Source organism: Mesocricetus auratus, unplaced genomic scaffold (genome assembly GCF_017639785.1).
Source record: "Mesocricetus auratus isolate SY011 unplaced genomic scaffold, BCM_Maur_2.0 Super-Scaffold_100003, whole genome shotgun sequence".
Classification (NCBI taxonomy): domain Eukaryota; kingdom Metazoa; phylum Chordata; class Mammalia; order Rodentia; family Cricetidae; genus Mesocricetus; species Mesocricetus auratus.
Genome location: NW_024429188.1, coordinates 18,599,190 through 19,164,018, shown reverse-complemented (window position 1 = coordinate 19,164,018; position 564,829 = coordinate 18,599,190). Strand labels below are relative to the sequence as shown.

The 564,829-nt window shown below is 40.6% G+C and overlaps 3 protein-coding genes across 14 annotated transcripts in view; 1 reads left to right on the top strand and 2 right to left on the bottom strand.

The window, feature by feature from the left end:
* Positions 1-21,350, top strand: part of Rai2 (retinoic acid induced 2) — a 69,965-nt gene extending 48,615 nt beyond the window's left edge. For 3 of the 7 annotated variants that reach the window (XM_005074225.4, XM_005074224.4, XM_040744103.1), the window contains one exon: positions 19,378-21,350. In XM_005074225.4, the coding sequence (XP_005074282.1) occupies positions 19,402-21,000 (1,599 nt within the window). In that variant the 5' untranslated portion in view covers positions 19,378-19,401 and the 3' untranslated portion in view covers positions 21,001-21,350. Of the gene's footprint in view, positions 1-13,034; positions 13,057-16,280; positions 16,344-19,377 lie in introns of those variants that run through there. The other 4 variants (XM_040744102.1, XM_040744106.1, XM_040744104.1 and 1 more) reach the window with 4 other exon arrangements.
* A 58,348-nt stretch (positions 21,351-79,698) lies between these two features.
* Scml1 (Scm polycomb group protein like 1) lies at positions 79,699-89,573 on the bottom strand. Its single transcript, XM_040744101.1, has 6 exons — positions 88,840-89,573; positions 86,941-87,015; positions 84,061-84,165; positions 82,901-83,537; positions 81,496-81,635; positions 79,699-81,149 (listed from the first exon to the last, which is right to left on the bottom strand). Exons 1-6 carry the CDS (start codon positions 88,867-88,869, stop codon positions 81,015-81,017), a joined length of 1,122 nt encoding a protein of 373 aa, XP_040600035.1. The 5' UTR covers positions 88,870-89,573; the 3' UTR covers positions 79,699-81,014.
* Positions 89,574-94,606: 5,033 nt separating this feature from the next.
* Positions 94,607-422,873, bottom strand: Nhs (NHS actin remodeling regulator). 6 transcript variants are annotated; one of them, XM_040744099.1, is made up of 9 exons: positions 421,933-422,873; positions 144,836-144,988; positions 140,816-140,949; positions 116,013-116,075; positions 113,703-113,895; positions 110,897-111,028; positions 106,966-109,941; positions 106,560-106,686; positions 94,607-98,747 (listed from the first exon to the last, which is right to left on the bottom strand). In XM_040744099.1, the coding sequence occupies exons 1-9, from the start codon at positions 422,483-422,485 to the stop codon at positions 98,141-98,143; spliced, it is 4,938 nt and encodes a 1,645-aa protein (XP_040600033.1). In that variant the 5' UTR covers positions 422,486-422,873; the 3' UTR covers positions 94,607-98,140. The 6 variants fall into 6 exon arrangements, with proteins under 6 accessions (XP_040600033.1, XP_040600034.1, XP_021085243.1 ...); XM_040744100.1 differs by lacking the exon at positions 116,013-116,075; XM_021229584.2 differs by lacking the exons at positions 144,836-144,988; positions 421,933-422,873 and adding an exon at positions 141,143-141,648.
* Between the last annotated feature and the right edge of the window lie 141,956 nt (positions 422,874-564,829).

Below are 564,829 nucleotides of genomic sequence, written 5' to 3'. Positions count from 1 at the left end.
ACGACGCAGAACACTGATCCTTCTGCAGTAAAGCTTTAATGCATCTTGAGAGATAGATGATCAGCTTCTTAGAGGGAGACCCCAAGCTAAGAAACCCAGCCCCTTATATAAGCCTAGGAGCTCCGAGTGAGACGTGTAGAGCCGGGATTGGTGGTTTGCACATCACCCCAGATGACGCCACGGGAGAGGCACAGCTTAAACGGTTAACTCCAACTGACAGCAGATGTCAGCGCCATCTTCTAACGGCAATAGCGATAGCGAGGGCGGCTCCTCACATCTCCCCCTATTCATTTATTTTTGAAGCAATAGGACACCCACAACTTTGGAGTGGAGATAGAGGTCAAATCCCCATGTGCAAATTCGGAACATGTACAAAGCTCCTCTCCAGGGTCTTATCCCCAGAGAGAGCCCTGACCAGTCCGATGTCGTTTTTCTGGGGGAAGGAGATCATGACATAGAACCTTCATGCAAGATGACTTATCTCCCAGGAGAAAGTCGTTATACCGCAGACCTCTCCTGTGCAGTGCTTAGCCTTGCAACTCCTTGGGCTGCTGAAGCCTACCCACTCTATCCCGTGCAATGAGACTAGCCTCGTGGGGTGCAAGAGCTGGGAGGCCAGCGACCTATTGCTTTAACATGGTTAACCAAATGTCAGGGGATGCTCCGTGTTCTAAGGCAGCAAGTGCTTGTGCCACCACCACTTTGTCTCTTTTGTTTGGGCTCTGAGCGTACACACCATCCAAAGCATCAACACTATTCCACAGCAGAGAACTAGGCTAAATGATCCTACCCCCACCCATTCCTTAAAATAAGAAAATGCAGATGAAATCCAGGAGGAGAGGTCTTCCATCAGAGAAAGATCCAGATGCGTCGAATTCACTTGCAGGATCGCCATTCTCAACTCACGGAGTGTCTGCTCAAACTCAAAAGTCCAATTCTGTAATAAATGTTGAGACAGAGCTTTTGACAGGTTAGCTGCTCTTGTAAAATTCTCATATTGTACTGAAGTGACACAAAGGCCAGGCAACTTTGTTCACATCCCAATTTGGCCATCTGCCACAATATATCCAATTGTTCCTGAACCAAATTAATCTGTTGGTTTACCAACATCAGGCCTCCTTGTATCTGAGAATTGGCAGTGGCCTGTTTATCTAGGACCATGGTCACAGTGGCCTATAGTTCATTAATGGTTTGAGTTGTCTGCACAGTGGCAGAAAGTGCAAGGGCCGAGGCGGTAACCGAAGCAGTAACCGCGGCGGTGGCTATCAGGCCCACAATAATAGCAGAGATCCCAAAAATCTCGCTTTTCCCTAAACAAACTCAAATTACTTGGCGCCTCAACAGGAGCTGGAATAAATCGAGGCATGCGCATTACCAAAGCAAAAGGGTGCTTAATAGCATCCCAGCATAATGCATAAAAACAATTCTAAGCAGAACAATTTATTTCTTTCTGATTCTTACCTAAGGTATCATTACTCACAACCCAAATAAAGGGCAGCTGAATAATTAGTTCTCTTAAAAGGGGTATACTTAACATTGGAGGAGGACCAATCAGATGATCCAGAGCTCTGTCCCTCACTCAGACTGTTGCCTAATGCCCCTTTCCAATCAAAAGTAATCTGTCCCTTCTCACTATCATAGGAGAAAGATCAGTACAGCTTCCATTAATTCAAAAGGATTAGCATTAGATCTTTCTGGATCCATATGAATAAAATTATCCTTTAATGAAGAAATCACAGTAAAGCACAAGCTTCCTACTAATGACAAGGTTCTCTCATCCTGAAAACTCTGTATCTGAGGATCTAAAGGCAAAAAGGCAAGCCCCAACTCTCTATTATTTGTGAAAAATCTAGGGAACACCTGGGCATTCTGCATCACTGGCATCGGTAGGGGAAGGTAGACATGATGGCCCACCGTAACTCTCCCATCATACTAGGAACCATCATCCCGAGTAGGAGAGTCTTCATCACCCACTTGGCCTCCATCCTTCTTATTCTGGAGTTGTGAAGGAGCTCTTCGAGTGAGTCTTTCAGGGATCCACAGGGGGTTTTCTTCCTCCTGTGGAAAAACACACACAGCTCCCCTGGATCTTATAAGAATAGGATCCGGGCCTTTCCAGAGATCAGTCAAGACATCTTTCCATTTTACCATTTCTTTTGGCCTATCAGGCTCTAAACTGTGGCGATCAGCCGCAGTGTGGCCTTGGGCATCACAGTTCAAGAAATTAAGGGTAAAAAGTGCCATGGATACAGCAACTCTTGGTACCGAGGGTAGAACATCCTCAATACTCCCCTTTTGTTTAATCAGATATGATTTGAGTGTACGATGGGCACGTTCCACAATGCCCTGTCCTTGAGGGTTATAAGGTAGGCCAGTTAGATGGGTAACATCCATTTGCCGACAAAACTGTCGGAATTTTTGAGAGGTATATGCTGGTCCATTGTCTGTTTTTAAAATTCTGGGTTTTCCCTAAGCACTCCAGGCCTCAAGGCAATGTTGAATCACATATGAGGCCTTTTCCCCTGTTAGGGGTGTGGCAAACATTACGCCAGAACAGGTGTCAACAGAAACATGAACATATTGAAGCCTTCCAAAAGAGGGAATATGAGTAACATCCATCTGCCACATCTGCAATGGTCTAATGCCACGTGGGTTTATTCCCATGTGGGGAGTAGGTAAGAATTCGCAGCAATTCTGGCATTGAGTAACAATTTCCCTAGCCTCTTTCCTGGATAGAGCAAAACGACGGCGCAAGGTCTCAGCCGTCACATGAAAGCGCTTATGGAATTCTTTTGCTGCTTGTGCATGGGTAGACAAGGCAGCGGCCACCAGCTTTGTAGCCTTGTCCGCTAAGTCATTCCCTAAGGACATGGGACCTGGGAGTCCAGAATGTGCTCGGACATGGGTAATGAAAACAGGAAATCTCCTATTTAACAAGGCAGCTTGTATCTTCTGAAAGATGTTAGCAACTCTGCTGGAGGATCTTATTATTCCAGCTATCTCAAGGAGATTAACTGCATTAACCACATAAGAGGAATCTGATACAATATTGAGGGGTCCTGGAAAAGCCTCAAGAACCTCCAGTACTATCAGACATTCTACAACTTGAGGTGAAGTTTCATTATATTGTTTAGATATAACCCTATCCTTGACCACATAAGCTCCCATACCAGTTTTTGATCCATCAGTGTACACCACAGTCCCATCTGGGAGTGGGTCTTTAGCTGTCACTTGTGGAAACACTATAGCCTGGTTTAGGGCAAACTGTAAAATTGGATGCTTTGGAAAATGATTATCAATTTGTCCTGAAAAGGAAGTAACTAAAACTGCCCAATCACTAGATGTGGCTGCCAAGGTCTGAACTTGTGCAGCAGTATAAGGCACAATCAAGGAATCAGGATCCCTGCCAAAATGTGTAACAGCTGCTTTTATTCCGCGAAGCGAGCTGTGCAACAGCATCAGGGTACCAGTCAATAATCTTAGCAGGGGAAGCATTTGGATGAATCCAAAGTAATGGTCCATGTTGCCACAGGACTGCAGTTGGCAATTGAGCTGTCTTAAAAACACACAGATTAAAAGGTAGTGACTCCTCAATTCGTTGTAATTGTGCTTCCTGTAAGGCCTCTTCCACCATCTGTAAGGCTCGGTGGGCGGCAGGGGTAAATTTTCTGGGTGAGGAGATATGAGGCTCACCCTCCAGGAGATCGAAGAGGGGTTTTAGATCAGCAGATGGAATTTTTAAAAAGGGCCTCAACCAATTTATATCTCCCAGAAGTTTCTGAAAATCATTTAATGTTTGTAAGTGGTCTTTGCGAATTTCTATTTTCTGAGGAACTATATTTTTGGGAGTAATCTTTGAGCCCAAAAAGAGGCCTGTATCTGCAATTTGAACCTTTTCTGAGGCAATCTCTAATCCCCACTGTTTTAATTCAGCCACCAGCATGGGAAAAGCCTTTTGTAAAACATCTAACTCTTTGTGACAAATAAGAATATCGTCCATATAATGGATAACGATTAAAGATGTAAATTGCTTCCTAATTGGCTCCAAAGCCTCCTGCACATATAGCTGACATATTGTTGGGCTATTGGCCATGCCTTGCGGCAGTACCTTCCACTGAAATCTCTTGTCTGGTTCCATATGATTAAGAGAAGGGATAGTGAAGGCAAACCTTGGTCTATCCCGTGGGTAAAGTGGAATAGAGAAGAAACAATCCTTAATATCTATAATAATAAGCTTCCAATCTTGAGGAAGTGCAGAAAGCAAAGGAAGGCCTCTTTGAACAGGGCCAAAAAGATGCATCTGATTGTTAATGGCCCGCAGGTCGTGGAGTAATCTCCACTTCCCAGATTTCTTCTTAATAACAAAAATTGGTGTATTCCATGGGGAGGTAGAAGGCTCTAGATGCCCCAGCCGTTCCTGTTCTTGCACTAATCTTGTGACAGCCTCTAATTTTTCAGAGGATAGAGGCCATTGAGAGACCCATAACGGCTCCTCTGTTTTCCATGGTATGGGTCGTGAAGCCTCAACGGCCCCTAAATAAAACCCAGTCCTTTTCTACCCCGATTTCCGTGTTGTGTAATGGGTTTTATTCTGCCTTGTTCTTGCCTACCCAAGCCTCTACCATTTGTATACCCCATCTTTGCCATAATGGCTGATGCCTGGGGGAGTATTCATTAGTTAGGGTCATGCCCATGGCTTGTAACACATCTCGTCCCCATAAATTTACAGGGAGTGGCAACACATAGGGGGTAAAACATCCCTGTTTGCCTTCAGCATCCCGCCAGGTTAAGGCTGAGGCACTGATGGCAGGAGAGGACTGGTATCCAAGACCTTGTAGAGAATGAGATGAAACAACAGTGGGCCAAGACTTCGGCCACCAATGGAGTGAAATAATGCTTTTGTCTGCTCCCGAATCCATTATCCCTTCAAATTCTTTTCCATTAATTAACAATTTTATTGTAGGTCTCTCATTTAGGGGTATAGCCAGATAGGCTGAATCACTTCCAGAAGATCCCATAGCCCTTTTTTGTAAAGTGTAGGTTTCTCCATCCCCGAGGGAGGGCAGCAACACCAGTTGTGCAATTCTATCTCCCTGCTTTATAGAAAATACACCCCGAGGGCTAGAACAGAGAACTTGAATCTCCTCTTTATGATATGGGTCAACAATCCCAGGATATATAATGAGTCCCTGTAAAGTTAAGGAGCCACGGCCCAGAATAAGCCCAATGGTGGCAGGGGGCAAAGGTCCAGGGGAATGGACTGGGACCGGTTGAACATTCATTTGGGGCATGAGTAAGAAGTCGGAGGCGGCACGCAAGTCCATTCCGGAGGTTCCTCGAAACCTCTACTTCCTCTTGATTGCTTTTCTGAAATTGGTTCCCATATTTCTGAGGGCCCTGGGACCATGGGCCCCGTGACCCGTTTTTTGATTGGGGTACCTTGGATTCTTCAATAGGGGGCAGAAGCCTCCCTTTTACATCCCGGACTGACCTGCATTCGCTAGCCCTATGATAACCTTTACCACAACGATGGCAAAGCTTCGATTCTCTTGTTCTTTCAGGGGCTTGACAATCTTTCTTAAGGTGCCCCATTCTCCCACAATTAAAACAAGCTTTTCGATTAGATAAATCTCTATACCTGTGCGTTTGTAAAATGGCGGCAGCTAGTCCTGCATTGGTTAGGGGTCCCCCAGCTCCCTGCACACTCTGAGCCAATCTTGTAAACCTTTGCTTTTGCGAGGGGCGATAGCCGCTCGACATTCCTGGGTTGCTTGTTCATAGACAAGTTGCTCAATCAGGGGCATAGCTTGTTCTGAATCACCAAAGATGCGACTGGCGGCCTCTGTCATTCTGGCCACAAAGTCTGAAAATGGCTCTTGGGGTCCTTGGACAATCTTTGTAAGGTGTCCACTGGACTCTCCCCTTTTGTGAGGGCCTTCCATGCTTTAATAGCGGCGGCCGACACCTGACCATAGACGCCCCAGATGTAGTTGGTTTGATTAAGGGCATGTTGACCCTGACCTGTCAGCATTTCAAATGTCCACTGCCTCTGATTCTCATCTTCAGCCGTGGCATTAACTCTAGCTTGTGCCTGGGCTGCATCATACCAGAGAGCCTTCCATTCCATGTATTGTCCCATGTTGGGAAGCACTGCTTTCACTGTCGTTTGCCAGTCAGTGGGAGTCATGGCAAATTAGCAAGCCTTTCCACCTGTGGTAATGTGGTAAAGTTAGCATTGACCCCACACTACTAACGCATTCGCCAATTCTTTGATTTGATTGTAATCTACAGGGGTATGTACTCTCCGCTTCCGCATTCTCGAATACTCACTGTTACTTGTATTTTTCTCTCCGCTCCTTAAAGGTAAAAAGGAGTCAGTACCAGTATTCAGCCGTTTCCGGCATGGCGGAGGGGCGCCGAGGTGAGCCCGCTGGACGAGTAGGGCAGTGTATTCACATTCATTTTTTTGTTTTCAGTGGCCGGGTACTATCAGGTGATATCTTTTCCTCATACCGTGCCACTCCTCTCAGACCACCTTCTTCGCTGAATCCAGAGTGTTTGAATCAGAATTATCTAGCTCGCGCTTCTAGCTCTACTGCAGGGTATAGACTAGACCTGGCTTTTTTCTTTTTCTTAGATTTGTTAAGGGTGGAATGATAACTCCCTCTCTTTCTCCTTTCTTAACTTCCTGGGAGGTCTTTTCAGACATGTCTTTTCTTTTGCGAGCTCCCATTTTCCTTCACCCGTTCAGTTTCTGACATGCTATCCTGAACTTCCTCTAAGGTTCCCTGACTTTCTATTATAGCAGGGTGACAGGCCTCATCCTCCAAGCAAGCCTTTAACCAGCTTCCAAATGGCTTAAAATTTCCAAGTGAGATCTCCTTTCTTGCATGCTTCCTTGTCTAGTTTCCTACTCTAGCTATTCCATGAGGCCACAGTGAGGGACCCTGGAACAGCATACCATGTAGCAATTTCATCTACCTCCTTTCCAAAATTTTGAAGTGTTCGTGGTGGCAATTTGCTGATCTCTTTGTTTTAGCACAGTTCAGGGCAGTAACCACTGACTGTGGACAACCCGCATCGCGCGCATGTTATCTAAAATGCTTCGAACTCCGTTACCAGACTGACAGCACTGCCCAGACTGCCAGCACCAGACTGACAGCGCCAGATGGACAGCGCCAGATGGACAGCGCCAGACGGACAGCGCCAGACGGACAGCGCCAGACGGACAGCGCCGTTCTGTCAGCACCACCAGCCACGATGAAGGAGAAGGACAAACAGGACTAGCACCAAAGCCTCCACTGACCCGTCTCACGGTGATGACAAACTAAGTGGCCAAAGTCGAGAAAAGGGTTGTTCAGATAAAGATACCTCTGAACCTACGTCCCTGCAGTTTGAATCCGCCTCCCTTGCCCGAGGGGTCCTCGCGTGCCGCGGCGATGTTGAAGAGTTCTGGAGCTCGCACCTGATGTCCCAAGGCCACTGTCTCGCCAGCAAGAACGACGCAGAACACTGGATCCTTCTGCAGTAAAGCTTTAATGCATCTTGAGAGATAGATGATCAGCTTCTTAGAGGGAGACCCTGCAAACCCAGCCTCTTTGGCATAAGCCTAGAGCCTCCCGAGTGAGACATGTAGAGCCGGGATTGGTGGTTTGCACATCACCCCAGATGACGCCACGGGAGAGGCACAGCTTAAACGGTTAACTCCAACTGACAGCGACAGTTAACTCCAACTGACAGTGGATGTCAGCGCCATCTTCTAACGGCAATAGCGATAGCGAGGGCGGCTCCTCACAAGAACCCAAGATAACTGGCCAGCTGGACTCTCTCAAAACCAACAGCCCCTCCCCCAACCTTCCTCACCATGCTCATTGCCACTGGACCATTGAGTTTCCTTTGTGGCTGTAGCCTTATATGTTGTATGTGAGATTCAGTCCTGTACTTCTTGCATGGTAAGGCAGAAACAAGAGGCAATCAGTCCAGTGACCCAGTCCCATGAAGAATAGCTAGTTTGCCACAATATCCATACTGGAAAACACAAAATTAGCAATTTCTTTGTAAAGCGATGAATAACTGACTCACCTTCATATCTTTTCTTAAGTGTGGAGTGCCTAAAGGTGGGGGCCATGTTGCACTCAGGCAAGTTTGAATACCTCTAGCTAACTTGGTCATTGGTTGTAAGGTCTTGCCTATGGAAAAATGTCAAATGGACAGAAGGTTCTTCCTGATGATTAGTTTCTTGAAGTTATCAATTAGAATCCCATTTCTTTTTGCATGACTTTATCATTTCTGGATTACATTTATTATATCAGTAAGGGAAACATAATATTTGAGCTTTATCAGTCATATACCTAACCAAGACAGTCAAATACTGTGTTGAGGATTAGTTCATCAGCTTCTTTCTAGAAAGTCAAATTTTGATGGGAGAAACACAATTCTGACTGCCCCAGGTAGAGCAGGAGTATGGATAAATGCAAATAAAGATCAGACACATTAAGAAGGCACACAGGGTAGTTTTTTTCTAGGACTGAGAGCACAGCAAGTCTGAAGTGAGTGTGTTTGGTCATTTTAAAAGCAGTGAGAAGTTCTGCCAAAATGAGGACCACCTTCCTTATGCTCCTGTGAAATATATCCCCAAACTCTGGTCTTTGTTATGTCTCCTCCCCGCAGCTAAGTTGCAGCAGCCTTTGCACCCTAACATCGCCCCCTTGTGACCCACTGAAAAATGATCATTCCATGGGGTTTTCGGGGGGGGGGGGGGTGGGTTCTCACAGCTCCCCTTGGTGTTCTAACACTTCCTGCCCAGGAAGCTCTTTCTCACTTAGGCCTGCATACTTTGAAATGTTCTTCCCTTTTACTTTGGCCTAGTTAGCAAAGAGTCTCTTTTTGCTTCTTGTTTCCCTCTTCTTTCCTTTATCTGTTGTCCAGGAATCCTTTGTTTTTGTGAGCAAGAAGATGACCCCATTACCACTGGTAAGTGGGGAGAGAAAGCTACTTAGGTTCTTGAAGGAAACCTGAGTGAAATGATGCATAGCTAAGTTCTCCTAAGTCCACACATGCAAGATCCATGACGTTCTGCTCTTATTCTTTCTCCTCTAGTCTTCCTGCCAAATGAGAAATCATTTTTTATATTTATAACATCTTTTCCTACCATCTTTGGTTTCTAATATTGTGATACCACTGTATTCTCTTTTCACTGGGAATGTTTGATAGTCTAGTGAAGTTGGAGTTGAGTGAGCAAGGGGGTTTGCCTGAAAACTTCACTGTCAGGTGTAAGGCTCATTTTATGATCTGTACCTTCCCAGTTTCTGGCAGCTGATTTTCAAGTGAACCTTTGACCAAACAGGGTTACAAATGAGCAAGCCTGTTCAGCCATAAAGCTTTGACAACGCTACTCCAGACACTTGGAGAAAATGTAGACAGTGGGTCCAGTAAGGAAAAAATACAATGCTGCCATAACAATGTGGCAACAAAGATGATGGCAATAGCAATGAGAATGACAACTAAGAAAACTGTGGCAACTGCAGCGATGACTGTGGTAAAGATGAGGATGATGATGATAACAAGTGATGATGGAGCCAAAGAGGACAATGCTGATGGTCTTGTTTGAGCCTTCCATGTGACAAGCACTGTAGCAAGTTCTTTACTTAAATGAGCTCCCTTCGTCACAACTATCCCACATGAGAGGACTTAATTTTCAGTCATCATCTTACAGAGAGGGAAACTGAGGCTTGGAACTAACTTTTCCAAGATCACACAACCAGCAGTTAGTAACAGTTGAAGTTTGAACCTGGACCTCATTTCAAAGCTCAGGAGGGCACAGTGCCCAGAATAGACTGGCACTATCTCTACACCAGTGGTTGATGAGGGGCTCACAGGCCTTAGGAAAATGGAAAACACTGAACCCAAGCCCTTTGTACCCTAGAATTCTACAATCCCTTTCTTCAAGTGACCCCTCAGAGGGTCTATTTCTGGCATAGTGGTTTCTGAAAAATGTCCTTCTACTCACATAGGATTATAAACAATTTTTCCCAGAACAAAAATTTAACCTTTGTATCTCAATCTAATTAGAAGTATTTTCTCTTTCAGAAGGCAGGTTTTTGTCCCTCTTCATTCCAAATATAAGAAGTTTCTTTGTTGCCAGAAAAATTTCCTCAGACAATAGCTCTTCAAGATGATACCTGGCCTGAGACCTTAGATGTGCCTTGTGCTTCTGTGAAAACTGCCCTTCCAGCTCAGGCACCTGCAGATTTTTGGAGGCTGGGTGTCTGATACGAGTTGTAGGGACTCAGCTGAATGTAAGAATCAGCAGTTGATAATTCACAAAGTTCACTGTCCACTTAAGCATGACCCGTCACTCTGACAGTCCCCGCTGATTGTCTCCTGTGATGCTGAGGCATTCTTCTTGCCATCTATAGAAACTCATCAGAATGTGAAGAACATGTCTTTCCTCCTAATGTAGAAAATAAATGCTTTTCTCTACCTTAAACAGATTCTTCTTACATCACACCCCCCCATAGCTGTCTAGGGACAGGCATTCGTCTCTTGGACGAATTCCTTTACCTCCATAAGAAATACGGGCCTTGAAAGAACCCTGAAGAAAGAAGACAACCTTGGGGAAAGGTGGATTTGGTTCCTGTCTTGAGAACTAATCCAGTAAAGAAGGTGATGTCTCTTTAGAGAACATAGAATAGGAAATGCAGGCCTATCATACAGTAGGCCCCCAGATCATTTTTGAAAGAATGGATAAATGAATGAACATAAATCTGGTTTCCTCCTCCTGCCTTATGCTAAGATCTACAAGGTCCAAAGGGCCATCATTGATCCTTAGGAGGCAGGCTAAAGGCTGTTGGGACAGTAAATAAGAAAATAAATGGAGACGCTTATGGCATTATTTACCAGAAAGAGAAAGGGGTAGAATGACCATCCCAAGCGAGTTTCCCAGATTCTTTTCTAGAATCTAACAAAGATTTGGAATATCAGGCCTGAGAACTTGGGGCTCCCTTTCTTCAATCTTGCTTGGCCCACATGTTCATCAGTGTTCTTAGCATTTGAAACAAAAGCAATGGGTCAGATGGTGTGCTTTGGTGGAGAGCCAATGTACACTGTACTGTGTGAACTTGAACCAGTCACTTGACCTCTGAGTGTCAGTGTCCTCCTCTGTAAAACAGGAAGGATGGATTGGGCTAGTGACCAGCCTAAACTTACTTAGACAGAAGAGCCCTAGAAATCTAACTGGGCTCTCCCTGAGAGAGTCATCTCTCTCTTACTGAGTGTCAGCATTTCATTCTTATGCTCCTATGAGGGAAAACTGAACACACCCACCCACATACACATAAACATCATGTGTGTGTATTTCTATGTTTCTGTATTACCATGAACTACAGAAATAAGAAAGTGAGAATGCAAACATGAGATGCTAAACTGAACATATATAACTTTTGTAGCACCCTGGGGCATACATTTCTCTCCTGCCTTCAGGATGATCTTCAAATTGTTGATGTCAATGACAATTAATGGCACTGGATCTGTCCTCTCCGTGATTTTTAACCAGTTAAGGAACAGGTCTAATAATTTTACTCCATTTCTGACAGGATTCCACAGACAATGCCCATCTTCACCAAGGTTGATTTCAGTTGAAATCTGTATGACCACCACAGCCTTGGGAACTTAAGTAGTAGGCTGAGTAACTCATTTCCAAAGTTAATTTGAGTTATCACATTCATTTTGGAGGACTGTATAAGTCTCTGCATGTAAAATATAACTAAATGTAAGGCATGTGACTACTTTGTGTTATTTTTCATATTGTAACCAATTTGGTAATACATTCAAGTAGTAATTATGTTCACAGGTTTGTTAAAATAAGAGGGCCTTGTGCTGATGTTTAAAGCTCAGAAAATTCAATTGCTGGGGCAAGTAATTGACAATTACTACACCCTGTGGGTACAGAAAACCCATTTTTGAGCCCAGTTGGAGTTGCTTCTTAGATGGTGCACCCTGGGTCCTGAATGGTGAAAGCATATGTATATACAGTATTAAGGAACAAAATATGCTGGCTCATAGTTAATGGCTAGTGATTTTTATACAGAATTGGGTCATTTATTGAGGGAGTTGTGTAAGCCCTAGTCAAAAGTGGAAAATAGACTAAGAATAAGGAGTGAGTGGAAAGGAGCAGATTTTTATCAGCTTTAGCAAACCAGCCTTGCAAAAGGGAGAAACTGCCCACCTCTTTAAGAGACTGGGGTACATAGAGAGACAATGTGAGGGCCAGAGGGAGGTTGAGAGGATTTGGGGTGATAACAGTTTCTGTGTTTTCTGTGACCCAAGAAGGAAGGCCAGCCACTGTGAAAGCCAGATTGCTCACTGTCCTGTGTTCTAACTGTAGGTTGAATTCCAAACCTGATTGCATATTAGAATCACCTGGTGAACTTTATGTTCTGCAGGGCTCAAACTGCAATCAGTCTTGGGTGTGGGATCCAGGCATCGTTTTAATAGATACCAGGCGATTCCAGTGCACAGCTCAGTTTGAGAACCAGTAATAAGCCAGTGCTTTTCAAACATTAATATGCATATTCATAACCCAAGGATCTTCTTGACATGCAGATACTGACTCAATGGGTCCGGGTTGTGGCTTAAGATTCTGCATCTCAAACAAGCTTGTGAGTGATGCTGTTGTAGCTGCTCTAAGGACTTCAATTTCAACAAGGATGTAGACAGTCCTGCAGACCAGACATAACTGATAAATGATATTTGTTCCATATAAACTAAGTCTATTGATATTTTACCACTGGAAATAATGTCTCTTGGCTGTAACCATGTGCCATGTCACAATACTTTGATCAAGGATGGACTGCAGTACAATGGTTATTCCACAAGATTGTATCACCAAATAATATCATAATCACATACTTTGGGGAAGTCCTGTGCCAATAAAGCACTGCTGGCCAATAGGAATCTAGATAGGTGGGACTAGGATTCCAGGAGGACTCTGGGAAGGAGAAACACAGAGAGTCAAGATGTAACGCCATGGGGTAGGAAGCCCGGAACTATTCTCAGGTAAGAGACATACTTAGATTAACAATTATGGAGTAATTACTTAAGTCAGAGCTAGCCAGTAAGAAACAAGCAAGGCCAACAGCTTCATAATTAATATAGCCTCCTGTGTGTTTATTTGGGACTGATGCGGCTCTAGAACCAGGCTGGCAGGGAGGTTTCTCTCAAGGAAAAGGTTTCCCTTTACAATATACTAATGTACAAACAAACTGTTGAGTTTTTAAGTGACATACTTGACCAAAACTATGAATCTCATAAGTCACACATGGTAATCATTTAAAGAATGATTGCTTTAAGGGAGAAATTTGTCTTGATTAGAAAAAACATCTAATGAGATTTATTTTGGTGGAACAGAATGAATCACATTTGCAGCCTGTTTGTGATAAGGAGCATCACCCAGAGCAGGAGTAGGCTTTGGTTCCTCTATAATGTCTCAACAGGGATAGAGGCCCAGAGACAGGACTTTTAAAACTTTGCTAGAGACTCTTAGCTCAGAATATGCCCAAACTAGCCCAGATCATTAACGTTGTTTCCCCCGAAGCTAAGTGTACTTTCTGAGTGACCTCAATGGAGTAATTTCAAGGGTTTTAAGGTGCCTTCAAGCAACAACTGATCTTGGCTCAAGCTGCTATGAAATAAATCCCTCCCCACTTGTCCTCCACACTGGAGTAGCCACTCCTAAAGTCTTTGCTTATAGGTGCTTGATTTCTCACAGCAGGCACCCTGTGCAACCTTTTGGCTAGCATCTGTGGTGAAGATGGTTTCTATCCATAAAATATAGCCAAATCTTTATCTAGAAAGTAATCTGGGCCTCTTAAAGTGCTCCTAGTATACCCTGTAAATTCTTGGCTCAGAAATCAGACTTGCACAGAGTCAGGGACTTTGTCCCTGGAATTCATAGCACCTGATGAGACAATTCCTTTAGTTTGAATTGGCACAGAGTCTTTAGGGGTGCTTTCAGTGGTATGAGTTAGGATGTGGCTGAGGGCATTAGGGGTGAAGATAGTGGGATATTTGCAAACTGCTGTGTTCTCTCTCTCTCTTCTCTCTCTCTCTCTCTCTCTCTCTCTCTCTCTCTCTCTCTCTCTCTCTCTCCCCCTCTCTCTCTGTGACACTTAGTATTAAATATCCACAATAAGGAGACAGATGAATTTTAGCATCTGGAGAATGTCTAAATTGTCTGAGTGGTGATAATCAAGTAGTTTGCTTTTTAAATGAAGCTGCCTTATAATAAAAGGATCGTTTATATGAAAGTATGTCAGCTTAAAGTAGATTCCTGTGCAAAGTTATGGAAGAGATAGCCACAGACGCGGATAGCCTGTTTGAATGGCTACCCAATAGGGTGCAGGTGTGGTTCGGATCACTGACTAACCACCTGGGAGATGTACCTGAGATCACCTTCATAATATATGTAGTTTCTTATAAAGAAAATAGACAAACACAAGATTGCACCACATCCTTAGTCCACAAAATACTTTCACATATATACTGTCTCATGGGAGTCCCTCACAGTGGAGCCAGTGGCCACTATTATGTCATCCTACAACACCAAGGAACCCACACTGTATTCTTCCCCAAAGTTTATATACCTCTGCAGTAACTGGTCTTGGTGAACACTGGCCACTCTAGGTCCCAGTATCCTCACCTATCAGAAGTGTCTGGAATTGGTTAGAGGGGTGGGTGTAAGGTTTAATGCCCCCTGAGTCTTCAAATAGCAGGCCTGTGGCCAGAAGACAAGGATGACAATACCAGGCCCACAATATTTGAATATTCTTTCATGTACCAATTAATCTAGAAAGCATTTCCTAAGTGCCTACTATTCACTAGACTCAGTGCCCGCTCCAAGGAGTAAGACAGTATGCTGCTCCTGGAGAAACAAGGAACTAGACAAGCTCAGTATGAGGGCAGAGTCAGGACTAGACAAAGTTACGTCGGAGTCCTGTGGGTTCTCAGTGAGAATGGAGGAAGTGACTTCCAAGCTGAGGCCCCAACATCTAACCCATAAGCAAAGTCAGCTTGGTGAAGACAAAGGCCAGAGCGGTTCCAGGCTGAGAGGGCAAGAACCTCTCTCTGACATCATTTGATGTTTATAACATAACAATTATATGACTTTACAAGCATCTAGGCTCAGCTTTGATCTCAGACTTTCCTTTCCCACCGCCCCACATTGCCATTTCTTCCAAAGTCTACATTTCAGGAACATATAGGCTTCATGGGTGAGGCCCTGAAGCTGGCTGAGGACAGAGAAAGAAGGTAGGTCCAGATTGTGCATGGTCTTCTAGGTCACACAGCCATCATTTACTAGATCTCTCTCTCTCTCTCTCTCTCTCTCTCTCTCTCTCTCTCTCTCTCTCTCGTGTGTGTGTGTGTGTGTGTGTGTGTGTGTGTGTGTGTGTGTGTCTTTATTCATCTCCCTCCACCATTCCCCAATACATCATGATAGTAGACAGAGGCAAAATGGTTATTGACCTCTTTAAACCTATTTGAAAATGAAGTTTTACAAGACCCAAACACAAGGAAACATTCCCTGCCCCCTCTGCTTGAGCTTAAGTTAGTGGCTGCTGTGATGCTCTTTGATTTGAAAACTCCAATCCCACCCTCTGCCCGCACTAATCAGCAGCTTGTCAGAGTGGGGAGGATGAGGTTCTGCCTTCTTTGAAGTCATTAACTACCTTCTGGGTTCATCCTCAGGGACATATGCTTGCCCTTTGAACCCTCAATTCATGAGCTGCTATTTTTATTCTCGGTACATACATAGCCAGGGCTTCTAATACCTGCTCCTGCAGCAACAATGCCCAAGGCATCATGCTATATCACTAACACCTTGTCCACATCTGACCAAGAGCTGTAGGAGGGTATTGGTTGGTAGGTTGAACAAAGAGAGGAGGGAGGTGTAAGTTCCAGAGAAGAAGAGCCTTTCTGGGATGTGGAAAGGTGGATAATAGAAGCTGTTTGTATTTTCTTAACCTGGATATCCCTGAGAACAGTGTTATGCCAGGTAGAGAGTAGCAGAAACAGCCTGTCTTAGCAGGCCAGTGGCCCTCCAAAGAAACAGATGGAGTTATTCCCAGGCAATCTTTGGCTGAGAACTCTGATGGTAAGGAAGGTGGAAGTGAGCCTTTATCCACTGACTTTCTTTTTCACTCCAGAAATACTTCAGATTTATTTCCTCCACCTACACTCTGGCCTGGCCTCCATGCCATTTAGTTTGTCATATCTGTTTCCAGAAACAAGGAGGCTCCAGAAAAGGACCTGAATGTTTCCCTGTCGCTTCTGTGTCCCGAGGACAGGTGGGTACTGCATAGTTGGCTGGGAGACGCCTTGCCATCAGCCCTCTAGTGCATCACCATAGCCACTTCAGGCTGCTCTCCCCAAGAACAGAAACTCCAGCGAGGACGAGCTACACTAGAGCCCCTGTGGAGAATCTAGACTGATGACAGATTCATGAATTGGCTGGAAAACACCTGGCCTCTACTTTGAGTAGGTCTTATTCTGAAGTAGTCTTTGCTGCTGCAGTCCTCTGCAGGTACACCACGTAGTCCATGTTGAAGTGGAGGCTATGTGGATTCTTCTTGCCAGAAATCAAAACACAGAGAGGAAGCCTGGGACTGGCCTGGAATTCTAATTCCAGTCTCAGGGTATACTTAAGCTGGTTATTTGACTTCACTGTGGAATTAATTTCCCTGTTGACAAAATGGGCATGCTTCTAGTCCTCTGAAAAGGACATCTCAAGGACTGAGTCATGCAATGGAAGTTCTTGGGAGATGGTGAAACAAAGAAAATATGCAACTGCTCCATATCTTGCTGTCTGTGGGAGGCACCCAACCTTGGATAGGTCCCCTCTTCATGGCCTGATCAGGAACATGCTGTAGAAGATAGCAGGCCTGTTGGGGTAGAGGCCTCTGGGAATTACCCTCCCCTAGCAAGGTCCCCTCCTCTTACCCTGATCAGGATAATTCTGCAAGAGGTAGCAGGCCTAGATCAGAGCCAGCTAGGGGGAACAAGGTAAGGTTCCAAGAAACTGTGAGGGTTAGTACTTGAGCTGAAAGTATGTGCAAGTGACAGGTGGAGGGCCATCCAGAAAGTTGTCTTCTTTCCTTTTGAAATGGGTGAAGGGAAGCTGAAAGAAGGAAGGAAACAGGAGGGAGACTACCACTTCTGGAAGTGTAAGTAAACACAGTCATCATGAGGAAGTACAGAAAACTCAAAGGTGCCACAGAAGAGGTCTTGATTTCTGCTAAGTTACCTCTTAGTCATCAGACTTGGATGGGTGGTCATAGGCACCCATGACAGTTGCTGCCCTTATCCTTACCATTCGCAACTAAACTTCTCTTCATCTTTTCCTCATCCTTTCACCGGCGTTCCAGCCACTGTGAGGGACCTTTGTGGAGGAAATCTTAGACTCAAAGAGCCTCCACAGGACTGTGTGCCTGTACCACAAATGTTTATCCTGCTATTGCTACTGCCTCTTCTGATGTGTTGTTTACCTCTGTTCATGCTACAAATCTTGTCTGGTGGAAGATGTACAACTTCACTAGCCTATAATCTCCATGTAAATAGGAGCTTCATCTCTCACTCATAGCTTAAACTCTAGTCCTCAGAACACAGTAAACATATACAAAATAAATTGGTTATATGAGTGAATGAATGCATGCCTGTGAGAATGACTGACATTTTGAAAGTATTTTGTTTTCTGGGCTGAATTAAGGAGCAGTCTTCTCAAGAAGAACAAAGCCCTTTGGCTAGGGTAAGTGTGCTTAGCCTTTCTAGAAACAGGTTACCTCCCAACTGTTCCAAGGAAATTTCTTGCTAATGCACTGGGTCAACTTGTAGTTTCCAGAGGGCATATTGCCCACAGGGACACAGGCTCTAGAGTCCTCCCTTAGAATTACTTCATGTGTCTTGCCAAAAGCATGACACACGAGTTATACTCCACAGCATCCTTCATTTTGCCCACCCCCTTCCTTCCTCAAAGCAACTCCTTATTCTGTGCATTTGACATGTTTTGATGACTTGAAAATGGCATGGAATTGTTCATTTGTTAAAGCTGCATTCCTGTAGTAAGACTGTATTTCTAACACCATGATGTGCTGGGTTACCTCTCTCTCTTGTTTGAGAGGTTGTGATGACAGTTTAGGGTGAGAAGGTAAGGACACGATAACCGCAGGACTAAAGTCTACATAGGTAGGACAGGTGAGGTCAAGAATCTGGTTTGCCTCAGGCTTTCCCAGTGAAATTAAGGATTATTGAATTATAATTAAGCCTAATCACACTCCAGGGCTGCACAGATCTCTGAGTTAGACATGGTGCCTGCCTTCTCCATGGTAACAAGGCTAAATATGGACACGTTTCCACGGAGAGCCATACTGCAGCTGCAGTCCTGCTTCCTCCAGGAAGCATCCTCTCTGGGCTTCTTTGCCCCCCTAGAAAGTGGCTGTCAGTGTTGAGGACGTATCTAATACATAAAGGCCATGTCTTTTACTTTTGAGAATTTTTGTTTCCAACAGATATTTCATTTCTCAGCACTCCTTTCTCTTGGTAATTACATGCTGGAAGAGGCCAAAGGTCAGAAAGCTGGACATGTGAACCTGATAGGCTTGATGACCATTCATAAAAGCCATTCCATCTTCTTTTTCTTCTGAGGAGTGGGGTTTTCTGTTATTAGAGCAAAGGGAATGTGATTGGCTAGTGGGAGACAGGGAGACAACTATAATGAGCCTTGGGTAAATATACTGCTCTTTCAAACTCCAAACCTATTGGAACAATTATTGCTATAGAGTTTTTGAAATGTTTTCTGAAATTTTCCATAATTTTAAAAATAATCTCATAATTACATCTACAAAGAATGTTTTAATGTGCCATTCTATAGTCATAGAATATTCAAAAGTGACAAGGTTTTATTTTTGCTTAAGGGAAAGTAAGTATACTGCCTTTTCAACTTTGAACTAGTTCACATCTCTGCATTTCTTAGCTGTCTGACAGAGCAATGTGGAATGAAACTCTGTTTTTGTTGAAAGATCAAAATATAAGCTGAGTATTAGGCTTAAAAATACCCTGTTTAATATCACTTGGCTATTTAGAGATTACATCATGTGTGTTTATAACTTAATTGCCTGTAAAATGGGTCTTTATAAGCACAGCTGATCATATGAGTGTGTTCGTGTATATTAGGAAGTATCTATAATGGGTATGTATACATAGGGAGCTGGGTTGTGCTGCCTAGTTAACTAAGCTATGGAAACTATTTTGAGACTGGAGATATCTTGTAAGGCAGTTATAAATAGCCTCTTAAGAAAAATTCTTATCGTGTGCTCTGTGTTACAGGCCACGTGGCACCAGAGCCAAGTGATGGATGACCTGCAGTCACAGAACCTCGCCATGGACATGACTGACTCCCCTCCCACTTTGGCCAGTAACAGATTGGAGAATGGTATGGCCCAGCTCATAACTACCGAGGCCTGGAACATCAACTCCACTGATCTGGTAAAGAAGGCCCTGGTGACCGTGCCGGCCCCATCCATTCTGAATCCCCCAGCTGAGTCTCAGAGTGGCATGGCTCTGAAGGTGGCAGCCACCGTGCTGCAGCCTCTGTGCCTTGGGGAAAGCCCAGTGGTGATGCCCATTCATATGCAGGTGGAGGGAAGCTCTGCACCAGAGCTCAACCCCAACGGCAACGCCACCTACGTTATGACAACACAAGGTCCTGTGCAGCTGCCAGTGGTGTTGGAGCAGCATGTTTTCCAGCACCTCAACTCCCCTCTGGTCCTGCCACAGGAGGCCCCATGCTCCTCAAATGCTATCCACAACAACCTCTTCCAGGGGGCTGAGGACTCCGAGGCCCAGCCTCAGCTCCTGGACCTGAGGATCCCAAGTCAGCCGCAGGAGCCCACATTGCCATTTGAAGCTGTGCTCCAGAATTTATTCCCCACCCAAGGCTCTCTGGGCCCTCCACCTTGCCAGCCTCCTCCTGGCTATGCTCCAGTGCCTCCCCAGCCCTTTAACTCTCCCTTGTCCCCCCTAGTCCCACCAGCTACCCTCTTGGTGCCCTACCCTGTGATTGTCCCCTTGCCAGTGCCAGTGCCCATCCCCATTCCTGTCCCAGTGCCTCAGAGTTCTGAATCCAAGTTAAGCCCCAGTTTCCCCAAGCAACCATCTTCCTTCAGCCTGCACTCCTTTAAAGGCACCCAGACCACCCTGGAAAAAGATGAACTGAAATCCTTAGACATCCTCCAGCCGAAGGAGTATTTCCAGTTCAGCCGCCACACAGTCATCAAGATGGGGAGTGAGAATGAGGCTCTGGATCTCTCCATGAAGTCAGTGCCCTGGATCAAGGCTGGCGAAGCTAGCTCCCCAATCTTCCAAGAGGATGCAGCCCTTGACCTATCTCTGGCAGCCCACCGGAAGGCTGAGGCTCCCCCAGAGACACCATATGACAGCAGCGGGTCAGCAGACAGCCAGGGTCACAATGTGCTGGAGAAACTTCCCAGTGCTATGGAAATGCCCTTTGCCCCTGCCAAGTCTCGTGAGGCCTCAGCCATGATGGATAGCCATATCAGCGGCAACAATGGCACTGAAATGGTCAGCCAGCCCAATCAGCCCAGCCACCCGGGCAGTGAGGTGAAGGCTGAAAATAACATTGAGATTGTAAGTGAATCCCAGGCAGCCAAGGTCATTGTCTCAGTTGAAGATGCTGTGCCTGCCATCTTCTGTGGCAAGATTAAAGGCCTCTCAGGGGTATCCACCAAAAACTTCTCCTTCAAAAGAGAAGACTCTGTGCTTCAGGGTTATGACATCAACAGCCAAGGAGAAGAATCCCTGGGAAATGCTGAGCCCCTTAGGAAACCCATCAAAAACCGGAGCATAAAGTTAAAGAAAGTGAACTCCCAGGAAATACACATGCTCCCAATTAAAAAACAACGGCTGGCCACCTTTTTCCCAAGAAAGTAAATAAAGGCTTTTAAAACATTTTTATGATTATGACATGGGGAAAGGTGCATTGGTTTTTTAAAAAGTCATCTAAAACAAATTATCTTTGTTAATTATTTTGGGGCATAGGTGGGAGGCAGAAAGGCAAATTAGCTAGAATCATTTTCTTTTTTAATTTTTGACTTTTCACAAATGAGTAAATGAGAGCAACCTATTTTTCAAGCAGATTGCACATTTTTTTGCAGCTTTAATGGAATATTGGGTGAATCAGAGGGGTAAAAACTATTTTCATTGCCACAAAGTGCTTTGATGATGTAATACCTAATAAAGGGTAGGATGAATATTTCACAATAAATGTTTGTTTGCACTAATTGGTTGCAGTATTTTGTCATTTGTAAAATTTACATTTCTCAACTGGCATGGCTGGCCTAAACTCTTGCTTGTAAAGAGCTCTAATTTATTACTGTTTAGAGACCTAAGCTCTTCAGGCATGTTGGGAAATATTGCCTTGTGCCCCAGAGAAGTGGGATTCAGAGCGCATATGGCCTCTAGTGAGTCACCTTTTCCTCTGGGCCTTTTTTGTGGCAAAGGAGTCAGGAGGAAGCAGAGGTGAGTTTCAAGTACTCAGGCCTCTTTCAGTTCACTTAGTTTTTGCATTTTCTTCTAGGACTTCCAACATGCTAAAAACAAATGGCTGTAAAACAAAAACAAAAGGTGCCTTTGCTTGGCATAGTGGCTGGTCCATGCCTGTAGTCATACCACTCTGGAGGCTGAGGCTAGAAGGTTGTAAGCTAAAAGCCATCCTGGTCTTCATAGCAGAAACCTGCTCCACCCCTACCCCCAATTAAAAAAAAAAAGTACCCTGCTTCTCTCCCAGGACCTCAGAGTTTAACTGGAAATGACTACCCTTTGGCAAGGCAATAAGAGCATTGTTCTTAATGATTTGAAAATCTTGTGAGTCAAGTGTTGCAGGACACTCAGAATCAGGAAAGTCAACTTCATATGAATTTAGACCACAAGAAAGAGAAAGTCAGTCTTTGTTGGATTAGCTCAGTCATTCTCAAATGAGGGTGACTGTGTACCTCCCCCCAGATGACCACTTCCACCAGGGGATGTCTAGCAATGTCTGGCAATGCTTAAGGATGGTTTTGGCTGTTACAACTGGGGGAAGGGCTTCCTACGATCATCTGGGAGGTAGACCAGGGACACTGCTACTGCCGAACATCTTGTGATGCACAAGATAGCCCCCACCCCCAACAAAGAATGACCTGAGCCACAATGACAGCCATGCTGAGGCTGCGAAACCCTGGCTAAGCCACTTCTTGATGGATGGAAGCAATGCACTTGGAAGGAGAGAACAGTGTGTTGCTCTTCTGTGACAACATAAAGCCACGCACACAAATGAGGAACTGTGAGCAAGTGTCTAAAATAGACCTGCTAGGTGGCAGATCGCACTTGTGTCTGAAACTGTGCTGGCGAGAGACTGATCAGAGCATGCCTGCTTTAAAACTTAAAGCACTCTCTTTCATTTTTTGCAATTAGTATGTATCCAGCTGTTACTGTGAACGTGAACAGGAGGAAAAGCAGTTGTAAGACTGTTCTTTTATTACCGGTCCCACTGTGAATAGGGTTACAGTTTTAGCTGGTCCTGTATCATACAACCTGAGTGGATTTTTCTCTTTCCTGCACTTTTGCTGTGCTCTAAGCATTTCTTTTTGCAAAGTGTGACCAAATAATTGGTCAACTGACTGGCCAGTCTCATTCTACATCAGCTAGATACCACCTCTTCAGGCTCTACATGGTATAGTCTTTTCCCGTTTTTTTTTCTTCCAGTGAGAATTTCTGGCCATGTTTCCTAAGCACAGAATGCATTATAGCTTCAAATCAAATAGACATGTGCCTAGAGAATAGTGCTTCCCATTTGCTTGCTATTGTTTCTCCCTAGGCTTTGGGTAGTTTCTGTTGCCATGTAGCATGGCATAGACTTTCTCTTCTAACTATGAGAGCCCATATATTCACAATGGATTTAGACTGGTTATCTAGATTTGGGGAACAAAGCTTACAATTTGCTGTTAGAAGCAAGTCCTCAAAGCACAAGTGGTAAAGAAGGCATTTGTAGACTGCAATTACCTTAAGAACCTCAAACCACAAATTTCTCTTGGTTGTAAGGGGATTCCTTCTGTCTTCAGATGAAAAGCTCTGCTTTGGTGAGGAAGAGCAAATCCACCTTTAGGTTTTGAGACAATGGGAGGCCTGGTTCTATTCCTCATACCTGGCATGTGATCCTTGCTATTCATTTCTAGAGGGAGGTGGGGGAAGTGTGTATTGTTGTGGGTGCTTGTGGTAGCACTGGAAGACTTGACCATTGAGATCCATATTCAGAGTATTTATTGTGCTGTGCTACTGAGGCAGAAACATTCACTGTCTGCTTTTCTTCCTAGCCTTTGATGAAATCTATTTTGTTACCTGCTGGCCAGGGAATCAGGAAAAAGGACAGGGCCCATGTTTGCGGCCAGACTAAGCCCAATAGAGTTAATTCAGAATCCCTTCCCAAGTCAGAAGTTAGCAAATTTTCGCATCAACCTTCAGGGCCTTGAACTCTGGGTCCTTGTTTGAGGAATCTGATCCCCACAGGGCTCACCAAGTGGGGCACCAACAAAGGCTCCAGCCACATTTTTCTGCTCAATTCAGTCCTATATCCAGTCTTGTGTGTGCCCATCACTACTGTAGTCAGGTAACCTGCTTTCAGGTTTCAGTCAGGGAAGATTTCCATCAGCTTTCCCTACTGACTTCATTTTCCATCTCTTCTCACAAATATTTTGGGCCAACTAGCAGAAAGATCAGCATTTTAATTTGTAAAAAAGATCATTATTAGTCCTTGGGAATGTTGATATTTGCTAATACTTGTCAAGGTGGCTTCAGCTGGCTTCAGTTCAGAAATGATTTTTAAAAAGGAAGATCACAAAGGTCATATTTGGGGCCAGAAATCCCCCTGTAGGGCAAAACATAATTGATCCAAAGGAAAAGAAGGATTAAATTTTGAAGAGGTTATACTTACTGTCTCACCAAAGGAAGGCCTTGCCAATAAACAGAAAATTCTAAAATGTCATCAAAAAGTTTTGTTAAGACTTAAAGGCAAAACTATCACAATTTAAGCATGAAAATAAGTCTTCAGTGCTGAAACTCCAAACCAAAAAGAGGAAAGAGACAGAAAGGAAAGTAGGAGCAAAGGAGGGAAGGAGCTAAGAAGATGAAAGGGGAAGAGAGACTGTTGCTGAGAGAATATGTCAATATCCTCATTCTCTTCATAAACAGCATAATTAATAAAACAGCAGTAAATTATTTAGATTCCATTTTACAAGGGAGGAAATAGAGGCTGAGTCGAGTTTTCTGCTTTCAGTTTTGAAGCATCAACAACTCAAAAATATGTACTTTGGGGTTATTCTTAAATATTGGGTCTTAAACCCAATGAACCCACAGGAATTTGGACTCTTTGGAGACAGAACCCAGTATGAATTAGTGATGATTCTGAATTACAGATTCTTTTTCAATCATTCTAGAGACTATTCCAGCAAACTGGAATGCTTGGAGCACTTGGCACAATAGCTAAGGGGAGACTCCAAGCTGAAGGGTGGAGATGCCAAGCCTCTAAAAGCCACACTTAAAAGTTGCTAAACTGAAAACTTTAACAGCAGGAAAAAAGTGTTAGAAGTCATTCTGGCAGACTTTACTCCTCATTAAATGGAAAAGGCAGTTTTCCACAATGCTCACTTCCACCAGGTCAAATAACTGACCTCCCACATCAGTGAGACAAAGCAGGGCATATTGGAAGCCCTTAGGGTACAATCCCAATAAATCCATCATTTATTTAATTAACATATTGGTGGATTTGATACTGGGTAGAGCATGTGAATGCTTGAAAGTCTTAAACATTGCAAATAATCCACCTGCCATTGTTATAGACCCAGAGATTTCTAAGCTCAGTGAGATATTAGTTCCGTGCTGCTAGGATTATGAGTGATTGCAAGTTAAAGATGAACTACTGAGGATTACCATGCTAATTTAACATGTAGGCTATTTCTCACTCAGTTCTATCCTATATGATATGTACATGCAGACAAAACTAGGCTCCCTCTACTGACAAAGATAGTGAATGTCACTTGGAAAACAGTCCCTTCTCTGCTGAATACTTTTCAAAGCTGAGATTTACTAGGCCAATCAATTAATAAGAAAGTGACATATCCTTAGCACCTTAATAACATATGGGGTTTTCTTTATGGTCACTTTGAATAAAACCTTTGACTTTTCTCTCGGACACATTTCAAGGAATATGAAAAGGTACCACAGTGGGCAGACTGAAGGACTGATGTCCTAGTGAGCAGGAACTGAGGCTTATTTCAAGGTTCTGTTGTTGAAGAGGCAGAAGTGTTTCAGTAGTGTTTTTACCTCATCCCACAAGATGACAAAAAGCTCTCTAGATGTTGCCAAGTCACCCCCAATCTAGAACCTCTGCTTTTTTCTAGAGACTGACATCTGAGCCATAGTGAAAAGCTCAAAACACCCTTACTGAATGAGTGTACTCAACCAATCAGGAAGATGGATATGGAGCTGTGTTCTCTGATGTACCACTCTTATTTTCTGGTTTCCCACCATAAGGCTCATCTAAACAGGAAAAGATTCCATGGTACAACTGTTTCCCTACCCAAAGTGGTGTCACTCACCCACCATACTATAAATGAAGCTTCTCCCCAGCAAAGAAACCTCGACAGGGATACTCCACTTGACAGGAAGAGCAGACTCGGGCAATCCTCATGGGAAGCCTTACTATTTTACTCACCCCTTGAGCCACCCATTTTTCAAAACTCACCCTGTGTTTTCATCAGTCTTATTCCCAATGACACTGTGACCCCGGAACTCACAAATATTGCTGGGAAGTGTTTTGTTTGTTTTAATTTCCCTGTCTTTTACCTAAGTCCTTTTTGCTGCAATCGAACCCAGTGGTTTGTCTTTAGTGGAAACAAATGCCAACCACTCCCTTTTTGTAGATTTTTAAGCACCAGATAGTTTTGTAGACTCTTTCTCTTAGATATAAGAATCCCATGCCCTCTCCTTCCCTTAGAGTTCCAAACTCATAATATAATCGAGATTGGCATTACCCAATTCCTCTAACTAACTTTGTAGTCAAGAACTCCAGGTAGGTGATGAAATGTTCTGAAGTCGATTGTGGTGATGGTTGTACAACTATGTGAAAATACTTTAAAAATCTTTGAATTGTATACTTTTAAATGGGTAAAATGTATGGTATATGAATTATATCTCAATAAAATTATCATTTAAAATCAATAAAAGAACACCAGACAGAAATCTGAAACTGCTTATGGATTTCAGCAAAGCCTCCAGGAAATGCATGGCTACTCTCAGACTTTGGTCAGATACAAACAGGTTAGTATATCCTCATTTTCCCACAATCTTTAATTAGCTATTTTCCCATTTCTCTTCAGGGTCCACACATATGAACTTTGCTTTGCACACCTTCCCCCATACCTCACTTCTTGGAATCTGGAATCATCTTGCCCAGGTGGTTTGCCATAAACAGACCTTCAGATATCAGCTTGGGCCCTATTATGTGTCTATAATACACAGATTTCCTGATGGAAACAAAACATCATGATGAAGAACACTGTATTAAACAATAGAGAAGCAGCAACCAGTCTGCCCTAGAGGCTTTACCTGTTGCTGCTTGTCTTGTAAGGACTGCACATATGGTTGGGCAAAGTTACCTCACTGTGGTGGCATTATTCTTGCCCTGATACTGAAGTTTTATGCCACCTTCTCAGCAATGTCTCCATCAGGGCTCATGGACATAACTTTTAGTTGTTTGTCTCATCTTTTACACAGTGATAAAAGAACCATTTTTTGTAACATGAGTTTTAATAGGTCTTAATAATAAAAGCCCAGAGTCAGATATAGGGGGAAATGCTGAGAGATCAGAGAGACAAAGGAACAAAACTACAGCTGCCTTACCTACTCAAATTCCCAGCTGAAAAAAGGCTGAGCTCCTGTCTCCTCCCTTCTTATCACTTCCTCTCTCTGCCCAGCCATATCACTTCCTGTCTGTCTGTATAGACCTCTAGTCCTCGATGGTTAACTAGGGGCTAGATCCACCTTCTGATCTGTAGGCAAGGTTTATTTGTACAAACAAGATATCATCACATTTCTCCTTTTTTGTCTAAAAATACATCAACAAATTTAGAGAAAATACTCCATATCTATCCTATCTTGGTGAGTCCAAAAGGTTGTACCTAATTTACTTTCTTTTCTAACTTGGATTACCAAAACTATGTTTTTATGTATCTTAACCTTATTCACTTTATATTTCCTTAGTGAATTTCTTTTCTGAATCTGGTAACAAGAAAAACTATAAGAAAAACTATAGCTATATTTATAAAGCCTTCAACTCCATCAGAGACCAGAAAAGGAAATAATATTACCTGACTAATCAGAAAGTGCAAGCAAGTGACTTCCAAAAAATATGAGAAATGGTAGAAACATCTAGTTGCCTGGACTGTCACCCAAGGTTACTCTGCAAAGTTGGGGCATCCATCTTTGGCCAATAGGCTATCATATCTAACAGACTTTGCTGTGAAGCAAGATATTCTGAAGGACTGTCTTACCTTGTCTCGGCAAAGTTTAGCAGTCCTATCTTTTGTGTCCTGCTTATCCAATTTGGACAGCATACTGTCAGCAGTCAAGGCCAGTGGCTTTCCAAGTGCCTAAGCTTTTCCACAAAGAAAGTAAACTCCATGTGGAGTTTATTCGATGACCCTCATCTTCTCTGAAGTAGATTGGTGCTACCAGGAATAGACATGTTTCATTATCATAAAAAAGTAAAGAACCTATGGTATTAAAACACCTTAAATGCCCTATTCTGTAGATTTCTGAAGTGTTTGAAGAGGACAGGCCTATCTAAAATATATCTCTGGTTGACAAGTTTGATTGTAATAGGTGACTAACTACTAACTTGCATTTCTTTTTATCCTAAATAGTTGGTAATAATAACTTTCAAGGACCAAAAATTTTCATTACATTATTAAATGAGTTGAATAAGTAAAATACCTTGAATAAGATTTAAAATGTATGTTAAGTATGTTCTAACAAAAATAACCTCAAATTTGTATCAATATACAAAAAATATAAGCCTTTATAAAATATTTAAAACTAACAGTTGCTCTTTTGATTTAAAAGTAGATTCAATAATCTACCTTTTTATTCTATTTCTATACCCCCCTTTTTTCTTTTCAGAGTAGATTCAATAATCTATTCTTATATCCTTCATATCTATAGCTCTCCTTTTTTTCAAAACAACTCTGAATCTAATCTCCTTTGTTCAACTTTTTCCTGAACATTACCAATAACAACCTGTAACCAACCCCCCTAAACAATGACAAATATCCATAACACACTGAAAGACCAAAAACCACCCATCTCTTGAGAATGTGGACATCTTATTCTTGAATACACTTCCTACTGTCTGGAGGTGATGGCATCTTTAAGGGATCCTGAAAAGAATTTTTTTGTTAATTGTCAAGTTCTGGGAGAGATGGCTGTATCATTTATTGTTCTGCATAATGGGAAAGTGCAGGGCTTGTCTCAAATCCTGGCTAGAGTAGTCTGTGAAGCTGGATCATCTCAGCTAGCCACCTCAAAATTGTTCTGAGCAGCTTGTGGTCCGAAGCTGATCTTTAGACTGTGTTTTTCAGCTTTGTAGTGTTATGATAGTCCTGATGAAATTGTTGTGGTGGACTCCATCATCCTTTTGGAGACTTCATAGGTCGTTGTTAGGCATGGTCATGGTTATTTTAGAAAACTTGAACATTTTAAATGTCATATGCATCAGATCTCAAAGAGGTTAAAGGATCAATATTTCTTATGTACATCCAGATTACAAAAATTTAATTGCTAGTTACCTGATAGAGATTCAAACCTGAAATCATGTATAGGAATCTAGATGAAGTCTTTTTCTAGAATTAATTGGTACTCTATATGACAATTAATTTCATGACAAAAGTTAAATAAATATATATAAATCTTATCAATTTGAAATAATATTTATGAGATTAGTGGCAATAAAGTAGTACCTTATTTTTTGTTTCTTCTGTCCCATATCAGGTGGTTTTCTGACATGAGACAGAGATTATGGATTTTACTTTAACAAGCATGTTTGGATTTAGAGAAGGAGAGAGCCACACTCCAACTCCAAAGTCAGCTTTAATCTTTAATTGTACTGGGACTACAAAAAGACCATTTGAATTATATGTCTGTAGAGAAAAGCAGAAACAAACATTTGGGACGATTTATGAAATTGTATCCTGTTGGAGATTTGATATACTAATAAGCCAAAATATGTTTTTTCTTGGGATATTTTTTCTGGATGATTTGTCCTTTTTCTTCAGATGTCTCATTTGCCCAGCAGTCTTCATATTCCTTAGCTGGATGCTTCATTCTTCTGAAAAGAAAAAACCAAAAATCTTCCCCACCGTAATTTTGGGGAGGTTCCCTTATGGCAAGTTAGATCTTATCAAATGAAAGGTATTTGTTTGTTTTAAGGTTAGTTTAGATTGAACAGTCACACTGTTTTATTACTGTATTATTAACCATCACCTCTTCTAATCAAGGGTTTTCTCTTGTTCAAATCTAATCTTTATCAATTTTGGTGATATCCATGGTTTTTCTTTTTTGTGGAAGCAAAAGCAGAACCCCTTCCCCAGTGTAACACATAACCTGGTTTCCTTTCTGAGGTCAGCATATTTTTAAGGATACAGGCTGATTTAATTCCATGGTTTTTTTTCTATTATCCAATGTCTCTCTGCAGCTATTTTTCCTTTCTCACTCACATTAAGAAAATTCAAACTTAAAGCATTATGCAATCTATTTCTGGGTCTTTATCATCACTTGCTGTTTATTTAGCATCCATAAAAGTATAATTTGATCTTTCTGTAACTGCTTGTCCTATAGGATTGTGTGGTATACCTGTAATATGCTTTATATTGTAATAAGCAATATACTTCATTACAATTTCATTTTACTAGAGACATATGCTGGAGCATTGCTATTCTTAATTTGCCCAGGTATTCCCATGATGGCCATAACTTCTAACAAATTTGTGATTACAGAATCAACCTTTTCAGAACTCAACACAATTGCCCATAGAATCCCTGAATAGGTGTCAATGGTGTGGTATACATATTTCAAGTTTCCAAATTCTACAAAATGGAACACATCCATCTGCCATATTTCATTCATTTGAGTACCCTTTGGGTTACTTCCTGCTGATAGTAGAATTTGGTTGTATAAAGGACAAGTAGGACATTTCCCTGGCTTATTGCCAAGTGATGGAAAAATCTTTTTCTAAACTTTTTCTATTGACATGATGTTTTTTTATGAAATTCTGAGGACTCCAACACATTTCCTATCAATAGTTGATCAATTTCATCATTACCTTGTGCTAGATGGCCTGGCAGACCAATATGGGATCTGAAGTGTGTTTTATATATATAGGATGATCCATATTCCTGGTTATGTCTTGTAACTGAATAAATAATAAAATCAATTTTGTGTAATCTGGTATAAATTCTATCATTTCAATATGCAAAACAGCTCATTCTGCATATTGCTAATTAGTATTTATGTTGAGAGGCACCGCAAAATTCATTAGTACCATGAGAATAGCATGTATTTCTGACTTTTGGACAGAATCATAAGGGCTTTAAGCAACATTATTTAAATTGTATGATTTGTGGAGCCAGGCAGTGGTGGCACATACCTTTAACCCCAGCGCTCGGGAGGCAGAGGCAGGCGGATCTCTGTGAGTTCGAGGCTAGGCTGGAACGACAGCCTCCAAGACAATACAGAGAAACCCTGTCTCGTAAAAACCAAAAAAAAATAATAAATAAATAAATTTTATGATTTGTAACCTGCCTTTCCTGATTTATTTGTATCAGTATAGAATGTAGGGGCTCCAGATATTGGAATTTCCCATACAATGTGAGGAAGGATCTAGTTAGTTCTCTTTATAAATTGAATTTTCTTTTGGGGGTATATTTATTGTTAATATCTCCCAAAAGATTACTGAAAGGTCTTTGCCCAAGTTCACTTTCTGCTATAATTTGTCAATTTCTTCATTAGTGAAAGGCATTAGAATTTGTACGAAGTCTATCCCTGCTAATTGGTGAAGTCTGTTTTCCTTTTAGAATCAATTCAGAGATCTTATCCACATAAGTTTTCAATTTTTACTCTGTTTATGTTGTAAAATGATCCCATTCTAAGATACTATCTTGCCTCTGCATTAATATTCCTTTAGGAGAATGTTTGGAGGGTAAAATAACCAAAATTCAATCAAGCTTTGGATCCAAACGATACACATGTTCATCCTGTAATTTCTTTTCCACCAAAGTCAATTCTCTCTAAGCTTCAAATAATAATTCTCTTGAACTATTTAAGTACTTGTCACCGTCTGAGGTTTTCAATAAATTACTCGGTTCATTTTTTTTCTATTCCAATAGTGGGCCTTAGATAGAAGCAATTGATCTCTCCAGTTACCTTTTGGGGTCTAATTTTCTGTAGATCTATTTTATATCCTAAATAATTAATAGAATCTACTCTTTATAGTTTTCAGAAGTAATTTGTAATTCCTAAAGAGGCAAAATGTTCTTTATTTCTTTAAACAGTCTTTCTAAAGTGTTTGTATTTGTATCAGCTAGTAAAATACCAACCATATAATGATAAACTATAGATTGAGGAAATTACATTATTTCCCATGACTGACTTACAAAAAACTGGAATAGGGTGAGGATATTTAAATTCCCTGTGTGAGAACCTTTCATTGATATCTCTTAACAGGCTGAGAATAATTATAAGTAGGCATTGTGAAAGTAAATTTTTCTCTGTTTTTTCCTTGTAAAAGTATAGTGAAAAAACAATCTCTTAAATCAATAACTATAAGAAGCTATCCTTTAGGTAATAGAGAAGGAAAATGAAGTCTAGACTGTAGAGAGCCCATTGGCTGAATCACTTTATTAGCAGCTCTTAGATCTATTACCATTCTTCATTTTCCAGATTTCTTTTTTCTTTTTAATAGCAAATACATGAGAATTCCAAGAGCTTGTTGATTCTGCAATATGCTCCAGTACCAGCTGTTCTAAAGCTTGCAGTTTCTCTCTTGATATAGATCATTGCTTAACCCATATAGGTAGTCTGTCAACCATTTTAAAGGTAGCACTGTTGGTTCCTTTGAAAGATCAGCAGCTGTTGTGCCCTGTTCATGTACCTGAATGTTCAGTGACTATTCTTTATAATACATTCTAATATTTCCCCAGAAATATATGTTAATTTATAGTTTTGTTCTGATAGTAGAGGAATGTTAATCGAAGTACTCCATTGCTTTAACAAATCACGTCCCATAAGTTCATTGCTATGTTAGCCACATATGGATTTAATTTTCCACTCTGTCCTTCTGGACCTGTACATTCAACCCATCTTGCACTCTGTTTTAGCTGAGATAACGTTTCAGTCCATAAAAGCTGAACATTTACCTCCTGAAGAGGCCAATTTGGTTGCCAGGATGCTGGTGTAATTATTGTGACAATTGCACATATGTCTACAAGGCCTTCAATGACAATGTCATTTATTCATATTTTTCATTCTGGTCTTTGTTCATTTATAAAAGTTTGCCAAAATATTTGCTTTATGGTTTCTCCTGAAATTTTGTTCTCTCTTCTATAGCTTTTCAATTATCCATAGCAGTGTGGTTTCTTATAATAAGCACTAGGTTCTTTAATTGCCCTGGGAAGGAGTTTCCTCTATGATTACAGGAAATGTCCAAAGCAATTTTGGCATGGAGGCCTGCAAGAGGTCCCTCAAAGTGTTTCCTATTGCAAAGTGTTACCTTGATTGCCTCTTGTTGACCCATATTCGTTTTTTCAATGCCTGCTCTTTCCACACCTTCTGCATAATACAAAAGGGAGGGTTATTCTGTTTTAATTACAGTTAGAAAAAAACATTGTTTTTAAGAATTCCCTGCCTACAATCCCTTTTGAAGTGACCTTATTTGCCACAATTGAAACACTTGACATTTCAATTTTTCTTCAAACTTCTGGAAATCACCTTTCCTATCCATCCATCATCGTGGTGATGACAGTTAATATTGATTGCATTTCAGATCCATATTTTCAAGGGTGCTGATCTAGCCTTTAACAGCCTAGTTACCCCTTTGCATTGTGCATTAGCATTTTCAAAAGCCAGAGATTCAATTATTATTTCTGTAGCTTCTGAATCTTGTATCATTCTATTTACTGTTGAAGTCAGTCTTATTAAGAAATCCATGAAGGCTTCCTTTGGGCCCTGTATATCTTTAGTAAATGACTCAATTTTCTTCCCTACTTCTCCAATTCTATCCCAAGAATTCAAAGCTGCTAAATCCAGAATGTGGTCATCATATAGAGATTGCCTTTGTACACAGAATAATCTCCCTTTCCAATATTATAGCTCTAGTCCTACTTCATTGATCAATGGTCTTAGCCACATCTTTCCACCAGGTCTTCCATTGTAATTGAGGATCAGGTTCCAAGAGTGCTTTAACTAAATCTCTCCAGTCTCTAAGGATAATTCTATTACAAGAGTTGACCACAAATTTAACATCTGCTTCACAAAAGGTGAATGCATGTCCTATGAGACTATTACTTCCTTGAATTTCCTTAAATCTAACATTTCCACAGGAGTTTATTTAACTCTTGACAGTTCCTATAAGGTGACTAGATAAATTAAAGTTGTTTGTTATAAAACCTTAGATTGTTCCTCTCCAACCTCATAATGTAATGCTGAAGTGGGTTCTCCATTAAATTGTTCTGTCTGGGTGTAAATATATCTATGATCTGTTTTATTAAGTTTTTCTGAAACTTGTATCTTAGCCCTCATATTAAACTACACTTTAGTGATCAAACAAGTTATAAAACTGATAATGTTTATAATTAATATTACCTAAGTCCCATCTACATTATCCTCTCATTTAATTGTTCCATTTCCAAACTATCTAGCCCATTATCATACAGAGACCTAAATCCCTTCATTGCAACAGTTTTTCCTATTTTCTAATGTGGGGAAAAAACTCTTTATCTCTTTTTTAACTAAGTCCCTCTTTTAAGAATTCCTAATTGTCTCACCAAATCTGCCAAAGAAGATGGAGGAGCTTAAAGTCTGGTTGAAGAATACAGGTACAATGTACAACCTGGCTGAGGACAGGTTCAGCTGCTGTAGTGTGGCCATGAGCTGAGAGTAGCAGCTCAAGAAGAGGGGGTCTAATGGAAAGCTTGCAGCCTGTTGCATGGAAGGTGGGCTGTCTGAAAAACACACATGAGTTTGTGTGGGAGTCGCCTGAAGGCAGAGCCAGCCCTTCTTGGGCATGTAAGTCATGTGTTGTTTGGAGCCTAGGTGCTTCTGGAGTTTGTGATCTGTGGAGTTTGTTACAGAGAGGCTGCAATATCAACAATAAAATATCCTAAACTTGCTTAAAGACTTCTGGGGGGTGGGGAAGAGAGAGGAACCTAGCCAGCTGTGTGGTGACTCAGGTGGGAGTCCTTCATGCAGCTCTGGCCTGTGCCAGTGGCTTGGAAGCCACAGGCAAGTGGCTTTTTGTGAATCTGTGCCCCCCTTTGGGCACTAATATTTGGGCACTAATATCTAATGGGTCTTAATAATAAAAACCCAGAGTCAGACATAGGAGGAAATACTGAGAGATCAGAGAGATGAAGGAGCAAAACCACAGCCACCTTACCTATTCAACTTCCCAACTGAAAAGAGACTGAACTCCTGTGTCCTCCTGCCTTATCACTTCCTCTCTCTGCCCAGCCATATCACTTCCTGTTTGTCTGCACTTCTGTGGCTAACTAGGGGCTAGATCTACCCTCTGATCTTCAGGCAAGCTTTATTTGTACAACCAAGATATCACCACAATTTTTGGCATGTGAGCCCTATCAACTTATAGGATCAGAATTAGGAAAAACAGATTCCTGATCATTATTTCCTGCCCTGAATGTAGTACTCTGGGGCTCAGAATAAAAATCAGAGGTCAAGTATTATCCCCATAAAACAAGAACTCTTCAGCCAATTATGAGGCTATGAGACTTTGGCAGCTATCAGTTTAGTAGGTAGTCACAATAGCAATACAGGACACTGAAATGACTTAAATGTGTTCAGGAATTCAGTGCTTGGTTTTCCAGGGCCAGCATACAATGTAACAATTCCTTGTTAGTAAGTGATGTTTTTTAACACATCTTTATAATTTCAGGTACTGATGGAAACCAGCTAACAAGATCTTGCCTTGCAGAATTCCTTAGGGAGAATTGTATTAGCACAGAGATAACATTATTTAGAAAGCGGGTATCAACTATTCTTGAATGAATGGGTACTCCTGAGGTACTTGACAGTGGGTGAGAACAGTCTATTTTCTTTGTGTGGCTGGGAAATGCTACTTGCTAAGCAGTGGGAGAGCTAGACAATAGAGAGCTAATTCTTTAAACTCTAAATCCTTTTATTGCAACTGTTTTCAATGGGAATCTTTTCAAAAATGCATTAACTGTCTTGGCATAGGGAACCTTTGTTTGACTCAGTCATTGTTATGGACATTGGAGACTGGGCCTGGGCTGAGAGGATATGATGCCCTCCAGGCTGCACAGAGAAGTGGGGGTTGTTGTCTCCAGGTGGTACTGGCTTTCTGACCCCAGTACCCAGTCCCCACTAGTGCTTCTGTTCTCTAATTTCTTTCCATTTGTGTGTGTGGGGGTGTTCTTTTTAAACTGTCTTTGCATTTGCCCCTTCTCAGCTTCCATGACAGCCATCACTAACCTACTGGCTCTTATCTAGAAACTGACTCACAGCATGAAATGGTCTTTGTTCCCTTGTGAGTACCACCTCTTTAGGACCTTTTCCCCTGGGCTTCTCTGAAGTGAGCATCTCCCATTTAACTGAACCACTGTCTGTCCTTTAGGTAGTAACCTTCCTAACAGTAGGGCCACACAGTAAGACTGAACTCTGTCTCCTCAACTTTTGGTACACAGCACACAGTAGCTGGTTAAGTCCTAAGAATTGCTGATCACAGTCCCTTCTCTGCTTTCAAAGGTGTCACTTAGCTGTATTGGCCCTGCCCCAGGCTCTGTGTGCCCTTTCTAATTTGAGCTTGTTCTGAATCCAGGTGAAAGGTATCTGTACAAGCACCAGCTTGAGGGAAGGCTGTCCTTTACACATTTCACTCATAGCCCATCCGTTCTATTTCCTTGTTGAGAACATGAAAGTTAAAAGTCAATCAAACAAATTCCTAAGTATTGATGTTCCAATGAGTGGTTCACTAAATAAAGTCTCTCTCCCTCTCTCTCCTCTCTTGTCTTACCTCTCCTTTCCTCTCCACTTCCCTCTTTCATCTTCCCTCTCTTTTCTTCTCATAATTCCCCTATTCATTTTTAGCATGTCACCCCCCCAAACATTGCTTCCGCTTAATTTTGAAAATGACAATAATTACCTAGAGATCCATGATTGTGTCTTGTATCTCATCCCTTTGCCTTCTTCAAATGTGATGCCATTGTAGCTCTCCATCCATTTTCTTTTTCTCTTTCCATTGTAAACTCTGTCCTAGACCCGTAGTCAATCTCGTACCACCCTTTGGGTGACCTCACACAGTCACATAGCTACCTTCAATGTCTTTACTGCATTTGCTCACTTCTAGCTTCTCTCCCAACTCACCTTCCGACACTACCTCTCCACAGGGTAGGTAGGACTTCCTATTCTTCCTACCTAAAGCTAAGCCCAGTAGAGGCTTCTTCCCTTCTCTTCCCAAATCCACAACTTGCATACTGGTTTTCTTCTAACACCTTCTTCCTGGTTGACCAAGAGGAAACATGGATCTGTTTGCCTTGGTTTCTCTTTCATCTGTCCTACTCAGGCCCCTGTTTTCCTTACTCAGACTCAATTTTTCTCAAATATATAATTTCTTCCTTCCATACTGTTCTTCAACCAGCCCATACCATCCCTTGCCAAGACTGCTAAATTGACCTCAGAGCTGAATGAGGACAATGCCTTGACTCTTCCTGTTTCTTTCCTCTATACTGGCACCAGAGTCATTATGGTAATTGGAAAATTCTTACCATGTGGTTGTGGTTGACTCTACCCATATTCTGTGGTTTCACGTGTGAGCAGGCATTCTGAGGTCAGGCCCCAACCCAGTTTTGTGTTCACAACTCTCTGCTTCCCTCATGTGTAGACTTCAGGAATACAAAAGAGTTAGGTGCTTCCAGCATGTGTCTCATACTCATGAGCACCCTCTTCCCAACACCCCTTCCCACCCCCTTAATGTGACCACTCCCTCAGGGTGTAGTCCAAAATAATTCCTCCTTTAGAAAATTTCCATGAGTGTTCCAGCAGTGTAAACTAAGAGTCCCCTCCCACATTGTAATGTGAACAATGATATCACCTTTCCCAAATCATTCAATTGAAAGCATGGCACTCTCTAGGGCAAAAGTCACAATTTGATTGTATCTCACATGTCTAGTAGAGTGTTGAGATTTATTGGGCCCTTGTTAAATGTATATGTGCTGAACTGGACCCATGAAGAAAGTAAAAATGTGCTCCTCATATCCAAACAATACAGCACATAGAAATCTATCCATACAAAAGAAATACATCACAGTGATTTCTAAATAAAAGACATTCTTCAGAAAGGGTTCCTGCATCTTTACTGACTCCTTGGGACTCTTGCAGTCCAGGAAGACCTTGAGCACACTGTTGTAGCCATGGAAAACTCCTTAAACTCTTGATCCTGCTACAACCATTTCTCATGTGCTGGGATTCCAGTGTGTACCTCAACATCCAGACTATATCTGCATTCTTAAACAGGAATACACATAGAAAATAAACAAAGCAAGAGTGAAATCTCATCACTGAAATACAAGAAAATGTTTGAATATTTGCCTTCCCAGAGTTTGTGGATTCTTAAAATAAATTACATGCATGGACTCCTGAGCAAATATGTACATTATAAAATATGTGCAAAAATCAAAATTTTGAAGGTACAAACCAAGTATAAATAGGTTCAATATTTTCTTTCTGTACTTCAGTTCATCATCTTATGCATCCCATGAGGCAATAGCGAAATGGGAATATTCTAAATCATTCAGTCAGCTGAATGAAATTTTAAGTCCTCATATTAGAGGTGGCATTCTTTTGTCCTGAAATATGGACAGTACTGAAGCACAAGATGTTTCTGAGTCAGAAGTCATTTTTCCCATTACACCTGACAAAGAGGTGGCTAACAGACCCTGAGTGGGAATTCCTAGCGTTACAGCCATGGAATGTGGATTTCATTATCACCTTTGCTCCTTTCTAGTTGGGTGACTTTGTGTCAGTCATTTAATGTCTCTACCTCCATTTCCTCATGTATACAACAGAAACGATAAAGTGACATTAGGACTGTAGGCTAATTTATCTGTAATCCAGAAACAGAGGACTGAGAATATAAGTACATGATGTATGTTCAGAAAATTTTCTCATACTATATTATACTTTGTTTATAGATAGTAATAATGGACATGGCCAAGAAAGGCCAGTCAAATCTATGATTTTCAAAAGGATTTCATTCCAGCTAGTAGATTCCTTTTGGCTCCACAGAGGTGACTTTCTAGCCTGCCCCTTTCAAGCCCACCTTCAGATTACTGACTAACAGTTAATCCTATGTAAATGTAATTTTATTGTCTTTCCTGTTGGCCTTAGGGAGTAGTTTTTCACTTGGCCATCAGAGAAAATTGGCTAATTGAAAAAAAGGGGGAAAGAAACATTTTCTGGAAGAAAGAAGCTCAGAGCTAATATTGGTCATGCAGGGCATCAAAGTGGCACGTGTTCTGAAACCTCGCTGTAACTGGTGAGATAACTGTGTGGCCCAGGACTATAAGGAGGAAGTGTGTCCAGCCACAGCCCTTTGATTGCAGTGGGTAGGCCCCAATCAAGGATGGTGGTACTTTCTGGTCTTCAAAGACAGGGACAGGACCTTATTCACAGGCTGCTGACTACCTCAGAGCTCCTTTCAGTGTTCCTCCATCCCTAAGGACAGCACTCTAGAGACCTTGGGATGTTCCACACTCTCAGAACCCTGCAGTCTAGTAAGTAAAAGCCCTGGAGTTACCTTAAAAACAGATTACACAGAGCTCATTTTCATCAAACTGCTCTTGGAAGAATTTGGTACATTCTTCCATTACAAAGATATTTGGACTAAATTTGATTTACGGGCCAGAGAGGTTCTCTCCATCCCTCCCTCCCTCCTCTCTCTCTCTCTTTCTCTCTGAGGGAGCTTACTCAAATGAAGACTTAGCACAACTCTAACCTGGGAACACATGTTCTCCGTAAGTGGTGTGTGTGACTGTATTTGCAATAACTACACAAAGGTTTGTGTGGTGAGTCTTGATCATGTTGTTTAAGAGCTGCCAACCTCTTCACCACAGAAACAGGATCTTTCTTTGCATCAAAGGAATTCCCCCAAAGTCACAATAGCTCCTCCTCTGCCCACTAGCCGGGAAGAAACCTTTCTCTGTCAGTTTCATCTGTGCTGCCAGGCAGTGCCACATGCTGGTAGAACTCAGCAACAGCCATGGGAAACTTTTCAGTTTAGTTATCCTGACACAGAGTATCTGGCCAGTGACTTTGATCCCCTGAAGGAAGTTTATCTGTGTTTTAGGACAACCCATCCAGACAGAAACTTCCAGCGTTCAACAAGAAAATCCTTCATTCACTACTAAAATAAAGCCAGGCCAACTACTCCTTGGAGGCAGTCTTTCTGGCTTGTGACTGCAACATCCTCTCCCCCCAGCTTGAAATAAAAGCCTGGGACACCTCAGCAATGCAAACAGGGCCTCCAGATGTCTGGGGCCTAAGAACCAGGGCTGGGAAAGGGCGTGGGCACTTTGGAATCTGTGAATGAATGTAGGGGCAGAAGAGCCTTGGAGCAGCTGGAGGAGCAAAGGTAGCCCTTGAGAGCACCAATCCAAACTGGTATTATTGCCCTTATGGGAAGGTAGGGTAGGGGCGGGCGCCTCACATCACAATTGGTAGCAGTTATGGTCTGGTGGCTGTTATTGCACACTTGGCAGCACCGGGGTAACTGGAACAGCTGTGAAAAGCTGCTAAGTCAGACTTGGGCCATAGGACTCCTGCGGCCCTGGGCGGAGCAGTCAGGCACCAGTGTTGTAAATCTCCAGGGACAGTCCCAGACAGCCAGGCCAAGAGCTGTCTGTCTGTTGCTCAACTGCAAGCATCACATGCGCATTAAAGCGCTCTGTGGCCACAGCAGCCAGGCAAGCCCCAATCAACCCGATTCCCTACTGCTGAGACGAACAAGCCGAGGTTTGCACGGGCCAGAAAAGGATGTGATGATTTTGAAATGGGCCAGCAGCCTCCCTGACCATAGTTTGTACCAGGGCTGCGGGTCCACAGAGCCCTGCTGCTGTCAACCATAGGAGCAGGGCTCCACAGGAGCAGGGCTGCCAGGGCTTCTGTTCCTACCACAAAAATATCACAGCAGACCCGAGCATCATGGCAACACACTTTTTATCCCAGTTCTTAAGGCAAAGGGGATCTTGAGAAGTTTGGGGTCAATGTGAACTACATAGAGAGACCCTGGCACAAAACCAGCAATAACCCAGAGGTCCATTGCGCTAGGCACTAAGAATCACCACTTGCAATGCAGCCTTTGTCCTGACCCTGTGAAGTCTATAGCTCAATTAACAGCTCCATGCACATGCCCAAACCCAACTCAACATCATTGTTGTTAAAATGTTTAGGTTTATCCAGTAACGAGATACAAACCGTGACTCAAAGATCCCACGTGGGGTTTATTGGTAGACAGGGAGGGAAAGGGGGTGAGAGGTAACCGACCTGTGCAGAGCAGAGAGAGAGATAAGATATGAGAGAGAAAGAGACAGAGAGAGATGAGAGTAAGAGAATAAGAGAGCAAGAGAGCATAAGCAGGCAGGGGTCAGTCCTTTAAAGGGGTCTGTGTTTCTGACTCACTCCAGAGTGCTTTCTGTTTGAGGAGTTTAGGATTTGGATTTTACACCAAATAACCCAATTAAAAATTGGGGTACAGAACTAAATAGAGACTCTATAGATGAGTCTAAAATGGCTAAAAACACATGAAAAAGTGCTCAAACATCCTTAGCTATCAGGGAAATGCAAATCAAAACAACTCTGAGATACCATCTCACTCCTGTCAGAATTTCTAAAATCAAAAACACCAATGACAGCTTATGTTGGAGAGGATGTGGAGAAAGGGGAACACTCTTCCACTGCTGGTGGGTGTGCAAACTCATACAGCCACTTTGGAAATCAGAATGGCGTTTCCTCAGGGAAATGGGAATCAGTCTACCACAAGATCCAGCAGTTATACTCTTAGGCATATACCCAAAAGATGCACATTCTTAAAACAAGGACAACTGTTCAACCATGTTCATAGCATCATTATTTGTAAAATCCAGAATCTGAAAGCAGCCTAGATGCCCCTCAACTGAAGAACAGATGGAGAAAATGTGGTACATTTACACAACGGAGTGATACTCTGCAGAAAAAAAACAATGGAACCTTGAAATTTGCAGGCAAATGGATGGAAATAGAAGAAATCATCCTGACTGAGGTAACCCAGTCACAAAAAGACAAATATGGTATGTACTCACTCATGTAGCTCCAAATGACACTGTAACGATAAGGGACACACACTTACTGAAAGTAAAACTAAGTATTTATTGTAGAAATTACTCACAAGATACCAAACAAGTAACCCAGATGAGCCAAGTAGTTTTCCGGTGCCTAACCGGAAGCCGAACTCCGGGAAAAGAGACCGAGACTTCCTGTGTGCTGTCTTTTATGCCTTCCCCCGTAACACCCCCTAGCCATGCCCAAAAGTAGTTCACCGCCTATGTACGTATACGTCTTTACGTCCAGCCGTATACGTCTTTAGTCCTGCCTAAAGTGGGTGTGGTTAGCGGTGTGGTAAACCGCCCTTTTATTACCTCATCTGTATGCACCTCTAGTAAGTCACATGTTTAATGGCGGCATACAGACTTCTTCCTACAATTCCCCTTTTAGTCTAAAAAAGACAACTAACTTGTGTCCATGAACAAAATGTATCAAACATCTATTCTATCTAAACCTAAACTTATCTGAAAGAAACACCCAAATATGAACACCTCCTTCCAATCCCAACTCTAAAATAATTGAAAACTAACACTAACAGGTATAAACTATCTTATAATATCAATAGTAGGGAGAGGGGGCGTGGAATTCTCAAAACTACTTCCTGCTGAGATGGGACGATGATAATCTCATGGGGACCTGTGAGAAGAAAAATGTTAGTATAACAAAATCTCAGTAGATCAGACAGTCTCTGTATGGCAGGAGATGCTTGATTGAAGTTCCTGACTGGGGTTCTAGTGTTGATTGAAGCTCTCATCTGAAGCTCTGGCCAGATTGTAGAAGATGTGCTGTTTCAGTTTCTTGGTCTGGAGTTGTATAGAGTGATGTAGTTTCAAGCCAATTTCAGGACAGTGCTTGTCAGGTGGAGTCAATGATGTGGGGCAGTTCAGATGCCTCCAGTCGAATCAGGTGAAGTCAAGGAAGTGGATCCTCATTCTCTTTCTGAAGCAGTTGAAGATTGCTGTCAGTAAATCCCTTTTTCTCCGGAAAACTCAAACATTAATGTTAACAAAGAAACATTTTAACTTTTATATGTATGCATCCTGGAAGAGGTGACAATAGAGAAGATGATAAACCTGAAGGAAATTAGACTTTACAGAAAAAGAAATCCACAGATAACAGTCCCTAATTTTATTTTCTTCTGTCTTATATCAATGGCTCTTTGTTATAATACAGAAATTCTGAATTGTATTTAAATAATATGCTTGAGTTTAGAGTAGGAGAGCCAATCCAACTCCAAAGCCAGCTTCAGTTAAATGAATGGGGACTGAGGTATGTGAAGAAATAAAGATAAAAGGGTACTATGAAAAAACAATATAGAGAGATTTAGACTTTGATACCACACAGTGAGTTACTGTTTGTTTGATGGTCCTCAGGGTAGCTATTCATTTTTCTTCAAGAATCCATATGTCCAGTATTCTTTGCTGAGTTTACCTGTGAAGACAAAAAACAAAACACTTCTCTTTCCTTTTAGGAGGTCACTTTACCCATGGTGGAATATGAATTTGTAGATGGGCTGTTATCTTCCTCCTCCTGAGATGTTTTCTGTTCTGATCGAATTTTAATTAATTTTGATGGAACCCAAACCTTTTCTTCTCCTGTGGAAACAAAAGCATAACCCCTTGCCCAACGTAACACATATCCTGGTTTCCAGACTGAGGTCATAACATCCTTAAAATACACCGGTTGGTTCAGTTCAGAAGTCTTCTCTGTAGTCCAGTGTCTTTCTGCTGCAGTTTGTCCTTTTTCATCAGCATTAAGAAAATTCAACGTTAGTAAAGCATTATGTAATCTATGTTTAGGTGTCTTTGTTTTCCCTGGCTGTTTATGAAGCATCTCTTTTAAGGTTCGGTTAGATCGTTCAATTACTGCTTGTCCTGTGGGATTGTAAGGTATACCAGTTACATGTTTTATATTATAATATTTGAAGAATTGTTCCAATTTACTGGAGACATATGCTGGAGCATTGTCAGTTTTTATTGTTTTAGGTATACCCATAACAGCCATCACTTCTAAGAGATGTGTAATAACAGAATCAGCTTTTTCAGAGCTGAGGGCAGTAGCCCATTGGAAGCCTGAGAACGTGTCTATGGTATGGTGTACATATTTCAAACTGCCAAATTCTGGGAAGTGAAATATATCCATTTGCAAAAGTTCATTTCTGTGAACACCTTTAGGATTACAACCTGCTGGTAATGGAGTTTGATTGTAGAATGAGCAACTGGGACAATTTCTTACTATTTCTTTGGCTTGTTGCCAGGTGATAGAAAAATCCTTCTTTAAACCTTTGCTGTTAACATGGTGTTTCTTATGAAATTCTGAAGCTTCCAACACATTACCTACTAATAAACGATCAATTTCATCATTGCCTTGTGCCAGAGGACCTGGCAGACCTGTATGGGATCTGATGTGTGTTATATATATAGGATGAGTCCTCTTTCTGATGATTTCCTGCAATTGTAAAAACAATGAGTTTAATTCTGTATTATCAGGAACAAATTCTGCAGTCTCAATGTGCAAGACAACTCTTTCTGCATACTGAGAATCCGTGACTATATTGAGAGGCTCTGTAAAGTCTTTAAGTACCATGAGAATGGCATATAACTTTGCCTTTTGTACAGAGTTGTAAGGGCTTTGAACTACTTTACTTATATTTCCTGATTTATACCCTGCCTTACCTGATTTGTTTGCATCTGTGTAGAAGGTAAGAACTCCAGAAATAGGTGTTTGTCTTACGATACGTGGAAGAATCCAAATTGTTTTCTTTATGAATTTGATTCTCTCTGTTTTGGGATAGTTATTAATAATACTTCCCAAAAAGTCACTGCAAGCTATTTGCCAATACTCATTATTCTTCCATAAGGAGGAAATTTCCTCATTCATTAAAGGTACAATAATTACAGCTGGGTCTTTCCCAGTCAGTTGACGAAGCCTTAACTTACCTTTTAATATCAAATCAGAGATCTTTTCTATATATGTTTTCAATTTTTTATTCTGTTTATGTGGCAGAAATACCCATTCTAGAATGATGTCTTCCCTTTGCATTAATATTCCTGAGGGATATTCTCTAGATGGTAAAATAACCAGAATACAGTCCAGATTTGGATCTACACGGTCCACATGTGCTTCTAATATTCTCTTTTCTACCCATTCGAATTCTTTTTCAGCCTCAGCTGATAGTACTCGTGGGCTGTTTAGGTCTTTATCTCCTTTTAAAGCCATTTTCAGGTGTTTTAAATCATGCCCTTCTACACCAATAATTGTCTGTAATTGAGAGATTTCTCCTAATACTTTTTGAAGATCATTAAGAGTCCGGTAACGATCTCTTCTGATCTGTACTTTCTGTGGTCTAATTTTCTGAGCATCTATTTTATAACCTAAATAGTTAATAGAATCTCCTCTTTGTATTTTTTCTGGGGCAATTTGTAATCCCCAGAGAGGCAAAATTTCCTTTACTGCTTCAAACATCTTTTCCAAAGTATCCTTATTTGAATCAGACAATAAAATGTCATCCATATAATGATATATTAACTAATGTGGAAAATTTTTTATGAATTATTTCTAGAGGTTTATTCACAAAATATTGACACAAAGTTGGACTGTTTAACATACATTGAGGTAGTACCTTCCACTGGAATCTCTGTACCGGACGGGAATTATTATAGGTACGTACCATGAAGGCGAACTTTTCTCTGTCGTTTTCTTGTAACAGTATGGTGAAGAAACAATCTTTTAAGTCTATAACTATAATTGGCCAATCCTTAGGAATTAGAGAAGGTAACAGCATCCCAGGTTGTAGAGTCCCCATAGGCTGAATTACCTCGTTGATGGCTCTAAGATCAGTAACCATTCTCCACTTACCAGACTTCTTCTTGACAACAAAAACAGGTGAATTCCATGCACTAGTTGATTCCTCAATATGTCCAGCATCTAGCTGTTCCTGAACTAACTTCTCCAAAGCCTCTAACTTCTCAGATGTCATAGGCCATTGACCCACCCAGACAGGTTCATCTGTCAGCCATTTTAAGGGTGGAGCTTTTGGTTGCTCTGTGGGTTTGGCACTAGCACTTGCTTCTGTACAGCCTGTAGATTGGGCATCTGTTTTCTGTACTGCCTTACTATATTCTTTCTACCACTAAGAGCTTGTCTATAATTCCTAGCTGATACAGGAGGAATGTTAATCTGTGTATTCCATTGCTGGAGTAGATCACGACCCCAGAGATTTATAGCAATATCTGCAACATATGGCTTTAACCTTCCTCTCTGTCCTTCTGGCCCAATAAAGTCAATCCATCTGACACTCTGTTTAACTTCAGATAGGGTTCCAATCCCTAAGAATTGAACATTAACCTCATTTAAAGCCCAGTTGGGGGGCCAGGACTGCTGATTAATGATAGTGACGTCACTTCTTGTGTCCAATAAGCCATTAATCACCCTATTATTTACCTTAATTGGTAGCTTGGGTCTATGATATTTTATAGAAGTTTGCCAAAATATATGTTTTGTATCTCCTCCTGATGTAATTGATTCATCCTCTGGAGCTAATGTATTATCCAGTGCCGTATTATTTACAATGGGCAGTGGATCTTCTAATTGTCCTGGGAGAGGCGGTCCTCCACTGTCACTGGGAATGACCGGATAATCTTTATTTTTGGGGCTCGATTGAGCCCCAGATCCCCGTTTCCAGGCTTTAAAGATCTACCTTGTCTATCTATTCTGGACCAGCATTCATCAGTCCAATGGCGCCCCTTCCCACACCTCCTGCATAGACCAGGAGGCTTAGGCCTTCTGTTTGATGCATTCCTGGTAAAAGCATTATTTCTAGGAATGCGTTGTCTAAAGTTCCTACTAAGATGTCCTATTCTACCACAGTTAAAGCATGTTGCATCTTTATGTCTTTTTAAATTCTTGGAGATTGCATTTCCTACCCAGGCCTCTATATCATCACAGGTAGGGTATTTGGCATCCTGGTGCCTCCTCAAGCATGTAGAAATAGCTTCACCTACCCAAGCTCCTGTATCCTGACTTTTACATTCCAGGTTTGCTGTATGTAGGACCCATTCCTCCTATGGCGCTGAACTTATTTTTAATGGCCAAATTACCTGCCTGCATTGAGGATTCGCGTTCTCATACGCCAAAGATTCTATAAGGAGACACCTGGATTCTGGATTCGCTACCTGTACTTCTATTGCTCTGGATAATCTCTCTAAAAATTCAGTGAACCTTTCCCTTGGGCCCTGTAATACCTTGGTATAGGGTTGCATTATCTCTCCTGTTTCACAAACCTTATCCAAGGCATTTAAAGCAGCTGTACGGCACAAAGACAACATGTGCTCGTCATATGCAGATTGAACCTGCGTGTCAGCGTAAGGACCCTCCCCAAAAATCTTGTCTTGGGGTACGTCATGACCGTTCTTTAATTCCTGAATCTCTATCGCTTTTGCTTCTTGCCTCCATAAAGCTCTCCATTGAATTTGACAAGAATTTTTGAGCACTGCGGTGGCTAATTGAGCCCAGTCTTTTGGGGTTACTTTATTTACAGTAGCCCATGAGGTTAGGAGCTCTCTGACAAAGGGAGAATGAAGACCATACAAAACAATGGTCTCCTTAATATTCTTTAGATCCTTCATCTGTATAGGTTCCCAGTGATAAGCAATGGGACCATTTGATTGTTTTTTCGTTGCTGGTTTTTCTGTTACAGATACTGGAAAAACCATAGGTGAATGCATAGCAACCTTAGGGAGATCTTTCCGGCGTTTGAGAGGTGTTGGGAAACTCCTGTCCTGACCTGTTGCCTGTATTTCTGATTCTGAAGTATCAGATTGAACGTCTTCTAAATCCTGCAGTCTATTCATCATTGTTTCTCTGAGCTCTTGAAGTTCTTGGCACAAATAATTTTCTAAGGACATCATGGAATCTTTCATTTTTTTACATTCATCATTTACACGTGATTCCAAATTTTTAATATTCTCATCCTTAGAAAGTACCTCAATAGCATGTAAACTGCGTTCCACAAATGATATTCTATCAGTTAGTTTATCATTGCTCTCAGACATGGAACAATTCTTTTCTGTTAGCATTTCAATTTTATGTTCCAGTCTTTGTAATTTGCTAGTGAAATCATCAAACATGGAACAGTGTTTTTTGTTAAATATTTCAACATTATGTTCCAATTTTTCAATTCTACCTGTGGAACACATTTTTCCTGAAAGTAATTCAATTTTGTGTTCCGTCTCTTTAAACCTGTTCGTCAGACCTACATTATCATTTTTAATATCCTGAATATTTTCTACCAACCCTTTCTTACTCTCACGCAAGGAATTTTGCATTTCCTGAATTCCTTGTATTAAGATTTCAAAACTATCCTGCAATGACTATATGACCTGTATAAGTTTAGTCCTATTTTTAAGCCATTTCATTAGCAAAATTATATTGATTACGAAACTAATAATCACCATCGTGGGTAGGAAGTACCTTTCAGGTAGGTCCTCAACCCTTTCTAAAATCCCATCCATACAAAAAACAAGAAAATTCTTAACATCCTGCATCATAATGTTAGCTGCTGACATTGTGTAAAGCAGTTACGTTTGTTACCAGTGGAGTAATTCAGGCCGAAATCAACAGGCTGCCAGCGAAAGAGCACGTGGCCGAAGTCAGCAGGCCACCAGTAAAACAGCACGAGGCCAAGAGAGAAATCTTGGAATACCGCCTAACCTTACTGGCAGGTAGAAGGTGCTGGTTACTGGCAGCAGGAATCGTGCCTTGCCGAGCGAAGTGGTGAGGAACTTAGCGAAAGAAGAGTCCATGTGTGCCTGGTCGGGCCGAGAGAAGCCGTTTTTCTGGGCGCCTGGATCCAGATTCCAATCCCGCTTCCGACACCAAATATAGCTCCAAATGACACTGTAACGATAAGCGACACACACTTACTGAAAGTAAAACTAAGTATTTATTGTAGACATTACTCACAAGATACCAAACAAGTAACCCAAATGAGCCAAGTAGTTTTCCGCTGCCGAACCGGAAGCCAAACTCCGGGAAAAGAGACCGAGACTTCCTGTGTGCTGTCTTTTATGCCTTCCCCCGTAACGCCCTCTAACCATGCCCAAAAGTGGGCCTGGCTAGTGACGTAGTTCCACCTACGTACGTATACGTCTTTACGTCCAGCCATATACGTCTTTAGCCATGCCTAAAGTGGGTGTGGTTAGCGGTGTGGTAAACCGCCCTTTTATTACCTCATCTGTATGGGCTTCTAGTAAGTCACATGTTTAATGGCGGCATACAGACTTCTTCCTACAATTCCCCTTTTAGTCTAAAAAAGACAACTAACTTGTGTCCATGAACAAAATGTATCAAACATCTATTCTATCTAAACCTAAACTTATCTGAAAGAAACACCCAAATATGAACACCTCCCCATGGTATGAACAGCACCCCCTTCCAGCACGAAGCAGTTTGGAATGAGCGACGTCCCAATTCCCATCTTGTTTATACACCTTTGTTTTCATTTAAATGGGATTGTTTATAATTGGTTAATGATCACAATCAATCTCTTTTTAATGATAAAAAGGGGAATTATGGTATGGGTATTGTTTTTCATTTATTGATACAAATTCAAGGTCAATTTTGTGATGTGTATATTTCTCCTCTTGATTAAGTATTGTGCTTATACTGATCTTTTACAACGTAATGCATAATTGAATACAGATTATAGATAGTTACTTATAATAGTTAGAATTTATAGTTAGGTAAGTTAGGTTTTCTAGATATACAGAAATATATTTGAGATAAATAAACAGTCTTCAAACCTTTCAAAGACCTTCAGAAAATGGCATTTAAAATGGTTTAGTGTTTTTCTTGACAATGAGAAATGTCTGCTCTTGGCAGCACCAATTATGTCTGAGAGGAAAATGGGCATCGAAGAAACTTGTTATGGAGTTTGCTTTCAACATGGCAAGATTAGCCATTTGGGCAAGAAACTGCTTTTGCCTAGACTGCTTGACTGTTGCTGTATAAACTGGACATGCAGGACCCACAGGAAAGTGACTGCTGAACTCAGTCTTACAGGGTTCCTGCTTCATGAAAGAGTCTAAGAGACTTTCTACAGGACAAAGAAAAATGACTGACAAACTGCCAGCGCAGATGGACAGTTTGAAATTTCCTGCTTTGCTGAGAAGTGTTCCAGACACATTGTGGCCTATGGGCTGAAGATGGATGCCCCAACGTTACAGAGGAACTTCGGGTCACTGTCCAGGCAGTAAGATACCTCTGTCAATCCTAGTGTTTATATATTATCCTTCTGTGGTCTTTGATGGAGTTGAAGACAGATAGTTATAATTATAGTTTTCCTTAGTTATGATAAAAGATAAGCTACATATAGGACTTTGGACTCACAAGGATGGGATGGATGATATTTTCTTTAGATCTTGCTAAATGTTAATAGACAACATGTTGTAACTGTGTTCTTACTTGATAACTGTTCTGTCATATACAATTTTACTATGTTAAAGTTAAGACCTTTCTTTTTGTTTAAACAGAAAAGAGGAGATGTTGGGGAAGTCCTGTGTATATGTCAATAAATTACTGCTGGCCAATAGGAATCTAGATAGGTGGGGCTAGGAGGATTCTGGGAAGGAGAAACACAGGAGAGTTCGACATGGATTTTAGACCTAGAGCAAAGAGTAGCAGCCTACGATCCACACTGCCAGAGCAGCTAGGAAATAAGGAGGACCCTAAAATAGACATACATGGTCCTCTGGAGAAGGGGAAAGGGACAAGATCTCCTGAGCCAATTTTGGAGTATGGGGGGAGGGGAGAGGGAAATAGAAGAATGAGAAGGAGAGAAGAAGAGGGGACAGGAGGACAGGAGAGAGCAGGAAGATTGAGTCAGGGGAAGAATAGAGAGCAAGAAAAGAGATACCATAATAGAGGAAGTCATTATAGGTTTAAAGAGAAATCTGGTGCTAGGAAAACATCCAGAGATCTACAAGGAAGACCCCAACTAACAATTTAAGCAATAGTAGAGAGACTGCTTTAAATGTCCTTCCCTGATAATGAGATTGATGCCTACCTTATATGCCATCCTAGAGTCTTCATCCAGTAGCTGATAGAAGCAGAAGCAGACACCCACAGCTAAACACTGAACTGAACTCCTGGAAACCAGTTGCAGAGAGGGAGGAGTGATGAGCTTGGTCAGGACCAAGCTGGAGAATTTCACAGAAACAGCTTACCTGAACAAGGGGTTGCCCATGGACCCCACATTGATAGCTGGAAAACCAGCATAAGACTGTTCCAGTCCTCCTGAATGAGGATGTTAGTTTGGAGGTCTGGTTAATCTATGGGGCCTCTGGTAGTGGATCAATATTTACCCCTAGTACATGAATGGACTTTGGGAGCCCAATCCACTTAGAGGAATACTCTCTCGTGTAGGAGGAAGTCTGTATGCCGCCATTAAACATGTGACTTACTAGAGGCCCATACAGATGAAGTAATAAAAGGGCGGTTTACCACACCGCTAACCACACCCACTTTAGGCATGACTAAAGACGTATACGGCTGGACGTATAGACATATACGTACGTAGGCGGTGAACTACGTCACTAGCCAGGCCCACTTTTGGGCATGGCTAGGGGGCGTTACGGGGGAAGGCATAAAAGACAGCACACAGGAAGTCTCGGTCTCTTTTCCCCGAGTTCGGCTTCCGGTTCGGCAGCGGTAAACTACTTGGCTCATCTGGGTTACTTGTTTGGTATCTTGTGAGTAATTTCTACAATAAATACTTAGTTTTACTTTCAGTAAGTGTGTGTCGCTTATTGTTACAGCGTCATTTGGAGCTACACTCTCGGCCTAGACACATGGAGGAGGTCCTAGGCCCTGCCCCAAATGATATGGCAGACTTTGAAGATCCCCCACAGAAGGCCTCACCCTCCCTGGGGAGCAGAAAGGGGATGGGATAGGGAGTCGGTGGAGCAGGGGAGGAGGGGAGGGAAAGGGAACTGGGATTGAAATGTAAAAGAAGCTTATTTCGAATTTAAATAAAAAAGGATTTGGGGTTTTAGCTTTGTCTTTGAGATTTTTTTTTACTTTGTTTTAGGTTTTATGTTATTTTGTTGGTGGTATTTTGAGTGTTTTTTTCCTTTGGTTTTGTGGGTGTCATGGGTCTTAAGGCCTGTAAAAAACTTTAAGTGAGATAGAGAGGGATAGGAGACAGTGTAACTACAGGGAACAACTTGGAAAAGCTCACATTTTCTTTGTCAAAACAGGGAAAGGCCTAGAAGAGGCCAAAGTACACTATGAAGCTGTGTCCTAGAGTATTTGAATCACATTGCTTTACCAGCCTGAGGTGTAGGAGTGTGGGAGTCTGGGTGGACTGTAGGAGCAACAGGGGTTGTGATGAATCTAGGCTCACACCTACCTATTTTTTGTTTTACCTGTAAACAGATGATCTCTGGTGGAGGACAACTTGCATATAAAGTTGCAATTTATCCCAGGTAAATCTAGTACTGACAACCCTATATAGAGAGGGCCACATGTGAACTCAGAAGGCAGGATCAGAAACGATCTGAGGTTCTACTCTTCCCAGTTATCAGATAGCATTGATGGCTCCAAGGTACACATCTTATCTGTTTTGTTTCTGGAGGGGGAAGCATATTCCATGTGGCTTCAGGAGCCTGGGAAGGGGGAGCAGTATTCACCATCCCCAATCTTTCTAAAACCCAAGATTGTAAGCTTTACAACACTCTCAGGCCCAAAATATTCTGATCCCTAACCAGGGATTCTGTACCCCCAATCCAGACAGCAAGCATTACAGGATTTTGGTGCCTTTGTGGATCCTTAACCTAAATATTTCCATCCTGAGAAATGAGATGCAAACAAGAAAGGCAGTCATTAAAAAACTCTGCCCAAAGTCTACAGGAAGGCCACTGCAAAAAGTTAAGCACATCAGAACTCAGACAATCTTTAATTTATTCTCTCATGGTAAAGAGGAGGTAGCTGGGTTTCCTTGTTTGCTTATTGGAATCAATGCCACAGTCTGTACTGACCTCAGAGGACAACCCATAACCCCCTCAAAGAAAAGAAAAATGAAACAGGGTGAAACCTCTGGAGGTGATGGCAAGGAAAGAGTGAGCATCTCAGGTACTGTACCACATGACTGATCAGCTCCTGTTTCCTGAGAGCTTCCAGCCTGCCTCAGTAACTATTTTATTGCTGTAAAGAGACACCATGACCAAGGCAATGGTTATACAAGAAAGCATTCAACTGGAGGCTTGCTTACAGTTTTAGAGGGTTAGTTATTTGTCATTATGGCAGGAAGCACACAGACATGCTGCGGGAGCAGTAGCTGAGAGCTGTACATCCTGTTCCACAGACAGAAAATAGGGAGAGAGACAGAGACAGAGACAGAGACAGAGAGACAGAGACAGAGAGACTGGACCCTGTATGGGCTTTTGAAACCTCAAAGTCCACTCCCAGTGACACACCTCTTCAACAAGGCCACATCTCCCAACCCTTTACAAACAGTTCATCCGTAGGCTTATAACCGTATCATATTCAAAAATCATTTAGTCCCACTTGAAAAGTCCCCATAATCTTACACAGTCTCTATGATATTTAAAATCTAAAATCCAAAGTCTCTTCTGAGACTCGAGGCAGTCTCTTAACTGTAGTCCCTTATAAAATAAAAAGCAGAAAGCAAATCACTTACTTCCAACACACAATGGCACATAATATACACTCCCTTTACAAAAACGAGGAAAAGGAGCATAGTGAGGAAATACTGTGAGACCAAGACCCAGCAAGGCAGTTTTCAAATTATGTACCAACATGTCTGTGGTCAAAGTGCTCTCCAGATCTCTAACTTCTTTCAGCTTTGTTGACAGCAACATTTCTCTCTTGGGTTGGTTCTACAACCTGCTAGGGGCTTTCCTGGCACTGTATCCCACAACTGTTATCTCTGACATCTTGGGATCTCCAACACAATCAAGACTTCACCTTCACATAATGGCTTTGTTGTGCCTCCATGCATGTATCAACTATCCTTCTAAATACCTTGTTTCAGTGGCTTTCCTTAGCTGTGGAGGAAGATTTCACAACCCCTTTCCTATATCCTTCTTTACTCTAAATTCAGAAACATCTGACCCAAGCTACTAAGTTCTTGCACTTTCTGGAGCTGGAGTCTGGGCCTCTCCTTGACTTGCTGTACTAGTTTAATAGCTGTATACCACGGACCATACACCACATCTGCCACAGCAGCTGCAGTCAGAGTGACTACTTAATTAAGTTTTCAATAGTCAACTGTCATTCTCCACAATCCATCTGTCTTCTGTACTGGCCAGATGGGAGAGTTAAAGGAAGATGTTGTGGGAATCACCAGTACTGCATCTTTTAAATCCTTGATGTCATCACTAATTTCTATAGTTCCCGCCAGGATGTGATACTGTTTTTGATTCACAATTTTCTCTGGCTGAGTCAACTCTGAAGGCATTCATTTAGCCTTTCTAACCATAATAGTCCTCATTCCACAGGTCAGAATGTGAGCATTCTGCCAACTCCTATCTATACTGATTATACATTCTGGGACTGGAGAAAGTTTCAGAGGGGAAGAATATTAGTAAGTGGCCTAGAGACCATGCTTGTGATATTTTGGCAAGAATGTCCCTGCCTTTTACCCTTGTACTGAAAAAAAACTGCTGGATATTTTGAAGAGTTTTTTGGATTGATGGTGTCAGCAGAGATTTCAAGAAAGCCTGGTATTGACTGTGTCACATGGTTATCAGAAATCACTCTTATGAAGATCTATAATGAAAAAGAGCACCTAGGGGTGGTTGGGTGTGGTGTGTGTGTGTGTGTTTAAAAGGATTTATTAAAATGACATATAGACGCCGGGTGGTGGTGGCACACGCCTTTAATCCCAGCACTCTGTGAGTTCGAGGCCAGGCTGGACCGACAGCCTCGAAAACAATACAGAGAAACCCTGTCTGGAAAAAACAAAAAAAATGACATATAGACTGTTGTCTAGTCTAACAATGGCTGTCTCCCAACAGAAAGCCCACGAATCTAGTAGTAGTTCAGTCCATGAAGGTGGGTGTCTCAGGTGGACTTTAATATATGTGAGAACCCAAAGTAGGTTCTAGTATCAGGGATGTGAGGGTGAGAGTAAGCAGGAAAAGAGCAAAGGCTTTCTTTTTGTCCATTGTATCGGTTGCCAAGAGGTGTGGCTCAGATTAAAGGCGGATCTTCTGAGCTCAAATGATAATGGATTTAAGGTGGCTCTCCCTACCTCAAATGATTCAGTTAACAAAAAATCCCTCATAGGTATGCCTGGAAGCTTAGGTTTTTAATTAGTTCCAGATGTCATGAAGTTGACAACTAAGAATAGCCATCACACAGAACACATGCCAACCATTACCAGAATGGTAATAGGCAGCTCTTACAATTCTTTAGCTGCTTCCCATGGTGGTTGCAGCCCCATTCAAAAGTAACTGGAGATACTTCCTGGACTAGGCCTTGCCAACCTCTCTAACTTCACATTAATCTCCAGTACCCTGTGTTTCAATTACTCTCAACACTTTGTAGTCTCCCAAATTCTTCCAGATTTCACAGCTTGACAATGATCTGGAATACAGGCAATCTGTGTTGAATTTTATGTTTTGCCCTAATGTACTTGAAACTGAACCAAGGAGAACTGAGGGACTCTTAGGAAGATGTGAGATTCTGCTGAGAAATTTTGTGTTTCTTCTATCTCAAGGATAAAGGGCCATTCAAGACCTCAAGGTTTTAGGCTACAATGTTCATATATGTGGCATACAGGGTAAATTAATCTTACAAGAATATTTTGTTTGGCCTGTACTTTCATGTGTTTAAGATACATATATTTTAATTGAGTTTGATATTTAAATGTACAGTGTGCTTTCTTTGAAAAAACTTGGAAGATCTGTAACATAAGCCAAAAAATCTTGCATGGCAAAATTTGAAGAATTATTATCCTCCTTAGGCACAAAACATGAGCTCCATCTAGACACAACCCCCTCTAGCCACCTGTGCACACCTGTGTACTACATCTATCTATCCTCAGGTCACCAATCTGGCACAGCTCAAAAGGCTGTCTTCCAGGCTTGGGGTGATGGCTGGTAGAACACATGCTTAGCAAGTACAGAGATCTGGATTCAATACATAGCACCAAAAAAAAAAAAAAAACAAGCCCAAACCAGAAACAAAAGCGAAAGTAAACGAAGAAAATACTATGTCTGCAATCACTTTAAACTGAAATAAGGTGACATGTCTTTTAGCAGAAATCTAATATGTACATCACCAGATTATTCAATTCCTTTCTTCTCCTTTTGGCAGCGAGTCTTCCTAACACTTGATCTAAGTACGTAACCACTTCTACAAAGGGCTCAGAACTGATGCAACAAAAAGTCTCTGACCTACCTTCCAACTTCTCACTTCCCTTGATGTGTTGATATTGGGAGCCACAGAAATTCTGGGGCACAACAAAGAGGTAGTAGGTAGAAAACAGATTTTGTGTGGGAGAATATGCAAAGCCATGGAGAGTTCAGGGTTTGTTACCACAGCATGGCATAGGTTACCCTAACTATTATTACTGTATTGGCCAATAGCTCATCTTAGTCAAAATTTTAACTTACTATTACATAATATTAAAACTTAATGTCTTTTGCACTATCAATATGAGTTCCAATCATGTAATTAATTACATAGGAATATATAAACTTAACAGATAATACAAATATTTGGCAATATCTGGGAGTGGGACACTCTACCTCAAACTGTGCCTCTTAATGGTGTCCCAGTGGAAGGATACTAATATATCTGTAACTCCCTCCAAGATCTCAGAAAAATCTTATACCAGGGCATGCTTTTCTGATTATAGTAATTTCTTCTGTATTTGCACTTTTTCCAAAAGAATCATTGCTGTTCTTTTCACAAACGTGTATGCTAACTTCTGAAATGTATTGATACATCAGTTCATAAAGTTAGGGATAACATTAGTAACCAGGAATTCTCACTTGATGAATAAATCTAATACTTCATTCATATACAGATTATAAACTATGTCTATTATTTCCATGCAGAAATTATCAATTTCATTTCATTAATGAGTAGAAAAAGGGTACAGTAAGAATAAAGAGGAGAAAACTCATGTACATGTAACTACCCCTAATTCTAATCTTCCTTGGAATTGACCTCATTCAGTCCTAAGCAAACTTTGAAAGACAGATAAAAACACAGCAGAGGCATTCCCTAGGAGAGGGAATTGAAAAGTAACTGTCAGAACATGTTATACATATCTAACTTTTCAGGAAACAAAAAGAAAATTTCTATCATTTTCTTTTCAAGAAAGTACATTCACAATTTCCAAATCACACTGAAATTTTAGGTATAAATGTCCAAAGTTTGATTTGGGATATCAAAACTTTAAGCATAAACTAGTTGTTAAGAATTTCTCTTCTCTCATAAGCAACATATAGCTGCCCACCAGATTTTGTGGTTATTATCAGTGAGAGAAGTAATCAGGTAAAATGATTTGGCAGTAATGTTTAGAGAAAAGAAAGCAGTTGTAAAATAATTTTGCCTTTAAAAACAAGGGAGAAAAAAATCAAAAGTCCATTTTAGTTATATATTCCTATGTAGCAATAAACATTTAAATACAAGGAGTCTAACTCCAACTCAGCCAGATGATTCTAGCTCAGGGACTCTCACAATTCTGCAGTGGATTATAGAATAAGAATCCACTTGCAAGTATAATCAAGGTATGGAAGACTGATCAACAACCTCACATGTGGCCTTTCAAGGACTGTGTGGTGACATGGCAGCTGGCTTCTCCAAGAGAAAGTAATTTGAAAGACTGTTCAAGACAGATTTAAAGTTTCTGAAGTCTAATGCTAGAATTTCCATCTCATCACTTTGGCCCTTAAAGGGAGTCAATGCGTTCAGCTCACACTCAATGAAGGGAATTAGGCAAGAGGGTGATACCAGGGAGGAAAGATCATTGCAAATATCTTTAAAATGGGAGAGACATTTTATGGTATATTTAAGTGAGAGGAAGAGGTGAGTATAGAAAGTGTGAATATCTCTTGTCATCTGTTGGCTGGCATCGACTACATGGGCTGTCATATAGCAGGAAATGGAGAACCAGAGAAGAGTCACCTTGGAGTACCAAGTGCCATGATTAAGATTATGTATTCAGATGACATAAAATAGTTTTAGGTTTATAATGTTAATACCTTGGAGTAGACTATAAGACAATGAAGACAAATGGCTGCTTCCTAGAGAATGAAGCATCAGAACCTGATAACTGAAAGTGTTCACAAGGAAGGCCTTGGCATTTCTGATGATTTCCTGGCTGCAAGATCCAGTGAGAACCAACCAGAGGAGATGGAAGCGAGGAGGAATCCACAATAGCTGGGATGCCTTTGCCCTGGTAACCTCAGTACTGCAGAGTAGCAGCTGGGGGGGACTAGTACTATGAGTGGTTGAGGGTGCTGTTAATTAATAGAACAGGAATTGGCAAGAGGATGGGTTGGTAAAGTGAAGACAGGAAAGAACTGAATGTTGATATCTAAGAGATGCCTGAAGACATGGCTTGGATATAGAATTCAATGGGTAAACAAGTCTAACACATTTCAGAAAGAAGTCTGAAGCTAGGAAGGTGTGGTGTTGTCAATTTGTTGTTGCATCTCAGATGAGTCTCATTAACTTCTAACTGTTATCTTAGACTGTAGCCTATATTAACTCTGTTCTGTGATCCAGAATGATTTTTTTTAAAAAAAGAACTCTCAACTTTCAATTTTGTGGAAGTTTAATGGATTCATAGAAAAGAGCCCTTTTCTTTTATTAAGTCATGGTCTCATCTTGTAGTCTACACAGGCTCAGAACTAGTGATATCCAGCCACTGTTTCAGCCTAGTAGAGGGTGTTCCTTTTTTGACTCTTCAGCCTATTAATAATTCCTTTTCACTTATATCAGTATCTACTATTTAATTTTGCTTCCATCAGATGCTGAAAGATAAAAATCCTCTATGCACTCTTGTATTTCTATTAAATTCTCCATATGGTCTCCTTGATTTTGCTTTGTACTTTCTGATTCTATGTGTTCCCTTATGCACAACTTCATGATCTGTACTTGGACCTTTTACCATGTAATCAGTTCTGATGTACTGAGTGCTTTTTGTTTGCCTGCTGATCGATCAACTTTTTGTGGAATTCTTTTATGTTTAAGACAAATGACAAAATATATAAAAATGATTGTTTTTAAAAAATCAACCTTGAAATTGCTTTTATGTTGAGTATATATAATATATGTAGCCATTAGTCTGTTTAATGCTGTATTGTTTTCCTTATGTTTTTGTGCTTTCTGTTGCCTGCTGATTCATCATGTTTTACAGCCTTATATCTTCCACTGTGATTTGGACTGGATGTGGCTGTGCTCTTCCACCTAAACCGTTATTATAAAAGGCCATATGTTGCTGAGAAAGCAGAAATTACAGATAAGCAAAGCCAGGATTCCACTCAACCCAGGTACCTATAATAAACAGGTTTATATGTATCTTTCAGAACATCTTCAAGAAATGTAGATGTATCTGTACATAAACACACAGCAGAACTCTTTGTAGAGTGAGGTTACAAAACCCCATCTGTGACCTGCTTGCATCTGCATATCATCTATCTCCCATGTAAATATTTTCTCTATAAAGTTTTTTTACTAAATGTAATATTTTCTCTATTGTGAACACCCTACGAATTCTTTGTTATTATAAATATTACTATGATAAATAGGTCGTGTTTGAGCAGATGGGTATTTCCTTGGGATAAAATTGAAATAGTGAAATTAGTAAGTCATGTGATTATTATATGTAATACCAAACTGCCTTCTGAATGTGTTACACTAAATTTATGTCACATTATGAGGAATATTTATTATTGTTTTTGATCTTCATGAAATGTATAGATGGTATATACATTTTGTTTTACTTTTACTTTCTTTGTGTGTGTGTGTGTGTGAGAGAGAGAGAGAGAGAGAGAGAGCATGTGCACATTTCTGTATATGCAAGGCATGCACATGTATATGGAGGTCAGAGGACAACATATGGAGGTCAGAGGACAACATTCAATGTCATTTCTCATGTTCCACTGACCTTCTCTTGAAACAAGGTGTCTCGTTGTCTTGGAATACACCACGTAGGCCAGGCTTGCATTCTGACGAGTCACAGCAATCTGCCTATCTCTTTCCCAGAGCTGGCACCATAGGTGTTTACCACCACAGTCAGCTTATTACACACACATACTCTTGGGGATCTGGAGACTGAACTCAAGTCCTTGTGTTTACAAAGCAAGCACCTTATACACTGAGCTATTTCACCAGGTTTACTTTGGATTTCTTTATTTACTAGCTAAGTTTATCATTTTTTAAATTTCATTTCATTTTTTTGCGTGAATGTTGTGATGGTTGTGCACACCACAGTTTGCCTAGGGATGTCAGAGGACAGCAGTAGTCAGTTATCTCCTTCTACAATGTGAGTCCTGAGGACTGAACTCAGGTCTTGAGGTTCATCAGCAAGTACCTTTACTTGCTGATTTTTCTCACCAGCCCAAGATTAATATTTGTTGTCTGTGACATCAGCTACAAAGCTGACTCCTAATGGCTCCTGCCTCCTGGTAGTCACACCCTCTGTAATTTTCTCACAGAGTATATCAGGACTGATCTATATGATCAAAAGAATATGCAGATGTAATCATCTATTTTTAAGATACTAGGCTACATTTAACAATTTCAGTTTGCATACATTGCATGTTCTTTATAATTGGATATACACTCAATATGATGAAAAATCCATGACCATTCTGGTCCTCTTTGGGGTTACTTCTGACTCCTTTCTGCCTCCATTGTGGAGGGAATTAGCTTACATCCTATGAGCTGCTCTATGAGAAGAATGGAGACCTTCAGCCAATAGGGAAAGAAATGCTGAGATTTCCACTAGCTTGCATGTTTGTGTGTAGGAAGCAGTGACAGCGCCTGCCGGAGTCCATGGTGGCATGAGTGTGGAATGACTAACTATGGCTACTCTATTGTAAGCGGGGCTATTGGAAAGTAGAGAGGACAACAGGTGTATCAAGGATGTAGCTTTTGACCCCAATGGTGAAAGAGCCACTGGAGTTGTTAAGCAAACACACAAACTTAAATAGGATACGGCATCTGGGAGATACTGGCATTTTCTATCATCCTTATAAAATCCCTTCTATTGTTAGGAATAGACATTATAAGCACAAATAAGGCTCACTGATTTATTCTCTTTTTATTGTGAGCCTCTTGGCGACCGACAGAAAATGAGCAGTATACTACAGCATTAGAGGGGCAACAGACTATTTATTACCTTTGCTTCAAGGCATCTATCTACCAACAGAATCAAGACATACTTTAAAACTGAACTAGTTGTACATACATATCACATTTTCCATATTCGTTTGTTGATGGCTGTCTGGACTGGTTCCATATCGTAGTTGTTGTGAACAGTGCAACATTAAATATGAATATGCAAATACCTCTGTGGTAAGACTTAGAGTTCATTACTGTATATCCAGGTGTGGTACATCTGGGGGGCATAAAGTAATTCTATCAAGTATTCTTAGAAAACTCCAAACCAATTTCAGTAGAGACTACAATGATTTACAAACCCAACAGTAGATAAGTTTCCTATTTCAACACTTCCTCAACAGCATTTTTTGTCACTTGATTTCTTTTTATTTTAGTAATTCTGACTGGGATGAGGTGGAATCTCTAAACAATTTTAATTTGAACTTCCCTGAAAACTAAATATGCTGGAGACTTGTCCAAGTATTTATTAGACATTAGTGTGTAGTGATATTTTGTTTGTGATCTAACAAATAAAGATTGCCTGAAAATCAGAGTGCAGAACTAAGCCATAGAGGCCTACCACCACCTTTAATCCCAGCACTCAGAGATAGATGCAGACAGATCTCTGTTCAAGACCACCCTGGACTACAAGAGATTGAATCAGTCTAAAAGAGAAACAGAGCGAAGCGGTGGTGGTTCACACCTTTAATCCCAGCACTAGGGAGGTGGAGAGGAGAAGTGATATGGCTGGATGAAGAGAGTCTTGAATTTGGCTTTCAGCAAGGTAAATAAATGAGTGAATAGATATAAAAGGCATAAAACCTACTGGAGTGGCTCTTTTCTAACTTTAGCAGTGATTTGATATAGTGAAAACAAGTTGAATCAAATATGAGGACACATTACTCCATTCTCTGGGGCTTCTGCCAATCCTAGATGTAGACCTAGCTTTCCTCCTCCCTGTGGATACTCTTAGTCCTCCTTTCTAGCCAGTTCTCTTTCCATAGTGTCAGGCACAGATACCTAGACACACTTTCTACCTGCGATCTCCAGTGACCACACGAGGCTGGGACTCAAGTGGCGATTTTCTATCTCCTTGTTTCCTCCATTACAATCTCTCCAGTTTCACCTGAGTCCTATAGCAGACTGCTTGCAGGTGCCATTCCTCCCACCTTAACTCTATTCACCAAGAGTCAAACTCTGGGTAGAGACCCTTTTATCAAAGACTCTCCAGAATATTCTTTGTCTTACTACAAACTGCTTGCAGTAACCATTCTTCCCTTGGACCACAGTCTTCCCTGGTGGATAAAATTTCCGCAACTGTTTGCCAAAGTCTCTCTGCTTTTTCTCCTAGCCTTTCTTTTTTAATTTAACTTCTTTATTAATTATTTGGGTGCTTCACATCATGCATCCCAATTCTGCTCACCTCCCGGTTCCCCCATATCCTCTCCTCACCCCATAGCACCCTCCTACAAAAGAAAATAAAACAAAGTAAACAAGAAAAGAAACAAAAGCAAGAGCAAAACAAACAAACAAAACAACAACAAAAAAACAACCAAAAACCTCTTTGTGTCTCCTGTCCTGCCTTTCCAACACTTGTTCATTTGTCTTGATGGCATTGGGGACCTTGGTGTGTCATATAGTATACACCCTTGTCGTGTTAGCTTTATTGGCAAATGTTCATTGCAGTGAGTCACTGGTCTGGTTCAAGACCTCTGGTTTCTGGTACACCATCCTCATTGGATCATCACCTGAACTCCTCTGGGATATTCTGTGGCTGCCCCAAGCCATGGAGATCCTGCAGGTATTGTTCCACAGGACCAGTAACTTCATCAGCTCCAGCAGGTCCTGTGTGGAGTAGATGCTAGGGTGGGCCAACCCAAGGCCTGACTATGTGAATGGTAGCTGAGCTAGCTGGTCAGTCCACCATCACCTGTGGTGAGATATGGGGCCATCTCTCTGGAGTGCAGGGGCCAGCTCTACTGTGAGGGTCAGGTCCAGCTCACTTGCTGGAGTGTCTAGCAAGAAGCAAGGCTAGCTTTCCCAGAGCCAGCAAAGGGTGGGGTCAGTTGAGCATGGCCCTCTGATTTCATCTCTCACATGGTTCCTAAGACCCCCTGATGTGACATGGGTCACAAACATCAACACAGACCTCAGCTACAGCTGGATCATGGACCTAGACATGGCCCACAGTAGAATCATGGGCTTTGAGGATGTCCTGGCTCTGGGTGTGGAAGAACTGCTCACTCAGGTCAGTATGGCACTGGTGGCCACCAAGGCCTCAGGTCATGGCCCCGACCCTGGGTTTCTATGCAACCTTTAGTGGCAATATGGGACTCAGAATTCAGCACAGACCCCAGTCATGGTAGGGCCATGAACCCAGATATGGTCCTTGGAAGCAGCTGGGTCTGGATGTCACCATTGCTCCAGGTGGCAGGGCAGGCCATTTAGATCCAGCACAGGCCCCAGAGGCAGTAATGGCCCTCAGACACCAACAAAGCCCCGTATCTCGGGAGTCAGCATGGCTTTTGATGGTATCAGGAGCCCTGAATAACAGCAAAGACCCTGGCTGCAGTAGGGCCACAGACCCAGATATGGTCCTCAGCTGCAGCTCTGTCCTGGATGTCACTATGACATTAAGTACCAGTGTAGGACATTCAGATATGGATGCATCCTGACCTTCAAACACAAACCTGAACTCAGGTGGCTTGTCTGACTCTGGGCATCCTTATGACCCTTCGTGACAAGCGGAGCAGAGCCACATATGTCAATCCAAGCCCCAGCTACTACAGGTCCACAGACACCGACATGGCCCTTAACAGTAGTTCGTGTCTAGATTACACCATAGCCCCCCACAAGTCACTCATATCTGTATGGCTCCTGCTGTGGCATGGCCCCCAGACTCCAACCAGGTTGTAGGCGCCAGCCCAGATCCCAAGACTCTGTGTAGGCCATAGTAACAACCTGTGCCACAGATTTCAACACAGACCCAAGCTGTAGTTGGGCCATGGACCCAGACATCCCCAGACAGTATTTGAACCTTGACATCCTAGCTCCAGTTGGTATTTCCAGCCACTCGTATCAGGATGGCTCTAGCAGCAGCATGGCTCCTGGAGACCAAGAAGGTCACAGGTTGCAGCCATGACCCCAGTCTTCAAGTAGCCTTTGGTGGCAACATGGGATATGGGCATCAACATAGACCTCTTGGTTGCTGTAGGACCATGGACCCAGACATGGTCCTTGGCAACAGTCTGGATCTGGCTGTCACCATGGCAGCAAGTAGCAGTGAAGGCCACTGTTGATATCCCGATTTCTCCTTCTACCCAGGTCCTGTGCAATCTGCCCTGTTTCTGCTCCAGACTCTTTTCCTTCTCCTGCCCCAGTGGTTTCTACTCAGCGCCCACCTGTCACTTCGTGCCAACCCTCTCCTGAGCCTGTGCCTTCTCCTTAGGGAACCTTTCTTGGTTGAAGGGCCTCTCTAATCCTCAGGCTCCCTCCCTTCCCTGTGATCACTCTTCTCCGGGCTACCTTCCCTCACCCTGGGATCCATCTTTGATAGGTGATCACTCCTCACTGACTGCTGTCCAAATGTTGCATGGCTGCATACAGAAACCAGCATGGCTGTGTCGTGCATGTGTTAGGTGACTGCATAAGGACTGCATGCAGAAACCATGTGGAACTGGGACCTTGTGGAGCTAGGCTATCAACAGCTCCAAGATTCCAGTTTCGATGGCCCCAACTGCTGAGCCTCATTCTAAACTGCTCCTGTTCCCTACATAAGCAAATGCCTCCTGCCTGTTCTCTCTCTTTTTCCATCGTTTAATACCTACCCCCTGTTTGCTCCCTTTCCCAATAAACGGGTTTGTTGAGATTGGTTCATCTCCTGAAGCTGCAGCAAAGAACAACAGCCACCCAGATCCGCATGGCCCCAGTAGCAGCCTGGCCCCTAGACCCAAACACAGCCATAGGAGATGGCCCAGATCACTGGAACCAGTGTGGCCCTCCATAGCAAGAGGAGCCATGGACATCAACACAGACCTTGGCTACTATAGGGCCAGGGATGCAGACATGGCCCTTGGTAGCAGCCTGGCCTTGGTATCACCATGGCCCCAGGGGGCAAGCAGACCTCCCCCATCAGTCTACTCCTCACCCTCTTCACCATGGCCCCAGGTAGCAAGTAGGTCTCAAACATAAGTCCACACCTCACTCTCTTCATTTCTTCCTTTCTGCTTTTTCCACAGCACATAAGCCATTCTGCTTCTCTTTCTTTCCCATCTCTTCACCACTTATGTGTTTATCATAATGAGACCCACCTACCCAGCTCTGCAAGGCACTGGGCAGGCCCATGGATGTCTTCTGGCTAGCTAGGGCCTTGAGGACCCCAGCTGTCCTAGCCTTTCTTTATTCCACATATCCATTCACCAGCCTGCAGAAGCATTCTCTACCAGGCCATCCACAGGGACCACACTTCCATAAGATCTACAAAGGGCGAAAGAAACCAAGGAATGGAACACTCACACAACAAAACAAGACCAGATATCAACACCTATAATCACCTCAATCATCCAAGCTCCAGGTGCCTAGACACAAGCACAAAAACACAAATATTAGCAGGTGAGGCAATATGTCTCCACCAGAATCTAGTAACAGCTAAAATAGACCCTGAGAAACTTGATATAACTAAGGCACAAGACAAAAACTTCAAAGTCGCATTTATGATTATTCAAAGACCCTGAAAGGGATTTGAATAAATCCTTCAATGAAATCTGTGAAAACACAGCAATACAGTGGGAGGAAACAAACAATAGAAATGTTTCATGAAATTAGAAATAGAACCATTAAAGAACACCCAAACTGTGGTAAGACTGGAAATGAAAAATTTACAAATTCAAATAAAAACCATAGAGGTAGGCCTTACCAACAGAATACAAGACATGGAAGCGATAATCACAGGCATTGAAAATAAGGTAGAAAAACTTCAGTCAAAGAAAATGTTAAATATAAAAATAATCGAGGCCCAAAACATCCAGGAAACCTGGGACACTATGAAATGTTACATGAATTAATAAAAGACCCATGACCCTGAAATTAAGAGTCTCATGCTCTCGGTCACAGTCTGAGGCTTGCTGAGAGCTTGTGGAGACAGGATCAGCCCGTTCAACCTAAGGTAGAGGTAAGAAGATAGTGGCTGGTGGCTTTGCTTCCCTGATCTTCATCTTGAATTTTAAACCCCAATATCAATCTCTGGGAGTTTTATTTAAGCAAATCTCCACAGATACAAAAAAAATTGGAATAGCCCCCTGTATCCTCTCAGACCACCATGCATTAAAATTAGAATTCAACAATAACACAATTCGCAGAAACCCCACAAACTCATGGAAATTGGACAATGCTCAATTGCACCATCCCTGGGTACAGGAAGAAATAAAAAAAGAAATTAAAGACATCCTGGAATTCAATGAGAATGAAGACACAACATACCCAAACCTATGGGACACTTTGAAAGCAGTGCTAAGAGGAAAGTTCATAGCACTAAGTGCCCACATGAAGAAACTGGAGAACAGCCATACTAGACAATTAATAGCACAGCTGAACGTTCTAGAACAAAAAGAAGTAAACTTACCCAGGAGGAGCAGACGCCAGGAAATAATCAAATTGAGGGCTGAAATTAATCAAGTAGAAACCAGGAGAACATTGAGAAGAATCAATGAAACAAAGAGTTGGTTCTTTGAGAAAATCAACAAAATAGACAAACCTCTGTCCAAACTAACCAAAAGACAGAGAGAGAGCATGCTAGTTAACAAAATCAGAAATGAAAAAGGGGATATAACAACGGACTCTGAGGAAATCCAGAGAATCATCAGGGCATACTTTGAACATCTGTACTCCACAAAATTTGAAAATTTAAAGGAAACGGACAATTTCCTGGATATATATCACTTGCCAAAACTAAATCAAGAGCAGATAAACAATCTAAACAGACCTATAACCCTTAATGAAATAGAAGCAGTCATCAAAAGTCTCCCAAACAAAAAAAGCCCAGGCCCAGATGGCTTAAGTGAAGAATTCTACCAGAAATTCAAAGAAGCGTTAACTCCAATATTCCTCAAAGTATTCCACACAATATAAGCAGGAGGCTCACTGCCAACCTCTTTTTAAGAGGCTACAATTACCTTGATACCCAAGCCACACAAAGACACAACAAAGAAAGAACACTATAGACCAATTTCCCTCATGAAATACTCAATAAAATACTAGCAAACCGGATTCAAGAATACATCAGAAAAATCATCCACCATGATCAAGTAGGCTTCATCCCAGGAATGCAGGGATGGTTCAACATTAGAAAATCTATCAATGTAATCCACCATATAAACAAACTGCGAAAGAAAAACCACATGATCATCTCACTAGATGCTGAAAAAGCCTTTGACAAAATCCAGCACCCCTTCACGATAAAGGTCCTAGAGAGATCAGGTATAACAGGAACATACCTGAATATAATAAAAGCAATATACAGTAAACCAACAGCTAACATCAAACTAAATGGAGAGAAACTCAAAGCAATTCCTCTAAAATCAGGAACAAGACAAGGCTGTCCACTCTCTCCATATCTCTTCAATATTGTACTTGAAGTCCTAGCCACAGCAATAAGACAACAAACAAAAGGAGATAAAGGGGATACAAATAGGAAAAGAAGAAGTCAAGCGTTCACTATTTGCAGATGATATGATAGTTTACATAAGTGACCCGAAAAACTCTGCAAGGGAATTCCTAGAGCTGATAAACACCTTCACCAAAGTGGCAGGATACAAGGTAAACTCAAAAAAATCAGTGGCCCTATTATATACAGACGATGAAGTGACTGAGAAAGAAATCAGAGAAACCTCACCCTTTACAATAGCCATAAACAGCATCAAGTATCTGGGGATAATGTTAACCAAGGAAGTGAAAGACCTGTATATCAAGAACTTTGAGTCTTTAAAGAAAGAAATCATAGGTTAGAAGACAGATCAGGCACCATTGTGACCTCTAGTGATCTAAACCGATTACACCAATTGGCAAGCTAAGCAGTGTAGAGTAAAGTAGTGTAGAGACCACCTCGAATGCCTATTCCTGATAGTGAACTTGATGTCTATAACCATCCTGGAGCTTTCATCCAGTGACTGATGGAAGCAGAGGCAAACACCCACAGTTAAATACTGAACAGAACCCAAGGAACCCAGCGACAGAGAGAGAGGAGCAAAGAGCAAATTGGCAAATGGGCAAAACCAGCAGAGACAGCTGATCCGAACAGGGGAGAGATCTTGGACCCCAGACCGACAGCTGGGAGGCCAGCATGGGACCGATCCAGACCCCCTGAATGTGAGAGTCAATGAGGAGGCCTGGGCTACCTATGGGGTCCTGAGCAGTGGATCAGTGTTTATCCCTCGAATACCAACAGACATCGTGTGTCCATAACACAAAGAGGGTTGCTCTCTCTGCCTGGACTCTTAGGGAAGTGCCTGGACCCTACCCTGAATGAAATGATAGACTCTAGATATCCCCTATGCAGAAGGAATTGTCAATAGGGTGGGAGGATGGGGGAATGGTGGGGGGGGTGCGGGAGAAGTGGAGGGACATATTGGTACCCAATTTGAGACTCTTAATCTCAGGGTCATGGGTTCGAGCCCCATGATGAAAAGACAAAATATACAAATAATAGGTTAGAGGAAGGAGAATAAACCCATTTAAGCATTACATCTCAGGTGGAAATGTATCCTGGAAGTTGGGAGCCAAGGAATACCATCAAGTCACAGCATACAACAAATCTCACACAAGAGATTTTTGGGGAGAAAAAAAAAAACAGGATCGTGGCTGTGGCTACCTCTGCTCAGGTGAGAAACAGCAGAGAGTTGAGCAGAAGACAGTGTTTAATATAGCTTTTCTTGGGGGTATAGTGGAGCAGAACTTTCCAGGGTGGGGACTGGTGGGATTTCAAGCCTAGAGATTGGGCTTTTTAACTCTGTAGGGTGCAGACAGGGTCCAGTCATTAGGGCAGTTAAAGTGTTATGTGAGTGAAACCTAGCAGTTGGAGGTCCTTGCGGGAGGGGTTTAGCTACTCGTGTGCTTCAAGTGGTTTATAACCCAGGTCAGAGGCACAGAAAATATTTTCAACGAAGTCAACGAAGAAAATATCTAAAACCTAAATTAGATGCTTATCAAGGTAGAAAAAACATACCAAATAGATAGGACCAGAAAATAAATTTCCCATGAAACATAGTAATCAAACAGTAAATGTATAGAACTAAGAAAGAATATTAAAGGCTATCAGTGAAAAAGACCAAGTAACATATGAAGACAGACCCATTTAGAACAGCACCTGACTCTCAATGGAGAATCTAAAAGCCAGAAGAGCTAGGACGGATGTTCTACAATCTCTGAGAGACCAAAGAGGCCAGCCCAAACTACTATACTTTAGCAAAACTTTACTCACAATAGACAGAAAGAAAAACATTCCACAATAAACAGAAATTTAATCAGTATCAATCTACAAATCCACATTTGCAGAAGATGCTAGAAGAAAAAATTTCAATCAGAAGAGGTCAACCACATCCAAGAAAACACAAGAAATAAATAATTCTAGATCAGTAAACAAAAGGGCGGGAAATCCACACTATAACAACAAAATACATTGGCCTACTCTTAGTATGGCCATTATTGAAGGACTCTCTTGCTTGGCTTAATTAGCAAGGCTGTAGGTAATATCTTGAGTAGATCATTTCATTTGGAGGGCCTCAGCAAGCTTCTTCCATACCTCATGGGACTCAATCTCGTTCTGGGCCATCCTGGGCCTCACTCCTCTCACTGAGTCTGGAGAGGCCCAGACTGACTGCCATGTTCCTGGGCTCCTAAGCGGTAAGTTTGTATACTCAATTCAGTTCTGGTTGAGGATGACAAGCCCCATAAGGAACCTTCTAACTAAGAAGAGTAGGCCCTTTCTGGAGAGCCTTCTTCAGTATAAGAGGGGTAAAAATTTTGGGTGGAGCCCTCTTCTAAATGGAGGATTTTTCTACTGAGGAGCTTTCCCCAATCTTCTCATGCTAAGGTGGGACTCCAACAGCAGAGGATCCAGTTTTCTGGTTCTGCCTCTCATGAGATATCCGGTTTCAGTTTTGTTTAAAAGAATGTTCAGCCAATTGTGTGAGTGACTGGATGCATATGAGTGACTGAATGAATATGGGGCAAGTCTGGCCCAAGGGTTTATGTAAATAATTTATTGATTTTGCTGTAGGTGTTGATTGTGGTTTGAATGTAACTGGCCCCCATAATCTCACAGTAAATGGCACTATTAGGATGCATGGCCTTGTGGGAGTAACTATGGCCTTGTCGGAGGAAGTGTGTCTCAGTACACTTCCTGTCAGATCCAAGATGTAGAACTCTCAGCATCTTTTCTAGCACCATGTCTTCCTGCATGCCACCATGATAATGGACTAAACCTCTGAAACTGTAATCCCAGGGGGAAGATAAGACTTCTTCACATATGCCAGGGGACATCAGGCCGTCTACAGCTAGACAGGATCTGCCAGGGACTCTCAGAAGGGCCATGGCTCCATATTGGCCTTAAGATCCATCCCCTCTCGCCAGAAACCACAGACAGTAACTGACTGAGTCCTGTGTGCCTCTCCCCTTTACCCCTCCTCCAGCCACAGGGCATGGCCCGGCCCTTTTGCTGTTATCTTCTCTCAGGCCAGGGTCTACAATCCCTGGGCAGTGCACAGGGGTGCCAGGGATCTAGGCAGCAACCTATGGCCATGTGGGAGTCCAAGAGCTGTGCCACTGCCAGGATCATGCTGATTCGAGTGGACTACACTGTTATCCAGGGCCATGGTGTCCCCTGGGCGAGGGCTGCTGCTAAGGGCCATGTCTGGGTGTGTGGCCCTACAGCAGCCAAGGTCTGGGTTGATGTCTGTGGATCCTGTTACCAGTGAGGGTTGATCGGATGCCCTGAGGGTCTGGTCAGTTACCTGAGACCACATTGGTGTCCAAGAGCCATGCCACTACAGAGGTCATACTGATCTGTGGACCTGTGCTGCACCGGATGGTGTGTGGGGTGTTGTCTGTGGTTCCTGTTACCACTGAGGGCTCTGTAGATGCTCAGGATCTGGTCAACCACCTTGGACCATGTTGGTGTCCAAGGGCCATGCTACTGACAGTGGCTTACTGATCTAGATAGCCTGTGCTACCACCAGGGTCAGGTCACAGTTATATTCACCTGAGCTGCTGCAGAGGGCCCTGTCTAGTTCAGTGATCCTGCTGCTGCTGGGGTCTGTGTTGATGTTCATGGTTCCTGTTATCATGGGGAACATGGGAACCATGCGTGTTGAAATCTGAGGTCTCACATCCCTCATTGGCCTTGGGATAGCTGGCCCTTCCCCGACAGCCTTCTAAAGCTGCCCTGATGGATACTGCCAAAGGAGAGCTGATTTATTGCACTCTGTAAGATGGGCCCACCCCTCACCATGGGGTGTGCACCTCACCTGGTCAGCACACTAGAGCTGACCCTATGGTCAGGGATGCAGGGGAGTTGGCCTTGAAGTCCTGAGAGCAGCAGAGATGTCCCTGCCCACCCTGTCTGCCATGTAGTGGCATGGACAAGAAAGATACCCTCTTCTGCTCCTTGCTACCGGAGATGGGCAAGAGAGCTGACCCCAGGGTCACAAGACTGGGAGAACTAGCCCTGTTCTTCACTGGCCAAATCCGACCAGGGCAGCATACTAGAGTTAAGCCTGTTGTCAGGGCCACAGGTGAGGCAGCTTGAACACATGAGAGTGGGCCCATCCCCTGTATGTCTCCTACAGCAATCAAGAGAAAGGGCCCTTTACCCTTCCTGGGCAAGACAGTAGAGCTGGCCCTTGTGGTGTGAGTTTGAGTGAGCCAGACCTGGGGGCCTGAGAGCAGGAAAACTTGTGCTGCTCCTCGATGCAGGTTGCGATGGATGGGCTAACTGAGGCAGTGGTGGAGAACTTACCTGGGTGGTGAACATGGGGGAAGGCTGGCAGGTTGACCCAGTTAATACCCAGGCCCAGAACCAGAGCTATGAGTTGACCCACCCCAACATCCACCTCATCTCTGAGCTATGGGAGCATGAGAAGGGGACTAACCTACAGATCAAAAACAGCAGGATCTCCATGACACAGGACAACAACAGGATATTCAAGAGGAGCTCCAGTGAGAAACCTTTAATCAGTGTTGTAGCAGAAACAGAGACCTTGAACCAGACCAATGACTCATAGCAATTAACTGGCAAGTGAAGATGAAAAGACTAACGGGTGAGCTATGTGACTCACCATGCCACACTACAGCTTTTAAAACCAGATTCTAGAGTCTTCTCCTTGTTTGTTTTCTTTTGGGTTTTTTGTGTGTGCTTTGCTTTGCTTGTTAGTTTTCTTTGGCTTTTGGTTTTTTCTTTAAAAGCTTGTTTTGTTTTGGGGGGAGGTTACAGGGGTGGAAGGCAGGTGCTGTGGGTGGGGACTGGGATGGGTGGGATTGGGATGCATGATGTGAAATCCATTTTAAAAATAAACAAAAGTTAAATTTATAAAAATTATCCTCCCCTCCTTCCCCAGGGGCTACCAGACATTGCACATCTACACAGTGGGTTCTAGGAGCTCATCCAACTAACCACGGCCCTTATAGAAGCCTGCCATCCATCCAAGAGGCTCTGTCCGAGGAACCATGTACACCAGAGGCTATAGGTGCTTTTATGTGGGAGCAGGATCCCCTTGGGGGGGAGCAAATGCCCTCAAAAGGACATGATACCTTCCACATCTGCCAAACGGATTCCTGGGTCCTGCATATATACACAGTCAGCACCAGGTCCTGACAAATTGGTCCAAGGGCCCCTGGATGCTACCACATTTATCCCAAGTGCTGGTGCCCTTTCCTCATCTGTACCAGGATCCTAGGAACCTTTACAGTTCCTGCAAGGGCCTCTGACACTGTCCATACCAACATACTGATCATTCACACCAATGCCCTCTTATGCAGGTGAACTTACACTGTCACCTTCTAGCCAAAGTTGGCCCATATGTTTCTTCTCTACAAAAAGCAGCTGAAACAGGTGTCCTCAGCACAAGGGGATTCGGTACATCACCTTCAGATCACCATGACTTAGGCCAGCAAATCCCTTACCCATAGGGCCCCAGCCCTGCCTTGATAGCCAAAGGAGGCCTTGTACCTAACACATCTGACCAATGTAACCTTGATCATACTCTATCTCCCTTCAGGTCTCTAGAATGTTCCTCATCTTCATAAAAGGCTCAGGGAACTTCCAGATTCCAGAGATGCCCTGGAATCATGCACACATGAGGGAGAGGCTCTGAGCAATACCACATCTACATGGGAAGGTGGGGGCTGTGGACCCTTCTTCCTGTGGGGGCTGTGCACCCTTCCTCCTCTACACCCCTGTCTCTCTGGTCTTTGCAATTCCTGCAAGGGTTTCTGACTCTGCCCATATCTGCAGATTAGATGGTCACACCTATATTCTCCCAGGCAGGCAAGCTCACACCATCTCCTCCTAGCAAAGGGAGCCCCATACATTCCTCCTCTATGAAAAGCAGATTGAAACAGGCTGGCAGGACTGTCCCAGCGGCCCTTGAAAGTTTCTCCAGATTCTGATACTTGGTAGCACCCTTTGTATGCTGTTGTTTGATTTGCCTTTTTTGGCTGCAAACTCCCCAATTGTTTCCTTTCCCCTTCCTTTCCTAAACTGTTCCTGGAGTTGCCCCTAGCCACATAAATTCTCTTTTAACATGGGAACCACAAAATCCAAACTCTCACCCCTCTATGTATAGTAAAGAATTGCTCCCAAAGATTTGGGGAATATTATGAGGGTTCAGTCTCAGAGGAAAAACTGCTCACTTTTTGTGAGATTGAAGTGGTCCTCTGAAGTGGACCACCTATTGGTCTGTAGAATCAGCTTGGAGTCTGGCTCAAAGCACAGGTTCCCCAGGGCATCCTGATCTATATTGGTTACTGGTTGTTATTTGTTCAAAATCCACCCATTTGTCTTAAGGTTTGTACTTTAGGGATCATACTATTGTTTTGGTTTCTAGTAAGTTTCTTGTCACCTCCATCCTGCTACCATCCTGGGACCCTCTGTTGGTTTTTCTCCCCTTCCCTACAATCCATGTCCATCTCTCTTGTCCTTATCTTGCCCATCCCCTCCAGATTTATTCCTTTGCCCAATCTCAAGCTCCTATTCTGTCCCACACTGCTTTATCTATCTCTACCCTCTACCCATTTCTACTTCCCCTCTTCCCCATCTGGATCTATAACTCATGCCCCCTTTCCCTCTGTAACCATCACAATGCCTCCTGATGCAGACATCCAGTTACCGCCCCCATCCTTACACTTTCTTAGCCATTCTGGCACCCTGCTTGAGGGCCTGCCACGCTCCAGATTTGAGTCAGATCCTCCTAGCCTTTTTCTTTCTCTTGCTAGAGGCCCACTCCCTCCTAGAGGTGGGGGCAGAAACTTAGGGAAAAGGTACCACCCTTTCTTAGTCTCTGTCCCTTTCTTTACTTCAGATTTGTACAGCTGGAAAACCCAACCCTTCCCTTTTCTGGCAAGCCCAAAGCCTTAACTCCTGAAACCTGTCCTCAACAGCCATTGTCCACCCTGGGATGAATGCCAGCAACTCTTTCTGATTGTGTTTACTTCAGAGGAAAGGGGGCATATTGAAGAAGAGGCAAAGAAGGCATTTTTTATCTCAGCCACCGGTACAGATATTGACGTAGCTTTCCCATGTAAATGCCCTGATTGGAATTCCCAGGCCCTGGAAACATTACCAGCACTTTATGAATTTTGGGCCTAGCTCAAAAATCCACTAATTTTTCTAAGACTACTGAGGTTCTCTAGGGCCCAGAGTAGTCCCAACGTATTTCTTGAGTGATTACAATATAGACAGCTTTCTAAAAATCCATTTTATGCTAGGCATCCATCCTGGTAGCCCTTTGTCTCTGAAATAAGACCCTGGAAGATAAATTCCAGGAACCTCGACACAGTGACTCCTTTCCCACCTAAAAATGTGCAGCTGTGACTATCTACATGCTGTTATGACTAACTGCTTTTTGGCTTCTGTAACCTGCTTATGCAGACATTCAAGGACTATTTTGAGGTCACCTTGACGACCAGATCTTGGCAGAGCAGACAGCTGGTGAAGATACTCAAGGCCTTCTTGTGCTTTCATGCTTTAAAATCTCCCCCTCACTCCCTTTCTCATAACAGTCTCAAATTTGGCTCAGAGATTACTGTCCTGCTAACAGTTGTAATAAATCTAACTAACTATAATCTGGATTGAGTCTATGGTCCTTTCCTAGGGGTCACAAAACTCCTCCGCAACACAAAAAGCTTTCTGCATTTACTTTGCACCCTTTGACTCATTAGCTCTGAAAACCACTAGGGCACTAAATTCTTCTTTTGTCATTCAATAAGCCCCAGATATTCACAAAAAAAATCTTCAAAAGCTAGAGGCTTTGGCTGGAATGACTACCCCTCTGCTCATTGGAATGGTTCAAAAAGTTTTCAGTAACTGACCTACTGAAAAACAGAGACACCACCTGACTGCCACCTGAGCTGCTTTCCAGTCAACTAACCCCAAGCTCCCTACTGCTTGTCCTGAGACTAGATCTCCCAAAACAAAAATGAGGAGGGTGGAGAAGTCCCCACTGAAAATGGATCAATGTGCTTATTTTAAGGAAAGGGGACACTGAAAGAATAATGCCTGAGTCATCCAAAGCCCAGGAAAGCAATCACCTTCCTGACCACAAGGGAGGTGGATAGTGAACCAGAATGAAGGACCTGAGGCTCTACTTTCTTAGGTTCCAAGATTCCTTGATTACTGTGTCAATGGGAGATCATCAAATTAATATTTTATTAGATATTGGGGTTTCTGTTTTTAAAGCTCTAATGGGGCTGGTTACAAATAAAAAGAACAGTAGAGGAAGTACAGTATAGGAAGGCAGGCCGGGCGTTGGTGGCGCATGCCTTTAATCCCAGCACTTGGGAGGCAGAGGCAGGTGGATCTCTGTGAGTTCGAGGACAGCCTGGTCTACAAAGTGAGTTCCAGGACAGCCTCCAAAGCCACAGAGAAACCCTGTCTCGAAAAAACAAAACAAAACAAAACAAAACAAAACAAAAAAAAAACAAAAGGAATCCAGTACAGGAAGATACAGGCATGACTAAGTACTATCACCTCACATCTGAAAGAACACCTGGGCCACAGATGACTCACTCCCTCATGGTAGTTCCAGATTGCCCTTTCCTCCCTTCTAAGCAGAGATCCTCTTTGAAAACAGTATACCACCATGACCTTTACTCCTCAAAACCTAAACTTTCCTTACAGCTTCCTACCAGCTTACCTCAATTGCCCCTCTACCTGAAGAATGTCTTCTAGCTCTTCCAGATTCTACCAAGGAAGCAAATCCAGAACCAGGGATCCTGCCCCAGGAGTTGCATTGACTGTTTCCTAAGGTATGGGCAGAAGCAAATCCTCAGTTTTTGTAGCACACTGGTGACCCACCAACCATGGTGAGTCTCTTGGCTGCAGTTACAAACATAAGGGTCTAGCAATATCCCATGAACCAAAAGACTAGATTGGGAATTGCTCTCATATTAAGAAGCTATAGGAAGCTAGCATCTCTGTTCCTTGCTGGTTGGCTTGGAATATGTCTTTCTTGCCTGTCTTCAAACCAAAGACCCCAGGTTACTGGCAAGTCCCTGATCTTTGGGAGATAAATAAGCAGATTGAAATCATTCACTCAACTGTTCCAAATTCATAAATTCACTCTACCCAGTCTCCTTCCTGCTGGAGTACCAGCCTATATGGTCCTGGACACTAAAGATGCTTTCTTTTTCATTCCTTTGGCACCAGTGAGACAGCCCATTTCTGTCTTTGAATGGACTGATCCATTGGCCAATGAGACTAGTCAGCTACTCTGGACATAAGTACCCCAAGGGTTCAAAAATCTCACTGCCCTTTAGAGAAGCATACAAATACTGAACAGGACTAGGTGCCACACCTTGATTCCACTAAGTTCCAGTATGTAGATGGTCCTTTACTGGCCACACTCGAAGTAGACATTGGGATATTGTATCTTCACAAAAAAAGGCTTAGCCCTGCCAGACAGAGGTCTTCTCTGGGATAAAAGCTCTGTCAAGGTAGGAGAACTCTCAGTGTTGTCCAGAAGGAAGCTTTCTTCTGGATCCCAGCCCACAAACCAAGAAACAGCTATGTGAATTCTTGTAGGTGATGGGATATTGCAGGCTCTGGCTTGCTGGGTTTGCTAAAATAGCCCAGCCACTTTATTCTCTCAGTGTGGAAGATAGCCTTTGAATTGGACTGAAACAGAAGAACAAACTTTCCAAGAACTAAAGCAGGCTTCTAACTAGAGCCCCGGCTTTGACTCTACCAGATGTTACTAAACTGTTCCATGTTTTCATCCTTGAAATTTGGGGCACTGCAAAGAGAATTTTAACTCAGACCCTAGAATCTTGGCAGTGATATAACATATATGTCCAAGGATGCCTCCCATTGGTCATCCTGTTTGTTTACCAGAGCCACAACCACTGTACTAGTAAGGGAAGCTGACAAGCTCATGCTGAGGCAGGATCTGACTCTAATGGTTCCCATGCTCTGGAAACCCTTTTATGAGGGTCAAATGACCAGTGAATGACAAATGCCCTTGTCACTCAATATCAAGTCTGTTACTTACCAGTCCTGTCTCACTTTCATTTCGGTACAGTTTCAGTCCTGTTCTCTGATGCCTAAGGTGCCTCCCCATGACTGTGAAGACTTGTTGGACATTTTTCAGGCCAGTAACCCAGAATTTCTCGACACTCTCCTGCCTGAGGCAGAGGGTGATCTACTTACCTATGGATGTAGACTGGCCATCAACTGAGTCAGGAGAGGTGGGGCAGCAATAAGTACCCAGTGGATCATCATATGGACACAAGCCTTGGCACAGGGTACATCAACCCCAAAACAGAGTTGATTGCTGTTGCTCAAGTTCTATTCTGGGGAAAGGACAAATGAATAAATATGTATAGAGAAGGCAAGTATGCCTTTGCTACTGTTCATGTCCATGCCATTATTTATAAGGAAAAAGACCTAGTAATTGCTGAAGGAAAAACTGTTAAAGAGGAAATTCTCTCCTTGAAGTGGCTTGGCTCCCCAAGGATGTAGCTGTTATCCATCAAGGAACACCAAGCAGCCAACACACCTGAAGCTAAAGGAAATTGGAGGGGAGATCAGGTGGCCTGACAAACAGTAGCGATGCCTGAGGAACCCCTTTCTGTCTCGCTCATTGCCTTTCCAGATGCACAACTCCAAGGAACAAGGGAGTAAGGCCCATTCTTGGAATTTGAAACAAGATCCAACCGGATGGTGTAACTTGCCAGACTCAAGAAATTATCCTCCCTTGCAGTCCTCAGTTTTTGGTACATCAATTACACCAGACCACCCATCTGGGCATCACTAGATTGAGTTATTGTCTTCCAGGTACAAGATTCTGAATCTTTGCGAGGTGGACATCCAGGATGCCTCTCAATGTCTCCCATGCACACAACTAAGACTAGGAGGGCCAAGGAGAACATCAAATACAATTGCTCTACTAAAGGATCAAAGCAATAAAATGATTCCTAATGAGTGTTCTATGGCCATAGTTCAGTGTCTCATTCAGCCATCCTCAGAGATGCTTCCTCTTGAAGTAGATGGGAACTAATACAGAGACCCATAACTGGAAAATGTGCATAATGAGACTTGGGAACACTCCATACTAAGTGGGATGTCTTCAACAAAGCCTTCTCTCTAGAGAGCTATGTGAAAGAGGAAGCAGAAAGATTGTAAGAGCCATAGGAAATGTATTACACCAAGAAAACACTGTCTTCCAGATACAACAGAACTGACACACACACAAACCCACAAAACACTATGGCAGCATGCACAAGACCTGAATAGGTTCATCCCAGATGGGGTCCCAGTGCCAAGAAGGGGGAATCTTCCACCCCTAACCAAAAAAGAGATCTCCCAATTGACAAATGCTTGCAAAGGAAAATCAGGTTACTTCAAAGGAGTCTCACTGGCTTTTATAAACCACACATAAAGGAAGGTCCCATGATCAGCAGTAGATGGTCAACACAAAACAAACATAATAATCTTTTTGTAGATTTTCCCCCTAATATTGCTTTGCTTGGTCATTTTTATCTTACTGGTATTTTGCTTGTATAGTGTAGTTCTCAATTTTGTGTTTTTATGGGGTGTGTGTGTGTGTATGTATGTGTGTGTATGTATGTGTGTGTATGTATGTGTGTGTGTGTATGTGTGTGTGTGTTGTCCTTTTTTGCTGTTGTTTTTGATCCTGGTTTCTTGGTTGTTTTCTAAAGAGAAAGAAGATATGGATTTGGAGGGGTGGGTAAGTGGGGACTGGGAAGGATCTAGAAGGAGATGAAGGGTTGATCAGAATATATTGCAAGAATTTTCAATTTTAAAAAGTCTGAGACATTTCCATTAATTTTTATAGTTATTTGGCTTTATTATATTTTGAAATCTGAAAAATATACAACACAGTGTTTTTCAAGCATCTGAAGATGTTCAAATGTGCATAATATCTTTATACAATTTGTAATGCATGAAGTTAGAATGTCTTTACACATAAGCAGGAATATAAATGAAGCAATCCTTTAAACCACCTGTGTTCAGTAACTAGTACCCATTGTTTTCTAAAGAAATAATGCAAATTCTTGCCCCTGGTTAATACATCATTACCATTTTCAACAAGTAGCCAAAGTTATTAGTATCAATTCTCAATTTATCTTATTTCAAAAGTTATACAATATGACAAGCAATAACAAAAGATTCATGTTTCTATTGAAAGTTTTAAATTATAAAATAAACTTCCAAACATGTCAGACTAGTGTATTTTTCAATAGGGAACAAATATGGCACAAGACATATGTGGAAACTAGCATTGGCACAGTTTCTGACTAACTGAAGGCTAAACTGAGAAGGAATAGTAGAGACAAGTGGCACATACACAGTTTACAGAATAAGCACAGAAAATACAAATACATATCTTCAAAATTTTTTGAGTATGAGTATTGTCATATAGACATTTGAACAATGAATTCTTAGATAAGTGCCCAAATTTGATTTTAAAAACATGGAGGCTTTAATTTAGTAAGTATGCATGTTAAAACTATAGTTAACCTTATTCCAAACTACTGTTGACTTACAATTATAAGGTAAAACAAACATTCTGTACCTCTAAAATTTATCTAAAGTCTTGTTCAAATATTTAGTTGTCTGGAGCTCATTAGACACTTCATAAACTTCATTTTATCCTTCTGAATCTGAATAATCATAACAGAGATGTAGTAGTAGAGGGGAATAAATTATATAGCTATTCTTTTTTTCTAAAAACTGGTAGAACATAAGAAGTATACTACAGTATTGTACAGATAAAATATTCAAGAAGGGTAACTTCATATTCTTTAATTTCTCTTCTATGAAAAAATTTCATCACTTTAATTATATGTTGTTAGTTCCTTATATTTCATCTTTAGTTGCTTTAAAGATATGTATAAAGTTAAACCCAAATCAAAGGTAGCTTTTTGTTTCTTGGATCAAGCCTATTTTTAACTATAAAATGAAAACTCTACAGAAGTCACATATGTATGTTAATACTAGTACGTTAAATGTACCTCAAAGCAGACTTTAACTATAATGTATTTTTTTCAATTCTAGTTATATTTTAGGAGAACCTTCTCCAAAACAAAAACTAATGAGCATAGGGAGTCAACTGTGCATTAATAAGGGATTTATGAGAACATTTCAAGTTCTACAAACATTTTTACTGGCCACAATTCACTCCATCTTTAAGCTTTTGAATGTAGCTCCCAAACTTCATGGCTACTCCCACCTTCACCTTCATATATTTTATCATTACATCAGTACTGAGCAGCATCAGGGCTTTCCCATCGATATCCTATAGAGAGAAAATTTTAAAATGATTAACAACACTGTTACATTTGATAAGCAGTTGTTTCTTTGTATATAAGAACATATAAAACTAAAGCTTCTCATTATAAAGTCTCTGAATATGTATCTCCTGTATAAAAACTATTAAAAATATCATTGTGCATCATTTTGAAACATATATTCATACCAATTTTAAGATTAGCCTACCATTAAACATAGAAGGATGGGCAAGACAATATTTTCAAAAAAATTAAATCAGATGATAGGGTGTCCCTCAGTATCCAACTGAAAGAGCACAGAGGTCATTCAATGGCATTAAGGTAGCAGGAAAACTGGACTTAAAAATACATTACATGTTTTCTGATGGTTGTGTAGAGTTGGTCTGCCAACGGAGGGTCTAGACGGTTCAGAAATGTTATCACATCATTCACAGACCAGTTTAAAGGGTTTCCAAGGTGTCTCACAACAGCATCATTGCACTGGGATGATGAACCTGCAGTTAAAAATGAGTGGGGAAAATTCTTTAAATCTGATCAGCATGTTGAAAAGAAGAGACGTTAGGTAGAAAGCAATGGTCTCACTCTTGGAACCTTCTCTTAATTACCTAAACAAGGACTCAAGATTCCAACTGTAAAATCTCGTGAGAGGCTGAATGAAGATCTGAGGAGTGCTGCATAAGAATGTGTCAATGGGCCTCCCCCAAAGAGCAGGACAGCTTTACTTTAGATGGCATTGAAAAGCTTCAATGTTCATGAAACATATGTGGCAATCCAAGGCTTAGGTCACAAACAAGTTCAGGAAAGGGTGCTACTTAGATTAAATTGGGATAATCAGAGCTGTACTGAGTTCAGTACATTCTCACTTTCAGAGTTTCAGCGAACTTCTTGAAAACCTCTCTTAAACATTTTTCTTTAAATTAGGTTTATTGTATTAAATGCAGTGGAAATCCCCCAAGCTTACACTTTATAATTGCTTAGTTTTTAGTTCTATGAACTAATTTCAATAACCACAATTATCTTAGGTAACAAGATAAGTTCTCTGAAGCAAATCTCTCCCTTATGTTCAATATGGCATTTTTAGATTGACCTTTACTCTAAATTCACATCTATTGTGGTTTAAATGTTAAAATGAATTAATAAAATATTTTCTGATGAGTCTAATCAATAGTGGTTTGGACATTTTATGCAATTATTCTTTCATGTTCAATTGAATAGCAATAAATGTGTTGGTTGAATATGTTTTATTAAAAATGACTCATGAAACAATGTAAATTCTCACATCTCAGCAGGTTTTAGCTGTGCAGTTCACTAAGTTATATGGAAACTTCTTTGTGTTCAAATATTACCTTAAGCGGAATGTTTGACACTCTACAGTTAATGTGTGGTGACAAATGAAGGGGATTTGGTAATTTGTTGGGTGGGTCTTTTTTCCTAACCAAAGAGAATCAATATAAATCTCATTTTTTCTGTTTGTGAATTATCCAAAAGGACATCTTTTCTTACCACCTTATGCTCATTTTGAGTATTTACTATGGGGAAAGATAAAGAAAGTAGATTTCAATAGCATAAGGGTGTCATTATGAAGATCACCAGAGACAATTCATATTAGTTTATTAGCACACTGCCTTACTCATAATACCTACTCAATAAACAGCTGCCATTGTACATATAACTACAAATCAACCATCAAAATAGGAAACAAGAAACTTCTCCTAGTTTACTTTGAGGATGTTAATCATTGGTGCCATTCCAAACTCACCAAAAGTGTTAGGATCAATCACAGGTACACGCTGAGCTTCCAGTAAGGCCAATCGCCTCATTTCAGGATTCTGGATGGGGATGAGCTCCCCTGGAGGGAGGGGACTTGCTTCCTTCACTGTTGAACCTGCAGAAGTGATGGTGTCTGAGTTGGTATTTTCAAAGTTGCTGTAGTATGTCATTGTAGAAGACCCAGGAATGTCTTTAAATTTGTAATATTGTTGGTAGGTTTGGGCAGTATATGTAGGACTAGATGGAGTTTCTTGATAGGCCCTCTCTGGTGAAGACATAGTAAATACTACTTCCTGGGAAACAGTATTGTTCTCAGTGTTCTGGGTACTCTCGCTGTTGTCAATAGAATCAGAGTACTGGAAAGCCTGGGTGTTGTCAATAACATCAGCATACTGGAAAGTTTGGGTGTTGTCAAAAGCATCTGCATACTGGAAAGTCTGAGTGTAATCTGTAGTCTGGCTGTTCCACATAGCCTGGCTATCGCCATCCCTTGTGCGGACTGGTGAAGTTGAACTGTAACTTTGAGGATAGGAGATAGAATTATCATGAATGAATCGTCTCAGTCTCTGTATTTTACGTCTCTTAGGTGTCAGGTAATTGTATCTTCTGGTTGCTGATCTATGAGGCTTCATAACAAAAAGAGAAAAAGAGTAGTCAGGACATTAAGGCTTCCATGCAACTCATTTTACATGTTCTCTTTTGATCATATGATTTTTCTTCCTCTTCTGATCTACATTTTTTTTTTGGTTTTTGAGTCAGGGTTTCTCTGTGGCTTTGGAGGCTGTCCTGGAACTAGCTCTTGTAGACCAGGCTGGTCTCGAACCCACAGAGATCCACCTGCCTCTGCCTCCTGAGTGCTGGGATTAAAGGCGTGTGCTGCCACCACCCGGCTCTGACCTACATTTAATTTGATATATATTTTATAGATACATCCTAATTATATATTTTAAAATACTTATTGTTCTGCATTCATTAATCATGAACTTGATTATTCTTTCAAAAAGAGTTGTAGTCCCCATCTGCCCCTCCAGGAAGTACAGGTAAGCCTCGGTAATCCCATATTTACTAGATCTCTATCACTTTGAAGTGACTGACATTATTAGACAAAATATATTTATCAAAGTTGTGATAATGTTTCTTTACACTTACAGGGTAATGCCAGAAAGATCTGGCACGAGATTGATAAATTTTTGTTACTTTTTCATTCATGTCATCAAACTTCTTTTCCAGGTTTTGAACAGTTTTGTATACCACCTGTCATAAAAAGAAAGGTATTAGTAGTTGCTGTTTCAAAAGAAAAGTAGCACATGTGAAAATGCACAAAGCCAAGAGTTAACTGTCAGGCACAATGGAAGTTCTCCAGTGGTCAGAAACATCACATTTTCTATTAGAGGGAGGCCTGCTTCTAAGGGACTCAGGACACTGACTGAGATGCTGAGTCTCCGCCTGTCACTGCAGTAGCTGATTCATGTGCCTGTGGAAGCATCTTCAGTGCCACAATATGAGTGCATCACAGCTCCTCACAACCTCCTAACCGTGTGTGCTGCAGTCACTTTCCATAGAAGAGGGTGCTAAATCCGGAGGCAAGCATTCAAATCTGCTAACAATAAGAGTCAGCTTCCACACCACAGCTTGTGAACCAATAGTGAGTGTTCCACTGAGAAGAATATAGAGTCAAATAAAACAGATGTGTTTTAATTTATGGCTCCGAACTACTCTAAAAGTTACGCATCCAGTGATAGTCTCACAATGTCATTGAGTACATCTTACATGCCATACCAATGAGGAACATCACTGATAACATACTGAAGGATTTTCTTGAAATGCTCAGGTATTTCAGAGAACATATTTATAAAATGCCATAAACATTTCTTCATTCAAGGATGAATGCCTTCCTCCTGTCTGAACTGCTTTTGTTAGGTGTTGGGCCATGAACTTTAAAAAACCATGAAAAGCAAACAAACAATAAAACCAACAAAAGGAAACCCATGTCCTGGAGAAATGCTCATCTTATCTTGACAGTGCTGCAAGCAAAGTGACCATTTCAGCAGAGCAAGTGATAAGCGGCCTGGGACAGCAGTTCTCAAAATGTGCTCTTGGTATCCCAGTCCCAATGAATACATCTATAGAACAACTCCTACACTTAAGGTTCAGGGAACATTGGGGAAAACGAGGCAGGAAGATTGTAATAGCATGGGATCAGGAGTTTGCTGTGATACTGTGGCTCCTAGTAATACCAGAAACAACAACCCTAAAGTCTCACCAACATGATTATCTAAACATTAGCTGAACAAGAAGGATATCAATAAACATGCCAAAGTGGATGAGGGAATGCCCACAAGGGCTGTGAATGTGGGTGCCAGCTAGGAGGCCTGGGCAGTCTATGGGACCTCTCTAACAGTGGAGCAAATGGACTTTAAGAGCCCACTCCCTATGGATAGATACTATTGCAGCCCAGATACACGAAAGAGGGCCTAGGCCCTCTCCTAAATGATGTGACAGACTTTGATGATCCCCCGTGGAAGGCCTCACTATTTTGGGGGAGTGGATGGGGGCGGGTTGCAGGGGTCAGTGGGGGGCATGGGAGGATGGAAGGGCAAGGGAATGGGGAGACTGATATATAAAATAAGATTTTTCCTAAAATTAAAAATTAAAGCAAGAACTATAGGCAACTAAGAAATACTGAGAGTGACAGCAATAGTCTTCCCCAAGGAAGAACAAATTAATAAATAGGCTGTTCAGTGCCAAATTGTCAGCACTGAAAACATGTACACAGTAACACTATACAGGCTGAACATAGGTGTTTAGGAATGTGTGTATGTATGTATGTATGTATGTATGTATGTATGTATGAATGAATGAATGCAATAGCAATTGATGAAAAAGGTTATGAATTTCAAAGAGAGCAAGAAGAGGTATATGGGAAGGTTTGGAGGGAGGAAAGGGAAGGTGGAAATGATCTAATTATATTGTAATCGTAAAAAAGAGGGTGAAAATTTACATTTTCATCAAATAGTTAGAGACTCCTTTGTTTCTGTGTTTTTATTTTTGGCACAGGGTCTCATTATGTAGCCCTGGATGACCTTAAACTAACTATATAGATTGGGCTGATCTTGAACTTGAGGCAATCCTGCATCTGCCTTCAAGTCCTGAGAGTATATATTGCTACTATTATCTGTTACACAGATAAGGAGAGTGAAGTGGCAGGATCCTCAAGGGCCGCTTAGGGGCACAGCTTGGGAACCCAAGAATTGTTCATCCACACTGTCCTATCCCATGCAACCTGTATAATTACTGGTCCTCCGGCTGAACACAACACCCTCAGGGTTATCAAGATTTGGGCACTGCAGGTCGGGTGGCCTTGTCCAGCCTCTGCTACTCCTGTACAATCTTAACACCAAGACCTGCCATCATGGCTTCTGTGCTCACTAGTGTCAGTCTAAAAGATAACACACAAACTTTTACTTTTCAAACTATGTTAGTTCAGTGTATTCTACAAACCTCATGGGATAAGAACCATTTATCTGAACTGCCATTGCCTCTGAGGTATACAGCTCACAAAATCCACAATAATTAGATACTTCTACCAGTCTCTAACACCAAAGCTATTTTGTATGACTTCCCTCAAAATTATATAAGATAAATACTTTGTAAAACACGAGTAGGCTGCCCTTTCATTTCTGTTGTGATATTTGTGATATCTTAATATGTAATTAATTAGGTATATATTAAAGTGCAACCAAATCTTCCTTTAAAAATTTTATAGTGGAAAGTAATATTGGGCAACATAGATGGAAAAGTCACAACTAAACTTGATAATGTTTTTAATGTTCTAAAATACACATAATGATATTTCAAATTTTAACCTGAAATATTATTCTAAGTCAAAATAATCATAATGGGGTGAATAATCACAAGAAATTTGATATGACAAAATTTCAGTTAATTATATACATCCCCCCTCATATAAGGTAAGATGCTCACAATTTAACATTCTAGAAAAACACACTGAAAAGAGAAGTATCATACCTGACAATAGTTCAAGATATCAGAAATAGCTTTTGGTTCTTCAGTTTCACGAATTTCAGATGAGTGAGGTTCTCTCTAGAATAATTTTTACACCACAAGTAAATACTTTATTTCAGTAAGAGTTACATCAAATAGTGATTATACCTTACTTATACTTATCTATTAAGTTTTTTCAATTTTCACCAATATTTCAAGAGTCTTGATTAAAGCAGAGATGAAACAAAAATTCACATTACAAGGAATGGAAATAACTGCCAGTCAAGCAAAAGGATAAAGGAAAGAAGACTTTAGCAGAAGAGTCTAGATTTAGAATTCCAGTAAAAAGTTTTTCAGAATGTCCTAATACATAAGAAAAAGGAATATATAAAATGGCTAAGATTTCACTGTCTAAAGAGATTAAGGATAGAGCATGTCCTTGAGTGTCAGTTTAGAGGAACTCCATAATGTGGTTGGAATTTAAGCGTTTCTCATTAAAATAGTAAACACCAATATACGGGACAACTAGTTGCTTGGTATTACTTACATAACTGAAATGTGCAATGTTTGGTACATACTCATAGAGCATATAATCATTCTAGGGAGATATTCATAGTTGTACAGAAGAAAGATTTCTTAGCAAATTAAAAGGAAATATAAAATAACAAAAAGAAAAGCTGAGAACTTTAATTTCACTTCTTAGAAGTTTTGAAAATTTGTTGTATTATTAAAGGATCTTTGCCAATTTTAAATACCATGTCTGTGTAGAAAGGTATATGTGAGCCAGGGAAGGTAACACATGCCTGAAATACCAAAACTCAGGAAGCTAAGGCAGGTGGATGGTGAGTTCAAGGGCAGCCTGGGTATGTCAAGCACTGTCTTTCAGGAAACAAGAGAAAAAGTATAATTGGAGAACTATGTTCTCATTTACACCAGAGCCCCCTGTTCCATGGAGTTTAACACCTCCTGTCCTTAATGGCAGAGACATTAGACTTCCGTGTTGAAACTGCTTTCAAAGCCAAAAAAGAAAGAAAGAAAGAAAAAAAACAGAAAAGAAAAGAAAGCCCCCAAACAAAAACCCTAACAAAACTGTGATGGGAGCATTGCATCAGTTTTGATTCCTAAGCAAACACTGCCACCATGTGGACCAGGTAAGAAACACAAGCACGTCATACACTTAATAAATTAATAAATAAGACAGGGTATAAAGAAGAAAAGCCACCACAAATAACTGCTATATATCTGCAAAATAATTATTCTAAGAAATGAGGCAAGGAGATTTTAAAGTAAACAGACTTGATAGCTCTGTATGTGATTACCTTCCACCGATTAGGTTACTAAAGTAACACACAACTGGGTTACATAATGATCCTTACAAAAATACAGTAGTTTACCTTCACACGGTAGCTTGTGTTTTCAAGTAAATATTCCCCAAAATGGCTCTAAATAATTGACAGTGAGCATTGACTCCAATGATGAAAAACATAGCAGTTGATAGAAGCTGAAAGTTACGTAGATTAGTTCAATGGTATTAATACACATGTTCTTATGTGACTAAATAAACGTGTTCACTGCTTTGCAAAATTAAATATACTTTAATAATTTACATTTGTGTTCAACTTCAAAGATTAAGAAATTCAACAGAATACAACAGAAATTTTTAAAAGACAAACCAATTTGAAAAGCTGTTTGTCAGATTCTCATAAAGTTGAGGTCTATATTAACTCTATTTGTTTGCAATCCGATTTCAGAGTACCAAAGAATGTTAAGTGTATGTTCTTAAATTTATACATAAATGCTCACTGAAATTTTACAGAGCATTGTCAAAACTGCACTTATTATCTATTCATTTCATTTTAACTCGGTTTAGCAAAAACCAAAGCGCAAGGAAAAGAACAGAGATGATCAATTTAAAATACAAACCCGATCCATTTCTCTGGAGGCAGACATCATTGCTGTGCAACAGGAGAAAATCCACTTCCTCTGATTCGAGCCTATTACTGTTAGACTTGCAGGGAGGTTTACTTGTGAAACTGCTTAGTCATCTAAGAGGCGAACGTACTCCTGAAAAGAAATGCATAATATGTTATTTCATGTACCTAATATCTAAATCAACTTAACATGAGTGACTTTATGGGGCTGAGGGTGGAACCTAGGAGCTTATCCATGCTAGGCAAGTGCCTTATCACTAGGCTACCATTCCCAGCACTAGAATAAATCTTTATGTATAGAAGAGCTATACTATCCATGACTGGGAGTTCACAATGAGGTTAAAAGCAAGTGCAATCTGTGAACAGTCGCTTCACAACGTAATGTCTACAAAGAGAGCACTAAAACCACCAAACAAGAGAATATACTGCTAACACTTTTGTAAAGGAGCTCAAAGGGACCTTTTGCTTAAGGAGGCAGAATGCTAACAAACTGTCTCAAGACTCGGTTTTGATCTAAAGGCTTTCAGCTTCCACTGTCACCCTTGACACCAATGCTACTGCCACTACTGCCTGGGCCACTACTGTCTCTGCAGCTGCCTCTGATACCACTGCTGTTGCTGCTGCCTCTGAAACCACTGCTGCTACTGCTGTCACTGTCACTTCCAGGCTCCACCTCTGATGTCTCTATTACTGCTGCTGTTGTGCTGCTGCTGTTGCTGCTGCTGGCCGTGATGGTGATGCTGCTGGGCTGTTGTGATGCTGGACTCTTGCTGGTGGTGATGCTGCTGCAATGTGGGCTGAGCACCTAGAGACCCCGCCTCCTCACCTGCCCTGTAAACCCTTCTGAGACTCTTATCTCCAGGGTCCAAAGCAGCTCTAAAATCATGATTGCTTAGTGAGTTAGACTTTAACATTAAACCTAAATGAATGCACATGAAATATAAACAGAAAACTCTGGAATTCTCATGGCTGGATTATAGCTCTGAGTCATTCATTGTGGAACTAGAACCATGCATGTCTGCAATGATATGATCCTCTAGCTTGTATCAGAGGTCTGACTTGAATTCCTACCACATATTTACTGGAGCGACACCCCAGTGCAACAGTTTATTTTATTCATCCTGAGTAAGAGTGGCAGGCAGAGACACAAGAAAGAGATCAGGGTTTCATATCTTTCCCATTCTCCTCTAATCTGCTGTGGGAAGACTAGTGACCAGAGTCCTTAAGGACAAGATTGAAAGGGAGACTAAGAAGATGGAAGAGTTAACTCCCACGTTAGACAAATGCAGATCAATACTGCATAGTTTTCAAATTGTAATACACCTCAATTTGGCCTATAATTTCCACCACATTTTATTTTCAACTGTTTAGGAATTCCTGACTATAAGATTAACCTGTAGCTGTATCCATACAAGGAGATATACACACTGAAAATAAACTACTTACTGCTGTTGCCAACAAGAAGAAACCTCATAACTGCAACCTTGAGTACAAGAAGCCGAACATGAAAGATAACACAGTATATGAATCAACCCAAAAAACTCAAAATCGGCCAAAAGTAGCCTATTAGGTAGGAGAGATCTTTCCAAGATTACATCATGGTTATTTTAACATCTTAAAATTGTGAAAAAAATGAAATTACTTTTAACGTTTTACTCTTACAGTGAACGTTGTAGAACAGTCTTGCATTGGTACAAGTACTTCTAGAATAAAAGTTCCTATAAGAAGAAATAGTGGGTAAAAAGTTAGAAAACAGGATTTACAGATCGGAAAATACTTCACTACTTTCTAAATAGCCCTCTTTAGAGAGCTGCTGAAGTCAGCCGGTTGTTTGACAACATAATACAATGTTTTCCTACTTATCTCTAATCAGAACAAAACAAGTATCAGAAGGTACTAAATAACTTTGATTCTAAGACTTCTTAAAAACACACAAGGCAAATCAAAGCATCAGGAAAACTCCAAGTTATAAACCTCAAAACAATCCAAATTAGGAGAGTCACCTGCCAACAACATAAGGCATAACTCACAATGACTAACAAACATGGCTCAAAAAATCTTTTACATTAACAAATTATAGAGACACAAAAGCCAAATCACAGCAGGCAGGAATTTCTAAGATATGAAACTACAAATGAGGCCAAATTTGAAGAATAATCTGCATGAACATATTTCGTTAAATGTAGTTGACAATGATTAGGATGGCCTAAAGCCTAGCTTTTACCCAAGACTTCTTAAAGACACAGACAGCAAATTACAACAGCAAGATGAGAAATACTTGGGAAGGATTGTGAACATGATCAAAATTCATTGTATGAAACTCTAAAAGAATGTAATAAAAATGAGAAAAATAAAACCACCCTTTTGCTAAACCTCAAAAAAAAAAAAAACCAAAACAGCCAAAATCCACACTATCGCCTTCCATCAACTTATCCCATAAGGCAGTGCTCACAGTGAACAGGATGCCAAAAAATACTTTTTACCATAAAACTTAAGAATCTACAAGGCAAATCACAAAAGGCAGGTAGGTAAATTTCAAGTTACAAAAGCTCCAATTAGACCAAAATGGGAGAGGGGTGTCAAAGACCTCCAGTTGATCCCGTAAGACATAGATCACAGTGGGCAGGATGGCTTAAAACTGTTCTATTCAGTGACTTCTTAGAAGTACATAAAGCAAACCAAGACAGATATCTCCAGGTTATAAAAGACCCAAACAGAATAAACTGGGAGAGTCACCTGCTAACCACTTATCCCACAAGGCATAGCTTACAGTGACCAGGATGATAAAAACTAATTTTTACACTAAAAAAGGTATTAAAATCACAAAATATAAGTCAAAACACCTACATTTTTCTATATTAAAAAATCTTAAATCATGCCAGGAGATGGTAGAACATGCCTTTATTCTCAGTACTTGGGGTGCAGAGGCATGTGGATCTCTGTGAGTTCGAGGCCAGTCTGTTCTACAAAGTGAGTTCCAGGACAGGCTCCAAAGCTACACAGAGAAACCCTGTCTCCAAAAAAAAAAAAAAGAAAAAATAAACTAAAAAGAAAAAGAAAATCTCAAAGCAGGCCAAATTCCCACAAACCAAACTAGGTGAGTCACCTGCAACCAACTTATCCCATAAGGCATAGCTGAAAGGGACCAGGATAGCTGAAAACTACCTTTATGCTAAAACTTCTTAAAAACATAAAATGTAAGTCACAACAGCTTTATCTTTCTATGTTAAAAAAAACCTCAAAGTAGACCAAATCAAGTGTCACCTACAAGAACATATCCCATAAAGGATAGCTTTAGGATGACTGAAATTTATGTTTGACCCTATGATTTCATAAAGAAACACAAGGTAAAACACAGTAACCAGATTGATACACTTCAGGCAAAAAAACAACTTATGTTCTATCCATTTATCCCATAAGGCATAACTAACATTTATTAGGATGACTAAAAAGCATATTTTTCCTAATAATTCTTTAAAATACAAAAAGGCAAATCAAGGCAGAGAGATATAATTTATAAACTCACACACAACCAAATTAAGGAGTCACTTACCATCAACCTATGACATCACAATGACTAGGAAAATTGAAAACAAACTTTTATTCTAAGACTTCTTAAAAACACAAAATGTAATTTATAGCATCTAGGCCTTTCAATGTTATAAAACCCCAAATCAGCCCAAATCTGGAAAAGTACATTGCATCCGCTTATCCCATTGACTGAATGGGCTGAAATCAACATTCTACTCTTCCTTAACAACATACATGGCATCTTACAACGGTAGACGGGAGGAATTCAGAGAGAATCTGGACAGGAGGGAGCCAAATGATTCCTAACAGATTAGAGCCCCTGCCCACATTTTTTTTTAATCCAAGGAGCACACAGCACTCAGCCAGTCCCAGAAGCATATCTTGAAACTACTGGGTCTTACAGGGATCCAGACATCTTAACATCTTTCCGGGATGACACATCTACCCACTGGAAAGCAAACAATAAGCACAATACTCCGGAAGGCCTCCTGGATACCTCTCTCCATCTTTTTCTTTCTTCCCCACTAACAATCAAACGAGAAGGTTTTACTGTCTTCAACCAAAAAGCAGTTATCGAGGCTACTAATAGATGACAAGCGCTGGTGGTCTGGAGAGCTAAATTTTATAAAAAGTATTGGAATCACCCAACTACAGAGCTTATGATATCTGAGGTAATAAAGTACAGATTTGCCATTCCCAACAAACAAATCTCCTCAGCCCGGAGGGCCTCAGACACTTCAGAAGACAGTTTTCCATATTAATACACTCTCACATATCTATCCATGACAAAAAATAGTTTAAAAGGGTCTAAGATACTCAAAACTTACGTATTTTGATGAAGAAACGGCCACATCGGCTTGCAGAAGCTTCAGAAATCCACCAACAGGCCGCTAGGCGTCCACCTAGACGTCTGGCAGCCAACAGCGAACTTTGAGATCTGTTGACACCTTTTAACTTCCCACGTGCAGGAAACCAGGTGTGCCTGACACACTGCGTGTTGTAAAGCTCAGGAGAGCAAAGTGCCTGGCCGTAAAACAATGTGTGTTTACGGCTTTTGTGTCTAATCAGGTGACTGCGCTAACCAATCCGTAGCTACTCCTAAATATTATGAATATTATGTGACTACTAGCGAGGAAATCCCGTGGATGACCAAAAGGCTATTTAGAATGGGAGATTTTTCACACTTCAGATGGAAATAGGGTGGAGAAAGGGAAAGTTTCCAGCAGAGAGGGCCTTTCTGCCTACTGAGAGGCAAGTCCTCTCTGGCTTCGAAGGTGTGAAGTTGGGCCTTGGATCCTTGACTTACTTTAGCTGAAACGATTGGGAGGACAGGAAGCTTCTAGGGTTCTTTTGCAAGAGTCTCTCAAGCAGAATTTTTGTGGAGACACTGAAGTCTGGTCCAACTAGTAAAACTTCTTGCCCCAAAAGTAATTCAAGGGGCAAATTTCCTAAGTGTGACAGTCACTTGCATTTGGCTATTTAAAGCATGCTACTATTAACATACAACCACATACCCCTTTCCTCCTTCTGTAATCCACTAGAGATGTCAATGATGACTGGGTTCCAGGAGTACACTTCAGTGCTAAAACTTGAATGGGGAGGGGCTGGCGTCTTAGAAACAGATCTTTTCTTGGTAGCCGAAGAGCACTAATGAAGTTATTTCCAGTCTTCAATAAGCACATACTGGAGTACAAAGCTAAAATCTTCCAGTGTCGTAGTTGCTGGATTTAAACATCATGACCAACACTTATTTATTCTAAAGCGATGTGCAAGCTAAATTATAATCATGTTGTTTTCTCCAGTATAAAATGGGCATATCTTGTGGCCATATCTTGGCAAGAATATACATTAGTGTATGCAAAGCACTTAGTGCTCGAGACAGTAGTTTTGTTATATAATAAAGCTGATGTGTCATCAACTAGTGGCAATTCATCTTACATATATCAATCCTTTTTGATGTACAAGTATAATAAACTCTGAAACAAAGCAGTCAAGTGTTTCAAAATAAAGTCACAAATCTTAACCTGTTGTAGAAAGGAACCACAAGGAAGCTTGGGCATTAAAATGTATAATTCCCTATTAAAAATGAAACTAGAGTAGTTTCTATTATAGATACCATGCTTTCCTGCTAATAAACCCCTCCTGTATATCTGGTTGCCTGTGAAACACTTCATGCTTGTGAAACCTCCAAACTATAGTTATATAACAATAAAGAGAAAACCCAGTTCTTTAATTGCAGTCACGTTTATTTGCAGTCTCTATACACACTTTCTAGGTAATCAAACTGTTCTGATACATTTTTTTGAGAGGGGTTCACAATGAAACTGTCACCGTTTTTACTAAAAATAAATACAAGACTTAAAGTGTTGCACAACTCTAAAATATACAAAGGCTTGGATTGAATGTAAACGTTGAAAACATCTTACAAAAGAAACCATCTTTGCAACAATTTAAAAAGTTCCTATTTACAAATGTTACAAAAATACAAAACGGATGCAAGTCCAAAAACCATTGTCTTTTCCGCCAGCATGAACTGGTTCTAGTACCAAAATAGTTACACCATAACCTTCAGAGTTCAAGCTTTGTTACCATCCAATCTATCCTCTAGGCAATTTCCACTATAGAGATTGTACTCACTGGTAAGAGCAAACAGTATGTTTTGTTTGCTACAACTAGTCCATGTCCTCTACTTAGCCAACAGCAAAACAAGAAAAATCAAACTAGAATCACCAAAAAAGCATGAAAGTGAAACAGAACTCCCCCACAGAACACAAACATGTTGGATAAACACAGAAGAAAAATTAGCATCAGTGCAAACAACAGAGGAAAGTTTCAATTGGTTTTGATTTTTGTTTTTGTTTTTTTTAAACACTACCTAATGTGTGTAACCTGCTTCAAGCTGACAGTGATGTTAAAGACAGCCCTATATCTTTGTCTTGTTTAGTATATTACAAAGCCGTGTCGACTATTCCAGATTATTAAGGATTTTCTTGCTTTTAAAACTTTCTTATTCAATATTCTTATCCACAGTGAATCTAAAATCCATCTTTATTTGGGATTTCTTTAAATCTATGAAATACAAAATAGAGAAACTCTGCTATAGATTTCTAGAGTAAACAAAATAAGTAAAACTATATTATAAGGGTTGGTTCTGTGATCATCATATTGACGGTACCTTATTGCCTCACAATTCAAGTCAAACATGCATCTTAAAAATATATGGCATGATTACTTAAATTAATGTCAATAAAAGGTGACATCTTTATTAAAGCCAATTTATGAGTTTTTCTGTTCAAGATTTAGAATCACTTTTAAAGCCCACATACCTTTCTTCACACTAAAAACCCCCTAGCTACACAAAAGCCATACTGCAAACGAACTGCTTTTATGAAACTTACGAATGATCACCTATTGTGACTGGAAATGATGGTTCCTTATCACATTTGTCTAAAAGTTTTTATTTTAAATTTTGTGGAGTGTACTTTTCCCAAATCATGAGACAGATTTGTTTATGATCCCACATGATGTCACACCATGCTGGTTGTGTGTGTGTGTGTGTGTGTGTTTTGTGTTGTGTTGTGTTGTTTTTGTTTTGTTTTGTTTTTTAATGAGTTACATGTTCCAGTGATAAATGATGGTCAACTTTTGTCAATCCCCAACATTTTTCTTTTAATAAAATGATAACACTTTGTATATGTTCAAACCCTTTACCAGGTAGTTTATCTATCCCCAGTACACACTTACGCTCACTCTCTCACTCTCTCTCATTCTCTCTCCCAGTTCTCAATCTCTTCCTCTATCCCTCCACCCCTAACACCCATTTTACATACAAGAATGACATACAAGAAATTAACTAATACAATTTGGTAGTAAAAACAAATAACAGAAGAAGCCAGACTTTTTCCCCCCAAACAAAACACCAACAACAGATTCTTTAATTCTTAATCTGTAAATATTATAATGAATTTCTATTGAAAGACAGTGTCTTCTTAGACCAGACTTTCTCCTTCATTTATCATAAGTAAATCCTTTCATACATCTTACTTTCTCAAATATCACTTGCATAGGCATAAAGCCGGTTGCTTATCAATTTCTTGGTAACCCTGGTGTGTTCTGTCATTGTCATCACGTTCTAGTCTTTCACAGATCATACCCCTTCTCAGTTCTAATTTCTACTGCTCCCATTCATAATGTATTCTAAGTATATAGGTGTTTGTATTTCTGACATATGATTTCAATCATTAGTATCAGTTCATGTTAAAATCAGAGGTGTGAGAACCACTTGCAGATTTCAACTTGTTACTATACTTCTTTTTTTTCAGTTTTAAGACAAGAAAATTCAAGTAATTTCAAGTAATTCAGCTTGTTTCCCTGCCTTCATTTTATCAGGGCACTTGCCCTGACATTTCCTTTCCCACCCACCACCCTCCCCTTTTTGCCATCAAGCAGATCTAGTAAAAACCAGACAAAAATTCATTGTATGTAGCATTGTGAACCAGAGCTGCTCCCCATGCCCAGTTGAAGAATGAATATAAATAATGCATATACACATACCTATTTCCCAACTACATTGTTCACAGTGTCATTTCTGTTATGTTTTAGGTAGCATGAATCTCATCAGCACAGAGAGAAAGCTTCGCTGATAACTCATGGCAGGTACTTACTGAGAATTCAATAGCTCTGTGGCATGCTTAGGTTTTATTTCTGTTAGTTTGAGAACCTGGAGCTAATTAAGAAGCTTAAAGAGTATAATCATTAGAGTATGACTGTCCCCAGTAGCTTTATATAAAACATGACCTAAAATTAACTACTGGTTTCTCTACTCATTCTCCTTAAAGCAATTCATTGAAAAAATTAGATCCTAAAGGACACTGTTTAATGCTATTGGGGGGGGGGTCTTTGCATTGAGAATGGTGATTTCTCTTGTTGATAAAAAAAATCAAACGCATGCTTTCATTCTCTTCAAATTGCCACATGGCAAATCACAGCCACAAACTGAGATTAGCTTGTTTCTGCTACAATTTGTCACAACAATGATTAGGTCTGAATTCATTATTTTAAATAAATCACATTTCAGTACATGACCTCAATATTTCCATTATTTCACCAGTTTGAAATTCATATTTGAGGTTTATCACTCACAAGTCATGTTGGTGGACATTTAAACATGGTATCTGATATGAAAATGGTATTCACAGAATACAGTTACTATACTTTGTGTGTTTCCTATAAACAGTTGCGGTGTGGTAGATAATTGGCCACTTGTCCACTCATCATTGATAAATCTATTTACACCTTTTTATCAAAAATATGGTATTTACATATGTGTAGTTTTTCTTCTAAATTTTGCTTTAGTTCATTTTAATGTAAAAAAATACCAAACCTCCAGAGTAATTTCATCTTCTTAAAGTATGACAGTGAGGGCTTTATTTTCGGAATAGGCAGCTCTGGGAAAACCTTGTCTAGGTTTCAAGAAAGTTAGATATTTTTGTATCCTCTATTATCACAAGGAATGAGTTTGAGTAAATCAAACTACGCTGAAGAAAACCACGACAGACAGAACTGCTACTTAAAACATGAAAACTAATATAAATGACTTACCCACTTTCTGTTTCTCCAGCACATATTTAAAAGCTCATTGCCAAGCAACGATGCGACACCCCCCCCACCCTGTTGCCACTTCTCCCAGTTCCTCTATGGTGTCACAAAATCCTTTCATTAGTAAGAGGTTGGACATCTGAGGTCAGTTTGGCTCAGGCAAACTATGTGGAGCTCTGAGAGGATCGGTCGTCATGTGGGCTCCCATCAGAGTTTTCAGTCTCTCCCTCGGAGATGGCCTGCATCGGTGTATTGTACAGCCGGCACCGGACACTGTAGCGGCTGCTGCTGGCCACAGGTGGGACCCTGGAACGTCCAACGCGTGCTGATGCTGAGGTGGCAAAGTTTTTCGAGGAAAACCCTTCCGCATTGACTCGTGGAGAGCACGGTGACAGAGGGGACAGTGCTTCAGCCCCAGGTGCGCCCTGGTGGTTATCATCAGGGCTTTGTGGGGACTCTGAACTGAACTCTCCAGGAGGCTTGGGCAGGATGGGGCTCTTCAGGATTTCGGTGGCAGACATGCGATAACTAGAATCAGAGCGACTGCCTTTCTTGAGAAGCAGCAGCTTAAACTCTTCGTTGGATGTGTTGGACTTTTTGGCATTTCGGTAGATGAGACCAGGAGACCTCTGGCTAGTCCCAGCTGCCACATTGCTGCTGGGTGAAGGGACAGAACTGGCACTGCTGCTACTACTGCCAAGGGGAACTCTGGATTTGCTTCTAATAGACATGTCCCCAGAATCTTTTCTTCCAAGTACTTTCCTCTTGGATCTTTTAAAGAAAAGAGAAAATGGGGTGGATATCTGAGTTACAAACAATTTTAGGAATCAAGAAGAGTTCCATCTGATCCCTGAATCTACTATATTTGAAGAGCATCCTATGGGGTAGAACACTAAGCATTAGCTCCACACTGAGGAAGGTTAAGCTTCATTACTCACCCTCCTCAAGTTTAAGGGAGCAAAACACCTGCTGACCTCTGTTTACAATGTGGGGAAAGATTGTTGCTTTTTCTCATTAAATCTGTCTGGACAACACAGAGGAATATTTTCACATCAATGAACAGCTTCCAAATAATACTAAGTGCAGCAAGTGTAGAATGGCATTGCTGGGACATGACTGGCCTTAGTTTGGTACCTGGTGATGAACAATGGAGATTTGCGCTGCACACTACCCTATATTTTACAAGTTAAATCTACATTTTAATATATTGCACATGGAAAGTTAGTTAAGTGTCCTTTAAAATAAATCAGTCTTTTTTAAAAAATACAAATATGGCAACCCTTAGCCACTCAGGGACATCAACAGCTTATCAAACAGTAAGTCAACTCTTTGTGAGGAATTGAAAACTCAAACCATTTCTGGAACTCTTAAAATATTATAAAATCTAAACTCTCAAGGGAGCAAATTAACTCTTGTCACTGGGGTGAAACCAAACAGGCAAATCCTACACAAATACAAATCTAAGATTACCAAACTCCTTAAATCTACCTAACCTCTGTTTCCATCATGAAATTATTGATCTTATTTTGGAAAGTAAGTGGACATAAACTCAATGAGTCTTCAGTATAACCCAGTCATTCCTGACTCTGGTGGCATGCTCTCTCACTAACTTAAAACCTTGTGTGGTAAAGAAGTGTCTGCTTTGCCATGCCAGATTCCAGGGGAGCATGCTTTTGCTCAGAGAAATCTCTGTGGTTGATATCTTTACATATCTGTTCTTGGTACCTTCAGATGACAGAGTTTTCATATAGCATGTGTTCTTAGCATCTATAGTATTCTAGACATTTTTTACCAACAGAATCATCTGGGAGGTTAAGTTTAGAGACTAAACTTATTCAAGACAGCATAGAAAACAGCATTGTCAGGATTCCAATCCAATATCTTTCTGATTCTACAACGTGTATCCTACCACTATTCCAGACACATCAGATGGTTCTTTGAGAGTTTATTAACTTGCACAGCAAATTAAAAAATTGTACTGAGATTGGAAATGAAGCGTGAGGGTTAGAGGAATACCATTGGGGTTTTGACAGCAGCTGTGGTGAAGAACATAAACTGGTAAGTCTTACCCAGTTTGTGAGGAAGCATGCCTGCTAAGGTACACACAGAGTGTGCTGCTAATGGAACCCATGGGAAAGTGATGTTGCTAAAGACCAGTGCTCCTTCTTTAAGAAAAACAAAAGAAAACAGCACCAACAGAAAATAGAAACCTTTAAAAAAATCGAAGTCCAAGGGATAGGAGGAGAGATTAAGTCTGTGAAAAAGGAAAGGTAATCCCCAGGTTCTGTCCTTTGGGAATTTTAAAGTTCAGTGGCTATGAGTTTGATTCCAAGGATGAGTTCTGGCTCTGCTTTTTCTGGTCAGCAGCTGTAATGGATTGTTGCAAGTATGGGTCATTGGTAGGAGGTTATAAACGTACAGAAGAGAAGGCATGTATGGGCAGCAAAGGCACAACCGTGCTCTAGGTAAGCAACCTAGAGAGCATCCCCTATTCACTGGATACAGCCTTTCATTTTAGAGGTAAAAGTCAGTGTCATAAAAGAAATGTAATTTTTAAAAAGAGAACAAAAGAAGCAATTTTCAGTTGTTCCAAGCAGAGATGGGCTCAGATTGTTATAACAAATCAACATAGTTTTGTATCAGCTAGTGTGAGGTTATAGCTTTGAACATATTTTGTAGAGTCAAGGGATTAGTTAAAATCCAGGGGTTAAAGGTATAACTCGGTGACAAAGGGCGTCCCTAGCATGTGTGGGATCCTGGATTTTATCTCTAGCACTGCAAAGATAAACACAAAATACAATATACACAACAGAGGTTACCCTGGAGTTTGGGCTTTCACTCCAAGTCATTTAACTATAAGTTGTTTTCACATGTAAATTTGTTCCAGAATGTCTTTCCTCAGGAAATCATCCAGTATCTTCCCTTCGGTGATTCTTACTGAACTCTCTTAATTGAACTCTATATGTGTGTCTGTCTGTCTGTCTGTCTGTGTGACTATAGCTGTCTATCTAGACTCATATTTTGAAACATGCATACAAGTCTATGAATTTGACTTAGAAAGATAATCCTTCCTCTCTTGCTCTTGTTTTGGTTGTATGTATTAGAGATACAAAATGCTTCCCTGAAAAAGCAAACCAAAAAAATGCAAGACATGGAAGAAAGAACAAACCAAAAAATTCATAAAAGGCAACAAATGGAAGAAAAGATAAACCGAAAATTGCAAGAAACAATGCAAACAGTGCAAGGGTTGAAAACTGAAATAGAGACAATAAAAAAAACACAATCTGAAGAAAGGCTGGAAATAGAAAAGCTGGGCAAATGGTCAGGTACTACCGATACAAGCATTACCAACAGAATACAAGAGATGGAAGAGAGAATCTCAGGTGTTGAAGATTCACTAGGAGAAATGGATTCATCTACCAAAGAAAATCTTAAGTCCAACAAATCCTTAATACAAAACATCCAGGAAATATGGGACACCATGAAAAGACCAAACCTAAGAATAAGAGGTATAGAAGAAGGAGAAGAAAACCACCTCAAAGGGGCAGAAAACATATTCAACAAAATCATAGAAGAAAACTTTCCCAACCTTAAGAAAGATATGCCAATGAAGGTACAAGAAGCTTACAGAACACCAAATAGAGTGGATCACAAAAAAAAAGTCCCCTCGCCACATAATAATCAAGACCCCAAATATACAGAATAAAGAAAGAATATTAAGAGCAGCTAAGGAAAAAGGCCAAGTAACATACAAAGGCAGACCTATCAGAATTACACCTGACTTCTCCATGGAAACTCTGAAAGCCAGAAGGTCCAGAATAGATATTCTACCAACACTAAGAGACCATGGATGCCAGCCCAGACTACTATACCCGGCAAAGCTCTTAATCACTATAGATGAAGAAAACAAGATATTCCATGACAAAACTAGATTCAAGCAATATGTATCCACTAACCCAGCCCTTCAGAAAGTTTTGGAAGGAAAACTCCAACACAAGGAAGTTAAGTACAACCAGAAAAACATAGGCATTAGAGAATCCCTTTCTACCAACAGCTAAAAGAACAAAGGGGTGAAATTCCACACATAATTCCACCACCAACAACCATTCCAAATCAAAGAAGAATGAGCAATCAATGGGCATTAATATCCCTCAACATTAATGGTCTTAACTCACCCATAAAAAGACACAGGAAAGCAAAGACAGAATCCATCCTTCTGCTGCATACAAGAAACACACCTCACCCTCAAAGAGAGCCATTACCTGAGAGTTAAAGGTTGGGAAAAAATTTTTCCAATCAAATGAACCCAAGAAACAAGCAGGGGTACAATCCTAATATCTAACAAATTAGACTTTAAAATAAAATCAAAAGAGATGAAGGAGGTCATTACATACTCATCACAGGCGAAATCCACCAAGATTAAGTGTCTATCCTGAACATCTATGCCCCAAATACAAAGGCATCCACATTCGTAAAAGAAACATTACTAAAACTTAAATCACATATAAAGCCCCACACACTTATAGTGGCAGATTTCAACGTACCACTCTCACCACTAGACAGGAATAACAGACAGAAACTCAACAAAGAAGCAAAGGGACTAATAGAAGTAATGACACAACTGGGATTAACAGACATCTATAGAACATTTCATCCACATGAAAAAGAATATACCTTCTTCTCACCACCACATGGAACCTTCTCAAAAATCAACCACATACTTGGCACCATATCCAGCCTCAGCAGCTTCAAAAAAATTGGAATAACTCCACGCATCTTATCAGACCACCATGCTTTAAAATTAGAATTCAACAACAACACAAATTGCAGAAAACCTACAAACTCATGGAAATTGAATAGTGCACAACTGCACCATTCCTGGGTCAAAGAAGAAATAAAAAAAGAAATTAAAGACTTCCTAGAATTCAATGAGAAAGAAAACACAACATACCCAAAACTATGGGAGACACTTTGAAAGCAGTGCTACAGGGGAGGTTCATAGCACTAAGTGCCCACATGAAGAAACTGGAGAAGAGTTATACTGGAGAATTAACAGCACAGCTGAAAGCTCTAGAAAACAAAGAAGCAAACTCCCCCAGGAGGAGTAGACGCCAGGAAATAATCAAATTAAGGGCTGTAATCAGTAAAGTAGAAACTAGGAAAACAATATAAAGAATCAATGCAACGAAGGGGTGGTTCTTTGATAAAATCAACAAGATAGACAAACCTTTGTCCAAACTTACCAAACAGCAGAGAGTGAACGTGGAAATTAACAAAATCAGAAATGAAAAGGGGAACCTAACAATGGACTCTGAGGAAATTCAGAGAGTCATCAGGTCATACTTTGAAAATCTGTACTCCACAAAATTCGAAAATTTAAAGGAAATGGACGACTTCCTGGATAGCTATCACTTGCCAAAATAAAATCAAGAACAGATAAGCAATCTAAATAGACCTATAGCCCTATGGAAATAGAAGCAGTCATCAATAGTCTCCCAACCAAAAAATGCCCAGGTCTAGATGGCCTCAGTGCAGAATTCTACCAGAAATTCAAAGAACAGCTTATACCAGTTCTTCTCAAAGTATTCCACACAATAGAAGCAGAAGGTACTTTGCCAAACTCTATCTATGAGGATTCAATAACCTTGATCCCCAAGCCACACAAAGACACAACTAAGAAAGAGAACTTCAGACCAATATCCCTCATGAACATTGATGCAAAAATACTCAATAAAATACTGGCAAATCAGATCCAAGAACATATCAAAACAATCATTCACCACGATCAAGTAGGTTTCATCCCAGGGATGCAGGGATGGTTCAACATATGAAAATCCATCAACGTAATCCACCATATAAACAAGCTGAAAAACAAAAATCACATGATCATCTTACTAGATGCTGAAAAAGCCTTTGACAAAATCCAACACCCCTTCATGATAAAGGTCTTAGAGAGATCTGGGATAACAGGGACATACTTAAACATAATAAAAGCTATATACAGTAAACCAACAGCCAACATCAAACTAAATGGACAGAAACTCAATGCAATTCCTCTAAAATCAGGAACAATACAAGGCTGTCCACTCTCTCCATACCTTTTCAACATTGTAATTGAAGTTCTAGCCATTGCCATATGACAAAAAAAGGGGATCAAGAGGATACAAATTGGGAAGGAAGAGGTCAAACTTTCCCTGATTAACACCTTCAGCAAAGTGGCAGTCTACAAGATCAACTCAAGAAAATCAGTAGCCCTACTATATACAGATGATAAAAGGGCTGAGAAAGAAATCAGAGAAACATCACCCTTTATAATTGCCACAAACAACATAAAATACCTTGGGGTAACGCTAACCAAACAAGTGAAAGACCTGTATCACAAGAACTTTGAATCTTTAAAGAAAGAAATTAAAGAAGCCCTCAGAAAATGGAAAGATCTCCCATGCTCTTGGATAGGTAGGATCAATGTAGTAAAAATGGCAATCCTGCCAAAAGCAATCTACAGATTCAATGTAATCCTCACTAAAATCCCAACACAATACTTCACAGACCTTGAAAGAACAATAATTAACTTTGTATGGAAAAACAAAAGACCCAGGATAGCCAAAAAAAAAAAACCCTGTTCAACAAGGCAAAGTCCGGAGGCATCACCATCCCTGACTTCAAGCTCTATTATAGAGTTATAGTCCTGAAAACAGCTTGGTATTGGCACATAAATAGACAGGTAGATCAATGGAATCGAATTGAAAACCCGGATATTAACCCACACACGTATGAACATCTGATCTTTGATAAAGAAGCTAAAAATATACAATGGAATACAGAAAGCATCTTCAACAAATGGTGCTAGCATAACTGGAGGCTGGAATGTAGAAGCATGCAGATCTATCCATGTTTATCGCCATGCACAAAACTTAAGTCCAAATGGATCAAAGACCTCAACATAAATCCAGCCACACTGAACCTCTTAGAAGAGAAAGTGGGTGGTACCCTTGAACGAATTGGTACAGGAGACAGCTTCCTGAATATAACACCAGTAGCACAGACAGTGAGATCAACAATTAATAAATGGGACCTCCTGAAACTGAGAAACTTCTCTAAGGCAAAGGACACAGTGAGTAAGACAAAAAGGCAGCCCACAGAATGGGAAAAAATATTCACTAACCCCACATCTGACAGAGGGTTGATCTCCAAAATTTACAAAGAACTCAAGAAGCAAGTCTCCAAAACACCAAAGGATCCAATTAAAAAGTGGGCTGCAGAACTAAATAGAGAATTTTCAATAGAGGAGTCTAAAATGGCTGAGAGGCACTTGAGAAAGTGCTCAACATCCTTAGCCATCTGGGAAATGCTAATCAAAACAACTCTGAGATACCATCTCACTCCTGTCAGAATGGCTAAAATCAAAAACACCAATGGCAATTTATGCTGGAGAGAATGTGGTGAAAGGGGGACACTCCTCCATTGCTGGTGGGAGTGCCAACTGGTTCAGCCACTTTTGAAATCAGTATGGAGATTCCTCAGAAAAATGGGAATAAATCTACCACAAGACCCAGCAACTCCACTCTTAGGCATATATCCAAAAGCTGCCCATTCATACAACAAGGATGTCTGTTCCACTATGTTCATAGCAGCATTATTTGTAATAGCCAGAATTTGGAAGCAACCCAGATGCCCCTGAACCAAAGAGTGGATAGAGAAAATGTGATATATTTACACAATGGAGTACTATTCCGCAGGAAAAAAAACAATGGAATCCTGAGATTTGCAGGCAAATGGATGACACTAGAAGAAACCATCCTGAGTGAGGTAACACAGTCACAAAAAGAGAAACATGGCATATACTCTCTCATATATGGATTTTAGACATAGTTGTGGGGAGTGCCACCCTACAATCCCATGGCCAGAGAGTCTGGGAAACAGAAACTTCAATCAATGGCTGATGGAAGAAGAGGCAGACTCCCACGGCTAAGCACTGAGCTGAACTCAAGAAAGCCAGTAACAGAGAGGGAGGACTGATGACCAAAGGGATTAAGACTGGGCTGGTTTAACCCCAGAAACAGCTGACCTGACAAGGGTTAACTCTTTAATCCCAGGCTGACACCTGGGAATCCAGCATGGGACTGATCAAGAACCCCTGAATGTGGGTATCAGTGATGAGGCCTAGGTAATCTATTGAGCCTTGGGCAGTAGATCAGTATTCATCCTGAGTATACAAATGGACTTTGGACTCCCATCCAACAATGTGAGATGCACTCTCACCCTGAACTCTTGGGGGAGGGTCTAGGCCCTGCCCTGGATGAAATGACAGACTATGGACACCCCCATGGAGGGCCTCACCCTCCCTGGGGAAATGAGGGGATAATGGGGGGGTTGGTGGGAGGGCACGGGAGGAGAGGAGGGAAAGGGAGAGGGACCTGGAACTGACTTGTGAAGAAGCCTTGTTTTTAATCTAAATTTAAACTTAAAAAAAAAACAAAAAAAACAAAATGCTTCCCCATGTTTACTTTGATGAGAGGCACTTCAGGAAGCAAATCCATTTCTGTGCCTTTTGTTTCTGGGAAGCTGGCCGCATGCTCTCACCTGTGAATAACAGCAAATAGATCCTCAGTTGTTCGAGGTTTGTTTGGAGACACAAACACACCCTCAGCTTCAGCTTGGGAGTCTTCACTGAGTGGGGAAGTGATGGAGTCATCACTTGGTGATGATTCTTAAAACAATAACAGAAACATCTTTAAGAGGCAGCTACACCTGTTTCCTTGATTCCAGCATCAAACAAACAGAAGATACCTTACCACGATTTTTGAAATGAGAGAGGTATCTGTCAGATATTAGTTTCTAAAGAACAATAGCTTTCTTCTCAATTGTTTTAATAAATGCAAAATAAATGGTACAGAGAAACCAACACCTAGGGCTATACAGAACTATAGGGAATGTGGCAAACATCATAGGACACATTTCCACCCTAACAAACTTATCATTAACTGACCTTTCAATGAAGTCTCATCCATACTTCCTTGGGTCTCCTCTGCTCTGCTGTTATCAGAGGCACTTTTGGGTGAGGTACCTGAAGCAATATTTTCCTGCTCAGAACATTTTTCAGGGAATGAATTTAGAGTTGACATCTCTGACTCATGGCGGTTAGTCACAGGCACTTTGTCATGGTGGCGGCTCACAACACGTTGATGCTTATGCTGACTGCTTATATCTGTTACTCTAGTTGGTGAGTTGGCTTGAAGTGTGATTCCATCCACAGATTCCGGTTTCACGCCTTCTTCCCCAACTCCAAAGAGTGCCTTCTGCCCTTGTTGTGGGGCTCCATCTGGACTAGCTCCGTACTGCATTATTTTACTTCCCAAATCACTGGGGCGGGCAGCAGACACCCTCTGAAATCCTGTTGCAAATCCACAGTTCTTACTTGCTATGTTCTCTGGAATAAGCTCACTTTCCATCTGTATTTGGTCTTTCATCACATTTGAATCTGGAAGATTGCTGCTAGCTGAGGTTACAGTTTCTGAATTGCAGTGACTCTTCACATCAAAAGTAGGGTTCTTTCCTAAATGTTTCTCTGGCCCTATTTCAGCTGCAGAGGAATCTAAAATGGACAGGAGGGTGTCTTCAGCAGAGTACTGGCGTGATATTGATTTCTTTGCTGTGTGTGGTCTTGTTTTACCTGGAGATAATGAAGCCACAGAAGCCACTGTGACAGTACTCTCTTCTAAGGAAGGGAGATCTGTATTATCACCCTCCTTCTGCTTAACTTCTTCAGACTTAGTGATGGACCTAAGGTTTACAGATTTCAGGACTGTTGGTGTAATTGCAAGAGATGGTGGAGGATTTGACCTCAGCATATCTCCTACTGGGTTTTGCTTATGAGTAAAAACATGCAATGGGTGGCGGTGGTGGAATGGTTTATTCAAAACATGAAGAGCACTTAGGTCAAGATGAGTAGGAGGTATAATTGGAAGTTCCAAATCTTTACTCAATGATAGGGCTCCATCTTTTAAAGATGGTTGCTGTAGTGAGGATTTCCTTTCTGGGACTTTAGGTTTTCTTTTGCTACCTCCAGGAGACAATGGACCTGAAAAGAAAGCTGTAGGGAAAGAGGAGGTTGGCGTTTCTGACTGGCTTGAGTAGCCACTTGATGGAGACGCTAAGCCAGCCAGCTTTTCTGGTGACGCCAGTTTAAATTCATTGTCGACAGAAGGAAGAGAGGGGGTGGTTGCCCTTGATTCTGACTGGGATGTTTGGGATTCAGAACTCTCTGGAGATTTGATGCATTCAATAACTGTGGTACCCGTAGCAGTGCTTGAATTAGATAAGGATCTGTAAGGATCATTTGTTTTCAAGTCATTTAGAAGCCAGAGGTCTGCATAGTGAGTTGATTCAGCACCTTCATCTTTGAATGGTGAAATGTCAGTAGCATCCAACTGAGGTTCCTTAATAGCATGCTCACTCTGGTTTATCCAAGAGTCCTGCTTTGCAGGCAGATTGGCATTTTCCACTCGAGAAGGCGTGTTGGAGAAATCAAGAGGCAGCTTCATTTCCCTGGAACTGTGAGGCAGATGCTGACCACTGCTTATCTTTGGTTCTTTCTTCTCAGAAATCTCTGCGTTTTCATCGGACTTTCTCAATGATGAGCTACGTTTAGGTGGAGTTGGCTTTGCCTTTGGTTTCCTAAAAGAGATACTTGGTCTTTCCTGCCTCCTGTGGTCTAAGTAGTCTTGCCAGGTGCAGTCTGGAAGACCAGGAGGAACTCCTACACCCTGACCATTCTCTGGCCCTAGGCCTGCATAGTGACAGGCATAGCTCTTATTACTTTTGAGACCACAGTCAAAGTGCATCGAGGTATAGTATCCTTCTGTGTCCACTGAGAAATGAGAGCTAGTATCTGCTTTGTCTGAAGGAGACTTCTCCAGAAAGCTGTCATAGGTGCCCATGCTTGTGAAGCTTGGGCAGCCCAGGCTATCTGCTTTTGGACGCTCAGGACTGAAATCTTGGCGGCAGGATGCGTCATGATGGTGGTGGAGATAATTCCACTCACTGTCACTTGTATTGCTGTTGTTGGGGTCATCCAGCAAATCTGTAACAGTGGAGGTGAAGGAGTTTGTTCGGTGGCCTCTTACTTTATCCATGTGGTCATTGTACTGCTCTGTCACAAAGACACTGGTGTCTTCATTTGCATTAGGAGCAGTGTTCAGTGACAATTCGGAGTCACAGTGTGAAGAGCCAGTGAGGGGAGGAGACGCTGCAGGAGGGATTGTCTCTGAGGTCTGTGAGGGGCATGTGGAGCTGCTCCCACTCCAATTACCACTGGACGACTGGTGGTCATCTTTCTGGTCCATGTGGCTGCTAAGAAGGACACTAGCTGTGGAAATGCAATGGATGGGACTTCCAAACGTGTCTGAGTTGGAGGAGATGTCACAGCTTCCAGAGTCAGCCACCATTCGGGACAGACGTGACCTCCCTCTCTCGCTTAGCTTGTGCTGGGGGCTGTGCAGATGTTGAGAACAGGCCAGGCTCAAAGCAGGCTGGTGTTCCTGTGCACTTGGGCTGCTTGGAACTTCACTACAATCTTTAGGGGTTCTTTCATGATCACCCACAAAAGGCTCTCCTTCTTCATATGCTGAGGATTTAGCACCAACTTTGGAGTCAGCTTCTCCACCTCTATTTCCCTCCCGTGGAAGGCTCCGAGATCTTGTGCGGCTGCTCACTACAGGAGTAAACATGGTATCACCTTTGTCTGCCAGTGCAGAGATGTTGCCAGCAGAATGAGAAAGGGAAGCTGCAATGCTTTGACCCCTTTGAGCTCTGATTCTCCTTCTGGATGGGGCAGCAATCAGAATATCCTCAGTTTGGCATTCAGAATCCCTGGTTCCGGACCTCCTATTGACAGTGTTGGAGGGGTCTGGATTTGTGTGCACAATCACATTCCTTTCCCTGGCCACTGGTGATTCATCAGAATCTAGGGCATAGGGAAAACAGCAGAAAATATTACATATTGGCAGACTAGCAGGCATTTTGAAGGGTTTTTATAAATCTGTGTGCTACCATATTAGAACCTTCTACTACATGAACAAATAGTATCTAAAATTAGGAGACAGTTCAAATGCTTTCTGTCAGTGATTTTTCTCTATTTCTATCTAATTGCATATTTGTATATGCTTATATACATGTGCATTATGCATATAAAGATATGCTTTTTGTTTTTAATTAATGAGCAAATAAATGCAAAGAGCATGCGCTTTGCATTAATTTGCTCCAACAAGTGACTGTTTTCATAAAAGAAAACTGATAAAAAAAATCAAAAACCAACTGACTGAAGTACAAAATCTACAGTCCTTGCCGCTACTTTTCATTTGTGTTTTGAAATACAAGCATAATGGAATACAATTCATAGATGTCATTAAAAAATTAAAGTCTTATTTACATGGAGCTGCTACCATAAAATTTTTAAATTGGTAGAACTATTATAAACACACTGAACAGAAAGTTTTAAATGTCCCCAAAGATACTATATTTTTAAGATTCTATATTTGAAAATGCTTAAAATTTACATGGAAAATAATAACATAAAAGTACATTTCTCTTCAAATGATGTTACAGTTTTTAAAAAGTATCATTGAATCTTTATTCATATTTCTGTCTTAATGAAACATTTGAATTGGCTAGATATTGTATTTCACCAGAAATGGTTGCATCTATAAGGCCAAGCCTTTATGTTCAAGAACAGAGTTTAAAAAATAATGCCAAATGGTTTTCTGAAAGCAAATAAATATACTGTAGTTTAAAACAACGGCAAATTAAAACATTCAATATTTATAAGGAATGTTATAGTTGAAGGCTGTTGAAAGTAGGCACCTATTTCCTCTCCTTATCATCTTCACTAGACAGAAACTATAAACATTTTTATGCCATACCTATTTCTTGTTGAACTCTTCTGGGAATCCCCGAGATGGTTTTCCTTCGCCTCAATTTTCGTCTCCTCTGTAGTACCGATTGTGAGTGAACAAGAGAACAGCGTATACTAGCGTCTCTGTCAAAACCAACTCCTGCAACCCACAAATAGGTCTCATTAGCCTTAAAAACAGCAGATAAATCTCCATTTGCTTGTAAAATAGCAATATTTATTGACTGGAAGTCAGGGAAGACTCTGGATTAAGCCTGTGAACAAATAAATATAAGGGAGCCTTTCTTCATCCCCTATTTAAATGATGCTGCAGTACACTAAGCTTTACTTCTAAATGCAGCCATAAGCAACAAGCAAAAGAGGAAAGTGAAAAGAAATAGAAAGGTACACCAGCAAAGCCTTCTCACACTGAACTGATTATGACCTTTAGTCACTATTATTTACTGGTCTATTTCTGGACCCTCTGAAACTGATATCTTTGCATAGTAGATCAGTATCCAAGATGTGAACCTAATGTATCCTGACCCATTTCTTCATTAAAAGCGCCTTTGTAAGTTTTTCTCCCTCCACCTCCTATGCCCAATCTCCAAGCAGTTACACATACATACACACACACACACACACATACACACACACACACACACACACACACACACACCTGTGAGGAAACACAACAACACAACAGATTAGGGCTTTCTTCTTTTCAATAGTCTTCTAACTCTACTTTCTTTGTGACTAAATTGAATGTCTTTTTGTTGGAAATAAACATACAGAGGCGTTCCCAGTCGTGCACTCAAAATGGATTTACCTTCTGTACCAATCAGCTATAAGATAGACTCCCCAGTCTTTAAAGCACTATTTGTTACTATGCATGTAGGGACCAACCATGGTGCTTATTAGTTCTTCTCTGTAATCACATTAGTAGCACTATATATGGTTCTATTAAATTAGAACAAGGAGAAGGAAGGTAAGGAATTCAAACTCTGTCTGGCACAAGCATGCACTGTAGATTTTCCAGTGCAAGCTGTGGCTAAGAAATCTAGGAATGGTGTGCTTTGCAATTTGATTACCTCATCATTTTCCTAACTGTTAATCCTTGGGTCATCTGTATAGCATCACAGTGCCAACAGTTTCTAGGCTCACTTTGAAATATCTGTGTCACATGAGATGAATGATGATAATGTTATCAGAGAACTCATATGAATGATACTTTCTTGGTTTCGATCAAAAACTAAGATCCTTTATTTGAATCTTGATGATGATTGAATGCACGATCTACAAACGCTGTGTATTATATGGACATCATTAACATTGCTCTCATTGGAGCTCTTGAAATCAACATCTAATCTGGGGCCTTCATTTTGAGAGTTCCTGAAATAAAACTGAAAGAAAAATCTTCTCTTTTTCCTAATCACAAGATGATGGCCCATAATCATAGGACTACATTTGAAAACAAGATTTTACTTACAGCACCAGAAAGGAAGCAGAGGCTGCTAATAGTCAGATGTTCCCAGACAGAAAATTTGTTTAAAGGGGTGCCAGAATGATCCACTTTGGCAGACAAACTCCTCTAACATATCTCATTTAGATCACAAAGGTCAGACAAGTGCACATCTTTAGAATAATCTATCCCATAAGTTGGATAGGTCAGCAGGAAAATGAAGTTTTAGCGCACAACACAACTGGTCAATGCATTAGAGTACCCCTCATTCAGAAAGGAAAATAATATCTGTCCCAAATACCTGGTCCATTTGTTCCCAACTCTAGGTCAGAGAAATCTCAGTGGAATTAATAATAGCAATGAGCAAAATGCTTCTCAGGGGGCATGCAATCTTTAGTTATGGGGATAATGATGAAAGCCAGCCATAGTGTGGCTGTTTTTGATGTTTTCATTACATAAATAAGGTAAAAGGAAACTAGAAGAGGTGTTTTAAAAATACCAATGGGGAGATCACTTAATTTGGGGGAGAATGATTGAGAGCAAACTAAATCTCTGTGTCTCTGTCTCTCTGTCTCACTCGTCTCTCACAACCACACACACACACACACACACACACACACACACACACACACACACTCATACATACACAAATACATAATTAAACCTATGTAGATTCCTTTAAAAATAAAACCTCATCTGATTTACAACTAAAATTTCCAGCTCCAGCCCCAGCTCCAGAATTCACTACCTCTGCTAATAGAAATAGAAGGATAATCCAGCTAGATTTCTATCCTACCTAAACTAATATGCAAACTTTGAATACATACAATAGCAGAAAGTGAAAGGAAGTCAGGCTTGCTGGTTTTGAAACACAATTCACCCCTCTTCTCTGTATTTATGTATTTTTCAGGTCAAACATCCCTAAAATCAATACAGAAGTTCAAATGGTCTCTTAGAAAAAAGCCTACCTTCATCCAGGGAAGCATGAAAACCAGATTTTCTAGTTGGTCGACAGGACCTTACTTGCAGTTTTAGAAACCTGGGTTTTGCTGTTTTCTTTCTTGCAGTTCCACACATCATTATCATGTGATTAATCACTGCCAAAGAGCTATTTGGTGATTTTTTTCAAAAAGAAACTGTCCATCATTTACATAACAAGCAGTCCAGCAGAATATATGCAAATTGGTGTTCAAAACCTGACAAAAGAATACTGAATATCTCCTGACTTGTATGTTGACAAAAGATTTCTTGCTCACAACAAAAGTATATGTTTAGCTGATAGGGATGCTAACAGCACAGGTTTTTTTTTTTTAACATATTAATACATGGAATGCTCAGACCCCACTGCCCCTAAAGGAAAACAAGAAAACGATACCAGTGACATTGATGGGAATAATGCAAGAAGAAATCACTTGGGCATCCTGTTTCATCTTCTCCTCGGGAGTCGGGAGAGGTAGCGCTTTGCTCCAGTTGGTCTGCTTGTCCAGTGTGGAGGGGACATTGTGTATTGGGTTTTTCGGCCTCTGCCCTAACATGACATCTGTGTCTTCATCCTCTGGAGAGTGAGACTGCAAACAAAATACATTCAGATTCACTTCCCATAGCTTACATGTTTAAGGAATTTCATAGTTCAGCCTTTTGAAAATAAGGCTAGAAATAAACATGTAGGACAAAGGAAACAGTTCTAGAGAATAGTAAGCACAACTAATTAGAAGTTTTGTTTCAACAGTGAAGAGATACAGAAGGAAAAAAATGGGCCCACAAAACATGCTTTTCAGGTGAACTGGAATTAAAAGACCGATTAGTTAGAAATCCTATACCTTCAAACTGAAGAAGGCTGACTGTCTCTAATCCAGAAAAAGGTAGATCTGTTTTCTGTATCTTTATGTCACTATGAATTCCTGCCAAAAATCTTGAGAGCTCTAGACCATGATGATCAAAGAAGGCAGATGGGCTAAATGCCTATAAAATACTCATGACTATGAAGAAAACCTAGAGATATGAGGTAGTCTGGAACACAGCACCTGGAGGATAAACTGCCAATCTAATCCAGGAGGCCATCAAAGCTCTAGGAGTTAATGGCACTGCAGGAAAACAGCATTGGTGAATGACATTTTAAAAAGTCAGTTTAACTGACATTAGGTGGCTGTAGAAAAGCCAAAGAAAAGATGTGCCCCAGTATCCGACTGCAGTGGAATATACAAATTCTGTTTCTGGAGAGAAAGACTGAAGACAGCTTCTCTTTCAAATTTGGACGGCTAGTTTATTTTCTTTCAGTTTTCTGGTGTAAAACTTTCCTTACAGCTGTGTAAGTTACAGGCTTTGATTTCTATATGACATTTGAAAATTGTCTACCCAAGCCTTTGATAAATATTAATGCTGTCTAACTTCTATTTCAAGTGTGGGCTCCAGGCCCAGGCTATTCAAAAGGTCCCTTCTCACTTTTGGTTTCCGGGTTGGCTTTCTAAACCAGAGTAGTAAAAGACCCAACTTCCACCATTGAATCTAGTTTTCTTTCTTTATACGGTTCAGAGGAAGATGGGTAACTGTATAAAATAAGTATTTCATTTTCTCTCATTTCAGTAAGGTTTTAATAATACTCTGTCCTAAAATCAGGATTCACAAAAAAAAGCCCTCTCTAGTCTTCATATTGAAAACTATACTCCTCCTGGCTCAGGGTCGTATGTATTGTCAAATGAACTGTCCTCAAGTCTCCTTAAAGAATATGCTCCAGAGCCCCATGTTTAAAGGAAACCCTAGAATTTACTTACCTTATCAGAGGTTTCCGTAAAGCCCCCCAACACACCCAAAGGCATATGATTTCCCCCCATGGGGAAAATTGTGCTCACTATGAACGGTTTAGTAAAATATTGTAACCTTCTTTTCTCTCTTCAGCTTTTGTGCAACTTCCCAGCAAAGCGAATAGCCCAAATAAAGTTGGAACACAAAAGACTTTGTTTCCTAGGTAACTTTCAAAAAGAAAAAAAGTTTGGTGCATGCAAAGAGGTAGGGGACAGAGAGAGAGAGAGAGAGAGAGAGAGAGAGAGAGAGAGAGAGAGAGAGAGAGAGAGAGAGAGAGAGAGAGAGAGAGAGAGAGAGAGAGAGAGCGAGCACAGGAAAGCTGAGCACCAGAGCCCAGCAGGAAAGAAAACTCCCACCACCAGAGTCCTCATTGTGCTGGCGATTCCTTCCTTGAATAACAATGAACTTGAAAGGATAGTGACCTGAATCCAGGTTCTGACCAGCAGCCAAAAGTACTTTTTTATTTAATGGTGACAGGGACAATTGGCTGCCACAGGATCCTCTTGTCTTGTTCTCCTGGTTTTTTTGTTTGTTTGTTTTTGTTTTTGTTTTTGTTTGAGAAGCTGAACCTTTACAGGTCTGAAAAATACAGGGAAAACTGTCATTTCTTTTTCCAAAACTACAAAATCCAGGAGCAGTGACAGAGGATCTCTATGCTTAATAGAGCTGCTAATTGCAACTCCAAGAGGGACATTAATGAGGAACAAAGCCAATGACAGGGCTGTCTTTAATTCAAGTTAGGAAAATACCATCCTTTAGGTTGACTTAAGAGAAAAACTGTTAGTTGAAAATGGGCTTGCAATAAAGTTAAAAAAGAGAAGAAAGGGAGAGTGTCTGAAAAAAGCAGGATAAGGCTGCAAAGCAATGTTCTCAGAACCAATACCTTTCTACTCCATGGGGCCATGTGGCAACATTCAGTGGGGGAGGGCGAGCGCGTGCTGTTAAACTATGAAAATGAAATGCAAAAGAAAAAAATTAAAATGTAAACAAAATAATGCCCTAATTAGGCCAAATCTATGATCCTAACAAATAACATTCTGGGAGAACTTCTCTTCTAAATGATTCTGTTCTGGCTAAAAGGACAGATTCTGGACCTAGAATTCTTAAATTCCAATCCTGGCTACCTGGATTTCCCCCTACATGGTCAGGTATAATTCTTTAACGTCTATAGTAAGATAGATGAATAATAGCATCCACCATCCAGGGCTAATCTGAGGATTAAATTAGTAAATACATGTAGAATTTTGGCACTTAGCATGCTTTATATGTTACTTTTACAACTATGGTTATTTTTATATTTACCCTGTAACTGTGAAAATGTCTTTGAAAACGATAATTCCCCCATCTTTTATGTGTATACATATGCATGTATATATGTATGTTTGAATGTGTGCAGATATGTGTATATGTGTTGATATGCATGCATAAAAGTATGTACATGTGCACATTGAGGCAGAGGCTAACCTCAGGTATCATCGTTTCTCATGAATTATTCCTTTTGTGATTTTATGTTTGGTTGGTTGGTTTTTGGCTTTGGCTTTTTGTTTGTTTGAGGGTCTTTAACTGGCCTGGAGCTTGCCAAATAGGCTAGGATGCTGGCCAGTGAGTCTCAGGGATCTGCTTGTTTCTGCTGCCTCAGTCCTGGGATTATTAGCTTGGACTACCACACCCTGCTTTAAAATTTAGATCCAAATGTTTGCCAGGCAAGCATTTTACCTACTGAGCCATCTCTACAGATCTGTAACTTCCCCATCTTTTTAATCTAAGTCTTGCTAAATTAGGAAAGACTAAATTATTTTCTTTCCTTAGAATGATTTTATTTCCCCATGAATTGTTTGGGAGAAAATGTCCTTTATGTGTCACTTCATTTACACTGCTGCAATTTGCTTCTCTCTCATCAAGCATATTTAAAGACCACTTGTTTCAAGAGCGTTTCTGCTACATACCCACACATGGTTTAATGCTGGGCTGCCAACACCTCACAATACTTAAATTGAGAAGAAAGCCTGTATTTTGTTTTGTATTGAATGAAACAAATCATATTGCCAATCTTGCTTGGAAAATAATTTGGCAATCAGTATTTTCTCTTCAGGATCTACTTGTTTGTTTGCTTGTTGGTTTTGAGAGAGAGAGGACTCACTATCCTGTCCATGTTGATCTCTAACCCACAGTCATCTTGCCTAAGCCTTCCACATTCTGCAATTACAGAAATGCCCTACCATGCCTGGCTGAAACTCTTAAACTTCGACCAGGTGAGAAAACCCATGGGCTGCATATGGGCAAGGATAGCTATGGATGGAGCCCAATACAAAATTTTAAACTTACTAAAAACATTGTGTTTTTTTTACTATTAGTTTTTAGTAACTTGACTTGCATATCCATGTAATGGCTTTGTTTATAGCAATGCCATGTTTCAATGCCAAAGGCTAGACATGCCTATGAGTTTAATCTATACTAGCTTTAGATTCAATTATGCACATATTATATATAGTACTTACCTTACAGCAGGGCTTTATTATAATACAAATTATCATTGAACACATACATGCACATATTGTATTCATCTAGTAAATTGTGAATTCCTGTATTGAACATTCTCTCTCAGTCTTTCATGATACTAGTTGTACTCCCCCTCATAAGAACTCACCAAAATTTTTGCTCACTCAAATGATACCAGATATCTGTGTGTTTTAGCAGTTATGTGAATTCCAACGGAAATTAGAGGCATGACCAAGATCTCAGAAGGGAACAGATACCATGGAAATCTGTCTTACTAGAGTAAAATATAAAACCAGACAGGAAACCACCAGAAACTTCTGGTTCCCTAAGTGAATTGGCATGGGTAGATACTGAATCTAGTTATTCTCAATTCTATGGCAGGCATGAATTGTGAGAAGCATTCAAGATCTAATTCTAATTTACTCTTCTAAGTTTTAACGGGTAGGGTTGTTCATTAATTTTTATATAGAGCAAATGCCATTTCTTCATGCCCAGTTTGTTTTGACTAGATCTTAAGCCTGATGGGTTGAAAGAATCTAAGACTTTTCTGCTGAACATAAGCATTTTGAGAGATGTATTATATAACACCTGAGATCAGACTTGACTCTGGTTCTATCCTGAGAATCAGTCATAGACAATGTGTAAGTCTCATGTAAGAGACTGAAATATGTAAAATAGAGGAACAATTCATAGAATCAGGTGAAAGGGGGCCTCAAATGATGTTGATATGGGAAAGGAAGTTGCTTCAAAGAAAATCAAGGCTTTGGTAGCTCATGAAGAAATTTTCCAAAGGGGAAAAAACATAATAAGAAACTGAAGTTCAGAAAACATTAAAAAATAATATTGACAAATGAATTTGGTAGTTCATCATAAATCCCTCAAGTTGGCTCTCCTGCTGGGTATTTTTTTCCCTCAGGAATGAGAGATGAGGAGTATATTTTACTTTTTATCTGTTTGCAGAAAAGCCATCTACATATTAAACAAGTATGATATAAAATCTGGCAGTGACCAAGGGTGGCCTTGGTTGAATCCAGACAGTGCAGACTGGTGTGAACTATTATAATCAAACCAAGGTCTCCTTGTATTATATTCTCCAGCAGATTCAGCCTCAGGTAATCATCTTGCTATCATTTTGGTAGCAGCCCTAACCTATGGCACACAAATGCTGATACTGGGTAGCCTTGAGCTTTGGAATAGAGAGGTGGTGCTCTTTGGTTCCTCAACCTAAACCTAATTAGGCTGCCTGTAGATTTATAGGATCTGTGCATTAGTATTAAGTGGGCTATGGTTTTATATCTGCCATGAATTACAAACTGTCTGAGTCTTGTATTTGAAACTGTCCTATCTCTGGATGTTGGTCAGTAGAAGCAAAATGATTCTGATTGTTTTGAATTATATTTTTATATAATGAATGGTAGCAGAATAATTTTTCTCTAATTTATCTAAGAAATCAGATTCAAAGCCAGTTCTACCTCCAGGCATCTCTACTTGACCAGAATGCCACTCCTCAATAGGTACTAATGGAAAAGTTGCAGAAAAGCTAGGCATTGATCAAATTTGTATAAACTAAATTATTCTTTAATGGCTTTATGTAAATGTGCCTCATTGCTCATTCAGAGAAATGCTATCCATTATTTATTCATAACTGTATTACCACTGACTCCATAATATTCTATAAATATTTGTTGTGTTGCTAGCACCTTAGTGTTCCCGACATTAAGAAACAAACATTTCCTCCTAAAGAAATAAAATTCCTCTTAAAATGACATCAAATTATTTCCACCTACACATAATTTTTCAGTACAAAGTTAAAAAGATACAGCATCGGGGAAAATAAGACAGCACCAGTAAGATGCATGCAAAACAACAGGTAATAGAAGGATAACCAATGGATACCTGCTTTTGGAAGTATCACTTAGTGCAGAAGTGGCAGTGAACAACACTTGGTTCTTTAGAATAACTGTGGGAAGACTGTTAGGAGACCAGCATTTTATCCACTTATGAGTATTTCTTAGATGAAGGTGGAAATCAGTTCCAATGTAAACAAACTGTCAGACTCAAAATAAAAATAGTTTATCTCTTGTGTACAGTGTGCTCACTGTATAATTCTTGTAACTTGTCTATACTATCGATATTTTCATAAAACATGCTGGAGAAAAATGAAAAATCTATTTCCTGCTCCTTTCCTAGGCTTTCATTTTGACCCCCTACCATTGATTTTGAGAAGTCCCAGACTAAATTACTACATTGTCGAATAAGCCAGGACCAATCATGTCTATCTTGTTCCTAACAATGGATTCTTCTTTGATACCTCACCTCCATTTTGGTCTCTGTGGGCCCCATTGTATTTCAAGTCATTTCCCCTAGCTTTTCATAAGATTGCCTCAACCAAACCCAGAGTTATATTTATGATCAGTGCTCAGAACAAGAAATAACAAATATTATACTCAAAAGTAGCCAAGGAAATTTCTCTAGTGGCCATTGAAAAAATATTTTCAAAACCCAATCTTTTGTGGTATATATGAGAGAGAAAAGTTCATGCCTTGACTTTTGTGGCTGTGAGCAAACATTTCTCCAAAGAGTTCGAGATTTCCCCAAATCTCTTGTAGTGGCAGAAGAAAATCCTTCTACTCCACATTTTACTTTCTGTTGGGTTTTATTTCATATGCTGATAGGGGATTATTTTGCTTTAAAACTTGCCAAAAGACATCTGTTAAAATGTTGTGGGTATTCCAGCAGGAAATGTTTTGAAAAATTGGCTTTGGTTTGTGATCTAACTGATACCACATGGCATTTATAGCTGTCGAATTTCAGAGCTGATTTACAACTATCATGCTATCTTAAACCTGAGAAGTATTTACTGGAGATGAGGTATTATCATATATTTGAATACAGGAGTAAAAACCTTAGAGTGATGATATCATTTACAGCTCATACCAGACTTCTAGTGAGGTGACATGGACGTTCAATATCACTCTACCACAGAGTTTGTTTGTCCTCAGACTAATCTCTGCATTAACGTATGTACTATGGCCCATCTGTGAGATGGAGAAGCCCCATCTGCCACAGATTCTTCTGTGCAGGAGTCTGTGTGAATGTATTGTACATAAATATGAACCACTTTGATCTTTCTCTGAGGTTTAAAAAGTTTGGCAATGCTTTCTTCACATGTCACTCTCTTCCTGCTGCCATGACAGGGCACAGTCTGTCCCTTGAGACTATCTCATAGTCTCCCACTGGTGGCAACGTTTAATAACATCATTTTTTAATTCATCCTGTGCTTCTTTCTCCCCATGTCTTCAACTCCTGCACTCACAAAGCTGAATAAGCAATGGCAAGGAAAATAATGGATGAGGAAGAGGCTTAGGGGACATCTTCTACTTTTGCAGGGCTGAGCCCCACTCCCAACCTTCAATTTCTTCAAAAGGCACCACCTTCACCTAACATGTCACCCCAAACTCCAAATGTTCAAACCCATCACTCCATACTCCTAGCCAGATTTGAGATAAAGAAAACCAAACCAGCAAATACACACTTATCAAGGTGTAAGAACTCACTGTGAAAAATCCAAGGGAATGTTACTAAAGCAGAATTTGGTACACAATGGTTGTAGGCTAGGAAGGGAGATGTTTGGGGAAAGATCCTTACCAAGTTCTTCTATAGCTACTTTATGCACTCATATCTATTTAAAGTGCTAAGAAGTACGATTATTCAAACTTGGGGAACATTCTCTTGTCACTGATAAATCTCCTCTTACAAATCATACCTTTACTATATTCCCCTGATGAACATAGTCATTACCACCTCCTCAATGCTCCTGAAGAATGTTTAGCAACAGAAAGCAAAAAAAAAGATGAACAAGTGCTTACAAATGTGCTCAATATCCACATTCACTGGGCAATTTGAATATAAACCACAAGTCACTATGATACAGGGAATGAAATGAAAAAGAGTAGTAACATCTAGTGTTGGCAAAGATGTGGCACAACTGGAATGCTTCTAAATTGTTGAGAATAGTTTAAAATGGTACAATCACTTCAGAGTCTAATAGAATTAATAAAATTAAACATATGTCTATTTTTAATCCCCTGCTAGGTCTATGGAAGAAAGAAATATTATTATAGCCACAAGAAGCCTTGCATAAAAATATTTAGAGTAGTTATATTTGTAAAAGCAAAAAAAGAAAAACAAATAAGCCCTACACTTAGAAACAACTAACTCAAATACCTGCCAACAGCAGAATGATAAACAGATTGTGCAGTACTGTGTTCATAAACTGTAATACAACACAGCAATCTAAAAAGTACATGTGGGCTGAAGAGATGGCTCAGCGGGTTAAGGCACCTGCTTCAAACCCCGATGCACTCAGTTCAGTACCCAGTACTCATGTGATAGAAGGAAAGAAAAGACTTGTGCTGGTTTTCCTCTAACCTCCACATACATGTTGTGGCATGTGTGCCTGTACACATGCATGCACAAAATGAATAATTCACACTACTATTAATTCAACATTGATTTTAGAGAGTGTGTGAAACAAGCTAGGGCCGTATCATTGACTTGTGTTCCATATGCACAATACTCTGGATTTAACCCTCAAAAAGTAAAATAAGAAAAAACTAAGGACATGGAGCCAATGAAACCACACACACACACACACACACACACACACACACACACACACACACACACACACACACTTAGTTTTTAATCACATTCTGTTGGTAGACATTTGGAGTGTGAAATCTACCCACAGTGAGAAAAGTTTGAATGACAAGGGCAATGGTGCAGTTTTTACCCAAAGGATGGTTCTCTGAAAGCAACTGTCCAACCATAAAACATTTTGCCTTGGCTGAAATGAACAAAAATATCTGGGGTAACAGAATATTAAAATATTTTAACGTTCAAGAACACTTTGTTTAATCATGCGCTATTAATGAAGTATTTTAAACACACGGAGATTAACAAAATCATACTGGAAGTATTTGTGGAAAGTAGTCCCTACATGAATGGAAAAGAGGTCTACAGGGAGCCTGGGTGGAGAGCACTTTGTACCTACTGCTCAGCTAAGTCGTTTACTCACAGGAATTGCTCTGAACTGTCAAGAATAGAAAACACGGCTCACTGACCATGATGACTGAGAGATCGGTTCCAGTAAGTATCTCATTCATTCTCTGTGGCCAGTTATGCCAGTGAGGAGAGCCCCTGCCAAGGGTCACCCAGCTCCATCAATCCTCAAAGGTTGCTAAGAGTGAATAAAAGATACAAGTGAGGAAAAGGCAGGCCCTGCTTTGAAGCACTAGGAATAAAGAGTCTTTGAAGTGCTACAAACACCACAACCCCTTTCACTGAATCAGAGGGAGCAGCAAAGGGAGTCAGCAGAAGAAGCCAGAAGTGGAGAGATGTTGCCCCTTTTGGGTACCATTCCCACTGAAGCTTTGCCCAGGGAATTCAGGGCAGTTATGACAGAAGCTCAGCAAGGTCATCCTTGGCCTCACCACAGCCAACTTATTTTTAAAGAGTGTAAGAGTGTGACCTTCTCTCTCAAGCCATGAACCTTCTGCCTGTGCTCTTTCTACTCCTCTGTGGAGATTATCAATGTGTATATACTCATGGAGCCACTTCCATGATCAGTGCACAGGTCTGTTCTATGAATTTCAAAAACTCCCCTGTGCTGCCACTTTATAGTCACAATGTCCCCCAAAACTGACCCCTAGCAGTCTGCCATGATCAGAGCACAGATCTGTTCTATGACCTTCACAAACTCTCTTGTGCTGTCACTTTATAGTCACAATGTCCCCCAATACTAACCTCTAACAGTCACTAATCTGTTCTCCATTGCTATGGTTTTGTCATTTTGAAAATGTTATATGAATGAAATCGTAGAGTATGTAACCTTTGGAGACTAGGCTTTTTACGCAGAATAATGCTTTTGAGATACTTCGAAGTTACTGTGTATATAAATAATTCAATTTTTATTGTGAAGACTACTCCATTATCTGCCTATATTTTGAATAGCGGAAAAGTCTCAGGAATGCAAGATAATTCAACCCAAGAATATTCTGTAAAATGATGTATACAGACAAGAAATTTTATTGACAGCTCCACAGGTAGGCTAATATAATATTTTTTAAAAGAATTCCAAAACTAAATTCTGCAATAAGGCATTTTCTTTCTTTTCCACAATACTTAATGTTAACCAGACTCACTGGTTAAAGCTTTCTTTCATCAGCTATTGTGCTGCTGAACAAGTGATTGTCTGTTTACTACAAATCTATTCTCCTGTATTCTGCTCTGTGATGCTGGATTCTGCGAATGTTTCTGTCTTGTTAGCTGCTTCCCACTGGGTTCCACCAATAGGCTACTAGAAGGAGACCGATAGGCCAGAAGAGGGAGAAAGGACTTCCTACTCCCTCATACACACTGCTCTTATAACATCATCCTGGCAATGGTCCCTCACCCTAGGCTAGCAGTTGGTTTCAGCTATTATCTGTGGATGTATCTATGCTAGACACTATGCTGATCTCCTTCAACACAAACACTACGTAAGAATAGCAAGTACAATAACAGTCACCAGCAATTTACATTAAGTATGCAAGATCTACATAATTTTTGAGAAGGCCAAACAGGTGAGTTAGATGGAAGGGGTAATAGGTCCTGCAATGTTATATTAAGACTAATATCAAGCTCTTCTCTTCCTGTGCAGTAGCCTTTTGTTACTGTGACAAAATTAACTGAGCAAAATAATGTAAGGGAAGAAAGATTTTTTAAAATCTGGCTCATAGTTTCATCCCTGGTGGGGTCGGCATGGCAGATCAGAGTAGACTGACTGTTCAGCTTACATCCTGGCAGGCAAGAAGGAGAGATGGGGTGAATATGCATATTAATGTGCCTACCATAGAGAACATTCTCCAGCCCCCACATTTATTTCATCTTAGCTTGGCTGATGATGGAGTACCAAAGCTCAGAAATTCTAAGTGAATCTGGAACCAGTAATTCTGAGTAGTGGGTGCTGCCTTAAAGGTACTAATGTATGGGGAGCTCTAAAGGACCAAAAAGAGCTGGTGGACCTCTGAGAGAGTGCCACTAAGGTGACTGGACTTGACTGTTATCTCCAAGGAGGTGTGGGGAGATTAGCTGTGGGAAGTACAGAAACAGATGACACATGAAACAAACTGCCAGACTGGGATGAGGGGCCATGGCAGGGAAGGCATAACAATAGGCTCATGTTTTTGAATACTTGGTCCCGAGTTGGTTGTACTGTTTGCAGAGGTGGAGCTTTGCTGGAGGAAGCACATCTTTGGGGGTGGCCTTATTGAGTATGTAGACTCAGCTCACTTCCTGTTCTCTCTTTGCTTCCTCTGTGTGTATGAAAATGTTATCAGTTTCCTGCTCCTGCCATCATGCTTTATTTGATTGTTGCTACGTCTTCCCTGCCATTATGGATTCCATCTCTCTGGAACCAGAAGCCAAAACAGACCCTGTCTTTAAGTTGCTTTTAGTGATGGTATTTTATCACACTAGCGAAAACAGTGACTAATAAAATAATTATTGTGTTCTTCATAATCCTGAACCATCTGGCTTGATAGAGCTGTAGAACAGCCATTGAAAGATACAGTTATAAACTGGGTGGTGGTGGTACACACCTTTAATCCCAACATTTGTGAGGCAGAGACAGGTGGATCTCTGAGTTTGAGGCTAGCCTGGTCTACAGAGCAAGTTCCAGGACAGGTAGGGGGCTGTTACACAGAGAAACCCTGTCTTAAAAAAACAAAGATACAGTTACAGTGCCAACTAGGCAGTAGTAGCCTGAATGGCTGGGCCAAGATTCTACAGAAGGTTGTATACACATTAAATCAGTATCTAATGTATGATACAGTCTCTCCCATAGCCACAATTCATGGGTCTAGGAATCAAAGGGTGGAAATGGGAATGGCTTCGTTCCTATCACTCCTAGTCACCCACTAGGAACATTTTGCTTCCTATTCCTGGGACCTTAAGTTATACTGTAGTCAAAGTTTCAGTTCCAGAAAGGAGAGTGATTCTGCAAGGAGACACAATAAAAACTCCCTCCACTGAACTGGAGACTAATACTTCACCCTGGCTACTTTGCACTTCTAATGTCCTTAAGTCAACAAGCTAAGAAAGAAATAACAATGTTAGGAGGAGGGGTGATTGATTCATATTTCCAGGTGGAAATTTGATTGCTTCTCCACAGTGGAGGTAGAGAAGGGGTTCACGAGATCCTTGGGGTGTCTCTTGGTGTTTAACAAGTCAGTGGGAAAGGACAATCTAATCCAGGCAGAGTGAGAAATGGCTCAGACCCTTCAGAGATGATGGTGTGTATCACTTCTCCAGAGAAAGAACCAAGACCTGCTGAGGTGATTTGCTTAAGGTAGAGGAAATATAGAATGGGTAGTAGAGGTAGATAGTTATAAGCACCAGGTAAGGCCACGTGACCAGTTGCAGAAACAAGGATTTTAATTGGCATGAGTATTTCTACCCTCTTTTGTTAAGTACATGTTTGTGAATATAGATGCATATATTAATAAGATAGTTATGTTATACGTTGAAGCTCCAGGAATATTATGCTGCTTCAGTTGTACAGGGATGTTTTGGCGACAGAGCAGGTCATAACTTAGTGTTGCTCTATTCAGCAGCAAATAGCCTAGAATATAAATATGCCCTGACCCTTTTGGGTTTCCACTATAATAAATCACTTATGACATACATTTCTGGTCCATTGTATAATATAAGCAAGTGTAGTAGACAGTAAAAGCCGGAGGACATCCCTTCAAGGCAAAGATACAGAACAAACTAGCTCTAAAATGAGGCTGGTGACAAAGAGACCTAAACTAAAAACATGACATTGGAGCCAAGATGGTCTCTCTTACAATGTTCTGCTTCAATTAAAGAATGAAAAATCAATCTACCTTAACTAAATCGACAAAGATTCCATTTCAATGGGGTATGGCAAAAAGGTAGATAAATATGTGATTATATATTAATATACTCATGTATGTATGCTTCCCTGATAAAATCATAAAAATTAAATATTAAAAATGGGGTTGGGTAGTTATTTGTTTTCTTTCCTCTATTTTGTTGGCATATAATGTAACATCAGCTGAGATAATATCAGTGGTTAAGTGTTGTAAATCTCTATTATCATGTTAAATTATGAGACACTAAAAGATAAAGCATTCATCAAGGGATTTGGCTATGTATTCTAAAATGAATATGTAATGCATTAGTGGTTATATGCAGAATAATTATATCATGTTAGACAGGATTATGTCTTTGTTATTGCTTTCATTTGGAAATTAACCATGGTGTAAAGAGACATGACTGAGTGTCAACTTGATGAGGGGTGGACTTATGATTGCTGATAATGGTTGTCATTTTGATGGTACCTCAAATCAATTAAAACATAAGCCGTTGGTCATTCTTGGAAAGGATTTTCCTGATCAGATTGTTTGATATATCAATATATCCTACCAGGAGGTCATATAAAGGTGTGCCCTATTACTGGCTACCTTAACTTTCACCACTTGGTTAAGCATGCATTTATCAGGTTTCTGAGTTTAAGTTACTGTTTCTTTATAATAAAAATATATTGTGGTTGATAAATTTGCCACTACACAATTATCCTGTTTTTCACCCAACTCACTTTATTCCATTTTTGACTATTGCCTGAAAAATTTGTCACAGTATTTGACTAGTGGTGAGCGTTTTTTTTCAGCATTACCTCTACATTCATTAATTAATTAGAATTCTTTTCTAGGAAAGTGTGCCTATCTTCCATATGTCAACATATTTATATGTTTAATTCACTTATAAGGCTTAGTGACAAATTTGCCTACTATGCAAATATGAGGAACTGAGTTTGGATCCCCAGAACTCACATCAAAAAGCCTCATTCTGGTATTTGCCTGTTACCCCAGTGTCAGAGTGAAAAAAGACCTAGGGGAACTCACTAGCCAATCAGTTTAGCTAAAATGGTGAGTTTCACATGCAATGAGAGACTTTATCTCAAAAACTAAGTTGGAGAAGCAATTTCTGAATATGTCCCAGTATCAGTCTCTGGCTTCTGAACATACTTGTATAGGCAAACATACACATGTATACATGCACACATATGTGCACGCACACAAGACTCATATCCTTTATCTTATGTTATAAATCATTGCTATCATTGTTTATTTTACCACTCAAAGTGTACCAGATTTAGCCAATGACTCTCCTTCAGGTTGTCTGCTATGATTTTTTACATGCTTCTTTACTATTTTTTGAGCACTCTCATACTTTTTGATACTACAAGATAATCTAGGCTTATCTTATATTTTACTAACCCAGTCTCAGATAAGCCTTTTCTACAAGGAGTACTTTTATTAGTTATTGGTATCTGGAGACAAGATATAGTCACTAAATATGCTCAGTGTTACCAGAGTTCTATTAATCCTTAAGGCTTCTGAGATAAGCTAGGGAATACATGCCTACATATTCATGTATGCATGCATACATTTACTTTCTGTGTACATATATGCATCTGTGCATGAATATAAGTACATATTTATACTGACACTTCAGATTTCAATCCTACACCTCAGCATTCATTCTAGACTTCCCACTTAGTTTATTTGTACCTCTTTTGTTCAACAGTAACATACCTGGATGTCTATCTACGATATATTTTTTGATTTACTCAATCTTGGTATATAGATAAAATAGTTTCAGAATTGCCAAGTTATTCTCATGAAAAATAAACCTCCTACTTAGAGTAGTGCTGGATTTTTAAAACCAGCTTGATCCTTTTGTTGCTGACAGGGATGCTCTTGGAAACACTCTTGGGGTGGGGTGGAGTTCCAGGCCTCCATGCTACTATTGAATGAAACACTTGTGGGAATCAAGAAAGACATTTGCAGACACACTGTCTGCCTCTACAGTTTTGTCATCACCAGCCTGAAGAGAGAGGAACTAGGACTCTTAACTGAGAAGATGTTCTGCAAATTCCAGAAACTGACCTTGTCCCACTGATCAGAGTCTTCTTTCCAGATGTAGAACACTGGGTAAACTTCTTTGGATTCATTAGAATTTTGACTGATTTATGAACCATTAATGATAGTACAAAGATATGAATTGGTCAGAACCATGGCACAGGATGATCAACAATCTCCACTTGTAACTATATGATCTAGATAGAGATGCCATGATATCCCACTGTGAGCTATTTCAGGGGTTATACATGCTGTGCTGTAGAACGTTATTTTAAGATGTGTTACATATTTAATGCTGTGGAACATTTGTTTAATGATGTAAAGATGTGTTGCATTTCTTTATGTTGCATTTGTTTAACTCTGTGAAGCTGGGTTACTTTGCCTGCCTACAACACCTTATTGGTCTAATAAAGAGCTGAATGTCCAGCAGCTACACAGAAGAAAGGATAGGTGAGATTGGCAGACAGAGAGAATAAATAGGAGGAGAAATCTTGGAGGAGAAGATCGGGGAGTGAAAGGAGAAGGAGAGGAAAACTCCAGGGACCAGCCACCCAGCTGCACAGCAAGCCATGAAGTAAGAAATAAAGAAAGGTACGTAGAAAGGTAAAAGCTTAGAGGCAAAAGATAGATGGGGTAATTTAAGCTAGAAAAGCTGGCTATGCATGGTACCTACCTAGGCCCTCTGCATGAGTATGTCATTTGTGTAGCTTGATCTGTTAGTGGGGTTCCTGGGAGTGGGGCCAGAATCTGTCCCTGGTACATGAGCTGGGTTTTTGGAGCCTATTCCCTATGGTGGGATGCAATGCTCAGCCTTGATGCAGGGGGAAGGGGCTTGGTCCTGCCTCAACTTGATATGATAGACTTTGTTAATACCCCATGGGAGGACTTACCCTTTCTGAGGAGTGGATTGGGGAGAGATGGAGGAGTGGGAGGAGGAGAGAAAGGGGGAACTGTGGTTGGTATGTAAAATGAATAAAAAATATAAAATAAAAAGAATGAGAAGCTGGCTAGAAACAAGCCAAGCTAAGGCTGAGCATTTATAAGTAATAATAAAACTTCATGTATTTATTTGGGAGCTGGGTAGCAGGCCCACAAAGACGTAAGAGTAAAAGGAGTTTAAAGAAAAACAATGACATTATGTTGAGATGAGCAATTGAGCATCACTGCAAACTGGACCATTCAGAAGGCTGATCGGAAAGACAGTGCCATAACCACAGAATTTGTTAGGGTTTTGGAAAAGGTGGATCTAGAGTAGAATATAGACATTTAGTTTATTTTGTTAATATTTTATTTTTATTTTAAATTATATGTTTATATGTGTATGAATTTGTGCCTGTGAGTGAGGCCAGAGAGGGTGCAGAAGCCCCTGGATCTGGTCTTAAAAGTGGATGTGGACACTGAATGTGCTGTGTGCTAAGAAACGAACTTGAGTCTCCCAGAAGAATAGCAAACACTCTTGACTGCTGATTCCATCTCTCTAGGCCCTGAATATTTAATTTCTCAGCCAGAGGATTGAAATCAAATTGTTTTTTGGGGGCAGTATTTAAGAAACAGAACATGAGAGTTGTGCTTTCCAATCTCTCTTCCCTTCTCTTCATACTATTGCTGTTGCATGTTAGCTCCAGATTTGTTCTGTGAACACAAAGCCACTTTTAGTGTAAATAAGGCACAAAAGAATGATGCTCCTAGTCTTTTTTTCTTCAGTATCCGTTTACTGGCTCTTTGTTTACAAATGTTAGCTTACCTGTTCTGCTGATGAATGTCCTATATCTATGTGACCAGAGAAAATGAGAGAGGGGATCCTGCCAGGACCCATTCAGCTGGGGTCCTTCACTAGATACATGTTATAATCATGCTGCCTTCCCTGTAGTGATCAGCACCTCCTTCAGCTTTTGCCATACATCTTTTGCTTCCTGTTTCTCTGCCATCTCTACCCCTCACCTTGGTCATTTAGTCTCCTAGATTCTCAATAACCCTTTAAAAATTCCCTCTGTTCTATATGGCACCCCAGAGTATATCTGCTTAATATAATTATAACTTGGCAAAATTCTTCTGTAGTTTAGAAGTTTTTATTTACCTTTGTTCATGAACAGTTGTCTGTGATATTGACTCTCCTAATGCTTTTCAGAAACCGTCACTTCTGTGGCAAGAATGTGACTGTGGTTTGGTTTTCTTCCCTCTCTCTGTCATAAAAGGACTGATTTTTTGGAGATGCTATGCTTGGCAAGAGAGAAGTATAAAGCCAAATGCTCAGGTGATTTGTCCAGGTTCCTCTATCTCAGGCCTCTGAGTCTCAATGCATACCTCTGTAGGGCATGCCTTAGTATTTATTGCACTGCTGATTTATCAGAAAGCACCCATGTGCCTGAAGGCTTGCTTAGCTTGGCAGCACCATAATCACCAGAGTGGTTGTTCTGACAATTTGCTTGGAGACTTTCAAAACCTCCTAAGTTCATCCCTCTGTTGTATCATTTATGCCTCAGTGTTACATTCATTACAATGTTTTTCCCTTCACATTTCTAAATAAAAAGATTGCTGCTTAGCAGGTGCTTAATTTCTCCTGCTTAGGATTTAAAGATGGTTTTCAGGGTCTTTAATTTTTTATACTTGGCAAATGCCTATGCTTCCTGTGGTTAGCTCCTAACAGAAGTCCAAAGCATCGAATGCATTGGAATATTAGTTACCTAGTTACACTGGTTTTCTTGTTCCTCATGTACACCACTGCTAATCCCTTGGAAACATGGAGTCTGGCACTGATGGCACAACCAGAGTTGGAATGATAGGCCTTTGAGCAAACCAAAGCAGCTTCTTTGCTATAGTCAGTTAAAGGTAAACCTCACTAGATAAGGCTACTGACATCCAAAAATCTATCTGTATTGTCTCCTCATTCATATATCTGCCTTTAGCTGTCATTCTCTGACTCATTGTTTACTTATTTCCTTGCTTATGAATGCCACTGCAAAAGGATGGGGAATGGATAGCAAATGGGGAGCAGGCAGGGTGACACAAGCATAAATGCATGAGGAATTCGCTTTGAAGTATCATTCAGATTTTATGAACAGGTGAGGCGATCAGAAACTGTAGGAAATACAGGGATTGTCTAATAGTCATGTGGTAGTCAACCGAGGCTTATTAATATGCATATTGCTTTCCCACTTTTAACTGTATAGTAATACATTTTAATTCCTGGCTGTGCTTGATTGTTCCATTTAAAATTATAGCTATAGCTCTATAAATTAGTTTGATTGCAATGAAATGAAGTCAAAGCCAAATAATATTTTCCAAAGCTATCAATGTTAGGTATTTTCTTTCCCTTCCTCTAGGGTGGGTTTATCACTTATTTGTGACACACTTGAGTCTATTTGTTACTGTTTGCTTCCCACTTGGGGTTCTCCTCACATCCTAATTGATGTCATTTACTTATGGGTAGAGGATTCATGAAATATTGCCTGGGTTCTATAACTACAGGGTATAAAAAACAAAAACAAAACAACAACAACAAAAACATATGCTCAAGGAAATGTCATTCCTCTTCAGCCCCACTGCCTCCTTTCTATTCCTTCATTCTTATCTTCACCCATCCCCTGGAGTTAAACCAACCTCATTTGTTCTGATTTATCTTCCCTCTACAGCCAGTTCTGCTGTGCTCATTTTGAAAACTTGCATTAGTTCCAAAGCAATTGGTATCTTAGGAGCGTGATTTGAACATAATGTAAATGTTGTATTTGCTTATGCATGATTTCATACATGAAAAACTCTAAGTAAATGCAAGGATTGCACCTAGCTGAACTGAGCTGTTGAAGAATGCAAAACACATTTCAGACATCCACCAGCTACCATGTTCACCTTGTGGATTGGGAGCCTATTCACACGTAGTGTTACAGCCTTCCCTCTAATTTCTTTTCAGCCTCATTCTCTTTCCTCAGTAATTCAAAAAATGCAAACCTGATGCTCCTTTCCTTTTCACAAGAAGACTTTGAGGCTTTTGTTTTTCTAGATGGAGTATCAGTTTATTGGCGTGTTTATGTATTTCACAATCACTTAATATGGTTCCTGGACAGGCTTGTGGGGTAGGTCTCAACAAGGGATGATTCTGTCACCACAGTGAAAATTTATAATGTCTTAAGTCATGGATGGAGTGCTATTATTGGCACCTAGTGGGTAGGCACCAGGGATGCTGCAACACATTGCACAACACACAGCAAGACCCACACAGGAAAGGATTATCAGGTCCAAAACGTCAATAGTGCAGAGCTTGATAAAATGGTCAGATCATTTTTAATTTGCCAAATGGCTAGTCAATTTTTCTGACATCAATAACTCAATCTTTCACCTCAGTGATTTGTGGTTCTGTCACTTTTATTGTATGTCATCATGTTATACCACTCCATTTCTTCATTTTTTATTCTCTCATACTGGTATATTTGCCTAATACCACACTGCTGAATTATAGAAATTTTAAATATATTTTTTTTGTCTTGTAGCACTAGTCACATCTTGTATAGTTCCTTTCCCAGCATTTGCTTGGTTAGTCAGATGCATTTGATTTTCCATATGAACTTAATACTATGTGTCTGACTCCACAGAACAAAGTTTATTGGAACTGGGTTAAATTACAAATTAGGTGACATAACTAATTTGTTTACAATGTTGAATCACTCTAAGCTAAGTACAGGGGGTATATTTTCATTTCACAAATGTCTTATATTGCATTTTTATTAAGTTGTTTGATATTTTTCTCACACAGATTTTATATATTAATGGGAAATTAGTTCCTAGGTATTTAATCATCCTTATTATTGCTTCAAATGATACTCTGGCACTAGCTCTTCTAATTGGCTATCATTTGTGACCTTTGAGTGCTGGCATCCTGCTTCCTTCCTGAATGATTTTATTGTTGGAATCCTTTGTCCCCTTTAGTTATTGAGAATTTTTCTGCTATGCTATCTCATCCTCTTCAGTTAGACACAGGTTTACTTCTTTTTGAATTCTTGCATATTTATTTTGTCTATCTTACTAAATTTCAATTATTAATATATCTAATCCAGTATTAAGCAGTAAGTTGGTAGTGAGCTTTTGTGCCCTCTTCCTGACTTTCATGGAAATGCCTCTCAGTGTTTACGATTAAGTAAGGTGCTGGCTTTTAAGCTAAAGTATATGTATATTTTCTTGAGTTTTAAAAAGTGAAAATAGATTGTAAAGATTTTCAAGTATTTTCCATGGACATAGTCATATTGTATTTTCCCTGTTAGATCTATCAATATGGCATATGATGCTAATAAGCATCCTAATATTGAGTCAGCCTTCCATTCTTGAAGTAAATCTCATTCAGTCACTAACTTCTTAGTTTGGCACATATTAAGTTTGCAAATGTTTAATGTTCTTACAAAATCAATATATTTGAGTGATTTATTGTAAAATTTATTTTATGGACTTTCCTTATGAGGTATGTATATTATTATACTTGCTTCATAGAAGAAATAGTGAAATTTATTTCATTTCCAATGTTCTGAGGCAAGTTACAGCACATTGGGAATATACAATTCTTATGGGAAGTCATCTGGGCCCGAGGGCCAGGTTCTTAAGAGTGACTGTTTCTTTTAAGGAAATTAGTCTATTTAATCTTACTAAATCTAAAGGGGATAATTTTGGCAATATTTATTCTTCTAAGAAACTGTTCGTGTTTTAAGATTTCAACTTTATCTGCATGATGTCTATAAAACAATCTCTTAAAATTGTTCAATAATTTTCCGTTTTGGTGTTTATATCCTCTGACATGATTTGTCTATTTATACTTTTCTATCTTTTCCTTGTTCATTTATTCTTTTCTCCCCCCCCACCTCAGTCATTTCTTTCAAACAACCAGGGATTTATTTATTAATTAAGACTGCTATTTTTCTATTCTCTGCTTTATTAATTTATACTTTCATATTATTTGCTTATTTATATTTCTTTTTGCTTCATTTTTGTTTTGGGGGGTGTTAGAATTTACTCTTCTTTAACCATATGGTACTATGTATTTTTCTTGATCATTATTTCATTTTATTTTACAGATTCTGTTGTGTAATATCTTCATTAACATTCTTAAAGAAATTATATAGTAAAACTTCATATTCTTTCTTTTGCTAATAGTTTCACAGGAAGTTCAAAATATCCAGGTGGAAAGGATTTCCTGGTGCTTTACCTCTGTTAGTAATCTGGAGCTTTGCTGCACTGTGATCAGCAAGTTTTGTTTAGAATAGTCTTACTTAGGAACACTGACATTTTGAATCAAAGTCATAATCAATTTTCATAATTCATAGATACATTTGATAATATTGCATATTATCATGACTTGAAGTCTACTGACAATGTGTTATAGGTTCTCTGTCTCCTATCTATTTTTTTGTGTGCTTGTTCTGTTTTGTACTGAAAATGATGCACTAAAGTCACCTAATAGTACCATGTTTCTATCTGTATCTATATTCCCTACAGTTTTTGCTTCATAAATGTTGCTGTGTTGTTTGTCACATTAATATTCATGAGTATTATATTTTAAGCCACTACTGATTTCTTATTTTATTTACTTGTTATATCTTTGTTCCATCCTCTATAGAATCTGCTTGATCATTTTATTTTAGGTGTGTCTCGTGTATACAGAGTGTAGTTTGGTATTGCTTGATTAAGACAAATTGAAAGGGCTTCCTTTAATGTGCAAATTAAGCTCACATTAATTGATGTGACAATTCTGACATATTTTGTAACTGTGTGTATTTTGTTATATTTGTTCATTGCTTTCTCTTTTAAGAAATGTGCCTCTGCTCTTCAGCTTTATCAAACTGTTTTTGCAATGTTTGTCCTTTTTCTATCATTTGAACTTTTACTACTAGTATTTTTGGTTGTTGTTGGAATTGTTTAAGGCCTACTCATTGTCAAGACAAAAACCAATGAGGCAATTTTATTTTCTTAGTCACTCCTCTATTTTCTCATGTTTAGGTTGCATCATTTCTGTTGTCACACTTAACCTTTGTACATTAGTCACCATCCTCATCCTCCCCACACTTGTAGTTCTAGATCTACATTTACATGTGTTAAGATAAACAATAACCATCCTTTTGTTGACCTTTTCTTGGCTTTTCCCTAGTTGGATGGAGCTTGCTCATTGGTAGATTTCTCACAAAGAAGAATCTTTGTCTCATGATATTCCCCATGGGTACAATATTCTTTAAGCTCCTCTATGTTGAAAACTACTGTTTTTTAGTCTCAGTAGTTGAAGAAGATGTTAGTTGGATATAAAACACAGACCTCCTGCATTATTTCACTAATATTTTTAATGACTTATATAGTTTTGCTAATCTACTTTATTCATTTATGTGACGTTATAGTGTGTCTTCCAAGATCCCTGCTTTAATGACAACATCGTTGTTCAGTGTACTGGTTTCTGCTTTTAGCAGGGCAGCAGTTACATGTCCTTCTAATCTGGGGTTTGATTTTAGTTTCTTCACCTCTAGCTGCTAAAGGGTTCATATGCCTTTCTTTCTGCCCTTTTCTCATCTCAAACCTCTATATATGGATGGATGCCTGTTCCTAGATGGTACACAGTTTTTAAACCCCATGTCCTGTAGATTTTTGTATCTGAACACTTTTTAAAGTATTTTCAGGTATGGGATAGATTCAACTGTTGTGGAGGTAGATTTCAACCTCCAGATGTACTCTACTACCCTACTTCCATGCAGTTTTTGATTTGTAAAATTTGCCCTCCGTGCCTCTGTGACAAGAGGAAGACTTGGTACTTATTTTATCTTTTTACTTCACATTAATTTGGTGTTTGGGGCACCTCAAATAATTTTGATGGTGTGTTTTTAGTGGCTTACTTTCATTTTTCAACCTTGCTGTTCTGTATCAATTTTGAAGGAAATACTGGGGATTTAATATATCACCACTCTCTTCTGCTGCATGGAAGGCTTAGTGTGCATTTTGATACACACACTGACACACAGATACACAAACATCAAGGCACACACACTATTCAACTCCATCAAACAAGAAGTTTTCCAATCAACATCACTTGAGCACTTAAAAATACAGTTTCTTACCAAAAACTTCTGCAAGGGATATCTTGAATTTATTTCCCTGGAATGGCCTTGACCAAAATTTCTAACACATGTTTGCATTTGCAGAAAAGAGGTTACCTGTTGCAGCTCTGACAAATGTCCCATAGTCTGATTGCCTAATTTGACTAAAACCTAGGCAAGGGGAAAATTCCCCAAGAATTCTACCTGAAGACAAGTGAGTTTCAGTAAGTTTTTGTTCAGTACACAAGCACACACCTTGGTGCTACCCTTCTTTCCTTGTCTCTCCTGTCTACAATAAACAGTCAGTATCCTACCATTAACAAATGCATTTAAAGACAAAAGTCCACTGGTGTGGATAAAGAATTGATTTTAGGCTATTTCTCTTTCTAAGGGCTCTTGGAAATACTTTTTGCCATAAACTTCATACATTTGGCCTCCACATAGGTCCAAACAGGTCCTTGGGTCCTTGACTAGTCAAAAGTTTTATTTTCCATAGTGAATTAATCAGAATATTGAGATGTCACGTGAGGATATGGATTTGGAGAGGGTTGCTTTGGTTCTCTTCCCGAAGCTCAAATTGCAAAGAGATGTTCTAAAATTCATTTTCTAGAGTCTGCTTTCTTATCATATCACATATTTATTAAAATTGATATCCTAAAGTTGAACTCATGGGCAAAGTTGATGTCTCTTATAATAAGAAAGAAATACACAGTTGCTAATGATAGACTTTCAGAATTCAAGAGCACATTGGAAAAGATAAATCCTGTTAGCTAATCTTTCTCTGAAATCACCTCCTTTGTCACCCTAATGACAGAGGGACTGTTATTTAGGGACACTCCTTAAATTCCCACTTAATAATACTGGGCTTTAAGTTAAATTTAACCAGTTTGTTTTTCTGTGAATTCCTCTTGCAGAACCTTTTAGGTAAATTAATTGATAAGAAACTAAGTATCCCTTCTTACTCATGGGATTTGTGGAGTTACTTTTGAGTCACTGCCAGATGTCACTGGAGTGAAGATACTGTGTCCCTTAAAAATGTTTTAGTATCTCATTGCCTCTGCATAAGTTCATGGCACTGCCATAGGGCATCTTACTTCACAGTTGGGGAACCACAGACATATAGCTTTTCAGCCATTTATCTACAGATAGCCGCTCCTGGACATGCTTTGAGATGATACTCTATAAAATCTTATGGGCTGTTTAAAACTCCTCAGTGATGAAATACACATTTACATTTTTTCATGTCATTAAATATTCTTATATAATACTATGGTATTATATTCTCTCCTATAGGATAGAATATTATGTATATCAAAATTTATTAAAATAAGATCCTTTTAGGACACTTGGGATATATATATATGACTATATTTTTCTATTAAAAATATGATTTGATGAACATATTAATGAATAAATCTTCACATAGACTGATCTATTACCTTTGAGTTAATTCCCAGATGTGGAATTGCTGGATGAAATTGCATGAATATTTAGAATTTTCTTTCTCCCCTGGAAAAGGTATACTGATTATACTTTCTCTAATTTTATGAGGTTATATATATTACAGGCCTTTCTATAGATGATAAGAGCTTTATTACAGTTGACTATGAATATAGGTTCAGATACTCAAATATTTTAGGCACTGTGCTAGGAACTTGAAAAAACATAATTTAATATTATTTATATGGTATCACATGAAATATACTTAATGATCTTGTAAAATTGAAATGATTACCCCTATCTTACAAAAAAGAAACTGAAATCCAATTATTTAAAAAAAACAGAAAGAAACCAGGATTCAGAAAGATACAATGTCTTCCAAATCATCCAACCAGAAAAAAAATAGGAATCTGGGGTTTAAACCTACAATCTTGCCATTATGTGACAGACAAATCAAGGACATGAATGACAAACTATCATCATCATTGTTGTCATCAGGTCTAATATTTATGGTGTGATTACCATGCATTAAGCACCATTCACAAACACATTCAACCTTTAGAGCCAAACCTATGGATACTATATATTCTTATGACTAAAACAATGACTAAAAGGATGTACTGGTCTAGAATTGCAGTTTATATGGTAGAAATAGCATTCAAGTTTAGGAAGTCTGGATTTACAGACCATGCCAGTGTTGACCAGAACATATTATATTGTTCCACAGAGTAGTGGAAACCTATACCAGAGATTTTTTAAAATGAAGAAAATAGCTTAAGTAAATGTTATAGATTTAAAAATGAAAGTTTCTCTCTAATAAAATATAGATCCAATAGTTCTCTAAAAATGTGTATCTAGGGTTTTGTCTACAATGTTCCTATCCTTATTCTTGTAACCTTTACTCTTTAAGCAACATGTGGTCTTTTGAGCTGAATACATAGAGCTGTTATTCTAGCCAAGCGTGTGAGGTATAACTTGAATGAAAAATGTTCTAATGAAGTTGGTGGCCCAAAACAAATTTGCTCCCATGTAACTTGGAAATGTCGAGATTTGAGAAATTCAAGATAGGGAGACTTTCAGATGTTTACCGAAGTATAATCTAGGACCCTCTTCTTGCTATCTATTGAGTTAATGAAACACAGTTATTGCTAGTCACTACTTTAAGTCTTTTCCTGTATCTTATTTAGGTATGTAGATGTCATTTAAAATTATGCAAATTATGAAAAGGATTATATTTTCTTGTCACCTCTGTAAGCACTCAAAATTTTTGTCTCACCTCCTCCCCAAGAAAACCAATTTAATGAGCCACAAAACATATTATAATGAATGGGAAGATATTTTAGCATTTTATGCAGAAAATACCTCATTAGAAGCAAACTCTTTGGTAAGCAGATTTAAGTTTAATAAGAACTTGTATTGAGTAGGGATGTTTATGACAAATCACTAGCATGTGTAAGCACTCTGTCTGATGAATCAGAGAATCATAAACCTTCCCTTCCTATTCTTGGGCTGCATCACAGCAATATGGTAAGTAAAATATGGTACCTCATATGTACTCAACTGAAGGGCACAGTGCCTTCTAGCTGGCTGCAAACAAGAAAAATACATGTAGATCATGTAGTCTCACTCAAGGTGTTATCTGGATGTGTTATAACATGAAAGTTCATTTAGAAAAAGTGTGTTTCCATCTAAATGTTTGACATCATGGAACCTGGACACTTTGCATATTACACAGTCCATATTGGTGCAGGGTTTAGAGTCATGCATTTAATTTCAAACAAAATCTTCAATTCATACACATAGCACTGTAACTTTAGACTTTGGGTCTTAAACCCGAGTAAGAGAGTAGGGGTGCTGGCAAGATTGAAGACAATCTGGACTGGTTTGGTCATGAAACCATAGTTCCTTACTTCAATAACACAAGTACACAGAAGCAAATGTTTACTTATCCCACCGAGGCCCCAGAAGTCACATGTGGGATGAAGTGGTTGCAGCCGCTGCCGATTGAGTTTTCAGGTGTTTCCACTCAGGTCCAGCTTCATCATCTGTGGTCTACACTTGAGAGCTTGGCCTGAGTTACAGCCACATCCACCCAAAGTAGGCTGAAACCACCCATAGTGAGATAATAGGTTACCCTAGGGAAGTAGTCTTTTATATTGAATGGGAAAGCATGAACTTATGATTGATTTTAGTGGTAAATTTTCACATCACATAAGTTCTTTGTCCAGCTTCTCCCATGGAGTCAGACTAGTAATAATGGTAGTAGCAGTGGTGGTTAACATTTATAGATGTAAAGATGTCTTAGTCTGTGTCAGTCAGTCTCTTGTGAAGCTCTGTACATCTTCAAGCCCTATTAAGCTAAATAAATAATATCCCCTATTACAAAGGCAGGAACTGAGAGAAAAGAAAATAACTCAATCCTAAACTCTAACATATATAAGCAGAGCTGGAATTAGAATTAAAATTGCCTTCTGATTTCAGAGTCCTTAAATATTACTGGTTTACTGTGTGTGTGTGTGTGTGTGTGTGTGTGTGTGTGTGTGTGTGTGTGTGTGTGTGTGCACGCTCTAAAAATAAGTGAAAGGAGTTCCTATATGCCTATGGCCTGTCCCCTCAGCCATCCCAGCTTCCCTCACTAAGCAGAGAGGAACCCAATGCTCAAGAAGGGCAAATGCAGACCAGCCAGCAACCACCATGCTTACCGTTAGGAAGTGGCGGTCCTTGGCCTCACGCCTCCTCTGGCTGTGAGCTGGAGGGTAAGCTGGCAGTGGAGGGGCAGCTATGGAGAGGGGAGCAGCAGCTCTTTGCTCTCGCCGATCACTTCGGCTCCGGTGTTCTGAGGGTGCAGAATAGACAAACATAATGAAACACATGGTATTTTCAATTGTTCTTCCCCTCTTGAGAGTGTTAGCAAAGAGCTGCAAAAAAAAAAAAAAGGTGAGCTTTCATGAGTCTAGTTAGTCTATTTGCCATATCAGATTTTATATCACAGAAATTAACAAACATTATGCACTGGGTATTTTATTTACCTTTTATGCGCTGAAACTAGGAATTGCGCTCTCTCGAGCTCTCTGATTTCCACGAGTAAGCAAATTGCCTTTGGTCCTCACTACCTAAGCTCATTCTTAGAGCCACGGGCTTAGAATATAGGTTGGGAAAACATGGCAGCATTCCTCACCTTCCTTTGTTTGAGATTCTTCAAAAAAAATATTGGTTTCTATTCACAACCAGACAAAGGTCCTCCAAAAAACCCCAGCATATGGGTGGTCTCTGCTACGCTACTACAAAGTCAACGTTTATCAAGAAGAAATTTTGAGATAAATGCCTCTCTTGGTAAAGTTCCCACCTCTAGTGTCATCATTGCTATTCTCTGCAAGTGAACAGTGGGTTTTTCTAACAGCGCAGGGAAACCTTTTCCATTCTTGAATTCACTAGGCAGAGCTGACAAGTGTTACTGGTTAGGAAGTACAGAAGGGGGGCAGAGTGAGAAGGGAGGTAGCAGCTTAAGTTTCCTTTCAACCACGTCTCTCCCATGCTGTCTTAAATATATCTCCTCTTCTACTCAGGCCAAGAGTAGGCAGCTGAAATTAATGGCTCACTAATGATACTTCTCACCGCTGGTGAGGTAGAGCCAATCTCAATTCACCAGGGCCTGCAACTGCAGTCAAATTTTCATCCTTACTCCTTTAGATCAATGAAACTTAGATAGCAGCCAGAACTTGAAAGGAAAGGAAGTATAAAATATAATTATCTCTTTATAGCCATGTATTAGTCTCTCTGTGTGTTTTATGAACAGAAAAGATGGCATAACTTAAAGTTATTACTGGCACTGAGCATTAAAGAATTGCTAAGAAAAAGGGAAAGCAATAATTGCATTCTAAACAACTTGAAATCCATTTAGATGCCACTTCCCTGAGGCTCCAAAGCATGATAGGTACGTTTATGCTCCGTCCCCATAGCACTGGATTGAACTTAACTGCTAGCTTCTCCATCCTCCTCACTACACCAGGAATTCTTTGAAGGCAGAGACCACACTTGACTGCTCTTTCAATCCTATGATCCAGCATAATACCTGGCCTTCAGTACAGTTTGTTCAGGGTAGGGGGATGATGATAAGGAATCCAATTTAAAGTTTACTCTCAGTTCCCAAACGACCACAAATCTGCAGTCAGCCAGTCTTTCTTGTGCACACTTCATCATCCTCTCTCTCCCAATGAAAACAAGGTCATTCCAGCTGTCCAAATAGAGACGCCCCACAGGGAAGCTTACTGCCACATTTAGGAGCCGAGGCCTTATCTGCAAGATTGGTATTGATACCCACCACCAGATGGCAGAAGTGGATTATTCTGATGGATACATAGCTCCATTGCTGTTTCTCAGACAAGGTTTTTATTTATTTTTTTAAGTCGCTTTCTAATTTTAATTCTACACCACTGCATGTTTTTAATTCTATGATGCCTATAATTCCTGTTTATGGCTCTCTGCAGTGCTATTAAAACTACTACACCAAGATTTGCTATTGAGCCAACCACAAAACAAGCCAGTCTAAACAGGGCAAAATGGACTCCATAGTCTTCCCTCTAAACCCCAGAAGGCCTTATATTCATCTCTCATCCCCCAGGAGGAACTGCAGAGAAAATTGATATTGGTACTTGCTGTTCTTTGAGTTCTGCCATTAAGTCCAAACCTGATGAAGCAGTGAAATATGACAGCTTATGAGCAGCAAAATGTTATTGGGTTATATCTGCAAAAATCTAATCAGGGAGGACTGACTAATAATAATAACATGATAAAAAAGAATGATGTCTACAGGGCTAATGTTACTCAAGCTCTCTAATGATGGGATCTGAAAAAGCATTTAGTGAGAAAGCTAAAATTCCTAAGTCGTCATCCTGTGCTTTCAATGCTCAATCAGCTTTTGCAGAATTTCATTCCCTTCCACACACATCCATTGAGGACCTACCATATGCTGGGTTTGTGCTACGTGCCTTGAATGGAATAAATTAATAAGACACATCCTTACCCTTGAGTTGCCCATGAATTAATGGTAGAAGGCAGCAGGACCACAGTGGTCAGTTATGACAGATGGTAACATGTACATGTTGGGAAGATGCATAGGTTATTATGGGAAAGATGCCTAGGAATAGCATAGTAGAGAGGATGATTTCCTGTAGGAAGCTTGCACTAAAATTTTATAGAAGGATTTCTTTTACCCAACCGTAAAGCTGAAATGAGTAGTAAGCATTCTTTCTCTATTATTATTTCTCTAATTACTTGAAAAAACTTTTAAACAACTATTTTGGGACAATTGTAGGTCAGTTGGTTCATTAAGAAGAGAAAAGGGAGTCAGGTGGTGGTGGCGCAAACCTTTAATCCCTGCACTCGAGAGGCAGAGGCAGGCAGATCTCTGTGAGTTTGAGGCCAGGCTGGACCGACAGCCTCCAAAAAAATACAGAGAAACCCTGTCTCGTAAAACCAAAAAAAAGAGAGAGAGAAAAGGCAGAAGTCATAGAGATATTGCTGAAAACAATGCTTATTCGGATTATCTGTGTCCTGAAAATAGTTTTCAAGTATTTTATTTGCATTGTAATGTTTTTGTAAACTACCAATCCTTAAGTAAGTGTACAAATAGTGAAACAAATACATTGAATATGTTGACAGCATCTGTCTCCATAACAAAAACCTAAGGCCAGAAAATGTGGTATTCCATCTTTGGATATCCATATTGGAGGACTTTTAAAGGTTAAAGCATTTTGAGTCCCCATATCCTCACAGGTTTTAAAGCAATGGGAAGTAAGGAAAGTTTCATTTTCACCTAGGCTGTTCTATGCCTATCTTTGGTGCTCTTGATGCTGTGACAGAAAAGCAAATAGGAATATTTGTTTTCATGAGACACAGTACATGGCAAGGAGGAAAGAGCTCTGGCTGGGGGAATCAGAGGATCAAGGCCAGGTACTTTCTCTAGCCTGTATGACTCTGAACAAGTATCCACATATTTCAAGCCTGCATACACCTTCCTGTACAATGCGGGCATTGGATCATCTCAGAGATTCCCAACAGAAACAGAAGAGCATTTGAGAGCCTTACTATGATGGTTAGAATTATTGGGCAGGAACCAAGCATAACAGCCATCCTGTAATGCACTGAATGGTCAATGGAAAGGTTCCATAGCCCACACATCATTTAAATGCATTACCCAAATCTCCTATAGAAAGAAGCCAGGAATGTATTTGAGTCAAACCTAATTCTTTTTTCATTATAAGCCAAAGTCTTACTTTGCCCATATTCAATAGGTGCTGAATATACCAATTTTCATGGCTCTTCCCCTGCCTCTGCCTCCAGGGCTTCTTCACTTCTCCACATTTTTTGTTTGGAATGACTTCTGTCTTTATTAAATTCAAATGTATTATTAAGAGGTACAAACATCTAACTACTTTCATTATGTCATCTAATACAATAGTGAACTGGCACTTGAAATAGTGTTATTAATGCTTTTCCTTTTTGAATTCTCTTTGTGATCATAGTTAGGCCATAATGATAATTTTAATACATACACACATGTAGCTGATATTATGTATGCATCTCATGCCGGGTAGATATACGAACATTTCAAAGTGCTTGCTTTAACTAAGTTGGTGACAGGACTGATGGGACAGAAAAACCCTAGATGACACAGCCTTCTGGTAGTGTCCCAGAAATCCCCCCAGCCTGGGATCAGTTACCTCTGCGCAGGGCTTGCAGACTCTGTCTGGCATGGCGGTGCAGTTCCTCCACACAGGGTGGTCTGGTAGCTGGGAGGAAGATGTTTCGCTGTTGGTGCCATGGTGCACGGTAGTATACACTCAACTTACTCTCGATGTCCAAGTTGGAGACGGCTGCAAGACAAAAACAAACAGGATATTATGCATCAGGAGCTCTAATTGTTCATTTAGTGGACTCTGGGGTGTGTGTGGGGCGGTTGACAAGGAGATGGGAAGGCATGTAGAGAGGAAGTCCAGATTAACTGATCCCACCAAAAACCTAACTCAAAGATAGAGAAACTTTGAAGTTGATAATACATACGGAGACAACTATGCCCTAGGGTCAAGAGATGGGAAACCACAGGATACTTCTGTATATTGTTCTTGCTGTCTACCTGAACCTGCTTTCACCAAAGTTTAGCACAAGCATTAAAGGAACCATGACAGGTGTAATAGTGGGTATGGGTGGAATCTGTAGATAACATGGTTCTTACAACTCATCTGGGAAATCAAGGAAGACATTCTTTCCCCTAAACTCAGCATTTAATTCACCATTGTCTCCTTCATTACAGCCCAGGACAAAATGAACTTCTATGAGTAGAGGATGTACACTTACAGAAAAACCTTCTGGGAACTAGGGGGCTATGATTGAGAAATGGCCACCCAGAGACACTCATGAGCACTTGCAAAGACTGCTGAGATCAGGTACAGTTGGTTTCATCCTTCAGACCCATGATCCAGAGCCAGACTCCTGGCCCAGGAGCAAACTCCTCCTCCCCGTCTCAGCATTCTTCCCGCTTTGTTTCATTTCCCCAGTGCATGGTTTGGAGACACTCTGCTTCCCTGTTTATCCCTAGGCCCCACATTGGATTTTTGTTCTATTCTGAGCCTTTTCTTCTAGAAAACTGACCTACCACTCCACTTTGAGAACTCTAACCTGGAACAAGATAATCTATAAAAAATGCAGACAGGAAAGTGAATACTTTGTGGAAAGGGAATAGAAGAATGAGAACTGGGGAAATATATATATAGCCTTTTGATGATTAAATTTCCCCTCTCTCACCATGAACTGCAGTTATTTTTGTTTTTTCTAATATATCGTGTTTCAAAATTATCTAATAAAAATGTTCCATTATGAGAAAATTCTCTATAGCAGCACTATACAATATAGTATCCCCTTTGCCCTTGGACCAGGAGATGGGAGACCACAGAGGCTATTGAGCACTTCAAAAGGGATTAGCTAATGAGTGAGGAACTAAAACTCTAACTTTTATTATTAATTAAAATAGCTATATGTGATTAACATATTTAACACTGTTGTTCTAAGGGGAACATAAGTAGTCTATCCTATTGTCTCACCTTTTAGCCACAGAGATTACTCTCTTCTGTCTCTTTGCTTTTCCTAGATGCTTAATCTTTAAGAATGTGAATCAAAAGACTTTCCCTGGGTAGAGGCAGCACTCTTTTGGAGGAAGGAGGAGGGCCAATGGAACCATGAATGAAAGGAAGCAATTTTTCTTTCTCAAGCTATTCTCTGGCCTCAACTGTCTCCTTAGGAAATGTGAGTGCCTGATGAACCAGTCAGGGGTCACTGAAGCCTGTAGGCAAGAACAGGAGGACTCACAAAGGGACAAGCTGATCCTTTCAGGCCTGAGAGAATGTGTGGGAGGCCTTGGTATAGAAGGGGAGGGCAGGTCTAGATCAGTGTGCTCCTCTCCAGTGGACAGTGGGCGGAGCTCTAGAGACAGAGATCTCATTCAGTTACCCTCAGAGGAACACTCTAGTGCAGTGATGGGATTGGCTGGAATATCAGCCTGTTTCTAGACACAGAGGTCAACTCCTGCTCAGCAGGCTGAGGTCATTGGTAAGCTCAACAAAAATTCATGTGCTGGTAACAGCTGGAAGAAGGAAAAGAGCAGAAAGTCTGATTGTGGAATAAAAAAGGAAAAAGAAACTCAATGGGTAATTCCAGAAGTGTGTGTGCACCTGTGTGGGTACCCCTACCATCAAATGTGTCTCTTCAGGGAGGTTATGGCCCAGGTGAGTGTAGGTATGTCAGAAGACTTAATGGCCCTCATACCATCTGTGCTGTTGACTAGACCTTGGCACCTCTTCACAATAAAAGAGCAAGTGCCCATGGCTTTTCAGTCTTTGGTACCACTATTCACCTTAGTGTTGGCTTGAGGAAAAGACTCATCAGGTGTGCTTGAAAAAATGCCTGAAGATCACTGAGCCCTTGAACCAGGTTTCCATGGTTCAACACTGGCATCAACATTGTGTTGATAGCCTGTACATACTAAGAGTGTTCCAAAGTTGTTATTCTTACCATCAGAAAAGCTTGGTAAATGCAAAAGGTTTTCTGATGATGCCTTGGGATCTCAGAGGAGTGAAGGGACTGGGTGAATAGAGGAGAATGCTGATAATAGAAATACCTATCCACCCATGAACATTATACAACAGCTATTAGTGTCAGGCACAATGCTAGACAGAGCATCACACACAGAATCCCTATCATCTTGAGGCATATGGTTTGTGGTTTTGTATGAAAATATTGACGTGATTCTTCCTGAAAGCAACAGATTAAGAAAAATGATGTCTGGCGCATATTTCCTGCTGCACTATGATACAATCTCTTAGGAATGACCTAAAACCATCAGATTTGAGAGGCCCTATATGCCTCTGAAAGTACTGCTCCTACCTTTCTGTAGTAGGTAACAATAATTTCAGAAAACATCACATAACATAAACAAAAAAGAAATTCATCCATTTTCATTACTAAATATAAATTCCACATTATTTGAAAGGAAGTGTTATTATTTTTAATTACCCTCTTTGCTGGTGCCCTAAACTCATTCCTACCATGGTCAATGGACAAGCCAGTCTTGAGGTTTTTGAATGCTAAACTGCTTGATACTAAGAACAGATTCCAGATGCAAAGATTAATTTCTGAATTCAAGTGTGAGTATTCTCATCCCGGTTCCTCAAAGGAATCAACCCTCATGCACAATGGCTGCTTTTACAGCCAAGGATTCACACTTCCCCCACCACTTATCTTCTGAGAAGCTAAAGTGGGTTAAATCCATGCATTCTCAGGAGATATTTTCACTCACTTGTTGCCACAGTGATGTCTATCACTGCTCAACTACATCCTTTAGTCACAGTATTAAGTATATGCTGCATCTACTGGGGGCAAGAAAAGGCACAACGGAATACTCAATGAAGCCATCCCATTTTCCTAATAAAAAAGTCATTTCTGGGCTTGAAGAAGATGGCTCCATTGGTAAAGCAAGAAGGAGAATCTGAGTTGAGATTCCCAGCATCCGTGAAATAAGCCTGCACAACAATACATGCCTATAGTTCCAGCAGCGAGGGAAACAATGGGATGCCCAGACATCACTGGACAGCCTATGTAACCTAATAACTGAGCTCCAGATTCAGTGAGAAACTGTTCCCCAAAATAAGTTGGAAAATGATAGAAGTTGACACCTGACATTGACCTCACAAATACACATACATGTATATGTATACCATGTACACATAAACATATGAACATGTATACACATATACAAAGTAATTTCTTTTGCTAAGGAATGGTTAAACTAAAGTTGAATTAATTTGTTCATAATGTTGCTATACCACTACCATTGAAAAGCTTCCCCACCTCCAGATTCACCCTTCCCTATTTTCTTCCATTTTTAGCATTTTTATCATGACTGCATCATGAATGATGTTTAGTTACCTCTGCAATATATATTCTCATAGCAATAAAAAAGAGAAGCAAGATAGGTTTACTATTTAATTTGACTACAAATTGGGGCCCCTCTGTCAATTAGAGTCTCAGGATGGTTCCCAAGATTCCTGTACTCTCAATACATAACCCATGTAATCCTCTCAAGTGTGGGAAGAACCTGTGCAAGGCTGAGGCAGATGATGGCAAGCATTAAACTTGGAGGTAGGATTAAATTCTTCATTTCTATCCTTTACAACAACAACAAAAGGCTATTTGTGTGCCTTGCCTTAAGGCAGGTACATTCTCTTCATAATACCATCGGCCCTTCGCTCAACCCACAGAGGAAGCACTGGCTCATTTTATAGATGAGCTCAGAAAAAGGACATTTACAGTTAGATACCTTAGGAGTAGAATATCTGGTGTCACAGGCCATCTCTGGATACACAGCTGCTTCTTTTTCTCAAACCAATACAGAAATAAACTAGCTAAAGTGATTCTGGTAGGGAGAGGGAGTTATCTGCCATATTAAAAGTATCTAGCAAAGTATCTAATTCTGTTTTCTAAAGAATTAGATGTACCCAAGAACTGACAGAATGTTCTAGATAGTGATTAGAAGAGTTTGGGAGAGTTTTACTACATTCCAGAAAGACAACTCGAAGTACAAACAGACACCACAAAACTGAACTGCTAAAAGAAAAGACCATTGTGTCTGTAGGGCAGTGGAGTCTTTAGCGATTCCTCTGAGCTCATTCCCCTCCCACACCTCAGAGACAATGAGATTGTCTAGATCTTGATTCACAGCATGGGTATTGTTATTCACTTGGGTTCTCAGTAATGACCTGACATATACATGAAGGCTGAAGCAGAAAGATTTCTGTGAGATTGAGATTAGTCTGGAGTTTTTAATCACATAATTACCTCTAGACTATAATTTGAGACCCTTTCTCAAATACCAGAAGAGGTGAGAAGTGGGGAGGGCTTTTGCCTAGGAGGCTTGCTTTTAGGAGCTATTGGGAAAGAGTGAAGAGTGGAGACACACATAACCTTGCCCAAGATCTGTGCAGCCCCAATTTATCCCCCTGCCCTTCTAGGATTGGTACTTATTTGATTGCAGCTCTCCTGGCTAGCCTTATGAACTTCTTGCTACCTTAAAGTATAATCTACAAACAGAGAATAAAATGCTTATTCTTGGGACTGGAGAGATGGCTCAGCAGTTAGGAGCACTGACTGCTCTTCCAGAGGATCAGGGTCTGATTCCCAACACTCCCAATCATAAGGGCTTAAAGTTCATGCTTTAACCTCCTGTCCTAGAAAGACATTGTACCCTACCATGGGCTAATCCTAGCATCACTCTCTTCCTTCTCCCATGATCTTCAAAATTGAAGAGAGGGGAAGGGAGCAGATAGCTGAAATTAAAGTATGAATTCTGTGTGTGATAAAAAAAATCATCAAAATATGCCAAGTTACTCAGAAACGGAGAGAGAAGGAAAATTTAAAAACATATTCTTAGAGTGTCTACAAGAAACATTTACCTACAAATATCTTAGTTAACCTTCCTTCCTGCCTTTATGGTGATCATCCCTATCCCCAAGGCATAATAACTTCACAGCCAGAAACCCATGGCCACACAGACCAACCATTCTGACAGCCTGTTATAGAAAGCAGTGAGGAGCATCACACATTTGTCCATTAGAAAGCTTCTGAAATAGTTGGTGTTGCAGATACACAGCCGGATTGGTCCCACTTTCCTGCTATGCTCAAGCCATTTCCACCGCAGTTTGGTGAGCAAAATGGAAATGTAATCAGTCTGGAGTTGCTGCCTCCAGAGTCCTCCGAGCTGCTGGGAAGACAGGGAGGGGAGTTCACCAAGGGATGCCGGTCATTCCCACCTGTTCTTCTTTCTTTGGCAACCAGCCCTTTGCCCATTCTGCTTGGCAACTTGGAGGAGAGAGGAGGGCAGCACACAGGAACAGCATGAACTACAAAATGCCTGCCAAGCAGCCAAAATCCACAGTCAGGTTTCTTGAAACTGTCCTATGGGCTTTTTTCTGCAGATCCATAGTAATTCAGACCTGCTCCCAACTCTGGACGGATTATCAAATGTAGGCTTCTCAGCATCAGGAAGATGGGTGAAGGTTTCCTAACAAGTTCCAGCTCTTTAAAATATTCCAGAACAGAACACCAAAAGAATGAACAATTTTTCTCAACTTCTATACCATGAAGCTTTACAACAGGCTGCTTTGTGTGTGTGTGTGTGTGTGTGTGTGTGTGTGTGTGTGTGTGAGAGAGAGAGAGAGAGAGAGAGAGAGAGAGAGAGAGAGAGAGATACCAGGGCTCTATGTTGTGTTGTAGCTCTGCAGCCACATGAACATCCCAGATCCCTATCTTTACATATGAATGACTGGGAAGTGTCCATCTCTGGGTTCAGTCGTGCTCTGTCTGATACCTTTGATTTCTACCAGCCACCAAAACTTACCTTGAAAGATTCTATATTAAAGCGATGACAGCATGGGCTGGTGGGGAGAATCTGGGCTCTCAGTGATGAAAAGACAGGGCTTAACTGCCAGAGCAAGAGCCAGAGAAAATCATGGAACTATTTGATTTTGGTAACATGCTCCAGAAAAATGGGATCACGGAGCACTCATAGTGTGGTTCTGAGGCTCCAATGAAATAATGCTGCATTGACCTATCACTGATTAATCAAAAATTACTTTCCTACAATAGGAAAAACTAAGAAAAAGAGTCTAAGGTCTAAGCTTAAAAGAAGAAAGTGTAGAGATGTCTAAGCTTCTTGAGATGTCTCATGTGTAAAATCACTTCCATGTGAGTGTAAGAACCTGAGTTCAAATCCACAGAGGCCATGTAAAGTTGATAGCATAGATCTGTAACCCCAGTGTTCTTTTAAGACTGACATACACAATAGAGAACACCAAAGAGACCTTATCTCAAAATAGTTGAAAGTTAAACACCTTAAGTTATTCTCTGATCTCCAAATGAACAACATGGCATAAAAGTGCCCACACTCACACACAGGATGTGTGTACACACACACTTACACATCATACATACACACAAATACACAAACAAAATAAAAGAAGCCCAATTTCTGTATTCTTATTAGATGAAATATAAATGAAGATGATGCCAATACAGGTTATACTTTGAGGGTCTAACACGCTAGAAACAGAAGTATGCCCATAACCAAGGAGCTTGTGACCTCAACAGTAGATCTGACATCCCAATCTCTGATGGCTGTTGACTAGAGCAATAGTAGGTGTGATAACTTGAAGATCCTCTCAAGAGTCATTCTCAGAGGTACAGTACAATCCATGCCCCTTAGGAGTGGTTCAAAATGACTTGTTCATGTTCAGGTCACTTGCCTGCCTTATTCTACTCTATACACTTCCTCCACAATGTAAGCACATTGTTATCTATCACAGACCAGTTATTGTTTTCAGAAACTTCTGGTAAGCATGGAACAGAATCATTGTATTCTACTTCTAGAAGGGACCTCGGAAATTACAGTGTTCTATATTTTTCTTTTCAAATTGCAGGGCATGACCCATTAGTAGATAGCAAAACCCATTCAGCAGGTCAAGACTAGCATTTTTGAAAACAATGAAATAGAATAGGGTAGAATAGAATATGCTCAAGTGCACTGTATTGTTCTGTGGAGCTATTGTTTGTTGTTTCTGCTAGGCATGCATGCACGAATTTGCTTGGTTGTGATATAAAAACACATCTTACTCTGAGCAGCAGTCAACACACTATAAAAACTATGATTTAGGTCATGTCTCTCGAATATTGATAAGGAAACCTAAGGCCAAAGATATGACCCAAACTCACAGACCTGAGTTTTGACAGAGGCAATGATAATGATGATGATAGTAGTGGTAGTGGTGGTGGTGGTGGTGGTGGTGGTGGTGGTGGTGGTGGTGGTGATGATGATGATGATGATGATGATGATGATAGAGTGTAAGCATCCTGATCCTGGGTTCATGGACTTCCTGGCTGGCTCCTGTGTCCACCACTTTGGTCATTATTTGCTACCTCTTACTTTTACCTATTTGTCCCTCAGATAAAATGCTCTACTGCTCTGATTTTCTATGCAATCAGCTCTTTTTATTTTAGGATTCCAGAAGCATTCAACCTAGGGTGAAAACCTTGTGATGATCAGTCACAGAAACCAAACTTGTACCCTGTTGCCTTACAGATCCTAGGTGCACTCAAGAGTACCTTTGTCAGGAGCTCTCTGAGAATATCATGGCTAGAAGAGATAGCCCTGTGCACTTACCAGAAACATGAGCTATGCTGAAGCTTAGAGTATACATGCCAAACATAGAGTTGATACATTACTGAAGAACATTGGAACAGCAACAAAAATTTACAAACTCCTCTTGAGGACATATACCTGGGTTACATGTGGGTGCATAGGGTGTGAACTATCTGAACACTTCTCATGTCTTGTATTCTGCCCTTTCTGCATCCTGTTTTCATATCAAACAACCAAGAATAGGATTGGCCAGGGTAGCAGACAGACTTAGTTTTGTTACCTTGATTTGTTTCTGGATGTAGAATGCTTATATCACTTGCTCTCTACCAATCCCGTAAGGCTCATCTCCAAAAATATCCCTCCCACCCCAAGTGTCACTCTGCTCCCTAGCCATTCACTATTGTCTCTTTACTTTCATACTCCTCACAGACTTCCTTAGCTACTGAGCCATATTCATGTACCTTAGCTCTGGAACCACACCTCTCCACATCCCTGGCAATGGCACACACCGTCCCAAGTAAATGTTTAGTGGAAATGTGTGTGACTGCTTAGTTGCTGCTTGTTAATGACTCCCAGTGGAGTTTGGTAATGAAATAGACACAAATAGCTCAAATGAGGTTTTACACCAACTACAAGTTTTATTTATCTACAAAATCACAGTGGGTGAAATACAGATATATAAAAAAGAAGGATTCACAACCATGGGAATCAAGAGAAGGGACGAACTACATTACAATAAGAAGTTAGGGGAAACTGGTAGAGAGGGGAGTTTCCCAGAAGAGAAAAGAGAAAAAAATGAGGAGGTGGGTAAATTGGGCAGAGCATGTGACTGATCTTGCCAACCAAGTTCACATTCTAAGGCCTAAAGATGTTTTAGACTCTCAAAAGGTAGCACTGCTTAGATGCAGAGCTAACTTGGATTCCAAAGAGGAAAAACTGACATGTCTAGTAACCTGAGGGTTCTAGACATTCACTCATATCCTCCCACTTATATTCATCAACTACTTTGCAAAGCCTCTGGCCAAGAACCAGGAAACGGGAACACAGAGGCTGTGTTTTAGTTACTGTTGTGCCCCTGTGCCCAAAATACCTGACAACGGTGATTTAAGGGAGGAAAAGTTTCTTCTTGCTCACAGTTCCAGAGAAATTCAAGTCCAGCATAACAGGGAAGGCACAGCAGCAGGAGTGTGACAAAACTCCTCACATCATCATAGACTAGGAAGCAGAGCAGTGTTAGAACTAGGGACCGAATTATAGCCTTAAAAAACTTGCCCCTAATGTCCTACTTCCTCGAGTCAGACCCCATCTCCCAAAGTTCTCACAGTCTTCAAAAATCTACTAAGGAGCAAGTATTCAAAACAGAAGCCTGTGGGGGACATTTCATATCCCAGTCATAACAGATGTCTACCATAGGGTCCTTGTCAGCAGATTATTTGTGGTCACATATTCATTCTGTCATCCATCTTCCCTTTTGTCTCAAGGATTTATTATTTAGCTATTATAAAGTAAGGAAACAGCTAAAGTTATACAATTCTCTCTCTTACAAAATCACTCAATAAAATGTAAATTTAAAAATACCCTCCTCCAGTAAACCTAATATAGCCCATGGTGGTTTGGATGAGAATGGCACCCATAGATTCACAGATTTGAATGCTTAGTCATCAGGGAGTGTCACTATTTGAAAGTATTAGAAAGATTAGGATGTATGGTCCTGTTAGGTGCTTCCTTGTTGAAGGAAGTGTATCATTGTAGGTAGGCTTTGAGGTTTCAAATCCCCATGCTACGTGTACTTTTAATAATTGAAAAATAACATACATGCTTCCTCCTCCAATACTTCTTTTAATAAATTTCCTTTGTGATATTGAGGTCTTCACACACACACACACACACACACTCTCTCTCTCTCTCTCTCTCTCTCTCTCTCTCTCTCTCTCTCTCTCTCTCTTTCTCTCTCTCTCATTCATTCAGAAACAATATTTGTTAACAGTCACATAATGGTCTGTCACACGAACATGCCATAGTTTATTTGTGCTCTTAGCACTGGACATGAGATTAGTTTCAATATATAAAGCACTTTGCAATGAACATCTTTTAAAAAAAACCTTCATCTAGGTCCCATTCTTCATTGACTGTGAATGTGCCTTGCACTAGACCAGAAATTTCATTCTCTATAGCATGAATAATGTTCTGCTTTAGCCACACAGTTTGCAACAGAGGCTGTCAAAGCAGTGTTTAAGGTTCAACTCCCTAATCACGGGGTAGAGAGCAGACAGGAATCTAGAAGTACATAGTAGATAGATAAACAGTAGATAGATAGATAGATGTACATACATACATGAATAAATGCATATATACACATACATATATACATAGTTAATATATAAATGCATGAGTACATAGATATATATATATAAGTATATATATATGTGTGTGTGTCTGTGTGTGTGTGTAAGTAGACACAGAGATAATGGATAAATGCTTAGTTGAATAGTTAGATAGATAAACATACAGATAGATAGAATGAAATTATATCCTTTTTAAAATATCAGAAACAGAAACCATACAGTTTGAGCTATCATACCCACAGACAATATACAACATGTAAGGATTCTTATTTGTTCTTTTCCACATGTACCATTTCAGTACTAGTGGAATATAATACTAGTGGAAATAATTTGTTTTTTACAAGGAACCATCATTGTAAGAGAGGCCATTTAGATGTAAACTATACCTTTAAGGACCTAAAACTGTCAGTATAATGGAATGGGATAGGCTGGAATGGAATAGTGCTGAAATAGGGCAAAATGTGTGAAAATCATCTTCCTATTTAGGAAGCACTTACACAAGAAAAAATGGTGCTGTTTTCCAATATGGTACATAGAACCTCTTTGGTCCTCTTGGACAGATGCCCTCTTGGACAGTTTAGTTAAGATTGTGAAGCAGTAAAGTAATTAGGACATGATTGATTCTCATTTATATATGCTAATATATCTCTTCTACTACATAGAGGTTAGTTTCTTAGAATTTAAAGATCATCATTGATGGTAGAAATTTTAAATATATATCACCTTCATTACACTCAATTAGAATTATTACTTGTTGATTTGTATCTTTATAGGTGGAAGAGAATTGATATTTTTGTTGGGGCAACAACAACAAAACTATGACTACATGACCATCCAAGTCAAGTGGTAGTCTTTTTAAAGGAGCTCTCTACCCTAGAAACTTAGTTATTTGTAATAACTCATGTCCTGATGAGTCGGGAACACTGAACCCATCTATGTTCAACCCAGTGTCAGAGAAGATGGGTTCTTTTGTGACTCAGTTAGTCTGTCTCTTGCTAAGTCTGTAGAGATATATTTGTTGCCTCAGCCTGAAATTAGTCCTGGCTCTTCTGAAATGGAACAGCCTTTTGTATACCACAGGTATTCTCTAGTACAGTATTGTCACCAATTCTAGGCTTCTTCAGTAAGCAGAATTGGAAAACACACTTGTTCCAGAAGGTGAAAGTCAGTGCAATTTTAAACTGCCACTTCCAATTGAAATGTAAGATTGTGGCTTTTAGTTTAACTTCCTTCATTTTATACTTGATCTCTTTTTCTCTTATGCTGAAAAATCTAGATTCCTAATGACAATGCCATAATTACTTACTTCAAAAGCTGCAAAATGACTGACTGCAGTAAGAGAACTGAACTCAATTTTAGATCTCCCTTTGTCTTTGGGGTATTTCCTACTAGTGTTATAAAATAAAAGATACTCTGCTTAAAAGTCACACAAAATGACTGACGGTATTATATATAATAATGTTAGGGTCTTGTGTATTTTGGGGGGGAGGTACATGAAAGGGAACACTTTGAGAAACTCTCAGCTACCCATCCAGTTGTATCTGGTTCATAAATAACCAAAAATCCATCGAAAGTTGCTGAATTTTAATTCATAATTCCCTTGAAGAAAAACCTACCAGCCTTTTGCCCTTCATACTCATCTCCTCTACTTGCTGGCTATTTAGGAAACCAAGAGCTTCTGCACTTCCTTTCTCATCTGCAGTGACGTCTGCATACTGACCCTCAAAGGAGCTGAACAGGCTTTGTTGAGAAACAGTAGAGAAGCCTCTGTGGTGGTGAGGAGAGCTTTTGATCTCCAGACATTTGAAAACTCAAGCCTGGAGGTCTTGGCATTTATCCCAGAGATCAAACACATATGTTGGCACCTGTAGGGAAAGAGGAAATGAACCAACCTTTTTTGAATCCAGAGCTTCTAATGAAAACTCCACAAACTATTGCAGATTCTACCTAAGGCCACAGCCTCATCAGAAGCTACAATGAGCCTCTGTGAGAACAGCACTACTATGGACTCAATGAGTGCATCACACATGGGGATCAGACAACTTCAGCCATGAGTAACTGCATGAGCCAAAATATTAAAAGTCTTGTTTGAATGATATGAAACTGAGATTTCTGTAGGTTAAAAAATAGATGGATATGGCAAATTCACATGCTTCAACTTTATAGCTCTCGAATAAGCAAATGAAGACCTCAAACCTCAGCAATCTTTCAAAATAAATGTGATACCCTATATCTCCTTCTCAGGTTCAAGCTATTTCTATTATGTTTCTCTTCTCGGGTTGATTTGCTACAGAGATAGGTCAAGATGAAGGGAGGAGAGAAATAAATTCTAGCAGAAAAGTGACTCTACTATCCACCACACTCAGAGCTAGGAACGAAACCATTTTACCTAGTAAAACGTTCAAAGACTACAGAAGTATTTTGAGAAGAAAAGGACACCAGCAGTGCTCTCAAGGAGTTCATAGCCTAGTAGTCAGATTAGGCAAATTAGATGATTATCCAAGGTGGGATCAAGTGTTCACATTGAAGAGATACTGAGTTCCACACTGGTTCAAGGTAAATGCTTTCTGATTCCAGGAGCAGTACAGGGATGAAGGACCATTGTAATGTGGGGAGAGGACTGGTGGATAGATAGGATTAGCAGTCAGGAGCACAGATGCTAGCAGAGATCATCATATGCTAATGCATTAGGTTGAACTACGTGAAATTTCTAATATTCAGATAACAAAAACATACTTGAATACAGATATTCCTTGACCTGACTTAATATGGAATTTAAGAAGAAACTGTTAGTAAGAGTCCTTGAGACATTTCACTGTGGACAGACCAGGAGTCATGAAGCAAAGAGGGGGCAATTACAATTCTGCTTAGGAGGAAGATAAATACTACGTGGTAAATACACAAATGAACTACACATTGATTTTGGCTTTCACTAAAGTCATCCTTCTACCAATAGACCTTTATAAATGATAAACAAATTCAGCAAAGTAACAAAATATATAAGAAACATGCAAAAACCCATTTTCATATTTCAATAATGAACCCACTAAAAATCAGGAAATATTCCCACTCACAATAGTCTCGAAATAGTCAAACAACTGTATCTCTATAACAAAGGCTACGAAGCATTAAAGAAAGAAACTGAAGATGAGATGACTTTCCATTTTCATGAATCACAAAATCAATATTGTTAAACTGACAATACTACAAAAACAAATGACAGACTCAGCACAGTCTCCATCAAAATGGCATCTTTCATAGAACTAGAAAAGAATTTTAAAATTCACATGAAATCACAGAAAACCCCAAATAACCATAGAAATCCTGAGCAAAAAGAACAAAAGCTAGATGGATTAAAATCCTAATTTCAAACTACACTACAGTTTCAGAGTAACACAGCAGTGACATATTGGCAAAAAATAGAAACATATTCCAGTAGAATAGAATACATGACTGAGAAATAAACTCATGTACCTATAACCATCTGACTCTTGTCAAAGGTGTCAAAAGCATCCAGCTGAGAGAAATCAATCTTCTTAACAAGTGGTGCTGGGAAAACTGGATCTCAACATATAGAAGACTGAAACTAGATCCTCATCTCTCACCCTGTACAAACTCAACATGAAATGTGCAAGAAACATTAACGTAATATCTCAAGTTTGGAAATTACCAAGGGAAGACATTTTCAACATATCAATGTAAGCAATGCTTTTCTGAACATGGCTTTTAGAAGTTGAGAAGTCAAGCATGGATTGATAAACATAGCTTAGTTGGTAGATTGCTGTCTTCAATCCCCAGTATGGCATAAATCAGAACATGTGAAGTTGAGGCTGGAAGGTTAGAAGTTCAAGGTCATCCTCAGCCATATAACAAGTTCAAAGCCATTCTGGGATACATAAAACCTTGTCTCAAAACATACATAAATAAACAAACAAATGAGATCGCATTTATGTTTGACTTACTCACTGTGATGAATACTTGAAAACAAAACAACTTAGAAGAAGTATTTATTTTGGCTCATGATTTCAGACCATAGTGAACTACCTTAGTTATTTCTCAGTATGATTATTCAGAATATCATAATAGTAGACAATGTGGTAGAAGAATTTCTCAACACATGGCAGCTAGAAATCAGAGAAGAGATAGACAAGGATGAGAACACAATCTGTCCTCCATTAATATGCTCTCAGTTCCTAAATATGAGGCCCACTTCCTTCAGCTAGGCTTCATCTCCTAAAGTTTCCACTACCTCCCCAAATAGTGCCATCAGCTTGAGACAAAGCTTTCAAACACATGAGTCTATAGAGGGCATTTCATGTTCAAATCATAACAATATCAAATTGACAAGTTTCTATGTGACAAAGAAAACAACTAGTAGAGTTAGCTTACAGAATGGAAGAAAGTCATTGCCTGCCCTTCATCTGAGAGAGGATTAATATCTAGAGTATATGAAGAACTCAAAATATTAGAAAATAAAAGAGATACTTTTCAGGTAAAGATATACAAATGGTCAATAAGTACATGAAAAACTGTTCAACCTGTTTAACCATCAGGGAAATGCAAATCAAAACTAAACTTCGATCCCATTCCACCCTAGTTCAAATAGCTGTTGTGAATAAAACAAAGTGTTAATAAGGATGCAAGGAGAAAAGGATCCTTTGTACACTGGCAGTAGCAGATTAGACCAGCCATTGTAGTTTATCAACTTGGTTTCTGCCTTGTAGCTGCTGCTCTGCTAAGTACTGACTTTCGCTTTCCAAACTCCCCCTCCATATTGTCTCCAGGAGTCTGGAGGCAGAACTTTTTGTTAGAACACATGATTTCCAAGTCAGCTTCTTGGACTACCAAATGAAAGCTGTAAGCACCCAGGGGCCAATGCATAGGCCTGGAAGTTCTGACGAGGATGTACATGGGAACATGGGAGTGTCTGTGGCCCATGTTGAACTGCTTTCCCAGAATCCTCAGAGCTAGTTGCCCATGACACATCCACTTATGCCTTCACAATACCCTCTAGCTCTGGATATTGACTTTCTCTGGAGAGCTTTTCTGGCTCAAAGACATCAAATCCAGACCAATGTGGGCAAATACTGGAATTGGAAAAGGAATGGATTACAATTATCCTTGAAGAGGAAAAGATTACTTTGGTGGGGGGTGGGATTTGTTTGGTAGGCTTGGGTCCATGTAGCAATAGGAATAAAGTTTAAAAATAAAGGTATAAAATAAAATAAAGGCAACATGACTCAGCAAGCAAAGATGCTTAACACCAAGATAGATGACCATGAGTTCAAGCCTCAGGACTCACATGAAGGAAGGAAGGAACTGATTACCAGAAGTTGCCCTATAACTTCCACTTGCATGTAGTGGCATGGGTGTCCACATATTAAATAAATAGATGGACAAATATATAAATGTAAATTTAAAAAATTTTAAATATGGACGCCAACCTGCAAACCAAATCAAAAGAGTCAATAATAACAAACCAGAGAATAGTTTTGAGGACATACAACGGTCCAGGATACCTCTAGGGTCATGTTGCTTGTTCTAATAACATATCAACCTAAACAATAAGAATTTTTGATAGAATTTCAAATCTTTTGTATGGCAAAATCAGCTAGCTAATGTGGTCATCCCAGTAAGAAATGAGAACCATTATTTCAACATTCACACACACTATAAACTATCACTCTAACTGGCTGTTTCTCAATGGTACCAGTAAATTGAATTTAAAATGTCAATTTTATCTGTACAGAGATTGGCAGATCCACTTAAATGGGCTGTTAGTAGATAGTCTCTCCTACCAGTTTTTTTTGGGAATTAAATAGCAGGGCAAGGATGTTTACATGAAGAGGTAAGGATACTGGCAAGAAGGCATCTGGTATGTAATATAAATAGGAAATTTCATTTAAGAATGAATTTTGATCATTTTTCTGGTTTTTAAAAACTTTCTTTTGAAGGTTTTTAAGCCAGTAGATTTGGTGAGTAGAACATTTACTTACCTTTTGTCCATCCTGAGAAAGGTCTGTTCTTTTCAGCACAAGTCACCCACAACAAGTGACACACAGGTATGTCCAGTTTCCCCCAAACCCTCACTGTAGTGTCACCTCACCAATGTAGCTTCCCAAGTATTTATACACAGTAGCTACAGGCTGAAGTCCAATTAGAAATGCCAGTGTCCTTTGGGGTGGGATTTTCTGAAAGGGGTAGAAACTAGGAGCCGCTAAGGCAGTCTAAAGAATCTGCCTGTTCAGGGACTTCGGAAACTTCAGAACTTCCTTCCTCTTGGGGTAAACCCAAACCAGCAGCCTGAAGCACATAGCTCAGGGCCTGAATCAACAGGGCCTTGGGACTTACAAGTACTGCTTTGCGTCAGATGCATCTACTTAAGCCCCCAAATGCATATCTCAGAAATTGACACTTCATATGAATATTCAATTCTTAGAATTTGTGAGGCCTTCCCATGGCTTTCTGATTCCTAGAACTGCACTTTACTCATCATTGTCTTTCTCTCCTTCCTTTCTCAGTCCTTTTCACATTTCTTGCCTTACACTCTTTGGTTTTGATATATATCACATTTCCCAATCTGTGAAGACACTCCCGCTGTGTTGTTGCTGTTTCCATTTGGTATATGGAGCAAAAGTAATAGCTATTATATCCGCAGCAAAAATGAAATCCCTGAGTCCCCAGAAAAATTAGACCAAGAAACTGCAATGACCTGTTATTCTCTTTATCTACTCATGTTCAAGCACCAGCCATGCCCTCTCATTTTGCCACACTTATCTTTGTCCCTGAAACTTATTTGTGCCTTATCCGCCTACTGTTACACATGCTCAGGATAAAAGTGATGCCAACAAATGCCCATGTTTCTCTGAAGTTCACTCGTTTATGTAATCATTAGTGAACATTCACTAACCTGTCCAAGGCACTGTAGGATGTATGAGGTCTCTCTCCCTGGAGCTTTCTGTATAGCAGAAGAGACAGATGGTAATAAACATACATATGTTATGTCAAGTAGCAGAAGTTGTGTGAAGGAGCAGAGAGTGGGCTGAAAGGATCAAGGGTGTTAGGCCTTCTGTTTTGGAGAGGGCGGTGTGGCAGATGCTCAGCATCTTGCTGACATCCCCTCAGTATTCACTTCAACACTCCAAAGGCTTCTCCTGTGATTTTCTGAAATGTTCTACCTAAAATTGATCTCCCTATCCCGTGGCAATGGGAGAATGTTTGGCCTATCAGCTGGGCAAACTAGATGTGTTAGTTATCTCCAGCCCCTGGAAGAACTCCTTGAGATGTCAATGTCCTCATTAGTTAGGTTAACTCTTAAACACATGCTACCTGGTCCCCTGAGATCTTTAGTAGGCCTGAGTGCCAGCTGCCCACTTGGTGACTGCTGGATAGCTTGCCCCCATCAGATATCCCTTTTCCTTCTGCCTTACTTGCCTTGGCCCTTACTTGCCTTTCCTAGGTTTATCTCTCAAGGAAACTACTAGAATTTGAATAATAATTGTCTTTAGGTCTACTTCTGAGTCCTATGGTAAGGTGACATTTGAGCATGTGTCTAACCTAGTGAAGGGGTGAGCTGGGTGAAAACGAGGAGTAAGAGAATTCTAAACTAAGAGAGCCAACAGGCCAGAGCCTCTAAGTAGAATCAAGCTTGGGTATTTGAAGAGCAGCAAAACTATACTTCAGGAACAGGGTTAGGAGAGGCATTAGAAAACCTATTCCTCCATCACTTCATAGTGCTAACATCGCCCTTAATTTTTCTTCTCACTGCTTCCTTTAGCTTGTCCACTTCTCCCCCTGTGGCAAATGTTTTGGAAACATTTTACTTAGATTCTTGATTTCACTCTATCTGACTGTAGACTTTAGGATGATATGATTTTTTGTTTGTTTCTTTCTTTGGGGGAAGGAAGGGTTGGTAAATAGTCTTATTAAGCTTCCCATGCCAGCCTTGAACTTGTGTAGTTTGGGAGAACACTAAACTCCATCCTCCTGCCTTAAGTCTCACAAGTGGTGGGGTTGCAGGTGTGTGCTATCGCACCTGGCTTTAATTGTACTTTTAAAACTAAAAGGCAAGAAATCCCCAACCTAATCACTGATAGATGCTAAGGAGCTAGGAGACTAGCCAAGGCCCTGGTTGAGGAGGTATCCTTCAGGGGGAAAAACAGTCGGCTGCCTGTATCTCTTCCTAAACTTAAAAATGATGTGAGGTACCACTTTTTCTAGTTCCATGGCATCACCCCACTGATAGCTCTGAGAACTCACTGTTTCCAGCTTCATTCCATGAGCTTGGCCTTTTTAATCCTTACCCTGTTCTGAAACCTAGAATGTACCTATAGCTTGGCTGTTTTGCTTATTTTGACACCCTGGGCTACACATGAGATGGCCAGAAGCATTTTCCGAGGCCACTGAGCCCTCACTGTGCAGCTGTGGGCCCTGCAGAGGCAGCTACTTTGATCCTGAACAGGAGACTCTAGATCACAGGGACTGTGGAGCTGTCTTTCAGCAGCTGCCATGAGCTTAGTGCAGATGGCTCCCAGAGCAGGGCTGCTTTGCTGACTCCTGGGAGGTTCATCATCAAAACTCCCTGCCCTGACCCACATTGTGCCTCTCTTCATTTGTGCTTCTGGATGGAGCTAGCAGGGAACTGCTGGCAGAGTCTATTAGTACTCTGTTCTGCTCTCAGTTTCTTCTGGAGAAGATGGTTTCTAAAAGTTCATTAGCAAAAATTGAGCCTGGTGAGGGGCATGGGGGTGGATAAATAGCAAGGCCTGAAAGGCAGACCAGAGAGATCAAGCTCCAGTGGCAAAGAGGTCAGTAATGGGTGTGGAAGAAGGGGCACTGTCCTAAGCAAGACCACTAATGTCTTCAAGGCTGAGGTTTCTCCCAGAATGAGCAGTATCCATTTGGGGGACTCTGTTTACCCCTTTGTAATTGTCATTAGCCCTTACTAAATGTTCATGGGTTGGTTTGTTGTGTGGCATCATCTGGGGCCAGAACTGTGTGCTGGATAATAGCTTTGAACAACAGAGATGTACACCACTTCTGAGTTTGACCATTCGAAAACTCCTAGGAGCCTTGGTCCTCTATTTCCCACTAGGCTTAGGGGCTGAGTGTTCCAGGCTTACACTAAGTTTTTAATGAGGAAGAAACAGAATTTTATTGTATTAAAATGCACTTATTTTGTTTTGTTTTTGTTTTTGTTTTGGAGACAGGGTTTCTCTGTGTAGCCCTGGCTGTCCTGGAACTCCTCATCATTTTATCTGTTTTATATCTATCCTCTGACCTAGATGACCCCAACATTTATTTATACTGAAGTTCAGTATAATCCCACCACTGTCCAACTAAAACATTCTTATTTGTATATTTTTATCTACTCTAGTGCTGCCTAGCTAAACCCATACAATATCTCATTCTGCTTGCTCATTCATTCATTCGTGTATTTGTTTACTCAACTTTTCAGCTGTCATTCACTCATGCACTATTAACTGTCTTAGAGCACTGAATTTCAGTATAAATAAATGTTGGGGTCATCTAGGTCAGAGGATGGATATAAAACAGATAAAATGATATCAAGATATTAGAAGTACATGCTAGAAGTACATACAGAAGTACATAAGACCATGTGTCTACAGAGAAATAAATACTCAAAACTTGACGTTCTATTCTTTCTTAGTGCCATTCTTTCTCAGAGTTCTTTCAGGCAGTGTTTGCCAGTACATACTACATATGTATTTGTTTTACTCTTATCTTTCAATCAGCCAATCACCCTAAATCATTTCCATAGGAAAAAGTTGTGCAGGGAAACAACTTATAAGGCTTTTCTCACTCTATTCTTTCTCTCAGGACTCCCTTCCTTATTTATCCAAGTCTCTTCTTAGCATTGCTCCACGTCAAGTGATATCATGGTTATGTTTATACACTGGTCTGTAGCATTAATGCATTCAACAACTTCCATGAAGTATACTGTAAGAACTTAGCAGGGGACACAGGAGAAATAGAAAATATCAATAGTCCTATATTTTCAAAAGAAAATGAATTATTGATCAAAATTCTTTCCATAAAGAAAATTTTAGGTTCAGATGGTTTCACCACTAGGAAACGGTAACCAAATATTTAAGGAAGCAAAAATGTCCACTACTACTAATTCTTTTAGTGACTAGAGGAAGAAAAAATGTTTCCCAACAAAATATACAAAACCTCAATAACTAATATCAAAACCCAATGAATGTCATCTCCAAAAAGACTACAGCTAATATCATATCATACTTGATGATAAAACGCTGAATACTTTTTCCTAACCTGGAAAAGAATTGAAAACATCTACTCTCACCAGTGTAAGAAGACATGAAGCTAGGATAGAAAAAGAGGTCATAGACTATAAGTAGGTAAAAATCCCTACATAATCTACAAAACACTGCTACAATTAAGCAGTGAATTCAGAAAAGTATGGGATATAAGATATAAGATCAATACATAAAAATCCAATAGCTGGGTGGAGTGGTGATGTATACCTATAATCTCAGCTCTGGGAAAGTAAAGTCAGGGGAATCACTACAAATTAAAGACCAACATGTTCTACATAATAAGTTCTAGACATGGTCTCCCCCAACCCCACAAAAGGATATATATGTGAGTGTGCACGTGTGTGTGTGTGTGTGTGTGCGCGCGCGCTCGCACGTGCACGTGTATGCACATGTATAATTACAAAATGGAGAATGAAATAAATACATTTTATAATACAATTTATAATAACATCAAAATAATCAAGTACATAGAGATAAATCTTAGAAAAGGTGTATAAGTTTTCTAAACTAAAAACTACCATCAATGATAAATAAAAGGCCTATATGATGAAGAACATACCATATTCAGGGACTGAAAGGATAACATGTTCATTTACCCAAAATTCAATGGATATGAGTGACTCAGAAAAACGCTAGTCAAAAATCCCACATTCACTCCACATATAAGAATTTGAGGACAATATGCCTAATTTCTAATAAAAGTTAGAATAATAAAATTTCTAGAAGAAAATGCCTGTGAAAATCTTTGTGAACTTAAAGGAAGCAGATTTTGCTATAGGATCTAGCAATAAAATAAAATACTGGCAAACTAGATTTTGTCAGATTAAATTTTTCTTCTCATTAAGAAATTATCAAGGTTCAGGATATCGTACAGTAGTAGAACATTTGCTCATCATGCCTTTAAAAAAACCTTACAGGTAATTTGCTTCCAGTTTTGTGCTTTTGTGGTTTTTCTTTATGTGTGTGCCAATATGTGTGTGTGTGAGTCTACAGGTGTTCCTTGCTTTTTCCCCCTTTAGGCTCATGTTCTCTGCTCTTTTGTTTTGTCCTATTCTGGTTTGCTTGTTTACTTTATATATTATTTTATTATTTTTAGATGTCTTTATTCTACTGAGGGGGAGAGTGTGGATTTGGGTGGGTGGGGAAGTAGGCAAGATCTGGGAGGAGCTGTAAGAGAAAAGCCATAATCAGAATATATTGTATGAAAAAAACTACTTTCAATAAAAAAGTTTGGTCTTAATCCCCAGCATGTGGAGTAGGGAGATTGGCACCATTAAAAATTTAAGTATGGCACAAAACACTAGGAACGCTTGTAGTTCATAATATTATCATAGAAATTTTATTATTTAACATATGCAAAGAACTACTGCAATTTTGTAACATCAATAAAAGAGAAAAAACAATGGAGGATGAGAAAAAGAAGTAACTATACACCTCACAAAACAAGATGTATGACTGTCTAGTAAGCACACAGCACATGAAAAGATGTTCAATGCTATTTGTCTTTAAAGAAATATAAATTAAAAGCACAATGAAATTACATATGTACTAGAATGCATCCTAACACATGCAATGTAGATGACACTGCAGAACAATTAGAATGCTGACACTTTGCTGTGCCAGTATAAAATGGTACAGTATTCTTTAAGGATTCTTACTTCCACCCATGCCTTATAAATCTAAACTTACACTTGCTCTACAGCTAAGCGATATTACTCCTATGTATAGACACAAGAAAAAACTAGAAATCAATAAAAAATATTTATACAAGAACATTCTTATCGATTTTATTAATAGCCTCAGACTTAAAACACTACAACTTAAAGGGACAAATAAACTGTGATATTTGTATATATTTGGTGGGGTGAGTGTAATGGGGGAGACAATGAAACAAAATTTTACATGTTGCCTAGGCTGACCTGGAACTTTCTACACAGTCAAGGTTGGCCTCAAACTCTTTACCATTTTTGCTTCAGCTTCTCTGGTCCTGGGATTGTTCCACCACACCTGGCAGAACTGTGGTATATTCTTACAGTGGATTATTGTTTTGCAACTAAAAACCAAATTACTGTGAGTTAATTCCAAAAACACCATCCTGAATCAAAGATGCCAGATCTTTTTAAAAAATCATTCTAGTGATTCAACTTAGGAAACTTTGAATAGGAAAAATCTAACCCATGTGACAAAAGTCTCAATAATGGGTTGGCAAAGGCAGTGAGAGACCGACTTGAAAGGAGTTTTGAGACTCAGAATCATAAAAAAGTACTATACCTTGTCTGGGAAGGGTGAAGATGTGTATATCAAATATCATTCAGCATAAAACTTGTGCATGACTCAAATTACATTATCCTCTTCTCCCTTAATAATGTTACGCTGAGAAATACAATTCTGCATTATCATTTATTATTTTCACACATTGTCATCCATTTTAGACTTTCTTGGGTCCCTCGGGTAGAACTTGAGGAGTCTATTATTTGTTGATTGATTATCGGACAGATTACTTGTTGGATAATAATCAGACAATATAACGGAAAAGAAAATATTATGTAACACCGGAAAATGCCCACTGTTTATAGTCTTCTGGCAGTCAACCCCATTGCAAACATGGGTTCCTATTCTCAATGAAAATCAAAAACCCAAAGTCATCTATGTTTTATTTACAATAAATGAAGAGGCAGGAAAATAAGGGTAAGCTTTTGTCTCCTAGATTTTTGAGGTAATGCCATATAATTATTACTGTATTTCTTAACTTCAGTGAGGCAGACCAAGAGATGTCTGATGAATTACCTTTTCATTCATAAACCCCTGCTCATATCTTTCATCACTTTTATACTTCTAGAATAATAGCAGAGAAATAGTACTTGATGGGCCTGCATTATCAGATGCTATTGGAAAGGTCTAGATAAGAGTGCTGAACCACCTATTAGTATTCTGCATGCAAACCCTTCTCTATAACCCAGAGTCATCTGTATCCTGGCAACCCTCAAAATTTCATTCTCATTGAATTGGTAGATCTTTATCAAAATATAATTATAGCCTTAATTTGAAAGATAAATTTTGATTGCCAGTGCCATACCCAAAGGAAGAAATAATCAGGTGGAAGAGTGCTTAGGCACAATTGTTAACCATATAATCAATGTCATGAATCCTCCATTCCTGAAGAGCATACATACACACACACACACACACACACACACACACACACACACACACACACACCTACCACCACCACCACCAACACAACTTTGAGGAAAGTTGTGTGTTACAGAGTAATCAGGAGGAAAATACTTATGGTATCAGACTTAACCTTTGCTCATCTTCTTATGACATCACCCATGTGCCAGGCATCTGTAAGCATGGAGGCATTTCGTGAAGGGCTAGCCCATATGCTTTGCTTTTTATACATTCCCATAGTAGTCCAACTTACAAACTCTTAGGAGTCAAGTTCCCTGGAAATAGACTTTTATATGGACATTAGTGTGGAGGAATATTGTTAGGAAATGCTCTCTGGGTTAACATCTGTAAAGAAACTGAATGAAATGGGTCTGGACACAAAAAGAAGTCATAAAAAATCTTGAACTAGTGTTCCAGGAAGTATTGAAGTGTTTGGAAGTGAGATGGCTCTGTAGAGTTGTCCTAAACTGAGATAAAGTGTCCCAGTTTTTACAAAAGACTTGTACTGACCAGCTAACATCTGGGAAAGGGCATGATCTTGGGTGAGGCGACTTTCTTCAGTGGAGGAAAGTCTTAGAGAAGGACTCAGCTGTGACCCATCAGTTACCTGCATTCATATCTGGTGAATGAGTGACTGGGGTGTAGGTACTTGAATCTTATTGAAGAGAGGGAAATTGAATAGTGTGTCAAAGTAGCCCTTGTACGTCCTTTGACTATAGTGACTCTGGGGTCTGGGGAAAATAATCTGGGTTGAACTACACATGAATTGAACAATGAAAGCACTCTATCCCCTGAGGCAGCAAGGGCTTCCAATGTTCATGCTAAGTTCCCTCACAATGTGTGATTTTTTTCTGGGGGATCAGAAATAGTCTTCCTACCTTCTCATTCAATTGATACAGTCCCAACTTTCTAAAACAAAATAACTGGAGAGCTGGTACTGTTATCTCTTCTACTGCTAAAGTGGCCCAAAACCTGAGACTAGCTAGATCACGGGAAAAGCCTACTAACACTATTCTGCTAAAGCAACGTAGCAATAAAATGAGTCCTAATGCCATGTGGCTATCCTCAGCCTTCACCAGAGAAGCTTCTTCTTGTCATACACAGGAATTAACAGGGAGACCTGCAACTGGACAATGTACAGAGTGAGCAACTTTGGAGTACTCATCTTTAAGTGGGATGTCTTCTTCAAACCCCTCCTGCCAAGGCTCAGGAATATACATAGAAGAGGAGGTAGAAAACTCTGAAAGCCAACAGTAATGGACTACTCCAAGGACATAGTGTCTTCCAGACACAATATGGCTGATACACATATGAACTCAAAACCTGCACAAATTCAAACCAGACAAAAGTATCCCAGCATAGAGAAGGTAAAGTGTACAGAAAACCCCCACCCCTAACCAAGAAATTATTTGCAATCAATATCTTCCAGGAAAAGGAAAATCAGTTTTCTTCAATGGTGGGTCACTGCATATATCAACAACACTCCAGGGCTAGGACCATCCCCAAGAGTAGTTGCCCAACACAAAACAGACTCCATGATTTTTTGTATTTTTTCTTTGTACTTATTGGGGTTTGTGTTGAATTTCATTTCTGATTTATTGTTTTTTTAGAGAGAGTAAAAGAACATGAAGTTGGGTGAGTAAGGAGGCTGGGAGGATCTGGGAAGAGTTGGGGAGGGAAAATAATATTATCAAAATACACTATGAAAAATTTTGAATAATAAAAATTACATATTTCATGCATATATATGTGTGTGCCTGAGTGTATACATGTGCACTCTATATGTGTAGGTACCTGCGAAGCCAGGAGAATGCATTGGATCACCTGGAACTGGAGTTACAATAAATGATGAATCTTTTTATCCATATGGGTGCTAGCAACTGAACCCAAGTCCTCTACAAGAGCAGCAAGTGCTCTTAACCTGAAAACCTTCTCTCTAGGCCCCTGCTGTGTCTTTTATGGTGGATACCTTTGAGACATTACATGAGAGAAGGCAAGAGAGTAGAAGTCACACACTTCAGTTCTTTTCTTCAGGCTTCTCTGCTCTTTTAGGGTATACATGGTTCATTAGTTTGGGGATGGAGAAAGAACCAAGCATGTATAATAGTCTTGCTTCACTGAGTAGAATGAATGGATTTTATTTTACATATTTTGCAATATACAGTAAACTCTTCCTGAGACCTTTGAGAAACCTTCAGTTTGTAAACACAGAGGTTTCACCTGTGTGCCAATCTGTTTCCATGCCCCTGGTATTTATGCCCTTGATTAATTCCTCCTCCTGGACCTGGGACTTGCTTCTTTCCATTAGCAAAACTAGCCATGAGCTCAATCAGAAGGCCTAGCAGCTTCTGCCTCTGTGTTCTTGGGGAGCATGAGCTGTCAGGTAAGCCATCCAGCTACTCAGCAGGAGAATCAGGTGGGGAGGGAGTAGAATGAATGGATTTTATTTTATATATTTTGCAATATACAGTAAACTCTTCCTGAGACCTTTGGGAAAACTTCAATTTGTAAACCCAGAGATTTCACCTCTGTGGCAATCTGAAACTGCATAGAAAAAGGGACAGAAGCACAGTCAGCTAGATATGTCATGGGAATTGGGCCCTCAGGTGACATGCCACCTGACCTGCCACCTGAAAGCCTAGCCAGAATGGCTAGCTAAGTTCATCCCAGACTGCAAAATTCAACACCAACAGATAAGCAGCTATTGCTCAAGCCAATCAGGCTTGGAGGTGATTTCTCAAGCAACAGTCAAAAGAATAGTAGCAAATAGTAGCAATCTCAAGGTCAAGTATCCGCCTCACCATGTCTACTCACTACCCTTCAACATCACAAAGGTCTGTTCTCATTCAAAGGCCACTTCTCACAAATAAACACACTTTGGGTTCTCTCACAATAGATACTACATACACAATGATGACTACATCAAAACTGTTGAAAGAAAAGAAAGGGAAGGAAGGAGGGAGGGAGGGAGGGAGGGGGGAGGAAAGAAAGCCTCACTAGGTTGCTAGTGCTGGAGGTTGGGTGCTGGGCATCTTCAGTAACTATACAGTTCAATACTGTTTGTTAATTGCATAAGCATGGGGCCCAGACCCCCTAGTTCAGAAAATTTACAAATGATTCTCTGCTACCACTTTCAAGGTCACTCACTAAAAGATGAGACTAAGGATGTTAAATGTTGAGTATCATGGTCTATGCCATTTGTATACCCCAGAAAGGACTGAACAAAAATTCACTAGATCAGAGAGGACACATTGTAAAAGAAGCCACAGCTGTCCTGCTCAAAATCAAACTTCCCATCTGTCACTATTAACCAAAACACCTCTGGGAAGTCACCCTGTCTTGTATGCCCCCATTTACTCACCTGTAAACTACTTCCTGAAATTATTGTGAGGACAGAATGAATAATATATGTATAGAGCATAGATAAATGCCTGCCTGGTTATTCTTTGCCTGACTGTAAATGATTGTACTGTAGGAATTGGGAAGAAATGTACATGGATTTTAAATCATATAAATAGCTCTTTTAGTGACTACACACTAGGAAACGATGCCAGCTTTCAGAAACTATATCCTATATAATTGCTCTCTTAAGAGGGCAGGGTCAGTATGGCATGGTGGAAGAAGTGTGAGCCAAGAAATGTGCATCTAGATTCCTACTGCAGCCCTGCTTTAAACTTGCTACTTAATTCAGGAAAAGTTATCTAGAAACTGGGGCTAATGACAGAGACTTTGCCTAAAGAAGCCGAGCCAGATAGTCTTTCTGAGAGTCTTTTGTTTCTATATCTTTCCCAATCTCTTTGAGGCGGTAAGGGTGGAGTAGAATTGTCATCTTTTTAAAGATGGAGATCTGAACTGAATTTGGTCAAACTCAAAACACCAAAGCAGAGGTGGAGGGGGATAGCCAATTCCTTTGTGCAGGAGAATACATTAGCCATGCACAGACTGTAACATTTCAACAGATTGGATGTGATGAACAGGGATGGATTATGGCACTAGGGAGTCAAAGAATACCACAGGTCACAGTAAGCATAGCAGCTTACAGCCTTGCATCAGGGAAAGCAAGAGAGCTTCCCTGGCAAAGTAGTTACAGTTAGACTCCAGTCCCCCAGAGATAGAGTGTAACAACTTTGCTTCACCAGGGAAGGTTTCCCCAATGAAAAGTGTTATGACCCTGCTCTGCTCTGCTCTGCTCTACCCAGAGTCGTCTCTGCTACAGCAAAAGAAGGTCTCACCCAAACCTCATTCAAGAGATTTATTGGGAGAGAAGAATACAGGAGAGTGACTGTCGGCCAGTTGGGCAGCTGGAACAGCCACAAGCCAAACAGACACAAGGTTTATATAGGGATTCTTAGGGGGTGGAGTTTTTCATGGTGGGGATTGGTCAGATTTCAATCCCTGAGTTTAGGATGGCTAGATCTTCTGTTCAGAATTGGCTAGTTTTCTGTACAGGGTTAGGGTCAGATTTGACTCTGGTTTCAAGGCCAAAGTGTGTTTCTTTCACTGGTCCTTTTCAGCCTTTTGGCTCTAGTTTTAGGGCCAGGGTTTATTTCTTTCACTAAGGCCAGGGTTTATTTCTTTCACTAGCACTGATTCCAGGGGAAAAGTGTGTTTCTTTGTATCTGCTCAAAGAGTGGCTGGACCCTTTTCCCTACACAGACTGCACCCAGTCTATACTTCCTAGGCCCCTGGACGTTAGATGTAGCTGTGTGATTGAGTTCTGCCCATGGACTTGGATGACAAGTGCTCCTTCTAGGGAAACCTTTCTGTTGCTGACTTGGGCAGAGGACCCAGAAGGGAATCCAAGTCTCCAAAGAATCTGTTTGGGGTTTAGGGTTTATATGTTGTTTTCCTTGAATGATATGCTTTTTATGGACCCCTAGTTAACTGCTAATTCAGGTCCTGATTTCAAAAGGAAACTAACCTTCAACCTAATACCAAGGGACCATTGACATCTTAGTTGTTACAGATTGAGCCAAACCAAAGATTTGGACTTGGGAAATTTGAATTCCAACTTGCAGTCTCTTAAGCTTCTACATCTAAGCCTCTACTTTTCTAAACTGACCAAAGGAGGCTGCCCGCACTCTGGGCCACTGGGCTGCATTGAGTTGTCATATGTCCCATGTGTTTCTTTATGTAGTTAAACATGAGAGCAATGTTTAAGAGGAACCAGTTGAGTTGTTATTGACAAGACTCTACGAGAAGGCCAGAAGGAGGGTGGATTTCTCAGGTGTTCTGTTGTCTGGCCTCATCCTCTAGATCAAGATTGATATCTTAATATTTCCCGAGGGTTACAGTTGTGACCTATAGAAAATAAAGCTAAAGTTTCAAAATCAACATTCACTGTGAAAGAAAAAAGAGAAATTGCCTGAGAGGTTCTAGCTCCAACCCGGAGCCAAGTGCTGGACATTTACACCTTTGCCTTATAATTTATTTCTTTGGCTGTACATGAATCACCACTTATATTTTTCAGCAATTATCAGCAAATTCTTGCAAAATAATCCCCATTATTCAACCAAATCAGGAACACAGAGTCCATATTAGTTGAAACTGGAATCTGCCAACCATTGCACCAAAGAAAAACGAACATGGGAGAAATGGAGGCTTTTGAAAATAAATAAAGGGAGAGGTCCAACAGGGTCAGAAGATCTAGGGCTCCTAGAAGAGGCCCTGGGCTTCCTATCATCTGCCACCATGACCAAAATTTCCTGTTCCTTTCTGCATCCATTCCACATGCCCACTGCCCCATTAGCTGAAGGCAGGGCCTTTCAGAAAGACTGAGAGCCTCTGACACACCAGGAAAGAAAGGAGTGGTACCCTGGCTATACGATGAAGCCGGCATGATTTAAGTGCTACCTGGACCCGTTGGTCCCCTGTATTAAAAGCCCAACTCCTTTAAGGTGGGGGGAGTGGCCTGCTGGCTCCTGAAACACAGAGTAGGAAGCCCCATGTATAATGCTGGGTGCAACTCAGAGGGAATGTAAAGCCCAAATGTCCAAGAATGGGGGAAGGGAAGGGATCCCTTTCCAGGTTCCCATCCTCCAATCCTGCAGCCCAGTTCCTCTGGGTCTCCCAAAGGAAGAGATGAGGCTCCGCGGAGCTGCTGCCCTTTCATACAGACCAGCACTCCAGTCTCCCAGCCTGAACCTCAGCCTGAAGCCTGCGTGGCTCCACTCTCAGGTTATCTGGCAGTTCAAGTTTGGCTCCCACCAGACAACTGGGAAGGGAGACCCCAGCCCTGGAATGGTGGGGTCAAAGCAAGCTGCATCTCCAGCCGCAGGGCTATTTTTAGATGCTGTTATCTTTGCCTTGCTCACACGCAGCTGTGAAAAACAAACTGGTGACTGAGGGGCACACAACTGCAAAATAGAAAACCCATAAAACAAGAGCTTCCAAACTCAAGAGCATATCACGCTATGACAGAACACTATTCCACAATGGCCAGGTCTGCCTAGCCTTTCCCTGAGGGAGGCCAGTAGGGCTTTGCTTTTTTACAGCAGATGCATTTCTGGCTTGGTCCAGCTCTGGCTCGCCAACCGGCAAGGCTAATCAGTCAGGCAGCCATACTTATGGCCATGGATGGTGACCTCCTGGGACAAGTATGCCAAGGGAGCAGAATCGATGGGTTAACACTGTCACAAACTGAAAAGCTCCAGGTCTCTCGGTTGTTTCCTCCAACCCATCCTAACAGTTCCTCTGCCTTCTAGCGTCACAGCTCCATGACAGTGAAACCCCTGCACCGGCAAAATGTCACCCAACATTAAGTAGCAAAGCAGGAAAACAGGAGAGACCCCCAAGCAGGATTCCCGACTTCTCTCCGCGGTTAGAGCACCCTCTCCCAAGGCAAAGCCTCAGGGCGCTCTTCCAAGCACAGTTCCCTCGAGTCCCCAAGTCCCCTTCAGGCAGCCCAACACCAGACACTGCAGCCTTTGCAGACCCCTCCACCCAGTTGCTAAGGGTCTGGACAGCAGCTTGGAAAAGTGGCGCCCCGCCCCAAAACCAGAGATGGGGTTAGGGGGTGGGGAGGCGGCGGCAAACTTCAAAGCTGCAGCAGCAATATGCTTTTTTAAAAAATAAAAATAAATGTCCCCCGAAAACCAGCAGGGTTCCCTTTATCCCTCTAAGCTATGTGTGGTCCACCTTGACCGCCTGCTCACCCTCACTCAGCTCTGCCAAGGGGATCAGGATCTCTCAGACCTCAGCCGCGGGGATTTCCTCTCCGGCTAGCGCGCGGCTGGGCTGCCGTCCATGCCTCCTCCACCCCCAAGTTCACCCACAACCCGGAGATGCGAAAAATTAGTTTAAAATTATGTCAATTGCCCATACCCCTTTCATCCTCCCCCCAAGCTGATCCCCTCTCACACACACCCGCGTGGCCTGGGCTGCGAGTCGTGGAGCATCCCGGGGGGTTGCGGTGGGGTGCAGCGCCGAGGCTAGCCTCCCCCGGTGTCCGCTCAGGCTCCGGCTCGGCCCTGGGCAAGCCTCCCGCACATCTTTCACCAGGTGCAGAAATCCTACCGCCCGTGCGCCCTGGGCGCGCCGCCGGGCCCCGTGTCGGCTCCCCGGGAATGCGACCGTCAGGTGAGGTAGGCATGCGTGCCGGCTCCGCAGCGAAGCAGCAGCTGGCTGGGGCGCTGGGCTGGGGATCTGCCTCTTCTCCCTCTCCCCGCAAAGGAGAGGCCTCTCGGGGGCGGGAGGGGGTCTTTCCAGCGCCTTGGTGCGTTACGACCGCATTCCCCCTTCCTTTTTTTTCTTTTATCTTAGTTTCTCCTTCAGATGCAAGAAGAGAGATCCCAGGAATCCATGCCCAGTTCCAGTCTAACTCGGTCCACAGGCAGAGAGAGAATTATGAATGGATGCTGCCTTCTGATGAGGAAGTCGACTGGGGAGGTCTCTGCGCACGGCGCGCTCCATCAAAGCAGGGGCATTGGCCCCTCCACTGCTTCAATGCTGCAGGCTGAGCCACCTAATTGACCACTGGGAAATCAGGTGCCCAGAGACCTGGGCGGGACGAAGCCCCAGGGCCACACTGGGATCGAGCGCCTGGCCCGAGTAGACAGCTTCGATTTACAGCCCAGTGAATGGGGAGGACTGCGGCAGCCAAATCTCCCGGGCAGCAGGCAAGGCTGCACCAATGCTCAGCAGACAGTCGCCCGACTCCACGAACATCTCTGGTCTCCGCTGGGCTAAGAGAGAACCTGGCTAGAAAGAATCTGTCCCCTGCTGCCAGCCGCAGTGATCTGCAGGTCTCAGCCCCCAGCCTGAAACTCGGCGGCGCGCGGGAGCCGGCCTTTGCGCTTCCACGAGCTGGGGGTTGCAGAGGATCCCGGATCCGGATTTCTTGTACCTGTGCGATAGTGCTGCCGCTGGGGTTGCGCGTTACCCATACCCAGAGTGGCAGCAGACTCTGCACATCACCAACAGGCTGGACCCACCGCGGCTGCTCAGCACCGCACCCCCGTGGCTCCCCTCTCACATCCCTGTCCCCAGTCTCTGGCCATAGCAGAGGAATTGAAGGCACCAACCACGGCAAGCCCACCTTCTGAAGCAAAAAGGACTAAGATCAGCTATGGCATGTAACAGGGGTAGAGGGGCAGGAAAAAAAATGTGTCATTGCATCCCCTCCCCCCATTCATCTCTGGACTCCGAAGACTCACATCTAGACACAACTCACTCTTCCCAGGCTTAAACACACTGCAAGGACAATGCCTTTGCAGCCCTGTATTAATCTCCAGGGAAGGATGATTTACAAGACCAGCTCCGAGGTTGAATCAGGATTAAAAACCATGACACTGTATGCCCATGCCTTAGGCAGGCAGGTTCTATATATAACAAGCCAGTGCAGAAGGCAGAGTCATTTAGGGCCACTTAAAACAACACTTATGAGATACAATCTAATATATAGCAAGGAGGAAACCAGTGAATGAAATTATCCAAAAATGCCTTGTGGAATGCCTGGTTTTGCTCATTTGTCTTGAGGCTTTTGAAATTCATTTAGGGGAAACTTGACTATTTTCTGACTGGGATGTGTATTTGTAAATGGGGAGGTTGATGCCCTGAGCAGATTTGCATGTATGAGCAAGATTCTGTCCATGAGAGCTGTAACTCCTGCATAATTCACAGTTGTGGTGAGGCACACGTATTGCCAAGGTCACAAGAAATCACGGGGTATGCTGGAGCACTGAGTAAAGAATATTTCCTAATTGGCATTACTATGAATTAATGATTGTGGTCACATGAAGTATCACAGTGAACCCAAGTTCATCTCTGTTGGCAGCGCTCCTCCAACCCTTCTCATGCCAAAAGGCTTGGAGGGCCTCCAGCAGCCAGCAAGAGCAGGGAATCTGGCAGGAGTTCCCATGGAAGACAGTGTGTCCAGGGCAAGAAAGATAAGGGAATGAGAAGGTATAGCCACTTTCTCAGTGAGCCATGAACCTTAAAATTTAAAGGGTGAGCAGGCAAAGGAAGAGGTGACCAGAAGGGAAGAGAAAGACAAGTCAGAGGAACAGGAAGTAAGGATGGGCACAGGTCCCACATCAGAAGCTAGGGAATGACAGAGTTGCAGAATTATAGTGTGATCAAGAATGTCAATGCCATGTCACAGAGATACTAATGATGGGAGGGGAGACCTGGATCTTTGAAGCTTTGGGAAAGTCTGGGGAAGAAGCTACTCATAGGAGGGTTGGGATGGGAAGAAGAACAGCAAGGATGTTTTTTCTTTGGCCCTTCTTCTTGAAGCATCAGCAACAGCAGCAGAATCAACCAATAGGGGAGGAGGGGCATCAGAAATGATAATTCACAAGCCCACACCCAAACTTGCTGCATCACACTCAGGGTGAGGCTCAGTGGCCATCTATATTCATGGGAGCAAGCCCTCAGATCAACTTGAATGGCAGCAAGGCTCCATCACGGGTGGGCTCCAATTTCCCAGGTGTTGAGAAGAGAATTTATGTAAGGGAGAACAAAATGGCTACCCTCCATAGCAATGCTGGACAAGACCGCAGGCAGCTAATGGACAAGACCGCAGGCAGCTTATGGCCAAGTCACTAATCACACAGTTCAAGTCAATGAACTACTTGCTCTAGGTTTTCAGGGCTGCTCCATCAAGAGGGAACCTTGACAATGAGGAGTGCAGAACTACAAATGGTAATGAAAATAGCCAATTCTTTGTCCCTTCATGTTATAATGTCCAATACTTAGGGGGTTCTTACTAGTGGTGATAGAATTAATATGACCAGATTATTTAAATTTGAACAGGATTTAAGAAAGTCCTACAGAGTAAAGAAAACAAATATGAGCTTTGAACTCAGAAAGACCAGAGTCTTTTTTTCTTCAGCACTTAAAAAAATAAGATTCTCAGAAAGAATCCCAGCTTCTATATCCATTAGCAAGTATGGCTTTGGTAACATTCTTGACCGTCTCCAATATTTGTCTGTTTTGCTTGTGAAATGAATGTAAGGATATCTAATTTAAAGGGATGCTAAGAGAGTAAGTTATAAGGTTGTAAGTAATGTTGGTACCTGACATAAAACAAAAGCTTGGTGGAGGTAGAGCATTCCTGTGTTTGAGATCTTCACACACAGTGCTTGTCCTGTATATGTTTCCCCTGGGGTTCTGATGATCTGTGCTGTGGCTAGGAAACTTGAAGGTTTCTATGGCTCAATGGTTCAGATGGAAGCACTTACTGTCAAGTATTGTGCTGGCTGCTTGAAGAGACAGACCAAACACCGATACCCTTTGGAGCTAACATTCTAAGGACTAAGTTTATACCCAAGTCCATGTGGGTTTCATGCTTATTTTTATTGGAAGCCAAGGATACCAGGTCTCAGGAGAAAAAAAATCGCAAATGTGTCCTCCCTTAGACTGGTGAAGATCTGCAGCAAGTTTTATCTGAAAAGGGCCAGACAGAAAGTATTTTAGGCGTTGCAAGTCATGTGGTCTCTGCTATAACCACTCTCATCTGCTGTAGTAGCTCAAAAGCAGTTAAAATAATGCATAGGTTCCAGTAAATGTTTGTGTTATTCACAAAAAACAGAGAGTAGGTGGAATTTAACTCCAGGCTCTAGTTTTTGAATATCAGACTGACAGTGTGACTCAAAAACAATTCTTTTTCACTGGTATTGTTAATCCTAGCTGAGGTATAGTCTTTTTGCCAGCATGAGGTTAGAAACCAGAGGAACTGACCAATGGAACACTGGTAAAAGTGATGTGTGTCTCCAGGCATCGCCCATAAAACTCCCACCCATTCCCTACTGCATTCTTCTCTGCTTGCTGACTGAATAGAGGTTCCATGGGGGCGGTGGAGCCCCAAGATGGGTCCTCAAATGACTATACAATAACCTGCCTAAAACTTAGATAAGTGAAAAATAAGCCACTGAAATGTTGGAGATTTTATTCCAGAATTTGCCTACCTTGAGTAATTCATTTTCCTATCTCTTTAATCAGACGATAGAAAACACAATTTAATGCTTTGCTGATTACTTAGGGTCTTTATTAAGAAGGCTTATTATTGGTCTCTATGGTAACACATTTCTAAGACACTTTTTGGATTTGCAAGCTCGTTCTCTGATATTTAGTTCACAGTTGTCATTCCTTTTTCTAGTTCCTTCCCCATAGCTGGAATCCACAGTGGGCCCAGTTCACCTCTCTCTCCACCACACATACCCCCTCCTTATGTTTACCTGGAGCTACTTTCTGGCTTCATCTCTTTGGCTCCAAAACATACCCATAGCTGGGTGACATCTGTCCACTAAAAAACTAATTGTCTGAGCAAGAGCCTTCAGGATGAAATGCACGGGCTCGCTGACAACTCTTTACAGCCTTGAAAAACATCCTTCTTGGTAAGCCTTTGCTTATTTCCAGGCTTAGGGCTGTGTTCCAGAAAGCTAAAGTCATTGGAAACTCAGCAGCTCTGAGAAGAACAGGCATTTTCAAAGCTTCGTTCTTTTACCAGCTATGTTGGGGGATACCACAGTACAGGTTCTACTCCTATCCCTTAACATTCATGGACTCTTTGATTTTTGAAATAATGCCTCTCTCCACATGCTGGAGTATCCATTTTGAAAATTCACCATTTCTGCTTAATTAAGTATTTCGTATATGCCAACGGATCTTAGTTGGCACCTATTTTGTAGGAGCTGGGAAAATGGATTGTAAAATGCTACATAATTTCATCTAGTTCTAGAGGTGGTATATTATCCTTGTATTTACGGAAAATTTACCAAGAACATTCAGCCATGTGTTAGACCTGGAGTCTGGATTATATTGAGCAGTGAGACTATGGTCTTTTCCCAGCATGAAATGGAAATATGAAGAGGAATCAGTGAGGCCTAACCAAGGAGATGGAGAGCAGAGAAGGCAAGGGGAGTCTTTTTTTTTTTTTTTTGGTTTTTCGAGACAGGGTTTCTCTGTATTGTTTTGGAGGCTATCGGTCCAGCCCAGCCTCGAACTCACAGAGATCCGCCTGCCTCTGCCTCCTGAGTGCTGGGATTAAAGGCGTGCACCACCACCGCCCGGCGGCCAGGGGAGTCTTAAGTACTTCAGCAGTCTAATTTTCAGGGTTAGATTCCTGTCGAAAGAAAAAGTATGACCCAATTTAAAGATCCTCTCTGCTTTACCCCTCAAAAATAAGTGGGGTAGATATCATCTTCCAGGTCTCCTCTAGTGCTTTAATTCTATTATTCTATGAGACATGGAGACCAAACTACATTCCAAATTGCCAGTATTTATTTATGCTCTCTGTTTCTTCTGAGCATTCATAATTGACAACTATAGCCATAAACATCAGTGTCTGTAAAGGCAGAAACATGTTCATATCTGGGTGAACTTTTTATCTCAAGATGATCTTGCTGGTAACCACAAGGATCACAATTCCAGCTCTACTCCTTTCCCAGTACATCTACCTGCTCTTTGTGTTTGCCTAGAGCTACTTCCCAGCCTTATTCTCTTTGGCTTTAAAATGTACTAAGAGCCCAAATGGATACCCAGTCTTGCCTCCTAGTCTTACTTCCCTGGAGCTATTGGACATCTCCTCCCTTGACACGGATGTGGCTAAACTTTACTTCTCATCTGTTCTAGTAGCAGCCATTAGAATTGCTGCTACCTCACCCCACTCACAAGATATCTCCAAAACATAAAAATGGATCACCCATTCATAAAGAACTGTTGTTTATTCGTACAAATTTTATACAACAACAAATGTTTTGTTTTGGTTTTCAGAGCAGGGGGATTGAACCCTGGACCTCACACGTGCAAGTCAAGTGCTCTACCACTGATCTTTATCCTCAGCCCTTATCACAACAAATGCAAATTAATTTCAGAGAATGAATACCTAAGTTAGTATCTATATGGCTCCCTGAATAGATTTTTCTCTCTCCGAATTCTCCAAACCATCTGGCATAAACAACTGTATTGTGACCTGTTAAAATAAGTAACAGCTGTGATAATCCCTCAGGAATTATAGCAAGCTATAAAACTTTGCATATACTAGCAATGCATATAAAATAATAAATAAAACCATTATCATTCTGTGCTGTTTTGGTGGGAATTATGATGATTTAGCTAAAATGGAACCCTATGGACTCTATCAGAGCAGAAGCATTAAGCAGAGGCTTCGTCCAACCTGGCTTCCTCTAGCCCCAAAAGACTAAGCTTGTTACTTAGAACTCCTGGTTATTTTCAAAACCCTTATCCAGTGCAAATGCAGTGCACCCTTTTTGAAAGAACGTGATTACAGAGGCTTTCCTCAGCTCCTATTATTTCAAAGTTTTTTTATGACTGTGGGTTCCCCAGATAACCCACAGTATATCCATTCAGAGCATGAAGGAAAAAAACTATGCACAACTTAAAAATATAAAAATAATTTATAGCACAAAATCTAAGGGTTTCTTTCAGTAATGTTAACTGTAAGTTATGTTTGCAAACATTGCCAAGATTCCAGGTTAAGGATATTTTATCAAAGTCATCTCTCAAATATAAGTAACTCATGGGTAAAAAGACAAGCTGGTGTCTGGCAGGGAAAGGGGCAAAGCCACTTTGATTCTAAGCAACAGACAGTTACCATGCCCACTGCACATGGGTTTCACAAGGTGACTCTTTACTAGGTTCTGGATATTTCACCATAATCTCATTTAATCCCCCAACAGGCCTATGCCTTAATAATTATCATTCCTGTTTTATGGTTGGGGAAATTGATGCTCAGTGAAACTAAGTAACTTGCTCAAGGGCACCCAGACAAGGGGATGATGTAGAGTGTGAATTCAGTTCTATTTGATTCCCAAGTTCATATTCTTTTCCCTTTACTCCACCTTTTTGGATAGCTCTTCATCTGCTATGACTCATGGAAATTTCATGGGCAGCAGTCCATTGTCATGGTCATGAGAAATTTCCACATTGAATGCAAATAGGAGATTCATTCTTATGGGAACAACTTAGGGAGTCGTTTTGATTTACATGTATAAAAACTTGCAGACAAGTTACTTGGTTATTATGGTAGATTTCAGAAACGTCCACAGTACTTTTTAGTTCTTCCCATGAACAGATGGAGTCTATTTCTGAGCAGGCTTGTGACATGTGACATCATTTGATCAATAGAGTCCAATAGAAATTACGTTGCACATATTTTGACCCTGGGCCACACCACTGAAGCCTTAGAATGTCTGCTAACTGTAGTTAGTAGCTAACCCTACTTGCCATATCAGGAGTCAGGACAAGCCTTCTGGATGATAGGACATGAATGGCTCAGCATCCACCTCACCCCCCTCAAATTTTTCTTGGATCACAGCCTGCTAGCCACAAGGCAAATGCAGGAGTCCTCCCTAGGTCACAAACCTTAACTGACCAGCTCCAGTTGCATAGGCACGTACTTTAGAGTTTAACTGAACCACACCATCCATAAGCAGAAAACTACCTGTCAAGTCACAAATAAACTCAGAACAAATGGCTAACTGTGGTGCCAATTAGCATACCAGAGTGTCTGCATGGCCTCTAGACTCATTCAGTACCTGTGGCTCCTCTCAGCCCTTCTCAGCCTGTCCCCTCCCCTTCCCTCTCCATCCCAGGGGCTTCATTTCCCTCCCCCCAGATGCTCTTTCCTATATAACCCTGCCATTTTGGCCATGTGTTCTCTTGGATCTTCTCTTGGCTCGTTTCCTGGTTCCCTTGGCTCTCTCTGGGTCCTCTTGGCCATCTCTCCTCTCTTCTCTTCCTCTCTCACTCTCCCCACCTCTCTCTCTCTTCTCATGGCCTGCTTCAGTCTACTGGCCATGTTTAGTTCACTTCTTTCACTCTTCAAATGCTTCTGGTTGTATCTTTCACTCTTCAAATGCCTCTAGTTGCATATCTTGGAGCAGTCATATCCTCATTTTCATTCACTACCTATTAAAAGTATTGGACTGATAGGTTTGTTGACAAAACTAACTGATAGAATTTTCCAAAAATAAATTCCTGGTCATATATTCAAACAGATACCAATGTTGCAATTACTGCTTTGAACAGGACAATGGTAGAAAAATGCACTGTAAAACAAAAGACAAATCTTTCTGAAGACTAGCTTTTTTGTCACACCTCACAATCTTCACCTCACCTCAATACGACCCATGAATGTGCCAGCTCAGACACAGTACTGGAAGTTGACCTCCCTCCTTTGCTCCTGTGCTCACCAGACTGATGTTCAATCACATTGTCTGAATTGTCTGAGGCACAGAATCACCAAGATTTGGGGGCCAGAGCCACCCTCAAGAAATAATTGGGGAATATAAAGAAGAGAACAGATGATATGTTTAAAGGCTGCAAATGTCAAAGCATAACCCAGGGAATTACAGATTGTGGAACAAGAAAAACTACGTTTTTTTCTTTTCTTTCTGTTCCTTTTTTTTAGAACTTGATGTCAGCTTTGTATTCAGCAGCCATAGCCATAGCTGTCTTCTTAAAGAGACAAGGTACTCAGAAACGCAGGTGAGAGGGAGGAAAAGAGATGTCCACCCTCCCCTTCCCACACACTTTGGAAACTTGTAGATGGAGATGCTTGAAAGGAAGGAAGGAATAATTATAAAATAAATTAGGGACAAATTGAATTATCTCCGAAAGGAAGAAATAATGGCTACAGCTAAGTACCTCAAGCCGTGGTTCTCAGCTTTAGCCGAATGCTAGAATTTCAACGCAGTAAAATCAACTCCCATGCCTGTGCTCTTAATCATGACGTTAATTACCAACTTTATTTAAGAGGAAAAATGTTCAGCATTTGGAGCTCCCATCAGTTTCAGCAAAAGCTATTTCTTCTGGAGAAAATGCTGGTGGATAATGTATTAGTTGACTGCTCAACTATCTTAACATGTGGGTGCTTGGGCTTTTTTCCTTACCAAATATGAGAGCCTTTGAACTTTGAATGATTTCGTTTGTCTTTATCTAAGTGCCCTCTAGTTAAACAAGCATACAAACAATTATACAGACGGTATTTTCATCTGTACATTGAAGACGGTTTTCATTTTGCATTTAAAATACTGCAGGAATTAATTCATTTAGTCCCTTTTCTTCTTTGAGAAAGGGCAAAAAATGAAATGGGAGTCCCTTTCAGTTAACTTTGGCATAGTTTTATAAGCAGTGTTAAAAAGATCAGAGAAAAGACTTTTGATTTGTAGCCCAAATGTTTTTTCTGCATTTGCAATTAAATGGGTAGTCTATGTTTCCCCCAAAGAAGGCATTTTACCAAGAGACTTCCTGGATTTTCAAAGGACTGACTCTAGCAATGCTTGCCGCCATTCTCAGTTCAAGCCCTGAGTTTGCTTCCCTACTGTCTCAGAGCTAGCCAGGGGGAATTTGTCTTAAAACATTCTGGAGTAGGGACAGAGTCCAAGGGTAAGGAGGTGTTGGAGAGGGCATGCTGTGTTTGGGAAGTGCAAGCAAATCTGCGGGACTGAAAAATCAGGCTGATGCAAAGATTTTCCATGATGTGTGCATTATTATTCTGCAGTTTTACAAAAAGGCATTAAGAAGGAAAAATGTTGAGTCTAAGAATTCCTCCAGCCAGCCAACAAGGGGTGCTGTTAGTCCAAGGCAGCTTCAGGGTTAATCAGAAACAGGAGGCCCTCGTGAAGTTTGGGAAGGCAGATGGTGGTATAAAAATGACTGGTTGTAGAAAGGAGATACAGGTTGTTTTTTGTTTTGTTTTGTTTTTGTAGTTGCAACTACTGCAATAATAGCTGCAATCATATCACCTATTTTTATGTTGTCCAAAGATATTATAATCCCTCCCAGCATCTTCACCAGAATGCAGAAGTTAAAAAATGAGAGAACAAGCTGTCTTCTTTCTTACCACCGAAAACACCATCTCTTTATGCTGACCTGCCAGCCTGTCCAAGCAACCATGTGGGAAACTCTGCATGGTAACTTCTTGACCTGCCACAACCTCCAGCCCTTGTTAATCTATCACCTTTTATGATCCCACAAGACATTTACAGCCTTCTCCTAGGAAATGAATATTTGAACAGTGTGCCATTGATAAACAATGCTGGGTAACAAATATATCTGTTACATCCAGTCACGTTTATTAGCAAAAAGTTCTAGAGTCATGAATAAAACTGAAGTAGAGCATAGCAGGCCTTACCCAACCTCTTCTCTTTTCCCAATACACATTGGGTTAATCTTTATCAAAGAAATATCTCTTTCTAGCTCACAGTCTCACATTTAGGAGAGGCCATCTCTCCTGCTCAGTTTTTAATTCTTACAAATTAGATCTAAGCTCTTTTCTACTTTAGATGCTCTTCATAGAGATTGTAGCATAGACCACAGTACATCTTTGAACTTTTAATTGTGTTGAGTATTTTCACTTCCCCAAAGGTATTGTGTGACACTGCCCCCACATTTAGTTTGGGGCTGTTATTTTCAGATCTCCACTGGCAGTGTGAGAAAAGCATAAGTTTTGAGGTCATCCTATGCTCTGGATCTACAACATTTTAGCCATAATCTTGAGTGAGTTATGTAAACACTCTAAACTTCATTTTCTGGATCTGTGGAAGGACAATAGTAATTGTACCCGCATTAAAGGACTGTTATGAAGATCACTCACTACAGCAATTAGAATAATCCTACTAAGCACATAAAAGTGGTCACTAAATGACTTTTAATACTAGCATCTTAGTTTTCCCCAGCCATTGGGCCCAAAATCTTTAAGCCCCCAATGTCAATGAACAACCCTGGACCACAGTGCATAATCACTAATTGTAAAAACCAAAATGAAACAAAACTTAGCCTCTGTCTTAACTAGGGTTTCTATCACTGTGATAAAACACCATGACCAAAAGTAACTTGGGGAGGAAAGAGCTTATTTTATCTTACAGTTTGTAGGTCATAATCCAGGGAAGTCAGGGCAAGAACTGGAGGCAGGAGCTGGGTGCAAAAACCATGGAGAAGTGCTGCTTACTGGATTGCTCCTCATGGCTTGCTCAACCTGCTTTCTTACTGAACTCAGGACCATCAGCTCAGGGGTCACCCCACTCACAGTGAGCTAGGACCTCCCATATTAATCACTGATTATGAAAATGCTGGGACTGGAGAGATGGCTCAGAGTTTAAGAGCACTGACTGCTCTTCCAGAGGTCCTGAGTTCAATTCCCAGCAACCACATGGTAATTCACAACCATCTATAATGAGACCTGGTACCCTCTTCTGGCATGCAAGCATACATGCAGGCAGAACACTGTACATATAATAAATAAAATATTTAAAAAAGAAAAAAGAAAATGCCCTACAGGCCTGCCTATGGGCCAATCCTATTGAGACATTTTTTTTCAGTGAAGATTCCTTCTTCCCCAATGACCCTAGCTCCTGTTAAGTTGACATAAGACTTGGCCAGCACAGCCTCCCATCTTAGCTTACAAACTTTAAAAGAAATAATTTTCATTGTTTCTTTCCTCAAACACCTCTCACCTGACACCTTTCTTTCCCCAAACACCTTTGCTACCTAAATAAAAGCACTAGAGGATACACAGATTAAAAAAATAATAATAACCTGAGTATGTTTTGAAGTTGTTGACATAAGTGGTTAAAAACAAAGACCCAGGAGAAATGATAGCACAAGCTATTGGCTTGATATTGATGTCTTCAGCCAAACACCCATCCACAAGTGAAACTGCAAGCCAGTATATGAGAGGAGTTGCATTGAGAAATAGAGTGGGGTTAAGAAAACTTCTGTATATGCTTAGCTCTGCTGTCCTTTTGCCAGACGTATGCTGATAATAACCAAAGTGGGCAACATATTAAATATGAGAGCCAGCCTCAGAAAAGAATAGAATAAGATTAGAGGCAAGGAAGTCAGAGAAAAAGAAAACTTTAATTACCCATGATTATAACATCATTTGTCCATGAAAGACCCTGAAGGCTCCGCTCATATGCTTCCAACAGCACTTCCCAGTTTTCCAAAAGCTAACCATTCCCAACCAAGACCATTCACTCAATCCTTATTATGTTCCAGGCACTGTGCTGTGTGTTTATTTTCAATGCTTCACTCTGTCTTCACAATTCTCTAAAATTTGGAAGAAGGCAAAACTTAGAGGTAATAACCATAGGATGATTTTTTTCTTGTTTGTATATATCTCAAAAACTCATGTCCTTAGACTAACAAAGAATATATTTCAAATCTCACATCATTCAGAAAGTTTCCTTTCACCTCCTCTATTCCATATTGACTTTTTCTTTCCCCAATTGATTTGGCATTTTGAGGGTTTTTCTGCCTTATTTTTATAGGTAGATATTCCTGGAGACCTAATCATACACTGGTTTGGTTCTGCTATTCTGTCATGTAATGCTGGATGAGTTGGGTTCCTCAGCTTTGCCCCAAATATAGAGGAAGATGAAGGGCAAATTTTGCACCCATAGGACATTATCTACCCTTATAGGTCTATCAAACTGCAATGAATTAATTTTTTTGCTCTTTATCAAGTTTCAGATATGTTGGACCAAGGGAAAAAATGTCATTGTCCTATAGAGAGCTGAAGCCACAAGAATGCTGTAGAATAGGAAAGGAAATCAATGGGCATATTTGGTTGTTCTGTTTGTTTTATTTTTTATCATTGAATTCGAAAGCTTCCTTTCTTATATGAATTAAGGCTGTACCCTATCCACTAGATATTTCTTCCGAGTCCATCAGTGGCCAGGCCTGCCACCCTCCTATAAAAGCAGAATAGACAAAGAGAGGCAGAAGGCAATTTGGCAGCAAAGAACATTTTTCCCCGGCAGAAAATGGAGTGACTTTTAGCTTATCTGCTGTCACCTTGTTAATGTGATCATTGTTCTTCAAAATAAAATCTCTTCTTCTTACCAATGATGTCTTTCTTGTAAAAAAAATAGAAAAGAAGCAACTAAAAACCCAGAGAGGAGGTACAAAAAAGGAAAAATAAGAGCCTAATCAAGAGACACTGAAAATCAACATATTTCCAAGGAAATAAACACTCAATACACAATTATCTTAATTTTCCCTGGTGGCCATTTTGCTTGCTTTCTGAGATAGGCATGGAAATCGCTAGAAACTCATGGCCCCTGTCATCACCCTTGGTTTTCAGAAGAGGAATCACAAAAGCAGTAGTTGTAGTGATGCAGAATTTTTCAACCATTCAAGCTAAAGCCTTTGTGGCTACTGATGTGTGCCCCTGACCTATTTTCAAGTACTTCTTTATTTCAAAATTAGTCATCCAGCTCTAACTCAGTGCTGAAGGTTTCCAGAGGGAAAAACTTAGATAAGGAGTTGGGAGTATCATAGTTGTTAATGGCCAGATTCCATTCATGGCAAACACAACACAGAGACAAGGTGGTGAGAGGAGTGATTGACTCCATTTTGAAGAATAAATCAAAACTTCCTCCCAGCTCAATTGTAGGAGGAAGGCAAAGAAGAAGCAAAGATTACATTCCTGGGAGGCCTAGCTTCTCCAAAGCTGAGGCAACATGTATAACTTTGCCCTGCTTGGAGTCCAACTTTCAGCATTTGGCTACTGGATTACCAGAATCTGTCTCAGATTAATTCCCTTCTGATTCTCTTGCCTGTCATTTGGGGAGCCTGTATCTCTAGTCACACATAAGATCAATGGGTCAGGTTAACTAGCAAGGCCACCAGAACCAGCAGCATTCTTTAGAAGAGTGGACCATCATGGTATTCCCACTGAGCACACAGGAGAGAAGGAGCCAGGGTATGCAGAGGCATTGAATGGGCTACAGAGAACATGAGTACATTCTGCCTTGAAAATAGACGGGATATCTTTACACTTCAGTTTATCTTTATGCACAGAGAACTGCGTAACCAGCAGATTAGAGCTGTCTTTAGCTTTATCCTGGCCCCTAAGTTAGTTTTTAATTTTTATCTATTTATTTATTTTTGACCCCTAAGTTCTTAATATGTGCTCTACAACCCACCCTCCCACAAGTGCAGAGAAAAGGCAAAGAACAACTACAAGAAAACAGGCAACAACTCATCATGCCTTAAAACTCACCCCAAACTTGATATACCATAACCTTATATACCATATATCAAAATTTGATATACCATAACCTATTTATCCTAATAGAGTCAGTTCAGAAGTTGCTTCCTCTGTCAGCTTCACTTGGCTTCTCCCACCACCTCACAGGAAAAGATGGCCTCTCTAACCTGAAGATGGACTGCAGGACACTATGTATGGTCTAATGGGTCAGTATCTTCCTGACTTTCCATTGCAAAAAGCACACCTTAGCCTTCCCTGATGTCCAGATTCAAGCCTAACCTAGGAAAGAGATGTTGCTATTCCATAAAGTTTTGCTCCCCAAATGATCATCTCCTTTGAGGTGCTGACCAAGGCATACACCCTAAATACTACAGAATAGAATGCAACTCATTATGAACCTAAGAAATTGGCAAAGTCTGGGACTCAGAAGCTCCAATATTCTCTCAAGCAGCAGTAGCAAGTGTGTGTGTGTTGGGGAGGGGTTGTTTCTAAATAGTATTGAGATTTTTCTGGTTCATCTGGGCATGCTCAATCCAATGTAACATTTTGCTTCATTCTCTCCCCTAGGCATACTGTTGATATTTTCATGTCCCATCTGCCAGTACCCCTGGAGGACATTAGGCTAAGTGGGTTGATCCAGAAAGGACACCCACTGTCCTGGCCCTCTGCCTAAGACAAGCAAATGGAGAGCAGATTTTCAGACACAAAGCTCTTGCTTGTGCCAATAAGGCATTGTTTTAAATATTCTTATTATCTATATCTACCATGGACTGAGCATCTACAGATGCATCATGTTAAGTCCTTTAGCTGCATTCTTTCACTTAATTCTCTTTAAGGGTACATGAGGCAAGTGTTAAGATGGCCATTTGAGAATGAAAGAAACTGTGAACCTGTAACTTGCCCCCCATCCCACACAGAGACATACAACTATTAAATAGCAGGGTGAGGATTCAGACCCAGATCTATCACATATCAAAGTTCAATTTCTCTTATGCCACATCATTTCTGCAAAATCTACAGAGGATAGAAGCAACAATGAATAACATGATAGAACCAGTGGAAGTTACCAAAGCTTTACTCTAAGATAAATTTACAATCATTTATTTGCTTATTTATTTAAAGGTGGCATCTCACTCTGTAGTTCTGGCTGGCCCTGAACTTGGTTTAGAGTCCATGCCAGCCCTGAACTCATGATCCTTCTGCCTCAGCCTCCTGAGTGCTAGGATTACAGACGTACACCACAATGCCCAGTTTCATGCTTACTTTTTAAAACCTAAGTATCCACTCTAAGAAACACTTTTTTGTTTTTGTTTTTTGAGACAGGGTTTCTCTGTATTGTTTTGGAGGCTGTCTGGAACTAGCTCTTGTAGACCAGGCTGGTCTCGAACTCACAGAGTGCTGGAATTAAAGGTGTGAGCCACCACTGCCCAGCTAAGAAACACTTTTAAAATAAAAAAACCCGATCTTTAGAACACAAAGACCAGATAAATTAACATAAGAGTTAGAAACACTAAAAAACAATGACAAAATGGTCTTTACCACAAGATGGTAGCAATCAACCTCTGAGCACAGAGTTCTCAAGAATAGACTAAGGGGCCTGAGCTGACACTGGTGCTGATTTAAAAGCCTTGCTTCTGGAAAACATGAAAGGCTAGGTATCTTGGTACAGATAATGACAGTAGTTGTTAGGCCCTCTGACAACTGGCTATGGGTTTGCATGAGCACCTTAGTCCTTGCACATTGGCTTGAGTGGCTAAGCGGTTATCACACACCTGTCCAAATCACTAAAATACTCTCCTAAGCCAGAAGCAACAGGATCCTGGAACTTGAGTCACATGCCCCATTTTTCCTTGAAGCCCATATTTCTAGCCCTTTCAAGTCTCACCCAAACACAGTCTATCAGCTCCAAGATCTGCTATTGTTGGTAAGTGGCTGTGCCATTCTTCACATTGGGGAAATTCAGCAGGGGTTAAGGAGGAAAGAAAACAGAGAGTAGTTTTAACTTGAATTATCCCTGTGCTTATAAGGCAATCATACAAAACAATTGTTCCACAGCTTTAAATCTAGTAAATAAAACTCCCTTTGAGACTCCAGTTTGAAAGATGTTGAAGATCACTGTAACTACATTGTTGCTGTAATAAACACACGCCCCAAACCTCTAACATTTTTATAATGAAACCTGGTATAATAAAATTTGGGCTGATACAAAAAGCAGTCATTTTCCATTCAGCTGTTTACTATGCTGAATGCAATATTTGCCAAGTCCCAGGTTGAAGGCACCTTTGATTTAAGGGTCTGGTCTCTCTACAGATGAGCCATCCAGTGTTAGCTGAGGTGCCATGTCCTTGCTGAGACTAATGCTCAAAGACAATCAAAGTCATAGCGTGATGACAGCCACAAGAAGTTGAACCCTCTGCCTAGTAATCCTATTGTGGGTCCCCATTCCTCCCTGGCTTCTACCAGTTTGACATGTGCACCTCGCCAACTTGTCAGCATCTCCAGGATTGCTGGGTCAAGTCTTTTAGAAGGACCTTCTTCTGCCAGTCTTTCTACTTGACCTTAAATCAGAAACTTCTGGCAGGTACCTTGATGAGCATACTTGCTTTCGTGCTCCCTCCTGTCCCTTAATCCTTCAGGCTCAATGAGTAAATGCTATCTAGCTATTGAGTGCCTCTTCTGGATCTGCTGGTCTGTATGAAAATAGATGAATGTAGGTTCTTAATAATCTCACTTGGTTTGGGGAAGGAAACTGAAGATTGAGGTCAGTGATTCTTTACCCTAGCTGCACGTTGCTATACCCCTGAGAAGTTCTAACAAGAAAACATACTGATACCTGGACACACCCCTTGAAACTCTCGATTTAATTAGTCTGGAGTGTGGCCTGTCCATGAATGAAGGTTAGTTACCATACATGTGAATGATATTAGGGATTTGGAAATCCACTGCAAAATCTGGAAGCCGCAGTATTCCAGATACATTGGACACATTGCCTCAGGCTCAGTGGCACCCATCACAAGTTGTCTTCCTTCCCCCACTTTGGTAATAAAGATGCATAAACCAGAGCATCCCCATCACCACACCTGCAAATGCAAGTCAGAGGGAGTATTCTCAGGTAGCAGGGTGATACACACACCGCAGAGAACTGCTCAAGGTGCTATTGGTTAGACTAATGGGAGAGTCTTCAAGGACAGGCCTGAATCAGTCTCCACGGAGGTAGACGGTGGTGGCAAGTGTCCAACAAAGTGGTTTCATTCAGGCAAAAAGAATAGCTAGCTTCAGCTCTCATGCTTCCTACCTCCAGTGGAACAACCCAGCTGGGGGCTGTGGGGTCTTCAGAAGAAACCCAAATAAGGAGCTGGCACTAAACAATCTATGGTTATGAAAGAGCTATCTCCAATGCAAGAAGAACACTATGAATAGTTCAATATTTTTCAAAGAGGGTTCTGTGTGTGACCAGTCTTATGAAATCAAGAGAGGGAGGAACAATACAAAAGAAGTAGGCAGCACTCACTGTGTTTTAAAACCCTTAACAGGAGGCACTGAAGACATGGAAGGAGAGAGGAGGGAACTTGAACTCAGTTCAAACGGAGCTGTGGGGATATAAATCTCTACTCACACAGTTTCAGAGTGGAAGAGTGATCCCGAGGGATTCCCAGGAGTCCAGAAGTCAGGGATGGGATGGGGATGTGTGCAGTGGTTGTGATGGAGGAGAAGGGGTGAGGAGGCCTAGGATGATTCCAAGCAAGATGGAGCTCCTTTCCCCAAAATCCTGAGCCAGGACCCTGTCCTGGAAGACTCCTCATTAGGACCACCCCTGCTCCTTCCTTCAAAATGTTTTAATGTAGCACAGAACAGCTGGAAGAAAGACTGAACTCTCTCGCAGTCTTGGGGAGTCACCTTCTCAGAAAGAGCACACAATTCAGGACATGCAGCACGAACATCACAGGGAAGCGGAAACTTAGGAGCCCCGATTGTAAATGTCAAAGTCAGTTGTGAATGAGGGCCAGGCGCTTTCCTTCCTCACGTCTGTCCCTGTGAACGGGCTCACTTCTTTTCAGGAAACACAGTGCTGTTTCAACCAAGAATAGGAAGCAGCTACAGACAGAAGGGCAAGTCCCTCTCCAAGAGCCCAGCCTCCCTCAGTTCGCCTCCCTCTTTGTCTTGCCAGGAAATGCTGCAAACCCCAAATACCTTCATTCTTGGGCATGCAGCAGGCAAGAGCCATGCTTGGATTCCCGCTCTGCTTCTTAAGGAAGGGCCTTTTCTTTTATGCAAAGCTTCTCGGAATGCCAGAGAACTGAAAGCTGATCTGCTTAAGTCAGCATACAGGGCAGGGGGGTTGGGAGGGTGAGAAGGGGCAACCTTCAGCAAGAAGGATGGCAGATTTTCACACAACCCCTGCACTGCTTGTGGGACACCCCCCTGGAGGGGGAGATGGTCTCACCCAAGTGCTGGGCCAGCTGCTAATCCCTTTGGGGTTCACTTGAATGGCAAATCAGGACTGGGACAGCCTCAGACACACCCTGTCTCCAAAGGAGGGGCTTAGCGCTATTCCTTTCCCTGCTCTGCACAGCTCAGAATACAGTGGTACTTCTTTACAGTCTTGGAATTCCAAGTGCAGTTGGCTAAGGGATCCTTAGCATCAGCATCACCTGGGAGCTTGTTAGAAATGCAGAGCCTCAGGCCTGACCCATTTAAGAAGCTCTGCCAGGTGCCTTGTGGCTATGGAAACCATTAGCTAGAGACAGGAAGCTGAACAAATAATAAAAAGCCAGGGAGCCAAAGGCACCCAGACCCTATGCTTGCTGCCCAATCACAAGAAGAGATCCATTCCATCCCATCGCTCCACAGCTGCCTCAGGGTCCTCCCATTTTTCTCATCAGGATGGCACTGGTTTGCTTGGCTGTGAAATTGTTGCTTGGTGTGAGAGCTGAGCAACAGGTCGGCAAATATTTGCACACCTACCCAAGAGACGAAGAGAGTGACAGGGTGGACACAATTAGAGTTTGCTCTTTTCAGGTTGCAAATGATTTTCTGAAACCCTTCCATTCAATACACACACACACACACCACCACCAACAACAACCTCCACCTGTATCATCATGCTTAAGGATTTACTACAGATAACAGTAATAGGACAAGACGCATGAAGTTAATTCACAAACATCAATAATCCTGGACCTTGTTCAGGCTTTCTCTTGGCATAAAAGGAGCTCAGGGACTTTCACAGCCTTTCTCCAATAGCTATATGTTGTCATAGCATCTGCTTTACCTCCCACCTGAACCCAGCATGTAAATACATGAGCTAAGATAAAGCAGATGAGAGAAAAAGAAAAAGGAAAGAATGGGGTCTGAGAGTCTGAAGGACAGCTAGTGAGATGAATGGACTGCATTCTTCTCATAGAGTCATCAGAACTTTGCAAGCTCACAGCTTCCTTCATGATAGGCTTCTGCACCTTATTTGTATGCAGGAAGAACCTGAATGGTGCTGAGGTTCCCGAGTATACCAAGACAGCCCAAATCAGACCTGGTGTGGTGATGCACACCTGTAATATTGGCACTGTGAAAGCTGAGGCAGGGGGATTTCTGAAAGTTGGAAGAAAACTTGGTCTACATACTAAATTTCTGGCCAGCCAGCACTACATGGTGAGACTCTATCTCGAAAGAACAAGGCTTCCCCCAAAGAAAAGCACCCCAGTTGGTTATGCAAGATTAAACAGTCAGCCCTGAAAACATATACACAATTAACATTGCATAGACCACACAAGTTATAATCAGGAATATATGTGTGTATATATATATATATATATATATATATATAACAACAATTAAGTTTTTAAAAAGAGGCCATAATTTGAAAGAGAGTAATGAGGAGTATATGGGAGGGTTTTGGGGGAGGAAGAGAAGAGGGAAATGGTGTAATGATATTATAATCTTGAAAATAGAAGAAAAAGTCATTAAAGCAAGAATCCCAAATCAACAGAAACTCTGGTCTACACCTTGTATAAGTGACCCAGAGTGGATCTTCAGCCTTCTCAGTATCTGTCAGTGGCATCAGTGGGTGGCATAGTTGCCTAAAATACTGCTAATTGCACTGTAGCCCCCCCACATTAGCAGAGTATCTGGCCTCTGCATGAAGGAGGAAAGGCATCAGAGAAAAGCAATAGGAAAATTCAGTGAGAAATGGGGCAGAGAGGGTGGCCTTGTGGGTTTTTGAAAGCAATCAGGGTGGGCTTCTACAAGGACAACTGCATGGACATGGTATTTCAAACTCTTCTGCAGAGCTCTAGTCTTGCCTTGAACAACATTCACTCTTGAAAGGGCTCACACAAATGAAAGGAAATGCTGCCATTGTTTTATTTTCTCTGGGAAGTCATAATAGGTTTTAAAAGGTTAATCTCTCTCTCAGCCCTGTTTTTTTCCCTTCCAGTGACCCAAAGCTGAAAAGGAAAAATATTTGCACTTGGTGTTTAAAAACCACAGTGAATTAGCTTTTGTTGTTCATGGCAAAGACATTATTTAGCTGCCCAGAATCAAACCAGATGTCAAGGGAAAAAGAGTGCCCTATATCCTGTGAATTTGCCTTCCACCTTGAAACAAGGGCCAAGGGGGAAGTAGGGATGAGATGACAGGATGGGGGAAGTCTAGAGGTATGCAAGTCTGATGCAAAGTTCTGATATAAGCACTACTCAGCTCTGGGTAGGGTACTATCTGTGAAACCAGAAATAGAACATGTTTAGAAACCAAGATGCATAATGCCATGGATCCCCAGGCTTCCTTATGTGGACAATAGGCAAGGAGAACTATTCTTGTGATTGATAAAGATCAATAACAACACTACAGAAAAACGGGGAAGAGAATTAACAGACAGAAGCAAAGACAAAAAGACTTCGGCTGGATTTGATGGGACACTCCATCTATCAGCAAAGGTGAAATGAAGAGCTCTGATCTCCCCTTGCTTCAAGAGGGTTAGTGGTGTGCACACCTCACTAAGTACAATTCTCTAGAGATAAGGAAGCTCACACTCACAGCAGCTAAAAGAGGGGTGCATCTGCTGGTAAAGGAGACATGGTTCGAGCATCAATAGTAGGGCTATCAATGGCAACCTAGTTTACGATGGAGCCAACCTTAGTATTTTGTGGCTTTGTACTCCATTGGGATCTTAGAACCTCCTTATTATTTGGTCCAAACTTCCCTCTTACAGAATGAGTGGAGAAGAATTTAAATGTGGCACCAGGTGTTCTGAATCTGATATAGCCCTTTCAGTGACCATGACCACAAGCTGGCATGTCAAACAGCCAATGCATCTGCTGGGGTTATCGTTTGCATGGTAAATTGTGCCAGCAGTTGGCTCCAAATCAGTTTTCCGGAGTCCTTCTCATGAGTTCCAGCCATACCCACTCATATGGTCTATAACCAGTGACTTGGGGATTGCAGCTGTCCAACAATCTGTGTTCTCTCATCTCCCTTGAGAAATCTAGATGTAGGCCACTGAACTTCCTTTGCCTCATTCTTGACGATTCCAAAGCAGGTCAAATGATTTTTGGAGAGTAGCCATAAGCTAATTTTGCATTCACCACTGACCCGTTTTAAGTTTCCTGGCATTCCGGGAAAAAGTTAGGTAAATGCCTTTTCTTCCTGTTTGCCTAAGTCTCTGTTCCCTGGAGGCAAACTTGCTGCCCAGATCAATGTGATTTATTCAGAGTTACTGCTACTTGTCAGTAGATTGCTGCCCATCTGCTGGATTCCAGTATATATGTGAACATGTGTGCAAAATTAAAGACCCAGCCGGCCACAGCCTGGAGCTGCCTTGCCCCACAGCTGCTCCAGCCTCCACCATGCCTGATGCCAGCATCTATTAAAGCAGTGATACTACATGGTAAAGAGATAGAAAGTGGGGTGCGCATGTAGCTCAATGGTATAGTGTCTAACCAATGAGCAAGGCCCTGGGTTCAGCCTCCAATACCAGAAAAAAATATGAGATGTGATAAAAGCACACCACAGGTCCCAAGTCAGCAAGTTGCTTTACATAAGATTAGCTAAGTAGAGTTTAGGGTACTCAGCTTCTGCTCTCACCAAAGAAGTGCCGCCATTTTGCTTTCTTGTGTCTGAGCAGATACCCAGATGTAAATCTAAGAATGGAGCAAAGTCTGTGAAGTATTGGAAAAATAACTCAACATGCTTTGCTTTTATGGTTCATCCAAATTCAGAAGGAAGCTGCATACTTTCAACCAAAGCCTAGAGCTCGGAACAACAACAAAATTCAAGGTACAAATTGACAGTTTCTCCAGGAGCAGTTCTGTAGCAATGACATTATTTCATCACAAGAACTCAATCTGCCTCTGCCTCTCACCCCAGATTTCATCATTTGCTTGGTTGTGAAGTGTTTAGTTGTTATTTTTCCTTTCTTCACACACTAAGAGATACCTGCAGCTGGGCCTGCAAGGCTTACCATAAAGAAAAGAAGTCAAAATTTTCACTTTTAACACAAATCTAAAGCCACCATGCAATGGCAGTTTCCTTGTGGTAATAATACAATAACAACAGCATTTAGGAAATAGTTATTGAGCACCTATTGCATATGAGACATTGATTAAATTACTTTGTATGTGCTATATCATTCAATTCTCACAGAAAAACTATGCAGAAGATACAAGCATTAACTCCATTTTGCAGGTCAAGAAACAGATGTAGAGTGACTAAATAATTTGCTAAAGACATTGAAGGTGTCTCTGGCAGAAGCTGCCATCCTGGCTACTGTGCTGAGTTATCTTAATGACAGAGATTAAAGATCCAATTCTCCTGCTCTAGAAAGCAGATTTATCATCTCCCATCACTCATATAGCAATCTAAGGCCAATAGACAACAAGCAAGACCAGAACTAGATGAAATTCTGTTGTTTGGTTTGCTGAGTGTTTCAGGAAGAACATTTATGTGTAGTGTGTGTGTGTGTGTGTGTGTGTGTGTGTGTGTGCATATATGATGTTATGATCTTAGTGTCAAGTATCCCAAATTGATCCCCAGCTGGCAACAATGTTTGGAGATGTTATGGAGCTGTTATGAGGTGGAACATACCTGTATAGAGTGGGTGGCTGTGGGCTGGTCCTTGAGGTTTAGAGCTCATCTTTGGTTCTAGCCTATGCTCACTTTTGTTTTTTCTGGCTGGCACCATGTTAAAAATACACCGATAGCTCCTTCCACCACAGATGGAACTCCAGCTGGGATACCTTCCCCCATTTTGCTGGACTGTATTCTCTTAAGCAGTGAGCCAAAATAAATTCTTCCTCTCTTAAGTTGCTTCTGTCAAGTATTCTGTCACAGCAATGAGAAAAGCATCAAGTTGATATGAGAAGTTCCACATACCCTATATGCCCTATACTCTCATGAGCCTGAGTAAGAAGTTCCTATTATAAGTTATGATGTTCCCAAATACCCTTCTATAAAGACTGGGAACTCTCTTTGGCACTTAGTTGCCCCTTGGTATAGAGCCATTTACATGCCAGGTTTCAGTTTGTCAGCAGCAATTACAGAATAGCTAGATCACACAGAAGGTCAAAAAACTCACACAAATTAAGACATCTAGAGAGGACTGGAAGTCTGTTGAGGGATCAAGTGAGCTTTCACGTTCTTATTTTGGAGCTTTATGCCCTTAAGGCTGTCTGTCTCTCCTTATTCCTCTCTCTGGCCTCTTGTCTCACCAATACAGAAAGAAGCTCCATTCTACCCCACCTTACTTTAACCTTTCCCTCATGCTTAAGCAAAAGTCACCTGACTATGGTTTAAGAATTTCCTAGGGCATTCACATTTTAATGTAACTAATTGCCTTGATGCTAGGGGAACAAACCTGGAGTGATAGAATAGAGACATCAGTTCACAGATGGAAAAGGATTTCAGCAGAAAGAGAAACTACAGGGTTTTTCTATGGTTCTAGAACCAGCTAACAATTTGATTTCATGAGGATCTTAGGAAAAGAAATGTTTTACCCAGAAAGAGAAAGAACAATTTAATCATCTTAAGAGCAAGCCCATGCATGGGCAGAGAGATAAGATTGGGTAGTATTCCAGGTACTCCATCATTATCCTACTCTGTCTAACTTTGAATTTTTTTGGATGGCACTGACACTTTGAGCATGAGTGCTAAAGAGAAAGTGTCACTTCCTCAACACCATTGCTCTAAATCTTGGATAGAACTCCTGACTGTAAGAGTTGAATGTATTATATAGATATTCATGCAATAGCAACTAATGAAAAAAGGTCAAGGGGAGCAGGGAGGGGTATGTGAGAGTGTTTGGAGGAAGGGAAGGAAGAAATACTGTAATTATATTAATCTAAAAAATAAAAGACAAATATTTCAGCTTTAAAAAAAGAGTTGATTAATGAAAAAACATTAGGGGCCTAGTCATCATATCGTCATGGGTTCTCTGACATGTAGTATCACAGGGTAGACACAGACAAGTTAAGATATCCACTTTAACAAAAGCCCCAAGAAAACTTCAGTGTTGGCAAGTCATTTAGTAAGACATTATTTCAGTCACAATAGTGCTAACCTCCACCGAACTCCTGATGGATTCCAATTAAGTTTCCTTATTTTGGCTTCTTCAGATTAGGGAATTCCAGAAACTTTCCAGTTTCTTTTCAATTTATTTTAAATGACATCATACATTCACATGCAGTATTCTCACCGAAATCCAACACTAGGAGAAATGATGAAAGTGAGTGATGAAGGCAGCTGAAAGCTTAAGCAGTCAATTTGGAGAAGGAAGAATATTGGAAGGAAAAAAAGCATTTTCTCCCCTCATTTGTCCACCCAATGACCAATGATTGGTCAGCCACACAACTAACAGCAAAGGGATTAAAAAAAAACATGAGTGTGGAATTCCAGACTGTATGTGGGTTTAAAGGAAGAGATTCCTGCAAAGTACAAAATGGGGAAGCATTTTTATTTGCCTCTTTTTGAAATGATTGACTGGGAGATGATGCAATTCACAAAGAAAATAGAATATTTAGTGTTATACAGACTTTCTCTGGCTTTCTCCTTCAAAACTTGTTAAATTACTTTTGCTGCCTCAGAATTACAAGATGCTAAACTCAGTACTGTTTTGCCCTGAATATTTTTAGCCTGGAACTTCATTCCCATTTCCCTTTTCCTTTGGGGGAGCATACCATTAAATGGAAGCAGGGAAACAAAAGGGAAGAAAAACATGCCTTATCTTTCTGGCAGTGATGTGAATTAGCAAACTATCCATAGGAACAGCAGCCTAGTCTAAATCCTTTTCAGCGTCACCCTATTGAAGCTCCTAACATGTCCATCCACTCAGGGACATCCATTCTAGTGCTGGCTGGGGACAGCGGCACATTTCACAGATAGATCAGAAAGCAATATCAGATTATGGTAAACACATGATAATATCAATTGAGAAAGTCTGGACTAAATTGAGAGTCAACCTGATGATGTAAAATGTGACTTCAGAGTTACCCTACCTTCTTTCCACTAGCTAGCTCGATTTTGAACGTCCTAATTTGCCTATGAAGAAATTGCCCATGGCACTAGTGTCCTAGGAAAATAAGAAAAAGGAACAAGTTTTCTTAACCAGCTTCTCAGCATTGAAAAGCCAAAGGGTCCTGCTCTGAAAGAATGAGGGTTTGTGTTCTAGAGAGATGGATAGCAGCTGCTGTTGATGCTTTTTCCATAGCTCCTCACTCTCCCTGTGTGTCCAAATGCTACTGCAGAGCCAGCTGTACGCACATTGACCACGTCCCATCTCAGACACCAGGTCTTTCCGTTGTTCCGCCTATTCATGCTAAAAGACTATTCATTATAGTCTAAAATTAGAAACAGCCAAATGCTAATTAACAGTAGAACAGATACATAAATCCTGGCATTTTCACGCCATGCCATAATCCACTGCTATACCCAACAACATCTTGGGTGAATCTCCCAGATACAACATTGAGTAAAAGAAGCCAGACACAAAAAGAAGACATGTTTTATGATTCCATTTTTATAAATCTAATCTCTGGTGTTAAAAATAAAAATAGCAGTTCCCTTTGGTGAGGAAAGGAGCCTTTGAGGGACTTCCAAGGTGGCAATAATATTTTAGGTCTTGACTTGGCAGGTCAGTGCCGGGATGTGTTCTTTTGGTAATAATTCACTGAGCTGTATGATTTGAACAGTTTTCTGTATGTATGTTAAGAAATCATTCAGCGTAAAACATACTAATTATTGTTTTTGTTAATCAGGCTGTGTTAGGCACATAAAAGCATAAAACAGAATTTTTATGATTTTTGCTTTTTCCTCCATCCCCATGAGAAATGAATAATAGAAAAAGGCTTTATTTGGGGGTGGCATTTTGGCATGGGTTGTCTTGCTTAAATGGCACAATGACTTTTTCAGTGCTGGAGATGGAACCTGGGGCCTTGTGCATGCTACATGCTAGCCAAGTGCTCTTCAGCTCAGCTCTTCAAGTGACTCTTCAACCCAACCCCATAATGACTTATTTTTTAAATGGACTTTCACTTTCAATGCTTTCATTTACTTAGAATACACATAGCTTTCAGGTCCCCACCATTTCTTGTTATGCTGTGCCAGCTCCCATATTTAAGTTACCTGCCCAGCTTTGAAGGCACTTGTGTATTGAGATCTGACTGAAGTGTCCTTGCAGAGATGACATGTGGAGATATCGTGCCGGGGGGGATACCATCCCACAACAGTGTCAGTAATGACCAAGCAAGCAGCTGCAGAGGAGCAGTAAATAACACCGAGGACCAAGATATGCCAGGTTGTGTGTTCTGCTCCTTTGCTGTCCTCTGAGGGACTATCTTACTCTCCTTTAATAGAAAGCTCGAGAATGTAATTTATAAGGATAATAGTAATTTTGGTTCACAGTTCTGGATGCCAGCAAATCTAAATGAATGATAGTGGCATTTGGTTTCTGGTGAGGTGTGTGTTTTACTTCAGTTGATGGTAATAAGCAAACAGAAAAGCCAGCACACATAAGAGAAGAGAGGGTCAAACTCTTGTAATAGTTAACTCATTCCTATGGGAAAAACATTCATTTGTTCATGAGGGATCTTGCTCCTGGCTCAAACACCTCCCTCTCATTCCCACCATTCCAATGCTCTATATTGGGAAATTAAAGTTATAACATAAGCTTTGGGGAGAAATCCTCAATACACACTGAGAAGACAGGACAGACAGAGCGGTAAGTATTTGAGATGAGAGTATCAATGTCTAGGAAATATGAATATGATCTTACTGGCATGCTCCTGGGGACAGTTTTTCAAGTCAGGAAGTCACTATTTGCCTTGTCTACCACTTCCAATGTTCTTGTTTTCTATTAGTCAAGACTTGTGTCTGAATTCAGTCACTTACAACAGTCTCTGGGGATATTGTGAATAGTACTCTGAAGATTCAGTATCCTCGTCCTGACCTTAATCAAAACTTCGCTTCACCTTCTAGCTTAACCACAGTTCTACCTCCTCCCCAACATGCAACAAAGACCCGTGCACATGAAAGGAGAACAAAGAACTTGGGCTTCACATTCAAGCAAGACTCTACCACAAACAAATCATGAAATGAGGGGAAAAGGAGAGAGCATGGATAGAGGTAAGCAATGGCTATTTCTGTTTCATGTTAATTCCCTCCTTCTTGTCTGGAGAGTCAACTACAGTGCTTGTCAGGGAGCATAAAAAGAGGACATTGAGAAACTCCTACTTTTCTCTGGCAGTAGAACTCAAGTGGAGTTGTCTAGCATGTACATTGCCTCTGATGGTACTGCTAGATCTCTCAAAGCATACACTACACGGGTTCAGAGTTCAAAGTCCCTGGAGAGCTGGTTTTCGGTATTCTTCATCACCTGCCTCTGCCCAGGATCTTTATTCTGGTCCCTGTCCACTATGTAGTGGAATCATAATCCAGCTCTGGTTATGCATTGCTAACCTAACAGCCTAGATATTATCATCTCATTTCTGTCCTGGAAAGTGATGGGAGCTGTCTTGGGACGATGACCTGTGTACATACTCAGTCTTGAGTGAGAGGACATCTGTTCAAAGTTCCAAAACATGCATTTGTTCAGAGGTCTGGACCATGACTCTTCTGAAGGAAGGAACATTGCTTCAGTACCACGGTCTCCATAACGAACAGGCCCATTTCTTCTCTTAGTCACTCAGTAGCCAGGCCTTACAAGCACATGTTAGGATTTAGAGAACCACTGTTTGGGGATGACTAGGACACTGGGGCCTGCCTGCAATGCTTTGGTAGCCAAGCTATGTTCTCTAGTTGTATCCCCCAGGTAGGAATATTTCTTTTTCTCAAGAAACAAAATTTGGGAAGCAAGAAGTTTCTGAAATAGTGCCTTCTCACACCTACACTAGGAATTCAGATGTGTTCTTTTACACAATCAAGGCAAAGCAGGTGATTTAAGTGTGTTTCTTTAATTGAAGTTGAACAGCTGCACCCCACCCACCCTACATAGTGCTTTGTTGGAAAAAAAATCATTAAATTAAAAGTTACTCTTTCACAGAGCCTACTAACAATTCAGCAAGGGACCACTCATATTACCCCAAGAACTGAGATAATGCAGAATCAGAAAACACTGAAACTCAAAGAACTCTTCAGTTAAAGCCTCTCATTTTATGGATGAACCCTTTTCTACTCAGGCCTCCATTTGGGGCTCCCTAAAATACGCATTATAGTTCATTTCTTTACTCTTCTTAAACTTTTCCTCATGGTGCTCCACTACTCTCAGGCTTATATTTAGACTCTAGAAACAGAACCAAACAAGTTTTTCCATGAGCTGTCATCCACTGTTTCATGCCACCATCCCTCCCTGAGTCTTCCCTGCTCCTCCTCCACTCAATACTCTCTCTTATCCTACCACTTTAGGCATCATCTTATTTCTTGACAAATCACTTTCTCTCATCTCTCCAGCAGATAAATTTTTAGCTGTAGTCCTTTCTAATTTTCATGTGACTGGTGACTTCTGCCATTCAAGCTTCAGTTTACATGGTATAGGAATACCCCTTTTCTAGAGATTTTTATAGCCATGGAATCTTTCTGGACCAAACAATTTCCATCACATTAAAACCTCTCTAAAATTTTTCTTGGAACTTTATTCACATTAGATGTCTTCTTACTTATTAGTTATTATTGTTTTTGTAATATCCTTGAAAACAGGAACATTTTATGCCTTATGTACTACCATGTCCCAGGACTTGGAACATGATTCCACCATAGAGAAGGCTTGATAAACATTGAACAAGTGAATATGCAATTCAAAATAAAACATCAAGATCTATCCTGGGCAATAACAAAGGCAATTTAGCTTTAACTTCTACCCATATTATTGCACTCAAATTTTTTCATGAGATGAATGGAGTCACTAATTAGTTGAGTTCTAACTCTTGTTTTTTTTTTGGTTTTTGGAGACAGTGTTTCTCTGTATTGCTTTGGAGCTTGTCCTGGAACTCACTCTGTAGACTAGGCTGGCCTCGAACTCACAGAGATCAGCCTGCCTCTGCCTCCCGACTGCTGGGATTAAAGGCGTGCGTCACCAAAGCCCGGCAAATTCTAACTTTTAAAGACTAGCAGCAGCTAATAAATCAAATCCTGAAAAATGGATCCTGCCTTTGTTTTAAAGTCTGGTTTGTATTTTAGTTGTTGATAAAGCTAAAGTCAATGAAAATCCTCAGGTTTCTTATTTATAGCAGGAAATTAAAATCCAGCCTGCTTCATTTAAGTTGTCTAAGGATTGGTTCCTGAATGATTCTAAGACTACTGCTCATTCTTTTCTTAAGCTTTTCTTTTTTATTTATGTGTATGAGTGTTTTGCTTACATATGTATGCATATGTGTATTATGTGCATGTCTAGTAACCAAGGAGGTCAGAAGAAGGCATCAGATCCTCTGTAACTGGAATTGCAATTGCTTGCAAGCAGGTACTGGAAACTGAACTCGGTTTCTCTGCAAGAGTAGCAAGTGTTCTTAATCACTGAGCCTTCTATACAGACCCTATTATTCATTCTTGATTATCAAAATACCATTGTCATTTATATCACTCATATTTGCTCAACAATATGTTTATGTGCATATGTGTCAGACACTGAATGAAATGCTAGGGATAAAACAATGAGTCATATTGAAGCAATCCTTGTTATCTAAGACATATAGTCTATAAGAGAAGCCAACCTGGGTGGCTCAGAGGTTAAGAGTATTAGCTGCTTTTGCAGAGGTCCTAAGTTCAATTCCCAGCAACCACATGGTGGCTCACAACCATCTATAATAAGATCTGGTATCCTCTTCAGGCCTGTAGATAGAACACTGTATACATAATAAGTAACTCAAAAAAAAAAAACAAAGAGAAGTCACCCAGAACCAAGAGCTAGAGAAATGACCCGCTAGTGAGGTAGGAGGACAATTTAGGCACATGAGCAATGGATAGCAAAGAACCTAAAATGAGAAGCTTGGGAAGCAAACAATCCAGACATGGATGTAGGATAAGAAATGCTTCTCAAAAAGGAAAATAATGAAGCTGTAGCCTAAATTTCTCAATAACTCACATTGATATTTGCATATTCTCCACCTTCCTCCAGGGAAGTCACTTACTGAAATGATCAGTTTTTACTACACGGAACTATTCATGGTTGCATCTGTCCCAGATAAAAGGCTGACTCAAACCAGAAAATCACATAACCATGTGGCTTAATTGGACACGGTGATCAAAGAACCACATGGCTCATTGGTTACACATTTTCACGACCTACTGTTCAACACCAATAATGTGCTCTGTACCCCCCTGAAACTTGTAGAATGTGTATGGGAATATGTACTGATTCTCTGCCATATCTAAAAGAATATTAGTTAGGGTAGGCTAACGGGCATAACAGACAACTCCCAAATCTCACTGGCTTCAGACAACAGAAATCGACTTCTTTCTGTGTCACACTCAAGGCAGCTGAGATGTTCTATCACATGGAGTCATCCAGGGAACTAGTTTCCTTTCATCTTGTAGTCCAACTATTCCTCACAATTAACTGCATCTAGATGTTAAGGAATGAAAACGTACATACAGGAGTAGAAGGGAAGATGTTTAATGTCAAAGTTTACATTTATAACTCAGTCGTCACAAGTCTTCTAGCTGGAAAGGATGCTGGGAAATGTAGTCTGTGCAACCAGAAAGAAAAGAAAACAGTTAGGTGACTATTTACTGTATTCTATTCCACAAGTAGGTGAAATAATGTGAGAGAGTCCATAATTGGTCAATTTAGTGAAAATAGATTGCTGGGAATGTGTAAAACAAGCAACCATCAGACTACCTGATCTGACTGAAATGAAATCATAAACTAAGTCTTAAATAACTGTGGTTTTTCAATTGGTGAATTAATCCTGCTTACTTAATCAAAACACTTCCTCATCTAGGTGACAATCAGGAGCAGTTAATAATTAATAAAAACAAATTTCCCATCAAATGCACCAGCCATAACTCTGAAAACATTCAAGAACACAAAATTAGTAGAAGAAACTAATGCTTGCATATATTCTCAGAAGTCTTTATGACTCTAATCATTTACTGAAAGAATATTTACTAAATAATGTCAAGAAAAATTAAGCAGCATATGTCTATATTGTAAAGTGGATGCATAGAAATTCAGCCATAATTTATTTGTTCACTGAAAAAAATCCCTGAACAAATAAACATACTCAAATATGCATGGCCCTCCCAAGATATTTATTTGTACTTAAAGAAATAAAAGTTTGTAGAAGACCTTGGAATTTTGTGATGTAAGTTGCCCTGTAAGCACAGAGTATTTTTTGGTTTGTCTGAACAAAATAATGGAGCAAGGTGAAATACTGGAAACTCTGGGAAGAAGCCAATAGTTAATGATGTGGATTTGGCTGTAACTGTGCCCAAGAATGTTTCACAATAGTGGTACTGTGCTCACTTCAAAAGTAATAATGATTAAATATCCTGAGTCCTTATATATCATCAACCTCTAAACAAAGCCAAAAAACTGAGAGTTCCAAGGGCCAGAAATATGTCAGTACCACACTGTCACAGATCACAAATCCAGACCACCCTCAGGATGGTTATTTGGATATGTAATGAAATAATTAACAAAAGCCATTCCGAGGGCTACGACCCAAATGTGTCAGCAGATCTGAATGTCTAAAGTTCATGTAGCTTGGTAGCATAGAGGCCTGCACACATTTTTCACATTAGGGAACAGATGGAAGCTGTAATTCCCGCCATAGCTGAGGGATGCCTTGCACCCAACAGCAGCAGATAATCAGCTCATTTGGGGAGAAATTTGCCATTTTCATCCAAGAGCTCAGTGAACTGCTGCTGAAGCACTCATCCAACTGCGGACAGCATGCTTCCCAGAGGGAAGAAGAGAGGCTGCACCTGTTTCAAAACCCTTCCGGCTCTAGAGCCATTCAGTCTCCCTTTAGGCCTCCAATCTCACATCCCAGCTAGCCATGGGGCCAAGCATCACCCTCCCAGAATTCGGGGGGAAATCGATTACTCACTCAAGGTTCTTATTATAAATAGGGAACAGTGAATGTTGTCACGGCCCTGCATGAGACACACAGGCTAGACCTTGGTCTAGGTGACACAATTAATTTTCATTTATTCCACAATATATTTTGCCTAAACTTTTTAAGCTTTAAATTGGTTGGAGATACCATTTGATGGGAAATTTGAAGAAAACAGGATGGAGAGAGAGAGCGGGGGGGGGGAGGGAGAGAGAGAGGGAGAGAGAGAGAGAGAGGGAGAGGGAGGGAGGAAGAGAGGGAGGGGAGAGAGTTTTTATTTAAAAACTATGCTGTTTGACTGTGAAAGATGTTTTCTATGTATTTGATCACTCAAAAGTAGTTAAGTGCTGCAACATCAAGTAAGTTCTAATGTGATCAAAGCTGTGAGCATCTAAAAATGGGGTACCCCCCTGGTGCTGCAGATTATAAAACCTACAAATGATGTGAGACAGGACCTGTATATCTGTTTGTTTTAGAAGGATCTGCAGATGAACATTACTTTGTAGGAGCATCAGCAAGACAGGCTGGACCGCAATTCACAGGCCACCTTGCCCAACACGGATTTTAAAGTGCTTTATCAACAGAATTCTGTTATCATTCAGGATACACCCAGGAAGCCAGTAGCAGGCCACAGCTTCATGTAGTTGGTGGCAAGGCTGGGTATATAAGACAGTTGACTAAGTGGCATCCTTTGCTCACCACAACCTTCTTTTGTCTTTCAAAATTAAGTTGTTAGGACAGAGAAATGAGATTGCCAAATGATATTTAGAAATCTTTGAGTCCTGTGGCTGTGCAATCAGACACCATAGTCACAATGGGCTATGTACTGGGTATTTGAATGAAGCAAGACTATCATGTCCGAAGAATTAAATTGTGACATTTTATTGAACTGTGATTAATTATATTTAAATTTTAAAAGCTGAGGTTGAATTTAGCTATTGGGAAATTTTAAATTATTTTTTAAACTTTATGTGTAGAGGTGTTTTCTTGCATGTGTAGCTGTGCACATATGTGTCTCTGGAACCCAGGAAGGCTGGAACAGGGCATCAGATCCCCTGGAACTGGAGTTAGAGATGGTTATTAGCCACCAAGCAGGTATTGGGAACCAAACAGTTTCTCTGCAGAAGCAACAAATACTTTTAACTGCTGCGACATCTCTCCAGAACTTTAGTTTTATAAATTGAGCAGTAGAAAATTTATAATAGCATACACACTTCACAATGTTTCTACGGGACAGCTCTTCCCAAGAATAAAAAAGGAATTACAGGTGTATGCTATCTACCTACACACTCAAATTCTTGCCACATCACACATATGGACAGACTCTTTCAACTTACAAAATAACAAATTGCTACCAATCACCCAGTGCCAGGATATCTGAAGAGGTGATATCACCCAGCCAACAAAGAACTGTGGCAGAAGTAATAGTGACTACAATTTGCTATCGTTTAAAGGGCCTTAGACAAATAAATCCCTTAACCTGTCCTTACAGCAGCAAATGCTCATCCGTCTTCACTTCAAAGCTAGAGATTTCATTCACATCATTCATTAGGTCATTAGGGCCAGGGTGCTTGTTAGGTGTCACAGTGTGACACAGAAACAAATTAGATCATCCCTGAGCTCAAAGGGACTTACAGGCTAGTGGTTCCAAGCACATCACTAACACAAGAATGGAAATAAATACTGAAATGGGACCCTCAATAAAACTTTGTGGCTGCACAGGATAAAGAGTGAAGAACTCTGCCTGTTGAGATCAGGTGGGATTCCCATGCTGTAGCATTAGGGTAAACCACCATATACAGGTGGGATAATGCCAGTGGGACTGAGGATGGGGCATTGCACATGATGGAAATAATCTGAGTAGGCAAATGCATAGAGGTCATTGGGCAGACAGAATGCAGGGAGTGGTAAGGAGGTAAGGACCAGGCACACCAAGTAAATCAGACAGAGTCAGTGTGGTTATGGAAATGAAAGCAACAGGTTCACGGAGGCCATGGCAACATTCTAAGCAGGAAATGAAGAGTCTGTAATGTGACGCGGAGAGAGTGGCGAGGAGAAGGGCAAACACAAAAGACAGTGCATGAATATTAAGCTATTCGAGCAGTAAGGAAAAAGAGGGACAGAAGGCCATCATGTTATTATTAAGTATGTGTGGGAAATGTAGGAGGGAAAACAGATTCAAAATGATGTGAAGTCGGGGGACAAAAGCACTGGAAACTCTTTGGAACAAAGCCTGAATTAACACATGATGGTTAGAAGACCCTCAGACCATAGACCCACTCACTATATTCCTACCTGTTGCTAAACCTGGCTGTTACCAAAAACCTTTATTATTCAATTTAAGGTGGGGAATTGGCAAGTGTGTGTGTACCAGGGATGGGTGTGGGTGGATCTTCATTTGGGGATTTCTTGAATTAATCCAAACATGAGGCAGCATAGTGTAGATTGTTGACATGTGTTATGTAAAATATTGGAACTGGAACAAGCACATATTAATTGTGGGTGCTGGGATCTCAACAGTACACCTATAGCTAGCTGAAAGTCAAAGCTGTGTCCTTGGGAAGTAACCTGCTGTGATGAAAGGATTGTGTAATGTTTTGTTCTGAGGTCAAGATTATGCGAGGGTTTGCTTGTACAAGTGGAACATACAGCAAAACCCCATCCCCACCCTCCACCATCAGAAGCAACACAAGCTCAGGTTTCAAAAGCAAGATCTCCGCCTAGCCCTAGCCCTCAGGCTGAAGTTCTGTGCTCTCAGATTGGTTTTGGCTTCATGCACAGGCTAGTTCTCCCTTCTGCTCCCTGAACAAACTCCAGCATTTACGGCTAAGCCTTGTGGTTCCCTGTCTGCTGACCATGTGGGGAGCTTCAAAGTCTTTTCCATGTGATTATTTGTTCTGTCAACAGCACCATGTCTCTGAAGAGGGAGGACCACTGCTTATAGCTATCACTCATCTTCTCTGTCTCTCTCCCCAGCATCATTTCTCAACAATGCAGACCTTCTTTTGGAGGACACTCAGCACTTTAACACCACCTCCCCAACCAAATCACTACTAAGTGATACCAGGTGTCTCTTTTAATACTGCAGGAATGGACCAAACACTATGTGCTTGTTCCCACCTCCTAAAGAAAGCACAGACTGGGCAAAACAGAAGCATCAGTGGCCAAGTAACCACAGAGCTGCTCATTCATTGTACTTCTTGGGAAGCTGATTGATACAGCTTCTTTATATTTTATCTATAACTTTATGTTGTCTTTAAGAGAGCCATCTGTAAAAATGGTCTGGCTAGCCCAAAGTGTAAGTCCCTCAGGTTAAACTGTTCTCTTCAGTATGCATCCCATTGATATAGTTAATAAAGGATAATTAAAAGGCAGTCGTAATGGAACTGAGTGTAAGGAATAAACTAGGTAGGAGGACAGCATTTATAAAAACAGGGATGAAGTGTGTGTTCTAAACATCCACCTGGGTTGAAGTCAGATATGAGGATTCAAAACCTGGAATCTATGCTACTTTCATTTCAGACAAAGTCAGAAGAAAAGAACTCTTGTTCAGAATGGTGTGACAATGAGAGCAAGCAGAAGGTTTAAAGGAAATGAAGCCAGTCCCCTACACACACACACACACACACACACACACACACACACACACACACACACACACAGACTTGAAAAAACTGGGGAAAGTATTGCTTTCAGTCATTTGGGTCTTGACCCTTAAACTTGGGAGTTACTAGATAGGGGGATAGAGTCCTCACTTTGCCTTTAACACCATTATTTTTGTTCAGTGTCATTCATTACTACATCATTACCGTAATTCAGTCTACCGTAATTCAGTCCCAAATAGACACAGTTTTTTAATTAAAACATATTGATTCTACAAGATCATTAATGTCATTGTGACTATTGTTATATGCATATGACATGTTTTGTCTGTGTCTCCCCCTAAGCCTCTTTTTTTCTCTAATAGTCCCCATGCTCTCTGTGTCTGCTACTCCCTTTCTCTTTAGTTCCCACATGAAAGAGTAAACAGGTCTGACTTATTTTGATTAACATAATGCTCTCCAGTTCCACCAATTTTCCTGAAAATGACATAATTTTGTTTGCCTTTACAGCTGAATAAAACACCATTGTGTGTATGTAGCATATCATCTTTATCTGTTTATGGACACCCAGGCTAATTCTAAATCCTTTCCATCATGAATAACACAATAATCTAGAGATGTCCACAATATTCAGACTGAGAATCCTTCCAGTATAAAGAGAAGTATAGTTATAGCGTATGGTAGTCCCACTCTTAGATTTTTAAGGAACTTCCACACTGATTTCCATACCAAACAACCGAACAGATTGCCCATTTGTTAATTGGATTACTTTTTCTCTGGGTGTTAAATGTTTTTGAGTTCTTTATACATTCTGGATAGTAATTCTCTGTTGGAAAAGTAGCTAGCAAAAATTTTCTCCCATACTGTAGTCTGGAAGACAGTTTTTACAGTCAAATATAAATAAGAAGTACAGCCTGGCAATGGTGGCGCACGCCTTTAATCCCGGCACTGGGGAGACAGAGGCAGGTGAATCTGTGTGAGTTTGAGGCCAACTTGGTCTACAGAGAGAGTTCCAGGACAGCCAGGGATACACAGAATGATCCTGTCTGGAAAAAAAACACAAAAATCAAACAACAGGAAAAAGGAAAAGAAAAGAAGTGCTCTCTGTTGGTAAAAAACAAGGGTTGACAGAGGCTCATCTCTTTAAATACCTAGGTATGGTTAAATTTCCTTTTGTTTTTTGGCTGTAAACACTGTAAGTCTAATGATTTCTTTACCCTACAGTCTTCCCTAAACTCCCAGTGGTTGAGAATTTAAATATAACAGTACTAAGACAGCTTTACCATGAGAAACTTCAGGGCCATGAAATAGCTCAGCAGGTAGAAGCTTCATCCCTGCAGTCCACGTTGTGGAATGAAGGAGCTGATTTCTGCAAGTCGTCTGTCTTCTGACTTCCACACCAGTGCCATGTCACACATCACACACACAGTAAATCAATGTTAATAAAAGGCCAGACAAGTATTTTGTGTTTGTTTGCTTGTTTACTTGTTTAAGATTTAGGAATGGAAGCTACTATATAGCATATACTAGCTTCGAACTTGAAAGCTTCCTGTAGTAGCGCCCCTAGTGCTGGGGTCCAGGCATCTGCCATTGCGCCCAGGTCAAGCAAGTTTCTATGAAGAAAAATCTTTTAAAGTGTTTCTTTCCCTTTGATAATTCTCCTCAATGTTGTTTATGTTTCCAGAGCCTGCAACTGTGTTGGAGCACATTCGTCCACTGATCTAGGCCTGAGTATTTTGGCATAGCCTTGAGCTAAATATAAGAAACAGTGGCCTTAAAACCAGGGAGAAAATGAAGGGTAAGCGCAATCCCAGGGAAGTGGGTAGTTTTTTTTTCCTCCTCACCTATGATTACATTCACTACCTTCCCCCCATATAAATGGAAGTCTGGAATTAGTTCTTAAATATGACAATGTGCCTAACAACAGGATATGGACTGAGATCAAATAACCAACCAAAACAAGGGTCTGTTTCACCTCAGTCACTCCACATTTTGCTTTTATCTGCCTATTTGTTTCATGCTAACTTTCAAAGGCATTGGTTGATTCTGATCAAATGTGGGGCATGGCTAAAGGGTTTCAGAATACATCTTAAGCCCAATTTGTGGTCCTTCCAGCCATCCTGAAACAAAACAGTAGCCAGTAAAATATTTTAAATGTGCATATCTGTTGTAATCTTTAGCAGACTTCACCCAAGTTCATACATGAGTAGTGGCTACAGATCTATGCGATTACATGAAGTTTGCTGATTACAGACCCATGAAGGTATCCAAATTCACTGTATACAATGGCTCCTCACAGTGTTCAGAGAGGTGGGCATTATCTCTACCAGAACAAGAGGGAATAAAAGCCTTAATAAAAGGGGGGCAAAGTTACATTGCTTTAGTTCTATCTTGTGAAGGATTCATGAAAGAAGCAGTTTCATAGATGTAGAATTCAATCCAATAGAAACAAGCAAAATGTCTGTAGCTAAATCTCTGCTTGAAACCATTTTCAAGAAGAAATCTGGTTACAAGGAGATAGATCTGGATGCCAGAAGAGAAACTGTCCTGTGTGATATACTGGAACGTGATCTTAATGATGGTGGCACCAAAGCATTTTTTTTGGAGGGGTATGCTCTCTGTCCCCATCCTAACCACCAAAGACCAACTAAAATGAGTAAATAATTACTTTGCCTCCAAAAACCTACTGAAACTAGCTGGACATGGTATAATATATTGGTAATGCGGGTACTTATTATGGGCAACTCTGGGTTCTGTTTCCTGCACTGCAAAATAAAAAAATTGAAATGAAACAAAATCCATTTCTAACAGGTCTATGGGCTTCCCTTCCCTGTTTTCCAAATCCAGTAGCCAAAGCTGTTGGTTCTGTCTCGATGGCTCTCAATTCCATGCATTTCATTCTTCCCATCCCTTCAGATGCTGCCGTAGGCCCATGGTTCTCCTGGACTACTGTGCAACTGCCATTTCCTTGCTAGTTTCCCCGACACTCATCCATTTTTCCCTTCTCGTCACTACATCACATGCCTGTGATAGTCATCTTCCTCCAAATCAAACACCATTGTCTCCTAAACATGCTGAAACGAACACAGTGACTCCCAGTACTCTACAGAATTAAACACAATTCTGCAATGGAATTTGAAGCACTTCATAATAGGGCACCAACAGAGATCCCCCCACTTTAGCTCCTGTCCTCACCCTGACTATCATCACTTCCAATTCTATGATCCAAAGCACATAGTACTTGTTCCCTCTGCTTCATGCCCTGGTGAGCTCCTACTTCAAGACCATTAAGACTTACATCAAGTGTCACTTCTCCCTTCAAACCTGCCTGGCACCCCAGTGTCAAAGCAATGTCTTTCTCTTCAGGCCTTTCACAGCTTTTTAAAAAAAAACTTGCACTTTAACCTTGGCTCAAGTTTTACCACAAGGTTGTTATTTATTTGCATACCAGCATCCTTTAGTGTTCTCAAATAAATCACTGCTGGGTGACCAGGTTCTTTCTCACTGAAATAACTTCATACCTTGGAGGTTTGGCACAGCCATGATACTCAGAAGTGTTACTCAAAATATTTGACAGTTGTATAGCACAGAAATTGACTAATCAAATGGATACATGGCTACACTGATAAGTCCCAACTAAAATTCAAGTTTGCCCTTAGCTCAACAGTCAGGATTTCATTGAAGGGTGGTGTTCCATATCTGATTCAGTCTAAAGACTGCTCAGGTTTCAAGTTGATCAGGTCAACCAGGGTCTGGAAACTATTTGTAAAATCCTTTACTATCCAAGAAATTACCCCGAGTATAGATAGTGGGTTTTGTTTAAATCACTATCATAATTATTTCTAGAAAAGACTCAAGCCAAGGTGAACAGTAGCTAATTGTGAGATTTGTACCAACAAGGGCCTTAACACACACACACACACACACATACACACACACACACACACACACAGGCTTTAAAAAAACAAAAAACAAAATCTAGCCATTGTCTCTGTAGTCAGAGTATAGCTGCACAAAGCAGGCTTTCATTTATAGCTCCCTCTCTCTGGGAAGCCAGACCTGAGAGTAAAGGATATCTTAATGTTCTCTTTCAAGGTTGCTGAGAACCAGAAACATAGATTGGTAGGGTAGGATGCTACAATATCCCCCTTTCTTTCACCACCCCTGCCACCCTGCCTTTTTTCTTGCCTCCTACTTGCCTTTTCAGATCTTTTAAGTGTCTCCTGTTTTGCTTAGCTACCTGGAAATGTGGTTGTCAAAGTAGGTAGAAAAGAGAAGAAATTCAACCCTGACAAGGAGGACTAGATACACGGCTTTGCAGCTCAGGCTTGCAGATTTTAAGAAGTTTTACTCCAACGATGTCGATTTGAAAGCTACAGCTCTGTTCCCGTAGTCAATTTTTTTCAGTGAATTGAGCAATATAAATTAATATCATCTGGGCCAGCTTCAGTCCATAAAGCTGGACAGAACTGTGCTTTTATTATGAGACCCAGAGAGCTAAGGTACCCTAGCAGCTACACACACCAATTCTGAAACAGGTTCACTGAATGTAAACGCATGGCCTCAGTTACTTACAAAGCAGTGTGGCTTTGGTTAAGTCATGACTCACTGTATGCCTCGGTTGTGTCATGCTTTGAATGAGGATAATAAAATAGTAGTTTCTACTTTGTACGGTTATTTATATCTTTATAAACATAGAGTACTCAGTACAGTTTTGGGTGCATAAAAAGTACTCTCCAAAGCTCCTGAACCTCTCTTGCCAGGATGAGCCTGTGAAACAAGGAGTTTCAACATACTTACGGCCAATAAGTGCACAAAGAGCAGCAGAACTGAATGTGCTTAATAAGGCAGAACACTGAAACCATGCTCCCGTCATCTGAAACGTACAGGGTAGCAGGCTTCGGTAAGTCAGCTGTTTGGGGTTTTAAAACAGTACGCACCACCCCATAAATAGGAGATGTGAAACATTTTTAAAACCTGGGAGTGAAAGTGCTTTTCAGCCTTTCCAACTGCTCATTCATGTTCAAAGATGCTAAATCGACAAGGCCATTTCTCGTGGAAATGGGCCCTTCCAGTGACACAGAAACAACTCTCTGACAGCTATTGTTTAAAAGATTAGACCAGCATGAGTTAGAAAACAGGATAGGAAGACCACATCCCATGTCAACCCCAGTGAATACAGAGACCACGCCCATTCTCTCTCGTGACTCTTATGTCTACTGGGACTCCTTGGATTCAGCAAAAACTCTGCAACGTACAGACGACCATAGGCCACCATTGGTGCATGTCTACTCAGAAGGAAAGTGGCCAGGAACCATCCTGATGAGCAGGGCAGCTTTGGGCATGTGTCCTCCTTTTCGAGGGTCTTTCTAGGAGGCCGCATCCATACAGGTGCTCATCTCTGGATCCTCAGGTAGCAACCCAGAAGCAAACATAAGTGATGTAGAGAAAGTATACAGTGCTTAGAATCCCCAGATCCCACAGGATGGTATATTTTGTAAACAACTGTAGTTTCCTGGGGCCCCATAGGGTCACAAGAGTACCAAGAGCTCCACAGTCAGGGAAGCTCAAAGCTATGGCTTCCTGCCAGGTATTTAGATTCATTTACAATCCTGCAGCACCAGAAGCAATTTAACAATTGGGTCATTTTTACTATAAGCAATATTGCCTGGTAACACAGCTGACATTCCACCTTCACCACGTTTCCAGGGCAACAGAGCTGGTAAGTTAACACAAGGACAGATTTCCACAGAGAAGGGAAAAAGGCTGTGTTAACCCTTTGCCCATAGAGATAAACTTTTCCATAGATGGAAGCTTGTCAGTTCCTGCTAATAGGAATACAGAACAGCTCGACCTCACTCTAGACCTGAGGGCAGAGGGCAGCCATGGAAACTCCAAAGAATGCTGTTTCCCTGGTAATGGTTGCTTAGGTTTGGGCATAGGATTGGTTATTCCTGTGAGAAAAAGACCACAAGAAAGGGGTCTTTATGGGTCCCATACTTAGCTGACCCATGATGTGGAAGCATCATGATTTCCACCCACCATGGGGGAAAACATCCTGAGTTCCAAAGGAGAAGGGAATGTAAGTTAACTCCACTACTAACTGACCTCCAATAGTTCCTGCGTTAGCATTTGCATAGAAGCTTCACTTCCTTAGCTTTTCTTACAGCACCCTCATCATTTCTGTTCCAATAAGACACATATGTCTGATGGTACAAGCATGTGTGATTCTTGGCAGGCAAGCTGTTTTCTCTCTCACTTATGAAAGCCTATCAAACTGGGAGTCAAAGTGAAGTTAGCTGCAGCTTTAAACGTGCTCTTATTTATATTTGGAAGTAAAACATTCCCAAATGTCTGCCATTAATAACACAGTACTTGAGGTACAACCAATATATCAAGACATGAGTATGAATATGATGGCCTTTAGTAGCAATAGAGGAACATAGGTTGTCCCTTGTGCTGTGATGACAGTCCACCTCAGGATGTAGTCGGACATGTCTTCACCTCTTTTCACATCAAACTGGGAAGCTACCAGGCACCTCCTACCCTAAGTTGCCTTGCTCTGGAGTATTTTATTTGGGATGCTTGAAGCGCGCTAGATACTTCTTCACTGATTTGGTTATTTATCTGCTATGAGGTACCCCAAATCATCAGGAAAATGTATTCTATATTATTGAAAGACCCTGGGTCCAAGGACAATTAGAATCAATTGGTACTGGGTCACTAATGCTTAGAGAAGGCATTTGTTCATTTATTCACTCATTCATTCATTCACTCATTGATTCACCCAGCAATCAAGTATCAAATACTAATGCTACATGCTGAAGAGAGTGACTTTAAAGAGTCCCCCAGGAGTTGCTGGAGTCAAACCCTTGATTATTCAGATACAGGATCATATCATATTATGTCATTGGCTCTTTTCTACAATCTGCCCACTGATCCTTCCCAGAAAGCCTTTCTTCCTAGAGCCATAACCTGCCTATCAGATCAAGGATCATCCTTAAAGGATTATTTTTTAAATCAGCATTTAGAAAATGTGCTTTATGATCCAGCTACTTACACTGTGGATCGCAAACCCATACAGGGTAGCCGAACTTAGGAACCTGTGAAGAATTTGAAAATAGTGAAAGGTTTCACAGTGTACAACCACCAACAATTAGTCCATCAAATTGTAATGGATCTGAAATATTTCTGATGGCACTTGCCCTTGCTGTGTCCCACAGTTTCACTGTAGCCTCAATTCTGCGTGTATAATAATGTGCACTTTGTCATCACACCACACACACAAAGGACACTACCTCCAACACGTTGGCTTAGATTTGAGGATACTGTATGTTATGGACTGCAGTGTTTTTATTGTACATACAATGGCTTTTGCTCTCATAGGAATGTAATGGTTTAATTACAGAAAGGAAATATTTTCATTGTTTTCCTATTATCATTCATGGAAGTATCAAATTGGTCGATCTTGCAATGTATTCTGTTTGGGTATTTGATTTAAAATTCTTCTGTCTGAGTTACTGACTTGAATTTCATTTCAAAGAAAGAAAAAAAGGCTTTCAGTGAATTTCAGTTTGGGATTAGAACAGAATTTCTAACAATTTCTGAAATGGCCCCAAATAAATTTCTGCCATTTGTACTATGTATTTGTGCAAAGCTGCATTCTCAACCTTGATGATTGATTTTAAAATCAAAATATTAGTAAATTCTGAAAGATGTTCAAGATGCTCTATATCTTACAGTACCAACCTTTCAGCCAAGATTCAACTTTTTATGTAAAAGTAAGTAAGCCCATCCACTAATATTCAAATTTATTTTCATTTCTAGTAAATGATAAAAATTACCAAAGAATGGTTCTAAAATAAATTTCTCTATGATTTATCATCACTAATATTTTAATTTTGTACCTCTTTTATATATCTATATGCCCAGGGTTGCATTAAAAACTCATCAGGCAAAAGGGGATTAGAAGCAGAAAATTTAAGAAGTCTTGCTGTATGGAACCGAAGTCCCAAATGCAACAATAGAGAGCTCTGATCTAATAAGTTCAGGATACTCCTCACTTTTAGAGATTTCTATGAACTTCAGGATATTAAAAAACCTGAAACTTCTTAACTCATCCAATTTTTCCCAACACCATTGACGACAGAAATGTGTGTATGGGTACTATCTGACCTAATAATATCCTAAGAAATGCACACACTTGAAGAAACGTTTTATTAAAACCATACACCCTTTAGTTTCTCTACTTGACAAAAGTAACCCAGGCTTGTAGATATATTCATTACTATATTATTTGTACTGTATAAACATATTTGTGAACTATTGACTATTTTAACAATGCTATGAAAAATAATATCGACAAGAGGTCTGAGAGGTGACTCAGCAGGTAAACATTCTTGCTGTTCAAGTTTGATGACATGAATTGGACCCCCAGAAACAATATATAGATGGAAGGAAAGCACCAGCTACACAAAGCTGTTCTCTGCCTTGGGCAGATGCACAAACACATTACACACACACACACACACACACACACACACACACGTGTAAAGCAAATGATATTAACATAATTTCACTCTATTATTTCAGTGACATCCTTAAGTTTCTGAAGAGGACCCATATGAGGCAGCGATAAGAGGTCAATTGACATTCTCAACCAGAGTACAGCCTTCCATTCACTGACTGTAAGAGATCTAGAATCAAGTTGATTTCTTTTGGTCTGCATATGCCAGGGATCATATCCAGGTGCTTATTGAAATATATGTTCTCCTCTTCTTGTCCCTCTAGTTTGGGGTGCCAATCAGGCTTTAGTCTAAAGAGCCTTAATGATTTTGGCCAGGGAAAGAGTGACATTAGACTGGTGGTGTGCCGTGACAAGAAGTCACAGGAACAACTTTGAGTACTTAGATTTTCTCATGCTCTTTGTTTGAATCACTAGTAATGGAAGAGAGTGAATAAGTGCCGAACCATACAGTATGCTTGGCAGGAGTTGATGAGAAATTATAGGCTCTGGAAAGACAGAAAAGAATTTAAATTCCTTTGTTCAGCTTTTCAGACTCTGCGATATCTTGGAGAGAAGTTTGGTATGGTTACAAGTATCAATTCAGTGTCCCCAAATCAAATCAGTGTGCTTTGTCCAAGATTTCTCTGGCTCTTGGCCTATGGATTTCTCGACTTTTACTCTTCAGAAAAACGAAAGCAGTTTATCTTCATCTAAATGGCCAAGCCTGAAATCACTGTTTGTAAATTCCAAAGGGAAGAAATGCAAACATGTGTAGAAAAGTATATGAAAGTGGAAATTCAAACCTTTACAGATTTATCATGTTAACTACAACTGGGCTGTGGCCAAGTAGCCCTGTGTTCTAAGACTTCCCCCACCACACAGGGAGAAGAGACTCCATTGTAAAGAAATTAAAAAGCTATTTTCCTGTCCTTGAACTTTTAACTTTTCTGAAACACTGTTCTCAGAGAAAGAAGGGTCGAAGTTTACTTCCTTAATAAAGCAGTAGGGAACTTTAGCACCCATGCTAGGCTGCTCCATTCTGGCTGCTATACAAGATAATCTATATACTAAAGATGTGTCCACTGAGATGGGCAGCAAACCACCACCTTTCTCCACTGCTATCTCTGCGGCGCCTGTCTCACTCTGCTTGAAGTGCAGTTGAGTACTCAGAACCCTCTTTCCTACTCCATTTTGAGACATCACAGGAGGCACCTGCATGATCTACCATAGACCAGAGCCCAATGTGGAAGGAAAGTCTGATCCTACATTCCTTCCTTACCTTTTCACCAATCTAAGTATCCCACTAAATGAATGCCTCAAAGTCACATATATTTGTCCCCCTCTCTTCTCCTCTCTGTCCTTTGCCCTCCCTTCCTCTCTCTGACCCTCCATTCCCACCCCGTGTTTACTCATTCACAGGCCTGCAGAGTTTTCATTTCTAGTCTCACTGATGCTGTTCTTTAGGAATTCTGATTTGAGCTGCTTAGGAGGAAGATAGTTCCATGGGAGCTCATGTAGGAGGTCTTTGGTTCTGATCCCCTTTTCTTCCTAGTATGTACTCACACATCACATTTATGTATCCAAGTCCAGTTTATAAGAGAACATGGTGGAAGGCCACTCTCAAAGTGAAAGAACAGTAGTTGGGAGCTTGATCTGGGTTTTTAAATAAGCTTTGTGACTTTAGAGGGTGACTTAGCACCTCTGAGTTTAAATATCCTTTTATGAAAATGAGGCTGATCTCTCTCACATTGTGTCCCAGAATACTGACAGTGAGATCAAAGGAAGCAGCAGCTAAGAGAAAATGCTTAGAAAATAACTACTAGTTCGGTTCCTCCCTGTCTGAAATGTTTCTATAAATCATCATCGTTTGGGGCTGTTTTCCTTAAGCCACTTGAATATTTTCTGAGACTGCCATTATCCATCCGAGCCATTCTGAGTAAAATTTCAAGCAAAATTTCCTAAGACAGTAGAGAACAGTTTTTAGGCTCTTGGTTTTCTTGGTCATCCAGTAATTATGTAATCTTGCAGGACAACTGTTCTTTTCCATCATCAAGTCCATTTATCTTGATTTAAGATGTGGAAGCTGCCTATCATAAACAATTTTCCTGTGCATTTTTTTCGGTGTTTACTTCTGTACTTTGTTGATAAAGTACTATTCATTGTCTGGTCCAGGATTGGCAAGGCAGTGCTTTTCTCCCTACACAAAATGAACACTCTATTGCTATTGCTTCACTGGACATTCTTGCTACCTCTCTATGACATTTGAGAACGTTATCTTCCTCACTAAGGGACTCATCTAGAGAACTGCTGAGTCCACGTGTTTGGGTTTTCCAAACAGCTATTAAAAATATATTAATTCCACACTGGTCGTCTCTTTGGTGACCTGCCACCACCATCCCCCTCCGGTGCCACCTTCATCTATGGCTTTACCACTTTTTAATTAGTTCCAACACTATTACCCATAATGGCTTCCTAACGGTTTCCATGAGAATTTGTCCGTGACCTACTTTCTCCCTGATTTCTTTATATCTCCATGCACCCCGAATATGGTTCGACAAATTGCTTGGTTTAGAGTCCTTTTATATTTGTTCCTGGAAATTTGATCTTGGCACTGGGCCTTCATCAAGCCAGTTAATAGTACCAAAATGAAAAAAAAAACTTTGTAAAGTCCTACTCAGGTACCTCTTTCTCTCCCTTTCTCTGTCTCCTTCCTCCCTTCTCTCCCCTCCCCATGCCCTTTCCTTTCTTCCATCTGTCCCTGCTCCACTCCCCATTCATTGAATTAACTCTCTCTCTAATTTCCCCCGCTCCACGAATAGAATCTGACAATACCAGACAGCTGAGATCTACTGGAAAAGACTAAAAATAATTGCCTTTTGTTATTAAAGTCTCATTTGGGGCTGCCATTATTCCCTCCCAGGAATTTGTAGTTTCCTGAAGGGATTCAGAGGTCTGCACCCCCATGCTTTTTTTAGAATGCAAGGGGTTATTTCAACAAACATGCCACTAAATTGACAATGTCTTAAATTAATGTGTATTGTCTATTGTCCCATTTAGCTCTGGCTGCTTCTTCTTTGGAATTTGCCATTGGAATATTTTACTCACTGATCTCTTCCTGCTGTCCTCCACACCCTATCTAACATTAGAATTCCTCTGCAGATCTCAAAGGAGCAAAGGACCCCAACTCCCTCTGTCTCTGCTTCCTCACTCACTGAGGACCAGCTGCATCATTTAAGATTTCCAGTGTAACCTTTTCCCCCAAGGTCATGGGAAAGCTAACCTGGCTGTCCTTAAAACTACACTTTTTACAGGCTTCCTCTTTATGCACATACCTTTTTCTTATTAAAGCAGGAACTAAGATACCTCATTAGGCCGTAATAGGTAGTGCATTGATCTCATTTAAAAACAAAAAGAAGTAAATAAGTGTGTTTGTATTAGCTGCCAGCCCCTTCACCCAAATGCCATATCCACTGAATTTAATATGCCATAGGTATTATTTACTGATCTTGCTTTTTAATTTATAGGAGAATACAGGTTATCAGTTTGAGTGGTACATTAGATTTACATGAAGTTTTTCTTTTCTTTCGCTTTCTTTTTTTCCCCAAATGGTACATTCATGGCCTGTGTCCTGAGAGATTTTATTTTTGATGAGGAATGGAATCTAAACATTGACATTTTAACAGGAGTCCCATATTCTTCTAAGGTTTACCTTTGGAGACTCTCTGATCCACCTTAATCATCATAAAGCTTTACGCCATGCAGCCATCTGCTTGTATCATCTAATGGTTCTGAGTTTGTTAAAGCAAATAATTGTGCTAGAAATATCAGTCCACCTTGGTCCATTTGAATAACGAAAGGGAAACTCCTTAACCATTTTCCACTTGACAAAGTAGAAGACATTAACACTATCATTCATTTAATGAGTGTCTTTGAATTTTACCAATATGAGTGATAATGTATTAATATTGGTTCATGAATTGTAAGAGATGTGCCATACTAATGTAGGATGCCAATAATAAAGAGAAACTGGGTATTGGGTACATGGACTTCTCCGTACTATCTGCTCAAAGTTTCTGCAAATCTAAAACTGTGGCAAAAACTTAATCTTATTTTTCAGAATGGATGAAAATATATAGAAAAATTCCAAGTGTTAGCAAGAGTGTGGAGCAACTGGAATTCCTAGACACTACAAGTGTGATTGTTAAATGTTATACCCACTTTAGAAAACTGTACAATATTATCAATAACATCTGTATACCCCACTATCTATGTATGTATGTATCTATCTAGATATCTAGATAGATAGATATAGATATAGATTTGAAATATTCAGTCAACAAAATACATATAAGCAAGCACTATTAATAGTCTAAAACTAGAAAATTCGCAAATTATCTATCACTAATAGAACTGATAAACCAATTATAATATGTGCAAAATGAAATACTATAAAATAATGAAATCCAACCAATTTGAACTCAACCCCAAACAAGGATAAGATGGGAGGAAAAAAATCAGACATAAAAGAAGCCATTTTATATGGTACTATTTATATAAAAAATTTTAATAGTTAAAAGTGTTAAAGTCAGAACAGGGACTTTGCCTTAAATATGGTGTTGAAGGGGCTCTTCTTGGAGTAACTATGTCTTAGTTTTCTCGGAGGCATAATATCAGGTACCCAATGTTCAACCTGTGAAAATTTGTTGGACTATATACATTTAATATCTGTGCATTTTTCTAGATGTATTTATACCAATTTATAAAAGGCAACCCACACTTTCTTTAGGGAAAGAACATAAATATCCAAATTTTCTTAAGGAAGAAACACAGAGTCAAATGAGCAAACAGACCGGTTGCTTTTGGTTCCAACCCCAGCTTTAGTCCTAAGCTGTATGGCCCTTGGTGGCTTAAACCACTAAGCCTTTCTCACCTCTTTGTCCTTTATCTCTAAAGTATGAATAAAAGCTGTACCTATGTCACAAGATTGTTGTGAGGATCGAATGAGCTAATATTTGTTCAACACATAATGTTATAAAGACAGTGTATAGGCACCACACATATATTTGTTAAAGAAAAACCCATTTTCTTTGGAGGGGCAGGGGCCCACCTAAAGTGTCTTTTAACAATCACTGCTCTTAAGGAGACAGGTGATGAGATAAGAAAGTAAGGGAGTTAAACTTATTTCCTAGGTAGCATTCTTACTAAAGAAGGAAAATATTACCTTGGCAACTAGCCAGTTAATTCTGCTCTTCTTGACTTCGAGTCTGGACTTCCAACAGGCTCCTGGGCACTGGTCCAGAGGCTTGACAACGAGCCACATTTGGGACTGCCAGAAATTGCCACAAAAGAGTCTGTCCCAGAGGGCCTGTCAGAATCACTGGGGCAGGAGAACATGATCCAGCAGGATTCTGGCCAGGCCAGATGCATCTGATGCTACCTGCTAGGTGGGACAGGCCCCCAAACCCTACCTTCTCTGCCAGAACCTTCCCTTCCATCACTGATCTCTTCCAAAAAGAGTTAGACATGATTGTGTTCAAAAGCAGAAGGAGGGGGAGGCAATAAAACAGGGAGATTTTAGCAGGAGTATCCTCCCCTCCCAGGAAACAGTCTGGGGCATTCATGCAGGTCTATCAAGTGGCTTTGTTATTTTCAGCACACCCCTAGTATGAGGAGGTGCGCAGTTCACGGCCAACCTCCAGATGCCACCGCAATCAGGTACCTGTGGCAAGCTTGACCTACTCTGCTTCTTCCTGTCCCTTTTGGGCACAGCTGGCTCTTCAGTCAAAAAAGATTTCCCTCTTTTCTAGTCTTTTGCTTTAGCAGCTTTCACTCATCCTCTAGAGCCTTTGCCCGGAAAAATAAAGCTGAATGAGAACAACTTTGCTCTCTCATTCAGACTGCAAGTGAATCTATAACCTGGCAATGCTCCAGGATCAGTCCACTAACTTTTGAGCCCATACTTGCCTGCCCTTTTCCTTTCCTTTTTCTCTTCCAGACGCTGGAAAGAAGCTCCATTTCACCTCCATTCCGCTCCCCAGCCAGCCACCAGCCTTACCTATCTCTCTAGTCTTTTTCTTAGAGAAATAATCTCATATTCTTGAAGCCTTATGTGGCAGGGCTTGGCTAGTTCTATACTCAACTGTTTCTTTTTGCGTCTGGGGCACACAAGTGACACTGTCCCCAGGCTCTCTCACACAATAGGCGACCATGTGACAGGTGTAGCTAGAGTATGTGTGGGCGTGTCACACCTCCCATTCTTCCTTTCTCTTTTCCTCATTTGTTGTCTAAATGCAGTAGCTCAAGTGGGAAGCTGCAAGGAACATCGCCATGAAACTGAAATGGTTTGTGTTCCTGAATGTCTGCATTCTCTATCCCTGTGGACATGACAGGAGCAGATAAATAAATAAATAAATAAATAAATAAATAAATAAATAAATAAACAAATAAATAAGTAGGCTTAATTTGTACGAAGCACCTGGAACTTAGAGGCCAGGCAGTTAGTCTACCTTGACCAGTCTAGTTTCAATTCTCCAATTTATTTCTATAAGCCAAGGCCTTCCTGGCCCCTTCAGGCATTTTTGACCTTTGCATGAGAGGCCACACCTGGAAGCACTAGCATTAAACTTTCAAGTCCCAGCCCTTAACCTCTGACCTTGGTCCATGATTCAATGTTTAAATTCTTGTTTCCTGTCTGTTGATTAAAATGTACTTCTTGAAAGTAAACTGAAAGTCTAGGAAGTAGTACCCAACAGTTCCCTGATTTCTCAGGCCATTTACTGAGTCCATCCATATGGGCATGTCACGGACATTTGAACTCAGTGTAGGCAAACAAGAAATGAGACTGGAAGTCGCTAATTCCTTCCAGGTTAGACAAGTTCACCAAAGTTATCCTCCTATTCTAAGGAAGAACAATTATAAGCACATTACAGAGGACAAGTCATTCAGCATCATGGCTTTGCATACATAATGGCATAATGGCAAACAGAGTCTGACACAAGACTATAGGCTGAGAAACTGAGTTATTTGTTACTATTGACTTTGTGAGAATTTGGGTTACCAGATTTCAAATGGAGAGAAGGGAATGCAACAAATATTAGCTTTTTCCTTTTAAAGGAAGGAGCAGGTAAATAAATTATCTGTAATTTAAACCCAATTTAGGGATCTGAAAAGTGTTCATCTATAGTTACTATTTGATTCTAAGTAGAAGCATATATATATATATATATATATATATATATATATACTCACTTTTCCATTATAAAGAATGACTCAAACTGACATTCACTCTTTGGAATAGATGAATAAATATTTACCCACTGGCATAGCTCTTGAGTAATTGTCCATTAAAGAAGTTAAATGTTAATCACTATTTTTTTAGGATTGAATAATTTGAACATAATCCTTCAGGTATAAAGGCAAGAAAAATGCTACATCCATTGGTTTCTTTTAGTCTTGACCATACAGGAAAAGAATACTCTTAGGAATTTCTCAAATTAGACACATAATCAGTGTTTATGCTCTTTGCACTCATAGCCAGCTAAATAATGGCCTTTTCATTATTCTTTACCCAAAGAAATATTAAACCTTCTCCCCAAGTTAAACATTAGCAGTATCTGAGGGAAAAAAAGGATTGTACGGAACCTTAGAAGTGATATAGGAGGACTATCTGAATTAAGAGAAGAAATAAAAATCAGGGACAGACATACCCTAGATGTCATGAGACAGGCTGTCTTCATTAAAGGGAACTAGTTATGCTAAATGCCGTTGAAGGGAATGCCTCGGCTACAGTTCACCAAAAATGTTTAGTCTCAACTGGAATAGTGGGAGTGCCCTAGAAGGGAACCCTTTCCTTTTAGAGCTAAAGAATGAACTTCTGTGTAAACTATCACTACCTGTCAATGTTTTATATCAAGAAAGTCAAATTTTCTGAAGAAGGTTTGCACACCTCCCCTACTACCAGGACCTATGTGGCAGCCTGGTGTGTATAGTGGATGCTGTTGATGCCCCAACTCAGATCTTTTGACTGGGCTGGTATTCATTTCTCTGGCAGTTATGAGGTTTAGTTACCAATGTCCATGCACAATTGAACCTTTCTCTGGATACTTGACCCGGTCAATTAGAGTCACCTAACCCAAAAGGCATGCCTCTTTCTCCAAGGGCAGTCCATAGCTAATGACCACCAGAAAAGGTAACTCCCCTTGTTTCAGTGTGAAACTACCTCTGTGGTACAATTCACGCTCCAATGAGATTATGTCCAAACTAGTTTTTAGCTAAGACCACAAAATAGCTTAGATATTTCTCCTTGCCCCAGTATGCTTCCCTTTTGTCCCATTCTCCTGAGGGCTCTCTGTCAAGAAGGCATACAAGAAAAAATCCATGTCTCTAGTTGTGCTCCTGCTTTGCTTCCTTTTCTGGACCCTGAACAAGTCAGTGGTGAAGGCCTTGTTCTCTGTTGTGGAATAATCTATTTGTACACTGTGAAAAAGTGTCATTCCGAATGGTTTAATAAAAAGCTGAATGGCCAATAGCTAGGCAGGATTTCCGGGCAGAGAGGAAGCTGTGAAGAAGAAAGGTGGCGATGACGGTCAGACATGGAATAACCAGGATGGACATAATGGAGATGAGGTAACAAGCTCGTGGAAAAAAAGGTAGATTTGAAAAGAAGGTTAATTTAAGTTATAAGAGCTAGTTAGAATAAAGTGTAAGCTAAGACAGAGCTTTCATAATTAATAAGTCTCTGTGTCATGTGTGTGTGTGTGTGTGTGTGTGTGTGTGTGTGTGTGTGTGTGTGTGTGTGTGTGTGTGTGTGGACTTTGCTGATGGAGATTGTTCCTATGCATAGAGAGAGCAACCTGATCCTGGTGGTACTCCAGACAGGACAGAAACAGAGTAAGCCACCTTAGGAATGTCTCAAATTAGACACCAGTTTTCACCCCTTTAGTACTCACAGCCAGCTGGATAATTACTTTTTTGTTGTTCTTTAGCCTGAATTCCACCTAGATGGAAAGTTTAGGAGTGCAAGACCACCAGGCATCTCTCTCTTCCCTTCATTATTCCACGACTTACTTTAACCTGTCACCCTCCTTTGTAACATCTAGCAAACTCCCTTTTATTCTGTTGTTCTTTTCTTTCTAGTAATTATTGGTCTCTTGGAAATGTCTTTGAGGTGGTAAGCCATTTTCTCATTTCTACACTGGAAAGAGAATTTTCACTTTGGGTGTTTCCACACTGCATGGTTCACAAGAAAAATGATAGACTTAAAGAAAATCTGAACATGAACTAGCGAGGAAGGATGTCTATCTGTATGCTGTAAATATATGTTTTTTATTGGTTCATGAATAAATGCTGATTGGCCAGTAACCAGGCAGGAAGTATATGCAGAGCTACCAGATGAGGAGAATTCTAGGAAGAGGAATGGAGAGTGAGGCTTGAGAGAGACATCATGTAACTACTGGGAAAATAGGATGCCTGGTCATTCTCCAGTAAGCCAAGACCATGTGAAGATACATAGATCAATAGAAAGGGGTTAATAATTAAGAGAGAGCTAGCCAGTAAGAAGTCTGAACCATCAGCCAAACCGTTTATGATTAATATAAGCTTCTATGTGTTTATTTGCAACTAAAGGGCTGCAGGACTGGGTGGGACAGAAACTTCTGTCCACAAATAGTGTCCATCATGAGGTACACACCCATGATCCTAAAATTAATAGTCTCATGATTAAATGGCATAAAAACTTGATGCCATTGTTACCCTACCTAGTACAAAATACAATGTCAGTTGTACATTAATTGATAAACAATAAACTCATTTTAGTTGGTTTTTCTAATAAAATAGTTAAGTATATGAATAGAAACTGAAAAAGAAAACTATTTAGTACACAGAGACACATATGCATTTTTCCTTAGGTTAGTTTCCTCCTTCCATCAGTGTATCCAACCATGAATCCATCTAAAACAAGACTCTAGTCTCCCTTGTGAACCATGACTTAAACATACAGAATCAAATTAGACAGAGTCTCCATGTAAGAGGCTTACAATTCATTGCTAATGGAAGCTGCATGTATCTTCCACTGGGAATCCAGGGGCATCTAGATACAGAAGAAAGCAAGGAGTCAGGAACTCCATTCTGTATTAAGAAATCATTTAGGGAGCTGGAGAGATGGCTCAGCACTTAAGAGTGCTTGCTACTCTTGCAGATGACCAGAGTTTGCTCCCATATGCATCAGGTGACACAAAAGTGCCTGTAACTGCAATTCCAGGGGATCTAACTCTCTCCTTGCCTTCTTGACATCCAGGTATACATGCAATTGTGTGTGTGCACACATACAACATGCATAAATAAGCAATAATATAAATCATTTAAAAGTCATTTAATTGGGTGTGGTGATATACACTTGTAATTCCAGCACTAGGAAAGTTGAAATAGAAGGATTGGGACTTTCTTGTCATCCTTGGCTATATAGTGAGTCCAAGACCAGCCCTAAAATACAAGAAAACAAAAGCAAAAAATAAAGAAGCCACTTAAGTTTAAAGTCCTGCTCATATGACTACTGAACTATCCAAAGTCTATTTGAAATTATTTCTTGCATATGTTTTCTTTTTAAAAGCTCATTATCAGGGCTGCAAGGATGGGTCAGCATTTAAGAGCACTGGCTGCTCTTGTAGAAGACACAAATTTGGTTCCCAGCACCCATAATGTGACTGACAACCACCTGTAATTCCAGTTCCTGGAGATCCTATATCCTCTTCTGGTCTCCTTGGACACCTGATATGCAAACAGTGCACATACATATGTTCAGGAAAAACACTGAGATACAGAAAATAAAAAATAAGTCAAGAATTTTAAAACCTTATTATCAACACATAAATTTGATAGGATATTCAGATTGGCTTTAGAAAACATTTCAAGGCTTCTCAGAACCACATTTACCAAAGTTGTCTGGTGCCATAAACTACCTTTTTGACTGGTGAGACATGGCAGAGAAAGGAATAGATTTCTAAGTACATTGGTTCCAACAAAAATAAATATAACCAAACCACTGGCTTTCCTGCTGGGAGTGCAATTTAGTTCTTTTCTTCCCCTTAATTACCTCTAAATGGGACACTGTAGAATATCCATGGGGTAAGTTTCCACTAATCATCAGTCCTCTTTAAATGCCAGTCCTCCACAAAAATTAAAAGTAGAATAGTACTCTATAAGCACAGCCATGAGTCTAAGATCTGAAGTAATTCAAGTATTATTTGCAATTGTGGATGATAAAAAAGTAATTTGAATTTGTAACACCTCTAAGTAACATTATATTGGACCTCAAAAATCATGCAAGATTATCTTCAAGGAATTTATAACATGGTTGAGAGTATGGATTATATCTAAATGAAAAGTTAGAGATTCCTGGGTAACTAGGCATCCTGACTGACTACCCCATCTGATAAGCTAAAGTTACAGTGTGATACAAACATGGAGACATAGGAGATTACCCAGGGCCAAGTCTGAAACATCATTCTTATTTGGTTTTGTCTATCCCAGAAAGAGACAGCCTGAGGGAAATGGAGGATTGTGATGCCCTAAGATCTGCAAACTGGAGTATATTTCACTGTTGATTTAGCAAATGATCATTTCTTTCAACAATCTGTTTTGCTTCTCTGGAGCTCAGTCTCCTTGTTACTAAGCCTTTTTTTTTAATTCCAGGATGCTGTGACGATCCACTGGGCATATAACTAAAGACATCTTCCACCCACTGGACTTGTGGGGCAGGTGTGTGATTGGGAGCCTTATGCTAGTTGGCTCATGTCAAGCGATTTATTACAGCATTATTACAAAACCAGAATCAGGTGATTTTGACATGACGTGAAGGCTGAGAGAGTTCCTACCTCTATCTGTAATTTAAAGGGCAGAGTGGAGGAGTCTGTGTTCATACAAATTACTTAAAAGGATAACGGAGACAGATGTTTTCCTACCAGTTATGAGGGCTTGAAATTTAATCTACAAGTAGGTAGTGACCTTTGAATGTGCTGGTTTGGTTTCTGGATCTTGGATTTGGTTTGAGAAGTACAGAAATTACTGCGTTGACACCTCTTGGCCACCAGAGAGCTCCATGCATCCAACCAGAGGAGCCTATTGGATCAGCAGCTTACAAAAGACAGTCTGTCCTCCTGCAACCCAGAGCACAGGTTCCATTGTATTTTTCTACACTGGTGAAATTGACTCATTTACCCCACTAACAGTAACTCTGAGTGTGTGTGTCCCTCTGCCTTTCACAATGTGTGACTTGCTGTGGGCAGGGGTGGGAGGGCAACGGATTACTATGAGTCTCAATATCCACACAGGTCAAATGATTCCCCAGCTATGGCACAAGAAGCTGGGACCCTCAGACTTCATGTTTTGTTGACATCCATGATTGCCAGGGATCACATGTGACACAAATTCAAGAAAATGTCTTTCTATGGGCTTTAGTTGGTGGTCATTTTCTTTTTGTGCTCATAAAAATAATATAAGCTAGTCATAGCAAAGTTGAAAAATACAAAGTAGTATAAAGAAGAAAATGACAGTAATCTATCATGTCACCATCCACAGAAAATTACTGACAAGATTTGGAGGAGCTGAAGAATTGGCTCAGTGGTAGAGCACTTGCCTGGCATGCATAATATGCTGGGTTCCTTCCCAAGCACTGCAGAAAGAATGTTTTGTAAAAAAGATTTGGAAATAATTCCTTTCAGCCTGTTTTTCCCTCTTGGGATGCATGTGTATTCTTACACAGTTGAAGCCAATTTGTATTCTGTTTTGGTAATTTTCTCACCTGATATTATCTCTTAATTTTATAAGCATTTTCCATGTCATTACATGTGCAGCAAAAGACAGTTGGGAGAATTCAGAGCAGCACAGAAGAAAATAAAAGCTGTTTTTCTGGTACCCTGAGATAATAACTGTCACATTTTAGTGTTTTACTTTGCGGACTTTTTTCTAAGTATGATATTTATTTTTGTAGAAAACTAGACCTATGCTATACATATTGCTTTATATATAATATAATGTCATATAACAACATTTTTCCACATCATTGAACATTTTCCAAAATTTTTCATATTAAAATGCATGGATTCCAATTCACTTAACAAATTGTCTATTACTGGTCGTTTATGCTGATTCCAATACTTTTTTCTCCAAATGTCATCAAGATGAACAAATTTATACTAATTATATTCTGTACAAGCACCAGTCATTATCCACCTAACATACATTCTTGAATTTTGAGATACTGAAATAAAGGTTTTTAATATCAGCATATATTCTCCTTAACAGCCTGTTAGAGTTCAGTTCTGCATACCCAGGTTGAGAATCATTAATTTAAAAACATCATTTTGTCTATTTGACACCAATGTGCACACAAGCTCATTTCTCTGTTGTGACAGGAAAACAGTTTCCTTGAAGTCATCCATCACCTCCAGCTCTTACAAACTTTTCACCTCCTCTTCTGAGAAGATCCCTGAACCTTAGGGGTACGTGAGGATGTCCCATTTAGGACTGAGTACTTCCCAGTCTCTTATTCTCTTCATGTTGACCATCAGAAGGTCTCTGTAATGAATAGCTTCTCTGATAAAAGTTGAGAGATGCACTGAACTATGGGCATAGCACTAAGTCATTAGAAGTCATTTTAATACTGTGTCCATTTAACAGAGTAATAGTAGTATTTTCTCCCCTAGAGTCCATGACCTATCTAGTCACAGGTTCATGGCCTCATTAACAGTTCCATCTCATGGAGCAGCCCTAGGATACAATCAGGAAATGGTTGGTTACTTTCATAACATCTGCGCCAATATTGCACCAGTAGGCATATCTTGTCTGGTCAGTGACTGTTGTAGCTCTAGGAGACCACAGCTGTGAGGTAATGATGATTATTCTTCCCCCACATTAGTACAGAGAGCACCTTCTCACACTATGTTATTCTTGAAATACTGAGGAGTTAAATGATTCCTTAGATACAGAGGCTTGACCAAAAGACGAGGAAGGCTAAGAAAACAAAGAACATGATAATCTGACATATTGGATTTCCTGTTTGCATTCTTTTCTCTGTCCACTTGGTAATGCAGCTAAAAGCTCAGGTTCCATCATTTTTCAAGAACTAAGGTACAAAGTCCATCTTTCTGAATGCACCTGCATTAAAACACTTACTATACTGTGTGCTGCCCATGTGCATACTATATGGCAGGTATATCTACCTGAATAACACATTTTTAAAGAAATTCCTTTCCATAGTGTTGATGATAGAAAAACAGTAGCCCAGACAGATTGGATTATCAGGCATGACAGTCACTCTTGGCACCTATGTGTGACTTGGTTTGGTGAATGATGTCTGAGAGGTTGTGATCTTTTACCATACTGCCCCTAGACCCTGCCTTGTTCATTGATTTTGAGTTCTGCCATCTGAGAACATGATGCTTGAAGCAAGGCAGCTGCATTGCAATTGTGAGGCAAGAAGCCTAGGGACAAAAAAAACCCAACATGGTAAGAAAGACAATATAAAAGAACAGGAAGAATAGATCTTAGGACTCTCTACCTTCAGGCATGGTATTCCATAAGACAATTAGATATATTTACCATTGAACTACCATGAGTAGGACATCTGTCCTTATAGTCAAAAGGCATTCCACTGTTGAATTTGATTAGCTGCCATGGACTTTTGTGACATTATTAACTTTCAACACTATCCCCTGGGCTGGAGAGGTGGCTCTAGAAGTTAAGAACAAGTGTTGCTCTTGAAGAGGGCAGAAGTTTCATTCCTAGCACCCACATGGCAGCTCATAGGTGCCAGTGACTCCAGTTTCAAAGGATCTGACACCTTCTTCTGGTCTCTGCTGGTATCTGCATGCACATGGTGTGCAAATATACATACATGCAGGCAAAACATTCTTACACACAGAATAAAAATAAATAGATCTTCAAAAATATCCTTTAATATAAATTTATCTTTGTTTCCCTGTATCCTCATGCCTGTCATGGGGCCACTCAAGATTCCAAACAATGCCTGCTTAATTGAATCCACTAATAGTCTGCAATTTTGTTACCAGCTAGTGCTATGACCAAATAATTCTTGATTTTCATTGATCAGTTCCTATAGGCAAGGCACCTATTTATTTAAAACCAAACTTTTCCAACTGTGGCTCCAGAAAGCATTCTGCCTGCTATTCACACAGCCTGCCTGGTCCAGAACTTGCTAGGCAAGAATTCATTTACTGCTTGTTAATTAGTCAAGTGCTGAGCGCACCACAGGATTCATTTTTACATTATTTGCACAATCGCACAATTAGCATTTTAAAAGGTTTTTCTAGGAGACTGGCTCAAGTAAGTTTATCTTGAAAAATGTCACAAAAGGAAACGAATAATTAACAAATCAGCTCCCAAGCAGAATTAGTGGCCCCTTGGCTTCAGCATGATAGGCCCTGAGTACAGAACTTGCTTCTCGTACCTTATAGTGTGTATGCAGAGAACTGATCTTTCCTGGCTGGAGTCCTTAGGAGTCCTGGCCCTCCCTATTGGGCAGCAACTCTCCCTGGATGGGAGGGAAAGGGTGCACTGTGCTGGGCAGAGTGACACATGATGTGGGGTGGGTTTAGACTGTTCAGTTTAACAATGAACTGAGGGCACCGTTCATTTTCTTTCAAGGCAAATTAATTAGACAGCCCCACCTGTTCTAAAGCTAAAGAAGAATATGAGAGGCATCTCATCTTATTAAACGATTATATTCTTTAAATACCTTATATATCTTTACAGAGCTGGGAATTTTACTTATTTAGGGGGTTGAGAATTGAATGCAGAACCTTGTACATGCTAGATACCTGTTCTGCCACTGAGCTATACCTCTAACCTCTAAATTAGTTGCTTCACATAACAATAAATAAGTTAATATGGCTCTATATACTTGTATCGTCTAGAAACCTCAACATATGAAATCAGCAATATTCAGGATATTGAAAATTAGTGTTTAGGCCCTTTTGTTTGCCTCCAGAATCTACCAGCAACCTAAGAGGTGCTGGTAGGTTATCTGAGAAGAGAGCTATTTGTTTACATAACATATCCCATGATGGTCTTGAACTTACTATGTAGCCAATAATTTTGAACTTCTGATCTTTCTGCCTCCATCTCCTAGTTGCTGGGATACTGCTGTATACTACAGTGCTCTTTATGCAATGCTGGGGATTGAACCTATGATTTCATGCATGCTAGGCAAGCATTCTACCAACTGAGCCACATACCCAGCCAAGAAGAAATATTTGACACGTTTTCTACCTGCAAACTCCAGAGGACTCAGAAGGCAGACAGAGTAAGGTATAGCTAAGATAGGGTTTTCAGGGTTGCCCTGCTGTCCTAAAACATAGCAGGAGCATTACATGTCTCACGGGGGTTTCTACACGAAGTCCTTGACTCATGGCAGGTCAATTCACCTTCTCAGGGCCATGGGGACAGGCCACTTGAAGGGGCCTGGTAGGCCCAGGTTAAAGATGTCACAGATTTTTACAGCATTTAACAGCATTTTGAACCCAGGTGTGTGTGTGTGTGTGTGTGTGTGTGTGTGTGTGTGTGTGTGTGTGTGTGTGTGTGTGTGTGTGTTTCAGGTTCTTTTTGGCTTCTAAATATCATGAGGCCAGTGGCTTATCTTCTGATCCCCTTTGTAGCAATTCTCACTTGGTGTCTTCACAAAAGGGAGCCTGTGGCATAGAATGGAGAGATATGCCCACAGTCACTGAACCAACAGCACCCATTGTCACAGCCCTCACCTCCCTGAAATGATTTCAGAGGGCAGGAACTTTTAAGTTCATTTTCTAAGTAGATGAGGTATGAGAACTTAAGTAACTCTCTGCAAGCCACACACGGCAAGCCGACAAGTGCTGTGCTCCTTCAATTAGCTATTTAAATTAATCTGATAATAAATACCCTTGGCTTTTATTGTTGTTGTTGTTTTTCTATTTTTATTTAAAATAGAATCAAGCTTGTTTTACATGTCAATCCCAGATCCCTCTTCCTCCCCTGCCCCCCACTAACCCTCTATCCCATCCCCTTTCTGCTCCCCAGGGAGGGTGAGGTCTTTCATGGGGGATCTTCAAAGTCTGTCATATCCTTTGGAGCAGGGCCTAGGCCCTCCCCTGTGTGTCTAGGCTAAGAGATATCCCTCTATGTGGAATGGGCTCCCAAAGTCCTTTCTCGTGCTAGGGATAAATACTGATCCACTACCAGAGGACCCATAGATTGCCAAGGCCTCCTCACTGGCACCCACGTTCAGGGAGCTGGAAAAGAAACAGGATCTTCTGAGCAAATTGGGAGCATGGAGGGAGGGGAAAGGGAGCTAGGAGAAAAAGAAAGGGAGAAGAGGAGGGGAGAGGAGGACATAAGGGAGCAGGAAGGTTGAGACGGGGAAGAATAGAGGAGAGCAAGATAAGAGAGGGAGCCATTATAGGTTTAAAGAGAAATCTGGCACTAGGGAAATGTCCAGAGATCAACAAGGATGACCCCAAATAACAATCTAAGCAATAGTGGAGAGGCTACCTTAAATGCCCTTCCCTGATGAGATTGATGACTACCTTATATGCCATCCTAGAGCTTTCATCCAGTAGCTGATGGAAGCAGAGGCAGACACCCACAGCTAAACACTGAGCTGAATGCTGGAATCCATTTGCAGAGAGGGAGGAGTAATGAGCAAAGAGGTGAAGACCAGGCTGGGGAAACCCACAGAGACAGCTGACCTGAACAAGGGGGAGCTCATAGACCCCAGACTGATGGCTGATCCAGATGTCCTTGGTTTTTAAAGGAGATTCTTGTTTCTGTTGTGTTTAGTGTACAGGAAAATGTGTGCATACACACTCACATATGGAAGAAAAAGTACATGTTGCTGACAATGATAATGAATCATTATTTGTCATTGCCCTAATTGCATGTGCATGGGCAGGCTACCTAAAATCTCTGTGTCTCAGTCTCCTCATTTGGGGGGGCAATTTTAGCACTAAGCTCATGTATATAATTTACTCTGGGTTGGAAAAGAGGCTAGTTTCTACTTAAAAATTGCATAAGTGATTGGTGATCCTGATTATATCTTGTTACACATAAATAACTGTACTACTTTTATAATTACAAAGATTATAGACAAGCTATCAAATAAGCCTAAGTTGACATCAAATTCAAAATTCATGTATAATAGCCAAGATTATTTTTTAAGTATATCTTCCCATGTTTAAACCTTCAAGCCAAGGCAACCAAGGATCACCAGGAAGTCTCCCAAGGGCCTGAGGGCTGGGATTTGTTTGTGAGAAGTATATGGAAACCCCACCCTCTGAGCGAAGCACAAGTCAAGCCTTCCCTTGGCATTCCAGGCTTTACTCTTTCTCTGACTCTTGATGAATCAACATCTCCAATTTCCCACTAGTGGCCTCTGGTCTAAAAAGTTTTATTCATGTTACAGGGACAGAGTGGGTGAATAAAATTCACGAATGACTGCCAAGCATAACATTTGTGGTTGGTGTCACCTCCTTTGCTAAACAGAATGCTGTGAGGCAGCTGCCTCATAGAAATTGATGGGGAACCAAGACCAGTGAAGGGCCCACAGGAGCATCTGGCAGGACGAAAAGGAGAAACAAGATACCTGGCTTCTCTGTCCAGGAAGCCAGAGTCACAGGCCCTGAGCAGAGCTGTCTGTGGGCTGGGGAGTCTGCCCCACACAGCATGTTTGCTTCCTTCCTTCCCAGGGGAGGAATGCCCTAGCCTTTGTCTTGCCTCCTCAGAGCCTTTGAGGGGTGAAAGTTGAAACCCAGAGGAAGTTCAAGGGTGTCAGGATGCAATTACTCAGGAAGGATAGACTTCCTTTGAGTCCCTAGTTTTCCAATCAGAGAATCTAGAAAAGTCAGCAGCTCCACCCCTCCTCAGTGCCCATCAGACCCCAAAGGAAAGCTTCCTGTCCCCTTACAGAGACACAGTGCTGCCTGTCTTAGCAACAAACTTATCTGTTTTATCAGGATTTCCTGTATGCTAACTTCCAACCCTCTGGGTTGGTGGGTGTGGAGAGACAGTCGGGGGAGGAGAAAACACAGAGAGGTAATGGGGAAGTTGGGATGAAAGGAGAGAGAGAGAGAGAGAGAGAGAGAGAGAGAGAGAGAGAGAGAGAGAGAGAGAGAGAGACAGAGACAGAGACAGAGACAGAGACAGAGACAGAGACAGAGAGACAGAGACAGAGAGACAGAGACAGAGACAGAGAGAGACAGAGACAGAGAGAGAGACAGAGAGAGAGACAGAGAGAGAGACAGAGAGACAGAGAGAGAGAGAGAGAGAGAGAGAGAGAGAGAGAGAGAGAGAGAGAGAGAGAGAGAGAGAATGCAGCATGGGGACATCTTTATCACATACATACATATAGTTGTATAGTTGCATCAATAATCACTATTTTTGTCCCTTTTTGGGTTTTTTTTGAGACAGGGTTTCTCTGTGTAACAGTAGACCAGACTGGCCTCAAACTCACTAAACTCACTGAGATCTGCCTGCCCCTGCCTTCCAAGTGCTAGTATTAAAAGCATGTGCCACTACCGCCCAGCAATAATGACTATTTTAGAAATGGCCTTAATATACTTTTGTTTTGAGACACTGTCTGACTATGCAGACCAGGCTGACCTTGAACTCACAGAAATCTACATGCCTCTATCTTTAGAATGCTGAGATTAAAGGAATGCATGTACCACCACACCCAACACCTAAATAGAGTTTTACATAAATATTGTTCTGAAAACTCATTACAATTCAATTTGTAGTTCAACACAAAACAAAATCATCATTAGAGGTCTATTAGCCTCAATAAAATCCAACAAAAGAAAGTAATCAAGAAAAATATACAATGATTTGTGGCTTGAAATGGGATAAGGTGTGACAAAGTGGGGCAATGTTAAGACATGGATCCCTCATTTCCTTTACTTCCCCTAACCATCAGATCAGCTCCCATAAAATTCATCTGCGTAAATCTTTGCTAAATATAGTTTGTTTGGGGGCCCTCCCCAGCATACATGGCAGTACTGTATGATTTGGAACACGAAATGAACTAGCTCATATCTGTCCTTGTATACAAGGTGCCTTGTTTAGGCATGAAGGGGAAAGGAGTGATTTGTATAAACATCTGAAGGTCAGGAAGCTCTTTACATCATCACAAGCTCCTTCAGTAACTCTCATAAATGGAAAGATAGATTCAGAGGCATTACCTATTGATTTCTTTTCCATAGCAGTTATCACCACCTCTCATTGCCTCTCTTACTTCCTAGAATATAAGATCTATAGGTCAGGGTTTTTTTTATCAGATTTGACTCTTGTGCTTGTCTCTAGAGCCTAGAATTGTGTAGTAAGGTACCCAGTAAATATTTGTTGTCTATTATTGATTAATGGCCTATTTAAAAGATATCATTGGAGGATGGCACTTCAAAGGACATATGGAAACAAACTGGTGAAATATCCTTCAAGCACCTTGAGATCTTCCTGGCATAATAAGGTCTTACTCAATAAATGCATTGCCACGTAATAGTAATGAGAGCCAAACTAGGGGCCCAAATCTATAGGATCCTGATCGAGTCATGGTTGGCTATAGCCTCTTCTAACCTGGCAGCTATCACATATACAGGCATGCATGCCTCCCCACAGGCATACACTTTATGACCCTGGGTTCATTATCTTCATTTACTGAGAAAGAAACTGAAGCACATGGAAACTAAGTGACTTGACCTGGGTCATACCAAAAACTGCAGAGGCGTAATTTGACTCTGAGCACTTAGCGATCTGGACAGAGGCAAAATGCACAATGCTCTCAGTAGCCCTCTGTGTAGAGCTACATTGTGTACTGACAAACCAAAGAATACGTCGTCATTCATATCTAAACAGCCCAGGAATGCAAAAAATGGTCAAAGTTCTCTCCCTTCTTCAAGTCACTGGAAGACCAGTTCCTATCAGCCTTTTCTCCACTCTCAGCGGAACTGGATATCCCACCAGTCTTGGATAGAGTCCAGAGTGAACATGACCACACTGCTTTGTTTTCATTCCCTATAGTTTTTGGCTCTTCTCGAAATAGAAATTTATCAATTGTTTTCTATCTCCTAACAGATAAGACACAAGGACAGGCCCAGACTTTTCTGAAATCTCCACTTCCCCTTGCACCAAATAGTTCTCCTGGAAACAGCCCCATGGAGCTGTGAGTATCCTTTTTTTGAGATAGATTAATTTACATAATCTTGGCTGTCCTGAAACTCATGACATAGACCAGACTGGCCTTGAACTCACAGAGATCTGCCCATCTCTGTCTCCTGAGTGCTGGGATTAAAGGCATGTGCCATCATGCCCAGAGAGGAGTTTAGTTTCTTAATCTCATTCCCCCATGGTAGGTTTAAGGAGTAGTGAATAAACTAAAGAGCAAGCAATGGAAGAAAAAGAGGAGGCCAAGGTGGGAATTGAAAGTAAAGCCTAGCCATCATTAGATCCTCTCTTCTCTCTGCCACGAGGAGCCCAGCATTCATAAACCAGAAAGTGAGGCCCCACCGTACACCAGATCTGCTATTATCTTGATTTGGACTTCCCAGCCTGAAGGAGGATGAGAAGTAAAAACTTGTTGTTTAAAACTATTTTCTTAATACAGCCTCTGAAAGAGCAACGGAATTATTAACCTTAACAAGTGCAGGCCTCACTGAGCCAGCTCAGTAGCCCAGCCAACAAAGGGAGTATGAAGGCAGGGCCCTTGACAACTTCCAGCAGTGAAAACAATGCAGCTTCCTTACTCCACAGTTCTGGAATCTTTCCTTGTCGCTTTTTGGAAGGGAGATTAATACCTAAATAATAGAAGGCCTACATTCCTGAACATTTAATGATTGTTCCATATCAAGCAGCTGTCAAATGTATTTGCTTATTGTCCTGACAAAGTGTTTCATTCCCAGCATTCACAGGGGGTCCAGTCTTCATCGGTTATGAGGGGAAAATGAGAGGCAATCCTAGAAGGCAGAAATCCTTACTTCCTAATTAATCTATGAATCCTCAAGGCCTTAATCAGCTTGTGTTTCCCTAAACAATCCCATAGAAAGCACAGAACAAAGGATAAACCACCTAGAGGAACCTCATTTCAACCTGTTGGAATTATTCACCAATTCCAATAAGATTTGTGTGTATCTTTGAGCTGTATATATCTTTATAAGGTTTGTTTCATGATTGGTTGTTCCAGTGCCCAGAAACCTTTCCAAAGTGGTGCCTCATCTCTTTAAGTGCCTTTTTAAGACCCTCTCTCCCACTCCGAGTCTCCCTGTCTCTAGGAACTCCTGTGGACCCTTTAGAGACAGACTTTGATTCCTTCTCCAATAACCAGTTCCCTGCCTTCATCACCGACAGATGATGGACCCAGATTGCTTTCTATGCTTTCGTTCTTTCTCAGGAACAATATTTAGACTAGGCATTGTCAAGGATAACCTGAATTGTGTCCTCAAATACTCTGAAGATGCTGTGTGGGTTGAAATATCAAAATTGCACCCTGCTTCCTACCTCCCTAGTAACTTCATCCATGCTTGCACCCTAGGGACCAACCATTTGTTCCAGTATCACATCTGTATGGCCCCAAGGAGCAAGAGAAGGTGAAACTCAAATTTCCTATGCCCTTGAAACTAACAATTAGCTTCATTTTTAATTACAGGGTAATTTGAACTAGGCAAGCCTTCCAATCTCCTCACTATTTTCCCCACTCCAGTGGTCCTAGCTACAAGGTTGCCCATTAATGTTCAACTGAATCTCTAACAGAGAAGTAGTCCTGCGTGTATGCCTCGTTTATTGACCATTTACTTCTCAGAGGCCACAGTGAGCCAAGTCCCAGTCATGAGTAAAGAAGTCAACGTGAAAGAAGGATTCTGTCTGGAGAGAAGACAGACATTTCTTTCCTGCCCTCGGTGACTATTAATAGCAATGGCTTCTCCCAAGAGACTAAATCAGGTGATGTGTATGTGTGTGAGGGGGTGGGGCAGCTATCTGTCAGGAGCAGTACATCCACACTCTGTCCTCTATAAAAAAAAAGCTAGAGACAACTCTAGCTAAAATGGCAGCTGGCTCCCCGCATCACCCACCATGAAGCTCTCCTGCTCAGCTGGCTTTCCTCAGTCCACAGCACTTGACAACTTCAGACGCACTATCTACTTAGATCTTCATTAAACTCACTGTTTGTTATCTGCCTGCTCCCACTAAACTGTCATGACCACAAGGGCATGGGTTTGTGTATGTTTTGTTCACTGGCACGATTCTACCACCTAGAATAGTGTGCCTGGTGCACAGGCGCTCAATAAGTATTTATGAAACTTGGAGCAATAGCAGTCACAAGCATGCAGTCCCAGAAATTCTGAGGCTGAGACAGTATGATTGTAAATTCAAAGCCAAGCTGGGCCACAGAGTGAAAACCAGTCACAAAGCAGAGCAAAAACAATAAATTATAGCTAGATAGTGCATGATTTTAATCCTGCACTAGCACTATTTAGGAAAAGGCAAGAGGATCATAGGTTCGAGACAAGCCTAGGCTACATAGAAAAATTGTGCCTCCCCCTCAAAAATTTTTGTTGTTGTTGAATTTTTTAATGAAAGCTGGCAGCTGAAGAAACCTTGTTTTCTAGAACCTAAAAAAGACTGTACATGTCAAATTAGGGTATGTTATAAAAATGCTCAACTGGAGATTTTCATCATAGCTGCACAGACTATCTTTCCCCTTCTTTTTTTCTGACATCAACAAAGAATGAAGAAGATGCAGGGATAATGACTAATATTCAGGAAATATTTTTGAGGTGCTTATCTTATTGAGGTCCTTCCAAATAGCAGAATCTGAAAGGCTAATTTGGATGTAAGAGGTTTTTCTTTGAAAAGCCAGTAAAAGGGAGGAGGTGAGACAGAGTAGGTAGAAAATAACAGCAATTTCTGTGGGCAATAGGCAGGGCTCAGTGCCGCTGGATACCCTCCCAGGGAGTGTGTAAAACACACATCTCACCAAAGGAGGGGTAATCAAGGGTAGCCTTCCACCAAATGTCCATCCTCTGTTGAGGGTTATGGGGTGGGGGAAGGTTGAGCATACCCCTGTAACCTACAGAAAGATTCAAAGATTGCAGAGCCTGAAACAAGAAGCTGGAGGTGCTGGATGGATTGCTTACTGACCTCCAGGTGACCTCTTGGTGGTCCAGAGGGCTAGGGGCAGGGACACTGAGAGCACCTGCTACAGGTCTCCACTGTTTCCCTTTAGACCTCCACACCTGTGTTCTTTGTTAGTTGTCACATCAGCCTGTCTCTCATTAGTCTGGTTGCCTAGTGTTTAGATTTTTTTCTCTCTCACCATCAATAAAAGCAATTGAAGTGTTTCCCCTGGGAGAAAGAGGAAGGGGGAGCAGGAGTGGGAGAGGAAGGAGAGAGAGGAAGGACTTGAAAATAGAATCCTATAGTGTTTGAAAAAGACAGAAGCAAGGCTGCTTTCAAATCAAAAACAGCATCAAGAAAAGAAAAAAATGGGAAAATGCCTACAGGAACGTTCAGCTTTTTCTCATTCATTGTGAACAGCCTAAAATAAAGCACCCGAGAAATACAAGGCCCTGTGATGTTTGGAGCATCAACCTACTCACGTTTAAAACATGATACACATTTCTAAGGAGCTAACTGTAACTAGTGTCATACAGTAAGGGTTAGTTTTTCAGTCTTTGCTTGCTTTTAAAATGCAAGACTTCCAGGCTTTGCCAAAGAATCTGATTAAGGGAGATGCTTCTTGCCTAGAAATGGCAATAAATGTTTATAAAGGGAATTTGAATTGCACCCTGCTCACATATAATTTGGCTTTCTGCAACTGAACTTTCTGCTGAGATAATGTGCTAAGTTACCTGCTTTTCCGCTAACACACATCATGTCCACTGGTACATGTGCTCATGTATGTACACCCAAATGCACAAAAATATATACACAGAGTAGGTGGGAGTAGCATCACCTCTGGGTTATGACAAAGCTATTACAGCCTGTGGATGTGGCTCAATGGTAGAGCCTTTGTCTACTATGTGCGGAGTCCTGATCCGATTCCTCCATCAAAAATTGCTCCTAAAATAAGATCACCAGTGTTGTAAGAAATGGAAGAAGTTCAGTAAAATAATAGCCAGCACTTACTGAACCCTTACTATATATCAGGAATAACCGTAAACAGTTTTTATTTCTTTCTTCATGGAGATACAATCTACTTAAGAAATATTCTGAGAAGTGAAAGTTAAGAACTTACCATTGCTGATTGCCTCACAGTGTAGTGGATTTTCTGGTGTATGTGTAAAAACATTGCAGTTCTTACTGACTGTTATTATACACAAGGCTATCTTGTTTATGCTCTGCATATATGGATATGTGGGAACTCATTTAATCCATGCACCCCCATATAACCCATTATTCTTCCAGTCCCATTTTTACAGAGGCAGGAACTAAGACAGAGTTAATGACTTGCTCAAGGTCATTTAACCTGTTCATACCAGAGATTGACTTTGAACCCAGACAACTCAGGCTGTGAGCCTACTTTCTTAACTATTAACTAACCCAAATCTGGTATGCAAGATGCCTTCATGCTCTACCATTGCCCACATGGAAACTTAATGAAGTATATACCCGTCAGGTATTTAGTGTCCTCAACTAAAACCCCACAGTATTCATCGTTATTAAGTGCATATACTTTTTCTGATCCTTTCTGACAGCTAGAAAATGCTGAGTCTTTCACATGAGATATTGAATGTTGGCATAATTAAATAAATCATTCACCACAGACCAGTTCAGGAAAGTCATTCCAGCCATTGATTTGTATAACCTCTGACAGCATTTAAAAAGTGCCTATTGTCTATTTAGCATACATATTTCATATTATAGCTTTTGTGGGTTAGCACAATAGCACCTAGCTAGCACAGAAAGCTTGTTGAATGAAATAATGGCCAAAATCCATGATCCCTGAAATACTGCAGAACTGTAGTACTTGAAGAGTCCCTAGAAAGATTTTACTTTAACCTACTCTAATTCCTTTCTGAGGATGAGGAAATAGTGCAGATAGTTTTATAACTCTACTTGAGTCTGTTTTCATCTTTCCCCACTACTGTATTTTAGCTATAACCTAAAACCAATTTTCAGCATGTCAACTAATAAACCTGGAACATGTTCCAAAGTCAAATGTGAATTATTCCTAAGTTGTTAATAATTAGGGGACCACATTCTGCTAGTAAGAAAAAATTAAGCCTGAGATAATATTTAATTTACCAAACATCAAATTGTGAAATTCAGGTGCCTGGCTGGGGTGTATAGATGTGCAAATCCCAATCTGGTTTAATATAGTCAGCATATTCCATTATTTGGTTTAGACAATAATGTAAGGGCCATTTGGTCTAATTAAAATGGAGATGATATGAGTTTGAATAGTCATTTACTGAGTACCCCAAGAGCATGTGTGGAGGTTCCAAATGGCTGTCATCTCCTTAGAAGGTCATTCTTATTTTCTTGTACATCTGAACCTTTTCTCAAATTTGGTCCACAAGGATTTCAACGGATCCATGTAATTCCCCAGGTTCCTACTAATCTTTGGTGAGTCCTAATTGTGGGTTATAGAATTTACAAAGTTATTCATTGAAACACCAAGGAAGTTGATGAACCCTGGCTATTTTATATATGGTAGGAAGAGGTGAAATCCTAGCTACACATAACAGCTGGAATATAGATGTCAATTCAATTTGTTCTCCTTGTTGCCTAAGGAATTGGAAGAAGAACGAAAACTCAAGCAAGTTGTCAAGCACAAAGACCCAACCTTGAGGAACTCGGTTCCACCAGATAACATTTAAGGCATTTGCTCTCTTCCCTAGTTGTTTTCTGTCTGTGAGCTGAGCTGAGAACAAATATATTGTTTGTTTTCTTTGAAGATTGTGTCTAATGAGAAATTTGGGTACTGTAGTAAGACTGGCCTAGTTCCCATCCCTCAACCTTAAAACTCTGTCAATGGAACAGACCTGGACTAGATCCACGAAGCTGCCTCTCCCCATCACTGCTCTTTGTGAAAGGGAAGGGAAAACAATCATGTGTTTATCCTCCCCACTGACAGTGTGCAGATGTGTTTTCTTAATGGCACTTCTGACACGTTTATTTTTTTCTTTGGTGTTTGGAACTAGAGCTTACCCCATCTTTCCCAGCTGCCCGGGTCAAGACTGTTGGTAACCTCTTGTTTTTGCAAACTAATTCTATCACTCTGGTTGTTTGTTTTGTTTCTTAAGTAATTTAATCCACACAAGTAGCCCATGGGAGAAGGGTTATTTAATCAAGGGAAAGCTGTTGAACAAGGGGAAGAGCTTCCTGTAGATCATCCTCTGGCTGAGACAAAGGGAAAGGAAAGAGGAAAAGATGAGATTTGCTTTATATCAGCCCTGCTGAGAAAAATTCAAGGAATCTGAGAAAGATATAAAGAAACCAAAACCTAGCCACCTCTTTACCTTTGTCAGAAAATGTCCCTAGTAACATAAAGAAGTTAACTTTCAGTGGTGCACAGGCAAATTCTTAAATGCGCACTGAATTGCTTTGTTAGCTCACATTCCATAATATCAAATGATTTAAAGGTGAGTGTGTATATTGATTGATTATGCTATGAGTCCCAGATCCAACTATCTCAGGTGGCTAAGGATGTCATGTCAAGGAATTACATATTAGGCATTTTCAAGTGTTATTTAAGAAATGGCATTTCCTGGATAGTCTGGATAACAAGAAAACTACTGAACTAAATCACCTTTCATCTTTCATTCTGTGTACTGCCACAAGGCATAGCGAACCAATTGTAATAGACATCACTTTTCATATGCAATGGATTTTAGCCATGTTGAGTTGTGTTGAGATTCTAATGAAGATTCAAGTCTAGAATGAGACAGACCCTATGTCAGTCACAAAATGTCAGGTAGTAAGGTACAAATAAGACTTTGAGCTGGCATGTGGTGGTACACACTTTTTTTTGTCTTTCTGCACCTGGCTTATTTCATTTATTTTTTAAATTTATTTTTCAGTTTAAATTTAGATAAGAAACAAGGTTGCTTCACAAGTCAGTTCCAGGTCCCTCTCCCTTTCCCTCCCCTCCTCCCATGCCCTCCCCCCACCCCCCATTATCCCCTCATTTCCCCAGGGAGGGTGAGGCCCTCCATGGGGGTGTCCATAGTCTGTCATTTCATATAGGGCAGGGCCTAGACCCTTCCCCAAGAGTTCAGGGTGAGAGTGCATCTCACATTGTTGGATGGGAGTCCAAAGTCCATGTGTATACTCGGGATGGGTACTGATCTCCTGCCCAAGGCTCAATAGATTACCTAGGCCTCCTCACTGACACTCACATTCAGGGAGTCTTGATCAGTCCCACGCTGGATTCCCAGGCTGATGCCTGGGATTGAGGAGTTAACCTTTGTCAGGTCAGCTGTTTCTGGGGGTTAAACCAGCCCAGTCTTAATCCCTTTGGTCATCAGTCCTCCCTCTCTGTTACTGGCTTTCTTGGGTTCAGCTCAGTACTTAACCGAGGGAGTCTGCCTCTTCTTCGATCAGCCACTAAATGAAGTTTCTGTTTCCCAGACTCTCTGGCCATGGGATTGTAGGCTGGCACTCCCCAGATCTATGTCTAAAATCCATATATGAGAGAGTACATGCCATGTTTCTCTTTTTGTGACTGGGTTACCTCACTCAGGAGGATGACTCTTCTAGTGTCATCCATTTGGCTGCAAATCTCAGGATTCCATTGGTTTTTTTTTTCTGCTGAATAGTACTCCATTGTGTAAATGTACCGCATTTTCTCTATCCACTCTTCAGTTGAGGGACATCTAGGTTGCTTCCAAGTTCTGGCTATTACAAATAATGCTGCTATGAACATAGTAGAACAGACATCTTTGTTGTATGAATGGGCATCATTTGGATATATGCCTAAGAGTGCAGTTGCTGGGTCTTGTGGTAGGTTTATTCCCATTTTTCTGAGGAATCTCCATACTGATTTTCAAAGTGGCTGAACCCATCACTCTGGAGGCAGAGGCAGGCAGAACCCTGTGAGTTTGAGACCAGCCTAGTCTACATAGTGAGTTCCAGGCCCCCCTGAGCGACATAGTGAGAGCCTGTCTAAAAAATGAATTTAGGAAGTGAGAAAAGTAAAATGAGCTGGCCTATCATGTTTCCAAATGCCCATCTCAGATATTCCAGATACAACAGCTTTTTTATATCAACAAATATTTATTGCATGTCTACCACATGCTAGAAATACAGTCAACAATATAGACATCAGGTGTTTGTCCTTACAGAGCTTATAGTTTGCGGGAAGAGGGGGTAAAGAGAAATGGTCAATAAAAGAACTGAGAATGCTTCTCAAGTGCTGACGAGATAAGTTCACAAAGAGTGAACAATTGGGATACAATAAAATGAGGGAGAGAACTCAAATATGTGAAGGCAATGTTAAGTTCAGAAGGCTGAAAATAGTTCAGAGGCTGAAGAAATGGAGAAAAGAGCGGGGAAAACAGCATTCATGTATTCTGTGAGGAAAGAAAATATTGCGTTTACAAAAAAAAAAAAAACAAAAAACAAAAAACAGCCAGGCAGTGGTAGTTCACACCTTTAATCCCAGCACTTGGGAGTCAGAGGCAGGCGGATCTCTGTGAGTTCTGGGCCACGCCGGTCTACAAAACAGATGCCAGGACAGCCAGGACTGTTTCACAAAGAGATCCTTTCTCAAAAAACTGGGGTTGGCCATTGTGGTAAGGGAACACTGGGCTGATATGTGTGTTGGAGTTGGAAGGGTTGCCACAACATGAAACTGGAGAGGTAGGAAGACCTTTCCAGGTTATTCATGATCCTGAATTTCATCCTTAACTCAGTGAGAAACAAATAAAGACTTTGTCTTATCTACGAGGTAAAAGATTAGTCTCACGACTGTCTGAAGCATGAAGTGTAACCAACAGGGATGGAAGGAAGAAGAAAATTGCAGTGCTTCAGGCAAGAGGAAATGGTGACACTGGAGATTGGAAGGAGGAGTTAGTGATGCTGCCCCCCCACTCCACCTTGGCACCCCTGCCTTGCTCCATGATCACTCTCTGGAAGGTGGACACCATGTTAAAACAGACTTTCTAATCATTTGTCTGTGTCCTAGGTACAGTGCCATTCTATGCCTCAGTTCTCCCAACTGTGAATGGATGAAAAGAGTACATAACTCTTAAAGCTGTTTAAGATTTTCTTAGAATTGCATGCCAATGGTGCTAAGAAAAGTCAGCCAAACAAAGAATTGTGGGCTATTATCGTTCCATCAGATGATAGCAACTAATATTTTCCGATAGTTTACAATGTTTCATATACTGGATATCACTTAGTTTTTACCTTAAACTGTGGTAATACATATGGCAAACCATATGGTTTCTTTGTCACGTGCTAATATGAACTTTCCATCCAGTTCTCTCGGAAGACATAAGCCCTCTCTGGGGCTGCTTTCTAAGTGGGATAGAATGCCACTATGGATCTGATAGAACTGAGCCATGGCCAGTCCTCACCAGCACGCCCAACAACAGCTAGTCCCTGGTTTTCATGTGAGCTGACACAATACTAAAGAAGGTGAGAACTGGTCGTTGTTCATAGGCACATCCCCTGGGCATACTTAACTGACTGCCTCTGAGGACCAGTTACCAGAGGCCTGCACTGGAGCAGCTACTCTGAAGTTAGGTAGGAGGACGGAGGGAGAAGAGTAGTTACCCCTGTGTTTGGAAAAAGAAGGAAGGGAAATTTTGGCAAGAGGTAGGTATTCTGCGTAGCTTAATTCACAATACTCCTCTACCTTCTTTTTCAACTAGTCCCTCACATTTTCTCTTATTTTTTATTGCCAGCTTTTCTCCCTTGCTTCCTACTGCCTCCCTTCACTTACTTCTCTCTTTTATACTCGTTTTTTCTTTCATCCTTTACTTCTCCTTACCTCCCTCCTTCTCCTTCCTATTACCCACCTCCCCCCAATAAAACAGCTTCTTTTCTTCACTTCTGGCTGTTTTTATGCAGGACTCTGGGGCATGGGCAATGTGTAAGGAAGGTAAAAAGCCCCGGGAAGCCATCCATTTTCCTTCTAGACAAAGAGCAGGGGTCGACGCTGCTTGTTTATTTATTTTTTTCCCTTCCAAGCTATAGATCATTCTCGAGTGACTGAGACAGCACATAACCCCAGTGCAGTCTACCAGGGATGCAGCCTGTGTGTCTTCATGGGGGGGGACTGAGGGGGAAGGAAACCAACTGTCGTTTTCATTTAGGTCATCACAAAAAAATGGAATGAGCGGGCGGCAGGGAGCGGGCATAACTACTCCTAACCCCAGTGACTGTAGGGTGAGTTCATCCTAGCTTTACCTTCTGTCCAAGGCTTTAAACGCATTTGTCACATACTCACTTTTTTAAGCATCCAGTTGGTTCCTGAGAAACACAGTATAAGACCACTTCGAGCCCTGATGGAGATGAATCATTTACAGTTCTGTAATTATTTTTAAAATAAATGAATTAACTATGAGCCTCACTCTAGAGGCCAAATCTTCAGTTCAGTGTTAAGTAGAATCAAGATGAGAACTATTATTAGCTTTATATGGGGAAAGGACATTTTGCTTTCACATTCTGGAGCACAGAAAAGAGCTGAGTTTGACAGACAGTTTAATAATAAAATAATAATAACAACAATAATAATAAAACCTCAGGGATAGATTTGGTACCCATTCACTGTTCATGTTGGTACGGAAGCCCCACAGGGTCAATCATGGTGGGCAGAAGCCTGATCTCAATAGCTTGAGGTCAGCCCAGGGTTCAGGATGTTTATGGTATATTTCAAAGACACCAAAAGGGAAAAAATCCTTGATGTTCCCTCTCCCATAATCACAAGCTATGATAAATCAAATAATGAAGTGTGTCAAGTGGCTATGAAAGGGAAAAATTCCATGAGTTAAAAAAATGCTAATATACACTTAGAATTTCAGTGTCCTCACTCATCAAGCAATGCAGAAGATGGAAGATAAAGAACTTTTGAGGTCTATTTTAACTCTCTGACTCCATAGTTCGTTCATTTACCCAGTGATTCTTTCTACAGCAGAGTTATTGAAAAACTAAACCTGGAGCTTTATTGTGGAGCTGTCATGAACAAAGAAACAGACAAGGCTTCTCTTCTCAGGTAGGTAAAGTCCAGTGAAGGCTGGCATGTAGAACATTAAGGAAACAACTCTCAAATAATTGTGAGAATATGAGCTACAGCTCAAATTCCATGTCCCCCCAAAAAGGGTAATCCTTGAGCATTTGCTGTAGATCAGAAGAAATGATCAATGCAATCTGTAGGGTAGAAAGTAATTAATGCTCACCATTTGTGAGGCTATTCTTGGCTTGAAATACTCCCTTCTAAACTATGACTGTAAGAAAGGTAGGATAATGATGCCTAGAAATTATGACATTGTTGACTTGAGTGTGGAATGAATGAACCTGTGTATATACATGAGGAGAACATAGGAGGTACCCACTTCACATGGCTTGATAATGTACAATACAGCCACCCTGACCTTTGTAGCTTTTATTCCTAAGTTGTCTTCATATTTTTTATGGCTTCCAAATGTAGAAATATGCAGTTTTCCTGAAGAATGTGGCTTGCTAGAGCACACTTTAAGGCTGCTTTAAGGACATGAGGGCCAGCAAATGAGAGATGCTCAGCCACAGTCCAGCAGTCCAAGGGAGTGTGGCTTCGCAGCTCTTCATTTGAAGTTGCACCATAGTAAATACACGAAGCCTAGAAAGCTGTCATAGTGTGTGTCACCATCTACTACTGATACCAAACCATCTTCTACTCCAGAGGCTTTTAAACAACATTCTTTCTCAGGGGTGTGTGAATTTGCTAGGTGGCTCCTCTGTTACATTTGCCTGGATCACACATGTGACTGACTGTATACAGGGCCATCAGGGCTTGAAGTACTAAGGTGACCCTGTTTGAGTTTTAGTTGGTGGTGCTGGCTGTGAACAGAGCCCTCAGGCTCTCTTCTACACAACCACTCATTGGCCAGTGAGCTTTACCAGCTTCCTTCTAAAGCAGTATCTGGAGAGCATACAAGAAGATACTAGAAGGCCTCTTAAAGATTCAGGCTGTGGAATTTGAACAGAAACCCCCACCTGTCACCTTTTGATTCTCAAATAAGTCAAAAGGTTAGCCCTGATCCAGTGTGGTAGAGAAATAGATTCCATCTCTTAATGGGAGTTGCTGTGAAGAATTCATGGCTGCATTTAATTTGCCACAGGGATGAGAAAGAAATCTGGAAGGGAATTTTTCAATTCACTTGGCTGGAGGCACAAGGCTCTGCATGGAAAACATTGGCTTTGACTTAGAACTGTGAGCTGAGAAGACTTATGAGCCTAAATAAACATTTCCACATTCAAGAATCTTGGGGGTGTTGGAAGGTGCATAGGATATATCTCTTAAAGTCTGTATGTTTAGGTTAAACCTATGAAATTGCTGATATTCAACCATTTGGGCTAAAAATATAAGTAATTTCACAGATTCTAATGTGGCACATGCTGAAAAAGCAACTTCTTCTGATTTACAGCTGTTATAGCAAGGAGGGTCTCGGGAAGACAAATATGCAGGTTGATCACTGCCAGTTCTACCACATATACTACACACATTTAAATGTTTGTATAAAATTCTGAAGCCATGGAAGGGCTTTTATTTGAAATCTTCAACAGAACAGGATGGTACCATCAGTGAAGGATTCTGGGAACCAAAAGTCCTTTATCTGAGCCAATAGTTGCTCAGAAGTGACTGTGCCTTCTCTGGATACTCAACAATGCCTGAAAAAATTTGGCTACCACATTTGGAAGAAGACATGACTGGCATCTAATAAGACAATAAGATGAAGTTATATACTACTAAACATCCTCCACTGTACAGTATATTCTTAATGTGCCTGGCCCTAAGTGCTATGAATGCAAAGGTTCTGAAAATAGGTCTAGGTAAACAAGAGGTCATTCTGCATCCAAGCCTTCATTGTCTTAACCCCATAGGAACTGGTGTTATTGTTTTTAATGCCTTTGCCTGCTTACAAAATCCGACTCATTTTATGTATCTGTGATATGAGTTCTCTGAGTTTTCTGATTATTTAAGTTTTACATGATTGTGTTTGAACATGCATTTAAATGGCCAGAGAGTATTGAGTGATATATGTAAGCTAGAGTATAGAAACACACCGAGTCTAGAAGAACATAACCTTTTGGGAGAACACATGGCCTTGCCAAGCTTTGCAAACTAAGCATACCACTAAAGTGAAAACTCTGACTCACACCTAGAGACCACCAGCCCTACTTGTATAGATTCCCTCTTCTCCTTCCTTCCCCACCCACAGAAACCACACAGCCCTTTCTTTTTGGATTTCCATTCAACCTCTCTGCATACACTAATCCCAGAGAATGACAAAAATCTTCTTGTGTTACTGACTGGCCTTGTGTGGCTTTGTGGTTCTGATATAAAGGTCTCTCCCTAATTTGAACAGGACTGAAATGACGCCAACCCTTTTTTTTCCAATGTCTTTCATCTTCTTCGCCCTCTCGCACTCTTTTCAGCAATGTCAAAACAATTATTCAAGGGACATTAAAAGTCTGTCTGCTGCAAACATTCAGTTCAACAACTCTAGACCTGGGTCCTGCAGGAAAGGATAAAAGACCCAGATAGCTTACTCTTTGTTGGTGCTTTCCACATCTCTACCCTTTTCTGTTCTTAGCAGAGATATCAGTGTACTGAAGGAAACCTACTCAGTCCATCCAACATTCAGCAAACATTGACCATATGCCAGGCATTAAGGTCAATCCTGGCCTAACATCTACCTTAAGATGCTATCTTATTCTCCTTTCCCTTGTCAGCTATGGCAGGTGAACCTAGCCAGTTTGACAAAAGAGGTCATGAGAATGAAAATTTTTTTCTCAGTCATTTTTGCATCGCAGGTGCCTATCTTATTGTCTCAGACATGAAATCCTAGTCAATTGTCTTAGAAAACAAAATACATGCCACAGTCATAAGGTGAACCTAAGTAGAGGACAAACAAATTATGGCGTAGAGGGTGAGCAAGCTTGCTTTCTTGCTGGGAAGTCGCTACCCACACTACAATAGCTTGACTTGCCAGTGCCCTATGTCAATATGTTTTAAAGATCTACAAGAAATGTTTCAATTGTTTGTCCATGAATCAGATGGAATTTTTGAGATTCAGCCAAGTATATCTCAAATATATAGGAATGTGGGATTCTACTGAAAACTATTAAAATCTGAAATTTCATACCTGCTTCTTCTAAAATTTAAGTGTGACTTCCATTCAGTAAAAAAAACAGATTTTTATATGTATAACATAATGTATGTACCCTGGGCCTTGTATCACTATCTTATGGTTTTTGTAAAACTATTTACAAACAAATGAATCATTATTTTAAATACCCAATTTGGTTTTATTAATGGGTTAAAACATTTAGAGACTATACCAATAAGAAAATCCCCTGCTCCTGCAATCTATACACATGTATACTCCTTTTTGTTTCCAACATCCACCATGATCAACCTCCCTATTGGTAGTCCTTTCACCACTCACAGCCTTGATCCACCATACATTCCTTCCAAAGGTCACGAATTGAATCTTTATGTCTGGTTTTCCCATAAGTGAGGAGGAGGCCCACTGCACCTTCAGGTTTGGCTAACCATGTTATGGAATCGGAAATCTCCAAGTGCCACTGTCAACAATCAACTCATGAAAGTAGGAGGTGTAAATACCTCAGCGCTCTCCCACCTCAGGTAGGACTCTGGGCACTCTATCTTCACCATGCTCACAAGTCTTCCCTTGACATTCAGCTCCAGTTAGTTGTCCAGGATGGTTGTTTATGTAATAGCCTTTCCTTGGTATATATTCTAGCTCCATTCTCTACTCTTTCTACCAGTATTGCTTTCACCTCATCAACTGCTTGCACTTGAGCCTGGCTTAGAGTCTGCTTCTGAGGAACCCAAGCTAAAATGGTCATCCCTGTCCCTAGAGAATCTTTCACCTCTAGATGGTATGGAGGGTTTTGCTACTCATACATGTGTACATGTGAAGGCTAAAATCATGTGTCAGAAAAAACAAAACAAAACAGGAGGCAGAAACTCCAAACTGGTTCATCCACACTAGGAGTCTGTTCTTGACCAAGGTACACATTTAGATTTCTCATACCATCTTCTAAGATGAGACAAATGTGCCCGCAATTCCTTAATTTTCTGTCTTGCAACTCTTTAACTATTTTTGTTGCCCTATTTGGGGTGATTAACATCATGCTTTCTGTTCCCAGAGAAAGAGTATCTTTCATGAACTGCTTCAGTGACTCTTAATTATTAGAACTTTGCCCATGCACCAGCCTGGATCAGTTGGTTTTTTTTTTTTATTTTCTAAAAGTAGCCACCAGGCAGTGGGCAGCTCTCCAAACCCAATCCAGCAGCCCTGCCAAGCCAAGCTAGTGCCTTGTAAAGGCAAGATGTGGTGTGTGTGTGTGTGTGTGTGTGTGTGTGTGTGTGTGTGTAAATCTGTGTGCTCGCACATCCATTTGCAACCTATAGTCTTCTGAGTAACTCTGCTACCAAATTGAGGAGTCATAGCTAGAAACAGCAAAGAAGACTGTTCTTTGCTTTCCTCCCTTCAAGTTCAAGAGGGACTTTTTTTTACACAAATTGGATATTACTCTCCTTAGACAAAGAATTGGAGACAGCATCTCCCAAGTGGGTGATCAGGCCTGCCTTCCACATGAAGCTTTCTTGCTCCAGCCTCTCCTCATTTCCTTCCATGGGCTGCTTTGGCCTTAAATCCCAAGAGAAAGCTCTGGCCTCAGATAAGATTCCTCAATCATCATGCTATAGATTAGACAGAAAATCCTCAAAATTCTAGGAATAGCCTTCCCAGCAGTCCAGATGTTTGTCATCCCCCCGCCCAGTTGAATCTAGAAAGTATTTTTAAAAGCAAGGCAAAATTAGAAATAAAAGCCAGACTTGATTCTTCTCCACGGGTTAACTCCAGACCCCTTTAAATGCAAGTCTGGGATTGGAGGCCAGGTTCAACAGAATGTGTATTTTCTCCAAATTTGTCTGCTCTTCTCTCTTGCCAGCAACACATTTTTAAAAATCTAATCTCTGTTTTCTTTACATGAATCCAGACCAAATGTGATTTCTCCCCTGCATGTAAAAATCAATGATTTCAAATGTAATTTTCTCCTCTGGTTTGGTTTGTTCCTGCTTCTCCAGAAACCTTTGAAGGGTGTAACTCCAGATGCAAACTGCCTGCTACTGCAGTGCTAGCAAGGACTTCCCAAACCCTCCATGTCTCCTGCAGTGTGGATGAAGGAGAGAGCATGGGGGCAGGCAAGTTAATCCTTTAGCACTTAGGATTCTTGCTTCACACTCCAAGATGTTATCTTCACACCCACATAATCAAAAGGACAGAGGGAGTAGATGTTAGGAGCTAGGTTCAAGGGGAAAATACGAATCATATTGAGTTCCTTTTAGCTGCATATGTTCAATCTGCTAAACAGTAAAAGTCCTTGATACTTCTGATGGATCTCTACTACTCAAAGTATGCTTCCCTAGATCAGCAGTAACACCATCACTTATACTTATCAGAAATGCCAATTAATAGGCCCCACTCCAAACCTGTTGAGTGTGAATTTCTAGGGATAGCATGAAGCAACCTAGATACTGCCAAGCTTTCCATGTGATTGTACGCATGTTCCAGTGGGAGAAGTCCTGCTTCATTTAGGTGACTGGCTACCTATATACACACATACATCCCCAGAGTCTAGGAACTCCCAGCATCATGGTAGTCTATTTAGGAGACACATGTCCCATGAAATGTGATACACATCTAAACTAAGGTTTGTAAAACTATCATCCACTCTTAAATCTCTTCACGTTCCTCTGAAGTGATTGTCTAGCCCCATGAAGCATCAGTACAAAAAATGCTGCTAAGAGAAAGAAACTTCTGATCATAAAAAAGATGAAGCATCACTGAAGTTGTCAACATAACCACTGTCCGTCAGGAAAAAAGACATTCGTTAGAGTACCACAAATATAAACATGCATCTTCCAGTTGGGTTTTAATTTCTTGGCTACAAATACAAGGAAGTCATTTGGTTCAGACAGCTGTGCATCTCAGCATATATGGACTGGAAAACAGGAGATTCTGCAAGAATGATTTTGTTGGACCAACCATACTATAGTTCCTTATTCTCCCCATGGATTTGTTGAAAGCCACAGATCTCAAGCCATGGAAGGGATTGCCTCAGATATGACTGGCCCAGAGAGTTCTCAATATCCAGAGATGAGAATGGAAGGCACTGCTTTGATTTTTTTCTGTTCAAGGTAGATGGTCTGAGCAGATTGTTTTCCATTCAGCCTGCCATCCTCATCCCTGCCTTGTCCTCATAATCATCTACGTCCTTGGTCATCTCTGCCTATGTGGATGCCTTAAAGGGACTTTGTGAAAAGGCACTGGAAAACTCCAACAAAAAAAGATTGAGATGTGACTTTATATGTGAAAAGCTCACAGCTCTCCATATGGATTGTGAAAAAATCTAAAACATCCCAGAAAAATCTATGGTAAGGTTCCTAGGTTTACCATTTTTCCAAATACAAAACATCTCTCACCAAGTACAGTGGTTAAGGGGAATGATGTGGGTACACTGGGCTGCAGAGAGTTGCTATAAGGCCCTGGGGAAAAGTCCTACCTTTCTATGGGCAAGCTTCCCAAAACACTCAAGAGCTACACAACTCACAATCAAATAGCCAAACTGGAGATCTACGTGGGAGTTCTCAACTTTGTACTTGCTCCAGCTGCTCTTGAACTTCTTACTCCCTTGCCTGTAGGTAGCATGCAGCTCTTTCAGACCACTGGACTTTGCTACTTGTCAGGTGGCTTCCAGGCACCCAGGCTTGAGTGATCAGACTCTGTCTTTTCTTTCCCACCCCAGGGAGCTCATAGCAAGTATTTGTTATGGGAACATGAGGCCTAAGAAATCAATTGTCTCACAGCCCCTGCAAACAAGGGTTTCAGGACAGCCATGTGGGCGGTCCAGGACTTGAAGAAGGATAAAAGGAACTTGAGAGGCTGGGGATAGGCAGTCTGTGAGCAGATTACAGGTTAGGAAAAGAGTATCTTCTCATTATTGTTGTTTTCACTAATAAATCTGATCGTTCCAGCTCTTTCCTGCTTCAGGCTGGCAGGGCTAAAACACAGCTCTGAGTCATCAATGCTACTCAGGGCAAGTGCTTCCTGTGTGGGATTTGGGCATTTTCTCTTCTATTTTCTTGGCACAAAGAAGAAAGCAGCATGAAGGGATGGGAGAAAGATATGAGAGAAGACTTAATCTGCTTTGTTAATATATTATTAAGGCCAGGAATGATGCTTCAGTGCCACCTGAACAAAAGCCCACAGGGGCTTTTTACCTATCTCCTCGCTCACTTTCTACACCTCCCACCAGGAGGGGGTTGGCTGGCCATGTTCTTATTTGGTAAGGCCTGGCTCAGAGCTTGTTTGAATACTGTATCTCTGGAAAAAGAGTCTGTTAATGTGTCCGGTTAAGTAGTCAGCAATAGTATTATTGCAGACACTCCCGACCCAGTGTTCTCTTCCCACACTCTATGCCTTGTCACCTTGTATTTTAAAGGTTTAAAATGTAACATTTTAAAGGTCCATGACAAAGTTCTGGAAAATTTTAGCCTTTTGATTAAAAATAAAGGAGGTCAATAGGATGGATGCCTCCCTTTCCAACATTTTTTCTCCTTCCAATAGAGAGATACAATGTTTTGAACTGTGGCAGCCACCTTGCAGCCATTAGGAAAGGCCAAAAGAGTTTCTGACACACAAAACTCAGCATTATTGAGCTGAAGTAGTCCCTGCAGCCACCTACTTTCAGACTTCCTTTTGTCTTAAAAGGTAACTCGAACCTCATTTCATTTAATTTTCCTATCTGGAGTTCAGATTATCTATTCTCTGCAGTGAAATTAATCCCTAACCAAGACAATTGCTCTCCCTAAGGAAAATACAATTCCCAGCAGATGGCCAGAGTGGCTATGGGCAGCCGTGCAGCTCAGAGACATTATTCATGATATGTTTGGATATGGGCATTTCCAGGCACAGCATCCATGACAGTAGTATGATACATAATCGATAGAGACTGACCTTGGCAATACCCAGTTCTGTTGCTGACTTTGGCCCGGGATAAGTTATGTGGCCTCTCTGGGTCTCAGTTTCCCCTCTTCACATAGAAATAACGATACTAACCTGGTGGGATTCTTATAAAGCTTAAAGATACATAGAAAGCATCTGGCACATAGCAAATAACCTATAAATAGTGACAAAATACTATAATGGAAACCATACTATGAATTGGGCTGGCAGCTGTTTGGAGCATGGATGAATTTCAGTGATCCTGGGAGTCCCCTTCTCCCACAGAACAGGGAACCTCAGAGAGTGGAGAAGCAACAAAAACAAGGAAGCAGCATGAGAGAAAACTAACTATCCCAAGGAGCTACCCCACTCCATTAGGGACTAGCTCCTGTGTTTCTCCTGTATGTTATCATTATGGGATAGGTGGTTTCAGCCTAAACTCCACCATGGTGAAGCTGCAAATACAGGCATTACTAGACAAGAGATCTCACATGCCATGGACATAGGTTATTCACTTTGTCTTAAGTAGTATGTACATGAAGGAACAGAGGACTAGGTACAAGAGTTGATGCTGAGATGTCTAGGGAAGGGCAGTCTCCAGAAACATTCATCTACTCCTTCTTTTCATCAAGGTAGAGAAAGGGTATGGCCTGTTATAGATCAATTGAGGCATCAGGAATTTAATGGCAGTTTGGGCACCACACGAAAAAACATTCTGTTGTCAGGGTCCATTTGTTCTTTTCATGGATACTTATTGAGCTCCTACGGTGTGCCAATGGCTGGTTGTTCTAGGCCTTCCAGGGACATTGTTGGAGAACAACAAGCACAAGCATATGTGCCCTTGCAGAAGGTACATTCTCCTGGGGAGCACATAATAAACAAAACAGGGAGGAAAATAGCAGAGATGGGCAGATGATGACCACTGCGGTGGAGAAAGCACAGGAGGAGTGTTCCCAGAGCCTACTGGCTGGCCATTTTAGATGGGGGTACTCAAGAACAATGAGTTTTGAAGGAGAAAGAGAGAGAGTAATGTGTATATCTAGTGAGAGTGTTGCGGGCAGAGGAAAAATGGGAGTAAAATCAGAGACAGCTGCACTTGGTACAGATGGATTGGTGCTGTGGCTGGAGCAGAGAGAGTAGGGTGAGATGGCTGGAGGACAGTTCACACAGGGCCTCATGGGTTACTCCAAGAACAGGATTTTGCCTTTTACCCAGAGTAAGAGAGGTGATCTTTGAATGGCCTTGAGTAGAAGGAGGACATGAATTACCCTCTTCTTGGAGGACTTTCCTAACAGTTGGATGGGGAATAGAGCAGAAAGGGGTTGCAGTAGAAGCAGGGAAACCATGAACAGGCAGTTAGAGTGGACAGATGATGGCAGCTGGAGTGATTTCTCTGTTCTAAGACTCTAAGTGAGTCTGGAAAAGAAATGAGGTCCTGTGGGTACCCTGCCAGATCACCTCCATGCCTTTAGGCTGAACTTATGTGACTCAGACCCAGGCCAGCAGGACACAAGACCCAGACCTCAGTGTCCAAACGCTGCTTGACAGTTAAGTGGTGGCAAAATCTATATACTTACCACCACATCTTGCCTGATTATTCGTCAGGGTGCAATCTGAGACAGGCATCTGCTAGCTTTATCTTTATCTCTGCAACAACACCACATTAGTTTTCCTGGGATGTGTCTCTGAAAGGCAATGCCATGTCCACGAGGATCTAAAATGTTCAAAAAGGGAGGGCTAAGTGTGTGGTCAGGAATAAGCTCAGACTGTTCTATGACAGGTCAGTCTCTCTCTCTCTCTCTCTCTCTCTCTGTGTGTGTGTGTGTGTGTGTGTGTGTGTGTGTGTGTGTGTGTGTGTGTACGTACATACAAGCACATGTCTTTGGATGTTTAGAGTATCAAGAAATCAGTACTGTACCTTTTTAATTATTTTTCTTTTATAGACATTTTATTTGAGAATTTCAAACATGCATATAATGTGTTTTGACCAAATCCATTTCGCACTCCCTCCCTTCTTATTCTTCCCCATTCCCCCATCACTTTCCCCTCCCAATTTCATGTGCTTTGTTTCATAAACCCACTGAGTCTACTTAATGCTACCAGTATGTGAATCTACTAGAGCATGGGTAGTCTTTCAGAATATCCCTGAAGGAAACTTATCTTCCCTCCTCCAGTAACCATCGTGACTAACAGCTTCTCAGCAAGGAATGGAGTTTCATGAGTCTCTCCCCTGTCCATGCTGTGATTTTGTGCTCAATCTTGCATCTGCAGTCACAACTATAGCTAGTTTATGTGTGTCACAACCCTGTCATGTCCAGAAAATATTGTTTAGATGTAGTCATCTACTACTTCTGTCTCTTAAAATTTTTCTGCCCCTTCTTCTGCAGTGGCCACTGAGACTTAGCATGAGAAGGTGAAGTATATCCCATTTAAAGATTAGTACTCCAGTGTCTTGGTCTCTGTTGATTGACTAGTTGTGGGTTTTGATATTAAACGCTATCTATTGCAAAAAGAAATTTCTCTGGTGAGGGCTGGGAGATGTAATAATCTATGGAAATAAAGGTAAGAACGTAACAGTTTAATACTGTATCCATTTAGTAGAATAATAGTACTAGGCTCTCTCCTGGGACTTATGACTTGGCCAGTCCTGGGTTTGAGGTTCAGTTAATGGCACGAGGCATGCGTACTGTTGTGTGTAACAGGCACTAAATCCAATCAGAAAATAGTTGGTTACTCCCATACCATTCTTATCATGCCACTATTTTATCAGTGGGTGTATTTTGCCAGGTCAGTTTTTATTGTAGCTTGCAGGGTTCACAGACTGGGCTACATGAGACCTTTTCAAGAAAAAAGAGAAACAAATAAAGGGAGGAAGGAAGGAAAAGAAAGTAAATTAATAGCCAGCATTATGGTTAGTTAGCAGTACAAATAACCTGCATTTGAACTCGAGTTCCCTATTAGAAATGATGAATTCAGTCTCCCTCCCTAACCTTTTGTGGTTCTCCAAAAGACATCTCTTTCTAACCCAGGAATCCTGTTCAGTTCTCCTCCTCTAAACCAAACATGTGACTGCATTCAAACACTCTTTTGCAGGGGTTAGAGACCTTGTAAGGTCTTTCCCTGTCCCTCCTCCTATTATCTGGCCTCCCCAATCCTAGCTGTTTTCTTGGAGCTACTATCAGCCTTCCTTTCATCTCAGAGAAAAACCATCCCAGCTTCTCTTTTTGGAGAATAAGAAGCAATTCCTGCTTCTGTGAAGGACAGAGCAGCAGCTGCCACCCCTCCCCCTCCTCTTCCTCCCAACACGAAGGGCTTTTCTGTCCTCCACGTTCTCACACTCCCCACTGTAAAAAGCTGCCTCTAAAGCCATTGAGAGCTGGGATGGAAGCTGCCACTCCCATCAACTGAAAACCTCTAAACATAAACAAGCAGAAAGCCGAGCGGTGGGGAGGGGCTGCCAGCATGGCTTTCTTTCTCATTCAGTAGGAGGAGGCCCACATTTTTACTAAAGCTGAGTGCTAGGGATAGAGAGAGCTGGTAACAATGGGTGGCCAGGACCTACAGGAAAATTTCACCCTCCTCCAACAACTAGGCTAGGGCAGAGCTTGTTCACATCCACATTATCCAAGAGCCTATTAATTCACAGCCACTGCAGGGACTGGCCTCAAATGTGGCAGGCCCCAGCCCTTGCTGAAGCGGGCAGCTTTTCTGATGCTAATGCACAGCCTTTCCTTTTTATTTTATTTCTTTTAATGAGGGGCCTACTCATCTTACGATTTTTAAAAATAGATCTCCTCTCCATTTTTTCCAGCCTCTCTACTCCTCACTCAATTCTGTTTTTAGCAGGAAAACTTGTTCCCCCAAATTTAAATTTAAAGAGACATGGGTCAATAGTGTTTTTTAAGGGACAAATATGATGTGTGAAATTGTACTTTAGGAATCATGTAGAACAGAATATAGTGGCATGTATTGTGAATGGTCACCTTAGATGGACCAAGGGAAGCATTCTTCCACCCAAAGCCTGTAACCAGCACTCGACTCTTTCTCTCTGTCCAGCCTGGTTTTCCCTTTGTAATTCACAGCCCTTGGGACAGGTCTCTGGGAATTCTCTGAGGTTGTTTGGTAAATCACGCACATTTGTGGTATGCAAACATGTGCCTGTATGTGTGCATGTCCCAGCATAAGTGGATGCAAACATGCATACATGGGGATACATTGCATTACATATATGTACCTACAAGCACAGGTGTATGTCAGACCCATGTGCATGGGGTAAATGTTCATCCATGTATGTCTCTCATCTCACTTCCTTCAGGATGATCATCATTTCTCTGACTATCTCCACATCTACTACTCTTACATTTCTATTATGCTGTTAGTCCACCTCAGCCTCTGTCTCCTCTAGACCTGGCCAACTGACAGCAGTCTGTTAGAAGGCAACGAGGTGTGACATCTCAGTACCCAAATCCACACAGGGACAAGATCTTAATCATCAAATCTGCTCTTCCTTCATATTTCCTGGTTCTTGGTGGCCTCCCCACTCCTCTCACTACTCTCTACCCTACAGAGCTCGCCTCTGGCCTCCCTCCAGCTGCTCAACAAGTAAATAAGACTCTGAAATAGTTCTGGAACTGTAACCTTGGGTCATTCCCACCTATGCTGATTCTGGCTGAACTGTGCAGCTTTCTTTGGTCTTCTGGGGCTTGGAAAATGATACTCCAAGTAAAGGCCTCAGAAATAAACACAAAGTTTCTCTGTGACCTCCCTTTCCATCTCTCACTCCTTTTTTTTGCCCGAGGGGAATAATAGAAATGTTAATTTCTCTTCCCCTAGGCGGGCCATAGAAATTAGAACCCCTTCCCCCAAAGCAAGCCATAAAGCCTGAAAATATTACTGTAATCTCCTTTCTGCCTTGGAGCCAGCCATTAAGAAATTATCTGGATTTCCTTGTGTGACAGTAGATGATAAGACCCTGTCCATTGGAGAAAGGGTCCCAGTCCATCCCCAGGATGAAAGAATCATGCAGACTGATGCAGGAAGAATCTGGCCAGACAGGCCTGCTGGGTTTTCTCCCTCCGTCTGTTTTTATCAGTTCATACTCTTTCTGCCCAGTCGTCTTTTTACATGGCTTTCTCTGCTTCACTGAACGCACATATGAAAATAGGTTATTTCCCCCTTCTCCTAGCTCTCTGGCTCTTCATTCTTAAGGCCACACATGTAAAACTGATTAAATACATTTTTTTCTTGTTGACCCATCTTTTGTTGTGGAGCTTTCACATGTGACCCTTGATGTTGATCAGGATAGAGATTGCTACCCTTTTCACCCCTATAGTTAAATGGGACTGAACTAAGTTTAGCTCAAGCAGAGACAAGAAGCATCAGTACTTCCCTGCTTCATCTTTCATGTTGCTGGGGACCTCCCACCTCCACGTGAGCAAGCCCAGGCTAGCCTCCTGGACAATGAGAGGCCTCATGAGATGAGGGTGCAGACAACACAGCTGCTCAAGCTTAGACGCCCAGCCATAGGAGTGAGGCCATCTAGAACCTTTCACCCTGGCGGATTTGAATCAGACCAGATGGTCTGCCCAACTGACCAACAGGATTACGACAAAGAATAATTGTATGTGGCTAAATTACAACAAAAGATAACGGATACACCTCCATTACATTCCCACAGCCATCACCTTTAACACTTGACCTCATTTCCCTGACTCAGACAAAAAGCCTAAAGAAAGTAGAAGACATTAAATTATACTTGGTTATATAATTGAGACAAATCAAACTGCAGTCAGTCCTTGACAATGGTTTGACTTAAGTTTTCAACTTTACGATGGTGGGAAACAAGATGCATTCAATAGAAACTGCCCTTTGAATTGTGAATTTGGATCTTTTCCCAGGCTAATGCTATGTGATACAATATTCTCTCATGATCCTGGACAACTCAGAGTGAGCCATGTGATCACAAGGGGAAACACCAAAGAGCAGTAACTGTCAAGCAAGGATGTTGGGTAGGTTAGTTGCACTAAATGCATTTTACATTTAGGACATTTGAAACTTACCATGGGTTTTTCAGGATACAACTCCACCATGAGTGTATACAAAACCAGCACAGACCAGGAAGCTAAGTTAAAAGGACAACCATTGTGCTAGCTTAGAAACATGCAGATCTTGGGACAAAGAGAACCAGAGCCACAGGAAATACTGGCTAGATTGCTAACCTAATAGAATCTGACTTTCCATTTTACAGATAAGAAAATAGAGACCTGTGGAGGTTATGTAGCTTCCCTCAGGCTTCCCCTGCAACATGACACTCACTGTGAAAATGAGGGTGCTGGCATGACTCATAACCTCTTGCGTCAGAGTAGAAGAGCACATACTGCTCACAGATTCAAACCCAAGAAGTCTGTCCTTGTTTGGGAATGCCACTCAGTAGGTGCTCAGTTAATGCCTTTAAGGACATACTTCTGTAAAATTTGCCAAACCAAGAGAAAAACAAAGTAATTCAGTTCATACTGTAGAGTTCTTCCTCTCCACTCACAGTAAATCACCACTTTGCAATGTTAGAAAAAGTTCAGAGTTATGTGCCCTGTAGCAAAATTCCTAAAGTGTACAGATAAAAGTAACAGATCTCCCTACTCCCCAAGCCTTAGGGGAGAAACTCAGGAGTCTCCAAGAAACCAATGGACACAGACAGCTCTAATTTATTTTATACTCTTCTCATTCTTTTCCGTCAAGGTGACTCTCTCCTTGATTTGCTCCCAGTTGAGAAGGCTGCTTGCAGGCAGTGCAAATCCAGATAACAGGAGAATCAATGATCACCATGCCAGGTCAATGACTTGCTAAATGCCAATGTCCCCTCCTTTCATTTTCTCCAAGGAGAAGAGCTAAACTCATTTCCATCCACAAGGAACCAGCTCCCTGCCCTCAAACACAGATTCTATCCCATAGATATCTATTCCTCTTGTCTTTTCATGTTCATGTACATGAATAGTGTGAACACCTTGTAGACAAGAACTACCTTATTTGCAGCTCTGCTCCCAATATCCCAAGCATGTGCTCAGTGGACCAATGAACAGATCTTACTCTGAGGTCTCTGACTTACTCCTTGCCTTGGGACTTCAATGTGGTTGTACCAAGTAACTAGTACACAAGTTGTGTGAGCTTACATCAAACATCCCTCCAAACTGACCATTTCTGCACTCTGCTCTGTAATGCTGGAACCTGAGCTCTATATACACCTTATTTCCATTTTTCCAGTGACACCCTGCTCATCTCTGCCAGTAGATGAAGTTGGAGTGAGACTAGCAGGATGGAGGAAGAAGGCGGCTTGTGCCTTTCTTCTTCCTGCTTTTCTCAGACTCCCATTAGTTAGAACAACCCTTAACTCCAGCAGTGCCAGGTGATTCTAGATTTTAGCCCACCTCTCCCTTTCCCCCCTCTTCCTTCAGACATATGGGTCCCAGCTCCATGGTTTATTATAGCCAAACTTCTAATGGTTCTGATTCCCAAGCTCCGTCAGTGTTTTCGTTGTTGTTGTTTTGTTTTTGTTTTTTAATTTAGCTTCGCCCAGTCTTTTTTTTTAGTTTGGTTTTTTGAAGCAGAGTTTTCTGTGTACTTTGGAGGCTGTCCTGGCACTTGCGCTGTAGACCAGGCTGGCCTCTAACTCACAGAGATCTGTCTGCCTCTGCCTCAAGAGTGCTGGGATTAAAGGTGTGCACCACCACCGCTCAGCTAAGCTCCCTCAGTCTTAATGGTGGTCATCTCATTCTGCAATTCCTGTCTCTTTTCCCTTAGTGTCTTTTCAGTCTTCTACTATCTGTTTAACCAGTGAATTCCGTGAAATTCTCTGTGAAATGGTTGGCATATTGCTCTTCTCCTGGCTGAATGCTGACTGGTATAGGAACTATGGTATTTGGAGGGACAACGATGCCTTGTTTGCTCTCCCTGAGTCAGGCAAGCATAGGGACAATATAACAACTCTGAACCTCATTGCCTTGAATAATACACACACCCTTTTCCCAGCAAAGCATTCAGTAAAGTAGGACCCTCACTAGCAGCCACACACACGCCTCTCACAAACAAAGCAGTTGGCCACTCCAACCTATTGCCCATCAGCCAACCATTACTTGCTCCTCTTATGTAGCTAAACACATCTTGAAGAACATCCTGGAGCTAGAGGTAGGTGGCCAATCTAGGCTGGACTAGTTTTGGGTTTATGTACAGTAAGGCAAAATGTCCTCTAAATGAATATTTAGGAAATATTCCCTATTTACCATCCTATGCCAATGCTTGAAAGAGCATGCATATAATTAAAATCAGAAGGATTATGGGAAATGACATGAACAGTGAACCAAGGCTTACATAGCCCAAGCCTATCAATCAAAACAGAAAACAGCTCACACTCCATCTCTAGCAACCAACTCCTCCTCCTTTTCCTGGACCTACAAAAAAGAAACCCTGTCCCTACTACTCCCTTCCAGTGTATCTGCTCTGTACTCTCAACTCCACTTTTGAATGAAATTCTTTGCTGTTTGTGCTTCTTCGATTATTTGATTAAGATGCTGTCTTAGGGTTTCTGTTGCTTCATTGAAACACCATGACTAAAAAAGCAAGCTGGGGAGAGAAGGGTTTATTTGGTTTAAATTCCCATAACATGGTTCACCATTGAAGGAATTCAGTACAGGAACTCACACAGGTCAGGAACCTGGAGGCAGGAGCTGATGCAGAAGCTATGGAGGGATGCTGCTCACTGGCTTGCTCCTCATGGCTTGTTGAGCCTGCTTTCTTATAGAACCCTGGACCACCAGCCCAGGGATGGCACCATCCACCACAGGCTCAGCCTTCCCCCATCAATCACTAATTAAGAAAATTTCCTACAAACTTGCCTACAGCTGCATCTTATGCTGGAATTTTCTCAATTGCGATTCCCTCCTCTCTGATGACTGTCAAGTTGACATAAAACTATCCAGCACAGATACCAAGAACCAGAATATACACAATACAGAGGCTGTCAGTAACACTCCCAAGGGTTTTGAATCAACCTCTACTTAAGTCTTTGAGTAGGACCCTTCCAAATATTGTTTTGGCCTATCTTTGGGCCTAACACATACAAAATACTCATAAAACACGCATCAAGTGAATGGATAAACCAGGAACAGGGATAGCTATAGGTTTCTCAGGCAGGAACTCTTTCCTTTTCTGCTTCATAACACAGTTGGTTGCATTTCCCAGCCTGCCATGCAGATAAATTTCACCATGAGATTGCATTCTAATCAATGAAATGTTCCACTACATTGTGTGAAATCTCTAGGTCTACCCCAGAGATATTTTCTAAGTAAAGCACTCCTCTGTAGGGTGGGTATATTTAGAAGATCAAATGCATATTCTGGCAGAACCACAATGTAACTTGGGACTTGGTTTCTGCATAACTAGGTAGAGGACTTCCTTCAAAATAGTGAAATGCAAAATGTTGAAATATATCTGGTAGTTGTGCAAACAAATAATGCCTATTGTATTACTCTGCTGAGATTTAGGGATTGCTTGTTTTAGGAGTTAGCCATCACTGATAACCAAGAGTCCAAGGACAGGAATTCTATCTCTAGTCCACCCAATCAAATTCCCCAAGGTAGTCTTTGGGTCATGGGGGTGACTAAGCAGGAATGTGATGATCAGCACAAGCACATTCCAGCAACTGGAGAAATAGTTCAAAGGATAGTGCTCCTGATCCTGGCAGCAAGTCTCTGTCCACGGAGAACACATGACCACAAGGAGTCCTTTGGTTCAGTGGAATAAGTCACATTAGGGGGCCTCTTGCAAGTAAATATACAATAATGATTAACTAAATTGACAACCTCATGCAGTGTTTGTGCTCATAGAACAATTCACAGAAAAACAAACAATGAAAGATCATCTGCCTAGGATGACTTTAGACATTGTACTTGGAGGAAAGATTCTGAGCTAAGTGATTTTTTGTGATCAAAAAAGTATTTTGTGTAAGTGCACGTATTTGTGTGTACATTAGTGCATGTGTATATTCTTGTATGTGTTGCTGCCAAGGACAACCTCAAATGTCACTCCTGAAGTGAAATTGACTTTTTTTTAAGGTGAAGTCTCTGATTGGCCCACAACTCTCCAAGTAGGCCCATGTGCCTGTTGCTGCCTCACCAGAACTAGGATTACAAATGTGAGTCACCGCACTTTGATTTTCTAAAACAGGTTTGGATCCATATGCTTGACAGACAAGCACTTTTCTGACTGAGTTATCTTCCAGACCCAAAGTGTCTTATTATAAAATTGGCATATAGTTATTAGACATGTAGTTAGAACAGAATAAAATACTCATGCTTTTTGTTTGTTTGTTTGTTTTGTCTGTCTTTTACTTTCTGAGACAGTGTCTCTACATATCTGTGGATGTCCTGGAACTCACTATGTAGATCAGGCCAGCTTCACAGAGATCTACCTGTCTCTGCCTTCTAACTGCCGGATTTGAAGGCATGTATCACCATGCTCAGCAGAATAAAATATCCATGTTTGTAATATAATGCCAGCCAGACAAATAAGTAAAAATGTTCATCCGTTTCCCTTCTGAAATTTTGACTATTTATATTATTTCACATGATTAAGAACAGTTTTGAAAAATGATTCCCAAATATTACATGTGAATCCTGTGTCTGTTCGTTCCTAGCCCTATAACCTTGAACAACTTACATTATGTCTTTGCATGTACATGCATTTCTTCATGTATAAAACTGGGACAATTCTACACTCCCTCAAATTATGGCAAGAATTAAATGTATCATACATGAAATACTTACTAAGATAAAATATGATTGAAAGGAATTAATATCTAGGTTTATAAAAGGCAGATGTAGAAACATTAAAAGGAAAGCATGATTGCTTTGATGTCCTTCACCTCTAGCCATCTATTACATTTCAACCTCAAGGAGATCCAAACCCAGGAACTCCCAGATTCTATGCAATTTTGAGCAAAGGGAGCCTCTGGTGTTAAAAGAAAAACAGGGGTAGGGGGCATAGAGAAGGGAGCAAAATCTGGAACTCTGAAAAAAGACACTGACATATGAAGGTAGGAGAGGAAAATTAAAGGGACATGGAAAACAATAAAGCCCCTTATTTTCATATTAATCATTTTTGGTTTCATGTCTGATAACTATGAAAATATCAAGAACTGCCCAGGGAGTCTTTCTGAGGCACCCATTTTCTTCACTGCTCAAGTTCTATTCTGTGGAAGAGAGACAGTTAGTGAGTTCAGTTCTGTTTCATCAGCTCCAGTTGCTTCCTGGAACTAGGGAACCTACACTTATCTGTGTCTACAATATACTCTAACTTCTAAGGAGTGTTCGGTGTCATCAACCTTCAAGTCTGTGCATGTCTGCAGCATGTTTGTGTTTCTAGCCAATAACTTCTGCCTGTTAACCTTATGAATGTTTAGACTGATATTCAGCATTAATTGTAAAATGAATGGAGCTGGAGTTGCAGGTAGGTAGGTCACATGACTTTACATGGAGCTTGTGGTGCCAACTAAAATGAAGTGCATTGTACTCATCAGAAGAGCTGCTGCAGAAAAACCTTGTTGTCCTATAGTGTATAGCACTACTACTAAAAGAGGGAGCCATGGACCAACAACATCAGGGTGCTTGTTAGAAACGTAGACCTTCTAAACTGGGTGTGATGGGGCATACCAGAGGCACTACAATCCCAGGCAGAGGCAGGCAGATCTCTGTGAACTGAAGGCCAGCCTGATCTACATAGTCAGTTTCCAGCCAGCAAAGACTATATATTGAGACCCTGTCTCAAAAGAAGAAAGGTTGACCTGCTGATCAGAAATGCTGAGGGTGAGATGCAGAAAAAAGGTTTGCCCAGTTCTCCTGATAATTGTTATATACAACTAAGTTTGAATAACACTGGCTTATATCACTTGTTCACAGTGTCTAAGCATACATGATGATGCTGTTCAAGACACTGTACAAGAACACCTAACATTAACTGGTTATATACTACCTGCTAGAAACAATGCATATATTCATACCCCCTTTGTTCATCGCTATCACAGAATTGTGATATATTCTATAGCAAGGTACATGAGGTTTAGAAGAATTATAGCACTTTACCGAAGGTCACCTAGACTAGAAATGGTAAGGCTTGATTCAACACAGGTTTGAAGCAAAATATATGCATGTCGTACCCCAACTCCACCCCTCTATATATAGCAGCTCTACCCTGTCTACATTCAGGCATGTGGAAAATACATACTTCTGAGGCAGACCCAGCAAGCCACAACTGCTCAGAGGAAGGAAACCGTAAGGACATACCCAACTCCCTGCAGCATCTTAGGCACTATTAGTAATGATACACAGGCAAGTTCAAACATCCTCACACCACCACTCCAGTGGAACTAGTTGGCACAGCCACAGCAGCATACTTGGAGCTCTCCTTGTCCCTGATGGCAGGGGTCATTGCCAGTAAGGAGTGAGCACCAGAATCTGGCAGTATTGCCAGTCTATGCGAGTAGGCTGCTTTGCTACTGTAGGTCAGAGGAATAACAGAAATGTTCAAACTGCATCTTATGACCTAGGATCAGGTACACAAGCACATAGAATCTCGACAGGCTTTCTGCAGGATGCTTCAAAAACCAATAATAGCAGAAGTTGTGGTACAGGCAACTTGCAGAAGGCTCTACTTCATAACAGACATCAAAGAATCTCAGACAATGACAAGCCCAGTGAATAAGACCAATTCCTCTTTGGAGGTTTTAAGAGCCCCTACATATTTGCTTTGCAATGTTTCCTCTTCTTTCCCTTTCCAAATGAAATTAGGATTAGAAGCTACTGGGTAGAGGTTTCACACCCTTACTATTTTGTGAAGATAGTTGTGAAAATAAAATCCATGTAGAAGAGAAAGAAGGAAAAGCTAGGCAAGGTTGGGGCTTGGATCTGAGGCAGGCTTCTCTGAGGTTGTAAGTAGAACTTTACAGTGTGAGAGAAAATCTCAGCGTTGTGTCAATTTGAAGTAAGGGAGTTGGTTCTTCTACTCATGGATCTTTGACTAAGGATCAAGGAGGATGGAGGGAAGGCTGAAGAGGGAGGGAGAGGAGGAAAGAAGAGAGGGAGAGGTAGGGGCTTCATTCACATACACCCAAATTCAGCTCTTTTGGGCTTTTCCAGCACATGAGCAAAGCAAGTCCTATAGCACAAAGACACATCTGAAAAGATAAGATTCAGGCTCTGGTCACTGAATGTCCAAAAAGACAGAGTAGAGGTGGGGTGATAAAAAAAGAATTCTAAGGGTTCTGGACAAACCACTTATTTTTGCCACATAACCCTTACCTTATACTGGATTAATTTGCAATAAGTGCCACCTGAGACTTGAGTCAGTATTATTATTATCAACATCTCTGGCCATGAACACTGCACTATGTGATGGAGAGCACCACTACCTCTATTCCCACCAACCTACTAAACTGGGCATCTTTGCAGTATATCTCTGGGAATGAGGAAGGTACCATTAACCCTCCTTCAGAAGAGAACAGGAGCCATGTGTCCACTAAATCATCTTATACTTCTAAAATATCTTAAAGGAACCAGTTATTTTCCCATCGAGTTCTGAAGTCAGACTGTCTGGATTTGAAGTCCAGTGCTTCCACTTGACTCCATGTAAGTCATTCGACATCTCTGTGCCTCCATTCCCTCATCTGTGAAGTAGGAATAATAGCAGTCTCCATCTCACACACAGCAGTGTGGAGAAGGTTATCTGAATCCTAGGGGCACAGAGTCAGCATCAATCAGCGCAAGCTCTTAGAACAGAGCTGATGATCATTATCTGTGGCTTTTTGGGAAATGCCCAACCAGGATTCAGGGAAATGACATTAATTTTCTAAAGCTCTTCAGAAAACCAAGCTTGAGGATTCAGATTTCAACATTACCGTTTTACTCTGCCAACTCTCTTGCCACCTGAAATCAAGTGCCTTGCAATCTTGGTCTGATTGGGTTTTCTTCTCCCTCAGCCTGACATGTCACCTTCTTAAGTACTGAGGCACCTGCTGTTTAGACTCAAGAGTTTACATCTAATCCTCTTGACCCCAGCCTGCTTAGCTTTTCTTCCATTGTCGCCCACAATCATGTCTTCATTTTCCCGGTGGTAAATTTCTTCAATCAGAAAGATTCAAGTTAAGGTCTGAACTTGCCAAGAATCCCTTGATTGCCTTTTGCAGAATTTGCTTCCCTATCTAAGCATGACAGCAGCATTCTGTGTCTACCTGGCAGAGGTATTACGTCTATGAGAGAGATTATGTTCTGAGCATCTCTTCCATAAGGCTATTGTGGAAGTCATAATTTAAAGTGGGAATAATTATGTACACATGAGCATGCACACACACACACACACACATCCTACATTGAACATATGCCCTACGATACAAATATTGTTAATGACTGAAAGAACAATGGGCTCAAGGGAGGCTATGTATAGAAAAAAACCTTACTTCTTCATCATATTAGTTAAGATAAGCAACTATGCTGCAGTAACAAACATTCTTTAAATCAGTAGCTTATCACATGTCCGAAGCAGGACAGAAGCAAAGTTAGGGTGGGGTACTCTGTACCACATAATCACTCCGAGATCCAGGCTAGCAAAGGCTCTGAAGTCTACACATGGCTTGCATGTTGGCTGACATTGGTCATAAGAACAAATGAAAGATTCACTTGCTGTTCTGTACCGAAGATCCATTAGTCAGAACTACTCTTGCGGCTGGGCCCCTTTGAAAAGGACTAAGGAGTATGATTGTCCATGTGTCCAGGAGAACAGGAGAGTCAGATATAGGTGAGATTCTAATGGAAGTCTGCTGGGATCTAAAGCCTCTGGACAATCTATAGAACGAGGAGAAACCTGTCTGGGATAGTTAACTTGTAGAGCAGAAAGTTCTCACTAATCTCCCAGGGGCTGTGCCAGGAACCAGGGAAGGGAGGAAAAAGAAACGTCGAAATGCTGATGATTAGTTAATGAGTTCATTCACTCAACAATTTTGTACAGTGTCTCTAGCATATGCCAGACACAGTTCTAGGAACTGGGGAATATAGCAGTGAATGGAAGAGATACAGGGTCCTACTCTCATGAAACGTATGTTCTAGAGAAGCCAAGGAGACATGCAGACATGTGGCATAAACCTAAATAAACCCATTATGTGATGTGCCGCAGACAATTGAGGATTCTAGAGAATTACCACACAGGGAAAGAGGACAGAGAAGGTGGGATTCGTGATGTTTTAAAAGGAGTGTCTGGAGGGTCTAGTTGAAAAACAAGTTAAGATGGGGATAGACACCTAAAAAAGAGAAGGTCTGAGCCCTTTGAATACCTGACAACAGCATTTCAGGTGCCCGAATCAAGAATGCAGAGGCAGAGGTCTTACAGCATGACCTTGAGAATGGTATGCTTACATATGGAGATGTGAGAAAGAGAGGGCACAGCTCCTGTGTGACTAGGGGGGCTTGCAGTTGGAGGGCATGTGCCCAATTGTAGTCCCCGGGGAAGTTGTTTTGGGTGCTGGCTTTTACTTGGAATAAAGTGTGAAGTTGCAAATCTTGACTGACAGAGAAGGGCAGTGGTTGGACAGTGTGAACACAGTAAAGAGAAGAAAGGGGGGTTTAACCTATCTACGTGTTGTTCAGCACCCGGAGAAATACTTGCCTGATCTCTGACCCATCAGCCTCCCTGATAATGAAGAGAGCTGAGTTTAAATGGAAACTCTGGCAAAGTCCTTTCCTACTCTACACATGCCCTTGACTTCCTGTCCCCTGCACCTGTGAGCTTCTGCCTGGGGGAATTTTCTGGCCTACTTGAGTCCCAAAAGGCTGCAAACTTCATATTTCTAGAAGCAACCCTCAAACAGCAAGAGACAGATTGTGAATGAACACCCAACTTCTTCACTCCCTGGGAAAGAAATTGCAAAGTGTGTTCCACCCAGCTATCCAGAGTCCTCAGCAGGACTGAGCCCCAGATGGCCAGGCTGGGAACATACTCATTAACACACTAGCTCAGTTTTCTGGGATACCTCTCCAATCTCTGACTGCTGCATCATTTCCTAAACAATGGCAAGCAACCACACCATGCTTCCCTTGCTTTCTGCCGAAGGCATTCTCAGACACTGACCAAGTCCAGGGGGAGCATTTCACTTTTATAGAGCTCAGTTTTGATCCCTTGAAAAGAGAATATCAGGCTAGATGGGCCAGGGAAGCCTTAGCCGGCCTACAAATGAGGAAATTCTACAGACCTCCTGAAATCAGCTGAGGTAACAGTTCCTGATCTTTCTCTGTCTCCACCTCTGCCATTCTCTCCTCTCTGCAAAATGGGCTAAGCCCCCAGACGGCCCAGGGAGGGTTGGTTGGTTTTCTACAGGAGCCAGCCTTCTACCAGCGGCCTCTGGAGCCAGGCTGAGCAGGAAGCCCTCCTGACTGCAGCTGGCTCTGCAATTCTCCCTTCCTGTGGATGTGCTGGGAACAGCTTCCCTTTTGTTTTCCCCTCTGATCCCCATCTGCTCAGCAACTGCCCAAATTCAATTCAGGCACTGAGTGCCCCCAAACTCTAGTCAGGCATTGTCTCTTAGGAATCACTCCAATCCCCCCAAACAAAGGCTCTCAAATCTGAATAAACCCTCTGACATCAGCCTGGTGGGTCAGGAAGCTGAGCAGGGCAGTCCCCTAGCCACCTCTTTTAAACCCTTTGCTTTTGCTGCCCTTTGTTGAACTCTCCTACACAACACACTCACAGTCACCATCACACCAGACACGGTTGGCTCAGCAGAATGGCTGAAGCCACCTCCATTTCTGAGGTCCTGGAACCTTCCTTTCTTGAAGTTCATTTGAGTCCTTTGGAAGAAATGAAACTTCAAAGAGTTTGGTTTTTACGAAGTGAATTCCATCAAGAGGGAACATCAGGTCAGACCCCTTTTGTTATTTTTGGCCTGGCATACACTTGGAAGGACATTACTGAGTATTCTTCAGCTGTATTATTTTGAATTCACTTTTCTTTCTCTTCATGCAAAGAGATGCTATCTTCTTCTAGGTGTAGACTTGGCCCTAGATTAAACCTGCAATCACAGTCATTTCACTGTTCTTTATGCATGGAACCAAACATAAAGATAAAGGTCCCATCTCTTTATGATGTATCTGATAGAGCTAAGCTAGTCAGTTTTTCTAGTTCCAAAGCTCATACATAACAGGCAAAATGTCTACTGGAAACTCCACTTCAAAGTCAGTGCCACAAGCATGCTTGAAGAAGAGAAAAACGCGTCCCATTTCTTCTTGTTGTGGGTCTTGCTTGGACATGACAAAAGTCTCTGCTTCCCTTTTCACCTGGCAAGTCTTCACTGCTATTTCAAGAAGTTTATGACTCATATTTAGGTTTACCTCTCTCATGTGATCACCTTCTGGCAAATCAGGTTCAGAATTAAACTTTCCTTCCTGGAAAATTCAGCTATTACATACCAAAAGAAGCATGCTCTCGTGATATCTAAGTATCTTTGGGGAATGACAAGAAAAATAAGTTGCAAAGAAACATTCTGAAGGTTTTATGCAGTTAGTGTGTTGATTCGTTAACAGGAAGTTGGCTAGTTGCTTTGACAGTCATTAGGTGTGTGACATCAGTGAAACAGACCTTTCCCCCATGGGAAAATACTTTCAGGTTTCTTTTCTTTTTTCAAGTAAAAGAAGCAAATTACCAAGTTCTTCTAACCTTTCATAAAAAAAAAACCAAAAGGAAAATAGCAGGTTCCCCAATTTACCCCATTATCAGAACCATAAAAGGCTCAGAAATAAATCACAAATCCAACTCTTCTTAGGACAAAGCAAATCTTCCAGAACCTTTTCTTTCACTTTATACACTATGCTGACATAGTGAAGATAACCAGAAACTTTATTCCCAAGGGATGAACTTGCTCTAGGGAAGAACAAATCCTTTCAAAGAGTACATATGTCTAAATGCAACATTCTAAACTTCATCATAAAATGCAGAGGAGTCCTGTCAAAAGAATGAAGAGTGAACTTGAGCAAGTAAAGTAGAAAGGTGAAGTTAAATGTAATTTTTTTAATGTTTTAGAAAAAGAAACAAGTCAGCGATTGCTTCTGACACTACACAATTAAGAGTCACCACTCAAGAGTGTCGCTGAAACTAAGTAAGTTTGCTCCACATCTGAAGTTCTTGGTCAATTAACTAATCTTGAAATGTCAAGATTAGAATGGACTTTACAAGCAATTTATTAGCAATTACTAATCAAGGAAGGTTGCCTCCTGGAAATATTTATAGCTACAGGGGAGATATTTTCGTTGTTACCATTATGAGGGAAGGACATCTTCAACTGGTTTTAGTGGATATAGCTAGAAGTACCAGATGGCCTCAAATGTTCATTTTATTCCATATACCGAATCACTGTCCCTCCCATAGCATTTGAAAAACTGCACTTGAAGGAGCCCATGGGCCCTATTTTTAAAGGAAAATGGAGATGACAAGAAATTAACTGAATTTTCCAAGATCAGAGACAATGGTAACTCAGCTTTTATATTGTACTTAGGTGAATCACATTGTTATTGTTTTGCTTTGTTTTTTTTACATAGGAACAAGGAAATGTTGTCTTAGCATGGATTTCCTCCAAAGCAAATCCTGGTAGGGAAAATTCAATGCAACTAGTACATTTTGTTTGGTATATGATACCAGGAGACAGAGGAGAAGTGAGCTAGGCAAGGGAGTCATAAAGCATAGATTATTAACAGGCTTCCATCATGGGCAACTGAGGTTCAATCCTGTTGTGGAATCCTGTGAAAGACTAACACAAGCTGGGGCCATTCCACCTGAGGACTGAAGGAGCTAGGGTTGCTGTTCCAACTTAGGTCCTTCACTGAGTAAACACTGCTCCTAAGAACACTACCTTCCAACTTCTTCTAGTCTGCTCTGCTTGCAGACTAAGATAACACCTTCAGGCAGAACATTGTAACTGCTTGAATTGGGGGAGACTGTCTATGTATGTACTAAGAGGCCAAGACAAGATGGGTAGGCACCCCAGCTTTGTTTCTGCTCAAGCTGCAAAACCCCAGAGTGAACAGCAGTCTAGTCTACTATTTAGTTCATGAATCAAAAAAAAACCATATTGTGGAAATTGTTGGAAATAATTTTCTAAACAGTTGCCTGTATGTTTAGAAACAGTTTATACAACTGAATTCTGGGCCCCCAAAGCAGCTTTGGTCAATGGTCTGTCATGAAGCCACAGGCCCTGGAGAGTTGCCAGGTATGGAGGTTGCTAGCACCATGTCTGTGCTTTGTATTTCTCCCTTTTAAGTGATTACAAGACCCAGTCCTCCTCAAAAAATTATAGATGCAGCACCTCAAATATATACCAGAGGCCAACAAAGCCTCTGCTTATGTTGAGTACCTAAGCAAAGGGTGAACAATAGCCATAGGCTGAGGTTAGGAGAGAGAAAGACAGTGTTACTTCCCAGAAGTTAGTAGCTCAAGAACCACTAGGTATTCTGGCCTCACTGACTAGAAACTCTCATGGAGAGGCATTTTTTCATGTTCTGTCATTAAAAAGAGACAATTTTGTATTCAGGAAGTCAACTGATGGTCCCAATTCTATGAATTCCTTCCAAAGACCCATTAGCTGCTAAGGCGTTATTAATGCACTCTGGTAAAAGTGTATCAACATAAGGTACACACACACACACACACACACACACACACACACACACACACACACGACTTTTAGACTATGAATTCTGAAAAGGTCCTCACAGCCCTCAGTAGGTGAAAGAACCTAACATCAAAGGGAGAAAACTGTAAACTCTAGCTCACAAACTCTTAATTGGTTTTGTAATTAATTCTGTTAATTGCTGACAAGGTTTTGCTCAGAAAAATGCAAGTTAGTGGAAAAAGAAAAACAGAAAGGAAGCCAACATTTTGTTGTTTATACTACCAGAAAATTTGTATTTATGTCATGTACTCTTTGAAACAGCCTTCAGCATGGACAATATGGTGACTAAAGAAGCCCCAGTGTTTGCTGAAAGTCATAGCTCCCAAGGGGTTGCACCAGGATGCAAATCCAGTTCTCCAGACCCAAGGCGGTGTCTGTGACCACCAAGCAGTAAGTCTGTACCATATGCTCAGTACTGGAAAGTGAGGGCTCCCTGATTGCCTTTAAATGATTGTTAAGCCTATACTTTTAAATAACAGCAAGCTTTCTTACAAAAAAATGCAATTGCTGAAAATTATATGGAGGCTTAGAGTCAAACTGTACACACTGGAGAAGATTCTTTATCAAACTGCTGTGGATAACCTTCACTTTCCAAAGAGCTTTGACCTGTCTCTGATAATAGCCCCTGCACCCTGCTTCTGGATATGACAGAAACTTCATAAACCACTTTTTTATGATCATTGTTGTTCATTATAGAAAATTGCATGTATGTCTTTGGCAGGTACCGCTCTGAAGGCTCAATATACATCATAACAATATATTCAGTATTTCTGCATTAAAGGCACCAGGTGGAGTGCATTTTATGCCATTTACTCCTCCTCATGCAATCTAGGTGAGTGTTATTGTGGTCATTTCATGGATGAAGAAACAGAGGCTCAAGGAACTTATGAACAGGGCCTTGATAAGTTGCTAATCAGTGAGTAGCAGAGATAGGATTTGAACTCAGATTAGCAATTTGTTTTCTCCAGACTCCCAGCCCTGCCTCATTCCCTGGCTTGGGCTCCTCTACTACAATGCTGGCATTTCACTGAAGATCCAAGGTTTCACCCTTGCTTTAAAGATGCCTTGTAGAGGATGTATCAGGGTGCTGTTTCAAGTTCAGAACTCACTCTGTCTTTGAAAAGGGGGAAGGTTTCAAAACAGACAATGAGGGGTGGTTGCTGCTGAACTCAGAGCACACTTTTGGTGTCTGCTACTTATCTGCTCTGCTACTGAATTCTGCTTATTAAACTTTCTGGGCATCTTCCACATGCCCCCCATCTCTCCTCCCTTCAAAGGCAGGTGCTGCAACATGCATCTCTACTTGCCAGGGCTCAGATCTGGTGCCTGCCATATTTTAGAGGCAGAAGAAGACTGAATCATTTACATAGTAATGGCTTCTTTCCTCTTGTCCTAATTAAACCCAGAGCTAAGCAGCCTTCCTGACCTCCAGGGCCAATTCATGCTACCAATTATCAAGACACTTGGAGTCAAATTCTCATATATTTAAGATACTATGCAAAAGAAGTTGCCAAAGCTTTAGAAGGGAGTCACTTTCTGGCATCATATTTTAAGAGGCCTTTAGTTCTCCACGTCCTCTCTGCCTGGGTCTTGCTGGTTTGTGCATCATGGCACAGAATTTTAAGGAATCCCACTGGTTTCATCAACAAATATGTATTATACAAATTCTAGAATCCAGCTCCTAGAGACACAGTGATCAATAGAAATAAATCAGGGGCTGGACAGATGTGTCGGTGGCTAAGAAGAGTTGGTGCTATCCCAGAGAAGAAGAGTTCAGTACCCAGAACCCATGTCAGACGACTGGCAACCACCTGCATCTAGTTCTAGGAAATATATGTCCTCTTCTGACCTCCATGGGAAGTTACACTCACATGCAGACACACACACACACACACACACACACACACACACACACACACACTTTCTTTTAAAATATTAACACGAATGAATCAGGTGCTGCAAAATTTATAGTCAAGAAAGAAGGATACACACTGATACAGTTGTCACACTTTGAACGTGTAACTAACTCAAAAGGGCAGAGAGAATTGTCTGAACAAGAAAGTCAATCAACAACAAATAAATGTCGCTGATTGGGGAGGGTCAGGACAATGCTCACTAGGGAAGCTCAGTGAGCAATTGGAAGGATGTTGAGTTACCGAGTAAGTGAGGTGGGCCTGGGAAGTGTCTAAGCTCAAACAGATGCTTGAAAGGGGACCAGAGTATCTGGGATGCAAAACTATGGGAGGGCAGCAGAAAGGAAGCCTAGAGGCACCAGCAGGTAGGATGCCTTCAGAACCATGCTCAGCATTGCCTGTGGAGGTCAATGAGGAGAAGGGAGTGATGAGAAGGTAGCTTGAAAAGGTCACTCAGCCTGGATGGTGGATGAGTTTGAACAAAGTTAAGAGAGGAACCAGGAAGACAGCTCAGCAGATAAAGGCCTATGCCTTATAAGCTCAGTAACCCTCAGAAACCACATAAAAGTGGAAGAAAAAAGCCTGTTCTGCAAAGTTATCTTCTGTTTGGCCTCCCTCCACACATGCACCATGACACATAATGTACACACAACACCCAAACCAATAATAATTAATAAAAATAATGAAGTCAAGAGAGGCCACGTGGAAGTCACTTTGAGGATACCTGTGGAAAAAGATGGTGGCTTGGGCCTCAGAGATCAGTGTCAGGGTAGAGGAAAGAAGAGCATTGAAGGATACCTGAGATCTAATAGGTTAGACGTGAGTGTGAGGAGGAGAGTGGCCTCTGAGGGGCAGCTCTTGGGATCTACCAGGGAATACCAGGAGCTATGGGAGCAGAGCTGTACAAAATGGTAGTGTCACATGAGAGAAGTATGAGTGTGAAATCACCATGTGGTAAGTGGGACAAACTTGAAGGAAGGGGAACCGGCCTCCCCAATGGGAAGGATTTCAAACAATGAGCATATGGAGGTTGGGGGTCAAGGGTGCTTGGTTGATGCGGAAGCTTTACACAGAAAGGAAATGAGGACTGCAAAAGCAGTTGTTTTCAATGTATGACTGGCCCTCACAGCACCAGCAGACTTGCCAGAAGGACTTGCCAGCAACGCAGATTCTTAGGCCCATCCCCAGTATCCATGCACCTGGAAACTTCGAGAGTAAAGACCAGCAATCTGTTTTATCCAACTTTTCAAACAGGTCTCCCCGATGCACTGTCAAGTTTGAAAATCGCTGCTGTGCTGGATCGGGGTTTTGGAAGCACTGGTGTGTGTATGAATGACCTGCAGGTCATGCCAAACAGCAAATCCAAGTTCTGGTTCAGCAATCCAGCCCTGCTACCGCATTTCTAATGTGCTCCCTGGGGAGCAGTACTCCAGTCTAAAGACAACACATTGAGGAAGCAAGGGGTTGAGCCCTCTACCTTGTTCATTCTGAGAAACAAAGGTCCTTGTGCTCTGCTCACGAGTGGCAAATAAGGTTAGTATTGCTTGACAAAAGACCAAAAATCATTTCTCTAACAACCTGCGATATGGCATGCTTCCTTATGAATCTTTCTATGTTAAAGCTTGGCATAGCTATCTTCTTTGGCAGAGCTTGGAAACCTTGTTAGTAGCTAAAATAGTAAACTGCTTCCACCTGAAGACCTGACTGGAGAGCAGAGGAGGAGACGAATCCAGACAGCACTACCTGTGTTGGCAGAGCACGCCTCTCAGTCATCGGCGCCCTGGTCTGTCACTAAAATGACTAGGTCCATTCAGAGGAAGCTATGAGATTCAGTGGAGAGTCACTGCTGATGAAACATCTCAAGTTTTTACTTTCTGGGACCCCCAAAACAGAGAAAGGGGGAAAGAAGAGCTAAACACCATGCATGCAGCAGCATTCCTATGCAAAATCGAAGTGAAAGACATATAGCAACACAGGCACCAAAGTAAAAATCAAATGGAAGAGAACAGGCTGTAGCAGGCATCCCTGCCAAGGAACTCCATGCTGTCATCCCAAACATGGAGCCTCCTAAGAACAAAACTTCAAATCTCTCTCCAGGGATCAAGTGAACCCTAATGTCCCTTCATGCTTTTTAAGAGCTATGGAAAACTGATTTCCCTGGCTTTTTGTTTGGTTTTTTTGTTTTTATGTTTTGAAAATGTGCAAAATGGCAAGAGTTGAATAAATAATTCTCTGTGGACTCTCGGCGCCTCAGTCTTGTTCCTATTTTATGCTGTTGTCTGTACTGTGAGTGTGGAGGGAGAGCGATTTTTTTCCCTGGAAAAACAACATGTCAGCTCTCTCTGCCAGTTTCGGTGACACTAAAGGCATTGCAGTGTGAGTCAAACTGGAGCCAACTGAGGCGTACACACACTCCTGAGCAGGGACCACATCATCTGCTGCATCTGCCACCTCCTTGTTTCCCAAGCCCTCGGAGTGTCTCGTTTGATCACTCTTTATATACGTGCATGTGTCTCCCTCTGTTTCATATACATGTGCACACACTGACAACTTACTAGCAATTTTTTTAGCTCTTTGACACACAATAAAGGCATCTGTTCCCAGATAAATCAGGCCTGCTGTTCAAAGTGTTTTCCCTAGAAAATACGACGGCTTCTAATTAAATAACTCAACAAGCAGCAGGAAGGGATAATGTGAAAACTGGAGCAGCATTTCAGCTTACATAGCACCCTTTCTGACAAACAGCCCACAGTAACTGATGGATTTCAGAAAATCAAGCTGGGCTCCCTTCACACTGCTTTGGAAGAAAGGGAGGGAAGGAAGCATGAAGGGAGGGAAGGAGGGAGGGAGGGAGGGAGGGAGGGAGGGAGGGAGGGAAGGAAGGAAGGAAGGAAGGAAGGAAGGAAGGAAGGAAGGAAGGAAGGAAGGAAATTTGATCAGGGGTTAGGTGAGGCCACATGTTGGGTAGCAAATTTGTCACTATGGAAGTGGCAATGAGCAAAGCGGTGGTGTGAAGTTGAAAGAATGGGTGAAGAAGCAGAGAGAGAGGAGGCAGAGAGGGACAGGAGAGGGACAGCAGCCCTTTCAGGCCCTTCATTCAGCCCTAGTCCTTCCTCGAAGGACACAGCCACTGCTGAACTTCTTGCTCTCCCAGCTTTTGAACACAACCCTTTCCACATCTGGGGCAGCTCTTAAGATGTTTTTCATTCTACCCATGACGGCATTTTGCAGATGGGTAGAACTGAAGACAACTACCCCATAGTAAAGGAATTCTCTGTCTCCCTTACTTCCTTTACCTGGAAGGAGCCATTGCTAAGGGGTTTCACCAGAGACAGACTGGAAGGTTGGGAGGGTGGGCAAGTTCAAGCCACCAGCATCACCCTCATAGGCTATGGATAATCTATCTGACTCCTTGTATCAGTCCTTGCTTCCTACAGTCTTTCCACGGTTCCAGAGTGGTCCTGGAAATATGCACGGCACACATGTCTGTCTTCTTCCTGGCCTACCCCAGGTCAGTCTTACAGTCAACACCCAAATTCCTGCCATGATGTGATAGGTGTACCCAACTCCTCACCTCTCCTCCATCTTCTCCTGCAGCTTGTCCCTGCCTTGCTATTCTTCATCTTCTTTGCTGTTTCTATAACTCACCAAGTACTTTCTGCCTCAGGACCTTTGCCATTGCTCTTCTGTATGCCTGGATGCTCTCTCCCAGACACCCTCACAGGACTGGTTTCTCTGCCTCATTTGATCTCTGAAAATGTCACTTGGAAAGGCCTTATTCACAACCTTTAAAAAACTTTGTATTGTTTACCTTCCAAGCACCTGGACTTCTCTTATCTCTCCAATATCTTTCATAGCTTTATGTTGAATAGTCTGGCTCCCAGACTAGCATGCCAACTCCAGAAGGACAGAGCCTCTATATGCCATATTTCCTGTCACTTCTCTAACACCTAGAACAAATGGCAGGCACACAAAAGTTATTCAAAGATGGGGCTCCTGCTGAGTCAAATGATCCTGAGAGGAAGGCTGGTAACACCTCAAGGAGATACCTTAAAATGGGCATCTTGCAAGGGACGTTCCTACAGCTCTGATTCTCAGGCCTGGTGTTTCCCAGGTACAAAGAAAGCAAGCCGTCACCATTTCTTAGAAGTTGTTTAGTTATCAGTCGGCTGTTCATGACAGAATTTTGCTTATAAAGAACAATAGTGGAAAATGACAAAGTTGGAACTTTCTATGGAGACCACATATTTATAAATATGTAAAAGAGGAACTATTCCCAGAGGAATATGTATATATAGGGGTTTACTTGAAGTGGGCATGTTTTATTTTTTTCTTTTGAATCCAGCAGTCCTACCTAGAAGCCACATAATCAAAATATACGCAGAAGACTCAACACTCTCAGAGACAATTGGTTTCTTAGAGAAGTTCCCTCATGAGTGTGCCCGGAATGGCTGTCACCAAAAGCAAACCAGACTAGGGAGGTCTGTGACTATTTCTCATGTGAAAATGACCCAGTTCTCCATGGGTACTTACATATTTGAGGACCAAAAGCATACTTAGAGAAAAACTCCCTCGCTCTGTGGGTTTAGCTGCTTAAAAGCAGGGTTATATAACCAACATAGACATAGAACAGTCTTTGCGAGGGAAGATAAAGGAAGGGGCCATGTGAGAAGTGGGAGCACCCATTAGATGGCCGTGTTTGAGTTCAAGGGCTTGGAACCATAGCACTGGCTGGACACATTTAGGACTGTCCTGGATACTGCAAGATATTTAACAACATCCCTGGCTTCCCTGTCCTAGATGACCTCTTCCCCCAGTAGTATCAACCCAAACTATCTCCAGACATTATTGAATGTTCCCTCAAGGTGGAAGCAGCATCACTCCTTCTCACCACCCACCACAGACAAGCCACCAGAAACAAGAAACAGGAGAACAAGTCACTAAACTCCAGTTAATCTGGGGCTGAGATTGAAAGTAGAAAGGAAAGAAAGAAGAACTATAGAGACCCAAGAGCAGAAGCTCAGAGAGGAGGAACATGTCACCCCAGCTCCCAGCAGCAACATCAAACTCAGTTTGCAGATAAGCCCAGTGGGTGGAGTGGTCCATAGCAAGAACTTCTCACGATTATGGGTCCCTTTGAAAGACTTGGAGTATTTATAAGCAGGCCAAAGGGGCAGTGAAGCCTATTAAAAAGGGAGTGTCCTGTGGTTTCTCAGATATCTTATCAAACTGACTTTAAGAATTCAAACGGGGAGAAAAATTGCCAAGCCTGAATGCTCTTTCCCTTAAACTTAAAGACTAACAAAACTTCCTGTCAACATGTAGGCGCCTCAAGTGATTAAAGCAAAAGGGAGTGCACTCTCTTCTCTCTCCCTCCATCCCTCTCCCTCTCCCCCTCTCTCTTTCGTGTCTGTTTTTAGTCCCCGGATAATTCTTCTTCTAGAATCTAGAATGTACAGAAAAACAACTTGGGATTTATTGATTCTGGCCCTAGAGTGGTTTTGCACAAAAAAGAGCATAAACAACACAGTAAAGTGAAAGGAGACACAGACGTATAGATAGAAAGAAACTGAGAAAGAAACCAGCAGATTTGGCACAATTCTGAAGGCCATTGGCACTGGCCAGCTCCCTTGAGGTACCTTGAAGGGGCTGACCTAGCGATGCTGGCAGGGACCTCTCTTTATTTACATGGAGGAGCCCAGTCAACTGCAGGAAAGTTAAGTGCTGTTTTCATCACAGAGCAAAAGATGCAGTAGAACCTCCTACGAGACTCTGATGCACTTAATAAAGCCTAAGTAAATAAACAAAGAAGTCTTGAGAAAATAAAAGTCTTCACACCTCGGCACCCTCTTTATTACAGACTCTTCCTTAGCAATAACCCACCAAGCTCTGATCTAACCTCAGAAACAAGCCCAACAGGGTGAACTGGTTAGAGAAGGCAAACTTGGACACATCTTCCAACCTTCGGCTCCTGAAAAGAAAATGGCTGATTACTGCAATCAGGACAGGTTTTGTTGAAGGTAGCTTGTGGAAAAACCTTTCTTTCATGATCTGTTTTCTGTGTACTTTCTTCATTTTCCTGTCAATTTCATCCTCAGCTTCACTTGTAAGGAAGGTTAGAGACCTCAAGTGGCATACTCACATGTGACAGGAATAGCACCATCAGCTTCCTAGCACATAGACTGTATGCCAGCCCAAAGTACTTTATATACATTAGGTCACCGAGTCCAGGTTGGACTCTTGTTGTAATTTCTGCAATTATGAATTATCTGTGCCAATTTTCTTCTTCTCTACATATTCTTTTATACCTGCTAAATAGGTAAAGGCAATAACCAGATAAATATTGAATCATTCTCTTTGTTTGTTTGAGGCAGGGTTTCTCTAAGTAGTTTAGGCTGTAATGGAACTTGCTCTGTAGACATACAGGCCAGCCTTAAAGTCAGAAAACTAACTGCCTCTGCCTCCCAAGTTCTGGGACTAAAGGCATGCACCACCATTGCCCATCTTGAATTAGTCTCTATGCTAGGTTATAAAAATGGTTCCAATCAAACTTCCCTTAATGGTATCTCTATCCCTTGGAAATGAGACCATTCAGGCCCTCCTGTCAAAGCAGAGTTTATTTTCCAAGTCCTTAAATTTGGGTTTGTTCCTGGCCACCACACTGCAGCCAGAAGTGATGACTGGCAGTTTTAACCCTGGGTGTCTGAAGGCCTTGAACCTGTCTCCTCACATGCTTGGAATCCTGTGACCACTACATGTAGTAGGTCAGACTAGCTTGCTAGAAAATAAGATGATGTCTCTGGGAGCAACACACATAGTCTAGATCAGTTAGTCCCTGACCAACATGATGACTAACTCTGGACAGATGAGCAAGCCTAGTCAAGAGGCTTGGCCTTGCTCACACTGAATGAACCACCAAGATCAACTAGAGACTAGATACATGTATGTTGCTTTCAACCTCTATGTTTTTGGCTATTTTTTAGACTATAAGTTATGTGTTTTCTTTGTCATGTCTTCTGATTCTCTAGGAGTTACAGTGTGTAGTTCCTGAAACATATTCAACCACATAGTTCATCTCTTTTTCCTTTTTTCTCTTCCCTGCTATAGACACATGCACATCCAAGGAACCACATAGTTCATCTCTTTTTCCTTTTTTCTCTTCCCTGCTATAGACACATGCACATCCAAGGAAGGCAGAAATGCATTGCTCACCCATCACAGAAGGACTTCATGAAAAAAATGCTCGCTCTTCCTTCCTTCCTTTCTTCTTTCTTTCATTCTTTCTTTCACGCCCACTTGCAGTTTTTGCTAAAAACAGCTTTGGCCAAAAGAGTTACCTTAATGAGAACCTTATCAACCAGGGAAAGGACAATGAGTAACAGCTGAGAAATCTCCCAAACATTCCCCCATCGTGCCTTTGTTCCTACTGTGGGCTGTAAGGAATTTGAAACAATACTCAGAGGTCCCCTCTAAGAAAACTCTTTCCAGAAGAAACAAATTGCAGTAAATGTTTATAATAGACAAGCACGAACAAGCTAGAAAATGGTTAGGGGTCCATTTTTACTTCCTTTTAAATCTCTCTCCCTCTCTCCCTCTTTCCCTCTCTCCCTCTCTCCCTCTCTCTCTCTCTCTCTCTCTCTCTCTCTCTCTCTCTCTCTCCCTCTCTCTCTCTCTCTCTCTGTGTGTCTGTCTGTCTCTCTGTCTCTGTGTCTCTGTGTGTGTGTCTCTGTCTCTCTGTCTCTGTCTCTCTCTGTGTGTGTGTGTGTGTATGTGTGTGTTTGTGTGCGTGAGTGCTTGTATAGTGTACATATGTATTGGTGGTATATGCATGCCATGGTGTGCTTGTCAGATGTCAGTGTTCAGGAGTCAGTTCTCTCCTTCTTCTTTGGGGCCCTGGAAGACTGAACTTGAGTCACCAGGCTCAAAGAGAAAGAACTTTTACTCACTCAACCATCTTGCCTGCTGAAGAATTCATTTTAAATTTAAATCATTTTTTAAAGTTCCAACCAATTTACTATTTCAACCTTCCAAAAAGAACTCCTACACAAGAATTTTGGAACATTCCTGGAAATTCATGTGTTACTTGACTTGGCTGCTTCCCATAATTTGTTGTTCCATTTAGTCAAGCCGTCCTTCTCAGAGTCCCTTCCATCTCTCTAATTTCCTTCCCTTCCTTGGGTCAGGACATAGGTGGTAGGAAGGTATGATTATATTATCATCATCATTATGTGCAAGTTTCTGTTGAGCAACACTGTGTAAAAGGCCCAGGTGCAATTTTCAAGAAGATGCCACAAAAGTAAATTATAACATACACAACCTAAATTCCCCCTTCATTGCAGAGCACTTAAAAGCTTCGTCAAAAGTCATCTGGTAAACAAAATGTGTTTCCAGAATGAGTTGCTGGTGTCCAAATATACACCACCCCCAACGAACCAGGACTGCTTCCAAAGAGTAGCAATCAGGATTAAAGGATGAAATCAAGACATAGTTTCCCCATGAGCTCACCTATTAACCTTGTCAAAGATTATCGTGAAGTGTCAAATATAGAAGGGATGAAGATGAAGCCATTATAAAAAGAATCATTGTTCAGACAAGAGTCATTAGTGAATGCTCAAACTAGGTGGAGAGAATTTGATGAGGAATCACATATTTACGTAAATGTCAAAATACCCTCCAACTAACAATATTTTCCATTATAGAGGGGATAAATCACTACACAGATAATATATCAGCTAAGTGCTCAAACGACCTCACCAAGGTGGACAAATAGACATGTGTACCTGCTGATATGTTTTCTTATGAGATGAGGTGCAAATTGCATTATTTACATAGAGTTTCAGTCAAAAAGCAGAGACCTGAAGGAAAGCAAAAGGACACATGAGAAATAAAAATCAAGGGATATTCTATACAATAATTGGTCAGCAATCTTCAAATATGGCAGTCCTAGGAGGCAAGCATAGAATTACGCCCTGCTCTGGATTGAAAGAGACAAAAGAGACAGGAAAACTAAAGGTAATGTGGGATCCAGAACTAGGTTGTGAACTGTGCAAAACTTGTTAATAGGGGCATTATTGGGACACAACTGGAGCATGGGCTATGAATAAAAGAAACATAGTAAGCCAAGAATACATTTCTATAGTCAATAGCTACAAGTGGCTATGTAAAGAGTAAAGGAAGTTTGATGATATAGACTACTCTAAAATAGAAACACATACACACATATAAGAATATATTGTGAAGACATGTGTGTGAAAAACTATGTGGAGAGAGTGGGGAAGGGAAGAGAAGATGCTGGGATTAAAGATGTGAGCCACCATGACTGGCTATGGAACCCTGCATTTCTTAAAAGTCAGGGACTGAAACCACCTGGGACACAGTTCAACCCTTTTTGTGGATTTTCTTTCTGTGACTGTGTCCCACTGTGGTAATTGGAGGCCATAGTCTGTACAGTGGAGAAAAAGGTATAACTGAGCTTTCACTGAGGAACTAACAGACAATAGGTAAGCTTTGGGTCAGAGGTATAAGCTGAGCCCTGGAAATGTTGGATGCCTCTCTATCTCAATTGGTTTCCGCCTTTTTTTTTTTTTTGGTCTTTCGAGACAGGGTTTCTCTGTATTGTTTTGGAGATTGTCCGGTAACTCGGTCCGTAGACCAGACTGGCCTCAAACTCACATAGATCCACCTGCCTCTGCCTCCCGAGTGCTGGGATTAAAGGTTTCTGCCTTTTATGTAGAGATAAATAGAGATCAGATCCCCTAGGTCAATGGTTCTCAACCTTCCTAATGCCATGATCCTTTAATATAGTTCCTCATACTTTGGTAACCCCCTACCCATAAAATTATTTTTGTTGCTACTTCATAACTGTAATTTTGCTATTGTTACGAATCAGAAATATGTATTTTCTAATAGTCTCAGGTGACCCCTTCTGAAAGGGCTGTTCAAACCCAAAGGGGCTGCAATCCACAGGTTGAGAGTCACTGACCTAGAGACAGTCCCCATTACTAGCTCTGTTTTGAGGGCCTTGGGAGGGATTTACAGCTCCTCTGAACCTTGGCTCTGTCCTGTCTGGGAAGCAGCAGATATCAGCTTCTAGGTTGGACCCTGGAAGGCTATCCCTGGCTGGGAAACTGGCTCTCCATATCTCAAGTGGCACCTACTTTTAAGTCTTTCACTTGGTTCTATGTCTACCCAGTTGTAGCTCTCTTGAAAGCTGGGCAACAGCCAGGGCACAAATTTTAGGGCCTGACAGAACTCAACAGAGTTCCCTGTCCAGTGCTCCCCTGTTCTCTCAGAGCTCCAGACTCTACTTCCCTGTGAAGAGTACACTTCTTAGCCTCAGAATTGTGTGGCTGATCCATAATTCTCTAAATGGATTCTGGGATAAATTTGAAATAATTGCTTTGAGAAAAGGACCTTAAGATGTGAGGACAATGTCACAGGATGGCTCTACACAGACCAGTCACTAACTTCAGAAGTTAACATTGTCAGTCCCCAAGTTGATACCTCATAAAGGTTCCCTACTGTACCCAAGCCCAGTTTTGCTCTAAGCCAGGTCTAGAGTGGAAATCCAGTCCAGGTTTTGCAAATGGCAGCACCGGCTACTACAGAAGAGCTGCCACACCCAGGCAGCTGCAGAGCCAGAAACCTGGACCACAGAGGGCTGGCTGGAGGCTGTTTCCCTGAGGCTTCCAACTACTATCTGAGCAAATGTGTCTGAGCTGGTGAAGGGAGAAACTGTCAGCCTGACAATAACCTCACCTTGAAAACAGGTTTCTTTCAGAGGCCATGGAGCCCACAAGGCCACAATAGATCCAAATCAGGCTTCCCACTGTTCACCTGTCTACTGTGATAAGTGGGTGGCTCTTAACAACCATATTCTGTGAGACCAGAATTACACATAAATATGATAGGCTGGGCTTGAGGCATAGCTCAGTGGTAGAGTGTTAACCTAGCATGCAGATGGCCCTGGGTTCCATCCATAACACCAAAAGGGTGTGACAGAGGGGGATTCTAAATGTGACATAGAGGCAGTTCACAAACAAGGATCAAAAGAATGACCTTAAAACGCCACAGGAAACAGTGGGCTCTATCTCTCAGAAGACCTGTAAGCCAGTCATGTTGTGACCCAGGACCTATATGCCACTGTCCTCCAATCCTGAGCAGTCCTCAGGGCAGCTGAGACTGAGGTGTCCTGACCTTGATAAAACCCAGTTATGGACTGAATGTGCATGTTGCTTGCTCTGCCAAACCAAAATGCAGCAATGGGGAATTATCCAGAGAATTGGAGCCAACCTCTGATTTGTCAAGGTTATTATTTTCCACCTTGCTTTAGCTATGGTAACCTGGCCTTGAGCCATTTATAATTAAAGTGAAACACTAACAAAAATACATTTTGTTGTGTGAAATAGATGAACAAGTGATGAATATAATTAGAAAATATAGTCAATAAAATACCATCTTTCCCAAAGAAATACTTCTGGAAATATATCACAGACCAGATGTAATAAATATTTGCAGAACAAGAATTAGGGGATTCCTATTTTCAAAGAAGTCAATGTAATCCAATAAGACAAATTTAGGATGGTATAAAATTTATTTTCTAGTGTGAATGTGTCTTGACATTTTCAATATCATTTGATAAAGCTGAGGATGTAGCTCAATTTTTGGAATATTTGCCTAGCACACACAAAGCCCTGGGTTCAATGCTGGTACCACATCAACAAGGCACCATGGTGAATGTATATAATTCTATGGCTCCAAAGGTGAACTTCAGACAATCATGGGCTTGCCTGTGACAGGAAGAGGAGAGTCTTTGTCCCAGCCTCTATTGTCCCTCCAAGAAAACTTTCTGGAGTTCAGCCTTGCAGCTTGGACCATGAATGTGAGATTTCAGTACATAGCCAGACCCTGGCTTTGTGCTCCTTAGAGAAGGCCGAATTGGGCCCCAGTATGTACCCAGCCCAGGTTACAGAGTCAACTGGACAAGAGAAATGCCTGTAGCTTCATAAGCTTCCTACAAATAGTGCTTCCCTGGATTCTGGGGAAAATGCAGACTCTGATTCAGTCTTGCTTGGACTGCAAAAAGAGTCCTTGCATCTAAGAAGCTCCCTCAGGATGCCAGTGCTCCTGACCTCCACATTGAGAAACCAGCCTCTAAAATACAAGACACAGGAAGATCATGGAGCAAGTTATGTATCTCAGTAAAAGGAAGTCAAAGCACCCCCTACTTTCAGTCTCTTTATATTGAAATCATGTTTTCTCTTGTGTTGCTGTTATTTTGTTTGTTTTGAGAAAGGGTCTCATCTAGCCCACACAGACCTGGAACTTCTAATGTAGCTTAGGATGGCCTTGAACTCCTAATTCCCCTGCCTCCATCTTGCTAGTACTGAGATTACAGGTGTTTAGCACCAAGACAGGCTTGCAGTCAGATTTCTCATTAAGTAAAAGGGGTTAGGACTGGAACTGTTTGTCCATTCATTGTTGTTCTTTTGCTTAAGTTAAAGGCTGCACGACTGTGATGGAGCATGAACAAGGAGATACATAAACCATGGAGTTTATTAAAGGGAAGAGAGCGAGAGGGGAAGAAGAGAGAGAGACAAAGGGAGAGAGGGGGTGAGCAAGAGAGAAGAAGAGAGCAGAGAGGGCAAGAGGAAGGGGTAAGAGAGAGCAAAGAGAGGGGGCGGGGTATGTCTTTTAAAGGGGACCTTTGCACCTGCATGAAGACCAGCACTCATGGAACCCTGGGCTGACCAGAATACTGCCTGAGTGCATTCTGCCAGGTAACAGGGGCAGGCCAGTACATTCATGATGGCGATAGTTAGGATAGATGGCAATGTGCTTTTACTTTGCAGTCATTTTCAAGAAAATTTTCACTCCCAAATTGCTAATTTCATTCCATCCACCCTCTTGGCCTTTTCTCCAAAACTCCTCTTAATGTGACAATAATCATGATACCTAAAGGGAGGGCCACACTTCTAGAAGCAATTCCTAAAAGGGGAGAAATGTATCAGATATGGCAATTGTCCTCTGTTGAAACAGAATGTGAACAATCCATGCTATCCTGAGAGCCAGCCCCAATTCCCTGCAGTCTGCTTTCCTGGCAGTCAGCAGGACTATCACTGTGCGTGCTCTCATTAGCCCCTCTCAGATCCTCATCACTCGGAGATGTTCCTATTTCCATGTTTGTGGGGGAAAGAAAACAGAAACAAATAAATTCTTTCCGCATCCAAATCCCACAGAAAGTGGAATGCACACAAATGACATTCGATTGGTTATCTGGCCTCATCCTTTGGGGACTCTTGCAAAATTGTTCCCTAGGGTGGATTCATTGGGTGCAGCCAAGGTTTAAATGTGGGCAAATATGAGGTTTCCCATAAATTCACAAATGTCAAATGGAACTAACACTGATGGCTGTGTCACATGCAAGGAACTGGGAAGTAGAAATGTAAGTTTTAACATTTTTTCATTAAATCATTAAAAACTTCATAACAGAAAGGGGGTGGAGGTGGGGAAATCTGTTATCTCAGGATTTGAGCACTTACCAAATGAGCCTTAAAAGGCTGAACAGCCCTGTGTGCTTCTTTGAAAGGAAGTGAGTGAGGATAGTAGAAGATGCCCCAATGATCATCCCCTCATTCCCTAAAAGAAGTCCCTGTAAGACAAGGGGTCCCAGTGGGTTATCCTTGAATACAAAGGGACATGATTAATAAGTAGAAGAAAAGGTTAAAACTCTTTCATGGTGTTAGCCATCCTATCCCCTCCTGGCATTGTATAAGCTATGTTTTGTTTTACATCAAAATGAAACCCACTCACACTCAGGGTGGAGGTGCACGCACAAACGTTTCTTGGTCCCAATCCAGCTGGGAAGACAGGCAAACTCTGTCCTTTTGCTTCCAAACAGTCTGCTCATTTATATTAAAAAGACACATTTCGAAGTCACTGCTTGTTGTTTGCTTTCTACCTTTCTCTGTTGTTTGTTGTAGGGAGAGCATAAGAAAAGCTTCCCCCAGAGCAATTCCTCTGTGCTAGACACAGGACTGTGAGCAGTGGGGGCTCAGAGGGTCTGGAAGGGTTTCCTGCTGTGAGTCCCTGAAGTCAGGGAAAGCAAAGAGCATCCTTTATCCCTATACCCCAGACCATTGCTAAATGCAATCATGTGTAATAGCATAGTATGGCTTTTACGGCCATTTTTTTTTTGCCAGCCAACCTATTAGAGCAGTATGTCTTTCCAGGCAGCATCACTGCAGCCCAGGAAGCCTCAGCACAGCAACCACAACAATAATGAAAATCTTTCCTCTTACTGTGCACTTACTGGGACCAAGGTACAATTCTTGGTGCTTTATCTATCCTCCTGTAACTATCACAACAAAAGTGGAAAAACAGAGACTTAAAGTGATTTAGGCAAAAGCAACACACCTGAAAAATAGAGAAGTCAAGTTCTCTCCCTCTCTCTCTCTCTCTCTCTCTCTCTCTCTCTCTCTCTCTCTCTCTCTCTCTCTCTGTGTGTGTGTGTGTGTGTGTGTGTGTGTGTGTGTGTGGACGTGTGCCAAGTATAAGTCACAGGAAAATCTCAACTGTCATTCTTCTGGGACTGATGTCTCTTTCTTTTTCCCCTCCCTTCCTTTCCCCATCTCTCTAGTTTACAGAGGGTCTAGTCCAGAACTCATCAAGTCTTCTAAGCTGGTTGACTAGTGAGCTGCAGGGGATCCATCTGTCTGTCTCTGCCTGACACCTTTACATGGATTCTGAGGGTCTGTCTTAGGTCCTCCTTCTTGTGAGGCAAACAATTTACTGACTGAGCCAGTTCCCCAGCCAGTAATAGTAGCAATAATAATAATAGTAGTAGTAGCAGCAGCGATAGCAGTAATAGTAGTAGTAGTAGTAGTAGTAGTAGTAGCAGTAGCAGTAGTAATAGTAGTAGTAGTTGTTGCTGTTACTCCTCTTGAATTTTATTTTAAGGAACAGCCTGGAGACCTCTACAGCCTAGGCTGGTCACAAATTTATGATATAACTGGGGGGGGGTGGTTTAAACTCCTGATCCTCCTATCCTCACTTTCAGGTACTTGGATGAGAAGTGTGTACCACAACACTGGCCTCAAGAAGCCAAGTACTAAACACACATCTCAATTGGTTTGGAAGCTGCTGCTTTTAACAGGGGTTCTCAGTTTGCATTAGGACCAGCCAACCCCTGGCTACACCCAAGCCTGACTAAATCAGAATTTTCAGCATGGGGTAGGACAGAGACATGAGTGTATCCTAAAGCTCCTCGAGGGATTATGTGTACAGACAGATTTATTAAGAGCCAGCATTCTCAACCATTACCCCTCATTGCCTCTTTGTAGGGTCTCTCTTAGTTCTTTGTTGAAATCATAAGCTAATCCATGAGGAGAGCAAACAAGCATTTTTCAGTAGGTGGGAGGACTTGGAAAGGTCAAAGTTCAACTGAGGACAGGCAGACAGGAGATACCTTTATAATATTTCACCAAGAACTCTTGTTTAGTGTTTTCACAAAGAAAGTGAACTTCGGTGTACAACTGGAGGGGTGGGCTGGGGCAGGTAATGACAATTGGGTGATAACTATGTAGCCACATTGTTAGGAAGATCGACTTTGTGAATCTTTATTGCAGCATCCCCTGTGCTAGAGTGAATTGTATTTTGTAGGGTTTTTACTTTAGGTTGTATTATATTATTATCCCTAGCCTTGTTGCAGCAGAAGGCTGGCACATGCCCATCCCGGCTGTGCTCAATTCAATGTTGTCTTAGCCTCACTGCTTGGTTTGGGCAACTAAATCTATTTCTTCAAATAAGCATGAAGATCAAGTGCATGATTCATCAATTTCTCTTCTCCTTCCTACCACTTGGACTGTTGATGTTCTAAGCAGAGACAGGTCTCACCAGCCTCAGCCATAGATCAAAGATGACCTATGAAAGACAAGAAACCAACTGACAATTATACTTTTTGTGCTGGCACATTACTGAGAATTGAGATTCATTTGTTACCAAATCTGCCCTAAGTGATACAGTCACCTACCTTCAAAATATTTTTTATTTAATCTGTACTCTAGAGTTTGTGGGTGAGACATACTAGAACATTCTATCTTCTTGGAAGACAGCACAGAAGACATGCAATACTAGTTTCCTTGCCTTCATACTTTAAATCCTTTCTGAGTCTAAAAGGGACTAAGTAATTGAAATTAAATTAAAATAAATGGGGTTTTCCTTTTTCTCTTACAAGTACATTATAAGCAAATGGCATTTGAAATTAGACATCTAAATGGTCCATTTCTCTCTCCCCGGTCCTCTGATTCTTCACCAAATATGGAATTGCTCATTTATAACACCATCCCTGACATTCACCTAACAACAGTAGCTCAGTATAAATGAAGATTTTTGAAGTATGTAGCATCTTGTTTGTACTTTCAATGCTGAATCTAGGGCCCAGATCAATGCAAAGGGAATAGAAAAGACATACTGCAACTGACACATTCTTTCCCAGTGTTTGGAAAGAGAGAACCCCATCTCCCCCTTTCCCCCAACCCTTGGATTTGCCATGATGCTGGATTATCTACAAGAGCATTGAAGACTTAGAGACAAATTACAGAACCTATTGTCATGCACTCTCAACTCGGGCCCACCCTGGAAATTCTTTTAATTTGACTGGAATTGGGTTTGGACATCAGCATCTTAAAAACTCTAAAACAACCCCCAGTGATTATGGTCATCCTGGCTTGAAATCTAGTCCTGCTCCCCCTTTACACCACAAAGACACAGAGAGATGGAACCTGCACTGTTAAGTAGTAGTAGAGGTTGGGATTCAAATCCTTTTCAACCATGATCTTCTCCTTCTAGTATGTTGTTTCTCAATGATTTTGTGTTTTTCTAGAAGAGCCACTTGCTCCCATGAATTTAACAGAAAGATAGGGATTCCATAGCTAGTATTCCTGTTGGTAGATATGAGTATTCAAGGGCTGCTCCATTGTACAATTTATTCAATAATTAGGGACTGGTGTCTTCCACTAGACAGGTATACCCTTCCTTTTCTAGTTGAGCCCATGTACTTGGTAGTCCTTAATACCATTATTTATTAGACAGGTAGTGGAGTTTTAGTGGAGTTCTGAGCTTGCAACTTAACAAGCTTGTTTGTTCTTAGGACTAGAGGCTTATGCATTCACATTGCTAGGTTACAATATCTACAGTATATGTATTCCATTCAAACTACACTATGGTGGTGAGGACAGTTGTGTTATAGCAAGACATAGGATGGTTTCTCATAGACAGAAATCAAACATCTCTCCATTCCAGTATATCCATTTCACATTCTCAATCAAATAAGTACATTGACAGAAACTCTCTTTCTCTTCCTCCCCCCACCGTGTGTGTGTGTGTGTGTGTGTGTGTGTGAGAGAGAGAGAGAGAGAGAGAGAGAGAGAGAGAGAGAGAGAGAGAGAGAGAGAGAGAGAGAGAGAGAGAGAGAGCCAAATCCCCCTTTGGGCCTGGACTGAATTATAAGTGATTTCTGACTGTGGATCAAAGTGACTAGTGACTTCACAGTCTTACTGCCGTGATAGAATATCTACAAGCACTACAAGCAGTAAGACAAAATAAATAAACAAGCAAACAAACAAATCTTTTTTCCTAAAGTTGCCTTTGTAAGTTATGTTGTCACAGCAACAAGAAAAGTAACTGATACAGATATAAATGACATAAAAGCTTGTGTCCATTTTCAGAAGTTTACATCTGGATAGGTGTAGCTCTGTCATAACATGGAGAACCACTTAAGGATTCTGTCTGACAGCAGCTGAGAAGGATTGAAAAACACCAATTTCCTTTCAAAATTCATCCAGACTCAGTTCTCAAAGCTTAAGAGTTTTACTATGTGGCCACATACAGATCTTGGAATGTACCTAAACTGAATTGCAATGTTCTGAAAGTGTAAGATACTCACTAGATTGCAGCCAGGCATGGTGGCACACATCTTTAATCCTAACACTCAGGAAACAGAGGCAAGCAGATCTCTTGAGTTTGAGGCCAGCCTGGTCTACAGGCAAGTTTCAGTGCAGCCAGGGCTACACAGAGAAATCCTGTTTTGAAAACCCCCACCCCCAAAGATCCACATTAGATTTGAAAGGTACAAACAAAAATGCAAAATGTCTCAATACAGGTTTAGAATGATCTCATGTAGAAATTATATTTTGGATATGTTGTATAAACAAAATATAATATTAAATTAATTATAATGATTTAGATATTCTATTTATTTGGATTAACAAAAAATAATATCAAAAGTGTTCCACCTGTTTCTTTCTGCTTTTTTTTCTTTTTTCTTTTTTTTTAAACAGCCTTTAAACCAGGCTGGCCTTGAACTCACAGAGATCCTCCTGCCTCTGCCTCCCAAGTGTTGGGATTAAAAGCATGTACCACCACTGCCTGGCTTCTTTCTGAATCTTTAAAAATTTGTTTCCTTTAAAGTTGAAAAATACATATGTAACTTGCATTCTATTTCTACTGGATAATACTAGCTTAAGAAAATTACCATATTGTATGTCAGCTATACATTTTTGTGGTGCTGGGGATTCAACCTAGTTCTTTGTGCATGCTAAGCAAGCACTCTACCACTTAGTCACATTCCAGCCTTTCTAAAGAAATTATCTTAATGTTTATTTCACATGATTCAAGTTGGAAGTGAAAAACTGTTGACTACATTTTAAAAATTGAGGCATAATAATACTTTTTGCATTTTATTTGTTTTGTTAGGGAGCAGAGGAGGCCATATGGTGGTCAGAGAAGAAGAGTAGGTTCTTCACAACCACCATGAGGGTCCAGAGGTGGAGATTAGGTAGTCAGCCTTGGTAGCAAGCATCATTACACAAATTCGTTTTGCTGGTTCAATAATAATACCCTTGTTAAGAATACAGACTCTGAGTCCTAGAGGTAGAATATCCATCTACATTCTGTGTGCATGGATTTTAGCATCACCTAAATGTTAACCTATCCCAATGGGTTTCTGTGAGGATTCATTGAACAAAATAAGTATACAGTGCTTAGAACAGTATCAGGCAGTACATTTACAATAACTATAATATATTCAAACATTGTTCATATTTCAATAATTTTAAGAGGTCTGAAGTGTTTTCAAAACCTCAACAGCATTAAAGCTAAAATATGTATATTTTAAAGTATACACAAATTTGTAAAATATCTCCAGTAAGGATTCAAAAGATCTTTCTTTGTGCACTATCTGATTAGAAGCCATCTTTGAATACTATTTGTAATGAAGACACATATTCTTTGTGATATAATATAGACTGAAAGCATTTTCAGAACTGAAAGCTGAACCAGCACTTATGCTATGTATGAACTAGAATGTCATGGCACAGTGGAATGCTCCCAAGCTTGAAGTGATACCAGATACTCTAACCCCTCTTTCATGATTTGGAGGATAGTTTCAGACTTTATAGTAAGCAGGGGTCAGTAAGAAATGAAGCATAGAAACACCAGTTGAAGCCCTGTCCTAGGTGATGAGTGAGGTTACCTTTTACTGTACCTGCCAGTTAAGTAGTAAAAACTGAGGATGTTTGACAAATAACTTATGCAGGCTAACAAGGGAACTCATTTCTTAATTTTCAAATTTGTGTGATTTGCTCTAACTCTGTCAGGGCCTTTAATCTCTAGGATAACTTGCATGGACCTGATTAGCAGTTCAGTTCAGGGATGCTAGGGAAAGTATGCTTTAGAGAGTCTGCTATTGACTTACTTACCCTTATTCCACCTGTGTGAAGCTGACAGTGTGTCCCAGATGTGCGTGTCTGCCTAGTCTAAGAATTTTGTCACTTCTACACCAGCCAGATGTAGAGATAGCAAGGAAGATAATGAGGAAGCACAGAAGAACCAACGGAAATCCTTTTGGATTGAACTCCGCTTTCTGCTCTTCAGCACTATGCACAATTAGAGCAGTGCTGCTCTTGGTTGTGTGATGCTGTCCTATGCACTGTAGGACACTTAGTGCTATCACTGCGCTCTGATCATTAGATGTCAGTAACACCAGTTGTGACCACCGAAAATGTCTCCAGACATTGCCAAATACACCCAGAGACGGACATAGCTAGCCACATCTGAGACCTACTGGTTTGGACGAGTGAGTATGTACACTGAGTACACAAAAGCATCATCCAGTTGCTTGTAGAAGATGTAGATCCCTGAATCTCACTCTCAGGATATTTGATTCAGGAGGTAAGGGATGGAGCCCAGGCAATAATGCTTGTAGCAAACTCCCTAAGGGGATTCTGATGTGGGTGGTCTGGAGTTCACATTCTGAAAAACAGGGATCTTGTAGCCTGCATGCACACCCAGGTCAAAATCAAGGCTGTAGAAAACAGAAACTTGAAATCAAAGAAGAACCAGTTAACAAATGAGCCATGCTATGTATAGGGGCCTTAAGTGTGCAGAGCTGCACATGGGAGAAAGCAGGTACTAAGACCAAAGATGCTGTAGAACAGGAAAGAACCCATCTGCAATATACCATGGGAAATTAAGAATGAGCTGAGCCCCAGCTGTGATTTTCCCTCCTGGGAAGCATTGAATACAAATGAATAACAGTCTATCAAGGTTCCATGTTCATCATTTTCCTTCTAATGAAGGTACTGAGCTTTTAGAGAACACTGCTTCAGTTTGTAATAATCTGACATTTGATTTCAGGTTTCAAACCAGTGCAAGAAGTTGCAAAAATGCAACCAAGATTCTAGAAACTTAGTGGATGTATTCATTCACATTCACAATACTCAAAAGAGTTTGGGTGTAAGATAATGTGTGAGTAATGAGTGATGTGGCTTAGGGATGTAAAGCCTTTTGCAGGGACTTTTGTTATTGTTAGTTTTTGGGTTTTGAGACAGGGTTTCTCTGGGTAACAGCCCTGGCTGTCCTGGAACTCACTCTGTAGACCAGTCTGGCCTCCAACTCACAGAGATCCACCTGCCTCCTGAGTACTGGGATTAAACGTATTCATTCTATAAGCACATTTTAGTTAAAAATATTATTTCCTGCCGAGCGGTGGTGGAGCATGCTTTTAATCCCAGCACTCGGGAGGCAGAGGCAGGCAGATCTCTGTGAGTTCGAGGCTGGGCTGGACCGACAGCCTCCAAAACAATACAGTGAAACCCTGTCTCGTAAAAACCAAAAAAAAATTATTTCTTATATCCAGTCATGGTCCCTGCTGAATTCACGTCGGTATGAAGTAGCTTGTGTTCTGTATGTTAACCTTATTCACCAGAAGAAATTTCCAGAAAGAACTGAAAGCTCTCTCAAGCTACCACTGTTTGGCTCCCCAGTTAAGTCTTAGAAGAAAGTCCTGTAACAAGGAAGCTAGAGAAAGCACTGACAGTTCTGTACTTTCTATTTTGAAAACACAAATTTTTCTTGTGTGATTGATAAATTAGGAAATGATTTAGTCAGCACACAAATTTCATATTTGCTTTTGTACACTTTTTGTCCGTAAGAAACACTGGGTGAATGAAGAAAAGTGTGTCTTGCTAATTCAAGCCTCATTTATAAAATGCAGGCACACACATACTTCAACACCGATCAGTACCTCAGTCTACCTTAGGAGTCACAAGTATCTATATCTGGAGTTACAATGTTCTGCCTGGTTTCTCATGACCCTCCTCTCACCCATGCATGGTAAGTCTCAAGCTGTGTCTTTTCCAATGGCTGCTTCCAGGAACAAGCTACCTTCGGGGCTTTTTCTAGGCAAAGTATCATTTTTGTTGTGCTACTTGTATAATACAGCTTTACAACACATGTAAATTTGTACTAGCATTTTATATAGACTCCCATCTTTTTATGTCTTACTAAGTTTCAAGAAATTGTGACCTTAATCCCATTTGTCCCATAAACCATGTGGTTTTTATTGCATACTTTTTGCATAGCAAGGTGATTTTCTACAAACTCATTTGTCATGCTATAGCAAACTGATTGTAGTTTATTGAAAGGTGAGGAAATGCTGGTGAATTAGGAGGGAAATAAAGAAATGAGACAGTGAAGAAAACTAGCCAATAAGGAGTACAATGTCAAGTATATCTCTGTTGTGAGTGGTGGGTGTTTAATGTCACCAGGAAGTCCTGGAAAATAGTGGAAGATGTGGCTGAGATTTATCTCTCCAGAGAGGCAGCACAGCTGGGGTATTTAGACCCCAGAGCCTCTTGGGCCCCCAGTTGCAGGCTGCTTCTGAGTGTGTTACTCTCTGAACACTAAATCTCCAGGAAGGCAAGGAGATACAGTTATTGATAGCTAGGAATCCTACTGGCATATACTAATGTAGTAGGTCTGGAAGCTATGAGCCATCTCCTTACAAGAATCTGCCATGGAGGCAAAAGGGGAAAATACTGGAGTAAGAGAAGTAAAGTGTGGGAGGGATGCTCATTGCAAAGTATCTTACTGTAAACCAAAGCTTACCAAGCTTGCCTGGTAATAAGCATCACCTGGGTTTGCTTCAATTAAAATTCTTGACACGCACTCCACACCTGCTGAATCAAACAGAGCAGGGGAAGAGCCGGAAGAAGAACTCTGTGGATGCACCTTACTACCATCCTCCACAGGAGACCATCTGAGCCCACAAGCTTGGAAAGTGTTGTCAAATGTACAGTTCTACAAGAGTCTGCCTGCCTTGGGGAAAGTTCCTCTACTGAGCCTCAGGAACAGAAGAATAATTAGAAATGACTGTGGCAGATGCTCAGGCCTACAACCCTGCAAATGTACCCACTCTCAGAAAAGGAAGAGGCAGTCGCCAAGCTGTGGCTATTTGTCTCTGCTTAATCTTCAACCTAAGTGGCTTATGGAGTGATCAAGGGGCCAGGAATGAAGGCCTCTGACCCAAGGCCACATCCAGCCCCATCCATAAGTAAGGTTACCTAAGGCCCCAGAATAGATTCTTTTCCCCTAGAGATAACTTAGCTTCAGGAAATTGCTGTGCATTTAATCTCATAGAATTTAAAGCCAAAGCAACTCACCTCACTACCCATGGCTGAACACAACTGGAATTCTGCAGACCACAATACTATTGACATCAGGTTAGATCTCGAAGTGCAGGAGCCTGGATTCCTTATTTTTTCTTGGCCTCAAATAATGGCCTATTCCTAAGTCCAGTCAATGAAATAAACCTCTTATCTACAAAATAGAATAAAATAACCTAGTGGAGAATGGTGCTCTAAAGTTGATGGCTACACAAGCCCCATATCTTCAGTTAAATGAGCCATTAAAGCCTTGTGGCTGCATCAAAAGTCCAAAAAATAAAATGTCAGAGAGACGAGGCTGGAGTTGATTTTTACATGCAGCAATATCTGACTCAGAAGACAGAATCATCTCTCATGGCAAAGAATAAAATGGAGAGCCCAGCCATTCAAGCTCCTCTGGGAAAATCTAAACAGCTTCAGCACTCAATTTATAATCTCACTACTTAAGTACCACCTCAGCTGCTGCTATAGAAACAGTGCTAACCTTCGACAGGGGTTTGGATCAGCCATCTGGGAAAATGATGTTTTTTCCGTCATTCATCAATGGCAGTTCATACTGAAACCACCTCCACATGAGCAAATAATCACCTCTGAACAAATATTCAACCAAGAAAGGGGCAGGTATCTGCAGACTGGAAAACCAGGGTGAGTAATGAGACTTGGGTCAGGAGGCTGGGAAATACTCAGAGAGAAATGTGGTGGCATCTTTCCTCTAAGGGAAGGAAAAGGAGATTTGTAAACTATAGAAAGACATTCAGAATTTTGAATCTGCTCCTGCTGATGATGTATTGCCTCTCAGTTTCAGCATCCTCAATAGATGGTTCCTATTACTCAGGATGGTGGGAAATTAGGGAGACATATCTAAAAAGATAAAGAAGTAAAAGTTCCTAAATATAGTTAGGAAACTGTAACCAAGGGTGAACAATTACTGGAGACAAACATTGAGGAAGGCTCAGGGGTACAGGAATCCATTCATCAGTGTTAAGAACTTTCATAATGCTTAATCTAGATACTAAGGTATGCTGATTTAGAGATGTTGGTGAAAAGTCACTGTGTGCTGGATTATACAGAAATAGCAACATTGCCAGTTATTACTGTTATTGTTATTTCTACAGTTATAATTATCATGGGAAGGTTGTGCTAAACTCACATTGGCTTTTGCCTTAAAGGAGGCAGCTTGTGTGCAACTGTTTTCTAAGTACTTTCGATTTTTTTTTTGAAATACGGCATGATAGCATGGAAAGAGCATAGGACACCTGGGCTCGTGGACCTTTTGGCTGGGTGACTTGAGTAAGATCTTGTACCTGAGTACTAGTTTTCTTTAATTCTGGATATTCAAATTCCAAAGCTGACCCCTCCCACCTCAGATGGCTATGAAGGACAAATTAAAACTTTGTGTAAAAAAATAACTATAGGCAACTGAGGAAAGCTAGGAGCAGGAGAGGTGCTCTCGAGGGAAGAGCTCACCAATTGGTCGTCCAGTGCCAAATAATCATCCTTGAAAACATACATGCAAGTATGAAAACATTTATATATGCATTTTAAGGAGAGTGGAGATGGGTATTTGGAGGAAAGTGGAGAAATGTTGTAATTATAATCTCAAAAACACAAAACAATTCAGAAAAGAAAACTGTATAAAAATCTTTTGTAAAAATAATATTCTATGATGACTCAAATCAGTTATAGCTAGTGCCTAAAAATCAGGATTAGAGAAGGATGCATGCTAGTGACACCATTTGTTAGAGTGTAGTTGATTGATTAAAGGAATTCTATCTGAATCCTGTCATGGCTATGGGACACATGCTACAGACGGTCTGTTATAAACTAGTTTCCTAAGACAGAAACAGGGACAGGGAAGCACTGTTGTATGGATACAGGAAGCCATATCATGTGTCAGTTACATGAAGACTCCATTTTTCTTAATTAAAAAGGTATTTTAATACAGATTTAAGCACTGGTATTAATAAAATGAGAGGTTCTTAGGGTAAAGACTGTCACACAGTTAAGGGGAAGAATCTGTTTCAATCTCATTCTCAGCCCTTATTACAATTCTGAAATAAAACTTCGCAAATTTCCACATACAAGTTTTCTTATATATGTCCAGAAGAGATGAAAACTAGTGCACAGATACGTGTACACACGTTAGCCAAGTACGGTACCTTTCACAACAGTCAAAGGAAGCCCAAAGTGAATAGTTAAAGAGAAAATAGTATACCCTACAATGGAATTGTTTTGAAGATATGCATTTATTTAATTGTGTGTGTGTGTGTGTGTTCACTTGTGTGCAGGTGCTTGTTTAGATTCCCTGAATCTAGACTTACGGGCATGTGTGAGCCACCTGATATCAGTGCTGAAAAACAAATGTCAGTCTTCTACAAAAGTAGTGAGTAGTCTTAGCTTTTGAGTCTCTCCCCAGCCTTATATTGGAATCTTATCCAGCCAGTCCCTTAGTCAAATGGGACTAAAATACTCTATATATTGTAATACGGGAAAACCTTAAAAACATGCTAGGTGAATGAAGCCAAATGGGATTACTATTATATTATTCCAGTTATGAGTCATATCTAGAATAGGCAAATACATAAAGACAAAAGGTGGGTTGGTGGTTGCAAAATGTGATGGGAATAAGAATGACCATTTAAAGGGTATAGGATTTTGTCTGAGTGTGTGTGTGTGGGGGGGTGGTATCAATGTTCTGGAATTGGAGGTGCTAGCTGAACACTACTACTATATGCCATTAATTTGTTCATTTTGAACTATTTCACTCTAGGGAAAACTAAGGAAGCTAATGGGAGAGGAAGGAGAAAGGGAAGGATAATGGGCATGACTAGAACATGATCAAAGCACATGTAGGAAATGTCCTCATGAAACCCAGTACAAAGCACAATGAACATATGCCAACACAGTGTTCAATGTGGATTTTCAAATTTAAAATACCATTTTAAAATGATAACAATACCAACATCACACTCACTAGGAGGTATAATTGAGATGTACAAAACTGCATTACAGACGGCACAGAGTAAATACTCACTAAATGCTAACCTTTATCATTCTTGCCTCTGTTTTTCAGAATAAGGGTGTGAAACACCAAATTCACACTTTGAGAGATGAGATAGATTGATTCTGGTTGTCTTTCTTGGCTCCTAGCTAAAAGGGCTGATTTAACTTATGCTCTAAGACAAAGGAACACATTGTTTCTCATCACATAATAAACCCCACTAAGTCTTTAGGTTTATATTGTTGTTGTTTCCATATCTTGGGTAATGCACCAGTAACAAAAGTGACCAGAGTCCCTGTGATAAACATGATGAGAGCAGGCCAGGTCTCTACTAGAAGCCCATTTACAACTGAAAAGGAAAAATACTATGTTACTATGTTTTAAAGTCTAAAAGGGAAAATTAAATTCTTTTTAGCAAGAGACATAGAGAATCCCCAGAGGCAAACTTTTCTAGGATTTAAAAACACACCTGGGATGTCTTGCCATACTTAATTTTTTTAACTTTGATCTTCATGAGATGTGGTTTTAGGTGTTTGTATCTTTCCAGCTCAAAGCAAAAATATAGCATAGTGATGGCTGGAAAATAATGACAGAGAAGCTCACAGGAACTCACAAGTCAATATAGAAAAGATCTCATCACATAAATACTCTGCGCGTTAAAACAGCAACAATATGATCTCTTACCTACTTGCAAATGATACATGAACTATGTGTATCCACTTAGGAAGTCCAGGAAATATGACATCTGAAGATCTCACCTTTTGACAATAGAAAGGGTGGAAGTTTATGCCCTCTTTGTGTTTCTTAGCTATACTAGGATCGTTTATTTTAGCAAAGAATCTAATAAATGGGATTTTTAAAATACATATACAGGCTGGGGAAAAACAATTATAGAAGATCACAAGAAATCTTAAAATTAGACACTTTAAAGTATACTCCGGCATAATAAAATTGTTCATCTCCTCCAACTAACATATTTTTCAAACTTAAGTATGACCACAAAAAGGTACTTTCTTTGAACTAGAAAGCTAATGAATGTGAGAATCCCTAACAGCAGATTCAAGAAAACACAGCTATGTTTATTTGATGAAATCTAATTTTCAACTAGGATTTAGCTGCAAGGAAGCCTGGGAGATGTAGTTTTACTAGCTTTCTAGACTCTTGAGTACAGAAAGGTATGCTAGAAGAAAGTAAATGTAGATGCCAGGTGCCAATCCTCCATTTGTCAATAACTAGAAATACAGAAACTCTATGGTTACTCTTACTCCCAGGAATTACCAATAATCACAAGGAGAAAACAGTAAAGATTCAGAAGCACTTCAAATTTCTGCTGTGCTACCAGCCAATGTGTGCCTGAACTTAACTGATGCCTGTGACATGGTTAACATGTTTGTGCGAATAAGAGATGAGAGAGGCAGTCTTCCTCCTGACTGTAAAACTCTTACTTGAATCCAACTTAAGTTTCACACATGACCTCTTATTTTCGTATTCTCCAATTGTGTTTCAGTGCTATCTACAAAATGATGATTTTTCTCTGAGTTAGATGAAGAATAATAGTTTTGAATGTGAGAGTTAAAATGAATAATATAGAAGAAAGTACCTGAGGCTTGAATTTGTACTCCCCCCAAGTGGGGGAGTATTACATGAGACTGGTTGGAAGAAGATGAATTCTACATTCAAACATCTACACACACACACACACACACACACACACACACACACACACACACACACTTTTTTTACCCTCAGTTGTACAATTTAATGAAAACAAGTATATTTTGAGTCAGAAAGCCTGGTAGTAAATCTCTGTCCCCTAGCTTGGCATAGGCAAGTCACTCTCCCTCTCTGGCCGTCAGTTTCCGTTTCCTCGTGTGGAGAACACTGATTCTCCAATGTCACTGTTTGTCATGCAAATTAAACAAGAGAATGAAATTTAAGCTCTGCAAAGTAAATCATGATGAAAATGATAGCTGTAATTTCAAATCAGCAGCTATCAGTAGCTATGCCCTGTGTAACCTATATTTCAGAGAGGCAAAACTTGAAAGTGTGTTAATGTCTAGACATCATTGAAAGTTTGAAGAAAAAAGGCTCATATACCCAAAAAGGATAGAGACACAAATGGGACAAGCTAACTGCAGTGTAATCTGTATGCTTCTCTCTAGCTAGAAAACACAGGACTGTTTGAACTAGCAACTCTACAGGATGGCATTTACTCCTTAAATATACTTGGAAAAGGGAGCCAAATTATGGGTAAAATAATATACAAGGTAACAATGTTGGTAGCAGAAAATGGAAAAAATTATGCCTGTTATGAACTGCTTCAATACATTGCATCATTTTAAATATTATGTGTCTGATAAAAAGAAAGGGTAGCTCATTTGGAACTGCAAATGTTTTTGAAGCTTGTTATCAAATCAAGTAAATAGCAAGAAAATGAACATTGTGTATAGTCTGAGGCAGAGGGAGAAATATTCACACAAACACACAGAGATAATTGAATAAAACCGTGCTGAAATTATACAAGATGAACTTTTTATCAGTGTTTATCTTTGGAGAGAAGACTAGAAATCACAGAAAGGAAGGCTTGCACATCTCACTCCATTGTATCCCCTTCTTTTGAGCTTGAGGCTTTATTTTTAACCAAGAGTATATATTTATTTTGAATTATACACTATTAAAAACCCAGCAAATAGCAAACAGAGTAAGGAAGCCCTTTATAAAATCAGCAAGTGGAAACACTGCAATGCCACATGAGCTGGCACAACTTAATGTGTAGAAAACATTGTTCTGTTGATTTGATGACTCCCTTTCTCCCTGAACCTTGTTTTCTATGGGGATCATGAAAAACAGAGGATGAAAGAGGAAAATAGGAATGGGAAAGCAACTGAGAGACATATGGAAACTCCCATGAACAAAGGTGGCAAAACCATGGTGTAAGAACTGTATGGGAAAAAGGGGAAATATAACCACATGTTTACATGACATTGGGCTGTAAGGGAAGATACCCATGAAGGGTCAGTGTCATACCTCTTCATGTACAGTTTGTAGTGGTGTGAATATGTTTATGAAAAAGATGACTTTTGGAAATGCAAACATCCTTAGCAAAAGAGTCCAAAGTGTGGTAGAAACACAACATTTCTTACAGATTAACCCTCCTGTTCCTAGTATTTATACAGTTCTATATATACAAATGGGTACCAGCACAAAGAACAAAACTTTCAAATCTTTGCAGATTCAAAGCTGCAGATACCATTAAAAATGTTACCATCAAGTTGTCTCTAGTGTCTTTAAGAACCTAAACTCTAGGCCGTGAACTCCATAGGGTGTTAATAAAATATTACCTAAAGAGTTGATTCCATGTCATCACAAAGATTGTAGACATTTGAATGTCAACATTGGGTGGGGTTTCCAACTGTAGGTCCCTCTAATATGTTCAGTATGCAGCATTGAATACTATGCCTCCAGTGCTTCCAGTCTGGGGACCTCCGCCTTTAAAGAGTGATGGTTAGTCACAATAAGTTGGAAATGGAGTCAACCCAGGTATCCTTCAACAGATGAATGGATACAGAAAATGAGCATATGCACAATGAAATTTTATTCAGTTACAATGAAAAATGAAATTATGACACATACAAGGCAATGAATGAAAATGGAAGTTATTATATTAAGCAAGGTGATCTAGGCTTGAAAAAATATATCTCATGTTTTCTCTCATATGCAGAGCCTAGATTTTCATTTTTATGTATTTGCAAACATATGGGGGGTGAATGTAGGCCATGAAATAAGAAAATGACTAATGAGAAAGCAAATGATATCTTAAGGGGAGAAGAGAGTTATAGAACACACATGACATGAAAGGAGAAAGTAGGCTATTGAGGTGAGGAAGGGTACCAGCAGGAAACAGGCAGAGTGGTGGGACAAGAGTAGTATCAATAATAATAAGGCATATATGAAAATTCCATACAGAAACCTATGATCTTGGAAGTAAATTTAAAATGTTAATTATAAATAAAACATGGTGCTGGATTAACAGGTCTTACAATGTGTTCTAGAACACAAGTTTATTCACTACTTCTCTATGTTGAGGCCAAAGACTGGGCATTGAATTAGAAAACAAACCACAGAACAGAGCACCTGAAGGAGCTACTTCAGCATATACATTTGGGGGGAAATGATAAAAATTTTGGTCCCATAGCTAAAATGATAACCCTGAAATTATCACTGTCCCCCATCCTGTGTAAAGTGGAATGAATTGAGATATTTTACATTTCAAGTCCTTCATTGTACAAAGAGGGGAGGTGGAGCCTAAGACCAATTTAAAGAGAGAGGCAACAGTCAGAGATCCAAGTTGGGACTCTGGAGCTAGAAAGTCTGGTATTAAATCTCAGCATTCTGCAAGTTCTTTGGCACGTCACTAGACCTTTCTAGGTCTCAGTTTCCTCAGCTGTGAAATGAAGATAACAGTTGTCTACTAAGCTGCCAAATGACTCAGGAAGCCTGAAAACCTTAGTTTGACCCCGGGAACTCACTTGATGGAAGAAGAGAGCCAATTTTTCAAGTTGTCTTCTGACCTTCATTTATATACTGTGACCACACACACACACACACACACACACACACACACACACACACACACACACACACTCCCATACATAGTAAATAAAAACATAAATATAAGTTTTAAAGTAGTTGTCTCTACTTCTTGAGACTGTGAGAAAGATCAAATTGGTTCATATTTGTAAGACACGCAGAATAGTGCCTACTATATGATACTTTAAGCAAACAAGGTTCTAAGCTAGAACACACTCACTCTAACATCACCATTCTTTTTTGTTTGTTTTTTTTTCAAGATGAGGTATCTCTGTGTAGCCCTGACTGTCCTGGAATTTGCCCTGTAGAATAGGCTGGCCTTGAACTAACAGAGATCCTCTTGTTCCTGTGCTGTGACCAAGAGTGTGAGCCAGCATTTCCCGGCTCAGCATCACCAATCTTATACAACATTTTCACTCCAATAAAATAGTCATTTAACAAATGAAACCAAAGACCTAATGACTTGGCTACCTTTAAAAAGCCAATATTAATGGGAGGTTAATCGGCCTTCCATTGTGAGAGCAAATCCCAAGAATTTAAATGACACTTTCCCCTCCAGAAACACATCCAGTGCTGTGGCCATTTTTAAAATATATGAGCTACAAAGGCAAGAAATATATTGATTTTTTCCTTTACATCATTAAGGTTCTTGAAAGATTAGGTCATTTTTGAAAAGTTATTCACAAGCATTTTTAGAAACTGGGTTGGGGAGTACAGATGCATGAATTCAGAATCCTAAAGGAATAAAGAGGAAAGTATCAAAAGTGAGATGTCTTGGGGCACAAAGGTAAATGGGATGTGTTTCTGAAAGGTCGGTGAATAAAGCTGGTATATAGAAGTGGGATGAAAACCCCTTTTCATTTGCTGTAAAGCAGGTCCAATGGACACGCTAGAAAGCCCTGACTTCTTAAACACAGGCTGTTCTTAAGTCAGATGTGATTAGTCTAGTGCTGGTGCTTGAATTTCAGTCTGACTGCTAAAATGCACATTTGCTAACTGGAGCATAGACAAGGTTACAGACAGAGAAGGGACAGGGAAGGAGAGGCAGTAAGAGAAAAGGTTGAAAGGCAGTCAACAGTCCTCTGCCTTCCACTCACCCTCCCCAGTGGCAAAGGGCAAAACTGTGCAGACTCAATGATATTCTGTCTACCTTCTTAAGAACTGACCCTCCTGAGCTGTGCAACTAAACTGCTAAAATATTTGATGAGGAGGATGAGGAGTCAAGCAGTGTAGGAAGAAGAAGATGGAAGGGACGCTAAGATATGAATGGGCTTCCTTCCCCCCTTACATTGACACACGACCCAATTTTAAAGGGTGCTTAAAAGGTTGGTGTGTGATATTGAACACGGCAGTTAAAAAAAAACAGAAGGAGAATGAACCGAGTTCAATGAACTCACCACCTAACAGTTGAAAGTGGTGTCATAAATACCAGAAGCAGCTCCATAGCGAAACTGCTTTCTTTGAAGGTATGCCAAAGACTCCCAATATTCCCAAGCAGGTCACTCCAGAGCTACACTTTCTCATAAAGACAGAGGTTACATTTTACAAAGCCCAAACCTGTATATTCCTTTGCTCACCAAGATGACATGTCTGAAATTACAACTGTCTTGGAACATTCAAGACTTGCTTTTACCAAACCATACATCTGGACTCTACTTTTCTTACTTTGGCTGTGTTCTAGGGAACCAAATAGCACTTTTCCCTTCTTTTGCTTGTTCCCAAGCTCTACTTGTTCTTGGATATTTCTACATCTCCACGCCAGGCATGCAACAGGAGTTTCTTAGAAGGTGATAATAGCTTCCACATAATGGTTATTTATAACACATTAAATTTTATCATGCTATTCATGGAATTTTCCAAATACTCCTTCAGGGCAGGTAATAGTATCTCCACTTTAAACCAGTAGCATGAGAGCAATTAGGAGTGCCCACGAAAGAAGCTTTCCCATCTGCTAAGTGGTGGAGCCAACATTGAATCCCCAGCCTGCCGAATACAAAAACCCCACAAGCCTATCCCTGTGTATACTGCATCCAACCTTTGTTATTCCCTGCTGAAGGCTGAGGGAGGAGTTTACAATATTTGCAGAGACAAAGTCCCAAGGAGGCCTTAGGACTCCTTTCTCTTCACACAAAGGCACTGCGGTCCTGTTTATTACTACTGCTGCATCTTCAGTGTCAACGTTCTCACCAGGCAGCTCAGGAGGAAATGTGGATGGGCACTAGAGCAAGCACCAATGGTGTCATAGTTGGGACAGTTTTATGACTTCTTTCGTCCTCATCTGCAAGTTCTATATATCAAACACATAATACTATGCAATCAGAATCAAGGAAAACTTCCTAAACAAAACCTGACCTCAACCTAGTAAACATGCAGTTCAGTCATTTCAGTGCCCTGGTTTATTATGGTTTAAAGGAAGCAATTGCACCCAGTGTTCGTATGTCTGCTGTTTGCTTTCCATGCCTCAGAGCCTCAGCTTGTGAATCATCTCTGAAAGCCAGACTGGGAAAGGCACTGGCCTTTCTTTCCCATCTACTAGTAAATAAATTCCACCATGCTATTATTCTAAGTTAGCAGTTTACAGAAGGACTTTAGTGTTCTTCTCAACATCAGGCAAGAGAAACGGCTCATCACTGGGCAAAAGAACTCTCCATGCAACTTGGTAGCACAGGTTCCATCCCTGAAACCCACATAAAGGAGGAGGGAGAGAACTGGCTGCACACAGTTTTTCCTGTGACCTCCACATATTTGCTGTGGCATATGTGTCTATACACATTTGCCATGCACACACGTGCATGAATGCATACACACAGAGACACAGACACACACACAATAATGATTTTTTAAAGAATGATTTCAATATAAAGTCAATGTGACTTCCAGGCATGGCAGAAATTATAGACTCAATTCTATGATTACGCTTAGATGAATAAAATATAGTCAGCTTGTAGTCAAAAGGATGTAGTGTTAAACACAGTCTTTTCACTGCACTCCAGTCATGCTTAGGATGCACATGAAGCCCAGCTCTTTCTAGACTTGTTGTTAAGCAGGCAGTGCAGGAAGTAGGTGAATTCCTGAGTCCCCAGGATTCTCCTAGCCTAGTATGTACAGATGAGCTATTCAAAAGGTGCCAACTCATTAGTAGATATCTGAAATGACATAGTCAGCCATGGGACCTGGAATCGTCTCACCAATATTTAAGTCACAGAAGGGTACTCTCATAAAAAACTGTAGCCAGTCTTAGGACAGATTTAGATAGTACCATTTCCAGGAGCTCCTGACTAAGTATCTGTATAAATCTTGTCCCAATTTTCTTAACCCTTAGTGGCATGGTATTTTACATGCATGTTTTGAAAGGAGATTACTATGTTCCAGGTAAAGTTGTTAAATCCAAAGTTGACAACAATTATTACCGAACCAGTTTTTAATCCAGAAAGTCTTCCAAATATATTCAAACATGGAGAAAGAAGGCCAGTAGGTGAGCATTAAGTGTGAGAGTAGGCTTGTAAGTCTCACTTAACAGTTCAGAATGTCCAAAGAAAGTTGATATCACAGATAAAAGATGCTTCTAAATAGCTGTAGTTAGAGCAATTTAAGGCAGAGATCACTTATGCTTCTCCACAGTCGTGCTGATCTATCACGGAGGTCTGGGTTTGGCTGATCATCTTGTTTTTCAGCTGCTCAGGAAACCATCACATTGGATCTGTGGTTCGGAGGAAAGTATAGCCACATCACAGCAGGACAGGCTTTTGTCCTTTGGTACCTCCAAAGCTACACTTCACAGATAAACACTGAATTGTGCCACATTAGATGATACTAAGTAGAGTGTGTGGCAAGGATCTCATGACTGCAAAATACTGAGTTGTGAAATAATGTGGTATTGGGTGGCCCCAAGCTTTGAACTACACTTTGTGAGAACAGTTCCTACAACTCCCGCCACCTTGGGGAGAAGCAAGATTTTCTCAGGGGATGAATCAGATGGAAGCATGCGTGGGAGGCCATCAAAAGGATATCTCTCTGCTCCTTTTGTGGTCCGTCTATTGAAAAACTCAATAAAGATCTATGAAAAGATGGTGCCCCAGGAACAGGACATCTTATACCTTGCTGGTTGAGTGCCCACATGAAGCAACATGCTGGAGAATAATTGAACAAGACCTACAAAGCTGAAGAACCATAAGCCTTGTAACCTAGAAACTTCATTCCTAGTTCTATGTCCTGAAACAATGATTATCAAACATGACTGCACATTGAAATTATCTGTGAAGCTATTAAAAAGTACAAGTGCCTGAGTCCCAACCCCCCCAGTGAAGCCTATTTAATTGGGCTGGAGGCAGCCCAGCGGTAAGAGTTTTGAAAGGCCTCAAGGCAATTCTGATGTGTAGAAGAGATTGAGATCTACTGCCTTAGAGATCTTTCCCCCATGTGCCATAAAGCCACTTGATATAATTGTTTGTGGCAGCATTGTTTGCAGGAGCAAAAGATCCAAAGTAACCTAAATACCCATGAATCTGAGAGTGCATAAATAAATTGTACTGTGTTCTTTTAACAGCATTCCTTGGGGCAGTTTAAGATGAATGCAGTAGAGCCATGTGCATCAATATCTTTAAGACACAAAGTGAGTTACAGTAGCATATGATTTATGCAAAGTTTTAAAACATGCTGACATCAATTTTAATATATACAGTAATGATACTAAGACATATTGAGGTGAAGACTGATAAATACAAAAAATCGGATGATAGTTAACCTTGGGGAAACAGAGAATAACCAGATTACATAGGAAACATAGGGGCTTTTGATTCTAACTGTAACATTTCATTTCTTTAAACAGACATAAAGCAACCATTGGAGAAATTGCATGGTGGATATGTGGCTGTTATGATGCTTTGTGTTAGAAGACTTGCATGATAAATATTTAAAGCTATAGGACATTAAAGTGGTCAAGCAAATAAAATGTCTCTACATAGTAGGCACAAGCCCCTGACTCATCATTAGCTCAGTACAGAGTGGAGGTAGGAAGTACTAAAAGAAACCAAACAAAACCTTGAAGAACTTTTTCTTTTTTAGGCTTTATTAAGTTCCCAGAAAATCTCCAAAGCATTGACTGCATGCTATCAAATGCTGCAGTGTGTATTTAAAACAAAAAAGCACCTGTCAGGAGAAATGAAGAAGGTACTGTACTATTTTTATGTTCCCATCCACTCAGTGAGCACTTCTTTCTTTGAGAATCTATTGTGCGGCCAGCTCTGAATGAGGTGTAGAGTTTCCCTTTTATCTCTTCCCAATCATGAACCCAAATGACCACGAGTGTCCTTTTACATTGGTACGAGTCTGCAAAACTGTGCTATGAATCACAGAAACGATGTTTTGTATGCCAGCCTTTCCTTGCTTTGGTGTAAGGGCATCAGATGGCTCCAATCATCTACACACAGACTGGGAAATAAACAGAAAAAGTCATACAAACAAATTAATCTTTAAGAGAGAAATATACATAGAATATGAGATCCTTGAAAATGACAAAAGATAATCCTGCAAAGAAGGAGGGGTTCATGAAGCTACAGGTTGGGCTGAGTTGTTCAAATCAGTGCTGATTAACTAATATCAACAAGAAGAGGTGGTGTGTGCCAGGCCTTCAGGTCCATCAGCTTATTGCCCAACCATTTCCTCTGGCAAAGCATTTGGCTGCACTTTCTGACATTAGCTTGCCAAGGTATTCATTGACACTGTCTTTTGTTGAGTCACTGGAACTTCGGTCTCTCTGTTCCCAAAGCAACTGAAGTTTCTGTCTGGGTCTCAAATGTGTAGTGGAACAAATCCAAATGATTCTCACTATTGCAAACTTTCAAGTTGCTCCCTTTTGACCTGAAAACTGATCAAAACTGGATTAACTGGGAGAGAGGGGCTAATGAGACAGGGGTGTCATAACCAGATATTCCTCAAGGAGAAAATGTTTGAGGGTAGAAACCTAGTCCTGGAAGTATAGCCACATCTAGAAATAAAGGGTGTTGGGCAGGTCCTGGGTCATTGCTTCCAGATCAATTCCTTACCTCAATTTGCCTCTCTTGTCCCTGCAGGCTGCATCTCTTATGTTCACTTGGGATTAACTAATGGAAGGCACTAAGAGGAGAATAGAGTGGAAGAAGGGATGTAGAGTTTGGATATCTCGTTCCTTTGCTCAGTCTATGGCCATGTTTCCTCCAGGGTTCCACTTCCCACCAGGGTGGCTCACCACAATCCCATGCTTTGCAGAGTATCTCTAGCTGCCAGGTTACAATAGCACTGCACCTTTCCTCTGTCTCTCCAGCTTGAAGAGTGGTAGCAGGTTCTTGCCATCACCAAAATATTTCCCCAACATAATTCTCTGTTTGGCTTCTCATGCATCCTCCGTGTAAACAATTCTCTGGTCCAACTCCTTTCTGTAAGAGATACCCTGGGTGTTTCCATTTTCTTAGATGCTGATTGGTATAGGCACTCTGAAGCAACCATGTGCCACTGGATTTCCAACTGGCTTATATATTAGTTTTGACTGTTGTGTGACAATAAACACTTGGTTTTGAGTCAGAAGACCTAAGCTCATATCTCTCTCCTAATACTGCCTATATGACTTTTCTAAACCTTCATTTTCTCAGTTTTAAGATGCAATTACTGATGTCTATCAGATTGTTGAGAAATTTTGATGAATTTATGTGAGAGTACCTACAAATCTACAAAATGCTGAATAAATCTCAGCAAATATTATTGTATCATCATTAAGTTTTGGATCCATGGATAACTTTTTAATTAAAATGATTCATTTTATAAATATAAAACATTTGCTCTTCTTATTAAGTTATCTCTGAAGGATATTTTATGATATATTTTAAAGTGAATATTTCCCTTTCTTTTATATAATGTTTACCATGTAAATACACAACTAGACTAAGATAGAATTGCTAAATTCATTTGGAACAAGCCCCAAGTAAACATAGAGTACCATGCAATAGATGTGTGGGGCAACCCTTGGAAGTGGCACGGGTGAGGACCATTCACAGCGATAACCTATATTTCCTGTAGGTGCTTGTTTGTTTGTTTGTTTTCAATAACCTTAAGTTCTGCTTTCCTGACTCAACCAGTTGTGTAGAATCATATCAGTTTTGAATGAGGAAATGTGACCTAAGAATTAAGAATTGCCCTAAACTATCCAATTGCTCTTGAGCTGACTGACTTGAATTTCTTTGTCCATAACTACAACAAAAAGTAGACATAATCTTCAGGACCCCAAGACCCAGTGACAAAAAGGGCAAGTAATTTCAGAGTCTGTGATGCTCCTTCCTCAGTGGCATGCTCATGCAAAATGCTTGATTTTGAACCTGCCCCATAAGACTTCTGACACCTATATGAGAGGGAAGTCTTTTATTTCACCAACAAGGACCTCAGTTTCTCAGGAAATGGGCTGCTGTGTGATTGCTGATACTGGTTGCTTTACCTGGGGAAAGATCTTAGCAGACAGAATCTGTTCCAAGTGAGAAAAGGGGTGCTCTAGACAAGAGGCACGGATGCTGAAAGAAGGAGCTAGGGCCACCAAAGCTAAGCTCATGTTTCACAGTGCTGCCAGGAACTCTCTGCAATTATTATTCAACAAGAGGGGAAAGCTTTCCAGAAAAAGATTGGGGTGAGAAGGAAAAATTATCAGAGTCTTTGAAAAACGACTAAATTTATCATCATATATTATGGAAAGATGGTCTTTGTGAAATTAACCATAGTGACTTGTGACCTATTCTGAACTTCAAATATGAACCAACACCTTATTTCATCTTTCTGTAGATAATGGATGATACTGGGGTTCAGACGGCACCTCTTATTGGTTTATGAATAAAACACTGATTGGCCAGTAGTCAAGGCATGAAGTATAGGTGGGGCTTCCAGATGAGGAACATTCTTGGGAGAGGACAGAGAGAGGAGCCATCAGGGAGACACCATGTAGCTGCTGAGAAGATAGGACATTGGGCATTCCCTGGTAAGATAAGGCCATGTAGAAATACATAGATGAATAGAAATGGGCTAATAATTAAGAGAGAGCTAGCCAATAAGAAGCCCGAGATATTGGCCAAACAGTTTATGATTAATATAAGCCTCGGTGTGCTTATTTGGGATTGAAGGACAGCAAGACTAGGTGGAACAGCAACTCCATCTACATCAGAGAGGCTTACTGGAATTTAGCTGGTCTGTCTGGGAGCTTGGAAGAAACTTTGAATTTTATATCTGCTCATCTTTAAACACAATGCTGCATTTCCTTCTATTAGGAACCTTGGCAATATACCACAATCATGATTCAAAGAACCTGTTCCTCTGTCACCAACATAGCCACAGATATTTTCATCTTCTACCTAAAACTTGACCCCTTCAACTAGGTCTTATTAGTGATTAGTAGGTTGTTTTGAAGTATTTACTCTGCCCCAAAGTCATCTTTTCACAACTGTAGGTCCTTCACAATTGTATATGTAGCATTATGTGCACTTTCAACACTGAATGTGCAGAGGTTAGATTTCACCAGGCTGCCCCAGCAGGGTTCACAAACAGGGAAAAGGTTAGGAATGCAAATTCCAACTCCTGCACTCTCATCTGGGTTTCAAGACATAGACTGATAACATAGTTCTTTCACCTGGCCCCATGGCCCCATGCATTCCTTGAAAGACATGGGCTTTCCTACCTGAAATGACAGAAAAAATCATCTGTCCCTTTCCGCTTCAAAAATGTACATACATCTTTTTGGTTCTAAGGCCCAAATGTCATTCTGCTTGAAGCCCTCAGGCTGAGGGAGGGCAGAAGAGACAATCATTTGGAATTTTGCAGACTCTTGGAGCTGAGCCGTGACTCTGGCATAAAAGAGAAGTTGTGAGATGGGTTAAGAAATGTTGGGCAGGCACTGGGCGGTGGTGGTGCACGCCTTTAATCCCAGCACTCGGGAGGCAGAGGCAGGCGGATCTCTGTGAGTTCGAGGCCGGGCTGGACCGATAGCCTCCGAAACAATACAGAGAAACCCTGTCTCGTAAAAACCAAAAAAAAAAAAAAAAAAAAAAAAAGAAATGTTGGGCAGTAGACCAAATATAATGTAACACTCTGCTCTGCCTGTCCTTTCTGGATCATTTGGGATTTATCTCCAGGCATCTCTGCCTGTAGCGGAAACTTTTGAGTGACAGTTGTGTAGTCAGGAGATGCTGACGGAATGACTGGGACTAGGGAAGGGTGGAGGACTGGCAGGTGGGGTGCTGGCAGAGGTTAGGTGACGAGAGACATATATGAGCTGAAGTTTTGCTGGTTTGGAGATTTCTTCAAACAGGTTGCAAGGGCAGCAATTTCTATTGGCTGCCACTACTTCCTGCTGACTTGGTAGGCAGCAGGACGCAAGCGCAAGGTTAAAGTCAGAGCTGTAGATTTGCACATTATCGTGGGATTGAGAACTTCAGGTTTTGTGAAACTCCGCAAACTGGTGGCTTGGGGTCTTCTTGAGGCTTTCTTGTGCCCAAGCACTATTCCAATCAGGATTTCTAGGTAAAGCTCTGATGTCTGCCTACAGTCCAAAAGTCCCGAGGCCATGCTTTCTTCCAGGGTTCAAGAGACAGCCTTGTGGCTGAGGGACAACTGTTAACACAGCCTAAAGTGCTCAATTCACTTCCTCTTCCCTTTTAGCGCGGAGTAAAATTATAGCTTGTGAGCTGGCCTCACCCTTCTGAGCCTGTAACCAAACACCATAGGACAGCCAAGATTGTTCCAGCCCTCAGCAGAGAAAGAAAGCATGGGCAGGCAGTGTGTTGGGGGTGGGGTGGGGTAAGGAAGGGACACTCAGGGGCATGCCATTTCATGAGAAAATGGGGACTCAGAGATCGTGAGAACGAGAATGCAGTTCTCTGATAATGGCATCAATCCAGTACCCAGTAACCAGGAGGTAGAGCAGTCTAGCCAGAAAATAATAAATAAGTGAACTCAAAACTGCCCTGGAGGGTTGTAGCCCAAAATTAGAATACTTCCTCCCAAAGCCTGGAGGCAGAATTATAAAGAAAATAAGGGGGAAAACCAACTTGGTAATTTCTGAGTTGGCTCCTCCTTTAATGACTAGGCATTCATCCTGGGAGCAAGGACCAGGACTTCAGGCTGCTTCAACCACTTATCAGCTGTGTGACTCTGGAAATTCTCTTAACCTCTCTGAAATTCTGTATCTACACATATCATTAAATGGAAAGTGCAGGGCTTCTAGGAAAATCAAATGACACCTGGTTGATGGGATGCTGAGGATCAAACCCAGGACCTCATGTATGCTAACCACACTCTCTACCTACTGAGCTATTTCCAGGGTCTAGGCTTCATTTTACACATAAGAAAACTGACCCACAAAATGCACTGAGCTTGCACAGGGGCATTCAGAAGACTGCAGAGCTAGAATCAGCTCATCTAATCCCATTGCTTTTTCTCCAAAACCCCCTGTTCCTATTCTTCAGAAAGCAAGACGCATGCTGAATGACTTTGGAGCACTGTGAAAGTTGGCAAGATGCTGGGCCAAATGTCTCATGTGAGCCAAATCTTAGAAGGTGCTTATGTTTCAGGGCTTGCCTTCTTGGGCTTCTATCACTGCAAGCAGAAGAACACACTCTAGAGAGGCCACCGACCCATCCAGAGCAGACTAGATGTAAACCCAAAGATGGGAGTCAAGCCCAGCCTAGATTAGCTGGTATAAACATCTATGGCTTAAAACAGAGACATCGTGCTGGCCTGCAAAACTCAAAGCATAATAGTGGCTGCATGCCTCTGAATTTGGGATCATTTGTTATGAAGCAATGCCTAACTGGCAGTTATTTGCTACCAATAAGCCATAGTTTTTATGCTTCAGGGATTGATGTTTAGTTTTAAAATATTCTTTCTTATGGTTTCAGACAAATTTCATTATTAATCAAAGAAACAAGGGGGATGAGTTGTCATTTAATGACATTTCAAGCATGTGTTCATCTATTCCATAGTCTTCACTAACTGAGCACCCACTAGACGCCAACACCACACGAGGTACTGAGAACAACATGTTTTTTCCAAAGCATCTGTATTTAATTCCTGCAGTGAACTAATTCTGCTGCCCAATGAGCTGATTCTTAGAAGCTTGAGTCATGCCCTGTGAGGCATAAATCCTGGCCAGGGAAGAAAGGCTTGCATGCCATGATCACCACCAGAATTCATCAAAGTCTTTAGGTAGGCATGTGTCTGTGAAGCAGGAACATTGTCAGTGTCCAGAATCCTTTCGGGTCCACAGAAGGTTCCACAGCCTCTGCTTTGCCACTGTATTCAGAATCCAAAGTGCTGCCATCTTTTTCCTGACATAGGACTGAAAGGTAGATAGCCTCTCCTGGCTAAAGCAGTCCTCCTGGTCTTTAGCATAGAGCTCATTTTCTGGGGTCCTGGAAAACTGAAAAGCAGTCTCTCTGGAAAACTCTTTGGTACTTGATGCTGTTTAGAACTAGGCAGGAACATGGATCAAAGGCTGGGCTACTATTTTACCTATGTTATCATTTCTTCTATGTGGGTCATCTAAGAGTCTATTATCCAGCTTTGACCAACCAGCAAAACTCCAGGGCATCATATTTTCACATTGGAGCACATCTCAGAAGCTGGTTTACCTCCACTGCCCTCCCAGACCTCAACCTCAGCTGCAGACAATGAAAGGGTTTAATCTGAAGATTATTTCATTTACTCACCACTGTAAGCTCTGAAATAATGGCTCTCAAGTAGAGAATTTGCCCAAGTCCCTAGAAGACATTTCTTTTCTTTTCTATGACACAGCAGTGAAATAAAAATTCTGGTGAGGCTTTATTTCTTTCAAGTGTTCAGCTGGTTTCTGAAAGTGTGAAATGTGTGTCCCCCGAAGTTTGAATGACAGCACAGAGATAGGACTAGCTCTGGTACAGTACTGTGACCTGGGTCTCTATGTATCTACCAGCACAGAGCTGTCTCAGGCTTTGAGTTGTTCCTAAATCTCAACTTTTACTTTCTGCTGTGCTTCTTAGTCAGTGGCTACTAGTATGTGTGATGTGAGATATCCCCACAGTCACAGCTGAAATGCCACCAGGAATGGGGATAGCATCTAACACCACTGATGAGGAAACTGCTGTTGTGGACCACTGGACTCCAAACACAACAGCCATTACCATCTTAACCAGAAAAGCTGAGATCACTAACAAGAAACCCTTAAGATCAGACCTATAGCCATTTCCTCTTAGAAGGGAGGGTTCATCAGTCATGTTTCAGCCACTCCTTTCTGTGTCGCCTCCCAGCTTTGTGTAAGTCTATCCAGCTACACATGGTCTCAGGAGGAGCTAAACTAGTAGGGAGAGGATGGAAGGTCATCTGAAGTGGGGGTCCATCTATGTAACTATATGGATGTTACCATCTATGCTGGGGTAAAAAGGTTTATGTGATGTGCCTGTTTGGAAGTCAATCTTACTCCTGTTGAGTAACTCCCTACTCATGCTTTTATAAAGCAACCCCAATAATTGTATTGGTCTGTCAAGCTAGACTTGGGTGGAACTGTTACTTTGATCTGTTGATGGTACCCTGACTGGGATGAGTAGACATTTGTTCAGATCTCCCCAGGAAATGTTCATATAATATACTTCGATCACCATCTCCTTCCCCTCATTCCTTTTAATTTCTATTTGATTTCTTATTATTAATGTGTGTATGATATGTATGAAGCATTTGTGTTACATGTGTGGAGATTAGAGGACAACTTTAAGGAGTCAGGCCTTTCCTCCCACAGTGGGTTCCTCGGGATTCATGCTCTGATCCTAAAGTTTTTTGGTAAGCACTTTTATTCACTAAGCCATCTGGCCAATCCTCCCTGTCCCCTCATCTTTCTGACTCTTTATGACAGTGTTAGCTTCTGTCTTAATGGTGTCCAATGCTTTGGCATCTTGGAATCCTGTATACCCTTCCTAGGGCTAGTTAATTAGATAGAGCAAACTGGTCTAGCAGCATGTCTTCCATATGCTATGAACCAGTCCTCAATCCATACCACAAACACCTCCTTTATGGAACCTTTGTAATCTAGCCACTCTCACCTCCACAGCCCTTACTATCAAGAGCCAGATACTAGGCTAAGGACATCTGCTATGCTATCCTCCAGATCAGGCAGAAACATCACACTAGCCAGTCTAAGGCTGCTCACTTTACCTCAGGAAACCACAAGGAAAGTTCTTAACCCCAATCTCCCCTGCCCTTGTCATCATCCTGATGCTTCTCTGTAGCATTCCCTCATAGTCTTGCCTTGCCTGGCTTGTCTTAGAATCTGTGAATAAGCAATTATCTTTTAAATGAAACTATCTCTTAATCCATTGGCCTCCCCAGATCTGAACTATAAGGCAGCTTATATCTATATTTTACAACAGTGTTAGTACCCAAGCGTCAGATAGTCAACAAGTAAGCCAAAGCTGGGTTGCCAAGCAACCTGGTTCCAACTGTGAGGTGCTTGTTCAAATCCTTTCCTTCACAACTCTAAAGAGGAGTGAAGACTGGGCATGGGTGAAGGACAAAGGAACATGTGAGAGGGTAAATGTGTAACAATTGCCTCTTTAAACAAAATTTCTGAAATGTAAGTAGTGTTTAGAGATTTCATGATGTCAAATGTCCTACCATAGATGATTTCACACTATAAATAAGAGAAAAAATGTACATAATAGCCTCTTACAAGCCTATGTATGTTGACTCTATAGCCTCTTATAAGCCTGTGTGTTGACTCTGACACCAAAGGAACCAGAGCTCCTACCAATAGCAAGAGAATTCGTAAAATGTGGCCCTGGAAGCTCAATAGCTTTTTTTTTGAAGCAGGGTCTCACTTATTCTAGGGTGGCCTCAAATTCATTATGAGTCTGAAAGTGACCTTGAACTACTGGTCTTCCTGCCTTGACCTCTTGAATATTGATGTTAGTGGTGTACATCCCTACTCCCAGAGTCAACCTCAGTGATGAATACTTACCTCCCATGGAACTCTTACTAGAGTTCTAGATAAGTAGACCACTTGTTTTGCTAGTAGTGAACACAATAGTCATGCTTTGTATATTACAGGACAGATAGTAGGTGTATATACTATAGGTAAAAACATAAATAATGTAAGAAAAGTTATAACCCCTTTCCTTCTAAGTGGGAAAGAATGGAAGTGAAAAAATATAGTTTATCAGGGAAACTGAAAGAATTGAGGTGAATTCAAAGCAAGTAAAAGAAAAGACTATCTGAGGTGATCCCATGTGCTTGACAATACTGGCAATGTCCTAATCTTGATGTGGGTGGAAGTTACTTACACAAGCATATAAAACCAAATGTACTTGCAGTTATATATGTATCTATGGAGTAGTTTCAAAAATTGACCTGTGAAAATCTTTTGTTTATACATGTGTTTTCTTAAAAAAAAGATGAAACAAATTCCAGTAAGGAATAGGATATACATATATACATGTGTGTGCACAAGCACACACACATACTTAAACATGAACACACAGGTACACACATGAACATATAAACAACATGTGCACCATGTACACAATACAGAAAATTCAAACATTTCCAACATCAGATTTCTGAAGGAGAAAAGTAATCTGGGTCTATGTATTGGGAAAAACATGGTTTATTACTTCCAAAGCTGAGAGAATACAGCATTTTTCAACGTTTCCATGGCTGCAAGGCCAGAATGAAGAGGGAAAGACACAAGTCACATCAGGAACAGTAAGTTTGTCTTTCCCTCCTCAAGTGTCAATGCCCACTGATCACTAAATATCTCCCACAGCTTATTAAAGCAAATGTCACAGTCAGTTACAGACACCGCCTTATTCATTAGATGCACTTGAGGAGCTTTCTCAGGGAGAAGTTTCTTTCAAATCAAACAGGCAGTGAGAGCATTATGACCCACTCTGTCCAAGAGGTCGTTCATATCACTGAATAGGTGTTTGATGAGATGTTTTCATTCTCAGGCTGTACTAAAAATAGGAGGAATGTAAAGTTTAAACTTTAAGCACTCTACTATCTGTGACTGTCACACATGACCTCAAGGAAGTACACAGCATTCATGTGCTCAGGAGATCATGGGCTCAGCTTTCCAAACCATTCATTTTACTCCACAGGACAATATACATAGCACAAAACATGCAAAATTATCATGTCTTAAAGCTAAGTCTTAAAAATAATTTTGGACTTGAAAAGTTGTGCTGCTAAACTATCAAAACCTTCTTTTTCTTTCCTATGCCATCAGAAACACTTCAGAGGAAAACCTGAGCTGACAGGAGTCTCTGTGGGAAAGGGGGATTTGCACATACATACTCACAGGTACATATGGTGGCTGTGGTCTTAAGTGGGCATGGTACATCTTCTTGGGCTCTATTTCATTGTATACCATAGAAAAAGACACCCCACGGATATCATAAGAATAAGGATGCTAGAAGTTCAGTATGAGATCATCTGTCATGGTAGACTTTATAAAAATGGCTGCACTCATCTTCCTCTCTGTATCCATACTCCTTCACAAAGTAACTTCTCAGCTCCCCCTATCAAGGGTATGCTTCCCCTTTCTTCAAATCCATTCTGGCTTTACTATTTGTTTCAGACCAACAGAATACAGCATAAACAGTGTCACAGTCATGCCATGTATAGGCCTTGAAAGATCTGGTCCTGCTCATATTCATTTTTTTATGATGGCGTAAAATGAAAAATCCTGGAAGATATGCTTCAATAGGTCTACAGGCTTCCACTCACCTCTGCCAGACCTTAGAATGTTGTCAACATTGCAGGATGAGTCAGGTCATTTTTTTGGTAAAAAGCCCTTCCCTTATCTCATTCATAAAAGGCAAAGGCCCATGAATCACCCACAAAGTCCTGCATGACCTAAACTGATGTTCCCACCTTAGGATTTCGCTGAGCTTGACTCCTAGAGTTCATACCTCAGCCTTTGAGCTTCATTCATACCTGTCTGCTCTTTCCCGAATATGATAGGCACAGACTTCTGCCATGGGGCCTTTTGTGTGTATAGTTTCTTCTGTTTAGAAACCTCTTTTTCAGATGTCTAAGTGACCACATGCCCTTTCAACTTTTGACACACACATATCTACTTCTCAACGTGGCTTTCCTTGATTGGTCAAGTCAATAAGTATCCCTCAGCAAGCCTCATACTCCATCTTTGTTTTATTATGGCATCACCAACCTACAAGCTGTGTGATATACTTATTTCATAATGGCTTCCATTAGACAAGAAGTTCTCTGAGAGCAGACATTTGCATGTTTTGTTCATTGATGCATCTGGACAATGCCAGGAACATAGAAGCAGATGTAAAACTATCTGTTCAATGAATAATTGAGTACAGGAAACTTTGGTACCATGGGAAACCCTATCAGGACTGGAGAGATGGTTTCCTATCAGGACTGGAGAGATGGCTCAATGGTTAAGAAGACTGGAGGACTGGAGCTCAGTTCCCAGTACGTACATGCAGTACTGAACCCCCTTCTGGCTTCCTTGGAAACTGAAAGCACACACACACACACACACACACACACACAATTTTAAAAAATATAAAAATAAATAACTTATAAATAAGAGACTCTCTCAGTAGCCCATGTGTAGCCCTCAAACTTACCAAGCGAGTTCTAATAGGTTGCCATTGGCTGATAACTGTGCCTCTGAGCCCGAGAGCTATTTTTCTCTAACTAGGATGTTGAAAATGCCAGAAAACCACAATTCCTAGGAGCCCAACCTACCAATGTCTCTTTGGAAACTGTGTATAAACACTGCAGTCCCTTGCCCCCAGCTGAGATTATCCTTCTCTGAGATTAAATTTAGGAACCTCCCTTAGTTGTCTGCCCCTCTGCCCTGCATCACACCCTCACCATCTACTAGCAGTTTTTGTATAACCCCTTCCCATAAACTATCTACATTTTGATCATTTTGTTAGGGTCTGTTTCTTCGAGAACCAAACTCAAGAAAGATGTGAAACCTCACTGATGTTTTTGGCACACATTAAAAGGAATTGTCTGAGACCCTATGATTTGCTAAACCTACATGTTAAGTGAAACACAGGGTACCTAATTCCTGCCCTTGGACTAATGAATATAACAAAGGTGTATCAATGAAAGATGTCAATTATAAGCTACATGACCATGATCTGAGCATTTACCACACTCCAGAAGGAAAAGAGGAGGGAGAGCTTAACAAGCCCATTGCATCTTTCCTTTATAGCTGCCCCTATGCCCCAGTGACGTGTCTTTGGCTCTGCTGGTATTTTAGACGGCTGATAAAAATATGCTGTATACACCATGTAGCTAGACCCAACTAATCCAAGCATCCCAAGGCTCACAGCTCTGAAAACTACAATCCTTTCTTGATAATCCCTCCCTCATTTTACTGTTTCTTGGTCTCTATTTTCCTCAGCCCCCATTCCTCTAGAGAGTCATTCCCCCTGGCTGATAAATCAAAGCTCCAAATTCTCTTGTGATGCTGTAACAATCTGGAAATGGGCATGACATGTAGTAGGTGAGGGCACTGGGAGCCCCTAAATCAGAAATAATGAGATTTTTCTCTCAAAGGTAGCATGAAATGAGAGGCAAAGAATGAGGTGGCTGGAGACAGGAAAGGACTAAATGCGCGGGGGGGGGTGTGGTCAGGAAAGGAAATGAAGTAGCTTGGGGAAGCTTTAACCTTGTTTGCACTGATATAGTTTTAGAGATGTGTGAGTAATGGAGCGTGTGCATCCCTGTATGAGCACGTACATGTGTAATATGCACAGCTGTTAAATTGTGGATAACTGGCAGGAGAAGCAGAAGAGGTTTGTGGGAATGTGGTCCTATCCAATGATCAGAGATTATTGAGCACCTCTTATTAATCAGTGTTTGCAAGCAAGCAGAGGAGATTCTTGGGCAGAGATAATATCAAAAGAAAACCGTCTCAAAGAGCAAATATAAAACAGGAAATAAAACAGCTAGATAGATGGGCAGGAAGGCACACCAAGAAGAATGACAATCAAGTTTTCAGAGACTGCAGCAGCTAGTTGCAGATCAATCTTGAGGAACCGGAGACCAAGGTCTGCTCTCTTCTTTGGCTTGTTATGTGTGTGTATGAAAAGTGCAATGCCAGTCTAAGAAGACACCCCACCTGATCTATACAGGGTATCTAGTCTGGGATCAAGCTTCCCTCCCATCCTTTCTCTTCAGAAGAGAAGAATTAAAACGCTCTTAGTATGACACTGGGAATTTATTAATGATTGGATCTTATTGAGTCACCCTTACATTCTCCCTCAGCGGATATCTACCACCAACACCACCTGCAAGTCTCTTATTTTTGCTGTGTTTTAGAGATTATAGCTCTTTCTAGGGTATGAATTGAGGACCATGGGAAGATATATATTCTATTTCTCATTGGAGGGCTCACATGCCTTCTTAGTTCCCTACATCTAGAACGAAACCCTCTGGAAGGTTTTGAATCTCTGGGTTCATCTAGTTGATTATTAGAGCAAGATTGATATTGCAAGCTGTATAACAGTTTCCTCCAACATTAAAACATCCCATCCTTCAGGAAAGCCCTTTAAATAGGAAGGGAAACAACTCAAAGTAGCTTCAGGAAATCCCTGAAGCTGAGCAGATTCCCTAGGCCACTCCCTGCCAGAGTAAGCAATGAAAGCTGAGAGTCCCTCTCTGACTTGCTGAATTGCCATTAAGACTCTCAGAGGGGAAAAGCTGCAAGAAGACCCTGAGTCAAGACCAGCTGCCTGGAAGAAGCAGACACCAGCTGAACTCCTGGAAGAGGGTTAGACCAACTGAGGCACCTGGAAAGGACACTCTTCAATCTGTTGAGTTGCCTGCAGGCTGTGCGGTGTGTTCCAGGTTCTCAGCTTTGTGAGCTGTCACCCATGCTGGGATGGGTTTTGGTGAAGCAGCTGTCTTTGAGTCATTTCTGCTCCTGTAAGTAACTCCAATAAAACTCACTGGTTCACCAAATTGGATTTTGGTGACGTCTGTACTTTGGTCTGTCATTAATTCCCTATCTGGATAAGTTGAAGTGCATCACCCTAGGAAAAGTTTGTTACACAACACATGGTAGATGCTGTAGTGTGTCACCAATCCCACTTTCCATACTATTCTGTAGTGATATATCCCCACCTCCAGCTTCTAGGACAGTTGACTTGTAACAGCTCACATCTGGTTTTGGCTGTGGGAATTGCCTTGTGTGAAAGGAAGCCATCTCCCTCAAGGCTCTACCTTCTATCTAGGGGCAACCTACACCCAAAGACTAGTCAATTGGGGGATACAAAAGCCGGGAGTATCTTGCCTTAATTTGGGACAACTGTAAGAGGCTAACTCAATTCCAGAACTGATGTCTCTGTTGAACTGTATGGTTCTTCAGCTTGTCTGCATGTGCAGCCCGCTTTTGACCTCTTCCTTGCAGCTGCAGCTCTGACAGGCACTCTTCGGGTCAGACTATATCCCTGTTTCCATGGAGTTCAACATAAGCAGGAAAGCACACTGTCCAGAACTCATTTCCCACCTAGTTTCTTCACTTACCTAAGGCTTCAACAGTATGCAACCAAGTTAAGCAGAAATAGAAAGGGATCCCTACCTTTCTGGGCACTCAGAAACATGCATTATACACATGGGCTGGTGCCTGGGTTCTTAGACCAGCAGGGAAGAACAGGAAGAGCTTTCCATCCCATTAAGACTAGGGGGTTTCACCATATTTCTTACATCTCTGTTCATTTCAATCTTCACTTGCAAAGAGAGCCTTAGCTACCAAATGCAGAGCCAAAATTATTTCTCTATGGAAATAAAATGCAAGACATGTATGGATCTGAATTTTTCATGTAGTCATGTCTTTTAAAAGGAAAAGGGGGAAACAGATGAGATGAAATTATGTATTTAATTTTTCAAAGAAATCCTTTTCCTACCTCAACTTGAAGTGCCATGCTTTGTTCAAACCCATGAGAGGCTTAGCCCCTTCTGAATGGAGACCAAGGAAGAGTGGATTGGGGGTCAGATGGGAGCTGTGGCGGGATGGGAGAAGAGGAGGGAGGGGGAACTGTAGTCAGTATGTAAAATAAATGAAAAATGTTAATAAAATAAAATAAAATTTAAAAACTATGTGGTCAACTCACACAATTACGAATGAGATGTTTCACATGCTCCTTTTATCCTTTGTCTTTGAAATCCCATGTGTTCTTAAAGTTTCAGTTCCTCTCAAATGTGGACAGGAAATTTCTATCAGAAATACTCAGACTTTAGGAAATAGATAACTAAAAACAAAACCGAAAACTAGGTTCACATATGGATATTGTTCCAAAGATACTAAAATGTTTCTACTAATCAAAACAAGTACCGCTTTTTAAATTTTAAGTTAATTAAGATAGAGTAAAATTTGAAATGCATTGTATTTCTGTACTCATAGTATTGTGGCTAGAGACTGCTATACTGGACAGCATAGCCTTAGAATTCTTGACAGCTGAATATTTTTTATCTTTTTTAAAATTTAAATTAGAAACAAACTTGCTTCACATGTCAATCCCAGCTCCCTCTCCCTCTCTCTCTCCCTCTTCTCCTCTCCCATTACCCCATCAGCCCCCCAGCCGCCCACCAAATCCCCACTACATTCCCCAGGGAGGGTGAGGGCCTCCATGGTGGATCTCCAGAGTCTGCCATTTCGTTCAGGGAAGGGCATAGGCCCTCCCCCAATAGTCCAGGCTGAGAGAGCATCCCTCATTGTGGGATGAACACCCAAAGTCCATTTGTATGCCAGGGATAAATACTACCCAAGACCCCATAGATTGTCTAGGCCTCCTCACTGCCACCCCCATTCAGGGGGTCTGGATCAGCCCCATGCTGGCCTCTCAGCCATCAGACTGGGGTCCATGAGCTCTCCCTTGTTCAGGTCAGCTGTTTCTGTGGGTTTCACCAGCCTGGTGACCCCTTTGCTGAACACTCCTTCCTCTCTGTCACTTGATTCTAGGAGTTCAGTTCAGTGTTTAGCTGTGGGTGTCTGCCTCTGTCACTGGATGAAGGTGCTAGGATGACATATAAGGTAAGTTGGCAACAAACTGGTTATTTGGTTGAGGAAAACAACCCATTTGTTCTTCCTATGCTCTCAATGATCTGGCAAGCTCATATAAGTAAAAGAAAAAAAACCTGCAGTATAAATGGGCCACAGCTCAAGAACACTGTGCTTATTTCTATATGGGGTCTTTAGAAAGAATTCCATGATCCCACCACTTATTCTTTCCCACCACTTAATAAGCTGGCTTCTCATTTTTCTTCTGGTATCTGTCAAGAGTTTACTGGCACACCCATGCTTCCTGGCTTGGCTCAACAGTCTTAATATTATGTGGTAAATAAATCATGTGTATTTATGTTCAAGCCTTTTCACTTTATGTGTATTTATGTTCAAGCCTTTTCACTTTCTGCATATCATTGGAAAATGTGACTCTTCCTTATTCAAACTTGTACATAATGTACCTACTCAAAGTCGTGCTTAAATGCATGCTTGCTGCTCCTCTGGCAATGTGGAAAAAGTAGGATAGAACCTTTTCCTCCTGCTGCCACTGCGGTTTGCAGTTAGAATTTCAATGGCTGAAAGGAACTGTGCTTTGGTTATCAGATGTGGAAACAGCAGGGCTAACTGCCCTGCACATGATGGCTACTGTACTCCAATAAATCAGTGGCCTTTCAGTCCAAAGATATAGACAGACTTCTGCTAGACTCCAAAGCACTCTATCTGGGTCTATAATGATCTAGATGACGGCACCAAATACATCTGAACAGAGAATCTATAGGACACACTTTCTGCACTCAGGGTTGGATGATAACTCCTGACCTTTGACTTACCAAGGTATGTAGGAAACCTCTCTGCCTTGTGCCTGATATTTACAATCAAAGGGAGAACAAGCTGGAAGGAATTTGAACAACCAGCTCATTTCTCACAATGGACTTCAAAGACGGAAGCCTAAAACATTTGGGTTGGAGTAAAATTTTCATATTTAAGAGGATACTCTAGATGAGGTTTGAAATAATCCTAAATCACACAAATAGGTATCCATCTCTCTTTCACTATCTTCTTCCTTTTCAACTCTTCCCCCCTTACTTTCTCTTTAGGACCTGTCTTTAATTTCCCCTAAAATAGGAGATGATCTCTCAACATGCCAAATTCTTGCTGTTTACCCTCATCATATTTCACACACTAACTAAATGTCTTGATCTTAACACAAGTGGACATGGTGTCAGGAGACTCCCTAGGAAATCAAGCCTATCATATTGCAAACCAGAGCCCAGAATGAGACCCAGTAATCAGCAAACAGATTTATGACCACTTGTCTGCCATTTTATATAGCAGGGTTCATCAGATGACATTTTGATGTGAAACCTCTCAGTGTTTTCTGAACTAAGATTTCACCCCAGAGGTTAAGTGCTCCAGCTAGATATTGAACTCCCATCAATGCCCTTCAGACCCCAAACATACAGACTCATCTCTAAGGTCTTCACACAGGGATTCTCCTTGTTCACATTAGACTTATTTCACTCTGTCTTAGATATGCAATTATGATAACACCCCTCAGCAATGAACCTTCTCACAGTTTGATTCTGAGTCCAGTAGTTCCCTAATTATGGAGATGGGTTTTCTGTCTCTAGTGTGTGTGTGTGAGAAGAGAGAGAGAGAGAGAGAGAGAGAGAGAGAGAGAGAGAGAGAGAGTGAGAGAGATTGATTCTGAATATCAAACACAGGCTCTTATACATGCTAAGCAAGTAAGCACTCAACCACTGAACCATGCTCTTGTTACCACTATCTAAATGTTAACACAGGTTTCACAGAGAGTGACAAAAGAGAGACATAAAATGTGATCTGAATGTCTTCATTCTAGTAACCCTCCTCTCCCCATGGCTTTAATTATAATAGAAAAATAATATAAGTGAAATTATGAACAAAAGATGACATTTGTCTTGAGCAAATTAATAAATGGTACTCTAATGGCAATCACAGTCATAGCATAGAAACCAACCTTTAGCAGTTTAAATATTGTTTTAAAACAGTTTTGTTTTAAATAATTGCATTGAAAGCATCCTTCTTTTTAAAACCTGACTGTCCATGTTCTATGTTTTTATTCAATATAGTATTCAAAGCCTTAGCTAGAGCATAAAAGAAATAAAAAGGACACAAATGTGAAAGGAAGTCCAATTATCCTAATTTGCCCATGACATAATCCTATATTTAAAAGGCCCCCAAGGACTACACTAGAATGTTCTTAGACCTAGTAAACACTTTAAAAAAATCATCAGGACATAAATTTATAATACAAAAATCAATAACTTTTCTGCTTACCAATAATAAACTTGCTAAAAAAGAAATATGAAGGGCAAGTGATTCAATTCCTAGAAATCTCAAAAGAAAAGGAAAGCCCATGTAATAAAGATAGGTGGGTGAAAGGCTCTCTAGAGAAGGAAACTGAAGAAGACACTAGAACGTAGAAAGGTCTCCCATGCTTCTGAATTGGTAGGATAAATATGGTGGAAATGGCTACACTACAAAGAGCAATCCCCAGATTCAATGAGACCCCACGAAAATTCCAATGGCACTCTTTATAGTGCTAGAAAAAACAATTCCAAAATCCTATGGAAGCACAAGTCACCTTGAATAGTCAAAGCAATTCTAAGAAGAAAGCAATAGAGGCACTCAAAATATTTGATTCCGAAGTATACCATAGAGTCATAGTAACAAAAACAGCATTCAACCAACCAATAATAGACACAGAGACCAACAGAATAGAGGAGAGGACTCAGAAACAAGCCCATACAGCTCTAGCCACCTTCTGACACCACAAGGGTTTCAATAACAAGCACTGGAAAAATAAGTCTCTTCAATATATCTCTCACCCCCCCAAAAATTGATTTAAAATGGATCAAAGACAATGAATGGATAAAGGAACATAGTACATGATGGAATTTTATTCAACCATAAAGAAAAATGAAATTACGACTTTTATAGGCAAATGGATGAAATTAGAGATCATGTCAAGAGAAATAAGGCAGGCACAGAAAGACAAATATGGAATGTTTTCACTCATATGCAGACTCTAGATTACACAGGGCAAGAAAATGGAGGAGGGACCATGAGAGGGAGGAAGAGGTTGAAAGTGATGAAGAGGGAAAGCAAATGAAGGTAAGGGAATATATGTGACAAGAAATAGAATAGAAGGAGAAACTATTTAGAGGAAGGAAGAGGACCAGCAAGAGGTGGGTAGGGGATAGATGAGGAGGGCCGTGGGAGGGGCAAATGAGAACAAAGTACAATGATGAGTATGTATGATTATGAAAATACAGCTTTCGCAATGAAGCTCATTGTTTTATATCCTAACTAAGGATAATACTATTTAAAAATCTTTTGTTCTTTTCTAGCCTACTGGCTCATTCAAAATAGGAAAGACTGAGCTGGGGATATAGTTCAGTAGCAGAGTACTTGACAAACATGCATGAGGCCCTGGGTTCAATTCCAAGTACCACAACAAAGAGCTAAAATAAATGAGAAGGCTTGATGAAGAAAAGTCCAATCCGCAGATACCGCCACTCTCAGACATGGAGGCTCTAAGGTCTAACCTCGTCGGCTGGTCTCATCAGAGCTGTGGTTGGCTATGGTCTCTGCACACAGTCTCAAATACACACATAGGATAGACATATACAAACCAAAGTAAATAAATAGAACTGAACAAGATGAAAGTCAGGAAATTGAAAATGCTCAACCAAACCAAAACTCAACCAAAAAGCCTAATGAAAAGATAAACCTCTAGCAGAATCATCAAAGACAGACAGAGAGAGAGAGACAGAGACAGAGACAGAGAGACAGAGAGAGAGCACAAAACTAAACCATACTGATAATGTAAAGACATATAGTACCTCAGAGTTTCATCTGTTCAATTTGGGTTCCAGCATCCTCCTTGGGTATTAACTTCCTGAATTTTAAGAATGATTTTCATTACTAAACACTAACCAATGAGTCAGGGATGTATAACGATTCAACCCTGGACCCAGAGCACCTGAAATTATCAACTCCTAAGAAACAAGCACAGCAAATAAATACATCACTAACCGTGCAACTCGAGTGCCCTGGAGCCAAGAGAATCAGGTCAGGAAGTGAAACATGATGGAGACATTGTTTCTGATTGAAAGGTCAAATAAAGGGCTCTTCTATTAGTTGACTTTGAGCAGAGTAAGACAGTAGTGAGAAAGTAAAACTTGAGAGTGAGAGAAGGGAATTCCAGTCACAGTGAATACACAGAAGCTGTCATAGCATCAAGGCAAGTCATAGAAGAAAGGATATGCTAGAAAATGCAAAGGTCCTGTGGTATCTGGAGGTAAAGGAGGTCAGTGGTATCTGGAGACCTAGGAAGGTGGCGATCTGATCAAGGAAACTGGCAAAATAAGTTCAATCATAAATCTTTCTTTCCTCCTCCTCCTCTCCCTCCCTCTCTCTTTCCTTCTTCCCCTTATTTTGAGATAGGGTCTCATTTATCCAAGGCTGGCCTCAAACTCTATATGTGTCTGAGAATGACCTCCAGCTCCTCATCCTACTGCTTCTGCTCCATAAGTGTTGGATTACAGGTATGTACTACCCTGTCCGGTTCTTGGAATGCCAGGGAGTTGAACCCAGAGCCTTGTGAGCGAGAGACACTACTAATCTAATCTCAACCCCACTGTATATCCTACAGGTTGCTAGCAGCAATCACATAAGATTGAGCATGTTGAAGAGGAACTACAAAGGGCCAAATTCTGCTCTTACAAGAGAGGCTCTTTATAATAATTTTGGCTTCTGGGACAATGGCTTTACCAGATAAGCAAAAAAAAAAAATGAGCCCCAAAAGGCAAACCACTGCCACCACAGTGGCTTATTCGAGCTTTGGCAATTTGTGAAAGATTGTGAAATGAGCAGCACGTGGAATCCGGGTGTTCTGGCTTGGATAATTAAGGAGGAAACAGTGAATGAGAGGCCCTGAGGTGACTGCTTGGCTTCTGCTCTGCATCTTTAGACATGTGTCCTAAGGAATGTCACTTAACTGCATTGCTTCTCAGTTTCCCCAGCCAGAACACAGGGATAAGAACATGGCTACCTCAGTTGCTGATGTGGGGGACAGAGTGAAATAACATCTCTGCCCATCAATGTGGGCCTAATTTCCCATCTCTCAAGTGACCATGTGGAACTTCAGATCATCTGTTTGCAAATTCTTTTAAAAAACACACAAATAACTCATTCTTAATACAAAACCATGGTTGTGATCCCAACACCGCCAAGGGACCAAATGAAAGGGGTGGTTTTCTGTTTGAAAGAAAAAATCCCCTCCCCCAAAAAGAAAGAAGAAATACCACCCAAGCTCCTCCCTCACTTCAATGAAGATGTCCAAATGCCTAGAACATGGCGAGGCAGAATTTGAAAAGTACCTGCCAGATGTATATTTTGTGATACCTTCTCCACCCCTAAACTCCCAATACTATCTTCACCCTACCCCTCTGAAATGATCCAAAATTTCCACATTTATCTCCAAGAGAAATGCAAACCACCTATACTTCTACAAAAGTCACACACAAGAAAGTCCACAGAAGACTGGAGATGTAGCCCATTTTGTACCGTGTTTGCCTGGAAACAATGATGACTCTAACACATAGAATTTTGAACAAAAGTACCCAGACACAAAAGGGCACTTGTGATGCCGTGCAATGTGTTCAAAATCAAGAAAATGAATCCAGAGGCTTAAACCTTAAGAGAATGACATTTTGAGATGCTTCAGGTAAACAGAATAAGTAGGAAAGGCTCCAGGAAAGCTTGATGGTAATGTGCTGTTACTTCTTCTGTCCTGAGATTCCCAAAACTCACCAAGTTGTCCTGTTCCTTTCGTTGCACTTTTTGCATGGATGATAAGCATACAATTTGGGTTGTGAGCCTAGTCTCTAGTGGCTGAGCCATCTCTCCAGCCAACAAGCTTGTGTTTTTAAAGTTGCATTGTAAAAGAATTCTTGGTGAGATAGTGACAGAGTCTTTGGGTGGTACTCCTTGGTTTAAGAGGTTTCTGGCAGCAGGTGCCACACAGTGAGGATGTTACTCTCTTCCAACTCATTTCAGGCACCAACTGAGACTGGGTGGAAAGAGAAAACCCTTCCTTCTGAGTGAACTCTTTTCTTTCAGGCCACCCCATCTTTGGCTGAACCTGCTGGAGACACTAGGAGCTACAAGAGAAAGGCTTGAAAGCAGCCATAACTAACAGCAAGGGGACATTTATTTTGGATGATATGGTGAGCTCATGCCTTGTCTTAAGAAAAACACTAGCAAACAGCCTTTTGGAGAAAAGCTACAGTGGGTATGGCAGACAAGGAGAGTGTAAGTCCACATTGTGCGTATAGAGCCCACAACTTTGGTTCCTTTCTCTGGGTACACCTCAAAGCCTTCCTAAGTTAAGCAGAAACAGCCCATTTCTAAATCACCAGGGTAGCAGGGAGGTGCGAGAAGGGATCTAAATCAACACAATGATGTATTAATGTGTTCAAATTCACAAATTGGTTCTTTTCCGCAAAGAGTCTGTAAGTATATTGTACATGCTTTGAATTGACTACATTTTTAAATAGCACATTAATCAAGTCACAACTTTGGCTCCTACCAATACTATAATATTTCTTTTTTTCAATGTTTATCCCCAGTTTCACTTATATATCACAAATCTGATTATCTGATGCTTTCTGATTAAGAAAAAAAATCCCCCATCGGACTTTTCGTTCTCTGTTTTTCTTTCTTGGCTACTCTATTATGGGGTTAAGGGCTGATTAAAAAAATAGTAATTAATTTAGTTTTTAAAGCTTATACCTAGGGAAATATCTTTAAGTGAGAAAATTTAGGTTCTAAAACATGTTCAATTATAACTGATGAGATTATAATTTGGAAGAATAGAAAACTAAACTACTTTTAAAAATCCAATTCTGAGCATTATAAAAGCTGACGACACCCATCCATGGCTCCCTGTCCACAATAAAATGTCCTAAGATAATAAGGAACACAGCAACCCTGAAATTCCATGAAGTTCCGTTGTTTAGCTTGAAAGGAAACTAAGAAAAGATGGTTCCTTGATGTGGAAAGAAAACGGCAGCCGTTTGGAGAAACTAGATGCATCTCTTGCACACAGTAAGCAAAAACTGCATTCCCTATCTTCTTTTCTGATCTAAAGGAAAGGAAGGGCCATTTCACTGCAGTCCTCTTCACTGATTAGGAACACAAAGGTAACAGAGAAGTTTAAGATAAATGAGGAAAACAAATGGTAAGCAGAAAGCATTGAAGTAGGAGTCCTGTTGAAGATGCAGGGCCATTCTCCTTGCTGCAGCCAAGGACCAGGACCCTGAAGCCCTCAAAGGGCCTTCTAAGTGCTAATATTCTGCATAAGCAGCTGAACACTCCAGTTGACAAAAAGAGATGCGTTTCTCACTGGTCACAGACCATTCATGGGAGCCTCGCGGGTACATCTGGATCATATGCTTGAGCACAAATCTGATTCTCAATAGACACCCATGAGAGGAATCTGGGGGAAATGACATACAGATTTTCTTATCATATGATCAAACACACGAAACAGGCTGCTGTCACCTCTAGAGGTAGAGCCAGTCATATAAAGTTGGATGTATGTGTTGGCCAGAGCAGGCAGGTCTGTTCTTCTGTACTATAGCAAGATCTCACTCTGAAGCCTTTAATCCCAGCCCTGGAGTTGGGAGACAGCAGCAGGCAGATCTCTGGGTTAGAGGCCAGCCTGGCCTACATAGTGAGTTCCAGACTAGCCAGAGCAAAAGCATGAGACCCTTTCTCAAAGAATAAAACAAAACAAAATAAAACAAAAAATCCTGAGGTAATACAAAGAAAGAGAGGTTGGGGATCTGACAGTAGGTTATGGATCTCCTGCTCCATGATGCAACTGGGCCCGTCAACCCTCCAGCAAGGAACTTTCTGTTCCTCCTTTCCATTTCCTTGTTGACAAGATTACGGAAAGATTATTTTCAGACTTTTTCTTTCCACTAAGAGGTACTTGACTGCCTCAACTCCGGCCAACTCCTTCCACTCAAGCCCTGCCTAATACACATAAATCTAGCTTTTCCATCAACTGACCAGATACTAATGCGATTTCATTATTCAAAACTTAATTATAGACCAGTGCTACCTGGGAAGTCGCCTTGTATCATCATTTCCTTCTTACTGCATGCACAAAAATCCTTTCTAACACCCTCGTATGGAGACATTCCTTAAAACACCTGAGAACAACAAATTGGATTTTTCCAGACTTCCCCCATCTGTTTTCCAACCACTTCCATATGGCATCGCTATCTCCCTTTCCCTAGTTTCTCCCTTCTGCCTGCCCCATGCTCTCTCCTCTCTCTCTCTCTCTCTCTCTCTCTCTCTCTCTCTCTCTCTCTCTCTCTCTCTCTCTCTCTCTCTCTCTCTCTCTCTCTCTCTCTCTCTCCTCCTCCTCCTCCTTCCACTCATCCTCCCCTCTGCTCTTTATCTTCTATCTTCTCTCTCTCCCCTTCCCCCAGGTCAATGAGGTAAACATGATGCCTGCTAGGGTAGGAGGGTAAAACTTTATTTAGTTTCATAGCAAATGTATGATGATTACCCACACAATAACCACATCTGTGCTCTGTTTGCATTTGGAAGGAGGCACATGCACACGGACGTCATTCTGCAGGGCAAGCTTAAACACCCAGTGTTGGAGCTAATCACCATATGCTAGACATTCAAATGTAGTCAGATAATGAGGGCAGTCCATAGAGGAGAGAGCAATCCTGCAGAGTGTGGATTTCCTGAGGATCAGGAGGGTGCGGTCAGGGAAGCACACTGCAAGGTTGAAACTCTCTGAGGAAACCTATACAAAGCATTCCTAGCATGTTGAGTATCACACATGGTAGAGGAGACTCACACAGTGATGGATCTGATGATTTAAAAGTTAGACAAGGCGAACAGCAGTTGCTGCACATAAAAATGTAAAAAAGCAGAAAACAAAAACAAAACAGTCTGTTCCCAGAGAAGGAAAACACCCTCCTAGATGCTGGCTTTCATTGGAGCACTGGTAATTTGTTTTTCCTAGCAGAGCAGCTTCTGCTGAGGTGCATGCAACCTTCTGACCCTTCTTCTACTACTTCAGCAATCTGAAAAATTAGCCAAGTGCAATTTCATGTTTTCTTCCTCTCTACAAATACCAATGCAAGTACTAACAAAGAACAACCCCACTGCCATCGCAGGCCTGCTCCAAGGGCACAGACAGCCTTTTTCCTTTATGCAGTCTGCTGCAGTCTTGACCACATATGACACACAGAAAAGAAATTGCAATTGAGGCCTCCAAAGTGTGCCTTTTATTCCTTCCATATTTGTTGCTTGGGAGCGTTTACAAAGATTTTTGTGAGCGGAGCAGTCAAACACATCATTTATTTACCCCATAGTCCTAAGCATCCTTTCTCCCAACCCATCCAAAAGTTTCTAAATTCTAGTCAAGCTCAGCAACCTCAGAGCACTACAGTTCACAAGTGGAGTCATTCAGCGACTGTGAAGTCATGGAAATTGGAGTCAATGAAAGTGGAGTCATTCAGCTGAAACAGGGGTCTCCTTTGACCCCTCAACAACTCTCTTTGCCCTAGGGAAAATGCACATATGCATCACTGACCTCCTAGCTCATTCTGCCTGAGAGCTCTCATCTTCTTTTCTACATCTTCTCTCCCAGGAATTTAAGGCATTTTGCAGACATAATACAAGTGTTCATGTATTGCTAGCTGGAGCGCCAGAGACTTCGGCATTTCCTTGCTGTTGGCTCTCCCCATCTGTAGCATTTGCCACAGAACACTGCTACCATGACCTGGCTTGCTCTGGTTTTAGAGCAGACCATGCTGTATATGGGAGCCAGAGATATGGTGCTCTAGTATTTTCCTATAATTTCTCATAAAGGATGGCGATGGGAAGAGATAGGCATCATCTGCAGGCATCCTTTGCATACAGCTGCTAGCATCAACTATAAAGTCAACAGAATCTTCTCTTCTCATGTCTTCACTTTCCTTCACCTAAATGTAACAGTGCTCCAGAAATAGGACCCTTCAATCTCACTTTGTTATGAAAGAAAGGGTATGGAGACGGGGACTCTTCTTAGAACAGATCATTAAAGGACAGGTTCACTAGCTCTGTTTTCTCATGGCCTTCACTGGCTCCTCTCCTAAACCACCCTGAATGTCAGGCATAGATCACCCATTTTGTGTACTAGCCACTCTCTTAGGCCAGAAGGAAGCTTTAACTGTGCTCATTCACAGGTCTTACAAGGTCACTGGGCCATTACCTTGAGTCCTGAGAGTTTTCAGTTTTCTTTATTTAGAGCTACATTATGTCTTCAAGAAACCAAGAGGAAAAATCTGAAAAGTCCCAGGCCTCAAAAGTTCACTGCAACCCTGCAGTATCAATTTCAATAACATATTACTTATCTGGTCTTTCATTAATCATGTCTTTCTCAAGTGTGAGCCACCTAAAAAAAATCAGTGTCCTCATCATCTATAATAATATTTCTAATTGCAATATCAAATTACTTTCCTCTCTGAAAAACAAATGTCTAGGGCAAGTAAGATGACTCAGTGAGTAAAGGTGTTTGTTGTCAAATCTGATATCCTGAGTTCCATCCACAGCATCCACATGGTAGAAGAAGAGAGCCAATTCCTGCAAGTCGACTGAGCTCCACATGTATACCATGTCCACATGCCTGCATACACATGAATGTGAAGACATACCATAAATGAATAAACTGAAAAACAAATCTAATTATAAACAACTTTTGTATTACGTATTAAAATAATAACTTACTTGGGAGTTCTGGGATTAATGGCGTGCACCACCAACACCTGGCATGGGAGTTCTGGAGCTTTTTACAGGCTATGTGTCCCTATACTAACATCTCCCAATCCTCTTACATTTAATTCTTCAAAATGTTCATTATTCAGTGATGATGACTTTATAAGTGGTTGTCAAACACTTTATCTCCACCAGTCTTATTTAAGAACCTAATAAACAAGGAGAAAGCATAGGAGCATTGTAAAGTTACTAAATTGCAAACTCCAGTATGCCATTTGTATTGTGATTCATGGACTCTGCAGAAGGGACAGTGAAGCAGCCCAAGTTGTTCTTAACTCATGGTGATCCTTCTGCCTCAGCCTTCTGAGGGCTGTGACTACTGGCATGAGCAACCACACCTAGCACTTTTCCTTCTTTATTTATGTTTATTCATGTTCTTTATTTATGTCCTAGAAAGATCCAAGAGTTCTTGCCCCCACGCTTATAAATTGAGACTGAAACATAGCCTAAATAAATTAAAGGATGCTTTGAATTACACAAGTGCTTACTCATCTACTAGCTGTGAAAGCTTGCACGTATAACTTACTTCCTGGAACTTTGGATTCCTTATCTGTAAACCTGAGATAAAAATGGATCAGACAATAGTGAGAATGAAATGACACAATATGGTCATGTGTTTGGAACAGTGGCAGCCAGGTGTTTCCCAAGTCTTCAGTTGATATTAGTACATATTAGCTGTTATCCATATAGTGACATATCGAGCGAGTTTCACGAAGCTCATAATGGACAGGAAAGCATGCTGCTCAGAAACCCCCAAGCTCTAGAACCAGCCAGACTGCCAAATGAGAAGCCCACGCTCCCCCAACGCCAGAGTTACCAGCTATATGTCTTTGCTAGTTAAATTGCTTTCTTAGAGACTCAAGATATTCCCCTGAAAATAAGGAAAATATTACTTAGGTCTCAGTGCTGTTGTAGGAAACACATGTATAGAACTCAGAACCATACATGAACACTGTAAGCATGTTCTGGCTTTGTGAATGATCATTAAATGACCACAGATTTGTTCTCTCCCTGGAGTCCCATCCTTTCACACATTATTTCAGATCAGACCTACCATCAAGAGCTGGAAGCTAGTCCTCTACTCCTTGAATCTGAACTGGTCCTGTGATTTGTTGGGAATAAACAGCAAACATGACACAGGCCCAGGTATGGAAAAATGCTTGGAAACTGGAGTTGTCTTGTGTTGATGTTCTTGGGAACAGGTCTACCTTGTGGGTGTGCTCACACTATCCTGTGAGAGGCTAAGAGGCCACAAGGAAGTAAATTAAGGGACATAAGCCAATAGCCCTAACCTGGCAAAAATTTTACCAACAGGCAGTACATGATCCATTCAGGAACAAGCCAAACTCTCTGTTGACCACAGATATATGAGCCCAACAGAAAGCTGCAGAACCAATGAACTAATCCAGAGAAGAGCTGCCTAGATGACTTACAGAATTATGATTCAAGTCATTGGCTGTTGTTTTAAGACACTGAGTTTGGGGGTAACTTGTTATACAGAGTGCCCTAACTGAAACCACATATTCTGAAGTCTATGTGGTTTCTGATACCATTTTCACTCATGAACATACCTGTCAGGCATATGTGGCCAAGAGATGAATGCTGTGAGCCATTTAAAATTAACCCTCTCTTCTCCTCACCTTGTCTTACCTCTCAACTTCCTCTCTTCTCTCTCTCTCCTCCCTCTCTCTTCCCTGGCCTGAATGACAAGTTCCAAAGAGAGCAATCCTTCCTTAAGCAATTCGTATTGAAAACAGCTTAACAGGAATAGCTTCTTGGTATAATTATAGACAAACAGATTGAATCCGAAATTTGGAACATACTACAGGGAAAAGTTTGTGGGTGGAAGGGACATTACAGAAGAGAGAGCTGTCGAGGCGGCTCAGCGAGTAACAGCAGTTGCCTCAAAAGCTGATAACCTGACTGTAATCCCCAGAATCCATGGTAGAAAGAGACAACAAACTCCTGAGTATTGTACCCTGACCCCACATGAGTCACTGCATGTGTGTGCACGAATAGTCAGTCAGACATTCAGAGAGACAGACACACGGGTGTGAAACAGACAGAGAGAGAAGAGAGAAACAGAGAGGTGTGAGAGAGAAAATAATAAAGAGGGAATTGTGAAATGATTGCAAGCTTCTACTCTTAAAATTTGGGGTTGATTAGGACAAGAGGCTGGAACTACTTCAAAGCCACCTGCCACGAAAAGTCTTCCTCAGTTTTTCTCACTGACATCATCGGTTGGAGTTTTGATACCAGTATTGTGTGTTTAGGCATTGGGTTATTATCATCTTATGTGGCCCTAACACATCCACATTATCATATGCATATGAATCTTCTCTACCAAACAAAACACTACATTCCTGGAAGGTAAGAACTTGTCTCAATTGCTGTCAGTGCCTACCTAAGTGTTGAAGGGAACACTCTTGGCAATTGGGGTAATGGAGCAAGCATAGTGGCCTGACTTCACCAACATAAAGCCAGATGCAGTAGCATATATCTGTAATCCTAGCACTTCTGTATCAGGATGGGAGCTGGAGACAGGAGAATCTCTGGAAGCTAACAGAAAGAAACTCCCCAAGTGGGAGTGAATACACATTTTGTGCTCATGGTGAGGCAGCAGAACAAGAGCTCTGAGAGCATAGGCTCTAAGGTCACATTCCCTAGATTTAAATAAATACCTCTCTAACTACGAGTTGTATCTCAACTTCCCCACCCGTAGCTCACAGTCACGGAAGCAGTTTCCTCATGTGCTGTGAGTATGAACTGATACAAGAAATGTAGCTCACTAGACCCACAGAGTGGAACACAAGTTGGCAATAAGAAGAAACCAACAGCAGAAACACTGCTCAGTGAAAGAAACCACTCATAAAAGAAAACATACATATTCTCTGCCACTTGTATAAGCTTTTCAAAAAGGGCACACTCAGAGGGACAAAAAGGAGATGAACAATTAAAACCTGGGCTTGGGGTGGGACTGAAGATTAATTGTAGGTGGATGTGGGGTGAGCAAACATGGTAGGTGGTAGAATGGCTTTGGAAATTTATTTTAAAAATCATTCAATGTTTACTGGCAGCAATAAGTGTCATAATATACAAATTACTACACCTTAATAAAACTGTTTTGAAATATGTGAAGGGCTTAGAGAATGGTGTCTAGCCCAGAATCAATGCCATGTAAATGTTCATTAAAAATATGTAAGCATTATACATGGAAAATCAGGGCCTAACAGCTTCTCAGGATACTGAGCCACCCTCATTTCTAACCCCTTCTTCACCCCATCCTCCTCTCCTACTCCAGGGATTAATAGCAGGGATCCTCTTCCTATGAGTCCAGGATGCTGCTAAGCCAGCCATATGTGTCTCCTTGGCTGCTACTGTTCCTCCCACTGCCAGAACTCTCCGCAGTCTATTAAATGCCTCTTGTTTATGTAGCTCATGATGCCATTCCGTATTTTATTACATGGAGCCAACTGCTCTTATGCAAGTTTTTTTGGGGAAAGGGGAAGAAAGGGATGTTTGGCGGAGGACATGATCACACTGTTCAGGGAGGGAGATCCCTTACAACCATGAGTCCCCAAAACAGCTGTCGATTACTCATGAAGACCCTCACAGCCCTGCCCTTGACAAACGTCATGCCACAGGGTAGCTCCAGCTCTCATCACAGTCTGGACACCGACACTCTCTTAGAAGAAAGAAGGGAAAGACTGGAGAAGAAAAGAAGGTAAAGAAAGAGGAAAGAAGATGGGAAAGAAAAACAGATAGTTTGAAATAGATTGATAGCAAGGCTGTCCCACTTATGATGTAGGAAGAGGGAGGGAGGATTTAATTGCAAGAAGTCCTCGGAACCGGAGCCTCAAACACACAGTCTTGTAAACTTGTGGCTTTCACATCTTGCCCCAAGCCATCCGCAAGGAGTTCTCAGACCTTCTGTGAACTCATCACCCCACCCTGTTTTATCTCCTGGCCTTCATTAAGACCTGGCTCATTCATTCAGTTCCCATCAGGTCATGTGCTCAGTTGCTCACCAATTCCCACATTAATGCTGATGGAGTCTATCTTTCTAGCCATTTAAATGCACCCAACCAAATTTTTTGAGAGGGAAAGAAACATGACTCCACCTCCTCACAGTCTCCTCAGACTTGGCAAAATGAAAATCTGGAGTCCTGCCCAGACCTAGTAAAAGCAGCCCACTTCCCCCATTCAGTGTCAGTAATTTATGTATGCAATCATTCAAAGATTATTTGTTGAGCACTCACACATGTCAGAATCTGGGTTCCATACCTTTGCAGTACTTTTCAAACTTGAACATGCCTGGGGGTCACCTGGAAAACACTAAAATGCAAATTCCTGATAGAGTTAGCCTCAGAGGGCTGGTAATCAATTATTGAACCTACACAAACACACAGAAAACCACCACAATGAAACCATGTGAAATGTGTTGAGTCCTAGCCTTATAAGATAACCAGATAATAAGGGGGGGGGGGAAACTGCTAGGAAAGCTAAAGTGATCTGTATGGATATAAGTACACATTTACATCTGTAATCATATTTCATCAAGCATATATTCTTAATGGGCAAAACCCACATCACACTCAATTAAAAAATCTTTCTTAGCACCTAGCTCAGTGTTTGATCCAGTAGATGATCATTCACTGAATGAATGAATACAAATGTAAGCATTTGTTTATTAAATCATAAATAACAATGTTTCACACTGTGGTTACACATTTATCTGCCCCTTCAAAACTCAATGAACTAGCTGGGTGTGGTGGCACATATCTATAATCCCAGGATCCCCGGTCTCAGATGATAGAGGCAGAAGGTTCATGAGTTCAAAGCCAGCCTTGACTAAATAGTGAGTTCAAGGTCAGCCTGGCCTACATGAGACCCTGTCTCAAGATACCAGAATCCTTCAATGAGTCAATAAATACTAAAAGAGCATAAAGAATGGGTTTGTGCCAAGTCCTACAATGACTATGATGTATGTGGCTCCTGCCCTCAGAAAATAGAGTCTGGGGCTTCTCTATGCAGGATTGTCTTCCAAAAGATCACTGGGTGACTTGTCTGACATTCATTGTCTTGAAACGCCCAACTCTTTGGCTCTGGATTCTAGTTTGCTGACTTGTTAGAGGTGTTAGAGTAAGTTACTTCTCTGTGCATCTTTTTCTTTCCCTCTGACCGGAGGCTAATAGAAGAGCCCATGTTAGAGAGCCTGCCCATATGTGAAATCACCTCTGAGATATAATTCCAGCAGCACATTTTCTGGACAAATGGATTAGAAGCTCTCATTCTTTTAATACCATTATTATCATCATCACTGTCTTCATCAACAACTGACCCCAGGCATGAATTCATCAGCTTATAAAGTATTAAGCTGGAAAGAGAGACCAGGAAAACTGGCTTCTCACTTTCTTCCTCCACACTATTCAGTTTTCTCATTCTCCCCCAGTCTGTTCCCATAATAACGTCTTGAAACTTCCAACCCGTTTACAAATCAAGGCCATTGCTGTGATGGCTATCGTCCAGGCCAAAGCTGGCAGAACCGAGGAAAGACAGGCCCCTCTCATTCAGCCACACACAGCCTACTTGTCACCCTTTTGGAAACCAGTGACTCAGATATAACCCTCCTGCAATGTAACAGCTGGTGGGCTTTGGCAAAGCACACAAAAGGAGCACATTCTCTCGCCTAGTGACCCAGAGCACCAAGAAGAAGGTCTTAATGGAGCTCTCATTCATGCTTTAGCCTAATTAAAATGGCATTATCAGTTTCAATAGCAGGTTGCTTCTGCCAGCTGCAACTGCTTCTCTTCTCTGGGGCATTCACTTCTTGTTTCAGTCAACAAATCCTCAATATGGAGGCAAGGAGCACTGGAGGAGCCTGGCTCACCTTGCTGTCTGCCCTGCCCTGCCCCACTTGCGATTCCAGGTTTGCAGAGGTATTTGTCATCTTTGTTTATCTAAGAAGGTTTAGACTACTCAGTGTGGGAACATCTCTTCACACCTTTAGTTCACATTCCCATGGGTCTACCCATGGGCTTCATTTTAATGTTAGCAGATCTTCCCAAGATTAGAGCCCCTCTTCTATATAAACTGAGACAGCCTCAACCTGCCCAACTCAAAGCCACAGAACTTCTAATTTCTGGCAGGCTGAGAGGAGAGGTACCAAAATGTACCTCATATCCTCTCTGTAGGTTCTACACTCTTAACCTCTCTGCCCAGAAAGTCTGTGAAGAGCTCAGTTACTTCTGCCCTAGCTACCAGCTGAACATGACTTTAAACTCTTTGATGTAAGATCCCTTGAATTATGCTGGGTTTGTGGCACTTGTGTACAACTCTAGGCAGAAACATAAAGATCACTGTGAGTTCAAGGTCAGCTTGCTCTACATGGAGAGATCTGAGTCAACTAGGGTTACATAGACAGACTGTCTCAAAAGGTCAAAAAGTAAGCAAACAAACAAAGGACCCCTTTGCAGAAACATCTTAGCACTTAGGGAAGGACTCCAATTGGGCAACAAGCAAAGCAGCTAAATTCCAAGCCCAAGCTTAATAAAACACAGCAATTGTGCTTTAAGCGATTTCGGGAGGGCAGTGAAATACAATGGAAGAATAAATAATACCTCAGGAAACCTATTACTGTGGCCTCTAATCTTTTGCTGTCACACTGTTGCATCTATGTTTTCATTCATTTGCTAGTGTGTTTACCACACATTTGTCAAATAGTAAAGTTATTACACATGGCATACTGGCTGTGGGAATGAGTTTTAGGTTCAAGCAGGACTCGATTGCCACTTGTACCACTTGAGCAGCTGTGCCTTAGGACAGGTCGTTTTGATTTGTCTAAATGCTAGCTGTCTAAGTTTAAGTGAAGTTCTCCCATCCAGGATGAGCTGGGAAATATGTGGTGGAAGCGATTATGATGGTGGGCTTAGAAAGAAGAAGACTGTTGCTCTGTCAAGTAGCCTTCAGAAATGCCTTTTCCAACTGCAGTATTCCAAGCCTTTTCTACATGAGAAACTATATTTCAGCCTTCTAAAGCCTTGGGATCCTAGTTCACAAAATCTGTGTGATACAGTTCGTCTTCATAGTCAACTAGACTAGTTTTAAGCTCACCACAGGAACACAACTCTGGGTGTGTGTATGAGGCCATTTTCAACAGGGTGTGACCAAGATGGGAGTGCCTACCCTGCATGTGGGTAGTGTCACATTCATCTTTTTGCTTCCTGACTACAGACAAAATGTCACCAGCTGCCTCATGCTCTTGCCATAATGTGTTCTCCACCACAAAGGACTGTAACCTCAGACTGTGAGCTAAAATAAACCTTCTCTTCCTTCAGTTGCTTTTGTTAGGTATTTTTGCCAGAGCAATGAGAAAAATAGCTAATGCAGTGAGGAAGACAGCACCTCATAGAAATAGCAGAGATGACTCAGAGGGGAATTGTGTTTTGCTCTTCACTTTTATCAATGTGCTTTCCATTGCACAAAAGATATAGTAAAGTGGCTAAATTAGACCCACGAATAAAAGGAAGTCAAGCAGTCTCCTTCATCGCTGTGCCTGGATCTCAGGCTAGAATGAAACTGACACAGAGTCTCTTCTAAGCAAACACAAAATTAAAGTCTTTCCCTTGCACCTTGGCAGATAATCACTATCATTACTGAAGACATGGAAACAACTTCAGCCCCTCTGATTCTTCTCTTTCATGAACACCCAATAGAAAGAAAACAAGCTGAAATTACCATGAAGTTCCAGTGATGGAGCCCATGGGTACCTTATGAGATTCTCTTGTTGCTTTCATAAACTTTTGCTCATCTCAAAGTGTTTCACTATTCATTCATGTTCATGAGCATTCTAAACAGGAAACTTACCATCAGATTTATATAAGAGATGATGAAAGTGAGATGCTCAAAGGTCACATGGTTCACCCAAGATCACCCATCTGCCACTAGAACAGTACAAGTTAGAACGAGAGTCTCCAAGTGTGTGTTCTTTACTCAAGAGCCTTCAAGGCAACTTTTATCTGCTAAACTGTTGGTAAACTCCAAACCAGCAGAACAGGTGATGAATCACTTGTGATCACTATAAGGTGTCAGTAGTCCTGACTACAGGTATGGAGAGGGCCTCATGAATGTCCCTGTGGAATTGGCAGGGGCTGGAGACCCTAATAAAATGATATCCATGAGAGCTTCTCAAATTACTCCAGTCCATGGCCTCTTTGACCACTTCTGCCCTAAATTGATTCCTTCAGCCTATCTTCCCAGAAGCTTCCTTTACTTGGATGTCCAGTGGGGAAAGTCTGGCTAACTCATCATAAATACACTCCAGTGGTATCAAATGCCCTATAAATCAATAGGACTCACTCAGACGTTAGCTTCTACATAAAAATTGCCCGTTCTACTTCCTTTTAAGTAGGGAGAGAGAGTCATCAAGCTAAGGTCTCATATTATTCCATAATATAAAACACGTGTGGCTTACTAATACCAGACAAGAAGACCTGTACTCAATGGAGCACATTCTTAAACATACCATGGGATATGCATAACGGGGTGGCTTTAATTAAAGAGGTCTTAGCCCCTTCCTTAAGCTGCTCTTCTACTCTTTGAATAGTTTTGTCCTTTGACTACAAATCACCTGATTTACCCACCCCAGGAGCACTGTACAATTTCAACTGCATGCCTTTCCATTTTAGACTAATATACAGTGTAGAATTACCAATGTATTGGTGAGCCCAGAGTTTACAGCAGCCTCCATGATGGGTAGTATATCAGGATAATTCCTTAGAGTGGGGAGTGGGGGATTAATGGCATTTTCTGTAACATCAGTGATTTTTCCTTTAGGAGAAGTATGAAGCCTATGGATCCCTTCTAAGAATCATTCCTTGAAATGTATAAAAATAGAGGATTATAAAGTAAACTATACCAAAACACAGTTATCCACATACTGAAGAGCAAATTTTAAATAGAGCAACAAATATGCTTGTTTACAAATACTTTACATATTAAGGTCTAGTAAGGAGTCTTACATCACAATGATTTAGAAGCAATAAGGAGCATATTCTGAGATTTTCCAGGAACAATAATATTATACCGAAATATATATTATTTATAGTAGTGGCAACTAATCACAGGGGCAACTAAAACTACAGATTTGTGTCTTTATTTGCAATTGAAGGAAATGGTAAATGTCAGTTCCAGTATGGTGAAACTGAAGATACCATTTTTTTTCATGAATCCTGAGTGAGGGACTAGCGGATTCTTGGTTAATATCAACCCTTATCCCAGAGAGAGCCACACGGGTGTGTTTTAGCTGTGGTTTTTATTCCATGATAAAGACCATGATTAAAAAAACAGTAGACAATTTATGCTGGAGAGGATGTGGTGAAAGGGGGACACTCCTCCATTGCTGGTGGGAGTGCCAACTGGTTCAGCCACTTTGGAAATCAGTATGGAGATTCCTCAGAAAAATGGGAATAAACCTACCACAAGACCCAGCAACTCCACTCTTAGACATATATCCAAAAGATGCCCATTCACACAACAAAGATGTCTGTTCCACTATGTTAATAGCAGCTTTATTTGTAATAGCCAGAACTTGGAAGCAACCTAGATGTCCCTCAACTGAAGAGTGGATAGAGAAAATGTGGTACATTTACACAATGGAGTACTATTCAGCAGAAAAAAACAATGGAATCCTGATATTCGCAGGCAAATGGATGACACTAGAAGAAACCATCCTGAGTGAGGTAACCCCGTCACAAATAAAGAAACATGGCATGTACTCTCTCATATATGGATTTTAGACATAGATCTGGGGAGTGCCAGCCTACAATCCCATGGCCAGAGAGTCTGGGAAACAGAAACTTCATTTAGTGGCTGATCGAAGAAGAGGCAGACTCCCTCGGTTAAGTACTGAGCTGAACCCAAGAAAGCCAGTAACAGAGAGGGAGGACTGATGACCAAAGGGATTAAGACTGGGCTGGTTTAACCCCCAGAAACAGCTGACCTGACAAAGGTTAACTCTTGAATCCCAGGCATCAGCCTGGGAATCTAGCATGAGACTGATCAAGACCCCCTGACTGGGGGTGTCAGTGAGGAGGCCTAGGTAATCTATTGAGCCTTGGGCAGCAGATCAGTACCCATCCCGAGTATATGCACGGACTTTGGACTCCCATCCAACAATGTGAGGTGCACTCTCACCCTGAACTCTTGGGGAAGGGTATAGGCCCTGCCCTATATATAATGACAGACTATGGACACCCCCATGGAGGGCCTCACCCTTCCTGGGGAAATGAGGGGATAATGGGGGGAGGGTTGGGGAGAGGACACGGGAGGAGGGGAGGGAAAGGGAGAGGGACCTGGAACTGACTTGTGAAGCATCCTTGTTTCTTATCTAAATTTAAACTGAAAAATTTAAAAAAAAACAGCTTGGGGAGTAAAAGGTTTATTTCACCTTACATCTTGTAGTCCATCATCCAAGGAAGTCAGGACAGGAACACAAACGGGACAGGAACATGGAGACAGGAGCTGAATCAGAGCCATGGAGAAATTATGTTTATTGCTTGTTCCTTGTTCCTCATGGTTTGTTCAACTTGTTTTGTTATAGCACCAAGGACCACCAGCCCAGGAATGGCACCAATCACAGTAATCTGGGTCAACCTACATCAATCACTAATCAAGAAAATGCACTATGGGCTTGCCTACAGGCCAATCTGGTGGGGCATTTTCTCAATTCATGTTCCCTCATCCTACTTAACTCTAGCTTGTGGCAAGTGGACATAAAACTAGCAAGCACAGAGTGGATTGATGAGGAATGAGGTTAGTTCTCAATATCAATGAGATGATTTGCTAACAGCCAACTTTTGCTGTGAAGGAAAGACAAATAACCCAAAATATTGAAGTAGCACTTTGAACTTCTGACAGTGAGGGAAAGATGGAATTCTAGAGCATGACACTACGAGCATGACAAAACACAGCAAAAAAAAAAAAAAAAAAAAGCTTAGACCTACCCATGGGCATTTGAAGAGACAGACTCATATAATTTCCCAATTTTCTCACTTATTACCCATGACATTATTTCTATAGAAATTAAACTACTTTTCTAGGCCAGTGATCAGGACTACCATGCCACATCCCTGGATAAAATAGCTAGTACATCCAATCTACTATATCCCAGGAAAGACATAGGTGCAGGAGGGTGACATTTTGGAGTCAGGATTTAGGACCATATGTTCTGTTTCTTCGTGTGATAGTTTATTGGACTGAGGGTGACTTTTGAATTCAAAAGTAGCCTAAGAACTGGCTAGCAAGTAGCCGATGGTGTAGCTTGACAACGATAATCAGCAATCTGGATTATATGGCTTTCCTCGTATGCTTTCATGGAAAATGAAAAATGGGGTACACTGCAAGAAGGCACTTCCAGGTAGAAATGAAGGCTGAAAGAAAATATAGGTGAAAACCCAAACTTTAACTCAGGCTTATATGAACAAAAAACTAATGGTGGGCTAGAGAGTACCAACAATGCAATAAAGACCACAGGTTTGACCCTAGGATGCCCTCAGATTGAGACTTCTCTCTACAAAGTCTTCAGTTCCTTTCAAGACTCCATTTATTACTCAAAAAACATTTACTTCTTATTCTCAAAATAAAATACCTCCACATTTTTCCTTAGAGCCTCCATTTCCTGTCCACACAAAGCCTCCAGTTCCCATCACTATGGAGCCGCCACTTCCTGTCTCCACAAAGCCTCCAGCTTGCATCACTATGAAGCTTCCACTTCCTGTCCGCATAGAGTCTCCAGTTCCCATCCCTATGGAGCCTTCACTTTTCTTTATAAAGTTTCCAGGACCTGTTACCATAGTAACAATTCATGAATGAAGTTCAGGCTATAGAGGAAATCATTTTTATTTTCACTAATTTGGAACTAGAAGTTCCTAATTTCCTTCCTCTCCTTTGGGGAAGCCTTTTTACTATTCTGTAAGAGCGGAGAAAGTTGGATAAAGAGTCCCCCACAAACCTTTTAACCCACTTCTCAGAACACTGGAACCAAATTCCTAGTAATCATTCATGTATGTGGCTTTCCCTCAACTTAAACGTTAAGTTTCTTGAACACACGACCTCTGCTCTGCAGGCTTTGTCCTGCTCTGCCCTCTTTTGTGAGGGCTTGTCATAGTAAATGTCCCATAATATATACTTAACAAATATTTGTTGAGTCAATCAAGGAGTGAAATTTCTACAAGAAGCCATGGGACATAAAATAGCAATTTAACGATGCAGTTTAATGATCTAGTCATAGCTGTTAAGGGGAAAATAATGAAGCAGATCCAAAACCTCATAGGAAATGATTAAATTACAGCTTTTCATACAACAATGGTTTAAAAGTCATTCAGTTCACTGACTATTTGCTGTGAACTACTATGGGTCACAGTGTCTGCTCCTGAGGATTGAGCTAACATGGAAGCAGGACAGGTAGAACTCTGAAACACAACAAAGGATGAGATGCACACTACATGAGACATATCATCTGAGGTATGCCATAAAACTACAGTTAGATGATCTATATGTGCCCCATCTCTGATTAATAATAGAAACCTAGACAAGTTGCTAAGTAAGGCCTCAATTCCCTGTCTGTAAAATGAGGGTGACACTATGAATTTCACAGGAATTCCGAGATTGAATGCAACAAACAACTGTGTGAAAGGACCTGGCATTGCACCTGATATGTAACAGACATCCATTAAAGGTTTGGACTTTTGCCATTCATGTATAATAGTGTTTTAGGATCTGGGGGCATAGCTCAATTGATTGTGTACTTGCCTGGCATGTACTCTTCTCCAAGTACACACTGGTTCCCAGCACTGCATAAATCATGCATTGCAGAACACTCTTATCCTAGCATTCAAAAAGCAGACAAGAAAACCAGAAGTTCAAGGTCATCCTTGGCTATACATCAGGTTTAAGACCAGTCTTAGCTACATGGAATTCGAGAACAGCCTGGGAAACATTAAACAACCCTGTCTCCAAAAAATAGCAAACAGAATGTTTCTATTGTGCATCCCCAGCAAGGTGCAGGTAGTGCTAATAGAAAACAGGAACTGGAGCAGGAACTTTAGACAATCACCTCCCCAGAAAAATCAGTTTTATTTAGATAGTGGAAAGATAAGAGCTCAGACTTTGGAGTCAGCTTTTTGCTGCTGGCTAACTGACTTCTTTCTCCCTGTGCCAGATAATTTGTCTATAAAGGGCAATAGCAATTCCACCTTTCAGAGTTAGTAAGGATTAAATGAACTAATGCATGCAAAATGCTTAGAGTGGCATCAGATACACAGTAAATTGCCAATCACTGTTAGGCACAGATGGGAGGAGGCAGTAAGAGAGTAATGGAAAGTATAAATGTTATAGAAGATTAGAGATTTACTACTACCCTTTCAGTGTTATCCAAACTGATTACAGAGCTCTACTAGTCTTCCTTATAGAAAGTAAGAATGCTGGTACACTGTGTCCCAGCGTGAAATGGCTCTTGCCGGGTGGCAGACACTGAAGTTCACAATCCAAAGGAAATCCAAGGCGTTATGGTTCCAATTAGGAAAGCAAAGCTGGCCCAAATACCATTCCCCGCAGCTTGGCATGAAAAAGTGTTTGCAACAAACCAGACCATGTCCCTCATTTTCTGTCTTTGTTTCTCAGTTCAAACATTTGTGAATTGTTCTGAACTTGCAAGAGGCAGCAGCAGCAGCAGCAGCAGCAGCAGCAGCAGCAATGGTTTTAAAAGGCAGAGCCAGGATCAAATGAAGGTAAAGCAAACACGTAAATGCTCAAGGATATTAGCGGTCCAAATACAAATCATGAAACTATAAAAGAAATTAAGAGTGATAAAATTAATGCCCTAATGTCCACCCAGTATAAGCAATTATGTCTTCCTAGACGCAATACCAGATTCTTACCGATTAAAAGCTATCAGATCTCTAAATTCCCAATTGAGTTTTCCTCTAAATCTGACTTGAGTGTTTCTATTCCTCTCCCCTGCTGTCCCTGGGACAGCTTCTACAATATTGCTATAGGGCAATTTAGATTATTCCATTTATATTATTTTATATTGAGATGTTATCTCCACACGGTAACATGTAAATATGAAGTATATAGCTAGAAAAATTTTCGAGTATGTCTGCATTCTGGGTGATACTATTAGATCAGACTCTATGATATAATATGGAATTAGTGATCCTAGAGACTTCTTGGGGGCTTTCATAAGATTACCCTATCTTAGGATAAAATAACTACTTTTCTGACCTATATGACCAAAGGTGAGTTTTTGGTGATTTTGAACTTCATGTAACAGATACACCTCCTTTTTCTTTCTCTAATCCTCAGTCATGTAATTATGCATGTTATAGCAAAGACCCAGGAAATAAAAAGGGGAGATGGGAAATGATAAAGGATATTATCTTTCTCATATACATGAGCTTAACACATAATAGTAGATAGCAGAAAAGAGGCCCAAAGACCATCATGCCATACTTGGCTCCTCTGATACAATGCCTGAGCACTATTTCCCAAGGTTCCCAATGATCTAAATCCACATGTGTTTCTCCACTGGTGTATCATATGAAGAGTCAGATTTATCTCATGCAAAATGAGGTTTTATTTCCTTTTGATTAAGTCTTTTCAATGCAAGTTAAGAGGTATGGACAGCAATCTCTGCCACCCTCTAGCCGGATAACTTCAGAAAATCTCTTTGCCTCAAAATCTTCATTTAAAAAGGAGACTAGTGGGGGTTATAGACGCATGCCACTATGCTCAGCTTTTATATGAGTGCTGGGAATTTAGATTCAGGTCTTCATGATTACACAGCAAGCTCTTTACACACCAAGACATCTACTCAGGCCCTGACCAATAACTCTTTGTATGAAATAAGAAAAGACCTTTCTAAGGAAAAACACTTAAACTTCTTTAGGGCACACATGTAATGAAGACAAGTGGTTCTATTTCATTAAAATATAAAATGAGACAAAATAATGCTCTGATGCCAGAATATCTAGCTGGAATCAGTCTTGGAATAAGTAAGATACTCAGCATTATTTTGCCTTCTGTGCTATTTCAAGGGTTTCTAGCTGTACTTAGTGTGAAAGAAATGTGAGAAATGAGGCTCTGCCATCTTGTTTGGGCTGTCTGGCCTAGGGGACCTGTCTCAAAACACTTCCCGTTATAAAAGATAATCATCATGGCCAAGGGAAGCATTTGATGTGCCCTTGGGACTCTGCCAATGACACACTGCTGAAATTTCATAGACACAATACAAGCCTGAATGTCAGCACAAGACAAAGGAAGCATTTCCCAGGAAGGAAGCATTTTCTAGGAACTCATTCTTCCCCACACATTGGCTCCTACTGGCAGACAATACCCCTCAAAATGATGAACAGTATTAAACCAGGGACTGCATGATGCTCTTGGCTGTGATGTGACAAAAGCATGAGGACAAGGGAGTTCTCTACACAAACCATGCATAGGCATCACCAAACCCTTCTTAGCACTACAGTCCCCCATTCTCACTCCCATGGAGGTTGGAAACTAGGAAGTCAAGAAGAGCAGAAAGAAACACATAGAAGGTCAATGAGGAGGAATATGTGGGTGCCTGTGGTTCTGAGAGCTGCTTCTCAACCCTCACAATCACTTACAGCATTGCAATTTTGACTAAAACTGGGGACAACTGAGGTAATAACTACAGTAGAGCTTCCCCATATTGGCTACTTATTAAAATAAACCTGAGGAGCTATTTAAAAGCCTGGTGTGATACCCAGGCATTCTTTATACCATTTCCTTCTGAATATTTAGGAGTGGGAGGGCAGGCATCTGTATTCTTAATCCCTCCAGTTTGGGGACTAGAGATATACCTTGGGAGTAGAGGATATATTTAGCGTGTAAAAAAGCCCCGAGTTCAATCACCAGCACTAAAGACAAAGCAGCACCAAAATTCCCAGTTATATCCAATATTGAGAACAAGTGGTTTAGGTCAGCATCTGATAAACTTTTTCTTTTAAGACAAGATCTCACTATATAGCCCTGGCTGTCCTAGAACTAGCTCTGTAGACCAGGATGGCCTGGAACTTTCAGAGATCAGCCTGACTCTGCCTCCCAAGTGCTGGGACTAAAAGCCAGCACCACCACTGCCTGGCCCATCTGATAAACTCTAAAATGCAAAAATTTCACTTAAAAATAGATTCTAAACATTAAGGCTAGGATGGGGCCTGCTAGTGCTCTTGGCCCTTGATCTGCTTAGACTAGTACCTGAGGCTGCAAGAAACTTATTGAGTGCATTTTGATAACGAGCAGAGATGTTCCAAAATATATGGTTTTCTAGCTCGTTATGCCCACTTAGACACAATGAAATTCCAAGTCTATGTCCCTTTTGTACAAAAGCAGGCATGAAAGTGTTTTTTTTCCTCCTCTGATTTAGAAGTACATAACACCAGGTTTCAGGAACATCAACTCATAGAAGACCAGCCAGCCCTCCAACCCATCCCATTAACCACTAGTGAGGCTGATTTCACTGGAGAAGTAACGGCTCCCTGCAGCTTGGTGGTTTTCAAGGGCTTTCTGTGAGCTCCCTTATTTGACAAGATATTAGGCCCAAGCCACACCAGAGTGTGTGTATTAATGAGACCCACATGTAACTGCTTAAGAATAAACACTCGCTTAATCCTATGTAGCTCAACAGTCTAACAAATGAATTAACTGGGGGCATCTACTTAGGCTATATGATCCAATTTTATTATGATTTCTTTCTAAGGGTTGAACTGATTTTGACACATATGAAAATGTGGTTTCAATCACTTATAATTATACCATTTGAATGAGGGAGAAGGAAGGATTTTAAGGGGCCCAGATGTGCGGCAAACAAGCAACAAGGTAAGGGAAGTTGTTCAAGGATATGACGAGGCATTGCTATTGCTATGATGAAGCTAGGGACACGTGCACCTCTATCACTGTCTGAGTTTACTCAAGTGGTGGCCCACCACTCAAACATTTGGGAAAAACATTGAAAACGAATTCAGAGAACTCCTTGCAATCTTCTCCCTCAGTCTATTGCCCTGTTCACCAACAGTTTGGGGCCCTAGAAACATTAATGGACAATAGGATTGTAGGGAGAGGTCAGAGTTCTGGCAGGCCCAGGGTAGCCATCCTAAAACCAAATAATTTAATATTCTTAAAACTTTCCCATTTGTGTGGGTATCAAGTCTTGCCACTAAGAGGATGCCACATATGACTAGGAAGTCTCCCAAATATCCCTTGGCTTTCCAATTCCTTTGCTATAACATCTGGTGACAAATATAATATGATTACCTCCATTTTACACATAAGGGAACTAAGACAACACATATTTGAAAGTTGCCTAGCTAGATAATTGTGATAATTGCAGGCAGTATGATGCCACAAACCAAGTACTTAATAGATCTTGTGAGCTGGGTCCCATGTCCCTCCCAGAAAGGACCTTGGAGGAATGTAAGGCCCCAGGGAGTGGAAGAGCTACAGAGTGGAGAGACCCCAGGCTTTAGAGTGACTATGCGCAGCAGAGCATTCTTCTTATCAACTGACAGTGAATTGGATTGTGAACAGGGAGGAAATATATTATGTTGTGCCACCAAAACATTAGCATTTTTCTGTTAGGTATCCTTAACCTGGCCTGATGAATACACAGATCACAACCATTTTCTTTTGTTCTTGGCACTCTTTAAAATCTTACCTATTGTTTTTTGGGGTTTTTTGGCGGTGGGGGGGTTCTGCCTCCAGAGTGCTGGGATTAAAGACATGGGCCTTCCATAGTTACTGATGAATGGTGGAAGGAAAGAAAGATGGAAATGAGGGAAGGAGGGCTATACATGACACAAGAAAAAGTAACCAGCTCACCGGTTACCAGCATTCAGGAGATCGAAAACTATGCTGTGTTGAAAGGCGAGGTAACTGCTTAGGCTATAACTTGAGAAACATTTCCGCCTTGCCGGTGTCTCAGTTTCCCCGTATGCTAGATTGAAATGATAATGGGTATCTGCTGTTATTGGGATTGATGAGGATTTGAGATCATTGTGTCTGATGTTTGGAGTAATCCTGGCATGAAGAAAGTGCTCCCCAAATATGAAGAATTGTGTCCTACTGAATGGCTAACCTGGAGAAATTGCCAAATTCTCTGAACCCTGTTCCCTCATTTGTAGAAAGAGCTAGTGCAAGAATGAGTTGAGATAACAAGTAATATGAACTGAGCATGGGGTACAAGACAAATGAGGGATCAGGCCAAGGGTTTAGGACAGTGTATTTCAACCTTCCTAATGCTGTGACCCTTTAATATAGTTCCTCATGCTGTGGTGACTCCCCAACCATAAAATTGTTTTGGTTGCTACTTCATAACTCTAATTTTGCTAATGTTATAAATAGTAAATGTTTTCGGAGACAGAGATTTGCCAAAGGGGTTGTGATCCACAGGCTGAGAACTGCTGGTTTAGGAGCTTACTACTCTTCACAGTCTAACTTCTTTATATCCCCAGTCTCCTTGTGTAATATACAGTGGGAGAGAACACAGATTTCCAGGAGAACAGAGTATGAGTCAGGCAGCAAACATTTCATAGTTGAAAGTAGCTGGAAGGGGAGCAAGTGTAGTCTCAGCTTCCTAAGAGGGATTCGGGATCAGAACTGGAACCAAGCCTGGATCCAACAGGTGGCCTAGACAGGCTAGTTTTTTTGGGGGTCTCCAAATATTTGCTGTCTTCTCTAAACAAATAACTGCTATGGCCCAATTGACTTTGATCCTAGAAAATCTCTGTCCAACACTGAGAACTGCCACCAACAGCTAGAGAACAAAGGTTAGACACAGGTCTCTTCAGACTGGTAATTAATGAATTCCAAAAAAGGAAAGGGGTTGCCTGTTTGTTACTTTCATCCAGATCTCCATCCAGAACTGAGGTGAGACAGACAGGAAGACAAGGAATTTCCTTCTAAACTTTTTTTTTTTCGTGTTTAAGCTTAAAAGACAATTTAGAAGGTCAAGAAACCCCACAATGTTTTCATGGGGTTAAAAGGAATTCAATTGGAGTGAAGAAGGTGGAAATCTTTTTCCTTTGCTTTTCTTACCTGATCTCTAGCTTCCATCTGTCCAGGAGGTCCATTTTTCTTGGACTTTTCAATGGAGCATCTCATAAAGTGCGAGTTTAGAAGAACCATTTAGCTATAAAAATGAGGATAGAGAAGTCCTTCCATCCAGCAACTCCATTTCTCCCTGGACCTCCCACAATGGACCCTTCAGGTTTGCCAGCTATGGTGTACACAGGGAGAGGGGTCCCTGCAGGAAATTCCAACTCGGACTTCAAGCAGGGCCTCAAATGTCAAAGGAAGAAACTTAGTTTTACAGTTCCCTAGCCTCACTCTTATCTATGTCTCCCCCAAATCACCATACATAGGGAGAGAGGACAATTAGTCCTGTGGGAGGCATCTCATTGTTGGGGAACATCCACCAGACTAAGAGCTCTAAAGAGAAATGAGTACTCTCTGCACACAGAAGCAATAATGTTTAAGAAGCCTAGTTAAACATCTCTACCTTCTTCCCCCTTCATCTCTCTGTGGGGACCTCCGGGTACCCATCATTTTAAGAGGCCTTCAGTCTCTCATGGACTATAGATGGACACTCTCCTCCCCTTGATCTGGATTTGAAACTACCACTCTAATGATGTTTGACCTGGCTGCACATCAGACTCATCGGAGATGCTTCTGTGAAAGTTAAGACAAAATCAATGCCTGGGTCTGCTCCACTGTTTCCCATTCCACCCAGATTATAATTGGCCAAGTTGAACCCAGGCTCCTCCAAAGTAGAGCAAGGCTGAAAACCATTGAGCTAATCCTGGTGTCTGACACACATTGCTCTGCCTCCCTTTAACTAGCTTACTATAAGTTTCCTCTGGGAGTCTCAGCACAAATGCCAAATTTTTCTGGAATCTTCCTGGGCTTCCAGACTACCCTAATCTTTTGTTATAAGTTCCCATGACCCCTTAACTTGCCTTCATAATGTCCTTGCAGCATAAGGGATTTGTTCATTCAGTTCCTTGTCTTCTTACAGATACTGGTTTCTAAGGTGCAAGGACTACTCTGGGATTTTGTATCTTTGTTATAATGGTCTCCATTCCCCACCCCATGTATGACTTAGAGTACATGCTCACTACAAAGCCATTTGGTATTTTCAGTGCTGGGTACTTCCCCAGTACATATTGATAGTAGTTAGTAAAGAAAGTATTTTTAAATGACAGTAAAATACCCTATTCTTCTTTATGGCAACTGACTAGGAAAGTTTCCAATTTTCTTTTTAAGTAGCAGAGACTGCCTAGTTTTCCACCAAACCTGTTGCCTACCCTTTGGGTACACTATTAGATCACATCTCCCAGCCTCCTTGTGACTCTGAACAGCCTTATGAACTGAGGTTGGCTAGTGTAGAACATAGTTAGAAACAATGAGGACCATATCCCATTCTAGCCCACAAAAACTTGCCTTCACATTCCCTACACTCAACTTGCTCGCATTCTTGAACTACTGACTAGATTTAAGGACTAGTAAAGGATTTCAAGGCCACGGGGCAGGGGAGCGGGTAGAGCAACAAGATATAAGGTGTCTGGAGCCTCAAATGAACATTCACAGTAGAGAATCCACCCCCAGTTTTGCCAGCTCATATTGAACAGTGATGCAAATGACAAATAGGCATTCATTGACTTAATGTCTGAGGATGTGATAGCATTTAACTTAGCATGGGTATATATATCTTTTAAATTGAACCAATTTACTAAAACTTCAGAGTATATGTAATCCATAAATTCAAAGAGCAAAGTGATCTTGAATCACCCAGATATACCCTGTAGTTCCAATCTGAGACATGTGGCTTTTCCCCAAGACTATGCATGATAATTGCAATATCATTCACCTCTCTACTTCTGACCTAAGTCAAGTGTTAACTGATTATAGAATAAGTAAGGAGATATTCTTGGGTACCAGTTGGTCTCCATCTCCTTTTAACCTGACACCTTTCTTTTGAACATCAAGAAAGGAGCCCAACCTAGACCGTGGACTAATCTTGTTCTCATATGTTGGGCTACTACCCAAGTGACTCCTCATTTACTCTGACCAGTCATGCTCAACAAAGACAGGTCCCAGTTCCCTACCAGACTGTCACAGCATTCCCACCCATTAGCCAACCCAGTAACTGAAACGGTGACTACCTTACAAGCCCAGAAGCCAATCCAAGAAACCCATGACTTTCCAGACAGCAGTAAGAGGGAGTGTTTTTATTTTCATTTTTATTTAATAAAGCATTAACTATACTTGAAGAAGTACTAAACAGAATGAAGCCTATATATTTTCAGAAATTACTAAACTCCAATAAAACTTTAACAGCATGCTGCTCTTTGAACTGGACTCATATTTTTATTTATTACTAGACTCTGGCTCCCACTGTTGTCTACCTCCTCAAATTTTACCTTTATCACTTCCTTTGGAAGAGAAAGAAAGAAAGAAACGTGGCGTGCATATGCCTCTGTGTTTATATCTGGTTAAAAATAAGGGTAATTTAACAGTTTAAGACCATAGTTTCCAAAGGGGATTAATTATTTACCAAATAATTATTGCCCTCCATGCAAGGTTTCACAGGAAATACAAAACAATTGGCCCAGGTGCTGACCATTTGGATAAGAGAATTGTGTTTAAAGAATAATTAATTTCAATGAAGGCTAAACGTGGGAAATGCCATAAAGGAAGTGATCTAAAAGCATAGAGAAACTGTGGATTGCTCCTAAATGGGAAAAGGCACTCCTTTGCTTACTCATTCAACAAATATTTCCTCAGCATCCATTGTAGATGAACACTATGTTTAGTACTGTGCACACAGTAGTGGGCAAGACAGACATACAGGCACAGATTCACAGAGGAGATGTTCTCTGAGTTGGGCCAATAGTCATAGATGGTAGGATAGTAATAACAAACACAAGTCAAAGAGCCTTTGCAATGTATTACATCTGCCCACCTACTGAGTCCTCCCAGTAATCACACAGAACCAGTACTATTCTTATTCCCATTTTACAGATGGAAAAGCTATCTGTGAGAGGTTAAGTTACTTATCCATGGTCCCATAGAGTCATAATTATACAGTGGGTAGGCTAGATTCCTGGACCTGATCTTTATTAATGATACCCCAAAATCAGAAATGGGCTTTAATTCTAGGAGAAAGAATTTCAAGCCCAGGTTTTGCCATGATGTTAAAGATGATCTACTAGGAGGCTTGGGGAGCAGGATGAAAATGCTAAAACCAAACTTGGAGTGGCCTAATCTTGCTTATGCTGTAAGTCAAGACAGGCATTCTACATGCTAAGTTCAGAAAATTGTTCTGTGTTCCCTAGAACATAAGTGATGATGATCTCAATTGGAACTGTTGATAACACAGAAAGCCATCAAAGGGCCATTTAACAATGTCATTATACTTCAAGAACCTTTGGTCATTTTTGTAGTTAAAAGACATGAGTAACATGAACAGAAGAGGTTCCATGTGGAAAGTGGAGACTTTTTTCTCAGCCTGATCAACTCAGGGTTCTATTTTAAAGACAGTTTCCTCTCAGTGTGCCATGTCTCTCCATGATAACACACACACACACACACACACACACACACACACACACGACTCTGATTTTTTTGTGGGAGAGATGAATTATTGGATTCTATAAAACATCTCACTAAATTGTTGAGTTTTCGGAAAAAAAATTACTTTCCAATCACAGCCAGACACCAGGCAAATAACAGACTATAAAATGAAGGACCTAATTAAAGGGGGCTGGCAACCACAAGGCTATAACTTGGGCCATTATTTGGAGAAGGAAAACCTATAAGAAGGAGTTCCATATGAGCCAGCTGCAAACCAAACAGAACAGCTGGTTTGTGTTTCCCACAGATACAGGGCTGATAGATCCCCAAGCCTTCTAGGAGGTCATATTTCATGGTAATCCCTTAAGAGAGGGCAAAGATTAAAAATTCTGGTTCTGCCAGATCCAGGAGGGCCGCTAGTCTCTGAAATGAGACCACAAGGAGTTACAGAAGATGAACTTAATGCACCTATAAAAATGACACTGCCAGGCAGGGCATTGCTGAGCTACACCGACATCACTCCCATTGGAACTACTCCTCCTGCCTGCTCTACTTTGAGGACTCACAGGACAATAGCAAGCTAGAGGTATTCGACCCCCAAACCTGCATACATTCATGGCACTGTTATTCAAAATAGTTTAAAACAAAATAAATACAAAATGCTCAGTTGTCTGAGTAGAAGAATGAAATAGAACCTATTCCCGTGGTAGAATATTAGCCTACTATTCTCATAATATATTCATACAACATGGAGGAACCTGTAAAATAACAGGAAGGGAAATAACTCATGTATAAAAAGAAACCCACACCTTGTATGATCGCATTTATATAAAATGCCAAGAATAGATAAATAGATAGAATATATCAGTAGGTTCCATTTCAGAGCATTTAGAGAAAGTAAGAAATGAGGAATGACTGCCAATAAGCATGAGGGTTCTTTGGAGAGGGGAATAATGAAAATTTTCTAAAGTAGATTACCCTGATGGCTGTACACCTCTGTGAATAAATTAAAAACCACTGAACTGTATACTTTAAGTGGGTGATCTATGTCTCAGTAGAGCTGTCATATTTCAATGGTTAATAGGTAAACTCTTAACTCAATAAATGTTTCACACTCAGTAGACAAGTGAAAGAGAAGGAAAAGTAAATGTATATAATACATATAATCATGAGAAAACACTTGGCATATTCAAAAAAGAGAATTATATAAAATAAGAGAGCTAACCCTCCAAATTTTCCAATGTCATAAAGGGCAATGTCAGTGTCATGAAATGACTCTGTGTTATTCCTGGAACTTTATTGGAAGTTTGAAATGATAACACAATTAAAAATTAGTAAATTTAGCCAAGCATATTGGCTTGTGCCTATAATGCTAGCACTGGGGAGACTGAAGCAGGAGGAGCATTAGAAGCTCAAAGTCAACCTAAGTTACATAGTGATTCCAGGCTAGCTTGGCTACAGAATGTGACTCTATATTTCAATAAATAAATAAAGTAACTAGAGTGAGAGACACAGACAGATGGACTTTGTAAGAACAGCAAAGTCCTCTGGGTACTCAAGGTATGTAAATCCCTATCCTCATAGACTTGAGTTCCTTCAGTCAAGTTAAGCAATTCAGGGAAGAGGAAAGGAGAAGATAAAAGTGCTACAGGTTAGCTACAGTGATAGGAATGGAAAGAGGAACTGACACCAAGGTTCCTCAAACAGCAATGCTGAGTTCTCTAGTGGCACCTGAAGAACATTCTCACAACGAGCACTCAAAAGCCCACCTCAAGCTGGAACTAGGAAAGGCCACTACACACTTATTAGGGTAGTCAAACTCAGCAACAGCCTAGCCCCAGGATCAGCATCAACCATTTAGCCTGGGCCACAGTGCAAAAAGAACATCAGAATTGCTCTTCCCCTTTCCTAACATGTATTCTCAGCTTATTCCCCAGTACAGGATGGTGGCTATGGGGTTCCAATGGCTCTGATCTCTCTTCCATCAACCGCTTGTTTATTCCTCCCCTTTGTTTCAGGATACATGTTTACCAGGCAATAAAAATTCTATGCTCATGTGGCTTTGACAGAGAGAGAGAGAGAGAGAGAGAGAGAGAGAGAGAGAGAGAGAGAGATTCAGAATGAATTTGTAAGACTGGCTTCAAAGCTAGTAAATCCCCTCTTATCCAACATTTCTGAAAGCCTTGCTAAAGTTTTTGTCCCAGAAAAGATCTCCACATGCCTTGGAGTTCCCTGCAGAAATACTTCATGTTACCATGGACCAATCAAAGGGAATTAAACATTAAAACATGTGGATTGCACTACAGGTCAGGTCTGCAATGGTTTGATATGTAAGATACACACTCACACACACACACACACACACACACACACACACACGAGAGAGAGAGAGAGAGAGAGAGAGAGAGAGAGAGAGAGAGAGAGAGAGAGAGAAAGAGAGAGAATACAAGAAGATGCATCTTTAGCAGATTTCATTGACTTTTCCATAGGATCTTTCTAATAAGGGGACGATCAACTATGGTAACATTGAGAGCTGACTGCCATGCTTTCTCTAGAAAATCTCTATAGCATTATACAAATGTGTGCATCTTGGTAATAGTATCTATTCCCCTGTGTCTTCAATGATCGCATCTATATATCATCCAATGTCTGGTTCTGGACCTGATGAATTGTAGGTGTTAAATAAATATTTGATAAATTCAATTAATGTTAGAATTAAAGAGTAGATAAGAAAACAGGCAGAAGTTTTGGTTATAATGGATGGGGGGAGTTAAGATTTTCTTTTTACACAACACACACACATACGTGTGCACATACATAAATTCTAAGGGCAGAAGAGAGATTAAAAAAAAGACTTAAACCAAGAAAGTTCCCAAATGGAATTAACTATTCTCTCATTCAGCATTCTTAAACTGGAGTCCCCAAAGACCCTCTAGCACTGTGTGGGCATATAAGTCACTTTAGAAGATTAAATTTCTATTTATACTGCTTCCACGTTTGAAGAAGGAGAGATGAGCTGCTGGCTTCATATTCTGCTTCTTTGTACTCCCCATCGACAAACAAAGGAGTGTTACTCAACTAACCTTACTCTTCCCAATGTGTTCTTTCCTAATGAGCAAAAATCTCTTGGATTCCAAACAAAGGGATCATTTGAGACACCATCAGTTCCAAGAGCACTTCAATAAGAAATGTTGGAGTCTATCATTTTATATTTCATTCAGGTAACAAACTGATAGTACAGTTTTGTACCTCATCTATGTATTTGCTTAACCAGCTACCTACCACTCCTAGACTAAGAATGCAGAGAGGAGGCTGGCCTGCTGTAGACATTAACACCTTCATTAGAATTAACAAAGAAAGTTGGCTCTTTATACTGACCAAATGCAAGTCTCATTTGGTTGATGGATGGACAGTAAGAAATGGCTTTTCACTTAGGTCACATACCGCTCCTTAGTAATTATTTCATAAATTGAAATAGTTTAATGGAGATAGACTCAAAGCACATATATATGATATACATTAGTGCTCATCGGGCTTTAATATACATATAAATCACTTGGGGGCTTATTAAAATACTGATTTCTGATTGATTTAGTGTAAACTGAGAGGGACCCAAGATCTGCAATTTTAACAAGCTCCCAGGGGTATGGTGATGCTGCTGGTCCATATGTAATATTTAGACTAGGACAATATACAGTGTGCTGGAAAAATATGCCTATGATGAATTAAACTTGTGACTTAAAAATGCAAATATGAAGGGGCTGCATAGATATCTCAGCAGTTAAGAGCAATGGCTTCTCTGCCACAGGAACTGGGTTCAATTTCTAGCACCCACAAACAAAGTGGCTCACAATCATATTACTCCAATCCTAGGGGAACTATCTGTTCTCTTCTACCTTCCCGAAGACCAGACATGCACGCATGCGGTACACATACATACAAGCAGACAAAACACTTGCATACATTTAAAAATATTTAAAATGCAGATATAAAAATGTAAAGTGTTTATGGGAGTATTTAATTGAAGCTCCTATCAACCGTCTGAAGCCAAGAAGTTCCCAGAGCATGTCTGTTGTCTGTGCAAGACAGAAAGAAGTATATTTTCCCTTTGAAATTGAATTCCAGAATGACTTCTTTTCTAGTCATTCACACAGCTTGTGCTTTCTGTGGCAGACATCAACAGCCCAAACCTTCTAACTGCAGCTACTGAATGAACATGGCCAATATGGCATATGGCAGGGGTGGGTAACCAACCCTGCAAAAAAATGACTTGGGTTCTTGATTAAAGAGTTAATTGGCCTCAGAAACACAATCCTAATAACAATTTGCATGAGTTGCCACATGTGAATATGCACATTTTGGCATGGATGGGGGAAGGTGGGGGGAGACTCATGAACCCATATTTCTGTGGGTGCTAAAATATGAGCCTATGTATCTAAGCAAAACGGTAAGCAACATTGGAAACTTGCTGAAGTCTATAATCAGCCCCACCCCCTATCAGCACCCTGTTCCCTTCCAGGTGCCTCATAAAGGTGGATTTAGTTCCTTCTACATTCCCTTAAGTCTACTCTCAACCTGCAGTACAAACTATCCACTTTTACAGAAATCCCACTATCGACCTTTTACAGAAATTTAAAGAGAAAACTTAGACATGTATCATCAGATTTTTGGAACTAATAAAAATCTATTTAGGTTAGTTTCTACTTCAAATAGATGAAAAATATACAAAGCTATGTCAGTAGGTTAGCTAAGCAGAGCATGCCAAGCGATTTGGGACTCAGAAAACATAGCAGATTCATTTCAAAGCTCCTTTAAGACCAAGAGGTAGCTTCTTTCCCGATCAAGAGATAAATCTCTAAATCAATACTTCTCGATCCTCAATCCATTACTATGATAGTCGCTTGTAAAACATGCACACTCAGGCAGCCTTCCTTGGAGAACAACCCTGACATATACTGATTGCTGCCTTTCAAGTGTGTTGACACCTCCAGATGAAAGGAACTAATTAATTATGCTTGCCACTTGGAGATGCCCCACTCATATATGCTGGAGGTACAAGCTCAGAGAGATGCAGAATTACTAAGAGCCCAAGATTTAGAAAGGAAATTGAGAGAGCTGAGCTGGTCACTGTAACTGATGTGCTTGGACACTTTGAAGGGTCCCAAGTTTTTGAGATGCATGATATTTCCCTGCAGCTAAGCACTCATCAAACTGTAGAAATGTCAGAACTAGAAGGAAACTTAGCAATTACCTAATGATCCAAATTACTTTTATTATAGTGAAGAGAAAGCTGAACGCTGGAGAGGTAAAATGACCTGTCATATAGCTGAGCAGCAAACAGAAGTATCAGAACCCTGCCTGGCAGTCTACCTCATGATGCTCGCTCAGGCTGAGTGCTGTAGAAGAGAGAGCAAGAAGCAATCTGCCCATCTACTACATAGCCTCACAATGCAAGTAATGCAAAGAGGCTTTCTTTTCTTTAGGCTAACCAGCCTCCCTAAGAGAGTATAATGGTGTTAGGAGAGAAGAGTTTTCTATGCAAACTGGTAGGTGTTTAACAACCAAAGCAGGTGGTTGGAAACCCAATTGTAGCGTTTGCCCATTTCCATGGTATAAACACTATCATGGCAGTTTTCAAACTTATTAACTTGATGTCACTGAACTTGTGTTGAAATTAGATACACAAAAACAGCTCATGTGAGCTGATGGAAGGTAGTTCAAGAAAACCACCAGAGTTTCTGAGACGTTGAAATCTCTCAGATTAGAGAATGAAATAGCTTCCCACGTCACTCAATACCATCCCAGTTTGTGAGGGGAATTCTTGCTGCACACATCTTCACTCACTGAATCACATGTGTTCCCAGTTCCTGTGTCCATGAAATTCAAAGAGAACTAAATTTGGAAGCAATCAGTTGGTCCAAAGTCCATCTTCCCCACAAAGGTGGCGGATGACATTCGAGGGTCTGGAGTAATTCTTCTACATTGTTCTGACAGCCAACAAATGGAGCTAGCTCTTGGGGACATGTTTAAAGAACAGCTGGAATATGTAACAGACATTTCTCCATGATTCTGACAGGTTGAGTTCCATCATGGTTGAGCTACACTCACTGGACATCGATCAGAATGAACTCTGCCATTCCTCGGAAAGTTGCCAAGAGGCCTTTGGAGAGAGGAATCCAGAGAACTGTGTTTTAAAAATTGAGAAAGAATGAATGCCAGACAGATCATAAAGCAGACCCAATTTAAAGAGGAAGACCTAAATATACTAGTCTCTTGGCTTTCTCGGCCTTCTCTCTGGTTTCTTGTCCTTCTGATAAGCTCCACAAAAATCGTATGAACTAGATCCTTTCCCAGAGGATCACTGCTGTATCACCTATTTGGATTTAGCACTTTACAAAATCAACAGTCATAGAAAATACTTTGCTTTATATAAGGATTTACTTTAAGACTTTTGAAAATAGAAAATTTGTGTAAAATTCCCCTAAAGTAACTTAATTTACCAAAATATGGTTTGGCACATATATTTCAGGAACACATCCATCCTCTAGAGCAAGATTTTGAAAATCAATCACAATAGAAACTTCTCAAATGGATTGAATGGGAGATCATCTTGTTAAGTGAAAGAAGCCAGACATAGAAAACAATTAGCACTCATTTTCTTTCATATGAGGAATCAAGACCTAACTGTACATATATTTGTGACACTAAAACAGAAGGGAGACTATCAAAAGGAAGGAAGAAAGTCACTCAGAAGGGGAAAAGAGGGATGGGGAAGAATAGTGGAGGTTTAAAAATAGAATGATACATAATGTACTGAAATGTCATAATAAAACTTTTTCCCACTAAAATTTTAATTAAAAAATTTAGACAAGGGAATTAGAAAGAATTTCACACCAACCAACAAGTTACTGAGGATATCCAATACTATTATTTCCTTCTTTCAGGGTCAAGGGTTTTCATTTTTTCCCAACAACAACATTCTTTTAAAAGAACCTAAGGAGATTACAAGATTCTGTAAAAATGCTAATAGGTCAAGAGTGGTAAACATGCTTCTCAGTGCAGCCCTGCAAAAACCCCCTTACTGAGAGCTCCACTGTAATGCATAGTGTTAGGGCAGTAAAGGATGAACTGAATGTCTGAAAAGGAAAAAAAGCATGTCGTGAAAAACATGGACAGCTATTGCCCAAGTGCTTCCCTTGAAAGTGAAAGAACTAGAGTTCAATTCCCAGAACCCACATTAAAAAAAGTCAAGTATGGGGATGTCTGCTTATAATCCTAGCATTGTAGAGGCAGAGACAGGAGGTTCCCTGTGGCTTACTGACAAATCAATCTAGTCTAGTTGGTAAATTCCAGTCCAATGAAAAATTTGTCTGGAGAAGAGAGGTGAACAGGCCTGTAGAATAGTACCCAAGGTTGTTCTCTTGGTAGCTCTTTAAATTTGATCTGCTTATGATCTGTCTGGTGTCACACACACACACACACACACACACACACACACACACACACACACACACACAGTCAAATTACCACCATTGTAAGATTGTAAGAAATCCTTCTCTTTGGAGACTTCCAATCCAAGATCATCTGACTTGATTGCTCCTAACCCCACTTCCTTCCCCCAAAGCAGATGAAGCTCACCTTAAGACAATCACCAAAACTTGATGATTAAAACACTGTGAACCTTCAGAAGTCCTGCCAACTGATAAGGTAAATTACTGCTAAGGCATAAAATGAAGTGGTGCTATCTTGGTTTTCTACCGATTGGGACATTGTCCTGCCCCTCATGCCAGCATTTTGCTCCATGACACACACTTTAAAGTGAAGAGCAGCACCACTGCTGACAAGAGCAAGAGGAAAACAAAAGCACCTCCAGCAGGCACCCACTGCCTTCCTTTAACACTATTTAGCACGGCCACAAGCCTTTTCATCTTCAAAGCACTTGAGGAACATTAGCTAATTAATCCTCCCAACAGCACTGCAAGGTGAGGAAGGATTATCTCCATTTTACAGATGGAGAAATGGACTGTTTTGAACACAAGCATTAAACCCAGTGACAGACAGAACAGAAACTGGGAAGGGGTGTTTCTATGTATGTGATTCCCACACAAGCCTGCCAAAGTATCTCCTCCCCAACTTGGGAACTGCCAAGAGCTCCCAACCAGGAGGTAGCAAAGCAGACAGAGGGCCAGAGGCAAGACAGACAAGGCTCTCATGCTAATGCTTCCAAGTCTTTAATTAACTTGTGAGTTCACTGGGCTGCCTGGCTAGGGGAGTTTCTTTTGGAAGCTTAGGTGGAGGAGGAAGAGGAGATGACTTCTCAAGAGTCCCTCAGAGCAGTCTTCTGCTTGTAGTTTCCTCCACATCTGCACTCTGGTTAAGATTTGAAACCATGCTGAAGATAGTGCATGATGTGATGGGAACCCACCCGAAATACTTTCTGGAACCAAGGCAGATTCTAAACAAATCATTGAAGAGCCATGGGCACTGCATTTTCATTATTGAAGCTATTTTTTCATATTTGGGGGGCCAGAATCTTCTCTAATCAAACCCCAGCTGCAAATGCCAGTTGGAGCCCAGATGAAAACCTCATAATTAAATGCAGCATATGGATTTTATGTGTATCCAGGCCTATTACTCAAGGCATAATTCCAAACTCTGGTGGTCTCAGTTCCTGAATTTTCAATAGATTGAAAAATCACTTGAAGGCTGAGACCGCTAGACAGTCTTCAAAACTTGGACATTTTATTTTCACTTTAATTTTTCTAAGATGTGGCCTCACTGTATTACCAAGGCTGGCCTTGAACTTTTGGATTAAAGGGGTCCTCCTTCAGTCTTACAAGTAACCAAGACAAAGGCCAGTGTTTTCTCAGTAGCAACCACCAACCCTTACAAAATTTTACCTTTGTGTTTTTATTTTCATACTGCTACCCACCCCTAGAAGTGAAGTCTGTGTTTCATGAATCCAAGCATATAAAAAATGAGAATTTGGATCACATTTTCCTCACCCCTTTCAAGTATCCTGTAGAGTACCTCTCCAAAGCATACACAGGAAGGTTCCCCCAAAGATTTCTAAACTGTAGTGCAGGAAGCACAGTGTGTTTAGAACGGTGATTCTCAGCTGGAGATGATTTGGTCCTTCAAAAGACACCTAAAGGCATTTTTGTCACAACTGAGGGAAGGGTCATAAGCTTGCTGTTGGTACCTGGAGAGTGGATCTGAGATGCTGCTAAGTGTCCTACAGTGCACACAGCAGCCCCCACAGCAACAAAGAAATGATCCAGTCCTGGTTATCAGTAGTGCTGAGAGAGAGAAGCCCTGGCTTAGAAGAAAACCATTGAGATGAAGCACATGCTGAACATATTCAATGGGTTTTGAATGAAAGCTATTAAACTGACAGACTGGGTTATTAACAGGTTCTATCACTGGAACCAATTCCTGTTGTCAATACAAAACAAAGAATTAGACAAACTTATGTAAGAGTAACTAGGGTAGGCTATTCCATTTTCTTAGGATCTAAATAATTTCATTAGACAAGACTATGAATAAGAACCTAAGATTTATTTACTATAAATAAATTGTAAGGTATTTATTGGTTGGGACTGTCTTGCATATCTTTTATCTCCAGTTTTGCTGGACACATAGAAGTAAAAAAATCGTTAACTTGATTTATTAGTATGGATGCCTATTAAATCATGGGAGACAGAGACAATCTACTAGATACAAATGGAAAGAAATGGAATTCCTTAGTTAATTTTCATTGTGGTTTAAGATAATACCCAGGAAAGTAGTCAAACTCAGTCATTCCCTAAAGCACAATCCCACAATTTTGAAATGCTTACCAATGTAGATGTCATTTATGGAATCTGAAAATGTGAATCTCAGAAGTTGAAGGGTAAAATGGTGCTTATTAGGCTGCAGATTACATTTTGTGGGTGAGAGAGAAGTATGGGAAGAGATTCATCAATGGAGCTAAGTTAGAGTCAGATAAACCAGTACCATACATTATTATGACTACAGGCAATGGTTACATGCTAAAAAAGGTTTTAGAAAGTTTATACTGCAAAGAAATGGTAAATATTTGAGAAGATGAGTATGTACATAATATTACACAATAAATACATTGAATATTATATAGTACCTAATTAACATGTATAATATGAATTGTATCTGTAAGTTACAAAAAAGAGGAATACATTGGTGAATCTCACAAGACAGAAATTCGACATAAAAATACATAGAGTATGATTACATTCATCTGGCCTATTCAAATTAGGCCAAGTGAATCTATGACATAAATCAAAGCAATAGTTACTGTTGCAGAAAGCGCAGGCAGGGTATGAGTGATGAATGTGAAAGGGCATGAATAACTTTCTGAAATGCTGTCAATGCTCTATATCTGCAGTTTATTGGTAATTAGTGGAGTGGGCACACACATATAAATTTATAAAGCACTACACAAATATTTTCACACTAATGTATGTCAGTTATATCTTTTTTTCAATAAGAAAAGAATAAGCACAGGGATGGGAGACATGGTTCAGCAGCTAAAAGCACTCGCTGCTCTACAAGAGGACTCCAGTTTGGTTCCCAGCACCCACACAGCAGTTCACAACTGCTTCTAACGCCAGTTCCAGAAGATTTGATGCCTTCTTCTGGCCTCCACAGGCACCATGCATGCACATGGTACACAGACATACATGCAGACAAACAATTCATCCACATAAAAATAAAAGTACATCTTTTTTGAAAAAAATTAAAAGAAAATAAGTCACAGTATAAAAGTTTAAAAGTATAATTTTTAGCAGGTAGGCTTACATTAGTATCACTCTTTCAATCACAGCTTTCATCCAAATTTCATCTCCACCAGTTGTCTTCTTTCTTAATTAAAATGCAAATACACACTTGATGGTTAGTAAACAACGCTGGGGAAAAATTACTCACTCAGCCAGAAAGAACACACTAACTTATTTCTCATTCAGACAATGAAATTAAATTTAGGCCCGAGGGATCAGGTCTCTACAATTCAACCTATCAACAAGCATATGTGTACACCACACACCACACACACATATACACATAGAGAGAAAGAGAGAGAGAGAGAGAGAGATTCCTTTGATGCAGCTGCCTAAAGCAGCTTGTAACAAAATACTATTTTAAAAATATAAATAATTGCACTTTGTAGTTAAGAAACCACACCTGCCACCTGCCCTTCTTCTTTCAAGAAACAAAAGTTATTTTTCCTGCTATTGATAACAATATAGCAAGTATTTCTAAAACTAGTAAATTGTATATGCCCCAACTGAATTTCTACATTCCAGTAGCTCCTTAACTTTACATAAAACTTGCCTCTATATGCCTTACTTCTGTTTTAAAAGCATTTAAATTATAATTTTAAGTTGGAAGAATTCAGAAAAAGGATATTCTATTGCCAAAGGATGTTGTTGATTATTTTTGTTTTTTACTCTTGTTCTTTGGGGGACCTCCACCCAGCTCCCAAATAAATCACATGGAAGCTTATTCTTTCTTATAAATGCTCAGCCTTAGTTTGACTTGTTTCTAGTCAGTTTTTCTTTCTTTTTTTTGCTTTTCTTAACTTAAATTATTCCATCTACCTTTTGCCTCTGGGCTTTTACCTTTCTCTATCTCTGTATAATTTTCTTTACTTCTTACTGCACGTCTTACTGTGTGGCTGGCCCCTGGGATCCTCTTCTCCTTTTCTTGTTCCTCGAAGTTTTCTTCCCAGATTTCTCCTTCTATTTATTCTCTCTGCCTACCAGCTCTGCCTATCCTTTATTTTGCCTTGCTATTGGCCATTCATCTCATAATTAGACGAATCAGGTGCTTTAGACAGGCAAAATAACACAGCTTCCCACAGTTAAACAAATGCCACATAAAAGAATGCAACACATTTTTGCATCATTAAAGAAATGTTCCACAGCATAAACAAATGTAACACATCTTAAAATAATATTCTGCAACAAAAGGAGAAATTGGCATTGTCGTTAAGAGTAACTATTTAAATATGACAATACATATTCACTATGATTACACCACTGGGAGGTTGAAGAATGTTTCTATCAGGAAGTCTAAAATATTTCTAAAAGATTCTATTTATTCTGTCTCCCTACTTAGATCTTGAGCTTCAAAAGTTCAGAAACTATTTTACAGCTTTATAATACTGAGATGAGTCTAAGACTATCATATGCCTTCACCATCTGTCTGGTGAATAATAAATGATTTAAGTAGATAAATGGATGGTTACATAGAGGAATACCTAAGTAATGTATTGATGGATGGATGATGAATGGATGAATGAACTGATTGACAGATAGATGAATAGATAGGTTTACAGATGAGTGAATGGATATGTGATCTCATTCATGAATGGATGGACAGATAAATAGGGAAATGAGTGTGGATGGATATGGCTAGAAAGTTGAGTAGACGGATATAGATAGGTAGATAGTTGAATAAATGGATGGATATGGATAGGTATATAGTTGAGTAGATAAATGAATGGATGGATGGATGCCTAAGTACAAGGATTAGTAGGAGGATAAATGAATGAATGAGCATTTACTAGCAAATGAATAGCTGAAACTTATTGTAACACCTCAAATAATAACATTACAAATAAAGATATAATCCAGGCATAGATGCTCACACATTTAATGAATTTGCTCCCAACATCTACAAATATTTAGAAAAAGTCACAAAATTAATTATTTCAAAAGTATTCATGAGCAGAACGATAGATTTGGCTGGCAGCAGAATCTTAAGTTGGGTGGTTTATGGACAGAAGTGGTGGTTTCTCAACTTCTTAGAACTTCGTTTTTTATATTCGAAATCTACATACAGTATCCTTTTCTCTCATGTACAAGCTTCTTAAAGAAGGAAAGCTAAAATATTATGTAAATCTAAGCACACCACAGAAAATACCACTCACATTTTCCCCACCATTAGAAACAACAGTTACTTTATTTTTCATGTTTTCTACATGTGCATTTGCTTACATTTTCATTTTTGTTTTAAACCAAAAGCAACAGTTGCCCCAAAACATTACATTTGATTGTTCTGAGAAAAACACCACAACTTGGAAGTTTATAACCAAGTTTAGAAGGTGTGTTTGAAAATGAAAAGTTTCAATAAAGAATTCTAATATTGACTCTCTTCTCACCAACTCTCTCTCTCTCTCTCCCTCCCTCCCTCCCCCCCTCTCTCTCCCTTCCCTTTCCCAGTAAACTTCATACACTAAAAAGAAGTCTAATGCCAAGGATGGTAATAGTTGAGAGTCCCTGGTCCTGATGGCAAACCACTGAAGATTTTAAAGAAAAGATTTGTCCACAAGAAAGACCTTTTAGATTTCCAGACTCCACACTAAGTAATGGGAAATTTTGTTCACAAAAGTCTATAGCAAAGTTTACTGGGTTAAGACACATTTAATCCAAGGAAATTATATATGCTAAACCATAAAGATGCTATAATAAGACTGCTATTCAAATAGTCATAGCAGAATATCTCCATTTAATTTTGGCCTTATCTACAAATACCTATACAAGAGCTGAGAGATGTCTCTGCTCTGAGTTTCTTGGTTGTGGAAAGGAGATATTAGCCTTCAGTCTTGCAAGAGTAGCTCCTCAATTTGCTCTTCTCTTTCCCTCTTCTCCTCCTCTACTCATCTTTCTCCTCCTCTTTCCTTCTCCTTCAGCAAATCCTACCGGCGTGCGCCACCACAACCGGCACCTCTTTCCTTCTCTTATTCTTAGATTACCCTACTTAATCTTTATACAAGAGATCCATGTCTGTTTCCATTTCTCCTCTTTTCTCTTCAAAGACAGATGGACTGAAGGAACGTCATCATGAAGTATGCCTTGAGGAAATGCACCAGAGAGAAGCTTGGTTAGGCTCTCATGAAAAGCTTATAGATTCCAATGCCAGGTGGAGATTAGTGTCAGCCTGGACCTGGGAGAAGTTGAAGAGATGAACAGTCTCCTTACTCCTGGACTGAAGGCAGCACAGAGTAAAGAGAAGGAAGCCATACTATCCTGATATACTGAACTTAAGAGTTCTGAGGATCAGGATCCAAGAAGGCCTCATTAGAACTCCCATGGTAGTGAAGCTTCTTCCAGGAACAAGAAGGAAACTGTCCAGAAATGAGATGCCAAAGTCATGTATAGATGGCCTACCATTTTCAATTATCTAATGATCAATAACAAAAAGATTCTAGCATTCAGAGAATGCATGCCATCTCCAAGTGCATCAAAATGATGATCTCTGGTAATACTGAGATGTTCACATATACATTTAAAATTCAGCTTCTGTTTCTATTTTCTTTTTGCACTGACTGCTTGTGGTTTGCTTTTATAGTATTTAATGGGCAAGTACAGAACACAACATTCCAAACACTCTTCTTAGGAGGTGATGTGAGCATCTCTATAGCAAACAAGAAAAGCAAAGCCTTTGCTTTTGTAGGATTTAGCACTTTTCAAAGTGACTTTATAAATATTCTTTCCAGTGACAAATATGATTCTGACCTCTGTGGCTTAAAAAGAGGCCTTTGCAAATAGTTGCAAATAGAAGCTATTGTTGACAAAATGAAAAATTGCAAAATTAACCAAAGGTGTGAGATTGATGTACAAAAAACACAGTCTATTATTCGTCATCCCAATGTAAATCACCAGAATAGTTTCACAGAATATTTCTCAGCCCTATCATGGGATACACAAATAGCTTGACCACACTGTAGCTTCTACAAATATGTCTAATTATGATTGGTCTGATAACCAGAATGTCAAAAGAGAACAATGATTCTAGTCTAATTAGTTCACTCACTGAAGTTGACAAAATGCACCATGAAGATGATAAGTTAGTGATTTTTGTATTGCAGTTTTATTTCATCTGAGGCAGCTCAAAGAGTTTCATCATAAATATTTGTGGTTGATGTAAAAGCAAATGTTTCCAATACAATTGCCCAATATTATTGCATTTGTTCCTGTTGTTGTGTATGTAATTCCAAAAGGTAAGAAAATGTTTTACTAAAATTACTGTTGAATGTCACTATTTAAAAGTTTTGTGCTATTCTACAGGTGGTGGATGACCCAAAGAAACAGTGCCTTTCAGACACAATAGGAGTGATGTGTATGAACTCACAAGGTCTGGGGCAGCAAGCCCATAGCCTATACAGGTTCAAGCCAGATAGGATTTCAGCACTGTGAGGGGGAAGTGGACATGGGCTCCCTTCCCTAACTGAGGAGCTATCTGTAATTGATCCCAGCTGGAAAAGGAAAAAACTATCAGTTTTCTCACTGCGTATATTAGCCACACTTATGCCCAGGCCAAGCATAGTTGGCCAACACAAAAGGAACTCATTGGTGTTTTTATAGACTTTTTGTCTCATATTGCCTTATTTGGGCATTTTATTGGTCTTTTATTTATTTTAATTTCTGTTTTTATGAGGGAGTGTTTCATGTTTTGTTTGTTTGTTTGGTTTAGTTTAGTTAGTTTATTTTTTTAAGAGAGAGGGAAAAAGAACGTAGTCCTGCGTGGGTAGGGAAGTGGGGAGGATCTGAGAAACTGGAAGAGAGGGAAAACATGATCAAAGTATACTGTATGAAAACACCTTTTCTTTTTTCTTTTCTTTCTTTCTTTCTTTCTTTTTTTTTTTGAGACAAGATCTCACTATGTACCTGGAGCTATTCTGGAACTCACTATTGTAGACCAGGCTGGCCTTGAACTCAAAGAGATCCAACTAACTGCCTCTACCTCCCAAATGCTGGGATTGAAGGCATGTGCCACCATACTAGTCAAAAACATTATTATCAATAAACATCTTTTGAAAAGGTTTATGCTCTTCTATGTCGCCTATTGTCTACCATTGTGTTGACTCTACAATGGTACACTTGAGTAGTTGTAACATAAATTACTTGTCCCTCAAATCCTAAAATATTTACATTCTGGCCCTCTATAGAAAACATTTGCTAACTCCTCATATGTGATAGCTAATACATATTTTAAATGTTCACTTACATGTTCTTGATACTTGGATTTTCTGTCTGTGTATGTATGCATATTCTGTGTTCCTGAAGTCAGGTAGACTGTGTTATGATTTGGATATGAAACATCCCCCCAAAGGTGATCACATATTGAAGGCTTCGCCCCCAGCTGATGTCACTATTAAGAAGTGACTGGATTGTAGGATCTCTAATTTCATCAATGACTGCATAGTTAAATGGGTAATTAAAAAATGGGTTCTAGTTGAGGAAAGTAGGTTACTGGAAACATTCTATTTAAGAATCTCACACACATACACACACACACACACACACACACAAATTATTCTACATTTTTGGATGGACCCATTCATTCAGAAAATATTTATTGACTGTCCATTAGATGCCAGGCACTGCTCTTTGTCCTGAGAATCCAAAACAGAAAAATACATGGCCTCTTCCTTCATAGGTTTTCAGTGGGCTGCAACAGACATGCAATAATCCATTAAACTTCTATGCTATAAGTACTAAGAAGAGGAATATCTATAAATATGAAATATTTTGGTAGCAAACATTGAGTGAACAGGCAAAAGCAGACTGAGAAGGCTTCACAGAAAAGTTACAATGGGTTAGGGCTTTAACATCTGTGTAGGAGCTGTTTGTAAATAATAATAGTAGAAAAATCATTGGAAGCTGCAGGAACAACACACATAATCCAGTGAAATAAATATCAGGTTCAGAGATGTGTTTGTCTGGGCTAAGTGGAGTAATATAATAAGATGAGCTAGGGAAATCAGGCTACCTATAAACCTGTGCCTGACCAAGGAGGGGTGTGTGTGTGTGTGTGTGTGTGTGTGTGTGTGTGTGTGTGTGTGTGTGTGTGTTCACTGAGGCAGGGTCTAACTATATACCTCAGGTGGACCTTGAACTCATTATGTAGCCCAGGCTGGTACCGAATCTAGGAGTTTAGGTTTTATCTTTCAAACAGATTTCTGGTTTAAGATGATAATGTGAGGGAAAGGGTGACTAGGACACAAGCAGACTGAAATAAACCACTTCCCAGTTTACCAGAGTATGTCTGCACTCCCACGCATGAGACCTCCTGGCACCCTGAAAGACATCCATAAATGGGCATCCATAAATGGAAGACATCCCGGTGTCTGAGTGAACTGAAGAAAAAGTTTAAGGAATCTGTTGGTTAGAAAATGCAGAACAGTTGTTACAGGCCAACTTTACTTCATAAGAGGCAAAAGTCCTTCTTTCTATTGTTGAGCATGTGCCTGGAACCCTCTGGTGCTGAGAGCAAGCTCATGCAAATGGCAACAAAAGACAGAAATGCTAAGCTTATCAGCTTTTGTGCTTGTGGTGGGAAAAAGAAAAAAGAATGAAGACTCTGTCTCTAAGTCGGGAAGAAAAACCTGATTATTACAGTAGTGTGATCATAACCCAGACATCTCTAACTTGTGGAATGTTTGTTCCTTACTCTGTCTTCAGAAATGCCCCCATTCTAGAATTCTTGCAAAAGTGAAATAATTCCAGCTACTGTTTTTCCCATAAAAGGGACCACTGTGTCTCTGCTACTTTCGCTAGCATGTTTCTGTAGGTGGTCATTTCAACAATAAAGGAAGTTCAAGGGTTCAAACAGATTTCCACTGTTACAGCCCAAAATTTGAGGGTTTTTTTTCAAGGAAGGTCCCCCTCCCTGCTGAGCAATTATGCTTGAATTCAAGGCTGGCTCTTTCTTAGCAAAGCTGTGGGGAGAGTAAGGCAGAGGAGAGAATGGCAAGGAATCCAGGGAGGGAAGAGAAGATAAGAGACTAAAGAAATCAAGGCACTCAACCAGAAACAAATGACTGCAACTGGACATCTGATACCATGGAAACTCGGAAAGCAAAGGAAATATGGAGTCTGGGGTCAATTCATTTCTCAATTTTATTTTGGCAGTTTTGACCCTGATGAATCAATGTACTCAGAAAGAAAATACCAGCAGCAATGTTGTATGGACTTTAACATGCCCCCCAGCAACACGTTCAGAAGGCTCTAAAGGAAGCCAGTAAACTCACAGTATCTTGACAGAGAATATTTACTTGTTCTTGGATGCAGTGTTATAACCAACATCTTGTTTGGTCATTTCCAAAGAGGTCTCCAACTCTATATGATGTCTTATAATCTCCCCAAGGCAGAGCAAAGCAAAGTAGATCCAATCTCATGATGCCCCATCTCCACAGCATTGCCAAGAGCACCAGGGGACTGCTGCTTCATCATTTTGCATTGTCTTTTTGTTCCCTATTCTTGGAGTTGTGAAGGAGAACGGTTCGAAAGACCAATAGGTGCCTAATCTCCATGCTGTGCCCCTGTGGGGTGTGTGTGTGTGTGTGTGTGTGTGTGTGTGTGTGTGTGTGTGTGTGTGTGTTTGTGTGTGTGTGTGTTGGAGTGAATGGCTGTGTCTGATTGCATTGCATATCCCCGAAAGGAATTCACCATCCTCATCACTTTCAGAGCAGATGCAGAAAACCATAATAAAATAAAACGAAGTTCCCTAGAATTCTGAAGGTCCCATCATCCAGTGACCTGTCTCTCAGGTCCATGGAGGGAGACCTTTCACAAAAGCTGCTTAGATGCCATTTTTGCCACTGTCAATGAGCAATGTGCTAGTAACCTCATAGAGAAAATAGCTCCCAGCTAAGAAGACCATTATGAAAAACACATCACCTCGTGATTTCACTGAGAGGGAAAACTATTCTGAATTAAAAGCTTTGAAAACAAATTGCACAGGAAAGTTTATAGCTCTTGAGTATTGAAACATCGGGCTCCTATTCTCAAAGGCATAACCTAAAGGTCTTTATGAATACAAAACTGTACCTGGAGCTATGGACAGGCATTGGTGTTATCCCACCCAGATGGTGTATGCCTTTGCTCCATGCTGCCTCTCACTGGGAATTCAATCATTTAACAAAGAAGCAGAGGAGAATGGGGGTGGTTGTGTGTTAACAGAAGGCAATAAGGGAAAATTACTCTTCGCAAAACTGTCTGAAGTCACTTATCCTCATCAATGAACTGCACAGAAACAGAAGTGTGGGTCAAGATGCACTGCCATTAGCTCTGCCTCTCTGTGCCTGCAGTTAGAATATGGGGCATGTACTGGCTGGTTTTGTGTCAACTTGACACACGCTAGAGTCATCAGAGAGGAAGGAACCTCAGGTGGGGAAATGCCGCCATGAGATCCAGCTATAAGGCATTTTCTCAATTCGTGATGAATGGGGGAGGGCCCAGCCCATGGTGGGTGGTTCCATCTCTGGATCGGTGGTCCTGGGTTCTATAAGAAGGTGGGTTGAGTAAGTCAGGGGAAGCAAGCCAGTACGCAGCACCCCTCCATGGCCTCTGCAATAGTCTCCAGGTTCTTTCCCTGTTTGAGTTCCTGTTCTGACTTCCTCCAATGATGAACAGCAATATGGAAGTGTAAGCCAAACAAACCCTTTCTTCCCCAACTTGCTTTTTGGTCATGGTGTTTCATGACAGCAATAGAAACCCTAAGACAGGGTGCATACAAAGAAATGAGTGCATTAATAAGAACCACTTTAAAGAAAATCATTTTCTGGAAATGAAATGTAAACAATTTTCCTCATCTTTCCATTTGACTTTCTAAACTCATATGGCCTGCTGTGATTTAAATATTTGACTATTAAACTTTTAACTCAAATTCTGATCTGTTATTTCTTTAAAAATTGGAGAAAGTTGAGGTTTACTGATTTTGAGAGTCCAAAGGCACAGCTACAGCTGGCCAGAGCCCAGATATAAAAATCCAGAACTCTTGCCTGACCCCCTTTCTCTTACAAGGAAGGGCATACACCCAAAACGTTTCCCTATGCTTATCAGCTTTTGCTGGTCCAACTTTTGAAACTGCCTATTATTCCATATTTCCAGAGTAAAAGGACTAACAAGGTGATAGCTCTCCTCAGGACAAACAGATGAACAGACAGTACATGCCAGATCTATCATCCCAAGAATCCAATTTTCAAAGCACAAGTCTCTGCCATTTCTGGGCAAACACCAACAGTTTCTCTTCTGGGATGAAAGAAAAGAATATAGTCAAAAAAGATTAATCAATCTGACAAAGCCTGTGGTTTCATTTCAATTAATGCTTAGTTTAACATTGTCTAGTGACATGAAGGGAGGATGATTCATAACAAAAGTGACTTGCATAGCCCACATTAAAAAAAGGTTCATGTGAGAAGCATCATCACCATGAAAGAGCATTAATTAAGCAAGCCGTGTGTATGTATGTATGTATGTGTGTGTATATATATGCAATTAACTTGACAGGAGAAAGGACATCAAGGACAACACTGCAGGAACTTTAAGTAGGTTAAGGTAGCCACAATCTGAAACATAAAACATTTATTTAGAAAATGGAGTATACTCATTGCTGTAGGTCAAAATTACATACATATGCAGGGATTTTTTCAGAATGATCTTAAAATAGCATATAAACAATCACTTCTTACATTTGAGCATGTGCATGCAAGCGTATGTGTTCATCTGTGCATGTGATAAATATGTCCATGCATAGCTGTTCAAGCAGCTGTCATATGTAAATTGGGTTCTAATTAGGCTGTAGGTTGACAAACTTCATCTCATAAGACAAACTAGATGACTACCTGTTTGTGTAAATAAAATTGTATTAGAACATGGGCAAACTAACTCATCTACACATTGTCCATGGCTACTTTCCTAAGCAATGACAGATCTGAATAGAGGTGGCAGAGAATGCATGATTTGCACAGCCTAAAAACTTTTGCTATTTGAGTCTTTACATGAAAAAAGAAGGTTGCCATTTTCTGATTAAGATAATGGATACCATCTAACTAACACATAAGTCAGCATAAATGTACTGTTGAGGTTTGACTCAACAAATTCTAAACTTTCCTTAAACTATTGAAAACTATTGTTAAATATCATAAACACTACGAATTCAGATAAAAGGAACGTTGGAGACAGTATAATTGCTACCTTTGTTTTGAATCATAGTTTCTCTGAAAACTTTTTGAACTTTGTTTTTGATGTAACATATTATTTTAATATATGCATATAAAAACAAGTAGTTTCTGTATTAAAATGCCATTGAAATAGAGCCACACAAATGTTCCCCACATTTTAAAAGTTTCATCAATGTGCAATATTTTTCTCACTAGTTTATAAACATGTACACTTCACACTATATTTACATCTCCCCTCATTTATGGTGATTTTGGTCTATGTCACTGTAAACTGCAGGGACATGAGTAACAATTAAGGGCAGCTGAACATCTAACAGAATTCTCCTATTCCAAAAGTATGAAGTTATCTATAATTCCATTACTACCATGGAAACATCTGTCCTAAGCATATCAACTATTTACCTCTTAGCAAATTGCCTTCTCCTATATCCAAAACAATTGCTTATCCCCATTTCTCATGTACAGAATGAAAACTGCACTTCAAAGAGTATTCAAGGCAAATCTACAGTGCCAGGAAGAGGAAAATGTTACAGAAAATGGTTGGTGGGTTTTCTATGTTACCTGGATGTATTTCAAGAAACATTTCATCCTCCTTCTGCTGTATTTCTAAGTTCAATAGTTCGGATTTCATTTCTCATACAGAACTTGTTAATTACCCCTATGTGAGGTGAAATTGCTTTCTTTAAAAATTCAAATCTAAGGCCTTTTACTGTTTGAGGCTAAGGAGCAAACATAATACATATCATTACTGTCATTTTCTGCCAAAACCCATGCCCTGAAGGTGGCACAGATGATGATGAAATGCTGGAGGGTGGCAACGATGGTACTATATTGTATATAGATGTGGGCTGTCACATTTATGATTTGGATCAAGGGTAAATGACCTCATTCCTGGCTACACAACCTAGAGCAAATGCAATTTATTGGGGCCGGGAGGTCTCATTATGATCTAGTGTCCAATGCATTTCCTTACAAATAAAATGATAGTCATATAAGAAATCCACATAACTACTTAACTACTCTTCATTTTATTGGCAAGATTTTTTTTTGGTTTTTACGAGACAGGGTTTCTCTGTACTGTTTTGGAGGGTGTCGGTCCAGCCTGGCCTCGAACTCACAGAGATACTGGCAAGATTTTTAATGCAGTAGAAAGAAAATATATTTCTCAACTTTTACCAATCCATGAGGGAACTAGTCACCATTCTTAAATGAGGGCAAAAATGAATATGGAAAAAACATTCCCATGAAATCTCATTTGAAACTTTGGCTTTGGGATAGCAGTTTTGTGGTGCTTAGCTTAAAATCACCATGTCCTGGGAAAAGTTTAAATGCAGCTCCAAAAACAGAAATTTCCTTTGTCTAAATGGCAGTATTTCTGCCTTTTGATGCAAATGCAAAATTTAGGAACAAGAAAGGTGTGAGAGTGTGTGAAGCGCTGGGGGAGGGCATGCTACTAACATCTATGCATTTGATTCTCGGGAAAATTCCATCACAAGCAATTTCACTGAAAACTGTCTTTCCCAAAGCACTGGAAGCAACAAACAGCCTACATATCAGGAAGGCAGGGTCAGGAAGGAAAGATGTCAAGAGGTGCACAAATTTCTTTGTTCACTGGTGTTCCAGGATCTGCTTTTAAAAGGGAGCTGCCAAGAGCTGCTGGCAGAAAGGTCAGGCTGGTCTCCTTTCCATGATGTTGCTAAAAGCCTTCACGGCCTTTATCTGGGCAGATAATGAAGTAGTTATTATCTCAACATAAGGTCCTGACTCCTTCTATGTGCCCCATCATCAAGTCACCATGCTTAATTCAATCCGTGTTTATGTAGCTCAGACGTAATCCCACCAGATTCAGCCGTTCAGCCCTGACAGTGATACTGTTGCTAACATCACACTAGTATCACTTTCAGGAAGGATGGGGGGAAACTTTATCATTACAGGGAGACCACCCTCAGACACAGCCATTTGTAAAATGTTGAGGCATGTTTAGGGGGTTTCATTTCTTGGTGGATCTGAGATAAGTCATTTGGAAAGCTTTTAATTGTTTCATTGAGGCTATTGCTATTTGTACTGTGTGGACACCTGAAAAGCAACCCCCAGAAGTTCAGTTGAAAATGGCTTTGTTCTGAAGCTTACTCTAGGTGCACAACTGTTCAACTACATAATACAACCTTGCTGTTCCAGCTGTTTCGCAAGCAACCTTTTGAAAAGCATTAAGTAAATAAAACTCATGGGTGCCACAACTTTTGCTCAAGTCCTGTCCATGTATGCCTAGATCTCATTATCACCATATTATAATAATAATCAGTGCTGTTGAGTTGGATTACGTCACCTACCGCTTTGAAGCTAGGTGTGGCCATGTGAATTGCTTTAGCCCACGAAGCATGAGCAGAAAAATGTTACATCGTGGCTCTAGTGATATGTGACAGGTAAAAGCTTTATGAAGCAGCATGCCATTTAGTACATTCTGCTTTACAGTTTCTCATATGTCAAAATGGAGCTACAAGCAGCGTGTATTTCAGAAGAACAACAAGCAGAGCACTTCCGTTTACAGCCCTCAGACGTGCAGCACAGGGGAGAAATGAACATTTGTAGATTTGTAGTATGAAATCACTGGATCGTGGGGATATTTATGACCACAGCAAAAGCCACATTATACTTGATTCTCTATTCTGCCTTCTTGTACTCTTCCTACCCTTACTTCAAAATATAAGCACCCTTCGGTAATAGACACACTCACTCAAGAGAATGTCCACATAATCCTTTCAACTTCATAAAAATAATAATGGAAGGAAAGGACAAGGTCAGAGTTCAATCAACCACAGATTTTTCAGTGAGTTTTTTTTTCATTGAGATTTTTCATTTCTCACCTGACTCCTTGATGACTTTTCACTCATATGTGGTACTGTGCTTACCTTTTTCCCTTGCTTGGGAAACAGGAGATGCTATGGTAGGCAACAAATACAGTGTTCTGGAAACTGAATGTTTCTATATCCCAAAACTTCAAATGGTGATGCCTTAACCCCCCCTGTGGCTATTTTTGGAGATGGAGCCTCTAAGAAAGTAATTAACTTTAAATGAGGCCATGAAGATGGAGCCCTGATCCAATTGGATCACTATGTTTACAAGAAGATGTATCAGCAAACTCTCCCTATACACTATCATTCTCTGTCTCCCTCTCTCTCTTCCATGTGCAGATGGACGATTAACATGATCATCTATAAAACAAACAAGCATCTCTGACCGGAAACCACCTCCTATCCTCCAAAACAGTGAGAAATCATTTTCTTGTCGTTAAGCCACCCAATCTATGCTATTTCATTATGGTAGCCTAAACTACCTAGCTAGCTGGAGCTAGTCATATGAGCATAAGGTAAGGTGAGTTGATTAATACTCTAAAGAAACTACTCTCACAACTAAGACACTAAGAGAAAGAAAATGATTCATGCTAAGGGATAAGTAAGAACAGCTTGGAGCAAGGGATTTGAATAACCTTGGAAACATGAGTAGTTGCCCTGTGAGAGCTCAGCGACTATGCATTATATAACAGGCACAGAGCATGAAGTTGGAGGCACAAAGCCAACAGATGTATGAATCCTGTCTCCCACCAACTTACGTCTTAACACAAAATATGAGCCTGGAAGAGGTGGCACACATCTTTAATCCCAGCCCTTGGGAGGCAGACAGGCAGATCTCTGTGAGTTCGAGGCCAGCCTGGTCTACAGAGCAAGTTCCAGAACAGGCTCCAAAGCTACACAGAGAAACCCTGTCTTGAAAAAGAAGAAAGAAAGAAAAGAAAATATGTTAAGCAAACACACTTAATCACTGCAACCATATTTGCTGAACATCCACCATACAATTAAGCTGAGTGCTGAGAGTTGAACTAGGTATTACATTCATAGAGAGGCATATGCTACTCAATTATGAGCAGAATCAGTAACCAGGGTTAGGTTGGGGTGATAAATGTTCCATGTCCCTTTGCCACATGACAGCACTATAGGATTCAGATTGTAGTCATCTTCTCATCCCCACTCCTCCAAGCCACTCTCAGTCTGGCTAACTTACCCTGGAAGACCTTGAGAGGAGTTTGACAAATATGGAAATTTGAAGGCAGCAATTGTGCATTAAATAGAATCCAGTAAGTACAATACCTCCACATAAATGTCTTGGGTTTATATAAAAAGTTATATGATCACATTTTAACATTCAGCTCAAAGCAAATGGTCATTGCACAGGACAGTGTCAGAATTTATATTTTATTTAGCTCTCATGAACAGTAACAGAAGACACTTTAAACTCTTACCTGAGCATTGGGAAAATAACCTAAGAGAAACATCACTATGCTTAACCAAGAGCATGCTTCTCGGAGCCTTTACCATAATTTTATATGTAAGTGTCATTTCCTCATGTCAACCTCACTCAAAGAACCTCAAGCTAAAACAGAAATGATCACAACAACTTTGTTGAAGAAAAACTGGGTTATCCTCTCTAAAACACGAACTAGCACAGATTCTATCAAATTGCCTGGGTCTTTTGTAATGATTAGGGGAAAGTGAGAAATCGGACAAGGGCCCTATAATGCAGTTTATAGGGATAATAAAGGAGAAAGAAAAAGGAGAGCAAAAAACAGTTTGAACCAAACAACACTCTGAAACCCAAAGAGGAAATACCACTTCCATACCTATGGGTTTACTATATTAATCTTTGAACACAGAAAAGGATTTGCTGAGACAGATACAAACACAGATACTACTAGGTGTCAGTCATGCTCTGCTGCTGCAGAAACAATGCATGGGAGATGATGCCAGCAGATATAGGTTTCCTCAGACATCTGAGCTGCTAAGAGGGAGATGGGGAGGAAGGATCAGGCATCTTTCCTCTACAATGCTTCTTTCTTTGTCCTTGTAGAATCTGATGCTAGAAATCCTGTTAAAGGTTTTGCATCGTGAGGAACTCATCCTGTCTCTCCTTAGCCCTTGCTGCATCCTCCTCCCATCACATTCCAGTCAATGTTTACCTTCTCACAATCAGACAATGATAGAATGAGGAAACTGTAGCTGTTCTTGAATTAGGCAGGGAGGTAAGGTAGCATTGGCTCTCTATCTGAGTGAGTCTGGACAGAGTGTAAAGGATTCCTGAGAAGGCAACAACAGTGCTCTGTAGCAACAGCGAGCACACAGAGAGGCATCTGTTAGGACGTCCTAGCCCTGTGCTTTTTTGTTTTGTTTTGTTTTGTTTTGCTTGGCTTTAATGAAAAAAGCCCTATGGCATAACCCCACCTAGACACTACTATAATTAACTGGAATGTAGGATACTACTACTTGGGGAATATTTTACCTGTCTTTAGATTTCTCCACCAACTCTCAAGAGGGACACTGGGAAGACACAGAACCACAGTGTGCGAGACATAAACACTGGGAAGGATTTTGTGGTACTTCTTACAGACCCACTTGTTTAGATAGGAAGAGAAATGGCCAGCACTAAAAGGCAAGGTCAGTCAAGAGACATAGTCTCCAGTCTTACTGATCATAAGCTAGGAGGGAAAGCTTTGGGAATAAGTTTTCTGATTCCAGAGGGCAAGGGATGAAACTAGCAAGAGCAGGATCAGTCCTGTGGTCATGGGAAAGTCATCCAGGGCTGTTTTGAGCCTTGCTTTGCTCATCTGTAAAGCTGACATAATAAGGCCTGGCTTTCTTACCTCACCATCTTCTTATGAGAATGAAATGAGATAAGGTGTGGGAAAGTGCTCCTGAAAATTCTAAAGAGCCACCCACAGGTAAGGTGTTATTATGCCATGGCTCATCCAGAACTCGAGTCCTTGGAGACATATTTTCAAACTAAATTGCTTGTCAGTGGTAGCTCTCACTTGTGTGGCTCTCTTGTGTCTGCCTACCTCACGTGGGAAATGAGTTTTCTACCACCTACAGGGAATGGCTTGGAGAAGAAGCCTGGGATTGAAGGGGCGTGGGTAGTTCAAGTGGAGACACAATGACCTCAAGGATGCTCTGACTATGAAGTGGAGTGGCCATGTTACGGGCACTACACACACCTGTTCCCTCTGGAGCAGGAGAGTGACAAGCATGCGCAAGTGACAGTCATCGACCTGGAAGCAGTGTGTGAATAAATGCTGACACCATCTTGTTATAATGAATCAAAACAGTAACCCCTACTTCCTCCTCTCCTGTTACATCTTCTTTTCTATCCACAAAAAAGAAAGAATTGTACTAACTTAAGTCTCTTTCCCTGGAGACCCTGATAGGCAGCACTCATTGTGTGGTTATCAAAGTCCCTGGAAGGCAGGACTCTTCCTTTGACTACTATCTGTAATGTTTACATTGTCCCCAGGTTCCTGGAGTCCACTGAACTTTTTCTCTAAGATCTGTAATCACATATCCCTTGTGGTGGTTAAACTGATTTGCCTTAGAATCAAGATAGAGCCTAAAATGCAATGGTCAGTCATTTAACAAATATTTACCCAGTCCTACCTTGTGCCAGGTAAGTATTAATGTAAAGAAAATAGCCACTTGCCTATCAAGCCTATTTGCTGCTGAATGAGACTTCCCAGCATTCCCTGTAATTGTATGTTATCAAACAATTGAGTTCAGGCCACTGGATTATGGATGGAAACTAACTACTCAACTTCTAGACATAACTCATCTCAAACTAGCCTATATGAATCTCCTTTTGTCCATATTCCACATGCCTTTCAGATGCAGCCCTGGAAAAAGAAAACATGTCTGGTGGATGGGGAAAGTACATAATTAAAAGGATCTGCATTTTTAAATATCTATGTGAAAGATTATCCACTAAACACTGCACTGAATTCTCTTATGGGGAAAAAAAAGAAAACTTCTATGGCATTGATTCACTGACATGTTAGTGGTTCTTTATTATAGATATAATCATACCTGATTCCAGAGTTGGGCACACAACAGGGATTAGGCATGGTCCCTGGTCCCCCTTAATGGAGAAACACAAAAATTAATAGGTAGTTACAGTACCGTGTGGCTATGGAGAGGGAGAAGGAGAAAGAAAGAAAAACACGCTGTGGGCAACTGGCACCACAAAGAGCTTAATCAAGAACTCAAAGAAACGAGGGAATCAAGAACAAAACTGGAGGAAGAATTAGCAAGTCTGGCATAGGGGCAGAGTAATCTTATAATGGGGGCCAGTGCAGTGTTTAGATGTTATCAGAAGAGTAATAGGAATCCTCAGAGAATATACACTATGGTTTGTGTCTTCCAAGAGTCCGGCTACTGGCGTGAAAGTAGTAGACTAGAGGATAGCAAGATGAGGCAAACAGAATACCCAGTGAGAACCACTTCTAGACACCAAGATAATGCCTTAGATCCTTAACTACTGACACGAATCCAATCCTATCCACCTTTTCCTGATATGGTGGATTGTTACTTGGACTGTTGGCCGTCTTTGCTGAAGGCTCACTCTCAGCAGAATTTATTCCCCCTGGCTGCCGTGCTCCTTTCTTCCTCATTTATATTTTCTGTCCCAATTCCAGCCTGTCCTTTGAGGTCTCAGCGAGAGCCTTTCAGCATGCCCACAGGGAATTATGATAGAAAGGAAAAGGCTGCACTATTCATCACGCACTCTCCATAAACAAAGCTCGTTAAACATCCAGTATTATAGCAAGAGACAAGTGCCTCTAAAAATCAGAACAAGCCAGCGAGGTGAGTTTTACTACGACATTAGCAGTCAGATACAAACAAACAGACTGTCAGAAAGACAAGCAGCCATTGTCTGGAAGGGCAGGCACAGCCACTACAGAAATGTCACAAAATAGCCACACCTGTCAAGGCAGCCCTGAATACTTAAGAAAAGGTAAGAGGGGGATGGGAGAGAGGCTTCTTTCTGAGTGATCTACCAGACTATTTGGTTCCTGAACAGAACTTGACCCCCTGGGCCACAGAAGAGCAGATGTGGTTAGGAGTGAAGGATGCTTGGAGAGAGAAGGCAAAGGAGCAAACCATCCAGAAGGACCTGCGGCAGAATTCTATTTAAAACACAACCTTAAAGGGGGAAGATTTACTTATTTTTATTCAATCCGTGTCCAAGTAAAAAGAAGTAGCAGTTCATTTCTCACACGCATCTCTTGCTCCCCTTTGAATGTCAATATGGACAGGAGGGTTGTCTTTGTCATTGTGCAGGCAAGAAGCTAATGTGTTACAGTTAACCCTGATCTTTATTTCCATCCCTCGGGAGTTACTGGTGGAGACGAGGCTACACTCTCCATCAGGAATGTGCCTGGTTGCAGTACTTCCAACCTGGGAATGTTTCAGCAAGAACAATGGAAGAAAACAACTCAGTCCTGCTCTCAGACTGACCACAAATACATACTCCCTTAAGCTGGGATTGCAGTCTGCAGTTCTCCTTGTGCTTGGTCAGCCCTCGTACTAGACTACCTTGTGCTCGGTCAGCCCTAGTAACAGAGACTGGCTAGTTGTTCATTGGCCTTGTTTCTCTTTCTGTCCTAGACATAAAGACAATTGCATGTGCCAATCTCCCTTGAAGCTAGATGTGGCTGTGTGACCGAGTTCTGGCAAATAGAATGTGACTGAAAGTACAGTGAGTCACCTCTAGGCCGGTATAATGACAACTCTTCCAAGCTCAATTTTCCACTCCCTTTCCCCAGAATGCAGAAGATGCAAGGACCTAAGAGATGACAGACAAAAGATGAGAAGAATCTGAGACCTTGAGTCACTATTTGGAGGAAAGTCAGTCAGGAGGATCAGTTGATCCAGATCAGATAATTTCAAGAAGGAAATCCATTCTTACTGTGTTTGGCCTCTGAAAAAAGAGCAGGGGTCTGTTTGTTACAGCAATTTGCCTAACAAGACTAATAGAGTTTTCTCTTTCATTCTTTTGAGGGAGAATTCCAAATCTTCAACATTGGTCTCTCAATCTCCCTTAATTCAGGTAGAGGAGTATACTCATTTTTGAAACCCTTGCTGATGCTAAAATGTGATATTCTAACAGTTCAAGAGGCTAGAAGTTAAAAAAAATGTAGTATTAGCAGGAACATATCCCCTCTGAAAGTTCTAGGAAGAACTGTTTCCCCACCTCTCCCCTAGCTTCTGTTGGTTGACATCTAGAATCTTGAACTGTTAGGATATCAACTTTTAGCATCTTTAGCATGTTAAACTACTTAGTCTGTTGAAACTGGTCACACTGGTTCCAGGAAACTAATACACAGTGTCTACTAAGATAGGTTACTTGAAAATAGCTCCTTTACTTTGAGGTTCACATCTCATTTTACTAGCATTGTGTTTATTATGTGTGTATGTGTATGCATGCACATGCATGCTTACCCCACATGCATGTGGATGTGTACTTGCACAAGCCAGAAGGCATCAGATCCCCTGGAACTGGAGATACAGGTAGTTGTGAGGCTCCAAAATGAGTACTGAGAACTTAACTGCAGCCCTCTGCAAGAACAGTGAATGGTCGAAAACGCTGAGCAACTTCCCCCACCCCACTTTTTTGATAGTGTCTTTTGAAAGACAAAAATATAAATATTGATGAAGTTCAGTGTCACGCCTAAGAAAATATTGCCTAACATAAGGTCACGATGATCTATTCCTATAGTTTGTAACAAGAGTTTTAATTTTCGTTTGGAGTTTTTGCTTTGGGGGTGGCAGTTTGATTTTGTTCTCATTTTTTATTTTTGTTTTGAGATGGCCTCACTGTATGTAGCTATGGCTGGACTTCAAATCACTCTGTAGACCAGGGTGGCCTTGAACTCACAGAGATCCACCTTCCTCTGCCTCCCAAATACTGGGATAAAAAACATTATTTGTTTGTTTTTAAGTTTAGTTCTTACACTATAGCTCAGGGTAGCCTTTTATAACTTTGCAACTTTTATAGCTTTGTCTTAAATTTAAATATATGTCAAACTTAAAGTTTTGTGTATAGATACACCATTACCATAGCAGCATCCCCTCACAGGATTGTTGTTTTTCCCCAGCCAGTTGCTTAGGATCCCTTGTTACAAACTAACTGATCATAAGTATACAGATTTGCTCTTGAATCTCAGGTCTGTTCGACTGATCTGTATGACTCATATACTGTCCTAGTTAGTGCAACTTTATAATACATTTTGGAAGTGATAAATATAAGTTTTCCAAATTTTTTTCTTATAAGACTGTGTTCATTATTTTTAGGATTAGCTTTTTTAATTTTTGAGAATTGATGCAAAACAGATATAGCCATGGATTTTATTAATTCTGTGTATTAGCTTACGTAGGGATACCTATTACTAATATAGTCTCCCAACCTAGGCATATGAGTTTCTTTCCAATTATCTATACATTTTTGTATACATTTTAGAGTTCTTTTGCTAAATTTAGTGATGCCTTATGCATTTTGAAACTACTATGAGTAAATTGCTTCCTTAATTCCTTTGCCTGATTGTTCATGTACATTATAACTTGTGCTCTTTATATTGATCTTGTTTCCTAAACACTCAACTAAATCATTTCCTAGTTTGATAATTTTATTGTGGCTTCCTTTGGATTTTCAATATAAAAACCATGTCATATATTAATAAAAATGCATTACGTCTATGGTTTCAATTTGGATGTCCTTATTTCTTTTTGTTGCCTAATTGGTCTAGCTAAACTCTCTAGTATGACACTGAATAGAAATGACAATACCGAAGCCAGGCGTTGGTGGCGCACACCTTTAATCCCAGCACTCGGGAGGCAGAGGCAGGTGGATCTTTGTGAGTCTGAGGCCATCCTGGTCTACAAGAGCAAGTTCCAGGACAGACTCCAAAGCCACAGAGAAACCCTGTCTTGCAAAACCAAAAAAGAAAGAAAGAAAGAAAGAAAGAAAGAAAGAAAGAAAGAAAGAAAGAAAGAAAGAAAGAAAGAAAAAAAGAAAAAATGACACGAATAGGTAGTACATCTTGTTTTTCATCTCAGAGGGAAAGGATTCACTCTTTCTCTATGAAGGATATAAATCTGTGAGTTTCTCATTGATGTCAGTTAGGTTTGTTATATGTTTTGTCAAAAAAAGAGTATGTATTTTGTCTAACTTTTTTCCTGAGCCATTTGGGTAATCATATATCCATACCTCCTTATTCCAAAGAAAGTTATCATCGTTGAAAAATGTTTAACTTCCAGTCTCCAAACCTACCATATTCACTGTAGTAATCTATGCAACATTCTTCCTTCCCTTCTTGACCATGACTTGACTAAAGATAAGTGCCTATTTTAGACTTCTTTACATCTTCAACGTCTTGACAAATACCTGATACATACAAGTGTTTATGGAAATGTTGGGGAATAAACTTATCCTTTAGAGGTAGCAAAATGTATCAGGGTGACTAACAACTGAAGGGACTATTTCCAGGAAAGAGCTGTTGATGAAACACCTATGGAAGGTAAAGCAAGATTATTGTCTTTTAAATTAGAATGTGAAATAACAGGTTTTACTGCAACATAGGCACACGTGCATATTATGTGCTTTGCTAGTATCCACACCCCTGATTATCTTCCCCCCTTTCCTGAAATGTCTTAAGGTGCAGTGGCCTTTACCTAAAACAATAAGTATCATCTATCTCAAACACAAACAACTTGAAAATGCAAGGAGGCAAGAGCCCTCGTCGTATATAAAAAAAATCCCAACGATCATCTCCTCCTCATAAAGATGGTTTGGATTTGAGAAGCAGTTTAAAACATGTATCTTTCCTGTACCAAAATTAAGGAAATAAAACTACATCAATAAGTCAATATTCCTGTAGATAGACAAAAACAACTCTCCCCTCCCTTCTTTATCCTGATATTTTCTAATCTAGAAGCAACTTATTTCTTCATCCACTGTGAATTGGTCATGTGGTTTCTATGAGCAGTACCAAGATTCCATGTTCTATGGGAATCCTGCAGTGGAAGGAAATTCTAGATCCTGTAATTCATTTACCCTAGTCCTTGCTTCCAAACCTGTGAGTCCTGACTTCTTTTGGGGGGTGGAACGACCCTTTCACAGGGGTCATATATCAGATATCCTGCATATCAGATATTGACATAACAATTCATTACATCACATGTCATGAAGTAGCAACAAAATAATTTTATGATTAGGGTCATCACAACATGAGGAACTGTTGTCATAGCATTCAGAAGACTGAGAACCACTGTCCTAGCCAATACCTAATCGCTACTTATATGTAAGACCACTTAGGACTGGTCAGCGCCAGGGGTAACTTGCCAGTCATCAGCAACTACATATAGACATGAGTGAGCCTATCTGAGTCCAGCCCAAACTTACAATTCATGGAATTATAGGCTAACAAATGGCAGTTGTTTCAAACCACTGAGGTTTGCAGTTATTTGTTACACAGCAAAGGCAAACTGACAATAAGGTGATGTCCACTTAAGTAAGGAGAACATACTTTACTCCTGAGTTGTTTATCTACCAATTTTACAACTTTGGGCTAATTACTTTGTATTCTAGCACCTCATAAAGAAGAAAAACAAGAAAAGATGGTAGACTCATTAAGTAGTCAAGCTGTTTTCCTCAAAATGATAAATTATAAGGAATCTCAATGTGGAAAATAGATGACAAAGAAATCTTCCGAAGTTTTAAAGGAAACTGGGCCCCAGCTGCTCAACTGTCTTCTCACTTTTCACCCTTGTTCCTACTTCCACTCCCAGATGGCACCCCAAGGACATGGGCCATTCAGTTTTCTTAAGGTCTCTCTTTAGGTTAATCTTTCATAATGAATATATGGACAGTCATAAAATAATTCTTATATGATTTCAGAGCGAATCTTTCTGTTTAGTTTAGTTTTGTGTCTTTGACATAGCAGCTCCCCTTATAGTCCAAGCTGGTCTGGAACTTATGACCTCCTGCCACAGCTCAACTGCCTGACCTCTGAGATTCAGGTGCAAGCTACCATGCCAATCTTGGAACAATATATTGTGAACATAGTCCAAGGTGATGAATATCTGTTTACATCTATTTATATCATTTTAGTGCTGGTAGATGATTTCATTGTATCAGTATATATTGGTGTTGTCTGCTTGTTCAATCAATCTTCTTTTGCTGGTACATTTCTATTATTTTTATAAGCAACACTGAGTTATCAATAAATTCTTTTCTTTTACTCTTCCAATTATTTCCTTAGCTTAAATTCTAAAGTTAAAGTGGGCATATAATTTTTATGTATTATTTTCACTAAGTCTATTTACTAGAAAAAATTCCTATTTATATGTCCATGAGTAGTGTATGAAATTACTCTGTGGGAACTTCATCCTCACACCCATGATAAACCTCACCAATGTAATTTTTTATCTTGTCTGGCTGAAAATTTTTCTAAAAGAGTAATTTGTTGTAATTTAGATTGATTTGTTTCTGAATTGAGGTCTCCCACAGTTCATTTATACCAACCTTCAAACAAAATCGTGGAATGCATAAAGATAAACACGGAGCTTAAAAAGAAATGTGTGTGTCCATGAGGTGAATCTTTTGTGTTTAGATGGCAAAGACCCTGAGATAGACAGATGGTGTGGGGATAGATTCCTGCTACAGGAAATGGCTTGCTTTAAGCATTTGGTGACTAAAACAATTAGGATGTTTTAGGGAAACAAAAAAAGATAACTAGTTACAGCCACACAATAGCCGGCACTATTTTCTCCAGCTATTTGTCTTAGCCTATTACAGTCTTGTACACACACTTGCATATAACTCAGGGGTCTTGTTTTTTTAAGACAATCTAGAATCCACCTTTCTTAGTATGCAAAGTCAAACCCGGATAGTGCCCTCTTGTTTGATCAAAGGTTTTGGGTTTTGTTTGCTTGTGTTTGTTAGTGCTTGCTCTATCATAAAATGGGATGTAGAATGCCATTTCAGGGGTCATCCATTGGACATGGGAAGAAGAGAACTTTGCATAGATATACAGGGGCTAGGTGAGTAAGTGGGGTACACAAATGGAAGACACAGAGCACATCTGAATTGAGCACTTGCCAACAGTACGTTTTCAGAGTCATTTAGCAGAATTTCCATTTCCTCATCTACTAAATAGCATTGTATTTGCTTCTCAGATTTTGAGAGACTTCTTATATAATATGAGCTTGCACTAGTATTTGTTATTGGTGTGTGTGTGTGAGAGAGAGAGAGAGAGAGAGAGAGAGAGAGAGAGAGAGAGAGAGAGCGCTTTAGTGATCTTCCAAAAAAACTGGAGACAGCATTGGCTATAGGGGAAAGTCAGTGGGTTGAAGAACAAAGTGCAGGTAATAGTCTTAGTTTTGTTTAGATAACCTGGAAAAGCAGGGGATTAAGAAAAGGTTGCCCAGGTTTCCATAGTATATCTGGATTTCCAAAGATCTATAACTCTGCATGAAACTCTTCTGCATTTCATACCTGGCAAATGAAGAAAAGCAGCTCCAGTCTAGCTTCTGACTTCACAGGTTGTCTCACTAGATCCCATCAGTTCTCAAAAGGCAAAAACCAATTACATAGTCACCTCCATACTTGAAGAAACTTTGGGTTAATGGTCCAAATCAGTTCCCTCATGGTAAAATCAGCTCATCCATCCTTAGTTAGGCAAAGGAATGAAGCACTCAGTAAAGTTTAACACTATGTTCAAGTTTATCAAAAAAGTCCACTTGCAAAAGCCTGCTGTGTGTCATTCAGCAACAAGGTTCCCCAGGGGGCATCTCACAACCATTATTTTCAGGCTCAACTGTGAAGGCTTCACACTTCTCACACCCAAAGTGAACTAAACATTCAATCAAAGCACAAGGAGGTAGGGGAATGAGGGAGAGGAAGGAGGGTAAACTGGTTGTTACATAAAATAAAAAAAACAAGAATAAAAAAGCACAAGGCAGCCTTGGACATGCTTTGGCACCTAAAGATGCTCCAGCTATTGCTGATATGCTTGAAGGGGGAAGTGCAGACTAAAACACTCACAGGTCAATGTTCTAATCCATGTCATTTTAAAGCAGTGAGGAAGCCTGTAGGACCGGGGAGTGCAGTAGTGGGAATGCTATATCACTCACTGAGCCCACAACCTCAACAAAGTTGTCTGAGCACTCAGTCTATGCTTGGAAGTCTAAAGAATCCTGTGGAGAGGTTTAGAATTTCCTTGAGACTGTTTTAAGCCCCCCAGTCCACAAAGCCACATGTAGCTGGGATTGCCACCTTTGGAGAAGATGTTCAAGGTCCTAAAGGCAGAGCCAAAGCAATGGACTCTATGGGAATGGGCACAAGTCACAATCCACCACCACCACTCCACTTTGTCTCTTGTTCAGACATCCAACCTTGCCTGTCTTGGTCCTCAAGGCTCAGAGAAGGCAGGTTCTGATCCACAAATCCAGCCTGATGATAGCAGAACTCAACACTAGGCTTCATCAACTCCCTCCCCCAAGGAAGCAAAGCAATCTGAAAATCCAGAAGATTCTCCTTCTCACTGAAGAGCAGAATTGGGCCATAAAAATACCAGTGCCTGGTGGGGGGGGTGGGGAAGGAGAGGAGGGAGAGGGAGCTGACATGTGAAGCAAGCCTGTTTCTAATTTAAATAAAAAAGAATAAAATTTGCTAACTTTAGTAGTATATACAAAGAAATATAACCTTCAAAACAAATTTTAAAAAATTCCATTGTCAAAGTGCAATTATGTGAAGTGTTCAAGAAGCCCCCATTCGTAAATCAAAGGGCTAGGAAAGGATAGGGAGGGCCTTTCAAGTTAATCGGGTTTCCTCCATTTTAGACTCCCAAATTTTGCCATGCAAGATCAGTGATAATCTTTTACATTACAGAAAAGCAGATGAAGGTTTTTGCTTGACCTAGATTAAAAAATGGAGAGACAAGAGTAGTCACCATCATCCCCTTGAAATATGTATCTGAGACAGGGAGAAAATTTTATAAAACTCCTGTTAGGAAGTTTTAACCCAACAAAATCTGTTCATGTACATTCATCAAAAGATGAGACTTAATATGTTCATAGCATCCTTACTCCAAATAACCCAAGATAAAATATCCAAGAGGTAGGATGAGCAAATAATCATATAATATTAATAATAAATAATTATATAATGTCTTCACATAAAGTGAAGGTAATAAATGAACTACAACTACAGGCAGCAATATAAATGGATCATCAAATATAATAATGAGGGGGAAATCCAGATGTGAAAATAGCATACTACATGATTCTGAAACAGGTTAAAGCAATACAAATCAAGATAATGGCTACCCATGACTGGAAGGGAAAATTGGCACGATTTTTAGAGAATGGCAAATGTGCCCTTTCTTCTTCTAGATGATAGTTCCAGAGCCATGTTCAGTTTGCAAAATCTCACTGAAACCTACACTCACTATTTGTATACATTTTTGTAGGTATTTTTATTGTTTATATAGGGAGACAAGGAGGGAAGAAGAAAGAGAAGGGGAGAAGAATGAAGCTAGAAAGAGAATTTTCTTGGTTTTGTTTGCAACTGAAAAACTTCTCTAGAACCATTTCTCCAGAAACAGGAACTCTGCAAAAAAAACAAAAACAAAAAACAAAAAACAAAACAAAACAAAAACAAAAAAACCTTTATACCTTTATTTTCATTTGCTTGCTCAGGGAAAGCTGTCACATAGCTTCTGGTCACATGTAAAGTCTCTTTATGTCTGTCAGAAAAAATGCCCAACAGTTTAGTGCTTCTTTTATTCAAGGGAGAAAAAAAACACCAAATACATTGCAGTAATTTTGCCATCTGTGCCTTTTCAGGAAAACTGGTGCACAGTATCTTGGTGTGGGTCAGGTTCAGCAAACTATTGGGACAAACATCTCCTAAAGCCTGAAATGAGAAGTTTACTTCCTTCTCACCCGAAATCTAATCACTGTAGGTAGACAGCTTTTCATTCTGTGGTTCAGAGACCAAGATTCTTCTGAGTGGACAACCCAGCATATCTTAAGGCCTCAGCATTCTCTGCTGAGCCCCCTGTGAATGGGCAAATAAATCGTGTACTATTCACATAACAATATAGTGAAGATAATAAATGAACTATAACTACATGCAATAATATAAATGGATTGTCAAATATAATCATGAGAGGGAAATCCAGATATGAAAATAGCATACTATTTGACTCCAGAACAGGACAAAGCAATATTTGAAGTCAAGAAATTGCTTATGGACTTTTATGTGATCCTTCTAAGCAGTAGTTTTTCTCGCATTTTATTGGATCTGTTACATGGTCACACCTATTGTGTACCCAAGAAAAAAATAGAAAAAATGAACACCTAGCCTTTCCCTAAAATACCATCTCTATACTCTCTCCTCTTTACAATCTCTCATGCCTGAAATTATATTACAAAGAACAAAGGACAGTTCTTTATGGGAGAAGATCCAGACAGAAAGATTGGTTATCTGCACCCTGTAATGTATCCATGATGCTACACATTCAAACCTATCCTCCTTGTGGCCATCAGCAGAAACACACTCCCTGAGAATGAGTGCATAATGGCAGCTAGATGAATTGTTCTTGCAAGTGCCACACAAGAGGCAAGACATGAGTTACACTAGCCAAGACAGAAAATGGGATAACATTCTCTGTCCCCATTTTCTCCACATATCCGGTTGAGCAGAACTAGAATAGATACACTAGCTAAGGAGACACGGTTTTATCAATTTTTATGCCTACTTCCTTTTCTCAAGTCACTTGATAATAATAATAAAGCCATAAAAATCATGCCACCAGTATCATAAACACATTAACCCTTTCTGTGTATAGTATGTGTATATCACAACTGCTAGCACTACCATTGAATCAATTCACTAAATTTTCACAACTCTATGAGATCACTATTACTACTGCTCCCATCTCACCAATTAAGAGCTTGAAGCACACACAATGTCCAAGATCACACAGTTGGTAAGTGGTGGTACCACAAGAAACAAAAATGACCCCAGGATAGGAATGCAAACATATAATCTTTACAAAAATCCCCATCCCTTGGGGGACTTATAGATATGTAATTGTGTGTGTGTGTGTGTGTGTGTGCAACACATACACTTGAGTGTATGTATGAACAATATGTGCATGCAAGAGTTCATAGAAGTCAAAAGAAGTCTCTGGACACTCTGGAGTTACAGGCAAATGTTCTGAGCTGCAAACCTGAATACTTGGCTATAGCAACAAGCAAACTGCCCAGATCCTGAGAACCAATCAATCTTGAACCTAAGCTTCAAAGGTTGTAAGGCTTGATTCACTGAGGCTGATCAGGACCACACACACACACACACACACACACACACACACACACTGGGAGGGCATGAAAACAAAAGAAGCCCAAGTTGAGAAGGAAATAAAGGTGCTTTGAGTAGATTTTTGTTTTTGTTTATAAATTTTCCATTCACCTTAAACATCCATCAAAGCCACTGCTTTACCAGATTCATTAAGAAAATCTAGAAGGGCTTCAAACTTACATTAACAAGCCAATAATCTATAGAGCCTGCTCCTCTCATTCTTTCTCCTGAAATGTGTAAGATGCTGTGTAAGCAGCTAAAGATCTACTTGTTATAAGACATAAAATAAATGGTTAAGTCAAAGCCACACAAGAGATAAACTTATGCGACATATTTTTCTTCATCCAATTAGATTAGTTTTAATTATCAGAAGCTAAAGTTTTGCCAGATGAGCACTAGGTGACATCTGACACATGATAGGGCTCCAGCATTTCTCTGCTCTTAAACCAAAGGTATTTAACTCAAATGGTACTCTTTGAAAACATTTCAAGTTCCCTTTCCCCAAAATCCCTTGAGTTTTCCACCTTCACCTCTCAACATACAAACACATTGTCACAAACTTCAAGACCTATTTTCTCATGTTTGTAAAACAGAAAATCCCTTGACTTCTCAGAGGTGTTCTGTACTATTTGTCCTGCTGTACTTCCTCCTCTCAGTTAATCTCTAGACTCAAATGCTCCAGAAACACATGCCATCTTGCAAATGGGTAGACTGAAGTGGCAGAATTCTGGTGCCAAACTAAAAGGGGAAATACAGCTTTAGTTGCCTACTAAAATATAAATACAGGCTTGAGAAATGGAGTTCACATGCAGGCTGGAGAGAAACCTAAATATTGATATTGTATTCTTGTGAACAATATGTCTCAGGGGCTGTCATCTGCTCTCATAGTTACTTGCTCTTCTCTCTTAGATATCTAGCACGAACAACAACAAAAAAGAGTAGCTGAACTCTAGAATTAGGATTTTGTTTCACAAATCCAAATGTGCATAGACAGAGTCATCAGAAATCAGATCCTAAACACCTTTCCTCGCCCTCCCTTAAACAAGCTTAGAATAAGCTTACAGTGCCATTACAAACCAACATTTTTGCAGCTTAGAAAACTGTCAAAGGCAAGAGATCTTTTTAATATCTTCTGAAACGTTTTTAGCTTTATCTTTTTAAAAATTCTGCTTCTGAGTTATTCCTCAGGCCTCCGGAGCCAGATTCTTACCCTTGTCTAAGCAAGCCCTGCTTCTCCATAAAAGCCACGGCAAGATATCATAAAAAATCCTCAGACCAAGAGCAAGGAAAGACTCCTGCTGCTGTTTATCTTGGAAGTCTGGACCTTCTTGAGATTGCAGAAGATTCTATGGAGTCATTTTCTTCTGTGGTCATATTCACACAGCAGTCCCAGTTAGAAGCATGTTCTAGGCCACCCAACTTCAAACTCTGCTTTTCTAGCAAAAGTTTACTATTTTCAAAGAAATATTAAAATCTGAAGTGATGAGAATGGTCTCTGTCTAATGGTGATTCATGTTACACAAGTAGATTTATTAATAGCTCTCAAAACTCATCCGTACACATTCAAGCACAGTATATATTACTGTTTATAATGGATACCAAGTGTGTGTGGGGATTTCAAAGGGTCACACCCTAGACAAGTAACTACAGGTAAGTAATGACTGATGGGAGGTGGAGTATTCTCTCCCAGGGGTGAGCCCCTCTACTGGTTGTCCAATGCAGAGTGCTCAGCCTTAAAACCGTATACACATACAAACAACAAAAACAGACTCAGTAGGATATATATTCATATATATATATATATATATATTTGCATGTATGTATTCCAAGTGTGCATGTGTGCATAAAAATATACACATATATGTATATATAACAACACTAAAGAGAAAAAGCTATCAACTTGCTAGTGGAAGGCATGAGAGGGGGTTAAAAAAGTGTAGCTGGGAGGGAATGAAGGGAGGAAAGGAGGAGCAAAAGTAATGGAATTCTATTTAAGTGAAAGACATCATTAAAGGGGTATTAATGAAAATAACTTTTATTTTTTCCCAAGACAACAATTAATATTATCCAACAACAGTCTAGGAGAAGTGCCTACTTCCTCAGAGCACTGACTCTGGGGACCACATTGGACCACTATGTGAGAACTTGCTTTCCTTGAAAAGATCACAAGAGGCCTCAGCATGGGTTCCTTGAGAGTAAGTGTAGTAGAGGAAGAGGGGAAGAACACCTTCCTTTCCTTTTCTAGTTTTGACCTTCTGTATTGCTTGAATTGCTCAGCCCTGCCCATAAAGCAAAAAATGTTAACAGCTCTACAGTGTATCCAATCACGTTTCCATGCTTCTACCAAAGTTCTCCCAGCTCTTATTGACATCACCCACCTATTTGCTGTCCCTGCACCTATTCTGCCTGTCTATGACAGGTCCACACAATAATCCACATGATTCTTTTCAACTCTAAGATAGTCACATTACTCCTATCTTGAAAGCCTTGAAAGATTGCCACTATACTCGGAGCAAAAGGCTTATGAGCAAAACTGTCATGGCAAAGGCCTACCAGACTCTATGCTATCTATGCTGTCTATCTCCATCTTTCCATGCTGGTATCCTCTCCCCTCACTCCCCTCTTCATCTCTTCTACACCCACCACTATGGTCTCTTTGCCTCCTTGTCTTCCCTGAATTATGCATGACATGTGTTTACCTGAGGGCCATTGTACCAGCTATGGTTTTTTTTTTTTACCAACACAATCTTCCCCCATCAATGCCCAGACTTAACAACTTTATCTCCTTCCAATATTTGCTCAGATGTAGCTTCATCAGTGAGGCCCATCAGAATGCCCTAACTAAACTTGACCATCCTAGCCACACACAGTTGATTGCCCGCCCTAAAAGGCTTTGGAAGTCCCTCATATATACTGTTTGTTGTTGGGGTTTATCTCTCTCCTTTGGAACACATGCTTACAGTTGCTCTTTGTTTGCTTATCAAACAAGTGTCTATAATAAGCCGGGCGTTGGTGGCACACACCTTTAATCCCAGCACTTGGGAGGCCGAGGCAGGCGGATCTCTGTGAGTTCGAGGCCAGCCTGGTCTACAAGAGCTAGTTCCAGGACAGCCTCCAAAGCCACAGAGAAACCCTGTCTCGAAAAACCAAAAAATAAAATAAAATAAAAGTGTCTACAATAATATCTGATACATAATAAGTGAATAAATCTGGATGATAATATAATGACTATTTTTGTATCCTTATTCAAATAACAAAAATGACCATAAAAACCAACCTTAATTGATGTCTACCATATTGAGAATCAGAATAGCTTGATCAGCTAACTACATCCTTCTTCTTACCCTGCATTTCACAGATTAAGACAGAGGCTTTCACCTACTTGAAAAGAGAAATATATATCTTCTGCTCATATATATATATATACATATATATATATATATATATATATATATATCAGTGCCAAGAAAAGAGCTAATGTGCCAGGCACAGTTTGCAATACCTACTTTAACTTCATCAATAACATGATTCAGTCAGTACTATTATTTCCACTCCACAGCAGATGAAGCAAAGGAGATATGCAACATGTTGTCGAAAGTCCTACAATGTTGAAAGGGTGGAGATGGTATCTGAACCCACACGGCCCAACTTCAGAATATATACTCCTCACTACAAATGTTCCCACTTTCCTGACTCACCCCACAGACCCAACCTTCCTCAAACCAAGCTTAAGAAAGTTCGGAAAGTCCTAAATTCTCAATATTTTCCTAGGGAACAAAGAATAGAGACATAAGGTAATCATTGAGTACCCTAAAAGAAAGGAAGAGACAAAACTCTAATTATCTGTGTGTCACAAACAAGGCATTCTCTCTTTCTTTATGTTTTTTCGAGACAGGGTTTCTCTGTGTAGCCTTGTAGACCAGGCTGGCCTTTAACTCACAGAGATCTGCCTGCCTCTGCCTACCAAGTTCAGAGATTAAAGGTGTGTGCCACCACCACCTGGCAAGAAAGTACTCTTGAGTCCAAGAGATGGGCTGTAGGTTCAAAAGAATCACCTTGCAATCCTATAATTCCACAGTGAAAATGACAAAGTAGTATTATCAAAATAAACTTTCTATTATACACAAGAAAATGAAAATGGCTCCTCTAATTGCTATTAATAGGTCCAGTTTGAACTACATTAACCTATTTCCCTTTTGAATAGGACCAGGAGATCAAAGGAATGATACAAGCGTTTAGTATCTTGATTTCAGCAAACCATTTGACAGTTTCTCATAATGATAGATGTTGTGGGCAAGGTGGAGAAATGTGGTTAGGATGGGAAGGTGGGGGGCAGTACATTTGTGGCTTGTGCAACAATGGTACCCAAGGAATGCTGATTAATAGATGTCAACTTAAAAGGATGTTGCTAGTACTGCCTGCCAGCCAGCTCTGATCCTGAGTCCATCTGAACAATAATTTTATCAGAGATGTGGGTGATGTTATAGAATCATGTTTATAGTGTCTGCAAAGAACAAAATGCTGGGGGCAGTAGCTGACATGTTGAATAAAGATATTAAACCATCACCACTGATTGGAAATGAAAGAGCAAAGCAAGCAAGATTCAGTTCAACAAAGACAATGCAAAAGTCTCAAAAATTTAAGTTCAAAATATTAACTCTACACAGAATCAAGGAAATCTCAAGTTTAAAATCTATCACTTTAAAGAAGGGGATTTACTAGGGCATAATGGCAATATTTAATCAGCATCATGGTGTGGTTAAAACAAAGGCCACCTTAGTCTTAATTACTTAAAGAAATAGAAGAAATAGGTCTTGTCACATCACATTCTGTGCCTGTGACAGATGGCAACCAGGAAAAGGGAAACTTAAAAACTTCACTGGGGAATCTAAGTAACGGAAGTTATCTAACCTGGCATGAAGAAAGCTTAGAAGAAACCATAGAAATAAACCTACAGCTACTGCAAGAGCCTGGAAAAAGAGATTAAAAGTAGATGCTACACAGTTTCAGTGCCATACTAGGACAAAAGGCTTGCATTACAAAAAGATGTGATTCCAGTATAGATAAGGATCTTATGAGTATGAGAACCATCCAGCAGCAAAATCATGATAGGGTTGGTTACTCTATAATGCTAGGGGTCTCACAGGGACTACCATCTGGGACATCTCTGGATGGGAAGTGGATTGCTATGAGTTATAAGATTTTTTCCGAATTTAAGACCCCCAAATTTTCCATGACACTTATTAAATTAACATTAACTCCTCTCTCTCTCTCTCTCTCTCTCTCTCTCTCTCTCTCTCTCTCTCTCTCTCTCTCTCTGTGAGTGTGTGTGTGTGTGTGTGAGAGAGAGAGAGAGAGAGAGAGGGAGAGAGAGAGAGAGAGAGAGAGGGAATATGAGACTCAATGAGACTCACCACACAGTCCAGCCTCAGCCTCCTGAAAGCTGGTTCATATGCATGCAATACCATATCTGGAAAGTTACGCTTATGTTTGACTTACTTCATTTTGAGGATGTTAAACATTTAAAAAACTAATTTTTAGAATATGGGTACCAACATCCACAGATAATTTTCTTAGCAAACTTAAACCTTCTCACACTCATTAATGGTTGAGAGATGTACATTACATGACAAACATGAATTTCTCATGTCTGTCTTAGTCATTCATAAAGTGAACTACACAGGGTCTCTGCCCTCTGCGTTTATAGTCCAGTTAGAGTGCTATTTGAAATGTTGTTTCAGCAAATTTCAAACCAATAATGAAGTTCTTGCATTCAAAACCTATGTCAACTTCATTAATTTTATTTTGGTTTACTATTAACACCTAAAAATCATGTTCAAGAAGTTTCGTAATTGTTGCTTTGTGCCAGACACACCCTTGTTACACTATCTCAGTGGAACTGCATACAAAACCTTGCGTTACATGATTTTGTGAGTATGCATGTATGCACATTTGTGTACGTTTGTGTGTGTGTGTGTGTGCACAACTGTAAGCCATCCTCCTGTTTTGCTCTTTTGGGACACTTTCTCTCATAGGCCTGAAACTCACATAGTAAGTTAGGCTGGTTAGCCAGAGAGCCTCAGGGGTTCTCCTATCTCTGCTCCCCTAATGCTAAGCTTATAAGCATGTGCCACCACACCCAGGCTTTTACATGGGTTCTGGGGAATGAATTCAAATTCTTAGGGTTGCATGGTAAGCACTCTATCCACAAGCTCTCTTTTCAGCCTTGTCCCATGATTCTTTAATGGAATATACTGTCTGGTCGTATATCAACCTGACACACAAGCTAGAGTTATCTGAAGGGAGAGAACCTCAATTGAGAAAATAAGCGCACAAGATCCAGTTAAAAGGCATTTTCTTAAATTGTGATCCATGTGGGAGGGCCCAGTCCATTGTGGGTGGTGCTATCCCTGGGTAGTGGTCCTGGGTTCTATAAGCCAACAGTCTGAGCAAGTCATGAAAAGCAAGCCAGTAAGCAGCACCCCTCTGTGAACTCTATATCAGTTCCTGACTCCAGGATCCTGCCCTGCTTGAGTTCCTGTCCTGATTTCCTTTGGTGATGAACAGCAATATGGAAGTGTAACCCAAATAAACCCTTTCTTCTCCAATCTGCTTTTTGGTCATGGTGTTTCATCTCAGCAATAGAAACCCTGATGAAGACATGGAGTACAAAAAATTAAGAAGTAGCCAGAGAAAATTCTAACTGTTCAAAATTCTCACTAACTCTAAGGGTCAGCCCTCAAGACTCATGGACTAAAGTGAGACAATAGGAGACGCTTCATATGTCACCACTGCTAAAGGTAAATTAAAACCTCTAAGACTGAAGACAAGGTGCACACCTTTAATCCCAGCACTTGGGAGGCAGAGGCAGGCAGATTTCTGTGAGTTCAAGGTCAACTTTTTTTTACAGAGTGAGTTTCAGGACAGCCAGAGCTACATAGGAGAATTTGTCTAAACACACACACACACACACACACACACAAAACTAAAAAATGTCCAACACAGTATAATAGGAAAAATCTGGGGAAAAATGTTGTGTTGTTATTGTTTGGTTATTAGGAAATTACAGCCATGAATTATTAACCTGGTGTGTGTGTGTGTGTTCCCCAGTTCAATCTCTAGCACTACAAAGGAAAAAGATCAAGAAGATGGTCCTGGTTTGGGCTTCCTTAGAAGTAGATCCAGTCCAAGTGGCTTCAGTTGAAGGTAAAGTGTGAGTGGGGAAAAGCAGCAAATACAGTCTATGTCTCCAGGTACATCATAACCATGGGCAACTATTGCTCAGTTCTACTGTGAACAGTATGGAACATGCTGGAGGTTTCTCCCATTCAAAGAGCAAAGAAGCTATAGCTGGAGTCCACTTCTGAGGGATGCTTCAGGGCAGTAACTCAGTGGTACCTCTGGCTTTCCCTACATGCAAGGAAAAACCTGTTCCAGTTGTCCAACAAAAACAAAAGTCTGGGGCAGAGTGTGCAGTAAGAAGTCTTCAGCAGGAGAGGTCTGAATGTTAAACAAGATAATGCATGCAGAGTACTTAGTGCAGAGGCTGATACATAGCAAAAGTCAGAAGTGTTAGCTAAAAAATAAAGGGAGAGTCAGAGAGATGGCTCAGACGGTAAAGGTGCTTGGTGACATGCCTGATGGCCTGAGTTTCATCTCAGGGTCTTATGTGGTGAAAGAAGAGGACTGCAAGTTGTCCTCTGAGCTCAACAGGTACTAAGACACACATGCACAATGCAAATAAATGTAAATTTAAAATAATAACAGTAACAACAACAATAATAAAACCTATCTACTTGATGAGTGACAGAAGTATCACTGTAGTGACATAGGGAAATGGTATGGTACCTTCGCAATAACCGGCAGTGGGACAATAGTGCATCTATGTGGAGAAAATAATCTTGTATTCTGCCTCACACCATTTATAAATATCCATTCCAAGTCAGATGTGGTAGCACACGACTTTAATCCCAGCACTCAGGAGGTAGAAGCAGGCTGATCTCTGTGATTTCAAGGCCAGGATGTTCTATATAGCAAGTTCCAGGACATCAAGGACTACCTACATAGAGAGACCCTGTCTCAAAAAAGAAACAAACAAAAAATCCATGACATATAAATAACAGATCTACACAGCAAAAGGCAAAGTAAATTTTAGAACTATTGAGATCTCTTCATGGCCCAAGGATTGATGAAGAATTTGTTTAAGAACAAACAGAAGAGATACAAAAAGCTTATTACAAAGGAAAAAACAGATAAACTAGAAAACATAAAAACATATAGGTCAGGCTGGAGAAATGGCTCAGCAATTAAGAGCACTGACTGCTTTCCCAGAGGTCCCAGAGCCAGCAACCAAATAGTGGCTCACAACCATCAGTAATGAAATTTGGTACCCTTTTCTGGCCTACAGGCAAACATGCAGGCATGCAGGCAGAACACTATATACATAATAAATAAATACACCTTTAAAAAAAGGGCCAGGCGTTGGTGGCACATGCACTTGGGAGGCAGAGGCAGGCAGATCTCTCTGAGTTTGAGCCCAGCCTGGTCTACAGAGCGAGTTCCAGGACAGCCTCCAAAACAACCCTGTCTAGAAAAACCAAAAACGAAAAACATATAGGTCTGTTCACCAAATTATAACACTAAAAAAGTCAAAATGCAGTACTAGCAATGACAAATGAGTCATATTCACAAAATACTTAGAAAAAGACAATTAAAAATAGGGACCAAAAACTTTTTTTAAGGGGGATAAGGGAAAAAGCGGGGGTGGGGGGAGTAAATGACTGTACTGGTCATTCAAGGGGAAAAAGGATATTCAAATTGGATTTTAAAACACAAAAAAAGAAGGTTAACTTCAAAAGCTATCCAAAACATAGCTTAGAACTTCCATGAGGTTTTATTACATTTATTGCAAGAGTAGCTGCCACTTAAACATAAAGCAATACAATGAGCTAGAAAACTGTCAGGTGGCATATAGTAAAGTCAAACATACCTGTCCCCTTTGAACCAGTAATTTCACTTTTAGATGCATACCAGGCAGTGGAATATAAAAATGCTCAGCAAAAGGCATGGAGAAGGGCCAGATGTATCTCAGTTTCTAGAATGCTTGTCTAGCATAAACTAAGCCCTGGGGTTGATCCTTAGCACTGCATAAAACCAGGCATGATAGCTTTAATCCCAGCATTCCAGAGGTAGAGCAGGAGAAGGATCAGGAATTCCAGGTCATCCTTAGCTACACAGAGAGTTCCACGCCAGCCTAAGGTATTTGGCCCCTCCTTTCAAACACTAAAATACAAAAGGCATGAAGCAAAAAAAAACATTCATGGCTGTAGTGTTAAAATAGAAACAAATGTCTATCATTAGGAGAATGCAGCAGCAAATTATGGAAGATATTCACAGTTTCACTCAGCAATTAACAATTGATGGGGTATGTTCTTCTGTATATATGTTTTATATATGTTTCTCTTATTGGTTGATAAATAAAACACTGATTGGCCAAAAGCCAGGCAGGAAGGACAGGCAGGCTAGGAGACAAAGAGAATGCTGGAGAGAGAGAGAGAGACAGAGACAGAGACAGAGACACAGAGAGAGACAGAGACACAGAGAGATAGAGACAGACAGAGACAGACAGAGACAGAGAGACAGGGACAGAGACAGAGAGAGACAGAGACAGAGAGACAGAGACAGAAAGAGACAGAGAGAGAGACAGGCAGAGGCACCGCCATATAGCCAAGGAAGGAGTAACAGGTCTGGATCCTTTACCGGTAAGGTAAGATCACGGGGAAATACTTAGATTAATAGAAATGGGTTAATATTTAAGAGAGAGCTAGCCAGTTGTTAGGAGCCTGAGCCATTGGCCAAACAGATTACTAATTAATATAAGTCTCTCTGTGTTATTTGGGACAAAGCAGTTGTGGGAACAGGAGGAACAGAAACTCCATCAACATACAATGAACAATCTATTATGCATGCACAATGGAAGACCCTTACCAGTGCAATGTTGAATGAATAATGTAGACACTAAATAAAGTGCACGAGCACTTACATGAAGTCCAAAAGCTTTATATAAATCTAGTTGTTGGAAGAAGAAGCGCCCACCCTTAGGGAGATGGACAGTGACTGGTAGAAGGCATAACAAAGTTTTGTTTGTTGATCTGAGTAGTTTTCCCTTGAGTTATCTGTTTTGTGAATAGTCACCTACATGAACACATAGAATCTGTCTGCATTTTGTAAACACAGGAATGTCAGGCATTAATGCAATTTTTACTTTAAAAAATCAGTAACTAAATGTAATTAGCAGTATCTAAAAGGCCAACAACACCAAAATGTCTAAGACTGTACAGTTTGGCATTGAGTCCCATGAAGTAATTCCAAAGCCTCAGGTGTTAGAGACTGAAAAGCTGGACTTGCTTCAAGTTTATGACCATAAGTCTCAGAAGGCTCTTCATGCAGCCAGATAATCCCACTATACTTCCTTACTGTATCCCCACTCCCCCTGAGACAGCTTATTCACACTTTGCCTTCTCTCCTCACATTGCCAACACCCTCTCAGTTGATGATCTCACCACTTACTTCATGCAGAAAATAGATGTCATTTTTTAAGTGGCAAGGGGAAACACATGGCGCCACCTCCACCTCTGTAAGTCCACCAGCTAACCTATGTGCCTTTCTGCCTAGGTCTGTCACTTTCCCTCCAGATGTATTTTCATCTTACCCAATCTCTTCCTCTTCTTAACAGTCCAGATCTCTTTCCCAGTACCAATTTTCTCCTCGTTTTTGGAAATCAAGCATGCACAATATGCCAATACCTTTGAAGAACTTTTCCTTCCATACTGTATGTTCATGTAACCTCTGCTCTGATTTTCTATTTCCCTTCAAAGTAAAACTCTTTACAAGAGTCATCAATCACTGCCATTTCCTCTTCCACCCATCCTGTTCATTCTCTACCCCACTCTACACGTGCTAAACATGCACTCTGCCCCCCCTACACCCGCACACACATAACTCAAATACCTCCTTCTTGCTTTCACCGAATCACACTGTCCTGATTGCATTCTAGATTTTTGTTCCTCAGTACTGGAATCAAACCCAGGGCTTTGTACATGCTAAACATGTGCTCTACCACTGACTTGCTCATAGCACTCAATGATGTCTTACTTGTTTTATGAAACATGATCTCTCTCTCTCTCTCTCTCTCTCTCTCTGTGTGTGTGTGTGTGTGTGTGTGTGTGTTGTGTTGTGTTGTGTGGTCTAGGATAGCCTCAAACTCAAGATCCCCTGCCTTTGTGCAATTTACTCTTGTGAACCACAACCTCCGAGTCTCCTAGACTTCTGAATGTTCTTTTCCCTTCATTATCTTCTCCTATGAAACTCAAAGTTGGGATCCATCACCACTTTCCTCCTTTCTATGAAATTCAAGTCTAACAGTTGGCACCATTCTGCAAGTACCACTCTCCTTCACTGTCTCTGCTGTCTCTAGCTCCAAGGCTTCACATGCCTTCTTCATCTGTCTGTCTCGCATCTTCATCTCCAGCTTGGGCTTTTATCGTATGTGTTCAACTCACACAACTAGCTCATCACTCTCAAACTCATCAGACACCTCAAACTTAACAAGGCTCAAACAGAAAACTACAGGTTGCAGTACCTTCAGAATAAAATGTCCACCCTCTCAGTAGCCTTCTAAATTTCTGTAAATGTCATTGCCTTCTATGAATTATTTAAGCAAAGGAAACTACAAGTCTGACATCTAAATTACTTTTTCTCATAACCTGTACCTAATCTACTCAGTAAGTCCTATCAATTATATTTCCAAAATGAGTTAGTTCAGAATCTGACTACTTCCTCCTTATTTATATTCCTCCTCAATACTAGTTGACTAGATAGCAACTACCTTATCAGCCCAAACTAGCCTCAAAAGTGACTTCACCAAAGTGCTTATCATATCAGGCCAGTCACCAAAAAAGTTCCCTGCCATGAGTCAGGGAAACAGGAAGCAACTCTCTGAGGAAAGAGCAGCAAGAAGTGTGTGTGAGGCATAGTGATCTGTGTAGGAAAACGAAATGGGGGCTGGCGTATTGAGACACAGACAGCCAAGGGGAGGAAGTCTTCTTTTCCCTTGAAATACCTCCAAGCTGGAGCAGCATTAAAGTGGGGGTGCACAATGTAGTTGATAGTGCTGATGTTCTGATCAGCACTTCTGCCCTCCCAAGAGAACCCCTGCAGACAAGCCTGTGCACACTCCAGTCTTTTCATGGCTGTCTGCCCCCAGGGGCATGCTGGAATCATACATGGGTCTGACCCTAGAAGCCATATAATCCTTGCTCAGGTGCTACTTTCCATCTACCCAGGGAGAAACATTCCAACCTCTTCACTCTCCCCTCCCCCAAGTGAAGCACAGCTGAGATGATATGCCAGTCAAGCGTCCCCAGCTAGGTTTAATCCAAAGCGTCTGCAGTAAGAACCTCCTCATGACAAGTTTCAGCTCCTCTCCCGTCTGTTTCACCTCCACAGCTCCATGTGCTTCTGGGGACTCCCTCTCAGACTACTTACATGGAAATCCTTGTCTCAGGCTCTAAAGTCTAGGAAAGTCAAATTAAGATGCAAACTATTGTGCCTTAACCCTCAAAGGTTATGACAAGAACAGTGCCACCCTACCTTTAAATGGATGGGAGGAGATACCAACTATTGAGACATTTTAGAAAAAGAAATTGAAGAGTGGGCCAGTGACAGGGCTCAGTGGGTGAAGGCATCACAGAGAATCCTGGGTGACCAGCTTTCTGTCCCTGGAAGGTACATAGTGGAAGGAGAGAACTGAATTCACAATGGAGGCCTCTGGTCTCCATGTGTCCCACCCCCCACATCATGTATACACACAATAATAAGAATTAACCAAACATTTTTAGAAGAAAGTATCTTAAATGATTGATTTTAAGACCTTTCCTAAGTATTCCATTACCCCATCTTTATTTGATACACGAATAGAGTATATATTCATTACCTGCATCAATACACTAATGATCCCCCTAATTCCATTTTCCATTCCTTTATACTCTGATAGTGAAAATGGCTTGAAGGGGCTATTAGATTCTATATCCATAACTGCCTACCCGGTGCCACTAATAGAAAGGGTAGTAAGAAGGCTGTATTCTACTTTGGCAATGTATTCAAGAAGAGGTATGTTTGTGTCGCACGTGCACATGGAGAATGTATGCACCATTCAACTGTCTGCATAACTTCCCTCCAGTTCTTTTGAAGTGAAATCACCCCCCAAGCCACACTACCCAAATATCAGCCCTGTTGAAAGTGAAGGGTCTGTCCCTGCTGGCTGGTTTGAGGCAAAAAGGAGGCAGAATTAAAGTGCTCATTTCCAGTCCCAAAAGTAAAATATGACTTGGCCTAGAGCAATCCTAATTCTTTCCAGAACTCATCCCCGGAATTGCCCTTTTAAACAACTAGTCATTAACCCAACTCCAGGTCTTTTATAAGCTGCGAAAACTGATCGGGCACATCATTTATTCATTACACTTATTATTATTGTTATTGCAGAAAAGCAGTGAATTCCTGGGGCGGGGTTCAAAGGGTTCTTCCAGGGAGGAAGGGGTGAGGGAAAGGAGTGCCCAGGCCAGCAGGCCGAGCCAAGATGCTGTGCTGCCCAACAGAGGTGCAGGGAAGTCCTCCTGGGATGCATGCTGCTGAAGCTCCTCTGCTGGAGCACTCAGTGACCACCTCACACTGGAGAAGCCACTGCAGCAACAGAAAAGGCTTCTTACATAAGTAAGTCAGAAGCGCTGACATCACCTTCCCCCAGAGCGTCTCAGCTGAACTAGGAACCAAAAGGACCCGCGTGACAGTCAGTCCAGCACTCTTGTCCACAGCCTGGTTCGTTTTCCAAATGATTCTGTCGCTGCCAGGTTTGGGAGACTGTGCACCAGTGAGGGAGAAATGAATGCCCCTTAGAGAGAATAGTTAACAGAGACTACTTAGTAATAGGTCTACAGTGTTGCAAGAGTGAAGACAATGTGCAGTGAAGATGCCCAGGGGTCTTTTAGATCTCCTTCCTAGTCCTCTCACTGCAACCTGGCTGGCTGGACCGGTTCACACCTAAGTCAAGATTTGTGAGACAAGGAACTAAGGCAGAGGAAGAAGAGCCTGTGGGATGCTCAAGAACCAGATACTCCAAAGAGGCATTAATTAAGAGCCCTAGGTTACCCAGGGCAGAAAAGATGCTCAGAGATCCCTTTATCACCCCCCAGACATTCCTTCCTTCCAGTCCCTCAGCAAGGCCTTTGCTTATCCCAGGGTAGTCAATAAAGCACCTTGGAGTTTGTTCTAGGCAGCCAGCCAGTGATGCTGGACTAGGTCACACACCTTCCAAAGGCACGAGTCCCGGGCACCCGAGGTCATAGCAAGTGTGACAAAGCACCTTGTCTCCCACAGACATCTTAAAAGGACACCCACTACTCTGAAACCCCCAATGGTGCAACTCAGTGGCCGGCTCCTGGAAGCTACTAGGAGTTGCACCCCTCCCTCTTCCCAAGGACATGAAAGGCATGTATGTCCAAGTGGTGAATGACAAACCCTCTCTAAATCTTGTCTGCCCCCTAAATGCTCCCTTCCTGCCCGTTCTCAACGCCAAGGATGCCTGTGAGTTGAGAGGCCATCCTTTTAACTTTCTGCTCTCCACGCCTGTATCCCCGCATCGGTCAGGGGCCACCCTAGCTACTCAGGGGTGGATCTCAGGGCAGAAGAGGGGAGGGAAATCAAGAGTAAAGTGCAAGTTGCAGCAGGCATGGTGCCTCGGGCTGGGATTGAGGCGAGTGGGGACTGCAAGAGGGTGCGGCGCTGGAGCCTAGTACCCTGGAGGATAGACGGCTCTGGTACTCACGCACTGCCTCCTGCTTGGGGTCCAACGTGCTGAGGACGCGCTGCACGCTGCCGAGCTTGCCCTGAAGTGCCCAGACGCGGCGGTGAGTAAGCTGGATGTCGCTCTCGAGCTCCTGGAAGAGGCTGCACGCGTGCCGGGCCACGTCTGAGAGCTGCCGGAGGACTCTGGCCAGCGCTGCGTTGCTGACCGCGCACAGGTCTAGCATGAGCAGCACAGCCTCGGCTGCAGCCTCGGACGCCTCGCCCGTGGCCGATGCCGTCTCCGGGACCCCTGCCACGCTCTCGTCCCCAGCCTCGCGCACCTCGCCCGGTGGCTGCTGAGCCTGCTCTGCCGGCGGAGGCAAAGACGGCAGAGGTGGTGGCAGTGGAAGAGGAGCAGGGGGCACACGGAGAGGCTCCTCTGGCCCCGGTGCCTCGGCCTCTTCCCGCCGGCCAGGCGGCTGCAGGGGCGGCGGCTCAAGGCTGCCTCCACTCATGTCCTCATCTGGGCCGGGAGCCGGACGCCGCTGCCGGCAAAGCCACTGCGGCTCCACGATTCGCTTGGCAAAAGGCATCCCGCAGAGCAGGGCCGCGACTTTCCGTTCTCCTCTGAGCGTCCCTTGTGAGCTAGGGACCTGGCGCGCCCACCTGAGCAAGGAGAGGGCAGGAGTCCGGCAAGAAACAATCCGGGCAGTTCAGATCCGCCAAGGGCTCCTCTGCTCACCTGGCCTCCTCTTCTTCCCCACCGTCTCCTTCACAGCTTAGTCCGACCTGTTCTCCTCCGGGTGCACGGCTGTCTAGGAAAGATGACACGAGCTGGGCAGAGAAATCTCGGGATGTGCTTGGGTCCTCCTCACTTGCTTCCAACCTGGGTCAGCTGGCTCAGCTCCATCGTTCCTGAGCCCTTTGCCGCCGCCCTGGCCACTGCAGCCGCCTATATAAATGTGTGTGTGTGTGTGTGTGTGTGTGTGTGTGTGTGTGTGTGTGTGTGTGTGTATGTATGTATGTATGTATATGTGTCTGTGTGTGTCCGCGTGTGTGGATGGGTGGGTGGGTGGGTGGGTGTGAGTGTGTGCGCGCGCCTCAGTTTGAAAGTACCCTGGCGCAGGCCTCTCCCCGCGCGCCCCTCGGCCGCTCCGGGGAGCGATTGCGCCTGGGATCTCTCTCCGTTTCTGGGCGGGGAGGAGGTTTAGGAAAAGGCGCTCTGAAAACCCGGACAGAGGAATCCGCCTCTAGCCCTGGCTCAGGAGGCGGCGCGGGGGCGGCGGGGCGGACGCCAGGCGGGGGAGGCCAGGGCGGAGTGGGGCGCAGCGCCCTGTGCGGCCGCTGGGAGTCACTGGTGGCCGGACAGCGCCTGGTGAGTTCCTGCCCCCAGCCACTTTCTCACACACATCTCCGAGGTTAGACTTGAGATTGTCAGAGTGGTGGAGGTGGGGAGTTCTCAAGTTAAGAGTGGGAGTGCTGGTAGCCAGCTCAGAGGGAGGAAACTATTGGGGATGCTGTGGATTCGTGTTGGAGCAAGTCGTTTAGTAGAATTCCAACTCTCAAGTCTTCTGGTTCTTAGAGGGGAAAACAAGACTGCTCCTTAAAACGCCCCAGGCACTGTGTTCACAGAGATAGCTGGGGAGGGTGACACAGTATGGACGCATTCCCACGTGGCCAGAGTGGCCAGAGTGCTGCTTATACCATTTTTCTGGCATCCTGCTTTGGTGTGCTCTGAGAACCTTCTCCTACAGAACATCATGAATGAGAACCCAAATTATCAGTGAGCAACCTCCCCCCCCCAGAAAGTCGCTTGCAAAATTCATTGCACATTAAGTGAAATGAATCGGATTACCTCCTTGTCACCCTACTGTGTTAATCCCACACAGGGTTTTTAAAGCTCCCCATGGGAGAGATGATGATTCACCGAAGAATGGAAAGTTTTCCCTTCGGTTAACTAAAAGGTATAATTTCTTAAAAGGCATATATTCTCAGTTGCAGTAGTGTGCAGGCTAGATGGTGGCAGCCGAAAACCTAAAAAGAGTTTAAGAATTGTTTAAAAAATTGCAAGTTTTCATCTATCCACAATGTATACTGTGAGATGGATGGATGGATGGATAGATAGATAGATAGATAGATAGATAGATAGATAGATAGATAGATAGACAGACAGATAAAATTTAAGGCCACAAGCCAGATTTTGGGAATGCTATCTTAATTCCATGTGTCTAAAGAGAACGTGGAAAGTATGTTCTATGGTCTCACTAAAGTCCTCTAACCTGCAGTGGTGTGCCCTTTGTGCTCCCTACCTTGACAGGGCATGACACTTAGTGCTTGGAATCAGTCTACACTTGGGTCACAAAAGCTTTGACAGAGACCTTCTTCTTCTTCTTCTTCTTCTTCTTCTTCTTCTTCTTCTTCTTCTTCTTCTTCTTCTTCTTCTTCTTCTTCTTCTTCTTCTTCTTCTTCTTCTTCTCTTCCTCCTCCTCCTCCTCCTGCTTCTTCTTCTTCTACTACTACTACTAATAATAATAATAATAATAATAAATAGTGAAGGAAGATCCCTGTTCACAAAAGAAGATCCAAGCTGGGGTGTTGGACCTAAAGGGTCATAATATTTGTAAGGCTCACATATGTTATTTGGTAACAAGAATGATGATGGTGGTGATTACAGCAATGATGAAATTAGTATGATAAACAAAGAGGGAAATAATGACCAAAATAGTGAGTCCAAGCAAAAGACAGATTGCAGTTCTTACAACTTTACATTTGGCTTTGTTTCCTAATAGAAAGTAAAAGAAAGAGAATATTTTTGAGCTATGGAGTTGGCCAATTTAGAATGTAGCCTGACACTTTTTTAACATGTTCCAAATTCTGAGCAGGAATTCTGCTAGGTGGGCAAACCAGGCTCTACTCTCTGACTTTACATACTGAAGAATAAAGAAGAGTCGAGGAGTGTGTGAGGCATCTACTTAGCGAGCCTGATGGCAGCTGTCTGCCCCTGCCTTCAGTTAGTTTCCCATACCTATCCACCAGAGTCAGTGGAGTCACCCACCTGCACGTCCAGTGAATGAGCACTATGTGGCTCTCACTCCAGAATTGTGGTTTAGTATTGGTGGGTTCCTTTCATGGATCAGTCACAGTGATCTTAAGGAGTTCGGGGCAAGGTAGAGGAGAAGAAAGATTACAGGGGTTATTTAAGTTGAACAACAGCTGACCATCTGAGTATCTAGCCTAAAGTGACTGGCACAGATTCAAGATCATGAAATGAATTAAAAACCCATTCAACTGTACAAAAGGGGGGATTCTTTCTACTCTTCTGGACTCATGTGCTAAGAATTCCATTTAGCTAAAATATAATAACAATAATAAGAGACTTTGGTGTTGGTTTTTTATCTCCTTGATTCTTAGTGTTCCCTCTTTTTCCTTTGGTGGTCTCCAGTGACTTTTCCAAGATAGTTTCTTTCAATGTCACCAAAGACAAAAACAATGCTCATGCTCATTAATATGCCTTGTTGATGCATTCTCATTTCTCTGTTAGCTGTTGAGAATAAACACACCTTTAGAAAATAGTGTATTTGCCAGATTTTAGTAACACTACCTAAAAATCATGACTCTCCCCCACAAAACACACACACACACACACACACACACACACACACACGAGAGGGGAAGTATGGAATAAAAATGTTTTTAAATGCAAAGGTAGCAACCACATGTATTCTCAAATGGGGTATATAGTCAATGACTGAGTTTTCAACACCTGCCCCAGGTTGTATATTATTCAGATCCTGGATTGTATTTACTCTGAGTTTTCCTACTCTCCCCCCCCTCTCTGACTCTCTCTCTCTCTCACTCTCTCACACACACACTCCAAATGCACATAGTCCCCCATCCTATGCATTATCACCAAAAGGGAAAAACATTTAAAAATACCTAACCCCAGATAGTCATTCACATAACTCAAAAACTAGCACTATTTCCTCAAATGTGTGATCAGTATAAACATTATGCCTTTGTAAACTAAATGAAACATTCTGTCTTTATCACCATGGCCCACAGTGTCACTTGGCCTTTGGCAGTCCAGTCAGAAGTAAGTCTTTACAAAGCACCAAGAACAAACACCAAAGCAGACATTCCCAAAGCTTCCTCACCAAAATTTCCTGATTCAATAACTCACCATCTATGGAACATCAGCATTATTATGCATGAAAAGTGTTTCTTTTATGTAAGAAATGTCAGGAGATGTATGGGGCATGTTAGCATAATCATTTAATTGTAGTGACTGAGGCCTCCCTTCCTCCATCCAATTGTACCTATTCCTAGCGTAATTGCTGTAACTAACTCCTAAAAGCCATACCACTAAGTAAAAAGCTGTTAATTTTTTAAAAATTCCATTAACTTTATTTTTTCATTTAACTTTTGATACATGTTAATCTCAGTTCCCTCTCCCTCCTCTCCTCCCCCACCCTCCAAACCTCCTAACCCCTCACCCTCACTCCATCCCCACTCTGCTCCCCAGGTAGGGCAAGGGCTTCCATGAGGGATTTTCTGGGTCTGTCACATCATCCCAGGAAGGGCCTAGGTTCTTCCCCATGTGTCCAGGCTGACAGAGCATCCCTCCACGTGGTATGGGTTCCCAGAGTCCATCTGTATGCCAGGAATAAATACTGCTCTACTTTCCAAGGTCCCACAGATTGCCAAGGCCTCTCTGTCACCCAGGTTTGGTGAGAGGGTGTCTGGCCCCTCAGTCATCAGTCTGGGGCCATGTGTGCCCCCTTGTTTAGGTCAGCTGCCTCTGTGGGTTTCGCCAGCCTGCTCTTGATTCCTTTGTCATCACTCCTCTTTGCAACAGATCTACAAGGATGACACCAACTGGCATTAAGGCTACCTTAAATGCCCTCCGCTGATAATGAGAATGATGACTACCTTTTATACCATCCTAGAACTCTCATCCAGTGGCTGATGGAGGCAGAAGCGACACCCACAGCTGTGAACCAAACTGAACTCCTGGAACCCAGTTGCAAAGAGGAGTGATGACCAAAGGAATCAAGAGCAGGCTGGTGAAATCCATTAACTTTATTAGAAAAAATTATAAGCATTCCATTCCACCCTACATTACCCAAACTGTTTCATGTATAGGAAATATATATTCCATTTATGTAAGAGTATCACAATTTGGAAGCAACAGAACATGGTTTGTACATCAATGTGATGCTGCCAGCATTTTGAGAAGGAGCCAAAACAGATTTGACAGTAGTGTAGTAACAGGCAGGAGAGGTGGCCATTCTGGGAAAATTGTTAGAGTCTTGTGGCTCACATTGAAGCAGCAAGGTTCTGAGAGTTCATAGTTAACCTAGACTTACACTACACTTACAAATAAACTTAAAGTACAAAAGACACGATAAGAGGTAATAGGAGCTAAGGAAGAGAGAGCCTCTAAGCATATGGAAAGAGCTCATATACAAAGTGACCTCACTTCTCTCCTCCCTGTACCAGGAGGCACCACCTTCAGGATCTCCAAGATAATTCCCCACATTAAATGTCAGCTAGCTGTTGATTCTGATTTACTAAATCCTCTCTCCCCTTAGCTTTACTGGGTAGTATAAGAGAACAAGAAAGCCCAAGTTGTAAGCCATCTTGACTGAGGAAACCTGCATGCTTTCTTAGGCATGGTTTCTAGCATAAACATCATGCCCAAAGCATTCATAGAGTTCTTTTCTGCTTCAACAACCTTAAATTTTACTTTGTATACTGTTCATCATAAATAACCAGGAAGAAAAGTGTTCATCAATACATCAAGATATTAAGTCCCCATAAAGATATTATATCATCATCATCATGAGCATAATTTGAAAGGGAGATAAAGACAATATGCTGCTATTGGAAGTTTCCTTTGTTTTAATTGGTGCTTTTCTCCCTCAATGAGATTCGTTTCGTTTATCAAATTTGAAATATATGAGTTTCTGTCAGCATTTTACTGACAAGGGAACATTGTCAGAAGAAAAAAAATGAATGACATTAAATGATTTCCTTCAAATGCCAAAGACTGTTGTTGCTACAAGCCTTTTATCTTCCTATACAGAGAACCAGTGGTTACTCATCGTTTCCAGTGTTAGAAATTCTCCTTACCTTCAAAAATCCTAGCCTTACATTTTACAACTGAATATAATTTTAAACATGCTAAGTCTGGATTTAGTCAGAACTGTGAATACATAATTCAAATGAACTGACAGAGTTAAAGCAGATGGTGATAGTGAACAACAATGGAGTTTCATTCACATATTCATTCTTCTGCTTGTGTAACAGACATCTGCTGTGTGCTTCCATTGACTGGGTGCAAACATTCATTGCAGTTGGGAACCTTTGTGTGGTACTAGAGATATAAAAGGAAAGAAAGCAAAAACATTGCTTGAAAAGGTATCGTCTAGTGGTATAGGCAGACATGTAAACAAAGAATTGCAGGGCCAAGACAGACAAGCTATAATAGAGATAGAAATTAAGCAGTATCCAGAATCCCAGAGCAATTAGCTTTGTCTGGGATACAGACTGGAGTAGAGATTCTAAAAGCAACTGGGACTTGAGTGCAGTTCTCACAACTTAGATACCTGAAGACAAAATCAGAGCCCAAGCATCACCACGTGGTGACATGAGAACCTCCAAACAGCTGTAAGAGAAGACTCACTCTTGACAGAATTATTTAATGTTATTCCAACATGTCTTTAGAAAAATCTGAAAACCAGGCAGTAAAGAAAGAATGTGAGAAAATCAGTTGCTGTGTTTTGAAAGCTGAATGTAAGTTTGAGTCTTTGGAGGGCTTAGTTTATAAAGAGGAAGTGGGAAGCTTTTTTTAAAAAATGCGTTTGCTATAAGGAAAGTCTTCAATTGGGTAAGATGAACCACAGTCTCTAGGGAACATGGCACTAATAAAACTAAACAACCATTCTCCAGGGGTTCATAAGCCTCCTGTGCCCCTCCCTTTTAACTGTTTAAAACTTTCTCTGCAAGAGCCCTTTTCCGATGAAAACACTCAGCTCTGGCCATAACCCAGAAGAAGTGCTTGTGACGATGGTGGTCCTTAAATCAATCAGGTCTTTTGGAGGGGAACTTGAAAGAGGAAAACCTGCCACTCACATTATCAGTCTGGGATGGCGTCCTTGTGAACAGCAGAGGCAGCGAACTTCAAACTTTATCAAGATTGTGGTGCTCATTAAGGAAGTGAAATTGAGCCAGATTTGAAGGAAAGCACTGTAGTAATTACAGAGTTATGAAGATTTAAAAGCTATGTGCCTGGGCACGCAGAGCACAACGTGTTTCCTTTGGATTCAGAGACACCGCAATTACAGGGCTTCAGGGTAGCAAAGCACTGAATTAGAACTCCCCATTAGTTTGATTAATCACTGATGGAAGTGCAGGCACTGGAAATGACTCTGCTTGATTTGTATGCCTTTCTGGTCCCCCTGACCCTGTTTTACTCCTTCTATTTCTTCTAAAACATCAGGAGGCCTAAGAAGAATAGAAAGCTTGCATTAAGGATAAGAAATAGGGTGCAAGAAAGCTAAAACTTCCTGAAGTTTAATGACTTTTCTACACCAGGGCTGGTTTTGCCAAGAGTTGTATAATAACGTGTTCTTCTTCCTGGGCCATTAAATGTTAATGGTACAACAATGGACTGTTAGTAAATCTAATAAGAAAACCAGAGGATAAAGTATGTTATGTGGATGTATAACAGGTTAGCATCACCATAGGAAAGTCTGGTATATTATATGATATTCCATTCAACGGGTTCTAACAAACAAACAATAATAAAAGAATATCTAGCCAATTAGAAAAAATGAAAGAGTCTCAATCTTTGAGGAAAAGGACTATGCCCTATACCCTATTCAACAATGTGATTCAAAAACCTATTTGCAGTTTCCAAATAGGCCAGCTGGTAAAGGTACTTGCTGTCAAGCCTGACAAGCTGAGTTGCCTCTCCAGGACCAACATGGCAGAAAGACAGAATTGATTCTAGAAAGTTGCTCTGGCAACTACTTGTGTGTGTGTGTGTGTGTGTGTGTGTGTGTGTGTGTGTGTGTGTGACACAGAGAAAGAGAATGACAGAGAGAGAATACAAATTTTCAAATATATTTGTAGAAATGATGTCTTGTCCTTGAAAACTGATATCACCAGTGTTAGATAAATATTTTTTTGGTCAGGATATTTGAGATGATGTGAATACAACCAAAATGTACAGCCAATTTTGTGAATGGAGGACACAAAAACACAGAAAGGTCAACACATCATTTCAAAGCCAGCACGAGCAACCACTTAGAAAAAGAAGGCTGTAAATGGAAATTCAGAACTCTTGGCAAAGAGGTACTTCACCATAAAGGCCAGACTTTCAATTGTACACCAAGATCGCCCTTGATGGGAAAGGTGATTCTATCAGCATCAGCAGGAGGTTTTTAACTAAAAATGTCACTGAAATTTATGTGGCCCCTTTCATATTTATGCATGAGCTACAGGACTCCTGGGATCAGATGTGAGACAACCAACGAGCCATACCTCTTAAATTATTTTTGTTGAGGTGTTTTCTTTCTCCACCTCCAACTGTAAAGATCCAGGAATAGTCATTTTTATTTCCCATTCTGTCTCAATGGTCTCATAATGGGTTCAATAAGAATCTGGAAATAATGAAAATTTCTCCATAAAGAAACACAAGACTCTCCATGAGGTACAGCAGCACCTGGGAGGAGTCTTCTATAGCAATGGTGATGCTGACAGAAACATTGCAGGAGCCAGCATTTTGTACAGAAGAGGAAAAGAAGTTAAAACTGACCATCTAATGCCCTTACCAACACACAGATGAAATACCAGGCAGCCAGGATAAAAAGAAACAATCCTCCTATTGAAAAAAAGAAATGGCAAGAAAGTGCCTCTATTACAACATAATCCTGATCTGTTTTGAACTGTGTTGAAAAGTATTTTCTTCCCGCTGACATTGGTGAGAATCCCACATCTCTGAAAGCAAGAAAAAAATGGATGAGATTTAAACAATAGTTTTCAATTTTCTCTTCATTTTGCCTTAGTTACTGTTGAAAGAAGAAATATTTATTTTATTTTTCAACACCCATAAGCCTCATGTAATTTTGCAACAGTGACAGATGCCTATCTATACCGCCTCCGTCTTCCTTCCCACTAGAATCCTTAGATTTTTTCAGGTGGCAGTGGCACCAGCCACCCTGTTCTCCATGAAGATGGCACAGTTCTGGACTCTGACATCTACATGAAAAATCGCCGGAGACCTCTGAACATAATTTTGCTTTCCCAACAGAAGTACTGCCCCTTTTGTTGCTTTACTCTTTTATTGACCTTAGAGAATAGACTCCAGACTGAGGTGGGAAGGTCAGTCTGTGACCACACATGAGAGTGAAAGCCACATGCAAAGTAGGATAGAATGAAAGAAGATGGTCCCTGAGATACAAATTGTAAAGCAATTATCTGCCCGTTTCCAGGCTCTCCTCTCTCTGGGTTTCTTGTATGGTGTAGAAAATAACCCTCTCTCTTTTTTTGTTTTTTCGAGACAGGGTTTCCTGTATTGTTTTGGAGGCTGTCCTGGAACTCGCTCTGTAGACCAGGCTATGCTGGTCTCGAACTCACAGAGATCCACCTGCCTCTGCCTCCCCAGTGCTGGGAATAAAGGCATGCACCACCATCGCCCAGCTAACCCTCTCTCTTTTTGAAAATCTCTTTAAAACTTACTTTTTGGTTGTATAGATGCACCTGAGTAAAAAAAAAAGCCCGCCATTTAGGTCATCGACTATTCGTGCATTCTGATGAGGCTCTGCATGATAGGAATATTGATTCCTAAAAAGCAATGTTGGGAAATTTGGGAGGCGAAGGTTTTAACTTTGTCTAGTTCATTTGTTCCATGGATGTTATTTCACAAACGCCTACTACAATTGAGAATATAGCTCAGTGGTAGATTGCTTGTCTTGTATGCACAAGACCCCAGATTCAATCCCCAGTTATATAAGGACAAAAAAAAACAAGAACAACCCTTTACTATGTGTCCACAACTGTTCTAAGAATGAAGGAGTCATATGTAATCTAAACTCAGTAATGATTATAAAGCTGCTCTTCCAATTAAGGAGCAATAGTTAAAGAATTGTTTGTTCGGTAACAAATAATAATACATACAGATATGCTTATAGTACTCAAGGTCATAAAATGGAATTGTGTCAAGAACAGACTGATACTTACCTCCATTCCAGTTTTCTTTGACCTGGCCAGAGTACCCAGAATTGATGCTACTGCTGTTGACTGTTCACAGTTGTATCTTGGTCCAAAAGACTTCCTAAATGTCACAGGAACCATCAGAAGATTACATCCAACTCCATGGCACAATACAGAACAAAGTAGCACCCTCTGGCATACAGCTGAGACTGGCCTCCAGAATCCACACCTTTGCTCAGCTTGCTTCTTTCACATCTTTAGCAATTCTTCACTAAATCTTTGGTACATCCCCCAGTCCCCCACATTAGGCTCTACTAGTGAGAGTGTCATCCAAGATAGCATCCACCTCTACTTTTCATTTTGAATAAGGAATGTAACTTATATTTCCTCATTTGAACAAACCACCAGAATGCCTCCTTGCTCAGGTTAAAATGAACAGAAATTTGGGATATTCTCTTACAGCACAACCATTACTCAACTACTACTAAATTCAGGTGTTTTATTGCTGTGAAGAGATACCGTGACCACAGCAACTCTTATAAAGAAAAGCATTTAATTGGGGGCTAACTTACAGCTTCAGAAATTTATCCCATTATCATCATGGTAAGTGCAGGCAGACATAATGCTGGAAAAGGAGCTGAGAGTCCTGCTTCTTGATCTTCAGGCAACAGGAAGTGAACTGAACTAGGTTGTAGCTTGAGCATAGGAGACCTCAAAGACTGCCCCTACAAGGTCATACCTCCTAATAGCACCACACCATATGGGGATGATTACATTCAAACTATCACAACAGGTGTATTGATTCTAAGAACTATAATGTTGTAATAGTTCTAATTGCTCATCCTAAGGCATTTCTCTTGATCCTAAATTACCTACTGGTTAAGGACTTTTAATATTGAACTAAAAACTGAGATGACACACAAAAATAAGAATAAATTGATAATTTGCATTGGATCATATGTACATATCAGGATGCCATTGGTACCTCAATAACATGTCACCATGATTTTGTCTTGTTTGTATTTGCATTTATTGTCAGCAAAGACTATTCATGCAATGATTTGTTAGACTCACAAAAAATAGCACAAAATTTTCTTCTGCAATAGTCACTTATTTTATTTAAAATATTTTATACAATACATTTTAATCATGTTTTCCCTCCTCTAACTCCTCCTTCCAGATCCTTCCCACCTCCCTGCTCACCCAACTTCATACCCTCTCTCTCTTTCTCCCTCCCACCTATATTTTTCTTCCAAAACAAAAACAAAACAAACAAAAAACCTAATGAGACAAAAATTCAAAACAAAACAAAGCAGCACTGATGTATATATGAACTCACAGAGACTATGGCAGTATGCATAGTGCCTGCACAGGCTCTAGCCATATGAGGTCACAGCCCTGAGTAGAAGAAATGGACTCCAGGTAACCAAGAAGTTGTTTGCAATTGATACCTGCTGGCAAAGGGTAAATCAGTTTTCTTCAATGTCTTGTCACTAGGTATATCATTTCTTAAATCCCCAAATTATATTATGAATTTTAAAACAAATTAATATCATGTCATAAAATAGTATTTATTTACTCTAATTTTAAACAGGTTTCATTTTTTGTAGGATTCTGATGTATGTTCAGTTCCAGAATTATAGAGAAATCAATATTTCAATTTAAAGCTTATTTGTCAACATGGTTAACTTTTTATTAAACAACTTACAGTAAATAAATTGGTCACTTGCTCAACAAGAAAGCAGGAAAATTTGACTCTTCAAGGTGAACAGTAGAAAAAAATTGATCCTCTGAACAGATGGGGAACACGGCGAGGAGTGGGGGGGGAGGGGGACCTGGGAAATAGAGAGGTGGAGAAGTGGAAGAGATCATAGGACGTGGAGGAACAGGAAGGTCGACTGGGGGGGTAGGATAGGGGGAAGAGGGAATCATAGGTTAGAAGACAGATCAGGCACCATTGTGACCTCTAGTGATCTAAAGGAATGATACCAATTGACAAGCTAAGCAATAGTGTAGAGACCACCTCGAATGCCTATTCCTGATAGTGAACTTGTTGTCTACAACCATCCTGGAGCCTTCATTCAGTGACTGATGGAAGCAGAGGCAAACACCCACAGTTAAATACTGAACAGAACCCAAGGAACCCAGCGACAGAGAGAGAGAAGTGGTAAGCAAATTGGCAAAGAATGGGCTGGCAAAACCAGCAGAGACAGCTGATCCGAACAGGGGGAGAGCTCTTGGACCCCAGACCGACAGCTGGGAGGCCAGCATGGGACTGATCCAGACCCCCTGAATGTGAGAGTCAATGAGGAGGCCTGGGCTACCTATGGGGTCCTGAGCAGTGGATCAGTGTCTATCCCTCGAATACTAACAGACATCGTGTGCCCATAACACAAAGAGGGATGCTCTCTCTGCCTGGACTCTTAGGGAAGTGCCTGGACCCTACCCTGAATGAAATGATAGACTCTAGATATCCCTTATGTGGAAGGAATTGGCAATAGGGTGGGAGGATGGGGGGATGGTGGTGGGGATGCAGGAGGAGGGGAGGGAGAGGAAACTGGGATTGACATGTAAAACAAGCTATTTAAAATTTAAAAAATGTTAAAAAAATAAAATACAATAAAAAAGAAAAAATTGAATCATGATATATTTCAGTGTGAGTTTTAATTACTTATTAATATAAAATTAAGTGGTAATTGTTTAAAAAGTAGTCTTTTATCACTCTCCATGCAATATATATATATATATCCTTTATATACTTATAACATATCTGTATACATATGTAGTATGTGTGTTACATTATTATGTATATTACATTTAAGCAAATGGAAAATGGCATACTACTGTTCAAAAGGTTCAAGTGATTAGAACCTGGGAATGTTGTGATACACAGATCTTTGTAATCACATACAATTTTCCCATAACAAATTGATGTGAATTTAGAGCGTACCTGAAGAACATCATCTTTCATTACATTAGTAGGCAGTTGGGTAATAGGTGTTAAGTATTTCAAAGCAATCATTGCCCCACTCTTTCTCATGCCTTTCTTGCACAACCCTAAGGTGACCACTTTTCTTCAAGGCCTGTTGTCAGTGTCCTGCCGTTCCTCTGCCCTAAGGCTTGTTACACTTCATTTTTTCTAAGCAAAAAGATCTGGATATAACCAAATGAGAGTATGAGAAGGGGTTGCTATGGTTTGGATATGATTTGATAATGCCGCTCAAATGTTCATGTCTTATAATCTTGGTGCTGGGTGTGACAATATTAAGAGTGGGTTCTCTAAGAGGTGGTAATGGGGAAGTCCTATGTATATGTAAATAAAGCACTGTGGGCCAATAGGGAAGCAAGATAGATGGGACTAGGAGTTGAGGAGGATTCTGGGAAATGTAGTGAAGGGAGTTTGTCACCATGTGATTCCTGGGAAGAGGGGACACAAATCTGTGTTTCTGGTAAGATAAGACCTTATAAAATATATACTAGTAATTATGGGTCAATAATTAAGTCAGAGCTAGCCAATAAGAAACAATAGCAAATAGCTGACAGCTTCATAATTAATACAGCCTCCTGTGTGTTCATTTGGGACTGACACGGCTCTGGAACCAGGCTGGCAGGAAGACTACACGTTACAAGGTGAGTCCTAATGAAAAGTCATTATTGGCAGCTCTTTACTTTCTAGCTTCCTATATCTCAACATATCATGTCTCCTTCATCTCACCATATCATGTCTCCTTCTTATGTGTATTCCCACCAATTTGTCATCTGCTATAAGCTCTTCCTAAAGGCTAAAGCTATGCAACCATTGACCTTGGACTTTCAGCATTGAAAACTGTGCAAAATGAACTTATTTCTTACCAAGACTGCTGCTATAGGCCTGTAGTTCTAGCTACTAAGGAAGCTGAAACAGGAGAATCATCAATTCAAGGCCAATCCAGACTTACTTCAAAGAGAGTTCAAGGCCAGGCTAGGCAACTTAGTGACACTCTGTCTGACAATTTTTATAAGAAAGACAGGGCTTGAGGTGTAAGTTCAGTGACAGAGCACTTTTCTAGCAAGGCCCTAGGTTCAATCTCCAGTACTGCTAAAGAGGCCAATAAACAACTTCTTCTTTATACAGTACACAGTCTAAGCTATTTTATTACAGTAAGAGAAAAGAAGTCCAAAGCAGGTGGGAAATAAACAAACCATATAAGTCTCTTGACTGTAAAAACTCCAGACTTTACTTACAGTTTTTCTAATCCAAAAATTGTGTATAAGGATCTGTCTCCAAACTCAACACCTTGATCTTTAAATATTCAAAACCATAGAAAGAAGGAATCAAACTAAATATCTCTTTGAGTTCCAAAAGTACATGTTTCTAACTAAGGCAATTGAATATTAGCCCAACCTAAATCCTTCTTATTTCCTTTGTTTTTATGTCAAAATGCATGAAATTCATACTGCAGATTATGTCTACACTACAAGAACAATCCAATGTATAAAATGAGGGTAGGCAGAGAGAACTGTGTGTTAAGGAAAGCTACCCAAGTTGTTGCCATTTTGACCAACTACAGCAGTTTCATGATAACTTGGATTTGTTTTCCTCCTGTAAAGCATAGCATGTGGTGATATATTGTTTATGATCTAATAAAACTTGCCTGGAGATCAGAATGCAAAGCAAGCCATGGCCATAGAGGCCAGGCTGTGGTGGTACACACCTTTAATCCCAGGACACAGGATACAGAGCAGATGGATCTCTGTGAGTTCAAAGTCACCCAGGGCTACAAGAGAGTGAATCAGTCTAAAAGAGAAACATAGCTCATGCCTTCAATCTCAGCACTAGAGAAGTATATATGAAAGGTGCAGGGTCTCAGACCTGGAAACTAGTCTCCAGACACATTGAGGACAGGATCTCCCCAGCCATAATAGAAGAACTCTCTGGTAGCTTGATTGCTCTGCTTTTGTGATCTTCAGCATGAACCCCAACATCTGTCTCTGTGGTTTTATTATTCGTCCTACAATAGCATTGAATTCTAGTGAAGCTCTGAAACCAGTAGGAACCTTCTTCCTTCTTAGTCTTGTTCTTCCATATATGCTAACTAATCGAGTGATCAAAGCCTAGAAGTGATTGACAGATTAGTCCATACAGTTTTATACCTCTGCAAAGTTCCTCTGGATCTTTCTTTGTAATAGAAGTATGGCCACATAAAGATGGTACTTCAGTTAAGTTCTATATTTATTTATAACACCAAACTATTTCTTATTGCAATACCAGTATCTAGTTGTTGTATAGGCTGCAAATAGACTTTAAAAATCCAATTCTGGACCATTAGTTGTCAGTTTATTTTTGTGTTTCCTTATGGCCTAAGAAACCCTACACTATATAGTTAAGAAGTTATCACTGTAAAGAGTTCTAATTGCATGAAATTAGCACCCTGTGGTTAGAGTAGTATCCAAAGGGTTGAGCCTGAGACTCAAAATTGGGAACCCTAAGCAGAGCATTTCCTTTCTGAGATTTCACTGACTTAAAGCATTCCCTGGACAAGCCATCCATTCTTTATTTTCTTACTACACTTTCAGATTCTCCAGCTTCACAACCAGCAGTTCCAAAACCAGACCCTGACCAAAGAGCTTAGTGATTCTAGAATGAGATGAAGCATCAATCAACCAACCAAGTACAGTTGCTCTCTGCCATGCTGGTTTTTTCTTTCTTTTCTTTCCTTTCTTGAGAAAAAAGGACTCCTAAGGCTTTTTATACTTCATTGTCAAAAAAAGTCTCCTTTCATAAACGCAGCTTGAATTTTGCCTATTCTAAATGATGCAAAGAACCCATTTTAAATCTCTGGAGTCACTTTCCTAAGACCTAAACAGATTACTTGGAAATAGCCTCTTAGTAACTAGCCTCAAATACATTCCCATTATTTATTTTATTCAGTGCCCACACCCACCTTATAAAATAATTTCCCCGACTTCAGAGCTCACTTTTGAAGATTAACACATGTTAGTTCTTACAATAGTGTGTAGTTCTGACCCATGGCATGTTCCTTTTCTCTCATTGTTGTTTCCAAACATGCAAGATTTAATGTTCCATTCCCTAGGAAATGTCTCTAATTATTCTCAAATAGTTTTTGTCTATTAGATATAGTATGAGAGGAGTGTGTTTTTACCTTGACCCTACTTTGTGATTTAATGTAGTTCTCAATGTTGGCTATATATCAGAATCACTTAGACAACTTAAGAAACATCGTTATCAGGACCCTCTCTCTCTCCTACCAAGTTCTACTTTAATTGGTCTTGGGTACAGCCTGAACTTAAAAGACACAGAATCAACTAAAACAAGCAGACTTAAGTATGGACACTAATTAGCTGTATGGCCTTGAGCAAAATAAACATTCATTTACCCAAGAAGTATTCCATGATAGCTTCGCCATATGTAAGACAGTGTTAGAGACCTTATCTCCCAGCCTCCAACATATGTGAATTAGGTTCAACCATTCAACTATTCTTGTAGAGAATAAGCACTGAGAGCCCACCACCCTATGAGCAGTGTGCTGTGTGTAAGGGATATGACCATGAATCAGTTATGCAAAATTCCTGCCTTCCTGAAGCTTACAGGTTTGTTAGAGGATACATAATCACGTTTAAGTAATGAAAAAGTAAATAGCAATGACAGATAGTATTTAGGGAGGATGAAGGAGTGACCTGACAGCCAATATGGAGGAAATAGTGAAGGTGGTAGAGAAGGAAGTAACAAATTCTATAAATACAGAAGGTAAGAACATCACTAGAACATAATGATAAATGTTATTAGGGGAGTTAGACCCTCACATTTACTTGGCTTGTCTTGTAGGGCAAAGAATGTGGGGAAAGAATTTCAGCAACCCAAAGACTGAAAGCCTAGAGTTAAGGTATTTAGAACAGAAAAAAATTAGAACCAGTCCTTCCAGACAGAAATTGGGCAGAAAAAGATCCAAAGCCACTTTTAAGTAAGTGCTACTTCTATATCTAACTAGAACTTCGTGTAGATGACTAAAGAGCCTATTTCCATAGGTCCTAGACCAAGCAACCTGGAAGAAAAAAACAACTGTACTGTGATTGTGTCACAAGGTAAAGCAGTACTAAGGAAGCAGGGCCTTACAAAGCATCACAGCCTTTAGGGATGGCAGGCTCTATTGGCTGTCTTCTAGATATGGGCTATGTTTGTTTCCTTAGGAGGAGATAGAGGACAGACAGACAAGCAGGCAGACAGAGAGACAGATAGACAGGTGAAGAGAGAGATAGAGAGAGAGACACAGAGAGAGATTGGAGTGGGGGAGTTTCCCCCAGTATGGCTGGGCATGTTGGAGATAGGCACCTGCCCCTTTCCAGAATGTAGGTCTTTATGGAGAGTGGACAGAATGGCACCCAGGAGAATGTGTAGAGCAGCTCTAGTCACTAGATCATACTTGGTTCTGCTGGGGAAAGAGGAGGTACTTCCTGGACTGAGAATAACCCCAAGTAAATAATATTCCCAAAGCCAGGGGGATGTAGGGGGTAGAAAGTTGACCTAGACAGGGTTCCCATAGAGAGAAACCAACTTGAAAAAAGGAGAGTAACTAGCAGAGAACTAAGAATGCCTCCAGTAGCTAAATTCCTCAAGGGTTCTAATGCTTTGACATCTTTCCCTTCAATATGTGAAATTGTTTTGTTTTGTTTTGTTTTTGATTTTTTTGTTTTTTCCCCTTTGATGTACCTCAAGCCCTCAATGTTGTCTGGATATGTTGTGGACAAAAGTGACAATTGTGACACCCAGACACTGCCCCAAATCACTGCACAAATTCACAGAGACCCTTGAGGAGAGAGCAGCAATTTACTGTTGAGAAGGCCCTCCAGGAGGTCCAGACCTCCACCCACAGTGAGGGCCATGATTCTCTCTGTTAAGTGGGGAAGTAACACATGACTCAAAAGTGGAGTCATGCTGGTGACAACTTGAGAATGTATTGGGACTTGATATGTCCTTTTTCTTTTATTGTACAGTGTCAATTATTAAGAATGAAATGGAAACTTCCATTTGGTTTAATGAAGCGAAACACTAGGCATAGTGCCTGGTTCAAAGTTGGCACTCAGTAATTGATAGCCATTATAATGATTATAATTATGATTGTTGTGATTATTGTGATTCTGCTGCTGTTGAAATGACTGTAGCCTTAGATGATCTGGGGATGGTTTATAAAGAAGTCAGGCTTGGGATTTATACATGGAATATGGAGGCCTTGGGCCACAGTTACTAGTCTTATCAGTCCTTATCCTTTTTCTCAAGTAAGTATACCCTACCCCGCTGAAGTTCATGGATGTCACACTTAGACCATAAGTCTGAAGCTCATTTCATGCCACTGATATCCCTTTACTGTTGATTCCCAAAGGGTCACCTGGTGCTCGGAAGGCCCATTGTGTATTATCTTAGAGGCCTGAGGGCGTCAGAATATGTGCAGAAGGTAAGAGGTAAAGACAGGTAGAGCCAGTTGGTGTGGGTAAGATAGAGAAGACAGGGCCAGCTAGGATCTGAACAGGAAACTAATGATATATTTAAATAAAGATTATTTGAAGAGTCTTTTTTAAATCAAGAGACTAATTATTCTCATGGCCCAAGAGATGGGAAAGGGTGTTTGCTGCCAAGTTTAATGACCAGAGTTCAATCCCTAGAGCATACATGATGGAAGGAAAAACACATTCCTGCAAAGTTATCCTCTGATCTACGCACACACATACACACACACACATACACACACACACACACACACACACACAAGGGGGGGGGAAACAAGAAGGTTAAAGAAGGTGATTACACAGTATCAACAAATGGGGACAATTCAGATAGGGCAAACACAGGAGAGAGCTGTTATCACCCCTTATCCAAAGGAAAACAAGAGACTGTTGGGGGAAAATGGACAGGAAGACAGGCTTCCTGGAAAGAACCCATGACTTTGGGGTGAAGGTCTGAATCAGTCTGGAAAGGGAGTTGAGTACAGTAAATGCCTGGGCCTCAGTGTCCTCCCAACCATCACTCCCACCTCCCACATCTTCTACTAAGATTGAAGCCCCACTGGAAGCTTCTGGATAGGTAGTCCTGGTGCTCTACTTCACAAATATGGGGCTTCCAGGTCACAAGACAGAGCAAAGCAGGGTAGAGACAGACAAGCATAGGAGTCATGAAACAGCACAATTGGGGACAAATTGAAGACTGGTATTGGGTAGTATTTTTGTCAAGATAGACTCAATAGCCACAGGATAGGTGCAATGTTGATGCTGTCTCAGAAATGGCTATGAGTTCTCTATCCCAACTCTCTCTTTGTCCTTGGGGCAAAAGGCAAGCTTGATTCAGGAAACAACTATGTCCAGGAGCATGAGTAGGAAGAGTGAAGGCAAGTCAAGATATAGTTTTTCCTTGGGGTTTCCAAGACGACCACAGGGAATGAGGAATGCCATTGTAAAGGGTGGGTAGGAAAAGGTGCCAGGCAGGGGAGAAGGGAAAGCTAAAAGCACTTATAAAGAGAATCAAGTAATTTGGCAGTAAAATGATAGCATACATTAGAAAGTGACTATGCAAAGTATCAGGAGGGTCCTTAATAAAGGGTCTTAATCCTAAAAATTCAGGGCTGATAGGAGATAATGGGGTCCAGTTGAGGTACCATACTTTTCCTAGTTCAAGGCTATATCTTCTTTTCTATTCACCCATCCTCCTCTTCCTGAAATTCCTATAGATGTTTCCCTAACACAGTGGTGTGTGTGTGTGTGTGTGTGTGTGTGTGTGTGTGTGTGTGTGCATTTCAGCATCACGAAATAATCAGTATTCAGTGAAACACTTCTATTTTGGGGTCATTACCATCTCTAAAACAAGATGCAGACACGCAGAGGAGGCAGCAAGGGACTGCATTTAATCTTCTCTAATATTGCACTGTGAAGGAAACCGGGGAATAAAAACATAGTCATTTAGAAAATTGTTGATGAGTCACTGATTGGCACAGGGTGGAGAAAAAAGAGCAGTCATTATTCCTTTGGAGTATGCCTGGTCTTTAAAAATAGACTCATCAGTTTACTGGCTGGGGGCTTCCGAGCTTTGCAGACTGGGGATGTGGGCAGAGGTTAAGGGTCAGGACAGTAACTGTCCATGTCAGGCAGGACCCTCCTCCTCTTTGATGTATCCCAGCCCTTGAAATTCCTCAAAATTTAAGAGGCAGAAAGACAGCTTTACATGTCTTATTCTTCCTGTACCTTTTTCCTTGAGACCTTAGTAATACTTTTAGGGAAAGCTCCATCTTCAAGGGAACCAGGCCAAGTAGGAAAAATTTTGTCAAATTTTGTCAAAGGCCCAACACACCATCACATACAGAATTTGTTTTCAAGGTCCTGAACTACTTGGGTCTTCCTACTTTTGATTCCTTTGCTGTTTCCTAGCTGTTCTGTAATGGCCAGTGAAGGGGGAAAGGAACACCGTGGAATATGCACCAGCTAAGAAATTACTGTCCTGACTACATACAAAAGTTTGGGTGTTTTTTCTTTTTCTTCTAATGTGTCATAGGCAAAAATAAATTTAAAAATCTAGTTACTAATGACACTGTCCTTTTCCTGATCTTTCTTGAACCACATTGTGCCAATCTTGGAAATGGGTGAGAGGGGGGAAGTATAAAACCCTTGATTCCTCTGCAGTTGAAAGGATAGTGAACCAGCCATGTCAAGGAAGAGAAAATAATGATTCTAGAAGGTGAAATGAGGCAAAGATCAACCTGGATAGATGGAAGAGAGGGAGAGAGAAACAACTGTGGAGAAAAAAATGAAAAGGTGACTGGACAATATGAATAGCATGCATTCTTTACAGTTTGTGGAAACGACACTGAAAATTTGAACAGTTTTTCAGTGATTTGAGATGACTGAGATGGTGTTTCTTATGAATGTGCACTGAGCCAAGGTAGACAAAAAAGTAGTCCAGATTTATGGAGATCACAGACAGGGAGCACATCCCGTTCATGCATATGCCCTTCTCAGGCACACAAACAACACTTTACGTTATCTTTGGGGTTATCTTTGGGTTTGTCTCTTGCTTAGTCAGCTGCTCTTGCTCATACTAGGCTAAACTTACTCCAAGTCAACAAATGAGAAGCTTGATGTTAGACCAGCTTTCAGAAAAGTGAAAACATCTGCATGGCCAGAATTCATCCTTACCTGGAAGTTTATTCTCAAAGAACACAGGAACATGCAAGAGCAGAATGTTTCACCCTTCAGTCCCTCTGTTCTTCCGGTGGTTAAAAAAAACAGCCTGCAGACCATTGAAAGATATTTCTATTTTAATTAAGAACCTTTAAGTATGGGTACTTGATACAGAATTGTCTGTACAACATAGTTTTCCACTGATAGAATCTTTCTTATTTGCTTTTCTTCAGATTAAATAACATGTACTTTGCCAGGCGGTGGTACTGCACGCCTTTAATCCCTTGCACTTGGGAGGCAGAGGCAGGCGTATTTCTGTGACTTTGAGACCAGCCTGATCTACAAGAGCGAGTTCCAGGACAGGCTCCAAAGCCACAGAGAAATCCTGTCTCAAAAACAAACAAACAAACAAACAAGAACATGTACTTTGACTTTATATACTTTGCCAGTCCCTCAAAACCTGAGCATGACTTTCTGTCATATACCTTCTCCTTTTATTCAGCTAAGATGTCACTCTTATAGAAGAAAGCTATGCTAAAAGTTCCATCCACCATAACTGAGCCATATTTATTCCAGGAATGTAAGGCTTGCATAGATGTTTAAAAGTCATTTGACAAGACTTAATTCCCACCCTGATAATAATTCTTAGCTAAGGTAAAGAATATCTCCCATAAACCAACAATGTGTTTAACGTTTAATGATACTTTTTTTTTTAAAGTAAACCAGGGCTGGAGAGATGACTCGGTAGTTAAGTGCATTTGCTGCTCTTGCAGAGGCCTCAATTTGATTCGCAGCAGCCACATGGCATCTCTCAACTATCTGTCACTTCAGTTCCAGAGAACTCATTACCCTCTTCTGACCACATAAATACAGGCACTCACCCATACACTAAAAAAATCAGTAAACAATTGTTTACAAGATAAAAACAACAAAAAGCTAGAAGCACTCCCATTAAAACAAAGCACAGGACTGAAAGATTCCTAATGTCACTGCTGTTGTTCAACATTGCCCTTTAGGTTCTCCCCACTCTAAGATGTTAAGCAGCAGCATGAAGAAACCTCATCAACATTCCCAGATGATTTGCTTGTGCGCCTGGAGAAACCAAAAGAATCTAATGAAAAATCAATGGTCCAAATAATCAAATTCATTAAAATGGGCCAGTTACAAAAAGAATATATTTGTTTATATAATCTTTCTCATAAGTTCCAAATGCCTTGTTTAAAAACACGTGGAGAAAAGACCATGTTTATAACAGTGGCATATATATATGTATATTAAGTGTACCTTTGAATGTGCATAATATATTCCAGTGCACATTCATCTGAAACTTCCAGCAACAGATTGACCCCTTTATTAAGTATTCATTATGATCCAAGCCCTGGCACATATGTGCATACTTTGTACATTCATATAAATCCTAATATGTAATATAAAGGAAATACTAGCATATTCAATCTGTGGTTTCATGGATGCCATCACTTCCATCACTTAGGATGAGGTTTACGAAGTCTTTTTTGAGGGGCTCGGGGATGTCTCAGTTGGTAAATACCTGCCACGCAGGTCCTCAAGCATGGGGACTTTGAGTTCAATCCCCAGCACCCACCCACCATATAGAAATCTGGGTGTGATTATATTTATGTGATTGTAATTCCAGTGCTTGAGAATCAGAGACAGACAGATCTCTGTGACTCACTGGCCAACCAGCTAGCAGACTTGATAAATGAGATCCTGTTTCAGAAGACAACATGGACTGAAGAAATGACTCAGAGGTTAAGATCTTGTACTGCTCTTGCAAAGGACCTGAGTTCAGTTCCCAGTACCCATGTCAGATGAGTCACAATAGCTTGTAACTCCAACTCTTGGAGGATCCAATTTTTCTGGCCTCTGTGGACATACATAATCAAAAATAATAAGATAAATATATTTTTAAAGAATTTCAAAAATAAAAAAGTGGATATCTCTTGAGAAATGACACTTGAGATTGACTTCTGACCTATAAATACACACATGCACACACATGCGCACACACACATGCACACACACACACAAACATATATCAGTCCTCCCTACTTCCCACACATCAACAAAGTCTCCCTTTGAAAGTAAATTTATTTGGCTAATAAAAAAGATTTGTTTTAAGGAGTAAGTTGGCCAACACAAATCAGTGATATGTTCAAGAGGTTATGCTGGCTTCTCCCGACACACCTACTCAAACCCTCATTCTCTTCAACTGTAGAGAAAGACACAGACCACATGGACCACATCATAGACTCCCTTGCTCCTGGCTCTTCTCAGTCATTGTGGAGCCTGAACAGGAAGCTAAGGGTAGGATTCTGGGGCACTTCTTCAGTCTGCTGCATTGTCTCTAGCAGTGGCTTTGTAGGCTGTGTGGCCCCTTTACTGGTGGCCACAGACCCAAATCCTTTGCTATCTGTATCCCAGTTATGTACGTGCTTTTCCCCTTACTTCCTTCAGGCACAACATGATAACAGTTGCTTAGCACTGCTAGACCTGGGTCCTGTGATTTCCCTTAGCTGGCTTTCTTGAACCCTGCCCACACTTGTGTAACAGATCCCTTTCCTAAGCTTTCCTCAGAATTATCCCAAGTGCTACAGTGATAATGTGAATGACTCAACTTTGGGAAGCTGCAATATGCTATTAAGCCATCATAATAATCTATTCAGAAGAGTATCATTATCCCCAATTGACAAAGGAGGAAAACATAACTTAAAGTCTAGGTGACTTAACTAATGTCACCTTGTTAGTAAAAGGTAGGCTGGATGGACTGTCTGGTGCTGTTTAAGGCCACAGCTTTCTTAGGCACAGAGTATCATCACAGTGCCTATAGGGTATACTGGAAGCTGTCTGGCCTTGCTGCTGTCCATCACGTATTGTCATTGCTCCAAGTAAAATACAACAGTACCTCTGGCAAACTGTGACCTAACTCCTCAGGTTTCTTTTCTTCAGGCCAAATGTTTCAGAAGGTGCTGTTCCAAGGATTGATTTGCTATGTAGCCTTACACTCAAAAATCTCCTCAAGTATCTAATGTCTTGAGGATTCAAGAAGGAAATGGCACCCTATCTTAATCATTAGAATCCTACAGAATCCATATCCCCATGGTTAGTGATGTCCTTCTCTTTGTGGGAATAAATCCATAACATCAGAAGGCCACACTGACCCAAAATGGCAGACTCATTGGTGATCCCAGCCCTGAGTAACCCACAAGTGTCCTCACAACATTTCAGCCAACAATGACTCATGCTTTTCTCTTCCGTGGATTTCAAAAGTCTCATAAGCCTCAGTACACTTTATACAAGCATCTTTGGGGGAAGGAAATTTATACTTTACTCCTTATATAAAGAGAGGAGATCAAAGGGGTTAAATAATTTGGTGAAGCTCATTTAAATTTTTACTGAGAAATATCTGAGTATTTAACCTTTTATTTGGCGTTTCTCTTTTTGCTTCCTTTCTGGGAGGCCAGCTCATTTCACAAATTCAAATCTTCAACTGCTATTTAAATAAAAACTGGCCTTTCCATATTTAACACAGTGTAAGAAGTTCATGGTCCTGGATGGTTCCTAGAAGGAAGTATCCTATAATGAATAAGAAGTGGAACGTTGATAACACAGACATCAGAGCCTTGTGGAAGGTCCCTCAACTGTCATCTTAGACAAGCTTCATTTCTTTTCTTTTACAGAAAAGAGTTTTTCTTCTTGCAATAAATTCTAATTATGGTTTCCCCTTCTCCAACTCCTCTGAGATCCTCCCCACCTCCTCTCCCGTCTAAATCAGCCCCTTTTATGTCTCTCTTTAGCAAACAAACTGGTTTTCTCATGTAAAAAAACAAGAATAATAGTGGTATGTTCTTCATAGAGCTATTGAGAGAAATAAATGAGCTCAACCCTGTAAAATTTTTAAAATCGAGTTAAATATACAGTAAACACTCAATAGTTTCTAATTATTATTGTTGTGCTAAAATTTCTATAATATGCACTGAGGAGTTTGAAGGATACACTAATCTTTGAATACAAGTGGAATGATGTTAAACAAGCATAAACCACTATGAGGTAAGGTGTAATTGTTGGATACTCTAACAGAAGTACAGAATGCCACAGAAACACATAAGTTGGACAGATTATTTCCATGTTTATATCTTGGGAAAGATGGCATAGCAACAGTGCCAAGTTTATCCTGAAGATGAAGGGAATTTTGATAGCTTTCGGAGAGGAGAATCCTGGATAGAAACAGTGGAGACAAAGTGACAAGGGAAGCTGGATCGATGTGGTCATGGAAGAGTAGATGGTGGTACTTAGCTGAAACAAAATATACAATGGGAATGAAGGGAACAAGGGACTGAAAGAGTTGGCATGGAGAGACAAAGCAGAAAATAGGCTTGAGGTGGGTGAACACATGGTTGTGTAAGAAATGAAGGACTGGGATGATTGAAGATCTGCAGTGGGGTCAGGAATTATCTGTCATACTCCTAATTTCTATTAATTAGGTCACATGATCCCAGAATTCATTTTTTTCACTTGGGGATAATGAATATTGAACTAAACAATGACCAAGATGCTCTCTGTAGATTTCACTGTGAATTGGCAGAATTTTAGTGAGTCATCAATAGCCTCAGTCAAAATCCATAATTAGGTAGCAAAGTCAGAGACACTAGTGCTAATGATGTCTAGGGTTAAGTCATCATGCTAGATATTTTTCAGGAACTCTCAAACTGTAAGCTTAGTTGCCCTTTTCCCGTCTAGTTTGGAAGGGGCACCCTTCTTTTTTTAGTTTTTTTTCGAGACAGGGTTTCTCTGTATTGTTTTGGAGGCTGTCCTGGAACTCACTCTGTAGACCAGGCTGGCCTCGAATTCACAGAGATCTACCTTCCTCTGCATCCCATGTGCTGAGATTAAAGGCATGCACCACCAACGCCTGGCTGGGGCACACTTTCTTGTGAAACCAGAAGTGTATGTTTCTCTTAACAGAATGGAAACATCCCATCCCCCACGCAAGAAATGGGATTATGATACATTAAAGAAAGACTATCCCATTATTCATCTTGGAGCACAAGCAAAGACTGCAAGTTTAACTTTAGCAATGATGCAATGGATTCTCGAATCCATTGTTTGTGTAATAATAAAAACATTTTGAGGAGCTTCCAGTCTTGGTAACAGGAAAATAGTAATTTAGATCAACACTCACACAGAAGACAGATTTTTTAAAAAAATGGAATGAAATATGAGCCAATTGAAATCCAGTCAGGAAACCAAAGTCTTCAACTTAAGTATTATAATTAATATGAAGACTTATTAACTAGGTATAAGATTGTTAATAAGGTAATCAAAATGGTAACAAAAAGACAGTTCTAATGTATTGGTAGTAGCACCTGCTAAAGAGTAATAAGCAAGGGAACAAAGGCACAGGCTGAAATAATTAAAACCCAGAAGCTTGGAGGAGGGTCCCATTGAGGGACCAAACCACTGAGGCAGCAGCATCAGTAATGCATGTGTTTGCTTGGGAAGAGGACGGGGGCCATAGGAGAGGAGTTGATCTGAAAATTTTATTTTAAGAGCTATGAGAAAGAACTGCCACACCAGGCAGTCATGTTTCTGATATGATTTTCCTAGAAACTGGAAGAAGAGCATCCTTCCTTCTGTGTCCTCCTTTCTAATCACTGCTAGTGGTCCCTATCAGTAGACAGTTTGAAAAATGGAAGTGAGTCAGTACAGTCTCAGCTGCAGCAACAGAGAATTTAGTATATAATTTAGTAGAGAGGGTTGCTGAATCAGACCTGCCATAACACCGAATAGATAACTTGAAAAACATAAATATATTTCTAACAGTCCAGGAGGCTAAAGCCCAAGATCAAAAGTATTGGCAGGTGTGAATTCTTCTGGCACGGTAAAATGGCCCAGTAGATAAAAATGCTTGCCTTAAAGCCCAACAACATATGTTCCATCCCCCAAACCTACATGGTATAAAAAGAAAACTAACTCCCACAAGTTGTTCTCTGATCTCTACAGGTGTGTTTTGGCATATCTGTGACCACTCCCATATGTACACAGACACACACAAAATAAATAGATGTAAAACAACTGAAGACGTAATGAAGACTCTCTTTTGACTTGAATATAGATGTTTCCTTACTGTATCCTTGGACGGCTTTTTGTCTGTGCATGTACATCCTCCTATTACATTGAATTACGGTACCACCCTTATGACATCATTTAATTTCAATTAATTTTTACAGGACCTGTCTCTGAATACAATCACATGGGGGAAGTTAGAGCTTCAGTACATGAATTTAAGGAAGACACAATTCAGCTCATAAGAGATGGAGTTTAGAGAAATGATGCATTGCTAACTTTCACAAAACAGATGAAACATCTTAAAATTATCAAAGAGCTATAAACTGGGCAGTAGTTGTCAGGTTGAGATCTAGACTAAAGCAGACACCTTAGAAGTTTATCAAAGAAACTCAAAGAGCTGAAAACACTCTGACAGTAGCTTTTGACCTGTGAATGATCGTTATTTGGGAGCATGCACCAAGAGGCACTTTTAGCAGATTCGTGAGGTTAGGAAGTTAAAAGCTAAATGTAAGGGCCCAGATAAATCAACACTCTGTTTCCTATGCTTTTGGTGGTTGTGTTCTTCAGAATGCCATGAAGTATGTAAATGAGCCTTTAGCAGGGTCTCCAGCTTGGTTTTCCATCATCTGAGAGCACTGAAATCCCAAGCATTGACCTTGGATAAAAGCAGTCCTAGAGCGAACTCACCTATAGAGCCCAGCAAATGTAACAGCGGACCTTCAGAAGAAAGAAGCTCCATACCTGGTAACAAACAAGGAATGTGAATCATTTCCCAAGTACAGTTGCTGCACACAGTCACACATAACCAGGGACACGAAGAAGCAAGATATCACGGCCCAGATTACTTATGCAACAGGCAACAGGAAAAAGTCACAGACAATAGATGTAGAATTGTTAGGGAAACATTGTAAAATTATAATTTTTGTATTGGAGGTTGTAAAAGCAAGACACAGAACTGTAGAATATGGCAAGTTGAACGGAAAAAAATAAGATTTTGGGGCTGAATAATGAAATAATCAATATTAAACATTCAATTGATTGTATTACCAGCAGCTGAAGAGAGAACTGATAGGTGGGAAATAAAATCACAAGAAATTACTCAGGATAAGTTAAAGAGACACAATCAATACACAGACAAATGAACACAGCAGTTTTCAAATGAAGAAGCACAGATGGCCAATAAATACATAAAAATAACTGTCAAACTTACTTAGTCATCAGGGAAATGCACGATGAAAATCAGTGTGGAATTTCCTCAAACAACAAAAACAAGAACTGCCATATGATCCATCTCTACTCTTCCTAAAATATACATAACTCAAAATTGCCATGTTTATCACAGCACTATTCATAGTAGCCATGTTATGCAAAAAGTTGAAGTTTTAAAGTCAGCCTATGTGCCCATCTATAGATAAATGGATGTTAAACTGTGGCATATATGTACAATACAGTACTTTTCAGCCACTAAGAATAATGAAAATCATTTCATCTGCAAGAAAATGAAATCATTATGTTAAGTGAACTAAGTCAGACTCAGAAAGACAATTATTGAATATTTTCTATCCTATGTGGAATCTAGGAGAACATAGATATGAAAGTAAAATGAGGAGTGTAAAGGAAGAAGAAAGAGACCAGTAGGAAGTTGAAGGCATGGTACTTGTGGGTATTAGACAAATAAATATAACCAAAGAGCCTTATATGTGAAAATATCATAACAAAATCCATTAGACTGTAAAATTAATATACACCAAACTCCAAAGAAAGACTGTTTACAAGAAACACACTGAAAACGTAAAAATACCAGACAAATGGAAGTATATTAATATATACACTGTCCACACCTAAGAAACATCTAAAGAAACTATGGTTGTATCAGACTACAAACAAAATATCTCCACAATAGTAATGTTGAAATTCACCAGGATGCTATAACAACTTTAAGCTGATGTGCAGATAGCATGACCTCAAACTATGTTAGGAAAAATTAACAGCCCTACAAGAATAAATTGATATCTTCAATAATCACCCCCCTAATGATTGATAAAATCTCTAGACAAGAAAAATCAATAACAATAAAAAAGAATTTACCAGAAGATCTCCCGGTGTGGGGACTGCAGACAGGCTCAGTCCCCCTGGCTCACCAAGCATCTACTAGTCTGCTGACAGTGCTGTGCTAATACAGCTCCCATCCACTGGGAGAGGGATTACCTCAGACCCACCCTGAGACCCATCAGAGTATTGGACCTACTTGCACCCACCAGAAGAAAACCTTGGACCCGTACCTACCAGGAGAGAAAGAGAGCCCACCTGTACCCACTGGAAGAAGGGATGGGAAGACGACAATATAAGAACATATTCAACAACAGGAAAACCAATGTGATGCTACCAGAGTCTAGGGATTCTATACCAGCAAGACCTGAACATCTCAACACAGATTAAACAGAAGAGAATGACCTTAGAAACAACTTCATGAAGATGATAGAGACCCTAAAAGAGTAAATGATAAAATGCTTTAAAGAAATGGAAGAAAAAACAAACATTGCAAGAAACAATTCAAACAGTGAAAGGTTGGAAAGCTGAAATAGAAACAATAAAACAAAATACAGTCTGAAGGAAAGCTGGAATTAGAAAAGGTGGGTAAATAGTCAGGAACTACAGATGCAAGCATAACCAACAGAATCAAGAGATGGAAGAGAGAATCTCAGGCGTTGAAGATGCACTAGGAAAAATAACACTAAGAGACCACGGATGCCAGACCAGACTGCTATACCCAGCAAAGCTTTCAATCACTATAGATGAAGGAAAAAAGACATCCCATTACAAAACCAGATTTAAACAATACATATCCACTAATCCAGCCCTACAGAAAGTACTGGAAGGAAAACTCCAACCTAAGGAAGTTAAATACACTCACAAAAAACATAGGCAACAGATAATCCCACTTTACCAAAAGTCAAAAGTAAAAGATGGGCAAATCCACAAACAACAACAAATCAAAAACAAACAAAAATTAACACTTAATGGTCCTTAATTTCCCTCAATATTAATGGTCTCAATTTGCCTATAAAAGACACAGGGTAGCAGAATGGATAGGAAGACAGAATCCACCCTTCTGCTTCATAGAAGAAACACACCTCAACTTCAAATACAGACATTACCTCAGAGTAAAAGGTTGGCATAAGATTTTCCAATCAAATGGACCCAAGAAACAAGCTGGTGTATCTATTCTAATAGCTAACCAATTAGACTTCAAACTAAAATCAATCAAAAGAGATGAAGAAGGTAATTTCATATTCATCAGAAAAAATCCATCAGGATGAAGTTTTAATTCTGAACATCTATGCCCCAAATACAAAGGCGTCCACGTTCATAAAAGAAACATTACTAAAACTCAAAGCACACTTAAGATCTCACATAGTTATAGTGGGAGACTTTAACAACCCACTCTCAACACTAGACAGGACCACCAGACAGAAACTTAACAAAGAAACAAAATAACAGAAGTTATGACCCAATTTGGTTTAACAGACATCTATAGAACATTCCATCCAAACACAAAAGAATATACTTTCTTCTTTGCACCATATGGGACCTCCTCTAAATCAACTACATACTTGGCCACATAGCAAACCTCATCAGGTACAAAAAATTGGAATAACCACCTGTATGTTATCTGAGCATCATGCTTTAAAGTTAGAATTCAATAACAACACAAATTGCAGAAACCTTACCAACTCATGGAAATTGAACAACACGCAATTGTACCATTCCTGGGTCAAGGAATAAATAAAGAAACTAAAGACTTCCTAGAATTCAATGAAAATGAAGACACAACATACGCAAACATATGAGACTACATATAATTTTAGTCTTAAAAATTACAAGAAATATTTCAAAAAGCTAATATACTGTGATGCAAAAACAACTCAACAAATTTGAAGAGATCCAAGTCTTGAAAATTGTGTTTTCTAATTAAAGGAAAGATAATGTAAAATCAATAACAACAATATTATTAAAAGTATCTTATAATTAAAAGTTAAAAGACTCTTTAGTTCACCAGTTCAAAAGAAAAACACAAGAAGTTTCTGAAGGATCTAGGCTAATTTTCTTGTAAAATATTCTATGCCTGACTGTTCCCTCAATGTGGGATTTAGGTTAAACCTTTCTGTTGAGAAAACCACACAGTGAACATTGTATGCTTCCCACCGTCTCTCACAAGAAGATGGAGGGATAAAAAAAGACCTTAATGCAATGATAGTGAACAAACCCTGCCACTGCATGCAAAGTTGGTATTCTCTATCCTTTAAATGCAAGACTGGCTTCTTATTAGCAAACTAAGAGACTGATTAATTTGCTAAATAACTGATTAAAAGGGGAAATGATGCGTTCATGTCAATAGATGCAGGTAAGGAATTTATTTGTACAATTAGTAGTCATGATTGGAGATTTTTAGCATAGATAGACAGACAGACAGACAAATAGATAGATGGATGGATAGATAGATAGATAAGAACTTTATTTGTACAGCTTCATTTGTAATTTGAGACTCTTAGCAAATTAAAAGGAGATGAAAACCTCCTTAATCCAATAAAAAGTATCTTCACAAACAGCATCTGTAATGATGAAGTGTTGAAAGCTTTACTGTACCCTAACTTTTTTGCATTATGGGAATTTTCAAGAATACACAAACTATAGAAATTATGCTAATGAATACTCATGTACCTGTCACCTTGAAAACATTCCCTCCAGTATTACAGAGAAGACATTTGGGCAGGGGAGATATGTTGGCAGGTAAAAGTGCTTGCCTCTCAAGTCTGAATATATCTCACACACATATCACTCACTCACACACACACACACATCACATCACATCACAATAATAACAAAATTGATTATTTTTCTTTGAAAAAGAATTAAGATGTGTGCTTGTTAGAATATTTTTCTGCTCAATGTTGTTCCAGAGGCATTGGGTAATGTATAAGCCAACAATAGCATAAAGTTTGCAAATGAAAGGAAAATATGAGGAAAGTCGACTATTTACATATTATGTCATTGCATGCAAAAAAATATCCAAAACAAGTCCAGCATACTAGAGTGCACCTATAATCCCAGCACTTGGGAGGTGGAGAAAGGGGAACCCAAAGTGCATGATCCATCTCAGCTACACGGGGAGTTTGATGCCATCCTGAGCTACATCAGACCCTTGTCAGAATAGGTTGCCAGTAGGAAAAATACGAAATAAGAAGAAACAACTGCATTTGTATATGCTAACAATAAACAGATAATGAAATTTTTAATGACACAATTGGTAATAGTATCAGAAAATACTAGCTGCCAAGAACTTCTTAACAAAATATTCTAAGATCTCCACTAGAAAATCCATAAAATTGTGTTGAGGGAGTTAAAGAAGGCTTAAGTTACCCTCTACTGCAGTGATGAAACACTATGACCAAAAGCAGCACAGGGGGAAGGGTTTATTTGATTTACACATCCTAAGTTTCTGTGTATCACTGAAGCAAGTCAGGGAAGGAACTTCAAGTACGATCTGGAGGCAGGAACCAAAGCTTAGACCATGAAGGGGTGCTGCCTACTTACTCCCCATGGCTTTCTCAGCCTGCTTTCTTATACAACGCAGGACCACTAGCCCAGGGATGGCACCACTAGTAGGCTGGAATTTACCACAAAAAATCAGTTAAGAAAATGCCCTCCTAGTCTGAACACAGGTCAGTCTGATGGAGGCAAATCCTCAATTGAGGCTTCCTTATCTGACATAACTCCAGTTTATGCCACTTTGACAATAACAAGCAACAAACAAACAAAAACTTTTGTAAAGGCTTACAAAAATGCAGATGATATTTATCAAAATAAATCAGAAGCAAAGCATGGTTGCATGTGTCTATAATCCCCAAATTTGGGAGGCTGAAGCTGAGGCATTGATAGTCCTAGGTCAACCTGAGTTACACAGAGACACCTTGTCTAAAAAATGTAAATAACAGTGCTGGAGAGATGCCTCATGGTGGAAAGCACTTGCTGATCTTCCAGAAACCTGAATTTAGTCCCCAGCACCCACACCAGGCAGTTTATTATCACCTGTGACTCCAGTTCCAAGGCATTTGATGCTTCTGACCTCTGCAGGCACCTTTACAAACACGTACGTATTCACACACACACACACACACACACACACACACACTAAATATTTTTAAAAGTAAATAAAAATTAGAAAACAGCATTACAAAGATACCCATTCCCCAAGCCTACAGATTTTGTGCAGCCTCGGTAAAAGTCAGAATATCTTGTTTGCTTGTTTTGTAAGACTCAATGGGTGGATTTCAATATGCATGTGTAACAGGCCAGATCCTCCTCTGGAAGCCTCAGGCAGCTCAAGATCTGTGGCCCTGATCCCACCTGGTCTGACTGCATTCTGACTTCCTCAGTTCCTCTCAGCTTCTTTCTGTGTGATGACAAGGACCGGACCCAACCTGTCATATAGAGTAATCCAAAGAGACATGAAGAGTCTTCCTAGCTTTAAACACTCTCTCTTAAGCATGAATTCAGCCTGCAAGTACCTGTGTGTAGGAGACAAGATTCTCAGGACCTTGTGTGTGCTGTTTTCAATCTCAGGATATACCAAACATCTATATATTCCCAGTACAACTCTAGGCACTAGAGACTAAAGATGAGTAACATGGACCAAATGCCCAAGTGGTTCAGCATCCAAAGTCACAAAGGTTCCTTTTCTCTCTTACACCTTTTCTTATGCCTCCCTTTTGATAACCCAGCTCATCTTTCTCTGCATATAGATCAACATATGTCAGTCTGTCAACATATGGCATGTTTTGCAAACAGATAAACAGTGGCACATATGAACTGTATATTCTCAGCCCACAGATGCCCCATCTTGGCTTCATCAGCCTAAGCAGAAAGCATTTGGTAATTCTCAATAAAAAATTCCAGAATACACAAGCAGCCCATGTACCCTCTGATGAGTGGTTAAAATAAATTGCTCCATGTCTTCCTTTATGCCAAAGCCAGAATGTTGTTTCACCACCCTTTGAATACAGAGGCATTTAATACCAAAAATCTGCTTCCTCACTCTCAACTATTTGGGATGTTCTGAGAAGAGGTCAAGTTGCCTATTAAAGAGTTTTTTGTTTTTCCATTTGGCAGTGACTCACTATCTCCTCTAAGCCAGTGGATCAGTCCTACTGGGACATAGATAGATCACACTTTAAGAGACTTACATATAACTGACTGCCTAGAAGTAAAAATAAATTGAAGTAGCAGACTATAAGGGCCTCACCCATCTCATCACTTGCTGTTTCCCTCCATCCTGGCCTAATTGTCTAAATATGCTTTTGTGGGCTTTCTTTGCTTATGGTTTCAGTAGGCCCAGGGGGCTTCTGAACCCTCTCCAGCATCCCTCAGATGATGACTGTGGGAAGATGATGAGTAAGTGTTCCAGCTCTCTTGCCTCTTGGTAGGATAATTCGGGTCACAAGAAGGAAGTTCCCACTTACAAACATGCTAGTCAATCCTGTATTGAATGTTTACCCTTTCCTCTTTCTTTTCCATCCCTCCCTGCCAGTGGTTCCTGAAATCATCCTTCTGTTTGCCTTTGGATCCATGTGTCAGGGTCGTTGAATACCCAAATCATGACAATCTGTAAATTCAACTCACAATAGTAAACTTTAACAATTTAAAATTGTTGCTACATGCCAACTAAAACAGCAGCAGATCTCACAATGTTGGATACGCCACACCCAAATTCCACTTGGTTCTACTAGGTCTGGTAAGAATTTGTCCCGGCAACAGTATCCTGTGGCCAGCTATGTAGAAATGGGCATGGTGGAAAGCATAAGAAAGCTGGATACTGTTTTCTGTCACTGTGTAGTTTCCTGCTTATTAAGATCATATTTTGTCCTGTTACTTTATGAAAATTAAATGGTAGACAGAAATAGCTAATGGAAAGCAGGAATGAAAAAAGTGACGATGACTCTGATTACCATAATAGAACATCCATCTGAAGGTCCATGTTTACTAACTCTGAATTAACATTTAACTTCCCCAAACTCAAGTTAGATCGAAGGAGTCAAAAGTTATTTATGAAAAGTAGCCACTGACAGTTTAAATATGTACTATTGTGCTTTTAACCGAGTGCATCAAGAGGTACAGGGAAATCTCAATGGTAAAATGGAACTTGTTATAAGTTGGATACAGAAGAAAGAAACAAGAGTTTTGAAGTAAAAGTGAAGCACATTGCATCTCAGCCCTTGGTCCACTGAGCAGAGCACCCAGAGCTTCTTTAATGTGTAGTTTTGCTCTGTAGAAGACAACAGTCATTAGCCTCACGGGACTACTGGATACGTGGAATGTGGGCAGCACCCAGAATAGGTTCTACTCTCATTCAAGTAACCCACACACTGTATCAACGGGTGTGTTCTCCAATATTATTTTATAAGTTTGTTATAATAATGGCCATTGAAGTTCCTGCTTTTGATCTTTCATTTCTTTTCCTTCTAAGTAAATCCTGGCTTGAGCCCATTGAACTAAGACCCCTTTAGGATTGATTTCCTGTGGTTTCTCTCCATACCTGATCCCTATCTACCACATCCAAGACTTTGAGGATCAGTGGTATAACTGCCCTCAAGAAGGAAGAATCACAAGGCTACCCAACCTCAAACCAAAGACCTCTGTGACCCCTTTGCTATTAATCAAGGGACAGGGACACTTAAAGAAAATGTGACTGGCTGTGTTGTCTTACATAAGCTCCACAGCACCCCCTACCAGGGCTTGCTCCTTCCTGTGAGGAAGACTTTGGCAAATTAGCCACTGGGGAGCAGGCAGGCTGGAGCTGCCATTTGCACACATAGCCTGATGCCTTTACTATCTTCCTGCACATCTCTTTGTCACTACTCCATTCATGGCACATGCCTGCCTCTCTTTACTAGAGGACGTTCCTGGGGCTGGCTGAACATACTTTACCAGCACAAGGAGAGCTAGAAGCACCTGGAAACCTGTTGTGCAATAAGTCTTTGTCTATTGATTATCATAAGAGTGGAGGGATATCTATCAGTAGCCCATCTCCTTTCCCCTAACAAGGACCCTGGCTATGCCCAGAGTAGGATTCAGATCATGTTACCCAGTTCAGAACTTTGTTTACACTCTCCCCATTCTGGGAATTCTTTTGTTTCCACATTCATTCCTTTGCTATTCTTTTTGTTTTTAATTCTTATCTCAGAGTCCATTACTAGGAAAACCTAACTCAAAACAAGCATTGCTTTAAAGAAATAAAAAGTTTTAAATCCTATAATACACTGGGGGAGAGGAGAATATCATTTTCACATTTGTTTTTAAGGGAGCCAATGGATGGAAACATTTTGTAATTAAACACTTTAACATATTTTGAGACTAGCAGAACAGATCAATTTTACCTTAAACTCACAAAAATAGTTTTATCTGTCTGATGGGTATGTCCTTAATGAATTCTGTTCAACCATTTAAATCACTGGCATAGTATGAGGCCTTTAAAATGTGAAAGGATAGAAAGGGATGCTTTTAGATTTGGCACACATTTTCTGCATGGGCCCTATGTTTGAGGTGTTTGTGCCAGATGAAGAAATAAAGGTAACAATGTACTCCAAGTTGCTCTCAACTTACCACAATTTCTGATAAAGACTCATGATTCCTTTATCACAGTCTTGACAACAGGGATGTTTTAAAGATGTCCCTGGAGCTAGGAATGGTAGGTCATGCCTATAATCCCAATACTTGGAAACTGATGCAGAAAGATGAAGAGTGCAAGGACAAAATTTTTAAATGAAACACTGAACATGGAACTGGACTCTTTAAAACCTTTCTAATCTTTTAAAAAAAATTCACCACAGATGAGGAGATTACTCTGTGGGTAAAATTGCTTGTTGTGCAATCATAAGCATCCGAATTCCAGTTCCCAGCAACCACACAAAAAGTCAGGCATGGTCTCTCATGTTTGCAAGTCCCATACTGAAAGACACAGGAGGACTTCTGGGTCTTGCTGACTGCTAGCCTAACTCCAGGTTCAGTAAGGGACCATACCTCAAGGGAGTAAAGCAGAGAATGTTAGAGAAGGATACCCCATATTGTTCTCTGGCCTTCATGCATGTGCACAGTTACATGCACTTGCGAGCACACACACACAGACATTGCACCCACATACACCACAGACACACACACCAATTGAAGGGCTATGTCTTGACCTCATTGCTTTATTACATAAAAACCTATGAAACTCCTTGTTTTCAGTCCCCAACAACCTCCAAAACCTGAAGGTACCGAGAGTCCAAGATATCAAGCTATTAGAAAAGCTATAAATAGCAAGATCATTTTCAAGCCCACTATACTGAGTAGAGTTCTGCTTTTTGGCTAGACACATAATGCATTCCGTATCATGTCTGGCAAGTTGTGTTTGGAGGTTGTATTTTTAACAGCTAAATCAGGCTGGTTTTAAATTAGTGAAACAATAAATCTATCCTTGTTTGGCATTTTGGCTTAGGATATTGGTGTACCACAGCTAATATCTAGATTTAGGGTGGGCTAAATTAAAACATATTTGTCTCTTTTATGTTCTGTACTATGTTTCCTAGTGGTTATCAAGTACCACTGCAGTTAAACAGAGAAGAAAAGTCTCCTGCAAGGAAAGAAGATTTGATGCCTCCTATGGGACATATTGTCCAATATAGATTCTGATGTACCCAGGAACAACCAGATAAGGAAAACCATAAGTGGCAAGAAAACATGCACTTGTTTCCTGCTCAGATTGTGTGCTTGTGTGTGTGTTTGTGTTTGTGTTTGTGTGTGTGTGTGTGTGTGTGTGTGTGTGTGTGTGTGTGTTCCTGTTTAACAAATCTGTCCAGGGTCAAAGGATATTTCAGATGATAATTTCATGTGTAAACTTGTCTCGCCTAAGTTATTCAGTTTTGTGATCACACTTGAGGTGGTTCTCAACTTGTTAGTCGTGACCCTTTGGGGGTCAAATGATCATTTTACAAGGGTTACACAGAACTATCAAAAACGCAGATTATGATTCATAACAGTAACAAACTTAAAGCTATGAAGAAGTAACAAAACAATTGTGTGGTTGGGGTTCATCACAACATGAGCAACTGTATTAAAGAGTCCCACAATAAGGAAGGTTGAGACCCACTGCTCTAGATGTTGCTGTAAAGATATTTGGGGCTATGATTGCTGTTAATATCAGACTTGCTCAGTGCTGATGTTCCAATCCAGGACCTTGTGCATGCTAAGAAAGCTGCATTAGTAATGATTCTTCTCCATAATGGGAGTAGACTTATACAAACAGTTAAAGACTTTAAGAGGAAAAAGGCTGATTCCTCAAAAAGGAATCAGTTCTGCCTCTAGACTGCCTTCCTACTCAAGACTCAGCTCTTGCCAGAATTTGCAGTCTGTCTCAAGGATCTCACAGTTGCCAGCCCCCACAATGGTACGAGCCACTTTGCCAATTCCTTAAAATAAACTCCTCTCTCTCTTTCTCTCTCTCCCTCCCCCTCTCTACCCCCTCTCACTCTTACTCTTTATCTCTCTCTTCCTTCCTCTCCCTCCTTCTCCCCACAACCAGTTCTATTGTATTTACTAATACAAATATTCTCCTTTGAAATCTTCTAAATATTCAGTTTTGGACTTCACGACTATGTTTTTAATCCATCTGGAATTTTTGTATTCATTATTTACTGCTCTACAATATTCTTCCATGTGCCCTGGGAATAATGAGAGGTAAAATGTATGTATTTACCAGACCTCCTGGGTTGGGAGTTTGAGTTATCTCTTTAAAAACATACCATATATTCCTCACTGTAGAGATACTGATTTAGAGTATGTTAGATCTAAAACCAAATATTTTGTTATTTCACATCATTTTTAAGTTCATTATCTTCAAAGAAAATGGCAATATTTTATTTGCTTTATATAAGGAATATCTTAGAATGATACTGAAGGCAGAACCCAATCGGGGAAAACCTCAAGCTTGTGATAATATTAAATTGTTTTACAAATTTCACATACTAAGCTTAAGATCTACATTTAAAGTATATCTACATAAAGTTCTTGTAAGGAAGCAGGACCATGAGGAAAGTTAAAAGTAGAATGAACAACATGTATGGAAAAGGATGAATATCTACATGTCAAAAACGTTCTAAGTATTGCAGAAGCAGGAGAATAGACTGATGAACTTAACCTTGAAAACTTCACTGACCCCATTGAACTCCTGGCCCCAGAACTTACAAACAAGTCCCTGCTGGTATATTCCAGAGATAACTGCGTATCCATGTTTATTGTGGTGTTTTTCACAGCAGCCGTGATGCACTCAGCCTACATGCCAGTCAACAAATGACTGGATAAAGGGGGGTATATACACAATGGAGGATTTTCTTTTTAAGATTCAATTATTAATTTGTGTGTGCAGGGGTGCTTGCCAGTGCACATGTGATGTCCAGAAGCAAACATCAGTTGTTCTTTTCTGTCTCTTGGCCTATTCCTTTGAGGTATTCCCCTCCCCCGAACTTGGGGCATATGCTTTCTCAGCAGGCAGCAATCCAGCAAGCCCCACCAATCCTCCTGTCTCTGCCTCCTCAGAACTGGGCATGCAGGTGTGTTGGTGGGTGCTGTGATCCTAATGTTGGTTCTCTAGATTGTGTAGCAAGTACTCTTAAGCACTGAGTCATCTCTCCAGCCTCACACAATGGAATTTTATTCTGTGGTAAACTAGAGCAAAATGAGGTAATCTGCAGGAAAATGGGTAGAACTGGAAACCATCATGTTAAATGAAATGTGAACCTCACAAAACAAGTATCACATAGTTACTTTCATATGTCATGCGTTGTACATCGTATATATGACATGAAAAGTAGAAGGAGTGTTCCTAAAAGAGGAAGGGGAGCAGTGGGAATTCATTCCACCTATAGATTTGGGGTACTGGCCTTGGGGCATGGCTTCTTGTTTGGGGCATGACCTCTTATAAGGAAAGAGAAGGTGTTGCTCTCCTGTGGTGGTCAAAGATCGGATTGCTGCTTCCATTGACCCCAAGGCAGAATGGAAGACCATGGCAGGTCTCTACTTTGTTCTTATTTATGAGTATCTCCTAACAAATTTTTGATATCCTTTTTTTCTGGCTCTCATGGATTCACATACTTCCACCAATACATAGGGAAAATAAAGGGTAAGCAAATACAAAGTGTGTAATATACATACATGAAAATGACATAATTAAATATACCACTTGTACAATGAATATATGCATAAAGGTAAAAATATTTTGATGGATATATTATCAAACATTCTGCCTGTTTTTGTCACCTCTAAACGGAAATAATAACCTTATATACCAATAGAGAATATCATAGTAAGAAATGGCAAATAAAGGCTTAAGCATATTGTAAGGCACTGAGAGATATTAGCTTTTTAATTAAAAGATTACTATCACAGAAATAAATGGATAGAGAGTAGAAGCAGGAAATACTTAAATACAATAATAACAATCCAATACAAATGGTGATGAGTCAGTTTTACTAGCACAGGCCTGTAATCCCAACTACTTGAAATGCTGAGGCAGGAAAATTGCAAAGTCAAGGTCTGTCTGGTGTACAGATTGAGTTTAAGGTCAGCCTGGACAACTGAGGAAGACCATGGCTCACAATTTAAATGTGCAAACAAATAGAACTTTTGCTCAGCATATGAAAGGCTTTAGGGTCAATCTCCAGTACTAGAAAGCACTAGAAAAAATATAATGATGAAAGAAGGGAAAGTGCCTCACTGAGGATTAGGAAATTATAAGGTAAAAGGATAGTATTATTACAACCCATATTGACAACGATAAAAAGAAAGTTAAGCCATATTTACAGTTAGAGAAGCCAATGGGAAATATATTCCCACACATTACTCATGGCTGTAAAGGTAAATAACTGTTAATCTACAACTACTTACTATTCAAGCTGCAGAGCCTCCTCACCTGGGACCTGAACCTCTTTGCAACTCTGCAACTAGAGAGACTGCTCAATGCTCAGGACAAATATTTTAATATATCTGTGGATTTTAATCTCCCAATATTCTGGAAAAATGTCAGAGTTAGAAATATGTACAGCAGGGGACTGATGAGGAAAATGTATATAATCATATGTATAGAGGCATATAGAGGTGTGTATTACAAATTGACAACAACAGAGATGTCATACAAGAACATTTGTTAGGGCTGGGGATGTAGCTCGCTGGCAGAATGCCTGCCTGGCACTTACAAGACTGAAATACAATCTTTAGTACCACACACACCATAAGACACTGGTTAAATTTGTCATGGTAAGGCCATGGAATGGAATTGTTCTAACGTTCCTATGCTTTTGTTTTCATTCTACTGGTTCCCAAGTTTTTCTTATTGGAAAAAGTTGCACGATTTCTTTGTTTGAATGTAAATTTTTCCATGTATTTGCATATGAAATAAATAGAAACAAATATATGTTAACTTTTAAGAGTATTCAGCTGTAGTCAATAGAAAAAATGGCATCAGATTTTTCCTATTGCCCATCGCTTCCAAATTTGACATTGATACTCCACCCATCCAAACATATCTGTGTTTAGCCATGTAACCAACTTGGCTAATGAGACATTATACAATAAGGATAATATGGATCTCCAAAGTATTTGGAACTATAAGAAGTGCTTCAGATTCAGGGGTTTTAGGGTTTTTTAAATATTTGCATAGATTTTACTGGTTGAGTATCCCTAATCCTCAAGTGCAAACTCCCACTTCCTCTTATATTAATCAAGAAGTGGACGCTTATAATCTAGACAATGAAGAATCAATCTTTTTGTTTGTGTTTGGTTTAGGGAGTATTTACCATGCACCAGGCACTCCGAATTTTACACAACCCAGTCCCCACAGTGAGTCAACTGCAGACAATACTGTTACTGTTATTTCGATTTTCTGCTTGAGTAAAGTGGGGTCTGGAGAGTTTAAAGTTACTTGCAAAATGTCACACATCTAATTCTAGACACATCTGTGGTTGATTCCCATATGTAAATGTGAAAGATCATTTCTCAATGAAAAGCTACAATTCTGGGATATCCTGGATGCTCTTTGGTCTGTCTTGAGTTTCTTCTTGAGTTTCTTAACTTTACACAATTGCACTGCACAACAAAATATTGGCATGGGTGTGGTAGGAAAGAACTCCCATGGTACATAGAACTCCCACGGCCCCTTTTCCTGTTTCTTACAAACTGTTGTACAGACGTTTGTTAAAGAGACTGGGAAGTGTTACACATCTAACCAAAAACAGGTTTGTCAATTGACAAGGGATTTATAATGTATGCTTTCCCTCTCCACCAAGACCTCCAACTAGAGAGAGCTATTTATGATATTCATTGTACCACATTCTATTGTGCAACAGACATTTTAGAGCATATATAAAGCACAATCCTGTATACACTATAGTCATGCCCAACATAAGTGTATAGACGATGACAACAACGATGTTGTTTCTCAACAGAAAAAAATGTAGCTGCAAAGATAAAATCAAAACTTTAGAATTAGATTAGACCTTGGTCAAAATCCTGGTATCACTATTCATAAGTCATAACTCCTTGAGTAAATTAATTTTTGGTGCCCTTGGTCTTTCCTGTGTCAAACAGAAGTTAAAAGGGTTGTTAGGAAGGTTTTGTTTGTTGGGATTTAAATAGGGTCTCATTATATAGCCCAGATTTGCCTTGAAATCAAAGCAATCCTCCTGCCCAAGCTTCCCAAGTGCTACAACACACAGCTTTAGTGTAAAGATTAAATGACACTATTCTTTCAAGAATTTACTAAGGGTGACTACTCTCTATCTTCCTTTTTGTTTAGAAGCTATGAACTCATCAAGTTCTAAATTATCTATGGTCAATAACAAAGGAAAGAAGTGAAATATTTGGCATGGGAAATGGGGCTGGGGATATAAAACTGTTGGTGAAAAATCATTTCTTGAGTCTGCTACAGCATAAACTTAGTGTAAAATAGTGCCCTATGGAGTCAATAGACTCAAGACTGGTGATGACATCAGGAGTCGATGGAGGATCCTTACAATTCATGGAGGAAAATCACCCCTGAATACTCTAGGTCCCCTTCCAAACCAGCACGACCACAGTCATTGACTGTCAACACCTGAGGACAATAGAAAGCAAGTCTGGGCTTGTCCACCTTTTCATGACTGCCTTCAATGGTCATAATTACCCAGCATAACAGGCTTCTCTCCCAACAGACAGAGATAATATGTCCAGTCCTGGATAATAATCTGAAGTCTGCAACAAGTTAAACTGTAAACAGGGCAGAGTGGTGTTGCAAACAAAACAAAACAGGGAGCAGATTTTTGCTAAAGAAATAAAAGAAACTAGCAGAGAGGTCATAACATACGCATTCCCAAAACAAATGAAATCTAACAATGTGTGTATACAAGAATCTGACTGGGTGTTTTTTTTTACATTATATATAAAGAGTTCCTTGATTAACCATCTTCTGCACTTTCCTAGGGAGAAAATGTTTATATTTCTTTTTGTCTTTGAACTCATACCAGGCCTCTATTTTAATCAGCTATTCCTATTCATACCATTCATTTAAAAGACTGGCAGACATATTTGTTTCATTTCTTTAAATTCAATTTGGCAGTGACTTTGACTGGTCTTCCAGGCACCATAAGTCAGCTCAGTTTTAGAGAAAGTTTCAATAATGAGTGTTATGATGTCAGAAACACTTTTGGCAGACTGTAGGAGCTATGGCCATCAGTTTTCTTCGTCTCCCTGTATTCATGACCTTGTATAGTCTCCATCTAGATGAACTCTAGTCTTGGCCATATGATTTGTTTTTGTCAATAGAGCAATAACAAGTGTGATGTAAGCAACAGTTTGCAAAATATTTGCACACTGAATCTACTCTCTGTCCTGTCACATGAAAACACTTATCTAGATATGCCTGGTGGATAATGAGGGAGATCCAGGGCAGGGATTCTAATGGCTGCTTCAGGCAATATCCTAGTAGCCCCAACAGAGACAAAGACTCATCAGGCTGAGTCAAGTCTTGATTGCCAGACCACAGAATCATGCTTCTTTTCTTAAGCCACTAGATTTAGGTGATTTGTTACACAACATCTAATCAAAACAATGTCACAATGAAGAAAATATTGTAACAGCAGCATCAAGGCAAACGCTGAAATCCATCAGGATAATTTTGTTTATAAAAATGGAGCTAATATTAAATAGAAAGTGTTGGAAGACGTCATTCTGTAAATATGTGTCTGATTGGTTTGAATAAAGCACAGTTGGCCAATAGGAAAGCAATATAGGTGGGACTAGGAGTCTAGGGGGATTCTGGGAAATGTAGTGATGAGATTCGTTATGATGTGATCCCTGAAGGAGAGAACACAAGTCTGGCATTCTCAGAAAGATAAGTCCTTATAAAATATGTATTAGTAATTATGGGCTAATAATCAAATCAGAGCTAGCCGATAAGAAACCAAACAAATGGCCAACAGCTTCATAATTAATATAGCATCTTGTGTGTTATTTGGGGGCTGAAAGCAGCACCAGGAACCAGGCGGTGGGCCAGAAGACTAAACATTACAAGAAAGTGAACAAATAAGGGATCCACCCATCCACAGCATGTTGTCACCATGGTCCTTAAAAAACTGGAGCAATCATAGCCAGAAAGATCAACCATAGGATGTGTGAGTGTGGGTTGGTTCCTGCTCCTAAATTCTTGGAGTCAACTGCATAGACACTTGAAATGATGAGGATTTTTCATAATACTGAGGGCCTCCAGCTCAACATCACCTAGAGTTTCATTTGCTACTTTTCATTTTATGTTTTCCATAACGATTCTGAAGTCTTTGGTTAGAAAATCAACAAACTCATGAAAATGCTGCTTGCTTTATATTTTCCATCTACTTTTCCTAAGGGTATATTCTATAAGATGTCACACAAGTCACTATTTACTTCTGTCCTCTCTTAGAATTTTACAATATTATTCTCTCAGTCATATTCAAGACCCTTTACTCCCATTTATTCTACTGATTCCAAAATGTGTTTGACCATGAAATTCTTTTATTGCAAGTAATGCATAGCAAAATTCAGTAATAAGTGTTTCAGGAAAAATCCTGTAAAATCTTTGAACTTTATTACAGTTCAATATAGTATACACACACACATACACACACACACACGCACACACACACACACACACACACACGAGAGAGAGAGAGAGAAAGAGAGTAGCACACCAAGTACAAATATGAAGGGTTGTGTATGATTCTCCATCACAATCACCTCTCTCTTCCCTATAGTTAACTATGATCTTGACTTTATTGAAGTAATTACTTGCAATGTTTTTTTTTCATATAATTTTGCGTCCCTAAGCTGCAGGTTTAGGGATATATTAGTTACGTTTTATCATCACTGTGATAAAATACTTGAAAGAAACAACTTAAAGGAAGAAGGTTTTATTTTGGCTCAATGTTCAAAAGGGTACAGTTTATCATGCTGAGGAAGGCATGGTGGATTTACAGTGACTTATGGCTGTGTTAATATAAGCATAAACTGCTTACTTGCATCTTAGCTGACCATGAAACAGACAGTCAACTAGAACCCAGATCACACTATTACCCTTAGTACTTGCTCCCAGTTACCCACTTTCTGGAAAGACCCAAATTCCGAAAAGCAGTATAACTTCTCAAAACAGTGTTACCAGCTGGGAACCAGGCACTCACCAAAATGAGCCTAGGTAATATTTAACATTCAAACTGCAACACTGGTTTTGACACCTTTAAAAAAACAACCCAAACTGTACAAATGGAATCTTATACTGCATAATGCATGTTTTGTCCTTATGTGTTTATCAGTAATTTGTGTACCCTTTTATGTATGATTTATAATCGTATCATTCGCTCATTTTTCTACTGAACTTTTATTTTTTCTTAATTTATAGAAGTTTTTATATTTTCTACATAAATACCCTATGTTGAAAGAGTTATCGAAAATATCTTTCTCTTTACACCTTTCTTTTTCCCTATTTTAATGTCTTTTCATAATCCAAATTCCTCTTTCAAGTGTAACCAAATGTATCAGTTGATTTCTTTTCATGCTTTGCACTCTGTCTCTTTCAGTCTTTTGGGTAACCATGTTCAGTTGTGTTCTGGGAAGCTGGCCTTTGGGTGATCAAGTCTTTAGCCACCAGTATTGAACTGAAAGCTCATGACAACCAAGGAGACATGGAATGCCACATACCAGTAGGGAGATAACAAGGGCCTCAGCTACCATCCAATGCCTATGTATGGAGAGGAAATTGGTAGTATCACTAGAAAGGAGAGTCAGTTAAGAAGCCACATTAATAGCCAGAAACTGGAAACAACCTGGATGTTCCTCAACCGAAGAACAGGTAGAAAAAAATTGGCACATTTATACAATGGAGTGTTACTCAACTGTTAAAAGCAATGCCATCATGAAATTTGAGGGTAAATGGATGGAACTAGGGAAGATCATGCTGAGTGAGGCAACCCAGACCCAGAAAGACAAATGTGGTGTGTGCCGACTCACAAGTGGATGTTAGCTATAATGTTAGAGGGGCTAAGTACCAAGGAGGTGTGGGGGTGGGGGAATGCAAGAACTGGGAAGGAGTGATAAAATAGATAAATAGATTTCGAGGATAGATTTTGAGGGTGGACTGGGGGAAGGTGGGGTTGGGAACTGGAGGGAGCAGGTTGGGGGAATACTGGGAGAAATGACTTGATCTGGTAGCATTTCAGGGTGAGGTGGAAACAGTGCAATGAAAACTCCAAGGAACCTACTAGAGTAACCCTAGTAGTGGGGGACAGGGAGCCTTAACCAACCATCTTCTGTCACCAGGCAAAGCCTCTAGTGGAGCAGTAGGACACCAACCCAGCCACAAAACCTTTGATCTACAGTGTCTTCTGTGTGCAGAGTGTTCTCAGAGCATCAAGGAGACCAGAGAGACTTCATCCACCAGCTGTTGGGAGCAGAAGCAGAGTCCCACAGTCAAACATTATGCAGAGCTCAGGGGGTCCTGTGGAGGAGGAGGAGGAGGATGAATCAGAGGAACCAGAGGTGACAGGGACACCACGAGAACCCAGCCTACAGAATCAACTGAGTGGGAATCATGGAAGCTCACAGAGATCAGGGCACCTAACAGTGGGAGTGGGTGTCTCTGATTTTTGCCAGCTCTTGGGACCCCTTTCCTCTTACTGGGTTGCCTGGTCTAGCCTTGATGTGAAGGTGAGTACCCACTCTTAGTGTATCTTGTTACGCTGTGTTTGGTGGATATTCATGGGAGGTCTATTCTTTTCTGAAAGGAGGGGGATGGTGGACCTGGGGGAAAGGGGAGGGGGATACTGTGGGAGGAGAGGGATGGAAAACTGTGGTCAGGATGTAATACATGAGAGAAAAATAAAAGAAAAAAAGAAGCTACTTGAAGACTAGTACATGTATCAGTATCACAGAAGGTAATAGAACTGAGAGAATCCCCACTTCGGTAGACACACTAATTTCATCTTGAAAGACTTTGCTGTAATTATTTTAAAAAACTGACATCAGTACCACAGGTGACCCTGATGACCCCTAACCAGGTGGTCTCTGCTAGTCCATGTGACTCTCTTATTGGGAATTGTAGTTACAAACCCAAGAAAACGTGACAAGAACACAGAAGGGTTCCAACACAGTAGTAGGAACTAGTCTATCCAACTCCAGGAAGAAGTTTGTAACAAGGGCTAGCATTTGACAAGACTTAATTTATTGTGTCAAGTAGACCGGTGGTAATGCTGGAGATTTTCCAACCCAAAGGTTATTCAGATCTCCAGTTATTATTGAAAATAATCAAGACAGACACAGGAAGCAACTTTGCAAGCTTTTCTCACTCCCTTATCCATGTGCCCCATCAATGACCCAAAGGGATCCTGTCTTAGTTTGCTTTCTGTTGCTGTGATAAACACCATGGCTAAAAGAAACTTGGGGAGGAAAAGGCTTATTTCAACTTACAGGTTATAGTTCATCACCAGAGAAAACCAAGGCAGGAAAATCAAGGCAGGAGCTTGAAGCAGAAACCATGGAGAAGTGCTACTTACTGGCTTGCTCCAAGACTCACATTGAGCTGCCTTTCTGAGGCAACCCAGGCCCACCCGACCAGGCTGGCACCACCCACAATGGGGGTGGTCCTTCTATATCAATTAGCAAACAAGAAAGCACCCCCAAAGACAGGCCAACAAACTAATCTGATGGAAAAATCCCTTAACTGAGTCTTCCTCTTCTCAAGTGTGTCAAGTTTGACAACTAAGATTAGCCACCCCTTCCCTGGTAAATCCCATGCAATTCAAGGATAGCATGCTATTCTATGGTTTCCTATATGCATGGCAACATCTAATTCCATGGAATTGCATACAATTCCCAGACACGAAAGGCTAATAAGCAGGTTTGCACGCATCCTTTAAGCCTACCAGTGAGCTCATCATTCCACTCATTTAATCGGTTGCATAATGTGCCAGCAGGGTGCCCAAATCAGCAAGGTCCACTAGATATCAGAGTGCAGATGAAGACTGCAAACCTAATGAAAAGAACTACTGAGAGGCAGGCTACAATCCTAGCTAGGATCTGCTGTCAGTCTGAGCTTGGGTCTATGCCTGTGAAACTCCTCAGAGACAAGCAGAGTGGAGAGAAACCACAAATATTAGATTATCCAGAATTCCTTTTGACTGTCCACCACCTTGGATCCATCTGCAGGATCTAAACAGTCAGCAATTCCAGGTTTTAAATAGTCTGTAAATTTCAGTTCCTGTACACTTTATCATACACTTGTGACTTTTAAATTATTTTCATTCTTCCCTTCATTCAGCTGTTACTGCTGAGCTCCACATTTAGTTTTACAAGCTTCTCCCTGTTTTATTTTGGGAGTTTGGACTCCTGGGTTTTTTTGTTATAGAACCACAAAAGTAGACTAACAATACAACTAAGTTTAGCTCTGCAGTGCTAGAGCTTATTCGTAATTAGTTGAAGATGCTTGGGAATTATTTTAGCTAGACAAGGTTTTCTTATTGTTATCTTTACTGTTGTTTTGCTGCCATGTGATGAAGCTCTGGGTATCTGTTCACTTTATTCTTCCATGAAAAATTTGATATGGACAAAAACATTACATTCTATTGGTACTGACCAAGATTAACTTCCTGGAGATCTGCTATTTATTGGGTCACTACTATATATTAAAGAGTTGACATGTGTTATACAGTTAATTCTCTTGGCAATTCTGAAGGGAGAAATTATATCTCTACTCCGTAAAGGGAGAAACTGAGGCTTGCTGAAGCAATATAACTTAAGGTCTCACAAGGCAGACAACCTATCAATAACAAAAATAAGATTTGAACTCAAGGTTCAATCTACCCTGAAAAATCTATGGCTTTCCCAATGTAACACAGATCCTTCTTGTAGGAGTAAGGGATATGGAATATGTTTGTGTCACCTAAAATTCATATGTTGTAATGTTAACTTTCCAGGATGATAGTATTAAGTTAGTTGGTTATGTATAGACGGATGGGATGGGTGCCCCACATAACTATTTACGAACCAAGAAACAAACCCCTCCCCCCCACCAATATGCCACAATCTTTTTCTTAGATGCCAGGGAGTAAAGCCAGGCCCTCATGTATGCTAAGCATGCACCCTACTACTAAACTGTATCCACAGCCCTTTACCCAGACCTTGATCTTGGACCTTCTAGGCTCCAAGACTGTGAGAAATAAACATCATTGTTTACATCATCCAGTTATGGTATTCTGTTACAGCATTCCAAACTGAATGAGGCAACAAGAAGCAAAGTCATTCTATGAAAAAGAATGATCTACAGTGTTTCCTTTGTTGAATGATATTTAGTGAAAAATCTTTATCGTCTCCTTCTGTCTTGATATGAGTTGCCCTAGAAGCAGAATCCAAGAGAAGGATTTGAGGGGGAGTGGGGAGATAATTCCAGGAAACACCAGTAGAGGAGAGACAGGAAGAGCAGGCAGCCAGTACCCAAAACTGTATCAAACACTGGAGACAACTGGAGATCAATTCCACTGGGAAGTCCTGGAGCTCTTTGTTTGCCCATAACCTAGTCTCTCCACTCACAGCTAGTCCAACCAAAGGGAGGAGAAGCAGAGTATTTATTTGCCAACTCACATCCCTCAGTGGATGAGGGTGGCTTCTGCAGGGATTAGTATTTTAGCACTGTGGTGTTGATTACAGACAGGACTAGGTACTCCTAGGGTTATAGAAGTGCCACTGGCAAAACATGGCAGGTGTTTGCAATAAAGAGCTTTTGGCACAGAGGTGGATGCTGAAGGGCTATGGCAGAAAACCGATACCCTCTGCTACACCCTCCACTAATAAAAGCCCATGAAAACATAAACATGAGCTTTTTTAAAGAAGAGAAGGCTATAGAAATGTTTAAAATTCCTACAAATGGCAGTGCAATGTAATATTCCTGAGACATTCACACTGGCACCTTCAAATCTAATTTGCCACACTAAGAAAGTGACACCCCCCACTACAGTTTAATAATTTAGCTATTATTCAACAGTGATTCTATTAACAGTTCATTTTCTCCGCAGCAGTTCAGTCATTGAAATTCACCCACTGCGCCCTATAACTATTAGTGATACTCAGGGAACTATTATTTATGAACATGTTCAAGAAAAGATTTGACAGATTTCCCATGCAACCTGATACTAAAGATATGATTTCCAAATCTGGCTGCTTAAATGGCTGGCCTGGGCTTGATTTCAGAAATTCACTTATCACTAGAGTGTTTCATTGCACTTTTCCATTCAATAAATGGAGAAAGAGAAAGAAATTTTAAATATTGACAGAAGGGTTTTTTTTGTTTGTTTGTTTTGTTTTGTTTTTTGGTTGGTTGCTCTCGTTTGCTTGGTTTGATTTGTTTTTCAAGACAGGATTTCTCTCTGTGTAGCCTTGGCCATCCTCGAACTCTCTCTGTAGATCAGGCTGGCCTCAAAGTCAAGAAGATAGATCCTTTTGCCTCTGTCTCCCAAGTGCTGTGATTAAGGGTAAGTGCCCCCACTTCCCAGCAGGAAGGGGCTTCTTAATGCCCATTAGCTCACATAATTCCTTTCAGAGACTGGCTCTTTATATTGCCTAAATATAAAAGAAAATGCAATTGACAGGGAGAAGGGATGAGCTTGCTATTTAAGAAAGCAACAGCTGAAGTTAGCTTGCACTTCATCACTGAATAGGTACTAAAGAGCAAATATTCAAAAGAAAAGTGCTGCAAAATCTGTCCGGATTCCTTATTTGATGATGTACAACTGATGTCCTGTCTTGCACAAATATACTATGATTTAATTAATTTCCTTTTATAAAAGGTAGGTTGCCACCAAGCAATGCAAGTAAAATTGACCTTCAGAGTTATCAAGGCAGTCCCCATCTACTGAACTATGACACCTTCTTCGTTAAAGATGAGAATATTTTGAGTTGCCATGCTCAGTGTATACTGTGGCTCCAGAATTCTGTTTTTGTTTCATTGTTGTTGTTAGGAGGGACTAACTAAACTGCATCCTGATCATAGATAGCACCACTGTTCAGATCAGATTGACCTGTGTTAGAGTTTTAGCTCTGCCATTTTAGCTCTGCCACTCACTGATCTCAGTTCTTTTACTTGTAAAGTGTAACCACCTAATAGCAGGATATTCCTCATTAGTAGCAGGGAAAAGTATTATTCAGTGGAAAACTATGCACTGCCTAGAGCATGAGGGTTAGGAAACCATTTCTGTGAAGTGTCAGACGGGAAATATTTTAGGTTCCATGACTTAAATGTTCAGGGTTGTATAACTTAACACAAGGAAAATAGACACAGACAATGCATAAACGAAAGTGTTCCAATAAAACCTTTTTTAGAAAAATCAGGCAATGGATAGCATTTCACCCTTCAGCCGCAGTCTGGAGCACATGTTTCTGGATTATATGACTCTAGCTCTTCATTGCCATTGAACTATTTTACAAGTGATTTACAAATAAATCTTAATAATGGAGACATGGAAATTCTGTCCAGTTGACTTCTCTTTTCTACCCTTTAAGAGCAGGCCATTTTTGCTTCTGCTTTCATATGTATTTCAGCATTCCTGATCTATAAATGTACTTGTTCCTTGGATTCGCACTCCAAGTAGTTATACCACCCTCTCATGAATGAGTTAAATTTTTAGCCATGTTAAGAAGATGATAAAGACAACTCAAGAGTATCGTGACTCCAAACAAATCAAAGACAGCCTATGGATTTATAACCAGTGAGTAGAGTGACTGGAAAATTACTCAACTCTCACTAAATCTACTTTTCAGGTTTTGGTTTTTTGTTTGTTTGTTTGTTTTCTCCTCAAGGCAAGTCAGGGTGATCAGATATCAAGGATGAGAGAATTCTAGCTAAACTAACTTGGCAAGGTTCTTGTTCAAATTGGGATAGGCAGGCTGACGAGGCCCAAAAATGAGACTTAGTAAAAAAAAATGCACTCAAAGGAGTCCGTTTAAAGTTTTATCAGGACAAAAAATTTTGTCAATGTCCCATCTTCTCCTGTTGAAGCATCAGAAGCCGTTTCTCACTTCTTGCCTTTTGTTAAGCAGTTGACCCGTCAGTTAACTTTATTAGAAGGGCAGCCAGTTGAGAAGTTGCCTGCACATTTGAACACAAAAGAGTCCTGAACAGCTCTCACAGCATCCGTTCCAGGTAGGCATGTCACCCCTTGGCAAGCTTCAGCTTGCTAGGTTTTTAGATCTCAGAGTAGGGATTGGGGAGGTCAGCTACAGAGAATCTGAAGTCCCAGTAAGGAGGCAAACAGTATGACTTTGATTCTTAGTGCTGCGATTTGGAATATGGGAAGGACAATTAGGAATATTAACCTGGAGAATTGCAACCAGGTTGGTAGAGGAAATTAGAATAATTAACAATTTGACAAAGTGGGCACGGTATGCTAAAGTTTTTCTTTGAAACAAAATTTCTATCATTACCCTCCTTATTTTTTGATAACCAAATACGGGTTTTTTCCCAAGTACGTCCTTTCTGATTGGACTTCTTGTTTATATAAGAACAGCAGGAATAGGAACGGGTGCATGGTCATATAAAAGTCTGCTTTATTGGAAATTTTCATAGGGTATCTTGGGTGATATTCCAAACATCCCTTGAGGCTAGGAAGACAAGCCGAGCATTCACCCTCATGTTTCACTGATATTGCCCATAAATTTGAGCCAATTCCTCTCCTCTATGGTGTCTAAAATGTACTAATGTTCCTGGGTCATTCAGGATGAAAGTGGCCTCTCACGTGTAAGTACAGGAAATTTGTGCTCAAGGTACCTGGCTACATTTTCTAGAAGGCTTATGAAGTATTACCTCTACAAAGTCAGTCTTTGCGTCTTCAAACTGACGGTTCACATATGATTTTATGCAACATTCTCAAATATGGGCATTCCACTAAAAGCCTTGAGAGTGTAACTAATTTTAATTGTGTTATGTTATAAGAAGGGCACTTCTTATTGATTCATGTTGATAATTATATTGCCTTGGGGATGAGAATGCTTAATAAGAATTTCAAAATAAATTCTAGAGCATCTAGGCCAAAACCAGAAATGTCTAACTTTAATTTACAAAAGCATAGTATAATAAAACATGGGATATAAGTACCTTAAGAAGAAAGTAGGCATTTCTGCTTAGAATTATTATTATTCCTATTTTCTTACCTAGAAAATAGGACATTACCAAACCAGCAAGATTCTAAACAAAGTTCATAAAGATTATAAGCACTCTTCATCAAGTTCATTTAGTCTTATGTAGTTCATTCTTATTCTACTTGATCTTGGGTTAGTTTTATGAACTGGCTAGCCTCTCTAGTAGAGTTCTGGAACTTGTTAGTCTAGTGAATAGTCTCAAAGTCATTTAAACATGACCCCAGAACTCTGTCCTCTAATGTAGCTGTCATACTTCATTTTCATAGGTCTCCAAAATAATCACTTTTGTTAAAGAGGAAGAACTCAGGCTTATAACTGTTTGCAAATGCTTTAGAGATGGAAAAGAATAAGACAAAAGCTCTGAATTACAAAGTAATTAAACTATCAGTGATTAAAGGTTTCCTGGGGGTTGATTTGCCAAGGGAAGCTGAATCTGTGGCATATATTTAAAAAGTAAGAACTAAGTTGATGGGTAACTAATTCAGTGACCGGACACTTGTCCTGGATTCTAACCTTAAAACTGAAAAGAAAACATGAAAAGATCTTACATGGGTTGACATATACCTCAGTTGGCAAACTGCTTCTCTGACATGCACAAAGCTCTAGATTACATTTCCAGTGCCTCATGAATTGGACATGGTAGTACTTTACTGTAATCTCAGCAATTCAGGCACAGAGATCAGGAGTTCAAGGTAATCCTTTACTATATGGTAAATTAGAAGCAAGCATCCTGCTTTGAAGAAAAATAATCAAATTATAGTAATTTTTAAAATACTAGGGGAGGGAGTATAAGAAAAGATAAAAACAAACAAACAAACAAAAACACCCAAGAATCACAACTGATAACATTACATTGGTATAGAACAGGGGTGGTCAGAATGATGACAAGTTTCTACAAAGTTTATATGCAACCTATGGAAGAGCAAACATTTTTTAATTGATGATTTTCATTTAATTCAACATATCAAGTAACCATAACTAAAAGTTTTTTTCACAAATCAAAGAAAACATCATTTGGCATGTGTATTATGGAAAATTACAAACTCAGTTTGAGATAATGAAATTTTGTTTATAATTTGATTTGGCAAAGGAAAATATTGTGAGAAGTGCCATAAGGACAGACTACTTGACTAAATAATATCCGAGGTCACTATAAAATAGTATTTATTTACCATAAGCAACACTAAAGATTTCAAAAAGCACTGTTTAAAGTAACATGACTATGGAAAACCTAAAGTTTTAAATAGCAAAAAATTCATATTTCTCTCAACATTTTGATTGTATAATTTCACTTTCTGCTGGCCCAAAAGGTTTCTGTTGAAAAATTCTGATGATAGTTGTTCTAGATTCATTCTGCTGCTGTGACAAACATCATGACCAAAAGTAACTTAGAGGAGGAAAGTGCTAGCTTACATGTTCAGGTCATACTGCATCACTGAGGTAAGTCAGGGCAGTAATCAAGCAGGAACTTGAAACAGAAACAAAACAAATTCTGCTGGCTGGTTCACTCTGGATTATATTTAGCTATCTTTCTTAAATATCCCAGGACCACCTACCCAAGGAATGAAGCTGCCCAGAGTGGGCTAGACTCTCCTGCACCAATTAACAATTAAGACAGCTCCCCACAGACATGCCTACAGGCCAATCTGATCTAGACAATCATAAATCAAGTACTTCCTCTTAGATGACCCCAGGACCTGTTGACAATAGACGCTAACTAGGATAATAGTCATATGGAGTGTCTTAGTCATTATTCTATATTTGTGAAATGACACCATAACCATGGCAACTCTTATTTTTTAACAAAGCATTGCACTTGCTCACAGTTTCAGAGTTTAAGTCTGTTATCTTTATGGCAGGAAGCATGGTTGGCATGCAGGTAGACATAGTTCTGGAGAAGGAGCTAAAAAGTCCACAGCTGGATCTACAGGTAGCAGGAGAGAGAGACTGGAAATAGCTTGGGCTTGAAACTCCAAAGCCCATCTCCAGTGACATACTTCCATAAACAAGGCCACACCTTCTAATCCCTCTCAAGTAGTGCCACTCCCTAATGACAAAGCATTCAAATCTATGCATGTATGAGGGACAATCTCATTCAAACCATCACATGGAGAATCACTTCTTAGTGACCATTTCCCCCCATTACTAATTTAAAAGCTCACTCTTTGTCTTTGCCCTTTAACAATTTAACCAGAAGATGTAGTGTATAATGTAAAACTTTTGAAGTTCAACATAGTTGATTGTTTGGGTTTTGTGAGTCTGATGGTCCATGTCCCTATATTTGGAAAGCTTTTGTACATTATTTTTTTTAAAAGTATGTTTCCTAACCCTTCTCTTTGTTTTCTTTTTTCTTTCCCTTCTTTTTCATCTGCAAGTTTATAGGCTGAGCAGTAAAGTATGTAGATTGGTTGTTGATATCCTCATGGCAGTTGTTATAAAGAACTTACCTTTTGTTTTGTTCTAATTTTGACTCTAGGCAATATAATCAATTAAATTTCTGACATCAATGTATGAAGAAAGAGAGCAATGAGCCATTTGGTAAATACCCTCATATATAGAAGAAGATGGATGCTCATTTTGTTCTCTTTGCTCTCAGGGAAAAATCATAGGCCACAGAGTTGTGGTTTTTGTTTCTTGGCCTTGAGCTATGCCATCTTGGAGGAGGGATTCTATAGGTAAAGTAAAATTACCCACCCTTTCAGTGGTAACTCCTGATTTTGTGTTCCACTAGGGTGCTGGAATCTATAAACTGCTGATCCTGGACATCTCATCAAAGTATCTTATTCTGTTCATTCAATGTTTCTGCTTGGAAATAAATGCTAGCACTTCCTGTTTCTCCATCATGTTTACATCATTCTCCTTCTACAGCATTTTCTTTATCCATTTGGGTTTTGTCTTACACTTCCTTCTTTCTACTTTAGGGAATGCTTATTCTTTTTCTCTTGTATATAGTCTCCATTTATCTTTTTATTAATTTTTATTCCGTGTACATCAAATAAATGCATGTGCTCTTAACTGTTTTGTCTGTGTTGTTCATGAAAATTACCTAATATATTAAACAAAGGCAGCTATCATCTCAAGTTATTTCCTTGTTAAATATTAGACAGCATATGTACATTAACTAAGTATCTGAAAACAAAAAACTGCCGGGCTGTGGTGGCTCATGCTTTAAATCCCAGCACTCAGGAGGCAGAGACAGGCAAATCTCTGTGAGTTTGAGATCATCACTGGTCTACAGAGTGAGTTCCAGGACAGATTCCAAAGCTATGGAGAAACCCTGTCTCAAAAAAACAAAACCAACCAAACAAAACACAATGTTTTTTTAGATTTTTTTTATTATTTTAATTTTAAATAGATTGTTTTACATGCCAATCCCAGTTCCTTCTCCCTCCCCTCCTCCCGCATCCTCCCACCCCCCCCCCCAGCCTCTCACCCTATTGCCAATTCCTTCCACATAGGGGATATCTAGAGTCTGTCATTTCACTCAGGGTAGGGTCCAGGAACTCCTCTAAGAGTCCAGGCTGAGAGAGCATCCCTCTTTGTGTTATGGACACATGATGTCTGTTTGTATTCCAGGGATAAATACTGATCCACTGCTCAGGGCTCCATAGGTTTCCCAGGCCTCCTCACTGACTCTCACATTGGGGGGGTCTGATCAGTCCCATGCTGGCCTCCCAGCTGTCGGTCTGGGGTCCAAAAGCTCTCCCTGTTCAGTTCAGCTGTCTCTGCTGATTTTGCCAGCCCATTATTGCCAATTTGTTCACCACTCCTCTCTCTCTGTCGCTGGGTTCCTTGGGTTTAGCTCAGTGTTTAACTGTGGTTGTTTGCCTCTGCTTCCATCAGCTACTGGATGAAGGCTCCAGGATGGTTATAGACATCAAGTTCATTATCAGGAATGGGCATTCGAGGTGGTCTCTTCACTATTGCTTAGCTTGCCAATGGGTGTCATCCCTTAGATCACTAGAGGTCACAATGGTGCCTGATCTGTCTTCTAACCTATGATTCCCTCTTCCCCCTATTCTACCCCCCCTCAACCTTCCTGTTCCCTCATGGCATACTCTCTTCTCCTCTTCTCCCCCTCTCTTCTTCCCAGCTCCCACTCTCCCCCACCCCTTGCCGTGTTCCCCATCTGTTCAGAGGATCTTGCCTCATTCCTCTTCTCTTGGGTAGCATGAATATCTCTTAGGTTATTTCCTGTTTTGCAAACTCTGTGTCAGTGGAAGTGCAGACTGGCACCATCCTGATCCATGTCTAAAATCCATATATGAGTGAGTACATACCATGTTTGTCTTTTTGGGACTAGGTTACCTCACTCAGGATGGTTTCTTCCAGTGCTATCCATTTCCCTGCGAATTTCAAGATTCCATGGGTTTTTTCTGCTGAGTAATACTCCATTGTGTAAAGGTACCACTTTTCTCTATCCACTCTTCAGTTGAAGGGCATCTTGGTTGCTTCCAGGTTCTGGCTATTACAAATAATGCTGCTATGAACATAGTGGAGCAGATGCCCTTGTTATATGAATTTGCCTCTTTTGGATATATGCCTAAGAGTGGAATTGCTGGGTCTTGTGGTAGATTGGTTCCTATTTTCCTGAGGAATCTCCATACTGATTTCCAAAGTGGCTGTACGAGTTGGCACTCCCACCAGACGTGGAGGAGTGCTCCCTTCTCTCCACATCCTCTCCAGCATAAATTGTCATCAGTGTTTTTGATTTTAGCCATTCTGAGAGGAGTAAGATGGTATCTCAAAGTTGTTTTGATTTGCATTTCCCTGATGGCTAAGGATGTTGAGCACTTTCTTAAGTGTCTCTTGGCCATTTTAACCTCCTCTATTGAGAATTCTCTGTTTAATTCTGTACCCCACCTTTTAATTGGATCCTTTGTGTTTTGGAGACTTGCTTCTTGAGTTCTTTGTAAATTTTGGAGATTAGCTCTGTGTCAGATGTGGGGTCAGTCTTTTCCCATTCTGTGGACTGCCTTTTTGTCTTGCTGACTGTGTCCTTTGCCTTACAGAAGCTTTTTAGTTTCAGGAGGTCCCATTTGTTAAGTGTCGATCTCAGTGTCTGTGCCACTGGTGTTATGTTCAGGAAGTGGTCTCCTGTACCAACTTGTTGAAGAGTATCTCCCACTTTCTCTTTTAAAAGTTTCAGTGTGGCTGGATTTATGTTGAGATCTTTGATCCATTTGGACTTAAGTTTTGTACAAGGCGATAAACATGGATCTATCTGCAGTCTTCTGCATACCAGTACCCAGTTATGCCAGCACAATTTGTTGAAGATGTTTTCTTTTTTCCATTGTATAGTTTTAGCTACTTTGTCAAAAATCAATTGTTCATAGGTGTGTGGGTTAAAATCAGGGTTTTCATTTTGGTTCCATTTGTCTACCTGCCTATTTTTGTGCCAATACCAAGCTGTTTTCAGGACTATAGCTCTATAATAGAGCTTGAAGTCAGGTATTATGATGCTTCCTGAAGTTCCTTTATTGTATAGGGTTGTTTTGGCTATCCCGGGCCTTTTGTTTTTTCATATAAAGTTGATTATTGTTCTTTCCAGGTCTGTGAAGAATTGTGCCAGAATTTTGATAGGGATTGCATTGAATCTGTAGACTGCTTTTGGCAAGATTGCCATTTTTATTATGTTGATCCTATCAATCCAAGAGTATGAAACTACAAATTACAAATTTTTACACAGCTTCTTTACTGCTGTATTTCACATACACTAAGTAATGGATATAAAGAAATTAATTTTTACATAAAACTGTGTTCAGCATCTATATCAAACAGGGAAATGTAAATCAAAACTGCAACGAGGGTTTACTTGACCACAGTCAGAATAGTAATCATTATCAAGAAAACAACAAAGCATAAGGAATGATGAAGAGGCAGTAGAATAAGGGAATTCTTACATATAGTTCTTAGAGATAGTATAACCTAATGAAGCCTCTATGAAAATCAGTATGAATGCATGATGGTTAATTTTGCTTATCAACTTAATTAGTAAATGCCTAGATTCTTAATGGTCATATCTTTGGATATTACTTGTGAAGACACTTCCATATGAGATAAATTGAGGGATGAAGACCTACCCTGAATGTGTGTTGTCATCACATGAATTGGTGTCTTGGACTGAATAAGAAGTTCAGGGGATTTATCCCGGATATACAAATGGACTTTGGACTCCCATCCAACAATGTGAGATGCATTCTCAAACTGAACTCTTGGGGGAGAGTCTAGGCCCTGCCCTGGATGAAATGACAGACTATGGACACCCTCATGGAGAGCCTCATCCTCCCTGGGGAAATGAAGGGATATTGGAGGGGTTGGTGGGAGGGCGCGGGAGGAGGGGAGGGAAATGGAGAGGGACCTGGAATTGACATGTGAAGCAACCTTGTTTCTAATTTAAATTTAAAATTAAAAAATTATATATATATATATATGCATTATTCGTACTAGCCAGAACCTGGAAACAACCTAGATTTCCCTCAACTGAAGAATGGATAAAGAAAATGTGATATATCTGCAGAATGGGGTATTAATAGACTGTATAAAAACAATTATATAGTGGAGAGGCTACATTAAATGCCCCTCCTTGATGGCATGGTTGATGACTACCTTATATGCCATCCCAGAACCTTCATCCAGTGACTAATGGAAGCAGAGACAGATACCCACAGGTAAACACTGAATTGAACTCCTGGAACTTAGTGACAGAGATGGAGGAATGATGAGCAAAGGGGTCAAGACCATGATGGTGCAACCCACAAAGACAGCTGACTGGATAAGGGGAGGAAGCTCTTGAATCCCAGACTGATGGCTGAGAGGCCAACAGGGGACTGATCCAGACTCCATGAAAGTAGTCTCAGTGAGGAGGCCACAGAAATCACTGGGGCCTTGGGTAGTAGATCAGTGTTTACCATGGTTTATGAATGATCTTTGGGAGCCCATTCCAAATAGAGTGATGCTCTCTCAGCCTGGACACATGGGGAAGGGCCTAGGTCCTGCCCTGGATGAAATGACAGACTTTGGAGATCCACCAAGGAGGACCTCACCCTTCCTGGAGAATGATGTGGGGATTGGGTGGGGGGCTGGGGGGCTGGTGGAGGAACAAGGGAGGAGGGGTGGGAGAGGGAGCTGGGATTGACATGTGAAACATTCATGTTTCTAATTTAAATAAAAACATTACAAAAAAAGAAGTGCAGGGGAAGAGAAAGCCAGCTAAATCTGGCATTCTTCTTTTTCTGCTTCTTGATCTGTTCAAATATGAGCAAGATTCAGGCACCATATCCTTCCTGCTATAGTGGAGTATACCTCCAAACCACAAGCCAAACAAATCTTTCTTCCTTTAAGTTTCTGCTTACTATGGATTTGGTCACACAATGGGAAAAGTGACTAATACAATAAGAAAAAACTAAAATTACAGCTACTATATAAGCCAACTATTTTACTTCTGGATATATACCTAAAAGAATCAAAACTAGCATACTAATACCTGAACATCTGTGTTTATCACAACATTACTCACAAAGTAGTCAATTATGGAATTAGGCTAGGTGCCCATCAACAAATAAGTAAAAATGTGGTATGTATACACAATGGATTATTATTTAGCCATTAATGAGAATAAAACCATGTTGCTTTACGGAATGTGAATAGGACTAGAGATCATTGTGTTAAGTGAAACAAGCCAGACTCAGAAATACACTATCACATGTTTTCTCCCATAGGCAGAATCTAGATTATACAAAAGGTTTTTAAAGTAGAAATGTAACTACTTGGGAAGAGTAAGGGACAAAGAAGAGAAAGGACAACTTAAGATAATTGGGGCAGGGTAAATATGATTGATGTTTATTACACACCTATGAAAATGTCACAATGAAACCTGTTGTTTTATACAACTAGAAAGAGATACCCTTTACTGAATATGTCATTGTACATTTGCTATTATCTTAAAGTTGTATTTTTCTATAATCTTTAATATCTATCACATATCATATTACTATATTTGACTAGTAAATCCAACTAAAATTAAACTGTATAATCATACTAAATGTTGCTAACTCAGAAGAAGACATACCTAGTTTTCTTAAACCAATAATGTCACACTAGTAATATTTGCCAAAGACTCCTAAATTATGAACTAAAGCAAAAGACATTCAAGTGAGTTTTTTGTCTTTCAGGGACTTTTAGAAATATTTAGTTTGTTAGCCGGGCGTTGGTGACACACGCCTTCACTTCCAGCACTCAGGAGGCAGAGTCAGGTGGATCTCTGTGAGTTCAAAACCAGCGTGGTCTACAAGAGCTAGCTCCCGGACAGCCTCAAAAAAAGCCACAGAGAAATCTTGTCTCGAATAACCAAAAACAAAGAAATATTTAATTTATATGAGCATTTATTTCTACCAAACAAATTTGAATTTCACTTCTTCACAGAATTTTAGACAATAATTTGAAAATACCATCTGGAGATAAAACACTGCCCCAGAAGCATAGCTCATTTTCATATACATATTAACACACAAACTAAAACAACATATAGCTTGCTTGTAGGGAACTTATACGTTCCACCTCAAATTTTTATCACATGTCAGCTAAACATTCAAACTCAAACTCACTTGTTTGCACAAAATAGTTGGCTTGTGTCTTCACTCCACTTTATACTTTTATCTGAATTTTGTTTGTGGCAGATGGAAACCATTACGGTTGTCTACTGAATACGAAGCCTAACACTTTTAGCCAATATTTCCATGAAGAGATTTTTTTCAGATTTTCTTTTATCTTGATATGTAATATTGTGGAGGCTATGAACTACATTTTGAAGGATCTTTTATAAGTATCAGGCAGCTATCTAGCTGTTTCAGCATACCTTGGGTGGATAAAGTATCAAGTCTGTCTTCAATTATCTCATTTCGTTTCCCTTTTTAGCTTCAAATAGTTACCATTGGGAGGCTCTGAGTCCTTCGAAAGAACAATTTCCTTATGGGGCAAGAGGCCTAAAGCTCAATGATAAGAAGAAGTTGAGGAGCTGTAATGGGAAAGGACATCTGACAAGAGCTGAATGGAGGCATATAAGAGATAAGGACTGGAAGGGTCATATTAAAAGACTCAGGGGAACTGAACTGAAGGTCGAAGTTTTAAAAGAAAGGAGAAGTAGAGGTTCTAGAACGGGAGAAGCCTTAGAAGAGCTACCTTGGTGAAACCTTATATAGCTAAATTATCTTTAGTCATACGTTAACAAGTGTACAGAGTTAGTCCACAGAGATTGAACGTATAGTCAGCAGTGACCTGGAAAGGAAGAATTCAGTTCATTGACACGTTCCTGTAGAAGACACAGGATTCAACAAAGATATCAAGAGGACACACACACACACACACACACACACACACATACACACACCAAAAATTTCCACACCAAGAATTAAGAAACACATCTCCACTTTTAAAAAATCTGGAAAGAGAAACTTGCAGTCCCTGAATCAAAGAATGAATCCCCACCAGAAACAAAAAGCCAGGGAAATCTTCCAGTTAAGAGGTTTCTTTCAAATAAAGAAACCCGAGGAAGCCTTGCCATTATATTTAGAATCTTGAGACTCAAAATGTGTCCTTGCCAAGATTCAACACACTGTCACCCAGAGCACTGGCTAAAGAGTCATATTTACCAATGGATCCTAACCCACCAGGAATGAAGAAAAAGGCTAAGGTGCTCACCTGGAGTCCTGATGTGAAGTCTAGGGGTCTAATGATGAGTATAATCATTTCCAAACAACATGAAAAATGATTCTGAAAATTATTAGAACAGTATTGTGAGAAGTGGCAATACTATAAGCATGGGGAAGAGAATCAGGCTCAACTTTAAACATAAGGACAGCTGAGTAATTTACAAGTATGCCTGATTGAAGAGCACTCTGTTTTACATTCAGCTCATTGTCTCTTTGTCTGTGGACTACTTATTTCACCCTTATGGGTTTCAATTTTCTCGCTCATAATTAGAGACTAGGGAGTGGATAAGGGAATCCTTAAAAACCTTCATATTACTCTACAACTCTTGCCCATCATATAACATTAGAAAATGCCTTTGTCAATTACCATCATCCATCTTCTACCTGACAGAACATTGCTAAATCACATATATGCTAAATCTCTGGGCCATTTCCAAATGTTTCACACATTTTCTTCTGCTTGAAGCTTTTCTCTTTATGTGAAATTCCAGACCATGGTCAATTTAGTAACTGGAGTTTATTTTTATTTTTTGACGCTAGGTTTCTGACATCTGGAACAACATCCTGTTAGACTCTAGAAAGTCCCCTCTCAGAGTGTCTTCAACAACAGCAAACAATTTACACCTGCCCAGGACTCATCAAGCCTAAAATGTCTTAGGGCATCTTTTTGCAATTAGCAGAAAATGAAACCCAAAGCACAGCCGGATGGAAACTGAGACTGAACACTAGTATTAAAATAGAAGCATTAATGCATACCAAAATGAAGCTGAAAGTACCACTTCATGTGACATATTGTGGTTGGGTGGGCAAGGAGACAGGCCAAGTGGTTAAATGTTCAGTTTTGTGAGGCAGTACGTGTTCAACACTATCAAGCATCTACATGTTGGTTAAAATAGCAGAGACCCAGGTGAGAACAGAAGCCAGTCAAACATTCCTAGGACAGTTCCCTGAAACATGGTCAGTTTACGCTAGTAACTACCTGAGTTTGCATTCACCCAGATGCAGACACCAAGAGGGGATGAGAGTGTGGTTGTCTATTTAAGAAGCGATCCAAGGAAGCACTTGTGAGGGAATGGGGGGAATGATATACAAAGGAGAAGAAAGCTAGCAACAGTACTATTGTTTGACTACTGTTGGTGGCTAAAGGTCAACCTTGCTTGGGAATTCTGAGGAACTGTACAGAATATGAGGAAAAGAGTGGGGGTATTTATATTCCAACTCCCATCATAGCTGAGTGATGCTCCTGGAGGTATTGCTGCCACTCCTTTCAAAATACTGACATAACCAGAAAGGGAAATGCTATAGGTTCTTGAAGTAGAATGTCTTCAGAGTGTAGTATAATGGTAAATTCTGAGGGGCAATGGGGAGTACTGACAGCATCTGCTACATTAGCCCCAATTAGAATCCACACTGCAGGATAGTCAACTTACAATAGGGAGAAATTGTAGCATTTTTAGATGAGTATATCTTACCAATCTCTTGCCTCATGGCCTCATCATCTAGATGAGAAAAACCAGGTTTAAAAGAGTACCATATGTATTATTGTAACTTTTCTAGTGGCACATATTAAAAGTAAAATAAAGCAAGTGGCATTAATTCTAAAAGTATATTTAGCAAGTCAATATGTCTAAATTATTATACTTTTAATGTGCAATCAACCTAAAGGCTATTGCTGAAGTATTTTATAGTTTGGGGATGACTATAGCTTTGAAATTCGGTGCAAATTTTACACTTGTAGATATATCAGTTCCAACTGAACACATTTCAGTTACTCAATGGTCCTTTATGGCTACTACCCAAGTTGGATAGTGGAAGTGTATATAGCATCTCTATTGTCACAGATAGTTTTATAGGACAATGCAGGTCTAGTTCTTTTTCGTTATTTGCTTGTCAGTGGCAGAAGTAGGTGAGAAGAGGCCAGGAGAGAATTGTAAAGTTTCTGGTTATGTAAAAACTTAAACTTTAACTCCCCCCAAATAAGCAGAGGATAGGTTATCTTAGTAGCCTCGAGGTCTTGATGTGACTAACCTGGATTCTTGCACATAGCATAGTATGAAGATCCAGAGGTCAAGCTGAGATAGCCCTCTCCAAGGAAAAGACCAGATCTCTCTTGTTCATTACTGCCTCCAGCCTCGGTCCACACCCATGAGAAGCCCCTCACAAGGAACCACTAGATAGTGATCAGAAGTAAGTGAGGGTTACAGCACAGTTGTGATGAGGTCCTAAGAATCAACACTACCACCGTGGAGGTCACCCAAATGAAGAAGTCCTGAGTAACCAGACAAAAGGGCAGTTAAAGTAAGGAACCTAAGGGAGAATGAAACTTTGTCCCTTTCACCCGGTCTTTTCCTAACAGACCACTTAACATTTTATCCTACAAAGACAGAAGAAATAAAGGTACAAAACAGTGAAAAGAATTATCCAGAAAGATCATTGTGAGATGGGTGGTGGTGGTGCACATGCCTTTAATCCCAGCACTCGGGAGGCAGAGGCAGACAGATCTCTGTGAATTCAAGGCCAGCCTGGTCTACACAACTACACAGAGAAACCCTGTCCTGAAAAGAAAAAGAAAAAAAGATAATTGTGTTTTCCTGGAGTGAACTTCTCTAACAATGGACCCAACACCCACCTTTAACAAGCGGCAATTTAGTTGAGGTTTTATTCCCACCATAAAGCTTATCGTTTTCTACTCCTTAGATTCTGTCTTCTCTGCAGTACACTGGGCTCCATTTCCCAGCAGCGGTAGTAATAAACAGAATGCTCACCATGGAGGAGGTAAGGTTTCAAGGTGAAGCCTTTGGAAGCGAGTCTCTTGTGATTTCATTTATGGCCATACCATATTTCATGGTACAGCTCACAAACTCCATGGGTGGCTTTGTATGTGTTCTAGACAAAGGGAAAGTGAGAAGCATCCCTACCATTCAGCTTTTACACACTTCTCCCTCCCAGTGGAACTTAGAAGTTAAAACACCTTCTGGTTCATTTGGTTTGTTTTTGTTAAGTGGGACTTTAGCCTTTCCTGGTGCTCATACTTGCTGTACACCCAGCCAAGACAAGAGAGATTGGAGATGTCACTGTCCCAGAAAGCATCTCCTACTGCCTTCAGGTCACTATGAGCTACCTTCCCCAGCAAGCCTATAGCACTCACTCGTTATTGAATGAGACCTGTATCTACTACCCACAACTAAAAGTTGAAAATGGCAACTATCCAGAAATATTGCATTGGACCTTTCTTTGTCACTCTATACACATAACTCAGTCCCACTGGCAACGTGATAACTGACACATATTGGGAGATCAGTGCCATCTAAGCAAAAGCAAACAATGCACGATAATTGGTTCATGTCGTCTAAGGGGGAGCATGAATCTTATAACCAAGGAGGAGGGGTCTAGATCAGTTTACAATTTCATATAAACTCAAAATAGTGCCATTTGTGCACACAGACTGCCCCAACCTCCCTGCCCCTCCCTACCGCTAGAGTTGCTTTAATAGTTGCATAAGACGATGCCACTAAAACCACCCTCAATAAAACCTGGGAAACATCAGTATGTCCCCCTGTGTCTATAATGTCACTTCTCACCTAGATGGCCTTCAGGTGCCCACTATTGCTCACCTTGAACATCTGAAGGCAAGGGGAAAGTTCCCTGTTTATCTTCAGACAGTTAACATTGCACTCCTCAGTCCCAAAATTAACAAATTAGCCACTGCTCTCCATCTTTGAGGTACAGCTCAAGCTTTTACCATTTTGTGTCCTGAGTGCCAGTCATGAAACTTCCTCTCCTGTGCAAGAAAAGAAGGAGGAGTAGAGGGGGAAGAGGAAGAAGATACAGACATCGCACACTGGTGTTACCTAGCTTTATTAAGCTGTGGGTTAATTTCAGGGGGGGGTGTAGTGTGTCTGTACTTCTAAAAATGTTTTTTTTACAAAGGCCATGTTTTGAGTCACAACAGGGGACTTTGTAAGAATAAGTGAGTGCACAGCTATACCTCCCTGAACATACCACCCAACCTTGTCTGATCTGGGAAGTTAAGCAGGGCTGGATGATAGAATAAGCTAGTGAGTCCAGTTGTAAGTGGGTATGTGCACAGATAGAATGACAGAGATATCCAATGTATTCAAGCAGCTCCCATCCACAAGATCCTCAGCCTCTAGACCTGAAGCTGAGTGTGCTGCAAGGTGAGAAAAGCTATTTTCTCTCCACATGAGCTTGTTCCCTCTCTCCTACCAAATGGCCTGTGCCTTCTGTTCAAATTCACACTCTCTGAAAACTGATTGCAGAAAAGAAAAATGATTCCCTCTTCTACCACAGTCTACGGCAGGATTCAGCAAACCTTTTACATATTCACAAATATGTTAGTGTTTGGGGACAGTATTAATTTGATTCCTATTGCTATGATAAAGATAGCATGACCAAAGGCAACTCGGGGGAGGAAAGGGTGTATTTCAGATTACAGCTTATAGACCATCATGCAGGGAAGTCACGTCAGGAACTCCAGGAGGACAGCAACCTGGAGGTAGGAGCTGACAGCACAGATAATGGAGGATTGCTGCTTCCTTGCCCACTCCTCATGGCTTGTCCAGCCTGTTGTCCTATATGATCCAAGACCAGGGGTAGCACTGCCTATAGTGGGCTGGGCCCTCTCACATCAACCATTAATCAAGGTAGTGTTCCACAGACTTCAACAAACTTGCCTATTGGTCAATCTTATCGAGGTATTTTCTCAAGTGAGATGCCTCCTTCCCAGATGACCCTAGTTTGTGTCCAGTTGACAGTAAAACTAACCAGCACAAGGACCATAAAACCTCTGATACTATACTGTTGTAACAGGAAAGCAGTCACAGAAAATACATAAATGGAAGATAAGCATAGTGGCCCATATGTATTACTCCAGCACTTGGTAGGCCAATTCCCTGGTCTGTCACTTTACATTTGTTCTGCTCCACATTCCTCCAGCCTCATCCTCAGTCTGCTCTATGCCTTCTTTTCTATCTGAGATGTGATCACTGTGATGCCCATATCAAAGTAAGACGAATGACCTGCACACTGTTATGATAATATTTATTGTTTACATTCTCTTGTCTCTATGGCACCTATTTTAATGGGTGCGAGGTAAATCTCAGCTAGGCTTCTGAGAAGTTTGCTACTCTCCTGGAGACTTTTCAAAGGGATGTGCTTTGGAGTTATGCTCGGAAAGGTCTGGACATGAGAATGTAAACAATAAATATTATCCTAACAGTGGGCAGGCTATTCATCATACCTTGATGTGGGCATCACAGTGATCCTATATCAGATGGAAAAAAGGCATAACAACAACAACCTTCTGGCAGAACAAGAAAGAGCAGTCAGGCACTATGATGCAATGTCCCTTTCCTTAGGAAGTGGCCTCACTCCATTTCTAAAATCAACAAGAAAGATAACAAGTGACTTTTATTGAGGAATTTAAGACCCAAGTGCAGACGACTTGTGTGTGTGTGTGTGTGTGTGTGTGTGTGTGTGTGTGTGTGTGTGTGTGACTTTGGACAAGGTAAGGATGATAAATCTAACTGCTGTAGGTGCTGACGTTTCCCTACTAAATTAGCCACTATTTAGCAATTTCAGCAGAACTTTGGATGCAGATCTTATTTTTCCCTTTCCCACCCTTGTTTCTAATATATGATTTCCATGTTCTTGGCTATGTTGAGATGGGCTATGGTCAACTGAGGAACATCCTACACCACACCATCTAGCTGGGAAGCCAGTGAGAAGCCTAAGAAACATGGTATGGACAATCCAGGACTCTCCTGCCATGAAACCAAGGATACTACAGCTACTGTCAAAGACCTCACTGAACCCATCTATTTCAATCCCTTGTCACAAGACATTTTTATCAGGTTCCTAAGGAGACCTAATCTATAAGAAATATTAAAGGGCTTCCTTTGGGCTAAAATAGTAGCCTTGTGGATAAGTAGGAAAGATGGTGTACATGCACCGTATACCATATACCATACTTTCTCTATTTAATGCAGAAGACAATGACAGAAAGCAGTAATTCTGAGGATATGATCTGTATCAGAATACACAAAAAGGAAGGAAAAGAGTATTATAGTGAAGTAAATTTCCTACAACACATGGAAATTGTGCTTGGTAAGTTTCGCTCAATACATAAAAGGCGGGCCTATTTGGGAAAAGGAAGATCACCTGCCTGTGGGTTGAAGTGAGGGTAGGAAGAATGAATATGATAACAGTAAATTCATATGTAACAGTCTTTCAAAAACCAACTATTTTGTACAATTAACACACATTAGTAAAATGTTTAAAATCTTAAAAAATAAAAAGATGGGCTATGGTTTATGCTCAGAATCACGTGGCAGCCCCAGTGACTCTCAGCAAATGTGAGTGAGTGGACCATAAATAGCCCTCGTTTGATGGCAAAAAAATGGTTCTCTCTCACTAAAAAGGAATTAATACAGAAAATGTGCATTAATGGTCCCCATGCCACTGATAACACAGTTTTCTGGCTTTCCAAATCACTGGCGGGCAGGGCAGATGCCTGGAGAGCAGAGATGCTATGCTTGTTGCTTCACACTTGGGGCTTCACTGAACATCTGACAACCTTGAACTTTTCACCAGCAGCAGCTCTGCTTCTAAGCATGCACCATCTGGCCCCAGAGCCAACTGGTACTCAGTGAAGGAGTAGGAATGAATAGAGCATTGATTGGCCTGGGGCTTTAAAACTTGCCTCCTGGGAACCTGTAGGAAGAAGAGGCACAGAAGAGTGAGAAACAGGACAAGAGGAGATGGTGCGAGGAAACATGACTGTGATGCACTGTGTGTGTGCGTGTGTGTGCATGTGTGTGTGTGTGTGTGTGAAGCTGTCAAAGAATGAATGTTTAAAAACATAAAAATAAATAAAGCATGCTTGCAATTTTAGCCCTAACGACTTCCTCCTTCCTTCCATTCCATTCATTTAGATCCTGCCACACCTTTGTAAAACAGTAAGGGTACTTATTCATCAATACTCATTCAACAATAAAATCCATCATAAGTGCCAATACTTCAGTTAGAGTAGGGTAAGCGATAGGTGTGGTTTCTATTCTCCCACAAATTACAGACGAGCAGACAAGACTGACATTAAACATTTGCAATTGGTTATAAGGAAAAGTTGATTGGGGGTAGTAGGGTGCTGTAGGAAAGATGGACATCCAATTTCCTTCCCAAATCTGGATGCTTTTGAGAGTTAAAAAATGACTGTCTAGAACAACAGGGTAAATCAGGCTTGTCTTGGGCATTCCAGGATGTATGATCCCTCAAGGTCAGCTCCTCTACAAATACCTGTTACCTCTCCTTCTGGGTCACTCTGTTCCTCTTGCCCACCCTTCTCTTACTGCTTTTGCTCCTTTGTAGAGCATCAGAATTAGGTCACATGAGTGATTGAGCCCACTGAAGTCAGTACTGTAAATCCAGTGCTAGGCAGTCCTGCCAGCATCGATCTGTCATCATTTCCTCCTCCTCGGGGTTACCTTGAGGAGAACCTTACCACACTGAGGCTCTAAATCTTGAATCCTGTCTTTGATTCCAGCTCCCTTCCCATGTTTCAGGAATGTAGCTGGACCTCTGCCCAGACTGGTTTGTGATTCTATACTCCAGCCATATGAGAAGCAGGCTAGCTTTGGTGTTCTGGGTGCTCCCTCTTCAGGGATGACGGGCTTCTAAAATTCCAAACCTCAGCCTGGTACAGATGTCACCAGAGGGCTGACCCAAAGCATAGATGCTTGGCCAGCAATCTCTAATTTTGTCCCACCCGCAAGTGTGCTACTGTCACAGATTTATCTTTTTCATTATCATCTGTGAACCTGAAACGCTGTCTCATTAATGACAGCCTTGGAGCACATGGCAAATGCTGGTGATGCTCCATCTCAAAGCCCTAAGGCCATTTCAGGATTCACTCACAGTTACAGCAGTTAATTTCCAGTTGATTGGCTGCTTCTCACCTCCAGCAAGGATAAACCCCATCCTCATAAAGCTTTCTTCTGCCTCTCCTGAAACTTGCTCAAGCCACACAGGGCATCTTAGCCACTGAGTGACTAAAAAGTTAAAGATATGGTACCCATGTGTTCTAGCTGATTTGCTCATGCATGCTTTCTGGTATTCTGACCCTTGGACAGTGATCTCCCATCTTGAATAGGACTAACCTTTACAACCAGTGTAAGATAGAAATGACAGTGGGCAACTTTTGAAGGCTGAAACAGAAAGAGTATTGTTGTGTTTACCTTGGTCACTTTTGGTTATTGTCATGTTGTAAGCACACTTAAGTAGTCTTAGGATAAGCTATGTGAGCAGGAACTGAGGTTCCCTGGCATCAGCCTAGCACTGAACTGTCAGCCAGGTTAGTATATCATTGTGGAAGGGAAGCAAGTCCTTCTGGCCAGTCAAGTTTTCCAGTGATTGGAGCCCCAGCCAAGATCTTTGCTTCAAGTTTAAATCTACATTGCATGCCTCCATTTATATGAACTGTCTTGAACAGATAAATTTATAGAGGTAAGACATTGACTAATGCTTGCAATAAGGACTGATTGAAAGGGGGAACAAGGAATCTTTGGATAACCTAAAACTTCTTTGTGATGAGGGTTGTATAATTCTATAGAATTACCAATAGCATTACATACGTCAAACAGATGACTTTTGTAGTATGTGGATTGCAGGTTATCAATAATGTCTCTATGAAACTGTTTTAAAGAAGTAATAGACTGATATTCTCAGCTAAAATATATAACAATGAGAGGGGGAAAACGGGAAAGGGAAGGATTTCTGTTGCTAGGCACTTTTGATTCAAAAGAACTAGATTTACTATTTTCCTAAAACACAAGTCTTCATATTTGACAGCAGCCAAGAAATAGTTCATATATATATATATATATATATATATATATATTATATGGCAAACTAATACTAAAGGCAGATTCCCATGTAGGTTTTATAATACCCCATCCCTGAAGTGTCACCTCTGTGACTTCATAAATCAATAGTCACATCTAATTTATCATAGCACTCTTAGGGAACTTGTCTTAAGAAAGCTATCAGCAATAGCCAGTCCCTGTTAGATATTGAAGTCCAGTGGAGGAAGTTGAACTATCCTAGTACATAAACCCCATTCTGTTGAAAAATAAAGTAACTATTAAAAGGTAAACTTCATGATAAGAAGGAAAAACTAACAGTATTAATCCTTTTCCCTGTATTTGGAAGGATGTAGGGACTCATGCTGGGGCTGCCAAAGAGAGGTAATGTTTCCCAAGGAATTGTGTGCTGTGGCATGTTCTAGATGCTGTCTTCCTTCAGACTGACCAGGTCTCTGACTGACTGGGATTTCAGTTCAGGGACTTGGAGCAAGGGAAAAATGGTAGAGGGAAGAGAAGACAAAGTCACTTACCTTTGTTTTATGTACTTATGTTTATATTGGTGCTTGGTGTTCCTACAGCATGTTCACATAAAGAGCTTACCTAAGCTCAATGATCTCAGGGCATATGGAAACATTTTCAATGGATATGAAGAAAGATGTGAGAAACACATTGACATATGTACCTGTCCTACACACTCATACTAGCTGCCCAATTCTATTAGTTTGAGCTACATAACAAATCACGTCGAAGCATAGCAACTTAAAACAAAACTACATTGTACTTAGGTCACAACCTCAAGTCTTTGCATGTAGCTCTTTTAGTATGTGTTATTTCTCATTTGTCTAAAGACTATGAGACATGGAGACCTAGGAAGGTCTCACTCATGTATCTAGGCTTGTCAAGTTATTAGCTAGGTTAATGAGAGCAGTTATTCATTTGCTACCATATAGAAGGCTAATTTAGGTCTCAGGGTTCCAGGAGGCACAGGAGAGGAAACCCCAAGGCATAAGTATATTTGAAGACTCTGCTTTCTTCTTATTCACTAATATCTCTTTGACCAAACCAGGTCACATGATCACCCTAGACTCAAGGAGTAAAGGAACATCTGCTATGTCACTAGATGTGTAAGTGAGTGGGTTCTGTCATTCATAAAATCTACCACACCTGTTTGGTTTTGTATTTTAATTTTCTTTTTATTTGAGATCTGCGGGTTGTCGCTCTTCTCACATGCCAGAGAATGTGTCTTGTTCAACAGCTGTTCTATAATCTATAGAATATCATTTATTTTGAGATGAATAATTCTGCCCTGAGATTCATTAAACTCAAGCTCTGTCTCTCAAAGGGAAAAATTCTTTTTTGCCCTAATCAGCTATGATTTTCATGGAGACAGTCCCAGAATCTGGTTACAAGCCAAACATAGGATGCCATTTCAAGGGACCTATTGACAGCATAAACTTAGCTCACAGACTCTGGTAGTATTGAAGTTAAGAAAATGGTGGTGCCAATGTCATGAAAGATCAGGGATTAAAAGCAGAGCAAAGAAACAACTCAGTTAATACAATTGGCATTAGTGTCACCATAGGGGAACACCCAAGCACATGCCACTGAGCACCTCTGGAAGAATTTGTAGCCCGGAGACTTTAACGTTACTTTTAAGATGATTCAACTGCATATGGAATGAAGTTTGACTAATCACAGTGGAGAGGAAATGCCCTGCATTCAATTACATACTGTCATAGCCAGTCAACACTACTGGGGTCTGTGAAGGAAAAGAGGAGGGGAAATTTTTGGATAATAGTGGTGAGTGGGAAAGTGCACATCTGGTTTGGAAGAATTTTCCAGGAAAGGACAGAGACTAGAGGCTTTAATGTCAGCTCCCCACTGGGAAGTAAATAACATAGGAGAAGGAACAGCATCCTCCAACTCACTCCCCTCCTGCTGTAACCTGCTTCTGAAACACATTCAGCCCTTGTCTATTATGATATCAGGCAAAAATGGCAAATAATCTTCTTGCCCAAATCCAATCATACACAGGCAAGAGCCAGGACAGCTCAATGGAGAAGCAGACTCCAGAACAGTGTGTGACCCTCAAAGTATGAACAGAATGGTTCACTAGCAGCCTCACTGGAGATTTAAAGGTTTGCTCATCGGGATAAATCCCACCACTTACTCTTGTGATCGACTCTCCCTTTCTTCCTGGGAAGACAACTAAACTTCATTTCATAGTTCCCTTTGAGATGAGGCTGGGTCAGATGGTTGAATTCTAACCAATGGAATGCAAAGGGATATGGTTATGCCACTGCCAGAACCAGCATTTAAGATGGTTGCTTCATCCACAGCATTATACTCCTTCATACCATGTAAAACAAAGAGGAACCCACCTAGAGAAGGACATGGCTACACAATAGGAGAACCTCAGGTTTATGATTAACTATGGAACAGAGCTGCTTTTCCATTCTGGACCATGTTCTTGAAAAACAAATATCCTTGCTCCAAAGTGAACTGTACCATTAGATATCTTTGTTACAACTTGTTGTTTATGTTATTTACCCTGCCTAATGCTTTCATTAATTCATTCATCCATTGAACCTAAATGTTTCAAGGTTGGTCTGGTTTTGAAATCAGCATAGCTTATATGTTCATCCTTGAAATTGCTGTGGCATGCTGGGTGTTTCTCCTATTATTCCTTGGTGAGAGAGAACAGAACTGTTAACATGACACATGACTCAAAAATACTGCTACAAAGAATCTGTTCTCTCTCCAAAGTTTATTCCCTGTGGCAATTTTCATCCTCATTTTACATTCCTTTTCTTGATTTAGGTTTCTTCTCTCCCTTCCCTTCCTTCCCCTCCCCTCTCTTCTTCTCTCTGTTTCTCTCCTCTGTCTCCATCTCTGTCTCTGTCTCTCTCTCAATCTCTCTCTCTCTCTCTCTCTCTCTCTCTCACACACACACACACACACACACACAGACACACACACACACACACTATACCCCTGTAATCTCCTCCTCCTTCTAATGTTATCTCTTTCTACCTTTCAGGTCACCAAAACATCCTTAGCAGCCACCCTCATTAAGAGGCAGGAATTCTTCACAGACCTTGAAAGAACAATAATCAATTTTGTATGGAAAAACAAATACCCAGGATAGCCAAAACAACCCTGTTCAACAAGGCAACGTCCGGAGGCATCACCATCCCTGACTTCAAGATTTAGTATACAGCTATAGTCCTGAAAACAGCTTGATATTGGCACAAAAATAGACAGGTAGACCAATGGAATTGAATTGAAAACCCTGATATTAACCCACACATGTATGAACATCTGATCTTTGACAAAGAAGCTAAATATATACAATGGAAAAAAGAAAGCATCTTCAACAAATGGTGCTGGCATGTAGAAGAACGCGGATCGATCCATGTTTATCACCATGCACAAAACTTAAGTCCAAATGGATCAAAGACCTCAACATAAATCCAGCCACACTGAACCTCTTAGAAGAAAAAGTGGGTGGTACCCTTGAACGAATTGGTACAGGAGACAGCTTCCTGAACATAACACCAGTAACACAGACAGTGAGATCAACAATTAATAAATGGGACCTCCTGAAACTGAGAAGCTTCTGTAAGGCAAAGGACACAGTCAGCAAGACAAAAAGGCAGCCGACAGAATGGGAAAAACTATTCACTAACCCCACATCTGACAGAGGGCTGATCTCCAAAATTTACAAAAAACTCAAGAAGCAAGTCTCCAAAACACCAAAGGATCCAATTAAAAAGTGGGCTGCAGAACTAAATAGAGAATTTTCAATAGAGTCTAAAATGGCTGAGAGGCACTTGAGAAAGTGCTCAACATCCTTAGCCATCTGGGAAATGCAAATCAAAACAACTCTGAGTTACCATCTCACTCCTGTCAGAATGGCTAAAATCAAAAACACCAACGACAATTTATGCTGCAGAGGATGTGGTAAAAGGGGAACAATCCTCCATTGCTCTCCATTGCTGGTGGGAGTGCCAACTTGTTCAGCCACTTTGGAAATCAGTATGGAGATTCCTCAGGAAAATGGGAATAAACCTACCACAAGACCCAGAAACTCCACTCTTAGGCATATATCCAAAGATGCCCATTCCTATAACAAAGATGTCTGTTCCACTATGTTCATAGCAGCATTATTTGTAATAGCCAGAACTTAGAAGCAACCTAGATGCTCCTCAACCGAAGAGTAGATAGAGAAACTGTGGTACATTTACACAATGGAGTACTATTCAGCAGAAAAAAACAATGGAATCCTGAGATTTGCAGGCAAATGGATGGCACTAGAAGAAACCATCCTGAGCGAGGTAACCCAGTCACTAAAAGAGAAACATGGCATGTACTCTCTCATATATGGATTTTAGACATAGATCTTGGGAGTGCCAGCCTACAATCCCATGGTCAGAGAGTCTGGGAAACAGAACCTTCATTCAGTGGCTGATGGAAGAAGAGGCAAACTCCCGTGGCTAAGTACTGAGCTGAACTCAAGAAAGCCAGTAACAGAGAGGGAGGACTGATGACCAAAGGGATTAAGACTGGGCTGCTTTAACCCCCAGAAACAGCTGACCTGACAAGGGTTAGCTCTTGAATCCCAGGCTGATGCCTGGGAATCCAGCATGGGACTGATCAAGACCCCCTGAATGGGGGTGTCAGTGAGGAGGCCTAGTTAATCTATTGAGCCTTGGGCATTAGATCAGTATTCATCCCGAGTATACAAATGGACTTTGGACTCTCATCCAACAATGTGAGATGCACTCTCACCCTGAACTCTTGGGGGGAGGGTCTAGGCCCTGCCCTGGATGAAATGACAGACTATGGACACCCCCATGGAGGGCCTCACCATTCCTGGGGAAATGAGGGGATATTGGGGGGGTTGGGGGGAGGGTACGGGAGGAGGGGAGGGAAATGGATAGGGACCTGGAATTGACATGTGAAGCAACCTTGTTTCTAATTTAAATTTAAAAATAAATAATAAAAAACAAAAAAATAGTCTAGGCATTTGCAGGACTATTTCTGCTATGAGCTAACTTATAGTGTGAAGGAGCATCAGTCAGTCCCTACACAAATAAGCTAGCTCTGTCTCAATAAAACTTTATTTACAGAAGCAAGAACATGCAGATATTAACCATAAACTGCATCTGTGGAGTCCCTGCCCTAGAGATCAAAAAAAAGAGGCAGGAAAACTGAAATAGCAACTATTTTAATGTTTTTGAAACCAAGAGAAATGTAGATAATTTACTCTAAGATGTGTCTATTATGAACCCACAAGACACACACAGAACATCTAAAAGGAATCTTGACAAACAACAAGAGGGAATAATTCATAAAATTATCAGCTTCAGAATTATTAAAGGAAAAACTAGGACTACACCCTGTTCTTTTACTCATGGATTCCCAACTTGGGTTCCCATGTCTTTCCAGACCCTATTCCCACTCCCTGTTCTGAAACTTTCAGGAAAATACATGAGGACCATCTACCAAATTCCCGCTAGAATCTCAGTACCCTAGACCCAGCAGGAAGGCAGTCAGGCAGAGGACTGGGGTTGGGGGGACTGAATACATCAGAGGCAAAGCTTCACAGGTGTTCTGTGATTCAACAATTACACTCCTGGGTATTTACTGGATAGAAACGAAGACAAATGTCCATAAGAAGATGTGTACATGAATGTTTATAGTGGCTTTCTCCAGAATAGACAAAACCAGGAAGTTACACAGATGTCTAACTTGATGAGAACTTATAAGGTATGCTTTAGTATTAAAGCCGAACACAATGCAACAGTAAAATGAAATGAACTACAAGCATACACAACAACAGAAACTTTCCAGAAAACTATTCTGTGGGTGAAGAAGCAAGAGTAGATGTTGTATGTTTTTGTTTTCATGAAGTTCTAGGGCATCTGAGTATGATTATGACAGAAATTATACCAATGATTGCCTCAGGGAAGGTGAGAGTTGACTACAGAGGGGTCCAAGGAAATAGTTTAGAAGTGATTGATACTCTCTGTATCTTGATTTGTAAGATGGTTACAAGACAGTTCCATGAGTATACTATTTATCCCACAAACAAGTACATTGAAGACCTTCCATCTCACCAGATGTAAATTAGATCTTCAACAAATATATACATAAAATACAATAATTTGAAGAAAAATCTACTACTACTATTATAAGAAAAATAAACACATTAAACCCCATGTTCTCATTTCTTTACACAGAGAGCAGATGTCTTCAGGTTTCATTTCTTTCTCTTGTTTCTCACCTTCATCTCGTTCTTGACCTTTATTCCGTCTCTGATTACTATGTAAAAGTCTTTCTTCTGCCCCATCAAAATTTTTCTGCAGTATCTTTAGATGTGAATGTCCTGTCACAGATACACTATAGGAGGTCTAGGCTCATCCCTGAGCTATGTGCCTCCCTCAGGCAGCAAATGGGAGAGACAAGAATTTTAATTTGCATTTTTCTAATGGCTAAGAGTGTTGGACATTTTTAAAGAGTTTCTCAGCCATTTGTACTTCATTTTTTAAACTTTTCTGCTTAGTTCTGTACCCATTTGAATTGGATGACTTAAGTTTTTAATGTTATTTTTTGTTATTTGTTAGTTCTTTATGTATTACAGATACTAAACCTTTATCTGATGTAAAATTGACAAATGTTTTTCATTTTGTAGGCTGCCATGATGGTGTCCTTTGACTTACAGAGCTTTTTAGTTTCATGTGATCCTATTTATTAATTGTTTATCTTAATACCTATGCTATCAGGGCCCTGTGCAGAAAGTCCTCTCCTGTGCTAAAGAGTTCAAGGCTAGTCCCTATTGTCCCATCTATCAGATTCAGGGTGTCAGATCTTATGCTGAGATTCTTAATCCATTTGGAGTTGAGGTTTGTACAAGGTAGTAAATATGGACCCAGCTTATGTGTCTGTTTTTATGCCAATAAAATGCTGTTTTTATTACTATAGCTCTATGTGAAATCTGAAATGGTGATACCTCTAATAGGTATCTTTTATTATTCAGGATTGTCCTAGCATACTGGGTTTTTCATTTTTGTTTTTCTTGTGTGTGTGTGTGTGTGTGTGTGTGTGTGTGTACGTGTGCGTTTGTTTCCATATGAAGTTGAAAATTGTTCTTTCATGGTCTGTGAAGAATTGTGTTATAATTTTGAGAGGAATTTCATTGAATCTGTAGATTGCTTTTGGTAAAATGGGTTATTTAACAATATTAATCCTACTAACACATGAGCGCACGGGAGATCTTTCTACATTCTAGTGTCTTCCTCATTTTCTGTCTTCAAATCTTTAAGTTTTTATTATACAAATCTTTCACTTGCTTGATTAGAGTTAACCCAGGGTATTTTTGAGGCTATTGTGAAAGGTACTGTTTCTCTGATTTTGTTCTCAGTATGTTTGTTACCTATATATTGAAAGGTTACTAATTTCTGTGTATTAATGAGATTTCATCTTACCTCAGTCAGAGTGCACAGGAGTAATAAAACAAACAACAGCAGGTGCTGCGGAGGATGTGAGAAAATGGGAATACTTATTCGTTGCTATTGGGAGTAGAAACTGGTGTAGCCACTCTTGAAATCAGTGAGGAATTTTCTCAAAAAACTTAATATTGATGTATCACAAGATCCATCTGTACCACTCTTGAGCATATAGTCAAAATACTCTACATCTTACTACAGAGATACTTGCTTATCCATTTCATTGTTATTTTATTTATAATAGCCAGAAACTGGAAACAAGCCATCAACCAATGAATGGATAATGAAAATGTAATATGTTTACACAATGGAATGTAATTTAGTTATGAAATTTGCAGGTAAATGGATGTAACTAGAAACAATCATCCTAAATGAGGAAACCCAGACCCAGTAGGTGTCAGCATTTATGGATTCCATATGTGATGGGGGATGTCCTTCTTTATCCTGTGATTATTGTGTTTCTCTTATTGGTTAATGAGTAAAGCTGTTTTGGCCAACGGACAGGCAGGATTTAGGCAGGCCCGAAACATTGACAGGGCTACCAGTCTAGGAGAATTCTGGGAGAAGGAAGACAGAGAGTGAGTCACAGAGAGTGAGTCACAAGCTGTTAAAGAAGAAAGAGGCCCAGGTATCACCGATAAGCCAAGATACACAGATTAATAGGAATGAGTTACTAATTAAGAGAGAGCTAGCCGATAAGAAGCCTAAGCCATCAGATAAACAGTTTATAATTAATATAAGCCTCTGCATGTTTATTTGGGACTGAAGGGCAATGGGACCAGGCTGGACAGAAACTTCTGTCTACACATATGTATGTATCATTCAGAATATTCACAGAAGTTAGGTAGCTAGGAAATAATTGGATTGGGGGAATCTTCTAAGAAAGGGATATAGAATATATGCTTTAAAGTGATAAAATAGAAAATATAACAGGAGTATTAAAGTGGTGGGGATGGGAGAATAGGATAGAGGAGGGACTACTGGGAGGGAAAACCAACACTAAAGGCCTTTTGAAAAGTCATATGAAAACCTACTGGTGTATATTTGTACAAAAGGAATTTAAACTGAGTCACCATATAATGAGGGAGGCAATGTCCCAGTTGTAAATCATATGCTACCAAATAAAATTCTAAGTATCAGGAATGGATTACATATTTTTTAATTGTTCATGAGAAGGGTCTTATAGATAGCCCCTCCAAACATTATAGGCTATCACCAGTGGCCTTGATTACCCTCCACAGCCTGACAGTAAAATCCTATTTTTGAGATACCAAATACTTATGTCACCAAACATGGAGAAGTCAAGCTGGTGCTCAGCTACAAGCTTCACCTCTACTGACTAGCATTTACAGTGCTGGAAGGGACTATACATTCTACCAGAGGAGAAAAGTAATCATCAGTATCATTCAGCTACAAACCCTGTGACATACAACAATAAACACATGCAGAAGATACTGGTATAATAGTAGTATAAATATTAATGTTGTTACCAATCACTTTTTTTACTGAATTTAAGACCTACTCCATGAGATGGAACCAGACCTGATATTCATAAAGTGCCCAAAAACCTGAGACTAGCTAGGCCATAGGCCCTAGGGGAAAACCTACTACTATTATGCTCTAAAGAAACATAGCAATAAAATGATTCCTAAAGACATACTGCTATACTCATAGTTCAGAGTATCACTCAGCCCTCATAGAGAATCTTTGTCTTGCAGTAGCTGGTAATTAAGAGAGAGACCCACAACTGGACAATGTACAGAGAATGAAAGACTTTGGAGTACTCATCCCAAATGGAATGTGTTTATCAAACTCTTCCTCCCAGAGCTCAGGGATCTATACAGAAAAGGAGAAAGAAAGGTTGTAGGAGCCAGAGGTGATAGATGACTCCAAGGAAACAGCATCTTCCAGACACAACAGAACTGATGCACATATGAACACAGAAGACCTGCACAGGTTCAAGTCAGACAAAATCTGAGCACTGACAAGGCAAAGTAGACAAAAAGTCTCACCCCTAGGCAAGAAGCTATTTGCAATGGATAATTTCTGGGAAAGGGAAAATCTGTTTTCTCTAGTGGAGTCTCACTGGATTTAGTAACCACATTCCAGAGAAGGCCCCATGACCAAGAACAGTTAGCCAATTCAAAACAAACTCCACAGTTTTTTAGTGCACTTTTTGTTTTGGCATCTTTTTGTCTTGTTGGGTTGTCTTTTTTAAGATAATTTGTTTGTTTTGGTTTTTGATGTTTGGGGTATGTATGTGTGTGTGTTTAGAGAGGGGAAGAAATAGCATGAATTTTGGTGAATATGGAGGTGGTGAGGTTCTGGGGGGATCCTAGTGTTTGGATCTGACATGTTCGAGGCTCACATTTGGAATACTTTTTCCTCAGTGAGCAGTGACATTTTGGGAAGTTTTAGACCCCTTCAGACATAAGTCTTAGATGGCAGAAATAGGTCACAAGGGATGGACCTTTGAAAGTTCTAGCTTAAAAAAGACCGGATAAGGGGGAACTCTTGAATCCCAGACTGATGGCTGAGAGACCAACAGGGGACTGATCCATACTCCATGAATGTAGTGCCAGGGAGGAGGCCACAGAAATCACTGGGGCCTTGGATAGTAGATCAGTGTTTACCATGGTGTATGAATGATCTTTGGGAGCCCATTCCAAATAGAGGGATGCTCTCTCAGCCTGGACACATGGGGAAGGGCCTAGGTCCTGCCCTGGATGAAATGACAGACTTCGGAGATCACCTCAAGGAGGGCCTCACCCTCCCTGGGGAATGATGTAGGGATGGGGTGGGGGTTGGGGGGGTGGTGGAGGGACAAGGGAGGAGGGGTGGGAGAGGGAGCTGGGATTGACATGTGAAGTATTCATGTTTCTAATTTAAATAAAAACATATATTGATGAAAAAAGAGAAAGTTTTAGCTTAGCTCCTGTTTTCAGACTCACTGGTGCTTCCTGGTCCACCACCATGTGAAAAGCTTCTACTTCATGTTCCGACCACCACAGACTGACCTTCTCATACTGTTTTCCTATCGGACAGAGTAACTCTGACCTTTCTGAGGTTGTTCCTACCAGCAATCCCAAAGGAACCACTACAGAAAGGTCAATGCCAAGAGAGGGGAGGGTGTCCAACACATACAGACGACCAAATGAGATAGTAAAGGCTTTGAAATTTTGAAGGATTTGAGATATGATAAAGAAGAAATGCTGCTAGGTTGGGGGGAAAGTGAAAGAAAGAAAAATTGTGAGTTGTAAACTAAATATTTTCATATTTGATCTTACGAGAAATGGAGTTTTAGCATATGCCCCCACTTCGTATCCTTCATTAATGTAGTCCTATTCAAAGTTACATCCGGAATATCCACATATCATTTTATTATATTATAATAGACACATTGTTACTAAAAAGTTATTCATATTTATATAATCTTTTCATGGTCTTTATTCTCCCCAGACTCAACTGTTGTGACAAGAAACTAGGGCAAAGGCAAATTCAATATTCCTTAAAAATGAAGGCAAAATGAAAACCCATCAACTGAACAAAAGAATGCACAAAAGCAGGATTGTGCTGTGCAATAGCCATTCAGCAAATTGACCATTTTGCATATTGTATTCTGGAAAATTGCTTCCCAGTTCTGTAAACTCTGAAATATTCTAACTCTGCCACCTCTGAACCTTAGTCCCCCTCAGAGGACAAATGGGGTAGAGCGTAAGTCCACTCTAACTCCAGTAAATAGTGTTTATAGGAATCACAAGTTTCATGAATTTGGAGGTCTGGGTTGTTTATATGAGTAAGCAAAACCTAATAAATCTCAGATTCCTGAAAAACATTAAAATAGAAAAGGACCAAGTACATTAAAAAATACATGCATGAAATATAAAATGAAACATATTTTGTATAATCTATATATGTAAATAAAATGAATAGAAAAAACAAAAAGGACCTTAGAGTTTGAAGAAAGAAAGAATAAGAAAGGATGGTTTTCACTTGGTTTTGAAATGCCCCAGGCTTTACTTCGACAGTGAATTTCAAAGTCTGCCGCTTGGGCACAGTTGTTGTATAATAGGAGAGTGGCCATACAAATAGAGCAAATTTGAGACGCTTATCTCAGTAACTAATTAAATTTGCCAGAAAAAGCAAAAAATAAGCCTTGTTTAATTTTCATTTCTTAAATAAGGAGACCAAACTGTGCCTGACAAACACAGAAGCAGATTTCCAGAAAAAAAAGCAGTGGAAAGAAAATTGAAGCGTGCATCATGCCTGGGTATAAATGGTAGAATAAATTTCCATAACTGGGTTAGTGTCGTGGAAAACACATTATCGGGAGCTCAGGGATGGAGACCCATTCCTGCCATTAACTAAGTATGGAACAGGGAGAAACACATGTTATCTTTCACATCCTCTTAAAAACATGTGACTGGGTCAGAGGCAGGCACTTAGTACACATGCTCAAAAGCTCTGGGAAATCCAACTCTGACCCTCTGAACCTCACCAGAAGATTGATGGAATGAAGACTGAGTCTAGAGAACACATTTTTCTTTCAATTAATTCATCTTATTCTTCTAACAATTTCATACACACACGAAATGATATTTAAAATATTATTTAACTTTCCCCAAGTATATTCAAAATGTTACATAAGGACATTTCCATACAAATACATGTTGTTTGGTGAACATATTCCCTACCACATACTCTCTCCTCCCCCTTCCACTTGGAAGAGAGGTTTTGTATGACCCACAAGTCTCATGGGTTTGCCGGTGGTGGGGCTGCATATGAGTATGCAGAAACTCAACTCGGAGGCCTGAAAAACATTTAAATAGAAAGGAGTTTGTCCGGACCAGTGGACACTGTTACTCGTCACTCACAGCTATCTTTGCTGTCATCTAGTCAAGTGCTGAGAATCCATATCAACACAGGGCTTCCAGGACGTCCACGGCTGCTTAATTAATAGAGTTTCCTTTCAAAATTAAATCTATCTATGCTTCTGCATTAGGCTAGTGGCTTCCGACTTGTGGGCCACAGACTGCCGAGAGACTGTGCAATTGCTGGAAAATGTTTGTTGGGCTGTATGCTTGACAAGCCTTATCTGTAGGCTCAATGAAGTGCTATCTTATCTGTGGCCTCATTCCTAAGAAAGGCTGGAAATACCTGGCTAGGAGATTTCAAAAGCCTTTTCTGTTCTGGTGTTTTCTACTGCTGGGCTGGATGTTTCTGTCGTCTGCTCACTTCCCTTCTGCCTCCTTCCTCTTACCCAAGATCCTCTAACACTGACAAGGACTCTTTGATCAAAACCAGGAATTTCTAGATCCCCTGTGAAGTGGGCAAGAAGCAAGCATCACATTCCATGAGCTGGGTTACTGCTTTATCTTTGAGATGGTCTGTGCCACCTTGAGTGTCATCTGCCAAAACTAGCTCCAGGCCTCATCTTTCAAGTCAGAAGGCCAGAGTCACTTTCCAAATCATTTCTCAGACTTTCCTAAATGCGTAATACAGTCCTAGAAATAAATTTGTGTTTTCCTTTTTCCTTAGACAGCTCAAGCCTATATCTTAGAAGGTACCTTGACATTATTGCTTACTAGTTAAGTGAAGCTGAGTAGTTTTCCTCATCTCTTTGACTCTGCTTCCCCTGTCTGCCCAGTAGGTGAGTTGTGGTGGTTAAATAAGTTAATGTATGTAAATTGTATGGCACAGAGTCTGCTACATAACAAGTATTCAACAAATTATAATTTATTCCAACAGGCAAGTCTGTTGGAAATTTACTATGATACCAAGTGTCTGTTAAGAATGTTACAGGCTAAGAGGGATGTGGCTTAGTGACAGAATATTTGCTTAGCATACACAAAACCCTGGGGCAGTGAGGAGTAAAGGAAAGGAGAGAAGGGAAAGGGAGGGGAGGGGGCGAAAGAGAGAAAGCATTTTTCTTTCTGGGGTTGGTTGTAAAACTGCCATAACTCTCTTCTTCTTCTTCTTCTTCTTCTTCTTCTTCTTCTTCTTCTTCTTCTTCTTCTTCTTCTTCTTCTTCTTCTTCTTCTTCTTCTTTCTTCTTCTTCTTCTTCTTCTTCTTCTTCTCCTTCTCCCTCTCCCTCTCCCTCTCTTTCTCTCTCCCTATCTCTGTCCCTCTCTCTCTGTCCCTCTCCCTTCCCTCTCCCTCTCTCTCTCCAGGGTTTCTCTGTGTAACAGCTCTAATTGTTCTGGAACTCACTCTATAGACCAAGCTAGCCTCAAAATCACAGAGACACACTTGCCTCTGTCTCCCAAGTGCTAGGATTAAAGGTATTAGTCACCACCATCGGGCTCTCTTTGCATCTTCTATTTATCCATTCTATTTCATCTATGTTTCTGTAGATTGGTCAACTATGTGAGCATAGCTACCTTATGAGCTCTCGACACAGGTCTCAACAGGCTTTGCTGACTTCTATTGCTCTTGTGAAGCTGCCTGGCTGCCATGTAAACATATCTGTCTTGATCCATTGAAGAGAAAGGTACAGATTTAAAAATAAAAAGATATGGGTTCTCAACTCAGGCTATCCTACACTTTGCACTTACCAGCCAATGTGGAAGTTGGATCACATAGCAAGAATGAGCCCAGCTGAGTTCATATAAACCTGACTCAGAGTAATAGAACTACCTAGCTGATCCCAGCACTCAAATTCTGCCTCATAGAACTATGTGCTAAACAAATAGCAATTGTTTTAAATCAGCAACATTTGTGTTGGCCTTTAATAATATAATAAGTCACACACATGCTCTCTTGCATTTAGATAGGACATGTAAATAACCAAGAAAATGTGAGTGAAAGTGTCACTTACATGCCATAGTGGTTCAGCGATTGGTATTCTGTCTCACTTTCTCTTCCTTGGATGTAGTGGTTATAGAAAAGATGTGTCTAATGTGAAAAAGCCTGAGTTCTTGAGTCGCCACATGGAAGAGAGCCACTCACCAAACACCATCCCCAGAGCTTTCAATAACCAAGTAGTAAACCAAGTAAACCACTCACGTTTAATGATATCTCTGTTATGGTAATTGGTGTAAACTTAACCAACATACAAGAATACTGAGGATGAAAGTCAAGGGCATAGATAGCCATTGATAAAGGCTAGTTTGTATTTAGATGCAAACAGATTTCCAGAACAGCTTAATAATGGTTTATTTGCTGATATCTTGCCATAAAGTAGGTCCCTTCATCTTATCTTATGTAAGAATCATTCAGAGAGGACATTTGAAATGCACAGCATGTAGTTTGAAAGCAGAAGGTAGACTATTGGAGGGATTGAAGGGGAGCAGAGCAAGAGGAGGAGGGAAATAGGGAGGAAGTGAGAGAGGGGGATGAGTAAGAGAGAATAGTGACACAAATATATACAAATGCTATAAAGAAGCCACTGCTGCACGTGCTATTTTAAAGCACTTCATCTTTTAAAACCTAACAAATAAGTAAATAAATGGAATGGGGATCTTATCTTCAAAGGTTCTAATTTGGACAATCAGGTATAAAAGTCCAAGACTATGTATTTTCAACTAACTCCCTGGGAAATTCTCATGCCCATGATTTTTTGTTTTGTTTTGTTTTGTTTTAGAAACTCCAGTCTATAGCAAAGAGTAACATTCTCAGAGTACTCTGTATTAACAGGGCCAAAATTCCTGGGCAGATGGAAGCCAAGTCTGGGGACAGGGCTAGTGAATAGTGCCACAGCAGCACCCTGAGCAGCTAGATCGTGAGTCCTGTGGAGGGCCCAGCACAGACACCAGACGATGCAGTTCAACCCACTGAGTCCACGGGAAAAGGTTAACTGGCATCACCATGTAACAAATGTGCCGAATGTGGCTGGTTTGCTTACATTATGGTAGCAGACTGTTTTCAGGTAAACAGATTGTGGGAACAGAGCACAACAGCAAACCAAACTGAGACACTTCAGGGGACACTCAGGCTGTTCTTGCTTTCTCGCCTCCTCACTTTTCCTATTCTAAATATTTACAGAAAGGAATATTCCATACCCATCTCCAACACAGCACTGAATTGTTTCAAGATGAGCCACCAGTGACAGCTGCAGCCTTTGCCAAAGTCCAGCTCAACAAGAAGACTGCTGCCTTCTAATAGACTTCATTTCTGGGGACAATACAAGGACAAGTGGGCAGAAATTATCAGAAGGCAAAAATCAGCCCCGCCAGAAGAAAGAACATTTGAGAACTGAGAAAATTAAATAGGCATCTTTTGAGACAGTCAAGATTATTTGAAGAATTGAAACCAAGCCTGGATGTACTTCTGTGTATTTACCAAGCTCTGTTTGTACCTACAGAGACAAATAAGATGAAGGCAGAGTCCCTGCTCAATCATATTTAGCAGATGAAATGGACAAACTCATCCATGGTTATCTCGTGGTACAATGAGCCCATAATTGTAGTGCACCTGGGTACTGCAAGAACCCAAAAGAAGATGTTCTGACTTGGACAGAAACATGGGGCAAGGCTTCCTAGAGGAAGTGGCAAAAATTGAATGGCATTCTGAGAATTGTATTCTGGGAAGATTCAAAAGAACAAGTGAGGGCCTGGAGGCATGGGCCAGGATAGAGGGAAGGAGATGAGGTTGCAAGTTCCTTAGAAGACAGTGTAAGATGCTGGAGGAGGAAGGAGGCAGGACAGAAGCAAGCAGGACAAAGAAGAGCCAGGCATGGTTTTGGTTATGAGGAACTTTTTCCACTAAGGGAAGAAGGTTTAGTTTTATCTTGAAAAACAAGGTGCTGTTGGAGGTTGAGTTCTCAAGTCCTTTACATTGATAAATTACTTGAGTCTAGACAACAATTTTTTTCCTCCCAAATTATTTTCTAAATTGGTCATGCATAAATAAATTCAGGGCAGTTTTAGCCACAATCAAGCATTTATAGGACCATGGTATGTGAATGAGATGCTAAGTAACTAGGCTTCCAAGAGAACTATATTAATCCCTTCTAAAAGAAGCAGCCCCAAATTACTAAACTCTGCCTCGTAAACATCCCATCACCTCTAGCACATTGTCACTGGGAACCAAATTTCCAGCACATGAGCTTTTGGGAGACACATTCAAACCATACACAACCGTAGCCATGGTTATCAAGAGGCTTCACTGTATCCGCAGCAGAGGAGGACCATAGTAAGAGAATGTCAGTTAAAAGTAAGGAAAACTGTTTGGTGTGGAGGTCTGTGGGGTTGTGGGAGAGATATACTCAGTACTATGGTGACAATTTCCAGATAGGTCATCAAAAAGGTAAATCATAGTCCTATCTCTGTGTAAGTGGCTATCATAGGTTTCAGTTTCATTCCTTCCCTATTATCTTCCAACTCCCCTCTTTCCTCTCATTTTTCATATTGCAATCAACATTTATTTATGCAAAAGGAAATCCAAGTACTCTTTTAAAAATGTATTCATGTTTATATGCATGAATATTTTGCCTGCATGTACGCATGGATGTATACCACATGCATGCAATGCCTGTGGAAGCCATAAGGGGGCACTGAATCTCCTGGAACTGTAGTTACAGATGGTTGTGTGGTGCCACGCGGGTGCTAGAAACTGAACCCACAGCCTTTGCAAGAAAAACAAATGCTCTTAACTGCTGAGGCATCTCTTCAGTCCCAGAAGTACATTTAATCATGTGCTATTATAAACAATTACATTACCACTCAAGAGAAAACCTCTGAAGTGAGAGAAAATACCTCTTCTCCGTAATAAGTGGTTTTAAAGTAGGTATTTCAGCAAATGGAATTTTGTAAGGTATTTATTGTGTGACAATCAGTAGATTAATGCTGCATAAAACTGTGAATACCCCACATTTAGCTGGCAGGCACCTCTACATCCCATTTCACCTGTTCAGTGTCCTTATAATTATGTTGGTTCCTGAAGTATCTGTCTTTCTACAAGACCGTAGGTTTCCCTTGTCTTGTTTACCTGTGTATCTCAATTGCCAAGACACCAAATAAGCATCCAACTATTTTTTATTGGCTAGAATTGATATTTCAAGGGAGTCTATGAGTATGTCATCTATCAATAGCTGTCTTCTACAGAAAACTATTTATCTTTCTTTCAAGCCTTAACAAGGCATTTCCGATCTGCAATCTACAGGCCAAATGCATCCTAGGATACCTACAGATGTAGACCAATGCATTTGTAGATAACAATATCATGTCCTAAAGTTGATAGGCTGGACACTCGTGAAGAATGCTGTAAGATGGCACCCTGCCCCTCACATCAGGATTGAAATATTCCTTCCTTCAGGTGCCCAGAATGTTGGCAGCTGAGTATCTTCCTGACAGGAGAAGAACTCTGCCTCCCAAAGCCCAGGCCCTTTCTTGGGGGTGGGAGTGGGGGTGACATTCAGGGATAATGACTGCTTGCTTCTCCAGAATCCTCAATAAGTTCAACAAAGGCCTTTGTTGTCACTGCACGACAACTCAAACCCTCCCCCCACCTAATCTTACTTCTTTATCTTCTTTCACAGGTGTTGGTCCTAAGAGCACCCCTGATAGTCTCTGCTCAAGAGTGTCTCTAGCAGAGTCTGTTTTGTGGGCATTCCTGTGGGCAGCACTCTCTGACCTCCATTTTCATCTGTGCCTTCTCAGACGTGACCCACAAAACATCAGTATCTGCCAGAGCCCAGATCCACTGTGGAGCACAGGTTTCGCTAATGAAGCTCCCAGGACAAGGAGGTGGGGCCGCAGTCTCCCTCACTGGCCACGTTTCTATTGCTGTGTTCCCTCCTTCACACACCTCTCCGAAAGTCTGTGCACCTCCACTCAGACCTTGTTACAACCTGGGCTGACCAAAATTCCCACTTTGGCTCCAAAGAAACTGTAAACTGAACACCATTCTGTTGAAAATGAATCCCTCCACAGGAAGTGCCCTCTTGCAGTGCCTTTCAACAACTGAGCACATGGCATCTGTTCCAAGTTCAAATCCCACGCTCCCTGCTGAGAAATTGTCCTGCTTCACACAGAAGTCCCTGGCTCAGCAGAGATCTTGCAGATTCTCACAGAATAGCTTCTTGAGAGAGTTTGCGATGCTAAGCTGCTTTCAGCCTGCAGGTAGCTTCAGCACTCCCGTGAAGTTGCCTCTCACTGTCCCTCAGTGGAACACAACTGCAGTTTTCCACTCAAGCAGGGATGAACAAGAGAGCAAGTGTGCCCAACCCACAGACCAGAGGTCATGTGAACCCCAGGATAGATATGAACAGGTCCCAACAAAAACATCTTAAACTTCCTCAAAATATTATAACAATTTTGCAATTTTTTTTTTTTTTTTTTTTTTTTAAGATTTATTTATTACATATACAGTGTTCTGCCAGAAGAGGGCACCAGACTGAATTGTAGATGGTTGTGAGCCACCATGTGGTTGCTGGGAATTGAACTCAGGACCTCTGGAAGAGCAGTCAGTGCTCTTAACCTCTGAGCCATCTCTCCAGCCCCCACAATTTTGCAATTTTTGTGCGGCTCTTTTGCGTGTCATATGTTCACAGTAGACACCAGACTTCAGTCACATAATTTTCTGGGCATCATTAGCTTCCTTACAGGATAGGCCTATTCATCTCCTTCTCCGTCTGCCTGTAAAACATTCTCTCATGCCCACAAAAGAGAAAGCTTCTCAGGAAGCCCTAACATTCCTTTCCACCACCACCACCCCACGGCGAGACAGGTTTTTCTTTGTGTTTGATAGAATCAAAATCAGATGTGTTGTCATCGAGTATATAGTCTCAACCACACTCCCTATGTGTTATCATAACAGTAGGTGTGGGACCAAAGCCAAACAGTGGCAATTTCTTCCCTTCAAAGAAAACTTGCTTTTAAAGATGAAATAAAATCCTCCCTTTTTTCACTGTCCCCAGCACACCTTTCCTAGACCTATAGTACACTATTTTGAGGAAGTTCTTTTTTGTATAATATTTGAAATACTTACATGCTTCAAAGCAATTTATTTAATGCTTTCAACGAGAATAAGTAAGTGAAGTGAAAGCTTCATCAAATGTGAAACGAGACACAGGCCAGACAAAATGAAGGTGAAATTTGACCTTAAAGATGGAGCACCCACGTATTTTTGTAAGTCAGCGTTTGCTCAGACCTGGAGAAGAAGCGGCAATTCAGGAAAAGCTTTTGTTTCAGGATGGGAAAAGATCAAGAACATGGTCCATTATTATTCAACAAGAAATGGACTTTCAATGGTGAAGAAATGACTGAGTCAACAACTTTACTTTTCCTTCCAAAAGGATAAAGGATAAAAGAGAATGAGACCATTTCAGTGCCACCTAGAAGATGGGATTTGGGGGTCTGACAATGTCTGCAGACCTCAAAAAGAGTGGGTTGAGTTTCTGAAGCTGTAGTGCATGTTAATTACATAATTGTTACAGATTTGCTCTGGGGAGCTTAAGAGAAATCATTTTATCAGATTGATGTTTTTACATTGTAGTTAGTTCACTAGGACAGAAGTTTCCTTTCTTCTGCCTCCTGTGAAATTGGTTTGTTGAGACCTCTATGGAATTGGTTCTGCTGTCAAGCATGACTATCTAGTGGAGACAGTGACAATAGTGATGGTTGTGGTGATTGTGATGAGTGGAAGTGATGAGGGTGAGCATGATAGATATGGGATAGCAATGGTCATGGTGTCAGTGATATGGTAGAGGTGGATATTATAATGATCCACTGGTAGTATTGGGGGTAGTAGAAGGATGTCAGTAATTGTGTAGATGGTGATGTAGTAGAAATGACGATAGTGGCTGTGGTGATGCTGGGGGTGATGTAGTGGTGTTGATGTTGCTAATGGTGACAGTGGTAGTACTGAATGATGATGACGACAATGAAGATGATAAAATGGTAGTGGTGGTATAGATGGTGTGGATAGGAATTTCTGTAGTAATGATGCGGTCATAGTAATAGGAATGATGATGTGGTAGTAATGATGATGATGGTTGTAGCAGTGGTAATGGTGTACATCAGATCAGTGTTTTGAAGAAATTGTACTACTATTTATAAGGTTCCAAGATCCTAGAATTTCTCTTTACATGGGTTACAGGGGCCAAGCTCAGGACCTCACACATGCCCAAAGAACACTTCACAGACTAAATCATCTCTCATGTTTCCTCATTATTGTTTGACTGCCACATTCTACATGGTTCCAGGGATTGGACATGACTGAGCAGCAAGGGATAAATAAAAAACAAATTTCTCTTCTATTGCCCCCACTCCACTACTCATGACCTCTTTTTTAAAACCCACAGAGTCCACTTAGTACTTCCAGTATGTAAATGGGTTTGGGCCTATCTATTGGAGCATGGGTGGACTTTCAGGGACCGTGTCTCTGAAGAAAATTCATTTTCCCTCTCTCATCAGCCATAAATTGTCAATAGCTCCATAGCTAGGAGTGGGACTTCAATACTACCTCCCTCACCAATGTTTGGATTTTTGTCTGGTTTGATCTTGTATAGGTCTTGTACATGCATTCATAGCCACTGTGGCATTTCTAAACTTCCTTTAATGATTAGACCTGTGTTTTGTAGAGGGAGGGAAGAGTGATTTGTGATATGGACATATCATTTAGAGTTGAGAACCCCACAATTTCTTATTCTCTGCATGTTAATTAGTTGTGGGTCTTTGTATTAATAGCCATCTACTGACAAAAGAAGCTTCTCTGATGAGGGCTGAGAGATGCATTAATCTATGGATATAAACATAAGAACCTAGGGGACACTTTATCACTGTGTCCATTTAGAAAAATAATAGTATTAGATTCTTCCCTAGAAATTAAGAGCTAGACAGCTTCGACTTTGGGCCCCAGATTTAAATCCAATCAGAAAGTGTTTAGAAATGCCTATAACATTCATGCCATTGTTACACCAGTGGGCATGTCTTGGCAAGTCATTCATTATCATAGTTTGCAAAGTTCAGGTGGATAAGGTTAATGATTACTTCTCTCCTGTGGTAGGTATAGTGCATTGCTATACCTCCTTCAGTTCCATGTGCTGAAGGGTTCAGAGTCATCAGTACCCAACTCTGGAGCTGAGCATGGTCTTCTCTTTCTCATAATCAAATGAGGATAAAATATCAATTAATTTAAGATCCTACGTTCCCTGTCTCAGTGTGTGTGTGTGTGTGTGTGTGTGTGTGTGTGTGTGTGTGTGTGTATGTGTAGACCACAGGTGTCCCTCAGAAAGTAGTCTGAATGACATGTCTCCCATAGTCTTGGGAATTTAAATACATGGTTCCTGGTTGGTGGTATTCACTGTTTTGGAAGACTTAAAATGCTTAAGGAGTGTGGCTTTGTTACAGGAAATATGTCACTGGAGATGAGCTTTGAGCATTTAATGACTCACACGATTTTGAATTCACTCTCCCTACTTTGTGCTTACAGTTCCAGAAGTGAGCCCCCAGCTTCTACCCCATCTGCCATGCCTGCCACATGCTGCCTTCTCTCTGCCATCAAGGATTCTAATCCTCTGGAATTGTAAGCCCAAATAAACTTTCTTCTGTATGTTGCCTTAGTTGTGATTTGTCAAAATAATAGGAAAGAAATTAATACAAACATCTAACTTGTTTCTTTGAGACAATGCCTTTCATTGATCTGGAACTTGTCAAGTAGGTTAGACTGGTTGGCTAGCCAGAAAACACAGGCAACATGCCTGTCTCTGCCTCTGCAGTCTTGCAATTACATGTACAGTACCTCCATACCTAGAAATTTTACATGGGTTACAGGGGCCAAGCTCAGGAACTCACACATGCCCAAAGAACACTTCACAGACTAAATCATCTCTCATGTTTCCTCATTATTGTTTGACTGCCACATTCTACATGGTTCCAGGGATTGGACACGACTGAGCAGAAAGGGATAAATAAAAAACAAAAATGTAGACATAGGAAAGCTGTGATTAGGTGGATAGCACTCTCTGATGGAAATACCATAGCACTTCGAAGCTCACTGTGTTTATTACATAGAGTTGAACAGAGAGAAAGTATTATTGCATACAGCTAAACATAGAGGCAGGGGTTATACAGTATGCAGATAAACAAGGAAGCAGGGGTTATAGCATACACCTAAACAAGGAGATAAATTTTAGGTAATCCTAGTAAGAGGAGCCTCTGGAGGGGAGAAGTCTTCATGCCACAAATATCCCAGGGGTGCGGGGGAGAAAACTATAATGGACATTTTCTGCATATATTACCAGCATTTACACTTGAACCAGGAGGGATGACTTTGTCATTTTCCTGTGGGTCTAAGGCTATAGTGTCTTTGACATGGTCATTTCCATGTCAACAACACACATTCACTAAGCATTTTACTCAGTTATGACTTTGTCCACTCTCCACAGTTTCCTGAATGGCAGTGGAATGTGATGGGAGCAAAGACCTTAAATTGCAGATATGCTCCATGTGCTGGTGTTATTCACTAGAATATGCTCTGCAAAACTACTACTCTTTATGGTGGGCCTCTATACAAACTCTCATTGAACAGACTTGTCCCCAGATCCCAGCCCAAAAAGCAGCTAAAACCAAGCTGAGCTCACCACAGGTCAATAAAGTCTCACCTAAACTCACACATCTGGAAATCAATGGGGGTGACTTGTTATGCACCCAGCTTCTAGTTGCAGCTAAAAATCTCAGAGGAGTGAGTGAGTGAGTGAGTGAGTGAGTGAGTGAGTGAGTGAGTGAGTGAGTGAGTACTTTGGGAGACAGTCTCAATATGGCCTGGAACTCATAATGTAGCTCAGGCTGCTCTCGAATTCGCTGCCCTTCTGTCTTAGCTTCCTGAAGGCTGAGATTATAGGTGTGCCTCCACCATGTCAGGTAATAATAATTAGCTGCAATTTGAAATAAGTTGGTCAGAGAAGGCTCATTGGGAAGATGGTATCTGAAAAAAAGATATGAAGGAGATAACAATGCAAAAGGTAATATGGGTTACTGGTAAAGAATTATTCCAGGCCAGGTAATTCAAGAAGTAATGTGGCTAACTGGTAAAGAATTATTCTGAGCAGAGGGATCATCATGTGCAGAAGCACTGACTAGAAATGACATGTTCAAGCAATGGGACTAGAACAAAGCAAAAAGAGGCAGAAGTGATCATTGATAAAGTTAAAGAAGGAACTTGGTTTAGTGGCTTTAGAGAGCATCACTAGTGGGTTTGAAAGAGACTGTGACAGGTAATTTGACTTGAGTTCTAGAAAGCTCCCTCTGGCTTTAAAAAGTAGCATGAAAGATATGTGGTAGGAGGTTTCAGCAGTGACTTATTGTCTTGGACCATCTCCATCCACCTTGGATGTCCACACTCTTCCTCATAATCACCTAGTAACAGAGGAAGCTGAGGCCATTGAGACAAGGCACAGCGGTGGTGCTCTAGCTCTCAGGAACAATGGAGATGAAGGTTTCTGGCCCCACATCTGCAATCTGTTGCTCAGCACAGAGTGCTACCACTCCATGCCACTATTGTCTGGGGTCAGAGTGATTCGGAAGAGGATCTTTTCAGAGCAGCTCAGGCAGACACAAATACATTCTGACAGCCTGGCCACTTACTTGTGTGTTTATCCTTTCTTTGTCTCAGTTGGCAATACAGCTTTTATTCCCAAGCCTCAGATGAATAGTTTGCCTGTGTGGGGAGGGGGTAGCTGCTCTTAATGTTTCATGGTAGTACCTAAAGGCCTGGGATTCCCACATTGTAAGTTTTCTTATTTTCAATTGTTGTAGGCTCCACTTGAAAAGAATTGACCCAGCTCAGGCATTCAATAGTGACCTCCTTCCTCATGATACCATATCGTCCTTAACCAGCTGCTTCTCTACTTGGCCTTGAACTTCTGCGGATTAATAAAAAAACAACAAATGTAGTCCCAAATTTTCTAAATTCTTTAGAAAAGATTACTATTCTTTCTTCAAGTTTCATTTAACCATTTAAAAAGTCAGATAAGGAGGGGTACATAGGTATATATACATATTATATGTTTATATGAGGAGAGAGAATACTGCTCTGAGTTATTTATTGTCATCAAAGAATATCCAATTATTATTATTTCAATATTATTAGCCATTTAAGCTTGTGTTCCTCGCCTTTTTCCCAATTGGCTCAAGTTCAAGGACTCAAAGAACATGCTTTAGAAGAGAAGATAATATTTTCAAAGTCAAAAGATGCCCTAAGATAAATTAATCTATCTGTAAAAATATTAGAAAAGATTACTAAATTGAACTAAATTGTCCTTAGTTCTCTCTTTTCTCCTTAGAGTGGCCCATAAGACAAAAAAGGGAACATTATGACAAAATATCAGAACAAAAAAATACTTTGTTTCCTATTAACAAATTGCCAGGTTTAGAGAGATACTCTGTCCTGACCTTCTGTGACCACCCATGTGAGTGGATTTGGCTGGCTTCAGTGCTGACCTCAGACCCTTTAATGGAAGGTTACTATGACAACAGGCTCCACCCTAGCAGAGGGAGCCTGAGAAAGCTTTCAGCAAAAGAACTCCAGATGGGAGTATTCTTCTGTGGTATGGGGGAATAAAATGGAAAAGGCAAAAATATACCCGAGGAAGCTGAAAAGAAAGAGCTTTGAGAAGACAAAAATGGTCTAGACTGTGATGACAAAGAGGCCTATCCTCCTGGGAAGTCATGAAAGAGGTCCTGTGTGTGGTCAAATTGTCTAAACCATTTACCCAATACACCAAAAGTGTGCATATTAGTCAATAGAGGGCATATTAGTCAAAACAGAAGGCAGAGATGAATCTAACTTCAACAAGAATCAAAGCAGAAGTCATAAAGTCATTTTTGGGGCATCACGGCAGGCCACAACTAGAGAGGGGACTCTAGGGAAGTCAGCTGAGACACTTCATTTTACTAAGAAAACCGAGACCCAGTGTTGAAAGTTGTCAAACCTAGCCTCCAGGACAGACCTTGAAAGGTGAAATTGAGTTCCTCAAGCAGCGCAGAACCAAATACAAATGACTAATAAGAGACAATATAGAATTCTTCTCTAGAAATTAAGTCATGTAAAAGGCGACTGTAGAAACTCAAATGTCTTGGGTACACTGAAACATTGTTCTGTTAGGATTCATTTCAAGGGTAGTATTTGAGGATAAACTGAAAGCACGAAGCCATTTGGCTGGACCTAGTGGAACTTGCGATGCAAAGCCAGGAAGATTGCCACAGGTTCAAGGTCAGCCTGGGATCTACATTGTAAGAATGTGTCTTTTGGGTTGTTGTTGTCGTAAATATAATGTCAGAGAGAAAAGGAGAAAGGAAGTGCATAGCTCTCATTAGCTGATGGATGAATATGTTCTCACAGCTTAATTTCCAGGATATGATTTGCATTTTGATGTGTAATTTTATTACTTATTTGAGAATTCATACAATGTATTTTGCCCATATTGACACAACTTCCCCAAATTCATCCCCACCAACCCACTCCCTCCCAACTTCATGTACTCTTTTAAAATTAAAAATAATACACCAAGTCTTATTTGTGCTTCCAACAAACTCAGGTTTAAGGCCATCCACTGGAGCATAGTAGACCTAACCTCCCCTCCCCCAGGAGTCATCAACTTTCAATAGCTCCTCAGTTAGGAGTGAGGGTTTTAATCCCCTCCCTGCTCTATGCTAGAATATTGATCGGCTTGATCTTATGCAGGGTCTTGTGAGTTCATGATTTCAACTGTCTTGATACTGCCAGAAAAAAAAAACACTGACTCCAGTCCTCTCTAACCTCTTGTTCTTAGAATATTTTTGCCCCCTCTTCTACAATGCTCCCTGGACCTTGTGAGGAGGTGATGTAGGTGCATGTGTTTAACTTGGAATATCTGTATAATACAAGAAATTAGAAAGGGACCACTGGTAGGGAGGAGGAAGGAAGATCTTAAGGGAGGTGGATAATACAATACAAATGATATGAATGGGACCAATTGAAGAGAGGTTTAGGTGAGGAAAAGGGTGGGAGTATAGGCCAGAGGTGGTGTGGGTAAAAAATGTAAATGACACAAAGTATGTTTGAAAATGCCATATGGAGATAGATAGACAGACAGACAGGCAAACAGATTAATTGGAGTTACCCTACATCAGAGATGTTTCTTTCAAAAGTTGTAGGTTGCCAAATAAAAGGTCCAGGTGTTGGATACCTCCCTTTGAGTTGCTGGTAAGAGGTATCCCAGAAAAAAACCCTAAAACAATGCATGCTAGTGCCACTGATCTTGGCTGCCCACCGTAACTTGATGGTAAGGTTCTGTTGATGAAGACAATACACACTTTGGTCACATGACATAGACAAATCAAGTTGGCACTCACCAGGATGCTTCCTACTTGATGGTCACCTGTCATAGTGCCAGGAGGTACTATTTAAGCTGCTGGGAGAGACAGCATCAACAGCTATGAACCCTGTGAACTACAATAATGACCAGCATGGCAAGATATGTCCATGGGTGCATTAGAGCCACAGATGTTTGGGGGGTAATCAGCCATTTCCCGATAGGCCACTCAACAAAAGGAAATGCATTCCTGATACTGTAAATATGACCTGACCAAGAACTCGCGGTTGGTTAGCTCACAGGCCCCAGGGATGAACCTACTACTACTATTCTGCTAAAATGACAAAATACCAAATTGTTCCTCAAATTTGTATATTTGTATTGATAAATACAGTTCTAAGACCTCATCAAAGGAATTTTTGTGCAGTGAACAGTGATAAATGCAGAAACTAACAAGTGATCAAAGTGCAGAGAATAAGAAAAAGTGTGCCACTGGAGTACTCAGCAATGCGACTCTTTAGTTAGCTGCTGCTCATTATAATTGACCCTGAGATTTTCAGGTTATTTTTGTTTTCATTCTAATCACTTTGCAAAGCAATACCTGGTTACATATCTGCAACAAAAGTAGGTCTCTGAGATAATGGGTTTCTTTCTATTCTCAAATCAGAAATAAGTTACAGATTGATAACTAGATGGAACAAACAAATAATAGAAATAGTTAGCAAGTATAAATGGAACAAAGATGGATGGGTGAGGGCAATTAGTAAGTAACACAAGATGAAGATAACTGCTGACAATCAGGAGAGAGAGAGAGAAAGAGAGAGACAGAGACAGAGAGAAAGACAGAGAGTCAGAGACAGACAGACAGACAGACAGACAGACAGACAGAACCAACAAACAACACGAGGAAAACTATAAATAATTTGACTATCTTGACAGGAAGTCAGTAAAAAGAGGAAATTGAGTGGTTCCCACCTCAAATGCTGTTAGATCATAAAGCTAAGATAATAGGACAGAATCAAAGATAAATACATAACTGCATACCGGAAAGTCTACTTATTAAGCCAAATGAGTTAGAGGAGAAGCTCTTTTGTGAAAAACATTAAAACACCTCCAAAGGATTGGGATAGTGCTGATTGTCTTAGGTAATGGGAGGATGAATGAGCAAGCTATCAGAAGGTAATATAATTTATTAGAAGCTGGAAAACAAGATTTGAACATCAGCAGGGTTTCGGTGCTTCTGAAGCAGCCGAAACCAAAAGCCAAGCTTTACCATATAGTTTCCCCACATTTCTGCTATCATTACCATATGCTTGATTCTGAACTTTCCCTGTCTTTGAATCTAAGATCCAGCATCCCACCACAGGTGTCAGGCTGTCTATCCTAATCATGGCTGTACCAACTTTCAGATGCAAAATATAAATATAAATTAATATAAATGTGTGGATGTGTGTGTGTGTTTTGCTGGATTTTCTTGTCCTGCCAGGTCCTACCACCAGTTTAGCCTCAAATAAGCACCCAGACACTATATTATTTATAAATCTGTTGGCCAATGAGTAGGGCTTTTTATTTGTCAGCTCTATCTTAACTATTAACCCATAACTACTACTCTATGTATTTTTACATGGTTTTATCTTACAAGAGAACACCTGGTGCATCCCGTCTTCCCGTCAGCTACATGGCGTCCTTTTGTGGTGGGCTCTCTCTGCCTACCTTTCCCAGAATTCTCCTCATCTCCTAGTCCTGCCTATCTTCCTGCCTCATTGGCCAAACAGTATTTTATGCATCAACCAATAATTGAAACATATATACAGAAGGACATCCCCCATCATGTGTGTGTATAAATATGTAAGACATGAAAGTGGAAAGAGGGCTGTGAGCTGAGAGGAAAAGGTCTAAAATGGGGAGAGGTTAGGAAGAGATGATAATGGGATACACATGATATGAAAGCAGAATGGAGTTCCATCTGGAAGAAAGAAGGACACCAATGTGGGGAAGGGCAGTTGGGGCAGCAAATACGAGCAAAACACAATGATATGCTATGTCAAAAATGGTATGATAAACTCAATATGTAGTGTGCTAAATAAATAACATAAACTAAAATAAATCTTGGCTGCACGTGGAAGCAGATAGAGGTAGGGAACTTGACCCTTTTGGAAGACCATTGCCAGGCAACAGAGGTGGTTACTGCCCTCCTCCCAAGATAATTCATAATAGATATGTATTAATTCAGTGTTAGCTGAAATAGCAAACAAGTCCAGGATTTAATGAAGTAACACAATACAAGTGTACTCTTAAGTCACACAACTGTTCAACCCAGGTCTTCCTCATGATAATTTGCATCCCAAATTTCTCCCATGTTGTAGCTCTACCCTCTCTTTGGGCATTGCAATCCTTAGGATCCAGATAGATGGTGACTGTTACTTAAGCTACTTGACCCAGGCATGACATTATAGCATGATTGTTTCCATGCCATGGACAGTAACAAACCATTTGTAAGGATGGAAATGTAATTCCCAGAAGGCAGCTGCTTCCCTCAATACTCCTATAACCTACAAGAAAGAACTTGAATATTAAGTGAACAATGAGTTGTCTCCATCACAGGAGACTTCTTACAAACAGAAACGGGGCAGGTCAGCTGTGTGCCAGTCAAAAGCTAACATATGCTCACTACAAATGGTATTCCCAGACACTTGTAATGAAGCCAGGGTTCTAAGTGAAATGTACTTAGCTACACCTCCTTCAGTTCCATGTGCTAAAGGGCTCAGAGTCATTAGTACCTAACTCTGGAGCTGAGCATGTTCTTCTCTTTCCCATAATCAAATGAGGATAAAAATATCAGTTAATTTGAGGTCCTACAGTCAGAGGAGAAGGGAAATTGAACGCTGCCTGATCATTCAGCAGCACCCGCTGAAGATGGAGAAGATGTTAAGAAGGTCCCTCCTGTTTTTAGGAAGTGCTAGTGATTATTAGAAGTTTCCTTGGGCTGTGGATGGAGCTAAGTTAGTACTTGCCCAAAATTCACAAAGCTATCTCCAGAACTACATAAGCTGATGTGGTGGCACATACCTCTAACCCTAGCATTAGAGAGGAGGAAGCAGGAGAATAGAAGTTCAAAGTCATCCTCAGCTACATAGTGATTTCAAGGCCCTCTTGAGATAGACAAAAAAGCTTTCCTTAATCCCAAGGCTAAATTTTATACCTAGGTCTGTTCTCGAGTGCTATAGCATAAGTCTACATTTTATTCCTTGTAACATACTGTGATGGGTAGTGTTGTATAGAGATTAGGCAGTATTTAAAATCACCAGGAGATTATCCTGTGGACATGACTATGAGGAACTGTCTTGATTGAGATTCGAAGACCAGTTCACTGTGGGTGGCCCTGTTCTCTGGCTGGGATCCTGGACTATACAAATGGAGAATGGAAACTGAGCAGCAGCATGCATTCATAGTTCTCTATTTCTTGGATGTGGATGTGATGCAGCCAGCCGCTTCAGGCTCCTGCTGCCTTGACTTCCCCACAAAGAACTGTGAGTCAAAATAAACCCTTTTGCCTTTAATTTGCATTTGTTAGGGTATTTTATCACAGAAGCAGGAAAGAAGTTAAAACCCATGTTTTCAAGACAGTTGTATGTTTTTCTTTCAACCTCAAGTTTCCCCTCTGTAGGCTAAGCTCCCTCCCTTATATATAGCTTCTCCCTGTGAATTGCTTCTCACTGCCTCATAACTCTTACCTTTCACATTTGTTCATGTTCCAGTTTGACAACCCCATTCTACAAGGTAATACCCAAAACAGAAAAACAGCACATTTTTCTTCCTATGATCTCTCTATTAACATAGCCATATAGTTAACCAATGAAAACTTCTGCAACATATTAACCCTGAAATCTTACTATACAGTAAAGACTTATTTCTTGGTCGCATTCAATCCTGATTAGTGAAGGAAGGGCTTCCCTCCTTAATGTCAGTCAATGACACTGCCTTCTTCCATCTTGTCATTCTGCTGTCCCTAACACACAGCTCCGAACGCCACTCTTTGTGTGTGTTTGTGTCATTCCAGAATATGAAGAAATACAGAAAATCATGAGTGTATAGGTGGCACTTTTGGACCGGACCTAGAAACAGAGCATTTCACTTCTGTTCATATTCTGTTGGCTATAACTCAGTCATGTGGCTATTCTAAACTGCAAGGGAAGCTGAAAAAGTAGTCCAAGTGTTTCCATCACTGCCAGTTAGCTGTTGGACACCTGTGTCCCAGTGCTGCTATTTCTTGAGCCTGCCAGGTTTCTACTAGATTTTAATCTTAATGGAGTGCTGCTAAGCTGACCTTCCCTTCCTATAATTATGGAATAATGAATTATAGAATTCATATTTTGAACCTCAGAGCAGGTTTCCTCTTTGATCTTGTACATTTGGGCCTCTCACAATCCCTGCTGAGTCTACCTCTTTCTTGTTTCTTAGGAAAGCCTCTTTGAGTGACATGTACCTGGAAAAGAATATTTTTAACTAAATGAAACGCAATTTGTGTACAGCCAAGCAATGGTGGTGACCTATTACAAGGATACTGAAACCCAAGAGAAGTACTAATTAATACTTTCAATGATTTTTATGTGTTAACATGGTCATTTTCTATATATTTTCCCACTTTGTTCTGAATTTGCAGGTAGACTTCCAGATACTACGTTTGTGTGTTGTTTTGTGTTTTAGGTACCATGTGGAGAAAAAGAGGGGGTGCAATTCAATTATATGTCTGGATCTGAACTACAACATTGGGAAATTTGAAAATGAACTTATGTCTATGTTGCTTTCATTGCATTTTGGGGCTTTGTGGGCCAGAGCATTTTTTCTGTGTATCTATTTCCAACCTATAATGCAAGACATGTAATTAGTGGTGCCTCCGCCTCTCCCTGGCAAGCTCAATCAGGCAGAGCCCATCCAAGTGTACTCCATAGACTCTCCTCCCATAGCAAACCAAGGCAGATGTCTCTTATACAAAAGCACCACTTTCAACCATTTCCTTTGCCAAACAACTGTCAATGGAGCATGAGTAAATGGTATCTTCTCAGGAGCATCTCTCATTAAATATTGGACGTAGAGTTGTCTGTAGCTAGAATTCTGTTACAATAAAACTTCAAATATGCTTGTACCATATAAGCAGAATAAAAACTTGAGTTTTCCAAAGAGCCAGCATATTTAGAATTGTTATTATTAATAAGTATAAAACAAAACAGTCAGCCCATTCCACATGGAGGGATGCTCTCTCAGCCTGGACACATGGGGGGAGGGTCTAGGCCCTGCCCAGGATGATATGACATACTTTGGAGATTCCCCATGGAAGGCCTCACCCTCCCTGGAGAGTGGAGTGGGTATTGGGTTATTTTAGGTGGTCTTTAGCTCTTGGAGGGAGCACCAATAACTTTTATAAAAAAGTTCTTTAAAATCATATATGTATACTTATACACTGAATTATATGCATTGTAATGCTTTTATGTAAATAGTAGTATGATTCCTTGTGAGTTTTTCAGACATCCTTATTGTTATTTGACCCACTTACCTCCTTCTATATTTTTACCTCCTTCTCCCTTCCTGAAGGAGCACCCCCTTTCCCATTTCCCCTATCAGATATCTGGTATACTGCTATTCCTCTTTTCCCTTATCCCACTTTCTTCTGTATTTACCACCCTCCCCCTCCCTAAGGAGTCCCCCCCTTTTCCATTTCCCTGAGAATTTTACTTGTACCCTGCTATTTTCCTCTCAGTTTCTCCCCAGTACCCTGGCAATGGCCCCACTTTACTTTCCAAGTTTCTATATTATTACAGGCTATGTACTCACATCTGAAGATTTGAAGCCAGGAGCCTCCAATAAGATGCAGCATTTGTCTTTCTGGTCTGGGTTACCTCACTCAGTATGATCATTCTTAGTTCCATCCATTTACCTGTAACGTTCATGATTTCATTTTTATTTACAGCTGAATAGTATTCTATAGTGTAACACCATGTTTTCACTACCTATTCATCAGTTGTAGGACATTTGGGTTGTTTCCAGTTTCTAGCTTTCGTGAACAGAACAATAACGAACATGGCTGACCAAGTATCTGTGGAGTAGAACGCCAAGTGCTTTGGGCATATGTCAAAGCATGGTATAGCTGGGTAGTATGGTAAATTTATTTAACGCTCGGCATTTTGTAAACATTGAAACATCATTTAAAATCTGTGTTTAGAGGCTGGAGACATAGGTCAGCAGTTAAAAGCACAGACTACCCTTCTAAAGGTCCATTGCACTATTCTCATAACCCACACCAGGAGGTTCACCTGTAACTCTAGCTCTGAGGGACCTGGCCTCTGGGTACCTCCACACACATGCATGCACACATACATACACAAATAAAGGCAAAAGAAATCTTATATTAAAGTCCCTTCTACATTCTTACCACTTAGTAGCAGCTCATCTAACACGAGCCCCTCATTTTGGAGATGATGACATCAAGGACCAGCGAGGAGAACACCAAAATTCAGAGACTCCCAGTGCCTCCAGTGCTTTTTAGGGTTGATAATGGTGTGGGATGATAGAAACTATAGCAGGGCTGGTACAAACAGTAGCATGGCCCCTACTTCTTAAAATGTGGCCCATGGATCAGCAGCATTCACCTCATTTGAGCACTCAGTCAGAATTCTCAATCTCGCTCACCACTGGAGACTTATATAATGAAGATCTGCATGTTATCCAGACCCACAGGGATATATATATATATATATATATAGATATATATATATATATATATATATATATATATATATATATATCCTGAAGTTTCGGAAGCACTGCTGTAGCATCCACTGTGAATGTCTCTGGCCCTTATTTCTTCTGCCTACCTGAGCTCATCAGTAAGTGTGAAAGTTTCTCAAGCATGCCAAAAGCTTTCTACCTAAGACATCTGCCTCTTACTTCCACATGTGCATGTGTTATGGGGCTAATAACCCAGGCAAATGCTCCAATAGTTAAGGATAGAAGCAGTGACTAAATATCTTCATCCTTCTCATCTTTTAACCATGAAGTTGATAAATACATAGTTGCTATTGTTTGTCCAATGACACAAACATCTCAGCAAAAGAAATACTAAACAATCCTAGAAGATTTTTTTTTGGTCCAAAGCTGCCTGCCAGATCGCTTATCAAATTCTACTTTGTTTAGATGATTGTTTAGGTTTTCCCTGGCACTTTGCCATTCCTCTACCATCTAGTCGTCTCCTATGACTTAGTATTCACCCCAGCATGAGAAAATGGTGCCCAGTAATTTCTTGCAAACAGACAGACTCCTGCTTCTCCCATACAGGTCCTCATGTTGCTTTGGGAATTCACCCAACAATCCCTACCTTTCAAAGCCTCAAATCAGACACCAATCTGACTGGGGCTGAAATTTCAGGGCACCACTTTCTTTATTTGGGTTAGTTTTTAATCATAGACTTGCCCTTCTCGTGTCACACTGACCATAGTCCCTCAGGGTCTCTAACTTACTTATTTTCCTTACTCTAGGAGACAAGCCTTCCACGGATGATGAATGTTGATACTCTGCCACCTAGTGGAAGAACTGGGGCTGCAGGATGAAATTTAAAGGCCAAAAACAAAGGCTTGGTGCAGTAACCACCATGTTCTCATGAGGACACTCATTATCTGCAGACCACTCTATACACCGGGGTCCCTTTAACCCTCCTGCCAACTGTATGCTGAAGGTATGATCTAATTTTCAGAGTCTTAAGAAAATTAAGCAACTAGGTAATAATGACACAGGATGAAGCAATAGCCAATAAATAAGCGTGTGAATCAGTGTGTTACAGCTCTGGGCAACCAAGGTCCTGTTGTGCTCCAAATACTTTGGGATACTATGTCTGATAGACTTTGGATTCATTCTCTTGGTGAATGAAAAAGCTGCAGGCTTTATTCTACTCATTCCCATTCCTGAATGTCAGAGGTGTCCCCAGGGTGGTGCTAAGTCACACAAGGATTTGTACCCAGTGGTATTAAGCAGGATCCAATGGTGCGAGAAGGAAAGAAACAGAGATGTTCAGGTCCTGAGAAGGGGCATGTCAAGTGCAGTGACAGAATAAGTTTCTGGTCTTGCTATATTTAACTCCCAAATCCATCCCCAAGCCATCCATCATGCTGCCTCAGTAGCTTAGCCATGTACAAAAGAGATCCCTTGCTTGGTTCTTGCCTAAGAAGTTCATCCACGGAGAGAACACCCTAGACAGTGGTTAGACTCTAGTTCTCACAGCAGTTCTGGTTCAAACTGAATTTTAATCCAGACTCATCTGGTTGCTGTAGGGTTTCCACCCATTAGCTGCCAAAGCTCAAGAAACTGGTGCAATATATCTGCTTGTGCACATGGTGAGATGAAGTAAACAAAAAGCCATGGCCACTTATGGTAAATCAGATGAGCTGATGCTTTGGGTAAGTTGTGGACAAGTGGTATAGTAGTTCTATGGGTCTTGGCTTTGTTTAGGTCCTCCAGTGTTTGTGTTAGTGTCTTGTTGAATATCACCAAGATCCAGAAAGTGTTATTAGAGGGACAGCACAGGATTTTTACCAGAAACCCAGATTTTTCTTTGAGCTCTTCTACTTACCTGTTGAATGAACTTGAGAGGGTCACTTTACCTACACATCCCATTACACCTCTCTTAAGGTTTCACCACCACGCAACACTGTCACAACGAAGACCAAGCATCCACCACATCGACCATTGGAGGACACTCTCAACATAGCACAACCATAGTAATTTACCTACTCTGCTACTTTATCCATCAGTTGGACCTCTCAATATGTAGTATATTAGGGACCTACATGGTATACTAGGTGGTGGAATAAAATAATGTGCGTAAAACACACCAAGAGAACGGGCTTTGTGTTTGGCTAGTTTCTTTAGGAGACGAAGAGAAGGCTGGTGGGCAGCAGTAAAGGTCAGATGTTATTCAGCTGGGTACCATGATGAACAACTGATTGGACCCTGCAGGAAAAGCCCTGAGAAATGCTGTCAAAAACCTAACGGGTGGTGGTGGCGCACGCCTTTAATCCCAGCACTCGGGAGGCAGAGGCAGGCGGATCTCTGTGAGTTCAAGGCCAGTCTGGTCTACAGAGAGAGTTCCAGGACAGCCTTCAAAACAATACTGAGAAACCATGTCTTGAAAAACCAAAAAAAAAACCTAACATGGAATTAGTCCAAGCAAAACTGAACTTCCAATGTTTATATTTTCTTTGGGATTTTCTTTTTTGGTTTTACATTTGAGGCAGTCCTACTTTGTATCCCAGCTGGCATCAAACACATGATCCTCCTGAGAGCTGGGCTTTATAGGCATGAACTACCACACCTAGAAAGAACAAAAGTATTTATGTACTAGATCTTAAGCATTCTTAATTGAGGGCTATCCCAAAAGGATCTTGATTCTTCTATCATTACATAGTTATGTAGGTGGGAGGGCTCAGGAATGAGTCCACAGGCACACCAGTTAGCAACAATGCCAGGTGAACATACACCAGATTATTGTAAAGGGGCCTTGACATCAATCAGGGCCCTATACTCCTCTAAAAGTATCCAGCCTGTGCCATGCACTGAGCAGCTCAATAAATTAAGCCCACTCTCTTGCCCTCCCCATATCACAGCTTCTGACAGTCTGTCATTTTGCTTAGAACAATGTGAGAGGCACTCACCATTCTTCTGTGTAAACACGTTTTATTCAGTTCTCTTGTCTTGGCTGTACTCTTCCCTACACCATATTCACCTCCACCCACAGGCTACACTGTCTTTTGTTCACTTCCCTCCCCTCTGAGCCATTGTTCTTCCCTTTTCTGTTTGCATTGACCATCAACTTCACTGCCAGATGTTGAGAAGTCAGCCTCTGTGATACTTCAGAAGTCAACTCTCCCATGACTTATGCTTGCAAAAGCTTTGCTTCTCTTTTGCTTCACAAAAGGTCAAGGTAATGGTTCAAAATGAGTATAAGATTGAAGAACACTTTAACAGACACTGTGAAATGCCCAGCCAATGGCCATTCCCCCTCCTTTTTGCTACATACACACTGAAGTTTTTTCCACATTGAATTTTTTAACCCCTCAAGGAAAAGGCGGGTCCTTCTAAGGAGACTAAATCTCTCCCCAGAATGAAGAGGAGTGTGCTTTATGTATAAACTGGATGAGGATGCTAGCCTTTTCCTTGCAAAGGTCTAGTTTAGATGTTAGGCAACTCTAGCCAATGGAATTTAGGAAACGACTGTCCAGTGGAGGTCTCTGGGAAGAGCTCATGAACAAAAAGTGTTTTCTCTTTCTGCTTCTGGATATTGCCTTCTGCACATAACACTCCATATCATCATAATAATATCAGAACCATGAAGGAAAAACAGGAGAAAATTAAAACTGCAGGGTTACATCCACTAAATTGTTGAACCACTCCATTCAACCTAGTTGTTTAATATTTTATTATGTGCATATTTTTAAGACTGATTACTAGTGTGTGCATTTATGGAGTATCTGTGGGCATGTGCATGCCATGGCATATCTATAGAGAGGAGAGTACAACCCTTGGGTGTCGAGTCTTTCCTTCCACTCTGTGGGCTCTAGGGATTAATCTCAGCTCATCATGCCTGTGTGATAACTTCCTCAGCATCCTTCTTATTTTATATTTCTTTTTCCTTCTTTATGAAATTGTAAACTTTAATTTTGTTATTTTTACTGATCTGCATGTGTGCATATAGGCACACGAGGGCAGGCATCCACAGAGGCCATAGCTATCCAATTCCCTGGAGCTGAAAGTACAGGGGGTTGCTGGGACCCTCTACAAGAATAATATACACTGTTAACCACTGAGAAATCTCTCTAGCCCGTTATTTAATATTTATTTCCTAGACATAGCCTTGCTGTATATCACAAGTTTGTCTTGAACTTGTGATCCTCCTGCTTAAGTTCCTATGCATAGGAATTACTGTCATGTACCACCATGCCCAACCTAAAGCCCATTTTAACTGGATCTTCTGTTATTCACAACCGAAAGCATCCTTAAATGATATGACAAAGTCTGTAGACTTTGGAGCTTAGTATGTTTAAATATCTAAAAGAACACTTTGGCTGCTCTGATAGTCTGCACACAAGCGTTCTTAGTCACTCATATATTTTCACTGGCTTTGGCCACATTCTCTAATGTTCACATCATGGTGTGTATGATTCTGTATGAAACAGCCTAAAGAGATACAGAGGCACACCTAAATGAGCCCATCTGGCCTCTGATTAATTAAATACATGAAATCTATGTGGAAACTTAAGTTTTCCTATGTTGAAGAGCAAGCTAACCAAACAAAATGTTTTTTGATGTGTTCTGGATAAGGCTGAAGAAATGGTAGTTTATATGTCACTTCAAACATGATTCTCTTTAAATGAGCAAGCCTATGGCAAACACATTTGGGTTCAAATGAATTCTTTTCTAAAAGCTTATATTCAAACTCTGATGAGAGGAGTCATTAAATTAGAGTTCGTCTTTAAGTAATCCGTGAGTCTCATGTAGTTTTAAGCAACATACTGCATCTAAGCACAAATGGGAATTTCTCTGGCAAAAAGTCACTCAACTTCTATTAGATTCTGCAACGAATCTGGAACTACCCTTCCATTTCCAAAACTGAAATTAAGAGCCACCACTCTGGCTGATGAGATGTGTGAATAAGTGGAGGCACCTGCTGCCAAGTCTGATAACCTGAGCTGGATCCCTAGGACCCATATGGTAGAAAGAGAGAACCAACTTCCACCAGTTGTCCTCTGACCTGCACACACAGGCCATGGCACACCCCAGATACACATGCACACACACACAAAATAAACAAATAAAATGTAAAAAGAAAACAAAGAGACACTACTAATATGGTTGGCTTTAGAGGCTGAATTTTCTTTCTTTTTTGTTGGCTAAAATTTGTTTTTATTTTTTGTTACAAATCACTATTTTTTAAAAACAACCTTATTTTACATACCAATCCAGGTTTCCTCTCCCCCCTCCTCCCACCTTCTACTCATCCCACCCTCATCCACTCCTCAGAGAGGGTGAGGTCTTCCATGGGGGATCATCACATTATTTGGGGCAGGACTGATGCCCTCCCCTGTGTATCTAGGCTGAGAGAGTATCCCTCCATAGGGAATGGGCTCCAAAAAGTCAGTTCATACACTAGGGATAAATACTGATTCCACTGCCAGTGGTCCCATAGACTGCCCGAGCCCTCCAGCTGACACCCACATTTAGAGGGCCTAGTTTGGTCTCATGCAGATTCCCCAGATGTCAGTCTGGACTCAGTGAGCTCAGGTTTCCCCAACATGGTCTTGACCCATTTGTTCATATTATCATTCCTCCCTCTCTACAACTGGATTCTAGGAGTTTGGCTCAGTGCTTAGCTGTGGTTGTTTGCTTCTGCTTCCATCCGCTACTGGATGAAGGCTTTATGATGACATTTAAGGTAGTCATCAATCTCATTATAGGGAAAGGGCATTTAAGGTACCCTTTACACTATTGCTTAGATTCTTAGTTGGGGTCATACTTGTGAATACCTGGGAATTTTCCTAGTGCCAGTTTTCTTGTTAACCCCATAGTCGAGAGGATGTAGAGTAAGGGCAATACTCCTCCATTGCTGGTGGGAGTGCAAACTTGTGCAGCTGCTTTGGAAATCAGTATAGTGGTTTCTCAGAAAATTGGGAGTTGATTTACCTCTAGACCCAGCAACACCACTCTTGGAAAAATACCCAAAGGATGCACACTCATACCACAAGGGCAGCTATGTTCATAGCAGCATTATTTGTAATAGTCACAACCTGGAAGCAACCTAGATGCCCCTCAACTGAAAAATGGATTTTTACAAATGTGGTACATTTTTACTCAGCAGCAAAAAACAACGACATCTTGAAATTTGAAAGCATATGGATGGAACTAGAAGAAACCATCCTGAGTAAGATAACTGAGACACAGAAAGACACAGCAGGTACTCACTCATAAGTGGATATTAGACATACAGCAAAGGATAATCAGCCTACAGTCCATGACCCCAGAGAAGCCAGAAAACAAGGAGAACCTTAAGAGAGACATACTTAGAACCCCCCACCTGAGAAGGAGAAATAGATAAGAGTAAATAGGGAGCTTTGGGGAGGGGGAGGGAGGTGGGAGAAAGAGGAGGGGAGAAGGGGACAACATGAGGGATCGGGATGGCCAAGTTGGGTGAAGGAGAGAAAGGGAGAATAAGGAAAGAAATACCTTGATAGAGGCTGAATTTTCATAAAGCAACCTGACAGAGAACTAGTGTATCTTTTTTAAAGCTTCTTAAAATTTTTCATATAAAGCAATTGGTTTCATTATGGCATTTTCATGAAAAATTTGTTCTTGTTTATTTTCCTCCCCCACTTCCCCCATCCTCCCTCCTCCCTTCCCAGTTGGTCCCTTTCCTTCTTCCCCCAAAGTACCCTTGTCCTTTCATGTCCCACGTATTCTGTTATCCCCTTCTCTCACCTTTAATCTTTTTTCCATTCTCACAGACCCCTTTCTAGTTTCATGACCTGGCAAGCATATATAGGCAGATATATCAGAATCAAAATCTAGAGGAACTAATGTTCATATCTAGTTTGTGGATTCTGAAATGTCACACAAGATGTATCTTTGGCTCTATAGAGAAAAACAGGGGATGTTGGAGGTAGGTTCTAGTGCCCTATGTTTAATGGCCTTCAGGTGCTTTTACTTTGTTACATTCACACTTCTTTTTACACATCCCTGCGTAGCATCCTCCTGTATTGGCCCTGAGTATGCTCATACAGTTTTCTCTAACCAAAAGAACAAATAATACTTGTAACAAGACAGAGACATGAATATATGTGTGGCTTTCCATTAATTACTGTTCCTAAAGTGCTTGCCACCATCCCCACACGAAGATGCCTGGGCTAGCCTGGTGAATGATAAGAAGTATATCATCTAATTGTCTCTACTATTCCAGCCTATGGTCAGTCAATCTGTGGCAGCAGACTATGGGCTCATGAATGGTTCCAATTGAAATGATAACAGAACCACCCACCTGAGTCAACCCAAACTCTGGAAGCAAAGGAAATAGCCTGTTTTAAGCTAATGGGTTTTAGAATGTGTTGTTGTGCACCGGGCGACGGTGGCGCACACCTTTAATCCCAGCACCCGGGAGGCAGAGGCAGGTTGATCTCTGTGAGTTCGAGACCAGACTGATCTACAGAAGCTAGTTCCAGGACAGCCCCGAAAGCCACAGAAAAACCCTGTCTCAAAAAAAAACACAAAAAAAGGAAGAATGTGCTGTCGTGCAATGAACGTTAACTGAGGGAAGAGAATGGATGTTCTTCTCAAGAACTAGTGTCAGATACAGCTAAATATAATGGGGACAGAGGACCAGCTATGATACTGGAGCCTAGCCATACAGCTGTGGACCATGAGAAGACTCTGTGGGAACTTCAGCTAACCAGGGTGAGATGATGGGAGACCAATGAACGGAGTGGAAAAAGGATACACATACCAAGTCTACCCTGGTCCTGCCCTAGTTGGCCCCCAAAGACAAAATCCACAAGATTCCTTCCTATAGCCATTACCTCTCCCTTTAAGGGCCTGGGAAATAGAAGCTAAAGAAAGTTTAAAGAATTAGTCATACCTTTACTTTCCCCCCCACCTCTCATCCCTCACCCCCCCTCCCCGTGCTTAGTGTAATTTGGTAAAAATCTTTAAGAATTGAAAAGAACACTATGAATTGAGCCTCAAAGAAAGAAGAGAATCAAAGAAGGAAGAAAGAAAAAAGTGAGGTGATAAATATCACCCAGTCTTGGAACACAAAGAACAAAAAGAAAACATATCATTGTTTATTTTCAGGTGCCACATGAACATTTGTCCCCTTACCCTTTCTTAATACCCTGGACAATGATGTCCCCTTTTAGCTGTGTGTATACAAGTTAGGGACAAGCTGAGACCTGTAACTCTAAGATTATTTGACTTAGGCTAGTGCTTGTACCAGTAAGAGAAGAAAAGTTGATGTAATAATATTAGACAATATTTGGAGACCCCTTTGGGGATCCTATCATACACTATTCTAAGAATTTTTCATGACTAATTTTGTACTCACAACAGCCCAACACGATTACAATAATCATCCTCAAGTTATGGAAATGAAACAAAAATAGAAGTACTTTGCCCAAGAAAACTAGCTAAGAAGGAAGGAAGGACATGACCCCACAAGTTCTAAAGTCTGGCTCTAGGGTCTACACTTGTAGGGACTACACTATAATCCCTACCAATATGGAACTGGATGTTAACCCCACCACTGTTGTTGCCTCTCTGAGGGCTTCCAAGTGGTCTAGAAATGGGCTCATACTATCAGGCGAGGCCTTAAATGAAGACTGACTTCAGTTTTTAAAAATAGCAAACTCTACAAAGGAGATTTAAGGGAACCTCAGGAATTTTATGTAGTCCTATGGCAAGATCTGTCTGCATTATGTGTTTGCGGGGGTCAAGCATACCTCGAGTGGACTGGATCTAAAGAACAGCCTAGTACACTGAACTCTGTAGGGGACAAACAAAGCATGCCTTCTTTTATTTTTATTGTTGGGACTTTTAGAAGTTGGGACAAGACTTTTCTAAAAACTAGTTAGAGAAAGAACCAGGGGGTTCTTGGAGAGAAAGGAGGGTGCAGAGAAACGACTGGGTACAGAGGCAGGGTGAGATCCCAAAGGCAGCATTTTGCATTACTGAGTGCATGACTTGTAAACTTACTTTGAGTCCACTGGCAGTCCTGGGTGTACTCCAGAGGTACATAACCTGATCCTGCGAGTTGATTCTCAATTTTCCGGAAGTGTCTCAGAGTTGGTAGACATTAGGTAATAACACTGGAAGGATAACAAGTGGAGGATCTCAGAAGATCATCTAACTCAGGGGTCAGTTCAGTTTTAAAGTTCCTCTGAAAACAAAGCCCTCTTCACTTGCCAATGTTCACTAGCTTTACACTTTTCAGATTTCCTTCTCTGCTCCTTACATACTTAAGAGGCTCCAAAGCAAGACATAGTGGTAAGGTTAACATGAGGATTCAATAAAAATTAAATATGAACAAAGGAAAGACTTTAATATAGGGCTCAATGCCTAGTTTTGTGATATGAATATACCTGGAAAAGGGAAAGCATCTCTGGCAATTGCTGTGGGGGGGTCTCTAGCTCTTGTTCCCTCAGAGGGTTTCAGTGTCACATCATCTGTTCACTCTCTGCACATATCAGAAAAAAAGAATATGAAATCCTTGATTTCTCTGCACTTTGAAGTGTTTCTGGGGAATATGAACTCTCTCTCTCTCAAGAACTCTAAGGTATGTATTTAAATATCTGAGATAGAAGTTAAAGGTAAGGAAAGAACACAAGATTTCCAAAGGGAGAATTACTGAAGATGTAACCATGGAAACCATTCCAAGGTCTTTTGGGTAGTGTCACAATGAGCTGAGAGACAGTGAACCCCATTACTGGGAAATGAAACCCAAAAGCAGAGGAGTTGAGTAAATGATTGTAATGAATTGAAAATACATGAAGCAATTTTTAATAACCAGGTGAATAAGACTCAGTGAGCAGTGAAAATCAAGGCAGCCAAATTCTTCTACACTTATAAATGAAAGATGCAAACACAGGCATGCCTCCTGTAGCCTCTCTTCATGTGAACTGCATTCCAATCATATGTGTAACTATAGGCTCTCCAAGCAGACTAGCACCAGATTTCAAGATTGTATCCATTCTCCTGCATTTATTCATCAGTTCACTCTTTCATTCATCAGCTGTTCTAAGGTATCTGATGCCCCATTTATTCACTTATTCATTCGATATTTACTGAGAACTTACCATGTGCCAGATAGTCTCCAAGGTACTAGAGAGATTACAGTAAGAAAGATGGTATACTACTTGCCATTACACAGCTTGCTGTCTAGTTTATGTGGTACTAAGCAATATGTAAGGTTAGGAAAAGAAAAAAAAAAGAGTCTGAGTCTCCTAATTTCAAGGAACCACAGCATCCATAAAGAGGATAAAATACATGCATAGTAAGAGTTGATTACTCATATAAGACCTGTGTCAGAATTCCAAGTAAGATAATATGAACAGTATAACAAAGCAACATAAGATGTTCCCATTTCCATTTTATCTCTGTTCACGATCACTCACAACATTGTCTCTAGCCCTTTACCTCATTGCTAAATTCCTTTGTAAATATAATCGTTAAAAGAAATGAGTACCTTGGAATAAATTCACCCAGTGCCTGTCTCCACTTAACTCATCCCTTAATCCATTCCTCCAAAGACAAGTTGGATTTTAGGTTAATTTCAAACTGTACTCAAAGGAGTTTGTAGACTGCAGCCTTCCCTGCCATCCGCCTGGGCCCTGCCACAGTTGCAGTCCCCCAAATAACACACAGGATGCTATATTAATTACGAAGTTCTTGGCCATTTGCTTGGTTTCTTACTGGCTATCTCTGACTTAAGTATCTACCCCATAATTGTTAATCTAAGTATTTCTCTTACCGGAGAAAGGGTCTGGACCTGTTACTTCTATGGCGGCTACGTGATGTCTAACTCTAGCTCTCTTTCCCAGAATCTTCCTTGACCCCTAGTCCCACCTATCCTGCTTCCATTTTGGCCAACAGTGCTTTATTGACATATACACAGGACTTCCCCATCAGGAGTGGGAGGTAAGAAGAAAAATATTTTGAGCTCTAATTATTTAGAGGTCACCATGAAGGACATCTGAGGAGTGGTCTGCTTTGAAATGTGTCTCAGAACAACTCTCACTGTGTGAAGGCATCTGCTATCTCCCTTTAAGAGCTGAACCAGTACTAAACAACTCTACAGTGCTTGGTCTAAACCTTAAACTCCTGCCTTCTAGAAGACTGTGAAAATATGTGGGTAGAAAATAAAGAGACAATGAATGTGAATATCAACCTTGACCATAGATCTTGCATTGGTAACCTCAAGAAAAGGCAGGGAAGAATCAGGTCCATGTCAGAAAGAACAATGAATCTCATCACCTTCTATGCTAACTTTAAAAATGAAAAGTACATTAAAAAGAGACGAGCTAGGAGAAAAACTGTATGAAAAGTGAATGGCAGATTATTGGTAGCAGGTAGAGATATATAGAGTGTATTTCTTTCCTATATTGTCTATAGCTTAATTTACCACTACCACATACACACAAACAAACAAAAAACCCTCATGATTTAATGGAAAGAACATGACCCCAACAATATCTAAACTTAAAGGAAGCATGGTGGATAACCTTCAGAAGAATGTTTAGAAGTGAGTAGCAAGCTCTGGAAGTTCAAGGCAAGACCTGTTGACAAAGCTGTGGCAGTCTTGGGGAAGAGAGAATTCAGACTCTAGTCCATTCCAATTTTCTTAAATTTCTCAGTGAATCAAAATCATTTTCACTTCATTGAGTTTTGATGGTAATTGGGTGATGAGCTACTCATTTGACAGAATTTTCTAATTAGTAAGGAAAGAAAAGGAGTCTTCAACATTGCTTTTCTTGTTTGCATTCCTCTGAGTCACAGATTATATAGTGTAATTAACTACCTTCACCATCATTTTCAGGGTTTGTCTTTTTGTTGTTGTTGTTGTTATTGTTATTAAAAGGCAGAGAACATAATCTACATTTCTGGCACAGGCTCACAGCTTTATACCCCAGTTTATTTCTTACCACTGTGAAGCTCAGTGTCTTATCACTTACTAGCCTTTGATTGTATGGGTCAGCAGAATGGGCTCGGAAGGCCTGGGTGGGTCTTCTGGTAGTATTGCCTAGAATAACATGTACAAGTACAGCCCTGATGGAAAAGTTTAGTTGCCCTTCCTGCATGCTTGGTGGTTGGTGCTGGCTATCACATGATGGTGGCCAGTGTTTGAGGAAATGCTGGTAATTGGGTCACATGTCACCTTAGGTAGGTTCAAGGTTATTAATGTGGAAGGCTTTTCAAGGTTACCAAAAACATCAACGAGGAATGAGGTCAATACCAAAGTTCTTCTCAAATTTTCACTCATATGTTTTTATTTTAACTCCATTGGTTAAATACAAGTCACAGAGTCAAGCCCAGTTTCAAAGAAGTCATGAAATAGATCGCATATCTTGATGAGAAATGTTACAAAGTGGCATTGCAAAGGGCTGTGCATAGGAGAAAGGCATTTGTAAGCAAGGGTCCATGGAAAGACTCTGACTGGTGTCAGATCCCATATCTCATGATTTTCTTCCAATAAAATGAAACTGTTTAGAGGAAACAAAGAAGGTGTGAAGTGCTTCAAGTTACCGAAGGATACGTTTCAGTTACATTTTCATATTGCTCCATCAACAAAAACACACATGCATGTGCCTTAAATATATGCATATGCACTTACAAATTATGTGAACATATATACTATGTTCTTTTAGTAACTAGCCATGATAGCACTGAGTCTGGGCTCTGTTTCCCAAAACAATATAGATTATTTCTAGACGAATAAATAGACTCAATTTTGACTTACTCATGTGATAGAGTGTTTTCATACCATTTGTAAGCTGGCCCTTGTAACTCCCTGTAGCACACATATACTATTATTTTCAAGCTAAGTGTATTTAGAACTATGTCTATTGGCCTACTGCAATTTTATGTACAAAGTATATGCTAGAAATTGTAAAGTTAGTTGGTGACAGCTTGTAAAGCATTGCATAATTTTTTCTAGAGAGGACTACTGTAGTGGCACATACTTTCGAATATATTTAACGTAAAAAGATAGTAGATGAATTATATTTCACCTATTTGATCAGGAAGACAAATATAATGATGATAAAGATACTATACCAGTCACAGTTTGGTCAGAAACTTAGAAATTACTCTAGGTAGAGGAAGAAAAATATTTCAGTTCAGAGAATGAAATGCTTACAATGCCATTAGAGGCCTACAAAATGGAGGTCAAGGGAAGCTATGCCTAACTTTCCATGAATGGTCCACAGCACTTAACTAGGTGACATGCTAGTAACTAAGTACAAGGGGTGAAAGTTTTCACATCTACTGTCTGACAAGGCCCACTCCCCCTCTCATTGCTGTTATAGTGCTTCATCTTCTCTGCTGCCTTCCAAATCTTAAGAGGGAACTGCTAACTGGTATGCTATATCCTGGAAGACGACTGGCAAGGGCTTCGGGGAAACATGGCTCTTTGGTTGCTAGTCCCCCAGATGTAGGGAAGTCATATGAGGAAATGATTATTGAACACTTGTTTCCAAAATAAAACTGTTCATCCCAAATGCCCCCACTCCCAAGTTTTCTCAATGTTATACTATCCACTGTTCTTTTGGTTGACCCAGTATTGAACAATAAATCTTCAACGAAATACAAAAATCAATAGTTTTTTACTTTTCTCTTAACATAAATTAATTGTTTTATCCATATAACTATCAAGTCTATAAATTAGCACTTTTCACAGCAATTATACATTTCCTCCTATTGACATATTTTAGTACATCAGTTCCATGCAAGTTGGTTTCCAATATTTTGTCTTCTGTTATAAAAATAGTTTGTATAAATAGCTACTTTTCTCTTTTTAAGTGAATTTTTAAGTGTTATTCCCAAATAAATTAATGGGTCAAAATGCATAATTAGTTCCTTAAAAATTACTGTCTCGTTAAAAAGCTAATGCAGAATAGTTAAATGTTCTAATAAACATTATGCAGTGTAATGTTACACCATATGGCATTAATCAATCTGTTACTAGCTTTCGCTTTCCTCTAGATATATAAGGGATTAAGATCTACAGTTTCATGCTAAGACATCTGGCTGCCAAACAACTTAAGTCTCATAGCAATATACAATGGGCTCTTTATTTATTTATTTATTTATTTATTTATTTATTTATTTATTTATTGCTTTCTCGTGCTTCTCTCATAAATCTTATAATCCCCACTCACTGAATTTTGGCTAATCCCTCCCCCTAAAAGTCCATCCGTCTAAATTTTTATTACTCCATCCTTGCATAATTTATCCAATGTTGAACTTCCTATCACAGAAAAGGAAAGGTCATTGGACAGCACAGGCCACAAACCAGGAGCTTTCGAGAGGCTTTGTGAGTTGCCTACACTGCTATTCTGCTGTTTTCTTGAAAGAGGCCCATACCTCTTTGTACCAAGACTTCTGTGAAGAATAATCACATAGTAGTTTCTACATGAAGCTTTCCCCTTTAACTTTGAACATCTTCAACCATTACCTACTCTTAGTCCCCTCAGAAGGTCAAGTCTTTGACTGTGATTTGAAGTTATGTTAAAAAGCCGCCTCCTCTAAGAGACCATTGTAACTGTTTTCAAATACTGTATCTCAGTTGGAAGAGTGTTTACCTAACATGCGTGAAACCCCGGGCTTGGTTTCTAGTACTACATAAACCAGGCACGGTGGTGGACAGCTACAATGACAGCATTCAGGAGGTAGGAGCAAGTCATCATGAGCTACACAAGAAGCTTTAGACCAACCTGAGAAATGTGAGGCCCTATAAACAAAAGAAAATAAAAATTTGAATGAAGTATCTCACTACAGGCTGTCATGATATTTTTACCAGTTCTCACACAACATTAGCATTTGTCCAATTTTGAAGTGATCCATGCACATTGAAGAAATGTTGAGGAGTATAGAAAAGATCAAAGAAATAAAATCATTCTTAATCCCACAACACACCAAGATAATCATTGTTAACATTTTCTTGCATTATCCCCTTGGACTTTTCAATGATGTTATAATCATAGAACAAACAATGGATGCAATTGTACTACACATTTATCATGAGCATATTTTCATGTCATTAACTTTTTGATGTCTCATTTCAATAGGAGTATAAATCCCATTGTGCAGATGCACTACAATTAACTAATTCTCAGTTGTTTGATATTTGAGTTCTTTCTAGTTTATACTATTTCACATAATACAATAATAAACATCGTTAGTAAATCTGTGTCTACATATCTGATCATTTTCTTATAGGTTTCCAAGAAGATACATTTTCAGAAGTGGGAGTATTGTAGTGAATTAAACAATGTTTTCCTTTAAGGGTCACAAAAACTTAAGGATGCTATCCTAGGAATAAAGCAATCAAATATATAAACACGGTTTTGCGTATGCTTCAAGGGAAATTCACCTGAAATCAATATGTGGATTGTTTAGAGACTCAAGGATCCTTAGAATAGGTATCTTAAGTTGCTAGCTTAATGGAGATGAACATTTTATAGACAGTAGTACATATTTTCCTGAAACAGCCATCTGTCCCATTTTTATGGTACAGATAGCATTTTAACCTCTTATTACATGTTAGACTGTGATATCCTTGAGGGAAATGTCCTTTCTGATTTGATTCAATTTTTTCACAAAACTAAGCGAAGTACTTAATATACAATCAGTGCCTGACAAAGGACTAATGAATCAATAGTTCAGTACTATTATAAGTAAGTCCAAGGGGAAAAGGTACAAAGTTGAACTGTCTAAAAAGCGACTTGAGATATATCTCATACTAACGATGGATGGTAAAAAGAGATGGTCATGGGAGCCTTTCCAAGGTGAAAGCAAATGAGGCATGCCAGTTTAGATAACTAAAAGGAACAGTTATATGAATGTATTTTTAACTTCAAAGCAACTACTCCATTTTCTGGGATGTGGATGATTGCCTGTCTCTCTGATACTGAAGAATCTTTGCATCAACAGGTAACCATCAATTACTTTCAGTACAGTATTTATGAGAATCACAATGACTTATTAATTCTGTGAGTAAAATTACACATACATCCTATTAATGTCCCCCTGGTTAACTACTTGCATTTTTTCCAAAAATTTGGAAGAGAACAGATATCTCATGGCATACATGTGTAGAAGCCTACACAATAGCCACCACCACCACCCCACCCTTCTCTATGAAAATAGATTAATTTGTCCTGGGTTGGTAATGTACCTACCCTCAATGGGTGAGTGTAATTAATGAAAAACCAATCAAGCCCACTCAATTCCCTCTTTCCAGGTACATGTATATGTCATGTAAATACTCTTCAGTTAGTGACTTTTTTGTTATAAATACTCTGGAGAAGTTGTATCACTTCTGAACTGACTCCCTCTTTCTCCCAAACTATTGTCTTTCTTATTCCCCAAACACAGCAAAGAAATATTCTGCAAGAAGTGATATGGCTTCACCAATTGCATTCTACATTCATTTACTAGTGAGAGCATGTCATATGGAACAAATTGGAATTGAATATCATGTTTGAATGAGTGCCAAATGTTCTGCTCCGCATATAGAACCAAGTGAGGGGGGACAGAGGGTTATTATTTGAATTTCTTTAGCCTTTACACACTGAACACACAACTTCGCTTGTTTCAAAGCACTCTCATATTCATCTTTGTTCTTACCCTGAAAGTGATTTCTAGGTTATTTAAGTGTAGTTAGAATACAAAATAGTCACAAATCTCTCCTCCCCCAAGTCGAAAATTTTACAAATAATGGAAGTTAAGGGATTCTCCATCTGAAAAATGACCCCTTTTGTCTTCTTCACCATCCCTACCAGTACTATTTTCCCTTGTGATATTACATTCTGTGTACAAACTAAACTTTATGCATTTACTTTCCATAGATGTAACAGAAAGTTATCCTCACCATTGACTTGATGTATTTTCTGATCTGTGAAAGTAGTTTGAAAATCTTAGATATGGGCAGACTGCATTATACATTTTCTTATTTAAATTAAGTGGGTTTTTAAAAAGATCAGCAGTTTTCTACTTCATAGTAATGTTTCTAAGAATAAGTTAAGGTAAACCAGTCACAGTGGTATAGACTTGTAATCTCATTGTTAAAGAGGCAGAGACAGAAGAATACCATGAATTCAAGTACTTGCTGAGCCATCATCAGAGAATTTTCCTCCTACAGCAGATGGGAACACAGCCACAGCCAGACATTGTGCAGAGTATCAGAGACATCAAGAAACTCAGCACTAATGGGATATCTGCATCAAATCCCTCCCCTCAGTGCTCAGGGAGCCCTGGAGAAGAGGAAGTGGAAAGGGTGGAAGAGCCAGAGGGGATGGCAGACACCAAGAAAACAAGACCCTCTAAATCAACAAGATCTAAGTTCATATGAACTCATAGAGACTGAAGCAGCAAGCGCAGGGCCTGCACAGGTCTGCACCAGGTCATGGCATGCAGTTTAGTGCTTGTATGAGAATGAGTGGGTCTCTCATTCTTGTGCCTTCTCTTGGGCTCTTTTCCTTCTGTTGGTTTGTCTTGTCCAACGTTGATGTGATAGTTTTTATTTTATTTTGTTATATTTAATTTGTTATATTTAAAAATGAATGAATGAATGAATGAATGAAAACTTAGCCACTAGTGTAAAGGTTAACAACTGAACTGTCATTTATACCTTCTGGGAGAGGGAAAATCAGTTTTCTCCATTGTAGTGACATAGGGTATATAAACCACTCGAGACATATAATGGACCCCATAGGTTTTTTTGTTTTATATTGTTTTGGTGTGTGTGTGTGTGTGTGTGTGTGTGTGTGTGTGTGTGTGTGTGTGTGCACTTTTATTTGTTTTGTTTTATTTTATTCTTTTGGGGAAGTGTTTCATTTTTCCCTTTTATTTATTTTTATTATAATATTTTTATTTAACTTTTTACACGTTACTCCCAGTTCCCTCTCCCTCCACTCTCCCCCGACTCCCCAATGCTCCCAATCACCCACCCTGCTCCATCTCCCCTCTGCTCCCCAGGGAGGGTAAAGCCTCCCATGAGGGATTTTCAGAGTCTGTCATATCATCCCAGGCAGTGCCTAGGTCCTCCCCAATGTGTCCAGGCTGAGAGAGCATCCCTTCATGTGGAATGGGCTCCCATAGTCAATTTGTATGCCAGGAATAAATACTGATCTACTCTCTAAGGTCCCATAAATTGCCAAGGCTTCTTTTCTGACACCCGGGTTCGTGGTGTGGGGGATGTCTGGATGAGCCCCATGCTGGCCTCTCAGTATAGGTCAGCTGCCTCTATGGGTTTTGCCAGCCTAGTCTTGATTCCTTTGCTCAACAGTCCTCTTTGCAACTGGATTCCAGGAGTTCAGTTCAGTTTTTAGCTGTTGGTGTCTGCCTATGCTTCTAAGATAGCATATAAGATAGTCATCAATCTCATTATCAGGGGAGGGCACTTAAGGTAGCCTTAATGCCAGTTGGTGTCATTTTTGTAAATCTCAATAGAGCCAGATCTCTCCTCCAACCTATAATGGCTCCCTCTATTATGGTATCTCTCATGCTTCTCTCCTCTATTCTTACCCTGGCTCAACCTTCCTGATCCCCCATGTCCTCCTCTCCCCTCCTCTTCTTCCCCTCTCTTCCTCCCACCTCCCTCTCCTCTCCCAACCCTCCTGTTCCCAATCCAACTAGTAGATCTTGTCCCACTCACCTTCTCCGGGTTACCATGCATATCTCTCTTAGGGTCCTCCCTGTTTCCCAGACTCACTGGCAGGGGGATTTTAGGCTGACACTCCCCTGATACATGTCTAAAATCCATATATGAGTGAGTACATACCATATTTTTCTTTTTGTGACTGGGTTGGTTACCTCACTCAGGATGGTTTCTTCTAGTGCCATCCATTTGCCTGCAAATTTCAAGATTCCATTGATTTTTTTTTCCTCTGAGTAGTACTCCATTGTGTAAATGTACCACATTTTCGCTATCCATTCTTCAGTTGAGGGGCATCTAGGTTTCTTCCAGGTTCTGACTATTACAAATAATGCTGCAATGAACATAGTTGAGCAGATGTCCTTATTGTATGAGTGTATATCTTTTGGGTATATGCCTAAGAGTGGAATTCCTAGATCTTATGGTAGACTGATTTACATATTCCTGGGGAATCTCCATGCCGATCTCCAAAGTGACTGCACAAGTTAGCATTCCCACCAGTAGTGGAGGAGTGTTCCCCTTTCTCCACATCCTCTCCAGCATAAGCTGACATTAGTGTTTTTTATTTTAGCCATTCTAACAGGAGTGAAATGGTATCTTAGAGTTGTTTTGATTTGCATTTCCCTGATGGCTAAGGATGTTGAGCACTTTCTCAAGTGTCTCTCAGCCATTTTAGCCTCCTCTATTGAGAATTCTCTATTTAGTTCTGTACCCCACTTTTTTATTGTATCCTTTGGTGTCCTGGAGACTTGCTTCTTGAGTTCTTTGTAAATTTTGGAGATCAGCCCTCTGTCAGATGTGGGGTTGGTGAACATCTTTTCCCATTCTGTGGGCTGCCATTTTGTCTTGTTGATTGTGTCCTTTGCCGTACAGAAGCTTTTTAGTTTCAGGAGGTCCCATTTATTAATTGTTGATCTCACTGTCTGTGCTACTGGTGTTATGTTTGAGCTTCTGTCTCCTCTACCAATTAGTTCAAGGGTACCACCCAGTTTCTCTTCTAAGCGGTTCAGTGCGGCTGGATTTATGTTGAGGTCTTTGATCCATTTGGACTTAAGTTTTCTGCATGGCGATAACCATGGATCGATCCGCATTCTTCTACATGCCAGCCTCCAGTTATGCCAGCACCATTTGTTGAAGATGCTTTCTTTTTTACATTGTATATTTTTAGCTTCTTTGTCAAAGATCAGATGTGCATACGTGTGTGGGTTAATATCAGGGTTTTCAATTCGATTCCATTGGTCTACCTGTCTATTTTTGTGCCAATACCAAGCTGTTTTCAGGACTATAGCTCTATATTAGAGCTTGAAGTCAGGGATAGTGATGCCTCCTGAGGTTCCTTTGTTGTACAGGGTTGTTTTGGCTAACCTGGGTCTTTTGATTTTCCATATTAAGTTGAGAATTGTTCTTTCAAGGTCTGTGAAGAATTGTGCCAGTATTTGATGGGGATTAAATTGAATCTGTAGATTCCTTTTGGAAAGATAGCCATTTTACCTATGTAGATCCTACCAATCCAAGAGCATGGGAGATCTTTCCATTTTCTGATTTCTTCTTTAATTTCTTTCATGCCATACAAGTCTTTTACTTGTTTGGTTATCATTACCCCAAGGTATTTTATGTTGTTTGTGGCTATTGTAAAGGGTGATGTTTCTCTGATTTCTTTCTCAGCCCTTTTATCGTCTGAATATAGTAGGGCTCCTGATTTTTTTTGAGTTGATCTTGTATCCTGCCACTTTTCTGAAGGTGTTTATCAGCTCTAGGAGTTCCCTGATAGTTTGCTGGGTCACTTATGTAAGTTATCATATCATCTGCAAATAGTGAAAGTTTGACTTCTTCCTTTCCAATGTGTATCCCCTTGATCTTCTTTTGTTGTCTTATTGCTCTAGCAAGAACTTCAAATACAATACTGAAGAGGTATGGAGAGAGGGGAAAGCCTTGTCTTGTTCCTGATTTTAGAGTTGAGTTTCTGTCCATTCAATTTGATGTTGGCTGTTGGTTTGTTGTATATAGCTTTTATTATGTTAAGTATGTTCCTGTTATCCCAGATCTCTCCAAGACCTTTATCATGAAGGTGTGTTGGATTTTGTTAAAGGCTTTTTCAGCATCTAGTGAGATGATCATGTGATTTTTGTTTCTCAGCTTGTTTAGATGGTGGGTTACATTGATGGATTTTTGTATGTTGAACCATCCCTGCATCCCTGGGATGAAACCTACTTGATCATGGTGGATGAGTATTCTGATGTGTTCTTGGATCCAGTTTGCCAGTATTTTATTTAAGTAATTTTGCATCAATATTCATGAGGGATATTGGTCTGAAGTTCTCTTTCTTAGTTGTGTCTTTGTGTGGCTTGTGTATCAAGGTTATTGAAGCCTCCTAAAAAGAGTTTGGCAATGACCTTTCTGCTTCTATTACGTAGAATACTTTGAGGAGAATTGGTATCGCTGTTCTTTGAATTTCTGGTAGAATTCTGCGCTGAGGCCATCTGGACCTGTGCTTTTTTTTTTTTTGGTTGGAAGACTTTTGATGACTGCTTCCATTTCATTAGGAGTTACAGGTATATTTAAATTACTTATCTTTTCTTGATTTAATTTTGGTAAGTGATATCTATCCAGGAAATTATCCATTTCCTTTAAATTTTCTAATTTTGTGGAGTACAGGTTTTCAAAGTGTGACCTGATGATTTTCTGGATTTCTTCAGTGTCCACTTTTATTCCCCCCTTTTCATTTCTGATTTTGTTAATTTGCATGTTCACACTCTGCTGTTTCATAGGTTTGGATAAAGGATTATCTATCTTGTTTATTTTCTCAAAGAACCTACTCTTTGTTTCATTGATTCTTTGTATTGTTTCCTATTTTCTACTTAATTGATTTCATCCCTCAAATTGATTATTTCCTGCTGTCTACTCCTCCAGGGTGAGTTTGCTTCTTTTTGTTCCAGAGCTTTCAGTTGTGCTGTTAATTCTCTAGTGTGACTATTCTCCTGTTTCTTCATGTGGGCACTTAGTGCTATGAACTTTCCTCTTAGCACTGCTTTCAAAGTGTCCCATAAGTTTGGGTACATTGTATATTCATTTTCATTGAATTCCAGGAAGTCTTTAATTTCTTTTTTATATTTCTTCTTTGACCCAAGAATGGTGCAATCTTGCATTATTCAATTTCCATGAGTTTTTAGGTTTTCTACAATTTGTGTTGTTGTAGAATTCTAACTTTAAAGCATGGTGGTCTGATAAGATACATGGAGTTATTCCAATTTTTTTTAACCTGTTGAGGTTTGATATGTTGCCAAGTATGTGTTTGATTCTAGAGAAGGTTCCATGTGGTGCTGAGAAGAAGGTATATTCTTTTGTATTTGGATGGAATGTTCTATAGATGTCTGTTAAACCAAATTGGGTCATAACTTCTGTTAGTTTCTTTGTTTCTTTGTGAAGTTTCTGTCTGATCATCCTGTCTCATGGTGAGATTAGGGTGTTGAACTCTTCCACTATAAGTGTGTGAGGTTCTATGTGTGATTTGAGTTTTAGTAATGTTTCTTTTAGGAAAGTGGATGCCTTTGTATTTGGGGCATAGATGTTAAGAATTGAGACTTCATCTTGGTGGATTTCTCCTGTGATGAGTATGAAATGACCTCCTTCATCTCTTTTGATTGATTTCAGTTTAAAGTCTTATTTGTTAGATATTAGGATTGCTACCTCTGTTTCTTTCTTGGGTCCATTTGATTGAAAAATCTTTTCCCAACCCTTAACTCTGAAGTAACATCTGTCTTTGAAGCTGAGGTGTCCTTCTTGTATGCAGCAGAAGGATGAATTCTGTCTTTGAATCCATTCTGTTAGCCTGTGTCTTTTTATGGGCAAGTTAAGACCATTAATATTGAGGGATATTAATGACCATTGATTGTTCATTCTTGTTTGTTTTGGAGCTGTAGGGGGTGGAATTGTGTGGACTTCCCTTTTTTCTTTTGGCTGTTGGTATAGCAGGAGTATCTATTGCCTATGTTTTCTGGTTGTAGTTAACTTCCTTGGGTTGGAGTTTTCCTTCCAGAACTTTCTGTAAGGCTGGATTAGTGGATATGTACTGTTTAAATCTGGTTTTGTCATGGAATATCTTGTTTTATCCATCTATAGTGATTGAAAGCTTTGCTGGGTATAGCAGTCTTGGCTGGCATCCATGGTCTCTTTATGTTGGTAGATATCTATCCAGGACCTTATGGCTTTCAGAGTCTCCATGGAGAAGACAGGGGTAATTCTAATAAGTTTGGGTTTATGTGTTACTTGACCCTTTTCCTTAGCTTCTCTTAATATTCTTTCTTTTTCTATATGTTGAGGGTCTCTATTATGTGGTGAGGGGACTTTTTGTGGTCCACTCTATTTGGTGTTCTGTAAGACTCTTGTACTTTCATTGGCATACCTTTCTTTAGTTTGGGAAAGTTTTCCTGTATGATTTTTTTGAATATGTTTTCTGCCCCTTTGAGGTGGGTTTCTTCACCTTCTTCTATACTTATTATTCTTAGGTTTGACCTTTACATGGTGTCCCATATTTCCTGGATATTTTGTGGTAGGGATTTGTTGGACTTAAGATTTTTTTGTCGATGAATCTATTTTTCCTACTGTATCTTCAACACTTGAGATTCTCTCTTCTATGTCTTATATTCTGTTGTTTATGCTTATGTCTGTAATACCTGAGCATTTGCCCTGATCTTCTATTTCCAGGATTCCCTTTTTTATTGTCTCTATTTCAGCTTTCAACCCTTGCACTATTTGAATTGTTTCTTGCAAACTTTGCTTCGTCTTTTCCTCCATTTCTTGAATTATTTGTTTTGTTTTTTCTTCCATTTCTTTAACGGATTTTCTCACATCCTCTCTGAGGGCCTCTATCATTTTCATGAAGTTGTTTTAAGGTCATTCTCTTCTGCTTCATCTGCATTGGGTTGTTCAGGTCTTGCTGGTGTAGAATCTCTAGACTCTGGCAGTATCATATTGGTTTTTCTGTTGCTGAGTGTGTTTTTATATTGTCTCCTTCCCATCCCTTCTTCCAGTGGGTATGGGACTAGGGTTCCCATCCGGTGGGTGCAAACAAGTCAATACTCTGGTGGATGGAGGTGGTCTTAGTACAGGGGCCTTAGCAGTCTCCGGGTGGGCTGGACCTGGTCGGGTTGGGAAACACAGTGCTCAGTCCCCAAGCCTCAGCTGGTTGTGAGCAGGGTACTGGCAGGTGGGTCAGAAACAGTCCCAAGCTTACCTTGCCTGTCCTGTGTGTGGGTGGAGAAAGGGACTAGGATGCTGGCAGTCTCTGGGTAAGTTGGCTCCTGCCAGGATGGGAACCCTATTCCCCAGGCCTCAGCTGGCTGTGCACCGGGCACCAGAATGCGGGCCAGAAACAGGCCTAACTTACCACTTTTGACCATTCTTTCTCCTTTCTTTATAGGTTAATTGTATACCTGAAATTTTGTTCTAATGTTCTATTCCTTCACCTTACTCCCAAAGTTACACTGATATTAGTATTAACAGTGCAACACAAAAGAGGAAACAAAAAGAAATGAAATTCAAATGGGATAAACAGATATGATTGAACATGTACGAGAAAATTTGTATATAGAACTGCTTGCTTATTGAAGCTTTGTTTGTAATCACAACAGGGTAGAGACTATCTTGTAAAATGGAGTCCTTAATTGGTCTAGATAATAAGAGACCACAGTCAGATATAGAGGGAAATGCTGAGAGATCAGAGAGAAGGAGCAAGCCACAGCACAGCTTACATCCTAAGTGTCTCCACAGAGAAGAGAGCAACTTTCTGTTTGTCCCTGCTTATATACTGTTACTACCCAGCTATGTCACTTCCTGCCTGTCTGTACAGAACTCCAGACCTCTATGGTTAGGTAGTGGCAAGCTCCATTCTCTGACCCCCAGACAGGCTTTATTTGTGCAATAAAGATATCACCGCACTATCTATGTACTAGAAGATCAGTTTCCCAACTTAAACCATGATCGTACTATGGAATGTTAGGCAAGCATTAAAAAAAATGGATCTAAGACATGTCTGTAATCACAGCACTTGGGAGGGTTAGGCTGGAGGCTCACAAGTTCAGAGCTATCCTGGCCATACAATTCTGCCTTAAAATGTAAACAGAAAGAAATACAATTTCATGTCTTGATTAAAAATATGTATATATAATCTCAGAACACTTTTCTTATTATATTTGTATAAATACATATATTTGTATTATATAAAAAGATATGCTTGAATGCCTAAGTGCATATAACTCTGTGTAGCTATGATACCTGACAGTGTGTAAACTATTTTACTTTTGATGAAAAAGTATATACATTGGTTGAGTACATATATAAAATCTCTAGAAGGCTACACTGAACAGCAGTAGTTGCCATCTGAGATAGGAAATAAAGATCTGGAAAGTTAAATGGGAAATGGAACCTTTACTACGCGTTCTTTTATATCTTTAAAATTTGTATTATATATGTGTGAGTGCGCGCGCGTGCGTGCGCGCATGTACGCATGCATGTGTGTGTGAACATGTGTGTGTGAGTGTGTGTGTGCCTGTGTGCCTGTGTGTGTGTGTCTGTATATTATATATATGAATTATCTGGGGTTTTTGTTTGCTTTTGAGGTACTAGAAATCAAACCAGGGCCTTGTGCATATTAAGTGAGCATTCTAGAAACTAAGCTACATCTCCAGACCATGTCCCCACTGTCTATTCAAATTTTTTAAATGAATTTAAGTTTGAATTTTTTAATTTTAAGTTTTTATTTTATGTGTTTGAACATTTTGGCTGCATGTATATCTGTGCAACATATGTGTGTCTAGTGCCCAGACTAGAAGAGGGTGTCAGATCCCTTGAAACTGGAGTCACAGACAGTTGTGGGCTACCATGTGGGTGCTGGGAATTGAACCCAGGTTCTCTGGAATAGAAGCCAGTAGTCATAACCACCAAGCCATCTCTCCAGTCACTCAAAAATCGTTTTAAAAATAAATATCCAGCCGGCAGTATAGGTGCACACCTTTAATCCCAGCACTTGGGAGGCAGAGGCAAGTGAATCTTTGTAAATTTGGGGCCAGACTAGTCTGCAGAGCGAGTTCCAGGACAGTCAGGGCTACACAGAGAAATCCTGCTTGAACATATGTGTATGTACATACATACATATATACATATATCCTATTGCTGAAGGAGTGAACGTACCATATACTCTGTCCAAAAGACAGAGAAATCAAGCTGGAATTTGGCTAGGTGCTTTCTCCCTTCTGGCTAGCTCTTACAATTCTGCACTGTAAGAATTATCTGGAGGAGAATTGTCATTGTTTTACTCAGCTGTGTATCCTGCATACAATACCCACCAAGCAGACAATATATGTCCACCAGTACAATAGTGTTAAGCTAAAAACACCATGATATTAAAAACTGTATCAATTTTCCTAATAGCTCCTCAGCATAGTGTCTGGTATGTGATAATCATTTATATTACTATTACAGCCTTGCAAAGCTCTGAAAGTCCTTTTAGTCATAAAATGAAGCCAAAGTGGCAAAACTGGACACTAGGAACAGGTGTGAGCATGCATTGGTACTAAGCAGCCTCTTACAGCCAGATCTTCCTGACAAAACTTTCAAATATACCTCCATTTCTTCTAAATTAGGAACATTTTTGGTAAAATTCCGGGTTCCTATGCCATTGTTCAGACCAAAATCTGGCACCTTACAGTTTGAAGATAAACATCGCATGTATTATTTTATTTAATCCTCAAAGAATCCTATAATAATGACACATACCTATGGAAATGTTATCATGAATCCTGTTACACTGCATGCAACCCCAATCAAAAAAGATGAAATAAAATTCAATAATGAAAATAAATCAGATGAGGCAGACCCAGCTGAATGGCTTCATTGTTTTACACAAGTAAAGCAATGGTCAAAGAAACCATGTGAATTTCCCATGAACCACAACGACCAGCACACAAAGTAAATATCAAACTGAACCCTTTGGGCTCTAAATGCATCATGACTCCTCTGTATTGTGCTCCATATTGTGCTAAACCTCAGTGCATTTAGTAGCTTGTGGGAAGCTTGCCTGTGCCTGTTAAGCAGCCCTTAAATGAACTGGCTAAAACTATCCTGTTATTAATGCAGAAGGCATTAAAAGTATTCCCGGAAATTTCACCATCTCCCTGCTCTCTCTCCCTTACAAAACCAAAACAAGTACTTGCACCAAATCAAGTACTCAGATGAACAGTGATTTTGAAAAAAAAAAAGTAAAGAAACTGGAAATAATTCTAGAGTGTGGCTGTGGGAGTATGCAGATTAGGTGTAACCAAAACGATTAGAGGGACTGCAGAGATACACTCCCCAAGAATCATGACAGGAGCAGTATTACAGCGGCAGTAAAGGAGACCTCCAATCTGAGAGAAAGGAGGGAGAGTCACATATAATTAGCAGATGACTAATGCAGAGGTGGAGGTGAGTGCCAGAGTCTAATGGTCCAAGACTTAAAGTTGAATAGACATGTGGTAATCATAGGAGAAAGAATGAGATTAGAAATCAGAAATACATAGCAGTGAAGGCATCCTTTCAACAGTCAAGGGACATGAGGAGCAAAGTAATAGAGGTATCCAGCACCTCAGAAAGGAACAGAAAAAGATGTGTCCTTTGGGAAAAGTCAAGGTTCATACATACCCAAATAAGACAGAAAGGAACACTTCCAAGAATGCATTAAGGCTAGAGAGAATTTTGTTAATGACTGAATAAAAATTCCAAAGGATATAAGTAGGACAGATTTTGAGAGAAGGTGGACAAAAATAGTCAGTAAGGGGGTATTATGATTAATCTTGGCTGTGGACTTAAGTATATTCAGAAACACCTTAAAATGTCAAAATACATCTTCAGGCATGTCTCTGAGGGTATTTGCAAAGACACTGGCATTTGTATCAATGATCTAGGAGGCAAGACCCACCCTGAATGTGGGGAGTGCCAGCCAGTACAATGGGAGTAGGAATGATCAGAACATCTAAAGGGGAAGTTGATTCCACTTGAGCAAGTGCATATTTTTCTGTTGCTACCAGACATGGATGTCAGGCCCGGCTTCTTCAGCCTTTGAACCTGCACTCACATCAATGACTCTCCAGAAAAGTTTGAGGCCTTCAGTGTGGACTAGGGCTGCATCATTGGTCAGGCTTCTTCAGAGGCTTCCAGCTTCTTAGAGCAGATACTGGTTTCCCTATTTCATCTAACTTTAGGTAACCCACAGGAGCAAGTCCCTTCAACATCACATATGTATTCTACTGATCCTGCTTTCTGTATATGTTAATCAAGTGGTGGTGAGTCTATATTTTCTCCCCCGAATCACTACTTTCTTTTGACTGATATATTATGTCTTTTCTAAGAATGTTCCCTTTTGAAACTCAGCCATCATGCTGTGAGAGAGCAAAGTCAAGCGGACAGACCACACGGATAGAGAATCCAAAAGTTCTGGTCAACTTCCCTCTCAAGGTTTCTACCAAACACTTGCATCAATCAGTAGCCATGTAACTATGTCATCTTGGTTATGCTAGTGTGCTCAGGCATCCAGGTAACTGTTGCCCAAACTGACATCATAAGCAAAAGAAATAATCCAGCTGAATTCATTCACCCATTGTGAATCATGACCAATAAAATTGTGTTTGGAGCCGATATGTTCTTGAGTGGCTCATGTACTAGAGGGAGACTGGAACAAGAATGCACAAAGTCATATGCAAATGAGGTAGGTAATTGAGAAATGAGCAAGGAGCTTTGCATTCCTTTGACAACCTACATCATCAGAGACAAAGATTTAATGAGCGAACTTTTTCCCCAGGATCTGCTGGAAGAACAGAATTGCCTTGGAGGAATTTGCTTTTTCCCTATAGTCTCTGCACGGAGTCACATTACAATAATGGCTTGCTTTCTGCCTCAGAACACATTTACTACCACCGGGACATGCACATACTCAAGATGCACATCCCCACCCCAGGATCGGAGGAGGAAGCCTCCTGATGAATTGTGACTTCAGGCTGAACCTCAAAAATCATTTCTACTTTAGAGGTACCTTCATTTAAAAATCATCACCCTGACACTCACGAATTAGAATTCTCCCTCACCCCTCATGCACAATTTTTTTTCCTCCTTGAAGGAGATGCTGTGCATGGCTTTCAGGTTAATATGAAAGAAGCTTGAAGATGCAAATGAATTGAGTAACCATGACAACAATGAAAGGAAGAAAACAAAACAATTATGCCTATGCAAATTCCTTCCTGAACTAGCAAGGTGAGAGAGAGCATAGCTGTCAGCAATAACACCCAGTGGCCAATGACAAATGCACAACAAGTTAAGGTCCATGGAGTCTGAAGAGGTAGCTATGATAGAGGGGAGGGCATCTAGACCTACACACGTATACAAGCTCAGTCCCTGATCACAATTGGAGTGTGTGTGTGTGTGTGTGTGTGTGTGTGTGTGTGTGTGTGTGTGTGTGTGTGTGTGTTATATTTTACTGAATTCTCTTTGGTCCAGGCCTTCTGGGACCTTAGAAAATAGCTGTATTGAAGCCCTTATTCATCAAGTTTCTAAGTGTAATGTGAAAGTGATCTCCTTGGACAGCTCACTGAAATGCAGATTCTGATTCAGTAGGGCTAGAGTGGGCTCACCAGACCTCTGCATTTCTAACAAGCTCCGACATGAACCATGCCTTGAAAAAGCAAATCACAATGTCAAGACCATGGACTCTTCATTCACACCACCTGGGTTCAAATCCTGCCTCCATATATCAACCCTGTGAACTTTTTCAAGTTACCTGGCTTTTCTGTGCTCCCTACTCAAAGATGAAGAAAATAGAAAGATTTATCAGGTGGCCTAAATAAGGTTATGCATTTAAAATGTTTTAAGTAACATCTGACATATCATAAAGCACTCAGTATTAACCACTGTAATCTTCTTATATCTTACCTGCCTCTTGAACATTTCTGTATAGTTGCAACTGTGTTATTATGTGCTTAACCTCGATCATAGACATGAGTTCTCACATATAGGTCCCCCTCTTACAGTGAAAGCAATGAGATTTAGTACAGTCACAGACTTAGTGAAATTAGGTGTCTGATTCCAGATCCCAGACCTTTGCAGTGAATGTCAAAAGGGGAGGAAAAACAACAAATCATGACTCTATTCCAGGGGTGGGGGGGCTAAGTACATAAACATTACACAGTAGATGTTTAAAATTTCTTCATTGAATGACTTAATATAATCAGCATTTCGCCCAGAATTTAGAGACAAATGAACTGAACTTCAAAATAATTTTTAAACTGTCCCAATTACACCCAAAATGGGAAACCTGGAACAGAAACCCAGATCCTTCTTGAGTAAGAGATGTTTTCATTACAAAACTGATCTTCACTTTACCTACCAAGAGACGAAAGTAGTAGGAATACTAGTTAGAAAACATTTGAAAAACTACAACAGGGGCTCCTTGGGTTGTGTTGAGGCAAAGATACATAGGGAAACCAAAAATAATGCATTTTCTCACATCAAACTTATATGAGACAATCTGCCTCCTCTGTCTGGGACTCTGGGACTCCCAATCATCTCTCTCTCCATGCTTCTTTGCACTTTCAGTCAGTGAGTTAATGAAAACTTCTCCAGTGGTTCTGTTTGATCTTTGACAGATATCTCTGCTTGAGTGTTTCTTAGTGTGGGGATTTCCAGGGGAGCTTGGGATTGGTGATATTTTGTAGCCTGACCTTGTGGCAAACTCAGAGATGGGTGGAATTCTGTAATCTAATCTTGGGACAAGCTCTGGGATTCTTGGGATTTTGAGCTCAGGGATTGGTGGGATTCTGTGGCCTGTTCTTGGGTTTTCTTTGTGGTAGGGGGGAACTCGGCTGCCTGCATCTTGTGGGGCTGGAATGACTATTATGGCTGTTAGAGTAGTCTGTGGGGCAAGCACTGGCCACTCTTGTACCTCAAGGGGCTTACACTGAAAAGGAGAGTAGGAAAGATGGATTGCAATTCAGAAAAAGGAAAGCATCCAACACATCCATGTATTATTGAGCATTTTGCCTACAATAGGCCATTGGGGATTAATCTCATGGTCAAAACAGTGTGTGAGATGGCCAAGTTCCACAGATATGGACATGGAACCAGTAGAATTCACTAAAAAGTGAGATCTCTTTTCTTGTTCCCATGATACACGCTCAGTAAGATGGCGATTACAAGGATAAAAATATTTCATAATTGAACTGAAGAGTTGGTTCAGTCATTAAGAGCACTTCTTTCTCTGCAGAGGACCCCAGTTCTATTCCTAGCACCCACATGGCAGCTCACATTCAACTGTAACTCCAGTCCCAGGGGATCTGGCTCCTTCTTCTGAGATGTACAGGCACCAGGTACATGGATGGTACACAGATATACATGCCGGCAAAACACTCTACACAGGAAATAAAAATAAGTAAGCAATTTTTAAAAAGTATTTCCTATTTGTCCAACTGAGGTTATTAGGAGAAGGCTATGTAAATACTGTGCATTGACTATGCAGTCATTTCTTTGTTTGTTTGTTTGTTTTTTCCAGACAGTGTTTCTCTGTATTGTTTTGGAGGCTACCATGCAACTTGCTTTGTAGACCAGCCTGGTCTCGAACTCACAGAGATCCTCCTGCCTCTGCCTCTGGAGTGCTGGGATTAAAGGCGTGTGCCACCAACGCCTGGCTTTATGCAGTCATTTCTAAAAGGGGATGCAGGAGGAAATGCACCATGTCTATTGGCTTAGTGTAGCTAAATGGTTGTCTGTATCTGTTAACCCTGAAATCATTGAAGTGGATTGCTGAATTTGGTGCTGAGAAAAGAGATAAGACCATCTGTATTTGGAGTATGGAAGTGTGATAAGAAGAGAAGGCTCAGGGGGAGGCATCCTAGATGTATGATTAGATTTGTACTTAATCCCAGAAAGAAAAAAAGTACATATATTTTTTCTGGGAATGTCAGTGTGTTTTCCAGAATCAGTGAGGTCATGGAAACTGTAATATTTTCCATGTGCTTTTGGAGCCACAGTTATGCTAATTAAACCAGGGTGGGGGCAAGGTCTTTACTGATCATTGTGAACATGTGACCATGTGAAATCATACTTGAGTCTGAGAAGGGGGGGGGTTGCTCAAGAACGTGTGAAGGCTTCGGAGGTTGATTTTGCATCCAAGGCTTAGGTCTGAACTGACATCCCTTTTATTTTTCATCACACCTGGGCCTTAGAAGCCATGCATACCCCAGACAATGGAGTTACAATGGAGAGTAAGATGTGTTCCCACTATGAATCTGGTCTATCACTCCCAATGACTAGAGGAAAATCATTCTAAGAATATTTTTTTAAAATAGGATTTGGGGTCTACAGGACTTCTGGTATTACTGCTATTGTCATTCAAGTTCTTCAACTAAGGGACAGTGATGCTTTCATGGAATTATATTACCATAGTCCCTCAAGAAGCCACAACAGACATTCATTAGCATTTGAGTCTTTATCTCTATAGGTAAAATTAAAATATGAAATATGCTGTCAATCTACCACAGAACTTTTTTTGAGACAGGATTTATCTGTGTAGCCTTGGCTTTCCTAGCTTTGTAGACCAGGTTGGCCTTGAACTGAAAGAGACATACCTGCCTCTGACTTCCAAGTGTTGACATTGAAGGCATGCACCACGACTGCCTGCCATCATATAAATTTTATTGCAAAGGCATTTAAAGAGCTTAGATCCAGAATAGTCTTGACCTTTGGCCTCCTCCAAGCCACATGTGTCCAGGATAGCTATGAATGCGGATAAGCACAGAGCTGTAAATTTACTTAAAATATTGAGATATTTTGGTGCTTTCTTTTATAACACAATTGTGTCATTTTTTTAGTTTAACAACCTCACATTGCAGTGTCAAAAGGTTGGAAACACCTAGTAGAGAAAGTAGATTTGTTCTATGTGTCTATGAAATCCTCAGTCACTTTCTCTGTGTCCCCTTCTTCTCAACTCTGGTTCTTCATATAGAAAATGTCTTTAAAACATTGAGAGGTTCTGTGTATATTTGCATAACAGCAGTTCTTGCTATAAAAATAAATCCTGAATAGATTACTCTATTGTATACACATGTGGGCATACATGTCACATACACTGATTTATTTTTCCAAGAACAAATGTCTTAATGTTTCTTTTCCTTGAGAAAAATCACCGACTGCCAAAATCTCAAATTCCATGTAGAGCTTTGCAATAACAGAAAAATGAAATATAGTGAGGAGTCAGACATTTGTTTCAAATAGCCCCAAATGTCCAAAGACTTCATAAGCCAAGTAGAAGGCTATTCTTGGAATGGCTTTGTCCTCTACAGCAGGGAACATTCCTTAGGACACCAATCAGTGATGTAGCAACCTAAGCTTATCCTTTCCTTGAGGCAAAGGGCTATATCCACAGGGCTACAGGACTAGGGAGAAACACAGCCTTAGAATCTCATTGCCATGAGTTCAAATCCAAGCTCTGCTCCTTACTTGAGTATTTTCTAAATGTCTCTGAGTCTGTTTCCTCCTCTATAACATGGAGCTACCAGCCCTTTCATGACATCATCGTGAAGGTAAAGTAGACTGTATGTGAAAGTGCTTGAAACAAAATAGGTGACAAGAATTGAAAGCATCTAAGATTATACCCTAAATGCAAACAAACAAATCAAAATGTCAGTATTATATACAGCCCATAGAACACAGAAACCTGGCAATAATAAATGGAGGCCAGTTTAATACTTACAAAAATAGTCACAAATACACAACTAGATTTGTACCATTTTTTGTATGTTTTCTGGGTCCCAGTTTCCACAGGGTTATCCAAAGAGGGCCAGAAAGAATCTCTGATATTAGGACAATGGACAGAAGTAAATGTTCCAGAGAAGTGTTGCTTTTATGAGGGTAAACAGTTAAGCCAACTATCCTTTTGCTCTAGAGGCAGGCACTATTGTCTCCTTCTCATGTCTGTTTGCTCCATAAACATCTTTGGAAAAGCAGCCCAGAATAAAAGCAGTTGGGTGCATCTACTTGCAAGGGCCAAGAAATATGAAAGACCTCTAGAGAATAATCTTTCAATAGTAGTGTAGTGGTTTGAATGAGAATGTACCCCATAGGCTCCTTATAATGTTTGGTTGCCAATTGATGGACTATTTGGGAAGGATTAGGAGGTGTGGTACTGTTAGAGGTGGTGTGTCTCTGTCTCTCTTTCTCTCTCTGTGTCTCTGTCTGTCTGTCTGTCTGTCTGTCTGTCTGTCTGTCTCTCTCTCTCTCTCTCTCTCTCTCTCTCTCTCTCTCTCTCTCTGGCTCTTGTCCACAGATCAAAATATAAGCTCTCAGCTAGTGCTCCAACATCACTAACCTGCCTGCTACTATACTCCCTGCCGTAATGGTCATGGACTAACCCTCTGAAATGGTGAGCAAGCCCCAAATTAAATGCTTGTTTCATAAGTTGTCTTGGTTATCTTGTCTATTCACAGCAATATAACAGTGAGTAAGACAATTAGGTTTTCAGTGAATTGGTAGTTGTCAATAGAGATGAAGAAAAGGAATGCTAAAGAAAGATAGGCATTTGCCTGGCCCAGTATTTTAGGGCTTCAAGAAATAAAGCTTCACAAGTACTCCTTATAAATGAAACTCAATATGATGTTGTAGAAGAAAAGGCATTTATAGTAAAAAAGACAAGTTTGGACACTAACTGAGCCATTTACCATCTAAGAAACATTAGTTGTTTCTTAACTCTTGCAATCTTCTGTTTCATATGTATAAAAGGTTATCATAATGCAAGCTACTAAGAACTGTACTAGGAACTAATAGGTATAAATGTACACACCACACAAAAAATCCAATAAATGGAAACTGTTGACATTCTCAGAATTAATTCATTGAATATTTACTATATGTCCACCATTCATACGTGGGACAAATTATTATTATGAACATACTATATGCCAGGCACTGAGATAGGCAGTTATAATACAAAGATAAAATTACAGTAAGCATTAGTATTAGGACGACACTGTTCAGATGTGGAGGCAATTTATTTCTTCCAATAGGAGGCAAGTGACAAGGCAGAGATGACAACCGAGTTCTTTGAGGAATTCAGAGAAGAGAAACCTAACTCCAGAAAGAGTTGAAAAAGCTTCACCAAAGATGGCTTAGTTTTAACCACATCAACTTTGGCCCCAGCTGGAAGAGATAAAGGAGAGATTCTGAGATGATTTGATGTTCCTACAGCCCTAGATATGCTAAGCTACCATTCCCATCTGCCAGCTTTTGAGAAAGAGGAAGGGGAGTGCCCTAGATAATCTTCATTGTCAACCTAGAGACACATTTGTGGGTGGGTGGGTGAGTCTGCAAGGATGTTTTGAGAAAGTATTGACTGAGAGGAGAAGGCCCTCCCTTAGACTGGGCAAATACTTTCCAAAAGGGAGGCTGTCCTAGTTTGTTTTCTGCTGCTGTGATAAATACTAGGACTAAAAGTAACCCGGAGAGGAAAGGGTTTATTCCATCATACAGGCTGCAGTGCATAATGGAGGGAAGCCAGGGCAGTAACTTGAAGCAGAAACCATTGAGAAATGCTGTTTACTAACATCAGCTTTTTCTTTCTTCCCCCTGTCACTCCACCCCCCCCCCACACACACCTTTCTCCCCTCTCTCTCCTGCTCAGGGAGCTTTCTTACACAGTCCAGGACTACCTGCCTATGGATGGTACTACCCATAATGGGCTGGACCCTTTTATATCAATTAGCAACTAAGAAAATGCCTCACAGACATGGCTACAGGCCAGTTTTATGTAGTATATACTTCAATTAAAATTCCCTCTTCCAAGGTGATTCTAGGTTTGTGTCAAGTTGACAGATGAAGCTAACTATGACAGGAGGAGTCCAGATATTATTAGAAGGTCCAATGGGAAAAACCAGTGTTAATTATCTACCCGCCTTCACTTCTTTCTGGTGAATGAATCTATCCTTACTGCTACCACCATCTGCCACTCTCATCAGACTCTAGCCTTTTAAGTACTCCAAAGCTGACTCAATACCAGCAAATCTCCAGCAGTTTTGGGGCCTTTAGTGTCTGACTGGGACTTCCGAGGCATCCAGTTTTGTGGACTGAGAAGCTACAGGTTCTGACCCTCCCCAGCATGTAGATGGCCATTGTTGAACTAACTAGCTGTCCGATAAGCCAATGTAATGAATCATCTTTTATCATATATGTTAATATTGTATTGTACATTACATATTGTATATTGCACACATGTATTCTGCCAGTACTGTTCCTCTGAAGAACTCTACCTATCTACCACAAGAAGTGAGAAGGAAGGAAATGGAAATGGGGGTAGGAAAGGCACCAAACTTGGAATGAATGTTGAGCATGTCAGTGGAGGGAGCAATAAATAATGCCCTTTCTCTGAGATCTGAATCAAATAAAAGAAACAGCACATAGAGGCCACAATATCATTCATATTACTTATTACTGATAAAAATTGGTAGTGATCATCATTTAGGAAACTAAGTTCCTTCAGTCTGTGGCTAGGTATTTCTCTTAGGGTTTTGATCTTCTCTGTATAAATTTAAGAAGGAAAGTCCCAGGGCTAGAGGCATTGTCTTTAAGGAGATGACTCAGAGGACTGAAGCATTACTCCAATCATGTCCCATTAAACCAGACTTGATTACATAAGCCTACTTAGCCGCTAGATGGTTGGGAAGTCATGATGTTGCTGAATAAACATGTAAAACTGTTAGCCGTTTTCATGACAGGCTCTGACAGGAAACGAAGAAAGGAAGGCAGCTTTAGAAAATAGTTGACATGGAAAAAAGGCTGAGGGGGCTGGGATAAGAACTCAATGCCTTCCTCACAATGGGGAGATGGTTGTTCTGAAG

Coding starts and splice junctions, on each gene's coding strand:
- Nhs (XM_040744099.1), bottom strand. CDS start 422,485: ATGCCTTTTGCCAAGCGAATCGTGGAGCCGCAGTGGCTTTGCCGGCAG. Junction 113,896..116,012: donor TGGCCCCATGGAGTAGAAAG/GTATTGGTTCTG, acceptor TTTTGTTTGCAG/TCTCACTCTCCAGAGGATGA. Junction 109,942..110,896: donor AAGAGTTCAACAAGAAATAG/GTATGGCATAAA, acceptor CCTATGCCCTAG/ATTCTGATGAATCACCAGTG.
- Scml1 (XM_040744101.1), bottom strand. CDS start 88,869: ATGATGTCTGCCTCCAGAGAAATGGATCGG. Junction 84,166..86,940: donor ATATCTTGAACTATTGTCAG/GTATGATACTTC, acceptor TTTTTATGACAG/GTGGTATACAAAACTGTTCA. Junction 81,150..81,495: donor ACACAACCATCAGAAAACAT/GTAATGTATTTT, acceptor TTCTCTCTATAG/GATATCGATGGGAAAGCCCT.